The sequence below is a fragment of the Spermophilus citellus genome (assembly GCF_964194105.1).
Source record: "Spermophilus citellus genome assembly, chromosome: 1".
Lineage (NCBI taxonomy): Eukaryota > Metazoa > Chordata > Mammalia > Rodentia > Sciuridae > Spermophilus > Spermophilus citellus.
The window spans coordinates 249,625,535-250,202,250 of NC_138182.1; the positions used below are offsets into that span (position 1 = coordinate 249,625,535).

Below are 576,716 nucleotides of genomic sequence, written 5' to 3' on the forward strand. Positions count from 1 at the left end.
CCTTTGATCTGTGACCCATGAAAAATAAAAGTAGTATAGAGTGAATAGAGAGACAGTCAAGTTTTGAGAAAATTAGATTCCTGAATGTACTGTTTAACCAAAGACTACTTAACTAACCTGTTAATTTCTCTTAACCAATTTAAAAGACAATGTCCCATTCTTACAAGAGGCTGAGAGTATTTTAGTTTAAATACAAAAAGTAAAATTTAAACTGGTTTTGGAGGCAATATGTCACATACATCCTAATTGAATAACATCAATTTAATTGTGTTGTGTAACATCATGTTTGATGATTCCTTAGTATAATGCAATATGGCATCTTTAATTTTTCACTAAGAAGGAGGTAATTTGATATTCTATGATTTTTAGAAGAGCCAAAAATATTGACATGTTGTGTAATATTTTATTTCAAACACTTCTCACATGTATTAATTGATAATGGTCTCTCAAAATACTTCAAATAAAGAACAGAGATATTAATTTTAAATTATAGGAGATGCCTTTGAGGCACATAAGTAAAAATGAACCAACAACTGAGTTAGTAGTAATAACCTAGGATGTAAACTTGGATGACACTAATCTTTAGCTCTTTTACCTTAGGACCAGTCAGTTACATATATCACAACCCTAGTATCCTAATTCATAAAATATAAAAATTGCCACAGATTAATCATATTCAAGGCACACTCTCTGGAGCTTGCTCAGAGACACATGAGGGTTGCCTCCGGAGACTGGGGCCTTTGGGCTCCTCCTTTAGCCAGTGTGGCTTTGGTCCTACATGGTTAAAGCAAGACTCTATTTAAGTTTACTTTGAAAAACAGTTTCTACTATTAAAAAAAAAAACAAAGTTAGAAAACTTTATGTAGTATTCTTTCTAGTTTATCCTATCTCTTTTTTTTTTGACATTTCAGTGTGCACTTAAGTAAAAGTGAATATTACAAAGGGGGAGATATTGGCAGGATAAAATGTAAAATCCTTATATTCAAACAAGATGTCTAAACTTTCTGTTGTGCATGTAGTATGTAAAATGCAAATTTTCATATGTTCAGAAAATTTATACTGGTTTATTTTAATGATGTGCACAATTAAGGCTGAATACTTTAAAGTTTTTTTCTGATTTTTACTTTCATTCAACATTCAGCTGTGCATTAAAGCCCCATACAAGACAATAACTTCTGTTGAATAACCTGCCATTTAAAAAATTCTTGAATTCAGCATGGTTTTAGTCAAAAAGTAAATAAAATTTTATTATGGAATTAGCAAGTGCTAAGTGCCATCTCTCTTCAGGAGGAGTAGTTTGTCTGCAAATATAATCTCTCCTTAAAAGAATTAGAACTTTCAGAGAAATCTGATTTGGGCAATGAAGCAGCAGATGTTCCATGTTAATTTGAAATAGCTTGTCATAGCAGAAAGCATGGAGCAAACACTCAGAGACTTTTGAAGGTATGGCAAAAAGATTCCAGAGCCAGTCTGAGAAAGTGCTCACTGAGCATTGATGGAAAAATGTTATCGACATAAACAAACAGCAATAATGACTGAAATGGGTTGAGAGAATCAAATATGTCTAAATCTATAAGCTCATAATCATATCAAAAAACTACAAAGAAAAAAAAACAAACAAGCAACACTCATTGCTCACTTCTAGAGGATGCTAGTGAAAAAAACGTAAATTTCCATGACTGGTAAATAAAGGGAAAATAGTTAGGTATATTCTTTTCCTCCATGAGGGTTACCCCTTAGTGTAATAATTGTTGTGAAGGAAAAGTATATCTCTCTTAAAATATATCTAGCTCACAGAGGAAGGAATTATAAAATTAGACTATTATCATTTTTATATATAAGAAAATAATGAATCATGGCAATTGCCATCATTGATGACTAATATCACAAAAAAAGAAGAAAAGTCAGATATTATGTGCCCATGATGGAAGTACATAAACACCCATCAATTAGCCTTGTCAAAAAAATGGGCACAAATCAATTTTCTGGCCATGCCCTTATATCTAACTTTAAATATACAGGAAAGATAGGATAGAGGAACACGAATAGGGACACATGGATAAACAATCAGCAAAATCCCAACTATAGTAAATGCCATTCAATACCCAACTCAGTAACTTGAAGATTTAAATTGTAAATGAAAGAGAGAAAGAGAAAGGAATTATATACATTGAGAGAAATAAAGGACCTTATTAAATTGTGATTAAACAAATTAAAGAAATATCTGAGGATAAAAATATGCTGACTGGATTTTTAGTATATTAAGAAGTTATTGTTAAAATTTTAGGTGAGATACAAATACTGTAGTTATGTGTAAAATAATTTTATTCTTTTAAAGATGCATACTGAAACATTTTTAAGTTTCTTACTGATAGCTAGGATCTTATTTAAATAACTTTGATGGAAAGGGTGAACAGAAGAATGAATGAAACAAGTTGCCTATAAATTGGAAACTATTGAAGCCAGATTACACTGGGTATGCAGGGATATATTTTACCATTTATTATATCTTTGATTTTATTTGAGTTTTTCTACCATAAAAACTTAGGAGGCAATATTAAAATTCAAAATATAGATTTACTCTTAGCTAAAATGTTAATGCTGATCTATCTTTACTTTTAATGTTAGTACAAAGTGTCCACCTGTAAGTTTCTCTTAGAAGGACTATCCAGTTGTCAGAGTTAAACTGTTAATATAGCAGATAATCAATCCAAAATATCCTCATTCTGGTATTGGACTTTTTCTTTCCACATTACCTTTAAGTGTCAAAGAGATAAATAGAGGAAAGGGACCAAGGGATGGTAGGCAGAGGATGGGGGGAATACTTGGAATGATATTGGTCAAAGTATATGGTTACATTGTATGCATGTATGAATATGTAACAAAAATGTCAATATGTGCAACTACAGTGCACCAATAAAAATGTGGAAAAAGTTTAGATATATTCATCCTTGTCAACAGGATAAATAGTAATTATATGTTATATATTATATACTATACTATAATATATAATGTTATATATTATAGTAATATATGTTATATAAAAATCACAATAAATTAGTATTAATATATATGTGTATATGTTCTACCAAATCTTAAAATTATATAAAAATATGTGTACATTGATATTATTGAAAGAAAAATATATCAAAATATAATTTACTACCTTTGGAACATAGGAAAAAAATAGGAGTAATTTCCTGTCCCAATTATCTGTCAGCATGGTCACAGCTCTGTGCCTAACTTTTCTTAGACATTTTATTTTATCCTTTCAAGCCTCATTTTCTTATAATAATATTTTTTGGGGGTGGGGTGTCTGAGGGATTGAATTCAGGGGCACTAGACCACTGAGCCCCAGTCCCAGTCCTATTTTGTATTTTATTTAGAGACAGGGACTCACTGAGTTGCTTAGCACCTTGCTGTTGCTGAGGCTGGCTTTGAACTCTTGATCCTTCCTTCTGCCTGCTTCTTTCCAGCCGCTAGGATTAGTGTCCTGCACCACCACACCCGGCTCATTTTCTTGTAATAATCTACTTCTCTTTGAAGCAATATATCTGGTACTCATGGACTAAAAAGAACTGAAGAAAAGAAAAATGAAGATTCATATTCCAAGATAATTTTCTACTATATTAGTTAGGAAATCAGGATAGCAAGCAGACTTCACTGTGGTCTATTGATTTCTCATTTGTTTAATAAACAGATCCCTTATTATGCTCTAGGAGCACTAGGCGAATAATGCATGATGTTTTTCTTGTGGGCTTGACAGTTCATATACATTAGATACCATGCACAGGTGTGTCCAGAGTGGAATGTTACAGTTCTGAGGATCAGCTCAAAGTTAACTCAACTTCATGAGAGGTGCACTGATGATGAAGATACTGAAATGGTGTCTTGCAAATTGAGAAAGATTTAGTGAGGTTAATATGGGAGAAAAAGCATTTGACCTCAAGTGAATGGAAGAGGAGGACATGCAGGACTAAAGTAGGGTGCTCGGGTCAGGATCTAAAAGCAACTTTGTATTTTTTGAACACAAAATATATAACAGGAGCTTTTGAATAAAATGGGACTGAAGAAAGAAGACAGATTATGTGCTTATGAATTTTACCAAGAAGGCTTGGAGCAGGAGAGTAGTGTAATTTTCTTGGTACTTTTCTTTGATTTGTCCACAAAATGGATCCCAGAAGCAATACTGAAGTCCTACATAGGCAGTCACAGGCCTGAACCAGCATAGGGTTAAGGAGAGATGAAGAGAGGTGGAGGTCTTTGTGGGAGAAACTTCACAGACTGGAGCCTGGTAATCCTGCACACTCTCATTAAAAAGCCCTGTCTTGGCCTCCACATCACTATTGGCAAGAATGAATAAGAGGCCCCTTTTTTTCTGGCAAGAAATCCTTTCCCCTTACGTGACACTAAAAATCTCATTACTCTCCTTATCCGCATTTACATCAGTCATCACGAGAAGCCCAGGGATACCCAGGTCATTCCTCATCTCTGGTTTCTAATCCCCATCTGGCTCTTTAATCTGAAAGGGATTCCTCTTCCTTCTGGCTATGCACAGACATTTTCCTCAAGATTAATATTTCCTTAAATCACTTATCACCTTCTGACATACGTTTTATTTTGCTTACTTATTGGGTTTGTCCTACTCCCTCACCATCCCCCAACACAGTGCTAGAATTTAAGTTCTATGATGGCATCAGTTTTGCTGTATTAGTTCATGGCCATTTACCTAGTGCTCAGGAGAGAATGTCCACCCCGCTCCACCCTTGCACACATACACATGCACATATCACACATACACATCACACGCCATTTATAGAATGAATAAATTTAAAGTAATGACAGGCCTTGTTTATCAATTGTACTTCAAGGATAAGAGAGAGAGAATAGTTGAAATTTTTTTCAAGTCTTTGGCTTAGATGACCTGAGTATAATTTTAAATATTTGTTCAAATCAGGGCTATTTAGAGAACTATACGCTGTACTGTTTCATTCTTTAAATTTTATAGAGTCTTCTCATGGAATTTTGCAAACACTGCATATTTTTTGTTGCTACCAGTAAAATTTATCTTTGGAATAAGCTTCAGAGAAATTAAAGCCTGACTAATTTTAGCATAATAGGTGAACAGAAATAATATACTAATCACATGCATTTCCCAAGAATGTGAAAGAAATCATTGGCTTTATCTTAAATATTAGGGGGCTTCAGGCTATAAAGACAAATTTGTCAAGGCGCTGTCCTAGAACATTGGCATTATAAAATAACAGAGAAAGAGAAGATGAGAAAAGAGGCTTGGAGTTAGAAGGAAGAAGAAATATTGTTTCTACATTTCTAAAGAAATAGAACTCCAATAAAGGACAAATATGAAAAAAGAAATGAGAAGAAAATACGCAAGTATCTTCAAGTTCTGCCTCCCTCAAAGATCAATACCCTGATGCATGTTTATTATTCACAAGAAAGTGCTCAATGTATGACTTTCTTACTAAAAAACCACTTCTAACTTCATCTTCATCTCCTGTTTACTGTATTTGTCCATATACCCATGATCCACACACTTCTACTAAACTTTCTATAAGTCACTCATCTATAAACTGAAGCAGTGAAAACCTAACCATGCAGTCTGACTTCAGAAGAAATAGTTGTTATCATGTCTAAATTTAATATTCCAAAAGAAAATAAAATTGCTGTGTACAAGTTCTAAAAGCCTAATTGTACAAAATCAAGAAATGGTCATCGTGTTCAGATTGCCAGCATTCCCATGCGTGGTTGGCATATATAAAATTCTACTAAATGTGACCTAGGGGCCACACACTCACCACAAGGGAGCAGTTGTTTGTGTTTTGGGAAGGAGGAGGAAAGGCCAGAATGCCCTGTGGGTGTGGAGACAAAGAGCAGTGTTCTTAATGTGCAGTAGTGACAGAGAAAGTTTTCAAGTTTGAGGAAAACATGGGAAAAATAAAGCAAAAATCATCAAGATCAACCTTCATTATGATAAAATGTCAAGACTTGGAGTTTCTGTCACGTTTGTCATGTTCAAGTATTTCAAAAAAATTCATATTCGTGTATATGCCGCTTATTCGATGGCATCAATATTTTTATTCACTGCCTAAAATTAAAGGGGGAGAAAAAAGAACAGAAATTCACACTGCATGTTCCCACTGAAGAAGAACAGCTGATAAATCACAAAGCTATACCATTTAGGAGGATGGTATGATGCCAAGGAGATTTTCAGTAAGGACACTGCCAGGGCCCTTCTTCGGTGTCTTTGAAAGCTTCTTATGCTGAACTCCTCCATATTTACTTATTTGGGGCATGGCATGCACAGCCTTATTTTCTAAATTATAAACTCATGGATTAACTACTGAACTTTTGGAACATAAACATTCTCAAATATGAATTTGCCTATATTACACAATTGTGCTGAAGACAGTGAACACCCATATACAGCTGGGTACAAGTTATTACAATGCTCCAAATCAACACTTTTGTTGATTAAGTAGAAAGAGCTTTTTGTAATCATGTTTTGACTACTTCGTGGGACTTAGCATAAATTAAATAGACTAAATCTTGTTCCTAATAGAGGATAATTGAGAAGATAAAATGTCAAAATATAAAAGTTCCATGGTTGGAATATGGTAGGTATTGCAAAACCAAAGTTATTGTTCTTGCCTTTTAGCTATTAATTAGGAGACAAAGGATGAGTGGTCATAAAAGGGACATTGAAAGAGAAAGGAAAAATATAAGATGGGAAAAGCAAAAAGTATGGTAGTGTTATCATAATACTGCATGTGAAGAAATCATTCAATTTCATCAAAAACAATATAGAATTAATTTTTTTTTGGGGGGGTGGTAACCTGGCAAGCCATGGGATAATAAGAATGTACCAGTGTCAATTAAATAAAATTATCTTTAAAAGGTATCTAAGTCTGCAGCATTTCAATGTTCATCAAGTGCTCCAGGTGAAAATAACTTTACTATTTTGTGGAAAACATTATTTTGTGGAAAAAACAAAATACTTTATAATTGAGTGCTATAGGTAAATCTATACATACAGATAATATTTAAACTGCACTATTCTTAAAAGTAAAAAGTAGAATAAGAGTTTGTTCTAGCAGAGCACAATGTTGCAAGCTTAAAATTCCAACAGCTCAGGAGATTGAGGCAGGAGTTCAAACCCAGTCTCAGCAACTTGGTAAGGCCCTAAGTAAATTAGAAAGATTCTATCTCAAAATCAAAAAAATAACAAAAGAAGGGCTGGGGATGTGGCTCAGTAGTTAAGCTGGGTTCAATTCCTGGTATCAAAAAATAAAAAAGTTTGTTTCTAATTATTTTACTGTCTGAGTTTATATCAATATTGTCTTAACCAATCATCAAGTATACAAGCAACAATAAATGTTGGCAAGGATGTGGGGGAAAAGGTACACTCATAGATTGCTGGTGGGACTGCAAATTGGTGCAATCACTATGAAAAGTAGTATAGAGATTTCTAAGAAAACTTGGAATGGAAGCACCATTTGACCCAGTCATCCCACTCTACCTGAAGGACTTAAAAACAGCATACTTCAGTGAGGCAGCCACATCTATGTTTATAGCAGCTCAATTCATAATAGCTAAACTAAGGTATCAACCTAGGTGCCCTTCAACAGATAAATGTATAAAGAAATTGTGGTATATATATGCAATCGAACATTACTCATCCTTAAAGAAGAATGAAATTATAGTATTTGCTGGCAAATGGGTGAAACTGGAGAATATCATACTAAGTGAAACAAGCCAGTCTCAAAGAACCAAAGGCTGAATGTTTTCTCTGATATGCAGATGCTAATTCACCATAAGGTTGGGGGGGGAAGCAATAATATAGGTAATTTGGACTAGCCAGAGGGTAATGAAGGAATGAGAGGGAGCATGGGGGTAGAAATGATAATAGTATTAATCTAACATTATCACCCTATGTGCATATATGATTACATGACCTGCATAACTCTACATCATGCACAACCAGAGGAATGAGAAGTTATACTCCATTTATGTATGATGTTATCAAAATGCATTCTGCAGTCATGTGTAGCAAAAAAAGAAAAAAAGAAAGAAAGAAAGAAAAAAATACAAACCACATGTAGAAGATCCTAAAATCAATTAGCAACAGCCATCATCATTTATGCACAGACTTAAGACAAAGAATGTCACTTATCCTCACCCTGCTGGTAGGGGGAGGAATGCTGGAGATGCCAATAGGAAGTTGATACTCTGCCCCTCCTCCATCCCTTGCAGCAGGCAGAATATGCTAATGGAGAAAATAAATCTATGTTTTCAGTAAAATGTCCAAAGCAAATCAAACTTAATTAAGATTCTTTTCTGATTAAAAAAAATACTATCTTTACCTCTTCAGAATGGCTTAACAAGGAAATAAGAGCTTGAATTATACATCAAGAATTTAAAAGAAACTGAAACAAAGCTAATTTTCCTTTTGTGGAATATTTATTAAAATAATTAAATTAGTTATTAACTATGTTAAAACCATACTAATTTTGAAATTAAAATGTTTCCATTGGTTAGAAAAACATCTCACACATATTTAAAACTTACTGTTAAGGTCATTTGAGTAGATGATAAAGTTTCCCTGAAAAAGTAACAAATGACCACAGAATGCTTTAAGTTGAAATGCTGGGAATGAAGGAAATATTTCTAATTTTGTTCTTTTGGGAAGTGGGTATCAGATTTCTAGTAGATTTAATCATATTATCTCCTGATCCTCTCTAATTTTGTCAACATGTTTCCCAGTGGGCACAAAATAAGAAGTATTAGCTTCTTTGAAAAATTCAGGAATGTTAATATGTGTTATGTGCATAATATGTTCAATAAAATTGTATTTTACCTTTTGCACAGGCTTTCCATTGACTTGCATGTACTTGAGGGAAAGAAGACCTTTCTCACCTTACTCCAAAATTTTCAGTCTCTGGAACCTCTAGCTATCCCAAATCTGATACTTATTAAATACAAAAATAATGAATAAAATGCTCTGGAATTTTAAAGACAATTGGTTGTTTAAGAAATGCCAGAAATAACTGTGTGGCAGACTTCTTTAGTGAAAGGAAGTTGTGAGGCAACTTTATAAATACAGGATTATGATTTCAAATGATCTAGTATCTTTGTGATTGTTATAGGAAGCTCAAAACATCTGAGAAACATTTTTTTTAAATGAATGGTACATAAAAAAGTAAATGGTTATCTTTCTGTAATATAGGAGTGGTATAATACAGTATGTGGGTGCATACATCATAAACTAGCTTGGTTTAAAAAAATGGAAATGAACTCAACATTTTAAGGGTGCTCAAATGAGCTTTGTGAAAATTCTCTCTTTTTTAATACACTTCTCTTACTATTCCCCCTATGAATTAATGATATACTCACTAGACATAGTGAGAGGACAAGAGTGTGGATAAAAAGGAGACGCATTTAGACTGCATTCAGTATTTCAGCTAGAAGAGAAGAGGCAAACAAATGTTATATTGTTTGATACCAGTGAATAGTTGGTAATCTTCCCAGACTACATTTGTAAAAATTTTAAAAAAGGTATTTGAGGCCTCATCTGGACTTAGTGGAATATAATGCTGTGATCCATTAGTAATGACCAAGGATGTAGGGGGAAGAGTGATTTTTTTCTTTTTTTTGCTAAGTATTTGCTACTCATGGCCTACAACATTGCTGGTTTTTAATGAATGTTGAAAATTTCATGAGATAATCAGTATTTGTCATTAACAACATTCTGATTTATTCAAACACAGGTTGGGGAAAATTTGGTTTTTAGAGTTTCTTGTTATGGCACTAATTATGAATCTTTGTGTTGTCCAAAGACTGTTATTTTGGAGATGCAATAGAATGGTGAAATGAAAAACAAAAAACAAAAAACAAAAAACAAGAGTGTCTTGACAGAAACAAAAATAATCTCCCGTACTCTTCTTCCAAAAATTTTCTCATTTTACTCCTTTATGTCCCCTGCCCCCTGCATCTCTTTTAATCTCTCCTCTTTTCTGAAACAATCCAATACTTAAAGCAGCTTGATTTGAATTGAATTATGCAATGTGCCGATTCCAAGTTTGTCAGCAAATACTGAGCAGGAACGACCCCCTCACGGTGCATTTGGGGTACTGGCAGTCACTAATACTTTGGAAGCCTGCCCTCTTTTTTTCCTTGGGTAAATGGTGCCACTTGGAAAGAAAAATACCACTGTAATTCCTGTTGAGTTAGGACACAAGTCTTCATCTAGCACACTATGATTTCATGAAAGCATAAATCAGAGACAAGATAATATCTGAGTCAGCTGTTCCTACTTTTGTATTGGATCTAATTAAAAGCCTGAAAGGAATGCTTGTCACACATTCTGTCTCATTGACAAAACATATAAATAAACACTGAGACAGAGAATTGGAAGATATGGCAATTGGAAAGACAATAGGTAATTTTATTCAGAGGGGAACTTGATTATCTACCATTCAGAAAATCAATTTAACTATAAGCATAAAATATATTAAATATGCTATAAACCGGAAGGCTCCAATTTGTAGTATAAGATGTTCATGCAGGTGGTTTCCAACAAATCATAAGTGTCTAACATTTGTGTATTCTAGGATAGTACTTCTTCATTCTTGCTTCTTTAGTTCATAATACCTGGGGCTGTTTACAGTGTTCCTGTTTAATGAAGATTACATCAGAACACAGATCAATATGTGACAAATGTGATAAAAGGTTCATTTTGAAGGTAAGGTAACTTCTTAGAATTGGAACACGGAAAGAAAATGTTTACTGGACTAACCATTGCATGCCACATGCCAGAGACTGTAAAGCTTTACACTAGCTAGGAGAGTCACTGGAACATCAGACCAGTGGGACCAGTGCACCTGTAGTTTTCTAAGAACCACCTTCTGCTGTCCTGAATAAACCAGAGAGCAAATTTGGGATACTGTATGTTGGAATCAAGAGTCTTGAATCTTTCGTGTCTTAATATTGAGAGGTACAGAAAGGGTCAGTTTAGAGCTGAGTAACAATGGCTTAATAATTGGCACATAGTTATGACACACATATAGCACATCAGTTGCAGACACACCATTCCATCCTCCCAGAATTGATCTGTTCGTTCCACATCTGCCCTTTGCTGGGAACTCTAGAGAGATCACGGTAGTGAACAAAATGGACCTACGCCTCTGCCCTCAAGGGGTTCATATTTTGGTGGAGAAAGGCCCATAATAGCAATTTTAACAAATAAAAAGAATGTTTCAAATAGTAATAAGAGTCATAAAAACAATAATAGAGAAATTCTGTATGCTGTTTACAGTGATTCATCACAATAGTTAACGTGGTTATCTAGAACCCGTTCCCAACTGGCAGTTGGTCCTATGTAAATATAGGCAATAACTTAATTGGCTGCTTGGCCACTTCCCATGGTACGATTTCTTGTTTCCATCACAAGGATATTAATGGAAGTTTTACTGCTTTTAGCTCTAACTTGGAAATATAATGAATTTCAAATATCCCCTATCTCCCTAAAGGTCAATATTTGCACTACACTTTTGACAGCATTTTTTTCTGAGTCAAGATATTTGATTACAAGTCACAGGAACTAACTTCAGCAAATACAACATTCACAAGATTTAAGATAAAGCTGTTTGAAAAATTAAAACTATACCCCATTGACTAAATGTAAAAAAAAAAAAAGATAAAGCAGAAAAAAATAGATTGGAGAGAACAGTGTCTTCTGGAGAAAGAACAGACTTACTAATCTGACCAATGTGTGTGCCATTGCTGGGTAGAATACAAAAGCAAAATCATGTCTTTTTACACTACCCTTGTGGTACTGTACTCAGGATTCAAATCCTAGGATAAATAGCATTCAGGCTGTGAGTCCATCCCCTGATTCTCCTGGAATGAAGAAAAGAGGTTTGTCTAAACAGAGCCTTTGCCTCATTTCAGATTCAGAGACTAAAGCAGTTTGCCCCTACAATAGTTCATCATCAGGGACATCACTACTCAAAATAAAATTGGGAGGCTGGGAGATATGGGAAGTAGATACAAAAAGCAAGATGTCACTAAAATCAACTTTGCTGTTTAACTGCTGACTTCTATCAGTCCAAATGAACTAGAACTGACTTGCTATTACTTTCTGAGTTTTAAATGCACACACATATATTTAACGGAGAGTTAGAGCATTATTACTATCTTCTTAATTAAGTGAATTAATTGAAAGGTGGAATTGATGCACTGTGACATTGTTCCATTTTTTCCCCACATTTGACAGGAAACACATATGTTCAACAATGTTAACAATTAAACAAATCTTTGCAGATCTTCACATAGGGGATTATTTTGAGAGCAAGGAAAGCTACTCTTATCTCAACCAAATTTCTATATTTTTCTGCAATTAATGAGTAATTCAAGGATTACATTTAGAAATCACTGAAATGTTCCTTGTTCTGAAACAAGTCTACCCTCTCTCACACTGTTGTTCCACCAACTATGGAAAACCTTGTAATGATCTGCCTTTGTGTGACTGACAGATTCTCTCCAACTGGACTTCATGGCCTTGCCTCCTTCCAGTGAGCACTGCTGTGATGCAGGGGGGTCATCATGTTTTTACAGCTGCCTGGTGTTTTACATGTGACAATTGTGAGTACAGTCATGTGTTCTTTAATGATGGGTATACATTCTGATAAATGTATCATTAGATGGTTTAATCATTGTGCAAATATTGAGTAAACCTATCACTCCTGGAGCCATGATGAGCAAAACAACACAGGACTGAATCAAGCACAAAAGAATATATTGCAATCAAGAGATATGGTGAACATGAGGTGTATAAAGCTGCTGCTAGCATAATGGCATACTGTTTTACAGTAAGCTTTTACATTAACAAGTAGAGTATACTCCAGAGTGATGATGAAAATTATAATATAGTAAATAAATAAGCCAGTAATAGTTGTTTAGTATCCTTACTATTATGTATTTAACATAGCACATACATGATCATGTGTGCTACATTTTCATAACCTAACAGCACAACAGGTTTGTTTACACCCAGGTCTTTATAAACATGTGAATAATATGCTGTGCTACAATGCTATAATGGCTATGGCATCACTAAAAGATAACACTTTTCAGCTCCATTATAATCTTATGTGGTCACCATCCTATTAGGCATCTGTTGTGTTGTTTACCAGAACATAGACATATAGCAAATGACTACGTAACTGAATGTAGAGAAAGTAACCCTTTCTTCCCTAGAGTTATACTTTATCATGAAGTTGACTGTTTGTCCCTGAACTATGTTGGATAACTGTCAGGTTCTTTCATTTCCTCTCTGGAGTACTTGAGGGTTGGCAGTGCTGTAAGAAGCCCTACATTGTACTCAACACTACTCTATCCTCCCTGGGCTCTGTTGGTGGTCAGGTTCACAGATCCTGGCTTCTTTTTTGAATTGAGTTTTCCTTTAAAAAGTTTTTGTCTCTTCATACAAATGGGCTGTTCATGGGTCATTCTTCAGTTTTACAGGTAGATACTGTTTATTTTTACTCTCAATGTATGTTATCTAAAGTCAATCCACCTCTATAGGGTTTTAAAGGGTTTTCATAAATTCATGGACCATGGGCTCAATTATTTCAACTAAACTCTATGGCCAAGACTCTAGTTGCTTAACGCTTCTTCTAGTTCTGTTTATCTGTGAATTATGTTTTTGACTCTTTGGACTGCCCTTAGAATTACTGGTCTTCCTTATTTCCAAAGCTTGTTCTTCCAGAGTAGTTTAATCAAGTAATGATCCTGGATAAATAATCTGATTTGTACCCTTAACTATCTCCCAGGCTACTGATAGATAACGTTCTTTTAATCCATGTATTGCACATTTAAAGATTCAAATTCTATTTCCAATAACTTCTAATGAATGCTATAATATACTATCACTGAATTTCTACTGGAAAGTTTTATTTTTAAAAACAACTGAGTAAATGAGTTTTTCCTTATCCAAATTCTATTTAGTCCATAAGATAATATATTAATATGTCTTTTTTTTCCTAGAAATTTTTTTTAAAATGTTGAAACTAAAATTTAGGGTCTTTTTTTGTATGAAATCACTTGATTATTTTTCAATTGTAGCATTGGTTCAATAATTTTATTAATATTTATGATATACAATGAAATGATGCTGGATCTATAATAAAATTCATAGAAAATTTAAAAGAAGATAGGTGGAAGTACCCTCAATTTTTTCATTTGGTCAAAAATCCCTTTAAATCTTTACTTAGTTGTATTAAAAGAAAAAATTAAAATAATTCTGTAGTTATTGATAAATAATGTTATTTTTTAATGTAAGAGGATGCAGTATGTGCAGTGTCCTGAGGTAGAAGTGTGCCTGTTGTGTTTGAAGAAGAGGAAGTGAATCTGTTTGGCTGGAGCAGAGTGTGGGGTGGTAGAAGGTAGGCAATATGATCAGAGAGGTAACAGGGTTCAGAAGGCCACTGTCAAGGCTCTGAGTATTACTAGGATAATCAACCTATGAGAGGATTGGGATTAGAGGAGTGACCTGGTCTGTCTTTCCTTGCAAAAATTCACTCTGTTTATAGAGTTTGCATTTGTAAAGCAGTAAGGAGTAGGAAGATTTAAAATGCAGAGAAAATAGGAAGTACGGACAGAATGAAAGTAGGGTAGATGTGAAACAGAGAAATCAAAGATAAATCCATGTCTTTAAAAAACTAAACTGGTACAGTACATATTAGATTTATAATTGAGGTTTTTACAAAGATTATTTCTTAAAAAAGAAATGCTTTAAGAAATTTTCTGAAAACAGGGGCTTCTGATTAATATTCTTAAAGAACACATGTTGAGGCAAACCTGTATTTAATTAATATTCTCATACATGCATATAAAGAAAAATGATTTTGATAAATTTAGAGAAGGGCATAGATCAATTTATTTGTGAGTCCTTTCACGTGGGAGACAAATGCTAACTCTTACAAATAAATTTATTAGAAGTATTCTGGGAAATTTGACCCGTCAACGTACAGGCAAGAAGAAGATGAAACACACAGAAGATTTAGTAGAAGATATTTAATGAAAGAACTACTTGCAGAGATATGGGCAGAGTGAAAGGGACCAATAGGAATGGAGGTGAGAATCAATGGGAGCCCTGGTTGTTCAGTTGAAGGGTGTCAGTCCATGGGACACTGGGAAGGAAGCAAATGGCAGAGATGGAATCTGCAGGGACGAAAAGGGAGGGGGGAATGCACAGCACAGAACTTCACATCATTTGAGGAGGATCTGAGCATCAAGACATAATGGCAAAGTTAGAAATATGCAAGTTGGAAAAATCAGGAATTTCATCTCTACATTGGTATCATAGAAGATTCAGAAGTAACTGCCTACTTTCTCATTTAGTCTGTGCTGAAGAGCTCAGATTCTGGGAGAAGAACCTCCAAGAACTGGCTTGAATCAAGCACCTATTCTTGTGATGGGAAGTTGGTGACAATCACTGTGACGAGAGCCCAGTTCTAACCCTGTGGAGTTAGGAAAGAAAGTACCTAAAAGAAAGTGATTATAGATAAAGCAGATCAATATCAGGCCCCCTTCTGCAATATTAAAATAGTTACATTGTTTTATTGTCATAATTACCAAAACATAATTCTTTTTCCCTAAATTGACAATGATACAGTGATATTATTTAATTAACTTCTCAATTCCAATGAGATCAAAGCTTTATCCTTTGGTGGGATTCTCTATTTTCTTTTCTCCAATCTAAAACACTCTCCCTAAGTCCAGGTCATTTGTTTTAAAATTTTAAAACTTACTAAAGTGTTAAGAAAAGAGGGTGCTAGTGTCCAATGATTGCCACTATTGGCATGAATGGATAAACAAAACTTTGGACTGTAGATTTTGCCAATTGTTAGGGGGAAAAAGATTCACAAAAGCTAAATTCCTTTAACGTAAATATGCATTCTAATTGATTCAGAGGCAAAATAATATAGTCTTATTTATATTAGTATGCAATTTTATATCCAAACTCTCTCTGAAATTTCCTGCTAAAGAGGTGGAGATGGTTAGCTCTCAGACTCAAAGTTGATCAGTGGTTTCTTGATTGGTGACAGTATTTATCTCCTGTCTCTGAGATATCTGTCTTGTGGTTTGGCCTTGGGAATAAAAGATTAAAGGGGACAGAATTTTAAGAAGGGAATTCAAATGTATTAGTTCAGTATTGGCAAATTGTTAATCTGTTTTCATCTTGTTTATTAATTGATCTGGTAACCAGACTTTTAATCACTTCAATAGTAAGAAATGAGCATGCTTGAAAATATGTTTATATTTCTCACTGAAATAAGAAGTATGGCATTTCAATTAGGAGAACAGACAACTCAGTAGCCAGACAGATCATGGTCAGGAGGTAGCTCTGTTGATAAAAGCAATATAAATTTTTTATGTTTGTAAACTCTCCATCCTAGAGGGCAAACTGGAGATAATATTTGTCTTACAAACTTATGGTGAGTTCTAAGTGAGAGATATTGGTGGAGCATATAGCACATGACCCAACCCGAGTAAGCCTGTATTATCCTTAGAAATTATAGAGGTAATATTACACTCCAGGATAAAAGATGCAAGTCAGTAATTACAATATACTGTGATAATCACTCTAGCAGTGATATGTTTAGTGATTTATATTTTGGTGCTCTGAGAGCAGAGAAGAGAGAACACTAGATCAAGCCTGAGGATTCCTGAAGGAGGTTCTTTCATTCACTCATTCCTTGAAAAAAACTTAGAGTTTCTAGTAGGTACCAGGTTTCATGTAATAACTTCAACAGGAAGTTTGCTGCTTTTGTGGTCCTTTCTGATGAAGTAGGGAAAAGTGAAATAAATAACTATACAAGTTCATTTCAGAAAGAATAAGCAGTACTTAGAAAATTGATAAAGATGTAATGGGGAGGAGCAAGTAAGGAAGTAAATTGAAGAGCATGTCAAGTAAATGAAGAGATTTCTTCTGCTTGGATCCACTCTTCACCTCTTTTCTTTCTTTTCTTTGCCTTGTTCTGGACATTTGAAGAGATATCTGATCTCTGGGACCCTAGTTGGGTTTGTGGAGAGGAAAGCCTGGTAAGAGGTTAGAGGAAGGGAAGAGAATGAGTAGATGGTTTCCTCTTTGATTTTACAATCTGTGACTACACATGTTAGATTTAAATATAAGTCAATCACTATTTTTTTTATTCCTATACTCCATAACAGTTAATTTTATATATAATTAGAACAAATTAAAAATTTGAGATAAATAAATAATTCAGCAGACGAATGAATAAAGAAAATGTGGAGGCTGAGGATATAGGGCAATTGGTAGAGTGCTTGCCTCACATGCACAAGGGCCTGCATTCAATCCCTGGCACCACAAAAAAAAAAAAAAAGAAAGAAAAGAAGAAGAAGAAGAAAAAAAGAAAAAGAAAGAAAGAAAATATGGTATATATACATAATGGAGTATTACTGAGCCATTAAGAATGATGATTTTATGATATTTGCCAGTAAATGGATGGATCTAGAAACTATCATACTAAGTGAAGTGAGCCAGTCCCCCTAAAAATAAAGGTTGATGTTTTCTCTGATACGTGGAAGCCAATCCACAATAAGGGTGGTGGTGGGAGTGGAAGTTCCTTAGATTAAACAAAGGGGAATGATGGGAGGGGAGAGAGGATAGGAAAAGGAAAGACAATGGAATGAGTTGGACATAATTTTTGCATGTATATATATGAATACATCACAGTGCATTCCATCATGGTGAACATCCACAAGAATGCAGTCCTAATTAGAATCAGATAGATTTCATGCTTATATAGTTATATCAAATGAATTCTATCTCTATGAATAACTAAAAAGAAACAATTAAAAATAATGTAATATATGTAAAAATAATCCAATGAGATTTAGAATTTAGACTTGGTTAAAATACATACATAAACACTTCCTGCCACTTGAATGCTTTTTTTTTTTTAAATATGAACTGTATTTCTATTTCTTCTGTTTCAAACACATGGCATAACACTTATGTTAAGATACTAGAAGTATTCCAAGGGTATCCATTATCAGACACATCTAACATAATTTTTCCATGTACATTAGGCAAAGCATTAAGGAGATAAAATTACAGTATATGAAGAGTGGGAAGAAAGGTAAAATACTTTTTATTTAGTGGTGATAAGATTGCACTTCAGTTAAATGAAATAATGCAGAGTATGGAGGGTTTTTTTTTTCTGTCTTTTCTTCTCTGTCCTTGAATTGCAGACCCCAGAGATTGGGCAGTTAATGGTGGGTATTCATTGAGTTTTTACTGAATTGATTGATATATTACTTCAGTAAAGATAGATATTTATAAGATTAAAATTAAAAATAACTGAATTTCTGTTTCATGAAAAATAAGCCAAAAATTTAGAAATTGAATTAGAAGTGAATCTATTCATTTATAATAGCCAAAATACAAATAATTTGAAGAAAAATCATCATATTACTAAAAAATATTAAAGAATTATGTGGAAAAGACCATGGAATTCTATTGAGAAAAAATAAAACAAAGTCTATTAAATTAGCAGTCCTAGCAGGGAGTAGCTCAAAAGGGTAAACAGAACATTCATCTGCCTCATCTTTGGAATTTAAATTCATTAAAATTATAGAAATGAGGGGCTGAGGCTGTAGCTCAGCGGCAGAACGCTTGCCTAGCATGTGTGAGGCACTGGGTTTCATCCTTAGCACCATATAAAAATAAACAAATAAAATAAAGGCATGCTGTCCATCTACAACTACAATTTTTTTTTAAATGATAGAAATGATAAGTTTTACAGAAATAGCATAATGCAAAAATTGATACAGATTTCTCTCTACCCATCAGAAATTTCAAGACCTTTCAGGAATATAGAAAATAAATGTTATCAACTTTTTGGAAGAAAGGTTTGGAAGATAACATTTTTATAAATAAAACACAAACAAGAAAAAGTCCTTCAGGGAGTAAGCACTGCAAAGACACATATTTTTTAGGGTGCTTCACACTCAATAAGTAAAGTGCAGAAGGGGTCCCTGAGGCAATTTTCCAAGTATTCGAAAATTGGGTTCAGAAGAGTTGGACCATATGTGACCCTCAGAAATCAAAGAAATAGAGCAGAAATTATTTGACTTTATCAAAAAATTAAAAACCATTTTTCATAAAAGAAAAGTGAAATAAATGAGTGTATTGCATTTTTTAAGATAAAAAGAAAACCAAATAATTTTTGAAATGAGATAAAAGACAAAACTACAGAGAAGGCTTTTTTTAATTTTTAATTTTCTTATTGTTTTTAGAGAAAATAAAGTCTACAAACGCACACACACATTGAAGAACTTGGATGAATTGGAAAGCATTCTGATATGGCATAAATTAGTAATACAATTCAATAAGAAGAACATCAAATAAACCAATAATTAGAAAAAAAATCAAAAGACAGTCATGGATACTTTTAAATACACATAAATTCTACCTAAATGATACATAATGTATATGGATGTAACAGTTGTAGAACTCAGAAAATAAAATGAGGCTTTCAGATCTCAGTCTATGGAAAGGTTGGTAAAACCAAAGCTGGTTGAGAACAGAAAATAATTTATAAAATTGCCACCACTATTATATATTTTATGATTTAATACAAAATATGCAAACGTGATTAGAGTGTAAAACTAGGTGATAGATGAATAACTATAAGGAACCCAATAAACATATAAAATCTGTTCATCCTTATTAATAATTGCAGAATTCCAGGTAAAACCACAATAGATCTTTTTTTCTAGATCTTTTTAAATTGAAAAAAATTGAATATCTTATATTGCTGCAAGTATATGAAACAGATAACCTCCTGTAATCTAAATGGAAATATGTGTTGGTACAGTTTTTGGAGGGCCAATTGATTGTTTTAAAAGGAAATATACACATAACTTTAGTAAATCCCCTTACTTCCAATAGTTTTTGTCCAGATATATTTCACATGTACACAGAGTTGCAGTAAGGATATTAATTGCAGCATTGTTTGTAATAGTACAAAGAGAAAAAGAACTCAAATGTTCATTAGTAAAGAAGATGTTAAATAAATTATGATTCATTCATTCTGCAAGACCAATTCACCCCTTACAAAAAGAATAGTATAAATTTCATCATGGTAATAACTTCAAGATGAATTTTTAAACATTAAATTCAAGTGCTGGCACAATATGTATGTTGAGACATTAGCTATATAAAATTTTTTAAAAATTATAAATGCATATAAGCGATTGTACAATGAAAAGTCTGGAAAGATGGACCATTGCCAGTAGAATGACAAGGAGTTGTTAGAATGTCAGGTTAACCCTTATCATTTTGTACTATGCAAATTTTGGACAAAAATTAAGTATTATTGAATGTTTAAATAATTAAATATTAACTAATAAGGAAAGTATATATATTTTTTACATGGAGAGGTTCAGTAACATTGTGATAGTTCTTTCTAAATCTCTCTATATTATGTAATATTAGTGTAATTATAAATATAAGTGGCAAAGATCTATAGAAATAATTCTACATGTATTTGTAAAAAATACACATCAAATCTATGTGTTTAAAAATATAAACATATGCACTATTTCTTGCCATTGGTTATTATTTCTATTTACAAATTTTAAATTGAAATCTTATTGTTTCAAATTAAAATACTTTGATTTCATGTGGTGTTAGACATTATTATATATTTATTAAAATTTGTCTATTGAATCATGGATTCATGGCTATTTTTTCTACTGGAATATTGTCTTTACTTATATAAAACTTTTTTTAACTTTATATAAGACCTTTAAGTAGAAAATCTTTATGTACTTTATGTAGAAATGTATATGATGTATAAGTAAAACATATAAAATGTGTATGAATAACTTTTTATTCATATAAATCTTTGTATTAAAAACTCTTTATAGATGAAAGATATGGATTCATTTTATGATGTTATATTTCCTAACTTTCTCTTTATCTATAATTATGCTTATACTATTTTGAACATAAGTTTTGTACTTGCATATATTCAAATCAATGTTTTCCCTTATGGTTTTTTTTTTTTTTTTGTTTAAATGACTTTAAAGTTTTCCCCAGTGTTTTTTTTAATAAACAGTTACATACATGTTTACCTATCATGACTTTAGCATTAGCATCATAATATTTGTCACCTTAATTTTACTTTAAGAAATAATATGAGGCTATATTCTACCTTTCTTACTTCTCAAATGGTTATTTAACAATTCTACTGCATTTGTTATATCTCATACTCTGACTCACTGAGTAGAAATTACAACTTTGAGCTGCAAACCATACTAGAATATGTTTCTGATTTTCATTCTATTACATTCTTATCTGTCTTTTACTGTGCTCATTATGACTCTATCTGCTCTAATACTTTGAAAATCTCTTCTTAATTTTCTTTTTAAATGAAAACTTTTAAATACACATATTTTGTATATATTTAGGTGTGTATCCACACACACATAATTTTTTTTGTATGGGGGATTGAACCCAGGAGTGCTTCACCACTGACCCATGTCCTTAGTCCATTTTATTTTATTTTATTTTATTTTATTTTATTTTGAGACAGGTCTCACTAAGTTGCTGAGACTGGCCTTACCTTGTGATCCTCCTGCCTCTGAGTCTTTGGGATTACAGGTGTGTGACACCTGTAATTTTTATTTTTAATTTATAGCTTTCTGACTATTTTATAAAATAATAAATTAATTCAAGTGAACCTTATAAACATTTTGTCATGTTTGTCCTCCAAGAAAAAAAAAATACTACAAATCGCCTAGTTTTGCTTCAAATTAAAAGATCCAATTTGGAAAGAACCACTTTCCTTATGGATATTGAGTCTTATAGTAATGGACAAGGAACATATCCTAGTTTATTCAAATATGCTTTTAGGTCTTTAATTAAAATTGGTGTTTTGAACTATGGATCTCACACATTTCTTTTTGAGTTTAAAACTGTCATTTTCATTTTTAGTTGTGGGCATCAAGGAATGAATCATTGTTCTTTATATTGTCTTAATGGCTACTGTTGATGCTTAGGAAAAACATTATTTTTTTCATGTGTGCTTTTTACTGAGTTTCTAAATTCTATTATTCTTATTGATGGTTATCCCGTTGATTCTTTTGGGCTTTCAGGGAGACAATATTATCAATTGAAAATAACATGCATTACAGAAATGCTGCATTTGAGTGTCTTGTTCTGATATTAATAGCGCTAGTGTTTCACAGTAAGCCTGATGTTGGTATTTGCTAGACAGATAGATAATAAAATTTACCTGTGTATATGACTCAGAGAGGCTGTGCAGCTGCTGTTTTTCAAGTATCTTTTCACTGTTTCTTACCATTGCCTTCTTCAACAGAGACGGTCTTGACCTTACTTCTATGCATGTGAAATATGTGTTTTAACATATTCTCCTGTCCTGCTAAGACTATAACATTTTATCCCTTAAACCTTTAAGTTCCACTGAGAATTTTCCAATAAGCTGTCAAACTTCAAGTCACTCATCTATCTTTTTTGTCTCATTTCACATGTGCTTGCGTCTGCTGCATGAAAATTTTATTTTAGATTCATATTAATCTTCTGCTGCTGTCTGCAATTTGATCTTAAGCTGAGTATTAAAGGAGTCAGGGAACATTTTAAAAGATGTACAGTTCTTGAATATACTGAACAGCAGTCATTACAAATACTGATGAGACATTCTTATGAAATAAAATCATAATTGATATTCTCTCATGAGTTCTCAGAAATTGGGTTCCTCTGAAATACAAGGTACTTTGACATCATGACATCTAATGACAGATGATGGTAGTCCTGTTTCTGAGATGGTTTTGAAAAACTCTCTTGTTTAGTTCAGTGGATTTTATCCTAAGGTAATTTGTGAAGGAAGGGACTGAAACATACAAAGCAATTTTCTCCAAGTTGTTCATGATTCTCCCTGCTTCTTTTTCTCTCATTGTTTCCATTCTTTTATTGCTTTTATTCTACACCATCTTTTTTCAAGTTCTCTCTTCTTCCCAAGCAACTTTGTTATGTAAACCCATATATTAAACAGCTTTAAGTCAACACTCTGAAAGTGAAGGCACTTGATATTATATATTGCTGACAACTTCAAGTTAATACACTGATAAAATACACTCATTCCCAAATTGGAAAAACAATCTATTTTTTTGAGAATTAGGACAAATAAAATAAAATTCTTGGAGGAACCAATGATTTATGATCCTTTTTAGACATTTCTTGGTTTTATTTTGATATCTTGTTGTTTGCTAATTCTGTCATATTGGTATAGACACTGAAACTCAGAAAAACTTTTACTAAAATAACTGCCTGGTCATGATTACGAAGAAGTTGAAATAGAACAAAGAGAGGAATTGGCTAAAAGAAAAGAAAAGCTTACTTAAACTCAGTCAGCATAACATTTAAGATGGTATATTTTTACATTATTATAAAATTTAAAATTTATGTTAAAATATACATTTTCACACTCATGACTGAAAATAGAGAGATTGGGGAACATGCAGAAAGGGAGACAGTAAAGAAATGTCTTCATTCTAATGGAGAAAAGCTTCTGGAGCACTTGGGCCTTTCTTAAGCAGAACTCTGCTGTAATCAAGGTTTGTTTTAATCCATCCTATGACTTTCTGCAACCCTCCACACCTGGTATCCTCATCTCACCTCTTGGATTTCCAAGTGCTTACTTTGAAAGATCGGAGCTCTCCCCTTTTTTCTTACCATTAGAATTTGGCCACTTATACTTATTTTGGGGGTTCTGGATTTTGATTAGTTGAAAACAGATGGTGTCTGAGGCAGGGCATAGCATACTGGGAAAAGAAATTTAGCATAGACTATAGTATTAGAATATGGTAAGGGAAATTTTCAAAATTCTAACTGAGTTGGCTTAAAGACTTCTTGTTTCTGCTTCTTCTACCTTTTCCACATCTGTTAACCCCTCACCAAAGCATTCAGTTGTCTTTTTTTTTTTTCCCCTTGTCTCTCTCATTGTTAACTGGCTTCATCACTGCACAATTTTTCAGGAAAATACCTTGATTGACCCTACTCTTTTTTTTTTTTTTTAATGCTAGGCCATTGTTGCCAGGTTGATCAACCTCTCCTTCCTGAAGTGTCTACCCACTTTCCAAAAAATGTGGCTGTAGATGACAAGAACCCAGAGAATCGGGGACTGTTGGCAAGGCAAGATTTCCTTTGAAGAGGCTGTGGGCAGGGAGGCAAGGTTTGTATCTGGAACAGATGTTTTGGGACATTCATGAGTCTTGAAGCTCTTCAGACTTCCAGGCTGCCCTGCTGAGTGACTGGTGAGTTTGGCAGCACATTTTGCTTCTTTTAGCTAATCCAGTGGGTTTGGAAGACACAGAGGGATTCTGAGAATGCTTTCCTCAGCATGAGTTGCATGCTGTAAATTTCACTTGAGAATGCTCCCTCTTCTGAAGTGATGATTATATTCTGACCAAATCCCGAAACATCTCTACTTCCTACATGATCTAAGTGAACCCTGACCGGCATACATGCCTCTAAATGTGTTCTATTGATTATATAACTTATCTTAAGAGATAGGTCAGTCTCTGTCACACATTTCCTCTCGCTATTGGTGACCAATAGACTTACTCACATGTGAGTTGATATAAGTAAACCTTGATAAGAAAGAAATTCCGTCCCCTGCTTAAGGATCTGCGCGAAAATAGACAAGGATAAGGGGAAGGAGGTCAGTTGTCCCTTCCAAGGCGCAGAGCTCTAATCTGAAAAGCCCCAAGCCGCTGATTGCCCAGGGTTGCAAAGACCTAGTCACTTTGGTCGTCTGCCTCTTTCTGTGTGCGCGCAGGCGCGACTCTGTCTGTCTCTTACACACACACACACACACACACACACACACACACACACACAGTCACTTGCCTTTTTATTCATGAAATTTGTTTGCTATTGTCAAACCTGAATTTCTTATGTGCTCCTAGCATAAAGCGTAATTTTCGGGGGTGTTGAATCAGTCTCTCCCCTTTCCCCCTCTGTATCATCATTCAAACAGGCGTTCAGACAGTGTATCCATGAGTTTTAGGGTATTTGTTTCTTTTGGACGAACTCACTAGCTTAAGCTCGCTCGCTCGCTCTCTCTCTCTCTCTCTCTCTCTCTCTCTCTGTGTGTGTGTGTGTGTGTGTGTGTGTGTGTCCATCCGTCCCTTAGCCTATCTTCTTTAGTACACACATATGCCAAGTCTCCCTCGCAACAAGTCCAAATAAATGTCTCCAAGGGCTGTTGAGTTCAATGTCACGCTGGGCAGAAGTGGAGCAAGAGTGGAGGAGAGTGAGTGGCGTGCGGGCAGGGAGAGACCCTTTCCGGCCAGCAGGGGGCAGCCGAGGGGAGGCGCTGGCGCGTGAGGGCTGAGCTGAGCCTCGCCTCGCCCCGCTCCGCTCCAGCAGCCTCAGCATCAGCACCAGGCGCGGCGGAGCCCGGAGCGCAGCCACTGAGGGCAGCGGCGGCGGCGGGAGCCAGGCGCGCAGCGAGCAGCGGCGCGGGCGGGAAGCAGCAGCCGCCGCCGCCGCCGCCGCCGCCGCGACGGGCAGCCGAGTTTACGGGCAGCCGGCTTGGGCCCCTGCCCCTCGGCTTCTTGCCTCCGGCGCCGGGCGGCCGGCGAGTCTGGAGTCCGCGCTGTCTCCTGCCGCGTCCTCCGGGCATGGAAGGAGGCGGCAAGCCCAACTCCTCGTCTAACAGCCGGGACGATGGCAACAGCGTCTTCCCCTCCAAGGCGCCCGCGACGGGCGCGGGGCCGGCCGCGGCCGACAAGCGCCTGGCCACCCCGCCTGGGGGTGGAGGGGCCGGCTCGAAGGAGCACGGCAACTCCGTGTGCTTCAAGGTGGACGGCGGCGGCGGCGGCGGCGGCGGCGAGGAGCCGGCGGGGAGCTTCGAGGACGCCGAGGGACCTCGTAGGCAGTATGGCTTCATGCAGAGGCAGTTCACCTCCATGCTGCAGCCTGGGGTCAACAAATTCTCCCTCCGAATGTTTGGCAGCCAGAAGGCGGTGGAGAAGGAGCAGGAAAGGGTTAAAACTGCAGGCTTCTGGATTATCCACCCTTACAGTGATTTCAGGTGAGGGCTCCCAGTCGCCGCCCCACCCTCCTTTCCAGGCGCGCGCTCTCACACCCTTCTCTGTTCTTGGGAAGGGGGCACCCCAGGGACTCGAAAGTCTGGGGGTGTTGGGCAGGAGGTGAGTAGCCCTGGCAGCTGCTACTTGGGCAGACAAGGCTCTACTCTTCTCCAACTAGTTTCCACCCAGTAGGGCTTTGAATGGTGAGATCCTGTTGCCAGCAAGCCCCGGGGAAACTGTTCCCTGTTTTGTGAACTTTGGGGACAGATCTGGGAATGGTGAAGGCCATGGTGATCCCCAGAAGGAAGGATGCTAAGTTGTACCAAGGAAACTTTTACTTCAGTGATGGGAGGAAGAGGACAGACACCCTTCCTAGTGCCTCTCCCTCAAGATATCTGTCCTTCCCAAAAGGAGAAATGCTGCTCTAGGGTTCAGGAGAGGGTGGGATAGCTGGAGACGGTAACTCACAGGTCCTTGGGGACCTCTTGCCCCTGAGGAGTGTTAATCTGTTGTTTTTATGCTTATTCGCACCGGGTATCCTCATCGCATTTCTTCAGAATAGTGGCTGGCAGGCGGAGGAAGGGTAATTTGCGCTTGAATAGGCGCTGACTTGACGTTTCAGTGGAGTGGGAACTGCCAGGCTGGGCAGGAGCTGACAGGAAGCCTCAGAGTTCCTGAGAAACAGAGACAGGGGGCGTTTCCAGAGCCCCCTTCCTGAAATAGAGCTACACCCTTTCTTGACCTTGACTATGAGTCTATTTCAGAAATCTCTTCTTTCCCAGCTCGGGAGGAAGGGCAACAGAGCTGTTAGCAGGAGAACTCTGCTTCGGAGTATGAAAATTAAGACGTTTCCTGATCTCATTCATTGCCCAAATATTCATTCGGTTACAAGCATGTTTATAGATTGTCAAATGAAGGTCGTGAAGAAGATCCTATTAGCGTACACATATCGTGCTGTCACGTTGTATTAGCTCCTGAACAGGTCAGGGCTTTCCTTTTGAAAATCAAAAAGTAGTAACTCTGGATGGTATTTATTTATTTATTTAACTGAACTCTTTTGAAAAAGAGAAATGAATCAACTAAAGGAGTTTGAAAGCATACCGAGCAGTTTTAATAGACTCCTACTAAACAGCAAACAAATATAGCATAAAAATGCAGCATTATTTTGAATTGTGTTTAGAAACTAAGGGAAATTGCAATCAACAGTATGCTTTAATGGGAGCTGTCCATAGTTCTGAATGACATTAGCTGTTTGGAAAACCCATAGTCCCGCCAAACAAAGCCTCAAAACGACTGTCTTTGCGTTCCCTGAGATATTTATCCGTCCCAGAAATCAGTAGCCTCAGTCATTTATATGTAGAGCAAATGTATTTTACAAAAGGTTCGATTTTAAGGTACTTATTTGCAAAATACACTGCAAAGTCTAAAGGAAAATTTATAAAAGCTAATGACATCTGTGGTCCATAGATCACAAAGAGTTTGGTTGAGAGAATATTCATACTGAAAGGACCTACTAAATAATCAAACATGTTTCTTCCATTAGGAAGAAACTTAAAGAAGCAAACCTATAAATGACCTTGATTTAAGACAAATTAGATTGTCATGCTATTTAGAATTTCAAAGCTTGGAATCAAGAGTAGAATACTGTCTCTTCTTTAATTCCCCATGGAAAGATCTTGCAACTCATATTACATTGTTTTTAAAATGGAAACATGCTTCAGTATTAAAAACAAAAATGAAAGTGGTTTATTTTCAGAAATATGTGACATTCAACAGTAACATGCAAATAAAATGCTAAGCTTTGTTTATTTAATTTTACACTCCTTTGAATGATTATATGTGATGCTTTTATTTCTTCAGCAATGTCAAAAGCTCAACACTTTTAAAGTGATAGCATATATCAAACAATAAAACTTTTTTTCCTACTTACTAGATACAAACATAAGGCCATCTTTCAGGAATTAGAATAATGTGCCAAAATCCTTTGAATGAATGAAGTAAAGAGATTCTCTCACATTTTCCCAAGAAGGTCTTGAGAGAAAAAAAATCTCTAAAAATAAACATTGTTGCTGCACACAGGAAGAATTTGACATCTTGTGATGATTTAATTTTGTCATGTATTTCAAGGAAATAGAAAATCACTAAAAAGTGAGCTAATACACTAAATAAACTCCAATGTAGAGTAGTATAGAATATTTGATTTTCCCTTGTGTAAATGAAAAAAAAGAAAACGGCAGACATAAATATTCATTATTATTTAGGTTTTTAAAAGTATAAGATATCTGAAAAATAAAATCTAAAATTCATAATTACAACATACACTGGTTTTCTAAAACAGCAGAAGTAATCATATGCTTATTTTCATTCAGAAGACATTTACATATTGTTATTATTTTATTGTTTTTGTATGATTTCAATACCAGCATAAACTTTGACATGTCAGCATAATGTAGGGAACAAAGCAAAAGTCTGAAAGATAAAATTGGAGCAGTAATTTTTTTCTGTAGGAAAAGCAATGTGTGAATAATATTCAGCAGATACTCCAAATTTGTGGTCATGATTTGTTCACCTCAGTCTTTCCCTAAAGAAAATGCTTGAAGGAAGAAGAATTGCCATAATTCCTAAAATGCTAAACTTAATTATTTAGCAACTGAGTGACACACAAGAATAGATTTCCATGGAGGGGTAGATTTTGAAAATAAAGATTTCTAGACTATTTTTTCCTTGACACTCTCATCAGCCTCTGGATGACCAGGGAAGTTTGCTGAGTATGCTTATTGCTCACCCCCAGAAGCAGAGTGTAGCATGACCCTGCACGCTAGGTCATGTCATGACTTGAATACTGTTCCTAATGTTCCAGTTTCCCTTCCCAGGAAGACTTCTAAGGCTGGTTCCTTTCCACTTACCTCTAGAGGCAGGGCTGTGCTCCTGCTGAGACTCCCAGAGAGCTAGTTAGTGCCTCTTTCACCCACCAGAGCCCAAGAGTGCTATTGCTGTGTCTGGCAGGTAGTTTTCTTCAACCTCCGGTGAAAGTAGGGCAGAGACACTGTATTTCCCTTCTTTCTCTGGAGAGGATGATGTTAGAAACCCTCAGGGAGTAAAGAAGAGCCCCAAAATATTGATACTGTAACAAATAACTGAGGGGAAGCTAGAGAATTTAGTGAAAAAAAAATCTTGTTTTTGTTTTTACTATAAAATGTAAGCAACCAGACAAGGGAAGATATAAATAGGTGCTTCAAAAATTTTTTTTTGCAGAGATCTTATGTATTGAGGGCATGCTCTCAGTCTTATGTGAACCACACATACATAGTTGATTTCAAGATTAAATATAGATCTTTAAAATTTCTATTAGAGATTATATATTTATTACAATTTTACATTTTATTCATTTAATGGAAATGACACTGGTCAATTACTGTGCTTTCACAGCCAACTGATAGTTATGAGATAATTATTCAAATGAAAGAATATTTAGAATCCTTTTGTGGATGACTTGTGCTTGTGCGTATGTGCACTGTGCTCATGCGCAGTGTGGGGATTGAACACGCCTATGGGAGGACCTCATGCATGGGAGACAAGTAATTTTTATTATGCCAGCAATTTACCTTGGAAAAATTTATTATAAGAGGGCTTGCTGTTTTAGGGATTTTGATGTTATATTTTTGGATTATGTTTACACAGAGGGCTCTTTTAGAAATAATACTTCTACTCTATATAGATGCCAGCTGACATTTTGCCCCTCATAATGGAAGAAATTTTGTGTTTTGACTTTTTATTTCCTCTGCTGCTTTTCATCATTATTGTGAGTAACTGTGAAAAGCTTACTGTGCCGGTAAGTATTCAGAGACTCTGGAGGTGAGAGATGGGGGTCACTTCCTGAAGATATTGTACTTCTGGCCTTCCATCTCTGCCCTGGAGTGCATCCATCTGTACTAATGTTAGTGGTCACTGATGTGTTCACTAGAGAAAGTAGGTTTCACCTGTATTCTACCAATACAGAGAGACCAATTGCTTCTGGGAGCTTCTCACAAGAAAACAATTCAACCTACTGGGGTTTAAAGTCTAATTAGCCTACTGTTATATTATCTTTAGACTGAAACTGTCTGCATTATCCCAGCAATGCATCTTGTGTTTTCCAAATTAACAGAGTCAAATAAACCATAAGGCTTTACTTACTTGTTTCCACATTCCATAAATATTTTTATAGCTTAAGTTTTTCTTAGTGGCTTTAGCATCTATGAAACCCAATTAAAGTGAAATAATTTAAAAGATTGGAAGGTATGAATTTATTGTTACCTTTTCTTACTATACATAAATCTTAAAATTTTAGCAGATATTTCACTATTAAATTATATTTTATAAACATTACATTGATATGATATTATTAAAATATTACAAGGTATTTTTTGGTTTATTTTTCTGAGAAAATTTCCTCTTAAACCTACTTTTGAAGACTTGTTATAAATTGAGAATCAATGGACAAATACAGTTTACCAAAAATATTTACTTATTTTGACACATACTTATGAACTTCTCTGTTGACTAATAATGCAATTGCATTGAAAGATACATTACTTATGAGTTTTATCATGGAATTCATGAGTTCAATTATATCTACTTGACCAAAAACCATAGACAAAAACAACATTACCATCAAAAATATAACTTAAATAGTATTGAAATTCTGCATTATTCTAGTAAATGAACCTATGTCCCAAGTGAGCATGAGACCAAAAATGGACTTGATATAATTTTCAGGTAAGCAGCTTGCTATTCTGAGTGTAATTTTTTTTTGTTATGCAGATAGTTTACTTCATTGTTTAGAGATAGAAGTTGGGCTTAGGAATAAGAATTTCAAATATAGTCACTAGTAATTATAGTAAAAATTATGGCAGATCATTAGCATTGCATGAGGAATACTGAAAAATTTCAAGGTCTGTGACAAATTTTGATTTTATCATTTTATGTAAAGAGATAGCAAACTCTAAATTAGGCCAACACCACGTAGATCAGGAACAGAGGTAATGGTAATGAAGAAAATATGCATGCACTAGGAAAAAACTATTTTTGCTTAGACTAAATAATTTTCTTCTAAGCATAGTTTTCTTATAAAGGATATTGATATACAACTTATCATTAGCTTTATGCATAACACACACATACACATACATACACCATCAAAAAACAAAACAAAAACAAAAAACTGAGGACCTCTTTTCCATTTTGGGATTTTCTGTTTTTTCAAAATAAGCCTTCCTGGTTCTAATAATTCTGTGTGTGTGTGTGTGTGTGTGTGTGTGTGTGTGTGTTTCATGTGTGATAGAACTACACAACTGTAAAAATAAACATGGAATTTGACTATTTTTGAGCTAAGAATTTATCTGAAGTTAGTCATGGTGGATTGTGACTGCAATTCCAGTGCCTCTGAAGGCTGATGCAGGAGGATTGCAAGTTCCAGGCCAGCCTCAGCAATTTAGGAGGATCCTTATCAACTTAATGAGACCTTGTCTCAAAATTAAAAAGGACTGGAGATGTAGCTCAGCAGTAAAGCTCTCCTGGATTCAATGCCCAGTAATTCTCCCCACCTGGGGTGGGGGGAGGAATTTATCTGATACATTTCATTCAATTTTGGGCTGACAAAATTGATTTCATCAGCCTTTCAAGTTTATCAGCCAGTTTCCTCACAGTATTTTTCTATTTAACATAATAACTAATTACTCAGTTAAAGCCAAGAAGCAAATTTAGGCATGCTCTATATTTGCAACTTGACAATCTTATTTACATAGACCTGATTTTATTTTCAAGAACTTGGCTATAACTCAAAAAAATTAATAAGACTAATTACACACACACACACACACAGGGTGGGGAGGGAGAGTTAGCAACTATTTACTAATTTTTGACTTTTCAATTTCTTCTATTTACTAATTTTGGACGTTCTGATTTGTTTCCAATACTTTGGTATTATAAATAGGGCTGCAACAAACTTTGTTGTGCATTGCTTTTTATCATATTCTGGAAAAAGTTCAGGAAATGAATTACTAACTATGGACTTTTAGGGATCCTGTACATATTAACTTTACTTATTAATACTATTTCTATTTAAGACACTTCTTGAAACAACAAGAGTGATGTAGGTTGTCTGAGGTTGAAATTTCTGTTAAGATATGCCCAGTCTAATTTAGGACAGAAAATCTAAATTTTCCTTCATTTCTATCATCAGAAAGTGATAAAAGTGATCTCAAAAGAAGATTTAATATTAATTATTCTGCTTAAAATCCTTAAGTTGCTTGCCATTACTAGGAAACTTCCACTGAGCCAAAAAATCCTGAATAATCACAACCTATTTATGCAACTTCATCTCATGCCACTCCCTCTCTCCTTCCATCCCTCATCCCACAAACACTGTGCTCCACCCCTCAGGTAAAATTTTGGCTCCTAGAACAAGCTGAGTTCTCTCCTGATTTTGATGAGCCATTTAACCCCATTGTTTTGAATTCTCATTTCAATTGTCATTACTCCATCCAACTAGTTTCGAATCACCATTTAGATTTTAGTTTATCATATGATCACATTCATTTTATTTTCCATCTAGATCATCATTTGTAGTCTAGTGATGATTATATTTTCTATCTAGGCTTCTTGTTTCCTCAGAATTTATGATTACTTTTATGTGTATTCTTCCACTAGAATTTAAGCCTGATTTCCTCATTGATCTTATTCAGTTTTACATTCCAAATGCTTTAAAAGTAAATGTATAGACTTTTCCTACCAAGCTTTCTTATTTTAAAACAGTTTTTCAGATATAATCCATGTATTATACAATTATCTCATTTAAAGAGTAAAAGTCATTGTACACTCACAGAATTTTATAACCATCACCACAAAACAATCCTCCAAGAAGGCTACTTATTAGCCTTCACTTTTGTCTCTTCTTCCATGCTCCCCCTTAAGGCACTAATCTACTTTCTGTCTCTACAGTTTTTTTTAAGAGAGAAAAAGAGAGAATTTTTTAATATTTAGTTTTCAGTGGACACAACATCTTTATTTTTTATTTTATGTGGTGCTGAGGCTCAAACCCAGCGCCCCGCGCATGCCAGGCGAACATGTTACAGCTTGAACCACATCCCCAGCCCCTGTCTTTACAGTTTTCAAAAATTTTATTTTTGAATTTCATATCAGACATTTCATATCAGTGAACCACATACATACTCCTTGCTGGCTTCTTTCATTTAGCATGTCTTTTCAAGACTAATCTATATTATAAAATTTTTCAGTATCTTATTTCTCTTGTTTTTTTTTTTCCTAAATACTACCTCATTGTATGAAGTTGTCATCTTTGGTTTATCCATCCATCAGCTGATATACATCTGCAATATGTCTACTTTTTAGAAATTATGAATACTTCTGAAAGGAATATTCATATACAAGTTTTGATGCAGGGATATATTTTAATTTCTCTTAGAAATGAAATTGTTGAGTGAATATAACAGACTTCTAATAAATATTTATTGAATATCTAGACACTTAGTCTCCTACCTTGACATGTACATATTTAACATTGGAGTTAATAAATCCAGATGGAGGAAGGGAAAGCTCTATTCTCTCCTCACTGTCACCTGCAACTGCATGCCCCAATTATTATATTTTCCTGCCTGATACACAAATGAATACATAAAACTGCAGAGAGGTTAAGTAGCATGAATATGACGACACAGATAAACAGTAAGAACTGGGCCAGGAATTCAGTTCTTACCTAATAAGAAATAAGGCTGCCAGTATAAATAATTCTCCAAACCTTTAGGGAAACATGATGGATTAAATCTAATCATTTATACTTCCTCCTTTTTGAAACCATTCCAAAATAATATGAAAAAACACTCAGACATGTAGATCAGTAGAAGAAAGAGGAGACAGCAAAGAATAAGATATCTTAACCACATTTTGAGAAATAACTGATGGAGAAATTTTCCTATTTCCACAATTCTTCATCCATTGAACCCCAAAGGAGCCTGAAACTTGAAAGTGCCAGCTAAGAAATAATTTCAGGAAAGCCGGGTTGAAAACAAAATTAAATAAGGGTTTCCTTAGTGAATGCAGAACTCTCAGTGCTGCCATTTAGAATGCTTGGAGCCAGGTCAGTTCTCCCCAAGCAGAAAACTAGAGTAAAATACTTCTAATGGGAGACATTTCAAAGTCATCCGGTTAAAAAAAAAAATCTTGCATATCACTAATCATTCTGTAAAAGCTCCACATAATATTCATAGAGACTGTAATTGTATTTTTTGTCATTATATTGTTTAATATGAAGTGAAAGCAAAATATTGCCAACCTCTTGAGAAAAAGCTCCACCATGAAAGGAAAAAGAAAAAGTCCAGAGGACACAGAGAGGTATTGAAATGACAATACAAAAGAGAAATGACAACATTATAAAAAAATGCCCTAATATTATATTCTGAAAAAGTTACTATTTCTGTACCCTCACTGAGGATAGTATGCTGTGAAAATAATGGTAAGTGATTAAAAAGAGTTCTTCCATGAAATGAGTTGATAAAGTCTAGGAAGTTTTTCATAACTAGGGCAAAAAAAAAAAAAACTCAGATAAAAAATAAAAGAAAATATGGAAAAATAAAGAATTATTTCATAAGGTTAAAATCTATCAAAAGGAGTTCTAGAATGAGATAAAACTAAAATTGGACATGTGGAATTGAGATAGACATTTTTAAAAGAAAGTTTTCAGCTAGTAGCAACTGAAATGTATATTCTGAGAGATTCCAAGCACTAGGCACCATCAAAGACTCCAGGAAGAATCAGCACACAGAAACTTCAGAACACCAGTGAGTCAGAACAAATAATATTAAAACTTTCCTAAGTAAGGTTATATATCCAGAAGTGGTAACAATCCAGTAAGTTAAATGATAATAAAGTCTACCAAATCTGATCCAGTTATGTCTAAAATGCCATAACATGAAGACTAATTAGGCATTCAGAATTTAAAAATGCAAGTATTAACTACTTATATACCCTTTCTTAAAAAATTACCCAATCATGTGCTCCAACAAAACAAGGAATTATATGAAAACAACGTGAAAACATGGAAGACAGGAAATGGGATGTCACAGAGAAGAACTTTAAAATGAGTCCCAGGAGTATACCTGAGTAGCTACCAAGAAGGAGACAAGGGTAGACAGGGACAGGGAAGAAGAAGGCACTGGATGGAGGTCTTCTGGGAAGAAAGAATAGATACAAATATTTGAAAAATGACATTAATAGATTAATAGATATTCCAGTATAATAATATTACATAATAATATTATTATAATATTGCAACATAATTATATTAGATACTCTTTTTGATATCCCTTTTGTTACTCTCTGATGATAGGAATGAAGGACAGCTTAAATATTCTGTCTTAAATCATCCTGGGCATATCTTTTTTTCTTTTTAACATCTTTATTTCTGTTTATTTATAAGTGGTACTAAGGATAGAACCCAGTGCCTCACGTGTGAGGCAAGCACTCTGCCACTGAGCCACAACCCCAGCCCAGCCTGGAAATACCTTAATAGGAATGTCAACCTCAGTCCTTCTGTATCACTCTTGTTAAGAAGTGTCTTAATTGGCATCAGTATTAATTAGTAAAGTTAATATTTATAGGATCCTTAAAAGTCCATAGCAATAATTTCATTTCCTGAGCTTTTTCCACAATATGATAAAAAGTAACACACAAAGATATTTGTTGCAGCACTATTTATAATATCAAAGTATTGGAAACAAATTGGAAGGTACAAAATTAGTAGTTGCTTACTCTGCATGTGTGTATTTTGTGTGTGTGTGTGTGTGTGTGTGTGTGTGTGTGTGTAATTAGGCTTATTAATTTTTTGGAGTTACAGCCAAGGTCTTGAAAAAAATCATGTCTATATAAATAAGATCGCCAAGTTTTAAATATAGAGCATGCCAATATGCTTCTTTGCTTTAACTGAGTAGTCAGTTATTAGGTTAAATAGAATAATACTGTGAAGAAATTATCTGTTTAACTAGAAAGGCTGATGAAATAATTTTATCAGCCCAAATTGGGTGAAATGTATTAGTCAGATAAATTCCGTTTTTCTTTCTTTTTAGGGGGTTGGGGTGGGGAAGGTTATTAGGGATTGAATCCAGGGAAGCTTTACCACTGAGCTACATCCCACATTTTAAATTTTTTTATTTTGAGGGAATGTCTCACAAAACTGCTAAGGGTCTTGTCAAGTTGCTGAGGCTGGCCTGGAACTTGGAATCCTCCTGCCTCATACTCCCAAGTTTCTGGAATTAGATAGTAATTAATTAATAATATTGTTAAACTTTTAATGTACTCTTTCTGTAAAGTTCTCCAGATAACATTCTATGTTCTATAAAATGTTGCAGTATTAAACATTTGAAAATAGATTTTAGGAAAAATTCTGATGGCATTGAGATTAGTGTACTACTTACTGTTAATGTTCATTTTCATCAAAAAATAGCAATTATTAAACCATTTGGGATGTTATTTCAAATCATTTAAAGTTACATATGAGCCAAATAAGATGAGTCATAACCTGCTAAATTCTTTCATTTTATTTTTATTGTCAAATTTAATAGTCTTTGAAAAATGGTTATTTAGAAATATAATTTAAAAATTTGAGAAATATTGCAAATTTGACAGAATGTGTTTAAAAATCTTTCTTACATCATTTCTAGAACAGATGCCATTTATTATCCTTGCAGACTAGTTTAGCCTTGTTATTTTTTTAGAATACAGAATATACCTTATTAAAAATTGCACTGCTTATTGTCTTCACAAAGACTAAAAAAATAAAAGTTATATCCTTAGTGCATACAGGGAGAACAAGGGTTTCTTATTTTTATTTTTAATTGAAGAGTCATTCATTGCTTAAATACTTATTTTTATAACAGTATTATAAAAATAATACTTATTTTAATAAAAGTTACTGAGAAGTAAATTTGGTAATTTTGTTGAATAACCATGTAAGTGAATTAGGATGAAGATTGAAGACAGATGTGTTATCTGAATGCAGGCTTACTTTAAATATATAAAGTAGAAATACTTATTAGAAGCACTTAGTTTTGGATATATATATATATATATATATATATATATATATCACATATAAGTGTATATATATTATATATATATATATATATATATATATATATATATATATATATATATACACACACACACATACAATTTTGGAGTTCTGTTTACTATGACTATAAACTATACTAATCATTCATGGTTATTCATTTCTGTTATTGTTTCTTAGTCTCCCAAACACATGGAAAACTTCAAGACTCAAATTAAAATTGTGAACCCTCTACCTTGCAAAAGTGCATATATTTGCAATATTTAGTCTGTGATTTTAAGATATTTAAGCACATTTATTTTGGGGCCTCTAGTTAAGACTTCCCAAACTATTTAATATTGTAAAACAGAAATAAAGACACCAAAAACAGTTCATGGAAGATAAAGGAAGCAAAGTTTTACTTGGCCAACCAGTTTTAGAATTAGAGTTGTAGCTTGAGAGACTTGGAAAGAGAGGGGTGGGGTGGGGAATGAATATCCCCTATCAACCAAGTGGTTGGTTTAGTTTGGAGGCTAGACACCTGGTCACCAAGGATTGCATAGAAAAAGTTTTATTCTGGGTGAGTCAGTAAGTGCAATAAAGCACAAAATTTTAACTATAAATATACTTGGTGAGGGAGGAGGCTGAATTATTTTTTTGTAAATGATGCTTACCTACCTTAACAATCTCTTTAAATCAACTGATAAATGATAGAAGTAACTGCAAAGCTCAGTAAGATGGCTGATTATAATTTAAATATATGAAAATATATTGGTAACTTTTCTATACATCAACAACTATGATTAAGGATGTATACACAAAATGTAATGCCACAGACTACAAAACCCAAAATGCACACTATATGCCCTAATTTGAAATTTGAAAAATAGTGTTAATTGACTAAAATAGTTAAGTAAAATCATTTTTATTACTTTAAAGCAAAGTAAAATTTGAATTTGGGTTTAAATGTATAAATTGTCCCAATATATAAAACTACAGTCCCTAGAAATATGTAGATAGTTAATTAGTGCATTATTAAATAATATAATTGTGGAGAAGAGATTTTCATCTTCTGACTCCAAAGAGTCTGTCACATTTCTAAAGTTCAATTTGAATACACAAACATACATGCACATACACGTATATGCATATAAGTAATCTATATAAATACAAATGAGATTTATAAATTCTTAAAAATATGTAGGCTAATAATTTATCTTAAAGAGAAATATATGATACCTTTCCAAGCACATGGAAGCAAGGATGATCTCTATAGTATTTTTCATAACTGTAAAAAGTTATAAACAGTATAACTTCGGCAAAATTTCAACCCTGTTCTGAATTTCTGGTTATTAGTTCTTCTCCATTTATGCCTTATTTTTCTGCATAGACCTTGTAGTAATTTATCACAGCAAGTTTTTTTTGTTTATTTACTTTGTTCATTTATTATTGCTCATCATCTGGAATTTAAGCCTCTATAGGGTAAGAATTTTTTAATTGTTTTTATTATCTCAGTCCAAGGCCAACTGGTATGCCTGGCACAAAGTAGGTACTTAAAAAAATTCAACAAATGAAGAGACCTTTGGTAACATTATGCAAATCAAGATTTTTTTATGTATAGTTTCCAAAACAAAATGATCTTTTTGCCTGTGTCCCTCCTTTACAGAAACTGAACATTTTAATTTGTGTTGGACAACTTAATCTGCTTTTTGTCCTTTTACTGAAACATGCATTTGTGAATAAGATCTGAAAATATTTAAAATAATATACATGTCTTCTTTAATACTTCTTTTGACTATGATTTTTTATGTAGATTTTTAAAAATTTGGATTTATATATTGAGGATATCTTGGTGTCTCAGTTCATTTGTAACAAGATACAATAGACTAGGTGACCTATAGGAAACCGTAATTTATTTTTCACAATTCTAGAAGCTGGAAAGGACAAGATCAAGGTGCTGACAAATTAATTGTCTGATGGCAGCCCACTCCCTTATAGATGACTATTTTTCATTATTATGTCCTAAGATAAAGGGGCTAGAGATTTCTTGGGATCTCTTTTGTAAGGATACTAAAAAAAAAAACAAAGTTCCACCCTCATGAACTAACTACCCTCCAAAGGCCTAATACCACCATTCTGGGAATCAGAATTTTAGCATATTAACTTTGGGGAGACTTAACACTCAATTCATTACATTCTATATGAGTCTTCTTTGACAGACCTATAAAAGCTATTCAAATGTCATTGTCTTTGGAAAACATTCTAGCTTTAGATGCAGTAGATCATGTATCCCTCTGAGCAATAACATTTAGAAAGTATGATATTACTTCATGGTATCATTTTTTTCTTTGTCAAATTGTTTGATATACCAATGCACATTTAAAGTACAATTGTATGGGGAAAGAATACTGACAATATGACCCTCCATGTCCAATTAATAAAATACCAAGTCAACCTTTTGAAAGAAAAATTTTGAATTTTAACTCTATTGCTACCAGTTTTTTTAACTTATTTTCACCAAACTCAAAGAAAGAAAAAGATTCCAACCAAGAATTTTCTGCTATACACTACTAAATTTGACCTTGTGTAAAGTTAATAGTAAGGATATCATATAGATCTTGATGCAGGAACACTGATGTCAGTATAATTAAAAAAACAAAAACAAAGGGAATTCAAGTCTGAAAAGATAGTGGTGGTACTGGCAGCATAGTTTTTGCACATGAAGAATAGCACAAATAGCAAATCCAAACACCCAAACAACCAACCAAACAAAACATCAAGAAATTTTACAATAAAACTGTTCTCATGAACCTAAAGAGTAAATAATTTGAAACAAACTTTCAACAACTGCATGACCTGTGATTTTTAACTTTTGTGTAGGTGGAATGAAGCAATGGTAAGCAAGAGCATCTGACAGACCTTAAGACAGATGGGTCTCCCGCATGCTGACAGATTTTGCTGGGACAGTGGATGAAATTGGGCTAGAATTTACAAAAGAGGTTAGGAATAATCTGAAGAGGAGGAATAGCTGACCTCAGGTCTAGAGCAGGAAATGTATATTAAGAGACTGTAACAAATTGCCATATTAGATAGTAAGGACATTATCAAAGACTAGTAGGGTAATAGCAAAAAGAGTAGGAGCCTTCTTGGAGAAGCTGAGGATGCCCTTCAAAAAAGGGTAATATTAATGCATTTAAGCCACTGAATGTTAGAAATTGGTTTCATAAGGATGTAAAAATGATTGTCTACAGCAGCTCATAAGAACACTATTTGCTATCTTGAAACCTGGGTAAGTAAACGAAAAGAATGAAACATTTTTCTGGTCCTTTCTATATGAGCTGAACCAATATATAACCCAGCAGAAGAAACAAAGGGCATCCTTATAAAATGATTTCAGCTAAGACTTTTAAATAATAATTGTGTTGTTATACAGTTAGAAAATTATAGTTTTATCATCCTATGTAATCAAAGTATAGATGTTGAGCATCAATGGACACTAATAAAAAACTAAAGCCAAAAGCAGACATTGCAGCTTTTTGATGAAAGAGCAAACAACCACCTATAGTTTTGCCAAGGGGATAGAATCTGACTCTGATCAAGCCTCTGGATCCAGGTGCCAATATGCATGAAACAAAGGAATGAGGAACATGATGAACTACTGTCCTTGGGGTTTGTAGTCAGCAAAATCCATCCTGGGAGAACTGATGTATCTGCCACCTAGAGTTCACAGATTAAATGATAAGGACAAGAAAGGGATGGAGGGGAATCTGTAGGTAAGAAGTACTTAAAATTTAAAAATTAAGAACCCCCCAATCTATGGATGCACAATCATGATGATTGTCAGAAAACTTCAAGAAAGCAACAGGTGAAAGGGGGTTATACTTGAGGCTGGGCACATAAATAGGTTACATGAGTTGGTGGCAGAACTTTATTTCCTGAGTTTGATTTCAAGGATGTTTGACTTATAATATATTATTTATTGTGTGGTTTTCTGTATTTGTTTTATTGCCTAATAAAAAGGAAGGGGGAAAAAGAAGAGTTATTAATTTTGAAATTAGAAATATCTGGCTATAATGAAAGAACTGTACTGTGTATCTCTGTTTTACTTACAGATCTGATTTCAATTTGTTACAAAACCATAATAATACTAATAACACTAAGGTAAAAGGACTTACTGCAACTTTATATTGAAAAATGACCCAGACATACTATCAGAAAAGTCAGAATTTTAACACTTGACTTTTGTGGATTTCCCTCTCTTTTGCAGGAGGAAAACTTTTGTGGATACCAATTCTGGGGAATGCAAATTTTTTCACTTCTTGATAATGTAGTTCATATAGAAAGGAGGTATTATGCTATGAAATAAAAGAAGCCTACTAAATTCGAATCTCTTTTTATCCCCATTCACTTGTTGTTTTGAAACAGATGTCTAGCCTCTTTGAAGCTTAAGGGTAAAATTGGAGAAAATAATGTCTATTCCCTCAAGGATACTGTTAGGACAAAATCATATGGCAAAGGTGTCTAATACATGGCCAATAAGTAATAAATATTAAATTCCATTTTCATTATCCTGTTAACAATTACTACATAAATACAAATAAATTATGGAGCTAATCAAAAAGACACGGTATTGCAGACACTAATTCAATTAGTATTTACTGGCTACTGTGTGTCTTTTTAGGAGATCTTTGTTGACTTATGTATAAAAAAAAATGAAAGCCAGATGTGGTGTCATATGCCTGTAATCCTATTGCCTTGGTAGGCTGAGACAGGAGGATTGTGAGTTCAAAGCCAACCTCAGCAATGGCGAAGTGCTTAGCAAGTCACTGAGACCCTGTCTCTAAATAAAATACAAAATAGAGCTGGGAATGTGGCTCAGTGGTTGAGTGCCCCTGAGTTCAATCCCTGGTAACAAAAAAAAAAAAAAATATATATATATATATATATATATATATATATATATATGAATGAAGCAAAGTTATAGCCTTTCAAGAAGTTTTATTTTTTTTAGCAAAAGACATAGTTTATTTAAAAATCAACAAATAATAGCCATTCCTTCAAATAAGAGATGTACAACTTCATTCTTAATAAGAGAAATAAAAATTAAAACAACACTGAGATAACTCTTTTGTACCTTTAATTATGGCAAGAATTCAAAACAGATTTTTAGTATAGTAAAAGAAACAGGCACCTAAGGATATAACATTAATGGAAGAAATAAAATGCTAAGAGAGAAAGTGTGCAAAATAATATAACACTAAGACAAATATTTTCAAATATTTAGCCAGCTAAAATGTAGAAGTTTTTTTTTTTTTTTAATCATTTAGTTCTCAGTGTGTGTGTGTGTGTGTGTGTGTGTGTGTGTGTATTTGGTAAACCATCACGAATAATTAACACTTTTTAATATGCTTTTTATAAAGAAGTAATTTTGGGGAATGAAATTATCTTCACTGTCTCATTACAATATTATAATTTCAGAAGGCATAAAGCATTTTCAATTTTGTTTTAAAAGTCAATCAAATGGAGAATTATTTCAGAATTGTGCACTCTTAAAAGATAGAAAAAATCCAGTATAAAACAGCAAAGGAATTCAACTTATTGATAGAAGTGAGGATTGCCTTTGTATTATGTCTTTCTTAGCAAAATTGATTTCTAGTCCTTCATTATCAACAAATCACGTTTGAAAGAGAAAGTTCTTAACCTACTTTCCTATCTTCAATTTTTAACTTTATCATGCTTGTTAATTGCCTGGGTGTCCTTTAACCATCTATTTCCACGATTCTTTCCCAGAGGCTTGGTTTAATTTTAAAAGTGCAGTGTAGCCAGCCCTAATTATGTGAGAGTTCACTGCAGGCAAACAGCAAGATATAGTAATGACGAAAACGTGTTCTTAAATCAGTGTCACAGCTACCAAAAGCACTTCATTGTAAACATTTAGGGACTAGGAAATAGACCCATGTAAGATAATACTGAGAAGCTTCCAACATTTCAAAAGAGAAATCCTTCTCAGAAACATTTTTCCTAAAGGCAATTTTTTTAAAAAATCTATTTTTATTTTTCATTTTATTTGTTTTATCAAATATATAAATGAGGGGAACCCCCACACATTCAAATTTCTCTCATAATTAATAACTAGACTGAGGTGGTTCCATTAATTCATCAGAGTTAGAATTGAACTTTACAAAATTTGCTATGCATGCATCTAGAAATACTATCATTTTCATTTATTTGCATGCTCCTCTGTTGGCTTTGATGTTCATAATAAATAGATATTTTAAATGCCATCTGTCATAAAGAATTGCCACTGAAATATTATTTTAGTTGTACAAATCAGGGAAAAGCCAGAAATGGGGATATTTCAGGAAAGGTGGTTAAAATGTAGTGTTATCTGCTAAACTCTGAGTATGTGCAAGACACAATTCCTAGTGTCTTTACTCATGCTATTTCACTGAATCTTAAGAGCCATCGTGTGGTAGGTACTAATCATCTCTAATTGCTGCTTAAAAAACTGAACCATGGAAAAGTAAGGTGTTCAGACATCTTGTAAGTGAAGAAATTGAGACTTGAACCCAGGGATCCATTTCAAAACCCAATATATTAACCACTGTTTTTGTCCTCAAATTATTCAGTCATAAGAATGAGAATGGATTACAATTGCTAGGGAAATTTAGGAAGGCTATTATTCGATTTTTGGGTCTACAAAAGAAAGCAAGCTAAGAAAGGCAGTAAACAATGTCTGAGGTTTCCTGTGGAAGATGCCCAAGAAATTGTCCCCTAACTAGAGAACTGTACCTCTGAGACTGTTTTCTTTGGAACAGAGGAATTACTTATTGAGACTATGGAACTATAGACATAATCTTAGGGACCTGTAATCCCAAACAGAATAAGAAGGGAAGCAATAAATATGCTGGAGAATTAGGGAAAAAAATCCTGCTGAATTTAAGTTCTTCTAAAACTAAGGTGATGTTATTGCCAGTCTTCAATGTCAGAATTTCCTGTAATAAAGGATATTTTAAAAAGGCATATCATCATTTATCTTCTCTAATGGGTTAAGTTAAATTCTTTCTGTTTAAGAAATGTGCTTATCTCACATTGTACTCCATAAATATGTGCAATTATTATGTCAATTAAAAATAAAAAATATCTTAAAAAAGAAATAAGCTCAAAATACTTTAGTTGAAACAAAATTAAACAAACCTTCCACTCTGTCATGTTTCCCTTTTGCCTGTACAGGCTTTAGAAAAGAGAGCTTTCCATGTACTCTCTCCTTGCTTGGCCTTATGCCTTAACCCTCTATTACCAGTATTTGCCTTCATGTACTCTCTTGGAGAACAAATAACAGAACAAAAATGAAACAAACTAAATAAGTGAACAATAAATCTTGTAAATGTCACCTACTCGTCATGTTTCCAATAGTAAACACTTTCCATAACTTATTTAATTTAACTTCTTGGTGTCCCTTGACCTTCTGTCTTGACTTCTCTGACTCTTCTCTGATTACATTCCTGAAATTTTACCCACTACTTCTCAAATTTCCTCCCAGCTGTAGCTCTTGCAGTCTTAGCTTAAATGTTGTGTAACCCTTGAATGCCTCTTCTCCCCTCTTGTACATATTCTCTTTGGTAAGTGCCTTGAACTATCGCCCCCGTAAGCTAATGATCTCTTGAACAGTTCCAGCCTAGACTGTATTCTTCAGCACCAGGTTGTATATCCTTTCATTTATTTTGTCACCTTTAACCTGATAATCAAATCTGTGGTTCTTTAAGGACTGAGTACCTATTAATGACATTTAACCCTACACCTCACTATTATTTTAGACTCCCACTTTCTCCCCTGACATTCAGTCTCTTATGCATAGATGACTTGGCACACACACACCACCCCCTCTCCCCCAAGTCACTTTGCCTTACTTATCCTGCTTCCTGAATATCTCCTAAATTTGTCTACTTTTCACCATCTCTACCTCAGGCTGAGTCTTCTTCTTATCTTGGTGACTCACCCATCGACTTCTAGTGTGGTTCTGTTTCTGCCTTCCAGATCAACACTGTGTTTTTACTTCTACATTTTGCTTGTTTCTCAGTATACATTCTCTGGTCTTTTATATGTCTCTATTTTCATTTGAATTGTTCCCATAATTTAATACATTTCAAACACAATATGAAAGTTAAATTCTAAATAGATACCTCCTATCGAATTCCTACCTCTAAGATTTAAGACAAGAAACCATACTAGGTTATAGAATTAAACTGACCTACAGCCTAATAATTAGCAGTGAAATTCAAAAGCCAAAGTCTGAGAAATTCTCTGAGGCTACACAGTTATGCAATTCAACTCAATCTGGATTACTAATCACCTAGTTTGTACAGCTACTGAACTAGACCCCCAATGGAATGATGAGGAAGGCAGGATCATCCCTATTTCTTATTAACTTACAACCTTGTATGAAAGACATGGTAAATAAGTAAGGAGAGATGATTTCTGTTAACAAAAACCACAGGGTTATATAGGAATGAAGAGAGCTAAGAGTTTAATCCAAGGGGTAGGAAAAGGCTTTATGAAAACATCACAAAATTCAAACACAAACAGTAATTAGGTAACCAGAGGTTTCTGGCACTGTGAGAATGGAAAGACATCTGACAAATGACACTTGCAGCAAAGCAACTGCTTACAACATTTTGAGGAATTTCCTACCAGTATTAGGTAGATAGATAATATATAGGCAGATAGCTAGCTAATGGATAATAATAATCCTTTTAAGGATTATACCATATATATATATATTTTCTATAATGTGTCATCTCAAGCTTTACCCATTTTTACTGTCATGATTGTATTTAATATATTCCCATTAAAATTCAGATTTCTCACAAGTCTTTTAATATATAAATGAGGACTCCTTTACTTTGCATTTTATTTATAATTTATATTACTTTATTTATAATTTATTTATAATTTATATTCCTTTGTCTTAAAATTTATTTATAATTTATATTCCTTTGTCTTAAAACCACATACATTCTCTGATTATTTTAGCCATTCTATCCTTTCTTCTGCTTTCTTTCTTAATTCTTTCTAAAGCATTTATGTTTTCCTCCTCCTCTTGTTTTTTTTTTCCATTCCTCTACCATTTATCTGCATGGCTTACATGAGTAATACCCAAGAATTCTACCAACATATCTTGTTATAAATATGTTGGCAATTTTCTTCTGATTTGGTTGTAGAAAAATATCAAACAAAAATATTTTAAACTATTTTGATATTTACAATTATGATCATATTTTATTATATTAACTCTGACCTCTATTACATCTGATCGACAAAACTATAAGATGTATATAGATGTTCTGATATATATGCTTATGGTTCTAGATCAAGTTATATTTTTATTGCTGTTTATGTAATCACAAAATTTATATTAAAATCAGATTGTTTTCCTAAAGATTTCATAGTCAATATTCATGATGAAAAACCAAATCGTACTAGAAACACTAAGAAATAATTTATGTGAAAATTTGAGATAAATGATTCCTTAAGAAATAGCTCTTCAAGAAATAAACCTTGTTTGTCTGAAGTCCAGCATGTTAAAATGCTAACACATACACATATCGGCACATGCATACTTTATAAATCATGTGAAGGGGAGACGAGTAAGCAACTGCAGTAGAGAGATGCCTATTCATCTCTATTTAATTAGTAACCAGTAGGACTGGATCTTGGCAACATTGTGAATTACAAATAGTCTATGGTCTGCTTACCAACTTTTTTCTACAGTATTTTCCCTTTTCACTCTTGATATTCTCCCCCATTAAAAAGAAAAGGATCAGATATAAAACATGTATTAATGATATTTAGATCAGAATATATTCATACTGAAATGACTTTATCATATTTTTAAAAACATTTCAGTATTCAGTGGTAGAAAAGAAATCATTCACACTAGAAGGGAGTAAACAAACTGCTTGGATGCGGGTGGGTGATGGGAAGCATATAGAGATGACCCTTAAATCACATTAGGTTTACCTGCCTCTTCCTGGGGCTAAAGCTGATTTACTACTTTGGGATGATCCAGAGAAAGGTCAAAATATATGGTCGAGTACAACAAATGCAGCTGAGTCTTAAGAACATAAATTTGTAGTGCTGTCCTTGGCACGATTGTGTAATTTTCCCCCTACGGGTTCAGCATCCCTCTCTGTACAGAGAGAACTCAAACAGTAGCCTCAATTCACATTTGGGTTTGGCAGGTGTGTTTGAATGAAAGATCAATAGTGACTCAGTAGGGCTAGAGGACAGATATTTTATGAATCCACTGTGACATTTAGACTGTTGAGGAAAGGAGAAGCCAGAAAAGGGGTAGACAGGTAACAGATGAAACATGACTAGCAGATAGAGTACCGGAGAGGACTTGGGGGACCTAAGATATCTTAAGACACAAAAATTGATCTCATGCTGCATCTGAATCAGGAACCTAGCTAGTGTCAGACTACTGCATATTATCTGAAAATATGTGGCAGCATTTGTCTCCCAAGATAATATCTGATACAATTCAGAGCAGTGGTGAGGGTACTGGTTCTGGCAAGGTTATCAAGTCATATTTTCAGAAAATGGCATTGCCTCTCTCTTATTTATATTTTCCAAGTAGCAATAATTGTTTAGGAATTCTAAAATTCTGCTTACATGCGATAAACAATAGGTGCTTTTATATCCACACATCTGTTATTGGAAATGCTTTAATTCTATACTTTCTTATTTTAAATACCAAAAATACTTTCCATTGTACTCAAAATACATTAAAACATTCAGCAGCATGATATTGAAAAATCTTGTCAAGTTGTAACATCATTTCCTGTTTTGTATGTAATGACTGAAATATACTTAATATTAACTTTAAGAGACAGGGGAGAATGTACAGTTGGTTAAGTTGTATCTAAAAACAATGCACTAACACTGGTTCTTACATGACTAACAAAGTAAATTTTCTTTCATCCTTACAAAACTTTGTTAGAGGCGATAATGCAAACAACACAAAATTATAAACAACAGGGTTTGTACATAGATAGAAGATATTCATTTAGAAATATATTCTTTGTAGAATATTTCTTTCTCTTCATTCATTATTCTTTGTGTGATTTTGATAGTTGCCATTGAATCTATGGAACTTTAAAATATAGACTTCTTGTATTTATAAATTAGTTATAAAATGTCTACTTCACACTGGAGATATTTTAAAACTGTTGAGTATTTATCCCAAGGAGCTAATTTACATAACTCATAATAAGCAACTGAATTAAAGGCAAGTTTGTCTATATGTATTACCAAAAGGCCATGGAAATGAGCATTTTAAAAAAATATTTATTTTTTTTAGTTTTAGTTGGACACAATACCTTTATTTTATTTATTTATTTCTATGTGATACTGAGGATTGGACCCAAGGCCCTGCATGTGTGAGGCGAGCACTCTACTGCTGAGCTACAATTCCAGCCCCTGGAAATGAGCTTTTTAGTATTAAAAATTAGAGCATAATTATCTGGTAGAAAGCTTTGAAAGATTTTCACTTATTGTTTAAGTATCTTGATATGTTCTTATGTCAAAGAAGAAAAGCATATTTTGTCTGAAGTATAAAAAATGGAAAATTAATAAATAATGAGAAATATTTTGAGGAGTTTATATGCTCATACTTGAAACATAAGTATTGAAAGGTTAGGAGTAGAATCATTCTGCTATGCCTTTCTTGTAGCATAAGGTCAAGTTTGTGATTGCTGGTCAGCAAGTCTGTTTTAGAATGTCTTATCAGTTGACTGTAGCTATAGAAAACTTTATTTGAGGACAAATATTACTTTGTCACCTCTAATCCCTACTTGTGATGCTGACATAAGCAAAGAATTGTGCCACTTGAAAAAGCCACAAATGACTAGAGATGCTTGAGTGGAGCTTGAAAAGATAATTTAAACAGCTTCTATTGGCCAAAAAGAATGAATTGAGCAACTAAATAAATTAGTATTGAATTTTAACCAAGGTATAAATTTAGTATATGTAAGTCCATACTGATATAAATAAATGATTGAATCGATCAATAAGTGAAGGAGAAGAATTCTGAGTATTTTATGTAGGTAGTCCACCCTCCAGGAAGTGAATTATAAATATTTGTTCTTTGATTTTGGGCTGCTGGAAGTGATTTCTTTCAAAGAATGAATTGAGAAACCTGACCCAAACCACCATGAAACTGTCAACATTTTACTCCCCCAAACTGTCAAGGTCATCAAAAATAAGACTCTTTGAGAATCTGTCACAGCCAAGAGAAGCTAAGTAGACATAAAACTGGACTGTAATATGTCTTGAATGGAATCCTAGAACAGAAAAGGAAAATGGGGAGTAGGAGGGAAACAATGAATAAAGTACATATTTTAGTTAATAATAAAGTATTGCTATTGGTGCTTTACTTGTGACTCATATAAGATAAAAGCTGGGGAAGTGGGTGTGAAGCACATGCAAATTGTATATTATTCTGAATTGAAAGTCTTTTTTTTTTGGTAGTGAGGATTGAACCCAGGGGCACTTAACTGCTGTGCCACATCCCTAGCCCTCCCCACCCCTTTTTTTGAGACAGGGTCTCAGTAAATTTCATAGGGCCTCGTTCAGTTTATGAGGCTGGCTTTGAATTTAGGATCCTACTATATCAGCCTCCCCAGCCCCTGGGATTACAGGCATTTGCCCCCACACCCTACTGAAGGTCTATTATTAAGAATGAGATTTTCAAAACAATTCTTTAGGAATAGTATACTCTAAGCAGAAGGTGAAAATATTGAACTATAAATAGGAAAACAAACAACATAACTAAATCTATAGGTCTCTTCAATTTAAACAAAAAACAATGACAACAAAAATCACCTGGCCTTTTTTGCATAAATTTTATTTTATTTTTTACATTTTTAGTGATACCATTTGCGTTTCTGAATTATTCAGTGTGGTGACCTTCTGTTACAAGAATTAGACCACAAGCAAGTGCTTTCAGACAAAATGAATCTATATTAGTCACTTATTTTGAATTAATTCCCTGATGAGTTTTTAATTACTTGCTAGAATTCAATTCTTTCAGTCCAAACTGGGTGGATAATGTATTTACTTGTGAATGAATTATGACTATTGGCGATATGCTTCAAGGAGAGAAGTGGCTTTTGAAAACATCCTTTTGACTATTCATGCTCACTGAGGCCTAAGAACAATTTGACTATCATTTCTAACTTTTGAAGTTCATTATCATCATGTTAATAACAATACTGTTTTAAACAATAATATCTTAGTCCAAAAAAAAAAAAAAAGAAAGAAAACCCAGCTTCTATTTTTTCTACACAAACACACTAATGATTAAGGCAGTCTTTGTTTATTCATAGTGGAGGATGTCACATTCATTTGGAGGCACTAGCCTAGTATTTACAGTTCACATGGTACTTTAGACTGATCCAGTGCATTCCAAGAGTCAAACCAAATTACATTTGCAGATGCAATATTGAGTAATTTGTATTCCAGAACGATCTCCTTAATTTTATCTTCTTCCTTTCCCCGGGACATTGTTAAAATTAAGGACAGAAGGCATTTGAAAATATAGGTTTTAACTAAAGCATCTGATCACTTTCTTGGAATAAATATCATTCCTTCTCATGTGGGTTAAAAAGTATAAACCAGCTAAGAAACAACTTTATTATTGGCTAATATATTTAGTGAGGTTGCAAAGAAAAAATACCTGAATGCAAAAATAACACTTTTCCGGTAGCACCCCATCTCAACTTATATTAGCAGTAACTTAGAATAAAAATCATATCAGTCTTGATATTTAACTATTGCTTATAATGAAACACTTTACACAGAGTTTTACTATTGAAGGTGAAAATATTGAGCTATAAATAGTTATATAAAAATTGGAATTATTTTTTTTGTCTAAATTCTACCTTTATGAGTATTTTTCTGTAGGACTAGTAGTCATGAAACAATATCACACTTATCAAAATTTACTCAGCTTTTAAGTATTGCGTTGCAACTATATATAACCATGTACTTGGTACCAAGATAGATCAAAGAAGAGTTAGATATGAACCTCACTCTTAAAGATCTTACTATCTAGTGAGGATAGCAGGTGGGAGAGAAACAATTATATTTATTTATTTAAGTATATATTATAATATATGATGTCAGCTAATCTAACCCATAGTAAACATGATTTGTTGGTAATGAACAGAATTGTTTGATATTAATAGGTTAGAGTGTTTCAAACTGGTTAATTACCAGAGAGTTAATGGAGGAAGGTACCTTTTGAACTGGAACTTAAATGAGAAGCAGGGTCTGGCTGGTGGAGATGAAGAGGAAAAAGCTAGCATTTCAAGTGGAGGATCCAACATGGATGATTACAGAACAGTAAGAGAGTGGTGAGGGCTGTTAAAGAAGGTGTATAGAAAATGAAGTTGTTTTCTCAACGAAGACTGAGGAATGGGTTTGGATCTTTCTGATTGATAATGCATTTAGTTGGTGTTTGGACACATTTTAAGTAACCAAAGCACTTGGTCTTACATGAAAAATAATTTGATCATGGATTTAAAATGTAATTTAGAGTTAGTTTTCATGTGTCCTCCATATATATCATTTACTTTTATGGAGTTACTGAGATTTAGGGTTATTTGCTTGAATTTACTTTATAAATTATGTTGTTTGCTTAACAGTTTTTCCTGTTAAAAAACTGATTTGGGGGGAAATTTAAATGTGTAAAAACAAATGATCATTTATTGAATTTTAGAATTATGTTCATATATATATATATATTATTTATGCCCTTTAAAATATGCATTAAAGGAGGATTTAATAATTTCATGAAAAATAATTGAACTTTTTTTGCAGTAAACAAATCTTGAAGTAATAGAGTTTCTGTTGAATATAGATTGACTGTTACAGAACTTCATGCAGGTTTCTTTAGATTTAAATAGTGGAGGAATATGACAATTTAAGAAATTATTCCTATTTAAATGCATGCCCCAGAATTATATAATACTTGCTAATTGAGAATGATTTAATTCATGACTTCCAGCTTAAGGACTCATGCCTACATCCTCCACATGAATGCTTTGCTATGTTTTATAAACTTCTTTGGAAGCAATATTTTAAAGAAGCAGAATGCCTGAACAAGGAAGTAACAATCTCTCATATATTTATTGGTTTAATTTCTAAATATATGAAATGCATTGGGTATAGCATGTGACAAATAACTTTTTTTCATTATGTAAAAAAAAACTGCAACTAAATCATCATTGTGAGATTCAAATTGTTCACCCTTTGGCTCTATGTTCATAAATTTGCCTTTCTTCCTATTGTTCTTATGTATCAGATGATATACTACATCTGCAATTCAAAGCAAACTTCTGTAATTTGTTCTGTGACATTTTCCCCCCTCATCAGCAAGTTCCTTCCATGTGTTTTTACTCTTTTATTACTAATCTCCATACTATCAATCTTTAAATATGATCCGGTTTCTTTTAATTTTGAATAGTAGCAAACAAATATATAACTTCTCAAATCCCAGTCACAAAGGGAGATGGGAAACACTACCTGCTTATCTAAGTAAATAAATAATGAACAAATCTCACTTATTCTAAAAGGCTTTCTGGACTTTCCAATATTTGCCTTTGTTAACACCTCCATTAGCATATAGTCAATTGTAACATCTCCATACCAACTCTCACTATTTGTAATTTGTCCTTCATATTATGATAGTGTCATTGCCTTTGCAATGATGGTATATCTTTGCATGATCAATCCAAAATATTTCCCCTATTTCTCAAATTCTGAGCATCACTTTAAATCTCTTTGCTGGTTTTGCTTGTGCTCCTCTAACACTGACCTTTCTCTTCTTCATCAATAACCTCTGCTCACCATTCTTTTCTCCTTACCTTCCATGATCCCTAAACCAGAACCTTTACTCCTCAGAGTCACTTTTTAAACTGAAACGAAACATCTTCACTGGTGTGCTTTCTCAGCCTCCTCAAAATGATCATGTCCCAAAATGGATCATATCTTAGCATCAGATCAGATCAGATCATCCCAGTTCCTTTGCCTGGCACCATCTTCTCCACTTTTTTTCTCAGAATCATAGAATCATCTTCCATTTCCACCCTTCCTTCTATCTTTGCACTAGGTATTGCTATAAAGTCTACTTTCTTTCCTCTTTTTGCATGATTCATACTATTTTAATTTCTCATTCACTCTGTTTTCAGAGCAATCTTCTGTACCAAAAATTCATAATTCATTATGCCATTCAGCAAGTCAAGATTTTTCAAACATCCCTATTGTATGCCATCTCAATTACAAATACATTTAACTAGTAGTAAATTCCTGGTAAGCTCTATTTCCAGCCTTATTTAGAGTTCATTCTCTATAAGGTTGATTTAATCAGTCTCTCAAATACTCCATATTTCTTCACAGGTTGCCATATTTTATTCCTCTTGGCCCCTCTGTGTTGTCTGTCCAAATTCTGCCTATTAGTCTCAGTAATCTCCTCTCTTTTTCCTCCAGGAAGATGTGCCCCATTTTTTTTTTTTAAGTCTTCAACCTAATTTTCAGAAATTCATTACAAAACATGGTAGCAATTATTGGCCGAGTCTAGGAAAATTAAAGAGCCATTAGGATCAATTATTAGACCATTCACTCTCATACACATTACTCATTTCACTGTTATGCATATGCATATGATTCTTAAACTGGTATCACTATTCTCAATATGCCCATAAAAATAAATTGAGTCACTCTACATATTTTATGTGAAAACAACATTTAATCCTTGAGGAAACTTGTCTTTTAAGGTAACCAATATATCCATTTTCAAAATTTGGCTGTTATAATAGTTATTTATTTATTTATTGTGTCACGTGTGAAACACGTGAAAAATTATACTTACTGGACAAATATTCTAATTTATGATTTGTAACAATACAATTATTTTTTTTCAGCTGGGCTTCAAAACTTTGAACTCAAATTTTTCAGTGAAGACAGTAATTCTAGATAACTCTTCGGGCAGAAAACAAATAACATTGTTGTAACTAAAAATACTTATATTTGCCTTGATTTAATCTACATCTAATTGAATCATGTAATCCCCCAAGTCTTGCATTATAATCCAATCATTTAATCACTCCTTAATACAACAAACATAATTGGAGCATCTAATCTTTGCCAGGATTGTCAAATGCTGAAGACACATACAGTCTGACTCTACTCCCTCTGGGCCTTTTCTAATCCATTTTTTTCCATTTGAAATTCTCTCTCTAGCCTTATCATCTTCATCTATCAAAATCTTACTGTGTAATTGGATCAGCTAAATTTCACTTCTCCATAGTTCCTTCCTATTCCCTAAGGTAACTGGAATGACTTCCCTTTCTCCTGAATTTCCTGCGTGGTTTGCTTGTGTTCTAATAATTGCTATCTGAATCCATCATGTTTGAACTTGTATTTTAGTACTTTTCATTCTTATACTTGTCATGATATATGGCAAAGTGCAGATGATTAAAATTTTTGTTTAATTGAAATAAAACTTAGATGTAAAAAATATTGCACTGATGCTATATTTAGGTGAATTATTCAAACATAGCATTTTGCTTTGATCAATATAATTGCAAAATAACTTGCCTTTCCTCAATTTAGGTTTCTGAAATTAAGCCTGATGACAGAGTTATGCAAATATGTATTAATGTCTAAATGTGAATCTCATGAAATATTCAAGTTTCATTTTAGAAAAATCTCACTATCACCATGGTACAAATAACTGGCAGAGGAAAATTTAAGAATTGTAAAGAGATACAAGAACTATATTTACATGACTCTCATGGATGGATCACTTAATATGTCTTCACTCCCATGCCAAGCCACTGACTCCTTCCCTCAGAGATTTCTGCCCCAACTTCATTTGCTAGTGTATCTTCTTGTTGCCAAGAGGGGGTTTGGTCCATGACCACCATTCTGGCTCTTTTATCCTATCTTTAATATCCCCCTAAAGGATACATGTTCACCCAGAGTTTTAGTTCTCAAATTTTTGCATAGACTCCTAAACCAACTGCTCTTGTCCTGGCATCAATTTGGAGTTCTAGAATATTAGAGTTAGTTTCTTCTGCCATAGAAATGTAAAACATACTTTTAATCTGCAAAGTTGAACTCATAATATGAACTCATAAACTCTCATCTATTCAGAGAATGTTCGTGTTTACAATTTTCTAGTTTCTCTGGCATAAGACAAAGGAAGTTATATTTTCTCTCTCCAACTTTTTTTCTCCTCAAATCCAGACAATCCCACATCTTACCTCTTTTCCTTCAATATTTTCTGTGTTCCCCAAGTTAATTTTCATATATTTAATTTTTTTTAGTTGTAGATGGACACAATATCTTTGTTTTATTTATTTTTATGTGGTGCTGAGGATCAAACCCAGTGCCTCATATGTGCTAGGCAAGCACTTTACTGCTGATTCACAACCCCAGCCCCCATATTAAATATGACACTTGCTTTGATTCTCTCTTGCTCTGACATATAATCAACTACAATAAAATAAAACTATAAGATTTGTGAAGATTATTGTAACTTCTAGGTTCACTTTACATGAAAAAGGAGACAGAGACCCGGAGGGAGGGGATTTTCCCAAGATAACAATGCCAGTTAATATCAAATATAAGAAACTTAGCACTTCTATAATCAATCTAAACTTCTTTCTGGGATTTCAGACAACCATTTTCTTTTTTCCTTCCCTAACACCAAAGAATTCGCAAACACTAAACACTAAATATGAATGACAAGAAGATATATTTATCTATTGACAGTGTGTTTGTGTGTGTGTGTGTGTGTGTGTGTGTGTGTGTGTGTGTGTGTAAAGCATAAAATTAAAATAAATCTGACACCTGAAAGAACCCTGAATTAAATATCTGGCTTTAAGTCTTAAATCAGCCAACTGATCTTGGTTAAGTTACATACCATATTAATTGTTTCAGATTTCTGATCTGTAAGCTAATAGACATTTTCGTGTCTTTGAGAACTGATGAAATAATGTAATGAAATGATTACTGTGAAAATGACATATGAATACTGTTATTTTGTGGAAGTTAGGAACTTAGCTATTGTCTGACAAAATTCTACAATGTCATAGTAGCTTGAAAATCAAGTTGAAACACCAAAAATAGAGTTGCAAAGTTGATTCACCTGACTAGTGTTGTGTTTATTCCCAGATCTTATCAGGTTGTAATTCAGTGTACCCTGAAATGTTTGGGTTGATAGCTTGAGGTGCATCTCATATTGATCCTAGGCATTATTTTCTCTCAATGAATGTTTTATAATTCAGTGTGATATCAAGTCTCTAAGGGCAACAGTGTCTGCTAATATTTTTCCAGAGTCTGACATTGTATTAGTACTTAAAATGTCTCTACTTATTTTTATTCTTGAAACCTTTTACAAAATCCTGTAATTTTCAATGTGAAGTGATTTGTCAATCTAAAATTTCTTTTAAAATGTGACATATAATTAATACTCAAAGAAGGAGGAGTAAAAGACCAATGGATATGAAACAGTTTTCCCCTGAATGTTGGTTCTATAGCAAGCAATGGTAAGGTTGCCAGCTTCCACCCACAGGACCAGCTTTTGTCTGTCTGGGGAGGACATGAACCAGAGAATATCCTTGAACTCTGGGATCTCATGACAAACCACCAGGTAACCTCAGGGACTCCTGGTGGATGAAAAATAGTCCTGTAAGCATGCATATGGGCCCTATGTGCTTACTCCTCAAAGTTTGTAGGCCAGGCATGTGTGTTCTGTGGCTCTTTGATTACCCTCTTAACTATGCTGGTCAAACTCAATCTTTACTTAACTTTCCAAATGTGTGGAACAGGTTCACATTTTCTTATAGTTTTAATTTAGCCCAGTTTTAGGTAATTAGATTTTTAAATATTCCCTCATGAAGTAAGTTTCCCCCTTAGTTTTCTGAATGTCTTCCAGTTTATCTATATTTTCATGACGCCAATACTCCCAAAATAATAGTCAAGGGAGTGACACTAGTAGACTGAAATACAATCCAGTGCTGATATCTATCAGAGTGCTGACTGTTCATTCGTCTTTTATTTATTTTTTTTAATAGAAAGTTTACTCTGGTTGCAGACACTGTTCTACTGATAATGGGGGTATTGTGGAGGTAGAAATAAATATGATTCCTGGCTATGGTACATTCACCATAGTTGGAGAAAGACCTTTAAAATAATCTTCTATGTACATGTGAAAATAAAAAAAATATTTAATGTATATGAAAATAAAAAGACATACTACAGGATCCATGTATTACAAGGCCACCTGACTAAGTCCAGAGGTCATTTCTTTATTCAGTTTTTCTTTATTACGTCTTACCATTTGAATTGTTCTGTTCCTGGTATTCTTTAAATACAACAAAAGAATAAGACATGGTCTTTTGCCCTATGTAGAAGCACCAAGCAGTGGCTCATGAGAGTTTATAACCACCAATTTTTTTTTGGAATTTTATATGATGTCAAAACATGTTGCTGTTTTATTGTCTAGGAATTGAGAGCATAGCAAAAACAGTGTGGTGGTTAAGGGAGCAGCTTTACTTCAAATCCTCCCAAACCTGTTTCCCATTTCATCAGTTTGCTACCTCCTCAGTTCCACCTAAAAAATATTCTGGAGGTGCCTCTCCTTGCCCATGCATTGGATTTAACACATTCCAAGCTTTGGAGAAGACTGACTGTGGCTCAGAGACCTTGGGATTGTGCAGGCAGAGCTGGCAGCCCAATCAAGAATGGAGAAAGTAGAGGAAGAGTGGGGTGGAGAGTATTCCAAGCACTTGCAGGGAACAACTGCACAGAAGAAACTAAAAGAGAATGTGAAAACTAAGTCATTAGATTAGTCTGAGGATTAGTGAGAGATAGGCTCAGAAAGATAGGTTAGGGTCATAAATTAAGACATTTATATTAACTTTAAAAATTTAAACAATTTTTAGATGATTCAGTTCTCATAAATATATTTTATAGAGTGATATTTCTCATTTCATCTCTTCTGTTATTAAATGATGCCATATGGGTCTTGAAATAATGAATTCAAGTTAGTAATCTCAAAGCCCAACATAATTATTATTTATAGAACTGATATTTTTGATTCATACATAAAATCAATTAGTTCCTGAGTCCTTCTTTTTTTTTTCCAATTACATCTCTGATACCAAGAAATTTCTCCAAGTTTTCTTTTTCTGTTGTTTGGCTTTTTTTTTTTTTTTAATTTTACTGTTGGAAAAAAAAAAAACAAAACAAAACAGACACACAGCCTGTCATTTAAATTACCTAAAGGTGGAAGCTATTTCTTTTAAATATAAACTGAACTGTACAAATCACAAATACATCTTGCAGACTTTAGCAAATACATACTTTATTTTAAAATTTTCTCTGTGTCATTGGCCTAGTTAAAAAGCAGGAAGTATTCCTAACTACTAATGGGAATCAGCTTCTGAATGTTTGGGCAATATTTTATTATGGGAATACTTTCTGTGAACAAAAATGTTTAATAAGTCCAATGAACAATGAGGAATGGATGAAAAGAAAGGGGACAAAACCATATTTTTAGTGACACCTACACAAAACATACGTACATGAGTTCTTTCCAGGGATCAAAGTGAATGGGAGTGGGTATTCATCTGATTCATTTGTAGGTGACTGAAAATTTCTCCTTGTACTGGCAATTTGGCTTAAAATATGCCCTACCGTTTGTGTGAATTGCCAGATAATTACGGAAACTTGGTCCTCAATTCTTAAATACTACACAGCAAATGTTGCTCTGCCCACACACCCTTGGTATTTGTTGCAGGCCTGGGAGCATATGCTCCTGTTAGAATCATTTTCTTCCTTGACACATTGCCCATTCTCCTCCTCAGATAATATGCAGCTGCCAGTGGGTGAAAACCTCGACACAACTCAAGTATGCAATAACATCTCTAAACATTACTGCTTTAGGGAAAAAACAAACTAAATGGAAATGGCATAACCACGTACCTGTGTGGGGTTCTAGATCTGTAGCAATGAATACTCTTTAACTTAAAAACTCTGCTGTTAAAACCAGTTGCTCTTCGTCACTTTAAAAGAAAGCATTTTGAAGGAGACATGTACTACACAATTCATGACTATAAGCAGAATTTGACAGATTTTAATGGAAATTGTGTTGGATCACGTGCTTGGCTATCCTCCATCATGATCATACATGAAACAAGGACTTTAAAATAAATGAAGATGGAAACTTCAATATTCTCTTAAATTTATTTTATAGCATAAAAGCTAAAGGAATAGCTAAAAAATATGCATACCAGCAGAACTTTTAATTTCGCGGCATTTAATCCCTTCCTGTCTATGCTCTATCTAGCTAATATGGTGTTCCTAGAGGCAACCTAGGGAGATATCATGCTCAGTGAATGCGTGTGTTGCATCAAAACAAGTTCTTACTAGTTGAGTAGGTTGGTATCTATGAAACTAAGTTAGAATCTACTGTTGTTCCTCCACTGAAGACATGACCACTCTCCTTTATGGGCCATAGCAATGCCCTTTCTTTAAGACCATCATAGAACTTATAACATTTTATGAGATTGTTTATCTTTCCTAGACAAGTCTAACTGAGGATAGGACTGTTTCTAATTCTCTTTATAAGAAGAGTGCCAAACCTAGGAAGCAGCATGTGTATGTTCATGAATTAAAACATAACATTTGTGCTATGAATAAATATACAATCCCCAGAACTCTTGAACCAATGCTGTTTTTGAATTTTCTTAATATTAGTACATGCCACAAATAGATTATTATTTTCCCCTCTTTTGGAAATTCAAAATGCCTTATGTTCTATTTATTAACATGTCTTCAAAATTCTCTTGGTCTTATTTAAGGGCATATCCTCATTTTCGTATGACTTAGGAGGTGCATCAGGGAAGTATTCATTTTAATTTATATATATATATATATATATATATATATACACACACACACACACACACACACACACACACACACACATACACGCGCATTTCCTAAGTGCTCAGAATAATGTCTGCTATCTACAAGGTAGCCAGCACATATTTACTGGAACTTTTATAATGTCACTCTTTGGAGAGAATATTTTGTACTAGAACATCTGAATTGACCTTGGTCAACATGCTAGTGAAATATCTTTTCAGGTGAGGCTGAAAGAATTCAGAAATCCCTTTATTTAAAATATGTTTTTAGTTGTAGGTGGACACAATATCTTTATCTATCTATCTATCTATCTATCTATCTATCTATTCATCTATTTATTTATTTTTCATGTGTTGCTGAGGGTCAAACACAGGGCCTCATACCGGCGAGGCAAGCACTCTACCACTGATCTACAGCTCCAGTCCCGGAAATCCGATTGAAATACACTAATCCACAGCCCCTTTATTTAGAAGTGGTGTGTTATTGTAAGGGCAAAAAGACAGATGAACTGTCACTTTGATTCTCTGGGAACATAGACAAAATCTCACTAGTTTATGTTGAAAGGGACCAAAGGCCAACCATTAAGCCGGATCTGAATCACACCACTGTCTACTCTCCTCCTGGACTTGGACCTTCTCTTGAGAAGACAACCATTTAAAATCTTTATTTCCTCAGACTGATAGGTGCCTGATGAAGATGGGTAAAGGTACCACCACTGCTGCCCTACAAAATGTGTGTGTGTGTGTGTGTGTGTGTGTGTGTGTGTGTGTGTTTAATGCTCTTTGGGAATCTGTGAGACAATTTCCCGGACACTGAATCTGGTGGAAGAAGTACAAGCACAGAATTTGGTTATGGGTGCAAAATTAGAGTTCATAATTTCTTGCCTATATGAACTTAATAAAGGTCTTTAGTACAATGATTTCAGTTTTCCTCTTGTCAAATTCAGGTACTATTTACTGTTTTGTTTTATTGAATATCAAACAAGACAATGTCTTCAGTGTCTATTATTTAATAAGTATTATTTACACAGTGTTTTTCTGCCCTAATGGTTACCTCTCAATATTCAATGACATAATTCTTATATTGGAAATCAAGATTATGAACACGTTTCAAAATGCTCATAAAACATAGATATCTTAAAGACTTAAGGAAGCAATAAGACATTTAGATGTTGAGAGAAGGCAGTGAGAGAAGAATCAGTCTCAAGTCAAAAGGCCAAACTTAAACAAACCTTAATTCATCTATGTATTTAGGTCTAGAAAAATTTTCCTTATTTTCATATTCCTTATTTTCAAAATGTCACATGGTGAAAGTATATCAACAAATATAAAACCCTCTGCTACTGATAATCATTCAGCTCAGTTTCAAAGTAAAAGTCTTCCATGTCTGTATCAAGGGACTAAAAAGACAACCTAATGTCAAGTTTCTTTTTGTTCTTCCTTGAACACTTAAAAAAAGAACCGCAATTTACTAATTTTTATTTTTTATTTTTTCAGTACTGGAGATTGAACCTAGGACCACTTTACCACTAAAATTCACCCCAAGCCCTCTTTATTTTTTTAATTTTTCATTTTTTGGGGGTACTGGGGATTGAACTCAGGGGCACTCAACCATAGAGCACATCTCTAGCCCTTTTTTTGTATTTTATTTAGAGACGGCGTCTCACTGAATTGCTTAGTCCTTGCCATTGCTGAGGCTGGCTTTGATCTCATGATCCTCCTGCCCCAACCTCCCCAGCTGCTGGGATGATAGTCATGCACCACCACACCCAGCTCCCTCTTTATTTTTTATTTTGAATTTCTAAGGATGCCCTCAAATGTGCAATCCTCCTATATCAGCCATCAGTGTACTAGGATTACAGGCATGTGCCACTTCTACAAAATTTTATAGCAGAGATAGTGGTATTAGAACACATTTCTGTTGAGGATGATGTGATCACTGACAGTATTTTCTATTTTATTAAAGAAATAAAATGCCTAGAACTGTAGAAGTTAATTTTTTTTTAAAAAGTCACTCAATGGTTAATTAAATAAAAATGCTTAGAGGCTGAGAAGTACTTTTAGATTGGATTTTTGGAAGAACTCTAAATTTAAACATGAGGAGCTATTTTATACACTATTTCTACTCACCCTTTATAAATTAAGGATTTTTCTTTTTATGGAAAGTCTACATGTCATCATAAAGATAGAATACTGCAGCATAGACAAAACTAATGCTTAGGGTTCTGTTCCATTATCATTTCTTTAAAATCATTTTTTGATTAAAGACGTAGACTACAGAAGTAAATTCATTCAGTTCGGGTTAAACAGATGTTTGGATTCAGCAAACTGCAAGTTGTGGCCTTAGTTTGAAAGTAAATTTGAATGACATAATCAAAGTAGCCTTGAATGACATCTTTCTTCCTGTTGTCTAAAGCAAGAAGATTAGAAGAGTTTAGAAATATGCATCTTAATTTCTTAAACCATCCAAAAGAACAATGTCCATATGTTTTAATTAAACTCTTGCAATGACATAATAAGCTCTCGTCAATACAGATGTGATTAATTTAGAATTTGATCATTGAGAACTGAGCAATACACAGGTACACTATTTGCTAGGCAATTTAAATATAAGGAAGATTTTATTTCCTTTGTTTAGGGATAAGAGCTAAAAAGTATTTTCAGACATTGACTATTAAGTGCTCTTTTTTACCTCATTATTATTTACATCATATTATGGTAAGGCTTCACATATGTACTCATATGCTAAGAGAAATTAAGATAGGAATTTGTGGTAGGGAGGAGATAAAGTACAACTGAATTGGGAATGGGGTAAAAAGGGGTACTGTGAAGGAACTGGAATGTAATTTGACTATTGAAGTGATATCAGGATATACTGAGTTTGGGTTTTAGTAAAAGAAGACCCCAGATAACATGTATGGGGCAACAGTAAAGAAAAGGGGTCTGAACAACAGATTCTTTTAAAATTTAACAGGGAATCATATACATAAAAAGATACAGAATTGTTAAATACTTTAGAGGATTTTGAAGGATTTTATTTCACTTTGTAAGCAATAGGAAAGTTTCTTATATATAAAGGGGATGCAATTTACTGGGATAGGTAGAAACGGAAAAATCAGTAAGCAAAATAATGATGTAAGACTTTCACTCAGGAAGGTAGAAATGGAACTAAATGAAAAGCTGAATATGATTCAGGGATAATTCTTAAGTTTTATGCCTAATTGGATGGATGAAAGGAGAATAAAAAGCTATTTTATAATAAAAAATAAATTAAAAAATCAGGCATTTCATGTTGAGGCCATAAGATTAATTGGTATGGATTTCAACCTATTGGGGTAATTTAGAGTCCACCAACTAGTCAGGATATATTTTGAAATGTAGAACTTCAGTACAGAGGTTAAGGCCAATAATAAACTTGAGAAGCACTTTCATGAACTGATAAACTTCAGGGAGTTGATGAGGCCAAAGGAGGTAGTGAATAGAGGGAAGGAAAGTTGGGATAGGTCCATCATTTACAATGCCCACACTAATGACCAAAGAGGAGTCAGGTAGTCATTGAAGAAAATGTTTCTGCTGATAGAAAAAATTTAAGTGAGAAGCTGTGACAATGTGGAATCACAGAAACTAACAGTTTAGGAGAGTTTCAAGTAGGAGGTATAAATGGTTAAACTCACAAAATTCCCCAAACAAGAGTTGAGGAACAGTATAAGACCATTTATATTGGCAGTTAGAGGGTTGATATACAAGAAAAAGGTGAAGTTGCAGGGAGGTAAGTAGACAAAATTAGCTTAATTTGTCTGGATTGGTTCAGATTTTCATTCTTTCATAGTGTTTTAATTTTTATCTCATTGGCTCATTCACACAATTAGCACATACATCATACGATAAGTGTATTCTCCTATACCATTCACATAATTGGATAAAATAATACACCCTCCAACTGTCTTATGTTTTTATTGGATAAATTGCTGGTTTACTAGAAAACACCTAAACACATTTAACTATGTCTTAGTTTTATCCCTAAATTGGCTGAACTTTCCCTCAAATGGGATTACTTAGAAAAATTTTACTATGTTAAGAAAATTAGCATGTTTCCACTTCAAATTTCCTGTATTTGAGTGACCTGCATTTTCTGATATATTCTTTTCCCCAATCTCAATGGACAATAAACATATCCTTGTAAGGTATCAAAGAGACCTGACGAAGGGAATACTTTTGCAAAGCTGATTAAAGTCACATATTTTATCTAAATCCCAGTGTGAATATTCTCTATGGAGGTAGTGGGGTTGACTAGGTGACAGTGAAGTCTGAGAACACTTGAGACCCAGGTTCAGGTATTGATTTCTGGACCAGGAAAAGTGAACCACCACTGAGAATACCAGGAAGAGGATCCAGTAAACAAGAAAAGGCACTCAGAAGATATGTGCCCAATCACTGGGATACTAATTGGATTTTTAAAAATTGAGCAGTTTTAAATTAAATTTGGACCATGGCTGGGAGGACTATCTATGTGTTGTCACAAAGTGAAAAAGTTCACCCAGGTATTTGCTTATTTATGTTCTTGTTTATTTACTTAGATTGATATTAGAGTTGATAACAAATGTATGCCCAATTTATGATTTATTGATAAAAATATAAAATTTAATTGAGGTCTTAAGGATATTTTTCTGAATAAAATGGGAGAAACATTTGTATTGCATCTAGTGATGTTTATTAATCTCTTAGAGCACCACTGATTTTGAAATACTACATTATGGTTCAGTAACTGCAAAGGAATAACTATATTTCATGGGAAATTATCAAAAAAGTTTCTCTTTTGGGAATTCTGTCTGTTTATTTCCTTTAAGAGTGAATCTTAAGTGTTAGCGGATGGGACAGTTTTATTGTGCAATTTAACTGTATAGAGAAAAATGAGAGCTATGATAAATCTGGTACCATGTCGGGAACCTAACAAGAAGTCTTTTTCTCCTTTTGACTTTATGACAAATATTTTTTTTTCTGCCAGAGAGAAGGAAGAAGAGAAAACCATTCATTCAATATTTAGAGAGAATATTGTAAAGGCAAGCACCTTTCGTAGCTAAATATGGCAATTGTTTAAATCACTTTGAGGCTTTAGGTTAGAAAAGTCAGACATTAGATTATTTCAACCAGCCGGATATCATAAGGAGCTGGGCAGGGGAACCTCAAGGACAGTGGGAAATTCTTATTGTGGAGGACACAGAGCTATCTTTATTTACCACAATCCTTAGAGGGATACATGTGGGTAGAGAAAATGAAGTATGGCTGAATTTGGAAGTTTTTGTTGTTTTACATTGTGAATTAAGTTTTACAATGCCACTTCCTTTCTTCTAAATATCTATAGGGAGAAAATAGATTCTTTACCTAAAAATAAGTTACAAAAAAGTATTTTACTAGAAATTAATGTTATAATTATCAGCAATAATATACTAAAAAATTGGAGATATTATTTTATTTAACCTATTTTATTATCTCTTTATTTCAACATTTATCCAGAACCTTTTATAAAATGTTTATCCCTGGAGCAGAATAAATAGCAGTGAATAGATCTTATAATATGCCAAGTCAGAAGTCAAATTTAAAACATTATTTTCTGATTGTCTAACCCCCAAATATATTCTTATTCTCTTTGTTTCCTGTTTCCCAGTTTGTTTTCTGTTTTATTTACTTTAATATATATATATATATATATATATATATATATATATATATATATATTCTTATTCTGTTGTTAATGTTATTAACTCTTGTCTTATAAAAGTTTTCTTTAAATATCCCCAGTAAAGTAAATGTTTCCATTCAAAATTAATTTAATATATATTCTTAGCATTTGCTATCTTAGATGCTGTCTACATTGCAGTGGGAAATAAATAGAAGACAAAATATTATTTTGAACTTCAAAGAACTTAAATCCAGCAATGCAAGGACAAACAGATACAGAAGCAAAAATAGAATAAGAATCATTCTGAAAATATGTTGCTTTGGGGGTTGAAAAAAGTCAAGAAGTCGGGGAAGTGAGGGAAAAATAGCCAGAGCACAGGGGACTTGTTAGGCCAATGAAAGTACTCATGCATATGTATTTCACTATAAATTTTCCAAAACCTATATAATGTACAATGGTGAATCCATTAGAACTTTGGGTGATAATAAGATGTCAACAATGTAGTTTCATCATTTGTGATTAATGTTCTGCCATGGTGGGAGATGTTGATAATGGGGTTGGCTATGCACATATGTGTCAGATCAGGAGGCATATGAGAAACCTATGTACCCTCTTCCCCAGTTTTGTTGTTATATTTGTTATTCGTACCAGGGGTTGAACCCAGGGACACTAAACCACTGAAATACATCCCCAGCCCTTTTTATTTTGCATTTCGAGACAGGGTCTCCCTAAGTTTCTTAGAAATTCACTAATTTGCTGAGATTGGCTTTGAACTTGTGATCCTCCTGCCTCAGCCTCCCAAGCCACAGGAATTATAGGCATGCACCACATTGCCTGGTTTCCTCTGCCCAATTTTACTGTGAATATAAACTGTCTCTAAAAACATAGTCCATTAAAACAAAAACACCCCCCCCCCCCCGCCAAGAAAAAAACACTTAAGAAACTCATTTTCAGGATGGCATTTGAAGGACTGGTAGAATAGCTCCAGGAGAATCAGGTAACAATGGGAATGGAAAGAGGGGATAGATTGGAAAGCTGATTTGGTCAATAAAATCTGTAAGACATAGAAGGGGAGAGCCTGGGTAGCCAAGAGAAATTTTTAGAGCAAAGAGTCAGGAAGAGCAACTCATGGACAGTTGGGTAAGAGATTCTCATGAGGTCAGTTTTCTGAAATACTTCTTTGCTTAAACACAAAACAAAACAGAATTATATCCTATTTCTAGAATGGATAATAACTGTATTTTATTTAGCTACCCAAGGAATGAATCTTTTAACCAAAGAAAATGCTATATTATACAAAGACTATAACTAAATTTGTGTTTATGCTTATGAAATAGAGTAAATGATACTCTAAAGATATTATAAGGATTAATGGAGCTTCATATTGATACTGAATATCTAATGGCTTCAGTACTGCTAATAAAAAGCTATGGTATGGTGAACATTATTGCAATAATGTAGACTCGATGACACTTTATTCTTTTCATCTCTATTGACCAAGAAGAATGGCATATTAGTTTTCTTTCAAAAAAAGTTTCCACCTCAGTGGCAGAAATACAAGAATGTCTGTTTTTCAATGTCTACTCCTGTAAAATTGGATTTCTTTTGATAAGGAAGGAAGGAAGGATTAAAGGGTAGTGACTGTACCAGCAACATCGAGTGCCAGTTTATATGGGTCAGGTCCTTGAATTGCATATATCATTTTATTTAATATTTTTAATCCGTAAAAGCTAAGCATTTGGTTCCCTAATAATCTTAATTTTGCAGATGAGAATATTTAAGATAGAGAATTTATATAACTTACCTCCAATTTTGAACATCTCGTAAGACTAGTTCTGAATGAGGACAGCCACATTGGGAGTTGTGAGAGGCAAATGAATAAATACAACATGTTTTATTTTAAATTTAAATGTTGAAAGAAATTTTTTTATTACATGTGAATATTGTGATGTAGTTAAATTTTTTATTATTTTTACTTGATACAAAAGCATCAAAGTTGTACATATTAATGGAATATCATGCAATACTGTAACATATTTTTAGGCATGAGAGAAAAGGAGTGTTGGTGATTGACTGGATATGGGATTGGGTAGATTCATGACCAGAACTTACGTTAGGATGGCTCCAAAATTTCTGGCTTACAAATCACATAGAAAGTTGCTCCTTTCCATGAGACAAGGAACAAGGGAGGAATGCAAGGGGAAGGGGAGAGTATGAGTTTGGCTTAGTTATACTGTTTGAGATGAGTGTGAGACATGCCAGGGGAAAGATTTAATAGGCTGTTGGTTATGAGAATCTGGAGTCCTAGAAGACAGGAAAGAACCAGAGATAAAGCTTTTAGAGCCATCAGTTACAAATCAATCATTAAAGACATGGATAAATATATAATATTGTCCAAGGAGCACGTGTAGAATAGAAGATGAAATGACTGTGTGATACCCAGGGGTAAAAAGCAGCCATCAAGGGGACAGCAGAGAGAGAAACTCATAGAAGAAATGGATAAGAGCATCTAGAAGTGAAAAATCCTCAGGGTACACATAATTTCATTTTTTAGCTCAATGATGTCATATCTTTGCAAAGCAGCTATTGCAATATTGCCTCACCTCTATATCTTTTTTCTGACCTTAGTGTGTTAATGCCACAGTTTGCATTTCCATTGAGAGAAGAAAAAAAATGTTCATTTACATTTTTAAATTTCTAGTGCATGAAGCATGATGCACAATTTACATGAGTATCTTAAACTTGCTCATAAATGTACAGGTAAATTTTGACAGGAGTAGTGGTGAAATCTGGAAAACAACAAACCTTTGCAAAATCCTGGGATCAGAGACATGGGAGAAAGTGCCGATTACAGTTCTTTCTTATGCTATTATTTTTATCCCAGGATCAGTCATCATTAAGGATAATAGTAACTTCAAAAGGCTTATGGAAATATATAACTTACCAGGATGTAACTCAGTCTAAGTAGGGTAAATAATATAAAACAAACAATTCTTGGTTAACAGGCATTTATATCATAGAAGTTTACATTCTTTATGCAGCAAAAAAATTTCAGAAATAATACCTATTTCTAGGATAAAGCAAATCATGTTTCTAGAAATTATTTCATGATTAAACATTTGTTAGTTGATTAGTTTTATCCTTTTTATAAGAACATATTCATTGTAATAATTATAAATAGTTATTACTTGGTTGGTTAAATGCAATGTCAAAAGATTTTGAGAGAATCCTTATGAAAACAACATTATAATTATTTTTGATTAATATAAGCTATATAATTATGATTTTTTCCCAATTTTAATGTAAGTTTATATGACTGTTCCAAATTGTAGTTAGGAATCATAGGCATATTCAAAGTAAAATTAAAAACTTTAAAGAAATAAATTGTTTTGAAAAATAGCAAAATATATTTAAAGTACCCCAAGGAATAAGTGATAAAAGTTCAGAATTTAGGTAGATTCTAATTTCAAATCTGAAATATAGTCTGTTCATTTCTTTTCTGCATTAGACCAAAATTAATTCTCTTATTTCAAACAGAAGAATAAAATATAAATATTTGGTAGTACTGCAAAACTATAAGCTATGTTAGGAACATGGCAGAGATGAACTAGTAGAGCAAAATTTTTAGAGCATTCTACTTATTACTGTTTATTCTAAACTACGATTGTAAATTTGACATACAACACATTCCCGAACATCTCTAAAATTTCTTCCCAAAGGCTGTTTTTTAAAAAGGTAAAATCTTTTAATCTTACATTTTATCTTGTTTCCCTCTATATTTTGCATTAACAATATGAGAATTTCTCTTTTGCCTCTTTACTAGATAAATAGGGGTTATGGGTATTTTTGAATTCTATTAGTATAATTTACTATACATTAATAATTTAATAATTCTATAATTATAATGCCTCAGTTTAGACAAACATTAGTTTTACTTAAAATTTAATGTGTAGACATTGAATCAATTATATTGTTTAAAAAGCATTTCTTTGTTCTCTGGCTTGTATATTTAACTGTAAATCAGTAATACTTTTATGGGAGGAAGAGAATGAGCTGGTTATTTTCTACATCTGAAAATCTGATTTTTTTATTTGTTGTAGGTTTTATTGGGATTTAATAATGCTTATCATGATGGTTGGAAATCTGGTCATCATACCAGTTGGAATCACATTCTTTACAGAACAAACAACAACACCATGGATTATTTTCAATGTGGCATCAGATACCATTTTCCTGTTGGACTTGATCATGAATTTTAGGACTGGGACTGTCAATGAAGACAGTTCTGAAATCATCCTGGACCCTAAAGTGATCAAGATGAATTATTTAAAAAGCTGGTTTGTGGTTGACTTCATCTCATCAATCCCAGTGGATTATATCTTCCTTATTGTAGAAAAAGGGATGGATTCAGAAGTTTACAAGACAGCCAGGGCACTGCGCATTGTGAGGTTTACAAAAATTCTCAGTCTCTTGCGCTTATTGCGACTTTCAAGGTTAATTAGATACATACATCAGTGGGAAGAGGTAAGTCTCATCTTTTTTGTTTTAAAGCCACTATATTCTGATTTTTTATTATGACATTTTGAATATGAATGTGCTATAAGTCATGAGTTATACGAAGTTTGAGTAGTAAAATTTATTTGAGTATTCTTTTTTTGGTACATAAGTTATGTATTTATATCTCCAAAAGATATAAGATCAAATACTGAATTTGGATCAACTGAAAACAATTAGTAATTATAAAAAACAATCTTATGCCAATTTAATATATTTAAAACAAATCCACTTTTTATTCTGATCAATGCAAACTCTCTTCTACCTTGGAAGACTCTTTGAATCTAACTAGAATACAACAAGTGCCATCTTTGGTAAAGATATGTAGGGTCTGATTGCTAACCTGTGTATTAGAGCTTAAAAAGATAGTGTGGTATATGTTTCCCATAATATTGACATTTCATTGAATTTGTGTTTGAAGACAATACATTGTTAATTCAAGTGTTTCCAAGTTGCATATATGAAGACTTTGATTTTAGAATAATACTTTTGCTTATTATTATGCTTTACCTACATTTTTAAAAATTATTATAGTTCCCTTTTATTAGTTTACTTTATAATACTGAAAAACAGCATACCCAGGAGGAAAATTACTACATAGGAAACATAAATAGTACAGTGAATAAATGGAGTGCCTCTGGCCAATCAGGCCCCTATTTTGCTGAATAAGGCACCTGCTGTTCTTGGGCAGTGGGTGGGACCAGAAAGAGTTCAGCCAACTGGAGTTTACAAAGGTCCCAGTCAAATGTACCATCATCAAGCAAATGAGTTTATGTGCCTACTTCCAGAGCCTGTATATTAACTTTTATTTTACTTTCTTTTCTTTCTAAATCTACCTTTTTGTATTAATTATAACCTGTATTTATTGTATGCATAAAAATGAAAGACAAAAATGCCTCTAGAGTCCCTAAACAGAACAATGAAAGCAGTGTACTGGCTGTGGATTGTTGCTTTGCTCCCTACAGAAAGACTTTTCAACATTTTAAAGAGAAATTATGCCTTTAAACAGGTCATGAAATGGAAGTTCTGTTTGCTTTCCGTGTGGCTGTGGCAATGTTTTGTGTGTTCTTGTCAATGACACTTTGGTTCACAGGATTTCAGAAAATGACTTACAATAATAAAACACTGCATAATACACGGATGAAAAGGCATAAAAATGGATGATTCTTAAAATATGGATATGGGATATCTTTAAAATCATATGAAGCACATTTGAGAAATTGGATTCATCTTGTAACTTTTCTCTGTATAGCACATCTCATCTTAAATGGCATTAATGTTCAGTTTTCAAAAGTTGTTTCATACTAATATAAGATTCATATTAAACCAAGATGATTCTTTATAGTAACACTCATACATATTGAGGGTTTATCTTATGTCAATAAATATATTTGATTTTTTACTGAACCTTTCTAACAACCCAGTAATGTAGATAGAACTTTTATCATTATTTTACAGATGAGGGCAATTATATACAGTAAGGACACTTGCCTAGATTCACAAAGCTGGTAAGAGGTGGAGCTGGAATTCTAACCATGGCAACCTGACTCCAGAGTCAATGTTTTTAACCTGAAAAATTATAAATGTTCTCATTATAACATGTACTCTTTTAATCATAAACACCTTTATATTTCACCATTTTATGGAACAAATAGCCTGTGAGAAAAATTCACTGATATGAATAATCTGTCAATTAAAAAATACAGTAGGCAGTGTGACTAATTTTAATATCCTGTAGTTTTAACCCAGTTCCCCTAGAGAATGGCAGCAGGATGAACAGATGGCATCCTATCAGATAAAATGGCAGGCCATGTGGTCAAGAAGGACACTCCTTAGCACAGATGCCCTCTGTTCTTGGCAGTAGTCACAGGCACCTAGATCTATGTAACATGTTAGGGTTTCAAAGATGCCATGATATAATTCAGGAGCTTTGGCTTACTGCCATAATTATTTTAAAATGCATTTTAATGTATAGTTACAAACATTTGGTAATCAAATGTTTTCAGGACAGAGTTGTGAACTGGTAAGATCTTTCTTATAAACAAATGATCTTGGAAACAAAGGAACAGTAAGTGCATTTAGCTGAAGGATGCATTCTTGATTATGTGATATGCTCATATACTCTTATGTATCATGGATGTTTAATTCTTGTTAGCAGTTATTAGTATTAAAATGGGAAGAAACAGAATTATAATCCAGAATTTAATACCTACACCATTCAAACCATAATCACAAAGAAACTTGAATGGCTCCCAAACTGGCAAATCTCGACCTGATTTTTATAAATGCCACCCGTATGTATTTACAAGTAGAAATACAACAAATAAATCAAAAGTAGCTCTGGGAGCTTTTAGAATAAGACTAGAAAAAAAGATGTCTTGAGTTCACCCACATGTCTTTGAGTTCTGAGTGTTTTAGTATCAAGCTGGCTAATGCTAAATTCAGCAAATTTGGGGAAGTAATGTGTGAAGTCTGGAAGCTGCCACTGTTCTAAATGAATCATTCCCTAAGAAAGCAGCTATCTTCTATAGGAAACTGCTTGCATCTTCAACAATACTTTTAAAAAAAAATTTTTCCCTAGTCTGAATTAGTTCAACTGAAAAGCAACAAAGAACTCTAAAGTGAGATAAAATAGAGAATATTATCAATGAAATATGGAATATTTAATACATAGCCCTTATGTTTTTTTAAGTGTAGTGGTTAATATAGGAGGGAACAGCTTATTTGGACAACTGAATTATAAAATGCCATAGTGTGAAGCTGTCAGGATGGAGGCTGGTTTCACAAGTCAATTATGAAAGATCAATGTCTTTAGGATGCAAAAATAGAGCTCTCTGACACTAGACTGAAATTTTGTATATATTACCAGGTGAGGTGAAAATGTGAAGTCATTTAGATAAATCAGGCCAGAATATTCTTTTTCCAATAATTTTCAGAAAGCTGAGGTGAATCTTTCCCAATTTTAGTAATTTTGATAAATTATTCCCTTAATTCTTTGTTGTATTTCAGTAGTGACTGTGATCCAAGCCAGATTGCTACTTTGTAACCTGTCGGAAGGAGGACTAATTCTGTATGATCCTTCTAAAAGAGACATATGGCGAGGAAATCCTTAGAAATTAAATGGAATATTATTAACAATTTGTGACAATCACAAGCCACTGAAGAGATAAAGAGTAGATTAAGAGCTTAGTGAATAGGAAATCATTCAGCTGGTAAAAGTGAAGTGTCCTAGGAACCTCAAGTACCCCAGCTGCTGATCTCAGTCATTTTGTCAAAGGGAGGTGACCTTTGACCTTTTTAGAGATTAAGAAAACATTAATTCCAAAGAGAAATACCACTTTGTAATGCTATCTATTTGTAGGATTTCTTTTCAGTGTCATAGAAAAAATGTAAATACCTCATGGGTAGTATAGAAGTGTGGGAAAATGCACCACTATACATAACTTTGGCTTTATAACACATAGGTTTTTAATTTTATCTTTTATTTCTCATTCTATCTCTTCCATATCCCTGTGTAGATTTAGACATATCACAATTAACTTGAGGCAGAAAAGAAGACTGATCTTCTTATATGTCTGTAGCAATTTCAGCTGAATAATATAACTTGAACATTGCCATGCCTTTCTAGCAACTAATATTAGATTTCTATGTTGGTTTAGACATGGACATATCTATAAATTATGTTTAATGACATAGCATTAATAAGAAAATTGAGGGCACTGGGAGCTAATACAGACTTTAGTTTTTATCGTTGGTCAATTTTAGCATTTAAATGGCTTAGATTAGAAACTAACTCTTGTTACAAGTTGTCTAGCTATAATTATTTGGTTTATATTTTAACTACTTTAATCTTTTAGAAACACATAAACTTAGAAGATTTATCATAAGCAAACAGTGATGTTTTCCTAAACCTGCTCTACACTAGAACTCGGAGAGGCTCCTTTTGCCCATCACATCAAATCTGTGTTTCTTTGCTATTCCCTTAAAGCCCTCCAGCATACCACTTCCCTGTCTTACCACTGTCACTTCATATTTCCACCAAAAAATCTTTTCCTTTTGTTTTTAAGTTTTACAATGCTTTTTGCAAAGAATGACTCTTCTATAATTTTGCATGTGCTACACCTCAGATTTGGAAAGCCTGTTTTTATTTTCAATAAAATTCAGACTCCAACTCATGTCTAGAAATTAATCTACATGAGTGGACTAAGTTCCACATTAGTATTTGATACTGAAGAATTCTACTGGCTTTGCATGCATTTGTTCATGATATTAAGTAATGTTTATTTTCTGTTTTCTTGCTGGACACAAACCTGTCTAGGAAACCATTACGATCAATTTTGTCCTTGAATCACCTTTATATTCATACAATGTTCTAAACATAATAGATAATCAGAGCGTGTCTATTCACTAAATGCATGACAATCTTTTGTGTTCTAAATCCACTAAATAATTATAAAGGAACACGCATTCTTCACTCCTAAGCATTTATTGGGTAGTGTCGATTTATAGGTGTTGTACATGAGAATACAATGTGGATGGCAGTTTTGAAGGAAAAGAAGGCATGTGAGTAAATAATCATAGATTGTATAGTCAGCAGTGGCATAAAGGAGGGAGTGAACAACACAGTTTCTCACATGAGAAGAGGCTGTCAAAGACACTTGAACTGAATTTTAACTGATGTCTGGATTGCCAAGTTGAGCAACTGTGTCAGGCAGAGGAGTGTATTGCAATAAAATATAAGGTATAGGCAACCTAGCACAGTAGCTGCATATGTCCAGGGTGAGTTTGGAAGTATAGACTGGAATTTGTGCTAATAATAGACTTAATAAGGTGTTATTAAGGCATTTTAGGCAGGGGATTTGCATTTTAGAGGGTCACAGAGTGGAGGGGCCTGGAGGCTGCTTAGGATAAAGCTAATACTACCAGTGAGGAGAGAGGATTATCACTTTCTCATAGTTTTTGCATATAGTTAATGTCCAGCAGGATACTTTTTTGAAAAGTTAAAAGGAGGTTTATATTTACCAAGTACCCTTGCCCTTGAAATGTGTGTATTAATGAATACATTATGTATTGTAATGAATACAATATGTATTAATGATACATAAGAAGTCTACTTTGTAGTATTTTATGACTTCAATTATCAATTATATTGGAGATTTTGATTTTTCTGAGAGGCGAAATGAATCCTATACTAGAAATTTATGATGTAGGTGTTTATTTCAACTGTGCCTTTATTTTTTATTTGATTTAGGAAGAACATGTAAAGTGACTTTTTATGCCTACAAACAACTCAACTTTGAAGTTCAAATGAGATATTTAAATATTAACATGTCTGTAATATAAATATAATATTCATGATGACATCATAGAATGGCATATCTATTGTCATTAACATTCCCTACATAGGTGTGAATGGCCTGATATTTTCTTAAGACAAATATTGATTCTGCTAAACACCACTAGGTGTCCTCTATCGGTTATGTTACTTCAGGGTTATTCTATAATACTAAAGTTATCCTTTTTGAAATCATTCATTTAAACTCTTTGAATTGCTTATTTATTTCTAGAAAAAAATAAATGGCTGGTTGGTCACATGTAAAACTAGTTTCTATCAGTACTTTCTTCCCAGGGTAAGAAAAGTTCTAAGTTCCTCCTCTCAAAGAATAATTTGTATTCTGGAAGAACTGTTTCACTATGATGCTGTAGGTTTTTGAAAGTGATATTTTAACAGACACATTTAACTGAAATGTGATGTGATGAGTCCCTTTGTATATGAAATGTTAACTCCAGGTAATCATGAAGAGATTAAGAAGATATGCTTATGTGTGAATTAAGTCACCTTATTTTACAAATGTGCTTTGGTCAATACCCTGAGGCAGATTTGTATAATCCCAATACTTTTGACATGGAAATCTCAGTTTAATGCTAGAATACAAAATCCAATTTGAAATATTCTGGTGTCTTATTTTAAGATTAAAATATTGAACTTTCTTAATGCTCCATGATTGGCCCATTCTGCATTCTTATTTTGCATGGGTTTCCATACTCCATGGTTATATATTGATGACAGTCAGATTTATGTCCAATGTTTCAAAGCTGTGTACCTTGATTTCACAAGACTGACATCTCTATAAAGATATCCATGCGCTTCATCTCAGTATGATCAGTTTTCTTCATGGTTCTTCCTTCCCCTTGTTTCCTGTTGCTTAAGTCAGAAGTCTAATAGGGATACTTGAATTCTACTTCTTTTTTAATCTCCACAGCCAGTAATAATCAAGTTCTACTGACTCTACTTCCTGAATATGGTTTGAATCATTTTTCTCCTTCACTTGATTGTCTTAGTAGTAGTGTCCTAGTCCAAACCATTTTTATTATCTCTCATTTGGATTTCTATAATAAACTCATAACTTTATTCTTGCTTCTCTTCCCAGAGATGCCAAGTGATCTTTTAAGAATAAATGTTACCATATTAACCACCTTATAAAAATATTTCTGTAACTTTTTTTATTATCATTAAGATAAAATTCAATATTCAAGACCCTTTGAAATCTGATTCTGACAAGACTCTCACTTCAACCCAGGAAACTCTTTGCTCATTATTCTTCAGCTATGCTGAATCTCTTTAATTTGTCAAATAAGCTGTTTTAAATTCTTTCCATGTGTTGTTCATTTTTCCTAGAACATTGTTCCTTTCACCAGCCCCAACTTATCCATCACATTTTAGCTGAAGCATCACTTCCTTGGGATGAAAACAACTAATCTCTTAAAGTTGGTTCCATCTGTAGAACTGACTTATAGATCTGGCATATTTCCTTGTGACTTTTCTTTGTACCACTCTTTGCTTTTGTAATTTCTCTTAAAATGTGCTTTTCTAACTATATTCTGAATTTCAGAAAGGGAAAGACCACTGCTTTACTCTATCTTCAGCTCCTAGTGTAGTATCTGGGAAATAACAGAACATAAGAATACATGCTATTCACCAATGGGGGAAAAAGCATGTAAATAAACAGAAGGAAGTCGAGAAGAGTAGAAGAACTGGTAACTGGGGAAGGGAATAGGAGAGAGAAAAATAAAGTAGGCGGAATGAACTGGAGCAATTTATGCTATGTGCCGTATATAGATATGTCAGAATGAATTCTACTAATATGTGTAATCATAATGTACTAATAAAAACACAAAAATAATATATTCAAAAAAAGTTAAATTATGCCTTCAAGGGAACTTCAATTCAGTAAGAAACATGCAAGCATATAGACACCAATAATAGCAAAACAAACAAACAAACAAACAAAGAAACAACTCCACAGATAAACAATAGAGTGGCTTGAATCCAATATTAGAAGCATTTATGGCATAGACAAAAAAGCAAAAGAGAAAGACACTGTGTATGAGCATGTGGTAGAGTGTATAATAGGGCTTCTAGGAAATAGATGCTAAATGTGTCTACTTTTAAATATAAAGGTGAAAGTATATGTGTTAAGCCTGAGAAGAATGCAAGAGATTTAAAAGTCATGGAAAAGATAACCAATTTTTTCATTGATAGCATGTGAATGATTATAATGTTCTGCCCAAACTTGAAGAATTGTTTTGAGGTTTAAATGAGATGTTCTTGTTGATCATACTCTGAAACCATAAAATCTGCAGAAAAAATTTTATTATTATTAAAAATGTTTCTTCTAATCTAAATTAATGAGCTCATCTGTTTATCTTTTATTGTGTCTACTTCTCTTTCAAATATTGGAAGCATTAAAAATGCTATCATACATTATTTTTGCTCCAAAATATACCAAAGGAAAAAATGAAGCAGCACATGAATCAGACTAATTCAGGGAAGAGTACCTTTAGTCTCACAATTCATGATGTTTTCTGGATAAATGCTTAGTCTTTCCCTTTTATGTGCATGTAGATGCAATACATATATGACTTCTGCTATTTAAGACTCATCTATGTGATATTAGAGTGAAAGCTGGGGATGTCATTGGATTGTGAATGCTGGAAACGCAATTTGTCATGTGCCTCTTGTTAAAGTCTGCTTCTACTGCCAGAGTGTTTTATAATAAACATGTGTTTCTTTAATTATCTAAGTAATTTTCCTAGTGGAACAGGTCAGTTTGGTTGGCTATGCACAGTGCATCTGTCTAAAAAAAAGAAGGAAGTGATGAGACAACACTTATGTTGAAAAATAGCAACCAAAGGTATTTTGTTATGTGTAATTAGGTGAAATTAAAGTGATCTCAGAAGGAAATGTTAAATATCATTATCTAGTCATAAAAGGAAAATAAATACTTTTTTTTGTTTGTTTGTTTTTATTTTTTTTATTGTTGGTCAATTTTTAATAAATCAGTCTTCCACTTGTTCTAATACAATATCAAAAGTATGTTTTATTAATTTGAAATGCTTGGACTATACCTGAATAATTTAAAAGCAAAAGTTAATTCACAGTTAATCGGGCAAAGCATAATGTTGGAAGTATATCAGAAATTGTCATATTAAGTCATTTTTCAAAGGAGTTATAACCACGTGATGAAAGCTCAAGAATAAATAAAATTAGAACCCTCCAATTGCACTGGGTAATGGCTAAGAAAGACCTACTTTGACTTCTCTTTCTTGCTGATGTATGCACTTTGAATTTTGTATTGTAGGAGTCGTGTCTTAGTGTGAAAGGAAATACATGTGGATGGTTATATAATTCCGATGGCTATTTTGAGTTAAGTCTGCCATTTAGGCCATTTTTTTAAACAGCTAAAATCTCTTCTCATTGCATCTTAAAGTGAAAGTAGACACGGAGTAAGGATTTTAGAGACTAGTCTCTGGGCTCCTGATCATTCAAAGCATTTGTGAAATAAGGAAATACTAGCTATTCTGAAAGAACCTTATCCAAGTCAGGGGTTTGGGAATCAGAAATCCATGGAGACTGGCCCTGGGAGAGGATATTTACAATAATGTATAGATTTGTCAATGTGCTGCTTTTCTAGTTGTTGTTGTGAAATTATAATTTGGATAAACATATAAAACCCAAGTGAATTCAGAATCCTGAAATGAGTTGCGATGTACCTTGTACAAGTCACTTGCAGACACTTTCTATTTCAAAATGTGAATGATGACGTCCATCAGGGTTCTGAGGTTGTTTTAATAATCAGAAGGAAATTTATATTGAAGTGCTTTGTGAATTCTAAAGTTGAAAGTTAAAAAGCATATTTGTATAAGATATAACTAACCTGTTAAATTAGTTTGCTGATTCTTTCACAGATCTATGAAAGAATGAAATTTATACCTTTTTAAGTATTCTAGACCATCTCTGAGAATAAAAACAAAAAAAAAGCAAAGGTCATATACAATTTGAAATTTAGAATTGAGAAGCCGTAACTACCTAATGCTGTATAGCAGTAATGTTTGGGCAATCAACTAACTCTGGGGAGGTGGGTTTCTTAGTGTGGGAAGTAGTTGTCCTTTGTGTGAAAATATTCATGTCATAAAGCTGAGGAGAAGGATAACTATGCAGTTTAGCTCCTTCCAATTGACTAGCAATGAATCACAAGCATTTCAAATCATAGGTTTTAATAACATTACCAATTAAAATGTTTTCCCACTTTTGTGTAGTCTGAAATTTAGAAAAACGTAGCTTAGAAAATCTTTAATCTGATACAGTTTTGCTTCCCCATCTTTTTCTGCATACATTGATTGCAGAAGCAAAGCAATTTTGTAATAACAGTGATTACCAATGAAGGGAAAGAGTTATTGAATAATTTCTAGATTTGTGATGTTTTACCCTTATATAAATTTTTGGCTTTAGAATACTGTTAGAACATACATAGATTTCAAAATTATGTATTTATTCACTCTCTTGACTTCAAGGCCAGGTTATGTAATGGATTCTTGAAGTTCTAAGTGATTAGTTTCCTACTCACAGATATTTCTTTGGACTTGTGACATCAGTGACTAAAATTTCACAGCAAAATGATTCATTTATATTTCAAGGCTTTCACAGTTTCAAGAGTGTCCAGTGAAACCTCAAATAAACTATAAGCCATTCGTAGAAAATATCCCAGCAAGCTCTTGGTTAACAGGTAGCTAAGAGTAGTTCTTTATTCAACAAGGGAAGGTAGGTGAATATGAGTAGCACAATCAGCAAGAGACTGCACATCTGTGAGAGAGATTCTGCCAGTACACGGGTAGTTCAGATAAGCTGGCAGAGATGGCCAGAGGACACAAGTAAGGGATATAGAAAAAATTAATATCAGTTTTACTAAAACCTCCCCTGCTGCCAAATTATCATCATTTGCCTGATGTCAAAGACAAATGCTTTACTGTTTCTAAGCATTATTGGGATTTACTAACTAAATCATCCATTCCCCTTCCAATTTAGTTGAATCATTAGTTTAGATATTCCAAAAATCATAAGATGACTCTATGGCTATAAATGAAAAAAAAAAACTCTCAGTAAGCACATGTTCCAAGAAAATATTACTGTTTTTGAAAGAATTCGGTATAGCAGCACATTTCTTAGCTGTATAATTTTATACAACAAGCTAACATTGTATATCCAATTGTATACAAACCTCACTAAGTAAAAACCTAGGCAGGTTAATATTTCATTGATCTACACAAATTTATGCCTTTGTATTGTCATCATATATAGCATTTAATCAATTATATTATATATGTGTCATATAAAAGGAAATCAACAAACCTAATAGATAAACATGCATTTCCAACTATTGTAAATCATTGAAAGGAAGATTTCAAGAGTGATTCTAAATGTTCATCTTAGCTCAGTTGGAGACACCTCCACAATGACTTGTGACATCTTCTAAGAGAGCAGTAGTGGGCACATTTGGGCTGAATTTTGGATTGAATTTTGGTCTGTTGAAACCAAAGGGATATTACATATGCTATATTAAAAGTTTCAATTTTAATTTGAGTTTTACAAATAGAAAAAACATTTTATTTAAAATAATGTCAATACTTGCTGAGAAAAAACTTTTTAGTTTAAGTAAGTCCCATTTGTTTATTCTAGTTGTTAACTCTTGGGCTATGGGTGTCCTATTAAGGAATTTGGAGCCCGACCCCACAATATGTATATCGTATCCAACTTTTTCTTCTATCAGACGCAGTGTCTCTGATTTGATATCTAGCTCCCTGATCCATTTTGAGAGAGCCTACATCCTGGGAACAAATTTTTACCCCTCACACCTCCGATAGAGCCCTAATATCCAGAATGTACAAAGAACTCAAAAAATTAAACAATAAGATAACAAATAACCCAATTAACAAATGGGCCAAGGACCTGAACAGACACTTCTCAGAGGAGGACATACAATCAATCAACAAGTACATGAAAAAATGCTCACCATCTCTAGAAATCAGAGAAATGCAAATCAAAACCACCCTAAGATACCATCTCACTCCAGTAAGATTGGCAGCCATTATGAAGTCAAACAACAATAAGTGTTGGCGGGGATGTGGGGAAAAGGGCACACTTGTACAGTGCTGGTGGGGCTGCAAAATGGTGAGGCCAATTTGGAAAGCAGTATGGAGATTCCTGGGAAAGCTGGGAATGGATCCACCATTTGACCCAGCTATCGCACTTCTCGGACTATTCCCAGAGGACCTTAAAAAAGCGCTCTATAGGGATACGGCTACATCAATGATTATAGCAGCACAATTCACAATAGCTAGACTGTGGAACCAATCTAGATGCCCCTCAATAGATGAATGGATAAAAAAAATGTGGCATATATACACAATGGAGTATTATGCAGCACTAAGAAATGACAAAATCATAGAATTTGCAGGGAAATGGATGGCATTAGAACAGATTATGCTAAGTGAAGCCAGCCAAGCCCTAAAAAACAAATGCCAAATGTTTGCTTTGATATAAAGAGAACAACTAAGAACAGAACAGGAAGGAAGAACAGGAGGAAAAGAGGGAGAGAATTGAACAACAGCAGGGGAGGTAGAGAGGGAAGATGGGAGGGGAGGGGAGGGGAGGGGGGATAGTAGGGGATAGGAAAGGTAGCAGAATGCAACAGTCACTAATATGGCATTATGTAAAAATGTGAATATGTATCAGATGTGATTCTGCAATCTGTATTTGGGGTGAAAATGGGAGTTCAAAACACAATTTGAGTCAAATGTATGAAAGATGATATATCATGAACTATGTAATGCTTTAAATAATCAATAAAAAAATAAATGAAATAAAATAAAATAATGTCAATACTGTTCTGAATTTGCAAAATGACTTCTCTGTAATAGAATATGAAATATTCATTTGTGATGAAATCAGGCAAACTTAAAAAAGATCCTTAAACATTGGAAGTTTTTTTTCTCTTTTTAAAATTACCAAAAAACACTGTTCTTCAATTTCAGAGGCAGGCTTATAAAGTTTGTAATCAGTCTGAGGGAATGTAACAACAAAAAAATCTAATTTCTTTACCTATTTATCTCTCTATTTTCTAGGGTATGGATACTCTTATGAGAGACATGTAACCAAAAAAATGTGATTTTTCAAGTACTTAGAGAACAATTAGAAATGCCTAACATGTTCTAAGAAACTGAGCTGCATTCAGAAACTTGAGGGACCAAGAGCAAATGAATTATTCTGTACTTATGAAAACACCAGTCCCATTCAAAATCCATTTGTCTTCACATTTTCCAGGGAGTGTGTTATGCTATTCATTTTCGTGTACTGCCTGGATTCTTATTGCTGCCAAGTCACTTGTAACTTCTGTGACTGTTAGGGTTATTGTTGAAGCTATGCCCAGATGAATCCATGCATTAATAGATTCTACATGCAAAACCAATGCATTCCTTCCTCCAAAATCTATGTTCAAACATCTCTTCAAAGGTACTATTGTTTATTGATGTTGTTTTTATTGTTGTTGTTTCTCTTGTTTTCAAGAGAAACAGCAGGCAGAGAAATTACCCAGAATCTCAGGTTAGATAACCATGCAGATTCTTCTAAGAAGTGAGAGATCAGAGGATCCAAGATATAATTAGTACTCTTAGGAAATCGATACCTTTCCTTCTGACCTGAGAAAGCAAGTTCCTGCTAAGACTGAGCTTCTTCTATGATTTTTTTTTTCTTCAAGGAAGCAGATTTTCCTCTGAACTTCCTCCTCTGTCACATGTTCCATTAGAAGATTTGCTAAAAAAGAAATGCCAGAAAAATATCTACAAGTAATCTCTTATTATAACTGTGAGAAAACAAATATAATTCCCTTATCAGGACACACACACACACACACCACACTGGAGCCTTAGCACAGGGCCAAAGAAGTTCCATTTCAGGGAACCTGGATACTATATATTATTTTGTTTACTGACTTGAAAGATGGAGTATTGAGGGTGAAGAAACAAGTGTTATCCATCTGTTTTAGTCAGATTTGTGTGACTGTGACTGGAAACCTCTAACAAAAACAAATTAGAGGATGAAAAGGTTATTTTGGCTCATGGTTTTAGAGATTAGTCCATACTTGTCTAATTCCATAGCTCTGGGCCAGAGGCAGATCACCATGGTGGAAAGGCAAGGTGGAGGAAAGCTACTCAGTTCATGGCCCTTTCAGGCAGCAAAGAGAGAAGGTGGGGGAAGAGCCATAGGGAAGATATACCCTTCCAGAGCATGCCCTTGGTGACCCACATCTTCCAGCCAAGCTCCATTTGCCTACAGTTACCACCCAATCAGTCCATTAAAACTAGAATGGATTGATTAGCTTATAGCCTTAATGATCCAACCATTTTACTCCTGAATATACCTGTATTCAGAGAAGATTTTGTGGGACAATTCATATCCAAACAATAGCAACATTCCTTTTTTGGAGAACCATTGGTTTAATCTATTAGCTACTTTGTTTCATTTTGCCTTCAAAAACAGAAACCTACCTCCAAAAAAAAAAAAAAAAAAACCAAAAAACCCACAACACTTGTAAGGAAAAAAGAAAAGCAATTAAGATGATTAAATTCAAAATTCAAGAATAAACAACTGCCAAATTTGCAAAATATTATACTCATTTTGCAGAACCAAACATCACATAAATTATTTTTCTTTGTACCTAATATAAACCTCTAGGTGATAAGTTATTTTGTTCAATTATTTTACTTAACATGTAAAGTGAATGTTTCATATTAAATATACATCTTAGATAGGATACAGTTTTATAATAGTTATTCTTGAACATTTTATCTCAAATTAATGCTATGAAAATTTTCCTAAAGGAAAAAAAATATTTTTTTCCAAATAAAACCATTGATATAGATTTTTCAGCTCAGTTATGCAAAGCATGTTATTGTTGCAAACCTGAAGTTGCAAAATAAAATCAAGACGTCCTAGATATTGGAGAGTATTACCCTCTAGCTTTAGGAGTTTTCAGAAATCTTGATCAGCATCCTCCAGTGTGTGATCTGTGAGTTGTTAATTGTTTCCTGGAGACAACTGTTTTCAATATTGAAAGTGTTATTCATGTTAAGATATCTAAATAGCATCTCACAAAGCTCTATACATTGCTCCCACTATGCACCCATCATGGGTGAATTAGCAGTCCAGCTCATTCTTACCTTACATACATGTTGACTGACTGAAGAGCTTCCATTATGACCCCTGCCAATCATTTTGACAGGGAGAGAGATAGCTGTAGGATCTTGATGTGCGACTAATGATTGGACTCACAATTAATATATGTCACTTCTTATAACTCTTTGGCCAAAATTTGTCACCTGACCTCACTCAACCTCAAGAAATTCAGAAATAATAATTCTACTATGTTCCCTAAAGGCAGAGAACTGGAGCTATTTGCTTAATAGTAGTACTACCTCAATAGTTGGAATATCTGAGAGATGGAGACAAGGTATGTCCTGAATGGATCATTAAATTTTCTTGTGGCTTACTTGCAAAAAACTTGAATCTATTACAATAAGAAAACTAGCTCAATCTCTCTGTTTTTCTCTCATGAATGCTTTTAGTCTTAGATTATATGTCTACCTAGCTAATGAGGGCAGGATGAAGCAAATGTGCCCTATTTTTATGATGCAGTCACTGCATTGTTCATTAATTCATTAACTTATTTACACATTCTTGTATTTATTTTATATATATGTGTATATATATATATATATATATATATATATATATATATATATAAATCATACTGTATGCCATGCATATAGATTAAATAGTGCATAAAATAGTTTTCATTCTTAAGTAACCTATGCTCTAGTAATATGAGTAAAAAAAAAAAGCAGTTAAAATAAAGTGTCCTGTGATGGAGAAAATTACAGTGTTCTCTGTGAGAATGAATGTCTTTCAGTTTTGGAAGCTTCAGAAAGTTTCTAGCAGGGAGTGATACCTGAATGAGTAAGACTTAGAGAAGAAAGAAAGAATGATGTCACATCTAATGGGATATTTCTTAAACAAAAAGACATAGGAGTGGTTTTTTAATTTTTAAAAAAAATTTTTAAGATACTTAAGTCCATGTAGCTTGGGCATATGTAGATGAGACATACACTATTTACTCTGGCCCCAAGATATTCTAAGCATTTAAATACTCAGATAATTAATCCCTAAAACTACCTTATGAAGTAGGTAGTATCATTATTATCATAAACAGAAGCTGAAGCAGAGGAAGATAACAAAATGTCCAAATTGCCGCAGCCAGAATATGACATTGCAAGGGTTTAAATCTATGCTTCATGGAAAAATTTTAGCAAATACATGTGCTCGGTCTGTCTGTATATTTCTCTGCTTAAATAAGACTGAAAATAACATGCACAAAGTTTGTAAAAGAGGCAGCATTTGAGGCAGCCCCCAATAAGTGGCATATGCTTTGATTTAGAAAAGAGATGCTAGGATGTCAATGGTGGTACTACCATGTGCCCCTTTCTTATGCTCATATGGTCCTAAGAAAAGCCAATGGACATTCCTACAGGGATCTTTGGGAACTAGCACTTACCCTCTATTACCCCCTCAGGCTGCCTGTTGGATATATCAATTATAAATTATTATTTCTTGAGTATATCAATTATAAAGTAGTCTTTATTTTATTTTTGTTCTTGTATGTGAATTCAACCTTGATAGGATCTTAAATAACCTCATTAATGGAAGTACCAATTTCTAAGCTTCAAAACATCAGATGTAATGTGAGTTTAATAATTAATTAGTGTTGATGAACATTTGCATTATTTAATTTTCTTTCCGCCTGCATATTAAAAAGAAATACAATGCATAATTTTTAGATCTTTGCCTGATCAGATAGGGGTTATAAATTAATGTACAATAAAATTCAAATAATTCTTTTTAAAAGGAAATTTTATCATACTGAAATCTGTAGAACACTGAAATACAGTCATTAAAGTATAGCTTAAAATATATCTATTTTCCTTAGAATGTATTACTTTTGTTTGGATTTTATTTTATTTTGTAGGGATTTTATTTTTCAAACAATTCAGACTGAAAAGTACTTAAAATTCACATACTTAGAATTCTTAGACTATTACATCTATTGAAGCTATTTAACTTATTCAATAAAGTAATATAGTGTTTTATTCCCCCCAGTGCTGGGTATTGAACTCAGGGCCACATGCATGCTGGGCAAGTACTCTATTGCTGAATTTCTTCCCCAGCTCAGTATTCTTGGACTATTTATAATTAAAACTAGCTGAGCACAGTGGCACACACCTCTAATACTGAGCTGGGAGGATGAGGCAGGAGGATCATGAATTCAAAGCCAGTCTCAGGAAAAATCGAGGTGCTAAGCAATTCAGTGAGACTCTGTCTCTAAATAAAATGCAAAATAGGGGTGGGAATGTGGCTCAGTGGTTGAGTGCCCCTGAATTCAATCCCTAGAATGCCCCCCATTCAATATATATAATTAATACAACCACTATTGTATCAGCTTTGAGTTTTATGCCTTACTCCAATTTATGGAGACATGTTTAATTTCTCTGAAGATGATCTATCTTAGTAAATATTCTACACCACTTAAAAATGTGTTTCCTGATGTTATTGGTTGGAATGTTCTACAATGGTCATTTACTTACAGTGTCTTATATCCTTACTGATTTTGTGACTACTTAGTCTGGCAATTCTTGAGAGAGGAGTATTAAAATATTCAACTAGAATTTTGAAGTTGTCCAATTCTTCTTTCAGTTTCATCACTTTTTATATTTGCTTTAAAGCTGTGTTATAGTTTCCTGCATAGTTAGGATTTCTAGGTCTTCTTGAATGATTGCCTTCTTTGTCACTATAAAAGACTCTTTACAGATGTTGTCTGTTTTTTTGGATATCAACATAGCCACATTATCTTCATTTGTTTAATGATCACATGGTATGACATTTTTCATATTTGATTTCTAGCCTCAGTGTTTAGAGTTTCTTATGAACAGCATTATCAAATCTAAAAAACTCTGCCCGTCTTTTAATTGAAATAATCCTTTTAAATTTAATATTTTCATGGATAAATTTGGTTTTAAATTTACTCCTATTGGTATTTATCTGTTCCTATTATCTATCTTCTCTTATTTTTTAATTTCCTATTTCCTTTTACCTGACTCTTATTTCATCTCCTTTCTTGCATTAGTAACTGTGCCTCATTTCTCATCCAGTGCTTGCTGAGATTTATAAGCATCTCTGTCTTAAAACAGTCTACCTTCAAATAACATTAGACCACTTACCATACAGTATGTTTTCATTATAAACTTTATATTTCCATTGTTCTCCCTACTTGCCTTTGTGCTATTATTAACATGTGGTTTATTCCTAATTTGTTATAAATAACACAATTTTGAAATTATTTTTGCTTTAATCTGACAATTACCTTTTGACATATTTTATTTAAGTGAAAAATTTGCCTTTACATCTACTATTGCCACTGTTTTTCATTTCTTTATGTAGACAAAGATTTTTATTTGGTCTCATTTTCCTTTTATCTGAAAAATTTCCTTTTACATTTCTTGTAGTGGTGGTCTGCTATCTAGTTCCCTTACTTTTTCATGTCTGAGAGTCATTCTTTTGTCTTGATTTTTGAAAAGTATTTTTGCTGCATATGGGATTTAAGGAGACATTTTTTTCCTTTTTGATAGTTTAAGATACCACTGAATTTTTTTTGTTGGCATATATAGTTTCTGATGAGAAATCTAATGTCATTCTTTTCTTTGTCCCATTGTATATGACTTTTTCCCTCTATCTACTGTTAAGAATTTTTATTGTCACTTTGAACAGTGTGATTTTATGCGCTTTAGTATGGGTTTTCTTTGTGTTTATTCTACTTGGAGTTGACTGAGCACCCTGGATGTGTGGGTTTACTGTTTTCATTAGTTTTTTAAAATGCTGCTGCTATTTCTTCAACATGTATTCATTTTTGTCTGCTTTCCTGATGATTCTTTCATTGGCCTTGGTAGTGACTTCTCACGCATGTGCATATCGGTCCTTAGTCAAAACCTCTGCCTGTCTTTGTGCTCCCTCTATGTGCAGCGGCTTTAGCTGTGAATTCCCTTCATGACTTTGCTCTCTAGACTCCATCTCTCAGCTCAGCCCCACTGTTGAGCTCAGTCAGGTTGGCCTCCCTTTCATTGCACTGTGAATCCTCTGCAGGCAGGGGGCTGGTGCGAAGTTCAAGTTTACTTCAATTATTCTCCTTCTTCCAGGGATTATTGTTCTGTGCTGTCTCTGAGCCAGTATATGACAAACATGGTTTGTCAGGTTTTCTAATTATTTAAGGTAAATAGATAAATCTGCTTCCTGTTACTCCAGCATGCTCAGAAGTAGAATTCTGTGGCTTGTTTCATATGGAGAATCATATTTTATAGACAGATCTTTTAATTCAGTAATTATATGGTTATAATTTGAAACAAGGTCATCATAATTTTTGGTATAACCACATAATTTACAATATTTTCGATGCAGCAAAATTGTGATACATGACATTACCAGTTTCATTCAATTACCACCTATGTAGACAGATCAGGCAAATAGAATAAATGTGTACATCAAAGGAAGTTTTCCATGGAAAAGATCATGCAACTGGCCTTGCATGTTTAATCTCCTGCTTAACCAGCTATGATTAAAACTCAAATTATAACCATTAAGGTCTAAGAAATATAGTCTGTCATGTACTAGCTTCTACCTTTAGGATTCTTAGTGTTTTGGGTAGGCTTCACCCAGTCAGTTAATTCAATATGAGTAAATCATATGCAGAACATAAGGTCATGTCCCTTTAGTGAACAAAGGGTTACAAAAACTCTTCTTGCCATATTGTGGAGGTACACTTGGTTTTAGTATTTCATCTTGGATGCTCTCAGAGGCACATGAAAAGTCCAAACTGTTTCTCCCAAGAATACAAAACATAACCAAGTAGCCTAGGGTCTCTTTTACTACTTCAAATATCAAATAATTTTAAAATGTTTTATGAGTGCATTACAGTCATTCATAATAGCGGGGTTCATTTTTATATAGTCATACATGCATGGAATATATTTTCCCCAATTCAGTTCCCAGTGCTTCCTTTTTCCCTCCCCATCTCACTGCCTCGTTCCTCTTATTGCACACGGATGGTCTTCTTTGTCATGATAGAATGAGAGTGCATTTTAGTTACCTGTGGCTAAAGAGCACTCTTACTGTGAGGAAGGTAATATGAAGTAGTACGCCAGTCCTGGATGAAAATTCTATCATTCTATTTTTTTTAAACCAATGTATGTATAGGAGACTTTTCGTGTGTGTGTGTGTGTGTGTGTGTGTTTCTGCTACCTATAATCCTTTTCATAAGAGGTATGGCTCAGACTGATTCCTCAGCCTTAATCTTCTGATGCTCAGGTGATGTGGTTCTAATTTCCATCAAATGAATTTGCCAATAAAATGCTATTTTATAATAAAAAGTATTCAGTGTGGGTACAATATTTAGTATATTAAGCCATACTGGGAACAAACTACATTATAATCAAGAAAATATTTTTATCAACATTGATTGAAATACACACACACACACACACACACACATGTATTTCCCTTTTGTAGAAAAATAAGTGATGATCCCCTTTGAAGTATTGAGAATATGATCAAATGATCCTTGGGCTGGGGTTATGGCTCGGCTATAGAGCATTTTCCTAGTACATTTGAGGCCCTGGGTTCCATCCTCAGCACCACATATAAACAAATAAAATAAAAGTATTGTGTCCACCTACAGCTAAAAAAAAAAATGATCCTTACACCTGTAAGTGATTTATCTTTACAACTGACTTGATTACTATCTTCTAGAATGGCAGATTTTTAAGCCTTTAATTTTTTCAACAAAAATTTCAAACATACAGAACAATTGAATGAGTTTCACAATGGACACTTACATGAACATGCATTACATTAACAAGTACTGAACGATATGTAGATTCTGTAATTAAATTTTTGTTCTAAATTTTATCTTACATATTTATATTTCTCTTTATCTATCACATTTTTCTTTAATGCATATCAAAATAATAAACATAACCGAATCATTTTCTTCTCTAAATATTTCACAATTATTCACATGCTCAACGTTTAAATTCTCACTATTGTGTGTGTGTATATACTACAAAACAGAAATCACTTAATTTGAAATAACAAATTTCATAGCATAATGAGGAAAAATGATCAAGTAATAAAAATAGCATTTTAAGCATTAAGTAACATCATGAAATTGTCACATTCTAGTGACAATAGTTTCCATCAAAATTATATTTAAGTATTACTAGATTTTTTCTTCTCTACCTCTATGTGTTATAATATTTAATGATTTTTTATGACTGAAATAGTGTAAATGTTCTTTAATTGGAAATATTTATAATTTCTTTCCTCTGGTATTTGTTTCTTCTCCTCAGAAAAGAGAAAGTTGAACTGGGTGATCTCTAATAGCTTTTCCAGGTTTCTGATTCCCTGATTCTCTTTTTTCTTGATCATGCACCAGACCCTGCTTTGTGAAGGCAAATAATTTGAAGCTCTTTTAAACTACTATTTTTTAATAAAGTATGGATTCATATTGTATTCATTGGGGGATAGTGAAAAATCTGTTTTCAAACAAACATTTTTATCTAGAATTGTGTACTTTTTAATATACTTCTATTGACCAAAGAAATATGAAAAATTGGAAAAGTTTTGCCCTTGGTGAGTAGTAGCTATAGAAACTGCATTATTCAGATCAAGAGTTTTGATGGTCTGGGACACATGTGTGCCATGCAAAATACTCAGAGACATTAGGAAGACGCTAACTTATTCAGGTTTTTATTTATTTATTTTTTAAGTTAAATGCTAAACTCTAGGTGCCTTCTATCCTCACATTATACAGTCAACTTTTATGTCACCAAGAGAAGTAAAAAAAAAAAAAAAACACATTGAAGAACAGAATTGTTTGGTACTTGAATGCATATTTATGCCCCCAGCATTCCTGCTAGTTCCTATAGACCCAACTGTCTGAGAAACTGTTTGTTCAAACATTTTCTACTCCAGTGTGGCAGGCTACATTTATTTTCCTTTATGTTCATCTTTTTCTATAGGTAAACAATAGATTCCATCTTGATTCTGTTACTGAAATTAAAGGTTCTTAGATTTTATTTCATAGCAGAGAAATGATTTTCTTCTCTAAGCATCTGTGTGGTGCCAAGCATAAAGGTTGATTTTTTTTCCCTGTGGTTCTAGGGATTGAATCCAGGACCTCATTCATGTTAAGTTTCTACTCTATCACTGAGCTACATGTCCACTTTCCAAAATAGCTTTTTATTTTGATAATAAGAGACTTAAAAAATCTGCTACATACTATTATTTCAGTTTTGTTTTACATTAGAAATATAAAAGACCTCTTATAATTTTATGTATCATTGAAGGTCTCCTACCATTTCCGTATGCTTTCCCTTCTCTCTCCGTTTCTCTCCCCCCATTCGTCTTTGGTAGGAGACCTTCAATGATACATAAAATTATAAGAGGTCATGAGGGGCAAGGGGGAGGGAAAAAAAGGAGAGAATTGAACAACAGCAGGGGAGGTAGAGAGGGAAGATGGGAGGGGAGGGGAGGGGAGGGGGGATAGTAGGGGATAGGAAAGATAGCAGAATACAACAGTCACTAATATGGCATTATGTAAAAATGTGAATATGTAACAGATGTGATTCTGCAATCTGTATTTGGGGTGAAAATGGGAGTTCAAAACACAATTTGAGTCAAATGTATGAAAGATGATATATCATGAGCTATGTAATGCTTTAAATCATCAATAAAAAAATAAAAAATAAAAAATAAAAAAAAAGAAATATAAAAGACCACAATCCACAGTCAGTGTAAACCTCTCTTGATAATTCAGGTCAGTCAGAAAACTCAGATGGCTGCCCCTAAACTATAGAGGAGCATTTGGAGCAATGACTCACTTCTTCTAGAGCAAGGCATGAGGAGGATGGGAGAGAATACTATATGATGCAAGCTGATCATATGCAATCCATATCCAGATTATTCTGGAGAAAACATGACACATTTGACTCAGCAAGAGGTGACATCTGTGCTATTCAGATATGAAGTCTTCTTGGAACTTGGAATGATAAATGGCTGATTTTTCAGGTTTGTATTTTAACATCAGCTACAAAAAGAAACCTGTCACCTAGACAGAAAGAACAAGATGAAATCAGAATTACCAGAATTATAGAATCGTATTTCTTCCTGCCTCAAGGCATAGCCATCTTATTTGGCATTAAATAGTAGGAGTTTGAATTTGAGAAGTATATTTGGAGTAGAAGTTCAGGCAAATGAGTGGATACACACACACACACACACACACACACATATATATATGTATATATATATATATATACATATATATATATATACACATACATACATATATATATGTATGTGTGTATATATATAATGTATAAATAGTGTATAAATCACACATGAAAATTATATGCATATATATATAAACTACCCCTTCTCTGTGAGGTAGTTTGATGTTATTTTTTTTCTTTCAAAATTCAATGTTATGACTCTCTGAATCCTCTGATTACAAACTTCCAATGATTTAGAATAAAATCTATGTATGTCTTAATGTGACCAATATCCTGAATGATTTCTCCTTTGCTTACCTCCCCACACTCTTTCAAGTAACCTCTCCCCTGCTATAAATCATTCACTAGCTTCATTAGACTTATTTCTGTTCCTTGAAGCTTGACATCTTTACATTGGCTATTTTCTCTTCCTTCTCAATCTCAGCTTGGATGTTATGTTCTCAGATAGGTATTTCCTTTTGTTGAAATTGCTATTCCTATGCATTCATTTCACATCATCATGAATATTTGCTTCTTAGCTCTTAGAAAGGTTTGCTTCATGTGTTTATTAGTTCGCTACCCCATGTGTCTCCACTAGGATATAGCAACTGGTTGAAGCTGGTTTGCACTGAATCCTCAGTGTTCTGACAGTCCTTGCTACATGGTAAGCCCTCAGGAGTGACTTTTGAAGGATATTTCCTGGGAGCAGCATTGATGGTTGTGGTATTTCAGTGATTTCCACATCAACATTCAGAATTGTTAGTCTATACAGTCTTATAATTATTTTCAACAAAGAAGCATTATTAGATGTTTATTTGCTATTGACCTTAGGAGTCTTTCATAATTATCATAAAATTGATAAGTGACAGCAATGTGGTGTATCAACATACACGTGATTGGGTTGAAATGTTGGTTTTGCTTCTTATGAGCTTTGTAATCTTGCTAAGCCTTTATCTCCCATCTGTGTAGATGAAGTAGTAATACAGAACTAGTGGCCATGTTGTGGGACTGGAGTAGGGTCTATCTCTATTAATATTCTGAGAAAGGGCCTGAACACGATGCCTAGCACAAAGAAGGAACTTTACAAATTATGTGCTCAAAACTTTTGTTTGTGCCATCCCAAATTTTCTTATTTTAAATAAGCCTTCTGTGAAAAGAGAGCCAGAGAGACACTAATAGAGCCAAATCAAAATAGTGTGATAATAGTTCATTAAATATTTATTTATATTGTTTAGGTATTTGTAATAAAGTAATAACATTCCACAAAGTATTCTGAGATTAAATCTTATCTCAATGCAATTTGGGGATTTCATTTTATTTGCACTGTATTAATATATTTTATTAACATATTATTTTTTCCTATATCCTTTTCAGAATTCCAAAAGCTATCTCATTTTTTCCCTTTTTGAAAGAGTGAGAGTGCTTTGCATTTCATGATTTTGCAAGTTAAAATTTTAATCATAGTTATTTATGTTTTTCCCATTTTATATCTAATCAAAAACAATAGTATCAGAAATACACTGCCCAATAATCTGTGTTGGCACTAAGTCTAGCACTAGTGATGGGTGTCAGAGAGACACATGGCAAGTGGGAGGGCTCAGGGTGGCTCACCTTATCTTTGCAGATGATATAGGAAAAGGTCAGCACTCAATACCTGTACATGCAGATAAAAACATATCGAAAAATAACATGTAATCACTGTCTCTAAGAGCTACACACTCTTAGAACAAGCAGTTCCTTGAAGAAAAGCAAGGATGATATTTTGGCTAAGAACTTGCAAACAGAGGACAAAGCATGTGTATTCTTAGCATCATGGAGAGCCACAGGTTCCTAGCAAGAAGGGCCCCCCTTTCCCCAGAGTTGACTCACAGCTGTGTTTCTCACCACAGTTACCCTAAGATGTACCCCATATTAGTCTCAGTATTTCCTACATCCCTGCTAGCCTACACACACACAAGAAACACGGGACTACCACATTTTCCATTGCCCGATAGCTGCATACATCCTCGATTCTGACTTTGTGCATGCCTCTCTTACTTCCATTCCCATACTTTCTACTGGGTTCTGAGGAGAGCTTCTGGTCTTTATCAACAAAATCACTCTGTTATCAATTCTTCTTTAAATATTTCATTCATTTTATTTTCCTTATAAACCTAAATCTTGTTCACAATTTAGGATTCTATTTCCCCTCTAGCCTTTGCAATTGATGACTTTTCTCTTTTTCTCTGTTCATTCTTGGGGATTGCAAATGAAATGGGAGCATCCCTTGATCTTCATTGTCATTTACACTTCATTTCCCTGTCTCCTTTCCATTGCTTACCTAACTATTCTTGCCCACAGTCTCTCATATCTTGTGACTTTATGATAATAACCGATCTGGAGTCTGACCATTTCTAACCAGCACCACCATTACTGTTTTGTGGGAAAGTACCATCAGTCCCCACTTGGATTATTGGAACACTGCCTAAGTGGGTTCTTTACTCCTCCTCTGACTAACTTTTCATGCTCAGGGTGTTCCTTTGGGAACCTAGGCTGAATCATGTCATTCCATACCTTCAGATCAAACAGTTACATCATCTGCCCCTCCACTACCTCTGGGACCTCACCTTCTATTGCAGCCATTATTTACTTCCTCTAGCCACACTGTCATCTTGCTGTACCTAGAACTTGCTGAGAGTGCTCTGACCCATGGCTCTTGTTTGAGCTCTTTTCTACCTGAAAAGCTCTTTGACCAGATACACTCTCATCTGTCATTCTCCTCAGATCTCTCTTCAAATGTCAAATTACTACTAAGATCTTCCTGGCTTATCCTATGGAAAGCAGTCATCCTCTTCCTCATATTCCTCATCCATCCTGCTCTTTTTTTTTCCTCACAGCACTTTTTGCAACCTCATTTAGTGTAGGTCTCTTTGTTCAGTATCATTGTTCAGTATCATTTTGTCCCCTTCACCTGAAACAATTTCTGGGATTTAGTGGATTTGTTATTTTTTGAATGAATGATCACATTATCTCACCTGGGCAAGTGGACCTCAATGAAACCCAATATTCTATATAATTAATATGCATAGGTAAATACATATTTTAAATTCACTGTTCTTTAGAACTAAAGTAAGATGGACTATTCACTTCAATTACCAGATGTAATTTACAGTTCTATCTGTGAAGAACTGTCTTCACCCAGTTGCAGAAATAATAAAGGGTAAGAAGGGAATTGGGGAAAACAATATTACAGTATTTGAGATTAAAGTTTCTTGGGAATCTCATGTCTAAATAAATGAAAGAGTTTTAGATAACCAATTTGTTAAAATTTGAATCTTAGAGATGCCAGTGAACTGAGGTAAAGCTAAGACATGAAAGAGGTCAGGTGAACTTTTCCAAAATCATGGAAGGAACAGATTATGGCTATAGTATTGCATCTAAGCCTAGTTATCCAGCAATGACTAAACTGCATGTTGAGGGTCAAGGAGACAAACACACTGTCTTCTCACAGATCTTACAGTTTAGTATAGGAGAGATGTAGAATTATTACATATCAAAAGTATATTAAAAATAAATGTGTATATTCTTGGGCTGTGTGTTCAGGAGGAGATGGTGTTTGAAAAGTGATACAATGTGACAGGAGACCAACCCAATCTGAAGGATAAAGCAAATCCTCCGTGGCTAACTGTAATCATGAAGTGGAGTTTTGAATGACAAGGGGAGCTAGAAAGCAAAAAAGGGAGGCGATCTGTTCCTGGGAAAAGGACAAAACAGTAGTTCCTGGCACAGGAAGGAGCACAGCAGTGACTCCCAGTGGATGAAGACCCTTGGTGCCCTTTGATAATATGGCACTCCAACTTTTATATCATTATTGTGGTATTGATTATGAATTAAAGCACAATAGATGTCAATGATTATATAAACTTATGTACAATTGACTATGAGTGAACTATTTTTTTTCTATGCTTTTAATTTCAGGAAAGAGTTTGCCATTAGCTAAAAAATTTAACCTTCGCCCCCTTGTTCATGTTAATGGGCTTATTTCCACTTCTTGTTCTTTCTTTCAAAGAACCCTCAGAGAGTCTGCTTCTTTGTAGCTCATCCTTTCTCATGCAGCTAGCTTCCTATTTTTATTGTTGAGTCATCCAATCAGGCTTAATTGTCTCCCTCTCCAGCTGGCTATGTCCTTTTAGAGAAAAAATTCTGCTACAGGTGCATTTTTTAAAGTTAGAAAAATATGAGTGCCTAAATATGGACACAGCTAGATTTTAATGGTGAATTCTGAAATTATAAAAGATGATTAGCAGTTTTCATCTTTCATCTTGATGGCCAGTAGTTTTTGAAGCATCCATTCTACTCTATCCACAGACTGACCTATAGTGCTCAATGAAAAATCTTTTTAAAAATTTCTTTCATATTAATGTATTTCCTTTCCTTTTTTCTGTACTAATTTATAATTCACTCAAGTTTGAGTCATTTCCTTTGGAAACCTTTATTTCCTTTGGAAACAAAGGAAATGTGTTATGATATAAAAATACAACTCAACTAGATGTTGGAAGGTTTTAGAATTAATGATTTATCTTTTTTGGTGCTGAGGATTATACTCAGGGACTTCTACATGCTAGGTAAGTGCTCTACACCTGAGTTATACTCCCAGTCCATGATAAATCATTTTAAAACCCCCTTTATTATCTATGCCAAACTGTATTCCCAAATAAATTAGTTGCTTGGGACTTGAAAGGGAATATTTAACAGACCTATGAACAAAGCTTATCAGTACTACCCAACATGAATATTGAGAAAAATGTAAAGCTAACTTGAATGTAGACAGCCTAGCATATTTCATCCCATGCTTGAAAGGAAAAGGGTTAACTTTACAATGTTCCATTATGGTTCTACAATTGTTAGTGAATTCCACTAAATAATGGGCAAAACAGATTTGTTTTCTGCTCAGGTTATTCAAATACTCAACTGCTTATAGTAGGCTAAGCTATTCATATAAAAATCATCTTATGTTGTCTCAAATAGTGTATGTTTATTCCTGGACACCAAATTGAAAAGTTTCAAATTGTCTGATTCATTTGGTTGTATAGGTGCAAGGTCTGTACTTATGTGACACTCAAAATATTTCCAGGAAACATTATTTATCAAATATTAACTTCATTCTTATTATAGTCAGATAGTAGATCTGCAACTATTTTTTTCTGCATCATCTCATAATTAAAATTTGATTTATGATGCTAAAGTGGTTGGATAAATAGAGGGTAAATTTAATTGAGAACATACAGGTATACTAGAATTTCACATGCATAATAGCAAGTAATAGCTACAAAGGTAGGTATAATTTATTCTTTTTTTTACAGATGAGGAAACTTGGGTTCAGAGAAACAAGAACTAGGGTCATTATAGAAAATGAGAGGAAATTTCCTCTGGAAGTAAAATGTTTGATGGCATCCTCAATGTGGGTTTCATAAATATATAATTCTGTTTCTTTAGTGTCCTTATACCCATGCCTTAAAATAATTCAGGATTTTTACTTTGTAGCAAGAGTACTACAGGAAAATAGAATTTAATTCAGCGTGATAACATGGGGTGAAATAAGGCAAATGTGAGGAATCTGGAGACTTCTATTTTTGGCTTTGTCACTATCTTATTAAATGAGCTCAGGAAAGCATTTAACCTTTCATAGCCTGACTTTCTACTTCTGCAGGGGGGTGGGGTATGGGGAGAAGTAGAACAACTATGATACTTACCTAACAAAGATTTTTCTGAAGATTAAGTTGTGTGAGTTCCAAGTTCCTGGAATAAAGGTTACTAGAAGCAAGAGCTCTTTGAATAAATCATTATAATGAACTCAAACCACCCTTTGAGGCTAGTGAAGAGTTTTCTAGAAGTAAGCATATTTTTACAAATCTCCCAGTGTTTCTCCTCAACCCAGGATCATAGTTTGGGTTGAGAAACAAGTTGTTGCAAAAGACAGAAGTAGTCTACTTTTGCCATTCCCTTTCCCTGTGTCCTTGGTTAAGACAAGACGGTTTTGAAAATATAGAGTTTATATCATCTGATAATCAAGAGATTGGATTGGGTGCTGTGCATTGTTTATTCCAATTGTAGTTAGGATTGGTATAACCCAACCATCTAGTATGATATCTAACACATAATAAATGCTCAATAAATAACAGGTTGAATGAATGAATGGATCATCATACAGAGTTTGTTTTGTTAGGTGGGTTTCAATAGCCTTGCCAGGTAGAGAAACTACAAGGATTCCTATGAGGGAGCCATACAATGTGAGGAAGTATGAATGAGCTAAAGATTTTTTCTCACTCTGCTCAAATACAAGGAGTGGGTTCCTGGAAATTTACTGAGATTTTCTCAGTAGATTTTTTGTGAGTATGTATGTTTCTGATCTCTCTTTTTTGATTGCCAAACTAATGTACATACAGAGAACTGGCTTTGATACAATAATGAATATATACATTTATGCATACATATAATATTTACATGTATATTATTAACTAATTTTATATACTATATAATACATTATAGGTATATATACATGTAATACTTGTATATAGTATATGCATATTTGCCTCTCGTTGCTTTGTTCCTTATTTGTCTCCTGATACCAGCCAGGTGACTAATATATTTGTCTTCTGATACCAATGGGAGTATTTAAAAAAAACTTTTTATTTGTAAATTTTGATTTTAGATTCATAGAGTCTTAAATAGTATATCGAATGCTTGTGTGACTTTTACTCAGCTTTTACAGAAGTTATCATCTTAAGTGGACATCATACACTTAACAAAACAATTAGTTTTGGTTTATCATACATGGATATGCAATTAAGTCAACTCTAGATTTTATTTAGATTCAGATACTTTTTCCATTAATGTTCTTTCCATATTGTAGGGTTAAATCTGGGATAACACATCACAGTCAGTCAAGAAGCCTTTTTAGGAATATATGATGTTCCTTATCTTTTCTTTGTTTTTTGCAAACTTGACACTGAAAAAATACTCATGACCTACTTTATAAAACTTTGCTTTTCTGATGTTTGCTCATAACAAGACTTGAATTCTGGATTTTTCGTTTTTTGAGGAAGAATGCTACTGGTGGAAGTGCTCTTCTCATTGCCTCTATAAGGGGTGCAGGGTGCCAACATGACTTGCTAATGGAGATGTTAAACTCCATTGCTTGATTAAGGTGGTGTTTGCCCAGTTTCTTTCCTGTAAAGTTGCTATCCATTTTCTTTTTTTTTTTTTTTTTAATTTTCTAGTCATTAGAAGCAAGTCTTAGGGAACAGAATTGAATGCCTACCATCTAGAGGGGAGTGTATCAAAGAATTTGTGAGCATAAGTTAATCACCATACTAATTAATATTTTTAGAGGGGTAATTTTAGGATATGTAAATATCTAGTTTCTCCCTAGAGTTTGGTCCACTAATTTTGCCATTCTTCAGGGAAGCTTGGCTGCAATAGATATTACTATGGTTTTCTAAAGTTTGTTTCTACTCATTTGTCTCACATTATTTGAAATTATTCTGTAAGGAAAACTTGCCCCTTCTCATTAATTTATTAATTTGTTTGCATCAACATGGACTCATGAATAGCTACTGTGTTTCAATCTGAGAATACTGTCATTTATTGTGTTACCTTGGTTCAGTGTTAACCAACTGTTTTAGGTTGGCTCCTGTGTTGTTCAGATATGTCCCTAATAATTTTTTTCCCCCAAATTTCCTAAATTTTTGGCTCCACATGATGCTCCAGATTTGTATTGCCTTTTCCGTTCCACAGTCCCCAGATCCGCCATTTCCATTGTTTTTATTGGACAGTGGTGGTTAGAAATTAAGACCTGGTCAGCAGATGTGCTCATTGCTACTGGGTGTGTGGAGGTGTCACTGCCCTCTCAGCAGATAGGCCACGAGAACTGTTTTAATGAGTTAGTGCCTAGGTAGGAAACATTTCTCAGGACGCTTGAATTTTACTCCTTCTTATTTCTTCTATTTGAGTCCTTTGGTATGACTGATCATCTATTTCCTTCCTATGCCCCTATCCCCATTTTTGTACCAGGTAAGTGCTAAGACCATTTTTAAACAAATACTATTAAGGAACAGGATTTCAATATTACCGAAACCATAATCACTCTTGAAATGATGTTTCTCCTTTGATTCCATTTCTGTTTCAGACCTCCATGTCTGAATCCCTGCTGACTGTTCTTTCATGAATGTCTATGTTAAGCTTCAAATTTAACAGGTGAACTCCTCACAACCCTATTACTGTTCCCTCTCCTTTTAAATCTACCTGAACAGCAACAGCAACCACCCAGATATTTAAGTAAGCCTTTCTCCATCAGCTCAGCCACCCAATCAGTTATTAAGCCTTGCTCGTTTTACTTCCTTAATATAGTCTCTATTTCTTCCTTTTCTTTCTTTCTAATCTTGTCCTTGCTCAGAACTTCATGGCCTTATGAATTATATCTATTCCAAACTGGTCTTGGTTTATGTTAACCTTTTTAATCTCCCCAAATTCATCCATCTCACTGCTAAAGCAAAATCTTGTTGTACATTTTCACTGCTTTCATCATTTTTTTTTTCTAATGGTTTCTTGTTATTTAGAGAAGTAAATCTAATTCATTAAAATGTCATGTACATTTTTCTAAACCTCCATGTTTCCACAACCACTGAAGCTTTGTGGTCCAGGTACAGGCTACTTTAATTTCTTGGGTTGTTGAAATGTTTCTGTATATTACAGACACTTAGCAGGAGAAATGAATCCCTGTATTTTCCTTCAGCACCTGTTCCTATCACTACAACACACACAAACACACACCCATACACACACCACACTATATGCACCTCTCTTCAAGGATTCTTTCTTTCACTTGGTATAACAGATTGATAAATAGATTTCCTGTGTCGCCATGGCTATCTGTATTTATCCCACTGTTTTTATTTAAATTATTTTGGCTCTAATTTCCCACCTTTGTTTGACTTCCTCTAGTACATTGAGCTCCCCAGAAACTGCACCAGACTTTCCTCTTCACATTGATGAATAGCTTCTAGAGTCACTATGATATTCAGTAGTGAGGGATGAGTAGATTCTTGAACTGGCTGGGATGGAAGAAGATGACATAATCTTCTCAGAATATCAGTTTTAAAATATTAATTTCTGTTTCCAGAAATGGGTCATGCTTGCTGCTAAGATGATGAAGACAAGTACAACAATTGATTCCGATTACTCCTTACTGAATATTTACAGTTTGGAAACAGTTCTCCTAAATTTGTTACATATATTTCTTTGAATTAACCTTAAGAAAGACACTGCAAAGTGGATTTTCTTCCCAGTTTACAAATAAGGAAATTAAGGTTGTGGAAAAAATTGTTAGAGCTTTTTTCCAGGGCTCATGATACCATTTTGTCTACTCAACAAATGAGAACAGAAGTGAAAGGACTGAGTTCTTGTCAGTGGAATATGGGTACAAATGAATGAGCTTATATTATTATGTCTGGCTCCTAGAACATTGGTGCCCATCTGTTTCCTGTTTCTGGATTGAGCCATGGTCATGTAGATAGTGGAATCACATTACAGAAAAAGCCTGAGTCCTAGAATTGGTACCTGGGGCAGAAACACTACTATGAAGAGTATTGTTTGGTTGAGTATGATGGTGCATGCCTATAATCCCAGAGGCTTGGGAGGCTGAGGCAGGAGGCTACCAAGTTCAAAGCCAGTCTCAACAACTTGACAAGGCCCTAAGAAACTTAGTGATACCCAGTTTCAAAATAAAACATGAAAAGAGCTGGGATGTAGCTTGATAGTTAATTGTTCCTGGGTTCAGTCCCTGGTATTAAAAAGTAATCTTTGGACTTTATAAATTGGTATGATTAACTCATGTTTTGTAAAAGACTTGAAACATAAGGGTTTAGTTGTTTAAACTGTCATCATTACCATAACCAATTCAATGTTTGACAGAAGTTATTATATTGTCCAAAGTCACACATTTCTGTAAAGTATGTGCAAACGATGCCAAGCTAATTCAATTTGACTTAATAGCCTGTGCCCTCTTAATTTATTTATGGGACACCTCTTACTGTTTTTCATTTTTTAGTTTCAGTATTTCCTATTATAAGTGATATCAACATTGCTACAGTAATGTCTGTCTTGGGTGTTTTCGAGGTTATGCTAAATGCTGAGGTCCTAAATATGACATGTTTGAGAATGAGTATTATATTTCTAGGTTATTCATTGTAAATAGTTATTTTTGGGTTTGGTGTTATGGTTATTTTATTTAGTTTAAATGTTGATGAAAAATGAATCTAGTTGATGTATTTTTTCTTTCTTTTTTTAATTTTAATATTTTTTTGTAGTTCTGGGGTTTGAAACTCTTTACCACTGAGTTACATCCTCAGTTGTAATATTTTTTAAAATTTTGAAACAATCTAGCTAAGTTGCCTAGGTTGGACTCGGACTTGCAATTCTGCCTCAGCCTCTTGAGTAGCTGGTGTTCCATGTGTGGGCCACCATGCCTGACTTGGTTGATGTATTGCTATCAACCAAATATCTTTTATATTTACTGGGAAAGTCAAATGGCCAAAGTTTAGCATCAATGAATGTATCATTTTGGAAATGTTTTTAAAACCCTTTGAGAAAGAGTCCTGATATTTGTAGAGTGAAAATAGTGTCTTTATCATAGTGTGAAAATGAAGTAAATTACTTAAGAATAATAATTCATGTCAATGTTTATTATTATTGTAACTATTGTTGTTTTGATTTTTTTTACTCATTTAAACAGTGCTAGCACTTACAAGAACGTGAACTATTTTCAAATTCCCATATTAATCTTCTGAACAATTTTGTGGTTTTCCATTATGTTTATTAATAATATACTGAAAGTCACTTAATCTCACAGATTATGAGTGTTTCATGTATTAAATGCATGTCATGACCCATAGACCATGACATTGCTTTTAGAATTTGAGAAGTGTTATTCCCATAATTTATTCTTTCCTGTAAATTATAATATTTAAATATAAAATTTAAGTCTTCTAATACTTCAATATACAAGTCTTTGTATATTAAGAGACTTTAAAAAATGTATGACAAACATATCATTTAGTCATTTTCATTTACATACCTTGGAGCTATGTAAAATTATTTGGAATAATGCTTTTAAAGACTTTCTTTTATTTTAGATTATGAGTTTTCCCAAATCTTAATTTTGGTGTTTGTAATAGAAGAGTAACTACTTTAATCTATTTTCAAGTCATAACCATAGAAGAGTGATTTCTAGTCAGAATTTCTTGAGGAGAGGATGAGTTTAGTATACCATACATACTCTTCTCTCACCTTCACTCAAGCAGAGGAGGGACATGACACAGGTAATGGAAAAGATCAATTAATACAAATCCTTTTATATTTGGCTTTCAAATGAGTTTGATAATTTTGGGAAATATTTACTTTTTAATTATATTACATTTAGATAATCATTGAAGCTTTATTAAGTACATAACACAATTATATATAAAGGCTTTGGCCTGACATTGTGAAAAAAGGCTGAAATGATCCACTGAGAATGTTTTCCACCAATTCTGTCCTGAAGTTTCTGAGTTAAATGCTGCATTATTTACCTACACAGGCATGTCTATGAAATTGCATTGCATTTTCAACAAGTCTCTCATTAAGGCATAAAGTATGTCCTAATAATATTTCTGACTTTGGTTTGCATTTGGAAGATGATATCAAAGGTCTAGAGCAAGACAAATGGCCATGTGCATAAAAAGAATGTTTAAATTCTACTTCTCTGCCATCACTTCTCTTTCTCCCCTTAAAGATCATGATTTATCCTATAATTTATCATATTAAAACCCCTAGAATTATTAGGAAGATAGCATTCTGTTTAAATTGTAAAGATTTTTATTAAACAATTAATGTAAACTTGATTATTTTAAATGCATAGGTATTTTTATTGCTGTTTATATAATTTTGCTTGGGATGAAGGAAGCAAAACCTGGTTACAAGAAGTAATGATTTTTCACTCAGAACTCATTAGTCATGATATATCAGTCATGGAAAATTTTCCAGCTTATGAAGATTAAATTAATTTGAGGTAGAAGAAAATTTTCTAGTGTTAGAAAATTGAAACCAAATCAGCAAAGTTAACTTGTTTCTTTCTTCCCTTTCTTGTTTAGAACACCTTCTGTTTTCTACCTGTGAATATATGCAGTTTCTAACCATGAACCGATGAATGAATTTTCAAATTTGGATTGGCTACTAGGAACAAATGTGCATTTCTCATACTAGATATTGTGGTACTTGATAATTAGGTTCTAACAATAGTCAGACAAACTTAAGTTATTATGCATATAGCAGACTCAAAAATATAACAGAAAATTGCTAACATGTATTTTCAAATGTATTTGAAGAAATGTGTATTTAAGGAATTCCATGTATATAGCTCAATGCACAGGGACTTTAATGTCCCATATATCAAGATTTTGTGGATGTATCAGAAAGGGAATTTCAGGGTCTGAGAGTTGGGCCATGGTGAATAAAAGCTATTTGATTTCAGAAAAAAATTACAGAACAGAGCAGTGCGTATTCACTAAACTGAATTATCTCACCCACCCTCAGTTTATATGCTATATAAACTCTTCTTTACTCTTAAAATATGAAGATATGTTCATTGAGAAAGCCTGGAGGTGAGGCTGGACTCTGATAACTCCTGCTCAGATGAAATTAGAGAATATATTTAAAATCGTCATCATATTTTCATTATCCATCATAATATTTTCATGAGGGCACAAGGGCCCACGCCTATAATCTCAGTGATTTAGGAGGCTAAGGCAGGAGGAGGATCACTAGTTCAAAGCCAACTTCAGCAATTTAGCAAGGCCCTAAGCAACTTAGTGAGATCCTGCTTCAAAGTAAAAAATACAAAAAGGTTGGAGATGTAACTCCATGGATAAGCCTCCCTGGGTTTAATCCCAATAACCAAAAAATAAAAAATAAATAAATAAATAAATAAATAAATAAATAAATAAGATTTCATGAGGACAAGTGAGAGATAATAGCATGAAACTATAAAAACTTTCTCAAATTATAGTTACATATTTGTTCAATAAGGTTTGTGTTTGTATATATTTCATATAAAAATTCCACATTATAACTTATTCTAGCTTAAAGATTCTTTTGCATGTAAAGGGTAAATATGAATTTTAAATGATAATTTTGATTCTCTTTTAGAATTGATTTGATAACTACTGCTTTTAATGAAAGTTATGAATATTTTCTGAGCCAAACCTTATGAATAAAAGAAGAGAAATAAGAAATATAAATTTTTAAAAAAATTATTTTTTAGTTGTAGTTGAACACAATACCTTTATTTAATTTATTTATTTTTCTGTGGTGCTGAGGATCAAACGCCCGTGCTAGGCAAGCATTCTACCACTGAATCACACCCCCAGCCCCATGTAAATATTTTGATATAAATAAAAAACATGCATTCCATGTGAGGATACATATTGGAGTGGGGGCGAGGTAAAAAATGTGGAATGTGTAGTATGGAAATGGAAAAACAGAAAATTGAAAATCCAAAAACATAGAAACACAACTGAAATTTGTATGTAGTCCTGCTTATATGTACTGAATTTCACTCCTTTGATTCCTCTCCTCTTTTCATCCAACTCATTTAGTATTAAAAGTGACTATGCTTAAGGAAGTAGCCAAAGAATGAGAAAGAGGAGATGCCAAAAGGATGGTTCACTGATTGCATAATCAGGTCTCAAAAAATTGAGAGATGACCAGATATGAAAGGTTTATAAAACATAAGAAAACCTTGGGTAACTGTAAACCTCTGACCATTGTCAACAGGAAATAGTGATCAGATTCAAACTTCCCCTTTGTCTTCTGTATTCTTTTTGGCAGCTCTTATGAATGAACATCATAGCAAGTCTCCAGCATTAAAAATTATAGAGAATCCTGGTTTGTATGAAGATATACATATCTAAGGATATTCTTATTTTTTTCAGAAACATTATCATGGGTTATATTAAAATTATAGATTTATATTTTCTAAGAAACTAGAAGATAGATAGTTATGCATAATATAAATAAAAATGAGAGGAATTCATCATCTTCTAGGGTAGAAATGGAAATGTAGACTTTCCTCTCATCAGTAAGATTTCTGATTACCAGAGATGAGTATCACATGGAAAACAAATGCCAGTTGCTTCTCAGTGTCTTATTCATAGGGAAAGAGTAGGATCTTGGTGCCCCTAGTATACAATCTTTCAAGACATGCCATAGCTAACAAGAAGAAACCTGAGATTAAACAGGTAAATTAAAAAAAGAAAACCAAACAAACAAATTATAACAACCGTATGAGCACTCCAAACTCAAACTCATTATATAGTTAAATACCTGCATGCTTTTAATTTAGAAGTATATGATTAAAATGGCATAATGAAATCATTAAGTGTTTTATTATATTTGGGAATATATAGAGGTGCCCACTTAATTTCCAACATCTACACACTTCTCTCTCTTAAATGTATGCCTACTCATAGGCAAATATTTGCCTTTCTTTTATTGCCTGTTTTATTTAGTTTCTATGCTTACATGGTAGGATGTTATGCTCATATATTTTCTATTGCTTCCCTTAAGTTGTAAATATAGAAAAAAAACCTGCAATGTAAATGATCAGTTTTTCATTTCTTTCAAAATACAGTAAAGCAAAACCCAGATTTGTATATTTGTTGAGGCATAGTGAACTTATTTCCTTAACCGTCTCCTACCTGCAAAATAGTATTATTTGATAAATTATAAATTACTAAAAGCAAATTCCTGTTTAGATAAAGATTTGGGGCAATTTGATAACTATAAAACCATATTCCTATTTGACCCTGTTGTGAATTAGTTGTGAAAATAGTTGTTTGATATTTTGAAGTGAGGCTTTAATTTTTCTACATTTACTGGTCTTTCAGCTATCATGGAAATATCTTAAAAAGTTGCTGATTTAATGTTAATGCATCTATTTACTCAATAATTAATATTGTCAAAATGACCATACTACCGAAAGCACTAAACAGATTTAATGAAATTTCAATCAATATCCCAATGACATTCCTCATAGAAATAGAAAAAGCAACCATGAAATTTATCTGGAAAAATAAGAGAACGAGAATAGCTAAAGCAATCCTTAGCAAGAAGAGTGAAGTCTGGCATCATTATACCAGACATTAAACTATACTACAAAGCCAAAGTAACAAAAATGGCATGGTATTGGCACCAAAATAGACTTGTCGACCAATGGTACAGAATGGAGGACACAGAGACTAACCCACGTAATTACAGTTATCTTGTATTTGACAAAGACACCAAAAACATACATTGGAGAAAAGATAGCCTCTTTAACAAACGGTGCTGGGAAATTTGGCAATCCATATGCAACAAAATGAAATTAAACCTCTATCTCTCACCATGCACAAAACTCAAAGTGGATAAAGGACCTAGGAATGAAACCAGAGATACTGTGTCTTTTAGAAGAAAAGTAGGCCCAAATCTCCATCATGTTGGAGTAGGCCCCAACTTCCTTAATAAGACTCTTATATGATTAAAATGGCATGGTGAGATCATTAAGTGTTTGATTATAGTTGGAAATATATAGTCAGGGAACACCTATCCATGAGGGATATGTTCTAAGACACCCAATGTATACCTGATACTACCAATAGTACCAAACCTATATATATATATATATATATATATATATATATATATATATATATATATATGTAATCTCTTATCATAAGCAATTTTTTATCATATATATGATAAAGTTTAATAATCATATATATGATAAAGTTTAATTATAACAGTATGATTTTATATACTGTTATATGATTTCATGGTTAAGGGGCAAATAAAAAAAATATGAAATCATATAACAGTATATAAAATCATACTGTTATAATTAAACTTTATCATATATATATGATATACGATTATTAAACTATCATATATATGATAAAAAATTGGGTATGATAAGAGATTACCAATATTACTACTAATAAAATACAATAATTATAACGGTATGATCTTAAAAACTTCACTACTATTGTTTGCTGGGGAAAATGTTATGTAAAATAAGTATTATTTGAACTGAAGGGCTGTGGTACTACAACAGCTGAACTGAAAACTGAGATGCCTACTAAGTGACTAATGAACAGGTAGTGTAGACAGTGTGGATGCTCTGGACAAGGGAAGGATTCACATCCCAGCTTCCACGGTGCAGGGCAGGGCAGTATGAGACTGTTTCATGTTACTCAGACAGTATACAATTTAAAACTTATAAATTATTTATTTCTGGAATATTCCGTGTAGTATTTTTGAACCGCACCTGACCTTGGGTAATGGTTGACTTCATGAAAATAATGATTCATTTTTCTTTAAATGTGCAAAAATGATATAAATGTGATTTTGGTAAATGAATAAAAACTATTAAATAACAAACATCATATTTTATTGTAGTGATCAAAAAGAAAACAAGAAGTCATCATTTCTTACCTTTAAAAATGCTTAGCACTGTAGCTTCAAGCAAAAACTAATATGGAATGTTTGTGAAAAACTAGTCATATTTTAAAATCCATAGTGGGGAGTGTTTTCAATACCTGGCAAGGTTTCACTTTGCTTGTGCTATTCCTTTGGGCCTGACACTCCACAATTGATTACCACTTTAATGGTTTTTCTGGCAGTACAGATTTTGTGTACAAGCCTTTTAGTTAAAAATTGCATACAGGAAGCCATATATCTGAGTTTCTCTCATAACAAATCTAATCATTTAATGTTGTTTAGAGTCCATTTTAAACATTCTGTAGAGAACATGATATAAATATTAAATTAAAAAAATCTCCATGGAATATATGCTATCATCCAATTTCATCCAATATTCATCTATAAAAATTAGAAGCTAGATTACATCATCTTTTAACAAACTTGCAAGTCAAATTGTCTTGTTATTCTTGTCACTGGGCAACATTTTATTATTATTGTGTAGGTTTTCATAAAAGTGCTAGAAACATATTGGTAATTATTGTAGTCATTAATGCATATATTAAAATATATAAATTTCAAAATATGTAGTTGGAAAGATGAAAGATAGTTGGTTGGAAAAGTTATCTTTGGTAGTTGTAAAACAGTAAATGGATTCCATTTATATAAGACATTAGGGTGATATACATTTGGGTTATCACTTATAATTTTATAGGTCGTATTTCTCTGACTTCCTAAATTTCCAAAAGGATAAAGAGTCAGGGAACACCTATAAAATCTGACCTATAAAATTGATTAATTGAAAGTCCTCCAAACATCTTTTAGAAATTCTACATTTTACTGTATTTCCATCTAAATATTTTCCCTATTTAATTGAATAGGTATTTGATTAAATTAACCAGTGTGTGCTGTCATGTAGGCCCAGATTGCATTTGAATGCTAGCAATAAAGAGCTTAAACATGCAACCACTTTCATTGACTGTTAGTAAAAACAGAAATGAAATCTGACCATAAATACCCAAACTTTGGCTTCAGTGCCTCAAAGTTGTCTTGCTCATGATTTAAGGAATGCCTGGAGAGAAGTCTCTCAGGCAGTGGAATATGCAAAGAGGACTGCAAAGTCCTAAATAAACTCTCTCTCTTAATTATAAGGGAAACAGAAAAACTAGCTCTTTTCCTAGTTAGCAATTATGAAAGTTTTCAATTAGAATGTGAACTCTGAACTGATTTAAGTAAATGGAAAGTGAGAAATGCACATATATTTTACTAAGATTGTCATAACAAAATATCAGGGATAAGGGCCTTAAATAACAGATTTATAGTCTCCTTGTTCTGAAAGCTAGAAGTCTAAGTTCAAGGTGTAAGCAGTTTTTGTTTCTTTTGAGTTTTCTCTTTGTCTTTCTATGTCCTCCTCCTTTCTGTGTCATTACTTGGCCTCACCTCACCAGAGGTAAGGGTACATTCATGGGTCACTGTGTACCCAAGTGTCTTCATTTTAAAAGAACATTAGTCATATTGCATTAAAAACCTTTATCTTCAAATGAAGTAATATTCTAAGGTAATGGGAATTAGGACTTCAACATATGAGTTTCAGAACAACAAAACTTAGCCTGTAATAGTGTACCTTCTATTCTTTCTCACTATTTGGAAAATGTAGATGCATTATCAGAACATATAAAAGGTTTCTTTACCACTTTGAACAAACCAAAGATAATGCAGTAGTTATAATCCTTAGATATTTACAATGAATCATAAAGAACTGGAGTTGAAACACTGTTGTTAAAAAGATTCTGAACAGCAAAAATAGATATCACCATGTCTGTGTGCAATATGCTTTATTCATAGGAACATATCTTAGGCTCTTACTCAAATTTGATTTATTTTAAATTCATGCATGTTTGTAACAGAAATGGTGATTCAATTTCCTGGGATTGAAGCATTAGAAAGGGATTAGGATTAAAAGGGAATTGACTTTAACTGTTATCCTCCAGCTCATGGTTTTATAGGTGAGAAACAGGCCCCCAAGGTCAGTGTCAGAATCTATAGTAAAACCTGCCCTCTTTATCTGGAGCTTTCAGATGGACTGCTTGCTGATTTGAGATTGGATTCTAGAATCTGATGAAACTACCTTCCCAGAGAAAGGCAAAATAATTAGGATTTTGTTCCAAAGAACAAAGATGGCACACCTACTTCTTAAGACCAGTCAAATGGCAAAGAGATACACAATCGATTCCAGATGTGCCCACACATCCCCCAAGACGAACTATCCAACGTGGATCTTTTACTAACCTCTGTATTGCAGAAGCATTTTCCAACTTTAGCATTTTGTGATAGTTGGCTAACGACTAAAAAAACTTAAAAAGAAAAAAAATAATTCTATTTATTTCAACCTTGTACCATCTTCTTCTTTACCCTTTGTCAGTTCAATTTTATTAACCTGTCAATGGGAGAGAAGTAAGATACTTTCTACCCTGTTCATCACTATTTTTCTGCAGAAACAGTAATTTTGGCTATTTGAAGTTCTAGCCTTTCTTCAAAACTAACTCTAATTATTATTATTATTATTTTAGGAAGTATATACTAACTTCTCTAGCCTACAGAGAACACTCTCCTTTCTGGTGTCCCTAGTAACCTTACTGGCTAGAATGCTCACTTGACATTCATCTTGAGCAGTGTATGCCCTTTTCCTTACTTTGATTGCAAACCTCTTGACAGCAGGGGTTTGTTCTGTCTGTGAACTGCCAGGTTCTCAGGTCAGGAACTGCCAACGAAGTGCATTTCTGTCTCATTCAACTGTTTCCAGTCTGATAGCTTCAAAGCGAGGTGCTGTTAAGACAGTTCTTTCCAGGTGAGCTGGCCTGGAGATTTCTGGAGGGATCTCCTAATGAGTAATTTCCTGCTCTCCATAACTCTTCATGGAAAAGAACGTTTTCACAGACTCTGAAGTTCTTGCAGCAACTAAAATTTCACCACAAATCAGGATCCAAATAACTCTACATTAGTTATAAAATACTGGAAACATACCAGGATACTAAGAACATAATTTAGCATATTTTGATTCACAGGGTATAGGACTTCTGGAAAAAAGAGAGAGGGATTTCTAGAAAAACAGAGAGGGAGGGATAGGGAAAATATTTTTTGTACAATTAATAATAATTTTTTAGCCAGAACTCCCTGATCTCTTTTTGCTGTTTGTTGAAGTTACAGAGAGGTGGGAGTGGGGAGGGTGGAGAAACAGGGGGGAGATTGTGAAATTGTGCCTCAGACGAAAACTATTTTTATAAAGTAAGTTAAGATAACATGACATGGACACACATCCTGACATATTACAGTAATTACCTTGCTAACTTGACGCTGCTTCTAATCTTTCACCTCCTGTAGGCAGTAGGTGTTGAGTTGTGAGCAGACCTGGACAAATATTATTGGTCTAATTATCATTTCTATGAGTACACTGACTCTGTGTGCCCTTAATGAGAGTAAAAAGAATTTCTATGTCAACATCTGCATTAAATTCAATCTCACATTTGTTTCAATGAAGTAACACCAAAAACACACTTTTTAAAAAGTGGGGAAAATAAAACAGAATACTGTGTAATTTGCTTACAAGGAATACTTAATTGATGACATAGCCACTTATCCCTTGGCAATCATCATCAGGACTAAAATATCAGAAAACTTTCCCAACAGTGATAAAAAGCAATGAATTGATCATGATTTCCTGACTAAAAGTTATGACAGAGTGGAAATTGAAATTGAAACTGTTATAAAATATAAGCATACATATAATGAGAACATTGAGAGTTTTTATCTGAACTCTAAAGAATGACTTTCTTTTTTAAGGTTAACAAACTAACTGGCAACCAAACAAATTAAACTACTAGTTTTTTTTTTCCTTTGAGGGAAACATTAAGCACTTGTTATTTCTCTAGCTCTTTCTCATCTCTCTTAAAATATTCTTCTAATTTCGTTTTGCATGATGCAGAAGTTCTGTAGCTATTCTAATTTAGTTTATCCAGTCAGCAAATTTTCCTTCAGTATAAAATTCTGCTGTAAAATTATGGAATCTCTTCCATGAGAAATGTATGCATAACCTACACAGAACTTTGCACAAGATTTCATAAAATTTGTGGGCAACCTCAGGCTCACCTGGAGGTAAGCATTTCAAATATGTCACTGACATTTTAACAGAGAAATCACAACTTCACTCTATCCATCTGAGTTCTGTTTCACCTTTTTGTAAAGACAGCAGTGCAACTTTGATGTTGGCCACTTATGTGCTTCTTACTTGTTTGCATGTATGCTCTTGACCCATGCACAATTACATACACAAACTATTTACACATTGACACTCCCATTCTGTCACCTCAATTTCTCTTGAATGGAAAGTTAAATCAATTATTTATAGACTGCAGTTTTTTGTGCAAGTCATTGCCATCATGTGTAATCACGATGATAGGGAAGTTGAGTCTAACTAATATTTTTGACCACCAGCTATGTGGAAGGTGCTGCCCCATATCCTGCTTGTTTTGGTCATCTTAGATTTCTCAATGAGGCAAACACCATTAGTGTTTAGAAGATGCTGAACCCAGTATGCTATTTGGCTTCTTGTTTATATTTTGTTTTATATAAAGTCAAAGACTGTAAAGTCATATAAGAAGTACAGCTAGAATTGGATGCTGTAGGATTTCAAACTCTTGCTCATTGTTCACTAGGTTAGATCTTAAATAGATCTTGAGAATTAAATAATGGTTTGTTGAAGATTAAACATAGAATAACCAAAAGTAAAAACACATTATAACAAAATTAAACAAAACAATTGGAGCTCACAGCATGAATATCCCTTTGATTATCCTCAAGCTGCCAAGTTGGCCAGAATCAGAGTGAAGTAACCAGGCTTGGAAATACAGTCCTGAGGGTTGAATTTCTCCTTGTGCATGACTGGTCCTGACAGACTGGATGTTAGAAGCCTTCAGGCTTTCACTGTCTAGGAGTTTGTATATGTCTGTATTTCAATGTCTATTTGTCTTTATTACTTGCAAAAAGAACTCCTACTGTTTTTTCTATTGTGTTTTACTACTTGTATCTCTTTCCCTGTGTAAACTCATTTTACATCCACAGATTCTATAAACAGAGATGGCTAGACATTTATTTCACCTCTATTTCTGCCCTGAACACCAATTTCAGATGACTCAGTAATTTTCACTCAGACATTCTATAGATCAGAATTTCTGGGTAATTAACTCATTGCTAATTAATTAGATTCTGTAAATTCACACTGTGACTTCTGTGCATTCATTATAATCCAAATAAGCAAAGGTGGCCATAGGAGAGCATTTGGTGGGAGATGAGAATGATGATGAATTTGATTAATGTCAGAAGTGGGTCACTTTAGTAGACATTTCCAATATGCGGTTGGGTAAAGGTTTGGATGTTTTACTAGAGTTGTGGTTTAGAGAACAGCAAATCCTTGTGAGAAATGTGTTGGTTACAATCCATCTTCTTATTTATGAGAATCTAGAAAATTCTGTTGTGGCATTGCTGAAGATGAGGTTTAATAGCCCCCAAATCAGATAATCCTATGGCTTGAATTTCCCTTAACAGTTACTCAATCTAATGAAGAAACTAGGATCTGTATGTTCCTATTGAGAAAATTAGGATCCAGAACAGTGAAGCAACATGTTCAACATTTTCAGTCAAGGATACTTTCCAGGCCTCCTTACATTCAGTAGATGAGTACGGAAAGCATCAGTGGTTGATTTCACTATCATTTCTATTATTAGTAAGCGATTTAGCAAAACGGATCCTTCTTGCCTCTGAGAAAGAGAATGCCAGAGACAGTGATGTATCCGAAATTAAAATGGCAGAATCATTATGTCATGATACCTTGATGCAGTCTTGGCCACGTAGAAGAATAACATAAGAGTGTCTTCATCATCAAATCACAAAAAGAGCATCTTTCCCTGCTGGACCCTGTGATTGAAGCATGGGGACAGCCTAACACTTCCATCCCACTGTGGGAAAGCATTTAGCAAGTTGCCACTAAAATACTATAAGAGGTCTGCAAGTGTTAATGCAGCTCCCAAATTGTTTAGCCTAAACCCAGGGAAGAATAGCAATACTCTAAATTTAGGGGAAAGTAAATAATATTGTAGCCATTTAGAAAGCCCAGAGCATATTTTTTTTTTAATTTTTTTGTTGGTTTTTTTTTTAATTGGATGTTCACAACATTACAAAGCTCTTGACAAATCATATTTCATACATTAGAATCAAGTGGGTTATGAACTCCCATTTTTTCCCCAAATACAGATTGCAGAATCACATTGGTTACGCATCACATTTTTACATACTGCCATATTAGTGACTGTTGTATTCTGCTCTGCATCTTTGTGTTGGCAGTAGCAAGGTTAAATGAGGTTACTTGTCTGTTGAACATGTGGGTATTCCCATTGGAATTCTGCCCAGGTGTTACAGAGATTTACCAGCTTTGCTGTCTTGTTAAATACCACTCACCATTTGGGGATGAGTGAAGTTGCTTTGAGAAAATGGGGTTTCCTTACGGTGATGAGGCACATTGTGTCACATGCATGCGAGTATGTGTGTGTGAGGAATAATAAAGTCATTGCTCTAAGAATAGGAAGAATTATAGACAGTATGATATGAAAAACATTTCTGTTTGATAATCCAAATGATTTTTGGGGAGGAGTGTACTGTATTTCCAAATTAGTTATTCTCTCTGAAATTTAAGTAACTAGTGATTTTAAACAATATTTTAAAATAAAATCTTTAGGGTACATGAATGGATATGATATTTTCATATAGCTTGGTCCATGATATATTTCTGAAAGAAGTAACCATAATTTTCCAACATTTTCTTAGTGAAGGCATATTTCCACTGCCTCCAAATCCTCAATGGTTTTTCATTTTCACTCATTTAAACAGAGAATATCTAGCATGGTTGATAAGCCCTTATTTTAAGCACAAACTCCTATAAATCACTCAAATAATTGCTTATTTAAATTCATATGCATTATCAAAACAATTTAACTACTTTTCTTTAAACAAGTTTATATATGTTGTGTACCATTCAGGGAACTCAAAAGGAGTCCATAAACCAAGTCAATTTCAAGAAAATAGATTTTAAGCAAATCCAACATTTTTAAGTTAGAATGTATGATATAATTAAATAAAACATTTAAGAGCATTGAAATGTATAAATATTAAAATGCATGGATTAAAGGAAAATCAATAGATAATTAGTGTTTTACATTATTTATTTACTTTCTCTAACAAATTTTTGGGTCCTGGGAAAAATAAAAGATTATATTAATGTCAAAAGTTAGTCAAAGATGAGCTTCAATTGATATTCCATGTTTCTTATTTGCCAAGTATCTTCAGCCATTTACCTTTATGCTTAAGGATTCTTTTAATCTCAGTTTATTTTCATTATAAATCTCTATTTTTTAATGATTCCATTATTTTTTTAAATACACGACAACAGTGGAATGCATTACAATTCTTATTGCACATATAAAGCACAATTTTTCGTATCTCTGTATATAAAGTATGTTCACGCCAATTTATGCCTTTATACATGTACTTTGTCTTTTTGCATTATAATTCTTAATACAAATATATAACATAATTTTTCATATCTCTTTTTGTACATAAAGTATATTGACACCCAATTAAAGTATTCATACATGTACTTTATATAATGATGTCCATCACATTCCACCATCCTTGCTAATCCCCTGCCCCCTCCCTGTCCCTCTTCCCTATCTAGATAAATCTTTAATGCTTTGGGATTTTTAATACTTGAAGACTTTTGATTGGAGGACTGACCTTACATGAGTTCAAAACTTATTGAATTATAGTAATCATGAGAGTGTAGGCATGATAAAAGAAAAGAGCCCAGAAACAGAGCAACGTGAATACACTTAATTGATCTTTGACAAAGGAGCAAAGGTAAGGCAATGGAGAAAATAATCTTTTCAACAACTGTACATCAGCATGCCAAAGGGAATGAATTGAGTCCCAGACCTTACTTCTTCAAAATATTAATTCAAAATGGATCTTATGCATTTCTGTAACATGAATTTCTCTCCAAAGTGCTGCTATCTTTATCTCCACACATTCTTGATTTTATTCTTAATACACATCAACTATTCCAACTCTCTAAATGTAAACTATCCTTCAAGCTACTGCCATATGTATTATAGCCAAAATATTTTTATTGGGTTTGGGATAAATGAGATAGCACACAGGAGTGCTCAGTATGCTCAGCAAATGGCAAATATTCAGGGTAAGGTTAACCATTATTTACCCTGCACTCTCATTTGTTACTATTAGAAGTAATAGATTTTTTTTAAAAAATTGGGGATATAGAGGTATATTAGACTTAATCTAACATGGTGGCAGTCCAATGAGGTCTTCATAGAGAAGGTCATCCCTAATTTGAATCTGTGAGGATAATAAGAGGTATTCAAAAGATCTAGAGTTCATGAGCCAGGCAGCTCCCAGATTGGTTTGGAAATGAGACACTGTAGGATGTTTGCTGCACCACCTGCCACTCTTAAGAAATGCTTCCTGGAAACAATGAAATCCAGTAGTGAAGTCATTGGAGAGGAGTTGACTAAGTGCATTTTTTTTTTTACTATCCATACCTTTGGGAAAAAATGAATGCTGAATGTTAAGTTAAAAGGCTTCAGCTATTTTACTCTCAAGCTTGAATCTAAGCTCAATTTATATTCAGTGTGGAGAGGAGACTACCCACTTACTGGAATGTGCTCCGAGCTTAGTGTTGATATCCCTGACATACTCACATGAGACCTGTGCCATACTAACTTGGGCTTCTATTAAACTATGTTTTATTTAATTTTGGCTACTTAGGACAAGGGTGGGTCATCAAAAAAAAAAAAAAAAGAAAAGAAAGAAAGATAAAAATTAGGAATGGCAAGTCCTAAACCTTGCCTTTCTCTGCTAGTAAGAGAAAATTAGTTCCTTTCAGGGATTTAGGTCTACTTAACTCTGCTGTGACCAGTCATAGTGCAAAATGTTGTTATGTATAAGTCTCATCACCTCAGAGAATGATAAGAATATGTTCAAATACCTTAACTTAGAGATGATGCAAAAGAGTAGCTACACTCTTTCAAACCAGCTTAATCCTTGGTTAATGTGACTTTGAAAATTTTTAATGTTCAATAATCAGTCTGGACAACATTATTATTTTCTCAATTTTAAGTTTTTCTTTCTAATTCATTTCAAAGGATAAACTTATTGCTTTATGTTTCTAAGGACATTTAAACGAACAACTTCAGACATAAGACAAATTTTTAAAATGCTTATGACAGGTAAATTTTGAAATGTCAGAAAAACTCATTTTATAATTTGGTTATTAGTTGTTAACATAGATGTTGTGTGTGTGTGTGTGTGTGTGTGTGTGTGTGTGTGTGTGTATATATAATTTTCCTATGTGAAATTATATTAATTTCATTTTAAACATTCTTCCTCAGGAATGATTTGTTTATTTAAGCAAAAATCTTTGTAAGATTGAGAATTATGTAAATGATCATTAAAACATATCTGTGCAAGGCCAATAATTTCATATTTCCTAAATTCTTATGTGAATATGTTGTAAATTATAAGGTGCTTTGAAAACTGAATACTTGACAAGCTGTGAAACTAATTTTATGTATATCTAACCAAATGCAATATAAAATTTCATAGCCAATTCTCCATCTTGGCATATTAAAATTATACCTAACCACCAAGGACCAGCCCTGATATCATCTTCTCTATTAGGCTTTCCATATCAAGTCAAATAGGATAATTTTTGTCTTCCTCTGACCTCTAGCAATTTATGCATGTCATCCATGATACTGTTATTTCTATATGCTTTTCTCTATATTAGATTGTAACAACCTTGGAAGGAAGAATGATTTCATTCATTTTATTTATCTCCATAGCACTATGATTGCATTAGGAAGTTAATAATATTTGTTGATTATCTTTGTGCTGATAGTAACTGAGGGTAAACAGCTTGTTGATACTCCAGTCCTGCCAAAATAAAGACATAAATACAGAGAGAAAATATACCAGCTGAGCTTAACATCAGTCATTCATTTAGTACCAAAACATGCAAAACTGTAACATACCATTAAGAATATTTTAAATAAAGAAGTATAACCTTTGGGGATGGAGGAAGTAAATGATTCATTCCATATGACTTAAGAATCTGGAGGGTGGGAAAATAGGAGAATTGGAATGAATTTATATAAATTGTTCCAGAATGTTCTCTCATCTTATTATAAATAGAAAAAATTATCATACTATGATATTTTAAGTTGAGATACTTCATTTACTAATTGGTTATAAGCCAGTTATTGCTTATATATTATTGGGCACAAATTTATTTTAATTTTAAGTAATTCAAACAAATTATAATATTATGAGGGCATATTCTAAGTATTTTTCTTATAATATAAACCATGTTCCTTTGTTCAGAAGCCTCACTTAATTGATGTTAAAACAAAACTCCAACCATAATTTCCCAAGGTTAGTTGTCAGTAGTCAATAATACTAGATATCTTAAATCAACCATTTAACATTTTCAAAAAAAAAAAAAAAATATATATATATATATATATATATATATATATATATATATATATATATAATTTTGCAAAGAGAATGTAGTGAATGAGATGGGACTAGGGAAGCAATTTGTAGAAGGCTATTTCTAGAAGACAAAAATTAAAATTTCTAGGCTATTTCTATCATTTCTGTTAGCAACACTCAAAACCATTTTCTTTTCCTTCTGTGGATTTCAGTTCTCTGAAAAATGACCAAACTTTTTTTGTAAACATACAAAATAATTATTAATTATACTAGACACTAATATCAGTAGGATTTTGGTAGTAGAAAATGAAATAATACCTTAGCTGGCCTGCTAGGATGTTCAGTTAGAAGAAGGCTTTGTTAATGCTGTCCAGATTTCTGAACTCTTTAGGGTCAATAACACTCACTGGAAATGAGCAGGTGGCTGTGCTCCTTACTAAGTTGGAAGGGGAAGGAGAAAAATAATAATCAATTAGATGATGATAAATTTAATTTTTAAATGTTGAAGTACTTTGGAAAATTTAAACAGATTTTATATGCATAAAAACAACTTCACTGTATACATAGACAATTCTTAAAATTAGTAAGATCCTATTATCAACTTCTCAAGCACTTATTTTTATATGTAAAGGTAGTTCATACAACGTAGCACAGAATGCTAATACAGGTGTTTCCTCAAATGCTGTATTTCAATAAGACCTTTGATGATCACTTTGAAAAAATTAAAGTTCATCTTTTACCCCAATACTCCTTATTTCACATTTTATGTCTTCATACTTTTATCTTTTTGCCCCATCTGTAACACCTCAAAGTCTGTCTCAGAGGGCTGACTTGTTTTTAATGCCTTATCCTCAATAGCTAACTTTGTGCCAAACAGAAAACATGTACTCATAATTTTGTTGAATAAATTAGTAAATACTGAGCCAGTTATTAGACCCTACAATATTATAAGAACAATATTTTATGTACAATGAGGTGTATATCACTATTAAAAGAGAAAAAAATTCTAACCTGAAAAAGAAAAGTTATATATGACCCTTAACCTTGACTGTACATACACGGGCATATAGCATTTGGCACAAAAATTACATAGCTGTGATTTTTGTTTTAGTCATCTTTTGCATCACTGTGAGCAAAATACCTGACAAGAAGAACTTAGAGGAGGAAAAGTTTATTTGAAGTTCATAGTTTCAGGGGTTTCAGTTCATAGACAGCCAACTCCATTGCTCTGGGGGGGCCCAAATGAGGTAGCATATCCTGGGGGATGGGCCTAGCAGGATACTTCTCAGTTCATGACAGCAGTGAAGGAGAGAGAGGGAGAAAGGACAGGCCACAGAAAGAACAACCCTTCATAGGAAAAACAACCCTTCATAGGAAGAACAACCCTCCAGGGCATTCCCCCAGTGACCCACCTCCTTCAGCCATGTTCCACCTTCCTACAATTAACACCCAGTCCTTCAAAGTAGGATGGACTGACTAGGTCACAGTTCTCACAATCCAATTACTCTATCTCCCCAAATTCCTGCATTTACAAGAGCCTTTTGGAGATCCCTCACATCCAAAGCATAAAACTTTTTATTTCAACATTTATAAGTATTTTCTAAATGAATAAATGTTTAGTGTTGTTAACTCTGAGTAAATAGTAAGATATCCAACTTGACTCTCTTCAAAATATTTCAAGCACTTGTGCTTCCAGGTAAATATAAAGTTTTATAGTCAAGAAGTTGTCTAAGTATGAAGATAAAATATGGTAAATATTAAATGAAAATAGAATACTGTTCGCACAAGTCTTTCCCAAGTCCTAAAATTTTTATTAGATATTCCATTCTTTGGGTTAAGATCTGATTTGAAATTCCTTATTAGAATCAAAGTGCCTGTTGTTGTTGTTTGTTTGTTTGTAAACACTTAGCAACATTTAAGCAACATTTATTGAGCACAAGTGTTGACCATAGAAAAGTATTTGCTATAAACACTGGAGCCCTTCAATTTAATCTATGTATTTCAACTGCCAGATCCAGACTTTGATAGTTCCTCTTCATTTCTTAAAGCCACATATATCCTTTTTATTCTTCCTCTCTATTAATCTTTTCATTCTTACCATATTGAGGATCTAATGGGTGTGCATTTGTTACTTATCCTCTGGTATTAATTGATATGAAAGCAATTTCTCAGGTGAGGACTACACAAGTGGAAGGAAACAATGTGCATCCTGTCTAAAAATTGGTGCAGGACCTAGGATGCTCAGTGCTACAGTATTAGCCTAGTGTACACAGGGTCTTGGGTTTATTTAATCTCCATCAAAAAAAAAAAACGTAGAAGGAAGAAGAGGAGAAAGAGGAGGAGGAGAAGAAAGGAGTATGGAATACAAATATGCCTTAGGCACATATAGGCTCTCATTCTGATTGGATCAAACTCCCTAAAGAAGGACCCTATGCACTTGTAATGCATTAACAAACAGATGACCACAACACATACTAATTTTTCATTCCAGAAATCTCTCCTAATTCATAATAAATATTCTGATGGAGCAGGTAAAAAGTTGAATAATTTGGTCACTCACAAATCTCATGAAACATCCATATTCTTTTATGTAATTTCAGCCCCTCTGTTTCTAGAGTGTCTGTTTTGGTCTTCAGTCTAGTTTGTCCCATGTCACAGTATGGTGCAGCAACTTCAGGTAAAAGGTCTAGATAATAGAATATAGATAATATAATAGAAAAGAGAGAAACACCTTCTTCTCTTGCTCTCAGTAAATGTTTCCAAGAAGCAGCCATGAAACCTCCCCAGTATGCCCAGATTTATACCAGTTGCTATCAGGGGGAAGGGGATGAACAGATTTGTTCATTAATCTAAATTTCTATGCATCAAATGGAGACCAGTGGACATACCATCAACCATCCATTAAGAAGGAAAGAGGAAGTGGCTATAATTCATTAGACAACCAATTTGCCTGCTGTAAGAGTCAATAATAATAATAATAATAATAATAATAATAGCATTAGAAATGGAGACTACTAGATCAATGTTGTTATGGATGAAAGTCAAATATGTGAAAGAATACTGATAGTCCTCTCTAGTAACTTATCCAATAATATAATGATATCAAATATGAAAATTATGAAGTAAGCAAGATTGCCTGTAATCCTCATATATACTAAAATCAAGAATATGAAGTGTATATGTGGTTGAAAAAAAGAGGATACTTGTTAACAGGAAAGTGGTCATGCAAGAATTTTAAATCCTCCTAGCTAGTTTTCACATCTGTATTTTTTTCTTAATAAATTTGTGCTACAAACATCAAATTGAATATAGAATAAGCATAATAAAAATTAAGTAATTAGTCCCTCTTTTGATCTCTGAATATTTAACACTGAAAGTTTTTATCCTTTAAAAATAAAAACAATGACAGGTGTTTTTTTTTTTTTTTGTTTTGTTTTGTTTATTTTGTTCTTAGCTAGACCAGTTCAACCTTCCACTTCATGTGGGTAGGATAAAAGTTTGCTAAATTATTTAAACAATGAAGATGCTTAGCCTGAGGATTTCTTTGTCCTCTGTGTAAACCCTGAAAGTAACAAAATAACTGGCCTTACTTCTCTTTCAATCATTGCTTCACTGAAGGTCCCTCTCCCAACTGGTAAGCTGTGTGGTGGTAAAAAGTTTGTTACTGAAAATCTTTTAATAACTGATGGAACTACCTGCTAAGCAGGAAGATGATAAGATGAAAAATGAATATGTCATTGAATTCTATGCTCTAGATGATATGGAATCTAGAAAAATGTTTAATGAAACAAACAAGAACTGAGTGTCCAGAGTAACTTATATCAGCTTTTATGGAAATAAAAATTTAATGGGGATGTGATTAGTAGAGGGAGAGAGAAACAGGGAGAGAGGGAAGAAGAAGAGAAAGAGACAGGGATTAAAAGGGAAAGGGAGGGAGAAAAAGAGAATATCAACTGAAATTGATATCAACTGTTCATAGCCACTTATTAAAAATAAAATATAACCCTGGCAATTAAAAATGGTTATAGAACTTCTTCACTGTGTGCAAACATTATAGATAATACATCAGGCAAGTACCTAAAAAATTCAGTTCTTTGGTAAGTGGGCTTCTGTGCATCAAATCTCTCTGGAATGTTTGATTATGATCAGTTTATCCATAAGTTACATAAATCAATTATTTACTCTTTTACAATATACTAGTATAAGAAGATATGTTGCATTTTTATCTCTAAAATAAACAATAATGCTAATAATAAAAAACAATGTAGTCCACTTGTAAAAATGTGGATTTATTAAAATTACATCTGTTAAACTTCCATTTATGACATTAAGATGTTAGGTATAAATTTATATCCTCAATTCTTACAAATTAATGTTTGAAAATTATAAGAACAGGGAAAGACTAAATATTACATAAACCCTTTATTCCTACTGTGTGTGTGTGTGTGTGTGTGTGTGTGTGTGTGTGTGTGTGTTTTGCTGGGGATTGAACCAAGGGTCTTGTGCATGCAAGGCAAACACTCTGTCAACAGAGCTATATCCCCATCCCTAAAATCTTTATTCCTAGAAGAACACTATAATGAATTTTTAATTTTTTTGTTTCAAACTATGAACACCAAAACAAAATCTGAGATTTAATTAAATTACTAAATGTAGTGCTAAACATGGTACAATATTACACCGTAAGGTTACAAAGAGTTAATGCTCAGATACCTTGAGATTTCACATATCGAAAAAAATTTTAGACAGATATAACTGTCTTAACATCCCTAAACCTTCAAACACTCATTGCAAAGTCTATGACTACGACTGACACTCTTATAACAAATGAGAGACTAACAAGAGAAAAGCATACCAGACTTACTTTATGTGGCAAAGGAGCCACTAAAAATGAAGATCCACAGACCTGGAGGACAAAAGGGTACAATCTAATAGTCATAAACTGAGTGCAGGGCTCAACAAGGCCTGTTCAGATTCCTTCCCTTTGGGGATAGACCAGGATACCTCTCACATGAATGTCTTTGGGGGAAAGAAGGAGAAGGTCATAAACTTACCTTCCTAAGTTTTATGGCCCGCCCCAGGACAGCAGGGAGAGGAATTTTAGTTAGGGAAGGTTGGGGATGTTGCTCAGTGGCAAAACACCTACATTATTCAACCCCACCAGACATACACAATTTGTTATTTCTATTTCATCAGCGAACAGACAACAACTAGTTTCTATGGTCTGCTTCAGGAGAGAGGGACAAGGACAAGGTCAGGGACACCATCCTCTTCTGTGTTTTTCTCTTTGTTTAGCCTTATAACACTCAATATGCCAAGGTGTCATATTTGGAGGTATTATTTTCTAAGAACTGACATACATAATTGAAAGAAATAAGACTAATGTTTTGAATTAAATAAATTGTTCCTTGGTTATGAAGATGTTTCCATGATTTTAAAGCCGACTTTAAAATACAATGGGCATTCTAAAAATTTTGCCTTTGGATTTAATGGATGGTAGACTTCTAAATATGATTAGTTTTAGAAACCAAAGATAATAATAAAAGACATTAACATTTAGTTAATGCTTATTCTGTACTAGGAATTCTTTAAACTACTTTATACATAATAATAACAATAGCTGAGAGTTAGTTAAGTGATCACTAAATGATGAGAAAACTAAGGTACCGAGAGTCTTTCTAGGACAAGAACTATTCCAGTTCAATTTACTATGCCCTTTTCAATATTTGTTCTTTATAATCCTAAAAAAATTATGGGATCAGAAAATTTATCCCCAACCTCTGTGAGTATCTTAAATCTTCCAAAGAAGATTAAATTTTGTTGATGATAAATCCTTATTATTATGGTAGAAAGTCAACTAATTACTGAATGTTTTTAAGAAAGCTTTGATCAAAATGTAGCCTATATGTTCTTTTTGATCTGCTCATCATAAAAGTAGCTCAAAAGAAGAAAAAATATTTTTAAAAATGTGGAATTACAAATGTCAATAATTAAAATAGTCAAGATAGCAAATACAAAACAAAAACCTCAGTTGAATATGATCATAGTAAAAAGAAAGATCTATCTTATATGGAGTTATACTGACTTTAATTCTTTACTGATAATGTACATTTAGGTAAGTTCTTAGTGAAAATGTTAAGCACTATAGTCACTATTCTGTGTGGGTTTTATTTTATATGAGAGCAAAAGACATTGAAATTCAAGCAAATGGAAAAAGCCTGTAGAAATTATTTCAAGAGAGTTGAATCTGGAACTCAGATTTGTTTTCAAAAGCATCTCAAGGACAATAGAAAGTCCACTGAGTAGAGTTGAGGACTGGAACTCAATTTCATCCTCATTTTTTAGGCAGGAGATATGCTAGATGAGGACTCTTGTTTGGTTAATAGTTCCCATAGAATGCTTTTTATGACTCAGTATTTAAGAACCTGTATTTTTTTAATGCCACTATGTTTTTATACTCCTTTCCCCCCTTCCTAAAATGCTCTCTTCTCTCTCACTAGGATTTGGTTCTGAATATCAACATTTAGCTGTGTGAAGCTCAGGGCTACCAATTATCTGCAGTTCAGAATGGGTACGAGCTGCCCACTTACAGGGCTTTCTGTTTTCTTTGGATATTCTTTCCAGAACTTTCACCCTGCACGACAATTATTTGATTATTCCCCTTTTTTATGTGAGAAAGAAATATTCTATGTTTCACTTTATATTAGCTGAGCCAAGAAGAGTTTCTGGCACTTACTAAAGTGTTGAATAATTCTAAAAACAGGGGAGGTAGAATGGGAGAAAGACAAAAAGAGTGGAAGAAAATTCTGTACTGTAGGTAGGCAGATGGGTAGACTTCCATCCAATTGATATGTCTTAATTCCATTCTGATTCAATTAAGCTCATTTTTATTGTCTTAATTCCTTTGTACACTATGCATAATTTCGAGAGCAATTAAGTACAATTCCCTTATGTATTAGCAATCATATTATTAAATTCTAAAACATTTATGAGCTTCAATTGGTTAAATTTGCAGCAACTCAGTTTCTCTGGAAGAGGGCCTGAATTCTTTCTGGTTTTCAACCTGGACCAGAGAGAAATTAGCAATGAGGGAAGAGATTAAGATTTTTGCTCCATGTATGTTCTTCACTTCATTATTGATTTGTCTCTGTTCAAAGGGTATCTGCTTTTATGAAGCTCGTATTAGTTGCACAAGAAATCACATGAGGGTAATTGACTCTTGCCTGGGCATTTTTCCATCCCAGAGAGGAACCCATCTCAGAGTACAAAAAGACTAATTTTAGAGAAGGCCATTGTGGTGGGGCAGTTCCACTGAGGCATGGGGACTTGTTCTCAAGAGAGCCTTCTACTTTCATCTGTTGCAGCATTCCTCTACTTTTATTCTTAGTTTTATTTCCTCCTTTCTTTTTCATTTGGAAAAAAGTACCATCAATTTATACTTTGTGCTTAGGAATTTTTTTTTTTTTTTTGCCTATAACTGAAACAAATTCTTTTTGCATTCTGAATTTGATTTTACAAAGCTATATTTTTCATTTAATGTGGGGTTATTGAACAAAGGAAGATCTAGTATTCTAATTTAAAATGTATGGAAATATAATGAAGACTATTATATAGTTTATGTAGAAAAATATTATATTCTGGAATACCTGAGTTGAGTCATGAAAAAATGAATATTTGTATATTAAGTTTTAGACTTTATAAATGTGAATGAATAACAACAAGACAGCATTATTTTTTCAAAAGAAGTTACCCTTTCAACCTAGAAAAGAGATAATCACTTAAACAGTTTTAAAAAGGAGTTCAAATATGTGTATAATCTAGGGGATGTTGTACTGATCAGTGTTAGAATCTCAAATCACGAGTAATGAGGAAAGTTTCATAATTCTATTCTTGGGATGCTGTCCTCTGTTGGAGAGAGAGTCATATTGACCTGTTATGTGAGAGCTATTTTATTTAAAAGAACCACATTGAAATAGCAACATTTAGAATTTTTTTCTATTTATATACAATTAATTACACTACCATATCATTATGCTGAGGATACATTTCAATTTTTTGTTACCAAAATGAGGATGTTCTTCAAAGTAATTTTCTCTCAAGGCTTTAAATCAATTAAGTTAATCCCTAAACTAAAAGAGTGCTCTTAACAAGTAGAAGGTTCATTTATTATTCTTATAACACTTTAACAATATCACAATAAGTGAATTTCTGTGCATGCAAATGTGACTACTCAGGGAAACAGTCTTCCTAATTAAAAAATTGTTTAGTAATGGTAGAACAGGCATCACTGTACACACAAGTAATTCTATAGAGAAAATCATTTGCTTGTGTTAGAGGCTTTTTATACCATCCAAGCCCACTGAGTGGGCAGAACTTGCTCTGTACTGGGACAGATGTTACCAGCTTAATGATGACACTTCCTTCATTCATTGTCCCTATTGGTTTCTGCATATAAAAAAAATCATCTATAATGAATTTGATGTCATTCCCCTTACAGAGCATTAAAGAATGTAGCAGACTTTTAGAGAGATCACAGGACAAAATAGCCACACTGTGCATCATAACTCATGAGTTTATTGGTCAGTGCCATTGGATAGGACCCTAAATCTGACAGTTTCATTTTAATTTAATTTTTTCATTGCCTTTGTTCTTTGCTATCTTCTTTCCATGATGGATTTCAGTTCAATTTAATTTGACTACAATACACAGAAGATTTTTTTCTGATGAGGTAATTACTCTGGGCTATTTATAAAGGTGTTTTTAGTTTACAGGGCAGAGAAAGGAAAGAAGCGCTTAACAAATATGAATGTGTAACTCCAGTGTGTTTGTAGATGCTTTACATTTTTCTCTTGTAATCTTCTCGTTCCTTCCCCTCTGATACAGATTAATAACAGATGTAACTCAGGGTGCCACCTGTCCCTTGTTTATTTAAGATATTCCTTTTTATCTTCTCATGTTCCTTACTACTGACAATTATGGAAAGCTTATTTTAATATCAGATTGTCTGTGAAATATGGTCCTCTACAAAGAATAAATTTAATATTTTCTCATAAAATGGGCCTGATGTAAAGGAACATAAAATCAGAGAAAATTTAATTGCTATTTTAAGAGTCAACCCTTAAAGCATTGAATAAAACATACACTGATTTTTCTGTGTGAACATGGCACATATAGTTGGATTGGTGTTTGGAACTGAAAGTAAGAACCTTATATGGGTTCATCCATATTTAGTTTCTTTGTTTAAATTACTTATACTGGGTGGGAGATGTATTTTGGAGGTACTAGAATATGATTAGTATTTCAAATTGTTTTGTGGAGCAGAATGGAGTTAAATTAACTCAGTGTTTAAGTTTTGATCAATCAACAAATTACCTTTTGTCAGAGAAGAACGTTTTTACATGTTGAGTCTCAGGATGTAGATGTGAATATTGAGGAAAAAAGCATGGCTCAGAAGCCAGATGTCTTTGTAAATTCACAATTAAGAGGTTGCTCTAACTTGTGGACAGAGTTGGAAGAATCTTATTATCAAATCTAAATTAAACTGACCAAGATAGAAATTAGGGAAAGAATTCATAGAAAATAGAAGGAGGACTTATGTATGAGCAACTTAAAGGACTTAAACTTTGAAGGAAAGGGTTATCTGGATTTAAAATCCTATCTCAGCTACTTTAGAAGTATACATTTTTTTTTATGTTGCTCTCCTTGGGGAACACAGGTTTTCACCTTTGAATAGAGATCTAAATGCAAAGGAGGATAAGAGATAATCATTGAAAAACACTTTATAAGAGGTATCTGATATACATGATGATTGCTCATTAAGTAGCTGTTATAAGTTCACTAAGAAATTGGTTGAGTAAACTTAACATTTAAACATTTTTGTTTATGATTTTATATGAAATGGTATTAGAATTTTTCAGTAACATTTATATTCTTTTAATTTTCTGATTTGACAACAATGAAGACTGTTTTTTCTCAATGTAGGGATTTCCATGGCAAATATTATATTGTCAATATTATATTACTTTCAGTATATTATTTAACTTATAAATGAAGTGATGTACAGATTTGATGATGTATCATAAATCCACTATACAAAAAGATAAACAAAGGTATGACAAAGATTAAGTTGTTTACCCTGGGTTGATTAAAAGATTTTTAAGAGAAAGCCTTCAAAATATTTAAAATTTATTCATATGCTTGTCCCTAAGAGAAAAAATTATGCTATAGTACAGTATTTTATGCCAAATACATTTATCCTTTGCTTCAAGTTCTAGTTTTAAGAGGTCCATTACATGCCATATATTTTATTTAAATAAAATTAATGTTGCTTTTTATTATTTGTTCATTCAGAAAATAAAAGTGTCAGTCTTGGTGTTAGGAGTCTATTAAATTTACATTAAGTGGGATCTATGCAAGAGTGTTTTGGGAGTACTTATTAAACTATTTTTATTCTGAGGTAATGTGTAGAAAGGAAAGGTGGCAATTCTTCTTTTCGTCTTTTTTTTTTGTCACATTCATTTTGACAACTCTCACTTTTTAAAATATTCTAAGTCACAGGATTCATGTCAGGGAACTACCTCTAGAGGTGGATGCTATTTTTGACCAAATACTCACTCACAGCTTCTTATTGGGGGTGTGTGCATGTGAGTATAGAATTTGCCTCAATTTTAAGCTGACATAATTTTCCAGGACCTTTTTTTTTTTTTTTTTGTATCTTACTGCTGATGGATATCAAAACAAAAAAGATAAGGAAACAGGCTTTGGTCAATTAGGAAGATGCAGCATGTATACAATGCACAAAGAATAACACACAAAATGTGTGTGGACCACAATACACTTTTGATATTCAATTCCCAGAGGTAGCATCAGACCACTCCTACCTCCAGGTTTAAGGATCTTATGAAGGTAAAAATCAGTCATGTGAAAAGAAATGTAGAACAAGGTCTCAAAGAGTCTTGGACAAAGCTTCTACTCTCTCTTGCAATGAAATTAGGACATATCACCCTCCTGGCATGTTCACTAACCAGGAAGTTTTGATGTTCAGGGGTTTTATTATGTAGGCATGATAGAGGAAAAATAGAGGAAAACAGAGAGAGCTTCTCTTTCCTCTGTGGAGGTCAGACTGGCTGTAAGCCCCAGCCTTCTAATCACCACCATTAATTTTTCTGGTGAGCAGCACCTATGCTAAGTCATATCCCCAATGCAAAGTTATGTGTGGACCAAAGGGCTCACAAATAGCAGATGCTCCAATTGCTCCAGTTTCTTCCCAGTAGCCAGGAATAAAGGCTGGTAGAATTCTTGTTTTATACAGCAGTGTTGTATACCAATATTAAACGTAAAAGTGAATATTTCATCTTGATAATACACATTTCTTTCTTTGCATTTACTGTAAAGTCTGACTTACAAAAATATATAAGTAAATATAAATTAAATCTTTAGCGTAAGAAGAGTGGCTTTAGAAATCAATCTAAATTGCCGTAACTGTATTGAACTTTCTGATTATGCAAATACTGTAAATTTTGTTTGCATTTTGTTTAAAATCTATAAGAAATTTTAATTAAAGTACTCAACTAATTATATGCCCCAAGTCATATATCGAAGATTCCATTGAATAAATATTATCAAAATAATATTTAAAAGGAAGACGTGAAGATTTCCTATAAGGTTAATGATTAGACAAATTAAATGACAATAACTCAAGGATTTGTATGAGTAATTTTGGTAGTAGATTAATTTATAAAGTATATGTACATATATACATGTAATATACATAATATATTTTAGAGTGGAATAAAATTAAGAAGGCACATATTTTGAAACATAAATTTGGTGAAACTCTCAAAATTATTTACTAATAAATGACTAACTTGGAATATTTTCTGATTTAAAAATCTTTGTTGGGGCTGGGTATATAGCTCATTTGGTAGAGTGCTGGCTTCCCATGTACAAGGTCCTGGGTTCAATCCCCAGAACCACCACCAAAAAAAAAAAAAAAACTGTTGAAGAAATCCAGTCTGAGTAGTTGTTGAAAAAAGGTATACATTTATGCATAAAAAACTCAGAATATTCTGCATTATTCACAATTTGTTCTCAGCTTGGCAGATACCTTAGCATTTATACAGAATTTTTTTTTCAATTAAAAAAAATGTATAGTCTATGGAGAAAAGTTAACAAAAGGTGCAAACATAGTCACATTGTATAGCCATAAAATGAACATTGAAAAAAATATGAAAAACAATATCTATATATAATTATATTAAATGTAACTATATTAAAAATTCTTAAGATCCGTCCTAGTTAACAGTGTTAGTCTCAGACATAAAATCTGATTAAATTATGTGAATAAATACCAAGTATTATTCTTTTATTTTTAATTTTCAATTATTTTGTTTGACACATAACATTTGTACGTATTTTTGAGGCACAAATGTGATGGTTTGATTTATGTATGCTTTGGGCAGTAATCAATTCAGGAAAATTAGAATATCTCTCACCTTAAATTTTCATTATTTCTTTGTGGTGAGTGCATCCAAATTCCTTTCTAGAGACTATTTTGAGACATACAGGCACTATTGTTAATTTTATGTACCCTGCTATGCTCCAGAACACCAGAATTTATTCTTCCTAGCAAATGCAATAACATTTTATCTGTTGACCAGCACATTTGAATTTTTCACTGATATAGATGCATTGTTTTATTTGTTAGATATAATTTTATTCTTCAAAATAATGTAGATGGAGCCCAGTGTGGTGGTACACACCCATAATTCCAGCGGCTTGGGAGGCTGAGACAGGAAATCATTAATTTAAAGCCAGCCTCAGCAAAAGAGAGGCTTTAAGAAACTCAGTGAGACCCTGCTTCTAAATAAAATACAAAATAGGGCTGGGGATATGGCTCAGTGGTCTGGTGTCTCTGAGTTCAATCCCTGTTACTGAAAAAAAAATAATGTAGATGGAACTATTTTTAGTTTCATTGATTCTACACCAATTTATTAGCCAACATATGATTACATCTCAGATTAGATAATTTTCATTATTTTAAAAACCAGCATTAATTTTTAAAAATGTTTCTATTTTGGATAAAATATTTAATGCTAAACATACTTGTGAATGCATATTTACAATCACATTCATAATATGAATAATATAAAATATGACCATTTGAAAATCATAAACATCATGCACCAATAAATTACCTAATAAAATTAAGTATGATGTGCTTTCTTATGAATGAGTATCATGATCATAAAGTAAATAATTTTTTGTTGAAAAACCTGAATTAATTTTCCTTCAAGGAGAATAGATAATTCTAATGGCTCCTAATTTATCTTATTCCAGATCATCTTGAGAGTTTTTATTTTATTTTCATAGTTATATTACTTTTACTCTTTCAAACATAATTATTAAATTTTTCATTGTAACAGTCACTGAAACAGCATAATTTTGGATATGGAGTCCTCGTAGATTTGCAACATTTTCTCTTGGGAAAAGGTTATCATAGCTGTCATGATGACATTGTATCCTATTGAATATTTTCTAGGTAGAAAGGATAGGATGAAGAATAAGGGTAGAAGGAAGAATACTTGGTTATGCTTTATTTAAGGTAGATCATTTTGTTATCTTCCTTAGAAAAGAAATATTATGCCATCCTTCAATAGGCTTAGCCTGATTAGAGAACCAAGCTTGCTTTTAAAGTGTGTGTAGTTCTCTGTCCCATCTCCAAAGTCAGAGGCAATGTTCCCAAGTTCCTACTCCAGTAGGATGTGCCATGTCCAACTTCAGATAGTTTTCTCCAAAGTGAGAATTTTCTGGGTGTCCCATTCCTAAAGTTGAATATAAGTGCCACAAACACATTCTTAGGTGTGTGTTAGCTTTGGGAGAGACTGAGTACTATGTGGATATTGAATATTGAACAAGTGGATATATAAAAACTGGAACAGGAGCATGCAGTTATGTAACACTTAGCAAGTACTTTATGGGTATTGTCTTCATTTGCTAAGGCTGCTATAACAAGTTCCAGGGTGATTTAAACAACAGAAGTTTATTTTCTCACAATTTTGGAGACTTGAAATCTGAGATGAAGGTGTTGGTAGAGTCAGTTTCTTGGAAGGCTTATAGATGGTCGTCTTCTCCTTGTGTTTTCAAATGGTTTTTCCTCTTTCTGTGGCTGTATTCTAATATTCTTTTCTTATGAAGACACATATTAGGATGGATCATGTGTACTGGACTCATTTAAATGTGGTTACCTCTTTAAAAACCTTTTCTCTGAATTCAGTCACAGTCTGAGGTACTGAAAGTTAGCACCTCAACATCTGAATTCTAGGGAGACAATTTAAGCTATAACATACATCAATTAAAGTAGCCTCATAAGAACATATAAAACAAGCATTATTTTTTAAATCTATTCATTGGTTTTAATCAGTTATATATCACAGTAGAAAGCTCTTTGATTCATTGTACACAAATAAAGCAGAATTTATCACTTCTCAGATTTTGCATGAAGTAGCGTCACACAGTTTGTACAATCATACATGTTCCTAGGGTAAAGATGTCCCTCTCATTCCATTTGTCTTCCCTACCTCTTTACTCCCATCCCCCTCTACTTTGCCCTATCCAGTGTTCTTCCACTCATCCCACACACCCCCACCCCAATACGGATTACCATCCACTATTCAGAGAAAACATCATGCCCTTGGTTTTTTGAGACTGGCTTATTTCACTTAGCATGATATTCTCCAACTTCATCCATTTACCTGCAAAAATCATAATTTTATTCTCTTTTAATGCTAAGTAATATTCCATTGTGTATATGTACCACAGTTTCTTTATCCATTCATCTATTGGAGGGCATCTAAGTTGCTTCCACAGTTTAGCAACTGTGAATTGTGCTACTATAAATATTGAAGTGGGTGTGTTACTGTAGTATGCTGTTTTTTAAGTCTTTAGGGTGTAGACTAAGCAGTGAGATAGCTGGGTCAAGTGATGGTTGCATTCCAAGTTTTCTAAGGAATCTCCATACTGCTTTCCAGATTGTAAAACAACCATTATCATTACACCTATTTTCCTGAGGCAGAATTTGGGGCACAGGAAGGCTAAGTAACTTGTTCAAGTTCATTTAGCTGATAATTGATAGAGCTGGAGTTTGAACTACAGACAGTCTGTTATCTTAATGACTTCACAATATTGCAAAGAGTTGGCTTTGATAAATTCAAGTACTATGCAGTTTGTCAAGTATAAAGCAAATTTATTCAATTAAAACCATAGCCAATGTTAATTTATTTTGCCCAATAATTTTCTATGAGGTAACTTTTATCAATATCATCTGGTGATGTTATGGCAAAATACCTGAGACTGGGTAAATTGTAGAGAACAGAAAATTATTTTTCACTATGCTGGATGCAGGAAAATCCAAGATTGAGGTGGTATGTTATGAAGGTTCCTCTCTGCTCTAAAGAAGGTACCTTGGCTTTGCATCCTCATGTGGTGGGAAAGGATGAGGGGCCAAAAGATCAAGGAGCTCTCTGAGGTTTCTTTTATAAGGGCACCAAATCCCATCCATGCAGACAGACCCTATAGCCTAGTCATCCTAATACTATCACATTGGCAATTAAGATCCAACATATAAATTTAGGGGCTCATGTTCAGATGATAGCAGATATTAGGGTAGAAGTTAACTATCTGCTTGATCATTTACACCCAATACTCTATAGATATAAATAAAATCACAGACTAACAACATTTCAGTATGCTACTAAAACATTCATATAATTAACACATAACAAGAATCCACAGAAACTCGTGTTCCTTCCTCAGTAGTAATGATAAGACATCTCAAGCAGTTTGGGAGAAATATACAACAAACTAAAACCTTATTTTGAGGTGTCACTTAGTAATGATGATTAAGAAGACAGAGTCAGCAATACAAGATGAATGGTTGACAGTTAAAGATGTCAAAGCAACAATTATTCCCCGCTGAAAATCCTAATGACTCAATGATGAGAACCTGGGGAAACTTGGGAGTTTCCAGATAAACATGACTAGCAGTGAAATAAAGAGAGTATGAAGAAGAAATCAAAATAAGCTCAAAAGCAACAGAATGCTGCCAAATCCCAACAAGTGAACAGCAGAGAACTTTAGGAGATATTAGGGTGATTTGATATTTCTACTTTAATTGTGGCTGGAAAAAAAGGCTCTAAACTTTCAGTGATACTGGAGATTGATGGAAGTCTTTGACAAGAGCAGTGACAATGGCAGAGGAGATTGAATTGACAGAGATTGGAAAGGATGGAAAATGACATTTTAAGATGTGAAACAGGAGTAGGTAGGAAGAAGGCTTGAGAAAGGAGTCTAGCATTTGATATGTGGTATTGGAGGTAGAGATGAGAACTCTAATAGATGAACTCCAGCTGCTCTGGGTTAATATATGGAAGAGATTGGGGTGGGTGATGCATACTTGTTATCCTCACAGGATTATGTGAAAGCAGTAGGAATGAATGGGAGAAGGAACACAGAGACAAAGAACGCATGGGAAAGATTGACTTGGAGAGACTACATCAAAGAGCTTGACACTTTGAAGTCAAGAGGAGAATCAATGCAAGTTTGCTTCTTGGCATGAAGAGACAAAGACATTTTTCTTTGTATCTTTCGTGCTTTTCACAGTATTAAATAGTTTTAGAGAAAAAGAAAGAAAGAAACTAAGAGAGCGAGGAATGTACACTATAGTAGTTCAATGTCACTCAAGAGATTTGATCCTAGAATAGGTAAAGTCCATAAAGAAGTTTACATGTTGCAATGATGAGATATGACCAATATATGAAGGAATTAGAAAAGGACATTGGGATGCAGACACAGAATCATGGCCTTTGTCAATCTCATTTTACTGTGAGAAAAGATGGGGCATTATTAAAGATCTCACCCCCTAGGCTGACATTCCAGAATTTCTTAGAAATGTATTAATAAAGAGGTGGAGTATAGATCTGAGTGAATGTTTCAGTAGAAATTTGAGAGATTGACAGCTAGGTTTTATTACAAAAAAAACAGTTAATTTATTAGTAATAAAAATAATTTTAAATTGCTGGATGTAGGAGAGCAATAAATTTTAAAAGTCTGAGTCAAATAAATATCAGTTACATATCTTTATGAAATTTCCCATTGTCTCTTTATTTAAAAAATGAGAATTTCAGAACTCCTTCAATGACATAGGTAAATATTTTTGCCAGATTTTAAAGCAAAGTGACTGTGAACATGTTTATTCCCAAGCCAACTGTTTTGATGTGGGTGTTTTGCCTTAGGAGCATTTTGCAGAAGCCTCATCAAAACAACTATGGAAATGTAAACACTTTTTTTAAATTAAAAAAAAACCTCTAATTTACATGTCATGCCTGAGTTCTAACCCATCTCTGAGCTGCCATGGAACTCAGAGAAAGCTAAATGTCAAGATGAAATGAGATGCTGTTTTAAGAAATCACAAAATACAGTTAATCAGTTTGACCAGAGGACTGCAATTTAAGTTTTAAGTCAACTATAGTAATATGTCACATACACTGACATCCATGAGCAATTAAATAGCCCTTTGACCATAACACTGGTTTTTTGCTTTCCTGCTGGTTGCCCTAAGGATTATTCCCACAGGGTGAATTGGACTATAGTATGTCCATCTAAGTCATGTGGAATAGTTTTTGCTTATTGAGTTGACTAGGTCTTAAGATCTACTAGATGCTGTCTCCCTTGTAGGGAAGAGCATGATAGGTAAACCTGGGTGGAGAATTTTTCTCTCACATCAAGCCTAAAATGAGTTTGTAGAAGAGATTTCATTCATTTTTTTCCCATGAAGTTCAAAGTCTATAAGCAAGACAGCAATGCATTTGATTAACAACATCCTGTTACAGTAAATTTTATTAGATTTGTGGAAAGCAGAATATTAGATTCAGAAGGAAAGTTACTTGTCTTACAGTTCAGCATCCCTCCTGGCCTGAGAACCTCCTTTACAACATTTCTGACCTCTAATTACTCATTGTGTGCATGAGAAGTCACAAATTTATGAGGATGGCCACTTCATATTTCAATGGACCTGCTCATTAATGATAATAAATGACTGCTTGTTGAGTCCTTCAAAATTATGAATTTCTTTTGCCCTGTATAACCTCTGCTGAGCCCAGTTGCTATGAGTTATCAGTGAGAGAGGAAAATGTAGAATCAGAACTAACTCTTGCCATTGCAGAGCTAGTGAGGTTGCAATGTACTAACAGGTATAATTTTTGTAGGGAGGGAAGACATCTTTCTACCCTTTAAAAGTTCCATACCTTTCCATTGATTTACAAATTGCCTTTCTAGTGACTGATGTATTCGGCTGTCTATCCCATTCTCCACTGTCCCCCCTCCCCTTCCCTCCCCTCCCCTCCCCTTCTCTCTCTCCACCCCCTCTACTATAAATCGTTTCTTCCACTTATATAATTTTTCTCCTACTCCTCCTTTCCTCTTATATGTAATTGTGTATAACCCTGAGGCTCACCTTCCAATTCCATGCAATTACCCTTCTCTCTCCCTTTCCCTCCCGCCTATCATTCCTGTTTAATGTTAATCTTCTTCTCAAGCTCTTCGTCTCTACTCTGTCCTTGGTTACTCCCCTTATATCAAAGAAGACATTTGGCATTTGTTTTTTAAGGATTGGCTAGCTTCGCTTAGCATAATCTGCTCTAATGCCATCCATTTCCCTCCAAATTCTATGATTTTGTCATTTCTTAGTGCAGAGTAATACTCCATTGTGTATAAATGCCACATTTTTTTAATCCATTCATCTATTGAAGGGCTTCTAGGTTGGTTCCACAATCTTGCTATCGTGAATTGTGCTGCTATGAACATCGATGTAGCAGTGTCCCTGTAGCATGCTCTTATTAGGTCTTTAGGGAATAGACCGAGAAGAGGAATAGCTGGGTCAAATGGTGGTTCCATTCCCAGCTTTCCAAGAAATCTCCATACTGCTTTCCAAATTGGCTGCACCAATTTGCAGTCCCACCAACAATGAACAAGTGTACCCATTTCCCCGCATCCTCGCCAGCACTTGTTGTTGTTGGACTTCTTAATGGCTGCCAATCTTACTGGAGTGAGATGGTATCTTAGGGTGGTTTTGATTTGCATTTCTCTGACTGCTAGCAATGTTGAGCATTTTTTCATGTACTTGTTAATTGATTGAATGTCCTCCTCTGAGAAGTGTCTGTTCAGGTCCTTGGCCCATTTGTTGATTGGGTTATTTGTTATCTTATTGTCTAATTTTTTGAGTTCTTTGTATACTCTGGATATTAGGGCTCTATCTGAAGTGTGTGGGGTAAAGATTTGTTCCCAGGATGTAGGCTCCCTGTTTATCTCTCTTATTGTTTCTTTTGTTGAGAGAAAACTTTTTAGTTTGAGTAAGTCCCATTTGTTGATTCTGGTTGTTAACTCTTGCGCTATGGGTGTCCTATTGAGGAATTTGGAGCCCGACCCCACAGTATGTAGATCATAGCCGACTTTTTCTTCTATCAGACGCCGTGTCTCTGATTTAATATCGAGCTCCTTGATCCATTTTGAGTTAACTTTTGTGCATGGCGAGAGAAAGGGATTCAGTTTCATTTTGATGCAAATGGATTTCCAGTTTTCCCAGCACCATTTGTTGAAGATGCTATCCTTCCTCCATTGCATGCTTTTAGCCCCTTTATCAAATATAAGATAGTTGTAGTTTTGTGGATTGGTTACTGTGTCTTCTATTCTGTACCATTGGTCCACTCGCCTGTTTTGGTACCAGTACCATGCTGTTTTTGTTACTATTGCTCTGTAGTATAGTTTGAAGTCTGGTATCACTATACCGCCTGATTAAAACTTCCTGCTTAGCATTGTTTTTGCTATTCTGGGTCTTTTATTATTCCATATGAATTTCCTGATTGTTTTATCTATTTCTACAAGAAATGCTTTTGGGATTTTGATTGGGATAGCATTGAACTTATAGAGAACTTTTGGTAATATCGCCATTTTGATGGTGTTAGTTCTGCCGATGTGACAGCAATCTGTATACGGGGTAAAAATGGGAGTTCATAACCCACTTGAATCAATCTGTGAAATATGGTATATTAAGAACTATGTAATGTTTTGAACAACCAACAATAAAATTTAAAAAAAAGAAAAAAAAGAAAAAAGAAATGCTAAAAAAAAAAATAAAAAAAATATAAGTTTCATACCTGAGTCTATGAAATAACTGATAACAGACAGATTGTCACAAGGAAAGGCTGAGAAATATATTTTGTGCATGAGTCATTACAGGAAGGAAAAATGTGTACCTGCCAACCCAGTAAGGTCTAGAAACTTACATTCCCTCTTCATGGGAAAGGGATGTGTGTAGGTAAATTAGGGGAAAGTCAGTAATTTTTAGGAAAAAAGAATGGGCCCCAAAAGATTAAATGATAATCTGTGACAAAGGCTGAATGTGTTGTCAACCTCCAGTCCTCTCTCTGCTGGTTAAGAGTTTAATTTTCCTGGGTCGATGAAATTCTGGGAGGGTTCTGTTGATAGTTTTGTTCCTGTTGAAGGATTTGTCTTCAGTCACACAAAGGAAGTTTAAAGAAAGTCTTTCCTTGCATTTTCTTTTTTTTTTTTTATTGATTGTTCAAAACATTACAGAGCTCATGATATATTATCTTTCATACATTATACTCAATTGGGTTTTGAACTCCCATTTTTACCCCAAATACAGATTGCAGAATCACAACTGTTACATACTCACATTATTACATAATGGCATATTAGTGACTGTTGTATTCTGCTACCTTTCCTATCCCCTCTCCCCTCCCCTCCCCTCCCATCTTCCCTCTCTATCTCCTCTGCTGTTGTTCAATTCTCTCCCCTTTTCCCACCTCCCTCTTCCCCCTCATAACCTCTTATAATTTTGTGTATCATTGAAGGTCTCCTACCATTTTCATATGCTTTCCCTTCTCTCTCCCTTTCTCTCCCCCCATTCGTCTTTGTTTACTGTTAGTCTTTTCCTCATGCTCTTCCTTCCTGTTCTGTTCTTATTTGCTCTCTTTATATCAAAGAAGACATTTGGCATTTGTTTTCTATTCCCCAAATGCCCTCTGAGTGGAAGTAAATGGCACACTAATGTGGCTCATTTTGGTGTCTCCCAAATTCCTTCACTTTGTGATTAATTTGCACATTCTCATCTTTTATGATCTTCTTTGAAGATCATATTTTCATATGCTTGTCTATGTGCTATTAAGAGACTTTGGGTATTTGGTATATCTCATTTTTCACATGCATTATGTCAGGCAGAATACATTTTTCTTGTGTTGATCTAAAATTCACCTCTCTTAAATACTACTGTTAGGCATTAATCCTGATAATAAATTTACAAGAATTTGCAATTAGTTATCATGATCTTCTTGAGATTCCTCCTATTTGATAAATGCTGTTTTTGAATGATTTAAGAAAATATGGCACATTTCAAGGTTTTTCAAATCCTGATTACTGTCTTTGTAAACTCTGACCTTCTATTCTTCCTTTAAAGCAAATGGCTGATACAAACTGCTTCATATGTGACATTTCCAATACAAATTTAAATGCGATGATGATATTTTTGACTTAGAAATCTGTTCTCTTTATTCAAAGAGGAGATTTCAAGGGTTTTATGTAATTATCCTTATAGATAGAAATACTAAATAAGTGATATAAAGTAATATTTTACAGACATGAAAAGTTTTTTGGTTCCACAGTTGCAAGATGTTACAAACTACATTGCAAAGGAACACTTTAACTGCTAGTTGAAATAAAATGCTGTTAACTTTGTTGACTACTATATTATTTGAGTTCAATGCTGCCTATTTTTTGCACTGTGTCAACAACAACTGCATTATAAATTCACAGTCTGAGAAGAAGGGAGTACTACTGAAACATTAAAGAGGGAATGTAATGCTCCTGAAGTTAATGGACAAGTCAGATTTAATGAAGCCTTTGCAGTTCTTTAGAGAAATGTGATAGATTTCACTAAAGATGTTATTTATAGAACCGCCTTTCCCTTAGCTGAAGCTCAGATGCAAAATTTGAAGACAAATCTGCTTTTGTTTTTCACTGTCTAGTTCATAGATTTCTCTCAAAGAATATGAGCTCATCTTGAGTTATAATTAATATTCTGTCAAAGATGTGTAAGATGGCAAATTAATGATCACTGAGTATATATTTTGAAATTAATTCAGGGATTCTGTTATAAGACTAATCACTTCATGCATCTTTTTTTTTTTACCCAGCACTTTCTTTGCTTACAGATAATAAATAAAATTACTTGTTTAAAAAAGCCTTTTTTTTACCGTATACAAAATTAAAAATAGTCATTAATTGAAAAAAGTCCATGAAGTTCCAAATTATTGTTTATTATAATAAATCCTATATAGAGTTGCTCAAGTTAATTCTCCTGAGTTAACAAATTATACAGTTTAAAAAATAGTCATTGCTGGAAATAAGGGTAATGTTGCTGAAAAGAATATAATATGAAATGAATGTTCTTTAGCAATCACATTTTATGGGACACTTGTAATCTGAATGAAAATAGCCTTTGTAAGATAGTATTTTAATTTCTCTTTTGAAAATAAAGATAGCTTTATTCATCTTAAATCTCCTACCATTTTGTATTTCTCCATGACTAGAAGATATCATTTCCATGGTAATGTCTTTCATTTTTTTTTTTAGAGACTTGAGTTCTTGGGTGTATTTCTTTTTGGAATCAAAAACAATGTTGGCAGATTTTATTAAATTCCCCTGTGGTTTTACTTGTTCATGTTCTTGGTATGAAATTTGATGTGTAAGAAATCAGAGTATGATGTTTTATTTTATTCCTTGGTCATTGATTACTTCTCTGTGATTGTTTACTGTCAAATTCTTCATTATGCTACCCTATCAGGATATCAGGCAGAAAATTTTGCCAGTCAGAATGCGCATGATAGAATATGAAGTGACTTTTTAAAATTTAAGCTAGTGAAGTAGATAGATATAATGGACTATTATAGAATGCTACTATGCATCAGAGTTGTACTTCAGAATAGGGATAATGAATTGTTATTCTGTGAATTATTAAGATCCGTATGCTTAAAATGATGTAATTTAGTTTTCTCTGTATGGCTTTCAAAAATAAAATGATCTTTTTCTCTACTTTTAAATGCAAAATCCATAGAAATGGAAATTAGCTGCAGCTGTGATTTTATGAATGGTTTCCTAGAAACTACATTGAAGGAAACTTCAAACCACAAATGAGTTTTATACTGCTCCTCTAAGCAAGTGCAGATGGGAGATTTGTGAATTTTCATCATAGCTAACAAAATGCTTTAAATGTGCTTTATGAAGGTGATGGCCACATTTTTTAATGTTTAAGGTAACATTAAATAATTATCATCTTTATGGAATATTTTAATAATAGAAACTGTGGAAATCATCTATTAAGATGAGAACTTATTTATTATAGTTTAAAAATACATTTTAAAGATGATATTAAAGGTTAATTGATTTTGTTTATTCATACAAACTCAGAATTCTCATAATATCTTTTATAATTATTATTCTAATGATCATAATATTTAGTTTGTTAAGGCTAGATTATAAAATTCATTTGTATAAAACATGCAGTGCATTCTTGCTATAGGTAGGGCACTGATAGTACTTTTGGTGAAAATATTAAAATAATATATAAATAGGTCTTTTATAGTTCATAAATTCACTTGTAAGATAAGAAGTATTTGCTGACAATGATTGATCCCAGGCAATTTTAGAGCTGATCATTAAACACATAAATTTTCATGCCCCAAAAAAGATAGATGCATATGAAATTATACTAGTTGAGCAAGTGATATTCAAATCACCTTAATTTTTGTTTAACAAAATGTGTACTGCCTTAAACAAAGAAAGAAGATGTAGCTTATATGAAAAACAAATAGACATTTGGCAAATCTTGTGGCAAGATTGTGAGATATGAGTAGATGATTGAGTATATGTTTATTAGTAAATATATATTAATATAACAATAAAACTCCTCATTAAAAAGTTTGTAAAAAGTTTGCCATCACTAATCCACATGAAAAAAAACTCATACCTCTCCAATATTTGCATATTAATGGCATTAAATAATACATACACACACACACAGAGAACTAATATTAGCCTGAAAGTAATTTCAATGGAAAGTGTCTTCTGTCTGATCTATCCATCACAACATTTTATATTTTCTTAGATAGAGACATTGTGTATCAAATTTGCGGATGAAACAAATCTTGACATATTAAAAAATTGACTTATGGAATCAGGACCTCTAATGTTATAACAGCATCAAAGAATTACCTATCAAATCAAATGAGATACATTTTAATAAACATTGATGTATTTTGAGTATTTTGGTTCAAAACATAAAATGCTACAATTATAGATAAGCAGCTACTCACCAAGTAGTGAGTTTTATATGAATTTCCAGCCTGCTCTGATTAGGGAGACTGCTAATGTGATCTTACACACTGCTTAATGAACGCATACTCTCTGTGCTAGCGTATTCTATCAATAGCTTATTTTTCCATTATTTAGGATGAATAGCTACCTCATGCTCAGCATAGTAACAAACAAAAAACCCACCTTTCCAAATTGTCCCTTCTCTGACATTTTACTGTTAAGCAGCTCCTGGTCCTTCATTGCTTAGTCTAGAAATTTATGAGTCAGCCTCATCTTCTTCACTCCTTTTATATAATTAATGTTCTGAGTATTCTGTTCAAATAGTGGAAAACATATTATGAAGGAATTTTTTTTAATATTAATAATTTTCAATATTTTAATATATTTACATGATTAATGTACATTCTTAGTGTTGTGCTTATGTAGAGAATGGCAAAGATAAAAATTAAAAGGTTAATGAATAGCCCAGATCAGAGATGAAGGCTGAAGAGAGGTGGGAGAAAGAGAACATAAGGAAAAGGCTGCGAATATGCACATGGGGAAATCTATGGTTCATTTTTGCTCAATAAAAGTAATGTATTTATAATAACTAAAATATTATAAACTTAAAAACAACCCATTAAATAGAAGTGACCTCCTGTTATATGATAGTTTTATATAGCTTAATTCTCTTTTGGCCTTATAGGTAATGATTCTATTATAAACCTTCCTGAAGATATATAGGATAGTGTTTTTTAAATCAGCAAAGTAAAATCTTCAAGCATTCAAGAGAGAGAGAAAGAGGAGGGATAGTAAATCACTTGGGCAGTCCTAAGAAAATTTTATATGTTCCTGAAAAATCATTTTAAGTCTACTACAAAATTTCTGAATACCACAGTATAGATTTGGGGCATTAGGCTGTGGTAAGTGTAGGTATAGAAGCCAATTAATAAGTTGTTTACAATATTTAAATACTAAAACAAAATATTTTTAGGTATAAAACAGGAAATATTGTGAAGTTACTTTAATTATACATCAATGAGAGGTCATTTGAGGACTGGATTTAATGTGGGGAATATTAAAAGAATGAAGAGAAGAAAATAAAAGGAATGGACTTGGTGTAAAGAATTTCTGGGCATTTATATGTAGACTTGTTAAGTTTTTTTATAAGTGCATTATAATTATGCATAGTAGTGAGTTTATTATGACATTTATATATGTATATAACATAATTTGTTCCCATATAGTTCTCTGTACTTCTTTTCCCTCTCCCCTCACCTGCCCCTGTTCTGCTTCCTCTATTCTTCTTATGAAAAAGTGGAATTCACTGTGATATATTCATACATACATACAGCTAATATTATCAATTTTTCCCCTGTTCTTCCCCGTTCCCTCCCTTCCTCACTCTTCCTTGATCTCCTATCTCTGCTCCACAGTTTTGAAAAGACACTGGCAATCTTGAGAACAAAATATCTATCAGATAATTCTAATGCAACATTGCAGGTTATAGGGAAAGCCACAGAGATGCAGATCATGTCATTGTGGATGGAAGTTTCATTGGACTGGGTCCAGTTGGGTAAAGAAACCATCGTTGAAGCAGAGTGTGTATAGTCCATAAAGAAGAATGCAGAAGGCAATGGAGGAAATACATAGTTATGGCATTTGAGGCTGAAATATTTAAAAAAATATCAGGGAATATATGATTCATGTGAGAGTAGGAAGTTCAATGATACCTTATCACTGAAATGAAAAGCGAAGAAAAAGGTAGTCAATCTGAAATTCTAGAAAATTATCTTTATATAGAAAAAAATTCTTTAATTGAATATTATTCTAGAAATTTCTATTGATAGCCTATTTTTTATAAAAAGAAGACTGATAATTCATTTCATTTATTCTGAAATTCCAATTTTCTGTTTAATAATATATGATTATTTTATTTTATCTTTAGTAATATAACTATATTCTATGATATATAGATAATTGCAACACATTTTATTTCTCAAAATACTGATGTTCTCTATATTCTTGTAAGAAAGTAACTAGTTGATGCCTTTTGTAATCCTCTCGAAACCATGGCATAATAGAAATCAAAATTATGAATGTCAGAAAATTAGGCTGCACATACACAAAAGCTCTTTATTTTTATGTCTGTTGTCTAAATCACTTTTTAATCCACCTCCCATTCTTCTCTACCCGCTTCATATATTGGTCACATAAAATGACATCTAAGAACTCTTTAGCTAAAGGCATTTGTGTAATAATAAATATGTCTAACTATGGAAAAGAAAAAGTAGTCTTAGAAAGGATTCACGTTATGAGCAGACAAGGATTCTTGCTATTGCTGTGTTTAGTTTTTTTAGATGAGTTTTTCCAAGAAATGCCTGCAATTCTACTGCCTCAATGATCAAATGCACATTTTTATTGGAAGTTGTATTTCCTTGAAGTTTACTTTAACTAACTTAAGCAATTTTAATTGGTTGCCATTCATATGAAAAATTATTTAGAGCTAGATTGGAAGTAAAAAAAAGCAAAAGCAAAATTCAATCATTTATTTACTCTTGATTTTTATGTACTAATTTAAAAATGGTTATGGAATGTAAGTTACAAAATTATGTTTTCAAGTAACATATCCCTGTAAGCAGGTAAAAATATGTAACAGAATTGCAATCACAATTGAGAAGAGGTTATTGCTAAGCAACTGAATAATATATCATTAAGTAGAAAGAAAAGCAGAATTCTATTGACTTTTTTTCCATTTTTCACCTGAAATTAGCTTTTCTTCCAGTAAAAAAAAATTACTTTCATATTGTAGAGTACCTATCATAAATGTTCTTAATATTTAAAGTAAATTTTTGGCTTTTGGTAAATATTAGTTTTGTTTGTAATTTTTATTTTCATTAATATGCCATATTCAAAGATAAAACATATTCTGAATATGCATCTAAACTCACAATATTCTTCCATGCCTTCTTAGAATAGGATGAACCTAAAATTAAAAGCATGACCCTACTTGCAGAGAGGTAGAGTAAGATGTCAGTAACTTTGGGGACCACATTTTCTTTAAAATGTAATTATATTTGGCTTTGGTTAAAAACTTTATTGCATATTCCATTATAATGCAAAAACACAAAGATCTATACCTTTGTATCTCTCATGTTGGACACATTTTTTTAATCACACACATTCTAAGAATGGCTCAAATTTCTTCTGTGTGGAACAAGTCTGCAATTGCCTAAACATGCACTATACTTTAAATGGCCAGCATATTTTAAGCGATGCTCAGTATAGCAGAGTTAATAGTTTCTATCTAGTTCATCACAATTTGATTTCAGTTAAACTTTGATAGAAACATCGAACCTAACAAAAACAGTAGCAGTCCTGTCACTGGATAATACAACAGGACAACCCAGACCTCTGGGGTGACTTCCCTGCCTGTGGACTGTCATAGTTCTGAAGTAAATTTATTAAAGAGCATTTAGATCTTTAACAGAACTGTGTCCAGTCTCCTTTCTGTCATCACAATAGTGGTCATCCAAATAACACCTCAAAAAGAAAACACAGCAATGTCTCCAAAGTACAGCTAATCTGAAAGTATTTTTTAAAATTGTTTCTTTTTTTCTGGTCTAAAAATAGCATTAAAATTACATTGGCAGATATTGTAAGAAGCAAATATATGTACTAGAAAAAAGTTCTGATGTACAACAGAGCCAGGTAAAAGAATGTGATAGAACATGTCGAAATTTCAAAGAAAAAACTTTAATAAATCTATTGGGAAATTAATTTGCAGAATGAACTTGAGGCATTATGAATACTTTTAAAAAGTCTATATTTATTGTATAATAATTGACATTGCCTGTTTGTAGTTCCTTCTTCTTGTGGATGGTTAGAGAGAAAAAAATGTGGAATAATTTTCACTGAGAGAACATAAACTTAATGACATACGATTTTTAAATCTTTTGTGCCAAAACTTTATGTATTCTATTTCTAATTATTTAGCTTTTTCATTGAATTAATTTACATAAAACTGTACACATGAATTCACCTTTGTTATGGTTAATCAATATGGTTAATCAATATTTGCATAAATAGCACTCATTTTTTTTTATATTTTTCTGTCCACAAATACATTCTTGTTTTAGTGTGAAAACTCTGTAGCCCATTTCTTATTTCAAAGTCAGAGTCACTCAAGGAATATCTTTTAAGCTATTTAAATAATGGTTATTCATGCTTATTCTGTATTTGAATTTTTATCTTATACTTTCTCTTACTTTCTCCTTTAATCATTATCAACATATTATAAATAATCTTCTCCCCAAATAAGAAGAAAAGATACATCAGTAAACCAATGCTCTCTTTCATATGTTTTGTTAAAAAAAAATGTTCAGGGATTGTGAAGTCAAATTCCCAGCTTTCACATTTTGAAGATCTGTTGAGTATTCTGAGTCTTATGCATTTCTGAATGAATTAAGAAAAAAAAATAATGGTAAATAAATGTGATGAAAGCAATGGTTAGAAGTTCCAGACTCAGTGAGTGAGCATAGCTGCTTCTCTTCACCAAATCTGAAAGGATCATGGAGAGAATCATTCAGGAAGGGATGATTACACAGATTTGGAGATAGGGTAAAGCAGGGGTGGGGCAGGGTGTTCTGGGTGTGGGCAAGGAGACAGCTTGCCTCTGGTCAGCACATGGCAGGTCACACTCAGGACAGTTGGTAAACAGCTGTAGAGAATGCCTAGGAGGTCACAGCTCTGGAGATCCTGGGGTAGATGCAGGATTTGCAAAATCAAGAATTTGTTGCATTTGTACAGAATTAGGATGGCAATCAAGGGAGCCTTTTCAACATAATGTAACACTGCCATCAGTAATTTCTGTAGATCAATTTCTATAACAAGCATTTTGTAACAGTATATGTGGAACACTACCCACAGATTTTTTTCCAATTTGAAATGAGACATTTTCCTTTTAGATTAACATTTTTTTCCTACATAGATATAGTGAAGTTTGTGCTGAGCATCAGTCAAAACAAATAAATAAATATTTGTGTGTTACATAAGATCAAGCCAGTAATATATACTATTCCATTTGATTTTAATTTTGTTCCAATGAAGAGAGAACAATTGTTGGAACACATTTGATCATCTCTTATTATAGAAATACATTTTCCCCTTTGAGTTTTAAGATTACATCATAAAATTTTCTACTAAAATTAAGAGATAAATACACAGTGAAGTTATTTCATCAAATAGAACACATTGAGTATTATCAGATTATTATACTCCAGATACGTAATGTATATTTATATGTAAAATATATAGAAATAAGGACATGGTAAATTGTAAAAATTCAGTAATAGCAAAATTGTGAGGTAGCATTTTTCATTATTCTTAGCAAACCTTATGGAAATAATAGTCAAAACTACAGTAGTTTTGTGGGGAAAAAAATCACTCATATAATGTTGGTTGTTGGGTACATTGGCATAATTCTAAAGACATCAGTAAGCAATTCTGTATAAAGCTTTTATGTTTGATGCTGTTTCACTTCAATATTAAATCCTACCTCAATGAGCTAATGAAAACTACAGGAAAAAATGCTGTTTTCAGAGATGTCCATTGCAGCATTCTTTGTCATTATGTAAAATTGGAAATTACCCAAATGCCTTATAATTATGGAGTGACTAATTAAACTAGGGTCTATCTTAGCAATGAAATACTGTGATACCTAAAAAAAATTATATATATATATATATATATATATATATATATATATATACACACACACACACACACACACACACATACATACATACATACATATATACATATACACATATACATATTTTAAAATGCTGGAACTTTCTTATACCATTAATGCAAATAAAGAAAATATACATTTAGTTTTCTTAAAAGTATGCAAAATATATGCATATGGGTGTTTGTGCACATTTTAGTTAAATATAATTATCTTCAAATAATAGAATTCTGCATATATTTTATTATTTCTACAGCTCAAAGAGGGTGCCTTGACTAGTTTCCTTTTCAGTCAGAAAACTATTAATTTTAGATTGAGTTATAAAGCTAGTGCTATCCATTAGTATTGACATTTTCAGTTTTTTAGGTGATTCTAGGCACATTTCTTTGCACAGTTTTGGTCACGTGACCAATAGCACAGAGAGCAACTGGGAAAATGGCAAGAAACAGAAGGACCCAAACCAAATACTCCAATAACATGGAAAGAAGGTGGGAAGTTTAAAAAGTGAAATGAAGATCTGGTGATTCCTTAATTCAGTATTATCAACAAAACTAATTGCAGTGGAAGGTCAACACTTTGCAAAAGAACCAAGATCTAACATATTTGGCAAATGTATTCAGACTGGAAGATGATGGTATTCATACAAATCATAGGTTATCAACTATGAATCGAGATTCTACACATGGCAACTTAAACAACAATTTAAAATAACCAATAATGAAACTTTCATCAATTGGTAAAATCCTAGCAATTATGAGCATCAAATCTGGACTATATATATATATATATATATATATATATATATTAAATTTTTTGATTTCTGTACAGACTAATCTGAGTTTAGAAGAACTATTAAGAGACAGGAACTGTGATGCATAAGATTTAAACTTTGTTGATTTTATTCACCAGGACACTTTTCAGCCTTGAGAACGAAAACCTGCCATTTTACTAGCTTAGACTGTCAGAACAAGAGTTTAAAACTAAAAGAGCAGCTCTAAATTTAAGAGGAAATCATGAAAGAGAATAATACTCAGAAGGGATGAAACAACTGAATCTTTGTACAGAATCTGCCTAAAATTTTATCTGATGTATAAATTATTGATGTGGGTTAAGAAATTGTGCATGAGAGTAGAAGGACCAGGGAAAAAGCACTTCTAGCAGCTGAAGAACTGATTGGAGATTTCACCTGCCTCCAACCTTGAGGGATGATGCATTTGGAGTTTAAGTTCAGCTAAGGTGACTACTTTTTAGAATAAATTTTTTTTTCAGAGAAATGCAACAAAATTCAATTCTTTTCAATTTATTGTTACTAATCTTCACTATCCAATTAAACAACAGTAAAGAAACTGGAAAATATGAAGAAAAATCCGTTGACAGACTATAACAATGGTGTGACCAAATTGTTTCTATTAGTAGACAGAAATGTTAGAACAGCTATTCCATTTTCAAGGAACATAATGAATGGACACGGAATGGAATATCAGCAGAGAAATAGAAACTATAAAAAGAATGAAATGAAAATTTCAATGCTGAAAATTCAGTAACTTAAATGAAAAGGAAAACCACTGTAGGTTGAAAAGAAGATTGGAAGAGACAGAAAACAAAATCAATTGAATCAAAGTTGGAACTTATCCCAATCTGAAGGACAGAAGAAAAAAAAATTGAAGAATAATGAGTGTAGCCTCTCAGACAATGCAATATCTCTTATGAGGTAACTGGAATTCCAGAATAACATAAAAGACTTGGTGCAGAGAAAAATGTTCCAAAGGAATAATGGATGAAAGTGTCTCAAAAGATATCAACATACAGATCCTAAAAGATCAGTAAATACCCAAAATTACAAATACAAAGAAAAAAAATACATATAGGCACATCATAGTCAAAGTGCTGAAATCTAAAATGAAAGAGAAAATCTTGAAGTTATCTAGGGAGATGGGATGATGATACAAATGTAAATAGACTATTCATTAGAAAAAAAGGAATAATATCTTTAGAATTAAGGGAATTGGTGGGAGGAACTAGAGCAAAAAACACAGTTGACCAGAATTTCATATTCACAGAAGCTCTCATTCAAAAATGAATGTGATGTCAAATGTTTTCTCTCATATGTTGAAAATAAGTAGAGAATAATAAAAGAAAAAAGGCAGGGAGTGGTGGGATCAGATATCACAAACATACAGGAAAAACAGTGAAGCAGAAGAAGGAGATTGGGAGGGAGGTGGGACAGGAAAAGGGAGGAAATGTGGAAAGATTTTCATAAAAACATGTTATATAAATATATGAATATACCACAGGAAATTTAACCTTGATGTATATGTATACTAATTAATAATAAATGAGTAAAAGGAAGATCAGTAGAGTAGAGGAAGGAATATAGGAAAGGAAGAGGGAAGGATGAGGAGGAGAAGGGGTATTAAAATCAAATTCCATGCATGTATGATTTTGACAAAATGAACCCAACCACTATGTATAACTATAGTGCTCTAATAATAAAAAAGCTGTTCAAGTTCACAATGCACTCTTATAAAGTATACTTTTACAAAGCATATTTAAAAATGAATGCGAATAAAAAAAATTAGATACACAAGATGGGATGATTTCATCATTATGAAGCTTGTACTGCATACCGTTGAAAAGGATGTTCTTAAGTGTAAAAGAAAAGGGCACTTGATGGAGACTCAAATGTACAGGAAGATTATGAAAAAGAAATACTTAATTCTATGTCTGTATATGTTCATGTTGGAGACTTCATTTTTCAATTTTAACATGGAAAAGACAATGATGGAAAATTCTTTGATATTAAAAACAATGATTAATTTTGAAACAGTGAGACTTGTGGAATTATATTTGCCCCTTTATTATGTTTCTTATCTAGGAGGATATCATCAGACATATACTTATAATTGTGTAGATTAGGAACAAATATCGTTCTGACTTTTGTGTATATGATAGCCTTTAGTTTTATATTGCAATGTAGGAGAGTCTAAATATTATTCATCTTTTCACTTAAAGATCATTTCCCTTATTCATATTATGATGTGATTTTCACTCAAAAAAATAAAAGCATAAAGTTATTATTTTCAGTTTTATGGTGTGAACCTTAATTTCATAGCATGTCAACCGTGACACTGAGAAAAATGCTGACATTTTATTTTGAAAAGATGGAGTTGCTAGGTCTTATCATTTTGATGTCTTTAAGTCAGACTTACAATTAATGTATGTGCCTGTTGAAATATGTTTTGCTTTAAATGGTTTTTCACATTATGGATTTTACAGTTTGGGGAAAAATGTTTCACTTGGACCAACCCTTTACTTTTTTCTTCTCTGAAAACAAATCATATACTTGAAATCAATTAAAATCAATTATTTAGTAGAGAAATCCAAAGTATAACATTAGCAGGCTGGCTCTTTTATTTCCAAAATCATTTCTTCCAACCATTTTTTTTTCTGTCAGTGGATACAAGATAAGGCTTATTCTTATTGATTTATCTTAGAATTGCACTACATTCAGTGTTAAGATAGGCTCACATCTCTATCTTCTTCTCCTCCTCCTCCTCCTTTTTTTTTTTTTAATTTGGCCATTTCTCCCGTTGGCCTCTGAGTAGTATGCAACTTATTTATTTCTTTCCCCTTTAAGTGACACTTTAGAATTGTTGCACATTTTAGTTTACTGTTCAGGCAGAAATGATCTTAAAACAAACTCCCTTATATCACAAGAATCCCCATGTTTGATTTATTACTTTCCCTATAGAAATCACCATGTCATAGTGTTCACTGTATATATCGGGTAGTAATCTGTAGGTGGCTAAGAGCAGAGATCTGTGCCTAGTAGAAATGGCTTTTCTTGTAAAACTTAACTACTTTTAGCTAATGCATCCTAAAGTTGGGTGCCAGCATTCTGACACTCTTTGTTCTTTCTTCTTCTATCCACCGTCACTTAGCAGATGGCCTTAAGCCCACAGAACTGCCAGGCTGCATCCACTAATGACCTTATTATCTGCATTCTTTATCTTCTGGGGACAAGGCCAGCATTTGAGACTCTGCTGTTTGTACAACACAAAAAGACAGTTCCCTGAGTTGGAAGTAAGAGCTGAACTCTAGCTCAGGAACTGCTCCTCAGGTTTTACTCCCTAAGGGCAACACAATTTTGCTAAATTCATTGGTCCAGAGTGAGAGCCTTTTTAAAATTCTTACCATGTTGCAAACTTATTGGGAATACACATGGGATTTTAGTTTAATAATTTGTGTGTGTGGGGGGGGGGTGAGGTGGGTATTGGGGATTGAAACCAGGGGTGCTTTAACACTGAGCTATATCCCCAGTCCTTTTTTATACTTTCATTTTTTATTTTGAAAATGGTAAATTGCCAATCCTGGCCTCAAATTTGCAATCCTCCTGCCTTAGCTACTTAGTTGCTGGGATTAAAGGTATGTGGCACTATGCTCGGGAATACCTTTTATTTCTTTAAAAAAATATGGAGTAAGATTAATGAATACAAACAAGAAAGTATCACCTAACTTGGAAACATCAGTAAGTACATATGAGACTATCTCCAGAATGCATGGAAAAGAAAGAGCTGGGTTTTATCACATCATTCTGTCTAGAAAACTTGAAAGGAAATAGTAATGAGGCTGTTCCCTGGAATAAGTTGAAATCTAGGGGATGTAGACAGGGACTGACTTGGAGTCCCAGCACTCAGTGAGTTGATTTTGCTTTTACTTATTTGTTTTGATTGATTGATTATATCTTTGACTGAGAGTGAACAAGTAAGGATATTTATTTTTTAAATTAGTTGTTGTTTAACAAACGTGTAGTGTTTACTAAAAAGAAAAAGACTACATAAAAAACACATGTCACACACACCAATCGCACTGATTTGTCCATAGCTCACTCAGATTCTGACATAATTTAGAATTATGCCCTTAGTACAGTGGCTCTGCCTTTCCTTGGAGCTCAAAATCTTAACTGTCAAACTTCCCCTCAACTCATTAAGACTCATTTGTCTGTGTCAGTGACATGTCCTCAAGAGCCAGCTCATGTGAGCTGCTTTGTCTCACAGCCACTTTTAATAAGGCTGGTTTACAAGAAGAAAAGAGAATCTGTTCTTTGGATTGTATCTCAGGACATCCTACAGCTTCTTTTTTGTTTTTTTTTTTTTTTACAAAGTTTCATTTACAAGGAAAAGTGCCAATTAAGCACCATCTACATAAATTAAATGACACTTAAAATATTAATTTCTTGAAGAACTCAACACAAAGTATAATACACTGGCTTAAATGAACATAGTAGAAAAGGAACTCTGACCACCTTAGCTGAAGGACAACAGGTTCTGCAGGATAATCTCTTAATACGCTGTTTAGAACTGGCTTAGTGCCATATGTTGTGATAAAAATAAAACATATATACCTCTCTGATAATCTAAGTCAAGGGTAGATTTTGTCTTATTCCAAAAGTAGGTGATGGACAAAGTGTCTAAATTTAAAGCTGTGCTTCATAAATCTAATTTCTTTCAGTGTAGTTTTTTTAGAAAATTGAATGCAAATAATTCCTAGGTTAAAACTATGTGAATATACTTTGGAGTACCACATTTTAATAGCTGAATACTAAAGATTGAAAGTGACTATTATGTATAATTATAATGTACTGGTAAAAACTTTAACGGAAAAGGAAACAGCATGTTTAATAAAAATGGAGAAAATTAATAAAAATATCTTCATGAAAGGCTGTTAAAATGATCCAAATTCTCAGAAGCATTTTTTCTGTGCTCTTATATAAAAAGAAACTATTGAGGCTTTAAATTTCTATGCATAAATGTTTTAGTTTCTAATGTTTTGTTAATAACATCTATGACCTCTGAATTTGAAACTCCCATAGTCAAGTGAAAAAAGTTGTATGTAATACAGATTGAAAGTGAGAAGAATGATAAAGATCATGTGAACTAAATGTACAAAGCAGGGAGATACTGAGATTAGGGAATTCATTTCAGAAATGTTGTGTTGGAATGGAATTTGAAAGAACTGTCAGAGCCTACTAGGTAAAATACAAGAGGCAAGCTATTCTATCACTCAAAAACTTGAAAGGAATTGAAAGGCAAGGATATGTAGGAAGGAGAGGGGTACAAGTAGCCAGAGGCCTCTGGACTGCATAAAGGTGACTGGGTTTTATTGAGTAGATAACAGAGGGTGGTGTCAGAAATAAATGGAATCAGGAGAGTGGCAGGATCCTATTTGTGACTCAAGACAATTGTGGAGGCCTTAATGAGAGTCAATAATAACAACAAGGGGTCTGAATTAAGAAAGGGAATGTTGCAATGGGGAAGTATTTCAAAACACCAAATAAGAGCAACTAGAGTACAAGTGGTAGAAAAGAACACATTAAGGAAATATTTAGGAAGTAGAACTAAAAACATCAATTAAAAAGGAAGAACCAAAAAGGAAAAAAATCTATCAGAAGTTTCTGGGTTTCACTGTTGCCATAGATCATTTATATGAAAAAACTTAATTTGGGGCAGAAACAATGATAAAATTTTAAGAATGAAGATTATTCATGTTTTTTTTTTTTGAAGTGTTGTGTATTTATATGAGCATTGCTTTAATTTAGGTCAGTAAACTATATCTAGTGTTTTTTGACTTTTAAATCCCAAATTAAGTTTTTGTAGTTATCTGTCTACCACCACCATCACTAGACATTTTGTTCCTTCTTGCTTCTTTTTCCCCTTGGATCTGAGCTGTCTGGGTAACTCCTGTTTCAACCAGTTACCAGGCATGTGACTTTAATAAAGTAGGGAAACCTTTCTCTGACCTCAAGTATGTTACCTCTCAGAAGGAGGCATTAATAATAGAACCTACCAAAAGGGGCCAATGCAAGATTTCCATCACCTAATACCATGATGAGCTTAGTTCATTTATCTTTTAGGAAAATACAAGTTAAAAGTTAAAACTTGTTATTTTGAAAAGTCCTTTGGAGTCAATTCAAAGAGTACTCTTTGGATCATAGTTATGTTAAGTTCTAAGAATCTGAAAGTCTCATTGATTAAAATTTATCCCAAATACATTAAGAAAAATTCTGAAATGCCAAACGTACAATCCTTACCAATTTGTATGATTTCCAGTAATTATTGGCACTGACAAATATAATCTACTATATTAAAAAAAAAATGAGTATCCTGCCACTAATTGAGAGATAGCAGCATAAAATTAGAGCTATCTAAACGACCCTTTAGATAGTGATTTCTTACAGAAAAATATGTCCTTGTTTTTTCAAATATTCATAAAATTATTATATTCCACTTAAATGCTCCAGAGTACCTAGTATGTTAAAAATTTCAGTCATTCCTTCAAAGTCAGAAAAATGAGATTTTAAAATGTAACTTTACTTATGTTTACTAAATATTATTTTATTCATTCATTTTTATAGTACATAATGACTCAAAGCTTAGTATATTTAGTGCCATATGATTTGCAAACATGAGTTCAGTTGATGATGCAGGGGTGGCCCTGGTTTACCTTGCCGCCAGAATATGGAGCTGAAAAACAAAAGCCTTACCTTAGGTGACAGATTTAATGAGCACTGGGGTTCAAACTCAACCCAGTTGCTCAGACTTCCAGGTCAATATTGCCTCCTATGCAGTCTCTTTCTCATTATTCATCCCTGTTGTTTTATCTATTTACACAATAGATGCAGCAGAGATTGTGTCTTGTAAATTTTCTTACAGTTACCAAGATTTATAATTAGTTAGTTGCAACTGATGACACTGTAAAATTATAAGCATATAAATCTTTAGAATGCCAAAGAAAGTGGTTTGGCAACTGTGGGAAATACTGGGTTTCCTTAAAAGCTTACCTGATGAGAAAATATTTATCTTCATCTTTTTTTAAATTCAAGTGGTACTTCTGATTTCGCCTATTTTAATTTGGTGTTCTGCCCAAGTCACTGTTTGGATCTGATCAAAATGACTTGGTTTCAATGCACTCCGCACTTCTGGATTTTCCACAGTCATCATTGATTACTAACATAACACCCCTTTTGCACCCCAACCCCCACCCAGCTACACAGTATTACTTTCATTATTTGACACATTTTAGGTGAACAGAAAATTCATCAGAATGCTTCACTATTAGAAGACACATAGACACATATAGACATCCAGAAAGACCTCATGGCAGCCTCCACCTCTCAATTGGTTAATGAATCCATGGAAATTGACTTTAAGGAAACTCTGGTCTGCTTTCAATATTCATGATCTACCTAATTAGTGACTAATTAACTTATCATATTGAAAATCTAGAGGAAATATACATATTGAAAAAGTAAAATAATATACCCTGTTTATATTTTATTGGTAAAAGAGTACATTCTGATTTCTTTCAGACAGTGGAGAGTCATAGAAATAAGTATCCAGGGGTTCTTGAGTTTACTGACCACACACACACACACAAAAAATATGTATATAATGTCAATGCATCATGATGAACTTTGTTTTCTCTTTTATACTGAGTGAGAAAGGATCTTGGGAATTTTTTGAAGCATTGCTCTGACTAAAATGAAGGAGAGAGTTACTTTTATTCTGAGACATAAATGTATTTTTAAAATTTAAATGTTTTTACCATGCTTGAATACACTGTAACAGTAGGCAATTTCTTGCCATATTTGTCTCTGTTAAAGTTTTGGACTTTATAAAGCTTATAGCAACTTTACTAAATCTTACTTGTCTTTACTTGCCTAATCATGTCTGTGATCTTTAATTATGCCAATTAGATTTGCCTTTAGAAAGTATGCTTTCAATTTTAATGATGTGGTCTATACTTTTCTTATCATTGAGACACAAAATTACAAGCAAAGACATTCTGGAAGAATTATCTTGTCATTGTTCATAGATTTTGAAGACAGTGTGGGCCCAAGGGCAAAATTTTGAAAGAGACAATGTATTCTTTGGTCTTTCTACTGTCTTATTATGGAGAATTTTTCTTGTTTTTAGATATTTTTAACATTTACTAAGCAGCAGGTCTTTCTTGAAGATTATGTCCCCCCCCCTGAGATTTGGATTCCATGTTGATAAAATTGATATAATGATATATACTTTTACCTCCTCTTAAGAGAACCAGAAATCAAAATGAAAAATTCTGTTAGAAAAAATGATATTAATAAAATATTTATCAACTAATAAAACCCAGTGATGAAAGCATGCTGGTCTAGAGTCCTAGTTCATACAGTCTAATAGTCCTGTGGTAAAACATTTTTATTCTCTACAGTGATATACATATAAGACATAAGCCATTAGTAACATTGGTCAAATAAATATTAATAGGTGATTCTCAGAATTAAGAACATTAATTTATAAGTACAAACCAAGAGTAGTGGATTTACAGAAGGTAGATTACATAGTTTTTTGAAGGAAAGTGTTCCTTCCAGAATATATTATATCAGATTGCATAACTAGTTAATTTTTGTCTACTATGTCTGAGAATGCACTGGCATGTCAGTGAAGATTTTCATTGTGTTCCCTAAATTTACTTATAGAGTTAAAAAACCAGAATAATGTGATATTTTGTTAAATAAATAAACGGAACTAAAGTAAACTTACTGATTGTATCTTAAATTTTTTGTTTTGTTTTGTTTTAGTCCTGGGGATTGAATCCAGGGACATTCTACCTCTGAATTATATCCCCAGCCCTTTTTATTTTTTATTTTGAGATGGGGTTTCAAGAGGTTGCAAAGGCTGTCCTTGAAATTGTCATCTTCCTACTCAGTCTCCTAAGTCACTGGGTACAGTGCCAGTCCTAAAATTCATTCATTTCCTATAACTATAATGTATGATTAGGTGGAAAAATATAACTCAACCTTGATTTCAACACAGTCTGGTTTAGACCCCATCTCCACAATAACTAACCATGTCAACTCCAGGAGTTTAATCCACTGTACATTTATTGAATATACACAACATGTAGTGACTATATAAAAAAAAATAATTTGTTTTCTCAGTCTCCAGTTAGCTCACATTCTATACAGATGGATAGACCAGAAAAGAGATCATTATAACATAAAGAAACCTTCTGTTCTTATGGGAAGGTATCTGTCTCAATCTGTGTGGGAAAGGATGTGAATATCAGTGTGTGTGTGTGTGTGTGTGTGTGTGTGTGTGTGTGTGTGTGTTAAGAGCAGGAATAAAAGGGGGAGAGACACGGGTAGGGAAGGAAAACTCAGGTAGAGAACTGAAACTCAAGTTAGGCTTTAGACATTTCACTTAGCTTTCCTTCCCTTCTTTGCAAATTGGAGGAAATAATACGGAGCATACTTCTGAAGGATGAGGAGATTAAATATGATAATATCCTGGAACCTGGCCTGGAGTGGGACAGAACCTAAAACAAGGCCCACAATAAGAGCATAAGGAAGGTATGTGTGGACTTCCAGTCTAGGATCTGGGCCCCCAATCTCTGTTTCTAGGCCTCAGGAGAGAGGGAATCTATACTAGTAGATGAATCATTTATCTACAAAATAGGGGGATGGAAGAATAAAAAGTAGTGATATCATTGGGAAAGAGGATGTCTATAAGTCGAACAGGTCAGGATGGTGGTTGTCCTCAGAATAAGCAGTTGTCTGTGTCTCAGGCCTAGACAAAGGGGCAGGAATCCAGCCATTCAACAGAAGAAGTGGAATGGCTGGAACAGGCAAAGGAAAGGAAAGGTAGAGTTAAGGACCCAGAAGGTTCCAGTCAGATTAAGAGTCTGACCCAGTGCATGGAGGCTGAAGGCCACTGCTAAAAGGGAGACTTGCACTGGCTGATAGAGTAGCCGCTTATTGCTGTATCCTTGACAATTGATCCAAATGCCCTTTATCTTTCATGTTCAAGTTTCTGAGTAGTTTAGAAATCCAGGTGGGCCAATTCAGGTGAAGGGACTCAAGAAATGGTTGACATAAACAAGGGAATAGCATCTGAGTTTCATAGTAGATTCTTTGTGAGGCACTGGGTTCAATCCTCAGCACCACATAAAACAATAAACAAATAAAATAAAGTTATTGTGTCCATCTACAACTGAAAAAAAAAATTTAAAGTTGTTATCATGGGTGGGTTCTGGTGATGTGGCCTTCTTCAGGTCATAGTCAACATCTTGCCGTTTTCTGACCAGGTTGAAATAGTTTAAAAGGACCCTAATCCCACCATGAGAGATCTGCCTTATGACCAGTTACCTCCCAAAGTACTCCCCACCTAATGCCATGGTATTGAGAATTAAGGTTTTGACATGTGACTTGGTGGGTGGGGACTCAAAATTTGTAGTCTACACAGAAAAAGAAGACCCACACTAAATGTTATGGCAAGCCTTTGGGGCAGAGCAGCACAGCAGTGGACTGCAGATCCCTGCTTATGTGGGTGACTAGTTCTGTCATTTTGGGCAAGTCAATTACCCTCTCTCATCCTGTCATTCCTCCTTTGCAAAAAGAGGAGATAACATCCATCTTAAACTTGGTGTGGGATATTGAATTTAGTTTTTATTTATTTATTTGTTTGTATCAGACTTAACATTATCAACTACTATATAAAATAATACTTTCTCCTTTATCTTTATCTTTTTTGTTTTTTTTATTGATTGTTCAAAACATTACAGAGCTCATGATATATCATCTTTCATACATTAGACTCAATTGGGTTTTGAACTCCCATTTTTACCCCAAATACAGATTGCAGAATCACATCTGTTACATACTCACATTATTACATAATGGCATATTTAGTGACTGTTGTATTCTGCTACCTTTCCTATCCCCTACTATCCCCTCTCCCCTCCCCTCCCCTCCCATCTTCCCTCTCTACCTCCTCTGCTGTTGTTCAATTCTCTCCCCTTTTTCCCCCCTCCCCCGTGCCCCTCATAACCTCTTATAATTTTGTGTATCATTGAAGGTCTCCTACCATTTTCATATGCTTTCCCTTCTCTCTCCCTTTCTCTCCCCCCATTCGTCTTTGTTTACTGTTAGTCTTTTCCTCATGCTCTTCCTTCCTGTTCTGTTCTTAGTTGCTCTCTTTATATCAAAGAAGACATTTGGCATTTGTTTTTTAGGGCTTGGCTAGCTTCACTTAGCATAATCTGCTCTAATGCCATCCATTTCCCTGAAAATTCTATGATTTTGTCATTTCTTAGTGCTGCATAATACTCCATTGTGTATAGATGCCACATTTTTTTTTATCCATTCATCTATTGAAGGGCATCTAGGTTGGTTCCATAGTCTAGCTATTGTGAATTGTGCCGCTATAATCATTGATGTGGCCGTATCCCTATAGTGCGCTCTTTTAAGGTCCTCAGGGAATAGTCCGAGAAGGGCGATAGCTGGGTCAAATGGTGGATCCATTCCCAGCTTTCCCAGGAATCTCCATACTGCTTTCCAAATTGGCCTCACCATTTTGCAGCCCCACCAGCAGTGTACAAGGGTACCCTTTTCCCCACATCCCCGCCAACACTTATTGTTGTTTGACTTCATAATGGCTGCCAATCTTACTGGAGTGAGATGGTATCTTAGGGTGGTTTTGATTTGCATTTCTCTGATTGCTTTATCTTATTGTTACAATTACATAAGGTTGACATTAAGCCATATCGAACTTAGAAGCAAAAACAAATGATGCTGAATTTTCTTTTAAAATTCATTGCAGGCAAAGCTAGTTTATTTTGCAAGCTTAATTTCAGATAAAACCCTTTTGTACTTCATATATTTTCTTTTTAAGTTAGGAAAATGTTACTTTGATTAAGGTTGGGATATTAAGTTCTCACATTGAAAAATTTTCTCTTCAATTTGTTAAGGAAAATAGAGACATTTTAAGAATTTTTACTAAGTCAAAGTATCTTCTGGTTAAAACTGCTGGCAATTTAGGCAAAAGTCATTTACTTCAAATACTGCTTCTAAATTATTGCTATAGGAGCACAGTACTGATTAATGCTTGCACTTTGTGATTGTGGTTGAGGGCCATACAATGAGTTAATTGTGCCCAGGTTTGCAAGTCAATGCATAACTTGATTCAAATGAATGAATATGACACTAATTTTTAAAGTGGTAAATATTCCGACTGAAGATTTTAATGATAATTTCTGCACTCTGTTAAAAATTTCACAGAAATTTATTTACAAAGGAAGTTTAAATATAGGTCTTAAAATGAATATGAAGGTAACTACTTCTAGAAAATTGACTTTTGTAATAATATCAGGGGATTTGAAAGACTTAAGAAAGCAAATTTCTGTATTTAAAATGAGAGGATAAAATGTTTTCTAGCTAGATGATTATTAGGTAAGGTGCAGAATGGTATAGTTGAATGAAATTTTAAAGTCATTTACTTTTATAGTCTTTCACATTTTAGGAACAATTTAAGTGGAGTAAATCAATCTCATTCAGGACCAATTAGATTCTAGATTGTTATTAAAATCATCTGAGGTTTAGTTAAATTGAAAAAGACTCTACCTTAATACTGTATAAAATTATTCTGTCAAATATAATAATTCTCTTTTTAATAACATAGTTGATTGTTACTGAGAATGCAGGACTGTGTCTTTGCTAATAATAAGTAAGTAAAATTACAAAGTTATTTAAGATCTAGACTGTATCAATGAAACTGGGTTAAATTGTGTCCCATTTACTCCAAAAGATACGTTGAGGAGTAAAGACTCCCAGTATCATAGAATTATTTTGAGGGTATTACAGAAGTAATGAAATTAAAATGAATCATTTGGGTAACCTTAATTCAGTAAGTCAGAGAGCCTTATGAAAGGATAAAAAGGGTTAATTTACATATGAAGACAGATATCCTCAGTGGGAAAATGATGTGAAGAGACAGAAAATGTCATTTGCAAATCAAGGTATTCCTGAGGCTGCATGATCCTTAGAGAAAGGCACTGATCAGATTCTCCCTTGTGGTGCTCAGAAGGAACTGACCCCACTTACACCTTGAATTTAGACTTCTAACCTCCAGAGCTGACAGACAATAAATTTATGTTGTTAAAAGCTACCCAGTTTTAGTACCTTATGTGGCAGTGCCCACAAACCCATACTCCCTCCTGTGGCTACCTGCTTAGTTTTGTCAAAGGGAGGCACAGAACACTGAAAGAGAGAAGGGGGCAGTGATGTGAGGGCATTTGTTCTCTAGGCTCCCTGGTTGCAGAGACCCATGGGTGGTAATACTCTCCTTTAAGGTGCTCTCCCCTTTTTATAGCTACATTCTTTGAATTCCTGAAGCCACTGTCTTTCATTTCCTATTCACATCCAGGTGTTCAAGGTCTCCCTGCTGCTGCAAACTTTAAGGACCTGTGTCAGTTCTTACTCTTCCCCCACACCATTTCAAAAAAAATCCCTTATGAAAGTATCTGGTTTGCATATGACATTTATTTCTTGGCATATGTTGACTGGTATAGCATCTCCTCTTTAAAAGAAAATTGATTATCTTACTTTGTGCTTCTACCAGACATTTCACACATGAAAACAATTATTATATTATAAGATTTACGTAAGTTTTCTATCTTTAAGAGAAATTATTGGAAGCTATTTACTCTCTATTGAAAAACCAGTTCCTGTGTACCTTCAAGCATAGTGCAAATTGTGAACATACACTTACTGAATTAATGTATTGGTGAGTAATTATTTTTAAAATGTTTTTATGTTGCGTTTATCCACATGAAAAAAGAGATTTTGTATAGATAACAAGAATAAGTATCTTAAAATTAATATGTGAAGGATTTCAGAAATAACAAAGGCAAGAAATAAATAGGGATAAAACTGGCACATGAAATGTCATGTGGCTTTGCGCTTTATAACTGATAATGGAATGGCAACGAAAGATCAGTTGTGTAAATCACGGTAACTATAAGTTAAACAAAAACTAATTACTAGGTGATGCCTATATATTTCAAATACTGAGACCAGATACAAACATTAATCCCCAGTGAATCCTTATGAAGAGGCAATCATGTCATCTAGTGAACAATGGCTTCAATATGTTTGTGCAGGTAAAAGTGAATTTTGTTGTGATGTTTTTGTACCACACACTTATGTGACTAATGCTGTTATGTCTATTCCAATGGAAGCAAGCTAAACAAAGTCATTCAGACCTGATGTCATGGCTCCAAGCATGCATTCAGAGGACCTAGAATACATGAACTACTAGAGTTTTAATAATAGTTTGATTCATGTCTGAAATATCTGATTTTATATTATATGTAAATGGTACTTTTACTCGATAAGATTTTGATCAGTGTGTTGGGACAAAAGATTTGTTTTAGAAGTCATAAGAGTGCAGAAAACCATTGTTAACTGTGTTGGTTGGATGAACACATGTTGTTGTTGTTGTTGTTGTTGTTTTTTAATCAGAAGTCCAGACTAATTATTAGGTTAAAACTGCTTATAAATACTTACAGCCACCTGGTTGAGTTTTTTTCTCTATTTAACAAATAAAATAAGAGCTAAAATGTTGAAAATAAAAGTACATGCTTAAATAAAAATATACTATAAGTTTCTAAAAGCTAGAATATATAATTTTCCTTTTGGTACTTCCTAGATTTTCCCAAACAGGTTTTGAATAATGAAATTTTTGGCACCCATATTAAATAATTGAAATAAAAGACATATGGAATAACTAATTTTAAAAAGTACATGTGATAAAATTTCATATTGCATATATATTTATTTTTGGTGGTCCAGAGTAGAAAATGTTAGTAGGAAATTCACATAATACTGCTTATGCTTTAGAGAAAACTAGATTTCAAATTCAAAATTGTAATCTTCAGCATGTACAAAGTAAAGCCATTGCGACTCAGTTTTGTACCTACCTACTAATAAATAAGCAAGCATCTAGTGAGGAGTGTGTGTGTGTGTGTGTGTGTGTGTGTGTGTGTGTGTGTGTTCTATTAACAATATATTCTAAATTCATTAAATAAAAAAGCAGACAATTTTTCAGGATCCATTGTCTTCTCTCAGTCTCACTTGAACATCTTCTTGTCTTCTTGAACTGCTTGTGGTCTTATTATTTTGACAAGTTAAGAGAAGAAAGCTCAGAATCTCATTTCCCCATCACTAGGTGTGGCTCTTATTTCTCCAGGTTTAAGCAGTAAAGTCCTTGTAATAAAATTTGTTATGATTCTTATAATTAACATGGCTATAATTTATGGTAGCATAATTTAATTTTGATGGTTCTCTTCTTAATCTGTTACCCATTCACAGAATGATCGTAGTATTATCTGTGAAAATTTTGTATATACGCACACACAAGCTTTTTGGTTTTGATATGCCAAGAATCTCTTCCCTTCTTCAACAACTTCTTGGCTCCAAATACCTTACCATATAACCACATCCTTTCTGTTGCTTTCTGCTGAATATTGAGTGCTAGGTTGCATTCTTCATTTTTTCTAATGTTTCTTTCTTGGAGCATTTTGTCTGTCTTCACCTTTGGAAGAGATTGTACACAGAACAATTTCTTTCTGCATCTTTTCTCATACCAGCAGAGCCATGGCATTTACTTTGTTGGAACTTATTCTCAACTTGTACATACTTAGATTTTCTGCATTTTCAGTAGGACCTCCTCCAAGTCCTCCTTATCTTATTCAGACCCCAGTTATCCATTGCCAGCAGACTTTCCCTGTGACAAACATCCTCCTGACACTCCTGTGTCTAGACTGCTACACCACTATTGGACAGTTGGTTGACACAGATGTGTATACATGAGTTTGAAGAACAAGCTCATCACCTCTGTGAATCAATGGGATGGCTAAAAAGTTAGTTGAGATTTTACCCAAACAATTTGGGATCTGTTTTAATTCAAAGAAAAACAAAATAAATGAGCAAGGTGCCAAGTGTTCTACATCATAGTCTATGATGCAAATAATTTTACGATTTACATAAAATTATCTTACTAATTTTATCCTTAAAAAATTGAAGTGATATTACTAAAGATAAACTTTGAAAGAAAATATTAATGAATTATCCAGAAAGTACCTAATTTAATGAGATTTACAATTCTGATGATTCCTCTGATTTAAACTTGTTTCACATTCTCATTTTGAAGTATAGAAGTAATTTACTTTCAGTACGAGCCAGTTAAATGCTAAATGTCACCAGCCAAAACTGGTCACATAGATTAAAGACAATTTTACCTAAAACTCTTATTTTGGGCAACACTTAAGAGAGTGTGCTAGTAGATATTGCATTAGACTACATTTAGCAAGTAGTTATTTCATTTGTGAAAGATTACTTTTTGATTTTTTGCTACACAAATAAAAGTCCAAAGATAGGCAATGAGAAGTTGTTACAGTGACAGCAGTTTCTTCAGGGATGCAGTGATCTCCTTTTAGATTTCTGTGATTCTTGTTCTCATGCTTATAAGATGTTTGTTGGAACTCAAGCCATTATGTTCTTCTTTCAAGAAGAATGAAAGATGAAGAGCAATGGTCGTAGGGTACAGACCAGACCATTTGAGTCACCCTCCTTTAAGCTCAAAACTAATATTTTTATGACATCACATGGACAGTACTAGTTATAAGGATGGGTTTAAATACAATTATTTACCTGGGAGCCATACTGATCTCAATAAAATCATTTCTGTTTTTAAACCAAAGAATATGTGGGAATATAGTCTCTGCTACAGAGGAGTAGATAACCTTTGAATGATAATTCATGCATAGTGAAAGCATCTCTTTAATTCTACAATATAGGTTGTGTGTATGTCTGTATCTGTGTCTGTGTGAGTGTGAGTATGCATACTTGCATGCAATGGGGTAGGATCTGAAGAAAAACATGCAACCAACATATCCAAAAGTAGTATCAACTTTGTCAACACATAAGTGAAAAGAAAGTGATAGTCTGAATATATCTTCATCGTTACCCTATGAGAAATAATGTCAATTAGAGGTTATTCTTGTCCAATCTAATTATCAGGACTCACTTATGGTACAGTTTCTTAATAGCCATCAGTATCCAGAAATCTGTATTGAAGTCACACACAATATATATTCATAGTTTATTCTTGTTTATTAAGTTAAAAGCCTAGGAATATATCAATAAAGGTTTCAAGCAAGCTTACATTTTTTCCTAATACATTTTCCCACAAAGTTCTCTTTAAAAATAAATAAACAAGAGGGCCGGGGTTGTGGCTTAGTGGTGGAGCTTGCCTGGCATGTGTGAGGCCCTTCGTTTGATTCTCAGTCATGCATATAAATAAATAAAATAAAGATTTGCCAACAACTAAAAAACAAACAAACAAATAAACAAGAAACGGACCTAAATTCTGTGTGTTTATAATTTTGAATTGTATCCTGAATAAGTGAACAGAATGAAATTTGTTTACATCTTACAAAAATAATAAGTTAATGCATTTATAATATGGGTTATAAATACAGAGAATGTTATAATTTTTAACACACATTGATTCTTTCTTAATAAGAGAATCTGAAATAATATTTGATAAGATATTCCTTATCAAATATCAAATACTTGATATAAGATGAAAAAATCAAAGAAGATACTTTTTCAATAATTCTCAATGCAATAAATATTACCCAGAGCTATTATTAGGTAGAGTATATTAATCAACTTGCTCTTTTTTAATTAATTAATTAATTTTAATTAGTTATATATGACAGCAGAATACATTTTGGTTAATTGTACACAATTGCAGCACAACTTTTTATTTCTCTAGTTATACAGGATATAGCATCACACTATATGTGCAGTCTTACATGTTCCTAGGGTAATGATGTCCATCTCATCCAACCATCTTTCCTGCCCACATGTACCTTCCTCACCTCTCCCTCCCTTTGCCCAAAGTTCCTCCATTTTTCCCATGTCCCCCCTCCCCTGTTATCGATCAGCATCTACTTAACAGAGAGAACATTCAGCCATTGGTTTTTTGGGATTGGCTTACTTCCCTTAGCATGATATTCTTCAACTCTATCCATTTACCTGCAAATGCCATAATTTTATTCCCTTTAATGATGAGCAACATACCATTGTGTATATATGCAGTTTTTTTTACCCATTTGTCTATTGAAAGGAATCTGCATTGCTTCCACTTTAGCAATTGTGAATTGTGCTGTTATAAATATTGAAGTGGCTGTGCCACTACAATATGCTGTCATTAAGTCCTTTGGATATAGATGGAGGAATGGGACAGCTGGGTCAAATGGTGGTTCCCTTCCAAGTTTTCTAAGGAATCTCCATACTACTTTCCAGAGTGGTTCACCAAACTGCAGTTCCACTGGAAATGTATGATTGTGTCTTCGCCCCCGCCCCCCCCCCCCCCCGCATCCTTGCCAACACTTATTATTGTTTGTATTCTTGATAACTGCCATTCTGACTGGCATGAGATGAAATCTTGGAGTAGTTTTCATTTGCATTTCTCTAATTATTAGAGATGTTGAATATTTTTTCATATATTAGTTGATCAATTGTACATCTTCTTCTGAGAAGTTTCTGTTCAGCTCCTTAGCCCATTTGTTGCTTGGGTTGTTTGTTTTGTTGATGTTATAGTTTTTGAGTTCTTTATAAATCCTGGGGATTAGTGCTCTGACCTGTGTATCACAAAAAATTTGCTCTCAAAATGTAGGCTCTCTCTTCACCTTGTTGATTATTTATTTTGCTGAGAAGAAGCTTCTTAGTTTGAATCCATCCCATTTATGGATTCTTGATTTAATTTCTTGTGATTTAGGAGTCTTGTTAAGGAAGTCAGGGCCCAATCCGACATGATGAAGATTTGGGCCTACTTTTTTTTCTATTAGGTGCAGGGTCTCTGGTCTAATTCCTAGGTTCTTGATCCACTTTGAGTTGAGTTTTGTGCATGGTGAGAGATAGGAGTTTATTTTCATTTTGCTGCATATGGATTTCTAGTTCCCCTAGCACCATTTGGTGAAGAGGCTATCTTTTCTCCAATGTACGTTTTTGGCACCTTTGTCTAGTATGAGATAAGTGCATTTATGTGGGTTTGTCTCTGTTTTTTGTATTTCATACCATTGGTGTACATGTCTATTTTGGTGCCAATATAATGCCATTTTCGTTACTATAACTTTTTAGTGTAGTTTAAGGTTTGGTATTATGATGCACCCTGCTTCACTCTTCTTGCTAAGGATTGCTTTCACTATTCTGGGTCTCTTATTTTTCCAAATAAATTTCATTTTTGCTTTTTCTATTTCCATAAGGAATGATGTTGGGATTTTTGTTGGAATTGCATTGAATCTGTATAGCCTTTGGGTAGTATGGCCCTTTGACAATATTAATTTAGCCTATCCAAGAGCATGGGAGATCTTTCCATCTTCTAAAGTCTTCTTCAATTTCTTTCTTTAGTGTTCTGTGGTTTTCATTGTAGAGGTTTTTTACTTCTCTTTTTAGATTGATTCTGAAGTATTTTATTTTATTTATTTATTTTTTGAGGCTATTGTGAATGGGGTAGTTTTCCTAATTTCTCTTTCAGAGGATTCATCACTGATGTATAGAAATGCATTTGATTTATGGGTATTGATTTTATATCCTGCTACTTTGCTGAATTATCTTATTAGCTATAGAAGTTTTCTGGTGGATTTATTTTGGATCCTCTAAGTATAGAATCATATTGTTAGCAAATAATGATAATTTGAGTTCTTCTTATGGAAGGAGACCCTCATCATTATACAAATACATGTATGATGATGTGAGGGAAAAAAATGAAATGTTTCACATTAGATTGGGTAGAGAGAGTTGACTGGAGGGGAGGGAAGAGGAAGGGTGGATAGGAAGGACAGCAGAATAAAACAGACACTAGTATTGCTGTATGTATATAAGTGGCTGTATAACCAATGTGATTCTGCAACCTGTACACTTGGAAAAATGAGAAATCATACTCCATTTGATTCAAATTTATGATATGTCAAGATCATTGTATTGTTATGAGCAACTAATAAAAAAATATAGCCCTTTAATTTCTTTCTACTGTCTAATTGCTCTAGCTAAAGTTTCAAGGACTATGTTGAATAGAAGTGGTGAATGAGGGCATCCCTTTCTCATTCAGATTTTTAGAGGGAATGCTTCCAATTTTTTTCCATTTAGAATGATGTTGGCCTTGGGTTTAGCATAAATATCTTTTACAGTATTCAGGTATGTTCCTACCATCCCTTGTTTTTCTAGCATTTTGAATATGAAAGGGTGCTGTATTTTGTCAAGTGCTTTAGTTTTGACTATGTCAATTGAAATATTCATGTGGTTCTTTAAGTCTGTTTATGTGATGAATTATATTTATTGATTTCCATATGTTGAACCAAACTTGCATCGCTGGAATCAACCCCATTTGATCATGGTGCACTATTCTTTAAATATGTTTTTGTATGTGATTTGCCAGAATTTTACTGAGAATTTTTGCATCAATATTCATTAGGTATATTGGTCTGAAATTTTCTCTACTTGATGTGTCTCTGCCTGGTTTTGGTATCAGGATGATACTAGCTTCGTAGAATGAGTTTGGAAGAGTCCCTTCCTTTTCCATTTCATGGAATAATTTGAGGAGTATTGGTATTAATTCTTTTTTGTAGGTCTTATAGAATTCAGCTGTGAATCCTGCTGGTCCCAGGCTTTTCTTGGTTGGTAGGCATCTTCTAAGTCCTTGCTTGAAATTGATATGTTTAAATTGTTTACATCCTTTTGACTCAGTTTGGGATGATCATATGCCTCTAGAAAATTGTGGGTGTCTTTTGCTTTCTATTTTGATAGAGTACAAATTTTTAAAACAGTTTCTAATTGTCTTCTTCATTTCAATAGTCTGTCAGGATAAATCCTGTTTCATCACAAATTTTAGTAATTTGAGTTTTTTCCCTCTTTGTTTTCATTAGTGTGGCTAAGGGTTTGTCAATTTTATTTATTTTTTCAAAGAATCAGATTTTTGTTTTGTCACTTTTTTGAATTGTTTCTTTAGTTTCAATTTCATTGATTTCCCCTGATTTTAATTATTTCCTGTCATCTGCTACTTTTGGTCTTTGTTTGTTGTTCTTTTTCCAGATCTTTGAGCTATAATATCAGGTTATTCATTTGTTGTCTTTTATTCTTTTAATGTATGAACTCCATGCAATGAACTTTTATCATAGCCCTTGCCTTCATAGTGTCCCAGAGATTTTGATAAGAGATTTTGTATCAGAGTTCTCTTTTAGCTCTGAGAATTTTTATCTCCTCCCTGATGTCTTCTGTTATCCCTGAATTATTCAATAGAGTATTGTTTAGTCTCCAGTTGTTGGAGTAGCTTTTATTTTTAATTTTATCATTGATTTCTAATTTCATTCTGTATGGTCAGTCAGAATGCAGGATTGTATCTCTTTTCTTTTGTATTTGCTAAGGCTTGCTTTGTGGCATAACATATGGTCTATTTTTGAAAAGGATCCATGTGCTGCTGAGAAGAAAGTGTATTCGCTCTTTAATGGATAAAATATTCTATATATGTTTGTTGAGTCCAAATTATTGATTGTATTATTGAGTTCTATAGTTTCTTTGTTTAGTTTTTGTTTGGAAGATCTATCCAGTGGTGAGACAGGTGTATTAAAGTCACCCAGTATTATTGTGTTGTGGTATATTTGGTTGTTTTATTTGAGAAGGGTTTTTTTTTTTTTAACATACATAGATTCCCCCATTGTTTGAGCCATAGATATTTATGATTGGTATGTCTTGTTGATGTCCCTTATGCAGTATGAAATATCCCTCTTTATCCCTTCTCACTAGCTTTGGTTTGAAGTCCACTTTATCCAATATGAGAATGGAAACCCCTGCTGTTTTATGTGAGTGGTACATTTTTTCCCCCACCATTTCACTTTCAGTCTATGGGTGTCTTTTCCTGTGACATAAGTCTTTTAAAAATAACATATTATTGGGCCTTTTTAAAAAAAATCCAATCTGTCAGTCTCTGTCTTTTAATTGGTGAGTTTAGGCCATTTATATTCAGGGTTATCATTGAAATATAATTTGTATTCCCGGACATTTTGATTTATTTTGGGTTTTTACCTTGACCTGGTTTCTCCTTTGATTGACTTTCCTTTGGTATAGTTCCTACCGTTGCTGATTTCATTGTTGTTTTTCATTTCCTCCTACTGGAATATTTTGCTGAGGATGCTCTTTAGTGTGGACTTTCTGCTGTAAATTCTTTTAACTTTTGTTTATCATAAAAGGTTTTTATTTCATCATCAACTCTGAAGCTTAATTTTGCTGGATATAAGACTCTTGGTTGGCATCCATTTTCTTTCAGAGCTTGGTATGTTTTTCCAGGATCTCCTGGCTTTGAGAGTCTGGGTTGAAAAATCTGCTGAGAAACAAATTGGTCTCCCCCAAATGTGATCTGATTCCTCTCTCTTGTGGTCTTAAAGATTCTATCCTTATTCTATATACTAGTCATTTTTATTATAATGTGCCTTGGTGTAGATCTGTTGTAATTTTGTATGTCCTGTAAGCCTCTTGTATTTGATTTTCTAATTCATTCTTCATGTTTGGGGGATTTTCTGATATTATCTCATTGAAAAGATTGTGCATTACTTTTGTTTGAATGTCTGTTCTTTCCTTTATCCCAATAACTCTTAGATTTGGTCTTTTCATGATATCCCATAATCTTGGATGTTCTGATCATGGTTTCTTACCATCTTCACTGTGGGGTCAACTTTGTTTTCCAGATTGTATACTTTTTCTTCCTTATCAGACATTCTGTCTTCCAAGTGATCTAGTCTGTTGGTGATGCTTTCTATTGAGGTTTTTTTTTTTTTTTTTAATTTGGTTTATTGTTTCCTTCATTTCAAGGATTTCTGATATTTTTTTTTCAGAATCTCTTTCTTGAAGTAATCTTTTGCTACCTATATTTGCTCCCTTATCTCTTTGTTAGTGTGATCAATGGTTACCTGTGTTTGCTCTCTCATCTCTTTGTTGGAGTGATCAATTTTTGCCTATATTTTTTCTCATTTAGGTTAGTCTTTAATTCACTGATCATTTCAATTATGTATATTCTGAACTCCTTTTCTGACATTTTATCAATTGCACCATCCATGGAATCTGTTATTGTAGTATCCTAGTTAGTTTGGGGCACTTTTTCCCCCTTGCCTTTTCATGTTGTCTATGTGTCTTCCTTTCTTACAGTGCAGATCTGAGGTATTATAATCTTGTAGTACCCATGCAGATTATCTGTACCTCACCTTGATGTTGGGCTTCAGACCCTGCCTGTGACCCTGATGGATGCTTCTGAAACTGAAGTTTGTTGTGGCAATTGTGGAGGTAACTTAAGATAGCAGTGGGAGTGTTCCAAGATGGTTGCAACCACTTTCAGAGATGGCGCTAAAAGGGTGAACCTTACACTGAATTTGGGATGTGTGTTCCAAGATGCAGCTGCTTCTAGGCCCTGTCTATTTTTGCAAGGTGGAGGCTACTGTATGGGAAGGACTATGGTGATGGCTGCAGTGTCCCAAGGTGGAGATGGGTTAGACCTGGGATCCCAGGTAGGTAGGAGAGGGATGGTACAGGAGGGAGGGGAGAGGGGGGAGATACACAACCAGGGCCTACCCTGAGCCTGGCCTCCAGCCTGGGTAGCAGAGGCGATCCTGTGCCAGGACCTAGGTTCTGGAGTGGGTCTGCTGGTTGGCAGGATGGACCTGGGCCTATCCTGGGCTTGGATTCCTGCATGGTGGTGGGGGTGGTCCTGAGCTGGGGCTTGGGTCCGCTGGTCAGCAGATCAACTTACTCTTAATGATAGAATATTGCAAGGAGCCATTTGCAAATCATACTGTAATTGAGAAAGTTTGGAGTTTATAAAATCAAGAAAATAATTTCATATGGAGTTAAAAAAAAATACCACAAACTTACCAAATTCAAATGACAACTTAATTTAGTTGGATGAAGTTTCATTTAAAATTTCTGTCCATTTTATCTTTGCATCAACAAAACTTCTAAAAGAGTAAAAAGGAAAGAGAAACAATAGAAGAATTTATCATTTCCCATTTCTTGGTTTAAAATGATAAGCTTTACAATATCTGTGTTAATTTCCTTGAGTCATTTTTTTTTGGGGGGTGGGGTAGATGGATGGTACTCTATTTTTAACCAAATGTTAAATATTTTTTCTAGAACATAAGTATTCTAGAAGTTTAAGGAAAACATAAAATAAATAAATAAAATATATAAATATATAAATAAAAATAAATAAATAAATAAATAAAATATAAAATATATAAATAAAAATAAATAAATAAATAAGACAGATTTCAAAGATAAATCAGCTATAATGAGTGGATATCTTATAGAAGGGCAGAAATGGGAGTGATCTGTGTGCAATAATACCATAAACAACAGCTTTGGATGAGGTATATATATATAAACAGTAATATAAAATAAGAATGAACCTGGGGTATAAAATTGCTGTTTGGGCTTTTCCAACAAAGAATAATCAATGAAAATTTAATGTAAATTTATCATAAAATTCACTTTTTGTTCATGCATAATGTTTTTGTATTTTTCCTGTAAAGAAAGAAATAGCTTAGTGTAAGATCTAATAAAGTGTTTGATGGGTCCATGTTTTGTTTTATTCTGTGAGATAATATTGACATTAATTTTTTAATTGCCTTTCACAGGTTATATATTTGATTTGAAACCAGTAGCAGGTGTTATTAGGATCTGAAAGGATGTGACATTTTATAATGTGGCTATGGATTGACTATTAAGTAACTTGCTGGGCAGGTAAACTCTTTCTTTATAGCCAATCCATGTGCAGCATTAGTAGAACTATAGCTTCAATTCTATATGGTATCTTTGAATTGATGTTATATTTATTTATGCATCAGCTAAACCTAGTTGTTATAATAACATATACTTTATATTCCTTGCATGTGTCAACAGCTGTGATGACACAAGTGGTATGTTTTTAATTAAGAATGTTGTTACATAGAGTACAAGCTTAATGCATTTTTCTTGAATTGAATTGAATTCAATTATGGCTACATGATTTTGTGTAAGACATCAACAGATATGCAGTAAGAATAAATTAATAATGTTGGCAGTGGCTCTACTGATGGTTTTGATGTTATGTTTCCATAGTTTCTTATTTTGAAGCCATATAGTTAAGTAAACCCTAGTACTGATAGTTGGAACCCCTTTGGGCATGTAACTTGATTTTCTATACAAAAATCCTGTTACAGCCTGATGGACCTCACAAAAAGTGCAGTAAAGGAGTCTGTGTTGACATCAACTATGATTTTTCTTCTGTTCTCCATATGTTAAAATGAACATTTTGTAATATATTCTATATGTAAGGTTTTTAGACATATATTTAATTGCACATTTATTATCTCTTATTATTATTTTCATTGAGTAAAGAGAAAATGAACTATGAATCTTATTACCAATAACATTTAATATAAAAACATTTTAAAATACTCCAGCAGAATTTTAAGGATAACTGGATGAAAATTTTTTACAGAACAGTTTTCACTTAAACAGAAAGAAAAAAAAAACTGTCACAATGAATGCCTCATGGAGAAAAGAATTGTTTTGAAATACTCAACTAGAGGCTACTTGTTGTTGTTGTTGTTCAGAAGTTTCTTACATTGACTAGGCTGGAAAGGTTTTAAATAAATTCCATGAACATTATCAAATGCATATTTTGCTCAAGCCTTTATTTAAATTGTTTCCTTTCTAGTTGAATTTTGGGACATGGATAGGAAGCCATTAGCTCTTAATCCATCTGGTACAAGTGGTGTTCAACATTGTTTTGAGTTTTAAATTTTAGTAAATATATCATTTTCTAAAGATCTGATCATTGAGTCTTCAGAAGGATTTAAATTGTTCCTAGAAAAAGTGTTTGTTTTTAATTGAATGACTTTGGATAATGGGATATATAAATGAATTAAATGTGATTGAAAAACTGTGGTCTATAGTTTATGAAGAAGACTTTGTAAGTAGGGTGTGGGAATAGTGAGAAATCATCCGGGGAATGCAGTTAGTTGTTAATATATAGGATGTCAGGAACATGTTTAAAGATGAAGATCTTATCTTTAACTTTATAGGTGATGAATTAAGTACCTCTTCTTTTTGAGAAATTTATTAAACTCAGCATCATAATTTTTATAGTAAGTTTTTAGATTCACAATAATTTTACATTTACATAAATGGCACAAAGATAAAATGTTTCTGTGTACCACACACCCAGGTTCTCCTACTTGTTAAAATCTTACACTGTGTATTTGTCAAGCTAGTGAACCACCACTGATACATGATTATCAATTGAAGTCAGATTTGCTTGCTTTTTAAAAATTAATGTTCTTTTCTGTTCTAGGATCCCATCCCAAAACAACATAGAGTCCTCAAGCCTCCTTAGGTTCCTGACTGATATTTTCTCAGACATTCCTTGTTTTGTATAATCTTAATAGTTTTGAAAACAGTATTATATAAAATGTTTTCAATTAAGGTTTATCTGATAATTTTTTCTCATTGTTAGGCATGAGTTGAATATTTTGGAGAGGAAGATCACAGAAGGAAAGCACCATTATTCTTTAATGGTACAATTCTATCAAGGGTACTGCCATAAATATTAGTTTTTCTGATGCTGTTGACCTTAATCACCAGACTAAGGCAGGTTTATCCACTAAGTTGTCTCTCTTTTCTGCCCTTTTCATAAAGTATGTGTCTTTGGGAAGAAGTCACTACATGTAGTCTGTACTTAACAAATGGCAGTTATCTTCATTAGGGCACTGCATTTACATAAATTATTTTCAGTTCTTCTGCACAGGAGATTTTTCTTCTTTTACATTTATTTTTGATAAAATCATTCATTTGTATTTTTATGCACTCATGTATATTTATTTCATACTTTTTAATACAATCTAATAGTACATTATTTTGTTGCTTGAATTATTTATATTTGGCTTACAGGGAATGACATTAGAAGCCAACATTTAAGCACCTGGTGTGCTCATTGATACTACTGGAAGTATTATTAACTTTGTACAGTAAACTAAAAAATTTTAATCAACATAAGTAACTAACTGTCTGAATTATATTACTTATGTGATAAAATCATTCAAACTACATTAAACTGGAGGGTAGAGATTTGTTCCCCAGTATTTTTTATTTTTCTCCCTTTAATAGGGCCTTTGTCTTTGTCCATTTTCTGCTGCTGTAACAGAACACCACAGATTGAACAAATTTTTAACAATAGAAATGTATTTGGCTTTCAGTTCTGGAGGTTGAAAAGTTCAAATACATGGCGTCACATCTGGTGAGAACCTTCTTGTGAGTTACAACATAGTTGAATGTATCACATGGTGAGACTATACAAGAGAGAAGAAAGATGAAGTGCACTTCCCCTCTTATAACTAATGTGCTCCTGTGATAATAGCATTAATCCATTCACAAGAACAGAGACCTCATGATCTTATGTCCTTTTAAAGTCCCACCTTTCAATGCTGTTAAAATGGTGCTTAAATTTCACCGTGAGTTTTGTATAGGAAATTTAAACCATAGCAAATCTTAAATATTAGCTGATTCTAGACATCAACAATAAATCCTATATTTCTATGCTCCCTTGTAGTTAAGTGAGACATTCTGACAATTATTGAAGATGAAATGAGACAGATATCTTTAAGTAACTTCTAGTCTTTAAATGGTGTATGTGTACATACCTTTCTTCTATTTTGTCAGCCACACCTGACCTAATCCTAACTATGTTTGAGATACACACTTTTACATGATTATATGTTCCAGACAAATACATCATCCAATAAAGTTATATTAAGCAACTTGTGTGAAATAGGCTCTGTAATAGAAACTGGGAAGAAATTTTAAAATGAGCAAGTTAAAAAAGGCCCATTCTATTGAGGATATACTCTTATCATATAATAAATTGTTGCCTAGACACTCAATTCAATCCATATTTCATGGCTGTAAATATACTTCACTTCCTATTTCTACATGGATACCTGCTGGTTCTTTGTATGCCTCAGAGGAAGTATTACCTTTTTGGGGACATCTCCCTCTGTGCATGCACGTGGTCTTAATTGCACTTTCATCTGTGTATTGGATTGGCTGCAGCAAGCTGTTGATCTCACTATTAAGTCATATCACTTTTGTAGTAGACCACAAGTTTTTGAAGATTGATTGTAGTTTTCATTCACATATTGCCAGTATTATGTCAGATGCAGCATATTTGGTATAATTCAATTTTATTGATTTATAGTAAATGGTACTTCACAAGTAAGAAGGTAAGTTTTGTATCTGCTATGCTGTGGAAACTTTTTAATTTGGGAAATGGCAGAGAAATGGAGTTCATAATCAGAAGTTTATATGATGACTCTAGAATTCAAAATGAAGCTTCCTTTATAAATTGGAGAGTATTTGAACCAGGCTATGTTAAGTTACGAAGAATAGTCTTCCACAAAACTTTATGTTTTGAGGATTGTTCTCTTCTGAATCTAAAGTCTTGTTAAAGTGAAAGACCCTGAAAATCCTCACAATAGCACACTGGAGATATCTGTCAACAGATACAACACAGTCAGATTTTCCTCTCAAAATGGGATATATTACTTGCTTTTAGTTGGACATGAGTTTAAATAATTGACTTGCATTTTGGAGCCATTTTAGATGAAGTCCTGTCTTTAAGCACAAGAACCAGAAGTGGTCCCCTGATATACTCCTAATGTGGGAGGTACATTGAGACAGAGAAGAAAGGACAGGAGTTTTCATGAATAGTTCATGCTCAACCTGCAACATGTAAGCTTGGCATGCCATGGTGACTGGATTCTTCTCGATGATAGAATTGCTTTTGATTATTTCTTTTTCTCTCTTCTGTAGCCTATGAACATATATAGCTGAATTGATCAGTTTAATTCACCTATGATGTGCATCATCACATGGATCTAAGTTATCCAAATCACTTAAATGTGTTTCACTCCCCAGTATAAAAAGTCTCTTGGCTTATGTTCACCACTAATATCACACTTATTGTATGATAATGTTATTGTTCTTGTTGAGGTGAAGAAACCCTCATAGCTTTAAATGAACAAGATCAATTTAGCAGAAGATCACCCAATGCTGACATGTTAGATAATATATTAAGGAATGGGCCAATAGTCCAATGGTGGAATATTTCCCTAGTATGTACAGGCACTAGGTCTGATCCCTAGTACCACAACAAACAAAAATTATAATAACAGTCATTGCAAAGGCTCATAGGTAAACCCCATGATTTGTTAGTCATGTTTAAATATCCTGAACCTAAGAGAAACATTTTTTTTTTAACCCATGTGCTTTCAGCAAGATTTGACTTGGTAAATATTTGAACAATTGAAAAAAAAAAAACACAATTGCATTTTTTGAAAAAGGAAACTAATACTAGAATTTTAAAATTGTGGCAAAAGAGAATAATGATAAAAAGCATTTGTTCATCAGCATTAGCTTCTCTGACTGAAATAGGCTCAGTCTGGAAGCCAAAATCTGGCCTTGTATGCAAGCTTTGGAGTTCTATCTGTTTGTGTTTCTGAAATTAAATACTATAGTACAACCTATTCACATTCTCTGAATGTCTCAGATTTACTCATCATCCAGTAAAAGCAACTCTTTTATTAGTAAGCTTTACATAATTGGTTTATATCAATTTTCTTGATAGAAAAGGCTGACCTTGAATGAGAAAGCTTGAGAATATTAGTCTCTTTTTTGAGGCTGGCCTGTGTTTTGAAAATTTTAGTTCTGTGATTTTAAATACAACACATTCCTTATCTTTCTCTTTCTTATTTTTTTCCCAAAATAGACAATGGATAATGTTTGATTACAGAAGCAGTGGTAATGCTGAACATTTGAGGAAAATTTGGTAAACTATTTTCTGTTATTTAACCTACACAAAGGAGAAATTTATGAACATGGAGAATAGTCTAGATTGCAGGGAAGTTCACATAATCTGCCTTCACGTGGCTTTCAAAAGCAGGACACAGTGGCCTTCGTTTGGAATTATTCTGTAATTGTACTTGCTGGGTGGAGAAAGGCATGATGCCCTTTACAACACATTTCCAATTGAATAAACACAACATGAACCTTAGAGTTAGTGAAATTTTTACTTGCCTAAAACTGCACAGTGGGCTTTCTTAGGCCAAAATTAGAATTTCCTGATTTCTAGTATCTTTTTGTTTTGGTATTTTGGTTCACAATAAGTTGCCTTTCTGCCACAATATTAGTGTTTCTTCCAGGCAACCTTCAAAAAATATAGAATGCAAACACAATTTGGGGAAATTTTGATAAGTTGTATGTTCTGCAACTGTATGAAGGTATACTATGTAAATTATATCAGGAACTAACCCCACCACATCTGTAATCCCAGCAACCAGGGAAGTTGAGGCAGGAGGATCACAAATTCGAGTTCGGTCTCAGCAATTTAGCAAGATCCTGTCTCAAAAAGTAAAAAGGTCCGGGGATATGGCTCAGTGGTAAAGCTCCTCTGGGTTCATCCCCAGTACTGATAAATAGATAAATAAATAATCAGGAACTAAATATGATGATTTTTGACATTGAATTATAATAAAGTAGCTAGAAAATCATGTTTCATTTTTTTTTTCAAAATTTCATGTAGCTTTTGAAGAATCAGTGGACTATCTTTAGTAATGAGGAATTTTCAAACATTGATGTAACACTGTTTCTTATAATTTCTTTTTCTACTCTTCCATGAATTAAAAGCTAAAACTTTCCTTTATCACTTTTATCCTTTGATAATTGTACAATCCTTGTGGTGAACTCCTATAATAGGAGATTACACTTTAATTTTCAATTTATATGTTTGAAGGTTTCTCACTAATACACATTTATTTCCCTTTGAAAAAGGTGTTTCTCTAACGTAGCTGTATTTGTGAAGCTGTTTTTTCTTCCCCCATGACATTTTCAGTGGGACTTTGGAACCATTTCAAAATCTCAACAAGAAGCATGGAAATGGAGTGTGCTTTCCTTTTCTTCCCATCCTGTGCTAGCCCTCTTAGCTGCTGCCATGGCAACAGACTGGCAACAGTTGTGGAGGAAACCATGCTCAGACTAAGGACAGATGGAGGGAACTGGTGCCAGAGGCAGCATTGCAGGGAAACTGTGTGTAGCATGATGAGTTCGAACTTGGCTGTGCTACTCTCCAATCAAGAGGCAAGATGGAAAGGGAAGGAAAAGGGTAGAAACTACACGGCACCATAGAAGCTGAGCAATTGTTCACTTGAGTGTGGGTCATGTTAATTTGAAATCTAGATTTCTTACTTCATTTTTTATATGATGCAAGACATGTTGATATATATGCTCTATTTAAAAACTCTTTGACATAAGCTACTTTCTAATAGACTTTCTATAAAATATTTCCTCTACAAATGAATATTTTATCCTATCTTCCCAGTCTCACAACTAATGATCCCTTGAATTCTTATTATTAACAGTATATTTCTTTATTATTGATGGTGAGAGTGGAAAATGTCACCATTAGTTTGCAGTTTTGAAGTTGCTAAAGGAATAACTTTTTCAGTTATGAATATTTTAAAGATGTTTCCTTAGAGTTAAGGGTTTTCTATTTTTAAAATATTTTTATTTTTATTTATTTGTTTGTTTTTATGTGGTGCTGAGGATCCAACCCAGGGCCTCATGCATGCAAGGCAAGTACTCTACCACCGAGCTACAATCCCAGCCCAGATTTTCTATTCTTAATGAGCTTTTTTGATATAATAATAAAATTTATCTTAAATGACTAGAAAAATAACAATAGATTTAGTAATAAAGCAGATCTTTGTAGAGAGCTATGCTTTTTTAGAAGAAGAGGCTGCAAAGCCTTCCCTACCATAAGTAAAGATGGAAATAAAATAACAGTGAAATAAAATACTTTCAAAACTATGTATTTGGGGGCTGGGGCTGTACGTCAGTGGCAGAGCGCTTGCCTAGCACATGTGAGGCACTGGGTTCAATTCTTAGCACCATGTGAAAATAAACAAATGAAAGTTCTAAAACATTTTTTTAAAAAATATGTATTTGTTTGATAGCTTTCTCTTTTATTGATATAGCACCACTTGTATTTGTATTGCCTATTTTTTCTCATTTTATTAAAATGAAATAAAGACTCATAGAGAGCTGGTACAAAAGAGAATGATGTGGTCAATTTTTAATTGATATTTTGATCATGTTGCATTACTTTTTTAAAAAATATATATAATTGAAAATCATATTTGCGATGAGTTTTGTTTTTCTAAGTGATAAGACAAGTCACCTGATGATTGGTCTCTAATTTAGCTGATAGGAAAATATGCTTGTTTATGGATTCATAGAAATAGAAAATATGTCTTAAGAACATATGCTTTTGAAACATAACAATATTTAATTTCCAAAATGAATTATTCAGATTTGAACTTCTCAAGATGTAACACTACCTTATTAAGTTATCATAACATTTGAAGCAAGCTTAATTGGCTAGTATTCCTCGTTTCTAACAGGTAACTAAGAAATAGTCATATAAAATTGATAAAAATAAAACCAGCATTTTAAAATGACAAAATATTATTACAGATTGCCTTTAACATTTATAAATGAAGTTCGCATCTGAAAATATATATGCTAATGGATTGAACTTCCATATGTGTACTTTTTCTGTATGGTGTTTAAATTTTTTTTCATATATACTCACGCAGTCATTTTTCAACATTTAATATGGAAAATTTGAAATGTGTTGAAAATAAAAATAATTATAAAATTGATTTTTACTCTTTTTCAGCTTCAACAATTTCAGCAGAGACTCTTATTGTATTGAAGTGAAAATCATCCCCTCCCCCCATATAATTAGGAAGACAATTCAAGATATAAATGTATTCAATTCTTAATTACTCAAATTTATAACTGTATAAAGTTAGGATTTTTTAAAATACAAAAGTTGTCAAGGGTAAAAATACAAGGAATATTTTTGTTTTTATTAACTGTTAGAATTCAAAATTTCGAGATTGTCTTCTTTTCTTTAAGCAGTTTAAGCTTTTTCATAATCAAAATCAAGATACTGTGTCTTTTAGATACCATTTAATCTAGACCTAGATCTGAAATCAATCTCTGTCTCTGTTTCTCTCTTTCTCTCTTTTTTTTCTCTCTTTTTCATTTTCTTGTTACTTGTTGGAGAAACCTACTCATTGGCTGAAGTTAATTGCAAAATGTTCCTCTTTTTGCTTTATTTCATATAAATTGGCAGTGAGATTTACATTTGATTTTTGGCAAAACTGTATCATAGGTGGTGGTATTTGTTTATATCATAAGAAAAACTGTTTCTCTACACGATGATAACAGCCACTTATTCACTTTCTTTCTTGATTTATTCATAAAATACCTAATATTTTATAAATAAAATTTATATCAGAAAACAGAGATAAATGTTTTATTTCCAATAATTTACATGTTTATTCATTAACTATTGTCTTATATTTCACATGTACATACTAATATTTACTGGTTTATATTTTTTTAGACATAAATTTCAAAAATATAAAAGTTTATACATATTTTGAGAATTTTTACATTAATATTGTCAAATTCTTCTCAGCCAAAGAATAGGAAAAATTTTCTAGAGCCAATATTCTCTGTTTATATATTATTAAACTCTTGTTTTTATTCTCATAGATGTGAAAGGATTTTGTTATCAGATAACAGTTAATGAGCAACTGCTATACCAGGTTTTCTTTTAGATATTATTTTGACATAATTTTATTTAATTTTCATAACAATGTTAATAGATAAATACTGTTATTGTTCTAAGTTCACAATTGGGAACATGAAGACATACAAATTTTAAAAAATTTACATAGGTAGTGTACAAAATCTAGAATCAAGATTTTGTTCAATTGCTTAATCATTAAATAATTACTTGAATTTGCATTTATTAATTACTGGTAATAGTGATCTTCTTTGAGCAATATTTACCAGCCATTCTAGTTTCTTTAGTATTTTTCCTTTGTCTTCTTAGATTGCCTTTATTTAAAGATCAAGAATAAAACATAAACATAGAGAGTATTGGCTCTAGAATAATTTTCCTAATCTTCAGCTGAGAAAAATTTGACATCAACCTCACCCCCATATTAATTTCAATTAATATACTAACCAGAATTCCTAATTTTGCCATTCTTAAATAAAATTGAAAACTCATACTGGTTTATATTTTGTGACTTGTTACTCTATCATCCCATTTCTTTCAAAGCCATAGCAAACTGCTGTGTTAAAATTTCTTTACTGATGTGTGGGGAGTGCCACACTTCAGTAGAGAAAAAAATGAAATGCATTGTGCATAGGAAGTTTACTTGACTGAAACATATGTAATTTGAAGCCTTGAGGAAGAGTGAAACTTGAAGTGCTTGGGGCTGGGAGTAAACATATGGACTCTCTCTCTCTCTCTTTTTTTTTTACATATATATATTTTAGTTGTCAATAGACCTTTATTTTATTTATTTATATTCGATACTGAGAATTGAACCCAGTGCCTCACATATGCTAGGCAAGTGCTCTACCACTGAGGTATAACACAAGCCCCATAAACTCTTTTTTAAAACATAACTTATAGAGGTATTTAAAATTTACTTTAAAGTGTTACATCAAACTATAAAAGTGGTACATAATAATGGGATAATTTGTGATGGTTCAGTACATGTATACATTATGCAATATTTAAATCAGTTCAATCATATCTATATCTTCAAACATCTATTATTTTTTATGGTGAAAAAATTCGAAATCCTTTCTAGGTTTTAAAAAATACATAGTACATTTTTATTATATACCTTACTAAGCAATAGTATACCAGAATATAATATGCTTACTTAATTATAACCATACTGATTGATCTTTCCATTTCTCCCTCCCAGTTCCTGTCTCCCCAGCCTCTGGTAACCACCATTTATCTCTCAACTCCTTTGAAAAAAAATTTAATGTTACACTTAGGAGTGAGATCATGTAGTACTTGACTTTCTATATCTGGTTTACTTCACTTAATATCATGGTCTCTATTTCAACTATGCTGTTGCAAATCTATGCTGTTGCAAATGTCAATACTATTTAATGGTTAAATATTATTCTATTGTGTATATCTACTGTATTTTTTTCTTCATTCATCATTTGATGACATTTCAATTGTTTCCATTTCCTGGCTATTGTAAATACTGTTGCAGTAGAACTGAGAGGCATGGAATGCAGATATCTGTTTTACATACTGACTTCATTTCCTTTGTAGATACCCTCAGAAGTGAGACTGCTGGATGATATGATAGTCCTATAATAATGTGATGAACTTTCACATTGTTGCCCATTTTGGCTAAAATCTATGTTTTCACCAATAGTATGTGGAGTTTTTCTTTCCTCTACATTCTTGAAAACACTTTTTATCTTCTGTCTTTTGGATAATAGCTACTACAAATGAAATGTGGTGGATCTTATTGTGGTTTTGATTTCCATTTCTCTAATGATTAGTAATGTGGAGCCTCTGTTCATACATCTTTCCACTATTTGTATGTCTTATTTTGAGAAATGTGTATTGAGGTCAATTGCCCATTTTTAAAATTGGGATATTCATTTTTTTGCTAGAGGGTTTTTACTAAATCATTTTTGCTATAGTATTCCTTCTGAATATTAACCCCCTGCTGGATGTGTAGTTTTCAAATTCTTTTTCCCATTCTGTAGGCTGTCTCTTTTTTCAATTGAATCTCTCTCCTTTGCAGAGTTGTATTGTTAGTTGTTTGGATTTTTTTTGCCGCAGTCTTGGCTGGGCACAGAATCACGATCCACCACACACCTTGTAGATTCAAACAGCAATTCTTTATTCCTGAACTCACACCAGCCCTCTACAAACACGTTCTGGGGAAGTCCAAGTTCTGCCGCACAATTCACGTCCCAAAATACTTTCTCAATTCCACGAGAACTCAAAGGGAACTCAGGCAGCAGGATACGCCCTATTCCCAGCAGCAATAACCTTAAACCTGGAACTTCCCTAAACCCAGATTGTCTTAAACCGGGAACGCCTTAAACCCAAATTATCCTAAACTGGGATACTTCCTAAAACCTGCAGGATACACCCTAAACCTGGATCCACCCTCGTCCTTGAGCAGGGTCACCTTTCTCAAACACACATGCAATGTCACAGCGAATTTCCAAGGCAAGTCCATTTAACATGGGGTATGCTGGCAAGGAAATTTCGATGCATCATTCCGACTTGGCAATGGCCCTCAGCATCTCCCCCCTTCTGATTAATTAAACAACAAGCAATGTGGCTTAAGGACTGTGCCTGGTAGGTTGTCCAATTCAACATATGGTTCTTACCCGTCATGGGAAAACTGTCCTCTAGGCGTCAGCCTCCTGTCTTAGGTTGATACCACTGCAATCGGATCAACCCGTCACTGAATACCGGTCCAGCATTCAGCCATACTTGTGGATAAGCCTATGCACCAGTGGGGGGGTGAGGTTCTTGCCTCACCTCTGTTGGCCCCCAAATTTAGCCTTGGTGCCAGTGGGGGGGGGTGAGGTTCTTTGCCTCACCTCTGTTGGCCCCAAAATTTTAGACCATCACTAATAGAAGGGAGGAGGATACAGAAATGACACGACACCAAGCCAATTGATGGCTCCTTTGGAAAAATTGCATCACTGGTGATACCATCAGCAAAGATATGCCAGCACTACCACAATTCGCTGCACCAAACAATAGTTCACAATGCATACAACTGATATATAGTCCAGGCAAGTTCTGCAGGCAGTTCAAAGTGGAAGAGTCTATCAATATGTCAATTTCTTCCCAAAGTAAATCGAGCCCTTGATTGAGCATTACTTGTTGAGTTATATTCATTGATGCATCAGTTTATGCAGTTTACTGTGATAGCTATCATAGAAGCTGTAGTTTGGTTTTATCTCAGTCTTCACCGGCACTGGGATGGAGATGGGAATTCTGCAAAGATGCTAAAGAGACATTATCCTGAACAGAATTATTAAATATAATGAAAGGGAAAGGTGAAAGTAAACAAACAGATCTGTTAACCACCTTTAAAAACAATCCTTAACAGCTGTTTACCTAATTTAAATTAAACCATTTAAATCACGTGATTAGAAAAAAATTCAGATCCATTTTTTCATGAGCGCTCCTCATATATGAAATATGGACATACACACATATAGACATACAACACAAAACAGAAGTGTGCACACATAACATACAACACATAAGACAATAAAGGCCTGTAGCTTTACCTAGGTGAAATCTCCATTGCAATGTTTAAAAACTCCACAGTCAAAAAATAAAACTGATCAGAAAAACATTAACCTAGGTTTGTATGAGCTCAAAAATAAAATAGAACTTTATGATGTGGGAAAAATGCAATAATAAAATAGATATTGAAAAAAGCACCCTGGTTAATCACTGTCGCAAATGTAAGAATAGCCAAGCTGGAGCTCTGGATATCAGCTGTTATGGATTTGAGTCAAATCATCTTCTTTTTCTATAGAAATTGCTTTAGTTAATCTCTCTGGAATCCAAATCGGCTGCTGTTCCCCCTGTGGAAAAACACAAACGGAACCCCGACTCCAGACAATAACTGGGTCAGAACCTTTCCATTGTCCTGTTAGATCTATCTTTCCAAAGTACCTTAGGCTTATGTACATTTTTTGAATGAATATGTCTTTCTGCAGCACTAAGCCCTGATGAATCCAAATTTAGAAAGTTTAGAGTAAAAAGTGTTATTTTAAGTTTATCTTTGGGGAATATATACCCCTTCCCAATTCCTTCTTTTTGCTTTAATAAGTACATTTTAATAGATTGATGACCTCTTTCAACAATGCCTTGTCCCTGTGGATTGTATGGGATTCCTGTTATATGAGTAATACCAAATAATGAGCAAAATTGTTTAAAAGAGGTAGAAGTATAACCAGGACCATTATCTGTTTTTAACTGTTTAGGAACACCCACAGTGGCAAAATTTTGTAAGCAATGAGCTATAACATCTTTAGTTTTTTCTCCGGCATGAAGGGAGCCCATCAAAAATCCATAAGAACTATCAACTGTAACATGTAAATATTTTAATTTTCCAAATTCTGGCAAGTGTGTGACATCCATCTGCCAAATATGGTTAGGTATCAGTCCTCAGGGATTGACTCCAAGATTAACTTGTGGTAAAATGGTCACACAATTTTGACATTGTTTTATTATATGCCTGGCTTGTTCCTTAGTTATTTTAAAATGCTTTTGTAAAGTATCAGCATTAACATGAAACCTTTTATGAAAATTTGTAGCTTCTTCTAGTGTAGAGAAAATATGTACGTCATGTGTAGTTTTATCTGCTAAATCATTGCCCAAACTAAGGGCTCCAGGCAATCCTGTATGTGCCCTAATATGTCCTATAAAGAATGGATCTTTTCTGTCCCAGATTAGACTTTGTATAGAGGAAAACAAAGAGAAAACAGTAGAGGAAGGGGAAATCCTACCAGCATCTTCAAGGGATATTATAGCATTAACTATATACTGACTATCAGAAAATAAATTAAATACAGAATCTTTAAACATCAGAAAAGCTTGTAATACTTCATTAAGCTCTACCTTTTGAGCTGATTGTTTGGGTACTAAAAATGTAAAAGTTTGATCAGGGGTAACTACTGCTGCTGTACCATTATTAGACCCGTCAGTGAATATATTTGGAGCATTCATGATAGGTGTTTTTCTTGTCATTTTAGGAAAAACTACAGGATGCTTAGACCAAAAAGACAAGAAAGGATTCGATGTTAAATGATTATCAAATGAAACATTAGATTTGCACATGGTTATTGCCCAAGTATTTAACTCATTAGCTAACTCATCAATTTGATCCATAGTATATGGAGTAATAATTTTATTGGGAGAAATTCCAAACACTCCCTTTGCTGCTTTTATTCCTTTGAGTATTAATTGTCCTACAGCCTCAGGATACCTAGTAAGAATAGTGTTAGGAGAATAAGATAAATGTATCCACAATAATGGACCTTCTTGCCAAAATACTCCTGTAGGAATATTTTTTGTTGGTAGTACAATAAATAATAAAGGCAAACTTATATCAATTCTATCTAGATGCATATTTTCCATATATGTTTCAATGATTTTTAATGCCTTTCTAGCTTTAGGAGTTAACATTCGGGGTGAATTTGGATCTGATGGACCTTTTAGAATATCAAATAAAGGTCCCAACTCTCCTGTTGGTATACCCAGATAAGGCTTTATCCAATTTATGTCTCCCAATAACTTTTGAAAGTCATTAAGTGACTTGAGTTGATCTACTCGTATTTGAATTTTTGGTGGACAGACCATGGTTGAGGATAATAGAACTCCTAAATAATTAATTGGAAAATTTAATTGTACTTTATCTATTCCTATCTCTAGATTATAATTTTTTAACAAGTTTGTAAGTGTGGCATAACATTCTAGCAATGTGTTTTTATCTTTGTGTGCTAATAATACATCATCCATATAGTGAAATATTTGTAGTTCAGGATTTTGATTTCTAAGTGGCTGGATTACTTTGCTAACATAAATTTGACACATAGTTGGACTGTTAGCCATCCCTTGAGGGAGTACTTTCCATTCATATCTCTGATCAGGACCTTCATGATTCAGTGCAGGGATACTAAATGCAACACATGGACTATCCTCAGGTTGAACTGGAATTGAAAAAAAAAAACAATCTTTAATATCTATAACTAAAACATACCAAGTTTTTGGCAAAGCAGACAATTGAGGAATCCCTGATTGAGCATGTCCCATAATAACCATCTCATTGTTAATGGCTCTTAAATCTTGCAATAATCTCCATTTACCAGATTTCTTTTTGATGACAAAAATGGGAGTATTATGGGGAGATACAGAAGGTTGTATAAGTCCTTCCGCTAATTGTTGTTTGACCAGATAATGGGCTACTTGTATCTTTTCTTTAGTCAGGGACCACTGAGGAACCCACACTGGTCTTTCTGATTTCCAAGTAATTTTTATTGTCTCAGTGGCCCTTTCTGAAAATCCAACCCATGTCTGTCTGTTCCTTGATCTATTTGAATTGGTGCTGCTATACCTTGTTCTTGTTTTCCTAATCTTTTTTCTTTCCTAACACCTTGTCTAGTCCTAGTTGTGGGCGTATTAGGATTGATGTTATTTGTTAACATCAAACCTAGTTGATCTAGGAAATCTTGTCCCCATGAATTTGTGGGAAGATGATCTAATACATATGGCTGTATAGTTCCTTCACATCCTTCAGGATCATTCCAATCTAATATCATTGCACTTCTATGGGGATTAGTCGCCACACCTAGGCCTTGAAGCGTTTGAGTGGCTTGTTGTAATGGCCAATGTTTTTGCCATTCTTGACGAGATACGATGCTAAGGTCAGCACCTGTGTGCAGTAGCCCATTAAACTCGTGACCTTGAATATTTAGTTTTAGCATTGGGTGAGAATCTAAATTTAAAGACAGCATAGCCCACTCTATACCTGTGGAGCCTAATCCCCTGGAACCTCTTTCTACATTACGACTAGAGAACTTATTATGTAGGCTGGGTATTATTAACAACTGTGCTATTCTATCTCCAGGTGAAATTACTGATATACCTCTTGGAGAACTAGGTATAATTTTTATTTCACCTACATAATTGGGATCAATTACCCCAGGACTTATCATAAGTCCTTTTAATGTAGATGAACTACGTCCCAATAATAAGCCTACTGTTCCTTGGGGAAGAGGTCCTTTTACTCCTGTAGGAATGATTTGAACTCCCATCTCTGGAGTTAGTACTGCTCTGGCAGAGGCGCAGATGTCCAAACCTGCGCTCCCTCGGGTTTGTCTTATGAGGGATTTAATGGATAATGCGTCCTGGGCACCACCCTGATGGTGTTGCTGGGTTCCTCCACTGCCCCGTATATTTGTGGTTGTGGGCCCCAGAGCATTGGGCCCCCCAGTCCGTTTTTTGACAATGAAGCCTGATGCCTTTCTCCACGATATCATGGGTAAATACCTGATCCTTGTCCATTTTTTGATAAGGGAGTACCTTCTATGATGGTTTGAGAACGGCATTCATTAGCCCAATGTCTACCTCTACGGCATCGTGGGCAAATACCCGGTATTCTATTCCTTTGATTTCTAGTTTTGTTAAACCCTCCTCCTACGGGGCAACTCCTTTTAAAATGTCCTGTTTGTTCACAACTATAGCATGTTTTTGGCCTGGCATCTAAAGCCTGTTGTACTGCAGCTGCCAAGACTTGCCCTTGTTCATTAATATCTCTACATAATTTAATATATGTGTTTAAATCTTCATGTCTCCATGGTCTAATAACCTCTCTGCAGCAACGATTTGCTTGGTCATAAGCCAGTTGTTTTATTAATGGCATTGCTTGATCTGTATCCCCCAAAATTTTGGCAGCTGTTTGAATAAGCCTATCTACAAAGTCAGTGTAAGGTTCATTAGCTCTCTGTATTACCTTAGATAGCTGACCTTGTAAATCTCCATGTCCTTGCAAAGTCTTCCATGCCCTAACTGCGTCTGCAGCAATTTGTGCATATATAGCAGGATCATATTCAATTTGTTGCCGTTGACCCTCATAAGGTACTTTTCCTAACAACATATCTAGATTTCTTTGAGGGTAACTGGCTGCTGCATTTCGCCTAGCTGTCTCCGTGCAAAAATTCCTCATTGGCAACCTTCCATAACAAATATTGTCCTCCATTTAGCACAGATTTACACATGCTAGCCCAATCTGCTGGCGTCATGTCCAAGTTAGTAATGGACTTGACCATGCTTACTGTGAAGGGAGCTTGAGGACCATAGATTGTTAAAGCCTCCTTTAACTGCTTCACTGTTTTAAAATCTAAAGCATGGTGAATTCGCTGCCCTCCTACCTGTTCAAGTACAGGGCATGCTAATCTTTGAGGTCCTGTCTCAGGATCCCACTTCTCAACTACGGGGTTTGAGGGCCACTCAGCTGTCTCCATCGGTGGGGCTGTTGGTTGAATTACGCCCTCTGGTAATAAAACGGAGTTAGTAACAGCCTCCTGTTGTGGACTTTTTCCTAATAACCCCTTTTCCTTTAAATTTTCTTCCTCTGTCTGACTAGCTTGAGAGACCTTCTCTTTTGCTTGATCTAAAATGTCTTTCTCCATGGTCTGAACCTCTAACAATTTACTTAACACCTTTTCGGTTTCTTTTTTACTAATTTCTAATCTACTATAAAGATAACACAACCCAATAAGATAACACAAAACAAAACTGAAACTGAATGAAACAAAAACTGAATAAAAAATTGTTGTATCAAATTTCTCTTCCTCAGGGTGGACAAACTTCAAACCTTGAGCCAACCATTTTTCCCAGTTTGCCTGAGAAATTTCTAGGGATAGGCAGCTTGAAACAAAAATGAAATAAATCAAAACAAGAACACATTGTTTTTTGAAATGGTCACCCATTCTCTTGCCTTCCCTTAGGGGCCAGCAATTTCACTTACCTCCAAGCTTTAGACGTTCCGTGTATGGACCACCAAATGCCGCAGTCTTGGCTGGGCACAGAATCACGAGCCACCACATACCTTGTAGATTCAAACAGCAATTCTTTATTCCTGAACTCACACTGGCCCTCTACAAACACGTTCTGGGGAAATCCAAGTTCTGCCACACAATTCACGTCCCAGAATACTTTCTCAATTCCACGAGAACTCAAAGGGAACTCAGGCAGCAGGATACGCCCTATTCCCAGCAGCAATAACCTTAAACCTGGAACTTCCCTAAACCCAGATTGTCTTAAACCGGGAACGCCTTAAACCCAAATTATCCTAAACCGGGATACTTCCTAAAACCTGCAGGATACACCCTAAACCTGGATCCACCCTCGTCCTTGAGCAGGGTCACCTTTCTCAAACACACATGCAATGTCACAGCGAATTTCCAAGGCAAGTCCATTTAACATGGGGTATGCTGGCAAGGAAATTTCGATGCGTCATTCCGACTTGGCAATGGCCCTCAGCATTTTTTTGTATTTTTAAAATCTGATATAATCTCATTTGTCTATTTTTGCTTTAATACAATATAACCAATACATTATAATTTTAATCTCATAATGCATTCAAGCTAAACTACATTCCTACCACATGAATAATACGGGAAAAAGAAGAAAATCATAAGACATTATTTCTATTCTGAAATTTACAATCTGATTGAGGCAGTAGTTCCAACAAAACTGAATGCTTTAGGACATTATTTCTAGCAGGATATGAAGGCCTACATAGAGAGAAATATACTATAGGTCTGTGTTAAAAATAATTGTGAAATATGGATTTTAGAAGAGATTTCAGATATTTTAATGTCTCCATAGGAAAATAAATATAATATGAATAGAGAATTAAAATGACTTATTATTTAAAGTAAAACTATTTCAGAATTATTGTTTAAACATTGCTTTTATCTTAAACTCTATAAGTATGATCATAAATAGAAAATAATTTTCTCTCAATAGTATGCTATCTAGTAAAGTAAATGAAAATTGATTAAGTCATGCATAATTTTAATTCATGTCAATTATTCTTGTAATATAAAAATATTGCAAGATTATGCATTAGAATGTTACCAATGACTAGATTTTTGAAGATGGAAATAAGTGTGGTTTTATTTTTTACTTTCTCCTTTGATTTAATTTATATTTCCAACATGCCTTTTATGATCCTTTATTAAATTAAAAGATATCCATCTACCCAGTTCTTGCTTAAGTAATTTTAGGACATCCTTGCATTAAAATATATTTAAATGTTGAAAATAAATTGAAGCAATTCTCTAGGTGCCAATAGAGGAAATCTTCCAAGATTATATATATATATATATATATATATATATTGTTGATATTTATTTATCAAGGATATATGTATTTGTCCCTGTGTATATATGTGCATAAAACCATTCCATTGAAAATGGCTTGACATATCTTTTCAAAAAATAAGCTTTTGAACTGTTCCTTGAAAATATAAAATTCTTTAGCCAACAGAATTCAAGATATTTAAAACATTTGTTTTATGAAAACTATTCTATAAGCCTAAAGACAAAAGATATGCTTAGAGTTAATACACTTTAAATTTCTAAGCAATAATTACTATGGATGCTTAAATGGGAATATGCATACGTTTCTTTGTACACTGTAAAAAATAAAATTTCAAGATTCTACACTATGTGTCCTTGTAAAAGATGAAAATTATATAGGAGTCTTTGCAATTTGCCACCTTCTGATATAATCCCTAGTTATTCCATCTTTTGGCATCCATATAATTAACAAAATCTCAAAGCAGCATGTTTGAGTTTTGTTTGTTGGCTGGTAACATTCTTAGGAAAATAAGTGCATAATTAGTTGTTTTAAGAAAGGAAGTGTACAGTTTTATTTTAGAATGTTAATCAAAGGAGAGGATTCAAAGTATTTACTAAACCTAACAACTTGAATTACTAAAAGACAAAGCAAAAGTATTGATTTTAATTTTTAATAAAAATTTTTATAAAGTTTCTAAGGACCCTTAAATGAAAATAAGTTATGTTCTTAAATTTTTAAAAAGTAATATTTAAAGCATTTTAGAAAATTAATATGCAACATTCTTCCCGAATCAAGTACCCTGAAGGTATCTTGTATCATAAGAAAGTATCCTGTACATACATGTTCCAAGATATTTTTATTGAAGTTTGTTTTTTATTTTTATTTTTTTATTTTTTATTTTTTATTTTGAGTACCAGGGATTGAACCTAGGGACATTCAACCACTGAGCCGTATCCCCATCCCTTTTTGTATTTTATTTGGAGACAGGGTCTCACTGTGTTGCTTAGTGCCTCTCTGTTGCTAAAGCTGGCTTCGAATTCTTGATCCTCCTGCCTCAGTCTCCCATTCCCAGTCCCTGGGAATACAGGCATGCCCCACTTCATGCTGTTTTTAGCATAATTTAATTAAGAAAACTTAAAAAATTGAAATAAACTATATTTGGAAATAAGAGTGAAGGCATTAATAAACATGTGATTTTTCTATCAATGTATTAACTTTCATCATAAATATCTAGCCATTATGTTATTTGACTCAAAAAAATGAGTAATTTTAATGAAGATGCATTTCTTTACGTATTGTTCATATCAAATCAAAGAAACAATAAGTTGGTTATTTGTGAATAATAAAATTCACATCATAAACACTACTAGCAAAACATTATTTATATTTTTTATTCCCTGCAATAAACACCTTATATTCAGTAAAAGAAAAAAAGGAGTAATAACAACAAAAGCTTCACATTATAGAAAGGACTACTAAAAAGTATTCCCATGTGTTATTAGTCTTACTATGTTTAAAATATAATAACTCATAAAGTAATTATATTTCATATATGAGTAATTATATTTCATATAAGATTTAACAATTTATATCATATGTACTCCCATATATAGTAAATTATAATGCATTAACATTTATTTTCATTTAAATGGTATTTTCTCATTAAATTATTATCAAGAATTTTGTGCAGTATGTAGGGTTTATTTATTTATTTATTTATTTATTCATTTATTTATTAGTTATAATACTTATACATGACAGTATAAAGCTCTTCAAATCACTGTATACAAATGGAGCAGAAATTTTCAATTCTCTGGTTGTGCATGAAGTAGAGTAACACCATTTGGGCAGTCATTCATGTACCTGGGGTAATGATGTTCATCTCATTCCACTGTTTTTCCTACCACTTCTTCCCCTCCCCTTTGCCCCATCAAATTTGCTCCACTTATCCTATCCCATGCCCGCCACCCCCCAATAGATTAACATCGAATTATCAGAGAAAACTTTTGGCATTTGGTTTTTGGAGATTGGCTTACTTTGCTCAGCATAATATATTTTAACTCCATCCATTTACCTGTAAATGCCATAATTTTATTCCCTTTTACTGCTGAGTAGTATATATTCCATTGTGCATATATACTACAGTTTCTTTATCCATTCATCTATTGAAGGGCATCTAGGTTGCTTCCACAGTTTAGCAATTGTGAATTGTGCTGCTATAAATATTGAAGTGACTATGCCACTGCAATATGCTGTTTTTAAAGTCCTTTGGGTATAAACCAAGGAGTGGGACAGCTGGGTCAAATGGTGGTTCGATTCCGGGTTTTCTAAGGCATCTCTATACTGCTTTCCAGAGTGTTTCACCAAACTGCAGTTCCACTGGAAAAGTATGATTGTGCCTCCCCCCCCCCCCACACACACACATCCTTGCCAACACTTATTGTTGTTTATATTCTTGATAACTGCCATTCTGACTGGCATGAGATGAAATCTTGGAGTAGTTTTGATCTGCATTTCTCTAATTAGAGATGTTGAATATTTTGTCATATATTTGTTGATCAATTGTACATCTTCTTCTGAGAAGTATCTGTTCAGCTCCTTAGCCCATTTGTTGATTGGGTTGTTTGTTTTGTTGGTGTTAAAGATTTTGAGTTCTTTATAAATCCTGGAAATTAGTGCTCTGACCTGTGTGTCACAAAAAAAATTGCTCTCAAAATGTAGGCTATCTCTTCACCTTATTGATTATTTATTTTGCTGAGAAGAAGCTTCTTAGTTTGAATCCATCCCATTTATGGATTCTTGATTTAATTTCTTGTGCTTTAGGAGTCTTGTAAAAGAAGTCAGGGCCCAATCTGACATGATGAAGATTTGGGCCTACTTTTTTTTCTATTAGGTGCAAGGTTTCTGGTCTATTTCCTAGGTTCTTGATCCACTTTGAGTTGAGTTTTGTGCATGATGAGAGATAAGAGTTTATTTTCATTTTGCTACATATGGGTTTCCAGTTCCCCTAGCACTATTTGGTGAAGAGGCTATTGTTTCTCCAATGTATGTTTTTGGCACCTTTGTCTAGTTTGAGATAAGTGTATTTATGTGGGTTTGTCTCTGTTTTTTGTATTTCATACCATTGGTGTACATGTCTATTTTGGTGCCAATATAATGCCGTTTTTGTTACTATAGCTTTTAAGTGTAGTTTAAGGTTTGGTATTATGATGCACCCTGCTTTACTCTTCTTGCTAAGAATTGCTTTGGCTATTCTGTGTCTCTTATTTTTCTTTTCTTTTTTCTTTCTTTTTTTTTTTGTTAAAGAGAGAGATAGGGGAGGAGAAAGAAAATTTTTAAAAAATATTTATTTATTTTTTTTTAGCTTTCTGCAGACACAACATCTTTGTTTGTATGTGGTGCTGAGGATGGAACCTGGGCCACACACATGCCAGGCAAGCGCACTACCACTTGAGCCACATCTCTGGCCCCCTGGGTCTCTTATTTTTCCAAATGAATTTCATTGTTGATTTTTCTATTTCTATAAGGAATGATGTTGGGATTTTTGTTGGAATTGCATTGAATCTGTATAGCCTTTGGGTAATATGGCCACTTTGACAATATTAATTTAGCCTATCCAAGAGCATGGGAGATCTTTTCATCTTCTAATGTCTTCTTCAATTTCTTTCTTTAGTGTTCTGTAGTTTTCATCATAGAGGGCTTTTACCTCTCTTGTTCGACTGATTCTGAAGTATTTTATTTATTTATTTGTTTGTTTGTTTGTTTATATACTTATTTATTTATTTTTTGAGGCTATTGGAATGGGGTAGTTTTTCTCTTTCAGGGTATTCATCACTGATGTATAGAAATGCATTTGATTTATGGGTATTGATTTTTTTATCCTGCTACTTTGCTGAATTTATTTATTACTTCTAGAAGTTTTCTGGTAGAATGTTTTGAATACTCCAAGCATAGAATAATATCATCAGCAAATAATTATAGTTTGCTATTCATATCCCTTTAATTTCTTTCATTTTTCTAATTTCTCTGGCTCAACTTTCAAGGACTATGTTGAATAGAATTGGTGAAAGAGGACATCCCTGTCTTGTTCGAGTTTTTTAAAGGGGATGCTTCCAATTTTTCTCCATGTAGGATGATATTGGCCTTAAGTTTAGCATAGATAGCTTTTACAATGTTGAGGTATGTTCCTACTCTCCCTAGTTTTTCTAGTGTTTTGAACAAGAAAGTGTGCTATATTTTGTCAAATGCTTTCTCTGCATCAATTGATATAATTACATTATTTTTAGCTAGGGATTTTAAATTTCCATTTATCTTAATAATCAGGATAATTAAAAGATTAAATAATTAAAATAAATAATTTAAAAACTTTCATTATATCCATTTACTATTTCAAATGTTAAATTACTCAATTATAATAATAATTTTTATTTCAAACTTCAGAGTATCAACCCTTTTCAATATATTTTATAATTAATTTAACTATTCATTTACTAAATATATAAAAAGTTCTTACCATGTGCCATAATAAACTAGAGCAGATATTATATTCAATTGGAAGAAGAGGAAATTTACACATGACTGTATCAAGGAATTTGTTCATGTAGAATTATGGGTGATTAATAGCATGAAAAAATAACTTAAAATTTTGTATTCTTGACACAGAAAGAGAGAGAGAGAGAGAGAGATTTTTTAAATGATTTATCCATTCATGTTTTCATGGCAATTATATTTTTAGAATTAAAATATGCTAAATTTTATCATAATACATTGTAATTCATTGTGCAAAATTTCAGATATTCAATTAACTATGTTGAACATGAAGTGATTTTCTTATAATAATTTATATATTTTTAAAAATTTAAATGTATTTTAAGTGATGCATAAAAATACTAAAAAATAGTACATATTTATGCTGTATCACATGTTTTCATATATATGTGTGTATGTGTATATATATATATATATGTATATATATATATATATATATATATCCTAAGTAATGTTTAAATCAGAGTAAATGTATCAGTCTCTTTATTTATCACTTCTTTATAGTGAAAACATTCAAAATTTTTGGTTTCAAAATATAGAGTTAATTATTGTTATCTGTAGTCAACCTTTGCTGCATTACTATTAACTATAAATCAGTACCCATTGATCAACCTCTTCCTCCCTCCATCTACCACCCTTACTCTCTTCAGCCTCCAGTAACCACCAGTCTACTCTCAACTTCTATGAGAATAACTTTTTAAAATATTTTACCTATAGTGAGATCCTATGGTTCTCATCTTTCTGTGCCTGTCCTATTTCACTTTACATATAGATCGACAATCCATCCACCATGTTGCAAATGCAGGATTTCAAACTTTGTATAGCTGGTTAGTATTCTGTTATGTAAATGTACCCCATTTTCTTTATTCATCCAAGAAATGGACACCTAGGTCGTTTCCATTTCTTGACTATTATGAATAGTGTTGTAATAAACACAGTAGAGCAAATATCTCTTTAACAAATCAATTTCAATTCTTTTGACTCTTTATGGATTCTTGATTTAATTTCTTGTGCTTTAGGAGTCTTGTTAAGGAAGTCAGGGCCCAATCTAACATGATGAAGATTTGGGCCTACTTTTTTTTCTATTAGGTGCAGGGTCTCTGGTCTAATTCCTAGGTTCTTGATCCACCTTGTAACAGATCCCCAAATAAAATCCCCATTAGTGGGATTGCTAAATCATCTGGTAATTTGATATATTTTTAATATTTTGAGGACTCTCCATTTTTTTTTATAATGGATAGACTAATTTACTTACCCACCAAGCGTGTGTAAATCTTCCTTTTTTTCCACATTAATGCCAGCACTTTTTTATCTTTTAGTCTTTGGATAATAGCCATTTTTATGGGGTGAATATCTTATTGTGTTTTTGATTTTTATTTCCATAATTATTAGTGATCTGGACAATTTTTCATATACATTTTTTTTCTTTTATGTTTAGTTTTGAGAAATGTCTATTCAGATTATTACCCATTTTTAATTCAATTTTTTTATTGGATTTTAGAATTACTTTTCTATTCTGAATATTAATGTCTTGGTACATATATTGTTTGTAAATATCTTTTGCCCATTCTGTAGGATGGTTTTGCATTCTGCAAACATTTTCCCTTGTTAAGTAGAAATATTTTAGTGATTTGTAATCCCATTTCTCTATTTTCACTTTTGTTTTATGTGGTTTAGGAGTCTTGTACAAATTGTTTTTCCATTCCAGTTTCCTGAAGTTTTTCCCTTGTTTTCTTCTACCAGTTTCATAATGTAAGGTTTTATTTTTAAATTTTTACTCCATTTTAAGTTGATTTTTGTGTCTGATGAGAGATAGTAGGTCAAGATTCATTTTTCTGTTTATGTATTTGAAATTTTTCTAGCATTATTTATTGAAAATATTGTCTTTTCTTTATTGTACACTTTTAACTTCTCAAAAATGAGTTAGTTATAAATTCATATTTTGCCCTTTAGAATCTCTATTCTATTCCACTGGTCTATGCATCTGATTTTGTACCAAGACCACAAACTATTTGATTGCCACAGATTTGTAATAGCATTTGAAGTTGAGCTGTATAATTCCTCCTATTTTGTTTTTCTTGTTTTAAACATCTTGGCTCTTTAGGGTTTTTTTTTTCTGGTTTTAATACAAATTTTAGGATTGTTTTTCCTAGTTATGTGAAGAATATCTTTCATATTTTTATAGAAATTGCATTTAATTTGTCAATTGTTTTGAGGAGTATGAATTTTAATAGTGTCTGTCCTTAACAATTCATGAACATAGGATGTCTTTTCCTTTTTTTTTTTTTTTTAGCTCCCTTAATTGCTTTCATCAATACTTTGTAGTTATCATCTTAGGGGTCTTTCTATATGGCAATAATATTGGAATTTTTGAATTTTTTTTTTTCATTTCACAGGCATTGTAACAGATCCCAAAATAAAAGATATATTCATTACTGATTATCTAACCATTGAAACTCTAGCAACTAGGAAAATGTTTGATGTTGTTGATGCTTAATAAAGATTTGGTAGCTGATTGATACACTTTCCCAGCTTTAAGTAATGTAGAATTTGATATTTTTCATGGATTGATGGAGACTCTAATGTTAGCATGAATCCACATATTGAATGAAGAATAAAAAAGTTAGCAAGGTTACCACCCAGCAAGATGTGGGGTAGATTGCAGGAGATAGAGTTGGGGAAGTTACTGGGCCTGAATAGGCCCTAGTATAGTGCTTTCCAAGATAAAATAATGTGAGCTACATTTGTTAGTTTTACATTTTTTACTTCCACAATTTAAAAAAACAGGATAAAATTAATATTCAATATTTTACCACAATGTATATGAAATATTATTTTCTATGATAATAAGTCTAATATCATTAGCTGAATATTTTACATTCCTTTTAATTTTAAGTCTTTGAAGTTCAGTGTGTACTTCATGGAGCACATTTCAATTCTGACCAGGCACCCTTTAGATACTCAGCAGCCATGTGTGGTTAGCAGCTACTATGTTGGACAGTGGTGTTCCAGTGTCTTGTAAACCAGTGTAAAAACTGGCTTCTGACTTTAGTGGGAAATCATTTCAGGATGTGAGGAGCAGCAGAGGAGTGATTTTCTGTGACTTGAACTTTAGGAAGTGATTTGGCTTCTGTTATGATAATAGCATGAATAAGGAGAGGTGCCAGGTTTGCTGTGTAAAATGAGGGTTATTAAGATCAGGGAGGTTTGGGTTAGTGCAAGAGGTAAAGAAACAGGCTAGCCTTTGAGTTTCTTTAAAATTAAAATAGTTATTTATTGTTTATCTGAAACTCAAATTTAATTGATCTGTATGTATTATTTGTTAAAATTTACAACCCTACTTGTCAATCCCAGAAAAACTTAGTTGCTTTTGCTGTTTTGACAGTGTATGCTTTTGATGTTTTGAAGGTGTATGTTTTCTTGACTTAACAGACTTGTGATGGCAACACCCAGTATCCAGTCATAGGCTAAACAACCATCTGAAACACCAAGCACAGGAATGGATGGAGCAATAGCAGTCGCGATAACATCATTGATCATTTAGTTATGTGGCTTTCTACACTCTTCTCAATTTTCTCTGACTTGCCATATCCTTTTCAATAGATCTTCTACCTTTGTGGTTTCGGAAATGGTGCCATTTTACTCAGTATGAAATTATTTTAGCAGAAATTACTTTAGCAGACAGGTGATATCATATTGCCTATCACTCTGTACACTGACTGGCTTTCTCTCCCATTATAATATGAAACTTCTTGAGGTTAGGAGTCACATCTTGACTGACTCTTCACCAAGGCAATGCCTGGCTCTATAGGCTGACTCATCATAGACTTAGCATTCTAACTGCTTAATGCCATCATTGAGCAAATTTAAGCAGGTTGGGGCTGAGGTTATAGCTCTGTGGTAGAGTGCTTGCCTGTTACGTGTGAGGTACTAGGTTCAAGTGCTAAGGAGTACCACATTAAGAAAATTAATTAATTAAAGGTATTGTGTCTATCTACAAATATATATTTAAAGCAGGTTGCATAAGAAACTGGAAGCTAAGTTGGTTTGACCTAAACTTTAGTCATAGATGTGAAAACAGTGCTTCACACATTGTGGGTATATTTAAGTGTTGGAAATGTATGAGATTCCTGAAGAATATCCATCCCCTATAGCCTTGCTCTCATGTACTTGTCAAGCTATTTATTATCATAAAAATACCTTTACTGATAACAAATAGGATTTTTAAAGTGGTTTCAGAGTCCTCACTATTACTTTCAGAATAAATTCTAAATGCTAGAACATGAGCTGCAAGACTTTTCACCCCAAACTTGCTTTTCAGCCACAATGATTACATTTTTTCTACATGCTCTGTCATCTAAGCACACAGAAATATTATTTCTTGCACCATTGCAATAAAACTTCACATTTCTGCAACGTTGTGCTCTATCTTGACTTTCTCTTCTGCCTTAGAAATAAAAATCATAGTTCAAATCAAACCTCTTGGCTTCTGTAAAGCCATGTCCAACATATTTCATTCTTATGAACTCAAAATAATTCTTCCCTAGTCAGGAAATGTTTGATGTCTTTCCTGACCCAGAGTCAATTTAGGTCCATGTCAGGTTTTTCCAATACACCAGATAATATTTAGGGGCTGAAATGTAATGGGGTTGTTGTAGCCTTCAGTAATTGCCATGATCCTGTCAAATTGTATAATCAAGGTTTTGGGGTGAGAACCATGCTTAACACAAACCATGGTGCCCCTGAGGCTACCTTTGAAGGTGTATGTTTTTTTGACTTAACAGACTTGTGATGGCAACAACCAGTATCCAGTCATAGGCTAAACAACCATCTGAAACACCAAGTACAGGAATGGGTGGAGCAACAGCAGTTGCAGTAACATCATTAATCATTTAGTTATGTTGCTTTCTACACTCCTCTCAATTTTCTTACCATATCCTTTTCAACAGATCTTCTACCTTTGTGGTTTCTGAAATGCTTCCATTTTACTCAGTATGAAATTATTTTAGCAGATATGAATCTGCTTTTTATGAATTCTAGTAGTTTCTGAAGGCATTTCAATATATTTTATGAAAACACCATATACCCTTCTTAAAGCAATATTACCCAAAACTTGATGAAAGTGCAACCCTTTTGTTAGTTTTGTATTGCAACAGAATGTAAATGATCCCTGTTGTTTGATTGAAATGAATTGTTATAACATAGAAATTAAATATTTTGTCTATTTTTCCTCAACGCTAAGTGTTGTTAGTTTTTTAACAAATTATTTATTGAGCTACTATCAAATGCTTTTCAGTGTTTAAGTGGTTGGGATCTATCAGTGAACAAAATAAAGTTTCCAATTTATAAAATGCTAATATATTAGCAGAGATGCAAACAGAAATAAACATAAACAAGAAAATTATATAATGTTATGAAATAAAAAAATTATGTAAAAAGAGTTAAAGTCAGGGTAAGAAGAACTTTATTGCATGGACAATTTATTGGGGAAGATTTGGGAGAAGGCAGTTTGCAGTAAGAAACCAGGAGGTTCGGGAAAGCCTTATTGAAATGTAAAATTTGAGCCAGATTTTAAGTGGAATCATGACAGATGTTAGTGGTAAGTCCCTTATGCATTCATCCAAATTTGGATGATCTTAATTTAATACATGGTGTTTATTCTCCAGTCAGGATTACTATATTCACAGTGTAGTACAACTTTTCATAAGTATAAAAGTTAATTGTGTTATATCATTTAAAAATAGCAGAAGTCAGATAATATTTTCAGTTGAAGAGCCCTCTGCTTCTTTCCCATCACTCAGGAAATGGGATCTGGCTGTGAATTTATTTAATCCTGAGTTCTAAAATGAATCACATGGTTCAATGGAAATCCTGAATTTTTAAGAACTTATCCTTAATTTGATAATTTTATTTACCTCAGTAAACATACTCATCCCAAAGAGGTATTGTCACCAAGTTTTACTGCATATTTCTTTGAACTTTATTATATGTAACATGCTACTTCAAAATAATAACATTCTTGCATTATTTTGAAAATATTTTAAAAGGCAAAGCCAAAGAAATTGGAACAAGAATACAGATTATTTTAATCTATTTTCTTAGGAGAAATTTAAAAATCAGAAAATACCCTCTTTTATACACATGTCTATGAAAAGTCACTCATAATCAGGAAATTTCATGTTTGTTGAAGTGTATACCACAGCAAACCTCTTGGTGAATCTGCCTTTTAATTTTAAAATGGCCTAGATATATCAAAAATAATGATAGGCCACCATCCATTGTTCTAATGGGAAGAATGTATAGAGCTGATTCTGCACAATTTCCCTCCTCGTAGTGACCTTTTAAATGTATCATGCTGTTCTAAAAATTGTAGTTGATATTGAACAAGGCATACTTTTAAAAAGCTCAAGTGAGTCACCATACAAAACTTTTATTCTCCCTGTTTAAAGTCACCAAATGCAGAGTATGGCAAAAAATTTGTTCTTACCATTTTCAAATTCTTAACATCAGATACTACATTTTTAGTGTAAGCATATTAATCATTAACATGTCCTAATAACCCAAACTACTGTTGAATATACTATTAATAAGGATCTATGATTATAAATGTTGTAACATGACTGTTTGAACTAGTTTTAGCATTAGGTAGAAGAATATTCAAATTTTAACATACATTTACAATTTTACAGCTTACAAAAGTGAGAAACAATGACTGCTAAAGACCATGTAAGAATGCCTGATGAGATGGGTATAGTGGCATACACCTGTAATCCCAGCAGCCTGGAGGCTGAGGCAGGAGGATCACATGCTAAAAGCTAGCCTCAGCAACTTAGTGAGGTCCTAATCAACTTATCAAGACTCTGACTCAACATTTTTAAAAAAGGGAGTGTATGTGGCTCAGTGGTAACCCCCTCAAAAAAAAAAAAAAAGCCCAATCAATTCAGGCAACATTCATGGAAACATAGAAGATATATCCATGAAAATTAGGTAGTAGAGATTGGCTTCCGGACAACTATTATCATCATGATCACCTATTTTACCAACTAAAATAGATGGTTTGGTTTGGTTTGGTTGGTTACTGTTACTGTTTTCATACTTAAAGATTTATGAATCGAGGCTGAGGTTGTAGCTCAGTGGTAGAGTTCTTGCCTCACATGTGTGAGGCCCTGGGTTCCATTCTCAGCACCACATAAAAATAAACAAATAAAATAATATTTATTTTTTAAAAAATATTTATGAATCATCTGGGCTCAGTGGCACATGCCTATATCTTGGTGACTTGGTAGACTGAGGCAGGAGGATCACAAGTTCAAAGCTAGCCTCAAGCAACCTTAAGCAAGACCATGTCTCAACATAAAAAATATTAAAAAAAAAAGATTTATGGATCTCTCCTAAGTCAAAAAAACAAAAACAAAAACAATAAACCACAAAACTGTGAAGATTTTAATTGTAAAGCTAGATATATATTCCTTTATAATATCCTTTCTTATGATAATATAAATTTAAATATTCCCAAAATATTTCACTTAAGTTACACCTTAAAGATTTTGGTGGGAAATTAAGATAGATTTTCTCATTTGTTTGTTAGTGTTTTATTCTATTTTAAAACAGGTTTTTGGGTCATTCTATTGTATGGCTTGACATCTCATCTTGAAATTTCTTTATCTGTCATCCTTGATATAATGTGGATGATTCCCATATTAGCTATGGAGATATAACCAGTGTATCAAGAATTGTGCATGCATGATGTTTAATTTTGGGTAAATACCATGAGGAGATGCATTTTTATTTAATATTGCATGTAATATTATCTTTTATATGCTTCTTTGCAGAAGAGTGTTTCTTACTGCTAGTGTGTTGATTAAATTAAGGTTTTTAAAATAGAATGAACTTGAAATTTTCATCCATTTCCTCAAAGTTGCTGAAAACAAGGCAAGTTTTCTAATGTTAACAACTCTTATGTTTTTATCTATGAAATGGACATAATTGTATAACACCCATCTGGGAGCATCTCAAGGCTGCCAGTGCCTCACCAGGTTAATGTTTTCCTATTCAGGAGGGGATAAACCACCTGAGAAAATAAAGTCTGAAATAATTGTTGAAGAAATAAAAGACAAAGTCAGAAAAATAGTTTTAAATGCAGGGTGTTATTGTCACCTAGCTGGACCTTAGTATAAGTAGAGGGCTTATCTCCATGAAGGTAATTTCCCAAACTTCTTCTGAATTACTGGAGTTATCATTGCTGACATTATCTTTCAATACACTTCTGTAACAGACCTCTGCCTTCTGTACTGTGCATGTACATAGAACTTCATACCTTAGGAATATTTAATCTTGACCTCTTGGGTCTGCTCTAATATGTAAAGTTGAGAATGACAGCACTATCTTTTGCCCACTTTAATTTCTAACCTCAAATTTTATTTTTTCCAAGAATGTGGAAAAATACCTTTAATTAAAAAGAATTAACTTCAGAGGTAAAGAAAAATCACCTTTATAGAAGGATAAATTATCAATTAATGCCTAGTTTAAGGTACCATATCATGTCTGGTTTATATGAGTGTGTTTTTTTTTTTTTTTTGTTGTTGTTGTTATACCAATTGTTGGGAATTGATAAAACAGAAATTACTTCTCGTGATTCAAATAAGATGAAAATAGTTTTCTGATTTAGTCATAATTTTATCAAGACTAAAGCTTCACTTTCTTATAGTTTTCTGCACTTGTACCTGTTTTTGTAGTATTTTCCAACACATTGTAATTGTGCACCCAAAACAAAGGAGACAGTATGAAGAATGGGGATATATGGAGGGAGGAGAAAGAGACATGATGGACAAGATCTTCATTCAAGGTTTAACAGCCCTAATAGTCATATGCCTTAGTAGAAAGAATTAAAATCAGATATGCCTGGAAGATATTGACATTGTACCATGTCATCACTTATTTGAAATAAACTATTGTTTTTGGTACCTGTAGTACAAAACATTTAATTTATTTTGGATATTCTCCTAGAACATTTCCCCACCCCTTTAGCAAATGCACTAAGTGATAACATAAGGAAGTTATTTAGGAATTACCACATCTGACTGAAATCAGTCAGGAAATTAGGGCATATGTATGGAAAATGAGTTTATCCAAATTTAGTTTTGGCCACAACTCAGAAGACTGGTTTACAGTTGCCAAATTGCCACCTGTGCCCTATATACCACAGGTGTTCAGGCCTTCAGTACAGTTTTTCTTCCTAAACATTTCTGGGCCAACAGCATTCACACACATCCCAGTGTGAGCTCATACACAGAATAGGTCATCCCTTCTGGACAAGACATTGATATTCACCTTGAGTTTGAACACTTTCTAATCTCTTTTTCTAGAAAATAATAACATCATAAGAGTATAACCTCTGTAGCAGTTAGAATTAAACATAATTGTTTAAGTCTACATCCCAGCTTCTGGCCTAGCAGGGAACAAGGCCAATTCTTTATTGCCGCAGTCTGGCTGGGCACAATTCAGGAGCCACTTGTCAAAAGAAACGAACTTTATTTTTAGAACGACACATGCCAAACAAAACAGCTCCTCAGGAAAAACCTTCAGAGCCCAACTGCCACCACCGGCTTCCCACAAGCCTCTCAACCTCCCCCACTTCTCCTGCTCTTGAGGCCGATTGGCTGGGTCGTGTGGGCGGAGCCAAAAAAGTCCCCCAATGAGCAGCTCCATGGTCTGAAAGGGCAGGGAAACAGCCCCATGAGCTTCACCGCAGAGGAGCCAATCAGTTGGCAGCTAGAAGTTGCTGGGGCCGCTGTGACCCAATCATCAGCTGGCAGCTGGAAGTTTGCTGGCAGCTAGAAGTTTGCTTTGGCTGTGGCTCTCAACATCTCCCCCTCTCTGTTTAAACAACAAGCATGTGGCTTAGGGACCATGTCTGCCTTAGGTTGCCCAATAGTACATATGGTCCTTACCCGTTATCTGATGAGCTGACCTCAAGGCATCAGCCTCCTGTCTTAGGTTGGTACCATTGCAATTGGATCTTACCCATCACTAACTACCGGTCCAGTATACAGCCACACCTGTGGATAGGTCTTTGTACCCTTGGGGGGATGAGTTTCTTTGCCTCACCTCTGTTGGCCCCCAAATTTTAGCTGAACAACCATGACAAGCAGAAGGGAGGAAGATACACCAAGCCAATTGATGGCTCCTTTTGGAAAAATTGTACCACCGATGACATCATCAGCAAAAATACCCCAACACTACCACAAGTTGCTGCACCAACAGATAGTTCACAATGCATACAGGTGAGTTCACAATGCATACAAGTGATTCATAGTCCAGGCAAGTTCTGCAAGCTGTTCAGTGATGGCTACTTTTGGAAAAATTGTACCATCGATGACACCATCAGCATAAATACCCAACACTACCACAAGTCGCTGCACCAACAGATAGTTCACAATGCATACAGGTGAGTTCACAATGCATACAAGTGATACATAGTCCAGGCAAGTTCTGCAAAGGGGTTTAGTGATGGCTATTGCAGAAGCTGTAGATTGGTTTTATCTTTGTCTTCACCAGCACTGGGATGAAGATAGGAATTCTGGCAATAATGGCTAAAGAAAAATTTATATAACATTCCAGAAGGCACTAAAAGAAAACAATTTTCTTAACAATTTACATTAACTTGAACAGAATTATTAAATATGAAAAGGAAAGGTGAAAGTAAACAAACAGATCTGTTAACCTCCTTTTTTGTTCACATATTTAAAAAATCCTCAACAGCTGTTTACCCAATTTAAATTAAACCATTTAAATCACTTGAATAAAAAAAAAAATATTTGGATCCATTTTTTCATGAGCGCTCATCATACATGATATATGGACATACGTACATACAAACATACAATATAAAACACAAGTGTGCGCACAACACATAACTTAATAGTAAAGGCCTTATAACTTTTTAAAGGTGAAATCTCCATTGCAATGTTTAAAAACTCTATAGTCAAAAAATAGAACTGATCAGCAAAACATTAACCTAGTTCTGTATGAGCTCAAGAAACAAAATAGAACTTCATGATGTGGGAAAGGGTAATAATAAAATAGATATTGAAAAAAGCATCCTGGTTCTGTCGCAGATGTAAGAATAGCCAAACTGGAGTTTTGGATATCAGTTGTTATGGATTTGAGCCAAATCATCTTCTTTTTGGTCTGTAGAAATCGCTTTAGTTAATCTTTCTGGAATCCAAATCAGCTGCTGTTCTCCCTGTGAAAACACAAAAACAGACCCCTGACTCCAGACAATTACTGGGTCAGGACCTTTCCATTGTCCTGTTAGAATATCCTTCCAAAGTACCTTGGGCTTATGTAAATTTTTTGGACACATATGCCTTTCCGCAGCACTAAGCCCTGATGAATTCAAATTTAAAAAGTTTAGAGTAAAAAGTGTTATTTTAAGTTTATCTTTGGGGAATATATACCCCTTCCCAATTCCTTCTTTTTGCTTTAATAAGTACATTTTAATAGATTGATGAGCTCTTTCAACTATGCCTTGTCCCTGTGGATTGTATGGGATTCCTGTTATATGAGTAATGCCAACTGATGAGCAAAATTGTTTAAAAGAGGTAGAAGTATAACCATGGACATTATCTGTTTTTAATTGTTTTGGAACACCCACAGTGGCAAAATTTTGTAAGCAATGAGCTATAATACCTTTAGTTTTTTTTTCTCCGGCATGAAGGGAGCCCATCAAAAATCCATAAGAAGTATCAACTGTAACATGCAAATATTTTAATTTTCCAAATTCTGGCAAGTGTGTGACATCCATCTGCCAAATATGGTTAGGTATCAGTCCTCAGGGATTGACTCCAAGATTAACTTGTGGTAAAATGGTCACACAATTTTGACATTGTTTTATTATTTGTCTAGCTTGTTCCTTAGTTATTTTAAAATGCTTTTGTAAGGTATTAGCATTGACATGGAACTTTTTATGAAAATTTATAGCTTCTTCTAGTGTAGAGAAAATATGTATGTCATGTGTAATTTTATCTGCTAAATCATTGCCCAAACTAAGGGCTCCAGGCAATCCTGTATGTTCCCTCATATGTCCTATAAAGAATGGATCTTTTCTGTTCCAGATTAGACTTTGTATAGTGGAAAGCAAAGAGAAAACAGTAGAGGAAGGGGAAATCCTACCAGCATCTTCAAGGGATATTATAGCATTAACTATATACTGACTATCAGAAAATAAATTAAATACAGAATCTTTAAACATCAGAAAAGCTTGTAATACTGCATTAAGCTCTACCTTTTGAGCTGATTGTTTGGGTACTAAAAATGTAAAAGTTTGATCAGGGGTAACTACTGCTGCTGTACCATTATTAGACCCGTCAGTGAATATATTTGGAGCATTCATGATAGGTGTTTTTCTTGTCATTTTAGGAAAAACTACAGGATGCTTAGACCAAAAAGACAAGAAAGGATTCGATGTTAAATGATTATCAAATGAAACATTAGATTTGCACATGGTTATTGCCCAAGTATTTAACTCATTAGCTAACTCATCAATTTGATCCATAGTATATGGAGTAATAATTTTATTGGGAGAAATTCCAAACACTCCCTTTGCTGCTTTTATTCCTTTGAGTATTAATTGTCCTACAGCCTCAGGATACCTAGTAAGAATAGTGTTAGGAGAATAAGATAAATGTATCCACAATAATGGACCTTCTTGCCAAAATACTCCTGTAGGAATATTTTTTGTTGGTAGTACAATAAATAATAAAGGCAAACTTATATCAATTCTATCTAGATGCATATTTTCCATATATGTTTCAATGATTTTTAATGCCTTTCTAGCTTTAGGAGTTAACATTCGGGGTGAATTTGGATCTGATGGACCTTTTAGAATATCAAATAAAGGTCCCAACTCTCCTGTTGGTATACCCAGATAAGGCTTTATCCAATTTATGTCTCCCAATAACTTTTGAAAGTCATTAAGTGACTTGAGTTGATCTACTCGTATTTGAATTTTTGGTGGACAGACCATGGTTGAGGATAATAGAACTCCTAAATAATTAATTGGAAAATTTAATTGTACTTTATCTATTCCTATCTCTAGATTATAATTTTTTAACAAGTTTGTAAGTGTGGCATAACATTCTAGCAATGTGTTTTTATCTTTGTGTGCTAATAATACATCATCCATATAGTGAAATATTTGTAGTTCAGGATTTTGATTTCTAAGTGGCTGGATTACTTTGCTAACATAAATTTGACACATAGTTGGACTGTTAGCCATCCCTTGAGGGAGTACTTTCCATTCATATCTCTGATCAGGACCTTCATGATTCAGTGCAGGGATACTAAATGCAACACATGGACTATCCTCAGGTTGAACTGGAATTGAAAAAAAAAAAAACAATCTTTAATATCTATAACTAAAACATACCAAGTTTTTGGCAAAGCAGACAATTGAGGAATCCCTGATTGAGCATGTCCCATAATAACCATCTCATTATTAATGGCTCTTAAATCTTGCAATAATCTCCATTTACCAGATTTCTTTTTGATGACAAAAATGGGAGTATTATGGGGAGATACAGAAGGTTGTATATGTCCCTCCACTAATTGTAGTTTGACCAGGTCATGGGCTGCTTGTATCTTTTCTTTAGTCAGGGGCCACTGAGGAACCCACACTGGTCTTTCTGATTTCCAAGTAATTTTTATTGTCTCAGTGGCCCTTTCTGAAAATCCAACCCATGTCTGTCCATTCCTTGATCTATTTGTATTGATGCTGCTATACCTTGTTCTTGTTTTTCTAATCTTTTTCCTTTCCAAAACCTTGTCTAGTCATAATATTGGGTGCATTTTGGTTGATGTTATTTGTTAATATCAAACCTAATTGATCTAGGACATCTCGTCCCCATAAATTTACGGGAAGATGATCCAATACATATGGCTGTATAGTTCCTTCACATCCTTCAGGATCCTTCCAATCTAATACCATTGCACTTCTATGGGGATTAGTCGCCACTCCTAGGCCTTGAAGCGTTTGACTGGCTTGTTGTAATGGCCAATGTTTTTGCCATTCTTGACAAGAGATGATGCTAAGGTCTGAACCTGTATCCAATAGCCCATTAAATACATGTCCTTGAATATTTAGTTTTAGCATGGGACAAGAATCTAAATTTAAAGAAAGCATAGCCCAATCTACACCTGTGGAGCCTAATCCCTTGGAACCTCTTTCTACAGTACGACTGGAAAATTTATCATGTAGGCTGGGTATTATTTGTAAATGTGCTATTCTATCTCCTGGTGAAATTACTGATATACCCTTTGGAAAACTGGCTATAATTTTTATTTCATCTTCATAATTGGGATAAATTACCCCAGGACTTATCATAAGTCCTTGTAGAGTAGAAGAGCTGCGTCCCAATAATAAGCCTACTGTTCCTTTGGGAAGAGGTCCTTTTACCCCTGTGGGAATGATTTGAACTCCCATCTCTGGAGTTAGTACTGCTCTGGCAGAGTTGCAGATGTCCAAACCTGCGCTCCCTCTGGTTTGTCTGATGAGGGATCTAATGGACAATGTGTCCTGGGCACTACCCTGATGGGGTTGCTGGGTTCCTCCAGTGCTCCGTATATTTGTGGTTTTGGGCCCCGGAGCATTGGGCCCCCCAGTCCATTTTTTGCCAATGGAGCCCGATGCCTTTCTCCACGAAAAACAATTGGTCCTTGTTTGTTTTTTGATAATGGAGTACCCTCTATGGTGGTTTGAGAATGGCATTCATTAGCCCAATGTCTCCCTCTACGGCATCGTGGGCAAATACCCGGTATTCTAGTCCTTTGATACCTAGTTTTGTTAAACCCTCCACCTATGGGGCAATTCCTTTTAAAATGTCCTATTTGTTCACAATTGTAGCATGTTCTTGGCCTGGCATCTAAAGCCTGTTGTACTGCAGCTGCCACGACTTGCCCTTGTTCATTAATGTCTCTGGCATCTAAAGCCTGTTTTACTGCAGCTGCCAAGACTTGCTCTTGTTCATTAATGTCTCTACATAATTTAATATATGTGTTTAAATCCTCATGTTTCCATGGTCTAATGACTTCTCTGCACTAACAATTCGCTTGCTCATAAGCCAGTTGTTTTATTGATGGCATTGCTTGTTCTGTATTCCCCAAAACTCTGGTAGCTGTTTGAATAAGCCTATCTACAAATTCGGCGTAAGATTCACTAGCTCCTTGTATTACCTTAGATAATTGACCTTGTAAACCTCCATGTCCTTGTAAAGTCTTCCATGCCCTAACCACCTCTGCAGCAATTTGTGCGTATACGCCAGGATCATATGCAATTTGTTGTTGCTGATCCTTATAAGGTCTCTTTCCTAACAACATATCTAGATTTCTCTCAGGATAACCAGCTGCTGCATTTCGCCTAGCCGTCTCCTTGCAAAATTCCTCATTGGCAACCTTCCATAACAGGTATTGTCCTCCATTTAGCATAGCTTTACACATATTAGCCCAATCTGCTGGCATCATGTTCACGTTGTTAATGGATTTGACCAAGCTTACAGTGAAGGGTGCTTGAGGACCATAGGTTGTTACAGCCTCTTTTATCTGCTTCACTGTTTTGAAATTTAATGCATGGTGAATTCGCTGCCCTCCTGCCTCAAATACAGAGCATGTTAATATTTGAGATCCTGTCTCAGGATCCCAAGTATCAACTGTGGGGGTTGGGGGCCTCCCAGCATATGGAGGTGGCCTTGTTTGTTGGACACTTACATCCTCTGGTGATAGAAAGGTATTAGTAGCAGTCTCCTGTAGAGGTAGCGCTGTTGATTGGACACTTACACCCTCTGGTGAAAGAAAGGTGTTAGTAGCAGTCTCCTGTTGTAACTTTCCCCCTGATGGCTTTTTCTGCTTTACACTTTCTTTCTCTGTCTGACTAGCTTGAGAGGCCTTCTCTTTTACTTGAATTTTTTCCTCTGTCTGACTAGTTCCAGAGGCCTTCTCTTTTACTTGAATTTTTTCCTCTGTCTGACTAGCTCGAGAGACCTTCTCTTTTACTTGAATATTTCTACTATAACTATAATACAACCCAAGAAGATAACACCAAACAAAGCTGAAACAGAATGAAACAAAATTGGAACAACAAGAAATTATTATAGCCTTTCTATCCTCCTGAAATGTCCATCCGTCCTTTCTCCCTATCTGTTCCTCAGAATTGAGCATTTTTTCTTCCATCTTACACATCTCCAGGGACAGGCAACTTAAAACAAAAGTGAAGCAAAACAAAAGAAGAATCTTAAAATGGCTACCCATCCTCTCGCCCTGCCCTCAGGGGCGAGTAGTTTACCTTATCACTTACCCTCAGTCTTTCCCCTTGTGAGCCACCAAATGCCGCAGTCTGGCTGGGCACAATTCAGGAGCCACTTGTCAAAAGAAACGAACTTTATTTTTAGAACCACACACGCCAAACAAAACAGCTCCTCAGGAAAAACCTTCAGAGCCCAACTGCTACCATCAGCTTCCCACAAGCCTCTCAACCTTCCCCACTTCTCCTGCTCTTGAGGCCGATTGGCTGGGTCTCGTGGGTGGAGCCAAAAAAGTCCCCCAATGAGCAGCTCCATGGTCTGAAACGGCAGGGAAACAGCCTAATGAGCATCACCACATAGGAGCCAATCAGTTGGCAGCTAGAAGTTGCTGGGGCCGCTGTGAGCCAATCATCAGCTGGCAGCTGGAAGTTTGCTGGCAGCTGAAAGTTTGCTGGCAGCTGATGCTTTATCTCTGCTCTGTCAATCCTTTCTTGTGGCTTCCATTATCAAGGTTATGTTATAGTCCCAATATAATGAACTGCTCCATCCCTCACCATGATGTCCTTATTCTAACAGGAATGAAGGGGAAGTGTAGAAAGTGACCCCTTCTTTGAGCCACCTCCTCCCTCTTAATGAATTTTCAGGAAGCACCAATGAAGTACTCTGTTGGCATCGTTGCCTACTCCTATCTGTAAAGGAAAATAGAAAATCCAATTTATAGCTAGACACTTTTCTCATACTGTCAAAATAAAGTTGCTATAGGGAAGAAAGAAAATTGGATAGGCAACCAGGAGTTTCTACTATCTACCCTTTTACATTTAAGCTACATCAATTATCTAAAAATATTTCAGCAAAGAAGTAGAGCTCGGAAATTCTTAAAGCTGTGCTTAGCTCAAGAACAATTAATATGTACTAAGGATGTTCAAATTTTAGTTTGTAGAATTTCATTCTTCATTAAGGCCTTGTGGTATTTTTAAAGGATTTTTATATGCATTTATCCACTTATCCATTGATGGACATTTTGGTTATTTCTGTGTCTTGACTATTGTGAATAATGTGGGAATGAGTATGAGATTGCAAGTTTCTCTTCAGCATGGTAACTTCAATTCATAATGATGTACCGTGTGTTCCAAAATTGCTAAAAGAATAGATTTTTAACACTCTCACAACGAAAAAAGAAATAAATTGATGGGTTTGATGAATATGTTAATTGGTTTGATTGAATATTTCTAAAGCATATACCTTGTTCAAAACACCACACTGTACTCCTTAAATATAGACAACCATTTGTTGATTAAAAATGCACTAATAGGGGCTGGGGATGTGGCTCAAGCAGTAGTGTGCTCGCCTGGCATGCGTGCGGCCCGGGTTCGATCCTCAGCACCACATACCAACAAAGATGTTGTGTCCGCCGAGAACTAAAAAATAAATATTAAAAAAAAATTCTCTCTCTCTCTCTCACTCTCCTCTCTCACTCTCTCTTTAAAAAATACATTAATATTTTAAAGTTTAATTTACAAATTAACATAATGGTAGATTGTTTAAAATACAGTTTCCAGGGATTCTTCTGGCTGAGGCCCAGAAATTCTTTTGCAATTCTCTGAACCATATTATATTTATTGATGCACACCCTGAAGCTGTGTTGCTGGAAAGTCTTTTTTATATTTCTTAAAAGTATCAAGTCCAGATAATAGTTTTGTACATTCTTAATGGTGGCAATCTAAGTGGGAGGGAATCATGTACAGTGTTGGATGCTACAGAAGTAAAGCTCTTCAGAAAATATTGAGAATATGCCTCTAGAGCACATGAAAGAGCAACTACTGTGTGTGAACCTGCTTATTTTCCAGTTCCTGACATAGCAGCACACGGAAGATGAGCAAATATCTGAAATGCTCCAATACATGCCAGGACATTGTCCTTTTTTTTTTTTTTACACCTTTTTATAAATCCTCCCTAGGTCTTGATAATAATGGACTTAGGGTTTCATTTATCAGATAAATGATAGATAACAAGACAAGAAAGAACAAATGGGGCTCTTGAAGGGCAAATGTAAACAGTCACCAGCCTAGATAGGATCCTATATGGAGCATTTATCAATGCCTAGCTATTTTTTAAAATTTCAGTTAATCATCCACAAAATGCTTAAAAGGAGGTATTTTGTCATTTCCGTGTTACATATGAAGAAACAGATTAAGAAAAACCATTGAAAATTACAGTTGGTAACGGAGGTAGATATGTTTACATGTGGTTTGGCTTCAGAGATATGTTCCTTTGAATCTGCAGTAATTGGCATAATGGAAAAGTAAACTTCAAAAGAAAAATGAATAGTGCATATAGGAGAGCCAAGAAAGGTAAACCAGTCTGTCCCCAGGCATAAGTCCCTAAAAGACCTCCCACCCCTCTCTTCTCTCCAGATCCTCCATTAACAGATTAGATCATTTCCTTTTAATTTCATCAGCAACAACACTGTTTCTGCTCATTTCCAGTCTTCAGTCCTTCTGTCACTAGACTACCCACAGTTTCCAATCATAGCTGGAATCAATCCTCATTTCTCTCCAAACTCTGCCACCCTCTCCCCAACCCTTTCAAGTTTGATTCTACTTTGTTCACTCATTCTGCAGCCAGTGACTTTTAGTTTCCATCTGAGTGAATCATGAGAAAATTCAAAGAGGGTAAATGCAAAGTGAATCATATCTAGATTCTAACCTTGACTAGAAGAGCCATGGAGATACAGGTTCTTAAATCCCCATTTTCCTGACAGGAAGAAAATATGGTAGATATATCTTTGTTGTGTTGATGAGAGTAGTCAGCATCCATTGATACTAACTTTTTTTCTGTCACTGCATGTTTTCAATCTTTATGTTGGTCTCCTAATAGAAGGGGTCAACATTGGAATGTTTTTTAATTCTCTAAAGACATAATTTCTCTTATTTTCATATGCTCTGACATTGTTCTGAGTATCCTGAGTAAGTTGATAGAGTAATGGTGGTTCAACTCTCTTCTCTACCATTAACCAACAGCATAGATTTGTAGATATTATTTAAATTCTAAACCATCTCTTTTAGGCATTAAAATATTGAGTGTATTAAATAAGAGTTTTCTGAATAAGCAGAAGGAAAATTCTCAATACTTACTTGGCACAATGTTTTCTAAAAATGCTAGATTAGCTATATTATAAGAAACGTCTCCAAATAAACCTTGTAATTCCAATTGCATCCTGACAATGGTAACACATAGTTCGATGTCCCTATATTACTGTGGATCTGTCTTAATTGCCTTCTTTTGTATGTTTCTTATAGTCTGCTGACTCTAGAAAGAAATCATAAAGCAAATCACAGGCCAGTTTCCTCAAGGCTGAGTTAGGAAACTATGTTAATTTGTTAATGGCATTGGATAGAATCAAATCACAATTCCTCATATGCCAAAATCCATACAAAATATGAAGTTTATTTGCTTCCAAAATGTGCATACCACTAAAATTCTAAATAGATTCAAAATAATTAAGAAAAATTTACGAAAGCTGTATGTTAATATGCCAATGAGAGGAAATTTGAGTACAGTATAATTAGTATTACAGAGGAGAACCAGCCTTTACACGGTAAATTTCCCTTTTCACTCTTTCTTTCTGTATTTCAATGAGAAATTGCAAGCATAATTCACTAGTCTAATTTCTGCTGTAAATAAACACGTTGTCTATATTTAATAAAATAAATTTCAGTAGGTTGCATCAAACATTGAGCTCTTTAAATTTTAGATCAATTTCTATCTTAAACTTCTAAAGATAAGTATTTTCATGAAGGATAGACTATTTTCTTTTTGATAATATGTCTTATCATGGTTGGCAGGAAATTATCCTTAGCGATTTCCCTTAGCTTAATGTCCTTCCTTGAACATTTCCTCCGCATGATCAGAACAGCATTATTTCATAAGGAAATAGACTCTGAACTTGAAAATTCAGGAGCATACTAACCAAGCCAACATAGGAAAATGCTGATGAAAAGAGCCAATACCTGAGCATTTTTCCTAAGAAGGATTTTAGAATCCTTTGCAATTTGACTATTCATGATAAATATACCAATTGTCTACTTTTAAAATTATACATTTTTGAAAATAATGTAGTATAATCTAGAAGGTCAGAGTTTACTTGTTTAAATTTTTTTTCTATTCTGAAAGTAGAATGTAAAAAAAGCCAAAGATAATTGATGCATTTCTGTTGCATCTAACTTTTACACCTTGTGCTGTGTTCTTTTACATTTCAGTTTACTTTCAATAATTTTGAAAATATTGTATGAAATATGATTCACAATTCAAATGACCAAAAGAGGCTGCTACATTAGATGAGGAAAATGTTTTTTTTTATGATTCTCATTTTGATTATGTGACCCAAAATTCAGCTTCCTGGATAATATAACAAGCCAATGAGCTGTTAACTCATCTCTATCACACTGATGCTACTTCAGTTTTAACTATTTTGTAAGAACAGAGCTATAAATTTATTTTTAAAAACTTTTTGATTTTTTCTAATTATGATAGGTGAAATGGTGGAAAGGATTAGAAATTGTACAAAATTATAATGAAGAAAAGTACTGTCAATCTGATTGTGGTTATCATACTCATTTTTGCCTATCCTATAGTCCTTTTTGTAGAAATTTATGTTTATAAAATATTGTTGGTCTTCAATATTTTGAAATATGTTTTGAAACAAATTTTAAAATGTTGTCACAGGACAACAATATGTCATTTAAAAATGAACCCTTTTTAGGTCACCTTTTCTCATTCTCCATATTCCTCATGGATATCCCATTCATTTTCATGATCTTGGGTGTGGGAGGGAAGTTGGCAGGGTTGGCTTCATGGGTGGTATATGTTCCAGGAAGCCCACAGAAATGCACAGTTAGAAAGATTTGAGGCTGATTTAAAGCAGCATTGTTGCTGTCTTGGAATGCTTTTTTCTAAATTTTTAGAACTTTTTAAAATTTGTTCTTTTTAGTTATACATGGCACTATAATCTATTTTGACATTTACAGACATGGAATATAACTTATTCTAATTAGGATCCCAGTATTATGGATATACATAGTGTTGAGATTCACTATGATGTATTCACATATGTACCTAGAAAAGTTATGTCGGATTCATTCCACTGTCATTCCCATTCTTAAACCTCATGCCTTCCCTTCATTCCTCTTCATCTAACCCACTGAATTTTTATTCTTTCTCTCATCCCTCCTTGTTGTGGGTTAGCATTCACATATCAAAGAGAACATTTGGCTTTTGGTTTTAGGGGTCTGGCTTATTTCAGTTAGTATGATAGTTTCCAGATTCATTCATTTATCAGCAAATGCCATAGTTATTCTTCTTTATGGCTGATTAATATTCCAGTGTGTGTATAAACCATATTTTTAACGCTATTCAACTGAGAAAACTTTCATTTTCATTTTTCAATGGCCTGTAAATTATGTAGCAGGTTTTGGTGTTTTGAATGGTAATAAAATCAGCCTTTTTCACATCCAAAGTCATCAGCCTTGTTGTAGTTTCTTTCAGTCAAAAGGAAGGGTTATCATTTTGTTTGCACAAAGGTGTTTTCAGCTTTCAAACCCCATATCTGTGGAGCTGTGTTCAAGCATTTTTCTTTAATGTGATACAATAGCAGAATATGGCTACCAGTGTCACTGATTATATATATCTCAGTGCCTTCCAAATTATTTCCTTCTACCAAAACTCTCTACTAAACATCATATTCACATATCCAAATGGCTTCTAGATATTTCCAGTGGAGCAAGCTATAAGCAGTTTAATCTCAGAATGTCCCAATCTTCGATGCTATTCTTTCTCCTCTGAATACTGCTCAATATTTCTTGTATCTAACTTCTATCACTTAAATAACACAGCCAGAAGTCTGAAACAACCGTGGCTCTTCTTTTTCTTCTGCATGAAGTTTGTCATCAAGTACTACCATATTTATTTCTTAAGTTGTTTTTCTTTCCCTTTCCTGTAGGTTTAGTTGCCATTATCTAAACTTGAGCTGTTCTGACAACAGTTTATCTTGAATTTTTTACATCCTTTTTATGAATATTTTCTATAATTTATTTTGTCATATTTCTCCTGTAAATCAACTTCTGTCCACCATTGTGAGCAGTATGTTCCTCAATCTTCACTCACTGAACATTGTGCTCACTCCCCCAACCTTGAGCCATATATTGCTAAAATAAACATAATCTACCTTCTACATCTTTCTTTTGTTTGAATCCCAAACTTCTCAATAAGTTGATAAAACTTAGAATTTTCTCTTTCTGGAAAGAATCTTCTAGTTAATTCATTTTGGTGAAATTGTGGTACAATACAAATTGGTGTCATTGACATAGTAGGATTTATATCAGGGAGTACAATTTTGAAATTATGTTGAATGTCATTGTCTGGTGTATTTATAATGACTTATTTGAATATGCCTTAGGGTGCTATAAAAACATCTTGAGAATAGTATGAAGCTGAATTAGCTAGATCTGTGATGTTGCAAATTTATTTAAATTCTGATTTTTATAAATCAATGAGTATCCAGTAAGCCTTATAGAAAGTTAAAAATACAGGTAAAATAGTAGTAATATAATGAAAAACAATAATATTTCTTATATATAAGGGTATGTAGTCTACTGAAGAAGACAGATAAATGAACAGGTAATTATGCCTAAGCATCATAAATATTAAAGCACAAAGGAGCACTGGGAAACTTGCAGAAGGATTTCTAGTATCATCTCAACATTCACAGGTAAGGTTTCTGGAGGAAATAAACACTGATTGTATAAAAAAAGTCAGTTGAAATTCTAGGAAAGGGGCTGGGGATGTGGCTCAAGCGGTAGCACGTTCGCCTGGCATGCGTGCGGCCCGGGTTCGATCCTCAGCACCACATACAAAGATGTTGTGTCCGCCGAGAACTAAAAAAAAAAAAAAAAAAAAAAAAAAAATTAAAAAAAATTCTCTCTCTCTCTCTCTCTCTCTCTCTTAAAAAAAATATTTTAAAAAAGAAAAAAAAACTAATTGTCTTAAAAAAAAAGAAAGAAATTGTAGGAAAGTTGAAAAACAGGTCAAGAAATCCAGATACCCATGGCCACTTTGATTACTTCACACCTTTTATTAATAATAAAATGATGAGATGTTTAAATTTCATTTAAAAAAGAATGGATGATACAAAATGTCTCATGAATAATATTTAATGTTTTTATAATTTTTGAGCTTATCCAAGATGCACAGATGTAATTTGAAAATTACATTTGACTGTTACAGTTTAGCTCCTCTTTTCATGTTGTTAATAAAGAAGTCAATTAGGAAGAATAAAACACCATTTGTTTATTTTTTAACATTATTTTATTTATTTATTTTTATGTTGTTCTGAGAATCAAACTCAGTGCTTCACATATATTAAGCTGTCTACCACTGAGCCACATCCCCAGCCCCAAATTTCATCTTCTTAAACAGTGAAAAACCACTTTGTTCATTTTTCAGCTTATATTCTTTATGTACTTTCTATCGAATAAAGAAAACTCATGTTTTGTTGAAAATATAATTAAGGTTTCTGCACATTCTAATTTATAGCTACTGTTGTCTTCTGCCTTAAGGGGATATATATATATATATATATATATATATATATATATATGTGTGTGTGTGTGTGTGTGTGTGTGTGTGTGTGGGTGTGTGTGTGTGTGTGTGTATGTGTGTGTGTATGTATGTATGTGTATGTATGTATATATATATTTTTTTTTTCATTCCCCAAAATAGAATACAAGTGATAATGTCTCATAAACCATTTCTACTATTCCATATTCTATTCTGGTTTCAGTAAAGGCACTGAAGGACAAATTTACATATTATATTTTAGTAGCTATAAGTTAAGACAAAACTATTAATAGAGGATGGAAAATTATCTCAAAATGCAAAGTTATATTATCTTTTTCTGGAAGAATGTTGATACCACTTAGAGTTAAATGAAATCCCGCCTTGAAGTAAATTTGCTGTACATATTCTACAAAATCATTACAATTATGTCACAGTAGGAATCGTGGTTTTTTTTCTTAATCTTTCATGGTGACAAGTAAAACATTATTTCCTTTTGAAAATACATTACCCGCTTCAATTGCAATATAGATAAATCTTTTAATAGAACTGCCAATAGATAGTTTTTTAAATAAATTTTCATGAGTAATTTGGCAGTCGCTATGGGTTGTGCATATTAATTTGGGTAGTTCAAAGAGTGAACTTTCTTTTTATATTAGGTTTCAATAAATGTAGATAAGCCAAAATGTGTTAATGTGCCCTTTGCCTTTACACATATTATTATTCTGTCCTTTGGGTTAAAAAAAGTATGTATACACACACATACACACAAATCCTGGTAGATTTAGAGGGAGAAACAGAATATTTGGCAGTTTCGGAGTCAGGGAATTTCAACACAGTGAATAAGGAAAATTTCTCATAAGGTAAACCATACCAGTTTTGATTCTTATAGTTGTGGTGGTCAAGAATTTGTTTCTGACTTCCTTTCTTTCCACCTGTAAAAGGAACAAGCTGGGTGGAATTTTGTGATGGTGGTTGCATTTAAGAAATTATGATTTTGTAGATGCTGATTCATGGAGCATCTTTCTTAGGGCTGTATTGATGATAAGCTTTGAGAGCTATCTTTTAGTGAACATATATCTCTGTAGTAAGTGCATTCCATCTCATTGAAGCTTCACAGTCCTATGAAATAAGAATGAGTGTAGAGACACCAAGATAGTTCTTTGTGACTCTGAGTGCTATCATGGACCAAATGTACCTAGAACTGAATTGAAATGTCTTTACCTTCAGCTATGACATCTCCTTCTCCATCTCTCTTCTCTGAAGAGCACCAACCATAGCCTGATGTGTGATTATGAATGCAGAGCTTTGGAGTTAACCACTAAGTTGAAGGATGATTCATCCCATAAAAATTTCCATTTTGGGGTAAATTCCTATGTATCAATTTTAAGAGGTAAAATATTTTATCTATGCTTAATTTTTAAAAAGTGAAGATTTATTTACATTATAAATAAATGTTCTAAATTTTTTTTTGGTAAATATGAGAAAAGGTTTGCAATTTTCATTCGAATATTAATTGTCTCAAACATTGACAAACTTACATGTTGCAAAACTAAAATACAAGACTTGGGGTATTGCAGCTTTACACACAGGCCAGTATCTCTGGGGAAGCATTAGAACTGATGTTTACTTCTGTTCTGCATCCATACCTGCTCTGAGCCTTTCTGCACCATCTTGATCATCTCATCTGCAGCTGTGCCATGTTTGCTAAGGCACTCTTAGAAGCTCACATGACTCTTGACCTGGATAGTTTCTTGTGCTTCCTGTGTGCCCCACAGCACCTTGTTCTTTGTCTCTATTTTTTCTGAGCTTTCATCAATGAAGGTATCTGGTGAGGGCTTTCTTTCTGGTTTGCCGATGACTAACTTTTCTTATCTTCACATGTTAAAGACAAAACACACATGGTCCCTTGTCCTTTCTTATGCAGGAATCAATCCCATCATGAGGATTCTTCCCTCCTGATTTAATTTTTCCCATATAAATTTCAAAGAGGAAGCAAAAATTCAGTTTCCTGAATGACCCTTTAATAGGTGATTATTTATAAATTTCATAGATGAATAATAAAGGTTCCAAAATACTTAAAAGATCTTTATGGCAATGTCTATAGCTACAAGAATTTTAAGAATGCTATTATCTCTCTTTAAGCATAAAAATATTGCCTTGTAGCTTTTCTCACATATGATTATAAATATTTTCATTTAAAATTCAATCCTAGGGCTGGGGATGTGGCTCAAGTGGTAACTCGCTCGCCTGGCATGCGCAGGGCACTGGGTTCTATCCTCAGCACCACATAAAATAAAATATAAAGATGTTGTGTCCATCGAAAACTGAAAAGTAAATATTAAAAAATATATTGTGTCCATATTAAAAAAATCTTTAAAAAATTCAATCCTAAAATTTATAATGTAAGTTGAGTTGAATAGGCAACTCAGAAATTGTCTTTGAAAATGGTATCTATTTCCTTTAGGAATTGCTGATTCTTTTTGAAGAGAGTTAAGCAAGGGGTTTACAGAGTTATAACTATAGAGATAGAAAGACTAAAAACACTCAGCCTTAATAGTTTTTTTTTAAATATGCATGTATTTCTCTGTACATAAATCACTAAGCATAATACAAAAATACTATCTTCTTGTCACTCTCATACTACATAAATATACCAAAGGAAAGATGGAATGTGAAGGCTAGAATCAAGGCCAAATTTAGCAGAAAACATGACAATGATCCCAGAGTTTGAGTGCTGGAATAAAGCCCAGATAATAATGATAGTAACCTTTTGGACTCCTCCATTTAGAACTTGTCAAAAATACTGAATTCTATTGAATTTAAATAGTGCCAGCTCAATAGGAATAAGTCCAAATCTCATTTTTTAGAGTGGATTTTGGCACAGAGGAGGTGTTTGTTACAAGCTTAGCCTGTTAGCTCTAATTAATATTGGACCCGGTACTCCTTAAAACACAGTGAGGGTTATGTTGTCAGATTCAATATTAGTGGAGAGTAAGTTTTGGGTTAATTCAAAATAGTCTCAAAAACTCAAATAATCTGTACCACCATAAATGATATTGACAATTGTAACATATGTTTTTAAATTCTGCAAGAGTTGGTATTCAGAATACAGAAACCAAGTTCCTCTGTTTAATAATTTGATGAATGTAGAGCATATGACAAAAATGGCCACAAAAGAAATTTAAACTGTTTCATACATCCGTTATGTGTAGTCAAAATTTAATTAATCACTAGTTTATTTGATACAATCATTGTATAAGCCACCATAACATTATTGGTAAAGAACAGAAGCAGATCTTTCAATTAGTTTCCTTGAGAACTTACAGGAAAGTAAACAATTCAATAAAATTCTTCAGATTTTTTTTTTAAAGAGAGAGTGAGAGAGGAAGAGAAAGAAAGAGAGAGAATTTTTAATATTTATTTTTTAGTTCTCGGCGGACACAACATCTTTGTTGGTATGTGGTGCTGAGGATCGAACCCGGGCCGCACGCATGCCAGGCGAGCGCGCTACCGCTTGAGCCACATCCCCAACCCAATTCTTCAGATTTTTAAAAAGCATCAAGGTTAGTTTCTAGTAATTTTCCCCTTGATTATAATTTTTTGTTTTCTTTCATATGAAATAAAATTAAACGAATGTCAACAAATAGTAGGTTTCATTCATCCATTCTTTTCATTCAACATATTTTTATTCTAATTAACTATGTGTCAAATTCCTTGAGATTCAAAGACAGTAAGCTATGATCCATTTCATCAAATAGTTTATATTTTAATGGAGACAATGGTTATATAATCCAGACTGGTGGGAACAGTGAATCATAAATTTTTCAGATGAGATGACAGAAAAAAATGAATGTGTAGGCACAGAGAAAGGGAAGAAGGTGAGATTTGGTAAATAAACAGATCATGAAGGGTCTTGTATGTTAGACTAGGCAGCTTGGCCTTCATCCAAACTATGATGGCATGCTGTGGAAGATTTTTAACAGGGATGGTGGTGTCAGAAAGAAAATTACAATTGTAGGGTAGAAGATGGCAAATCTAGATAGGTGAGATAATTTTGGAGGTTTTTAAATAACTCAGATGACAGATGATAATTTCCTGAAGTGAGGAATTTGTAATTCAAAAATTTTTACAGAGAGATTTACAGAAATTAGTTACTTGTTGATGGCAAGGGTACAGAGTAAGTCTAACATTACCCTCAGGATAGTTATCTTGAGGATTGAGGTATACTATTCCAGGTAGAAAATGCAGAATGCATGTGGAGTGTGAGCTATTGACATAGTTTTGTGCATCTTCAGGTTGGCTTAATTGTCCATCTTAAAATTAAGAGAATTGTCTTTGGTAGAAGTCAAGTTCATAGAGTATTAGAAGTGGTATTGGAAATTATGGACACATGATTTCCTCAAATGTACACTGGAACACTTTTATCTAGATATACCTGAGAATGAACCTAGGGACACTGGCTGTGAATGACCCAAGAAATGGGAGTAAATCAGAAGCAAGAGAGAAAATGACTTTCAGAAACAGAACACAGTGTCAAGAAGGCGTCATATATAACCTGGTGAATGTGTACACAGGTCATCAAGTGTGGCTTACAAATTGCTCACTGCATTCAACATTGACATGTGCCAGTTTTACTGAGTATAGTTTCAGGTGACAGTTTAGAGGTACTAGTCCAAGATATTTAAAAAATGAATGCAGGGGAAATGCACAGCATGTGTATTTACTTTTCAGTGTGTTTGATAAGTAGATCCTAGTACAGTGAATGGAGAGTAGTTTATGTTCAGTGTATATTTTTTAATATAGGAAATATTTAAGAATGCTTAAAGGCTGGTAAGGGAAAACAAAGAGAATGAAAGGAAGAAAAGAGAAGGCAATTAATAAAGCAAGGTCAATCAACATAGAAAAATAAATGGATAAAATCAGAGGTGGTGTTAAGAGAGAAAAAGAGATATATTGTGCTCCAAAGTATGAAGAAGAAAGAACTGATGTAGATATGTTTGTAAATGACAATATTTTATCAGTAAATTTGGAAGCTAATTATGGTCTTGTGATCAAGATGAACAGGCTTGGCATGGGAGACTCTGAGAGACATATGGGAGAATCAGATCTATGCTACCTGGGTATATGCCAATCTCAGCAGTGTTGAAAGTCTAGTTGATTTCAAAACCATAATGTGATTTTGTAGTGTCATGGTCTCTCTATAAATATGTGGAAGATCATGTGTAGGAGTGAGAATGGAGCTGTCAGTTAACCTTGCAGCAGGTATTTCAGAGAAATATAGCAGAAGAGAAGAGAATTAGCAATCCTGATAAGCTATTGGCTAAAATAAAGGATCTTTGCATTAGACTGAAGAGGAAAGGTAGTTATGCTGAGTAGGAAAAGAAAGTCAGATAGAATAGAACTTTATAAATTAGACATCTCAAACAATGAAAAAGAAAGTTCAGTGAGAATAAGATGATGAATAGTAAAAGCCACATACAGAACAGATAAAGCAAGAGGAGCAAATTTTGCTGATTAATATCTTCAATTGGATAAACTGCAATGATGCAAATGTCTATATGTTATTGTCATGTGATGGAGAATTAAGTACTTCCTCTCAGGCCTTGTCAAAACCTCCTTAATTCTCTCCCTAGAGAGGTATGACATCTACTCTGAGAAAGTGATGTTTGAGCCAAGTCTTGAAGTAACAATAGGTCATGAGTCAGAAAAGGAAGGGATGGATAGAGGTATTATTATTATCTGGAGTTAACAGCATGAAAACAAATGTGGGCCCTGATCAGTCGAGTTGTATACATGGCACCATAGCAACTTTGGTTTGTCTTAATCATGAAATATCTATAGAGCTAGGCTGGCAGATAGCATAACATTGTGGTACAGAGGGAAGATCACTGAGGACCTGTTATGCCAGGCCAAGGGGTTTGGCTTTATAAGGAATCTTTGGTATCTAGTGAAATTTTTAGCAGGAAACTTACATGACCACATATGAATCATATAATTACAATTTTTAATGCCATGTAGACTATATTATTGAGGAAAACAATACTGGATTCTGGATAACTGATAATGTTGTTGAAAAATAATGATAGATTAACTTATAGGTTAAATGAGTGACAAGGAAGCCCAACATAATTTTATGAATGAGAAAAGGATTGGACAAACTGATTCTAAGTTTATTTTGAAACACAAGTGTATGAAACATGAACTATTTCCAAGGAGGAGTATTGGGGAAGGGAAGTTTAGAGGTAGAAAAATACATTGCAAAGGTAAGTTAATCTAAAAAACAACTTATTTACACTTGAATTGATAAATAGTTCATTGAGAACAAATGAGTAGTTCCAGGTAGAATGTGCAGTTTGTTAAGTTGAATTATATAGAATTTTTCAAAAATGACTTGACAATTCAAATGACCAGAAGAAGCACATAAAAAATTTCCAAGAAGATGGCAATTAATACTTTGTCTCTTTGCACTCCAAAGAATTCACATAATTGAGTAATTGAATAAATAAAGGATATACTTGCAACCTGAAGCAAACATGTTCAGGGGACACTTTGAAGACATGAATGTCTTTGAAGTTTTTAACAGGTTGAAAACCAATGGGCAGGGTGACATTCAAAGGGTGACATAAGAGGAGAAAAATCACATGCTGGGATATGTTTCAGAAAAGTTTGAAAAAGAAGTGGTAGTTGTCTGTTCAATGAAATCTTTGAGACAGGTAAAACTTGAAGTGAAAAGGCATATAGAGCAAAAGGCATGAACATAAACAAGGAGCTTAATTTAAGGTTAGCATGACACCTTCATATATGCCTTACACTCTCTGCTTATACATAAAGAATTTGGGCAGGTCTCCATCTATTCAATAAATTAATTAACACATAGTTGAGGAAAGATATGGTTTCACTAAGTGTTAAAAGGAATAGAATCAGGTCTTTGTGTATCTGAGAAAATTATTTTCATTGCAGAATTCTATACTGGGACAAGGTGTCATTCATTAGAAGGGAAAGAGAAGGAGATTCTCAAACATGTACCTACTTCCATAACTAATCCAATCTCACTTCATAAAGCTATAATTTAATAGGTGGGTCTGCTCCAAGATGTGTTAGAAGGAACAGCAATTAAGATAGACCTGGGGCAGGTCCAAAGAAAAATGAGTACTGATTAAAACAGGTGAGAGATCTCTGGAGAAGAAAGTGTGTGTGTTAGTGGGAGGGAAGAAGTGGGGGACGCCATGAACAGTTATGATCACAGCACTTAACTTTGTAATTTTGTTCATAGCAAATGTTTAACAGATGGGTTCTGATGATAAGAAAAATCAAACTTTCAAAAATCAGACTTAGTACTTTTAAGGATCCTTCAATATATGTTAGTTCATGCAATGTACTTTTAAAAATTATAATGCTTAAGTACTTTCAACACTTCAGGTAGTCTGGAAAATATCCAGATGCACTATTATCTGAATTGATAGAACATTGTAATTCACTCTTAGCTCTGGAAGATGTCCAACTAGTGGAGCTGAAATTATGCCATTTTCCAGTAGATAATTCTTACTCAAGCGTTTCGTGGGTTGCTACCAGCATTGCTAACAATTGTTTATTTTTCAAGGTTTCGTTTTCTTTGGGGAGAGTTGGACTAATATGTTTCTCTCATTTATTAGATTTATCAAATGGCAGAATGTGTGTGTGTGTGTGTGTTTTCCACCAAGATTTCTAGTTCTATTTTATTGGCTTCATGCCAAAATCATGTACTTAGTGATTTCTATTGGAAGGCAAATGACAAGACAGAGTGCCAGTGCAGCTTTTTCTCCACTCAAATAAATGAGTATTTTGACTTGACTGGATCATCAGGCCAGAAAAACAGGAGGGTGTGCCAATGCATGATGTAACTTTGATGGCCACTACATAAAGTATCATGCTGAAGTATTGTTTTCATCTTCACAGATTTCTTTCTCTTCTCTCCTCTGTTGACTTCACCTGGCCAATGGTACAATCACTAGTTTTCACATAGCCTTTTTGGAATGAAAATGATGAGAATATGCTGGGGAATGCTAAAAAGGACATTGTGCGATTTATTTAAATGACCTCCTTTTTTCTTCTAAAGCATTATTTTTACTATTATATTTTTTAATTTATTTTGTTTCACCAGCAAGTTTTAAGAGTAATTGCTTATATAAAGGAGTTTTTAGGTCAGCTTTATCTCCCATTGATAATGCTTAATATTATTTTGGCATTGAATGTCTGCATTTTTATTTTAAAAATCATATTTTTTTTAAAAAAAATTAAAGTAAAGGATATTACAGAATTTTGTCTGAGAAATAATTGTCATAGTCTATTTCCTGTTGCTATACCAGAATACCTAAGCCTGAATAATTTAAAAAGGAAAGTAATTTTAAAAGGAAAGCGAAAGGTTTACTTTGGCTCATGGTTCTGGAGCTTGTAGAACACGTCACTGGCATTTTTTCAGCCCATGGTAAAAGGGCCTCACGCTGCTGCATCAAATCATGGTGGAGAAGAATAGGAAAGGGGACACGTGTGGAAGGAATTCTTGAGAGAAACAAAGAGGAAGAAACTTTAATCAATTTCATTTTCCCAAGTACTAATTCATTGAATTTTCTTTTTGAACATTCTTTTATAATTTGATTTCCTTAATGTGTAAACTACTTCCTTAATTAAATTAAGCACATGAGAGTTATGCTTGCTCTTTTATTTTTCACTTGCAAGATACAATAGAGATATTCTGTGTTACTGCATTGTCCTCATGAAAGTTAAAAAGACACACAAGCAGCTCTCCATGCCCATGGATACCACTCCCACAGATCCAACCAAACTATATTGAGAAAAAGAACAGACATTGAGCATCAACTATACAACCCTAGGCACTGTGCTTGATGGCTTTAACAATTCATAGTTGTTTATAGTTTGTTACTCTACTGCTAATAGCTTGTAGTATAAACCATATATGATATGCTACAACTGGTCCTTTCATTATTTCCTACCAAAATTGGCCAAAGATTTCATAATATAGTATTTTCTTATATTCCTCTTAGTAACACATGGTCTTTGATTTTTCACAGTAAAGCTAAATGAAGAGCAATTTTAAGTACATATATCTAAAACATTTGGAAAATGTTTTAGATATATGTACTTAAACTTATATGTAAAACTATGTATGATCATAAGTGGCTGTTATATTATACCATAAGAATTTGGTACACACACATGTACACACACACAGGCAGCTTCATTTTTAAAGACATGAAAGATAACAACTGCCTTCTACTCTAAACTACTTCTGTGAGTGTTTAGTTGTTATGACTATTTAAGTGCTATCTAGCTTACTGAAGATTGATATGATGAAACTTTTCTTTCTTTATAGTTCCAATGAATTTATATATATATATTCATATCTAATATATTTATATATATTTATATAAAACACCTAGGAAGTGAAGATTCTTTTTCAGTTAAAACTGTTTTTGAGGAATTGTGAGATTTTATTATTTATAAATAATTAAGAGATAAAGAGAACATAGACAATGTAAGTAGTTATTGTAGAAAAAGCAATTTGGTAAAATTATAGAAATATAATATTGCCACTGTATTCAAGAATGTAAGTGGCTGACATGTTTTAAGTTTTTTTAAAAAAATTGTTTATATAGTAATTCATTTGTACTTATGCATTTTATAACAATGTGTGAACATAACTATTAGAAGAGAGTTTGGATTTCACCATAGATTGAGCAGGTTGAACTTATTGATTGACTTATGAAGAAGAATTATCAGATTAATACCAAAAGATAGGTAGGAATGAATTTTGAATAAAAGATAAGCATGTGACTTACCTCTGGAAAACAAAAAACTTTAAACTGAACTAGAGAATAATAATCATGATCTTTGGGGAATTGAGAAGAGTTGACAAGATGGTGCTGGGAATACAGAAATGAATAGACTACTGCCTAGATCCTCACCAAGGTTGTTCTCCTCTAAGAATATTTAGTAGCTGCAATCTAGGCAGTTTCCTCTCTGGTAATCTTTCATATCAAATATAGAAAGTAGCTGTTTGATTAATAAAATCAATGCACAGAAAGTGCAATGGAAAAAGAGACTTTAATTAGTGGAGATATGTATTGTATGGAAATGGGAAGTTGCCAGATGCCAGCAATGGGAATACTATGGGTAATGTAGCCAAATGGAATGAACAACAAAGAGAGAAAGTTGCTCTTATATCTGCACACATAATGTGTGAACATACCAAAAAGAGCTGCAAAATGAGGGTACTCTGTCCAGAACCTAAGACTTTTGAGGTATGAGACATCAAATCTACTGTTGAGGAAGCACCTAGAGAAACCTGGTCTTTGGTAAGGGATGTGTGTGGTAGGGTCAGAAGTCTTAGGGAAAGCAGAGACCAAGAGAAATAATTTTATAAAGAGATCAGGGCTTTGGGAATTAATTGGAAATGCAGGAGTTTTGGGAAACACAGTGGAAAGAAAAATCCAGCAAAAAACATTCAACATCCTGGAGATGAAATAACAAATGTGAGAGGCTGGGGAGTGGATAATTGCATTTGACCAGTGACAGAGGCTTAGATATTTGATATGTTCATAATGTTAATTTTTGTACAGATTATACTAACTCTAGTGTTATGTTAGTGTTATTCAGATAAATATCCTAGAAAGGGTTAGGGGTCTGGAAAAATTTTATAACAGCAGTCTTCACAGGCTTTGTTCAACGATATCACTAAGAGTTTCTTTCACGTACCAGGACTTTCTACACTTCATACCTTAAGCATGATAGGACAGATAATATGAACAACATCCAGGGTAAGATTTTCATAAAGTGTTAATAGGGCTCTTAAGGTACTGATTTTAACATTGATGAGAATGAGGACATATTGAGCCTTCAATACATGTTAGCAGTAGGTCTTATTCTGAAGGCCCAATGTTTTTCATATTCTTTGTCAAGATGGCATACACACCCACCCCCACCCCAACACACACACTAATATCTATCTATACATTAAGGTGTCAGGTGAATATTTACAAAGAGAAACAAAAGAATGCAATATTTCTTTGAAACCATAAAAGGTTTATTGTGCTTTCATTATGAAATCCCATTTATCCTTTCTCTTTCCATAAGTTGCTGCATGTCACCTATGGTGCCAGTTTTTTCAATGAGATCAAGTTTGTAGGCAGTAACATTGGTTTGGATGTGAGTTTATCAACTATGAGTGTACAACTTAGATGAAAAACTTTAAATATTAATTAATTAATTGTATTAACTAGTTGTTCAGTATGAGTAAAGTCACAGATATATCCCATGAGCTACCCTTAGGCTTTTAAGAAGTGGTGACAATAGATAAACTAAATCATTTTTTGAATAATCTGACCATCCACAGATGGGTGTATTTCATAAGGATGTCATTTCATTCCAAATCTGAAGTCATTAGATCTCAGCATTTAAGTCACATATATTAATTATAAGAGCTCAAGGGACATGGATTGGGTCTAGGTACTATATACACATTTTCACGTATTCATCAACATGATATTGTACTCATTAGGATGTTGTTTTTTCACTTAGATAATAAAAATATAGATACATAATTTGTACTATTTGAAATTAGCTAGAGTTAAAATAGCTTGTTTATACTTCCTCCAAGGTTAGACTTTGGGATGCCTCCCAAATCTGAGATCACTATTGAATACATAATGCTAAGAGCCATAAGGAAAATTCATTGTGTGATTAATTATGTGAGTATTTTATGTATAACAGTTAGTATATAAATGTAAAACAAGTGCTATATACTGACGTTGTGTTGGTGGGAACAGAAGTGGGATAGAATATCGCTCCCAATCTAGGAATTATCCTGTTGCAATAGTTTATGAAATTACATGGAAACAAAACATTTTTCTAGTAGACTACAAAAGGTCTTATATCCTTATTAACTTCCTCTATGAAAATGTTTCCTATGCAGCTATGTTTCTCTGGACAACATTTCTAATATAGTAAGGTTTTCTTAAAGAAATTGAGTGAATAACTTCTAACACATGTAATTTAGTAAATAATCTGAAATAACTTAAGATTTCATTTTAAAATAATCTACTTCCTTAAAAGAATATAGAAAATGTGAAAGGTCAACTTTATTAAGAATTGGCGTTCATTCTCCAGAACTTTCCAGACTCCACTCTGAAATGTGATCACTGAGTGAGGGCTGCTGCTGGTAGGCTTATAATTTGTAGACTTCAGGCAGAGAATTTCAGATAGTTATTGTTTACTTCAAATAATTGGACCAAAAGGAGGTAAGTTTCCTGCTAGATTCAGTACTTTACATTAGGCAGCCATGCCACACATAACTCACAGCTATTTTTTAGAAATAAATATGAATACAGAATTATGTTACTAAACTGAACATTCTAAATCTGTGGTGGCTTTCTTTTGCTACATTATTAGTAAAAATTTTTTTTCAAAAATTTTTTCACTATATTACTTTTAATTTAAAAATGATGAAATTGATGGTACAGTTTTTATTTATAAATTCAATGATCAAGAAATATTGGAGGGAATAACACCAAAAGGAATTTTATGTGGGTTTGCCAAATACACAATAAATAAATGAAAATTATCTGAGAGGAAAATAAAATTCTTAATGCTATAAAATACTTTGCTGTGTTACAGCTTTCTGAATATCAAACTGTGTCATCTGTTGCCTTTAAAATCTCAGGACCCTCCATCTTACTTTAAAGAGGATTTATGACACTACGTACATTCCTACAAAGATGGATTGTTTTACTCAATTCAATTATTTTGTCCAAATGAAGATTGTTTAAATGAGTTAATGCTCATAAAAATCTACCATACTGAAAAAGAAAGGTAGATCTGGTGATTTTATAAAAGTGAATTAACATATGTACTGTCAGTTTACTGTTAGTATGCAAATATTAAAAATTCTAGAATTTTTTTTTACAAAAATATAGTTTCTAACTCAAAATATCAATTTTTTACAGTGTTTTCTTTAACCTATTGTAGATAATTTCTCAAGCCATGTTGTCTTTATTAAAAGATATACCATTCTTTTGGTGAACTATACAACATGTAATTTTATTTCAAGATGTTTATGTGTATTTATTCCTATTTGTAAATTTAAGTTATTAATTCGTTGTTTTAAACAAGGTGAAATAACAGCAGCAGAGAAATTTCATAAACGTTTGTTTATTAGAACTTTATAGTTATACATAGTTGATCAGTTCATCACAACAAATTCATACATGCATAGAAATTGATTTCAGCTCATGATCTCTCCCTATTCCTTCCTGCCCTCCCGCTCCTTTTGTCCTTCCTCTACTAGACTTCCTTTCACTCATCTATTAATTTGTATTTGATTGGCTCCTTATGTTATCCTATCCTTTCTTTCCCTTTTCCTTCATTTTATTCTAGCTTTTGCATATGAAAGAAAGCATTTGAACTTTGAGTTTCTTAGTTTGGCTAATTTCGCTTAGGATGATATTCTCCATTTCCAACCATTTACTGGCAAATGCCACAATTTCATTTTTTAATGGCTCATTACAGATATATTCCTGTAGTATGGACGTGGATATATTGCTGTAGTATGCCAATATTAGAACTTTGGAGAAAATACTAAGGAATGGGTATCTGAGTCATATGGTGGTTCCATTCCTAGCTTTTTGAGGAATCTCCATAAGGTTCCCAGAGTGGTTGTATTAGTTAGCAGTCCCACCAACACTGTACAAGCCTTCCATTTTCCCTACAACTCCATCAGCATTTATTGTTGTTTATATTCTTGATCATTGCTATTCTTACTAGAGTGAGATGAAATCTTAGTGTAATTTTGTTTTGTACTTCCCTGATTGTTAGAAATGTTGAATATTTTTTTTCTGTTGGCTATTTGTGTTTTTGTTTTTGAGAAGTTTCTTTTTAGTTCTTTTGCCCATTTTTTGATTGGGTTATTTGCGTTTTGGTGTTTAGTGCTTTGCTTATTCTGGAATTAATCCTCTATTGGAGGAATGATTGGCCACGATTTTCTCTCAGTTTTAGGCTCACTGTTCATGCTCTTAATCACTTTCTTTCCTGTGCAGAAACTTTATAGTTTGATGGCATTCTACTTACAGATTCTTGATTTTTTTTCTTGCACTTTGGAGGTCTTATTAAGTCAGTGCCAGCACCTATATATGGAGTGTTGACCCTATATGTTCTTCTAGCAGGTGTAAAGTTTCTGTTCTAATTACTAAGGCTTTGATCCATTTTGATTTGAGTTTTGTGCAAGATGAGAGATAGGGGTCTAGTTTCATTTTTATACATAGAGCTATTGAATTTTCCCAACACATTTTGTTAAAAAAGGCTTTTCTCCAAGATATGTGTTTGGCACCTTTGTCAAATATTAGATGACTATTAGTAAGTGGATTTGTCTCTGTCTTCTAGTCTGTTCCATTAGTCTTCATACTATTTTGATGCCAATACCATTGCTGGTTTTGTTACTATACCTCTATAGTATAATTTCACAGTTGGTATTATGACACCTCTTGCTTTTCTTGATTAGTGTCACTTTAGCTATTTTTGGTCTCTTATTCCTCCAAATTAATATAAGAATTGTTTTGCCTAATTCTGTGAAGAATGTCATTAACATTTTGATGGGGATTGCATTGAATCTGTATTTTGCTTTTGGTAGTAAGGCCAATTGAACAATATTGATTTTGCCTATCCAATAAAATTACAGATATTCCCACTTCTAAGGTCTTCTTCAATTTATTTCTTTAGTGTTCTGTAAGTTTCATTGTAGCGCTCTTTTACCTCCTTGGCTAGATTAACTCCCAAGTATCTAAATTTTTTTGAGGTTATCACAAATGGGATAGTTTTTCTGATTTCTTTCTTGGCTGAATCACTGCTGAATACAGGAAAGCTATTAATTTATAGATGTTGATCTTGTGACTTCCATACATTTCAAAAGAGAAATATCACATTCTGATTCTATTTCTTATAACAACTAGAAAATGAGTAGATGTAAATGTATAGCCAGATATATGTTCCCACCTTTAAAATTTCAAAGAAAGATCTTGATTTGTCATATTCATTGTGCTTTCTGAAATAGTCTGACCTACTTTGATAGCTTTTTATGAAAAATTGATAAAAATAGTTATAACATTGTTATAAGTACGAATGTTTTTAAGGCAACTCCACATTACTTTTAACTTAAACATCACTGTCCATCTTCAATATACACAGTTAAAGAAGTGTTTTCATTCATAGCTGTTAACTGCAGATTATTCTCAGTCTCACTTTATATTTTTCAGTTAAACTCTTTGCTTATAGTTTTCAGTCCTTGAATATTTTTTTTTGTCTTTCAGCAAATTGAATAACTTATGTTTTAAAGTATCTTTACTAACATGAGAAGAAAAATAGTATATAAAAACTGTTGGAAAAAGAAGTTTTCTTGAAAGCATCAATTTCTTTTTTTTTTAAAGAGAGAGTGAGAGAGGAGAGAGAGAGAGAGAGAGAGAGAGAGAGAGAGAGAGAGAGAGAGAATTTTTTTTAATATTTATTTTTTAGTTCTCGGCGGACACAACATCTTTGTTGGTATGTGGTGCTGAGGATCGAACCCGGGCCGCACGCATGCCAGGCAAGCGCGCTACCGCTTGAGCCACATCCCCAGCCCAAGCATCAATTTCTTATCCTTTTTATTCCTGGTGAAAAATTAACAGTTTATTATAACATTCGTAAGTCAGAGTATCAAACATTGGAAAACACAAACAAATATAATCTCTATTTCTGAAAATCTTTTCCTTAATTTTTTTAAATCAATACTTATGCTACACCATATTAATCCTTCTGATTTTGGTAGTATGCTTGTTTAAAAAAATGTTAAGAGTTAATTTTATGTTTTGTTCAACAGATATTCCACATGACATATGATCTCGCCAGTGCAGTGGTGAGAATATTTAATCTCATTGGCATGATGCTGCTCTTGTGTCACTGGGATGGCTGTCTTCAATTCTTGGTACCACTACTGCAGGATTTCCCACCAGATTGTTGGGTGTCTCTAAATAAAATGGTTGTAAGTAATTTGTATTATTTTATACATTGCCTTTTCAGTGTTTTGCCAAAAAAGTATTTCTGTGAGAATGATCTGATTTCTCTCTCTTCATAAATGTTTAGAGGAAATTTGGTTTTGCTTCCATGGATATGTAGTAAGATGAAATAGATTTTTTTCTCTATCTATATTTAATTTTCATGTTCCTGGGAAAGTATATATTACAACATATTTTTTAAATATTTTGCTCTACTTATATGGAGACATTTTATTTCAAAATAAAAACACATGCAAATAATCATGATACAATATTCCTTTAAAAATGCCTATAGATTAGAATACTTCTTTCATGTTTTTGTTTGGTTTTTAGCATTTGTTATTTTCAAGCCACTATTGTAGGGATTGTAAAACACACAAAGACATATACCTAGAGGTAAAAGAGATATGCCTAAATCTTAATGCTGTTTCAAATGACACATTTTGCTAGGGAAAACTTTATGGAAATAGTAGGTTTTAATTTTAATTCTAAAAGACAGATATAAATATTATAGAAATATTATTTCCATAGCTAAACTATCTATATACACATTTAATTTTACGAGCATATATTTTGAATTGAGATCTTATATTCACATGAATCTCTCCTTCATTTCATTCATATCTGCTTACTTCCTCACAGAGACCTTTCCTATCATAGTAATATATATATATATCACTCAAGTAGTTTATATTCTGTCATAAAAGCATTTAGCAAGACTCTTGCACATATTCTCTCTCTCTCTCTCTCTCTCTCTCTCTCTCTCTCTCTCTTTCTCCCTCCTTCCCTCCCTCCCTTCCTGCCTCCCTCCTTCCTTCCCTATCCTTTGTTATTTATTTTTTTTTGTGTGTTTCTCACACCATAGTTAGTACAAAAAACATTGTTTTCTTATATCTTTCATCTACAGTGCTGCTCTTAATTGATTTGGGGCTATTATAACAAAATATCATGGTCTATGCTATTTACAAAAATAAAAATTTATTTCTCACATTTCTAGGTCCAAGACAAAGGCACTGCAAACTTTGCCTCTATTTCTGAAATTATGCCTTTATATATACATTCTCCGTTGTTCACACAGCAGAAGGTGGAAATATGAGAAACTGCTCTTGCAAGCCCTCTTCATAAGGGCAATTAATTCACTCCTGAGGGAAAATACCTCCATGACCCCAACAGCTTCTGTTAGGCTTCATCTCCTACCTTTATTGAATTGGGGATTACATTTACAAAACATGAGTTGTGGGACACACATGTAAATCACAAAGCAAGTAGCCAGAAAAGTACCTGTGATATAAATTTGATAATCTAGTGCTTCATCATCAAAACTTTGAGAAATGTTCTTTAGTGGGGGAGACTGCATGACTGAAGAATAAAACAAGGAGTTGATGATCTCACTTTTCCAATATGTGGTATCTCTATGATGATACATCTGCCACTTTATTATCTTTGAAGAAACAAAACATATGGTAAAGGCAATAATAAAGATATTTTGGGGGAGAGGAAAAGGTAGCTGCTCTATAATCTAGCTTCTGACTGAGTGCATAATATTAAAACACAAGCACTGCTGCAAAAAGATGATTCATAATTGGCATCAACAATATTTAATTTGGCAAATAATTATTATTTTAAATTTTCCTTAGGTATCTTTCAGAAAAATACCAATTATCATTATTGAAAGAGTAAAAGAAATATTTTTGTATCTATAAAGTTTATTTAATTATATAATTCTAATACATGGCAACATATTAGTTGTTAGAGGTAAGCACATTTATTGAAGAATTTTAATGTCTTAATTTCTTTTCTCTAAATATATCTGCATGTATTCACGTGTGTATATTGCATGTGCATTGTATGTGCATCATCTAATGTTGCCAAACCTCAAAACTTTGTTCTACCTTAATGTTGTGTGATATAAACACCTTACTTGAAGTTATAATTCACTTTAATTTGGTCTTTCTCTTTTTTTTTCCTATAAGGATTTACTTTTACAATTTTGAAATTAGCTTTTATTTTCTTTCACATTTTTAAAATATTATTTCCATTTGTATCTCTAACATAAAGGGCAGAAAATAGTTAAATATCATATATTTTTTACATTGTGGATATCAGTAATATGAATGAAATAACAGTCAATAATACAACAATTTTTGTATAAGATAATCTTGATGGTGTCATCATATCTCATAATATTTTCCATTTTAAAGTTTCAGATTTCTAGGAAACCTTCTGCAACAACAATAATAAAAAGTGTATTTACACATAGTTATAATAGAGCAGTAAAAATCTAATGTAAGAAAAAAAAATCCTGCATTTATTTAATACTTTTACTGTCTACAAAACACTGTGCTGTAAAATATGCTCTTATCAAATGTTCATAGCAGTGTAATGAGCCAAGCACTGTTATCTTGATTTCATAGTTCAGAAAACTGAAACTTTTACAAGTTCAACGAATAGTCCAATATCCCATGGGTAGAATACAAAACCATAAGTAGATATGTATCTAATTCCATAACTTTTGCTCTAAACTACATTATAATGTCATGTTGCATAGATTACAAAGAAGAAGTAAGAAAAATAAGAAATCTTAGTTAAAAACAATTCAGTTTGTAGCAGAAAAATCTCTCTAAAATCAGCATTTGAATTCTGACACTAAAGAGTAGCAAGACTATTTTTCTAGAGGAAAAAAAAAGTCAAACTGGGAAATCAAAAATTGAGAAATAAGATCCAGATGAATGCAGGAAATATGGGTTTGAAAATTGTGCTATGGCATTTGGCTTTGGTGTTGAATTATTTATGTTAAAGATTGGTGTGCTTAGCAAACACCTTACTTTTTCTTTTATTTTTAAATCTTCTATTTTATATTATTTATGTCCTTAAATATTATTAAGTACTACATATACTTAAGTTCTCTCTAACTCTATTTTCTTTTATCAATGTGTATATCCTATTAGCTAGTTATCTGTACATAACCAGCAATGATAACTTCCAAGTCAATGGTTTAACTATGCTGCATCTTTAACTATGGTGTTAGTAATTTGTTTAATATAATCATTCTTACATTAATTGCTCCTAATTTGGATTTGTTCCATAAAAGTAGGTTCATATCTTCTTAGCTAATCTCTTTGAATTCTTTATAAATTACTTTTGCTTTATAAATATATCTAAGGGAGTCCATATTTTCTACCTACAATTTTATTAATGTAGGGTTACATATTGGTGATGGTTTTAAAGACTTAAGTGTAAGAACACATATGAATCTATTACCATCTGAATGTACCACATAAGGTAAATGGATTTGCTTTTGCAGTAAGAGCATGTTATACTGCAAGATGTTACATTAAATAATCTTGGTTTATGGGCATACTAATAGAATGATTCATTTATAAAAAAACAATGCTAAATTTTATCATATTACACTGCTGGACAAAATTTTTACCATAGTGAAAATGAGAAAAAGTTTAAAAGTCAAGTTACTCATTATATAGCACACTCTATGAAATATAACTACTTAAGAGCACTATATTTACATTGTATACAATTACCTAATTACATCAAAACATTATCCATCAAAATAAATTTACATTAACATATGTTAATGTAGCTAGGCACAAGGGCACAGGACTGTAATTTCAGCTCCTGGGGCGGGGGAGTGGCTGAGGCAGAAAGTTCACGAGTTGGAGGCCAGTCTGGGAAACTTAGTTAGACCCTGTCTCAAAATAAAAAATAAAACTAAATAAAAGGTGGGCATGGTGGCACACAACTGTAACCCCAGAGGCTAGGGAAGTTGAGACAGGAGGATCGATAGTTTAAAGCCAGCCTCAGCAATAGTGAAGTGCTAAGCAATTCAGTGAGACCTGTCTCTAAATACAATACAAAATAAGGCTGGGGATGTGGTTCCGTGGTTGAGTGGCCCCGAGTTCAATCTCTGGTACCAAAAATTAAAATAAATAAAATAAAATATAAAGGCCTGGGGAGGGATGAGCTTTGTGGCTCTCACCCCTGGGTTCAGTCCTCAGTAACACACACACACACACACACACACACACACACACACACACACACGATATGTTGAATTATTAATTTTGTTAGTATTTTATTAGCAAAATCATTTTTCTTTAGCTATGTTAGGATCATAAAGTAAATAAATGTCTAGTTTTATATTTGGACTTATTTGAGAAACACTATAATCAAAATAATTTACATCATTCATAATTCTCTCATTGTAAAGGTTTTTGCTGTTGTGATTTAAAGGAATCAATGCATTATTTAACCTAGAGGGCAGTCCATTTGTTTTTATGAATACCCCTTAAGTTAGTAACCTTGCAAAATTAGACGGATAATTGTGAACAGCATCTGTGAAACATGTGTAAGTTAGGTGTAGTGGCACATGCTTAAAATCCCTTCAACTTGGGAGGTTGAGATAGAAGCATTGAAAATCCAAGACCAGCTCAGAAATCTGAGAAGGTCCTAACTTAGCAAGACCCTGTGTTAAAAATAAAAAGTAAAAATGACAGATATGTAGCTCAGTTGTAGAACACCTCTAGAATCAATTCTCGTGGAAAAAAAAAAGAAAACAACAACAGCAACAAACATTTTAATGGAGCTATTTTACATTTAAAAATATATATTTGTATTAGTTCTTTAAAAATTCATGACAGAAGACTGTACTTTGACATATTATAAATGTATGGTGTATAACTTGTTCTAATTAGGATCCCATTCTTGTGGTTGAATATGATGTGGCATTAAATTGGTTGTTTATCCATATATGAACATAGGGAAGTTATGCATTCCTTCTTAGAGCTTGCTTTCATAATTTTTAAACATCTTTTTAGTTGTATATGCATCCAATAGTTCTATTTATTTACTTATTTATTTGGTGCTGAGGATTATACCCAGTGCCTCTTGTGTTCGGGGCAAGCTCTCAACCACTGAGGTACAACCCTAGCCCTCTTTCATAATTATTTTTTTACCAAATATATTTTCAAAGGTAAGTAATAACATGACCATGGTATGGGCTATGAATACAGCATACTCCATATTAATGAAGTTCAAACTGATGAGCTTCTAATGCTCTTTGCTTCTATTCTAAGAAGGTAATAATAATTTCCAGAAAAAAATTAAGACGTATAAATCAAATTAATTGAGATCATTAGGGAAAACAGATACAAAGGTCTTTAAGTATATAATTAATATAAATCTATGTAGCAAGTATGAGTTTCAATTAGAAAAATCCTAATTGCTACCTAAATTTATTTTCATTAGAGACAATGTGGCAGGGACACTTACAAATAACCACACATTCACACACTCTTCTATCTCCCCTCTAGTTAGAATGGAATCCCCAAATACAAATGGAGCATGGAAACCATGATGATTATAAGATCTATTTATTTTCTGTCAAATGGAAAAAGGTGAAATTAAAACAGCTTCACATTTTGTTTTACAAAGTCGTCTTGGCTAATTGATAATGATTGATGGAAATAAAATAACTAAAATAATAACTAAGAAATGAAGTTAAAATAATATACCTAAGAAATGAAGAATGATAAATAACACCTGTCTTGAGTTCTAGTGATCTATTTTAGATTAGAATTTCTCTATATTAGAAATTTTATTATAATGATAGTATTAACTTTTTTTTCTAACTAGAATGTACTGCCATAAGAGAATTTTTTTAAGTCCTAACAAAAGTTAAGTAATTTGCTGACAAATCATTGTAGCTTTACCAGAAAAAAAATGTACTCTTAGCTCCTATGAGTTATAATAATAAAGTGGGTCAGCAGCATGCTGAGCCTTGTGATTTCTCTCTGGTCCTCTTATTTCTGCTCATTTGGAAAGCCTGATTGGTGACTGTTCTCTGGTGGATAGAAACACAACCCCTGGCAAAATGGACATGGTTTGCTACTGCATTCTTCCTTCCTTTTTAGATGTGGATTCTTTTATGAGAATAAACATAAAAATAAATTCTCACCTGGTATTTCAATTTCAAGTAAAATTTGCATTTCGGGAAAACGTTAACTTGAACTAAGTTTCCTGACAGAGAAGAGTGATGAATATTGATTTAATTATATAATGGCTATGACTACATTGAACTGCTTTAGCAATACAAGACCAAGCCATGAATTCCAATTTTCTTTTTTCTTAGGGACTTGTTCTTATATTTAAGCAAGAAATAACTAGAAGAAATATTATTCATCAAATTATCACTTCTAACAAGATGGAGAAAAAAAACCAAATATCTTCCAAAAAGGCTAATTTACTAGCCTTACTTCTACAGTAGTTCTCATATAGAGTCTTTTTTAGGGGGGTGGGGAGTGGGTACCAGGGATTAAAATGAGGTGCACTAGCCCACTGAGCTTCATCCCCAGCTCTCTTTTGTATATTATTTAGAGAATGGGTCTCACTGAGTTGCTTAGTGCCTTCATTTTGCTGAGGCTGGCTTTGAACTTGTGATCCTCATATTAAGCCTCCAGGCCACTGGGATTATAGTCCAGAGCCACCACACCCAGCTCATATAGAGTCATGATGCACACTGTTGAAACTTTCACAGATGTAGTGTAAAGGTATTTTTAAACATTTATTTACTTTTTTATTTGTTCTAATTTGTTATACATGACAGAAGAATGCATTTCGATTCATAGTACAAAAACGATGCACAATTTTTTCACTTCTCTGATTGTTCACAAAGTAGAGTCCCACCATTTGTATCTCTATACGTGTACCTAGGGCAATGATGTCCATATCATTTCATTATTCTTCCTACCCCATTCTCTCTCTCTACCCCTCCTTCCCCTTTGCCCAATCAAAGTTTCTCCATTTTTCTCATGCACTCCTCCCATTAGGTAAGCATCCACATATCAGAGAGAACATTTGGCCTTTGGTTTTGGGGATTGGCTTACTTCGCTCAGCATGATATTCTCCAACCTCATCCATTTACTTGCAAATGCCATAATATCATGTTCTTTTAATGCTGAGTAATATTCCAGTGTGTGTGTGTGTGTGTGTGTGTGTATGTATATATACATATATATATGTATATATACATACACACACACACACACACACACACACACAGTTTCTTTATTCATTCATCTATTGAAGGGCATCTAGGTTGCTTCCACAGTTTAGCAATTTTGAATTGAACTGCTATAAACACTGAAATGGCTGCACCATTGTAATATACTGTTTTTAAGTTCTTTGAGTATAGACCGAAGAGTGGGATAGTTGGATCATATGGTGATTCCATTCCAAATTTTCTAAGGAATCTCCATACTGCTTTCCAGATTGGTTGTACCAATTTGCAGTCCTACCAGCAATATATGAGTGAGCCTTTTCCCCCGCATCCTCACCAACAGTTATTGTGCTTGTTTTCTTAATAACTGAAGTGAAATGAAATCTTAGAATATTTTTGATTTGCATTTCTCTAGTTGTTAGAGATGTTGAACATTTTTTCATATATTTGTTGATCATTATGTATCTTTTTCTGAAAAATGTCTGTTCAGTTCCTTAGCCCATTTATTGATTGGTTATTTGGGTTTTTTGTTTGTTTGTTTTGTTTTGTTTTGTTTTTTGATGTTAAGTTTTTGTGAGTTCTTTATATATCCTGGAGACTAGTGCTGTATCTGATGTACCTGTGGTAAAAATTTTCTTTCATTCTGTAGGCTCTCTATATACCCACTGTTTGTTTCTTTTGCTGAAAGAAGCTTATTAGTTTGAATCCATCCAATTTATTTATTCTTGATTTTATTTTTTATGCTTATTTCTTGCACTTTAGGAGTCTTGTTAAGGAAGTTGGGGCCTAATCTGACTTGATAAAGATTTAGGTCTACTTTTTCCTCTATTAACCTTGGAGTCTCTCATCTAATTCCTAGGTCCTTGATCTACTTTGAGTTGAGTTTTGTGCAGGGTGAGAGATAGGGGCTCAATTTAATTTTGCTGCATATGGATTTCTTGTTTTCCCAACACCATTTGTTGAAGAGGTGATGTTTTCTCCAATGTATGTTTGTGTAACATTATTTTCCTTATTCTGAGTAAGATAAATAAAAATACCTTCATCTCCATTTTAGAGAAAAATAGCTTAAAGGAGAATTGTTACTCTATTGGCATAAAATGAGAGACTATCAGTGTAAGAGTTGGTTATGAAATCCACTTGGGTTAATGTCGGACTCAGCATGACATTCCACTTCATCCTTTCCCAGAGTTCATTCATTATAAGTGATGGTAAATTTGTGCACCCAGAAATCAACTATGAATTTCTGGTACCACTAACAGAACTTTGAATATTTATAAAAATATGTGGATAAAACTGGATATTGTACATGGGGGTTAATTATAAATTTGCACCATTTACTGCCTCCATAAATCCAAAATAATCAGGCAAATTAATACAATTACGACTTATAATATAATCTGAATTTCTCATACTTAATTGTCCATGGGGAATATATATATATATATATATATATATATATATATATATATACATACACACACACACACACATACACACACACACACACACACACACACACACACACACATATATATATATATATATATATATATATATTCTATAGGTTGGAATAAAATGGCAAATTGATAGAATTGAATATTAATAATTTTGTATTGTATTACTCCACTAACAGATATTTATGTCAATCAATTCATATAAACTTCTTATCCTTTGAAAGAGTCCAATATTATCATTCTATTTTAGTAAAAAGAGACTTATCAACTTAAATTATGTCTGCTAAATCACCCATTTTCAGATAATTTTAAGAGAAGTTGTAGTTATTTCCATATGGAGGGATTACTTTAGTTGTCTCTTTTTTTTTATTCCTCCTCATGTCTTTTTCCTCCTGAAACGACACTGATAAAAATATGTTACTCTAGATATATGGTAGAATTGAAGGTGACATGAAGAAAGCCACATATTAAGTGAGGAGCATAAGAAAGAATAGCAGGATTTTTTTCCTGAATATTAACATGATAATTTTCATAATCCTGCTGTATATCCAGTCATTTGTTAGAAGTACTTGTTTTTAGAAATGTAACATATTCTAGAAATGAGTAATTCCTATGAGAAGTTGAATTGTGCTCACAATCCTTGTTTATTTCCATTATTTTTTATGCATTCTTACAGTGTATCTGCTTTTTGGGTAATTTATCAATTGGGATATTTAGAATATATAATATAGTCATTGGCCAGTCTTTTTTATACTTCAAGGATATAGAGATGGACTAGTATAATCAATTTTCAAGCACTTTTCAGTTATTTATCTCAGAAACATGATTGCACCAAGAAAGACTTAAATTATACTTGTTTGGTCTACAACTCACTATCTTATTCTCCACAAACATATCCATTTGTGCACTGAAGCTATGTTTCTCATTGGATAAGCTTGATAATGGTGAAAATTAATAGGAAAAGATAGGCACTCACCATCCATCATACCTGTGGAATTCATAAAAGGAGATAAAAAATGAACCAAAACAAATTCTGTATATTCCAGTAGCATTTTCTTGGAGGTATCATAAAGTCAAATTTTTCTCTAAATATATTTTAAGATAGAATAAGTATAAATTGTAATGTCTAGTTGTAATGTCCACTGAATGAATTGGTAGATATTTGTAGATCCTGCCTTTAGCATCGTGTTCATGTGATAATCTAAGTTCCTGATTCTTGTAACTTAAGGAAAGAAAACATTTTCCAGATGGTGTTCAAACACAAGACTGGGATCCTAATAGAATAAGATCTACTCCATGTTTGTCTAAATATGTCAAAATATACTCTACTATCAGGTATATCAAAAAAGAACAAATAAAATAAACAAACATCTTCCAGTAGAGCAATGTTCAATTTCAGTTGTGTTAAAATGAGGATATAATTCAGTATGCTCATCTCTGTTCTTCAGAAATATATTTTTGTCCTTTAAATATTTTCTCACCTCATTATCTATTCATTTTTAAGAGACTATTTTTAAATAAAATCATAATACTCAAGTGTAAAATGATATTTCAAATGATATATGCTACCATCTCCACAGTGCTTTAGAATTAGAAGTAAGGCATCATTACCCTATAAAAGGATGACTACGTTTTATCTGGCACTTGTGTAATACCTCCTTCAACTCGGTTATCAATTCATAAGGGAAAAGAAAAAAAAAGAAGTTAGGCTTATGTCTGTAATCCTTAAATATCAGCCAAATCAAACTAAAGATTTCTTAGTCTCCAAATTTTATGGAAGACATTCTTCTGAGGGCAACTTTCATTTAACCCATCAATGTCATTATTTCTCCATAATCTTTTCATCTTATTTTCTTATCTGGTGATCAGAACTTTCTACCCATAGCTCTTTCAAAAAGTATGAAAAATAGACATTTATATTTATAGATTTATATACAATGAACCACGTAATCTTGGAAACCTATAAATGATAGATCCAGCTATAATTTACACATGAATATTGATGAAAATGGCATGCTCTAAGGTCTTCTAGTGTATTTCTTTATCATTCAACTGGTATCATGATTCATTGTGTGAACACATTCATATCCATGGTGGTTTAGTGATCTCTAAGGAATTAAATGACCACAAATTTGAAGAAAAAAAAGAAGATAAACACATTATTTTAGATAAGAATGAAAAATTGGATAGAAACAGGACCTAGAAATCAAGAAGCTAATGCCATGACGCCAGACCGCCTTTTCTCCTCCAGGCTGTGTTCCTACTTTGAGGCCATTCTCCAAGGTCACTAGGTGATGTGAAGCTTCTTCCTCTTTCTTCTGAAGGACACAAAACTTATGCCCTTTGTTACAACCATTTATTGTTTAAGGTCCTAATACTGTTTCATTTGCAGAGCTATATTCTTAAGATTTTTTATGTGTTACTCATAAAGTAAATAAACGTTTTGGCATACTTCTATCAACTATTTAGAATAATCCATTACAGTTATTCCTATAATAGTTATAAACTTTGTGAGGTATTTCATTTTTGGTATATTCAGATATTATTATTTGGTTCTCTATACATCTGAAAGTTTTAGAGTATCCATTTACATCCATGTGTAGCAAAATGAATTAAGTGTCTAACAAAGAACTGAATAACTAATCATAAATACATTTAAAAAGTACTTTTATGTGTAATAATTAATATCATGAATATATTATGAATTGAGGAAAGATACAATCCAAATATCTTTCAAGATTCAAGCAGAAAGTAGGTGACAGATCCACAGCTAAGGCCACAGTTTCCTTACTTGTCCTCTGCTCTAGGTGCATATCTATATGAAAATGTAGCATGCTGGAGGAGAACGAAATAAAGAAGGTTGGAGAAAACATTAATAAAGCAGTATTATTATAGAATACTAGAGGGTGTCGAGGTAGCAAAATGGAGGAGTTCTGTGGAACAACACAGAACAGGGAAAGGTATCATTGGTGGCAACTGGACACTTAAATTTCCTTAAAGCAAAATACTGTCGAGTCTTGGTTTGCCTATTCATGAATAAAAGCCTGGTAGAGATTGTGCATGGTGGCATCAGCTTGTAAACCCAGCCACACAGGAGACTAAAGCACAAGAATTGCAAATTCAAGGCTACCTTTTAAGACCCTGTCTTAAAATAAAATAAATAAGGGACTGGGGACATAGTTTGGAAATAGAGCCCTTGCCTAGTATGTGTTAGGCCCTGGGTTTAATCCCCCGCACACTGAAAAGAAAAAGCAGGACAGAAATGATGAGTATGAGGGTCAACTCCAACCAAAATTAAAGAATTTATTTGTTAGAGTTAAGTGATTAGAATCTGAAAAGAAGCATTTAAGTAATATCTAAGTGGTACTGTGAGGTGGTTAATTACCATCATATCTTAAAATTAGATTTCTTACATTCATCTTCTGGTTCTCTGACACTTATAAGCCTTGTGACCTTGAACAAGTGATTTAGTCTACTTGTGCCTTAGTTTCTCCATCTACAGAGTGGGAATGATGATTATGTTTATATTAAGGAAGTTTAAGGTAAATAAAGGAGCTTGAACATGTGAAGTACATGGAAAAGATTTCATTACATTTTTCAGCTTAGTAGATGGAAGTCATTATTTAACTTTGCAGTTGTATGTGAGCTACAATTGATATTTCTTGTCTATAAATTAGTACATAATTCTTCTATTAAAAATAATAATTTGAGGTAGATTAAAATAGAAGTAGATATACTATATACATAGTAAAAGAAGAGAGTAAATGCATAGAAAGAAAAAAGTTTATAAGAAATAAAACCTGGCTAAAGAAAGAGAATTTGAATGTAAAATTTCACTTTTATTTTATTATCACCTACAGAATATTAAATAGAAGGTCTGAACCCATAAAAGTAGCTGCAAGGAATATTTAGAAGGAGAAGCATACTAGTATATGAATAGTAATAGTTGGAGGAAGGATCAGACATTGCATAAACCTCCTTTGGGATCTTTAGAATAATAATAAATGGCATAATGTAAGTGGAATACTTTTTGTCTTATTTAACATTGTCTCCTGTCAGGGTGAAATATATTAAACTGAATAGGCTGGAATAGATTTTCAATAAATTGACCCCTAAGTCAATATATGGGTTTTGCAAATGAGCTCATTCCTCTGTCTCATATGAATTGCACCTTGAAATGGTAAAATGTTAAAGAAGAAATGGTGGAGTGATTACATAGAATCTTTCATAAACCATGAAAATGGTGGAACACATGTTTTTCCATTGAATAGGAAAGTGATATATGAATTTACATAAAACTAATTAAGAAAGATACTGCAGATTACAACTTGAGATGTTTGATATTAATTTCAAAGATATTATTTAACTTTTAGGAATAATAGTTATTATTTAACTTTAAGGATGAAAGTCAAAAGTTGCATAGTTTCACAATTGAGTCCACAAAAATTGATGTCATCCCAATAAAATTGAATTCCATCTGTTTATGTGATTATTTTTGTTACAGTCAAGTTAATGAATTGAAACTATGTTTCCTAATAATGATTATCTCTTTATTTATATATAAAAGAGATAATAGATAAATTAACCCATTCTCTAAGAATCTTTTAATTCTAAAATTGCATTTATTTGGAATGTCCTAACACTTGAGGTGAGGGGAAGGGAGAATCTGTATTACATAAACAACCAATCAACCAAATACCAGTGACCCACTTTACATTATTAAAAAAAACTGACCTTATATTCTAAATGTCTCTTTTTTTCCACTTTACACCCCTATGATTTGATGCAGACACCCTCAAATGGCAAGAGAAATGTGGAAAGTATCTGAAAGTTACTCCAAAAATATTTCTTGCCAAATAATTAATATAGGTTTAGCCCCATCTAGTGTACTATACCATGCTTCCTGGTAGCATATGACAGTTAAAAATATTATGATGATCCAAAAATTCCAAATCACCAAATGGCAATTTAATGTAGTTTATCATATTCTACTTAGCATGATGGGAAAGAAAAATATTTCAAATTTTGAAAATAAAATTTTCATATTATAATAAAGATCAAGACAAATCAGAAAACTTCATTTATTAAAAATATTACTTTCTTTTTTCTTTTATATATAAATATATATGCATCTCTATACAAATATATAAAGTCAAAGATTAAAAAAATTCTATAAGCACATGCCAAACTAAGACAATCAAGTCAAATAAGATTTTGACAAAGTTAAAAACAGTCAAGTAAATCAAAGGATATTACTCAGAATCTGTCTAATCTAACCAAACTGACTTCAAAATGGATAGCCAAGCCAGGTGAGATGGTGCATGTCTGTAATCCCAACAGCTAGGGAGGTTAAGGCAGAAGGATAGCAAGTGTGAGGTCAGCTTAGCAACTTAACAAGAACTTCAGCAATTCAGTGAGTCCCTCTCTCAAAATAAAAAATAAAAAGGGCTGGGTATTCAACTCTGTGGTAATGTGCTCCCGGGTTCATTCCCCAGTACAAAAAAAAAAAAAAAAAAAAAAAAGCCAATTTTCATGCTGACAGGAATCAGTCTAGTAATATAGATGTATAATTAGATGAAGTCTAAGACAAAAATATACACTACTAAAGCACACTTTTACTGTCCAAGGGACACAGCCTCTTCTCACTTTTCGCTGATAATTATCATGTAAAAATTTATGTCTAATCTTGCCTATAGTTATCAAAGAAAACTAGACATGAAGGTTTCTATTGAAAATGCCATATGTTGAGATATATCTGCATATATATACACACATGTACATACTTTTATATATGGACAAATATATGCACATACAGCCATTCACAACATGTAGTCAAGGACAGATGACATACATGATACCATGTACTTGTGGTGATGCTAATGCAAACAACCCTGCTGTGCTGCCAGTCATATGAAAGTTTAGCGTAAACAGTTTATACATTATGTAAGATTTAATATTAAATAACTATGTTACCAGTTTATGTATTTGCATATTACACTTTTTTAGGGTGTTTTCCTTCTACTTTTAAAGAATAAGGTTTACTGTAAAAGAGCATTATGTGTTTTTCCAGCAGCCTCATTTATCTCAATTTTCCCATTCTTCTTGACCGCATCAAGAGGCTATATTCGGTGAATGACCTACACCGTCTAGGTTTTGTAAGAACACTATACTATTTTCCCAGTGAGTAAATCTAATAGCAATGCATTTCTCAGAATGCTTCATAGTCATTAAGTGATGCATGGCTAAATATGTGAATTTTATATTATATATTTTATTGTATACACTTACATATCAATTTACATATTTATACTTTTTAAAAACAATGTGGGCTACAAAAAAAATCATCAGAAATCCAGATTTAGAGGCAGCAGCCTACTAGTTTCTAACTTCTGAGGACAGGAATATATGCTTTACCACTACATCCACTGATTTCTTCCATCAGACTCAGAACTTGACAAAATTCTTCCTTTCCTTTTACAAAAGAAAAATATCAACTATTATAAAAATTAGTTGCAGCCAGGAGCGGTCATATGCACCTATAATTTCAGTGGCTTAGGAGGCTGAGGCAGGAGGATAGTGAGTTCAAGGCCAGCTTCATCAAGGCCAGGCACCAACCAACTCAGTGAGACCCTGTCTCTAAATAAAATACAAAATAAGGCTGGGGATGTGGCTCAGTTCTTGAGTGCCCCTGAGTTCAATTTCCAATACTGAAAAAAGAAAAGAACAAAAACAAAAACAAAGTAATTGCTGAGCATGATAAAAGTATATTAGTTTACATTAACAGTTCAGCAGGACTTATCAATTTCATTGAATTAATTCAAATTTCTTTTTACATGAATTTAACTATGTTGGCTGCTTATTTCAATAATAATATGTTATCAATCAGCTATGACTGAAAGAACAGTTCCAGATAATATGCATGAATTAAAAAGACAAGACAGACAATACTTGTTTGGAAAATGCTTTATTGCTACAAGAGAAATATAATGTATTTGCATTTAAGTTATAGGGTTACTAAAAAACAACAAATATTCACTATATAGAATCTGTTGAGCTGTAAACTTTTCTCAATGTAATACTTCTTGCTGAGAAACTTCTGATGAGAAATCTCCTAATTAATAAATGAAGATCTAGATATCTACTGCATCTATAGCCATAGCAGATAGTTACATGCCTTAGGGGACTTGGAATTGAAACCTTCTATTCTCAATATTTAAGGTTCAAACTAGCTTTATAAATCCTTGAGTATGTGGCATCATCTTCATGTCAGTGATAAAATCAAAATGTATCTAATATCTTAAATTTACCATAAGAGACCAATTCTTCAGTTTTAATATGTAGTGTCCAAGGTGGACTAAAAAATTTTAGGAGAACTGACAGGTGGTACAGGAGTGACTCAGGAGGCTGAAGCAGGAGGATCACAAGTTCAAGGCCAACCTCAGCAGTTTAGTGAGGTCCTGGGTTGGGTAACCTAGTGAAACCTTGCCTCCTTCCCCCAAAAAAGGGTGTCACTGGGTTTAGTCCCCAGTATCCCCCCCAAAATATCTATATGTATGTATACACACAGACACACACATATTTAGGAGAGTATTGCATATGCAACAATGTATGTATAATAGTCCATCCCATACATTGAGATCAATCTGTATCCCCTTATTTGCATGAGATTAGGAGGCATTAAATACTATTTATCTATCTGAAATTTATCACCTTATTTATTGATTGATTGGTTTATTGAGTAACTGTTCTTATAACCTCTGATGGAGCTGAAAAGCAGATTGACAGAACAAAGTCTTGCCATGATGTTTTGTGTCAGAAGACACAAATCCTACTAAGCAATCTAGAGCAGGAAAACAGAATGCTGTGACCTGGGTCCACCAGATATATTTAAGATAGAATGGTTCTTAGGTGCCATCTCTGTAGAAGTGACTTTTGAACAAAGAACTCAAGGAAATGAAGGAAGGAGTTATGTAAATATATGGAAGAGGAGTAGACCAGGAAGAAGCAGAAGCAGGTGCAAGCTGGCTAGGATGGCTGGAGTGGAATGAATGAGAAGAAAAGAAGGAGGTTGCAAAGATACCCAGGAGTCAGCCCACTGAATAAGGGGCTTATAAACCATGGGGTGATTTGGAGTGCTGTTCTCTATAAAATGGAAAGCTAAATGAGATCCAGTTGCCCCTACTGTGAGAACCTGTCCCAGGGCCAAATACAGAGGAAGCGGTGCTGCCTTCCTATTTCACAGAAGGATCTACAACATTAGGTACTGAGGCTCAGGTATGTGAACCAGTGTTTAAATCAGTCCATAACAAGAAGGTGACATGGGCAGGCAGTGACATGGTCGGCAGCATGTAATGCAGGCTTGTGGCAGCCAGGACAGAGCAGCGCACACCGAACAGAATAATAAGTTTAACTGAACTACAGAGATGCAGCAATGAGGACAGCAGCTCCCTTCATCCTGGTGGCGAGTAAAGAACATCATGGCTCTAGTGGACAGGGCTCCTTTGAAAATATGTGATGTATTAACTAGTGTTGGAAGGTAGCACCAAGAAGGCTGGTAGTTCTATGGTCATGAAGGTGAAGGCTGCTAATAATTAATTTAGATATAATTATTAAGTAGGCATTCAGGGTTGGTGGGGGAAGCTCAGTGGTAGAAGGCTTGCCTAGCACATGTGAGGCACTGGGTTTGATCCTCAGCACCACATAAAAATAAATAAGTAAAGGTATTGTGTCCATTAACGACTATTTTTTTTTTAAAGTGGGCATTCAAAAATAGTCTAAGAGATAATTTAGGCAAATTTAGTTTTTCATGTTGTTCATCAGTGAATTAAGCCCTTACTGACGGTCTCATGGCAAACACTGTTATCCTATGCCAGGAATTTCTACAATTTATGGATCTTGTTATTATATAAGGAATCATTGAAGAAAAGCATGGTGTCCTTCAATATCAATACAAATGTAGAGAAACTCAACCAAACATTTGGCTCTCTGACAGACTTGGGCTTGTAGTGATACTAGAGCTTGTTGATACGTTTCTATCTTCATCATTTACAAGATTCTCAACTTTTATTCCACATTGAGGCTGATTCTTTGTCAGTATCTATATTATCAAATATCAGTGTATTTTTTTAAAATCTTCCTTTTGGTCTCCTTCCATGCCACTTCTTTCAAGAGTTCGTTTTAAGGTATTCAGTATACTTGCTTTTACATCAAATTAAATCATTGGGAATCCATTTTAAAATTTTGTTATAATTATAAAAAATATTTTATTGATTAGCTGGACATCTTCTAGTTTCTTTCTTTTTTTTTTTTTTTTTTTGGTACTGGAGATCAAACCCAGGAGTGCTTTACTACTGAGCTACATTTGCTGCCCATTTTAATTTTAATTTGAGACACTCTCACAGTCTCACTAAGTTGTGGAGGTTGGCCTTGAACTTGCAATCCTCCTGCTTCAGCCTCCCAAGTCACTAGGATATGGGCATGTACCACTATACATGGAAGCCCTCTTCTTTTAACTCTGGAGAGAATCTTCAGTGGTTCTGAGGTATTTACTTTGTATAACTCTTCCTATACCCTGATACAGAGGGCGTGGAAGCAGAACTCTGATTAAATAAAAAGAATTTTGAATGAAACTAACTTTCTCTAAAAAACTAGAAGACAAAATATAAATTTAATTTACATTAGTTTCTCTTCTAATTCTTTTGCTAGAATAAAAACATACTAGAAAATATTAAATTAATTTATGTATTTAATTTGAATGCTGTATCACTTAATCCATTCCATCCTCTTGATAATTAAATATTTTGATCTTAATTTTGTTTTTAATCAAATGTGCTCTGTAACCATTCTGACATGTGTACATGTATATGGATATGGCTTTGTGTTGCAGAGAGATTTTCTTTGAGCATTATAATTTTTCTCTAAGAGAAAACTGCATTTAAAATTATAAGGGAAATATTTTTTAGTGATCTTCTGGTTAGATTTTAATGGACTTCTAGTAGTTGAAAGCATAAATACTCAGCTGACTAAATTTAAATGGCACTTTATTAAAAATATAATTAGAGGGTGTGGATGTATCTTCCTGCTTTATAAGATCAATAAATTTAAACTTTGTTTTAACAAAAGAAAGATATTTATGGAGCCTAAAAATTATTAGGACCAGTGCAGAATTCTATTATATGATTGCTGTCTTATCAGGTATTTGACAACTGTGCATAATTATTGTCACCAAGGTTGCTACAAAGAGGCAATTTGAATGTATATTCTTCCCTGTAGCTAGGCCAGAAGAAGCACACTAGCCACTATTAAAGATCAAATTAAAGAGCTTATCCTCTTTCTAATTGATTCTTTATTTTATAATTGTGGTTACTATTTATTAACAACCCTGATGTGCACATCGTCTCATTTAATCTTCACCAACTCTAAAACATGCATTGCTAATCCTAATATTATGACAAAGAAATTGGGACTCTGAGTAATAAACATCACCCACTGCAAATGGTAGAGCTGAGATCTAACTCAGACACAAGAATTCCATGCCTAAAGAACTCTTTAATCACTTAGCCATTCTACTTCAACATCTGGGACTTTGTTGTCTGTTAATCTAGTTGGGCTCTTCTGTCCATTTTAGCTCCAACTGGGTGCATCTTTTAGGAGGTCAAATTTGATGTGTGGCATATAAATCTTAATCTGGTGTGGTAGCCATTCCTCAATAGTTCTACTTCCTATGTTCACATCCACATGCAATCCCATTCCAACCCTTCATAAGGGTACCTGGGAGTCCAGCCTGACTTCTTCCAAGTCCCTCAAAGACCCTGTCAATATTTGTGTGACAATCCAATAGATCTGGTTATCTCTATAAGCTGTTGTGTTTATAATAATTCAAAATTGCTTAGTAGAAAGCATTTAATAAAATTATATGCTACTTGCCATAGTATATATTTCAATGAAATGGAATGCAATGAGGTGATTTTCCTTTGGATCTCTTGTTAATTTATAACAACTTATATTTACTAACTCCTGAATATATTATCACTATTTCATTATTATTATATAATAATTGGTGGCCTCTGTATGGAGACCTGTATCAAAATTCAGTGGGTTTAACCAACCTCCTATAGGAAATAAGTAAACGTAGCAAGTAACACAGGTAAGGAAAAATGCAGAATCTCTTCTTTGCCTTAACTACTAGAGATTTGAGATAAAAGGAATATCTGGACCATTTTATGTAGTCAGTTGAGTTTAGATAAGGAATTTATATTGGTTATATTTGCTGGATTTAGGGAGAACTTATTGGACAAACCTGAAAACTCTGGGTAATCTACTGCCAGTATAAATAAAAAACTGGGAATGAGAAGATCTGTACCATAAGGAATCTTTCCCACTAATGTTCACAGAAGCCACATAGCAGATTGCACACAAGCACTATCTGTACATCCTGAGAGTCAGAAATTTATATGCATGTCTGTTAAATATTTGTAAACATAGAGAAAATGGAAGCTTCAAGTATTCTTTTGCAGCAAATGTGAAACAACTCAAGCAGTACAGATAAAATGTGAAAATGGTGGAATTATCAGTATAATTGAATTTCCTAGATAGCCAGAAACTCCACTTTGTTTCTTGAGGATTATTATGAAGAAGACCCCAGTTTGAAACGCAGGCTCTTGAACACATATCAATATTTCATTAATTGTAGGTTTCCTCCCCCAGAAATGTGTCTTAGAATAACTCTGTCATAGTAACTAATTTTGTGGTGTTTGGATGAATTTATTCCCAGTATTATTTTTTTTGCAAAATTTATGTGAATGGACTCTTCTTTAAAGACTGTAAGAAAAAAAAAGTCATTGTGAATTTTAATTAGTAGACTACAGGTTATAAAAATCTTAAATAATACTATTTCTTCTCTTATTGCATTTTAAAAATACACCCCATCCTGGAAAATGTTATGAAGAAGTAACTTATTGTTCTAAGTCTAACAGGGTTTGTGAATTTTTTTTGGTTAAATTTAGTTATAGTCATTAACAAAGCATAGTACTCTGAGCCTTTTCTAGACTATGTAATATGATGTTGCCTTGTTGATAGATGTTTTTAGATTTCCTGGAACCTATTTACCAAAATATAAAATCCAACTCATCATTTTTCATATGCCAGTTGTCTCAAAAATCAATTATATCTTGGGATGAATAATTTTCAGAGGAGTTAGAAAAATAATTAACTATAAGATTGTGAAAAACCAAATATATATTTTATTTAAAAATTATTCTCTGTAAGAGATTTATTTGAAGAGTAAAATATTTTGATAATATATATTGTATATATTGTACTGTTTGTGTATATACATATGTATATACACACACATATTATATTGTGTGTGTGTATACACACACACAATACATACATACTGGGTATTGAACCCGGGGATACTTGGCCACTGAGCCACATCCTACCTTTATTTTGTATTTTATTTAGAGACAGGTCTCACAAGTTTCTTAGTGCCTCACTTTTTGCTGAGGCTTGTTTAGAACTCACACTGCTGGGATTACAGGTGTGTGCCACCCCACCTGGCTTATTTTGGTAATATTTAACCTTCCATCATCAGCTTTGTATCAATAATTTAGGAAGCTGTTTGATTTTTCTTCACTAATATATCTTTTAAATATGTAAGTTACTTAATTGATTATATATTTTCTCAAATTATTATATGAATTATAGCTGAGTTTAGCTAGATACTTTACTAGTTCTCATCAAAATATAATTAGTGATATTTTATACTAATATATCTGATCTTTTTAATTAGTCTTGAATCTCAGCTCTCTTGAATTATTTGTGAAAAGCCAAATATATATTTGAATTAGTATTAAAATAAAGACAATGTTGCATGTGCTATTTTAAAGGAAATAAGAATGATCTATTGATTGTATTTTTTAATGATCTGTTGTATCTTTTTGATGGTATGCAGTGTAATTCTTTTAGAACACATGGAGTAGTAGGTTTCTAAATTATTTACCAGTGATGTTTCTGTTTGTAGCAGGGACTTTGAATTTATTATCCCATTTTGTCCTTATAATGGTTTCACAATTTTTTCCACAGATAAAGGAAAGGATAATATAGGCTAAGAGAGATCAAGTGGCCAATTCAATGTAAAACAATCAGCAAGAACCCCAGCATGAATTTTACTTAAGACCCATTGCACCCCAAGTGTGCCTTCTTTTCACCATACTGCAGATTTTACTAGCCAAAGACGCAATGTTCTCATTCAGATAATGCTCTGTGATTTTGAAAATGGAGAGTAATCAAGGAACTCTCTCCATACAATCACAGCAGAGTAAATGCTATTCCCAGAGCCAAGAACCAGAAATACTCCTTTGTACTTGACTGACATAGAAACAATGTCATCACATATTGTATCATAATTTCAATCATGTAGTTTTAACAAATGTTTTCTAATCAAAGTTTTTATGGGTTAAAACTTAAATTTAAAGAAGTGTTTTCCTAACATATATTAAACTTCACAATGGCTTATATTCTTTACAAGCATTTTACACTTGTAATAATTTTCTCAATAACTGTTGTGAATACGTACATGTACAAATTGTAGCAACCTAGAAGAATTATTACACACACACACACACACACACACACACACACACTCTCACAGTTCTCCCCCTACCAACACTAATAACTTAATCAAGATTAACTTTTCATCACAAATAATGCCATCAAAATCTATTCTCTGATCAAATCTAATGAAGTACCTCACTGCTTTGCAACCTAATGTTTAGGAAAATCTAGGAATATTGTAGAAGGAAATGTCCAAGAGATTTTCTTAAAATATTCCGATATTTTAGAAAGAGAGAAAAGAATTTCCCTAAACATAGAATTGTGAAAATTTTTTTGTTTTTTAACAAACTAAAACCTGAAGTTTTAGAGCACAAAATAAATAAATGAACCACAAAAATAAATAAATGAATACATATATAAATAGATAAAATGAAAAGATATGACAATAAACTACATTCTGGGAACAGCCAGTACTATTTTATGTTGTGTTTTTGACATTTAAGGTAGAAAAAAATCGTGACACATTCTGTCTTTGTTATCTTGGTAGCTGGGAAATAGGCATCTGCAAAAATCACCTTAGGAAAAAACATTTTAAGAAAAAAAAATGACCAGTGTCAGCATGCTACACTGAGTAGTCAACTCATAGAAAATGTGTTTATGTGAAAGGAATTTAACCCTATTTCATTTGAAACATAAAAGACTGCTGAATATTCCTTTCACATAATTCATAACCTAATATAATCATATTATGTATATTATTGCAACCATTACTACAGCCAAATAATATGAAGCAGAGCAAGACTATTGAATATGTAATAATATTATGTTTGTATAATCTGCTAAATTTATTTTTTACATTATGTATTCAGATTATGCTTTCATTCTATCTGTACTTACAATTTAAAATTTTCTTTTTCCCATAGATTAGTAGGCAACTGAAGAGTAAATATAAGGACTTTAATTTTCTTTTACTATAGTTAAATATATAAGTACATAAAATATTTTTTTTATTTCTTATGATAAGAAATATGAATGTTACTCTAAGGAATACCAAGGAAGGGTTTTACGATTGACCACGCACAGTAGCTCCTTAATCCATTGATTTTTAGTGTTCCCCATAAACAATCCTGAAGGGAGAAAGAGCAGAAAAGCACTAAGAATATGTATGAGTATTGCAATGTAAGAGTCCCATCCACCATGCTTTAACAAGTTTTGCCTATTCAGACAGTTAGATTGAAATAACAGCAAGGAGATGCAAAGCCCTACTTTAGAGGAGGAAAAGGCATAGAACACTCTTGCTCATCCGTGCTCAGGAGTTTAAACACCTACTATCTATTTTCTCATTTCTACAAAATTACATCAGTACTACTCCTTACTCATTTTCTCTTCCACATCAAATTCTAATTTGGCACAAGTTTAGTTTATCTTCTTTTGTCATTCCCAAGCATCTGTTTCAAGTCATCTTTATTTCATATTTAAATTCTAGATAATCTCCTTGTTCATCTGCCAACGTTTCCTTTTACTTAGTTTGATTCCATATTGCACCTGTTGGTAGAATCTCTTAATCAATTAATAAAATTCAATCACAATACATTTATAGCCTAGAGTCCCAGTGAGCTCTTTCTGATCCCTAGTTCATTTCAAATTCAGAGACAGGAAACCTCATCTGAGTTCTCGCTGAAGCACGCCATCTAGCCCTGCTGCATTCCTTGGTCCTTCACATGGTAGTTGTTTCCTCATCTCACATACTGGGAATTAGATTATTCTCTACTAGAAGCCTTCATTCTCCCCACCGTCTTTCCGTCATTATTATCCTCATATATGAAAAATCCACTGTCATTTTCTTAGTTAAATTTATGAAGTCCCTTTAGGTTCTTGACACTGCTATCTGACCCTTTGATAAGCTTATTTAGGTACTGCAAGAATTGTTCTATAGTTACTTAATGTATTTGTGTCATTTATGTCTAAGGAGTTAATGAATAATTTTTGAGTTTTTTCATGATTCAGTAAATAGATTTCTTAGTAATTAGATGAAAAGTCACACAGATGTATTTAAATAAAATGAGGCATATAAATTGTGAGAATACTTTATTGTCTGAGAAACATAAGAAGAAAAAATATATTAAATGCATATAGCACTATTTTTTATTTGGAACCTTACTCAGAAGACAAATGTTATTTCTCTAATTTGTGCAGAAGTTATTAGTACTTGCTTTCTTGGTGTACTTCCAGGACTGAGGTAATTAATTTTACTCCTTGGTATTTTCCAAAAGAACTAAAACCATGATCATGCCATGATAACATGCATACCAATGTTTATAGAAGCCCGATTCACAACAGCCAAGTGTCCATCAACAGAGGAATGAATAAAAATATGATATAGACATTTATATACATATATAAATATATATATCATATATAAATATCATATATATTATATAAATATTATCTAATACCAAAGAGGTATTAGCCATAAAGAATAAAATTATAATACTTGATGGTAAATAGATGTAACTAGAGAACATCGCACTAAGTAAAATAAGTCAAGCTCATAATGTTTTCTTCCATATGTTGAAGCTGGAGATAGACAGGAAATAAAAGAATATAAAAGGGGTCTTGGAAAAATAGAAGAGAGACCAATGAGAAAGAAGGGGATCAAGAGGGAGGCAGGAGGGAAGGGCATATGGAAGAACAGGAGAATGATATTGATCAGGTTATGTTATGTGCAGTATGAAATGGCATAATGAATACCACTATTATGTATAATTATAATGCACCAATAAAAAAGTGAGGCAGTTCATATACTGAAACAATTCTTTGTCGTGCCTTTACTGTTTTTAATTCCTTTAAAGTAAAACACTGAAGTTTATGGAACACTCTTTATGAGCAATTCTGAACTTGACAGGATCAGGCAAAGTAAGTATAACGTATTACACACAGTTCTTTCTCCCACAGAAGATTACCTGGGAAGGCAAAAGAAATATCATAATATTCAATTTTAAAAAATCTCAAGTGAGTGGTTGAAGATACTGTGAAGCTGAAGCATTCTGAAGCTCTTTCCTGAACTTGTATCATGTGCCGGGCACGATGGTAACTCCTGGCAGAATGGGAGTCAAGAAGTGAGGGGGTACCGGAACACTTCACACAGACATGCTAGAGAATTTTTCACAGATGCAATTTTTATGGAAATCCTAAGGAAATATTTTCAAGGAAAGAGTAAAAACTGAGTTACATTTGCAAGGATCAATGGGATTAAAACCTGTCGAAAGAGAATATGAGAGTTTTCCAGACATGTAGATATGTAGTAAACAGAAATATCCCACAGGAGGACTCCACTGCTGCAAACTCCAAGAGTTTCCTGGGAGCAAGGAGGAGTTTAACTCCAGTAGAGGCTTTATGGAAGGGACTGAAATAGAAAAACTTAGAAAGGGAAGCTGGGGCCTGACAATGTGAGAACTTGAATACTGGTGGGAAGAAGGTGGATTTTAGGAGATGGAAAACCACTGCAGGACTTTTGTGTCTCTTACATTTAAACTACATGTGGAATGCTGTTCTGTTCCTTGAGTTCAGTGTTTTTTTTTTTTTTTTCCCCATCAACATCCTAGTATTGCAGAAGAGGATGGCCTGGTAACAGAATGACTTTGAGTAGCAGAGATGAAAAAGGGATGGGATAAGTGATTGACACATTTTTTTCTAAACTGATTCATGATAGTAAATTTTAAAAAAATGCTGATGTTGGAAGGTTTTTTGAAAAATTTGATTCATTTGAAAACTGATCCTACAAAATATGCATGAGGTAGATGACACATCTTAGCATATTTAACTCACATGCATAGGTGTATCTAACTGATAATGCAAAACATCTTTGGACAAATGCACATATGTGATTATAATTATTTAAAGATTGTAAATTAGAAAAATTGACATTTTCTATGCTGGGTACTGTGGTGCATGCTTTTATTCTCAGCAATTTGAGAGGCTGAGACAGGAGGATCAAAAGTTAAAGGCCAGCCTCAGATCCTTCAAAACAAAAAATAAAAAGGGTTGAGGATGAGGCTGAGTCGCAAAGCACCCCTGGGTTAAATACCCTGTACCAGATAAATTTACATTTGCTACAGACTGAATATTTGTGTCCCCCCAAATTCATGTAGTCCCCAATGTGAGGGTTTGGATTTTTGACTTTCAGGCAGTAATTACATTTAGATGGATCATAAGTGTGGAGCCTCATGATGATATAGAGGAAGAAAAGTAATATCTTTTACTCACCCACCATATAATTCATGGGTGATACATCTTTAAAAAAAGACAGACTAATAAGAGAAAAATATAACAAATATATTTAGCTAAAGTTAGAAAAAATGAAACCCCCTCCAGAACACAGAATATTGTGTGTATTTTTATGCTTACATTTGATAAGTGAGAACTGTCATTTGAAAGTATAATTGAACTAAAGGGAATATGATCTAGTGATAATAAACTGGATTGCTTTTACAGATTTTCTTGACATCTCTGCAGTATCATTCATTTCTCAGGATATAAGGCAAGACACTTGTCATATGAGGGTCTTGTGACCTACTTTCATGAGAGGTAGATAGAGATTCTCTTATGGCCAGCTCTCTCACAGAAAGTGGGAGCAGATCAGAGTGAATTTCCTGCATCTACTATTTTCTCAATTTCCAAGTTGCCATATTTTGGGGTAGCATATCCTGTTCCCATTAATGGGATTGATGCCTTTATTAAAAGAAGAAGAAATGGAATCTCTCTCTCTGCATGCAGGCCCCAAAGAAAGTCCATAGGTACATGTAACTATGAAGAAGGGCCTGACCGATAATCCAACTATGCTGGCATGCTGATCTTGGACATTCTAGTTTCCGGAATCATGAGAAATACCTGTTCATTATTTATGTTATCTACACTATTGCATTTTACTATAGTAGGCCAAACTGATTAAGACAGATTTTAAAATTCATTTCTGTTTTTTTTCCTTGAGTTAAGAAAAATAGTTTTTTAAAAAATATATACACATGAAAATAGTATATTTTTCATATTACACTGTTTTACTTTCAAAGAAAAAACATACATAAAAGTTAATAAGCCATACTTCATCTTGGGGAATTCATTTCTTTCACTCATTATTTTATGATATCTTCATCCATGCTATTGCCTATTGCTATGGTTTGTTCCTTTTCAGTGCAGAGTAATATTCTATTACATATGTATTTTCTAGGGTTTTGTTGTTGTTATTATTGTTGTTGTTGTTGACCATGCTACTGTGAACATTTTCCTTCACACATGCAACTGGGCAGGAGTTTCTCTTCACTATCTAATTATAAATGGAATTGTCATGTTTTAGGATAAGTAAGACACATGGAATAAACAAGTTTGTTGTCATTTTCAGAATTGGAGTTGTTTGTGGTTTTAGCACAGACCTGGTAAATTTTAAGGGACTCTGTTGATTATAAGATAGGAAAATGGGAAGCAGGTCATGGGGCATTTGAGTACGGAGTTCTTATCTGAGTGCCAAGGAACATGTAGTGTGTGTGTGTGTGTGTGTGTGTGTGTGTGTGTGTGTGTGTGAGAGAGAGAGAGAGAGAGAGAGAGACAGAGAGAGAGACAGAGAGAGAGAGAGATTGATTGATTGATTAATTTAGTGATTATGTACTGCATTAAATGAGCTCTCAGGTAGTTTGAGTATAGGCCATCCAAGCTGATGTGTCACCTCCACGGTGTCATCAGCATCCAGACTATGCTCCATGGCCACTCAGGAAGACCACGTCCCCACCAGAGCCATCATGCTTACATCTCAGAAAGAGAGCAGAAAATTGGTTTCTAGAAGCCCTGCTTAGTAACTGGACTTTCACTTTATCAGCCAGTACTAAATGATACAGATGCCATTATTCCAAAGAGTATAAATAATGCATTTTTTAAGCTGGGCATATTGCAACCCAAAGCCTTTGAGGATACATAGGAGAAAGGAGTTGATAAAATATACTGATAAAACAATCAGCAGAGTAGGAGAGGATGCAAGGGGAATGTAAAGAGAAGACACTAGCTCTCTTATAATCCAATTGCTTCTTCATTTAAAATTGCAGAAATATAGTATTTTACAGACAAAATAAACTTTAGATTCTGATTGTCTAAATTTGCTTTTTAAAAAAAAAAAGAGTAGAGAAGGAAAATTCTTTCATAGCTTCATATAATTCTTAGTGATTTAACTACTGAATGACCATTCTGTGACTCTGAGATGAGGTTTATTTCTGTTTCTGTCTGGATTTTCCTTTTCTATGGACCACACAGGCTGGGGCCTAACAGAGAACAGAGGGAACTCTCAAGTCACACAGTTGAGGAAAGGTTCAAGAAGGAGACCATTTACTGAGTTGTTAAAAAGTGTATTTAAGAACCATGAAGATACCCGGGGAGAATAACAGAACTGTCTCCATTAGTAAGACCCAGAAATGGCCAGGCACAGTGGTGAATGTCTGTAATCCCAGCAACTTGGGAGGTTGAGGCAGGAGAATCTCAAGTCTGAGACTAGCCTCAGCAATTTAGTGCAGCCGTAAGCAACTTAGTGAGATCTGTCTCAAAATTTAAACTGATAAAAAGACTAGTGATGTTAACTCAAGGGTAAAGTGCCCCTTGGTCCAATCCCCAGTACCAAGAAAACAAAACAAAAAAGAACAAAGGGAAGAGAAAATAAACAGAAAAGAAGTCCAGAAAGTGAGTAATGGTGATAGGGCTGCAATGATCTTCTACAGAAAACACCAGCAGTTCCATCTCTTCAAAGTGTGAACCTCCAATACTGACCAGAGAGAGTCTCCTTACCTCTGGGCTTCTGTCACAATTCCCCAGTGCCTGAATCCAAGTGGGGCTTGGAAAACAAGGGAGTATGGTCCTGGGATCCATATAGTTCACTTTCCTGAATGAAGAACCGGTGCAGGGCAGATATTGTTAAAAGACAAAATTACAACAAATCTAGTTTGCAGATCTCAGTTGGCTTTATTTGCAATTCTAGCATTTGGCAGCAGCACAAACCAAAAAAAAAAAAATTCAGAATGCTTGGCCAAAACACATGGTCAAGTTACATTTATAGCTAGAGAAAAGGAAGTAATGTACAGAAAAGAAAGTGCAGTAAAGAAAGTCCAATTGTTAACAGCTCAAATGTCTTATTTGAACCTGGTTTTAACAGGGCTACTTGTGATTGAGAGTTGGCTGCTTCCCAGAACAGGTTATGGCCTGTTACACATCAAGTTAGATTGAAATTCACTACCTATGTAGAAATCCTTTAAGCTAAACTTAAAATATACGAGACATATTTTGGTCAAAAATTCTGAGATGAAAATATGAAGTGGCATCCAGAAGATTTCCAGCACCATGCCTCATTCCAGTCTCCTTACAGAAACACTCACCTACTTAGTCCAATCTCTTAGAGTTCTTCTGAGTCTGGATTGCCCTGGCATCCTGGATAGTGCTCCTCTGGGTTCTGATTCACATGTTTGTTGTTTTTCTCTCCCATTAACCAGGCTTTGAGGATTTGAGTCTCTGTTCTGAAGCACTGTTTCCCTGCATCTGAAGGACCTCCCATTAGCTGCCTGCAAGAAATACATAAAAGGCTACTTTGCAAACTGTTCCTTAGTTCCCATGATACTGTCCCATCTTAGTAGTTGTGCCATAGATCTACACCTGTTCAAAATTCTTTAGGTTTGTTTAACAAAATAGATGAGTACCTTGTCATAGGGGATTTCAGTCTGAGTTTCCTCAGAGTTCATCCCAAGTTCCTGAAAGTGTCCTAGAAGATGCCTGGTCAAAGCACCAAATTCTTTGTCCTTGATGCTTTTTAGTACAGAGTGATACATATGCAAAAGGACTTCATGGAAATCACTATAAATTTCCTAGTAGTCTGTGATAAAGATAAGTCACTCCAATGCAATTGTGAAAACTGTGTAATTGTGCTTGGGTAATTCCCCTGGGTTGGGTAATGTTAATGGCACACAGAATTATATACAAATCTCCAAATTAAAATAAAATATTCTTACAGGAAGTATTAGAAATTTCCACAGCCAAACGGGCTTGCAGATTTATATCTTATGCTCAAAGAAGCAATTCCCAGATGGCAGATATCCTTAAGCATAGTGTTGCTTCCATTTCCACAGTTGTGTTTGCTTTCCTTTCCCACATCTGTGTTAATATTAGGACCTAGCTGTTGACAGTTATGTTGATTTATCAGCATTAGATTCTAAAGGAAAATGTGCTATTATTTTCCTCATGGGTTTGCCAGCCTAAGCATATGGCCTTTTTCCTATCAAAATGTCATTTAGAAAAGATCAGATTACCTGGTATTAAAAGCTGCATGTAAAACAATATTAAATAGATTAGAAGTCCATTAATGCTATCAACATTATTTTGTAGCTCAGATGAGCTCTGTGATAGGTGATTTTTTTTTTCTCAAGAAAGGGCAATAGAAACTGACAGAAGCACATATAACTGGAGGCATCCATATGTTTAATCCTTATGTTTGTATATGTTATTCAATAAATAAAGTTTTATGAATATATTTTCTTACCTCTGCATTTTGACAAGAGTATATTCTAATCATTTTTTTCTCTTACTCTGAATATGGCAAGCCAAGATTAAAAGATAAATAAAAAACTGCATTTGTATCCATTCATAATATCAATTCATAGTTTTTGTTGATTTGTTTTCCTAAGATATAACTCACATAAAACTACTAATTGAGAATTTCGAGGTGCCCACTTTTCCTGGCTTAAACTTGTGCAGTGATAATTCTCTATGCCATCCTATTAAGACACATTCCATGCCCCCTCCAACCTTGTCAACCTTACTTTGTAAAATATATATACCTCAATATATTTAGAATTTAAACTTTTTTCTCTCTTAATATTTATCTACTGGTCCAAATGAGATTTTGAAATCTGCCTGACAGTGTTGCTCCTCTAGCTTTTAGTTTCTTTTCTGGGAAGTGTTTGGAGGATTGAAATTTTCCACCATGAAGTCATACACCTTGAGTATGACCTTGCTATTTTTTTTCCCCCGCACACTAATGAGACCCTGGGTAGCTATGATTTAAGGAAGCTGTTTTTATCTGCTTGACCAAATTAAATTGATCATAACCAACTATGTATAACCTGTTATTTTATTTAGTTTTGTTTGCGTATTTTCTAAAGGCTTGAACAATTCGGTTTTGTGCTGGGTGCCACAATTAAAAATATTATACTATATCCTTTCCAGACACCTGCTGAAGGCAATGACCTTGCATTTATTTTAGAAATGAAACTGGATATAACATGATCACTTTTTCTGTAATAGATATGGCATGACAAAATAGCAGTTTAAGGTCAAATTCTATAGGACCGTGTAAAAACAAATATAGATTTGAACACGAACGCTGACCTTGACCTAATTTAGTATCAAATACTAATAAAAAGAGCTTCTCAGGGAACTTTTTTTATTTTTTAGATTTTAAATATTATAGGAATATTAACATAGTGAACAAATGAAAATTAGTAGTGACCATTTGTTTATGTGTTTGAATACCTAGAGATGTACAACTAAATGATAGTCAATCTACTAATATTTAATGCCTGAACATTACATGCTTGACACTGAAGTATGAAAAATATATGTTATTGTTCTCATTAATACTGAATTTTGTGTCTTATACCATAGTTCAGGTTTGTTGCAAAGCACAATGAAACTTTATTGATTGATTGTAGTGCTGCCACTGAGCTACAAACCCAGCCCACAGTGAAACATTGGTGTATTTAAATATGTCCTTTTGTGGTTGCGGATATAGCTCAGTTGGTAGAGTCCCTGCCTAGCATACACAAGGCCCTGGGTTCAATCCCCAGCACCACAAATAAATCCATCCTATTATCTTGTCTGTACCTGGGTGATGATTTTGGGAAGCCCATAAAATTCTAAGACTGGTCAATAAGCTATTTTGAGATGTAAGAATGGAAAAGTTTTGAAATTCTTTCATTGCCTTTGGTCTTTCTTAATTTGTTGGAGGTACACTAAGGGAAAGGATATGCTTTGATGACACACACCAAAATTTTGTGAGTTATTCTTAAATGGGGAAACTTCTGCCACTTTTATTCTCTAGTCTAAAAGAGAAAATTGGAGCATATTGAGTGCAATCCATCTAATTAATGTATTTTGGAAAGTAAAAAGTAGTTCTGTCTTGCTATTTGTAATATGTACAAAAGTCAGTTGAAGCTGAATAACCATATCATATAAATAAAAATGCATGTTTACATACAGACCATGCATCCATTTCTTACCATATTTATGAGCACTTTTTCATTAGTCTAGTTACATCTTTATATTTGAGTAATAGTCCAAACTATTTGCTTCTGATGTGAATGCTAGATTTTTTACCCTTTTCTCAGAGAACCACAAGGAACTGCTGTTAGGCAACTTATTAGTTTATGTATATTGGATATGCATTTTGTCTTTGTTGCCTGAGAAAATATGTAACGAATAATATTTGTATTATTACAATGGTGTTTCCAAATTTAACTCTTTGAACTCTTTGAGTGCAAAAAATGAATATTTTTATTATCATAAAAAGAATAATAAACTTGAACTATTTTGTATTATTTCAATTTTATACAGTATTTAAATATATGCTTAGTTGTTTATAATTGTACTATGCGCAAAAATGCAAAAGCATACACAAGGTTCTGGGTACAATACTGAGGTATTTTTACACAGTGAAAATACCGTGAATCTTAATAAGCAATCTTGGTTTCTTTTGTGTATCAGGTGAAGATATCTGACTTTCTGACCTCAAACATAATTCAAGGTAACTTTGGTAACATTATAGAAGAGCATAATACTGTTATTAAGATAGTTAAATGTGTTTTATAGTTTTCACTATCAACCACTCTGTTGGATGTATGTGGTTAGTTTTGGCCTCTGCTCTTAGGTAGCTTTTGTTTTGCAAGTGAAGATAAATGGGTGGTATGATGCACTCAAGTGATAAATGGGAACACAAGGGCTGGGCCCATACAAATGGGAAGCTGCATCAAGATGAGAGGGCCAAAGTGGAGGAATGAAGTCAGATCTCTGAGAAAGTCCCCAAATGGGCTGCATTTTGAAAGAGTAATATTAGTGGCTTGGCAAAGAGCAAGGGAACCAGAAAGCGTATTAAGAGAAACCCACCTATATGAAAGCATGGAGCACAGCGAATTGACTTGTTAAGAGAATTAGTAGTAGGTTAGGATGGTAAGAGAACAATCTTGGGTTTTAGTACAAAGACTGGGAAGTTAAAGAGTATTTCTGAAGAGAGAGGCCGGGGCATCACTACAGCCAGATTCTCGTGAGCTCCATATTAGAACTGACTTACTCTTAAGGCTATGAGAAAACTTTAAGTATGGGATTGTATGATTGGATCTGTTGTCAATTGCTCTAAAATCTGGACTGGAAGAGAGTTAAACTGGAGGCCATAAATTACTGTGATTTGTGATAAAAATATTGTAGGAATCTAGAAAGGAAATTTAATAAAATAAACCATTTGTTTCTTGGATGAAGAATTAAATATTTTTTTCTATTCAAGTACAAGGTAAAATAAACAGTTAAAGACGCCTTGAATGATTCTAGAAATGAAAAAGCAGAACCAAAGTCCAAGGTACAAGAACAGATGGCTCAGGTTAGTGTCAACCACTGCTTACAAGACATGACAGGGTGATAATATCTAGCCATGCTGCAGGGTTGACCACAGAAGTGTAATTTCATTTGAGCAAAAGTGAAGAAGGACAAGGGCTGGCCTTGGAGTTATTAGGGGTGACGATCTGGGAAGAAATACACCAAAAGAAAGCACTGCTATTAAAGATGCCAAGTCATTTTCCCTAGTGTAAACACCTGATAATACAAGTAACTGAAAGTAGGGCCTAATATGGCCTAAAATCAAATATACTATAAAACTGCCTGGAGCTACAGACCAGGCAGGGAATGGAAACTTGGATGATAAAGAGAGTGGACAAAAAAAGGTTCTTTGCTGTTGTTGTTGTCTGTGTGTGTTTGACTGGTTGTTTTGTGGTAATTACGTACTTTCAAGTCTGCTACTCTGATGACTGTGTGGTATTTGGGTGATAAAACGGAAGCACATGCTGTTTAGTTGTTCAATACTGTAATTTGCTCTCTTGCAGTTTGACATTTTCTGCTTTGTTTCTGTCAATGCCTTTATTCCTAGGATGGAACTGTATCTATCTATCTGATATTTCATCCTTTGGCAATGTTCAAGTGTGACTCCTCATTAATCTAGCATATTATTTCATCATAATAAAGAAAGGATTAAGAAAAACCTCTTTGAACTAGTTACAATTTTAATCACATATTTTATTTCTAATGGTAGACAAAGGCAAGCCAAAGGCATCCTGAAACCACAACCCTCTGCCTGCACACCCTGTTATGTACTCTGATCCTATATCCTTTCAATTGATAGGTCCTACCTCTGTCATTTGTTTTCAATTTTATGTCATTCAATCCTACTTTATTCCCCCTCTAAAATGTTTATCTTGGGGTGTTCCTCATTCCATCTTCATTCTGGGTTACCATGTGTTTACCCAGTTCCAACTTCCAGAGTGACAGCCCTGGACCCTGAGGGGGTCAGCCATGGAAACTCCGCTCCATGGCAGGAAGATATTTGGGTACTGACTTAATGTTAATATGTGGATACTTAAATAGTGGCCTTCCATAGACATTGTCATTGACATTTTTAAAAGAGAGATTCAATAAAGCTAAGTTCAAGCCTCTTTAAAGAATATTTGGGAGAGGTTTCTAAGTAGTGATTTTTGTCTTAATTTTCTCTGGTTGAAGAATTGGGTATTCCTCTCTGAACCCTCTTCTTCAGAGGATATGTCTCCCTGAGGTTTATTTCTGATTCTTCCTCTGCTATTGACAGAACTGGCATCAGAATGTTGGTTGGTTGCATGCAAAGGACATCACTATACCTTTCCTCTTCTAGGCCATTCTGAGGTGGACCTGCATACACCATCACACTCCAACACACACAAATAAATTTATTAACCTGTGTCAATAATACCTAAAGAAACATGGAAATGGAAGATTATTGAATCACTGGAGCAGATTTATCATTTTAGAACAAGCTTGGGAAAAATCTAACATGAGTCATAGAAATGATGCACAGGAGAAATCATTAAGTTTTGAATGTTTACTTCTTTTCCTGAGCAGTCCCTGCTGACTGAGAAATACATGCTGTTAATTATTAAGACACTCACTAGCTTTGCCAGTGAGCCATACTGCCGCTTCCTTCCACATAGGAGGAAGTCAAAACAAGACACATTTATGACCTGTACGGATGTATTCCAAAGGTTAATCTTTGGTATTTGTGGCAGACTTGGCATTCTGTCTGATTAAGATGTTACAGTTCATTCTTCTACGGGAATTAACATTAAGTAGTGTGTTCCCTTCATCAAACACTGATTTTTATTCCTCTTAGCCACAATGGTAAAACTGTGGGAGATGTTGGCATCAGGTAACATCAGAACTGGAAGCAAATAAGATTTTGTGGAAGGATTTAGGGATACTCCACTTTTGTGTCCATTTGATCATCTTTTCCATTTCTTCTCCATCCCTGAAAACAGATGCCTCATAAATGGAGTATAATATTAGTTGGCTTCCTTTCATTTATTTTAACCATCAGAAGTGCAGTGAAAGGTTTCTTTTTTAAAAAATAAAATTACCTTAATTTTCTTCTCTGTGCCATAAGAAAATAGTTAGAATATCCTCATTAGCATGATTTCAAATGAAATGCTCTAACATTCAGTGGGTACCTGCTTTCATTATTTGTTTCTGGTTTGTAATACCATGGAACTGTATCTATCAAACTAACAATTGTCCATGTATTTTTGTTGTGATTTAAGAGAATCAAAAGGAACTCATCAGAAATAGGAATTATATATTATATATCTGCTGGTAGAAGAAAAGGCAGAAGTTTTTTTTTTTTTTTTTTAAAGGAGAAAGACAATGAAACAGATTTTGTTTCAAATAATCTTCTTTCTGTACTTCTGTTCCCTACAAATTTCCAAATCAGTTTCCATATAGATTCAAGGATATTGCTGAGAGAAGATCATCTGAGCCTTTAAAAGAAATCTGTCTCTGCCTTTTTCTCATGTATGCATTCACACATGCTGCACACACACAGACTCAAATGTGCAGGGAGGATTGATTTATCAGAGACAACTGAGATTCTAGAGACTTAACCTTTCTAAGTATTAGTAAAAGAGTATTTGGATTGATTCTGTTGATCTAAGAAGTTGTGTTTTGCCTCTTTTAAGTACTACTTTAAGTATTTGAATTTTCTGTGAAGTTGTACAAGAGATCAAGGAGTCAATACCTTATACAACTTACATTTGTATAAGGCTTATGAGGATTTAGAAATCAAAACAGAATATTCTATCAGAGAAATAAATTTGACACAGAAGCCTTACCTACTAGGAATACATTGACTACGCATCACAGGATTAGAGGTTTAGGTTTGGAGTTAGGTTTCTAAAAATAGCTGTAAGTGCTCAATACTTTCTGCCTTTTTACAGAGCCTTACACAGCAGAAGATTTCCTAGGCTTATCTTGTTAGATTGCATGATCAATACACCAAGTTCTAGCATTACTTGTCATTCAAGGTTTTGTTTGTATGCCAATTTACAGTCATGTCTTTAGAATTAAGTAAATTGCATTGTTGCTGATATGTATAATTAGTACTTACCTATAAATAGATGACTTTTAATATATTTTTCTAAAGTAATGCAATAATTTTAACTGATCATTTTTCAAACTGTGATTGTAATAAATTTTGCATAGGGGAATGGTTTTATATATAATTTAACTAACTAGAGATCTCAGGAGTATATGTGCTAGAAAATGGATGACTAGACAACAATGTAGGACAGGACAGATCACAGTGAGCATTTTATTTTACTCTGACATACTATAATAATAGTTTGACTTTTACTTTCATTTTCAGGATGGAGACCATGATTGACTTTTCTTCTTAAATACCCATAATGAGCAAGAACAAGATAGCAATTATTAAGATGTAGCATAAAAGGCCACATGTCACCAGGTATCATGGCATGCATGCCTGTATTCCCAGTGGCTTGGTATACTGAGGCAGGAGGACTGGGTGTTCAAAGCAGCCTCAGCAACTTAGCAAGACCATAAGGAACTTAGTGAGTCTGCCTCTAAGTAAAAATACAAAAAAGACTTGGGGATGTGACTCAGTGATTATGTGCCCCTGAGTTCAGTCCCCAGTATAAATAAATAAATAGCTATATTTCTGCAATCATCAGGCCAGAAATCCAGTGGAGACATATTGCTAACTACTATGAGGCCGTAGACAAGTTACTGAAACTGAACTTCATCATCATCTGCAATACAAAGATAATGAAGGCCATTTTAGCAATCACAGGTTGCTGTGAAAAATCACCAAATCTAAAAAAGATTCTCGTGCAAGAGATCTGTATAAAGCATATTCAATGTTATTGTCATTGATGGTGTTATGGCCATTATTATGATTATGCAAATATAATGGAAATAATACCTGCAAGCATGTAGTTTGTTTTTTAATTCATAGACAAACCAGGTAAGATCTTGGAAAAATGACTTGTTATTTTCCATGACTTTAAGATGCATCATTTCATACATATTAAATAAAATAAAATTGGGTATGTTTATATATGTAAGTGTATGTAGTTTTATTTATTTGCATAAATTTTTATATTTTGTATATTTTCATCTTTTAATCAGGAAATTCTGAAATTTGGTTTGCTCATGAAAAGGGTAGAATAATAATTTTCCCAGATCCTTTATAATTCCAACTTTCTGTGAATCCATTAGCAGTCTACCCTATACAAATTATTATTGGGTCAATATTTTGAAAGTGATGCACTGCTGTTTCTCATGTCTGCTGGTGAGAGCCCCGGACAAGTAGCAAATTCAGGAAAACAATGAAAGGTCACAGAACTTGGAACTAAACCATCAAAATGACATGAATAGATTAAAAGTTAAGGGAAAATTATGACATGACAAAGGTAAAATTTCAGAATCTGAAATAGGTCAAAGAGTGCTATTTGTGATAACAGAGAAGCTCTTTATAACTCAGCAAAAAAAGTTAAATAAGCTTCTTATAATCATATACATTCATTTTTACTTGTGGCTTAAAATTTCTGTATTTTAGTTATGCCTGTTTCTGAACATCAGAAGTTAATAGCATTTTCTTGATTTGTACATTTATAAAAAGGTTAAAATTTTATCTGGTAGCAGAAAGCACTATAAATATATTTGCTAAATTCAAACACACACATGCACATGCACCATTAATAAATTTATTGCTTAATATACAGAACTATTTTTGGTAGAAAAGAGAAAGCTTATTATTTATGAGTCCTGTTACTTACAGAGTTTTAGATTATCTCTAACTTAAGCCTCATAAAAAGCTAAAATTTTTTCAACATTTTACCATCTTTCATATAAATTGACTTACCCATTAAATTATTTAGACAGAAAATCTAATGACTTATTAATAACATATGTTACCATGTAAAAGACAAAAGTGCATATTTAACAATTTTGATCTAATAACAAATAATAAACATCAAAGGATTATACTTAGATGAAAAAAAAATTCTTAACTTTTCTGTTTCTTTTATGAATCAGGGTCTTCTGCTTGTTAAGAACAGAAATTTGAACCTAGAAAAAGAATTATGGTTCTTCGTGTTCACTGTAATTTCACTTTGGTTTCCATAGATTTTTTTGAATGATATTATTATTTTTTAATTTGTTCTCTTTAGTTATACATGACAGTAGATTATATTTTGACATTTATACAAACATAGTGACACAACCAGTATATGCAAACCTCAAATCAGCAGAGTAAAACAATGAAAAAGGTAGAGTAAAAATTTTCCCAGATCCTTTACAATTTAAACTTTCTCAGAATCCATTATCAGTCTACCCTACAAAAATGATCATAGGATCATTTTTTTGAAAGTGATGCACTTCTGTTTCTCATCTCTGCTGGTGAGAGCCTCAGACAAGTAGCAAATTCAGGAAAACAATGAAAGGTCATTGTTTTAGAATACCATTGAAAGAGATGATCCACTAATTTGAAGATCATCAGTATAAACCTTCTTGGCTCTACCCCATAAAATTAATGAAAGGTGCATATTAAATAACAACACACAGGAAATATGACATCCTTGCTCATTTTCCTTGATCCAGATGTTGAATGAAAGCACACAGAATCAATTAATGTTTCATATTGAACCTGCCTTCTTTTGCTACTGGTACTTTCCATATTTAGGAGTATAGATCCTCAGCAAGGATCCTTCCAGAGAAACTTTTGGTAACTGGTAGTATGCTCCATTCCAGGCTTTGGGGACAGGTGGAAAGGAAGAAAACCCAGTGAGGATTCTTGACCAACATTGAAATGTAAGAATGAAGGACAAGCGTATGGCCAAACTGTCTTTATTGGATTCAAACTTATGCTGGGATTTTCTCTAAGAGTACTATGATGAAAACCTTAGATAACTTTTCTCTAAATTTTCTTAAGAAATAGCAGTAGTTTGCTTTGATTTGTTGACATAAAACATAATTTGAGGAATTTCTGTGATATGGTCATATTATGAAAAGGTTTAAAATTCTGCATTACAGTTATCTTGACTTTTATTCATATAAATGGTTATGAAATAAATGGCTATAATGATTGGAACAGAGAAAGTTTATTATGTGGATAAGATGAACTTGTGATTGAATTCCAGCTTTGGTACCTACAAATATATGACCTTAAGGAAATCTCTTAATTTTTCTAAACTTTGCATTACCAACATGTAATAACAATACTGGGTTAGGTTTCCAGACTGTTCGGGATATCAAGGACATGATATAATAATGCCTGTGTAGGAATATGCTTATTTCTTCTGCTGTATCTTTTTGTATACATATACTATGTGTGTGTGTGTGTGTGTGTGTGTGTGTGTATATATATATATATATATATATATATATATATATGATATTTAGTGATATTTATATGTATAAATACATTTAAATATAATTGCTTATATTTGCATATATTTGTTATACAAAGAGAGGCCCCATGAAAATATTTTAATTTTCTTGGACAGCTTTTTATAAATGAAAAATCACACTTAAAATGCTGAAATAATGCCTGATTTGAGGACCATTTTATAAGCAGTACTAATGGTCTTAATATAAAAAGTTTGGGTTAATGGACAAGACAAGTTTAAAAATAATGGCTCAGAACAATGATACATACTTATAATCCCAGAGGCTCAGGAAGCTGAGGCAGGAGAATCGCAAGTTCAAAGCCACCCTCAGCAACTTACGTTCTGAGCAACTTAGTGAGATCCTGTCTCAAAATAAAAAAAAAAAGAAAGAAAGAAAGAAATGAGCTGCAGATGTGGCTTACTGGATAAGTACCACCCCCCACCCTCCACTTCAATCCCTAGTACCAAATATATATATATATATATATATATATATATATATATATGTGTGTGTGTGTGTGTGTGTGTGTGTGTGTGTGTGTGAGATATATGTGTGTGTTTGCTTAGTTTTTATTTTAAGATAATGTACAACATTAAAGTAAGTATGAGAAAAAATATGCATGACATTATGCATCATTAAATTTTAATTTATAATTCCAGTTATTGTGAATGTTGCATTTTATCATCATTATTAAAGCCAGAAAAAGTACACTTAGATCTTGAGGGTTAATTGACCCAGGAAAAGAGAAGAACAAACTCTTAAAATAATTAGAAATCAATCTTTATGGAAATAATAATCTAGTAGTGCAATAACTACATATTACTGTTTAAAGTCATTTCAATGTTCCTATAATACCAAGGGTGGATGGCAAATGCTTGTATGCATATCATAGCACTAAATATGAGAAACATAAGTAAATTTCTCCAACTGAAAAGTATATATGAATATATAACTGAGTTTTGAAAGAGGTACTATCCTAAGAATCATGGCCTTTCAATAATTTGAGATATTTTTCTCAAAAAATCAAATATGAATTGAAGAACTAAGAAACTTCTATCATGTGAATTGAAGAGAAATAACTCACTACCTCCTAATATACTTAAAAATACATTGCTAATGTTTTATATTAAGTTCAACAGGTCATGAAATCCAACAAAACATATTATTTGATAGGCTGCTTTACAATCTTCTACTGGGGTTATAGCTCAGTAGTAGAGCATTTGCCTAGCACATGTGAGGCACTGTGTTCCATCCTCACCATCACATAAATATAAATAAATAAATAAATAAATAATAAATGAAGGTATTGTGTCCATTTACAACTAAAAATTTTTTTAAATATAAGGTGTGTGTATATATATGTGATATAAATGACACAGTTTTACTCACTAATGTGTGTGCATGTATATGTGTGAATGTATATTTATACATATATACAACACATTAAATTATTGCATATTTTTCTTTTCTTTAGTTTTAAGGCACTGGAAGTTGAACCATATCTAGCAGATTGTATCTGACTTTTACCTGTCTTACTATAGGGTCTTGTTCAAGTTTCATTGCACTATGTGAAGAATTGGAAGGGGTTAGAATTGAAAAGGGCTCCTTGTTTTACATGATTTTAAAATAAATGATAATGCCACTAATTAAAAGCAAATGTTATTAGCACAGACATAGTCAAATAGATCGCTGAAGCATACATATTTAATTCAGAAATAAGTACCAATGTATGCAGAGACACTAGAGAATAAAGGATTTTTAAATTTACTGTTTAACTATTACATAAAATCATAATAATTATATATATTAAGGCTGGCACCATTTCGTGTTTTGACACATGTATATTTTGTGCAATGTTTAAATTGAGTTAAAATATTTATTCCTCAATACTTTATCATTTGTGGTGAAAGATTTCAAAATCTTCTCTTTGAATTATAGAGTACATTATTATTATCTACGGTCACCCTACTGTGCCATGGAACACCAGGACCTCTTACTCCCATCTAACTCTAACTTAGTACTCATTGATCAACCTCTGCCACCTCCCCAATCTCCCCAGTCTCACATTCAACTTCTATGAGATCAACGTTTTTCAGGTTCCACATAGGAGTGAGATCATGCTGCACTTGACTTTCTGTGTCTGGTTTATTTCACTTAACGTACTAATCTCCAGTTCCAACAATTGTCACAAACGAGAAGGACTCAGACTTTTTTTATGGATGAATAGTATCCAGTTATATAGAGGTTCAACATTTTCTTTATCCATTCATTAGTTAAGGACACTTGGGTTCTTTTCATTACTTGGCTACTGTGAATAATGAACACAAGAATACAGATGACTATCAGACATACTTACTTCATTTCCTTTAGATACACAGTCAGTAGTGAGATTGATAGATCATATGTCAGTTCTATTTTAATATTTCAAGGAAACTTGCTGTTTCTCATAATGAATTTACTAATTTACATTCCCACCAATAGCGTGCAAGTGTTTCCTTCTGTTCACATTTTTTCCAGGATTAAAGATTACAATCTTTCAGTCTTTTTTGATAATAGCCATTCTTAATGAAGAAAAGTGATACCTTATTGTGATTTTTATTTACATTTCCCTGATGGTAAATTATATTGAGCATTTATTCAGGCTCCTGCCAACCACTTTTATGTCTTTTTTTGAGAAATGTGTATTTAAATTTTTTGCCCGGTTTTTAACATGGATATTTATTTATTTATGCTATCAAGTATGTAGTCTTCCTTATATATTTTGGATATCAACCATTTGTTAGATACATATTTTGCAAATATTTCTCTTTTTCTCCCTTTCTCTATTTTTAATTTTGCTGTGCAGATGCTTTTCAGTTTGATGTAATCTCATTAAAAAATTTTTGGTTTTGTTTATATATACTCTTGAGGTCTTGTCCAAAAAATCCTTGCCCATATCTGTGTGTTGAAATATTTTGCCTATATCTACTTCTATAAGGAGATACTTTTTATGTATATGATAATGAGAAGTTCATTAAAGGTTGTGCATCAGCACAAGGGATAATCCTTTTTTAATGAAAGAAAATATGTTCTTTTTCCTTATATAAGAAAAAATAAATGTAAAAATAAACAATCTCAAAAATTAAGGCACATGAACGATCTCAGATTAGGGAGATCATTTTAACCAGTATAGAAACCCAGCAGTGCTTGAGGAAATTACAGACTTACTTTTCCAACATTAAGTAATCAAAATGTCTGCTTTGTAAATGATAGCAAAAGATTTAGCAGGCAAATGATAAATTAAGAATAAGCATTTATGTCACTTGTGATCTAAAGCGTTGATATTAGATCTTCAAAGAGCTATAATTCAATGAAGAAAAATAAGAATTTCATTATAGATGAGAAAATCTAGCTAGAAATTATATGAATAACTTTTCAGATTATCTAGTCAGGGAAATGAAAATAAAATAACAAAGAATGACTAGTTTTTCCTGTAGGAGGGTTTACACTTTATTTTCACAAACTGATTTTAGAAAAGTTTTAGCCTTTCTAATCAGTTTGGCAAATATGTTATAAAATTAAATGGAAAACTTTTCTCTTTAAACCAACAAACACATTTTTCAAAAATCTGATTTTTTAAATAAAACTGAGTATATGGATACTTTTTATTATAGTTTAAAATAGCAAAACTGGACATCATTGGAAAGTTAGTTATGGTATGATTAGAAGCAAACTATTCACACTTGTATGACTAGCAGATTAATTTGAAGGATTTTTTTGTAATAAAAGCAATATGCAAATATTACTTCCCCCAATTTCTAATATATAGTTATGATCATATTATATATTATATTATAAGATTTTGTAGAATATATTTCTTTCTTCATTGAATACTCCATTTCTTGTTCATGGAGCATTTCAAATTTTGGGAAGCTTGCTTATTTTCTTGAGAACACTTGTGTATTTTCACGTATTTAGGATTCATTCAAAAAATACTATCCATTTTTGTAGAATAAACCAATATGTGTTTAAATGTGTCTACGTATATGCATGTATGTGTGTGTGTGTGACTGTGTGTGTTTGATTATATGAGCATTGTGAATGTTACAGATAAATCCATGTCTTATTTTTGGGCAATTGTATGTGGAATGAAAGCATAAGATAAGGTTAAAACATAATGAAAAAATTGCCCATGTACTATACATATAAGTAGACCCACTTGAGTATGCACTTGTGTGTGCATATTCACACCTAAGGAGAAAAATTTAAAAAGTTGTAATTGCTTATGTGAAAGTTTCTGGCTACTATATACCATTATTACTTCGGGAAATTTACTTAAATTTTTCTGACATCCCTCCACACCCTTCCTCTTCTGAAAATCAAGGAATAAATAATAAAAATACAATTAAAGCTCCATTTCCACTGGACCCCCATTAGGCTTTTAAACCATGTCTATTTTATCTGTGTATCATCTAAGATGTCAAGATGCCCTAGCAATATGGTTTCTTTATCCCCTTGTGTGAAATAAGTCACCTTACATTAGATTTAACATCATTGTCAAAATCTATTTATTCTCCCTTTCACTCAGCAACAACAAAAGTGTTGAATACTTCCACCAGATTATGTAATGTGACCAGTGAGATATGGTCCTTGCCTTGATCTATGAGTAGGTGCAGGCACAGAAGGTCATCATGTAGAGGATGGCAGTTGCTGTTTACAAGTGAAGGCTTGAGCAATGTGGGAGTACAAAAAAGATTTAGTCACTAAGAAATGAATCAAGTTTCATTTATATTTTATTATAGGGTGTAATTCCTTTGTTAATTTAGTAATATACTTTGTAATGAATTCAATTTTAGAATATTGGTCTGAGTTGAATTTCATGAATTTAAATCTGTCATTTAAAATAACAGGAACACTCGAGATTTTTGTAGAATACATTTCTTTGTTGAATACTCCATTTCTTATTCATGGAGCATTTCGAATTTTGGGAACCTTTGTATTTTCTTGAGAATACTTGTGTATTTTCATGTATGAAAAAGTTTTAGGATTCATTCTCCCAAATAAAAATCTCTGCATGGGTTCATTATTCTATCTATATAGTATCTTATAACAGATAAACAGATACATTTCTAGCCTTAAAAATAATTTTTTATACTTTTATGTGTATACTCTATGTTTTTTTTGTATGTATGTGGGGTTAATTTAATATAACAGCATGACTTTATTTTGTAAGAAAGTCACCATGAATGTCACTTTAAGAACCCTAACTCTTTCAACTAATGGGGCAATTTATTTGCTGCTAGCCTCACATGTTCCACAGTTTATGAGTTTGGACTTTTACACCTTATCATATTTAATTTTTTAAAATCCATAATTTTGAGTTTTTAAAAACCTCATTCAAAACAATGAAGCAAAATATCCTTTTTTAAAAAAAATATTTTTTTTGGTGGTTGTCAATGGATCTTTATTTTATTTATTTATATGCAGTGCTGAGAATTGAAACCAGTGCTTCATACATGCTAGGCAAGTGCTCTGGGCCACAACCCCAGCCCAACATCTATATTTTTCAAAATATTTTTAAAAAAACTTTAAATTTTTATGGTGATGTAAGAGTTAATTTGACAAAGGCAGGGATGACTTTCTGGGTGTGACCAGTTGTCTAGGGCCTCAGTCTCAGAAGGACCCTCTACTTTGATTAATGTTGTTGCTGTCATCTTTCTTGATAATGTTATATTCTTTGATAATTTTAAGACATCAGAAATTACAACTAATAACTAATCTTGGGAATCAGCTTCCCCTCTGCAAGATGTTTGCCAAGATGATTTTTACCTTTTAAATTATATTTTGTTTCATAAAAATTCAACAAGATCATTCATTTTCAACCTAACATTTGAATTCTTATATATACTGCTTTGAGATCAAACATCAAAGAAGTTTCCATTTATAAGAACTACATTTCAAAAATCTTTGTTTTTTATTTAAAAAGATAAAAGGATTAAATACACCACACATATATCACTTTAGACTTTTAAAATATGAAAAGCATAGTTTTGATGAAAATTCCTACAATTGGGCCTATATGCTTTATGCCCACCTGCTGAATTTTTCAACTTCCAAGTACATTACTAAAGAATGATCAGGTTTTCTCAACACATTAAAACAAGTCCATCATCATTCTTGGTATTGTTATGAGATACTTAAATCATTATCCCCCAAAGAATTTTAGTTTTAAAAACAGTAAACTAAAAACTGATTAGATGTACATGTATTAAGAGTGGACTAATTCTGTTTCATTGCATTAAGCAACATTTGAAAAACATCAAGTCACTTGATTGGCAGTGAGGAGTGTTTCTGTAAATGTTCGATTATAAAGATTTCCCCCTGTACTTGCTCTTGTGTAATTTCTCTGTGTACAGGTCCCACTCACTTTTCCTTCTACTATTCTAATGGCTTCTTTTGTCTCCTTTTTTTCCGCATGTCCCAGAATGATTCTTGGGGAAAGCAGTATTCATATGCACTCTTCAAAGCTATGAGCCACATGCTATGCATTGGGTATGGAGCCCAAGCCCCAGTCAGCATGTCGGACCTCTGGATCACCATGCTGAGCATGATTGTAGGGGCCACCTGCTACGCCATGTTTGTTGGTCATGCCACGGCATTAATCCAGTCTTTGGATTCTTCAAGGAGGCAGTATCAAGAGAAGGTATTTTGTTTTATCTCTTATATCTTCATCAACTAGTTAGTAAGTTGAATTAATTGTGTTCACACTAACAAATCTATTTCTGGCTATCAAAAATATAATGAGCTAAAATGGTTAAAGTAAGAAAGCACAATGTTTTGATATTTTGAGGATTCTTCAAGACAATCGCACAGCTTTCATTTATTTTTAGTTTCTATCTTGAATAATAAATTTTTAAAAATCTTATTTTGAATCCACAGAAAAACATGTTTCAAAATGCATGAAGCTGATATATAGTCTTATCATGCTTCATGTTCTATCATAGTTCAAAAATTTTATATGAAGGGATGTCCAGGGAATAAAGGAAGGAAATAAAAGGGTAAGGAGGCAGGACAGGTAAAGGGAGGAACTACAGAATGAAATTGGCCAAATTTTGCTATGTATGTATGTACATATAAATATAACACAGTGAATTCCAGCATTATGTGAATGTATAAAGTACCATGAAATTTTTTTTTAAATAAATAAATAGAAGGAAGACCAGTGGAGTCGAGGAAAAGGAACAAGGGGAGGGAGGAGGGGAGGAAAGAGGAAACACTGGGGATTGAAAGGGAGCTAATTATATTCCATGCATGTATGGTTATTTCAACAAAATCCCCAATATTATGTATAACTATAATATATAAAAAATTTTGAAAAGTTATATATATATATATATATATATATATATATATATATGGACAATATTATACTATATACCTTTCTGTAGTATAGGTTAGAAAAATGCTGACTAAATGGGGACAGGCAGTCATTGGGCATGCCCTTTTGTATTTCTGTCCATGCTCTAACCATAATTAATGTTACAATTCATACACTCAGCTGAACATATGTTGCCCTTTAGCTAGATAATTCACCACACCCTTCAGTTTTAAAAATGCATGTAAACAGCTGCTGTTGTGCATTCTTATGCACAACTTGTTAATTAAAATGATTGTTGCTCTAAACTTTTCTCAAAAGGGAGAAAAAAAGTAATTTTATGCAATGATTTAGTCATTGCATTTTTAATATGCTTAATTACTTTGGCTGGGACTAAACATTGGTTAGCAGAACACTACTAATACCCTTAACCAAATATTAGTAACTTTCTAACAAGAAAATGAGAATATTTTACACTTGAAGGAAGAACATAAAACACAGGGGACTCCATTGCACATGATAGTGTATAAGGCATTTGAGCTGCCAAAAGTCATTTCTGAAAGTGATGGCTAAAATTGCTCTAGAATACTTTTAGTGAATGATAATAGCTTAATTTTCAAAACAGCATTTCAGTTGCTGTTTTATTTACAGAAGTGCTTGATACTATAATCACACAACAGGAGAAAGGAAACCTAGATATTTTATTTCCCCTGAATGTAATTACACTGCCACCATCTATTACAGTGAAGAAGTTGGTTCTTCATTACTGAGGCAATGAAAAGATTAACCACCAAAATTGTTTTTAGGTTCATTTTTAAATAAAGACTCCCGTTAAACTGTATAGAACAAAGAGCATAGTATGGGACAAGACTTTATACAATGGTAACTTTGAACTAAGGTAATATATTCAAATGAGCTTGGGGTAATTTATAGTGATTTAAGGTAAGGCTACAATATGGTATATCTGATGTTTCTCTTACACTGCTGCCTTTTCCACTTCAGTTGCTTTAAATTAAAGTCCTCCTTTCCCATCTAGTTTGTTTGCATCATTGCTTCATGTTTTCTTAAAAACAAACAAATCTTAATTTTCCAGAACTGTGTTGCTTAGCACTGTTTTGCACATTAAATATGCTGCCATTGTTTTTATGATTTTAGGCTCATGTAAATCAGATATAACCTAGGAATCCTAATTCTTTAATAATGTAGACATTTATATACAAAGATGTTGTGATCTTTGCTGTATTTAAAGTCATCAAATTACGGATCTTACCTGTGTTTGGTAAAAGGGAGGATACTTGTTAACACTGTTTTTTTTTTTTTTTTTCTGACATTCAGACTAATTTAATCAGGAGCAGCTGGCTCAAAGAAAATATTTGTAAATATATTTGTGTCCAAATATCCCTCAATAAGTTCAGCTATAGAATATTATACTCATTTTCTAGTCAGAATTATACTAGACAACAAAGTTCTTCAGTACTTTCTGTTAATATTTAAATTGTATTTTTATGATCTTATATGTCTATTTTTCGATTAATCTTATAGGATGACTCTGCTTAACGTATAATTGATTTGAACCTTCTGTGATTTGGCCACTTTGAGTCTTTGCTAAGTTATTATTTTTTAATTTAAGCAAAATTCTCAAAAAATTTCATCATTAACTGTTTGAAGTGTACAACATGGTGACATTTGGTCCATTCACAGTCTGGTACAACCTGCATGTCTATCTAGTTCCACCTCATATTCAACAGCCCAAGAGGAGCACATTAAATAGTCAGTCCCCATAGCCTCCTCTCCCCAGCCACAGGCAAACACTTATCAGCTTTTTGTCTCTATGTTTCTGGTTCTGAATGTCTTAAAAATGTAATCTTACACTATGTGACCTCTCTAGTGTTTTCAAGGATGGTCCACCTTGTAAAATGTATTCATGTTTCATTCCTTTCTATGGAAGATTTATACTCAATTGTATGGATATAATAATCATGTATATTCATTCAATAGTTGATGGACATTGGGAATATTTGGAACTTTCTCTATTATGAATAGAGAATTGCCACTACTGACAATTCTGTGGAAGTATTTATTTGAGTACGTGTTTCACTTTTGGTGTATATCTAAAAGTAGAATTACTGAGCTTTAAAAATAATTCTACATTTAAACTTTTGAAGAATTGTTTAAATATTCTCATTGTATGTGTCTTTAGGTATATCGGAATCTGCCACAAAAGACTTTAAAATTCATGTTGAAAATATTTTCACTTTCATAAACCTGATAATAACATATTTTTATGTAAAGGAAGTAAACTTTAGCTAATATATGTTATATGTTCTTCCTTCAAGTATTTTTTACTTGCCATTCAGAGTACATTGGTATTCAATCCAGTCAATTTTGCTCCAGAATTCACTCTAGTTTCTCTTACACTTTTGCCTTTTCCATTTCAGTTGCTTTTTAAATTATATATATGACTTTAATATATATATAATGTATATATAGATAGAGACATAGATATATAAAGAGATACATATATGTATATATTTTTATATATACATTTATATGTGTGCATACATACATATATATTACAACTCAAACATTGATTTGATTATAATTTATGCTGCTGGTTTCATGGCTTGTCATGTTTGGTATTCTACTATTTTCAGGCAGCTCCATTTTCTTTTCCTTTCATTTAGAGAGTTTATAATGTGAGAGGGTTGGTATTATAGGATGGCTCTGTTGAATGTATGATTGATTTGCACCTTCTTTTGTGATTTGGCTACTTTGAGTTTTTACTAAATTATTATTTTGCCTCCCCCAATGTTCTGTTCTACATTACCAGGAAATTGTATATTTTCTATAACAGGTCTAATGAAAAAGCTCAACTTCATATTCTAAAGAAAGTGCAATTTTCTCTCCAATGTTTCCTTTAATTTGACTTATTGAGATTTTTTTTTCTGGACAAATTAAATCCTCCCCAACCCCATTCGTGTATTTGGGGGCCAGAAGCCAGGAGTAACAAAGGAGGCTTTGTCCATGTCCTCTATCCTTTCTCTATCATAAGCCCATGAGGAGCTGTTGTTTCTCTTCTCACCAAGGTAGAAAACAGAAGGAAAGGAAAGAGTCAGTTTTAATGTGTCTGGTGTATGTGATAAGCTAGAGTCTCTGTGTGGGTCTGCAGATGATTAGTGCTAACATTTCCCTCCTGAGATCCTTTGAACTCTTTAAGTGAGATGTGTTAAGTTTTCCTGCATTTCCTGGATGAGAACTGGAAAATTCTCACAGTTCATCTCCAGTCTTTGTCTGCTAGGAGTTTCTTACTCTTCCATGAGTATCTTTCAGATAGAACCCAGGAGGCAATGCTGGTCCTCCTCTATGGTTTAGATCTGGTCCACAAGGAAGCACAATGCATCCATGTACCCTTCCCTTAGGCCATCTCTCAGGTTCCCTGCCTCCTCTATGAAACCAACGAGAAGCCTCCATTCAGCCTTCCTTGGTGAGAGTCAGACAACTGTGTCTGCAGACTGTTAACGTGTTCTCAGATGCAGTTCCAGACCCCAGACTTGTGTCTGCCAAATGTGAATCTATTTGAGATTCCCAGTGGTTTTGTTGAGGTGTTCTTTACACCCATATGAGAAAGTAGCCTTCTTACAAACTTATTGCAGAATTTGGGAAGGGATTCAGAGCAGAGCAACTGTTTTCTCTGAAAAAATCTGAGCACTAGTCCAATCAGGAAACTTCTCACTCTACCTTTAGATCTTTACATAGTGCTAATGAAGTTAAAGCCTCGAGGAATCTTGGGTCACCCTTTACAATTGTAAAACTATGTGTGAGGAAGGTTTTTCCATGGCCAATATTGTGTCTCAAATTAGTTGCTCAATGAACCTGAGGCAGTCTGCCCCAACTAGTAAATCCTTTAAGTCCTTACCTTCTGTCAAAGCCAGTACGACAGGTCATGATAATAAGTATTGTACATATATAAAACTGTGCCCTGATAAAAATAGGTTTAGAAATATTAGTAGACACAATGTTATTAAAATGTGTGTGCCATAAATTTGTGTGCCCTAAATATTCAACAAGTTATTTCTGCTCTCTATGCCAAGCCTCCATGTATTTTAAATTATTTATTTTCAAAGGAATTAGCTTTGAGAAACACCTATCTAAAAAACTCTCCACTATGACCATTCCTTTCTTTTTTAACTGACCTTAAGTTATTACCCTCTTTTATAGGTATACCTGCAGTTTTTCTTGCCTTCATGGAGTGAGACTTCTTTTGATCATCTTGTTTCATTATACTACTAGATCTTAATTCATATATTTGAATATATGAATATTTTGTGTGAAGCCTACTATTATTTTTTCTTCTTGTCAACCTTTTTGCTATCAAATAATTACAGGACCAAGAATTTATGTGTGCATGTTTTCCTCTATAAAGAGCAAGGATTTTAGCACATACACATTATGAATTTAGAGAAAGATTTTCAACTTACTTTGTTATACTGATGCACATGGAAGGTTTTTAATATGGAATTTCAATATGACCAAAGAATCACTTTATTTGCAGAAATTATCAATTCCAAATATCTTAATACACTTATTAACTTACTGAAACTGGGGAGTAGATAAGTGCAAGGTAGGTAGAGAATAAGTTGTTTAAACAGAATCTGTTTTTTTAATGGTAGAGCCAGTCTTCTACATGAATTACTATGTGTCAGTTTACCAAAATTAAAATCCTAAAAACCTCAAAAAAACCCAAAAGTGATTCCATTTTGTTCATCTTGAAAAAAGTTTCTATGATGCCCATTAAACGCCTTTTGAATTTAAAGATACCTTTATTAAAGCAGTCTCTCAACCAAGAAACCAATGGGTATGTAATCATGTGTAAAACATGGTTGAATTGTAGAATTTCATGTAATAAAGCTGAAAATATCAGAAAAGCCTGAATGACAAATATGAATGATTTTAGTTAAAGATTTATAGGTCCTTATTCTGTCCTGTAAATGAAGATCTACAGTCAGGACTATTGCATAAATTTCTTATTCCATGGAACTTTTTTTTTTCCTTTTTAAATCACTCTAGTCTTTCAAATTTGTATAAGTTAGTGATACCCCAGAGATAAAACCTGCTCTCATTTTCAAGCTATTCACATCTCATTTGTAGAATGTGAGCAGATTTCAGTTCATTTAAAATAAAGTAATTATGGTTCTTGGTAGTATGCCCTTCAAGAAGAATTTGAGTAAAGGAGTACTGGGAAACCAGCTTTTAAACTCTAAAGGATCTCTCAACCAAATCTCTTTTCCAGGCAGCTAAACACAGTTCTCTCAAAAACCCAAGAGACTCCTCCTACTGCCACACCTTTCGCACTACCTCCTCACATGCTTTTAAGTCTTTCACTGTCTATATAATAAATTCTTCTCTCTATTTGGAAGGCTTTACAGTCTCCCCTGATCTTCTCAGCGTATACTTATCAGTGCATCGTGTACACTCTCTTTCTAAAGAAATACAAACATCAGGATAGGAAGACCTATGCCTCTGCTGTTGTTTCAGCCACACACATAGAAACACCTGAGGGTGCAAAAGCACTAGAGAGTGAGGAACATGGATGTTCACAGGTGTTATTATACCAATAAGCAGGAGCAGGATTCATGATTTGAAGTTTTCTTAATGATGTCACTTGACTCTCTATAGAAGCATTGGTTGTTTACATGTAGGCAAACATCCTGCCTCAGGGGTTAAGAGCAAGTACTTGATTATTTGTTTGTCTATGTGGCTATTTGCGTGGGTCTCAAAATAAAACCATGTTGCTCAGGCTCATCTCTAATTCCTTGGCTCCAGTGATCCTTCTGCCTTCACCTGGAAAGTAGCTGAGACTACAGTCATACACTCCAGTGCCCCTGCTATTTGTTCATTTGTATTTTGCTTGAACACACATCATCTTTTAGAAATGAATATTTCATTCTGCTTTCCTTCTAGAACTCTGAGATAGATTACTTACTCCTGGAAATAAAAGGCACATTATCAAAGTGCCTTTCATGAGGGTTGAAGCAATTACTTAGTTGCTGGTTGATCAGGTGCGTTTTTCTGCTGTAGGACAAATCAGAAGCCCTTGTTTCAGGAAGATGAAGAATTTGTTGCTGCTATTATTAGTTCTAAGAGTTCGATAAAAAAACAAAAACAGAAACAAAAAATATTCACATGACTCAATTCACGGTTGAGCAAAGAGCAACAGTTTAGAATAATGCCTATGATCATTATAGTGTTATTTAATCAAAACAGAAAAAAAAAATGTTACATCCTCTTTTATAAAACTCTTTTGACTTATATCAGGAAATTAATCAGCTGGGCTGCTAATTTGGTTTAAAGATTTTGTAAGATATGTAGTATTTGTTTTCAGAAGAATGGAGGTCTCTGAAATTATAATGATCATGACCTCAGAAAATCTTATCAACCCAGAACTTAAATAAATAATGTTTTCATACCCTAATTGTCATTGAGATCATTCATAATGGGAAGAGAGAGCTTTGAAATCAGGTGCTTTCAACAAAACAATTTCACTTAGTTTCCTTCATAATTCCTCATAATGTTTTTTTTTTCTCCCTTTACAAATGAAACTGCCATAAGCAGGATTCCACATGGTTCCCTAATTAGTTTGGAAATTTTCCGTGAGGTCACAACATATACTTGCTTTTTTGGACCTTAAATTAATGAACTGTATGTTAAATTCTTAGAACTGCCAAATAGTCTCAGGAAGGTCCTAGAGCTGGAAATCTCTGTGAAATTCTCTCAGAAAAAAAAAACAAAAAACAAAAACACTGAAGTGTGATAACCTTGGGTTAGCTGCATGTAATCATTTGAACTGCTACAAACCAGGCTTCTAGTAGAGCAGTGATATTACAGATACTCATTTGGGAAAATGCATCCACTCTGAGTGCTGTTTTAAAGCTTTGAACAAGTTAAGGGGGAAAGCAAGCCTGTTAATTACACTAAAAAGAAAAAGAATTTTGTCCACTGCAAATCACCTATACCACTGATTTCTGACTTTTATATTTTGAAATAACTCACTGGGGAATATTGTGTCCCCTTTTCCTTAGTGAAAGCTTCTATACTAATACTCTATGTTCCATGTTGAACTCTCCCACCTGTGTATTGTGTGTATCCATGGTTTCAGAACCATGAGAAGTGCTAAAGATTTGTCCTCACTAAGCCTTCTTTTGTTCTTTGCGGTTTATAGCACATTATAGCTTTTTAATAATGGCTGTAGAGTTCCATTTTGTTTTCTTTTATTGATTGATCTATAGATTTATGTTTTTAGAAATTTCGAATGTTCGTTTGAACTCACACCCTAAATTTTTTTCTTTAAAGTATTTGTTTTTGGTGTATGTTCCTCATGTACCATAAATTGTAAATACACTGTGAAGCACTTTCACAGGACAGATGCTGGTCACTGGGGAGCCACTAACATTATAAGAGTCCCCAGTGTAAAAGACTCACCCTCTCATCCTGCATCTGACTTGTATTTGGTTGGCCAGATCACTGGGATCCACTGGAGATGGGTTTTGAATTATGCTGAGGAAATCAGCAGGCAGAGGTAATCACCAGGGGAGAACTGCCCCAGAAAGAAGCCCTAATTTTGAGAGGATTCCTTGAAGACAGGAATAAAGTATGCAAAGGTGGGAATATTTGGGAAAACTGAATTATTTAATTTGAATGAAGCAAAAACTACCGTTCTGGGGAGAGTGTGAAAGAAACCTCTGCAATGTATCACCTAAGAATAATTTTAAGTGCTGGAATGCTGAACTTGTACAATAGAAAAAAAAAATTACATCATAAACAGGAAGTGATAGAACACAAATGTATTGTGCAGGAAAGTCAGCATTGTAAGTAGATAGAGACAACTCTAATAAATAACTGGAAACAGCACTATTTTATGAATAGGATCCAAATAATCTTCAAAAAAATGTATCAAGTGAGTTGATTATCAGATTTTTTTTACCTATTAAAACACATTTATTTAATGCTCGCTATATATGATATCTTGTAACAGTTTCTTACGGTGAGCAAAAACTCTCATCAAGTTTCTTATGGCATTATGCATGGGAAGGGAGGTTAAGAACACCCAATAACATGATTCACAGAAAGCATGACACTATTAGAAAAAATTTCCAAGTGAAATTAAGGGAAAGGAAAAATATGAGAAGAAAATTTAAAACTTTGATTTAATTCATATGAGATGCAGTGGGGTGGAAAAAAATGTTTTAGAACAGGTCTAGAGGATGATTAGAAGGAAGATATTGAAGTGAGCCAAATGGGCAAAGCACTTGGAGGTATGAAGAAGCTTTCTACAATTCAAAAACAGGCAGAAGGAAAGTATGACTGAAGTACAAAGGCAAAATGAGGCAGAAGAGACTTACAAGAATCAGATTAGGAGGGACCGTGTAACCTGAGTTCACCATGTTTTATTTTAGCCAGAAAAATGAAAGACTGGGTAAAAATTTGAAATGCAACAGTGGTTAAAATATTTGTGTTTTCAAAATTTAAATGAAAGCTGGGTATGGAGGTGCCCCCACCTATAATCCCAGTGGCTCCAGAGGCTGAGGCAGGAGGATCACAAGTTCAAAGCCAGCCTTGGCAAAAATTTAGAAAGGTCCTAAACAAATTAGACAGGCCCTGTCTCAATATAAAAATATAAAAATGGGTGGGGATATGGCTCAGTGATTAAACATTCCTGGGTTTAATCTATACTACAATAAATAAAATAAAGTAAAATATATAAAATTTTAATGAATATCAGTCAACCACGTATATAAATAGATTAAAAGAAAGCAAAAATTGCTGAAGATTCCCTGGCGTTATGCAAGTCATCCAGTGTTAACTTGCAGAAACCCAACAAAGATTTCAATCTTAGCAGGTGAAAATATTAAACATACCATCCCAGAAGGATAAATAATACTTATGGGAAATCACCAGCATCTATAAGAAGGAGACACAACTCTTTAATGACTTAAGGATATATGTAGTTTTATAAATAAAATTTGGGAAATGAGAGAAGCCAGGTCAATGGGGTTCCTCTGCTACAGATGGCCATTTATAGATACAGTCTCTTCCAAGTTTTTCCCCCACTAGCCTTTGGAACAGTGCCTTCAAAATTGTAGTGTACATCATAATTATCTGAAGAGCTTGGGTAAACAGATTTGTGAGATCTATTCCCAAAATCTGGGAATAGATTAAAAATCTGAGGTGGGGCCCAAGAATTTGCATTTTCAACAAGATCTCAAATACTGCTTCCCCTGGTGTCCCAATCCCTTAGGGACTTTTTCTTTTCTGAATGTTTGAAGCTGTGCTATAGATGTGAATTAAGAGAAACCTACACAACAATCTACTCACACTCCGATGGTGAAAATTTAGACATATTTCTACTCAAGGAGGCTGAGAAATTTAATCTAAGTGAACAGCTCCATGACCAACTAAAATCTATAACTAGAGGGAAGAAGCAGAGAAAAGATCTAGGTGGAAAAATAGTGATTTCAGCCAGAGAGATAAAAACAAAAAGGGCAAGGTAGGTAGGAAAATGCTTGGGATTCCCTAGGTAATTCATGCACTTTGAATGGGCATGGCGTATTTGAAAAATCCTAGTACATATAAAATCCAAAATAATTTGTATTGTGTTTGATGACAAATGGAGAACCATTGAGTCTCTGAATTAAACGGCCTGACTCTATAAGAAGATAATTGAAGATAAGGAATGGGAAAATAAACAGAAGGAGAGGTAGCGGAAGAATACAATGTAGGCAAGAACATGTCTTCTATCCATCCTTCTTTTATTAAGCCTGGAATTTGTTATCTAGAATGCATTATCTACCAGGAGTAATGGAGTACCTTTAAATAAAACATTAGTGGAATGTATTTTCTTTATTAACAAAGATACCACTGTTACTAAAAAGTTCATGATTTAAAGAAAATATATGTATGAAACTCTTTATTTACCATAAATTTTCTGATCTGAATCACTAATAGATTTTCTCTCCCATTTACAAATAATAAATTATTTTGTAAAACAAAATAACAATCTGCTCATTCGTCATAATTAATATGATAATTACTTCATAGAGTCAGAATTTTTTTGTTTGAAAAATATATGAAATAAGAAATCGTTTATGTTGAACTAAAAAGATTAAAATCTGAATTTTAAAAACCCTTAAAACTGATGACACCCAAATGAAGCCATTTAAATCACTTTGATACAAAATATTTTCAAGTTTTTTTAACTAGAGCAATATACTACTTAATGGGTACATACGTATATTCAGGTGATAATATAAGATAAAGGACTAGATCTCACATTCATTGCTTAATCACCTTAGAATATTATATTAATTTAAAAAGATTTTTTGTTATCCTTCTACCTTATTATTAAAAATTAATGAACAAAAATTTTGGAAAGTCAGGTAAGCAATTGAGGGAAAAACTCTATGAAAATATCTCATTAGTATATCAATAAAAATGGTCTTCAATTTTAGTATAATAATTTTATTAGCTGTCATTTAGAGAGGATTCATCATGTCTATTAAATGAAATAGATTGAATGTTTTCTTCCAATGAGAACATAAAAAGACTGAATCGAATTTTAATATCTAATTTCTTTTACTTCACTTAAGTGGTGTGCTGATCATTGGAGCACGGAATCCTTTTTAGTTGTTTACAGAAACATCTTGCATGTTTTGCTTTTCTGAATAACTCTACCCCTGAACAGAATGCAAAAACAGCACAAGCTGCTAAAGATATATCACAGAGAGGACTGAGAAGGAAAAAAAGAAAGAAAAGTAGATCTACAACAAAAAGAGGGAACAGAAAAATGATATATACAATATTCAACAGCAAAAACATCAGAATCGCCATGGTACCATACACAGCAGGATGGTCCAGATAGTAGGTAACTGGTTTCCATCAAGCTTTGGTAGAAAACTCCTTTCTCTTATCTGTGCTTCTCCAAATTTTGATCAATTTATCTTTTTTTTTTTTTTTAACTACAACAAGCATTTATTTTGTTTTGGTAACAGGCAGATTGCAGAGATGAGCTGGCCCAGGAATGAGATTTGAAGAGACTGAATCAAAGAATACATGTACACAGTACAAATACAACCTTTCTTTTATAAATTTACTATTTTTATTCATTTATTTTATTGGTTCTTTTTAGTTATACCTGGCAGTAGAATTCATTCTGATATAATTATACAAGCACAGAATATATCTTATTCTAATTAGCACCCCATTCCTATGGATGTACACTATGGTGGGATTCACTATGCTGTATTTACATAAGTACATAGGAGAATTATTTTCAGTTCATTCCACTGTCTTTCCTTTTCCTATGCCCCCTCTGTTCCCTTCATTCCCCTTTATTTAATCTACTGAATATCAATTATTCCCCTCTCTCCTTAAGGTTGGTTAGCTTCCATGTATCAGTGAAAATATTTGACCTTTGGCTTTTGGGAATAAATTTATTTCACTTAGCATGTTAGTCTCCAGATCCATACATTTACTTGAAAATTTCATAAAGTCACTCTTTTCAGGACTGAGTAATACTCCATTGTGTATATATGCCACAGTCCGGCTACAGCAAAATAACAGGGCGGGGGTGATGAACAACTTGTGTAGATTGATACAACAGGAGTGGAAGCCGTTTATTGTAAGACAACAGAAGTATTTATACATTCAGCACAGCTTATCTTAATTAGCATAAACTAGATACAGCAGTCAACCAATAAGGAATCTCCACACTTAATGGCTCGCTGGCGTTACTTCACAAACCACTCCCTCTGGCATTTTGCCAGGTGCCATCCAGACTTGTTTACAGACTCTAACATTGCTCTGGCAAAATGCCAGGTGCCATCCTGACTTGTTTACAGACCTTAACATTAACCACTCCCTCTGGCAAGATGCCAGGCACCAACCAGACTAGTTTACAGACCTTAACATATATATATATATATATATATATATATATATATATATATATATATATATATACCACATTTTCTTTATCCATTCATCTGTTGAAGGGCACCTAGATTGTTTCCTTACTTAGCTATTGTGACGTGACCTTTCTTAAACAGCCCTATGGTGCTCAAGCAGAAGGCGATAATTTTGCAAACATTTTATTTTTAATTGCATTCTCTATTTAATTTCTACACATTTTCCTCATTTTTAGAGGATTTAAAAGCTAGCAGTATGTTTTATATCCATTGAAACACTGTTAAGTAGGTGATAAGATTGTTTAAAATATCAGGGATATTTACAATCTACACCAGATTTGAGAAAAATAGAAATTAGATTTCATTGTACTGAAATATGTTAAAATGTTTTTAAGTGGTGAAAGGGTAAAAACCTTAATTGCCTGGAAGTTTTCCTAATGGAAACATTTAATTGCCTGAGTGATTGACTCATTCTTTCCAGATTCCTGGCAATAATGTGATAGATCCCCAGTCAGGCAAGCCCCAGGAAATGATAAGTTGAAGAAATTTCAATATTAAAAAAATTGAATTTACAGGTCAATTCTTTTTCTCAAAATAATTTAGATGACTAGTTTCTGAACTTCAAAAAATAATAAAATATTCTTTATTCAATTACAGTTATAATCTCTTCTATTTTCGATCTGAAAAATCTATCATTAGGTATAGTAGATCTTTATATTTTTTATTAAAGTATTAAAAAATAGCATTTATTTTTTAACCCAGTTTTAGATATTAACTGGGATTTCAATTCACAATATAATAAAGAATCCAAACAAAAATAATTGTATGATGAATATGAATGTGCATGGAACTCACTAAAATTGTAACATACCTAAATTTTCATTTAATTACCATCCAGATAACTAATGCTACTTAGAAGTGATATAAATAATTTTGTAGTTTAAAGCTACCAGATTAAAATTTTGAAGCCTCTGGTATCGGAAAGGAAATTTTCATTTTAAGCATTCTTATTATGATTTTATTCTCAATTCATATTTTAGAGATTAAAAAATTCTGAGGTAGGGGCTGGGGATGTGGCTCAAGCGGTAGCGCGCTCGCCTGGCATGCGTGCAGTCCGGGTTCGATCCTCAGCACCACATACAAACAAAGATGTTGTGTCCGCCAATAACTAAAAAAAAAAATAAATATTAAAAAAATTCTCTCTCTCTCTCTCCCTCTATCACTCTCTCTATTAAAAAAAATTCTGAGGTATAGAGAGATTAAATTATATCCCACATAACTAGCAGTGTGGTAATAATGTAAAACAGCATTCTCATTTTCCAATCCAATGTGTTTTGGAGAAATGCAGAGGTAATAGACAAATTAAAATTTTTAGAAGTACTTTGCAAATCAGAAATTGCATTTCTCTTATAACCTTGGAAAATAGACCATAGAATCTTAACTTTGAAAATTATTATTTTAAAATTTTGGAATTTGCATAAACAATGTTATTTGAAAAATATCAAACATTTCAGGAGTAGGGTAATTAAGTTCTTCCCTGGTTGTTCACCTGTGTATATTAATCTAGGCACTAAGAGGGCAGTGCATTCAAATACAAAACAACTGTGACTTCAAGTGTTATATTTTGCACCCCCGTGTTTGGGTGTATAAGCAATGAATTTTCACTCTAGAAAATTAATTTTTGTGAGTTTCATTGACTTAAAATGATATGTCAAAGATTTCATATTGTCCCAAAGTTTTTGTTTGAGTGCATTGGATGTGACACTGGCATCATTCAGATGTACATGAGGGTTCTTAATATCCAATTACATTCATCCATCAGATTTGTACACAGAACTTTGATATACTGGAAGGGAAATGTACTTGGCCTTGTAAGCAGCTTAACAAAATACCTAGTTCTACACAGAGATCCAAAGGGAAACATGAGAACATAATGTGGCTATTGAGCTTTTATCATCATAATTCTCCTAGCAAACTCTTAGAGGAGTTATTTATTTTTTTACTTAGCAGGTAGAAAAACAGTAAAATTGGTATAAAATTTATTCAGGACATAGAGTATTTCACTGTTTAAGAATTTAAATACATAAAATCAATTTCATGGATTTTTTATAGCAATTTTTCTTTTTTTTTCCATGGAACAGAAGCTTGTGGAAAGAACTACTTTGTTTTACAAAAGAAATAGGGCGATTACTTATTCTTTAATATTTTACTATTAAAATGTTTCTGAAAATGTTAAATATTTCCAACATGTCTTAGAAATAACTTGAGTTATTTTAAGTGTTAGAAAGTGGGTAGTTTTCATATTTTATCATGGAATTATATGTATTGAAGATTTTTAGATTATGTATTTATATTTTAAAATACATTGTTAATTAGTTAGGGAGAATTAGCACCAAAATTACATATAAAAAGATGTGGTGGTAGTAAAATGTATCAAAGAAATCATGAAATAGTGATCTGTACCAAAGTACCAGAATATTTAAATGATACAACTGTTGCATTGAACACAATGCTTAATATAATTGTCCATGTAAGTTGGTTGTTACATCAAAAGTGGAGTTTTCATCATCAGGCTGAACTGGGTTTGAACTCCACCTCTTCTCCTTAATTGAGTGACCAAAACACATCAAATGATCTCTTTGACAATCTTTTTCTTCATTCCCAGCAAGGGAGTGAATTAGTTTTAGCCAATAGACTTTACAAACTAAGTGCGATGACTTAAAAAAAAAAATCCTGTATAGTTTTTTTTTCTTTGATCCTTTTCAAATGTCTGATGACCATTTTTTTGTAATATATAATTCACATATATAGAGGATACAATTGAAAATATAATTTTTTCTTGGCTCCATTGTTTCCATAAGGGTGTTGGGGGCACTCAAGAATAGACAGTCTTTGCAGAAGTTTATAATACAAGTTTCTACTTTTTCTGAGAATTTCTCAGAGTTTTCAAGAAAATATTATTTTCAAAAGCATCAGGTTTTACAGGGCATACTCCTTATTTAACACTTTATTAACAGTCTATGTTCCTCATTTCTGTACTTGCTAATCTTATAATTATTATTCAGATTCTTACAAATTTTTTTAGAGAAATTGTATAAAAAAATTTAGCTTTTTTCCCTTGAAAGGAGCTTTGTGCAATATCATAACTACTCTCCTCTGAAGAAAAAGTCTGTATGATTCAGTGTAGCTGAAGATAGCTGCTAATAATCATTGTATGCACAGAACACTTATCTTGTCTGTGACATTTTCTCTAGAAAATGAAATAACATTTAATATTTTTTCTAGTTTTACATAAAGTAAAGGAATTAACCTTACTTTGAACAAGCAACAGGATGTCCTAATCTTTTGGTTGCAGGCAATTTCCTGTTTTTGAAGTAATAGAAAAATTTCCTTATAATCCTTGCCACTGCATTAGTCAGCTTTCCTTCATTTTAACTAAACACCTGAGATAATTAACTTAAAAAGAGGCAAGGGTTACTTGTCTCATGAGTTTAGAGGTTCCAGTCCATGATCAGTCAGACCCATTGCGTTTAAGAATGTGGTGAGGTGGCACATCATTGTGGGTGAATGTGGTGGAGCAAAACTGCTCACCTCAAGGCCATGAAGGGAACCATGAGGGGGATCAGCATCCCACTAACCATTTCAAGGGCATGTCCTCAATAACCTAGCAACCTTTCCCTAAGCCCCACTTCATAAAGATTCCAACCACTCCCAATTCAAGCCATATGTTAAAGCACATGGGGAGCCAGACCCCATTGTAAACCCAGCGGCTCAGGAGGCTGTGATAGGAGGATCACTAGTTCAAAAGCCAGCCTCAGCAAACGTGAAGCACTGAACAACTCAGTGAGAGCCTGTCTCTAAATAAAAAATACAAAATAGGGCTGGGGATGCCAATGTGATTCAGTGGTTGAGTGACCCTGAGTTCAATCCCTGGTACCAAAAAACAAACAGACATACAAACAAACAAAAAATGGGGATTGAGGACACATTTAGTATCCAAATAATAGCAGCCACCATAATATACTACTACTGAATGTATAATAGATAAAAAGGAGATACAAGTCTAACAGGAGGATAACATGGGCAGGGAATTAGTGGGTTTTTCATCTGGTGTCAGGGCCCTGAAACTTTATGATCTTTAGTTTTTCCTAAAATTTGTGTGAGTATTAAGACATTTGCAACAGTAAATTTGTCATTTTTACTACATTTTTTCTGATTAAAAAAGTACCTACTACAAAAATATTTAACAACCAGTAACATGGTTATATGGAATAGTGTGTCCCATAACTTAACTTCCTATATAACCTAAGTGTTTCCAGAATGTTTTCTCAGCATACAGTCGATATCCATAGAAATATGAGCAGATCCATCCTCTTTCAATTTTTTCTTCAAGTTCTTAATATTTTACTATCTTCCGTGAGAGAGAGAGAGAGAGAGAGAGAGAGAGAGAGAGAGAGAGAGAGAGAGAATATTTTTCTTTTACTAAGATATGCAACTATCAGCATTATCAATTTCCAGGACCTTTTCACCATCTCAAATAGAAGGCTCTATATCCATTAAACAATAACTAACCTATTTCCTCTTGTTTTTTTGTCACTAACTTTTAGATGCAGTCATATTTCTGCTACCAAGTAGAAGTTCAATAAATTAGCAGATACATCAATAAAAAATGGAATCTGAAATTGTGTTCTTCAGTGTTACTCAAACCCCTTATTACACTTTCCATGGAGATGTTTGTTAGTCAAAACATTCTTCATAAATCTTATATGTACATATCTTTGTTGGATAACAACTTGTACTTATATCCTTTCCTTGAGAATGTATATAAAAGTACAGGGAATTTCATAAGGCATTAATGAGAACTGAGAGATACGTCATTGCTTTAGATTGGCTTATTATGGAAACGAAAGGTTTTTTTTTTTTTTAAATAATGACATACAAGGCTTAATCCAGGCTGTTCCCTTTCATTTCCTTTATATGGCTTCACATATTAAAAAAGAAAACTCACTAAACATAATTTTAACATTAAGAGAAAACTTGTAAGATATACAGTTCAAGGACTGTATAAAGTTAAAATTGTCATAAATGACATTTCATATTAAAGGGAAGACATCATAAAATTGAACATGAGAAAATAGAAACCAATGCCTGTGTCCCAACATTGTAAAAATAAGCAGTGAGTGGATGCACGCCTGGGTAGATGAATGGCCAGCTGTCATGTAGAGACCTTCACTAGGGAGAAGTGTCCTTCAGCTCTTAACGAGGGCTCAAGGACATGCTCTCGTGTTGACTAGCTCTGGCCTTGTCTTCACTTTCAGTTTGAGGACTCACTGCTGTTCCAGAGGGGACAGTTCTCCCTTCCTAGGTGCATTTTCCGAATACCTCTTTGTGGAGAGTTGTGAAGAAAATTGGTGCTCTCATTTATTCTTTATGATACTTAGCAGAAACATGAAACTCTGACCCAAGAATTCGTAAGAACTGAAGAATAATAAAATATATTAAAGAGTAGGATGGCTGTGGAGATAATAAAAAAGGCTGCTGATTAGGAATACAGAGACCTGGTTTGTTCCTGACATTTACTGACTAGATGTAAAAGTGGTGCAAATGAGTTTGCCACTCTGGGCTTTTTTTTTTTTTCCTCATCTGTGAAATGAGAGGAATGGAAACAATTATTTCTGTGGTGCCCTCCAGCTCTGAATGTCTCTTTTTATACTAACTATATGTTAATCTCCCCTTGGATAATCCAAAAGGCACTCTAAATGTCTTTGGGGTCATCTTTATGCACATAATTCATTACTGTATAGTGCAGGGTAAGGAGATCCCCTTTGTGAAAATTATCTCACTGCTTTTATTCTATATAAACGACTTGTAGAGCTTATGCTAACAATTATTTCTAAAATTACATGTCATCTTTCTATATGACCCTCTGGGGAGAACTTCTCCCACTAGTTTTGATTTCAGAACCACAAGCTGATTTGTTATGGCAAGACACATTTACTTTAACACCCAGTCACATAATTCAAGTAAGTCAGTCACTAACCACAAATAATTAGACTACAACGCCCCTAAGTCTTGGGGACATGGTGTCCACATGTAGGTACAAGGAGAGGTTGCTTTTTTCCCCCCTTCTATGCCATTTTTAGAGTTTTATCAAAAAAAATCATTAACTTTGTGTGAGGTTAGGTAAGCACATAGTCTCATAAGTGAAGTTGCAAAGATTTGGTTGTATGTGATCGCAAAACAGACCCCTCAGTTTTTGGAAAGTAATAATCAAAAATATATCAGAACAAAAAGATGGAACAAAGGAACCCAAGTGGCAGGAGGCCAGGAAATATTGATCAAGAAGCTAATGCTCTACACCTGTTAGCAGAGGAGGGAAAGAGAGACAAAGCACAAGTACTCAGATAATGCAACCCTCCTCGAATATCAGATAACTGAGCAGTAACTACTGTGATATATATATATATATATATATATCATACAGAAAGTGTTCATGATTACCACAAATAATCAAGAACAATTTAAATTACATTCAGTATGAAGGAAAAGCTTAATAGTGATTAAGAATCACAGAGTTGTAAAGCTTCTAAAATGTTTGCTCTGGTGTACACAGATCTCAAAATTAGAATCTCTGGGGATACAAATGAATGTCTTAATTTCTCTTTTCATTGGAAAATTTAATATGCTTATAAATACTTCAGTTTCTTATGTTTCATATTTCAACTTTTGTGGCCATATTTCACAAGCATGTATATTTATGCCAGTGCCCTGATTGTTTCTAATTAAGGTAGTCATAATTTAGGAAATTAACACTAATTTAGCACTGCTCTATGCTATGGTATATTTTATACTTAATTTTGATCTCTGTTATTTCTATTATACCATTTTATGAGGTGAAAAAACTGAAGATTAAAGGAGTCAAGTTACAAGTTCAAGGATTGTAATATAAAAGGAAGAGCTGTGTGTGGATTCATATCTTGGTATCCCCAGGGCCAGATTTATAATAATAACAGTGAGATAAGAGGATAGCAAAAAATCTTTTTAAATGAATAGAATATGCTGCCTCGCCACCAAAACACCCTAAAAGAGACATATATTATTCTCATTCCATGGAAGCACATTGCTTCCTCACATTTTGGAAGCCAAAACAAGTTCAGAAGTCATTTGTTAAATGAATACAATTGTTATTGCTAATAATTAATGAATACACAAAATTTTAACTGTTCATGAACAGAAAATGGAAATTAGGTAAAGGAGAAAATGCATAATTCCCCAGAAATCTTTGTGCCTTTGTGTGATCTCTTATGTCTTTTTTCCACTGATGATTGGTTTTCACCATTTTCCTTGATATATGGTTGTCTTTTTTACTTGAGCAACTTCAGAAGGAACACATTTAGTTTGAAACATTTTAATGTTAATGATTGTTAAGCCTTCTATGAACTTGACAGCTGTCTTTCTGTATCTCTTGTCCTTGCTTCTGCCTGGTACAACGGAACTTACTAAGTTAAACCCTATCCTTCAATTATCTTCTGGACCAGGACAACAATCCAGGATTTCCCAGCAAGTCTTCATATTCCATGTTTTCTCATAGGCCTAACTCTCAAGTCCATTTTTCTTATTCCTGTCCAGTGGATTTCAACCTGGGCAGAATGCTGGAATCACCTGGAAACTTTTAAGAAAAAAATAATGTCATAAAATAGCAACAGATAATCATTGGCTTAATTATCAATATTCAGTACATAATTCCCAGATCGATGGACAGTTTTATATGTGTGAAGAACATGATCCAGAATATCAGGGGCATGGTGAAATTGCCCTGTGGACATAAGCATGCTATTTGCTGCTCACACTGTCAATATCAGCATCTTTATGAAAATATGAACATAATCATGTTTGCCAATGCCTGACTCTTGAAGCAGTTGGAAAGACCAAATGTTCTCTACAAACTTTAAATCATCGTGTTTGTGTTTATTACTATTATCAAGATCTATTAAATTTTAAAAATTTTATTCCTTTCCAAAATTCTCATTATCCATATCTCTGCCTACCCAGTAAATTCTCTACAGTTTTCTAGCTTTCTTTTCTAGCCTTAAGCTATTTTTCTTCTCTTCATTAAATATCTCAGTGAATATAAGATAGCCATAAAAATGCTAAAAATATGCATATGTGTAGAAAATCAATAAAAAGAACAAAAAAGTTGAATTCAAGTCATTATATGCCCCATTTGGCTAAGCCATTACTATATTTCTCTATTTCTTGTAGAGTGTGTGTACATAAAACAGTGTTTATCTTCATCATATTTTGTGTTTTGTTTAGCTACAGCACCATTCTGCAACAAGAGGAATTTTTTTCTAGGCTTTGTCATGTCACTAATAAACTCCATACCACTCTGAAATTTACAGAAAGTAATTAGAAAAGAATAAAAAGGCATACAAATGTAATGTATAATGAATACTAATTGACTTTAGGGGAAAGCAGTTTATAATGATTAAAAACTTAGAGCAAGAAATATCTATGTAGATTCTACTTTTGATAAATTTGTTTTATATTTCATTTATTTATAAACTCTTAGTTATCTCTTATTTGTTCATAAACTAGATATTAGAATTTAGAAGAATTGCTATATAAAGTGCATATGCACTATTTTCTAATCTGGCCTCCTATGTACTCAATATTTGCTGAGACATTCAAATATCTTTTTCATTCTAAAAAATGAAAGTCCTAGGACATTATTTTTAAGGTGGAATAATTGAAAATCATGGATTTTGGCTATCTCTTTTTATGTGATAATACTAGAGATAATTGTTCTTTATCAAAATTGTGAAGAGTTGGTTGTTTCATATAAAGTTTGTATATTTGAAGAATAAAAACAGTCTTTAGGTTTTTTATTGCAGTATTTAAACATGTTCCATTAATAGAGAAGTAAGGTACTCCATTAATAGTGAAGTTTATAAAATAGTATTTAATAGTATTTAATGGATAGTGTTTTATATTATAGTATAAATCATAACATTTTTGTTCTTGCACCCCAGAAATGAACTGCTAATCTTTTTGATTCAAGCAATAAAAACACAGTTTATTCAGACATCTATTCCTTTAGCACAATATATTTTATTGCTTTCATTGTCATTATTGTTATAAACATGAAAGCTGATCGAGTTTTCAGCTTTAGCTATAATGAAATATTTTTTCTGCTCATGATCTAGAATAATCAATTAGGTCAATGATTTTCACATTTCTTTATCATTTACACTCAAATTGTAAAGAAATATAAACACCTGCATAGGATGTTTTAGGGTCAAGACTAATGTCATCTGTCTAAATTTGGAAGTGTTTTTGAAAATTTAGTTTTATAGTATACATTTTATATTATACTATAAAATTTAAATTTTATATTATATTATATTCCTCATTTTATCTTTCCTAAGTATTATGAGTTTAAATTTCTTACACCTGAGGAAAACTGATGATGCAGGAACCTATGAGATATTAGTTCCTTCTCTGCTACTCTTACCCTCCCTGCTGTGCTTCCAGGCTGCACAATCAGATGGGAACTGATTGAGCAAGACAGTGGTAAAAGACGGGGCAGCAGAAGGTAGGAGTCCAGCTTTTCTGTTAAAACTGAGGTCCTTAGAAGGTTCAAACAGAGTGCTGTGGTCAGACTTACATTTTAGAAGATGATGCTGGGTACTGAGTTGAGGATAAATTATGAGCTGTCAAAAGTAGAAGCAGAGAGACCAGCTAGAAATGATTGTAATAATCTACATAAAAAGATGGTGATTAATTGGACCAAGTTTGAAGTCAGAGATATGAATAAATTGAGATACATGCTTAGGGAGATAGAAATGTTTAATCTGATTCAAACATTACACAGTGGGTACACATATTGAAATAGCTCATAGTACCTTGTTGTTTGCAAGTTTGTGTTTTTTATGGAGCAGTTAAACCATTATTGTGCACAATGTTTGTTTTTATGTAACAGTTAAAAAAATAAATTAATAGGTGACTGTAGTTTAAAAGTGGATCCAGCCAGGTGCAAGTGACTCATGCCTGTAATTCCAACAACTAGGGAAGATGAGGTAGTAGAATCAGAAGTTCATAGCCAGTCTCAGCAACTTTGCAAGGCCCCTACCAACTCAGTGAGATACTGAAAACAAAAAACCAAGAGTATATCAATAACTATTCAAATACTCATCAATAAAAAAGAAAAAAATTTTACCCACATATGAAACACATAAACATATCTTGAAAGAATCATGCTTACAGGAGAAAAAAAGCCATATGCATAACATTAAATACTATGTTACTATATTCATATGGAACTCTAGAATAGAAAAATCAAGACTGACAGAAAACAGAACAGTGGTTTCCTGGGACCAGGAGTAAAACTTGGTAATGACTGCCTGTGGAAATGTTCACTTCAAAATGTGTGTGGACTTTTATATAGAAATTGTACTTACATAAGTCTGTGAAGAAAAAAAGCAAATTCAATAATATTTGCTGATAGAAGTGTGTATGAGAGAAAGAAATATGGCAATACAACATCTGCAATGTTTCTGGTGTCAGCTACTGATAGAAAGTCATCATTATCTGATATGCAGAAAACCATGGTAAAATGGATTTTGGTGATCGATTTTGGCATTGGATGTGGTACTGTGAGACCCTTATTAAAACCAATTATTCTGTATAATTAATATTCACTAATAAAAATGACAAAGAAAAAAATAGCAAAAACTGGCAAGTCAAGTTTTTTTAGATCCTGCAAATTAAGCAAAAGTTTGCAAAAATCAAGTGGAGTTGGTAATTAGGCAGTTGGATATATGAGTCTTGGTTGAATGGTAAAGTCTAGCCTAAAGATAATCTTTTAGTATTTATCAGAATATACATAGGAATAAAAGTCAGAAAACTAGAAAGGAAATGTATACCTACAAATGTATAATTCTAAAATTCTATCATGTATCATTTATCCAAATGTTCATAAACTATTCCATCCCTTCCACCAACTTAACTGTAATGGTGTATTATTTTTTCCTATCATTTTCATATCGCCTTGCTAAACACTTGGCCAGAAATATGCTCATTTACAGTGACTATCGATTGAATGTATCTCCTTGAGATCATTCAGCATGGAGAAGATTTTTTTTTTTTAAAGTAGATCAAACGAGTATCATTATCAGTTGAATTTCAGAAATCATTTCTAGATTGGGACCATATAATACTTAACAATTGAAATAGAATCTTTTCTTGTTATAAAAGTTTAACAAAACAATCTTGTTGATTTTTAACAACAGTGTGAAACTTATCCCTTTTTATGGTTGAGTGGAACAGGTCTGGAGATCCCTTTGCAATACTGTTATCTACCTTGGGTCCTAATAGTTTTAGTAAGCAGCTACTTTCAACTATTAAGATGTTTACCTGGCAAACTTATTTGGTTTTTCCCTGATGAATGGTGCTAATGTTAATATGTCACCTTTAACTTTATACTAGTTAGAATGGAAGTTCTTTGCCTTTCTTCTCTACTTCAGGAAGTATATTCCGGAACCTAGTATGATAGCTTTTTTAAAAATGAAAAATCAGTCCAATTTTAGACTTAAATCAACAAGTGACTGTTAGTTTCAAACTGTCTCAGCTGTAAAAGTTTGGATCCTTTTTCATTCATGAGTTCCTGTGAGTGATTTTCTGAAAATGTCCCCTTTCTCTTGGTAACTTTGTACATAAAAGTTTCAGTGCTGTGCTGACTTGCCATCAAATTCAAAGCAATGTTAATATGTACTAATAAAATACAGTTAAAACTATTATCATTCAATCTGTCTTACATACATAAACATGTATTCAGAAGGCCAAATTTCCATATGTTGATATGCAAATGTACAAAATCTATGTGTGTGTATCTATTTTGAAATCATTCACTAGTATTCTCTAATATGGATCTTATTTAAGACTCATTTTGAACTTAGATTGAAAGAGTATGCTTTTCTTTCCCTTCTGAAGGGTTATACTTAGCATAGTCTTCTAATAATACCTTGGTACTCTTTGGCAGGTAGCTACCAACGATTCTTATAGTACTTATTATAATGTACTTATTATAATGCACCCTGCTGTATTAATACAGGAATATAAATTGTTTCATGGCAAGACTGACAAATGATCAATACTCTAATGTGAAGCACAGATTGTGACTAATTGTGTTAGTACATGGGTATGCTACTCCATTGCTTCCTAATTCCACATTATGTCAAACTTGATAAGCCATTTAAATATTATTTTATATTATGTACATAAAGAAAATTGTAATTTTAACTTGCACAGAAGGAATATCTTCATTAGATTTTTTGTTTTTGATAAACTAATTAATTAACCTAAAGAAGGGTAAAAGCTAAGCAGTGACAAAGCTTTTTTTTTTTTATCAAGCATTTCTTCATCATGGTAATTTTCTGATGGGTCATTAATTCATTGTCTTCTTTTAATTATTTTCCAAATGATATTTACTCTTAGCAATCAATTGTGTATATCCTCAGATATTTAGTTGATTTAAATTTGAAAACTCATGAACAATGAAATAGAAACAGTCATATTAAAAACAATCTAGAGATACTTACTAATGGAAACCAAGCTAATAGTAATGCAAAAAAAAATATTTTGACCAAAATTACTGAAGAAGAATGAATTATATTAAACAATACCCCGTTCAAGCTTCTAATCTACTTAGTGCACACATATACAGGGATTATGTAATTTATAGTCCATCATTAAAAGTTTAAAAAATTGGGGTTATACAAAGATGATACTGAAAACACACTGTGTTTTAAATTTCTATTTCAGTGTGAATATATATTAACAATGGAAATTCAACATGACTTTTCATTAAAGAATTAATGCACATATATATGCCCATTAAAAAGCACACACACAAATATACACATTCATACACAAAGGAGTTAATAAGAAAATAATCAATGTACCCAAATTTTAAAAATGTTTATACCATTTAAATCATACTTAATTTGCCCAAATTATTACTCTAAAAGTAATAATCATGTGGACAGTAAGGTAATAAGTGTAAATGAATCTTTAAAAGTATTTTTTGAGAAAGGGAAGAAAAATGGGTGATAGGTAGTAGTCATTTTGGAGACATGAATACCATCCATTGCATAAAAATACAAAGAGAGTGAAACTGTATTACCTGGGTCAAATACTGGCTTCAGCATTAACTAGTTGTGTGACTTTGCACAAGTTATTTAAATTTTTGTGTCTCAGTTTCATTATCTATAGAGTTTTGATAATTTTAACAATCTCCTAAAGCAGTTATGATGATAAAATGAGTAAGTATGAGTATTTAGCTAAGTGTCTGGAAAATAATATTTAGTATACAAGTGTTAAATATCATTATGATTATGGCTATAATTGTTTTAGTTGGGCAAGTGAATATATTAATAAACTTGGTATACACACATAATGTAATAGTATTCAGCCATATACAGAGTGGTATCCTGTAGTTTTGTAACAAAATAGGTGAACCTGGAGGACATTATATTAAATGAAATAAGGCAAATTCAGAAAGACAAATACTGCATGAACTCACTCATATGTTGAATCTAAAAGCGCTTATCTCAAATAAGTAGAGTCACATAATGCTTACCATAGATGGAGGAGGGTTAGTAGGAAGGAAGATGAGGAGAAGTTGATCATGACCAAGACATAAAGTTAGAGAAGAGAAATATGTTCTCTTGAACAGTAGGCTGACTATAATTAATATATTTTATACTTCAAAACAGTAGAAGAGGGGATTTTAAGTGTTCTCATCACCAATCAATAATATCTGAAGTGGTAGATATGCTAATTATATTGATTTGATTATTACATAATGCACATGTGTTTCAGAAAATCTCTCTGTACCCCAAAATATTTACAATTATTATTTATCAGTTAAAGTAAATTAAAAATTAAAAAAACAATAAATGTACACTATTTGACCAGAGACAATATATACAGTTGAGGATAAGATAGCAATGAGAGGAGATGCTGGTATATCTGGGGAACCATAAGGAGAGCATATTCAAACACAAAGGGAATATTAGCCGCAAATGAGAGAGGAGATGACTCTTCAAAAGGGAAAGAGGGAAAGAAATGAAAAAATTAGGTGTATCTATGAGTTGGTAGATGTTTTTGTGTGAAAGTTCTTTCTTTTGAAATAAAGTCATTATCTGTGAGTAAAAGAAATTGTAGGGGGAAGGAAAAAAGGAATATTAAAATAGCATACTATGTTTTAAATGGTCCTTTAGAAAAAAAAATGAAGTAGTGATTAGGTTACCATGGTAGGGATGTTATATCAATTTGTACTCTTGCTCAATTAAACAACAAAATATTTTTCTTTCTTTCTTTTTTTTTTTTTTGGAGGGAAAGGTAGGGGGCAGGGGATTAACAAAATATTTTTACACACACACACACACACACACACACACCAAGATAAACTACAGTAATAAAGATCAAAGTTGTTTAGAGAAACACTCTGAAGAACTGTTAAAATATTCAAGCATATTTTAACTCTATCATAATGGTTATAAGGACTGCGTTTGTTTCTAGGAATCATCTATCCCCTTGTATTCTATAATTACAAATAAGTTAATTTTCTAAGGATGCTTTATATGGACAATTTACTTGCTCAGTAATTAAGCATTTTCTTCTAATTGCTAAATCCACTAACCTCTCATTATTACAATTTCTTCAAGTACTTGTTTAGTTAAGTTAAATTAAGCAATATCAAACTGACATTTTGAAAACAATGCTCAACTTTGTCATTTTCAAGCAGAGATATAATATTAATGATTATTAATTAACTATGGGCTACTGTAGATAGTATAAACAGTTTCCAAATTTTTATTTTTAAATAGATGAAAGTAAAATTCTTCACAAATATCTGAATAGACAGTTTATTTTCATAAATAAGAGAGCAAATAGCTGTTTACTTTCAAAGATATCATTCTGGATGGGAGAACAAATTTAAGCTTATAATTTATGCGAGGAGTTTCTCAACCCATTAAGTTGTATTTCTGATGATAGGCATAACAGTTGCTTACCACATACAATAAATTTTTTTTAAAAAAGGCATCCCTATCTTGAGAGCTAAGTATTCACTCCCCTAGTGAGAAATGTATGTTTCATTACCAAGCTATGCAAAAAAAAGAAAGATGATAAAATGGAAATATTTAACTTAAGCATTTGCTAAAACAAAATATTTGCTTTTCTTCATTTGTGATTTTCCTTTATTTCGTCCATTTAATTCATCAGTGATCAAATTCAAGTACAAAATCTTTATTACTATAAGATTTACCCTACAATGACTATACATCTTAAAAATTGTTTACAAAGTAACCATGTATCTATTTTTAATAAAAGAAAAATTTCTAAGTAAGAATTGGTAATGAATTGACAATATTGCTATGTTGATAACATGGTTCTTACAAATGATCCCATCTTGCTGAAAAAATTTGAAGATAATATTTGATAAATTGTGTTACATATAATCTAATTTTTTAACATTAAAAACTACTTTTTACTTTTAAGGTCATGACTTTAATCAGCATTACTAAAAATATCCCTGTTAAAAAATTAGATAAATCAGTCGTAAATCCTGTGATGATCTTTTTAAATATAACAAAGTAATCCATGGTTGATTGGTCTTTAAGAAAATGTTGAATATTTCATTTTTGACTATTAAAATTACATTTAAAACCTATTTTATATAATTATTTAAATGTAAAATTTACAGAAATTTTATGCTATTAGAAAAATATCATTTTAGTCACCATTTTGATAACTGTGTTTGTACTGAACATGAGGCATGTGTTTAAAATTCAACTAGATTTTTATCTTTTTTATTTAATGATTTTTCAGTAATTACCTCTATTAAGTATATAGTATATACAGATACACTCCATGCATTATCACTGACTCTCAATGCATGGAGTATATTAGATATCATTTCATATAGATATATAAGAAAACATTAAAAAATAATGTGTGTGTGTGTATGTGTGTGTGTGTATATATATATATATATATATATATATTCAAAATCAAAAACCCAGTGGATATAACAGAAAAAAATGTTGAGGTACAACTGATTCCAACTCTCATGGGTGTTTTACAATACCAAGGCGTATCAATCCTGTCAATTGATACACAGAAAAGTATAGACAGCCTTGAAATCATAAACATTTTAATTTCATATTTTTTTGGCAGATGCCCTTTTATCTGCTTCTGTAAATTTTGCATGATCCAGAACAAGTTTGAAGTAATTCTATTTTAGCTAATATAGCTTACTCACAAATAGCGAATTAATGGAATATTTATATATAATTTGAAAATGAAAATTGATTCCATTATTGACCAAAAAAGTATCTCAATTCACAATAAAAATATAGTTTTAAGAAACATTTCATGAGAATAATATTTACCTTGGTAAGACTTTTACTAATGTGAAGTAGTGAAGGCACCAAAAAGTGCTTGTATATTAACAACCTCCAGGTGACAACACAAGGGTTATATAGTGTATCTTTCTTTTTCTATTTTTGTCTATTTTTCAATTTAAAAAATTTTTGAGATGCATGTCAGAAATTCAAAATACATAGCCTTTGTAATATTCAGGAAAAAGCTTTTATATCAGTCTAATGTCACCTAGATTAAGTGTAATACTATATTTAATAATGTAAAATATTATATATATATATTATTACATTAACTTGTATGTAATACAATATATAAATATCAATTAAATTACATAATACTTATATGGCCATAAGACTAAATAGTATATTCAGAAGTATATTATAAAAATAACTGTCACCAAATATTATGAAAAAAATAGAGTAACTGACTTTTGGATAAGATGTTATAGGTTTTGAAACTTATTACACATACATGTATATATGTATATGTCAATATACAGATATATATCAGATAAATATGATATCCACTTGGTAACAATAATATTGAATATAATATTGAAACATAATTTAGTCATGCTGTTAAAGCATTATTAAATTTATATTTAATCATAGTCTCATAGTATGTATATAAATACATTATGAATTAACTCATAAATTATATTTTTAAAAAAGCTTGAAGTTAAAAATAATTGAGAAGTTATTAATAGATTCGTTATTTGAAGTACTGCTATTTGCCCAACATTTTATTAGAGTAAAACTAATTTTTTGTTCAATGAGATTTCCTCTGTGTCAAGATCATTGTACTGTCATGTGTAACTAATTAAAACAAATTTTAAAAATTTTAAAAAATACCTTTAGGAATTTAGTGTTTATATATGATAATATTAATTTTTAAAAGTATATTCTTAAACATCAGTTATAAAACTGTTAAAGTTTTAGCTAAACAGGCCATTATAATGTATTATTTTTAATACTAGTGCACAAATAATGAATTGACCTTTGAAATAAAAAGTATGAATTAAATATACCCAGAGGTGTATTTATTGTTTTCTCTGAAGTCTGCAAGGCACACTGGCAAGGTGGTTGTGTTTTAAAGGCAGCTGTCTCATCATTCATTCTTGTTTCTGGGATCATCTGGAGTCTCTCACTCCATAAAATATAGAAGAGTGCTGAAATGAGGTATCAGCACAGTTTGGGTCACAAGAGATGAGACTTTGATAGTCCCAATTTACCCAAGGAATCTGCACAGGTTGAGTGCACTGTGCGCATGGGATACGTGTAAAACTGTCTTGAGAAATCATGAAGCAGGTTACCATCCAGTAGCTCCATGCTTCCTGAGAGAAAAAGTTAATTTCTTACGTGTCATATTTTATAGATTTGAGGTCTGGGCTGAGAATCTTGGAATTTCATCAGTTTGAACAGTAACTATATATAATATACTGTTTTTCATTTTTATGAAATCCTGTAGGAAAATTTCTAAATAAAACTCAGTGTCTATTAACTGGGATATGGAAGCTGAAAGAAGTGATACTAATTGTAATAAAACTAATTGTACAAGAAATATGAGGGTTTTAAAAGCCCGAGAAACAAAAGTAATGCAATCAAATGCTCCATTTGGCATTGTGGTCAATACTTACATGGTTGGAAAATATAAGTAGTTTATGGGTGTGGAAATTTCAGTTAGAAGTGCAAAGTCATAATCTACTTTTACAGCATTAAAGTAGAAATAATAAGTTAGAAAGTGGAAGAGAAGGAAGAGACTTGTTACTTTCATTATAAACTGTTTAAAGTTCTCTGGAAATAAATATACTACATGGAATTACAAAGGAAGCTGGGCATGGTGGCACACCCCAGTAATCCCAGTGACTCAGGGGTCTAAGGCAGGAGAATAGCAAGTTCAAAGCTAGCCTCAGCAAATTAGCAAGGCCCTAGGTAACTTAGACATACCCTGTCTCAGATAGATAGATAGATAGATAGATAGATAGATAGATAGATAGATAGATAGATAGATGATAGATAGATAGATAGATAGATAGATAGATAGATGGACTGGGGAAGTGGCTGAGTTGTTAAGTGCCCCTGGGTTCATTCCCCGGTACCAAAAAAAAAAAAAAAATACAAAGGAAGGTAGGGAAGAATTAATACCAGAGACACAATTATAGCATGAAAAAGGAAGATCTGAGAGACTATACATGGCCAAAAAATTGGGAAATTTTTGACAAAAAGTCAATAAATGATGCCTGTCATAAATCTGTATAAGAAACAGACACAGAAGAATATTGGGTCAGACTGACCAATTTGAGAATGGACGATAGTTAGAAACACACATTAGATCATTTTTAATACCGTGTGATGCATTATTTTATATATTTATCAATTATTCAGAAAATGAAAAAGTAAAAATATTACAGAATTTTAAATGGTAATTGTTTTATGGTCCCTTGGGCTCTGAGGGGCTGTACTTTTGTACTTTCGATCTCCTGTTTAAGAAAGAAATTTATATGCATCTCTCCTTTTAAATATCTATTTAACAGTGACTATTGAATGTATCAAATAATCTTTTGTACATGCTTTGTGACTACATTCTATTTTTTTTCTTTTCTTTTCTTTTTTTTTTTTTTTTTTTTTTTTTAACTTTTCCAGTTTGTGTATAACTTCAAGCATCTGGTTTGTTTCATTTTCCAGCTACCACTAGGTGTCATCTTCAAAAAAGTAGTTTGTATTGTTAGTTTTTCATATCACATGGAAATGAGACTTCCATTTACTTTTGCAAGTCCTGTGAGGTTTGAAGGAAACAGGAAGAAATAGCACCCTGTTTTTTTAAGTATTTTATCCTAACAAAGATTTCTACCTCAATTCCAAATTAGTGGGCACTGTCCAGTGCCTCTTTTCTTAGAATACATACCTTTTGATCATTCCCCTTGACATTTTAGGTTCTGCTCATTATGTTTTCTGGTTATGCTCTCAGGTACTCATGATAATTATCAGTACTCTAAACTTGATCAGCTTCTGTGGCCCAACTGCTTTCCCATGCTACTTCCAGTTTCTGACTCTTTTCTCCTCATCTGACACAGTGTCCCTTAGTGCTCCCTTAGTCATTGATGACGTACATATTTCCTCCTCTGAGTGCCTGACCTACATATAAGCATGAGGATGTGCCATGAGCATTTTATACTTAACTTGCCAAAAACTGAATTTATTTTTTTCCTAGTCTGACTACAATGTGCTTCCTGATGTCCTAAGATAACACTATACATGGCATGTAGCAGTGATTTGAAATTTCAGTGTATGGAGGGCCTGTTAGGACACAGACTGCTGTGTCCCAAATGTAAAGTTTCTGATTCATTGGGTCTGGGTTGGAGACTATGAAGGATTGTGCATTTCTAACAAGTTCCAGAGGGAACTGGTGGCTTGACAACTGTTGAAAAACCATTATCACACAGAAATCGTTTCATATTTGTTAGATCAATAATTACTATGCATTAACAAATGGTTAAAATAAGTAATATATACTCAAAAGTCAAATCTAGCATTAGAAATTTTCACAGAAGTTTGCAACTTTGATCTGAAAGAACAAGGAAGATCATTGGATCTAACACCCTCTCATAGGTTAGTAAACCAGGTGTAGAGGTGAAATGACTTATGTGAGGAAAAATAACTAGACCCAATTTACCCTGTTTTTCTATAAAACTAAAATAGTTTCTATTTAGCCATTCAGGGATTATGTTTCCAATTCCAGAGATGAATGTTGAATAGATTATATTTTCCCTATATGAGTGGGCCTCCAAATGAATAAAAAAACTACTAAGTTTTAGTCCGCCTCTCCATATTCTTGAGCTGCACGGCAAAGGAAGGAGGAATGTAAAACATAGTATATCAGTTAAATTTACAGATTTTACTATTCCAAGCAGTTGGGCAAAGCAGTGTGTTGTGGAAAGGAAGCAGAGATTTTTGTATTTGATCCCAAAGAAAGGCGAATCCTTCATTAGGACTGAAACACGTACAAGGAGGTATACCAGTGAATATCAGAATTTTTGCAGTTCTGAAATCTTAAGCTGTTTTGTTGTTTTCCCAAGATTAGATATTTGCAGGAGTCACCAGACTCCACAGAGTATACTCCCAAGACATGTTTATTTAAAGTCAAAGAACAAAATGGAGCAAGAGAAAGAATAGAGATAAGCATTCAGGCCCAAGAGTCTTCAGTTTCCTGTGGGCCCAATCTTGGGGCAACAGGAATATGCTGTCTGAGTCTCTCTCATGAGCAGCTAAGGTCTCTGCAAATAATCTTGGCTCAGCTATGTTCTCTGCAAAGAGATCCCAAATGTGGCTCACTGTAGATCTTCAGTTAAGCCAATCTAAGCAAGCCTCGTGAACTAGTTGCAAATTATTAGCACAGAAGCAAACCTTGGGGGTCTCCAGTAGAGTTTCAGACTCTAAACATGTGTTACATATCCCACTGACATCCTTTTTGGCCAAGCGTACGAACCCAATACATAGATATTTCCATAAATAAAGACAGAGCTTTTCTAATACAGTTACATATCAACTTTATCTTGTATTGTAGGCTTATAGATAAAGTCACTGAAACAATTTTATATGGAGCAGCTGCATGAGAAGCTAGGCAGACAAAATCCCGGGTTCTAGAAGTAGGCTACCAAAACTAGATAGATGTATGTCTTTTGAGCTCTCCAGGGAAAATTAATGCATTTTTTCAAGTATTTACTAGAAACTACTTATATACAATGGCAGTGATGCTTTGGTGCCTAAATTCAAATTGCTGTATTATAATCTAGTTGCTTCTAAGAGATACATGGGATTTCCAGCTTTAAATACTAGGGCAACAGTATGGTTACCAAATCAAGTCTTGTGATAAAGTGATATTTTTTTCGAGAGTTCTATTCTTCAAAAAGGAATTTTCAAACAATATGTTTTTTTTAAGTGAAAGAAAAATTTGTAGGAAGAAATTGAAGAAATACAATATAGTATGTTGATTTTTGTCATTTCCCAGTTACCAATTACCAATTAGAATAGTCATGGACAAAGAATCAAGAGCCCTAAGTCTTTTAGCCAAAGCTCTGTTATCAAGAAAAGATCTTAGATATTTTTCCATATAAAATATATTAATTGTGTTCTATTTATAGGAATACTCATTACAGTATCTTCATCCAGTTTTATTACAGACTTTTAAATTTTTCCTCCATTCTATCATTAGTAATTTTTAGGTTTACATTCCTTGTTTTCAAAGTGTGGCCTTATGACTGTCTGCAGTAGAAAGACCTAGGGAATATTTCTCAAACTTTAACGTGTATATGATCTACTTGGGGATTTTTTTAAAGATTTAGATTCTGATTACGTATATCTGGGGTAAGGTCTGAAATTCTTCTCTTCATGTAAGCTCCTAGGTAATACCCATTCTTCTATGATCCTGTGTGTTTAGCAAAGATGTTACCTTTTTAAAGATTGTGTACGTGCCTGTGTGTGTAAATATGAACAGGTCTGTCCGCCATTGATCTCAATCTCTGAGTTTAGGCCTGAAGATTTGCCTTCCCCCAAAGAAACCCCTCCCCAAGTCATATAAACTATCAAGTTTAAGAACTAATTTCTTGAATAAAATATCTAAAGTAACCTTCAGTTTTAAAATAATGCAGAGCTACTCTCATCCTGACACTCGCTTAAACTCTAAATTGGAAGCCTGACATATACTGTTTCTTAGTTTTGAGTACATATTTAGTTGCTTAAGCATCTATGACTTTCAAACAACTGCCAAGCTCTCTGCCTTTAGATTCAAAATTTAATTAGTTTCAGATATTTTTGTTGGAAGGTTTAAAAGCAAACCTTTTGTACTTTTCAAAGTTACAAGATTCTTTTTTCCTTCAACCGAAGAATCAAGCAGCAATATTATATTTCTTTTAGTACTCAACTAGAAAAAAACAGCATCCTGTCTTACTTATTTTTTTTCTTCTTGTCCCTTCACTGGCCTTTTTGACCTCACACTCTCAAATTTACTCTGAAATCCTTTCATGCTCTTTTCCACATTTCAGCACTCTATTCTGCTACCTAAATAAAATGCCTGACACAGTATGTGACACCAAGTAGGCACATAGGAACCTAGTACATGAGTCCCCTGCTCTTAACGGAGTTCTTCCTTTTGTCATCAGTTATTCAAATGTTTTTCAATATAGCACAAGAAAGCAATGTGATGATTTCTCTCCCAGCCTGACAATGTTTCTGATTTTCTTCTTCCTTGCTTTGCAGTATAAGCAAGTGGAACAATACATGTCCTTCCATAAATTACCAGCAGATATGCGTCAGAAGATACATGATTACTATGAACACAGATACCAAGGCAAAATCTTCGATGAAGAAAATATTCTCAATGAACTTAATGATCCTCTGAGAGAGGTAAGATTTATTGTTCTTGATCTTCGTGATGTATTGTCATTGTTTATTTCTTCTTTTCTTTGGAAATCCTCTGGTTTATGTTATAACACCACTCAAAATAAAAACCAGAACTAAATGCTAAGATTTTTTTCACTTTAATTCTCATTTATTTTTCTCTCATTCAAAAGCCAAAAAGAAAAACAAAACTTTCAATTTTTAACAAAAAAGTACCTGAAAATGATTTTTCTAACTATTATTCTCTGAGTATTTTGTTTGTCTTCCTGGATCCCCCAATTTTTTTCTTATGGCTTCATTGTCTGTGCCTTCCCAATCTCATGCTTACAAAAACTTTTCATATATCTTAAATTTTTGTTTTGTTTTGGTTTGGTTTCTACTCTTCCCATCTTCATTTTCTCTCATCATCTTGTAGACACTGATCAACAGCTGCTGACCTTATGGAATCAATTCTTTCTTTCTTTTCTTTTCTTCTTTTCTTTTTTCTTTTTCGTTTTTTTAAGAATTTATTTTTTCCCCTGGTTGTTGATGGACCTTTATTTTATTTATTTATTTTTTTGTTGTGCTGAGGATTGAACCCAGTGCCTCATACATGCTAGGCAAGCACTCAACCACTGAGCCACAGCCCCAGTCTTGAAAGCAATCTATTTCTTATAACCTAGTTAAAATACTTCACAACATCATTAGCCACTTCTTGTCATATTACCTTCCTCCCATCCCTCTCAAGAATCCTGCCTTCTGTCCGCAGCACATGCAGATCACTACAAGACTGAAGGAGAATGCAGCAGGCTATACTTCTTACACTGCTCTCTGCTTTCTTTTATTACCATTTTTCTCTAAAATTTCCACATAATTGATGCATTGTGATTGGTGTTTACATCTTTGCTTTGAAAGTTATCCATGACCTGTTTTTCACCAATGATTTGTCTTTGAGCCATTGGTCGCACTTTTTATGGAGCTAATAAAGCACACATGCTCATTCTCTTCTTTGGGCTTTTTACATTGAACCATTAACTGAGCTGTTGGCTTTTCATTTTCTGTCTCTGAATTTGTTCTCTTTAATTTATTTCATTACACACTTCAATTCTGTACATTTGAGCTCTAAGTTCTTGCCATAAACTCCATTTTCTTAAAAGCTTCATGGTAGTCCCTGGCACCACATATATAATAAGCTGTGTAATGAAGTCATTATCTTCCATCACTAAAGCATTTATCTTTTAAATCTCTCTGTAATTTTTTTTTTTAGTCATTCTCTCAAGTCATTTGGAATGTAAAACTTTAGTCCTATTTTGAATCTTTTCCTTCTGTGCTCTGTACACCTAGTTACCCATTGACGTTGGTAATGCATCTCACATCTGTGCCTTGCTTCCTGCTTCACCGATATGGAACTAACCTTATTCCTCTCACGTGGACTATTTGTCTTCCAGACCTTAGTCTGTTTTCTCCAACTACCGTTGAGGACATCGCTGTTAGATTAATCTCTTATGTACATGTGCTGGTCGTTTCTTTGCTTAGAAATTTTAGTCTTTGCATTACAAATTAAATCAAATACAGAGTCTGTAGGTTCGTATTCCAGCCCTTCTGAACTCTGACTATAGCTAAATTTCCAGCTTTTTTCTGTTGTTGCCTTGTGTGTTATAAAGTCGCTTGAGTAGCTTGTAGCCAAAGTGAGCAATTTGCTGTTTTGCAAAAATCAATCATAATTTTTCACCTTTCAGTCAAATGTTTTCCATAAATGTTTCTTATCGGTTAGTAAAATCTAGTTCAAATATTATTGCCTTCTTTCTGCCTTCTTTCATCAGACTTCAGCCTGGATGTAACCTTTCTTTTCTCTCGAGTCCCAGGCACTTACTCCATAACCTTTGTGTGCTACATATCCATTCTACTTCCTTTATCATTGGTGTTTCACCTTTGTTTTCTCCATCTTTGTCTTGAAATTTCCTTAAAATCAAGGACCATTGGTCAATAATTTTTAAGTTTCTTAAAATTTCTGGCACATTTAGCATAAATTAAATAATTCAAATATTTTCATCCCAAGTGATATCTTTCTGCTTTTTAACCATTCTGAATTTTCTACATCCACTAAAAGTTATTTGTACTTTTAAAACAAAACTAAAAATATTAGTTAAGGACTTTGGAAATAAAGGTAGCTACATATCTGCTACTGATACTGATGTAAAATTATTTTAAGTTTTATTTTTGTGGTACTGGGGAGCAAAATCAGGATTTTATGCCTGCAGGGCACATATTTTACCATTAAGCCATGTCCCCAGTCCTTTTTATTTTTCAACAGAGTCTGGCTATGTTTCCCAGGCTGGTTCAAGGTGGGACTTTCCTGCTTCAGCCTACAAAGTCACTGGGATTATAGACTTAAGCCATTATGCCCAGTTGTTGTTGATATTTTTTGTGGCTGAATTTACCATTCTGTCCTCAAATTAGAACATACAAATCTTTTTTTTTTTTGCTTTGTAGAATATAATTTAAAATTTTCTGTATTTTTATAAAAGAAAGCAATATATTTATTTTTTTAAAAAAAACTACCAGTATGGTTTGCTTTATCTCTTTGCTATAACACAGATTATTTATTTTTTTTTAATCTAAACCTTCTTCTCTAAAAGGAAGAAGCTTGGAACACTGAAATCAGGTTGTGTTTTCTAAGGGTTCACATGTGGAGAAGGGCAAGTCATACACAGAGATAAAGTAATTCAAGAGACAATATTAGAGATAAAGCTCAAAAGAACAGAAGATGTGATAAAACTAAGGCTCCATTCCAAAGAGGCAGAGAAAAGTTAGGATTCTAGCATCAAATCTCATGAAGAAAAGCAGAAAGCTAACAGAACAAGTGCAAAAAGGATCCCTAGGAAATTGCCCCTTTAAATGTGAAATAGTTGTCTGTGATAAAAGAAAAAAAATCTCAGTGTAATATAAAATAAAGACAATGGGAAACTTTTCTCTGCCATGTATATTATTCTTTCTCTTGCCACACTATAACTTATACTGATTGTGAGTGAAAATTAATCCATGTTTCACTTTTACCTGCAACCACACACAAACCTACCATTTTGTTAATTCCTGCAACTATTTAATTGCTTTATTATCAATCTTTTTATTTATTCAAATATCATAGTTTAGGGTCTCAGCACCTTTTTTCTCAGCTTCTGAAGTTCATTAATGACTCTTCTCTTTGGCTTTAATCTCAACCAGCTCAAATGCATTCCATTACAGGGCTACCATATTTGTTGGTATAAGCCCCAAATGTGATATCACTCACTTCTTGGGGCTGATCATGACTTCCAATGCCCTATGTCCATGCTCCTTAACATGGCTCATGAGACCCTTCTTGCTGGCCTCCAGCTTCATTTCTTCACATTAATGCTTCATCAATCAATAACTGATAATTTTTGATGAGTATTGTTGATAATTTCCTAAAAAAAAAAATGCTGACTCTTCTTTGTCTTTCTACATTCTACTTCTCTACCCTCAATCCTCCTACTTTCCATTAAGCACTCTTGTCAGGCATTGTCCTCTTCCTAAATTTCCTCTAACCACTCCATCTCTGTCACCGTATTTATTACTAGTCAGTTTGTTGTCTCTTTCAGAACTATGAGCTTCTTGAGGATGGAACCTGTGTTTCATACCCTTGTATCTCTAGTGACCAGCATGTACTAAGACTTCATGAGATAATAACTTAGTGAGTATGCAACAGAATTATGAATGGAAGCCAGGGTGAGAATAAAATTAGGGCTCCTAAAAATGAAAGTATGCAGTGCTCAGGTATTTATCCCCTGGAAAGGGGAAAACAATGTGTCTCTACTTACTCTCCTGCCCTTGGCTTTTGCTGCTCTGGCATCAGAATCACACAAAAGTCAATATTTAATATTGTATGGAGATGAGTATTAGAAAAGGGAAAACACAAGTAAAATAGAAAGGTGGGGAAATACAAATCATGGTAAAGAGATAAAGAAAGTCATTATTAAATGAAGCTTGAGTCTAAAAAAATCCAGACATGTTTTTATAAGAAATGTTGAATAAGAACAATGGGACATATTTCTATCAAATCAGCATACTATGGACCTGCTATAGTCAAGTCATAGTGTTAGATCAGGATAAATAGATAAGAAATCATAAAGCACATCATCCTGTCTTTTCTAAGTTGCATTTCATTTAGAGAAGAGGTGTAGGCTTGCATTAAAGTGGGTTTCTGTAACTGTGGTTCCCCTGGTGCTCTAGAAAGTGCCTGCCACATAGATAGAAGACATTGAACAACCAGCACAACACATGTCCAGTATGTGAACCATAGCTCTCAGAAAGGGAAAGCAGCATTACTTGGTAGGTATTTCATGATAAAAGATAAGAAATAAGATGTTCATTGTACATGAATACATACATGTCACAAAGAACTGCTAATCATACATTTGATTTTGAGGCAATAGCTGTTTGAAATACTATGATTAGACTTTAAACTTATTAAAGCTCATTTTTATGAATGTATTTTAAATGATTTGAGATGCTAGAATATAGCTATAAGCAATGATTTCAGCTTACAGAAATATAGGAACTCAGGAACTTATAAAAATGAAGGATACATTATACTTTCAGACCCTCAAATACCCAAACACATACCCTATTGCTTAAAAATAGAAAAAAGTAAAATGCAATGGGAAAGAAAGTGAAAATTTTTCTTTATTCCTAATCAATTTAGGCTATATTAAGTTTTATTCATCTTATATACCAGTCTTTGTTTTAAATGTTGGAATACTTTTTTAAAAATCCCTAAGATAAAAATGGTGATAAGGATTTCTCTTGCCTAAACTTTGAAAACTCTCAGAAAAAAATCTCACATAAAATTAGTTCAGTTAGTTGCAATTTCAAAAATACTGTATTGAAATAAATTCTCCTATTCATTTCTATGGCAGAAATTAGGTGATTTATCTTTGTCATTCATTATAGACAAATTGCTAAAACAACTTTAACAAATAACTTGGTCATTCTTATTGTTCAAGCCCCAGTATGAATGTTGCCTCCTCAAGCAAGCTTTCCCTGAGAAACTCTAATTTAAATTAGCTCCTTTGGGGCTGGGGGTGTGGTTTAAGTGGTAGCGCACTCACCTGGCATGCGTGCAGCCCGGGGTTCGATCCTCAGCACTACATACAAACAAAGATGTTGTGTATGCTGAAAAATAAATATTGAAATTTAAAAATAAATAAATAAAATTAGCTCCTTTGCAGTCACTGTCCATCACATAAGCCTTGTTGGTCTGTGTATATCACTCTTCTTGTTTTTCTCTTCAGGTTCCCTTGTTGTGTCTGATCTTCCATGTGAATTCAGGATTCAAACCAGCCAGGGCCTTCTCTTTTTTGATTTCTACCCTAACTCAAGACCACTGATAGTATACACTTAATATTTACTTGTTGGATATATAAATAAACAAAATGAAAATTAAATAAGGATCACATCCTTGGCCAAACATCCCAAAGAAGTGTTGATTTTTAGGGCTTAGAGAGCATTTTGTCAATAAAGCAGCAGACCTTGTATCATAAGAAAAACAATACTCAAAATGATAAGGAGCTTTACTTACGGAAGTGACTGTAGATTTTACTCCCTGCATTATTTTTTCTAACATGTTACAAAAAGAAGCTGGCATCTTTGTATTCCTCTGTAATTGTGTTAAGGTACACACTGTATGCCAGAACATTCTACTTTTTATGTAGTTGTTTTTACATTCTGTTTCCCTTCTCCAGGTTTTTGCATGAGTCACTTTGTGAAGAGTTAGCTTGGGGAGTGTGGTGGGGTGAAATTTGAAATAGAGTACCATTATAAAAGCTTTATAAATATTCTAATGACATCAATGGAACACATAGGAAATGCTTTTTTATTTCTTATTTTGCTGCTATGGTGTTTGTGTCCATTGTTTCCAAATTCAGATGTTGAAATCCTAATACCCAAGGTGATGGTATGAAGAAATGAAGCTTTTTGGGACATGATTCTGTCATGAGGGTGGAGCTTTCATGGATGGGATCAGTACCCTTATGAAAGAGAACCCAGAGAGGTCCCTTGACCCTTTGCCATAAGAACACACAGCGAAAAGATGATCATTTATAAATTGGAAAGTTGGCTTTCACTAGACAACAAATCTGCTGGCAATTTAATCCTAGAATTCTCAGCCTGCAGAACTGTGTCAAATATGTTTTCGTTGTTTGTGAGCCACCTGGACTCTGGTGTTTTGTAACAGCACCCCCAAGTGATTAAGAAAATTACTATGGCAGTTTTGCATAGAGTGCTGCCAATGACTTATCAAACACTGGGGCCAATTACCAATTTCAAAGCTAAGAAGTGAGAAACCTCAGGGTATCAAAGATTCATAGAGGCAGATGGTCATACCCAGTTCATCCTGCTCAAGGCTACACAACCTGCACACCTAGCTACATGGGAATTGCCAGCATTCAGGGAAATGATTGTAAAGTCATCCTAAAATATTTTCTTCAAGTACTCACCAAAATGCTAGGACCACAAAATAAAGGAAGAACTATAATTTTCATAGGAAAATCTATTTTTTTAGGATTAGACCTTTATAGATGTACCTAGTCATTGGGTTCATCCTGCCAAACTCATACATGCATGGAAATTGATTTCAGTTCATGAGCCCCCTATAATCCTCCCCCTTTTCTCTGCCATTGTTTCTCCCCTCTCCCATTCTCTTTCCTCTACTCTGTTAGACTTCCTTTCTCTCATCTATGAATTTGTATTTGATTATTTTTTCTTAATTTTATCCTCCAGCTTCCATATATGAGAGAAAATATTCTTTGAGAACTTTGAGTTTCTGAGTTTGGTTAATTTCACTTAGGATGATATTCTCCTTTTTTATTCATTTACAAAGAGAATACCATAATTTCTTTCTTTTTTATGGCTGAGTAGAATTCCATTGTGTGTGTGTGTGTGTGTGTGTGTGTGTGTGTGTGTATTCACCTGTGATCTCATTGATATGCGAGATGTGTGGCATATATATGTCACCAACTGCCTGAGCTGGCAAGATGAGCTAGGTTCAAAATAGCTGGCTATATCAATAGCTAAGATAATGGCAAAGAAACTACACAGCACATGAACATGAGTTTCTAAGGTTGAGGACAGGACTGTTCAGTGACCCCAAGGATCAGCTCCATTCTGGGCAGCACTGGAAAGAGAGCATGCACCTGGATTCTTTTTTATTTTATAGAAGGGACACACACAAGGGAGGTTCGATGGAATGTTCTTCACCAAATAGGGTTTCAAAGGTGGAGACTTGCATTGTGATGTTTTGTGATCAGCAGATTGATTGACATCTTGGCAAGTCACACCCATCTCAGGTGCTATGTGGGATCACAGGCTGAGCTAGAGGAAAGAAATGCACATTTGCGTCCTACAGCCCAATCAGCGTGCAACACCAGACCAGTCCCCTCATAAGTTCAAATGCACATAGCTTACACATACAGCCCACGGATGGCTCATCTCACATACACACACACAAAATCATAAATACTTGATTTATTTTTCTATTCACAGGCATCTGTTTTGATTCCATTATTTAGCTAGTGTAAATTGTGCTGCTATAAACATTGAGGTGGCTGTGTTGCTATAATATGCTGATATTAGATGCTTGGGGGGAAAAAAGGAGTGGGATACCTGGATATGGGGGGTTCATTCATAGTTTATTGAGGAACCTCCATACTGCTTTACAGAATGGTTATACTAGTCTGCAGTCCCATCAAAAACATACAAATATACCTCTTCCCCCACAAACTTGTGAGCATTTATTATTGTTCGTGTTCTTGATCACAGTCATTCTTAGTGTAGTTTTGATTTGTATTTCCCTGATTGCTAGACATGTTCAACATTTTTTCATATATTTATTAGTCTATTGTGTTTCATTTTTTGGAACATTTCTGTTGAGTTCTTTTGGCCACTTCTTAATTGGGTTGTTTGGTTTCTTTGGTGTCAAGTTTTTTGAGTTCTTCGTATATTCTAGATATTAGTCCCTATTGGAGGAGTATCTGGCAAAGATTTTCTCCCATTCTGTAGGCTTTCTCTTCACACTCTTAATCATTTCTTTTGCTATTCAAAAGTCTTTTCATTCTTTTTTATTTAGGCATCCTGCTTACTGATTCTTAGTTTTTTTTTTTTTTCCCTCTTGTGCTTTGAAGTTCTTATTAAAGAAGTCAATGCTAGCAACTATATGATGGATTGTTGACCCTATGTTTTCTTCTAGCAGTTGTAAAGCTTCTGATCCAATTCCTAAGTCATCGATCCAATTTGATTTGAGTTTCATGCAGAATATAATTTGAGATAGGGTCTAATTTCATTTTTGCTTCAAATCTTCTTTGTCAGATATAAGAATAGCTATTCCTGCTTGTTTTCTCTGACCATATGCTTGAAATATTTTTTGCCATCCTATCACTTTCAGCCTGTAAATGTTGTTGCCTGTAAGATGAGTCCCTTGTAAACAACATATAGTTAGACACTGTTTTATGATCCTTTCTGCTAATCTGTGTCTTTTAATTGGAGAGTTGATATCATTGATCATTTATATTCAGTGTTAATATGAATATGTTTATGGCTTTATGCGACTTTTTTATTTTATTTTTTTGCTATATTTTAATCCTGTCTTGCTTCTTCTTTGATGGATTATTTTTCTGTTGAACTTCCTGTGTTTGTGAGCTTTGATGATTGTTCTTTAATTCCTCTGCAGTTTATATTTGAGTATCCTCCTTTATAGTGCTGTCTTGGTGCTCATGAATTCTTTTAGTTTATTCTTGAGGAGATTTTTTATTTCCCCCTCAAATTGGAAACTGAATTTTGCTGATTATAGTATCCATTGCTGGAAGTTGTTTTCTTTTATGGATTAAAATATTTCATTGCAGGCCCTCCTTGATTTTATGGTCTAAACTGAGAAATCAAAAGAGAGTCTTATTGGTTTACCTCTAAATGTGACCTGATGTTTATCTCTGGAGGCTTGTAATATTATTTTCTTATTTTCTGTTAGGTATTTTGATTTTAGAAGTCTCAGTGATCTTCTTATTTGACTAGGTGTATTTAGGATCCTATAAGCCTCCCATATGTAGACATCTACCTTGTTTGTGATATGGGAATATTTTCTGTAACTGTGTCCTTGAAGGTGTCCTTTATGCCTTTAGTTTGTATCTCCATGTTCTCTTCTATCTTAATAATTCCCAGGCTTGGTCTTTTGAAGCTGTCTCATAGTACTTATATATCCTGGTCATGTTGTATAGTGTTTCCTTTTATTGCCTTTTGTGTACTCAACATCATATTGTCTGTTTTCTATGCCTGCAGTTCTATCTTCAAGTATTTGAGGTTCTACTTTCAATATAATCTAATTTGTTGGTAATTTCAAGTGAGTTTTTAATTTGATTGCTTGTGCTTTTCATTTCTAGGGGTTCTGCTTTTCCTTTCTCCACTATTTCTATATCTTTATGAAAGTGGTCTTCCATCTCCTATAATTTTTCTCAATTCCTTTCTTAGATCTTCCTTTAGTTCATTGAATATTTTAATAATCAGGTTGTTTTCTTGTAATCTCTCTCTGGGTTTTCATCTACCTCACAGAGGAAAATCCGTTAAGATGGTACTCAGAAACTTGGCATTCTAAGTTATACCTATTATTTTATGGTGTATCTCTAATCTGTACTCTCTAGTTTCCCTGTGACTGTGTTTAGTCAAAACTTTGAGTCTGCAGAGAAGGGCTTCAGTAATTTCTAGTCTTCTAGTAATTTCAAATAATTCTGACTATGCTCCCAGTGGCCCAACCTTGGTTTTCCCTGGAGTCCCCACCTCTTTCTTTTTACTCCATCCATTTGTAGTATCCTCTTATTTTCCCCTGGCTGTGCAGAAATATATAATTTCATTGTTTTGGATAGTTGAGGATTTTCTCAGTGACACTTATAGATGTATGCTCCTTTCAGTACATAACAAACAGTGAATGAAAACCTGCTACTGATGGTCTCTTCAGTATCTTGGTCATCCTTTTAGTTCCAGGATCAATTAAATGCAGTTCCAGCACTAAATAGATGTATGACTTTGGGCTATTTTCTTAACTTATTAGTAATTCATTTTCCTCATCTTGAAATATGAATGATGGTGTTAACAGCTACTTTTAGAGTTGTCATAAAGAATAAGCAAGCAAAATAAATTTTTAAAAATTAGGAAAGCGCTTCACACATAGGACATACACAGCAAAATTTAACTCTTAGTGTTACTATCATTCAGTGCAGAATAATACATAGTCCCAGCTCTCATGGCCCTTATAGTTTAGTGAGAGACAGACATTTAAATACTCAGAATAAGTACATAAAGGGGCAGAGAGGGTGATTCAATGGGTAATAGGCTAATATATGTGAGACAACACATCCAGCTTCCTTGTATGTCCTATTTCCTTTGGAATTCATTCAAACAATCTGCTGATAAGCTCTCCCTTAATTTTAACAGCCGGCTTGCTAGAGACAATGCCTTAGCATAAAAACTTGACATTGAAATATTAGGATCATAAGACTGATGTATGCTTTAATAAATGCTAGAAGTATATTTAATAACAAAAGCTAATTAGAAAAATTCGGTGAACTATACCCCTTTGCTTATGAGAGCCTGTTGGAATGTGTACAAAGTAAGAACATCTATTTTTAACATGATCAGATTTTTACTGATTGGATTAGAGCAAGAATGGCAAACTTAAGAGTCAAAAAATTGGTTAATGTCCTTCTGAGCCTGTCTCCAAAGTTCAGAACTGATCTATTTTTAAACAATGGAGTGTGAAGAGCCATGGGCTGAAAATAGGTACAGATCATGTGTCCCAGTGGAATATAGAATGTCAGTATATTTCATTTTCACAGAACATGAATAGGGCTGAGAGTATAATCCTGTGCTTCTGACCTTTAATTTGTTGAATAGATTTTTATACGAGAAAGTGTCATTTGCATGGATATTTATTTAGTGTAATTCTGAATCATTTTTTAAAAGTACATATTTGTTGATTTTTAAATGTCTTCTAAAATGTACTTAGTTAAAATTATCTAAAATAAGCTAGGATTATAGCATCATAAATTTATGTCAGCATTTTATAAGTTAACAGATATCCATGTAAAGGCATAAGTAACAAAAGACAAGAAACATTATATAAGTGGCCTTGCTGTTGTCACAGTGCTAAACAAAGAACTTGGGTCTTCTTTCTGTTGGCTGGGAGTTTTTTCAATGTATCCCTAAATTCTGGAAAAGAAACATAAAAACATGTATTGATTTTTTAATGTGTACAAGACATTGATCCAGGAGTGATAGGAAAAGCAAATTGTAATATATGGTTTTCAAGTCTCAAAGAAAGTGCTTACTATATTCTTGTACAGACTAAACATAAAAACATTAAGCAACAACAACAAACAAACAAACAGCAATGACAACAACACAAAAAAAACATGGGGAAAATGTAAAAAAACTTTACTAAATATACAAAAAATGTAGGAAGTCACTTATATCCCACCCACGTTATGTGTGTGCAAGGGAGTAGATAACCATGGGAGGGATGGGCTGCCTGTGAAATAAAAGCCATGAAAGTAATATATCAAGAAATAAAGACAAATGGCCAAGATTATATATTTGCAAGGCAGGGGTGTGATGGGTTGAGCCAACCAGAGGGTTGTCAAACAAAGAAATAGCCTGTGCTTGCTTTATTAATAATGTACAGACCAAAGGGGGTTGATAGGGATCTCATTCCTGGGAGACCTGATGAGAGTGGAGATAAACAGGTTGTTTGTGCTTGGCAGGTTACACTACTCTCTGGAGACTGTGTTTGAACTTGGAGCTATGAGCTAGATTGGGGCGCCAGGAGGATCTGGACTTTCTCCAACAGAGGAATTTTACCCAGTAGTTCCCGGAAGAGCGGCTTCCTTGCCTTAATGGCTGGAACATTGCCCATAGCTCACACATTGTTCACGCATGACTCCCAACATTTATAGTTAATTGTGAGAGAAATGCATAATATGCATAATAACATTGTTGAGAAAAGCCCATGCTCACCAAATCCTGGAGAAACTGGAAAGGCCTCAAAGAGAGGGTTTGCCCTGACTCTGAAAGCACATGTGGAATTTGAATAGAACAAGAAGGGGATGAAAGATGATATTTGGGGTAAATAAAGAAGGATAAATAAAATAAATATCTTTACTTCCAAACGCGGTTTCTATTTCAGCTTCTCTTTGAACTAAGGAAGAGGGGAAATAATTTGAAAACTAAAAATCCTTTCCTTCCACAGTCATTTAAGTTAGAATTTTAAATATGTGCAACTGCAAATTAAATATAAACCTGTTTTCATTGTTATATTTTTTTCTGTTGGGAAAATCATGCTTTTTTCAAAGTTATAATAACCATGAAGATTATTTTAAATGATTTTTGGAAAGGGAACTATATAATAGAACTGAAACTAAAATAGTTGGGAAAAACAAACACAAGAGCAACCCTGATTATTGCTAGCAAGTCAAGGCAGTCAGTGTAAACATTAATATAATTAAGATTAGGAAGATGTCTGTGCTTCACAAAGCTTGATTTTGTGTTGAATCTCTCTACCTTGAGCTCTCTAAATCAAAGAGAATAGTGTCCTCTACAGTTTTAAATAAGAGTTATTAAAGGAGGATATGTGATACATTTGTGTAGTTTATACAACCCAATTTTCTGTTGTTTAAAATACTCTCCCAATTGACTCATATACATTTCATATTGTTCAGTTAAGCAAATAGTTGAGATATCTCACATTGTTTTATTTTGAAGCTTGCCTCAGCAGAATATAGAGCAAGATACCCTTGTCACCTAAGCCTTAATGATGATGATGATGGTGGTAGTGGTGGTGGTGGTGATGTTTGGTATGGCGATAGAGAGGATGATGATGATATTGATTTTAAACATTCACTTTATGTAGAATAGCCTACCAAGTGTTGGGGTACTTTTCTTTTGATAGCACTTCAATCATTAACTACTTATTGCAGAGTCACTAGGTGCAAGTTGTTAAGTTAGATAAAACCATGATAATATAATTTGAGAGTTCACAAAGAGTATGAAACATTAGAAAGATTGAAGTTCTCCAGTCATATTGAGTGATGACTTAATATTTACATTTTGATTATTTGAAAATCAACTTATCAAATAATTTCAAAAGGAAAGAAAAAATATTACATAACACCTCTAAAAAATACTTTACCTATTACAGCCATGTATAAAATGTATGTATCTCTAATGTTAGTTATTACTGTAGGAAAAATAAATTTATTTTATTAAAAAACTACTAGTTTGGTTCTGTTCCTAGTGAGGTGTGTGTGTGTGTGTGTGTGTGTGTGTGTGTGTGTGTACTTAATTATCATGCTTTATAGTAAGTAAGCTCAGTAAAGAACTCAGTGTGAAAAAAGTATTTGTTGGCGTTATTTGTTTTATGTTTTCTGACCCTGGAGTTCTTAATACTGATATTAATATACTTAAATGTTGTAAGCTTCTAAAGGGATCCTATAATTTTCTGACATAAATGTGAGACATTTAAACTTGATCAATTCTAAAGCTCTAGAAAGAAAAATCTCGAGAAAGTTAAGAATAATATCTCAAAAACTAATGATGAAGGGTAGAAATAATTGACCAATGGCTTACATTGAAATTCTACAATACAAATTATGTTTTCTTAGGAAAAGCAACAAATGGGCATATGGTCATATGAAATAAACAAAGCTAAAAAGGCATACCAAACAAAATTTAAAGTTTTATGAGAAAGACTTCTTGCTACTTGTACACATAGAAATTTCCTCAATATTCAAAAAGTGTTTTTAAGGAAGATTAAAAGATCATATGTGTGTGTGTGTGTGTATGTGTGTGTATAAATTATTTGGGGAAAAATGTATTTTTAAATGAATAAGCACACATTAGCAGGGCAAAAAAAATCAATACCAAGAGATTTATATATGGTATAATCTATAAAACATTATATCTAGTAATAAGAATTTCTTCCATAGATAGTTCTTTGAATTAAAATAAGATGTGATTAAAAATGACTAATATTATATATTCTTGTTTATTATTAATTTGTGTGGACTTCAAATATATCACCAAGGTATTAAGTTTCTTAAACTAATAAGAAACCTAATATGGTTTTGTTCTAATGCTTCATTTTTCATTCCTTTCTAATAATTTCAAGACATATATGTTATATATAATACACATCAGGCCAATAAATTTATTTAGTTAAGTTGAATTTTTCATACAAAATAAATTTTAAAGTTTCAACACTTTTTTTAAAATTTATCTTCAAATCACTTCCTTATGTTTGAGCAAATTTAATTTCTTAAATCAATACCAAGTAAACTATAGTGCTTGATTCTTTTCTCAAAATCTATGTATTTTTGAGAAATACATAGATTAAATACAAAGTGGCATTTTGGATTCAATCCAGGAACATAAAAAGAATACAAGCAGAAGGACTAATCAAACACGAATATAGTTGGGAGTTTCATAGTAATGCAGCAGTGTTGATTTCTTAGTTTAGCAAATGTCTCATGCAATAGAAGACACAAAACTTTGAATACTTGCATGAAGAGCATATGAGAACACTTTCTACTGAGTTGCAACATTCTGTAAATTTATAATCTTTCCAAAGTAAAAAATTTTTAACAACCTGTATATGAATTTGAAAAGAGGATGATATTCGTTCTGCTACCAGAAATCTCCTTGACTCTTCCAACTAATTCTGTCAAGTTAGATAATAACATGAGTCTCTCAAGGTTGTTAGGAAGATTAAATTAGATACTATGCTTACAAGAACTCTACAAACCATGTCACTAAAAAGTTATTAATTCTATCTCAATTCTTTCTGCATGACAGGTATCTATGACTTTTAGATTATCATGGGAAGATGAAAATTCATATAATTTTCCCAAAGGATGTACACTGTAATACAAATTAAGTACCAAATTAAAAAAAAACTCTAGAATAATTACTTTTTGCATGTTTTAGTAGGTACTGTAAATCTTTACAAAATAGTTTGTTTTATAATCATTTGTTTTTGAAACTTCTCAGGCCCCATCCATGTTGGACAATAATGTCCATTTATTTTAAGAAGGAAATTTTTCTTACTTTCACTGAATCAAGGAGATAAAAAGCAATGGAATGGATATTGCAATTTGCATTATTATAATGTCAGAGATACAAACTACTATGCCTTCTCCTTGATTTTTGCTAACACTGTCCATCTTTAGTACCAGTCTTCTACTGAGTATCATCATTCATTTCTAAGACTTTAAAAATTAGTTCTATCTTAAGATTATATGATTCCAATTCCATAATTTCTAGAATAGGCAAACTTACATGGGCCAAAAAGAGAATAAGGGTTAGCAGGTGTTGGGAGAGGGGAACTGGGCAGTTTCTTGTTTAATGGTCTTAGAGTTTTGACTGGGGATGATGAAAAACTTTGAGGCGTAGGTAGAGGTAGATTCATAATATTGTGAACATACTTGTGAACTGTATACTTCAGAATGGTTAAAACTATAAATATTATGCTATGTATGCTCACCACTATTTTAAAAGCTTCAGAAAATGCATCTAGTCTTGCATCTCTAATCCTGATCTCCAGAGCCATTTCCATCTGCCGGCAGTTCCTGTCGTCAGAATGCCAGCAATGTTCATACTCAATACATCAAAGCAAAATATCCTCCTTTTACATAAGTTTCTATTTTGAAATGATTTCTCCCCACACTGAAGAACTCAGAAGGCCTTGAAATGTGTAGACAGTCCCACACCCACTCAGAGTGACCCTCACCAGATTGTTTATTTCACTCTGCCATGGCAGCGCTTTGAGAACAGTGCTACTGCTATGTTAGGGCAGACCTCCAGAAGGGGCAACTTGGTGCTTCCTGTCCCACTTTTACAAGCCTAACTTATTATACTAGTTTCTAGGGTTGCCATCACAAAATACTGCAAACTGGGGGACCTAATAGAATCCTATTTTCTCTCAGTTCCAAAGTCCTGAAGGCCAAGATAAAAGCTTTGCAGGCCTGACTTCCTTTGTTCTCTTCTTGGCTTCTAGATATGCACCTTGTCGCTGTCTTTTGCATCTGTGATGCCTTTTTTGAAATTTCCTCTTATAAGGACATAATTCTAATGGCTTTATTTTAACCTAATCACTTCTTCGTTCTTATTCTAAATACATACTGAGGTTCTGGGTTTCAATATACCAATAGAGGAGGGACAAAACTCAGCCCCTAGCAAACACCAACATGTTCAGTGCTTCATTAAAATATGAGTAAATGAGAGATAAATGAGTGTTTAATTTGCCTTAAGGAGGCTCTCTTGGCTTTAGGTTCTGATAGGCTTACTTCTGTAGGTTCATATACTCAACCCTGTTGTGAAGAGGCATTTCCTGTTACTGAAATGTTAATGATGAAAATGTGAACTTATGTGGATTATGCTATGCGATCTTAAATGTAAGTACTTACCAAATTCTCCAGTTCACCTTCTCTAAGAATTAAGCCTTTAATCCACCGTAATATCTGGTGGTCCTTTTTTAAGTATAGTTTTTTTAGGTCAGCAAACTTCCAAACACCTGTCTGCTGTATTTAACAGTTCACATCAACCTGCTTTTACCCTGTCAAGTAGGCTTAACTCCTATTCGACAATTTATTCTTATACTCTGTTATAGCTGGAGAAAAATCATGTTGGAGATTTTAGAGATAAAATTATTGAACTTCAGACCACCTAGTGGGATGGAGACACAAAGTATCCACTGAACACTCCTCTTCTCAAAATACAAACATACAGCTCCTGGATTTAGGTTTTTGGTTTTTGTTTTTTAAATTTTTTTCTGTGTGTGTGTGTGTGTGTGTGTGTGTGTGTGTGTGTAGTCTTTTTCTACCGTTCCCCCTCTTCCTTTATAATCAAATCTAAGTGAACATTAATAATCTTATATCATCTGTTCTCACCCTACATGGTACTTTAACTAAGCAACATATTCCTAAATTCCCAGTAACACAAAGCAATTCGACTGTCCTAAGACTAAATTAATTTTAAACTTCATTTACATTCATATTGTAAAGTTTAAATAACTCAAAGCCAAATTAGATGTATATGAGCACTGTAACCACAGAAAATATACATCCCAAAATTGAGTTTGCTCTGATTTATGCTTTATAAGTGGGCAGATTTCATATAAGCCATTTAGTCATACTTTTTTCATTTACATATGAGAGATTTTAGGCTTATTGCTTCTGACTCATAATTTGAGACTATTAAGCTAGCAATTAATGATATAGTTGGGTTCAAAAGAAGCAATGGTGAAAAATTATAAAGCCTTCCACTATTTAAAAAAGTCATTGCAGTTTATTTTTCTCTCTCCCTGTGGGGTTTTTTTAAATATATTATGGTTAACACAAGATAGAACATTATGTGGCCATTAAAAAGAATGGCAGTGAAGAACATGTCACTACACAAGAAATAATTTGTTATAAAAGTGGAAAAAAAGGAAGCTAATTGATTGGTAATACAAAAACTATCCTTGTTTAGCCTTCATTATGAGATGCAAATTAAATAAAATTAAAATTCAGATCCTTATATCAATTTATCAATCTTTCATTTTCTACTTTTAACTCAAAATTCCAAAAATAGATATTAAAAGATAAGTATTTCTTACCTCTGTAGTTTATTACATCATTTTTGACATACAAATTATTTAGGAGTAACAGTAAAAGCTGTCTTGAAAATGTAACATAGATTATCCCAACTAGAGAAATAGCTCATTGTAAATTTTCCTTATTAGAGACATAGAAATCAAGAGAAATATTTTAAGAAATTGAAGCCTGTACCTTTTGTGTTAGTGTTGGGATACATTTTCTTTAGTTAAAATTTTTTTTTGTTCTTTTTAGTTATATACATGATATTGTGTCTATTTTCAAAACATGTTTAAGACATTAAAAACCTACTTATATGGGCAGATTTTTTTAATGTATAAAATGAAATGTCTTGCCTTTAGAAGACAAACCACCAGATCAATGTAAGCCAGTTGGAAATGCTGAGGGAAAAAAAAAATGTTTTTCAAACTGATCCATGTGTTTCCTTTAAAACAACAACAAAAACAACAAAAGTGGAATGTATATGTAATTTACAGTCTACTTTCCAAATTTTTATATCAAGAAAGAGGTTTAGTTTGAGTCATACTTTATTCCTTGACTTTGGCCAAATCCTGTTTATTATTTACAACTATGCTAAATCTGCACACATCACTCCCTCCCTCAACTAACAGTTAGGCTTCCAGATACTTACTTATTTTAGAAACCATGGTTTTCACACTTGAGTGCTTAAGTAGAGATCTTGAGTCATACGCCCTAAAGATTTAGATTCAGTAAAGCTCTGTTACTGCTCAAGAATTCACATCATGCTGCGATGAGCACCCCTATGAAGAAAACTTAAATGTTGGACTCCTCATAATTCAGGTCAGAGCTATTTTCCTGAGGCTCAAACAACTGCTCAGAGGCTGTAGAAGCACCGCAAAAAAGAATCTGTATCTCAAAAGATGGATATTTTGTTTTACTCATATTTAAATTTTTATTTTTATTTTTTGTCTCATAAGCTTTATGTAGTGATCTCTGAGGTAATAACTGCAGAAGATACCCTGATAGCGTTTTAGTGAGGTCTCTTAGAAGTAACTTTACCTAGCCATTTCCTATTGATTTATTCTTCCTGGAAGTCTTAGAATCTAAATCTTATGTTTCCAAAGGTCAAACAAAATAATGTTTTATTAGTCTATGGAAGTTTCGAGTTTAAGTTATAAATAAGTATTGAAAATTTATACCTCTTGTTTGCCTTCCTGAATTCTTCAATAAATAAAATATTTCACTTGAAAGTTTATAAAAGTCTAGAAGTGCTTTGCTTTCTACCATTTTCCATTCCAAATCCTTCTACATATGATGAGATACTTGTTTTACAGCAGAACCTACTGTCCAATGGGAAATGTAAGTTTTAATGATAAATATGTTTTTCAATTTTCTAGTAATAACATTAAAAACTAAAGAGAAATGTGAAGTATAATATTGTTAACTAAGTATATCCAAAGTGTTATAATTTCAATATGCAATCTGTGTAAAAATACCATTAGAGAAATCATTTCTATTCTTTAGTTTTTTGGTAGTAAGTCTTCATACTCTGGTGTGTATTTTTGTACTCACAACACATCTTGATTTGGATGCTAAGTTCTTCTCAGAAACAATCTGTATATAGATCTGTATATAGATTTCATACCACTTACAGCTGAAAAAGCAAATCCATTTTTCCAAATTTTCCCAAACATGACTAATCATTTTCTGATAACTGAACTTTCTACTTGAACGGATTAAAATGAAATATATTGAAATTTTAGTGTTTCAGTCATGATAGCCACATTTGAAATGGTCAGTAACTCCATTTGCCATTGTAAGCAATGCTGCTCCAAAAGCCTACTTCCAAATGTGGACTTCGCTTCCTAGATGTAATTTGATTTTGACATGCTGCAACCTCCTTGCCACACATTTGGCTCATGTGTAAGTTAATAATGTAACTATTTTATTGGGTTGTTATAATTAAATGAGAAAACACAAACCATTCAATAAACATTAACAATCATTGTCACCACGGTCTTAATGCTCCATATAGACAGTACCCTCTGATGAAAATGGTCCTTTGAAAATAGAGTGGATGGGCTGGGGATGTGGCTCAAGCGGTAGCGTGCTCGTCTGGCATGCGTGCTACCCGGGTTCGATCCTCAGCACCACATACCAACAAAGATGTTGTGTCCGCCGAGAACTAAAAAATAAATATTAAAAATTCTCTCTCTCTCTCTCTCTCTCTCTCTCTCTCTCTCTCTCTCTCTCTCTCCCCCCCCCCTCACTCTCTCTTAAAAAAAAAAAAAGAAAATAGAGTGGAAGCTGCCATCTGTCACATAAGACATACAGTATGTGGATATTTGTATTAACTTCACCAGGGCCAGGGCAGCTAAAGGAAGAATATTACCACTTGTTAGGAGCTCTAGTCCCCAGTTTTACTTTTCCAAAGTATTGTGGATATCCCAGTCACTAGTGCCTTCTTTTTCCCTTTTTCCCTTCTATCATTTTTGACTATGTTGCAGAGTTATTACAGGAAATTAATTCATGGTTGATTGGGATGTTTGTTCACCAAAATCATTATGAATCACTTAGTTATGCTTGAAGATCTCATTTGTTTTCTTTTGTATTGACCTTTTATACTAATTTTTTGGTGAGACACAGAGGAAATGCTTCTTATTTACCTGATACATAAATGAGCCTTGATAATTTAAAATATAGTTTATTTTATGCATAGAACAATTTATTTTTTAGTTCTTGAAAAAATTGACTAATTGTTAAAGTAGCTATTTTCCAAGAAAACTTGGAATCATATATAATAAAACACAAATGTTTAATGTAAATTTTGTTTATTATCTAGAACTATGTATCTTAAAAGAATTCTGCAACAGTAAACCTATAGCAATTAAATAATGTTTTATGAAAATATGCAGACTGCATATAATATGGCATTAAAAATTGGTTAAAATGTGAATGACCTAAAAGTGTTACGCTTCTATGACTTGGATACTGATAACGACAAGTCCCTAGGGTCAGGGTGAATGAGCATGACAGTTTCTCTCCACATGCTCTCTAGCTCTGTGGCCTGGGCAATGCACTTCCTTACTTCAAGGGCCATTTTCTTCTTCTGTAAATGTTGGAAAATAAGACCAAATGCAAGCTTTTTCTTAGTTTGTTTTTCCCAAGAAAGAAATGAGAAATAAAACATGAAGTACTAAACTCAAAATGGATACTTAATAAATTATATTCCCTTCGTCTTTCCTACATCTCAAACTTGTACTCAAATTACAGTATTCCTTGGGGGGATACTTAGGGATAAGTTGACATACCTATCTTTGAATAAACAAATATCCAGAATATTTTAAAAATAAAAGACATAGTCAAGCCATGAGGAATATTTTCAGCTTGTTCAGTGTCCTCTATTGTTCAAGAGAAGAATTCCCCCCCACCCACCCAAACAATGAGTTCTGGTCTCTGTTGTTATTGCAGTTCCTTGCTTAATAGACCAAAGATATCAAATGCTATTGCCTTAAAAAGCCGGTCAAATACACTAATTGTAGGGAGTAAGAAGATATTAAATATAGATATTATATATATATATATATATATATATATATATATATATATGCATTTAAATGCAAATTTTTAAAAACTGTTGCTCTCAGGAAATAAGAGTCAAAGCCAATGCTATTAGTTTGCTACCTATCAGCAAATGTCCAGACATACTCTCAAAATGTATAAAATTTAAAGAAGCAATTTATGGTTAATATCTAAAACTTTAGGGTTTGTGGTGATTCTAGACAGTAATCATAAAGTGGCTTCTCAGAATACAGCAAAAGCTTAATTTTTCAGAATCTATTAAACCCCAACTCATGAAACCACACTGCCTAACAAACCACTCTTCTTCCTCTTGGAAGTGTGTGGTCAAGGAAGATTACTTAATATCTTCTATAGAATTTCTAAGATGTAGGGTTGCTGTGAGAATAAAATAAGTTGATATTTTTTAACAGGAGCAATAACTGAAACCCATAAATAAGTAAGAAAACATTTTTTTTTATTACACTTCTTGGAATGATTTCTGCCTTGCAGAAGTGCCTAAACATATCCAGTTATCTTTTAATTATACCTAATTCAGGCTACTGAATTGGAAAGGAAAATGGAACATTAGAGTACTCTTATATAGGATATTCTAGAAGATGGAGTGTCACTTGAAAAGGATTTGACTATATGCATTTACTCATGTCTAAGTCGCTGTAGAAGTCTAGGTGTGGATGCCTTTTGAACATCTGTCTCAGTTCTCAGAAGGAAACTCTTATATGCTCTGCATAGTCTAAAACCATGGAGTGTTGGAATACAGGAATTCAGCAGTGTAACAACTGATCCATTTTGTTTCGATTTCTGTATGATTCTTTCGTGCTATCATGGTAATTATATTTATAACTGCCATGTTTAATTCATTTTAGAAATACACTATTTAGAATAATAATATTGTTGTAGATTTGAGCCGAATTAGATGTTTCACAAAATTGAACTTTCCATAGTGATATTTAGGTTATCAATATAGAATTATAGTGCTAGCAGGAACCTTAAAATATCTCTATTCTTTTTTATAATAACCAAATAAGATGTTGCTTAAACTTTCCTAGGGTATCATAATGTATATGATTGTGAAGTACAGATTTATGGGTAAAAAATCATTCTAAACATATCATACCCCATTTTTTCCTGGTTGTTATAAAGTTAAACAAACTGGGGAAAAAATTACCCAACAAAACAACTACACTATGAAAGGACAACCCACAGATGAGGCAAAGACAGTGTAGTGCATGTTCCCACAACAATCTTGCCAAAGATATAAAAATAACTGAAGTAGAAAAAAAGGGAGAAACTCTTTTTTTAATAGTCAAGACTTATTTATTATCATATGCTTGAAAATATGTTATATCCTATAAACATAAATTTGAGTTATAGCATCTGTATGGAAATATGATTCTCTTTTAATTATAATCTGCTAATGCAATTATTGTTTGGAAAAAGATAATTTCTGAGCTATATTACAAGCTATACCAGAGATTCAGTCCAGGAACACTTAACCACTGAGCCACATCCCCAGCACTTGTTGCAATCCTCCTGCCTCAACCTCCTGAGTCCCTGAGTATTCTTTTCTTTTTTTTTAAATTGGTTGCTCAAAACATTACAATGATCTTGACATATCATATACCATACATTTGATTCAAATGGGGTATGAATTCTTATTTTTACCACATGTACAGATTGTAGAATCACATTGGTTATACAGCCACGTTTATATATACTGCCATACTAGTGTCTGTTGTATTCTGCAACCTTTCCTATCAGGGAGAAACTCTTGACTTGGTACTTCACAGAACAGGATGTTCAACTGACCAACTGGCTAAGAAAATGTATATGATGGCATTACCCATGGGGAAATTCCATCAAAACTACAAAAAATAAAAAGCAAAATAATAACATATCTTTACATACCCCCAAGTGGCTAAAATTCAGAAGAATGATAAAATCAAAGTTTGTCATGGATCTTGACCAAATGAAACTTTATATATTGCTGGAATGAGAGCAACATAATAATCATCTAGGAAAACTTTTAGGGCTACCTTACCTTAAACATATGCTTAGTCTATTAACTAGAAAATCCACTGTAACACATAGAAGAGAAAAACAAGCATATGACTTGAGAATGTTCATTACAACTTTATTTTATTAGCTTACACCTTGAAACAACTCAACTATCATGAAAAGCAGGATGTACAAATATTATTATGACATGCCCAAATAATGAAATACAGCCAAAAATTTTTAAAAAATGAATGAATTTCCAACAGACCACCCATGTGTGATCATATTGACATAATGTTGAGAAAAAGTATCAAGAAATAAGACTACATAGCAAGTGATTTTAGTTAGATGAATTTGAAAAACACAAAGCATGTTACAGTGATAGAAATCAGAATAGCTAGAACCTCTGGGATTGGCTGAGCAGGAGCCAAACAAAGCCATTTAAAAAGTGTTCTGGATCTGGATCTGGGAGTGACACAGTTGTATAGATTTGAACAAATTCACTTAAGATTTGTGGACACTTAAAATGTACACATTTATCTAGGTGCACCAGTGGATATCTATAATCCCAGCTATTTATGAGGCTAAACCAGCAGATTAGAAAATTCAAGACCAATCTAGGAATTTTAGGTAAACCTAATTTCAAAATAAAAAATGAAAAATGACTAGGATGTCATTCAGTGTAGAGTGCTCCTGAGTTCAATCCCCAGTACTGGGGGAAAAAGTGTGAAGGTAACTATGTCTATGTTGTATCTAAGAAAAAACCTTCCCACACTATGACCAAACAATGAATGTGAATCACCCTGCCATACTTTAGCGGAATAATGGGAAGAACTCTGAAGACAAAGGCATTCATATCTGAAATAAACTGACATCATGTCAAAATAAGAGCAAAGTCAGGTGCTTTGTTGTGGTTTTATTGTCATATAGGTCATTTTTAAGAGATGAAAATTTATTTAAAGTCTTAGCACTATTCTGTAGCAGGATTAATGATTTCTATATAGCAAAAAGCATCCAAAAGTAAATATTGGATGTGTATGTATCTGTATGTGTGTCTGCATGTATGCATGCATGTGTTTTAGAAGTTTTGAATGACTGTTCAGTTTACTTGAATAGCAGGGCCCAGGAAAATCCTACATTAAATTATTTGTTTCATATAATCTTTAAAATACCTACTCAGCTGTGTGTAAGTGATGCATACTTGTAATCCCAGCAGCATGGGAGGCTGAGGCAGGAAGATAGCAAGTTCAAAACCAGCCTCAAGAATGGGGAGGCACTGAGCAACTAAGTAAGACCTTGTCTCTAAATAAATACAAAATAGGGCTAGGGATACGGCTCAGTAGTTGAGTACTCTTTAGTTCAATACCAATTACCCCCCCCAAAAAAAATACCTGCTCAACTAATATAAATATATTTACACTTTGGGTTCTAACTTAGGATATTCTGGATAACATTTTTTAAAAATAACTTGAGATATTAGAGGGAATAATCTGCATCACTTCCCAAAGCATCTGAGTGTATTTATTTGGCTTTCCAATGTTTTGTTTCCAGCTAGGAATTTTAGAACTTAGTTGGCAAGCTCTGAGGGAGAAAATACTCTCCAGGTGCCAAGACGGCTGGCCTGTTCTTTCTGGGCAATTACTGTTCTGTCTGAGCTTTTCTTCAAAAGAATAAATGAAGCTGCAAGCCTCATGCAATTTACTGTGTGACAACTTATTCAAAAAGACTATTTCAGAAATACATTCTTTGCATTTGTTTAGACAGCACACTTAAAACATATTGTTCCTTTTATATGCAAAATATCCTCTATGGATCATGACACTTGTCATAATTATCATCAGTTAAGCAAGTCCACTCTCAAGAACCTAATAAATAGTGTATTTACTAAATGAATTTTCTTTACACTAAATATTTATTGTCATTTATTTTATATATTTTTGTTTTTAACTTACTTAGTTCTTATTGGTTTACAATAATTGTTAAAATAGTGAATTTCATTGTGGCATATTTGTGCATGCATATAATATAATTTGATCAATTTCATTCCCCAGTACCCTTTCTTTCTCCTGCTCCCTCCCCCAATATTTTCTACCAAAATATCTTCCTTTTGCTTACATGACTTCTTTTTTTCCTTTTACACCTTTCTCTAACATATATAAGAAAAAAATTGGCATTTGCCTTTATGAGTTATTGTAGCTTATTTTATCCAAATAATTTTAAAAATAATAATCTCATATATAAATTAATTTATTAATGTGAGCTGATTTTGAAATTTTAAGAAGAGATGAAATCAGTAACCTTAGAAATCCATTCTTTTGCTAGTTGACAACTTAAAATATATTAAAATAGAAAATACATTGGTACTATTTAAGTTATGTGATAATATTTCTTTAAGGAAGAAATTTCTTCATTTCTGGTACCTTTGATGGAGCAAAATAAATTTCCTACTTTGAGATGATTATGGATTTTTGTGTTTGTAAAATATATATTGGAGAGAAACATATGCCTATGGGTGAAAATGATAAGATACTCATATAATTTTTTTTGTTCTTAATGGTTTAGCTGAGCAATAGAAAGAGATACATTCAGCCCCTTGGTATTTTTTATCATACTGCATTATGATATGAGTGTTTTCAAATATTTACTAATAAATCTTTTTTTATCTTGCTTTTAGATAAGTGTTTAAAGAAAATGTGCTTTAATCCCAAGACAAAATACCTCTTTTATTTTTATAAAAACTAGCGACTGGGACTGCGATTATGGTTCAGCAATAGACATCTTGCCTCACATGTGTGAGGCCCTGTTTTTGATCCTCAGCACTACATAAACATAAATAAATAAAATAAAAGTATTGTGTCCAACTACAACTAAAAAATTTAAAAAATTTAAAAATTCTAACGATTACATCTTTAATAAATCTTTTTATTGTAGAATACTTTGTGTTTGTATAATAATACAAAGATCCTATTTACTACCTACTTTACTTATTTTTATAGAGTGATACTATTTACCTCATGCCCAATTTCACCTATTTTAATATCATTATTTTATTTTAGTATGGTACATGTGCTGTAACTATTTTTTTATAATGCCCTCCCTCTTTACAGATCAGTGTCCACTGATCAGAGCAAAACAATTGGCCTTTGGTTTTTTGGGATTGGCTTACTTTGCTTACCATGATATTCTCCAACTTCACCCATTTACCTGCAAATTCCATAATTTTATTCTCTTATGCTAAGTAATATTCCATTGTGTATATATACCACAACTTCTTTATCCATTCTTCTATTGAAGGACATCAAATTTGCTTTCACAGTTTAGCTATTGTTAATTGAGTTGGTATAAACATTGATGTGGCTTCATTATTATAGTATTCTGTTTTTAAGGTTATTGGGTATAGACTGAAGGGTAGGATAGTTGGGTCAAAAGGTGGTGCCATTCCGTTTTCTAAGGAATCTCCATACTTCTTTGCAGAGTGGTTGTACCAATTCCTAGTCCCAACAGCAATGTATGAGTGCGCCTTTCCCCCCACATCCTCACCAACATTTATTGTTGTTTATACTCTTGATAACTGCCATGAGATGAAATCATAGAATGGTTTTGATTTGCATTTCTCTAATTACTAGAGATGTTGAACATTTTTTCATATATTTGTTAATCGATTGTATATCTTCTTCTGAGAAGTGTCGGTTCAGCTCCTTAACCCATTTATTAATTTTTTTTTTGGTGTGAATTTTTTTTAGTTCTTTATATATCCTAGAGATTAGTGCCCTATCTGACATGCATGTGGCAAAAGTTCGCTCCCCAAATGTAGGCTTTCTCTTCACCTCATTGATTGTTTATTTTGCTTAAAAGAAGCTTTTTGGTTTGAATTCATCCCATTTATGGGATTCTTGATTTTATTTCTTAAACTTTAGGAGTCTTGTAAAGGAATTCAGGGCCTAATCTGACATGATGAAGACTTGGGACTACTTTTTCCTCTATTAGGCACAGGGTCTCTGGTCTAATTCCTAGGTCCTTGATCCACTTTGAGTTGAGTATTGTACATGGTGAGAGAGAGGGGTTTATTTTCATTTGGCTGCATATAGATTTCCAGTTCTCCTAGCACCATATGTTGAAGAGGCTATCATTTCTCCAATGTATGTTTTTGGCTCCTTTGGCTAGTACGAGATAACTGTATTTATGTGGGTTTGTCTCTGTGCCTTCTATTCTGTATCATTGGTCTACATGTCTAGATTGTTGCCAATACCATGCCGTTTTGTTACAATAGGTTTGTAGAATAGTTTAAATTCTGGTGTTGTGATGCCTCCTGCTTCACTCTTCTTGCTAAGGATTGCTTTGGATATTGTGGGTCTCTTATTTTTCCAAATGAATTTCATGATTGCCTTTTATATTTCTATAAGGAATGATGTTGGTATTTTAATTGGAATCACATTGAATCTGTATAGCACTTTGGGTAGTAAGGCCATTTTAACAACATTAATTTTGCCTATCCAAGAGCATGGGAGATCTTTCCATCTTCTAAGATCTTCTTCAATTTCTTTCTTTTTGTTCTGTAATTTTCATTGTAGAGGTCTTTCACTTCTTTTGCTAAGTTGATTTCCAACTATTTTTTTTTGATGCTATGGTGAATGGGATAGTTTTCCTAATTTCTCTTTCACATGATTCATCACTGATGTATAGAAATGCATTTGGTTTATGGGTATTAATTTTATATCCTGCTACTTTACTGAATTCGTTTATTAATTCTAGATGTTTTCTGGTAGAGTTTCTTGGATCCTCAAGTATAGAATTTTGTCATCATCAAATAATGATAGTTTGAGTTCTTCTTTTCCTATTTGTAGCCCTTTAATTTCTTTCATCTTTCTAATTGCTCTGGCTAGAGTTTCAAGGACTATGTTGAATAAAAGTGGTAAAAGAGGGTATCTCTGTCTTGTTATAGTTTTTAAAGGGAAAGCTTCCATTTTTTTGCATGTAAAATGATTTAGCATAGATACCTTTTACAACGTTGAGGTATATTCCTACTATTTCTAGTTTTTCTAATGTTTTGAACAGATGGGGTGCAGTATTTTGTCAATGCTTTCTCTGCATCAATTGATACAATCATATTATTATTCTTATCTTTAGTCTATTGATGTAATGAATTGTATTTATTGATTTCCTTATGTTGAATCAACCTTGCATCCCTGGAATGAACCTCACTTGATCATGGTGCCAAACTATTAGTATGTTCACAGTAAATGAATGATATGTATTGAGGCATTATTGTTTGACTCTGAACATTATACAGATTTTCTTGGCTTTTATTGAATTTTCTTTTTTCTGTCCCAGAGTTGTATCAGGAAATGACATTACACAATCATCATGTCTCCTTAGTTTCCTCTTAGCTGTGACAATTTTCTCAGAATTCCCTTGTTTTTGATCATATTAACAGACTTGAGTAATGCTGGTCAAGATTTGTGTAGAATGGGCCTCAATTGGGGCGTATTGATGTTTTCATCATGTTTAAACTGGTTTAATGGACGTTGGGAAGAACACCACAGAAATAAAATGTCCTCATTATGCCACATGAAGGTACACGTAATGGGCATTAGTTATCACTATTGATTTAACATTGACAATCTTGTTTGAAGTGGTATTAGCCATGTTTCCCCACAGTAAAGCTGTGCCTTCTCCCCTGTTCCTTCTTGTGCTCTTTAAAGGAAGTCACTAAGCTCCGCCCACCCCAGAAGAATGGGGAATTGTGCCTCACTTTCTTCAGAAGGAAGTCTCTATTCAAGATTTGAACAGGAGGTTTATCTAGTCTCATTTATTTTGTCACTTCTCTCTGTCTGTATGGGCCCTTGGTTATTTATTTTATGCTCTAGGTTTCATCTAATGTTATATGATGTGGTTTGTTTCTCAAAGTGTTTCAGCTTTGACTACAGGTACTCTTTCAGCTGACCCCAGTGTCCCTATGAAATTCTCTCAGCTCCATGGACTTTTTTTGCTGTTGTTGATGTTTTTATTTGTTTGTTTGTCTTTGATATGTCTATACTTTCTGCTGCTATAAGATGCTGCAGTAAAAAAAAAAGGGATTATATATTTTTTTAAAAACAACAATATCTTAAATGCCTTAGTAATTTGGAGCACTTTACGATTGTCAGGACATCATCAAGTGAACTTTCTTCAATTTAATCCAGATAGATGATACCTGGAGCTCAAGCCATTAATATGATTGTTTCTACTAAACTAATACTCAAAAGTACATGTGCTAAGTACAAAAAGCAAACCTAAAAACCAAAACAAAAAAACCCAAAGGTCAAATGTTTTTGCTGATATTTGGAAGCTAAACCACAATAAACATGGTAGGACAAGAAAAAGAGAAGTTCAATAGAGTAGACAAAGGGGAAGAAGGGGAAGTTGGGCAGGAAAGACAGTAGAATAAATCTAACATAATTTTCCCATGTGCACGTATGAAAATATGTAAAAGGAAAGATTTTAGAGCCAAGGAAGTGTGTTTCATTTCATATTTCCCTATAATTTGTTTTTGAGGATTTATGTTTTCAATCAAACACATTCATGTGGAAGTAAAAGTTCTATAGAGAGAGGAAAAGAATGAATTGATTCCTTCAAACAAAAGTAATAAAATTAAATTACCCTGGCAATATTATAAGCATAGCAATTTCAAGTGATATATCTGAATATATACCGTATCCTATAAAGTTATGTAAAGAAAGATCAGTTGAAATATTATGAAAATATTTCCAATTTCTTTCTAAAATAAAATGTAAGACAATAGTGAAGTGAAAAATTTACATAATCCAAATCAAAGAACATATATGAAATATTTTCCATTTTATTATCACTTGAACACTTACTTCTTCTACAATCAAATGTATTTTCAGTTTCCCACATGATATTATTCTGGCATTTCACATGTGAGAGCATGTGAAATAACCAATTTTTCTGCAATTTTTTTAAATGACATTATCTCTAAATCTTTAATTCCATTTCACCTTTAATTTCCCTGTGTTTTTTTCCTATAAAATTATTTTGAATGGCAGAAAGGATATCTTTCATATATATGAGGCTTGTTTCTCACAACACTTGCTTGAGAAAGCAGTGTGAGAGTTTGAAGGTGACTATTTCCCAAAGAGAATAAAACTAATCTTTATGAGCACATTTTCCCCCAGTTTAGGACTACCCTCTTTCCCTCCCCCCTCTTTTCTTCCTTTTTATATCATATGCCTGCATATTTACTGAGCACTTACTATGGGCTGAACATTATGATAGTCACACACCTTATACCCCAACTGTTTAGCACCAGATAAAATAGATTACAAATCGCCACAGACACAGCCAATCATTGAGTTAGTATGAATTACCCAGGATAAGATGCTGCTGCACAAATATCACATGTAATATCTTTCTCTTGTCTGTGTTGCCTTGTTTAGTTTCTGATTATTGTTGCCAATTTTTAAGTATTTTATTATCTTTCATGAAGCTCTACTGTTAAAGGAACTACTTTGTTTTGCTGAACTCACAGGATATTGTTGAGTATGAAATGCTCTGTCTACCCCCATCTCCCCCAGGTGGATCTAAAATGCACCCTCTGTTTCAGCTGGAACTGTTTTTAATTAAATTTATGTAAACCATGTACTTATTTATGGGTTGCCATGTTATGTTTTTATAGATGTATGTATTCTGTAATGTTCCAATCAAAGCAAACACATCTGTCTAAACATTTTTTTCATTTCTTTATAGGGAGACTTAAAACTCCTTTTATTTTATCTTTTTGAAGTGCACAATACATTATTGTTAGCTATATTCCAAGACTATGCAATAGCACCTCAGAACTTCATGTTCCTATATAACTCTAACTTGGTACCCATTGATGAACGTCTTCCTATCTTTCACTCCTTTCTACTCTTCTCTGTCTCTGGCAGCAAGCATACCTCTCTCACCTTCCATGGGATCAAATTTTTTAGAGTCTGTTTATAGTGAGATTATGTGACTTGCCTTTCTATACTTAGTTCATTTAATTTAATATGCTCTCCAATTCTAACTATATTGCCCCAAATTACAGGATTTCATCTTTTTTTATGACTCAGTAGTACTCTGTTGTGTATGTGTGATACTTTTTCTTTCTTCATCAGATAGAATTTTTTTTTTTGTCTATCCCAAGGTGATACCACGTACCATCTTACAAAGTCAGATCAGGGACCATTTTCAGTCACAGCATCATAGAGTTTGCATAACACATTTCCCCAAAGGTAGTGGACTCAGTACTCAGACTCAGTTAATTACCTTCATTTCATTTTTCTCTCCTTCCACCTCCTTAGGAGAATTTTCTGTATCTCTTAAGCAAGATTCCAAATTCAGATCAATCATTTTCGTGGGTGTTCTTGGTGAAGGAATTTCTAAGAAATGGCTTTCTGGTGAAACTCAGATTACCATTGTCTATTTTATCATATATCTGATTTATAAGATTAAAAATGTTTTCCACATATCTCTATTGTGGTCCAGAAAAATAACAGTAAGTCTAATTTGGACCAGAATCTACAAAATGAAACCAAACATGCAGATCTCTTAATTTAAAATTGCACTGTCCCTAGAAATCAAAGTCAGAAATGGGAACGTGGCCTCTCTCCAGCCCAAGACTTCCAATGGAAACCCAAGAGGCTTTGGAAAGAGCAATTTTCTGATCCAGCCCAGACACAGATTGAATTTATGATTTTAGATTGGATAACCTTTGGATAACCTTTCTCTGTACTCTCCATTGTTCTCATTCTAAAGTGAATGACAGACTTTAAGGAAATGCATTAAAGTGCTTTTTTTTTTTTTTCTGGCAGACAGCGAGGCCCTTGTTTTAGAAACCATAACCCTGTATGCACAATTTAAATTGTTTGACACAGTGTTATGCAGAAGAGTAATGTTATATAGCTAAGAGGAAGCAATGTGTTTTTTTCTCTTCATGACTAAAACATGAAAGGAAGACTAAACTTCCACATTTGGGGTTGTCAAATTCTCGTAGAGAGTAATAAAGAAATTAGATATTCTCCAATTGAGATATTTACATATTTAATTAGAAAATATTAAATACAGTTACATTCCCTATACTATTCTCAGTGGTGGGAAAGCCAAATTTCATCAGAAGAAAACTAAAAATAAAAACAATTCCTGAAAGTGATGAGAATGTAGATATTAGACCTTTGGAATTTATGTATTTTTTATTCTAAATTAAAATTGCAATATTATGCAACATATATTTTTTTGAACTTCAAAACATGCTTTTCTCCCACATTTGATTACAATGTCTCCTAATACTTTTGCTTACTCTTGCCATTTTTAGGAGATAGTCAACTTCAACTGTCGAAAACTGGTGGCTACCATGCCTCTTTTTGCCAATGCGGATCCTAATTTCGTGACTGCCATGCTGAGCAAGTTGAGATTTGAAGTGTTTCAACCAGGAGATTATATCATACGAGAAGGTGCCGTGGGTAAAAAAATGTATTTCATTCAACATGGTGTCGCTGGTGTCATCACAAAATCCAGTAAAGAAATGAAGCTGACAGATGGCTCTTACTTTGGAGGTTAGTAAAACACAAAATGCAACTAAGAGGAAATTTTAGTAGTTGAAGATCCATGTCTTGTCCAGAATTTTGGACATGTAATAATGATAGTATGTGGAATTTGAATATGAACTTGTAACTGAATTCTGACAAAAGTTGCTACAATGATCTCATATTTCATGAGCACGGGTTCAATGCATGTGCATTTACTACCACATTGGTCGGGGTATTGTTTGTTTGTTTCTTTCTTTCTTTCTTTTTTTGCTGTAACTAAATAATAGTTGCTTAAGCCAGATTAAAAGTATAATTTTCTGTCATTCCAAGGTTCACAAAGAGTTGGAGCTCTCTCTGCAAGAGTTTTCAGGAACCTAGATTCCATTTATTTTATCAGTCTGTCACACACTAGAGTATTTCTTTTGTAATTTTCTTTCTTCTTGCCCACATGGGATGAACTGATTTTTTTCTACCATATTTTGACATGTTCCCCATGGGATGGTGCAGAGAGAACAGAAGAAAGGAAAAGCTACTAGCTGATCTTTAGATATGTGCCCCCAAATTGCCAACATCACTGATATTCACATAGGATTATTCAGAATTTAGTCAAAGGACCACCTCTAATTCTGAGGAAGGGTGAGAAATGTAGCCTTTATTACATTGGCAGCTCATGTTGCCCAAAAGTCTGGAAATTTGGATTGTTTCCAACTTTTTCCTACAATAAGGCATATATATACAAAAATCGCCTAGTAGTTGAGTTACTGGGTTAAAGAGCATATGTATTTTTAAACTAAGATAAATAGCACCAAGATGCTTTAGATAAAACTGTATGTTTGCTTTGACAGTTTGTTTTTATTTTTGTTCTCTTAACAAATAAAAATGGCATTTACTTATTGTTGAGTTTGCATTTTTGCTATTTCTGTTGAGGTTAATGCATTTCTTCACAGATTTATCTCAGTTGTGGACTTTTTTTATTCCTATACTTTGCACACATTTCTACTGTGTTTTCAAATCTTATTTGTAGAAACAGTCTTAATACATTTCTTACATATGCTGTAATTACCTTCTCCAAGGTTGGGCTTTGATTCCTAACTTTGTTCATGGAAGCTTTCAACATTCTCAACGTCACTGCTATTTATGTGAATTAGTCTGTCCTTTCTTAAGGCAATAGAGATTTTGTGTCCTTAAAATATGTTTTATACACTGCACAATTAGGGAATTGCTTTCCATATTTTCATCTCTTTATTTTTACCACATGTATTATTACTATTACTTTATAATCATAATTTAATCTATTTTTTATTGTAGTACATACCTTTATTACATTTTTATTTTAGTATTAATCCATCTGAAGTATACTAGTGAATACAGAGTGAGGTAAGAATCTATATTTTTCCCCTAAAGAGAATTTTTCCACAAGTGCTAATAGATGATTTCATCCTTTCTGCAAAACTTCTTAATGTTTCTTTAATAATAAGTCAAGTTTAGGGCTGGGGATGTAGCTTAGTGACAGAGCACTTGCCTAACATGTGTGAGGCACTGGGTTTGATCCTTAGCAGCACATAAAAATGGAACAAATAAAATCAAGGCATGCTGTTCATCTACAACTACAAAAAAAAAATAAGTTTAAGAAATTGTCTTAGTCACAATTAACATTTATTAGGAAGAGTTCTGAATGCTAATATTAAAATAACTCTAAGGTTATTATCTGTTAACATATAGTGGCTGAGTAATATACATTGACTCAGATTAATTATTTTGATTTTTGCCAACCATTAAGGGCAACTTTGAAGTTTCTAGCTTTCCATTTCTTCCTATTCTTCTTTCTTGGCACAATATTTCTATGTTGTCTCATTAGTTCCTTAGACTGTTAGTAACGTATGCTAAGGAAAACCATTAGGAAACACTAAGGATCTAATAGGGTCTACTTTAGAAAGAGCAGAGAACTAATATTTGAATGAAGATAAAAGAAAGAACTAATTGAAATCTGGTAGGGTAAGAAATAAAAGCATATGTATACAGGCCAGTGTGGGGGGGGGGTTGCTGAAGGAAACACATCACACAGGCAATTTTGATGGGTGTGATAAAAATGTTGAAAAAATTTTAGGGACTTTATATTTTATGTATTAAGAGTAGATTTGTGGGCTGGGAATGTGGCTCAAGTGGTAGCACAGTCACCTGGCATGCCTGCAGCCCGGGTTCGATCCTCAGCACCACATACAAACAAAGACGTTGTGTCAGCCGAAAACTAAAAAAATAAATATTAAAATTTTCTCTATCTCTCTCTCTCTCTCTCTAAAAAAAGGGTAGATTTGTGAATTTAACTATGTTTTGTGAACTCAAAAAGCTCTTAAATATTTGACAACTATATTTGGTAACATGATTAAGATTTTATACAAGGACTGGAATATGTGTCTCCCTAGATGTATGTGAATTAACCTGTGAGTGAAGTCAACCATGTCAGTGAATTTCATGTCAAGCTATAAGATCATTTCTGAGATAAAAGCATTTTTTTTTCTGGTGTGTTATTTCTTTAACACACTGTAGGATATCTGTTCATAAATGAGGTTGGTCTGTAGTTTTGCTGTCATTGTAGGTCTTTGGGTGATTTCTTGAAGACTTTGGATAACAGGTTTTGCTCTCCTGTTAGAAAGAGAAGTTAATCTTGTTAGTATCTTCTAGATTTTCTAGTATATTGGAATACACATTTTCAAAATAGTTTCTATTCTTTGGGGTTGATCAATGTTAGAATGGTCAAGGAAACCAGGGGCAACAATAGAATTTATGGGCATCCTAGCAAGAATGGGGCCTTCCAGTCAGGCAGACAAAATTAAAAAAATAAAATAAAATAAAAACAGGGTTTAGCTTAGGGTTTAATTTGGGGTGGTGGGACCACCTATTCTCTGTGGTCTTCATTTCTATCTCCTGTCTTATGAGTATTAATGTATTGTGGTCTATTTGTTTATTTGTATTCAGAAGGGTTTGTTTTATGTATGTAAGTACACTGAACTTGTGACATAAATATTTATGATAATTATATCTTGTTTTTTATGATTCTCATAAGCAGTATGAAGTGACCTTCTTTGTCTCTTCTGATTAATTTTGTCTTAAAGTGTACTTTTTCTGACATGAGAAATCTACCCCTAACAATCAGAGAAATGCAAATCAAAAACTACATTAAGATTTCATCTCACTTAAGTTAGAGCAGGCAATCATCAAGAATACAAATAATAGTAAAGCTGGCAAGAATCCGAGGGAAAAAGTAGACTCATACATTTCTGTAGGACTAGAAATTAGTCTAAACACTCTGGAAAGCAGAATGGAGATTCTTCAAAAGACTAGGAATAGAACCACCATATGACCCAGCTTATCCCACTCTTCTGTATTTATCAAAAAGAACTAAAATCCACATATAGTGAGTGATACAGCCACATCAATGTTTATAGTAGTGCCATTCATGATAGTCAAGTTATGGAACCTGTTAAAGTGTCCATAAAGAGATAACTAGATTAAGAAAATATGGTATATATACACAATGGAGTTTTACTTAGCCATAAAGAAGAAAGACATTATGGAATTTGCTGGTAAATGGATGGAATTGAAGAACATCATGCTAAGCCCAGATTCAGAAAATCAGGAGTTGATTATTTTCTCTCATATGTGGAAGCTAGATGAAAATAAGTGGAAAATGAGGGGGAGGGAATTCCATGAAAACAGCAGAGAGGTCAGTGGAGTAGCAGAAGAGAATTGAGGGGAAGAGAAAAGGAATGGGAAAAGGAAAGAACTGTGGAAAGCAACTGGTCAAACTAGCCCATGTACATATATGAATATACCACAGTGAATTTCTCCTTTATATGTGCATGTATGTATGTATGTGTATGTGTATGTGTGTATATATATATATGTGTGTGTGTGTGTGTGTGTGTGTGTGTGTGTGTGTGTGTGTGTTGTCTGTGTGGGTATATATATATGTGTATATCTATATATCACTAATTTGAAATAAAACTATAAATAAATAGAATGGAGACCACTAGAGTAGAAGAAGGAAAGTAGGGAGGGGGAGGAGGGAAGCCAAGTAGGAAGTACTTGGATTGAGATGAATCAAATTATATTTCATGCATCTGTGATTATGTCAGATTTAACCCCCAGTTCTATGGTTGTTTTTTCATAGTCATTTGAGGATTCCCCATGCTGCTTCCAGAGTGTTTATACTAATTTTCAGTCCCACTAATCATCTATCAATGTACCTTTATTACCACAACCTTTTAAGCATTAGTTTATATCATTATGGAAACATGAATAATTATTTCATAATTTGGTGATAATTCAATAGTTCTTCATTAATTATGTGGTTTCTTTCATTTGTACCCTGTGCCCCTTGGTAATATTTCTATTTTTGTGGATAAGAGTTTCCTTTTTAAATTTAATTTTTTGTTTGTTTGTTTTCTGGAATTGCAAGATGCTTCCAGCTCATCTGGTATATTTCCTACAGTTTAGAATTATCCATTTCTTCAAGGAGCCCTTGATTCTATCATTGAATAAAGGTATTTGAATGAAGATTACAACACTGAGTGTGATCACTACTACTGGGATATTAAGCCAGGAAGTTATTAGGCCCTCTCATTGTATGCACACACACACACACACACTCACACACATTCACACAAACAATAACCTGTTTATATGTGCATATAAGTAAATACATATCTCTGTATGCAACCATTCATATCTATATGAAGCTAAATAGGAATTAATTTTACAATTATAATCCACAACAATATTAATTATTTTAGCCTCTTCCTTTTGCTTATCTGTAACTCCTCACTCAACAGTAAGATTTGAAGTTCCCATTGTCTATCATCTTTATACATAACTGCTCAACTCTAGTACACAGGCGTGGTTGTTCATAACTGTTAACCTGCATGTCCATGATTAGCAAGTCTATCAACTGGAGTCCAAGCCATGTAGATTACTTTTGCCTTACATCCTACAAACTCTGCTCATTTCCAAAGATACTTAGGTCAGTATCTTAACATTTACCCCCTTTAGTGAGATCATTTCATACAGTTGTGATGCATTTATATTATTTGGTCACATTCTGCATTTAATCCTGAAATCTTCTGGCTTCCTAAACTATCTTTTATTTGCACACCATAAGCCGAGTCGCTGTGCTGTAAAATTCTACAGGCTTTGCCAGATGCTTAATTGTCTTGCATCTACCATTACAGTATTATACAAAATAACTTCATTATCCTGAAGAAAAAGTACCATGTGCATCATATATTCAGTCTTCCCCCCACCGTTCCCAAGCCCAAAGAAAACTACTGATCTGTTTATGTATTTTTTCTTAAATGCAATGGAAATTGAAATCATATAGTCTATAGTGTTATATAAATGTTTTACTTAAGTTCAAATTCCAATTATTAACTGCTATTAAATGGCCAATTCAATTTCCTATATGAACCATTTATCCAAAGACCTTGATATACTCTCTCATTTGTTATATGAGTTCTTTTGTTAATTCTTTACAATTTTTCTACATAGACAATCTTGTCTTCTGCAAATTAAAATAGTATTATTTCTTCATTTCTAATTTATATGGATTTTAGTAAATTTTCTTGCCTTGCTTCATTGGCAAGGAATTCCAGTATGGTATTGAATTAAACTAGTGAAAGAAAGTAACTTTATCTTGATCCTGATGAGGAGAAAGCATCATTTTTTTTTTCACCATTAAAACATTAAGTAGGATGTTGGTTTGAAGGTTCTTTTGTTTGTTTGTTTGTTTTATGTAGTTACTCAGAGTGGAGAAAATTTTCTTCATTTCAACTTTCCTGACTTTTTAAAGAAACATCATGAATAGATATTGGATAATATCAATTTTTTTATTTGCTTGATTTTGTGCCAATTCTGTGACATTAGGTTTTTGATTTTGGTTTTCATCTGTAGTTTGTTGATGTGGTAGATCAAATTGATTGAGTTTGATTTTGAATGTTAAATCAGGCTTACAGGCCTGAAAAAGTTTTTTTTAATGTATTAAAATGTATGAAAATGTTGAATTTGATTTGATAATATTTTGGCCATGAATTTTGTATCTGTCTCCATAAGAGTGGTTGCCCCATACATTTTCATTCCAGAAACATATTTTCTGGGTTTTGTATTAGGCCAATTCTCACTTCTTAGAGTGCATTAGGTTGTGTTCCTTCTACTACTTCTATTTCCTAGAGCAGGTTCTGGAGAATTAGTGTCATTGCTTTCTTAAATCCCAGGTAGAATACTTGATAGTATTCTAAATGGCAGAGTCCATGAAAACATTGGGACCTTCTGATTTAGTTTTCACAATGTCATTAAATTTTTGATGCAGTTTCTTTATGTTATAGATGTAGAATTTATTCAGGTTATCTCATAAGAGTATGAATTTAGTTAGTTTGTACTTTCCTGGAATTGATATATATATGTAATGGACCTTTATTTTATTTTTTTATATGTGGTGCTAAGAACTGAATCCAGTGCCTCACATATGCTAGATAAGCACTCTACCGCTGAGCCACAACCACAGCCCTTGCTTTAGTTTTTATACAATATTTCTTTAGAAAAACTGAAAGAACTGGACTTTGGTTCATTTTTTTTTCTTTTCTTTTTTCAAATTTATTGATCTCTGCTTCAACTTTTATTGTATCCTTATTCTCTGGCTTTAGGCTTAAATTGCTCCTATTTTCCTATTTGCTAATGTGGAAGCTTAGACTATTAATTTTACATATTTCTTTCACTTTAAAGTATATATTAATGCTCCATAATATACTTTACTCTCTAAGCACTGCTTTTACTGCCTTCCATAAATTTGATTTCATATTTTATTTTCTTTGTTTCAAATTATTTAAAAAAATATCTACTGAGATTTCTTCCTTCATGCATATTCTATTCAACCTGTTTTAAATTTTGGAAATTTCCAAGCTATGTTCTATTAATAATTCTTAGTTTCATCCATTGTGACATGATAATTTACCTTACATGATTGCTAATATTTTATATTTGCTAATGTGTGTTCTGAGGTTCTGAATTTTGAGAAGTGTACATATGCTGCTATTTTTACTTATTCAACTCACTTCAGTGAGATTTTCTGTTAAATATTTTGTTTCTATTGGTGGCTTTTGGCCTCACTCATATTTTTACCCTACTGACATGCAATTGCTCTTAGTGGACTCCAGGGTACTGGAAACATGAGCCTTCATTCAGTAGTTTATGAAAAAAATAGGTCTGCACTGCTTCTAATGCTTTTCCAAAGTCAGTTATTATTTGTTTGATTAAAACACCTAAGGAGATAATGTGAAGCAGTTGGGGTGTAATAATAACATATACTCATTTATCATGTTATACAGTTTGAAATTTACTAGTTTTTGTTATCCATGACGTCTTAAAATCAGTAGGGTCAGTTTTTCTATTTTACTAGTTTTTACTTTGCATGGCAAGTCCATATTACTGTTAAACACAAGAATCAGGGATTCACTGAGGAGTATGCTTTATACTCTTCTAAAATGTCTGAATAAATAAACATAATCGGTGAATAGAAAATTAAACTGTAACTTAATGGCGAGGAACACAGTGACATAAGGAATCTTGTATTCAAAGAAAGATCAAAATCAGCTTGTATTCCATGCCTATCTTGTTTCTATAATGATACATAAATGTCTTTTTATGTGGATATTTTTAACCCCATATAATTTCTTTGTTTTAGAGAAGACTCATGCGTCACCTCATTCAGTGCTCTCACCAACAAAGCTCCCAAATAAAGCTTTGAACAGGGGGTGCAAGAAAATGAGCATAGAATGAGAGTATAATGAGTGTTAAGCACAGTCACAATCACAGGGACACAGCAATAAGTAAGAGGGACCACCTTCCCACAGTGGTGGAATTTACATTTTTAGTCAGCGTTCGTGTTTTAGAAAAAAAAAATTAACAAAGAAACCGAATAATTACTGGAAATATTAAGCCACATTCTTGAATGGTGATAAGTGCTCTATATAAATTGAAGCAGGGGACAGGATAAGGAGTGCCCCCCACCTTCTCCAGCCATATTGACATTAGAGGGCAGGGATGAGGAGCACCTGGTTTGGAAAGACACCTGAAGTTAAGAATCCCAGACCTCCACATGAGTGGTGGAGAATGGAAGCAAGGATCTAATAAGATTTGTCCTCATATATCAAGTCAGAGGAATACTGAGGCAGTGAGTGTTGGGTGCCAAAGAAGTGATTATCTCGATGGAGGTGAAAGGAGATTCTAAACACCTACTCCACTCCTCCTGTGAGGTAAATTGTATAACTTTATAATCTCCCTTTACAACTGAGGAAAACAAAGCTCAGAGCAGATAGACAACCTGGCCATGAACTGTAAAAGAAACAAAGCCAGATTTCAAATTCAGTTGTGAATTTCAACTTCAAATTCTTCTATGTTCTTCCCATGGTACCTCTAGAGAGGGGCACAATTATCCTGTAGAATGTAAAGTTCACACATTTGCAAAATCTTAGCTTCCCTTCAAAAGTCTCCATAGACCTTTTCATCTGTATTTGCTAAACCCTTTTGTAATCTCCTCCTATGCTCCGCTTGGCCCACTCATTAAAGTAATCACATTGTGAATATATCATCCCTTGAATAAATAAAAGCATTAATACACAAAGAAAAGTTGATGTATTTCTGTTATGATATATTTCATTCTTATTAATAATGCTATTGCTTACTCGCCTCTTAACTGCATGTGTCTTTCCAAACCAGTGTTCTAAATGATTCAGTCTCTTAACTCTTTTAACCTGTTTAATAAAACAAACAAATCAACAACAACAACAAAAAGAAACTGTGGCTTGGTAATGTGAAACAACCCTATCAAAAGGGAAGTGTTTCCTGTGGATGCTCTTAAATACTATTTAATAATGCCCAATGTTTTGTTAGTTTGAGGGAACTCCTAAATAATTTACATAGATAATGTATATATTTAGGATTTCTTAAGTCTAAAATGCATCTGACCAGTTTAGAATCATCTGACAGTTTAAATTTATAAAAACCTGTCTTGGTGACTTTTCATCACCTGTAAGAGGACTGAAGCATCTGCCAGTCTGTAATTTGCAGATTATTCCAACTCTAGTAATTAGCATATATTTAAAAACTAATACTAGTTTTCTAGAAGGTGTGGGAAAATCTGTTGATAGTGAATTTGCAATTTGATTAACTCAATATTACCACTATTTTTTATGAGGAGAAGGCAGTAACAGAGAAAACGGTGAAATTTCTCATAGATTATCTTCCTTCTTCCTTCCTTCCTTTTCCTTCCTTCCTTCCTTCCTTCCTTCCTTCCTTCCTTCCTTCCTTTTTCTTTTCCTCTTCTCCTTTTTCCTCCTCCTCCTCCTGTTTTTTTAGTTCCTTACATGTTATTCTTTTAGACCAGGCTGAGTGAAATGATTGTTTCAGTGCTAATGAGACAACCATGTCAGGCCTTTCTGAAGGCTGTGACTCACTGAGAAATTCCAAAAATACATACAACCACAGGAAAAAGCTTTGCTAAGCCATCAGGTGAAAGAGATTTCTATATCTTTTTCTTTTTTTCTCATTTTTTATTATATGATTAGCCATGCATTTCTATATGTTCTTTTTTTAAAATTTTAAATTTGTTTTAATTGGTTATACATGGGAGTATAATGCACTTTGATACATCATATATAATGGAGTATAATTTCTTATTCTTCTGGTTGTATACGATCTAGAATACTCTCACTTCACAGCTCTATGATTTTATAAAGTCAGTTATAAATGACATACTAAACGATCAACTCCAAATGTCTGGTATACTTATGAAAACCAAGACTAACATAATTAAGAAATTTCATTTTGAAGACATAATGCTTTTCTTTAATAAAGTGATAGAAAAAGAGGAGAAGGAGAAACCTAAAAAAGTCTACATTATAATTCTAGTTCCTCCTGTCTTCATATGGTTGTTCACAGGAACCACATTTGGAGCTTTTTATAATTAGAGAATAAGGCCAAATTTTAATCCTATTAAAACAAAATCTACATAAGGCAATATACTTTCTAAACTTAATGTGTGATTCTTATTCATGTACATTTTAAAAACTTGTCTCTACAAAGTTCTTAAATTTCAATATCCATTAATAACCAGGAATGATTTTAGTGAAGTGTGAGGTTCTGTTGCAAGATGAAATATGTCTAGGAGGTTATGATTCACTTGAGAACATAACATTGTTTTGAATACTTTAAAAACAATCTTTCTTTTTTGAAAAAAAAATTGCTAAATTTTGATTATCAATATTCTTTGGTATTCAGATTTTGCTTGAGTTATTGGAATGCTAACTTGTATGATTAGAAGTTTTACATGCTGTTGTGAAGGAATTTTATAATAAAAATAGATGAAAGATTTCATCCCATAATATTTGTATGCATAGTGCAAGAGGTGGAAGTGAAAGGGCCTTTCAATTAAGCATGATTGGAGGAAAAACTATTTAAAAACTATCTAAGAGGAATCAACATCTTGGAATGATGTCTTTGTAAAAGTTTTTCCTTAGAGTAAATCTGCATTGGTGACTTGGGAGTAGTCAATGCGCCCTCACTTAAAGCTCCTAGGTTCCCATTTTATACCTGTTTCCAAGGTATTCCGGGGTGAGGCCTCAGCACCAATCTCACTGTGATTTCCTCTGCAGCAATTCTTCTTTTCAGAGAGGTTTCTGAATTGTGTGCCTCGCCTTCTGTCTGAAGAATAATGTCTAAAACTGTACACAAAATCTTCAAAACTCTGTACAACCTGCTAAAGTTACTTTGCTAATCTCAGCTCATTTTAAACCAGCCCCAATACCACCATTTCTTAGATAAGCAAAAATTGCTTTTGTTTTGATTGATCCCCTTGGTTTAAAAAAAAAAAATCCCTCTCTACTTCTTTTGGTGTGACACACTATTTCTCATCTTTATAAATATACCATACAATGTTGTCTTTTTTTATCTTTCCCAGTCAGGTAAGCAATTCATTCTTCCTGCTTTAGTAGCACTTAATCCATTGTAGAATTGTTACATTATTTATGTGTTAATCTTATGTTTTACCTTATGATTTTCTTGAGTTTAAACACTGTTCCCCCCGCCCCCACATTTAAACAGAAGTCCAAAGCAGTGTCTAAACTACCAACAGTACTAAGAATTTACCCAATGGCTGGCTGGATGGATGGATGCACAGACATATTTTTCCTTTGTTCCACTTGTAATCCTATTTTTTTAAATTTTTTTTCTTTCTGGCCCTAAAACTAAAAAAGTAGCCAAGCATCTCATCCAATTTACTATAATACTGTTATTAAAGTCTCTTTTTATCTTAAGAAATTAGTGCAATTGAAAACAAATTACAAACTAATCTAAATGAAGCACAAGGCATTATCTATTTCTGAGAAATTTTGGAGTTAGGAAAAACTGCATTCTAATTTTGAATTAACCTGATTATATTTCAGAGATCAAATAATGTAGTTCTAGAATATAAAACAACAGAATCTAGAGCAGCGCTCTCCAATAGGACTCCCATATGGTGATAGAAATGAACCGTAATCAACACTGCTAAAGGAAGTAGTCACTAGCCACATGCAGATATTAAACATTTAAAATGTGGCCAGTGCAACTGAAAATCTAGATAGCTTTATTTAATATAATTATTTCATTAAATATTAATAGCTACATAAGTTTGGTGCCTATAACATTTGACAAAATCATTTTTCCTATAATAATCATAGTCTGTTGTAATAATAGAACAAAGACAATTTACGAAGGAATTTTAACTAGCATAGGTGGGCATTATTTCTCCCCTGTTCTTCCTGAAAATCTTCCAATCTTTCAAAAATTCATTATTTCAGGGGCTGGGGATGTGGCTCAAGCGGTAGCGCGCTCGCCTGGCATGCGTGCGGCCCGGGTTCGATCCTCAGCACCACATACAAACAAAGATGTTGTGTCTGCCGATAACTAAAAAAAAAAAAAAAAAAAAAAAAGAAAGAAAAAAAAAAATTCATTATTTCATATTAAGCCCCCAATACCCCTGACGTAGTCTGTTTTGTGTTGCTATAACAGAAGGCCATAGACTGGGTAATTTATAAGGAACAGAAATTTTATTTCTTATAGTTCTAGTTGTGGAAAAGTCCAATATCAACGTATTGGTATCTGGAGAAGGCCTTCTTGTCGTGTTGTCATGGAAGAAGGCAGAAGAGTAAGAGAACATATCTCTGTGTGTGTGTGTGTGTGTGTGTGTGTGAGAGAGAGAGAGAGAGAGAGAGAGAGAGAGAGAGAGAGAGAAAGAGAGTAAGAAAGAGCCAAACTCCTTTTTATTACAAGTCTACTCTTGCAATAGCTAACACACCCCATGATAAAGACATTGAACAAATTCATGAGGGCTGGGGCTGGGGCTGGAGCTTGCCCAGCACATGTGAGGCCCTGGGTTAGATCCTCAGCACCACATAAAAATAAATAAATAAATATTTTAAAAAATCATGAGGGCTCTACCCTCCTAATTACCTCTCAACACTGTTACATTGGGGAGTAAATTTTTAACACATGGACTTTGGGGGACATATTTATACCACAGCAACTGTTAGGAGTGAATCTAATCTCAGAAATTAGGCAAACATGATAGAATCCTTCCTTCCTTCCTTCCTTTCTTCCAAAAAAAAAAAAAAAAAAAGAAAGAAAAAAACCACCAAACAAACAAACAACAAACAAAAATGCTGAAAATCTTCTTTGTTCCAGGGAGTATTCAATATGTCTGGCAGTGAATAAAATAAAATCCTAATATTAGGCTGTATTATGTCCTATTGGGGAGATGCACAATAAATTTTAAAAATGTATGTATGAAATTATTTTATATAGTAGTGAATCCCATGCAAACATTAGTAAAGCAAGCTAATGAAAGAACCGTGGGGCAGAAACTTTAATAAAAAAAAGCAGTTAGATATGTGATGATCTGAGGAACAAGAGCAAAATTCGTGGGGCAGAAACAGAGGAGGTGGATTCTGGGAACAATGCAGTGCCCATTGTGCTAGAGCAAAGAGAGAGACTGATAGTTACAGAGTGAGAACTCAGTGTGGAGTCCAGACAGCAGAAAAGGTGGACATGGAGAACACGGTATGTTCATAAGGTGAGATGACCTCTAACCTGGCTCATGTGGGAAGGTGGTGAACCGGCAGTGAGGAGTTTGTAAACTAAATTTTTGGAGTGGGAGATTGGTTGGTGGTAGAGTAGTAAAGTGAGCTGGAAATGTGAGAATTGTTGATCGAAACTTAGTTTGGGAGTGGATTAGATTATTAGTGGTAGTCCTTATTTTTATCTTCAGTTCTATATATTTTTGTTTTCTGTGTTTTGTCTTCAGCCTATATTTAAAAGACATATCACAACCAGGAGACTGTAAGATTCTTATTATACGGGAAACATAGGGATTATTTAAAGTTTGTTTTTATTCTCACCCTTAGCACAGTATCTGACGCATCATTTTTATTAAATAAACATTTTTGACACTGAATCCAATTTTGGAGTTATCTTTAAAGGAATAGTATCCTATATCATTATCCATTATCAAACTGTCAATAAATGATATCTATTAATAGTTTTATTTTCAATTTTCGAAAATAATAGTGTCTACTCATTATTACTTCTACAAGTTATTGATAGGAGTCACAAATTTGAACCAAATAATTAGACTTAGTACTTTGTAATACTTTACTTTGTTCTTGCTATGAACAAAAGCCAGTGTTCCCCATAAATTTATATATAGTACCTCTAATCCTCATGTGATGGTATTTGGATGTGAGACCCTTGGGAGGTAATTAGGTCATGAAGGTGAACTACTCATGAACAGTCAGAGGGCTAGGTAGCTCTTTTTCCACCATGTGAAGGTTAAAAAAAAATGTAGGCAACCTGAAACCTGCAAGAAAACACTTCCCAGAATGATCTCAAACTTTGACTCCTCTAAGAAATAAATTTCATTTGTTTATAAGTCACCTAGTCTCTGGTAATTTGTTATAGCAGTCTCAATTGATAAAGACAGTGCTAAATAATATAGCAAGATTCCTTTTGACTACTTTTTATTAAAAAAAAAATATTGTTCTTGTTCATTTTCTCTCCAAACTCACTCTTGGCTTTCAGAATCTCAGTACAACTTTGCTGACTAAGATCTTCTTGCCCTACTTTGGAAAATCTGTTCATTCTCTGTCACAGTTGGGTGTGATTAATGAGCTAACATTAGTAAAGTACCTTGAGTTCTTTGGATAAAGTTGTGCAAACTATTATTCTGTTGTAACACTTCTTTAAGGAACATTATCCTATTTCATTGTTATTTGTGGGATCTGGGAAAGAAAGCAAGGGAGAAGTGTCTCTGAGAACACACACTTCAATAAAGTATGCAAGTTCAGCATGTATGCAGAAAGAGATGAAGTTCAAAATTTCATTGTGAATATACTCTTGACCTGTCTCACTATTTTAATTCTGTACTACTCACCTAGAGTGAGGTAAGGTGAAATAGGAACCATCTTTCTAAAAGAATAATTATTGTTATCTTTTGAGGCACTGAGTGTACCCTTTGGAAGCAATTAAAATTTATTTTGCTTTCTCAATGTTGCATATATTACTCTGAAAGCAAAAAGTAACTAACAGACACATACCTGTGAGATTCTGAGCAGTTTATCATTGTGTGACATTTAGTTTAGTGCATTCCTAAGGTCTTTTTTTGGTAAGTACCCTAACAAATCTGTTTATGAGCACAGCATGGATCAGGGATCCACCATGAAAAAGGTTCATTTGGAAGGCAATGGTGTCCTGCGGTTACTTTATGTGCATCCTTGCTGGTGGACAGATGGCTGGTTTCTCACTGTGTCCTCATTTCAACTCTGTCTCTGGCTGGATCCTTTCCTATGTGGGTTTACACCTGTGCTAATAGCCGAGACTTTTTATGCAGGACCCAAGTTTTACTTACTCTTAAATTTAGACCCTCCCTTCAAGTCCAAAGTTCGATCCAAATAGCTCAAACTAGGCAACCGAACCAAGTGATTGCCCTTGCTAAACTGTGTGCATGAGAGGCCTAAGCAGATTTTATTGCTTGATTGTTTCCTCTTCATAATATTGTAAATTAAATTATCAAATTCTATCTTTAGAATCAAAGCTATAAAAGGATTAGGAAGCAGCATGATGGGGCAGTGTCCACAGAGCCAGGACTTAGTCCCACTGCTGCTGCTACATAGGATCTAACTGCATGTCTCCAGGCACTTTGTGTAAAATCCAAGAGCTCAGGATTATCATCTGTAAAATGAGATTATTTAGACAGCCTCTATAGCCCCTTCCAGCTTGACAGTTCTGTTGGTATGGGGCTCTTGGAGAAAGGTATATTTGCTTTGCCAGCATCATTGTTTATTTCAGTAGCTTTCTGAGCATTTAAAGTGAATTCTTGCATGATCTAAAGTTCCTATATTTTTTAATGTACTAGAAATTAAATCCAGGGTCTAGGCAAGTGTCCTATTGTTGAAGTACATCCTCCGCCTTTTTAAAATGCTTGTTTTGAGCCAGGGTCTCACTCACTGGCCCAGGCTGGCCTTAAACTTAACATCCTCCTTGCCTCGGCCTTTGGAGTAGCTGAAATTCAGACATGCAGAGTCCCCAGTCTTATTTAAGAAGGGTTGCATTTTGTTTGTAGTATTATTATTGAGAATGTTTCCTGGACCAACCACTTAGCATTTTAAAAAGTATCAGAGGCAGGTGATATTTTTGCTGATTTGTGTGCTGATGGATAAAAATTAACTGCAAATCTTTTTTCATAGATAGTAAAAAAAGTAGAAATTATCAGTAGCTGGGCTGTGAAGCCCTGTGAAATGAGGTGAGAAACAGGAGGATATTAGTTAAGGGAATTTGAGTTGCCCTTGGGAAAGTCATGAATTTCTGTTTCCCCATCTGTTTAAAAAAAAAAGAAAAACCCCAAACAAAAAACTTCAGGATAATAGTAATTACTACCTCATTATGTTTGCTTAGAGGATTAAGTGATTTAATAGATCCAAAATGCTTAGGACACTATCTAGCACATAGTCTGTGCTGTGTGTTGAGCCTTAACATAAGAAATAGTCTGGTGTTCCATAAAACAACAAAGATGTGCAAGACATTAACAAGGAATTATTGATTTGGTGCTCATTTTAAGTGAATCAACACTGAACAATATAATTGTCAATTTCTCCTGACTCTGTGTTAGCCTTAATTCAATAGCAATGAAACTCACTCTAAGTCAATGTGTGTATGATGGAAGGTAGGGAAATAGGGATGGAATAAATAACTGTGAAGGTGTTTTCAAATTAAAGGTAACCTAAATCCTGAAAATTCTGTCTTTACTGCACACATATATGCATGCACATACAAAAAAAATAATACTCTAGGATTTCATAAATCCAAATTCTCCACATGAATAGAGTTTAATGCTTCAGGCATTGTATTGGATAATTTTATAAATATTATATAACTCCCACAAGAGGAGTGGAATTTGAAAGTTTTTACCATAAAAATGATAAATATGTAAGTAGATTTGTTTAACCTAATTTAAACATTGAACAATGTGTATATGTATCAAAACATTACACAACACCCAATTAATGAGTACAATTTTCAAGTTTTTAACTTATCAGTAAAAAATAAAATTTAAAAAAAAACTGCAAAAATATATACCATTTTTCACTATCATATGACTAAGTAATTTACAAGGAATATGGATGAATAGACATATATTTTCCAAAAATTGAATTATTTAGAAATATTTTTTTGCAAATTTAGAATTAAGAGGGATCTAATTCATTATCTAATTCATCTTGTACAAATGAGCCTGAGAGATGTATGAGCTTAGATATTGGTGGTGACATATCTGTGACTACCATTCAAAGGCCACCCTTCTTGAGGTTACAAGCAAATTATTTGCAAGTCATTATCATATAACTCCATAACATTTCAGAAAATAAGGATTCTTTCCACTGAGATGGATCTGTGAAACCCATTACACACATGCTCCTCTAGCCTCTTGCTGAATAATGTAAATTTTCCAACTCTAAGCATACTACAATTGAGTGTGACTATTTTGACTGACCTGTTATCCACAGAGACACTTCTTATGGCTGAATTTACTCATGGTGAAGAGGAGAATTAACAGTCAGTTGAACTATAAACAATGAAGTAGAGAAAGTTCAGTTATTTAAAATTACATTTTATCACCTAGTTTTTTCTGGGTATAATAAGCTTATCAAAATGCTTGAATATCCTTAGCAAACTTAAAATACTAGACATATTTTTAAAAGTATCTTTGTATCTCATGCCATATGTTACAAGAGAAACACATCAAGAACTCATTAATATTTTAATGAGTATGAAATGAATAGTTCCTTTTGCTAAGATTTTATACCCTAAAGAAAAAAAAAAGAAGGCTCAAAAGATATGTCTAAATATTTTTTATACTAGCCAGTCATTAACAGCCATTCTCATTAATGCAGTCGCACTGGACTGGACATGAATGAGAAAGTTAGTTGAAGTCTAAAATAGACCAGACACTTTGAAGAGATAGATTTTGAAATATTAATTGAATTCATTTCACAATGTATATTCACTTACTTATTGAATACCTATTTATTTGTCTTATTGTAAGGATTTGAAGAAAGCACATTAAAATTTCTTATTTTCTTGAAGTTTGTAATACATTTTTTTACAAAGGACTTCTAATGCTTCCTGCCTCAATAAGAGGCTGGAAATACTAGCAAATTCTTCTTAATAACTGAAAGCATTTCTAGATCATAATATGCATGGCTGTGCATTTGTTATTATCACTTAGAGGAGAGAGAGAATAGGCTGTTTGGATTTAAAATTTCTAACAGGTCACATATTAAAGAAAGTAGATAAATATATAAATGTATCATTGTTATCATTATGAATTTTGTAGTGAGAGAGGAAACAAAGTGATATTTCTATATTTTATCTCTTATCTTGGTCTCCTTTTTCCTTTATAATTAGATCTAGAAAAAAGTTGATTCCCACTTTCTAAGAATCTTAGACTTTTTTAAATTATAATTTACTTTAAAATTTTGACTTCAGTATTAATAGTACTAGGACATTTGAGTTATAACTATAGTTTGGGATTTGGAAGGAGTTCAAACTGAACCATTTGATCATTGTGGAGTCTGTATTATCTGATTTAGATTCCTCTTGGGTTAAGTAAAACACATGGATGAATACCTGACCACTTCCTTGCATTGTGTGGACACAGTCTTACCAAGATTCTGACTATAGATGGAGATCAATATTCTTACCAGAATTAATTGGTTTGATCTGCAAAATGATCTAGCATAGAAAAGCAGGAAGGAATTACAGGGAGATAAATATATGTTTGATAGATTTCAAAATGATTGTTCATACTCCAGGCAGGTTACCTCATCTGGAAAATTTTAGGCAAGCTAAACAAGGGGACTTCTTATACTTGAGCAACTACATTCTGGAAGTATCATTTTGATCCTATATCTTTTTTTTAACAGAATATATTCTTGTTCAAGGCATCAAAAAACAACAACAAAAAAAAAACAGAAATAAATTATAAAATTGATCATAACACCTTTTCACCAAATCTGGACTTTATCCAGTAAAAAAATTGTAGTAGTCAAAACATTACTCATTTTATAGTTCCTTATTTTATAGTTGTTTTAAAACTTAAATTTTTGTGTATCCTCAAACAATAAAGAAAGTTAGTTTATAGGATAATGGAGAACTGATGGTGACCATCCAATAAATGTATAAAATAATCATACAATGCTGCTGAACAAATATTTGGTCCTTTCTGATTTCTGAAGATTCTCTGAATTGTGTTTATTGCAATTACCATGTTTTTATGTGGATGTAGACTTCTACCTTGCAACTTTGCTGGAGGGTCTGGATTATTTTAGGAAACAAAACAAAACTCAACATCCCTGCCATCATTAGGTGGAATATCTTTGAGCCAACCATTTTTGTTGATAAAACTGTGAAAAGAAGACAAACTGGTGATAATTGGTCTTGGCTACATTTTTCAGTAACAATCTTGAGATTTTTCTCAGAAACCATAGAAATGAATATGAAGCCAAAATAGAGATATCTTTAAGAACAGAAAGCTGAGAAGATTAAATAAAAATGTTTAAATAGACTAAACTTCTAAATGAAATTTATTGTTCTAAAAGTGTCCAGGACCTTAGGAATACCTAAGAATAAACATAATTCCCACTGGCTTCCTAGCAAGAAATCTATAATGATATAAGAAGAGTGAAAATGAGAAAAAGAGATAGCACTGGGGAATGTGAAGTTTCATTTCTAGCCAAGAGGATAACATTTTCAAAAGATATTTTGGGTTTAATGTTTAATTCCTTGCATTCACTGTGGGCACTGGCCCCAAGCCAGATGTTGGGGGTCCTGACAATAGGCAAGGAGTAGGCAGGTGGAGCTCCACAGCAAACACAGACCCTCAAGGATGACTCTGCTGGGTCTGGAGGAATACACTGTAAATCAAATGGAGTTGCCATGATTTTAGAGGTTTAGACTTGACTTTGCCACGCTGGTGGGGAAGTAAGTCAAAGTTGTGCACATGTTAGTGAGAAATCTGACATATGGATTCCAGCTTCAGGAACTTCTATCTATTTTGAACTGATGAGAATAGAATTCTGGAAGAAAAATCTAAGCATGAAAGCAAACATAGAATAAACAATTAAAATAGATATCAACAGTTGTCCACCCATCAACTGTTATATGCTGAGTGTGCATTATTCTTTTTCACATTCCTGTTTGATTTTTTATAGTACTTATTACTCCAGGCATCTTACTTGTGGTTTTTCATCTCCTTCTCTGGAATGTGAGTTCCACCAGAGTAAGGAACTAGCTTTACACATGCAACACTTGGAAAGGTATCTGCCATGGCTTGGACCATTATGTAAATTTATTGGATGGATGAATGAAGTCACTTTTGGACTGAGTTGTGAAAACTTGATAGTCACATGCCAAGTAAAATTTGAGACAGAGGTGGCAAGCTGAAGGAGAGCCTAGCCTGTTTCAGAGAAAGAAATGATGCAGAAACAATTCTGCTTCTTCATGTAGGAAAACCACTTCTTATGATCTAAAATCTCTCCAACTCAATCTAAGTGAAACAGAACCTTGAACGTACACTTGAAAAACTGAGTTTACAGTATCATTTCTTCTCCATTATGGAGTGGAAACTTTTGACATTCTTACTCAGAGTTTAAGGCTGACCCAGATTTTTGGTTTTTTAACTTAAATGGACCTATCATTCTTATGGGACGTAGGAAGGAAGAAAGAACTACTAAGAAGAGATAAAGAAATCTCTGGCTCATATCTCCAAATTAATAACTGTGACACAGACTTAACAATCTGATTCAAAGGTCTCTCTTCTTCTGCAAAGAGAAACTGCCATATGGCCTACATTGTGGTCTTCCCATTTACACAACGATTTAATATGCCTGGTTCATGATGAAATACCAGCTCCCGGCTGGGAAATTAAAGCAGTGTTCAGCTCCTCTCAGCAAGAAGGCTTCAGTTTGATATATTCTGTAAACTGGATTCTGCATTAGCCAAGGGAAAGGATTGACATAGTTAGGAAACACAGTTGGACTTGTTAAAACAAGCGTTTCAGTGCACAGATGCTAAGTCTCTTTGGAGCTATGCTTTGGATCACTTTGCTCCTACTTAGCTATCGACTAAATGTATTTTTGTTTAAGTCCCTTTTAATTTTCATTTTAAAAATAATTTATGTGAATTCTATCTTCTACCTTTTAGACATTTAAGAAATGCTTGTTGGGAAAGAATGGACTTACATACTAAAATATTCTCTTTTCTTTGTGGGTTCCAGTTTAACCAGACCAAAACAATATCTATCAAGGTGATATGGTGAAACAAGGATGGCCTCACAAAGACTGAGAATCAAATACTTTTACTTTACCAGCTGGTTACTGTGGCTTATGTAGGTAAATAAAATACTGTTAACTTGAGTGCAATAGTAAAGTGAGGATGATAATACTTACCTAATAGGACAGTTGCAAGTAATAAATGATTATGTATAGATATCCAGTCTTCCTTCAGGGTCTATAGGGGATTGGTTTCAGGACTTCTGCAAACATCAAAATTTAAGGATTCTCAAATACCTTACATAAATGGCATAATATTTGCATATGATCTATATACATCACTCTGTTTACTTTACCTCATTTCTAGATTACTTATAATTCCTAATATAATGCAAATGCTATGTAAATAGTTGATATGTTGTGTTGTATGGGGAATGATGGCAACAGAAAAACAGCTTTATGTGTTCAATATTGATGCAGTTTTTAAAAAGAATTTTCCATTTGTGGATGGTGGAATCCCTGGATGCAGAACTGAACAATATTGAGGGCCAACTGCACAAGTGTGGTATGTGTGTGTGTGTGTGTGTGTGTGTGTGTGTGTATTAAATACCAGACTTAGTTAGAAGAGGATGAAGACATGGAATTATTTATAGTAATAGTCCTTATTTCTATAATATTCACATGTATCTAGGTATCCATGTCATTAATATTTGCTATAGCATGGTATGTTTGGTATAACTGCCTGTAACTTTCAATGTCTTTTATTCTTCCAGTGTCTTGGATAACTGTGAATGATATTATTTTTTGCTGACATTCTTTAGAAGTCAAGGTCAAAGTCATAGCTAGTAACATTTAAAGTTTTATATTACAAAATATTTCACTCCCCTTTTTCACATGTCCACTTGAAAGCTATTCTTCATACTTATTTATGCAGCAAGCGTACTGCATACCATGGGCGGGTCAATGTATTCGGCCTGCCTTCTCTTATAGTAGCCTTAATCTATTTTTTTACCTCTGTTTGGAATAGAGTACAATTAGATTATCTGTACTTGTCTACTGGATTAAGACTCATTTTTGTTCTTGTTATTTTGCCTTTTGTTTGTTTTTAGCAGTGTTGGGGATTGAATCCAGAGTCTTGCACATGCTAGGCAAGTACTTTACTACTGAGCTATATCCACAGTCCTGGATTAAATCTTTGAGCTTTGTTACCCTAGTCCTCAGACCAAGGTTTTATAAGTTTTCTTTAATGTGTGTTGAAATAACCATCCACACCATACACAAATACAGGTATATATATATAAATATATTTTGTTTTTCATTTATCATTTTCTTTCCCTCTCCATACCCATGTTTTTCTAATTGAGCTGTTGGTGTAAAATGATTTTCACCCAATTTACATACCAATCAATAAAATCAAATACTGATTTTATTATAGCATATATATTTGTGTTCTAAATACTAACAACATATGCTTTTTACTAATATTCACTTAACCCTCAGCTTTATAAATATTCTACCTTATATGCCAGGCACTAACCCAATAATCAGTGTGTCTTCAAGAAATCAAACATATTAGAAGTCAATAGGTCTAAAGATCATTATTATTTAATGTGTTAGAAGCAGTCAGTAAAATCATAACTTAAGATCAAGGAATTTGTCAAAAAAAAAAAAAAGTTCGCAGAGGGAGGTGTCATACTAACTGGAGTCCTAAAGGGCAAGTAGGATATGGCAAATCGAAGGGATTTTGCAGAATGAGCATTCCAGGAGCAGGGAGTATAGAAGCAAAGAATAGAGAGAGCATTTGGGTTTGAGGAAATGCAAAGACAGTATTCAGATGTTCAGGTAATAGGTAGGAGGCGTGTGGATCATAGAGATCTTCTGTGGCTTTGTAAGGAATTGGATTTTTTTTTTCCTACAGCTAGTGAGCAAGAATTGAAGATTTTTTAAAAATGAGGAATGCAGTTATCGAATTCAAATTAAAGAATAGCTGTTCTGATGGAGGAATCAGCGCAAGCAAGTAAAAAGTTAGAAGGATCTTAAAATAGCCCAGACACGAACTTCTGAGAATTTAAATCCTAGGAATAGGATTAGAAAAGATACTAATCCATGACAATGCAGCAGTGGAATTTACAGTCCAGCTATTTATGGAGGATAAGAGAAAGGAAGCTTTTGTAAATGGCACCACGTTTTGGTTCAAATATGTTTTAGTCAGTTTTTTGCTGTTGTGACCAAAAAATCTGACAAACATAATTGCAGGAGAAGTTAATTTGGCTCATGGTTTCAGAGGTATAGTCCACAGTTGCTGACTCCATTGCTCTAGACTCCATTGCTCCCAGGTGAGGCAGAACATCATGGTGGAAAGGCATAGTAGAGGAAAGTATCTCCCCTTTAGCATCTACTACAGAGCTTTCTTAAGTATTGTTTTAAAATTCATAATTAATGAAATTCCACTAAGCTTATATACTATTATTCTATAATAAAAAATACATATCACAAATTCTATTTCATGTATAGATTATAGTGCTATTTGACATGTATTGAGCATATATTATTGAAAAAGAATGTGTTTCTGAGCTGGGTGCAATGGCACACACCTGTAATCCCAGCAGCTCTGAAGACTGAGGCAGGATGATCACAAGTTCAAAGCTAGCCTCAGCAACTTAGCGAGAACCTAAGCAACTCAGTGAGATTCTGTCTCAAAATAAAATATAAAAAAGGGCTGGAGATGTGACTTAGTGGTTAAGCACCCCTGGGTTCAATTGCTTTCACTAAAAAAATAATGTGTGTCTGTATTAGTGCAAATATGAGGAAATTTATTAAAATGTCCCAACATTAAAGAACATCTTCAGCTGGGCATAGGAGTGCACGCCTATAATCCTAGCTGCTGGGGAGGAGGCTGAGGCAGGAGGATTTCGAGTTCAAATTCAGCCTCTGCAAAAGCAAGGCTCTAAGCAACTCAGTGAGACCCTGTCTCTAAATAAAATACAAAAAACAGGGCTGGGGATGTGGCTCAAGTGCTCCTGAGTTCAATCCCTTGTATAAATAAATAAATAAATAAATAAATAAATAAATAAGAACATTTTCATGTACTTCTGTTTTTAACATGCTTCTAATCATGTTACAGCTAATCAAATAAGAAAAAAGAAAATTTTTCTATATTCTTAATCTAGGTGCCCTATATAATATTTTTCTTTCCTTCCTTCTTCCTGCCTGCCTTTCTTTCTTTTTTTTTTTTTTGTTTGCACTGCCCAAAATCCCTCCCAAATAAATCAAACATTGTTTTTCATAATTTGCACATTGGCTACCACGTTGGCTACTACACTAATATTAATTTTATTTTTTTTTCTTTCTCATTTTATTTTCTCTAATAGCTATGGATTCTTTAGTAGAGACCTTTTTTTATCCTGATTGACTAAATGGATAAACCAATTGGTGATACCTGACACTCAAATAGGAAAGAGAAATAAATGGGAGTTTTTAAAAACATGTCTAATGTGTTTAAATAGATTCTTCTCATTAACAAAATGATTAGCATTCGTTTTACAATGTTCCAAGAAGATTATCCAAAAAAGATTGCATAATTAAAGCAAATGTCCCAAAGAGTTTAATTATAGTTGCTTCAATATCTAAAACATCATTTTAAACTTGTGTTGCAAAGATGGTCCAAAAGATGAACAAAGCCAAAGCTAAAGGATGACTGCCACCTTGGATTTTTAGAGCAGGGTTCATGGAGACATGAGACCAAAAGTGTGTCCCCATTCATCCTTCTGTCAGTGCCTCAGGAGTATCTCCGGTACAAGGCCTTTGTTGCTGGCAACTACGTGATCTAGGCCACGGAAATGTTAAATATTTAATTTCAAAAATACATTTGAAAAAGAAAAACCAGAATACTTTATAATGTGCAGGACAGAATTGTCAGGCCCCAAATGATCAACAGGACTGAGGTTGAGAAACCCTAGTCTAAAGAGTTCATTCGTTTTATGTTTGGAACACAGTTCAGTAATTAATAATGATCAGGTAACATTAGGAATTGTCTTTCTTGCATTTGTTTTGCTTTTCTCCTTAGATCCCTTTCAACTCTTCCTTCATTCTCACTTCACTTCTGATGTTCCAACTGTCATTTATCTTTCTGTTTAGGGATTTTTGTTATTGATGATAATGACAATGCAAAAGTAATAAAGATTTATCTAGATGAAGCATTATTCCAGGGCTAAGTTATCTTCTCATGTTTTCCTAGTGTTCAACAAAATTCCTCCTAATTTTTTTGATACTCTTAAAATAGATTAGTATACCATTTTGAGATACATGAATATGCTTTTCTTGTCCTCATACAGTTTTATAATGAATTCTGTATTTTTTGTCTTTTAGAACTTAGTTTTAATTATTCAAATGTTGAGGTTCTAGGGGAGATTTCCATTTAGTCTTCTCTGAAAAGATGATGTAATTGGGACATGACCTAGAAGTAGCTTCTTTTTTTTTTTAACAACATTTGTTCCTACTTAGTAATTTGAACAATGATCAGATGTTGGATATAGCAAAGAAACTATCATTGATTTTGAGGTGCAATAATAATTGTATGGAAATTTTTATTTTCAGAATATTTTTCTTTTAGTAACAAATGCTGAAATTTTACTATTGAAATAATATATCTGCAATTTATTTCAAAATAATGAAAGTAAGGGATTACAAATTGGGTGTCATTAAAACCAGTCTAGCCAGGAGCTGATGGCAGTGGAATCTGTGATGAATGATGAGGGTTTGCTATACTCCTACAGACACTGTGCTACTTGATCTTTAGACATAATGTCACGGTCCTCTAGTACTCTAAAAGCATATATTATACTGGCCTAGCCTTTCTTATATGTTTACAATTTCTCTCAAAAAAAGACAAACAAAGAAAAACTGAGAAAAATGAGCTTTTTTTTTCCATTTTTAAAAAGTTATTCCTTTTCCTCCTCCCCTCCAGAAATGTGGAAACAAAATACTGGATTATTGAATGTCTGGTAAAATGAAGCTTCTTTTAAGTGTGGTTGGGAAAGAATATAGACATCCCATTTAAGCTTTTGAAGAATGAGCAGAATGAGGGCCAGACCATTTCCCACTGTGGAATTTTCTAGTTTCATTTTGCAATGTTTTCTTCCTTTTTCCTTTTTGTTTTTGATACTAGAAATTAAACCCAGGGGTGCTTAACCACTGAGTCACATTCCCAGCACTATTTTATATTTATTTTGAGACAAGTCCTTGCTGAGTAGCTTAGGGCCTTGACAATATTTGCTGAGGCTGGCTTTTAACTTGTGATCCTGTTGCCTCAGCCTCTGGAGCTGCTGGGATTAGAGGCAAGTACCACAATACATGGCTTTTCGTCATGCTTTCTAAGTGAACCAGAGAGGATATTAAAAACAAAACAAAACAAACAAAAAACAGAAAGAAAGAAAAAGATAATATATGATTTGGATAAACCATTAGGGTCTTTGACCCAATTTTCACTTTGCTTAAAATCAAAAGCTTAAACATGGTTATACATCTTTGGTCCTTTGGTTTCTGTTCTTTTCAGATTTTGTTATTTGACTAAGAAAGGTTCAATATTTAATGAAGCAGTTGGCAAACTTTTTCTATAAAGGTTCACATAGTAAATACTTAGGTGTTGTGCAACAACATGATCCAAAAACTTGTCTTTTTTAAAAAATAAATTTTTAAAAATATAGAAAATGTTTCTTAATTCAGTAGAAAATACAGCACAAAAATACAGTGATGTAATTTCTTTGTAAGATTCCTGAACTAATGCTGTAATCCACAGCCAATCTTTTCTCCAAATATTACTTAGTCTGAATAAGATAATATAAGCAAAATTGTTCTGCAAAATAGATTTTACTTACAATTATCATTCCTTTAATACATGTGCATTTTACTTTTATCAACTAACCCATACTACTAAACAAGATACTAATTACTGATGTGTATTATTTCTCATCATCAATACATACCTCAATTTATACACAAAATTTTACAATTTAGTACTTTGGTGTCATTTTTAGGATTCAAGATAACTATTACCTTGAATTTGCTCATTAGTTGTCATATAGAGAGATGTTTCTTTAGAGTAAAAACCAATCAACATATTTACCTTCAATAGGATTAATTTGTAATTGTAGGTATTTTCTTGGTTGGAGGTTGATAATAGGGTTGATTTACTTGCTTAACACATTTTTGCTAATATCTTTTGCAAGGACAGATTTCCAGCTGGGCTCTCTACTGATAGATACCTTGGGTTAGTTAGAAATAGAAAATGAGAACTCCATAAATAGAATGTTAAGTTTTCTACTCACTTCAAGGCTTCTCAGTAGCTACTTCTATAATGGACTTGATAAAAATCATTGTGATGTATCAAGAGAGGGAAAAAATGAGAAAAGTTAGAGATTTTAAATCAAAGGTACTAGTAGGAACACCGAAATCTGGAAGTCACAGATGGAAAGGCATAAATTAAAGGTGCTTTCAGGTTGAATGGCAGAGACAATCTCAGGATGACCATGGTGGTGGAGTTTATTGTGTTTCCACAGAAAAAAATAGAACCACACTAAGCCATTTAAGGAGCTTCAGAGACTTTCTGGCAAGTGAGAATGACCTTTATTGAAAGCACAGTGATTTCAGTTGCCCAGAGTCACTGTAGGAATTCAAAACTCCCCTAAATCACGCACACTTGGGCTTTTCTAGCTGTTCATGCCTCATTTAAATCTCCCCATGGACAGTATGATTGGACTTCTGTATATGTCACAATCTGATATAAAGCATCCCCACTGGGCAGAGTTTTCCAGCCAGGTCCCGGTATGGACTGCCGCCAGATTGTAAATTACCATCTTTAAAGTAGGTATGAATCTGGTTTGTATAGTTATCATAGATTTTCCAATGCAAGAGATAAAGTTTGCCAAGTTGTATACACACAAAAATACTATTTCTAATGTTTTTTTTAAAGGAATGATTGACTTAATATAAGAATTTCACAAAATAAAAATTTCTCAGAATGCCAATTTTTGCCTAAGTTTTTCCAAAACAACCTTTTATCTTTACTCAGGACAGACATCTCTAAAGGTTTCTTTTATGTCTAGGTTCAAAACTGTGGTTGCCTCATTGTGCCGTGTTGAAGTTTTCTTTTAGAGTGGTTGTTGGAAGCCAACAACAGCTTTAATTCAGGCAAATCCTTGTCACCTTTAATCTAAAATCATTATCAGAACTTCTTTTCATCACATCTTTATTTTGACTGCTATGATCCTTCCTCACAGCTTATTTTACAAACCAAATATAGCTAAATATTTATGTCTTATAAACATTTGAAAGAGAAACTCTTGCCTTTTAGATAAGGAGAAGTTGAGTGCCTTTCCCAAAAATGGCAAGATATACAGACAGCTAGAATTCCCCACTATATTCCACATTATCCCATTTCCTCAAGCAATATTTTATATAGACTCTTTCTTTAAGATCTCCTGCAATAATAGTAAATCAAGATCTAGCTTCTTATCTATGAAACAATTTTCTCTATGCTAGTCAAACTCCTATGATACCATGAAGCTGCCCTTTTTACAATTCCATTAAAAAAACCCTTCAAACTATTCTCTGAACCTATACTCATGATTCTTTTTCATCCTAATGTCCTCCTTTCCCCTCTCATCCTGTTTTCCTGCCCTTACTATCCCCCAGCCTATGCAATGAAATTCCTGCCAATTCTTTTAAAGCCAAAGAAAGACTCTTCATCCCACCCATATGTGCAGAACTGAGTATACTGTGATGAATGATGTGTTATTCAAGTTTGTACCTAGCCATGACTAGAAAATTTAAAATTTAGCTTTGGAAGTGTTTTAAAAACTGAAGGTTTTAAAATATTCTGTCAACTCTTTCAGGCAGGGTCAATGTCCTTAACTCATTTTGCATTGCCCGTATTTTTCTTCCAGGTGTTGGTTATAGGAAAATCAATTGGTGACTTGAATTCATGTTATATATTAATTTCCATCCCTTTGTTCCCTTTTATTCCAAATTTCTTCTGAACAAGAAACCTTGCTTTAGATGTAAATCAGCTATACATTTACACACACACACACACACACACACACACACAATATCACTGGAATCACCTAGGAACTTGTTAGAAATGCAGATTCTCTTTTTAAAATATTTTTTTTAGTTGTAGATAGACAAAGTACCTTTATTTTTATTTTTTTATTTATTTATTTTTATGTGGTCCTAAAGATCAAATCCAGTGCCTCACCCATGCCAGGCAATTGTTCCACCATTGAGCTTTAACCCCAGCCTAGAAATACAGATTCTTAGGCCCTATTCTGCTTTTTACTATGATACTCAGCTGGTGCCTGTGCATATTAAAGCAAAGTATACACCACAGTAAATAATCTAATCTGAATGAGTTGATCACTTACTTTTACAAACCAAGAAAATGCGTATTTAAATATCCTTTTTATCATGTGTGCAAGTGTGATGTGTGTGTTTCTCTCTGGAGAGAGAAAGAACAGGTGGAATAGTTGGGAGACAACTTTGTTTTTTCCCTGTAGGAGGCTTGCTTCAAAAGTAGCTAGTGAATATATTTTCTATGAAGACTACTATTTCTGCATTTTTTTTTATTTTTCTTTCTTTTTTTTTTGTGTGTGTGGTTCTGGGAATTGAACACAGAGCTTTGTACATGTGAGGCAAGCACTCTACCAACTGAGCTATATCTCCAGCCCCTGCAGTGCTTTATTTTATTTATTTATTTATTTATTTATTTATTTATTTATTTATTTATTTATTTTGCATTTTGTGTAAGCATATTAAACCACACAGGAAAACACAGCTGTGAAAATATCACTTCTGAGAACACATTCAAGGTATCTAAATGCTGAAATCATTTGATAAATTTTTTAAAAGCTGGCTGCTTTTTAAAGGCATTTATAATTCAAGGTGTTTGATTAACTTTTCAAGAGTTGAGTGTTGGTAGATTTAAAATCAAAAGAAGAAATTTCCAATGATCTTGTGGATTTTTAAAGGTAGACAGAAGCAAAAAAAACTATGGTTTTATCCTTCTTAGCTTTGATATTTTATGTGAGTTTTATTTTAATCATATAGCAGATTTAAATCTTCTGTGTGTGTCAGATGGGCTAATATGGGGCTAGCAGTGAATGTTTTTTCCTATGTTATTCTGAGAGTTACTGAGATAAAGTCTATCAAGTATTTAATCTTTCCAATGATAAGTAGAAGTAGTATAAATATATAATTAGATGTCAGTGTATAAATATTGTTGTGTAAAGCTGATTTTGTAAAAACAATAGACAATTAAAGCATTTGCAATAGAACTTAAATATACAAAGAACCCAAGGGAGGGAAAGAGAAGACAGATAAAGGAGTAGAAAGCAGAAACAGTGAAAACATCTACATAGCCAACAAAAATGAAGCAATCACGTCAAAAAGATGAGAAAAATGATTATTGTCAAGTGGAGCCAGATAAGAACATCATAACTACTAGAAAATAGGGACAAAGCTCCACAGAAAGATTTGACTATTTGGAATTTCGGGTTCACATTTGAATATTTCTGATCTGTAATAAGTCACTCTGCTTTTCATTTATTGATGGATTCATTCATTTCATATTTCTGAAACCAAATATTATGTCCATAAATCTATGGTAAGTACTAGACAATGCAAATATAATTGTCGTACTTGCCTTTAAGGACAGTATGAGTTAGTAAAGATAAATACAAAAAAAGCAAATTCAAAAACATTTTTTAGGAACTACGATACAAAATAATCAAGGGAGAAGAGAGGAGGTTCAAAGGTAACTTCTTCCTGGGACAGTTAAGATAGGCTGCCTAAGATTGTAAACCCATCTTACTCAAGACACAGTCTAAGTAACTGGAATGGTTAGTGTTTTAGCCTGCTTTTTGTCACTGTGACCAAAAGATGTGACAAGAACAACTTTAGGGGAAGAAAAGTTTATTGTGGCTCATGGTATCATAGGTTCAGTCCACGGTTGGTAAACTCCATAGCCTTGGGCCTGAGATGAGGCAGAAAATCATGGCAGAAGCACATGGCATAAAAAAGCTACTCAGTCAAGACAGTCAGGAAGCAAAGAGTGATTTACTTACTCTAGCTACACTCTACTTACCTATAGTTACCAACCAGGTTATCCATTTCAGTGGATCAATCCTCTGATTAGGTTATAACTTTCATAATCTGTTCATTTCACCTCTGAACATTCTTGCATTGTTTCATACACAAACTTTTGGGGGACATCTCATATCCAAACCATATCAGTTAATTTACTAAATTAACTTTTTACAAGAAGGCCAAGGGTGTGAGAGAAGATAGATTTCACCAATTGGAAAGCTACTCAATGTGTGAAGCATGACTCTTTCCTTGGATCTAGCAGAGAGACTCAAAAATCACAAGGAATTATAAGGAAAAAGGAAGGAACTAATGTTTTACAAGTACCCAATATGCCAGGCTTGTATAATTTCATCAAAACGGATTCCACTTGTCATGTATAACTAAGAAGAATCAAGTTTTTGAAAAGCACCCAATATGGACTAGGCTTATGTAGGGCCCATTATAGGCACTATTTAACAAATTTCCCAGTGAATAAATTTGCAAATGAAAAATTTATCTGAGCTACTATGACTAGTTCAACACTCAGTCCCTGGTGATAACCAGAAATAAATTGATTACTTTCATGGAGAGAGGTGAGACTCAATTGACAAGGCAATAACTTTAGATGAACTAAATAACCATAAATAAAAATAAAAGTGGCAGCAGAAGACACCAGTAATTTTTCAAATTGAACTATATCAATTTGTATTGAAACAGTCAATTATACCTTTAGAAAAAGGTATAAACTTTATACCTGAGTATTTAGAAAAAGGCAAAACTGGGTATTTTGGTTTTTAGAATACTTATTCTGATATACAATCTCTCTATATATACATAATCAATTCTTTATGATGATCATATAGGATTTGTCATATTTTAATGTTTTAGAAAATTATACAAAATGTGAAATACATCAATATGCATCAAATACCACAAAATTCACATGAAATTAGTGGTCTAAATTTCTTTAGATCCTTATTCAAATCCATTTAACATCCAACATACTTTTACCATCCAAATTTTATATGCAAATTTATTTAAACCAGATGTTATCATCTTCTAAACTATGCAGAAACAATGTTTTACTAGTTCTCTTGTATAAATACAAATAAAATATAAATACAAAATAGAAAGAAATTATGAGAGATGTTATTATGAGATATTTGATTAGAAACCCTAGAAATTTCTCCAAAATTCGTATTTTGATGCAATATAGAGAATTACTTATTTTTTCATGCTACTGAGTGTGAGAGAAGGAAGCAGCTTTTGTTTAGGTTACAATGAGGAAATGAGTACATTTTTCCCTCATAGATTCTAGACACTCAGGCTAAACACATTCCTTCAGAAATTTCTGTTATGAGTTCCCGATTACCTCTGTGTCACTGCAATGTCAAGCTGTTTTAGAGGTCAGGTAAATATTTCTGAATAGCAAAGTGCTTGAAGATATTTGCCCTACCTTGTAAAATGACTGCTTATATAGGTGACAGTAATGTCAGGTGGACTTAATGTTTATAATCAGGGTTAACAAATGTCAGCAAAAATAGCATTGGGCAGATGATACATCTCATACCTCAAGGATTATTAAAAGTAGACATACAGTGTGCTGTGCCAAATCTAATCTCCCAGGCCACACTCTTCCTAATGTTGAAATTGGAAACAGTTTTCTACTCTGCCTGTGACAGGATATATTACTGACAATTTTCTTTTTAGTCGGATGAAATAACTTGTTAAGTCATTTCATAAATGCCCTGTAAATAAAGTTAGGAAAGTCCTACCAAGTTAAATGTAACAAGTCAACTTCTCATTATTTGTCTATATAATATAGAAATTTTATATTAAAATATAATATATAGATTAAGATACCTATTACTAAGTAAATTACTCTAAGATTCTTAAAAGAGTGATTATGATTAAACTATTAGGAAATTCCTGTTGGAGTTCTCAGGGAGTGAGCAAAAAATACAAACAACAACAACAACAACAACAAAAAAAAAAAAACCAGGGTCTAGGCAATGTACAGATAGTATTTAAAAAGCTTTTGTGTGTAAGCTACACTAATAATGAGCTTATTCTTTAGGAGTTCTGTTTTATTTCATTTGTGTTTTATTTTCCATATGACGTCCTGAGCATCTAAAAGCAAGTTAATTTTCCACCTGGTGAATAAGGAAGGTCTATATCAAAGAAAGCATTATCAAATCCTCCAGATATTTTTTCTTTGTTGACTTTACACAAAAACCTTAGCAATTTGTTGTGTTGCCTAAAGATGTTTCATAAAACATTTGCTAGTTCTATTACAAAGGGAAGATACCTAACAGGTGAACCAATACTATAGTATTTAAAACTGAAGAATAGAATAATTTCATATTACATATGAATATTACATATTCATGAGCATTTTAAAATCATTTTGTGTAGGCTTAAAACTCAATGTAGCTGGAACTGTGAAGGAATAAAATAATGTAGTGTATAGTTACTGTTTTTAAAATGCCTTAAACCAACTAGGGTAATACAACCATTATTTAGGGTACAATTAGAAAATTCCATATATATAATACATTTAAAAATAGTGTAAACTAATATGTACATAATTTCCAATGAACCTAATATGAAATAAAGTTGACTTAATTAGTTAATTTTTTGTTCAAACACACACTCAGAGATACAGACATGGTAAATACACAAAACTCTGTTAACACCTAACACAGTGCTATATTTACACAATGAGTGGATTTCCAAAATAAATTAAGAAAAAAATAATAATTCACAGAGAAGCACCTGCCCCATTCATATTGAATCAGGAGGTTCAGCACATGAAATCTAACTCTTTTATGTTCAAAAAGGTTACTTTTCTTCATTACTAAATGTGTCATTTCTTAATTCTATTATTCATAGTAGAAATAGTATGAAGGATGCTATTTCCACTTTCACTTGTTCTGTTTCTCACTAAGATTACTGAGTAGATGCAGCTATATAATGATTGATGAGTTTTGAGTTGGTACTAAATGAAGTCCTTTGTATAACTTACTTCTGAGAGGATTTTGTTGATATGAGTCTATATAGTCCTTAGTTCCTTCATAGAGGAAAATGTCATATTGAATACCAACAAATTTTATTCATGTAGGTGATTAATTCATTCATCTTGCAGATCATGTTGCTCTATCGTTCAATGATTCAACTCAGCAAATACTAAGCACCTAATATAAACCACGTAGACACTAGAGATGTAAAAGTTAATGACACTTTAGAGATTAAGAATGAATAAAGTCTAAGCAATTAAATTTTATCAAAATTCCAGAAAAGCAATTCAGTTTTATTTTTGTGATAAAGTCTGAAGAATATAAGTATTGTCCAGATCCTTGTAAACAAGAGTAATCTCTTCTAGAGTATACTATAGAACTTCATACTCCCAGGCCAGTACTCCTTATAATACACCAAATGAAGACTCTCTAAAATGACCCATGAATTTAGATGTATACAGCTGATACAAGAGGAAGCCAACCATCACTGCTTCAGAAAACCACCAACATAACATTTGACTTCATTAGTTTGCCCAAAAGAGCAAACTGAGATATCAGTTTTCATCCCACAAATTATAAAAGGGAAATACTTATGTAGAGCCATGTAATGAAGAATTAAATTTTTGAGCAGTATCATTACTTTACTGAGGTGGTAAAAATTGGGGTTAAGAGCTTATAACACATATACACAATTTTTCATACATACCTTAGACATTATTCTAAAACTAAGCTCTTTGAACAGGCATGGTGGTGTACATCTGTAATCCAGTGACTTTGTAGACTGAGGCACGAGGATTGTGAATCCAAGTTTGAGGCCAGCCTCAGCAATTTAGTGAGAACCTCTGTAACTCGATGAGAACTTGTGGCAAACTAAAAAATAAAAACAGAAAACAGGACTGGAGATAAATCTCAGTGGTAAAGTACCAGTGGGTTCAATATCTAATACAAAGAAAAAAGAAAAAAGATCCTCTTTGAAGTATTTATTTTATTTTCAATGAAAATATTTTTATGCAACAATAAACTTCTTTAATCATATCTTTATAGGTGTCATTAAAATTAGTCATATTTCTTTCCAATTTTTAAATTTATTCTCAAAATAAATATTAATGTGTAAGTACATGCTCATTTTTAAAAAACAAAAAACAAAGACATCCATATTTTCTTTCTTTCTTTGGTACTGGGAATAGAGTATTGAACCCAAGGATATCCTACCAATGAGATACAACCCCAGCCCTTTTCTTTTTTTTTTCTTTTTTTTTTAAATACAGAGAGGAGAGAGATAGAGAGAGGAGAGAGAGAATTTTAATATTTATTTTTTAGCTTTCGGCAGACACAACATCTTTCTTTGTATGTGGTGCTGAGGATCAAACCCAGGCCGCACGCATGCCAGGCGAGCGCGCTACCGCTTGAGCCACATCCCCAGCCCTTTTTTCATATTTTTAATGATGCATTACAATTTGTAATGCATAAAGGTAGAATTTATTGTTATGTATTTATGCATGCACACAATGTACATATAATTTTCAAACATGAGAAACATAAAAGTCCATGTCTTATTTAAGATAAGAACATGTTTTTATCTCCCCATCACATTCACCAAATATTCAGTTTTACATTGCTTCTTTAGCTAAGGTGGCCAAGTGAGTTAGTTCTGATAATAAGATGTAAGAAACATAAGTTAATACTTCCAGTGCGACTCTTGCCTTCATAATAAAAACAAACACACACAAAAGGAAGTTGTTTCCTCTCTCCCTAGTTGGGACACTGTTGTGTGAGAGAGAGACAATGCTTGTAGTGGCAATCAACTTATGATCATGGGGGGAAAGCCAGGAAAATGTCTTGCCAACATGGTTTGTTGATATCACTGAGGTTCTGAACCATCTCTGGCCCCATCTCTGGTCACCAGACATTTGTTTTTTAATATAACTGAATTATCTTATTGGGTAAGCTAGTGCTATGAAGGTATTCTGAAATGTGCATTTAAAGTACACTGGTGGATTGCTGATACATCTTGAAGAGCATTTACAGAAACTTGGAATATATAGACAGAGGGCTGTGATCCAGAAAAGAGTGGATATCTTGAAAGACTCTTTTTTAAAAAATATATATATTTTTTTATTTATCAATGGACCTTTATTTTGTTGATTTATATGTGGTGCTGAGAATCAAACCCAGCACTTCATACAAGCTAGGCAAGTGTACTGCCCGCTGAGCTACAACCCCAGCCCCTCCTGCAAGACTTTTATGGAGGCTCCTAGCTAAGACACAACAGGATCACATGACACATAGCAAAAAGTAAGGCAAGAAGAGAGGGCAGGTGCTGAAGGTCAGATTGTGGTAACCAATTCTCCAGCCCACCCTCCATATGTAAAACACACTGTAGTCAATCAAGTAATTCTCCTGGGAGGTTTGGAAGGGGTAGGGAAGTCAATGGTTCTTTTCTGAAGTTATTGAACAAGAAGGAGAACAGGGTAATGACATTAGAATAGAGTCCTACTTACTTTGGCATGTAGAAAAATGTGAGGAAAAACTGCCATCTATTCAACATGAAGAAAAACTCTGAAATAACATGTTTTGTCACATTGCCAGTTTTCATCCTTAAATGTGAATGAACAATTATGTAAAGACCTAGACACAGAAATGAGTTGGTAGTAAAGGGTACATATTCAGAAAACTGAAGAGAAATTCGAATATAATAAATATAAACATAAAAAATAAATATGAAACCTCTTTTTCTTTTCAGGTTTTACAACCTTAGGGCAGCATTTACATATATAATTCACCCATTTATGGTATACTAGTCAATTTTTAAGCCATTTCCATAATCATGTTTTGGAGTATTTTCATCACCCAGTAAGAGTCTTTGTGCCCATTTGGATAAGTTTTTAAATTTGTTAATATTATTTTAATTGCATATATTTATGTAATATAGTGTTATATATACATATAATCTGTATTAATCAAATCAATGTAGTTAGCATTTTCATCTTCTTAAATGTTTTATTTTTAATTAATTGATAATTGATATATAAAACATTTAAAATTATACATATTAATGGGGTACCATGTAATGTTTCAATTGTATTCATGTATACATTGTTTAATGTTTAAATCTGGATAATCATATTTATCTCAAGCATTCATCATTTCTTCTGGTGAAACTTTCAAAATCTTTTCCTCTATATTTTTTAAATGTACAGAACACAGTCTCTGCAATAGCACTCCAGACTTTCTTGTTCCTGGGTAAATGTATAACAGTATCCATTGACCAGCCTTTTCCATCCCTCCTTTTATTCTCTCAGACCTCTGGTGGTAACCAACATTCTATGCTCAACTTCTAAAAGATCAGTGTTTTGGGATTTCCCGTATGATTGAGATCATGTGGTACTTTCTGTACTTGGCATTTTTCACTTATGAGATCATAATGATCTCAAGTTTCATTCATTTTGCTACAAATTATAGGATTTTATTTCTTTTATGGGTGAATCATATTCCATTGAGGATATGTACCACAGTTTCTTTATCAGTTCAGCAGTATATAGACACTTGGTTTGTTTCCATTTCTGGACTGCTGTGAACAGTTCTTCAGTGAACATGGGAGTGTTCTTCGTCAGACTGATTTCTTTTGATTTAGATATGCATCCTATAGTAGATTGCCAGATCATACATTGGATAAACTTATTGTTTGATGGCAGTAATAATTTTTACATTCCCACCAACAGTCTATAAGAGTTCTCCTTTCTCAAAACCCTCACTAGCATTGCTTTCTTTAGTCTTTCAGATATTAGTCATTCTAACTGGGGTGAGATGATAATCTATTTGTACTTTTGACTTGCATTTCCTAACAGCTAATGAAGTTGAGCATATAGTCATAAGTGTATTGGACATTTGAATTTATTTTTTAGAGAATACTTGTATCTACTTGTATCATTTACCCATTTTAAAATGGATTATTTGTTTCATTTGTTTGCTGTTTGAGCTCTTTCAGATACTATATGTTCTGGATCATTTGCCTTAATCCTTTGTAAAATGCATAGTTTGCCATTTCCCTTGCTTCCTATAGGTTGTCTCTTCCTGGTGTTTTTTTCTATTCCTCCACAGAAGCCTCTTAGTTCGATGAAATCCCAATTGTCTATTTCTGCTTTCATTGCTTGTTCTTTCATAGTCTTGCTCCTACAAATGTTTTGAAGCATTTCCTCTATTCTATTTTTTTCTAGTAGTTTCATATCTTAATTTAGGTCTTTGATCCGTTTTGAGATTTTCTAGTATAGGATGAGAGCTAAGGATCACATTTCAACCCTTTTCTTATCAATATCCTGTTTTCCCAGAACCATTTATTGAAGATGTTATTTCTCCAATGTATGCCTTTAGAATTTTTGTAAAAAAAAATCATTTGACTGTAAATGTATCAAACTATTTCTGGGTATCTTAGTCTATCCCGTTGGATTGTGAAGTTGTTTTTATTCCAATATTATGCTATTTTGACTACTTCAGATTTGTAGTATATTTTGAAATCAGGTATTATGATGCCTGCAACTTTGTACTTTTTGTTCGAGATGACCTTTGCTATTCATAGACTTTTGCAAATTCTATCTGAATTTTTAAAGTTTTTATAGTTCTATGAATAAAGTCATTAGTATTCTGATAGAGATGGTTAGCGCTGTTTGCAGTTGATATGATTCTGCATGTAGAAAAACCTAAATACTCCACCAAAAGATTACTAGAACTAACAAATAATTTTAGTGAAGTTTCAGGACACCAAATCAGTATATTGATGTAAAAATCAGTAAAATTTTATACACTAAAATGTTGTTACTGAGAAATATATCATGAAAGTCATTGCATTAAAAATAGCTCCAAAATAAATAAATAAAATACTGAAAAATAAGTTTAACCAGGATGTGTAAAACTTCTTCTACAATAAACCCCACAAAACTCAGATGAAAGAAACTGAAAACAACACAAACAAAAAAATTAAAAGTCTTCCTACATTCACGGATAAGAAGAACCAATATTGTTAAAATGTCCAAAACGCTAAATGCAATTCACAGATTCAATACAATTCCCATTTATTATTAAATCCCATTGTCATCCTCTACTCCAGACCATTAATATATTATCTGTGTCTGTATATTTACATTTTCTGGATATTTCACATAAATGGATTCATACAACACATGGACACTCATATCTTGCTGCTTTCACTGAACATTACTAGAGTTTCTCTCTTGTAGAATGTATGCAGTATTTGCAATCATAATTCATAACACCTACTGAACGAAAGAGGATATTACAAATAAAACAAAAGAGAAGGATATTATGAAAAATCAACAAATAGAAACTGAAAACATTTGGGATGGTGAAATAAACATATATTAAAAAGGCATATACAATAAAGCCAAAGAATTTTCCTATAATAGTAATCACTATTACCAAATTTTTTTCTTTCATATCTTTGATTTTTTTTTCTTCTGTGCCCTTAGATAATTTTTCTAAATAGAGCTTTTAAAATAAAAAGCATGTTCATCCATAAACAAAAACATTTTGTATAAAGGAATTTGAAAAAACTAAAAAAAGTAATCATAATCTTGTCTCTCATTTTTATCACTTAAATTTTCATGCCCTATTATTAACATAGACTTGAAAAGCTTGGCTTCTAATAACTGCCAAATAGTCTACCCAGAAACCATAAAATTTTGTAGAAATTTTGAATGGTTAGATATTTAGAGCATGCCCATATCTTCTGATGTGTAAATAAATGCATAATGTATATTACTGAGTAAACACTCAAATTACACACTGTTTCCTTCAGTTAGATTGTCAAGTGAACTTTCTGGATTGAAGAATATAGAACCTTGTTATATAATATACCACAAATGTGTTAGTGACACAGAAATTTAATTTGGGGATAGTGTTGAAATGCTTCTTTCACTACATTTCTCAGATTTGAGTACCAGGCAAATTACATGATATAATAATTTGCTTAAATATGGACAAATATAAATTTATCTTTCTACATAAAAACCAAATGTTTGGGGCTAGGGTTATGGCTCAGCGGTAGAGAGAGCTCCTCGCACATGCAAGACCCTGGGTTCCATCCTCAGCACCACATAAAAATAAATAAGTGAAATAAAGATATTGTGTCCAATTACAACTAAAAAATAAATAAATATTTTTTTAAAAAAGTTCTCTCTCTCTCTCTCTCTCTCTCTCTCTCTCTCTCTCTCTCTCTCTCACACACACACACACACACACACACACATACAAACATGCATGAGCCTGTACATAAACATGAACACTCCAAAATATTATGTATTCAATTTATGTTTTCCAACATGTGCAACAACATAATTTAAGATTTAAGTGGCATTTACTGGAGTCTTCCCAACCTTCCCAGATTGGCTCAGAAACCCTTCTTAAATACCCCCAGAGTCATCATATCTGGATTTTTCTTATCAGATTACAGTTAAATGAACTGTTCCTAAAGCTAACTTTCTTTTAACCACCAGGTTTGAAGTAACACAAAAGTGGACATTTTATTTAATTTATATCTCCAGTCCCAACATCAATTACATAGTGCCTAAAACAATTTACTCATAATGTCAGTCGACACAAAAAGAACTTCAAGTTTAGAAGAGTGGGAATTTAGACATTTAATTATTATTTTTATTAGAAAACTAAATTTTAGAAATAATTCTGCCATTTTTTTCAAATTGACCTATTTTGAAGATAAATTTTTAAATTATCTCAAGTTTAAAAATTCAAAGCCAGTTGAAGTTTTATTTCACTTATAAAATTTGGAAAATTACCTTTATAAATATATTTATGGCTATTAAATGATGAAATCCAAGTGTGAAATGTTCATTTGCCGTATTTTGAGAATCTAAATTTCAATGCAGAAATCTTAAAAGTACATTTGGGATATGACTTTCTTCTTTTTGATCTTCAGTGGGAATATTAAAAGGGAATGGGGTTATATTAAGGAATCCTGTAATTTATCTGAAACTGGTCCAGTTTTGTGTGCTCATAGAGATTTTTAAGTCAGTGCTTTGACTGACTTGTGTTTCAGTGTATAGATCACCTGCTTTCTGCCTTTCGGAATTCATAAAAACTTTTTTTCTGCCTGAATATGACTCTTTTCTTTTTTCTGTTGTTATTTTATTTTAGGATGATTGGGTGGTGATTGAAGAATAGACAAATTTTCCAATTTGAAACAAAAAATTTAACTGTTTAAAAAAATGTAATTTTTAAATTTGATATTGACAATTGGATACTTTTGATTGTCAGAAGGAATGTCCTGATAAAATAGAAAATGCTGCTTACCCATGGGATTTTCACTTCATGAGACTATTTCATTTTAATTTCAGGAGGCCTTATTAGCTTATCATAGAAAATTACCAAACAAGCCATTCTTTCTCACTTTTATAGAGATTTGCTTGCTGACTAAGGGACGACGCACTGCCAGTGTTCGAGCTGATACATATTGCCGTCTCTATTCCCTTTCGGTGGACAATTTCAATGAGGTCCTGGAGGAATATCCAATGATGAGAAGAGCCTTCGAGACAGTGGCCATTGACCGACTAGATCGGATAGGTACTCTTTACTTTTCTAACTTCTTCATGAAAAATTTTTTTCATTTTGTGGCATAATACAAGTTTGCAATCATGTGTCCCAAAGGCTAGTTCAGTGCTTGTTATGTTATGTAGAAAAGCAATTAACTGTAGCCATTTTTCTGGAGAGTTCTGAGGTCCTATCTTTCCTGTTTTCTGGGTTTACATATTCACATCTGTTTTTACCAGGGACTCAATCTGATATACCATGTGATACCAAAACAGATTGAATCTTCAGGTAAAAACTATCAATACAAATTCTAGAGAGCATTAAAATAGCACCAAAAATACAATAGTATGAGTCTGTATTACAAACCAAATTTTGTCACAAGGTTCACTTTTTGCCTTGACATTTTATCCTTATATTAAAAATTGAATACTTTGTATTTAAATTGTTACCAGCAGAAACTTATTGAAATGTTTGTAATACAGACTCATGCAGAAAAAGCATTGATGGAAGTGCCCAAACTAGATATTTTACTTTGCAAAGCCTGTGTACACTCTTTAGTGCTACAAATAAAAATATATAAATTATACCTTATTAGTTATGCTAATTTATGATTTGAATAATTGCCATAGTAAAGTTAGATCAGATTGGTTTGATTAACTTTCCTAAATATTCTGGAATATCCTGACATGTTATACTGTGGTATACATTCATTCTCCAAACTTGGACCTTCTTTGCCCATCTACCCTCGTTCCCACCTTATTTCCCCTCAACCCTCATATCTGTTTAAAATTCACTGCCTTGTAGAAACCTTCTCTGACCTCTCATCCCCAAATAGGCTGAGTTCCCTGATTATGTTCTCTTATCTGAAGTGCCCCCATCACAACATTTTCATTATAGTAAGATACTAAGCTTTGTGAATGAAAGAGATCATGTCTAATTAATTATTGCATTCATAGTACCTGATGCCCAGTGAATATTTATTGAAAAGGGGGAGGGAGCGAGAAAGGAATAAGTGGACTTAAAGCAGATGGAACTGGGATCAGTTAGAAGTAAACAAAAGGCACCTCTACTGCTTCATTCTTATTAAAGGAAGAACATAGATTGATTTATGGTTATGTCAGTATTTTTTTTCCTGCACTTGATATCTTTCTTTCCCTCTGTATTATGGAATAACAGACTGTATAAACATCTGAAGTTTGATTAGGTGAAATAAAGGGAGTATTTGGATATTATCATTAGATATAACAAGTGTATTAGAAATTCATATTGACAGCTGAGAGAATTTATAGAACGTACTCATCCATGGAGATGGTAGCCATAAAAGTAGGCACTCCTGATAGTATGCATGGAACTTGAAAAGAACTTTGGTTTTTGTGGCTTGAGTGCTCATGTTAGACCCAGAGACTGATTTCTGAGTATGAGGTTTTCCTACACCAGCTGGACATCTTCAGATAAATCATGAAACCTAGGGTATTTCAGTAAAGAATTTCTGTTGATTTGATATAGCTTCACATTCATCTAAATTATTTCAGCCATTTATTTAAAATAAAGGTTGCATGAAATGGTGTGCAATAAATTATAGAGACAATAAAATTCCTAGTAAGTACAAGCCACTTGCATTTTGATCTTTATAAAAGTATAACAGCACATAAAAATTATTTTAATTTTTTCCATTAGATTAGGAAATGCTGGGTATTCAAATGGTCACAGAAAAACATTATCCATCTCAGTTTTGTGACCATTGCTTAGAAATATACACTGTCATTCATTAAGGGAGTATGCTAAAAAAGCATTTGTGTTTATTATTCATATAGGATTTTTGTTCTTTGGGAAATTAGTATAGTTTCTTTAAAAAAGAGAGATACCTGTCTTGGCAGGAATAAAAATGATTGCTTTTTTAGTAGCCAGGAAAATTTTAACACTTTCATTTTGAAAAATACCTGTTATTTCTTTTGATATGATACTTTATTTAGCAACATAGCAAACTGGTTAACTTTTCAGTTATCAAATTCACTTGGATTATGCTTTTTCCTTTTTTCACCAATCCACTAATAATTCTACTTCTTAGTCTGCCAGAAAATCTCTAGTTATTTGAAACCATTTCAAAGATGATGACAGGAAGAAGAGCTAAGATTTATTGAGGTCCTTAGTGTGAGCTGAGCACTTGCCACACTATACCCCTGGCCTCACCACAACCCTTTAGGAGAGGAATGATCACGAGATGGTTCTCACTTTGCTACACATAAAGATCCCTTGGGGAAATTTCTTATTAAGGCACAACAGTCTAGATCCTGTCTGAGTCCAGAATTTGAATTGATAGGGTCTTTCAAGTTTGCTGGTCATTAGTACATATTAAAACTCCAGATATGAGAGAAAAATGCAGTTGGAATTGAGAATTATTGGTGCTGGACATTGGTCAAGGACCTGATATGCTGCTCCCTAACCACCCTGGAGTCTTGGTAGAATGCAGTGGCAGATTCATATGTGGGGGCAGGCCAAAGAGGCTGCATATCCAGAAAGCAATCAGATGACAGAGATGCAGCCAGTCTGTTATCTGCAATCAGAGTGCACAATCACATTTCTTCTGTTTCCTTCCTACCCCTGTTACATTATAACTGTGTTTTCTTGGGCACTGTACTTAATTGTCCCATGCCCAGGTCTCCTTTCTAGTGACAATGGGATTATTATGACTATACATATATCATAGGGTACAGGCTGAAATAAAATAATGTACTAAAGTCCTTTGTAGAACAAGGTCTCACATGTTTGGCTTTTCTTGCATGAAATTCAAATCTCCTTTCTAGGTTCAGCCTGATCCAAAAGCCCCTTCTTCCCCCATTCTTTAAGATAGCTCTAGTGTTAAATAGCTCCAAATCTTTCATACACTTTTCCACTTGACTTGAGTAAAATTTAAGATTTACCCGGCAGATACAGGAAATGCACAGGGCAGAAGCTTCCTTTATATTTGCTCTGTAATGGGGAATTCTTAGATATTGCTTGTGAGTGATCCTCTTACCTGATCTCCTCATCAGTCAGGAGTAGACTCCATAAGTGCCTATCCTATCTTTTTTCTTTTCTCTTTTTTTTTCCTTTGCTGATAGGCAAGAAAAACTCCATTCTTCTGCAAAAGTTCCAGAAGGATCTGAACACTGGTGTTTTCAACAATCAGGAGAATGAGATCCTGAAGCAGATTGTGAAACATGACAGAGAGATGGTGCAGGCAATCGCTCCAATCAATTATCCTCAAATGACAGCCCTGAATTCGACATCTTCCACCACTACCCCAACATCGCGCATGAGGACACAATCTCCACCGGTGTACACAGCGACTAGCCTGTCTCACAGCAACCTGCATTCCCCCAGTCCCAGCACACAGACACCCCAACCATCGGCCATTCTCTCACCATGCTCCTACACCACTGCGGTCTGCAGCCCTCCTGTACAGAGCCCACTGACCACGCGAACTTTCCACTATGCCTCCCCCACTGCTTCCCAGTTGTCACTCATGCAGCAGCAGCAACAGCAGCAGCAGCAGCAGCAGCAGCTGCAGCAGTCCCAGGCTCCGCAGACTCAGCCACAGCAGCAGCAGCCACCACAACAGCCACAGACACCCAGCAGCTCCACACCGAAAAACGAAGTGCACAAGAGCACGCAGGCGCTTCATAACACCAATCTGACCCGAGAAGTCAGGCCCCTTTCGGCCTCGCAGCCCTCGCTGCCCCATGAGGTGTCCACTCTGATCTCCAGACCTCATCCTACTGTGGGCGAGTCCCTGGCCTCCATCCCCCAACCCGTGGCAGCCATCCATGGCACGAGCCTTCAGGCGGGGGGCAGGGGCACAGTCCCTCAGCGAGTCACCCTCTTCCGACAAATGTCATCGGGAGCCATTCCCCCCAATAGAGGAGTCCCTCCTGCACCCCCTCCACCAGCAGCTGCTCTTCAGAGGGAGCCTTCCTCAGTCTTAAACACAGACCCAGATGCAGAAAAGCCACGATTTGCTTCAAATTTATGATCCCTGCTAATTGTCAAAGCAGAAAGAAATACTCTAATAAACTGAGAGTATTCTCAGATCTTATTTTATTCTATCTCCTGATAGATCCCTATAGCCTACTATGAAGAGATATTTTAGACAGCTCTGGCCTACATGCAAAATGTAAAAACATATATACATATACTATTAAATATATATCTAAATTCCCAAGAGAAGTTCAAAAGACCTGTTTAGCATTCAGTGTTATATGTCTTCCTTTCTTTAAATCATTAAAAGGTTTGAAATGTTGTCGTAAGATTATTTCTTTCTAATGTACTTTTACTTAATTCTTTGGGTATATATGTATTTCTCTATTTTATGAAGAGTTCTTGGATTCAATGGGAACAAAACTATTGATTTTAAAAAGGCGACTCAAATGAGCTCTGGAATAGCACCAATCAAAATTTTTATTCATTAGTTGTGTCTCTGCATCTAAATTTTCAATCATTAATTATGGGGGATTAAATAATAAATCCCATTTTATAGATCTAAATTGTAATTTGGTGCTTTCAATTTTGAATTATAAAAAGAACACATTACATGCTTGGCCATTGTAGGAGACTAGCATTGCCACTGTTAAAAGACTGCCTCTATTCTCAAACACGTTCATTGGTCTTTCAGAAAGCTGAGGGAATATTTCTCTTCATGTGTTATTGGACTTTTACCAAGACTCAATCAATGTTAGCTGTAAATAACTTTTTGAACCCAAATAAAAATAGCTATTCTGTGTTGTATGAAGGTAAAAGTCATTGTTTAAGGATTTAGTTTTATTGCTTCACTTCAAAACTTAGAGTTTTAAATTTTACAAAACCGAATTGTGACAATTATTCAATTGTAATGCAGTGGCTTGAAACCTACAATATTATTTTAACCTGCAACGTTTTATGCAAAAAAAATGTATGCTTGAATCTACAAATTGCTTGTATTACACCAAAAATCATTACTTTTCTTCCTTCTTGCCATAATCAAGCATCTGAAAATAGTCCCTGCATGCTTTTTGGGGGGGAAATAATAGGTTCAAATCATTCATTATAAGGGAAGGCTTACAGTATTTCTCATTTCTAGAAAAGTATAAAAATTCATTAATTGCCTATCTTAAAATTCTTATAAGGCTGACTTGGATTTCTGACTTAAGTCTAGAAGTGAGGTTTTTCATTTTCATTTAATATTATTGCTATTATTATTATTATTATTATTATTATTATTATTATTATTTAAGTAATTATTTGTAAACCACAGCTTGATTTGGAGTTGAGAGTGTGTTCTATGTCTTCACTGTAGTTGGTAGTTCACTGTGGTGTTAATTTAAAGAAATAAATACAATATATCATCATGTCTGTTTGGTAATACACATTTTGCTCTATGTATATTGTAACTAAGTGGTTAGTAAATCTTAAGGCATGTGGTGACTAACATAGACCTTAGATAGGAAGCTCATTATTTCAAATGTGCTGAAAACAGTATGTACATGGTGACAGAAAGCTGCGGTAAAGTTGAATGTCTGTGAGCATTGTTTATTTGTTTGTTCATTTGTTTCCTTAATTCTTTCCATGATCTGTGAGCATCTGCTTCTTCTCAAAGAAGTCCCTTAGTAATCATTTGTGCCTAATGCATCACAAAAAATGTGGTGGGTGACTGGAATGCTATGGAAAGATTCCTAATGTCCAACTTCTGCAAATAACCCAAATAACGAAAATGACCTAAAGTGGAGAACTTCAGTATCTCTGACGCTTATGGCACATTGAAGAAGAACTTAAAAAGATCACACATTATCTGGGACAGGGCCTCAAGATTGAGGACAGAAAGCAAAAATTCTGAAGTGGATCCATACTGCCTGTTATGCCTTTTATGGATATAATACTTATAATACCAAAATGAGATATTATGTTTAATTTCTAACAGATCCAAACTCATGTGGAAGTGATCAACAATGCTAGTCAATATATTATCATTAATATGCTGGTGACAAATGATGGTGTGTCAGGAATGGCCTGAGAAATGAATTGTTCAGCCTACCTAGAATCTATGGGAAAGCTGCAAGACCATTTAAGTATCAGTACAAAACTCCTTTATTTCATTAAAATATGAGAATTAACATCAATTTATTAAGATCATGCATTGCTCCTTTAAATTGTTAAAGGTTTTACATTTGATAGAATTAATGGGTTTGGTAGTGAAATATTTTTATATATATGAATTTTTGGTTTTTTATTTTGAGCACTATTGGGAATCATAAGAAAAATTGAATTGCATGGTCTTTCAGTGCAACCATACAATTTTTATTCACTTTGTAATAGAATGGAAAAAAAAACCCTAAGGTTTATATGCTAACCTAAACAAGGTACAGGGTAAATTATATACATATATATGTATGAATGTATATATACTTAGGTTAAGAAAAAAATTGACTCACATTCCTGTAATATAAAGGTTCATTGCTAGTTGACAGTGACCTCTTTTTCTCTGTACATAGTTAAGCCCACAAGTATGGAGTTTTAATCTGTACAGAAAGAAATGTATTATTGAAAAGATTGGCCTTTTTGCTGCTGGGAAGATAGTAACATAGCTGATTCCTACAACAACTGTATGATCAGGGATGAGTTAGAGTATTTCTTTTGTCTTTGCTCAAAGCCATACATATATAAATATATATAAAGATTATTAATAAATTCAACAGAAAATAAACTAAAATCATGAATATTTTATTTTATCAGTATCCTCTAATCAAATGTTTTGTTTTATTAATGAGTACAAATTTGCCTCTGTCTTCCTTTATTTATATCATATGATTGCCAAGAGGGCTTCTAGTTGAGAATCATCATAAGATTAATTATGGATGTTCTATAACTGTTGAATGAAAGGAATTTCAATAGAACTTATATTTCCCAACTATCCCTTGATTTTACTCTGCCATATAGTAAAATATTAGTTTTTAAAAATAGTTTTTTTGTTCTGTACTGCCTTAGCATGCGGTTGTTGTCTAATTTGAAATATCCATTTTTTTTGTTATTGGATATGAGGATGAGAAATAATTGTCATGTTATATACATATTTACAACTATTTTGTTACAGGTTTTAGGTTTGCAAAGGCTTTTGGATAGTGGTAGAATTTTTCATACAGTAGATTTTGAATCAGACCTAAAAGCCCAAGAAAAAGATTTTCATGATGAAGATAAATAGCAACGCATACCTGAAGACAATAAGAATGAATGATATAATTGGCAACAGATTCTAATTATTAAATACATAGCACTTCTCCAGGTCTCCATGACTGTCTCTCCATAAGCAAGTGATTCCCTGATGAATGCTGTTCCACTTTAAAAAGATGGTTATTTTGCGTTTTTATGGACTTAAATGAGCATTAGTATTTTCAGGAAACCATAAAGTATACAATCAAGTTATTCTGATAACTCCTACAGGACATGGACCACTTAAAAATGTGACAAATCTAAAAATTTAAATGTATTATTTCAAGACCTGAATCATTTATACTTATAAAGTATAAGTTATCTCAATTATCTTCAGTGTTATTTTAAATATCTCCAGATCTTCTCTTTTCAACTTAGGTTTTTGTATTTGATAATTATTGGTTTGTGCCTATGGAGCTAACTTTGATTAGTTATTATATTAAGTGACATCAATTAGATTTCTTTCCCTATTACCTCCATCATTTTAGAACATTTGCCACAAACCAATGTTATTTTGTTCATATGAACTACACTTACCAAAGTTTTATTACATGCTAGGCTCACATAAAAAAATTATTCATGCTATAACATGAATAGAATAATTGGATGCTGAACTAAATTTTGAGTTCTGAAAAGAATGGTCAGAAATTCAAGGAAGTATGATTGGTGGCATGCACCAAATTGTAGCTCAGTTCTATAACGTTATTCAATATATTCCGTTTGCAAAAAGAGGCTGGAGATTTTCCTGAAAGTGTTCACTGGTGTATTCCAGATTACCTGCTACTGTCCTGTGAAAATAGTAACTTTCAAAGAAATTTTATTTTTATTTTTAAAATTTATTTATTTATTTATTTATTCTAATCAGGTATACATGACAGTAGAAAGCTCTTCAATTCATTGTACACAAATGGAGCAGAATTTTTCATTGCTCTGGTTTTGCAAGAAGGAGAGTCGCACCATTTGTGCAATCATAAATGTACCTAGGGTAATGATGTCCATCTCATTCCACCTGTTTTCCTATACCTTTACCTCCTTCCCTCTCCTGTTTGCTCATCCAAAGTTCCTCCACTTGTCCCATGCTCCCTCCCCCATTGAATTAGCATCCACTTAACAGAGAAAACATTTGTCCCCTGGTTTGTTGAAATTGGCTTATTTTGCTTAGCATGATATTATCCAACTCTATCCATTTACCTACAAATGCCATAATTTTATTCTCTTTTAATGCTGAGTAATATTATATTCTATACCACAGTTTCTTTATCCATTCATCTATTATCAGCTTTTATCCATTCATTTTTATCAGCTTCTAGGTTGCTTCCACAGTTTAGCAATTGTGAATTGTGTTGCTATAAACATTGAAGTGACTGCATTACTGCAGTATGATGCTTTTAAGACTTTAGGGTATGGACCAAGGAGTGGGATAAATGGGTCAAATGGTGATTGCATTTCAAATTTTCTAAGGAATCTCCATACTACTGTCCAGATTGGTTGCCCCAATTTGCAGTCCCACCAGCAATGTATGAGTATGCCTTTTCCCCCAATTCTTGCCAACACTTATTGTTGCTAAAGAAAATCTAATTCTTTTGTTTTTTAAAGTGATATCTGTTTCTTTTTAGGCAGGCAAATGATTAAGGTTATCATGATTCCAAAACGAAGAAAGAAACTATAAATGACTTTGCCTAAATTCATGAAAGATTTAGGAGCAAATCCAGCCAGAGTACTCATCTTCCTCTTCTTCCTATTTTGGAGTTTTTCACCAATGACCATATTCTTTCTCTCTTCAGGAATAATTTATATTTTCATTAATATGTGCCATTTTGTTCTTTCTACATTCTTAGCTTTAGGGTATGAAAGGCATGAGTTTCTCTATGTAGGAAAAATTTCTGGCATATTTACAAGTCTTTTAGCACAAAAGATTGTTTCGTTATATCTGTCTTGAAGAAAATATTAGTGATTTTGTAATATTTGTTTGCTTTTCAGTTTGGACAATTCTTTTGTCAGTTCTCCCTCTTCTCCATACTGAAATATATTCTCTCTTTAATACCAAACAATCAGAAAAGGAGACCATCTTCTTAACAGGTCTGGAACAAGGGTAACATGAGTGAGGCATTTGTCTCATGCACAAAATTTGAGGTACCAAAACGCTCAATAACATGACAAATAAAATTCTAAAAATCAAAATGAATATAATAATGAACCAAATATCATGATTCTAAACCAAGGCAGAATCCAACCTTTCACTTGCATGACCCAGCCTCTCTTGATTCACCTTCTTCCTAATAGGACGATTAGGTCTAGTCTTGCTCACTCTTCAGGCTTTGGCAGTTTCAAATGAATGGAGATTTGAAGGGTTTTTATGAGCTTATCCTCATTCCATCTTTATAATTGTTAAAGGATGATATGAAGGGAACTTAAACATTAGGCTCTGAATATATTTTCAAAGTCCTTGATGTAGAAAGGACAAGTCATGTATTAAATGCTGAAGAAAAGAATTAACAGTTAAGGACAAATTAAACCTGCCTTTCTAAAGTGTACACATTCAACAGAACTCAGCTGACTGGGAACACTGGCATTTCCCTGCAACTGGAAAGCTCACTGATTTAAAGACTAGAACATGAATATGGATTCAGAAAACTTCCAATGGGTATTTATTATCAAGCTAAAGTTTTAACATAATCATATGGATATTATTAATCAGAGGGCCTGTGTCAAAATATGTTTATTGTTAATGTGAAAGGAAATAAAATAATTCATGACAGCAGAAATTGGGGGCTATTTACAATCCCCACTTCCCTGTGAAATGGCAGGCTCTAAGGAAGACTGTAGCTTTGATAGATAGGGGAATGGTAAATAGAAAGTTTGCTTACTTTGCATGAGACAAAGACTATAGGGGAAGGGAAAGAGCCTAAGAGAGTAGGATGTAGCACCAGTAAGAAGAGAAAGTGGTGATGGAATAATTTTGGTTAAAATGAAGCAAGTTCCCCAAGTCTTACTGGAAGTAATACACCCCAAAGATTGACAAAGGTGGATATTTTTTAGAGCTACTTTATTTCTAATGTTTCTTCAGAGACTATTTACTCCCAAAGCAAACCAGCTCTTTATTTTAATGTAATAGTTTTAATAATAACATTTGAACTGAGCACATCTGAGTTACTACATAATAATTCTTCAAAATAAGGTCTATTTTATGTTTCCATTAGATTTATATAACTGAATTCAAGTAATGTAGAATCAGAATGATGAAGGAGTTTTCAAAAAACCAAATTGAAGTTTTATCAGATTAATCATATTTTTCTACACAGAAAATTTATATTTATAGAGGTAAAGTGATTTTCTTAATATATTTTAAGTTTCCACTTAATTTATGAGGGAAATTCTCTATAAATGGGAGATATACTTTTGAAGGAAGAAGGAACAGAACTCAAAGAAGTATGAGAGATTCAAAATGAGATTTCCAAATGTATTCTCATTTCTTCCTTGTAATATATTTGTTCAAGGCCTTAGCCTCCAAGCATTTAAAAATAAAAATTGTTTGCTAAACTGCTCTAAGCTCTATTGCCAACCTAACACATTACAATTCTACCGAAAAGTTTGCTTCTGAATTGCTCTGATATTGTGGTATCTAACATAATGAAGTATTTAGTTTGAGAAATATTAGATAGTATTTAATAGACTTGTATACACTATATAGCATATATTCTACATACATTCCCATAATAAGAACCAAATGCCTATTAGCTACATTGACTTTTAAACAAACATATGGAAAGATTCAAGTAATTGTCTTACTCCCAGTATTTATCTTAAAATTATAAGCATATACCCCAAGGATAAAATAAATCAAAATATGTTTAACCTCCAAATTAAAAACAACCTTCAGGCCGAGTGGCAAATATAAGTATTCTCAAGAGTGATTTATCTCTTCTTGATAACCACAGATCCATTTTGGGAGTCAGCCAAAACTCATAACCTGAGTTACTTTTACTCTCATAGAACAGTGATCAAATCTATTCATTTGAGCTTGTTTTGCATAGTTCTTTTTAAAGGTATGATTACTTACTTTATGTATGACATTCTACATTTCTATAAGTAGACGGCGTTGACTTTTAATTTCTCAAAGAGTAACTTTTTAAATTGACACCTATAATGAAATGAGTTGGCTTTTTATTAGCTTTCACATGAGACACAATAGCAGAAACTTATTACATATTTTGTTAGAAGCTACTCCAAGCTATGAATGTTGCCAAGTTTTGAGATTTTGACTAGCTTACTAATACAATTTTCCACATAAATCGATTACAAACATATGTCAAAGTTTTACTTTAATCTTAACAAGAGAACTCTGATTAAGATAATTTAAAGATTCCTTCAAGGTAAAATGATTTTGTAAGTAGAACATTTAAAAAAGGAAAGAGGGAAAGATGAAGAAAGGGATTAAAAAAAAAGAAATTGGTTCAGTAATCTTTTTTTAAAAAAAATTACTGGTTACTGATTATTAACCTCATCATAAATCTTTATTTTATGAGAAAATATTACTGGTAGATATCTTAGTCTCTTCAGTCTTTCAGAAAGTTACTCAAGCACTTCATCAGAAATGCCAAATACAACCTGGACATGGTGGTCCACACTCATAATCCCAGTGATTTGGGAAGCTGAAGCAGGGGGTTTGCAAGTTCAAGACCAGCCTTTTCAACTCAGATAGATTCTGTCTTGGAAATAAAATAAAATAAAATAAAATAAAAAGGGTTGCAGTGTTTCTGGCTCAATGGTAGAGGGCCTCTGGATTCAATCCTCAGTACCTCCCCCCCTACATAAAGTGTTAAATACTCTGCCAAAGGGCAGCAACACATGTTCCAGAAAAAGTTCTGGCCCAAAATTTGGGATATACTGTTTTCTTTTAAATTCCAACATACTGTGTGAGACTAAGCAATAAAGTTTTTCTGCACACATTTTAAAGTGACTTCAACAGTTGTGTTAGTCAGTTCTTTATCAGTGCAACCAAAATACCTGACAAGAACATGTTAAAGGAGGAGAGATCTTGGTTCAGAGGTCTCAGTTGATGGTTTTTCAGCTCCATTGTTTTAATCCAAGGTGAGGCTGAACACCATGGCAGAAGGGCATGCTGGAGGCTCTTAGCTCAGGGCAGCCAGAAAGGAGGGAGGGAGGGAGGAAGAGAGAGAGAGAGAAACTGAGACAGTTCCAGGGAAAAGATAATAGTCCCTAAGGGCATGCCACAGTAACCTACTGCCCCGAACTGTGCCCCACCTCCCAGTAATCTATTCAACTATCCATGGGATGAGGTCAGAGTACCACCCAGTGATTCAGTCACTTCCCAAAAGCCCCAACTACGAACATTGTTTCATTGGCAACAAAGCCTTCAACACATGAGTCTGTGGGGAATACTTCATGTCCAAACCATATGAGTTATACCCAATAAATTCATTTATATCTGCAAAATCTTAAACATTTGATTCAGCTCATCTAAAGTAAATCTTGCTTATCATCCAAGCAAAATATATTCCTTAAAACATGTTTTCTTGATGGCAAGTATGTTGTAGTTTCTTACAAGAAAAGTAATATTTCAAAGGGGTTATCCTTTCCAAATTATAAAGCATTTGAGAGCCTCAAAGGCTTTTCTGTTGAATAAGTAAACCCTGACTTTGGAAATGTTGAAAAATGTCTTTATCGCTTTATGTTGGATCTAAGAGCAGGAAAAAATTAGGAGATGGACTATCAGCTAAGAACAAAACATCATTCAATTCTTAACCTAATCTTTGTGCATAACCACAGTTTTAGATTTTCATGTTCCCGGGAATTGTTTTCAGATTTACAAGAACTATAGACCCTTGGATCCTCAAGTAAACAAATTTAAAATGCTGATAACACAAACTGGAAAGGCAATTTAAGTAAAACTCATGGAAAAGAGGGAAAACAACATAGGCAAAGATCAAGGATATATCTGAAAACATCTTTAAATATTCGTTTTGATCAAAAAGAATGTGCAGCATTAGTTCTAAGGATGAAAGAAAATAACATCAACGAGATTAGGAAGATTTATTTTTAGAATAGGTGATATAGAATATGGTTTCCTACACAGGGGCTGATTTTTATCACCACGTACTACTAATTTTCCTCTTCTCCTTTTCCTTCTGGGTTATTTTCAAAGATTCAGCAAATTTCGTAAAGATGGATTTTGGTAGGCCTTTTGTAAAAATCCCTTTAGTAATCTCCTTGTTTGTCATGACACAGCCATTCAAATAATTATTTGATTTTCTTTATAATAAAGCTAAAATCTGTCCTTTAAGCAAAAACATGCATTGTAAAGATGTCACAAAATAACAAATTGAAAATGGGGCAGAACAGGTTAATTTACAATGGCAATGAGAACGAGAAAGCAAAGAGAGAAACTGTAGGCATAGGAACTTATTTTTAATTCATTAGAAATAAAAGATATATTGGGAAGGAAGAAAATTTGTGGGAAACATGAAGAAAAATTTGTATGCCTATGTTTCACAGCTGATCTTACTTCCCTTCTCACGGATGTGATACTAATGATAGCATCAGTATAGATCCTGCCCACTTCCCTTCAAGCACAAAGTGGCTATATTGGAGAAAAGAGAATATTGAAAGAACGAAACAACAGAGGAAGGCCAAAAATTTTGACCTATTAAGGAATAAAAACCAGGTAGCCAGCAGTTTTTCATTCTAGATACAGGCATACCTACCAGTGGGCAAAGTGTGGCTGCACAGGCAGGGAAATCTTCAGAGGCAGGAAAGCTTGGACAGCTTCTACTCCTCTGAAGCCCATTACAAATACAATGTCAACAGAGTCGTCCAGAACTGACATATGAGGAATTAACAGCTTTAGTTAGCTTTTTCATCACCATGACCTGAAGATCTAAGAACCATGTGGAGCAAATTTTATTTGGCTCACGGTTTCAGAGGTCTCAGTCCAAAACAGTAAACTCCATGACTCTGAACTAGAGGTAAGACAGAACATTATGGCAGATGAGGAAAGCAGCTCAAGACAAGGCACCAGGAAGCAGGGGGAGCTCTGCTCACCAGGAACAAAATATATACCCCAACGGCATGCCCCCAGTGACCTACCTCCTCCAGTCACACCCTACAATTACCACCCAGTTAATCCATGTAAATGGATTGATGCACCTGATTAAGATCTAATCACTCCACTTATAAGCTTTCTTGCATTGTCTCACATATGAACTTTTGTGGAACCTCGTATATAAACCATAACATTAACTCACACTACAAACACACCAAACTGGATATCATCAATGGTATGTATATTCTCAGTCTTACAACAGCAAGCTTTCTTTCTGACTGCAAACTTCTAACAAGAGTTTTATTGATGGATTGGTTTTGATTGGTAGCATTCTTATGTGAAAATTTCAACCCAGAAAGTACCACCCTTCAGAGAATGTGGGTGTGTGTGTGAGGGAAGTGAAAATTGTGATATAACTGTGCTAGAATTTATATATTAAAATTTTATTATTTTATAAATACCTTTTTAGTAGTTCTATTCATATCATATGTAAGACACTTTATTTAAAAATACTTAATTTTTTTTATTCTATCTATGACTATCATTCCAAGAGTGGAATGAAACCATTATAAAAAAAGTAGTCCTGAGAAGGGGCCTTGATAGGGTTGAGAACCACTGTCCTAAATGCTAGAATGTATAGGAATTTATGTAATTGCCTTACAGCTGCATATATATTCCAAATTTCTAGATGCTTTATAGCACATTTTGTAATAAAAAGCATTTCAATTTAGGATGAGTAAGAATGAATAAGAAGAGTAAGATGAGTAAGAAAATATCAAATTCATTTTAAAATAGAAAACTGGGCTGTATTTCCTACCATCGGATTAATAATATTTGAAATATAGAAGATAGTTCTTGAAAATAACCTAAAGGTAGAAGGGATATGGGCCTTATTTTGCCAAAATTAATAAGTCATCTAAGTTTGGGACTACATTAGGAGCCAATGAGCAGCTGGAGGAGGTACCTGGAGGGCAACACAATAGAATTCCTACTATTTTGCTACTCCATTTACTTGCACTTGTGTCGGTTTTCTTGTTATGCATGTTATCTATGAGGTTCAAACTGAGCCACTAGTTCCACCTACAATTTAGATGGGCCACTAATCATCAGATGCACTCCCTGAGAACCTATGGTGTGTAAGAACTGTCCTAGAAGGTGTGGAAATGGCTGTGCACAAGAACTATGAAAACTTGTGCTCTCATGAAGCTTATGCGCTTCTAGGAAAGACAGAAAATAAGTAAAATGTAAGGAAATGTAATAATATTCAGATAGTGGAGAAAGCTTTGGAGGCGGAAAATACAGAGGGGAAAAAAGGATTTCCAAGAATAAGGAGTAGAGAGGATTTGCTACTCTAGGAGAAGGATGAAGACGCCTTCACAAGAGAGAAAGGGATTACTAGGGTTACCTTGATACTGAAAGTGTGGCCCATGGAATAGCAGCCTCTGAATAACTCTGCAGCTTGTAAGTGGGCAGGGTCCTGGGCACCATCCTGTACTTACAGACAGGAGTCTGCTTTTTGAGAAAGCCCCAGGGACTCATATGCATATTGATAAACAAGGGGTTGGTAAATTTCTAGGCAACACAAAATTTAAGGGGATTTTAAAAGAACTTCCCGTTGTGAGGACTTTCTGGGAAGAAAAGTCAATTCAACTGAGGAAGATGGCTAGCCAGGGAGAGTAGGAGGGAATTATAAAAAGAACCTGAAACTGAGGACAACCAACCTAATTAATAATTTCACCCTGGACCATCCTGAGAATTACTCTATGTCACGGTGCCTTCTAAGCCTACTTAGGAAGGAAATTAATAACAGTTAGGTGTTATGATTTCTTCATTTGAAAGAAGTTTTGATGTCACATTCCCTAATATCTCTTAATATCACATCAATCGAACATGTCTATCATCTTCTGTAACATTTGTTAATGCTAAAAATAATACATTTACATTGTAAAAATAAATAAATTTGGTCAATGTTTGTAAATGAGTTCCTATCCATCTGCTGTATGTATATGCCTGCAGTGTTCAGAAAGTCTGAAGACAAACACTGGCATTATTATTTACATTATGTGTGACTATTGTAAAGTTATATAATCACATTATATCTTAGTTTCTTTAATTGCAAAAAGGAAATTGGAATGATTTCAACATCATGAGAATGAAATGAGATAAAATTTATAGAAAATGTATCCCAATCCTTGGTCCACATCATTCTGCATGCAATAAGGAGAATTTTCAAAGTCATGCTGGGCTGCCTAGACAATGAATTAGGTGTGACCGACCTTTCACACATAACATTCCCGATGGAAGAGGCTATGTATTGTATCTTCCCTTTCCAGGGGAATTCATATTTCTACACACTGCATCATTTCTCTGCACCCAGGAGTTTGGCAAGTAATATTTCCAGATGGGTTTTTTGAACAGCTGCACCACATATTCAGTCTTCCTGCCAACCCACCAGAAGCCTGAGGAGGCTGCTTTTTTTTTATGTGTTCTCTGTAAGAGGTAAAATGGCAGGAGGGCAATATCCCTCAACTGTCACACTGACCTCAACCAGGCTTTCCCTGAGATGGAAGAATGGGATGATAGAGTAGTGATGGATCATGATCCTACTTCTTAACATACACCATGTGACGGTAGAACTGATCCTGAAGTCTGTTGTGTGAAAGGGTGAGTTCCATTGGATGCCACACATAGCACACCTGATGGTAAGTATCATAATCATCACACCTCTTGCACTTGTATGCAATAGTTACTATGTTTTTGGTGACATTGATGTTGATGGAAACATGCATGAGGTGCACACACACACACACACACATACACACACACACACACACACACACATTTGGTTACACAGAGCCTGGTCTTTTATATAGTTTATTTAGCAAATGTGGGTTTTCTGAAAGACACCATACCCAAGTACTTCCCTCTTGTTTTGGACTATAGATCCCATTAAAGAGCTTACTGCCTATTTGATGTATTGAGAGCAATGGCCACTGTGTAGCTGGAGCTCTGTAGAAGTCTTTTTAAGTGAGTTCAACACCTCTGACATACAGCAAGCATCTTACCCCTAAGAATTTCACCTTTCTGCCCTGTATTTTAAATTGAGTCTTATTGCTAAACAGTAAGAACTAAAGGAAGTGATGATGTAAGATCATTGTTCAGTACTTGTACTTTAAAATCTCCTACTGCAATTACAAAACCACAAAATCTTTTGTGCTGGTAAGCTCTACAGGCGATCATCTGAACTCAGTTCTCAAAGCTTTGTTCACAGCATGAGTTGAGATTTCAACTTCTCACTATTATTTCATGATTTATGTGAAAAAGTAGGGGAAAAAAACACCCACCTCATGTCAGAATACTTTAATGTTACTGTGGTGAACATTGTTGTCAGAGATCTGTAGACAGGTGATAAAAGCATAGGACTAAAATAATCAATGAACTGTGAAGTCTGAAAATTGAAGCTTCTAGCAGTTTCAAGTCAGCTGAATCTACTTTACCAGATGCTTGGTCCAGCACTAGAAGCCTAGAGCTGTTCATTTCATGCAGTACTTATTTTGAAAGTAGATATTAAATTTAAAGAGATTGGGGGGAATGAACAAAAAAAATACACTTGTTTTCAATATTAGGGATTGAACCCAGGAGTGCTCTACCACTGAGCTGCATCCCCAGCCATTTTTTTATTTTATTTTAAGATACAATATCACTAAGTTCCTGAGGCTGGCTCAAACTTGTGATCCTCCTGCCTCAGTCTCCAATCTCTGGGATTAGAGGTGTGTGCGCCACTATGCCCCAGTGAGAAGTGCTATTTTTAAGGGAGATGGGCCACTGGATATGTCACTTGAAATGTTTTGTGATCTTCCAGTGCTAATACAAGTTAGTAGTTGAGACTAATTTTAAATTTATTTATAAGCATAAATTTTTGACATTGGCTATGGCGTGAAACCCTGGCTGGTTCCAGTGCTCTTAAAATGCTTCATACTCTACCACTCCTGTCAATTATTAATACTTAAATAATTTCTTAAGTACCCTTCTTTATTTAGTTCTGAGATCCTTCCTGTCACACATATTTAAAATCCACAATTTATATTTTAGTATAGAGATGATAAAAGTGAATTTCTCTTTGTAACTACTTATTTCTATACTATTTCATCTTGTTACATTTCATTTCTATAAGAAATTTGAAAAAAATTTTTCACTACTAAAAGCTTAGTGAGGATCAATTTGATCTTGAATTATTTCAGATATAATTGTACTTTTTAAAAAATCCACTATAAAAAGAGGAGCAAAATTTATAAAAATAGGTGGTCACTAAGTACCTCTTGAACATTGGTTTGTGTCCTGATCTGAAAAATTAAAAGTTTACCAAATAATCTAGAGATTTCCTTCTAAAACTAAGATTGTCTAACTTGAAGACTCTTGCATCTTGATGTATCAAAACAATGATTTGACAAGACTTAATGCTGCTCAAAAGTCTCTAGTGAAGAAAATCAATACATATTTTTAAGTATGTTGGTACATGTAGAAACTAAACACTTGAAATAGATGGTGGTGACATTTTACTATGACAGTTCAAGACAAAATCAAAAGAGATGTCACAAGATAGCAATTAGATCAATTACATTATGCATGTGAGAATCATAGCAGTTATCATATTGACATTTCAGATAGAGTGTGTGTAGAATCATGAATAAATAGGATGTTTTAGTTAGGACATTCTTTAGAAATAATTTCATTCGGGGCTGGGATGTAGCTCAGTGGCAAAGTGTCTGCCTTGCATTCACAAAGCCCTGGGTTTGACCTCCAGTTCCAAAAAAGACAAAAAAAAAGAACCCCTTCAAAAAAATAAGATTAAAAAAAATAAATAATTTCATTCAACTCTTGCTTTACAGAAGTGAAGAAAGATCAGAAGCCTGATATATAAGGAATTTCATGAAGATTCAGAACTATAATTCACCTGAAGTCACTGATTCATTGTACTTTGATAATGTGATAATCTAGAATGAACTTATGACTTTATGGAAATTTAGACACATCAAAATAATTAACAAAAATTAAAAATGGGATGTTCCAGAATTTTTACCATATATACAAATGTAACAGTAAGAACATGCATTCATCTAACATAGAATATTTTATTAGAGGGAAGAGATTTTTTAGAGGGGGGACCCTAGATTGCAGGAGATCTTAATTATGACTTTCAAAACCTCCACCTTTATCTGGTAGGCAACAAGGAGCTGTATTACCATTTGAGTAGTAAACTACAGGAAAATAATTGAAAAGTACAGAAAATAGTACTTTGGGAACAGCATCATAGAATAGAATGAATTAGATGACAGATAATGGAATCTTATGAAAAAGTTAATAGATTTTTGCAGAATTCCTAGCATGAGTTCCATTTTCAACTTGAATTTCAGTGATAGTGATGATTTAAACAAAAATATTTTAAAAGCTAAAGTATTATACAATTTAAAACATAACTTAATAAATAATGGTTGAATGAATTAGTGACTGAATTGAATTATAACCATGCTCAATATCCTACTAGAAGAAAGTTTTGAAAGTCATTAGATGTCTCTCCATATATTAGGTGTTGCTGTTCCTATTTATCTTAAAGAATAATTGTGGGGGGATATTGATGTACTAGGATGTCCCACATGAACCAAACTTCTTTGACATAGTGGCATCATCACTTACTATTCAGTGTTTTTGAAAATACAAGTTTGCTTTTAGAAAATGTGAAATAACTAGTAATACTAAGGCTGAGTTTTCCAACAACAATTATGAATAAATATCTGTGAATTGATAATCCCAACAATTATGACTTTTGAATCATTTATAGAAGAAAAATGGATCCTAAGTTCTACATCTTTCAACCAATAAAATATATCAGCTGTCCTTAGCCAGATGTCACACATGGTGCCAAGTCTGGCAAAGCTGAGTGTAGACTGACCTTTTCATCCTAAATAATCCAAACCTTCCTGTGGCCTTCTCATACTTGCAATCCAGTCCAGCTCCTTTTATTTTCAGTTTGGAGTTGCTTCCTTTATTTCCTTCCTTACTCCCTAAAATTTTGCTTCTGCCAACTACTGATTTACACAGATCCCCTTATTGGCCTATTCTAATTTTTTTAATTTTTAATTTTCATCAAAATAATTTGTGTTTTGCAGTAATCTCCTGCCCCATTCCTCAACCCAATATAATTCTTTCTTGAAATTTCTTTCTCAATTTACATGATTAAATTCTCTAATTCTTTATCTATAGGACACTTTTTCATTGTTCTTGCCTTTTAGTGTCTTCAAATTTAATCTGCTCAGTATTAATTTATTTAATCCTCCTGACCCACAAGATAAATACAGTGTTCCACTTTTGTTAGTGGCACCATGTTTGTACCAACAAACTATCAGATATGGCCTATCATTGGTCTTTATCTGTTTTTATACCTAAACATAATTTGACATGTGTCTTAAATTTCCTTCCTCCAAATTGTCTCTTACATTCACGAGGTCAATTCTGTCATTATACTAGCCAAGGACCTTGTTTCCAACTTTAGTTTCCCCAGTTTGACATCTACAGCAGTTTCCTACCCATTTGTTTCTACATCTTTACAGTCCAAAAAAGCTTCCTATCATATCATTTATTTCACTTCATTCTCCAGGTATGACAACAACTCCCACAGTCAACCTCTCTCAATTCTCTGCAAATAAGCTTATGCCTTTTTACTTACTTTGTCCAGTAATCACTATCCCTACTATAAAATGTGATTTTCTAATTCTCCCCTCAACATAGTCATTTAATGTTTAAATCCTCTACCAAAAACTTCTTCACCACCACCAACACTAATGTTTCCTTTCTCGAAGATTTACCAGAATTATGGACAGTATCATCTACCATTTTACACTTAATAGTCCCCTGATTGCATACTAATAGTATTTACTTAATTAATCTATTTAGTACTCTAACACAATGTATTAAATAATAATGTCTATGTACTAGTCAACATTGTGCTAGGAGTTGAGGATATAAATATGAATAAATTAGCACCAGACATGGTAGTGCATGCCTATAATTTCAGCAACTCAAGAGACTGAATTTGAGGCCAACCTGGGCAACCCAGAAAGACTTTGTCTCAAAAGGAAAAAAAAAAGTGTGGGGGTGGGACTGTGGGTATAGCTTAGTGGTAGAGTGCCCCTGGGTTCAATCTCCAATAGTGCAAGATAAATTAATGTGAACTAATTTAAGGGCTGACTTCTGTTTGTATTTTAATAAGATTATACACTTTAACAAAATAAACATACACATGTATTTGCAGACCATCTTATATCTTAGGAATGAAAACTACAGATTATTCTGGTTATATACATATAACAGGATCATGAACTAGTCAGAGTAATGGTAGGTTTCCCATTGAAACTGCTATTTATATTGAGTTCTGATGATGAACAGAATTTAATAGGAAAACATTGCATGGTTGGGGTGAGGTTCTGTATCAAGGTAGGTTGGGTCTGGGTGGAATAGTCTCAGCAGAGGGAATATCAAAGACAAAGTCCTTGAAGAACTTAGGAAAATGACACATGTAAGAAGCTCATGTGGAGAAGAGAAACTAGAGATCCAAGAGTAAAGTGAGATGAAGCTGGAGAATTCCAAAGAGAAAGTCCAAAACATTGTGAATGCAGTAAAAATGAGTATTTATCTTTAAAAAAAAATAGTTCTTACCTTGACAATAGTGAAAAGACACTGAAACTTTGCAGAAATGATTTCCATATCTCCAGATATACTCTGTTGTTTGGGTATCACACCATCCCATAATGCTCAGACATAGCACATGATTCAAGGTCCATATGAAGTCTCTTTTGAGAGTAAAGTAAGAATTGATGTTTGTATGGAGAGAACAGGTTTAAACTGGAACTCTACCAGGAAGACTATGATTTCTGCTCACTGTGTTTGTATTGCTTCTGTATTTCCCCAGTGAGTAGTTTAAACTGAATACAAATCTCCATCAAATCTTATGGATTAAGTAACTGATCAGTGATAAAAATGTGTGAATAAATTTTCTCTAGCAGTAGGGGTCTGTGTTTTCTAGGTTTTTTTTTTTTTTTTAGAAGAACAACCTTAGGTTCCTCAAAAATTTGATAATGGAAACTTTGGTTTGGCAGCCCCTCAGTAATTTGTTCAACATTCTGCTCAATTCAAATTGAATTTGCTGCTTCAAATGTCCAGAGTAGTTGGTGCTATACAGTTATTTTTCTATTTTATTATCTTTTAAAAGAGGAAAGTACCTGTTTGAAAACAGTTGACAAAGCTGGATCATCCAGTTCAAATACAATTATAGGAAGGACAAGACCAAATAGATTTGCAAATTTAATACACTGTCTATATTTTTTAAGATAGCAAATCTTCCCATCTCTTTGCAACTTCTTGTGATGCTGCAGTAATCTTTTAGTTCTAGAAGAAAACAACTTTTCCATCTCTTTGCATCTATTGTAAAACACCTATTAGAAATCTTTGCCTCCTCTACCCACTTCTCCAAACATTCCCCACAATCTGAATCATTTATTTGATTATGATTATCACAATCTCCTCATCACAGGCTCATTGCTATCCTTTTTGTGCAAGTTTTCCCAATTTAATATTCTTTTAATGCTCTGATGATCATTAGCAGGAAGTTCCAACTCCTGGCACATAAGGCCCCCCATTTGTCTCCCTTCACCATTTTTACAGCTTCAACTTTGGAGAATTCTATTCAGTGAAGTATTTGCTGGAACTCCACCTTATCCTATTTTTACTCCTTAGTGTCTACAGAACTTAGAGGCTGTATACACAGCACATATGGATAAACTGGGCAGTAGAGTTCATGAGTGAATTTATGAATGTAAATGTCTCTCTGACTGGATTACAAGGAGTACCAACTCATATATTTACAGTGTCGAGCATAGGTGAACAGTCAGAGTCTAAGGAAGTGAGGATGACACAGAAAGTCATTGTTATACTTCTTTGACATTGCTCCCTTTATGCTGTCCCCAAACTGCTCTTCTTATCACTCTTCAGAAATCCCTCAAATAATTACCCATTCTGAATAAAAGGATAAAAGGTAGCAGTAGAGGGTTTGAATCTTAAAGCCTGGGTGTCTTCTTTAGAATAATAGTTCTGCCACTTGCTACTTGGTAATTTTTAGCAAATTATTTAGTGGGCCTAAATTTCTTCATCTATCAAATAGCAATGATCAAATTCCCTTATGACATTATTGTATTAAATGGTTAACCTTATTGGGCGAGGTAACACATGACTATAATCACAGTGGCTCAGGAGGCTGAAGCCGGAGGATCACAGCCAGCCTCAGCAATTTAGAGAAGCCCTCAGAAACTTAGACAGATCCTGTCTCAAAATTAGAATAAAATTTTTTAAAAAAGGGCTGAGGATTGGCTCAGTGGTTAAGTGCCTCTGGGTTCAATCCCTGGTATCAAAAATAGATAGATAGATAGATAGATAGATAGATAGATATCTTAACCTCTAACTGCAAATGCTACAACAATACCAATACATAGTAAGGACTATTCGGGTGTTAGCTGTTATGCTGGATGTGCAAGTTTTTAACTCTAAAATACATGTACATTCATTCACCTTCTGTCCCATCTAAATATTCTACAATTATGTAAACATATTCCAAACTGAACTCTATACTTTCAATCTCCAAATTATTTTTCTTTATGTGGTTTATATTATAGTCCATTTGGGCTGCTTTAACAAAAATATCTTGTACTGAGTGATTTATTAACAATAAAATTTATGTCTTATAGCCTGTAGGTTGAGAATTCCAAGATTAAGGAGCCACCAGATTCAATCAATGTCTGGTGGGGACCTGTACCTATAGAATTTATGTCTTCTATCCATGTTGTCACATGGTAGAATGGCAGAAGTTCTCCCTGCATCTATTTTATGAGTGAGCTAATCATCTCCCAAAAGACCCACCTCTTTATATCATTCATTTGGAACTTAAGCTTCAACATATGAATATTGGGGAAACATGTACTTTCAGAGCATGGCAGTGCCCAGACCATGAATCTGAAAATTACACCACATTTCCCTCCCATGGACACCATAGATCCAACAATTCAATGATATTAGCAGTTCTACACCCTGAGATAGATATAAATATATAGATTTACATATAGATATAAATATAGATATAGATTTGTACATCTCTTTTCCATACTATAAGATAACTTCTGTGAGCAGAATTTTTTTTTCGAAAGTAAAACATCTGTAGCCAGCCTTCTATTTTCTTCTCATCACAAATTTTCTTCATTTTGTGCATCCAACTTTTGGGTGACCAAGGACTGGCAGAAACCCTCCTTGGTGGGTAAAGCAGATGTGTTTGGAAAGACTCAACATTTCTATCTGTCTTTTCTCCAAATCACATTAAAAAGAACAGAGTTCTTTTAAGACACTTGATTTACCTGAGACATCACTTGGCTCTCCTCCACCCCACACACTGTTATCATCCCAAGTCATCTTTTCATACTGGCCACTAATTAGAAAAAAATAATGGGAAAATTCAAGGAGATACTAAAACAGCATGCCAACTATTTATTGTAAATATACTGTGCCTTTTGTTCACCTATTCATGAGTCTCAGTGATGATTCTGGGTGGAAGAATATTTCTTCCAGTTCTCAGTTTCCTGGTTTATGAATCATGAACAGGGAGAGGTTCAGACCAACTTGGGACATATGTTGAAGCCTCTGTTTGAACTTCAAGGTCTGAATGAGCAATAATTATATATTTTTTTCTTTTTTGTCCTGTTTTGGTTTTGTTCCATATGCCCTATTGTTTTGTTTTCTTTTTCCCCTTTGAGAGAAGTAGAAAAAGCACAATGCTTTTTGAGTGATTAATTAATGTCTTGTTAAAGCTCAGGTCAAATATGTATAAACACACATACCATCTATAGACACTACTACAGAAGAGCTTTTAATTTCCCCCTCCTCTTTGTTTTCCTCTCTACCATTTACTCTTTAGACCTATAAATATGAATACCCAAGGCCAAAAAAGAGCATTTTTTAATTTTTAAAGAAATATTTTCCATGAAAATAAAATTTTCTTGTCTATGTTCCTTTGATGGAGCATAGAATTTCATATATATATATATATATATATATATATACACACACACACACACATATATACATACATATGTAAATTTACTTTGTATAGCAATTTCTTTTTTCTTGTATGTATGTGGGAGGAATAGAAATGTTCAGAAAGAACAATTTTGAAATATTTTACTGTGGTGTCAATGTGTGAAATGACTTAGCAATTCAAGTCAAAGTTTTCCTCTTCTACTGCAGTTATTGAGGTACATTTGTATGTTAAAATTGATTTGCAGCTCAACTGATACTGTTTTTTAGCATCTAAAGGCAAAAGTAACACTTTTTTTTTCTAAAATCCACCCACACTTCATTGCAACAATCAATTCTTAATTCTGTGGAGGTGTATGTATGAGTGTGTGTATTGAAAGTATTTCTATTCTGGCTGTGAAAAATGATTTTTTAAATATATCAATAAATACATTGAATAACCAACTTTATACTAGGCTAGGTGATTGGTGGGTAGTTACAAAGGAATATAAAAATAAATTAATATCTTCCTGACAACTAGTAACAGATCAGAAGACAAAAGTAATTCTACCCATGTAGAAAAAAGTTTACAAGTCAAATATCAACAAATATAAATCAAATTAATGTTAAAATCTTTATTGATTTTATAAATATTTCTTAAAAATTAGCTTATGTACTGATTTTCTGGGTATATATAAACGTGTTATGATTTTGGGAAAGATATTTCATTTAAAAATTTGCATAGCTATTTTGAATTTTGCTATAAAAAGTGGGTCTTAAATTCTAGCTCATTCTGCATCTTAGCCATTTCAGGGTGCCATCACTGGGAAACTTGTAAACAATACAAATTTATTTTTCACAGTTCTATTGGCTGGAATTTGGAGATCAAAGTTTTAGCATGGTCCAGTTTTAGTGAGGACACTGGTTAGTTACAGACTGCTGATTTCTTATTACATCCTCACATGAAAGAAAGGAAGGACCACATTCTTGAGACTTTCATAATGACACTAAGCTCTGTCCCTGAGGGCTCCAGTCTCATGACCTTGTCTAATCCTGACCTCCCAAAGATCCAGCCTACTCATACTATCACGTCAGGGGTTGGGACTTCAGCATATGAAAATCAGAGAGATACAAGCATTAAGTTCTTAACACTTCATCAATAACTCTGTATTGAGTGCCAATTAGGTACCTTTGTGGTAGACAGCATAGATAGACAGAAACCTTCATTTTTACCTCTATCCCCTTCATTTGCAACTATTACCACTAAAAAATAAATAAATAAATAAATAGATTAATTAATTAATTAATTAGAGTCTCTCCTTTCCTCTTCAACCTGGCTTAGGCTTGTGACTGCATTTGGTTAATAAAATGCATTGGAAGTGAGGAAATCCAGATCCAATCCTAGGTCTAGAGAGTCTTTATGTACTTCCAGGCTCTATTTCTCTTTGAATCTTGAACACACATAACAAGTGAAGCCTAAAATAGCCTGCAGAGAACATGATAAATCACATTAATCAGAGACGTAACATCCCAGCTGAGGCCATCTTCGTTCAGCTAACTCCTAGTTGATTGAGCGATTGACCTCAACCATGAAAATGAGCCTGGCCAAGACCACCCAACTAAGAAGTTGAAATTGCCAACCTATAGAATTGTGTTCTACATAAATTATTTCTATTCCCCTGAAGATATGGGGTTGTTTTGCATCAAATACTAATTGATATAGTTTCACTTTCCCAACTGTAGTGGCTGATCCAAAGGGAAAAATCAAACTAGGTCAATGAGTTCTTCCTTAGAATGTTTTCCACTTTACTCTTCAGCTGCCAAACTAGAAATATATGAGTACAGAATTTTCTAAACCTAGGTTTCCTATTTGATGGAGAAACAACACCTGTAAAAAAAAAAAGTCAGGAAATAATAATAAGAGATAACAAAGATAAGAACTTTAAAAAAAAAGATTTAATTAATTTTTTTATTTATTTTAATTACTTGTACATGACAGTAGAATTTTTTTTAAACAATCTAATCATTTATGACTTAAAGTTTCTGTAAGATCAGGTCCACCCATGCTCCTTACTGAAATTTGTTAAAAATCAATAAATTCCTTTGATTATTTTAAAGTAGTTTCAGACAGATTTGTTGTTTACATTTAAAAGTGCTCTTATCCAAACTGTTTAAACAAACAGGAAGAAACAAACAAAATTTGACTGAGTAGCTTGGCATGGTGGTACATACCTGTAAACCCAGTTACTCAGGAGGCTTTGGCAGGAGGATCATGAGTTGAGGACCAGCCTGGACCATATAGCAAGATCTTGTCTCAAAACAACAATAACAAAAAACAAACAAAACGGAAAGATAAAAACAAAAAACAACCCCTAACCTAAAAGTGACTGAGCTATTGAACAACCCAACACCTTGTGCATAAAAGTCAGACAATCAATAATCATTTGTTCATGATTCACTAGGTTTGGAAGTGGGAATATGATCGATCTTAACGTTTGTATTTTAGCATAGAAGGTGGTAGTACACACAAAATTAAGATCTACAATCAGGGAGCCAAAGATATATGGAAGTTCTCTAATTTAGTTTTAACAAGTAACATTTCAGCTTAACTTTGAATGGAACGCAGAGCCCAGCTCAATGCAAAGGTCAAAGAAATCATTCTTTAAAAGAGATCATAATTAGAGCCTTTTCTGTGTCAAATATATCCTTCACTAGTTTGCTAATGTTCTCCAACTAGAATTTAATTTTCTTAAATGAAATGGTGAAGAGAAGAATACTAAAAACAGACCATTTTAGATACTTACTATGTTTCAGAAATTACATAACACGTATATATTATCTCTTCTAAATATACTTTAGAAATAATTTATATTATGTCATTATATTTTCAAAACAATACTATTAAATAAGGAATCTTATATTTCATCATTTGAGGAAATGTTATATGACAAAAATTAGCTTTTAAATTTGGATTTTTTCTCCTTTGGACCAGTACAAATATTAAAAAAAACACATACAATTAAGCCTTATAGGTTGTGTGTTCCATTTTGAAAAGGAATTTAAATTTTTTTAAAATTTTTATTATTTTTTCATTTCAATCCTTATTACACATGTAGAGCAATATTTTCCGTATCTCTGTACATACAGTATGTTCAGAAATTTAAGATTTGGGAGGAGGGAGATTCAACTTTACTTCTTGATTGAAATGGATTTATTTCAACATTTAAAAAAATTTATAGACATAAAAGTTATTGACCTAAGACTTTGAGACAGAACAAGGAGGACCTTGATGTCCCTACCAACGTTTCCTTCCTAATGTGTTAATTACTTTCCAGTAAAAAATGTTTCCACCAAGACCAGCCTCCAGAGCTGCTGATTCCTACCCCAAACTTTTACCTGGCTGCCCAAACAAGCCTTTTGCCTGAACTCCTGAGGTGTAAGTAATGAAGACTTCTGCCATCTTTTGTGATCAGACCACCACAGATGATCCCAAGGTCATAAATGCATGGCTGTGTCAAGTGCCACAAGAGCAAAGAACTGACAGGATGTGTACAGAATCCTGAGAGCTTGTGTAAGACTTGACTGTGCACCTGTGTGAGACTGTTCTTTTCGCCTATATACAGGAAGCTGTCTAGGTATCTTATCCTCTGAGCTGTCTGCCTTATGCTCAAGCATAAGTCAAATAAAACTTTATATGGATGGCATTGTTTGTATGCTTGTCATGATTTCTACCTTGAAATGAGCAAAACAAAACAAAACCCCCAGGTCAAACTGGTAATGCTGAGAGTTGACAAGAATGGTAATGATTGCATTAAGAGTTAGTACTACATCAAAGATTATAGTTTAAGGTTTTTGTCACTGTTTCCTTCAATATACTCCTGGAGAAGTACCATGAAGACAGTAATAACATCCCATTATTGGATAATATATCAATGCATAAAATTTCTGTATATGTTAAATGTTCAAGATTTTTGTTCCTCAGTGGGATTCTTGGGTTTATCTTCAGCATGTATTCTATTTTTCACTTTATAAATTTTACTTACTTTTCTTAATATTTTCTCATGAAAACTTTGAAAAGAGGAGTACAATTTGTGCCCTTAGTTATTGTACTGAGCCTTCCATATCTCTGAGTTCCCCAACTGTGGATTCAATCAACCATGGATAGTAAATATTATGTCTGTACTTAATATGTACAGACATTTTTCTTCTCATTTCCCCCCTAACAATAAGACACAGCTTCAGAATCCTTTATCTGAAAAGCTTGGAACTATTAACGTTTCATTTTTTTTATTATTTTGGAATATTTTCACATGTATAATAGGATATCATGGGAATGGAACCCAAGTCTAAATATGAAATTCATTTATATCTCATATACCTTGCACACATATCTTGAAGGTAATTTTATGCAGTATTTTTAGTGTGTCTGGAGTTTGACTACAACTCACCACATAAAGACAGGTATTAGAATTTTCCATTTGTGTCTGCATTCAAATAAACTTTATATATTTGAAAATTTCAGATTTCAGATTTTTGGATTAAGGGTGTTCAAATTACATAAGAACTATTTACATAGCATTTACATTATATTAGAAATAATAAGTAATCTGGAGCTACTTTAAATATATGGGAGAATATCCAGTCTGTAAGCAAACCCTATAACATTTTAGATAAAGAACGTGAATCTCCAATGATTTGGATATCCATAGGAGGTTCTGTACCTACATGAATACCATGGAGTAATTTTATATATATATATATATATATATATATATATATATATATATATATATATATATATATTTAATTATAATATTTGAGTATATTTGTGTATTTGTGGTTATGATCAGCAGAGGAAAGACTGATAGCACAGGAGAATAGGAATCACTTCAAGCACAAAGCGTTTTAAAAAGTGGAGAGATGAAATCACAGATGCCAGAAGAACTGAATTTTGACAGGTGACATTTTCCTATGATGTGTGTGAGTGTGTGTGTGTGTGTGTGTGTGTGTGTGTGTGTGCGTGCATGCATAACACACATATATTTGGTTAGGTGCAAATGCTGCTATCATTGCTGCTTCTGCTATTGTGATGATAATGACAATCACGATGATGACAATGATGATGGTGATGATAATGAAGATATGAGCTCATTTCTGCTTTCACAACAAAATGTGAGACCATATTGTTATTTATGTGTGGATAAAAGTTGTTTGTGGAAGGAGAAAATATGAATCTAAGAATATATAAAGTGGAGTTCCATAGAGCGATTCTAATCACATTTGAATGTTCTTTTGAATTATTTGATGTCTACTTCATTGAAAATGTTATGCACAGTTGCATAAGCAGGTATTGTCATATAGTAAAATGTATCTAGGCCTGGCATCTTTCTCACTATGACTGGGGTAAGGAGAGGGTAGACAGTGGGGCTCATGATTGGGTCACTGTGAAAATCCAGGACAGGAGTAGAGGCTCACAGCTGAGTGTTATGATCCCTGATATTGAAGGTGCCAAGTAATTTCTGTTCGATATTTGAAATTAAAGACAAGGTGAAGCTTGAGATGGAAGCATCATTTTCTTAAAACAGCAAAGAATGTTCAGGGATGGAAAGAATAAAAACAAATGCACGTATATAAAGAATTGACCAGGCTCTGCCTTCCAGACTTTCTAGTCTTCAAATTTAATGCCTTATGAAACCTTTGTCATTGCCCCTTTGTTCTGTAAGACATTAACGTCATTCTTCTCATAAAGTGAACTATTAAGACTCACTAAGTGAGCTCTGTGACTTGGGATCAAATGATACCTGAATAAGACACTTTGGAAACCATTGAATTGAGGGTGTATTGTCATTGTCTTAGTGAATACCCTGGTACTTGTGTTGCACTTAGTCAATTAGTTTCCAGACTTGTCCTGGCATGGGTTTCTATCAATGACCTCTGATTTTTGAACTTTCACACCCATAAGTTTCACTTGATGGAAAAATCACGAAGAACCAGAAGTTTGGTATGGTTGCCAATAAAGCTAATGATCTTATAATGAATGGAAGTATATAACCAGAATAAGGGAAGTGTTAATGTTAGTACATTATTTTCTGATCAGAATGCAAGGAAAGCAACCAGAAATGGTGTGTCTCTACTAAATGTAAGCTCTGATCTACTAGCAAGATTTTCTCTTGCAGCCAGGCATGGTGGCACACACCTATAATCCCACCAGCTTGGGAAGCTGTGGCAGGAGGATGACAAGAAAGTTCAAAGCCAGCCTCAGTAATTTAGAGAGGTTCTAAGCAACTTAGTGAGATACTGTCTCAAAATGAAACATATAAAGGGATGGGAATGTGGCTCAATGGTTGAGTGCCCCTGGGTTCAATCCCTGGCACACACACACACACAAAAGATTTTCTCAGTGCTCAATAATTATTCATTGAACAACTGAAAGCCATGTTTTCTGAAAAAGGCTTGTGGTAATTAGGACTGTCTCACTTGGAAATTTGGACAAAAATGGTGAAGAGGAGTTCTGTCCTTAAGTATCCAAAGAGTAGGCTTATTCCCATTAACTCCAGGGCAGAATTATACAATCAAACACTTTGTCTTCAACTTTCCATAATCCTTTCACTCACAAAGCATCTGATGGTGTTCTTTATCTCTTTAGGAATCTCAGTCTTTACACTAAACTTGTGTGAGGAAATCACAACACAGGCTTCACCCTATGCTCATGATTTGTCATCTTAAAATAAAACTATTGAGAAAAAATTAGCATATGCTCTTAACACAAATTCTGTTCGAGTTGATCAGTGTTTTCTACAGCACTCCTTCCACGATGGCAGAGGATGGAAGTCTTAACCCTAAGCCTTTTCACTTCCCCAGTTGAGGTGATGATATGGTACACACCTCCTATCAAAATTAGGGCTAGAATATGATGCTTTTCTCATTCACTAAACTAAAAATAGATTCAAGTAAGTTGAGCATCAATGTTTTAATAGGCAGTCAGAGGTCTTTCAGATACTCTGTAAATCATACTCTTATTAAATCCAACCCTTTTATTTTAAAATTTAAACTTCTTAAAGACTTGATTTATACATTAGATCAATGGCCCTGTGGTACCTGCATACATCTGTTAAAAAATTTTTAACAAATACTCGGGGTGTAGAAGGTAGGCAGTAGACAATACTTTAAGAATCAATGCTTTGAGGAGAGAACAAAATCGACCTGCTTTCTGGAAACTGATTTGATAGGAAGGAGAATTCTCGATTGGGTTAAAAGTTTATAAAGTTAATTATGCTAAGCAGAAAACGAGTAAGAAGTTGAATTAGCATTTATAGGTTATCCTTTTAATGTTGTAATAGGCAGAAATTCTATATTATTTAAAACCTACTTTGTGTCTGCATAATTTACATACAAAATAATTTGTACGTGAATTATTTTAAGTTTGCCTACCCTCCAGTTGTGTACACAGATACAGTTACTATGTCTCTGCAATCAACCAGGTGTCCTCCATCCATCTATGCCTGGCAGATCATTCCCTGTTTAACATAAACCTCAAACTTAAAAGTTAAGATTTTTTCATTCAGACATTCAAGCAAGAAATCAGAGGACATGTAGAAATATGTTGCTTATGTCCCACATGGATGAGGGAATGGGTACCCATCAGAGAGATCAACTGGCTGTGAAATAAAAGGTATGAAAATAATATTTCAGAAATACAGACAAAAGCAAGAATATTTTTAAAGCAGGGGCATGACCAGTTGAGCCAACCAGAAGGGCTTGGCTCTAACAAAGAAGAATCTCATGCTTGCTTTATTTATAGGTACAGATCAAAGAAGACTGGAAGGTACAAGATTTCAGTGTGGGAGGAGATCTTGTTTCTCCCTGTAGCAGGGTCTTGCAGTAAACAGGTTGAATGGCATTTGGCAAATTACTCCCATCTCTGGGGCTATGTTTGGATTTGAGCTGTGAGTTAGATCAGGGTGCCTGCTTGAAGTGGGCATTCTCACACCAGGGAAATTCCACTTGGGAATTCCTAAGACAGCGACTTCCTTGACAAACGGCTCAAACATTGCTCAGTTCACACAGAGATTATAGATGGTCCCCAGCAGAAATATTAATTGTGTTGTACTTCCAATGGTTTCCAATCTCCTTCTTTCTGATATGAGTACCCTTGAAGTAACTATGCCATTTTCTTTCCTCTGTGTTTTGTTCCCCCTCTTTATTTTTCTTCATTTCATTAACTTCCATTTCCATTTCTTCAAATAGCACAACTGATAAGATATCAAAGCAAAAAGTTGTTTTTTTTTTTTGTACTGGTAGGGCACTCCACCATTGATTCACATCCCCAATCTGTTTTTTGTGTTTTGTTTTTGTTTTTTAATTTAGAGACACTAAGTTACTTAGGGCCTCACTAAGTTGCTGAGTTTGGGTTTGAACTTGGAGATCCTCCTGCCTCAGCCTCCCAAGTCCCCAGGTTTACAGGCAGGTACCACTGTGCCGACGACCTAGTCTTAAAAGAATAAAATGATGGCATTTTCAGGCCAATGAATGGAATTGGAGAATATGGTGATAAGTGAAGTAAGCCAATCTCAAAAAACGCAAAGGCTGAATGTTCTCTCTGATAAGTAGATGCTGATCCATAACAGGGAGTGGGGAGGTATGGGAAAAAACAGAAGAACTTTGGGCAAAGGGGAAGAAGGGAGGGAAGGTACATGGGGGCAGGAGAAATGGTGGAATGAGATGGACATTATTACCCTAGGAACATGTATGATTGAACATATGATGTGATGCTATATCATGTACAACCATAGAAATGTAAAGTTGTGGGGCTGAGGTTGTGGCTCAGTGGTAGCCTAGCATGCATGAGGCACTGGGTTCAATCCTCAGCACCACATAAAAATAAACAAATAAATAAAGGTATTGTGTCCATCTACAACTAAAAAATGTATGTAAAAAAATGTAAAGTTGTGCTGCAATTATGTACATGCATTCTGCTGTCATATATACCTAGTTAAAGAAAATAAATTAATTTTAAAAATGAAATTTTCCTATCTGCTATAACATTCCAAGTAAAATAGTATTAATGTTAAATATTTAAAATAAATTATTTTTCTTTCCCAAAAAATAAAATAATTCAAAAAATATTTATTCCCCTCATCAACCTGGGATCACATTACACTGTGGAAGTTATGGCTAATATATGTTTCATTCTGAAGAACTAAAAAGAGTTATGAGTCTACAGCGATGTGAAATAGACATATAAAGGAGTAAGTTGAATTCAGGTGCAAAGCAAAAGGACTAGGGGAGATTGAAAGACATGAGTCACTAAAAAGGAAACCCTCAGAACTGAGTTTATTAAGATCAGGAAGAGTCAGAAGGTAGAAAGCTGTGTGCTACTGGAGTGGCTAGAAAATATATAGAGAACTATAATGTTGAAAGAAGGCTGAAGAGTGCAGTGCTTCTATGATGGAGAGACTTAGACACTGATATGATCTTGTCTTAATGACACAGGAGAATATTAATAAATGTTTTTTTTTTTCTCAACTTTTCATGCACCAGGGGATTGAGAATGAAAAGAAAATACTTGTAAAGACAACGTGCTTATAATTTTATCCATAGTTTCTAATGACATGTAAAGAAACTCTTTTTTTGGTTTTGCTTTCTACAGGAGGCATACTTTATTTATAAAAATTTTTTAGTTGTTGTTTTTAGATATGCATGACAGTAGAGTGTATTTTGGCATGTTATACATACATGCAGTACAACCCATGCCAATTAAGGTCCCATGATGTGGAGTTACACTGGTTGTGTGTTCATATATGAGCAAAGGAAAGTTATGTCTGATTCATTTTACTGTCTTTCCTGTCTTTTTAATCCTTCCAGCCACTTCTCCAGGCAGTTTTTTTGGGATTCTATTTACAAATGATGAAACTGAGAGTCAGGGAAATCTAAACAAATCATCTAGGATCACATTGCCACTGCATAAAATTTCAATTAAGTCGCAAATTCATATGTTTCTTTCTACAAAAAGAAGAAGAAGAAGAAGAAGAAGAAGAAGAACAACAACAACAACAAAAAAAAAAAAAAAACACAACAACAACAACAATAACTTGAGGAAAATTTTGGAATTCGTAGGACCTAAAAAAATAAACTGTACCATGAGGAATATGTAAACTGGGTTATCTCAGATCCATTCATCATTTCAGTATCACTTAAGAAGAGTGAACCACTAGATTTGGTACCACAGAATCTGAGGAAATAGCAGTGGAGACAAAGAACTGTTAATAAACATATGGTGTGCCTCTGATTCACTTAGCTGAACCTCATGATGTCTTTATTTGCTTATATTCCATTAAATTACCTTGAGTGAAATACACATACTTGAAGAAGATAATAGGAGAAAACAGAAATGAAAATAATAAGACTTGAAATTATAATCCAAAGTCAAATTTACTGCATGTGTTGGTAGCAGTAAAAATATCTGGTGGAATAAAGGAACTTGAGATGTCCTCAAGGAAGAGTATTTGGATTTTTACTCCATTACGCTAAGATTCAGAAAAGCTGTCTTTTTTTAAATTAAATTTTAATCAGAGCAGTGAGGTTAAAAACAAAATTGAGCATAAGGTGCAGAGATTTCCCATATACATCTTGTTTTCACACATTCATAGCCTCCATAATTATCAACACCCCCCACCCTCCACTGTGGTATATTTTCTTACACTTGAATGTTAATTGTACAATCTATGGGTTAGAGAAAATGTATAACAACAAGAAGCCATCATTATAGTGTTATGTGGAATGTTTTCACTGCCCAAAAATCCTTCCTGTTTTTTTCTTTCCCTCCCACTCTGCTACACCCCAAGCCTCTGGCAACCACTGATGTTTTTGCTTTCTTGATGGGTTTGCCTATTCCAGAATGTTCTCTAGTTGGAGTCTTACAATATGTAGCCTTTTCAGATTGTTCGTTCACTTAGTTATAAACATGTAAATTACCTCCATGTCTTTTCATGGTCCCAAAGGTCACATTTCATTGTCTGGATTACTACAGTTTATTCTTACTAAAGTTTATTCCATGGGAAATGGATGTCTGAGTCTTAGTAAGTATGAATAAAGATGTTATGAACAACCTTTGCATGTTTTAGTGTAGATTTAAGTTTTCAACTGCATTAGGCAAATACCAAGGAACAAAATTGATGGTTATATGATAAGCATTTCTAGTTTTGTAAGAAACTGTCAAAGTGTCTTTTAAAGTATCTGTTCCATATTGCATTCCCAGGCAAACACAAGTTCCTATTTACTACATCCTCGTCAGCATCTGGTGGTGTCAGTATTTTAGTATCAGACCATTCTAATAGGTCTGGAGTGCTATGGCATTACTATTTAATTCACAGTTCTCTGATGACATATAATGTGGTATATCTTTCCATCTCCTTATTGGTGATCTGCATATCTCCTTTGGGAAGGTGTTTACAAAATATTCAGATCTACATTCCATTTTTAAAACTAGTTTTTTTTATCTTATTGTTAGAGTTTAACTGTTTGTATATGTTTATAAATAGTCCTTTATCAGATGTGTTTTTTAAAAATATCTTCTCTCAGTGTGTAAGCATGTCTTTTCCTCCTCTTGACAATGTCTTCAGAAGACGGCCCCTTCCCACCAGCAGACTGCCATAGGAGGTCAAGCCCAGAGGCCCAGATCCACCCACACCACCCTCTGTGGGGCCCAGGTGCGCAGCTGGCCAGGTTCACCCCTTTCCCAGTGGGGGCAGACACTCACAGAGCCTAGCCTCTGATGCAGGGCTGCCCCCTCTGATCAACAGACTACCAGGGGCACCGAGATCCAGCCTAGACTGCCCCATCATCTCACGTGGGATCCAGGATCTCAGTAGGCATGCTTCACCACCACCACCACCTCCCCCACCCCGCCCCGCGACTGCCAAAGCCTAGCCTTTGACACAAGACTGCCCCTTCCTACCAGCAGATTACCACAGGATGTCAAGCCCAATGGCCCAGATCCACCCACACCTGCCTCTGCAGGGCCCAGGTGCATAGCACGCATGGTCCATCCTTTTCTGGCAGGGCAGATGCTTGCCAGAGGCTAGCCTCTGGTGCAGGACCGCCCTTTCTGACCAGCAGACTGCCCGGGAGGTCAACCGCAATGGCTCAATCTACCCACTCCAACTTATGCAGGTCCCAGATCCAGGATGCAGTAGCATCCATTGAGGGACACCAGCAGGGTCTGGAAGCCCAACATCAAGGTGAGGTACAGAGAATCTGTATGGGTACTACAAGAATATAGGGAAGAAACTGTGTAACTCAGATCCACACTGCAGGAAAGGAAATCACACAGACAACATGAAAAAACAAGGGAGGAAAATGCCTCAAACAAACCAAGACACTATAATAACAGAAGCTATGGACAGCGAAGTTGATGAAATTTCAGAGAAGGAGTTCAAAAGGTTCAAAATTAAAATGATCTGTGAATTAAAGAATGACCTAAATGAGACAATGTCTTCAGAGCAGGAACTTTAAATTTTAATGGCTCAGTTTATCAATTATGTCATGAGTCATGCTTTAGGGGTTGTATCCTAAAGTCAACAGAAATTCCAAGTTCTTCCACAATTTCTCCTCTGTTATTTCTGAGAGTTTTATAGTTTTGAGTTTTATATTTAGGTTTCTGATCCACCTTCAGTTACTACTTGTGAAGGGGCTAGGTCTATGTATTGATTTATTTACTTTTTGCATGTAGATATCTGATAATTTATTCAAAAGACTATCTTTGTTCCACTGTATTGATTTTGTTCCTTTGTAAATATCAGTTGACTATATTTGTCTGTGTCTATTTCTGGGCTCTCTATTCCATTTCATTGATCTATTTATCTACTGTTTTAGCATGAACGTACTGTCTTGATTACTATAGATTTGAAGTACACCTTAAAGTTTCATGGTGCCAATCCTCTAACATTTTCCACCTTTAATATTTTGTTGAACATTTTGGGTGTTTTGCTTCTCCACATAATTTTTTTTTTATTTTTTATTTTTTATTTTTTTTATTGGTTGTTCACAACATTACAAAGCTCTTGACATATCATATTTCATACATTAGGTTGAAGTGGGTTATGAACCCCCAATTTTACCCCAAATGCAGATTGCAGAATCACGTCGGTTACACATCCACAATTTTACATAATGCCCTATTAGTAATTGTTGTATTCTGCTACCTTTCCTATCCCCTACTATCCACCCTCCCCTTCCCTCCCATCTTCTCTCTCTACCCCATCTACTGTAATTCATTTCTCTCCTTGTTTATTTTCCCATTCCCCTCACAACCTCTTATATGTAATATTGTATAGCAATGAGGGTCTCCCTTCATTTCCATGCAATTTCCCTTTTCTCTCCCTTTCCCTCCCATCTCATGTCTCTGTTTAATGTTAATCTTTTCTTCCTACTCTTCCTCCCTGCTCTGTTCATAGTTGCTCTCATTATATCAAAGAAGACATTTGGTATTTGTTTTTTAGGGATTGGCTAGCTTCACTAAGCATAATCTGCTCTAGTGCCATCCATTTCTCTGCAAATTCTATGATTTTGTTATTTTTATTGCTGCATAGTACTCCATTGTGTATAGATGCCACATTTTTTTATCCATTCATCTATTGAAGGGCATCGGGGTTGGTTCCACAGTCTAGCTATTGTGAATTGTGCTGCTATGAACATCGATGTGGCAGTATCCCTGTAGCATGCTCTTTTAAGGTCTTCAGGGAATAGTCCAAGAAGGGCAATAGCAGGGTCAAATGGTGGTTCCATTCCGATCTTTCCCAGGAATCTCCAAACTGCTTTCCAAATTGGCCGCACCAATTTGCAGTCCCACCAGCAATGTACAAGTGTACCCTTTTCTCCACATCCTCGACAGCACTTGTTGTTGTTTGACTTCATAGTGGCTGCCAATCTTACTGGAGTGAGATGGTATTTTAGGGTGGTTTTGATTTGCATTTCTCTGACTGCTAGAGATGGTGAGCATTTTTTCATGTACTTGTTGATTGATTGTATATCCTCCTCTGAGAAGTGTCTGTTCAGGTCCTTGGCCCATTTGTTTATTGGGTTATTTGTTATCTTACTGTCTAATTTTTTGAGTTCTTTGTATACTCTGGATATTAGGGCTCTATCTGAAGTGTGAGGAGTAAAGATTTGTTCCCAGGATGTAGGCTCCCTATTTACCTCTCTTATTGTTTCTTTTGCTGAGAAAAAAACTTTTTAGTTTGAGTAAGTCCCATTTGTTGATTCTAGTTACTAACTCTTGTGCTATGAGTGTCCTATTAAGGAATTTGGAGCCGACCCCACAATATGTAGATCGGAGCCAACTTTTATTGTATCAGATGCCGTGTCTCTGATTTGATATCAAGCTCCTTGACCCATTTTGAGTTAACCTTTGGCGAGAGAAAGGGATTCAGTTTCATTTTGTTGCATATGGATTTCCAGTTTTCCCAGCACCATTTGTTGAAGATGCTATCCTTCCTCCATTGCATGCTTTTAGCCCCTCAAAATTTACCTCTAGTATTGTTTCTCTTGCTGAGAAAAAACTTTTCAGTTTAAGTAAGTCCCATTTGTTGATTCTAGTTATTAATGCTTGTGCTATGGGTGTCCTATTAAGGAATTTGGAGCCCGACCATACAATATGTAGATTGGGGCCAACTTTTTCTTCTATCAGACACAGAGTCTCTGATTTGATATCTAGCTACTTGATCCACTTTGAGTTAAGTTTTGTGCATGGCAAGAGGAGGGGATTCAGTTTCATTTTGTTGCATATGGATTTCCAGTTTTCCGAGCACCATTTGTTGAAGATGCTAGTCTTCCTCCATTGCATGCTTTTAGCCCCTTTATCAAATATAAGATAGTTGTAGTTTTGTGGATTGGATTCTGTGTCCTCTATTCTATACCATTGGTCCACCCGCCTGTTTTGGTACCAGGACCATGCTGTTTTTCTTACTATTGCTCTATAGTATAGTTTGAGGTCTGGTATCGCAATACCGCCTGATTCACACTTCCTGCTTAGAATTGCTTTTGCTATTCTGGGTCTTTTATTTTTCCATATGAATTTCATAATTGCTTTATCTATTTCTACAAGAAATGCCATTGGGATTTTGATTGGCATTGCATTAAACCTATAGAGAGCTTTTGGTAATATAGCCATTTTGATGATGTTAGTTCTGCCTATCCATGAACAGGGTATATTTTTCCATCTTCTAAGATCTTCTTCTACTTCTCTTTTTAGGGTTCTGTAGCTTTCATTGTATAAATCTTTCACCTCTTTTGTTAGGTTTATTCCCAAGTATTTTATTTTATTTTTAGAGGATATTGTTAATGGAGGGTTTTTCCTCATTTCCATTTCAGAAGTTTTGTCGCTGATATACAGAAATGCCTTTGATTTATGCGTGTTGATTTTATATCCTGCCACTTTGCTGAATTCATTTATTAGTTCTAGTAGTTTTTTTGTAGACCCTTTTGGGTCTTCTAGGTATAGAAACATGTTGGCCACAAATAGTGATAATTTGAGTTCTTCTTTTCCTATTTTTATGTCTTTAATTTCTTTCGTCTGTCTAATTGCTCTGGCCAGTGTTTCGAGAACTATATTGAATAGAAGTGGTGATAGAGGGCATCTGTGTCTTGTTCCAGATTTTAGAGGGAATGCCTTCAATTTTTCTCCATTCAGAATGACGCTGGCCTGAGGCTTAGCATAGATAGCTTTTACAATGTTGAGGTAAGTTCCTGTTATCCCTAATTTTTCTAATGTTTAGAACATACAGGAATGCTGTACTTTGTGGAATCCTTTTTCTGCATCTATCGAGATGATCATATGGTTCTTATCTTTAAGTCTTTTGATGTGGTGAATAACATTTATTGATTTCCGTATATTGAACCATCCTTGCATCCCAGGGATGAATCCTACTTGATCATGTTGCACAATTTTTTTGATGTGTTTTTGTATTCAATTCACCAGAATTTTATTGAGGATTTTTGCATCTAGGTTCATTAGAGATATTGGTCTATAGTTTTCTTTCTTTGAGGTGTCTTTGTCTTGTTTTGGAATCAGGGTGATGTTGGCCTCATAGAATGAATTTGGAAGAGCTCCCTCTAATAATTCTTCTTTAAAGGTTTTGTAAAACTCCGCTGTATATCCATCCGGTCCTGGGCTTTGCTTGGTTGGTAGTCTTTTGATTGCTTCTTCAATTTCATCCATTGATATTGGTCTGTTCAAATTGTGTGTATCCTCCTGACTCAGTCTGGGCAAATCATATGACTTAAGAAATTTATCGATGTCTTCACTATCTTCTATTTTATTGGAATATAGGTTTTCAAAGTAATTTCTAATTGTCTTCTGTATTTCTGTAGCATCTGTTGTGATATTGCCTTTTTCATCCCGTATATTAGTAATTTGAGTTCTCTCTCTTCTTCTCTTCCTTAGCATGGCTAAGGGTCTGTTGATCTTATTTATTTTTTCAAAGAACCAACTTTTAGTTTTGTTAATTTTTTCAATAGTTTCTTTTGTTTCAATATCGTTGATTTCCACTCTGATTTCTTGCCTTCTGCTACATTTGCTGTTGTTTTGCTCTTCCTTTTCTAGGGCTTTGAGATGAAGTGTGAGCTCATTTATTTGTTGGTTTTTTCTTTTTTTGAGGAATGACCTCCAGGTGATGAATTTCCCTCTTAAAACTGCTTTCATTGTGTCCCATAGATTCCCATATGTTGTGTCTGTATTTTCATTTATCTCTAAGAATTTTTTGATTTCCTCCTTTATGTCTTCTGTAACCCATTGATCATTCAGTAACATATTGTTCATTTTCCATGTGATGTAGGATTTTTCCTTCCTTCTTTTATCATTGATTTCCAGTTTCATTCCATTATGATCAGATAAAATGCATGGTATTATCTCCACCCCTTTATATTTACTGAAGGTTACCCTATGGCATAATATATGGTTTATTTTTGAGAAGGATCCATGTGCTGCTGAGAAAAAAGTATATCCACTTGATGATGGTTGATATATTCTATATCTGTCAGTTAAGTCTAGGTTATTGATTGTGGTATTGAGTTCTATAGTTTCTTTATTCAACTTTTGTTTGGAGGATCTGTCCAATGGTGAGAGAGGTATGTTGAAGTCACCCATAATTATTGTGTTGTGGTCTATTTGATTCTTGAACTTGAGGAGAATTTATTTTATTAACATCGCAGCACCATTATTTGGTGCATAAATATTGATAATTGTTATGTCTTGTTGGTGAATGGTTCCTTTTAACAGTATATAATGTCCTTCCTTATCCCTTTTGATTAACTTAGTCTTGAAGTCGATCTTATTCAATATGAGGATGGCCACCCCTGCTTGCTTACGAGGACCGTGTGCGTGGTATATTTTTCCCAACCTTTCACCCTCAGCCTATGTATGTCTTTTCCAATCAGATGTGTCTCCTGGAGGCAACATATTGTTGGATTTGTTTTTTTAATCCATGTTACCAGCCTATGTCACTTTATTGGAGAGTTTAAGCCATTAATGTTTAGAGTTAATATTTATATATGGTTTGTACTTCCAGCCATGTTTGATTATTTATCTTTTTTTTAAATTTAGTTTGTTTCTCCATGATTAGTTTTCCCCCCACCCTCTGTCTTTACTGAGGCACTTCCCACTGATGGTTTTGGTTATTGTTTTTCATTTCTTTCTCGTGTAGTGTTTTGCTCAAGATGCTTTGCAGTGCTGGTTTTCTGGCTGCAAATTCTTTTAACTTTTGTTTATCATGAAAGATTTTTATTTCGTTGTCATACCTGAAGCTTAATTTTGCTGGATACAGAATTCTTGATTGGCATCCATTGTCTTTCAGTGTTTGAAATACGTTGTTCCAGGATCTACTCGCTTTCAGCGTCTGTGATGAAAAATCCGTTGTTAACCTTATTGGTTTAACCCCTCAATGTAATCTGCCTCATTTCTCTTGTAGCTTTTAATATTTTCTCTTTGTTCTGTATATTGGATATCTTCATAACAATGTGTCTTGGCATTGGTCTACTGTAATTTTGTATGCTCGGTGTCCTGTATGTATCTACAATTTGTATATCCATTTCCTTTTTTATTTCTGGAAAGTTTTCTTAATTATTTCATTCAGCAGGTTACTCATTCCCTTGGTTTGAATCTCTATACCTTCCTCTATCCCGGTGACTCTTAAGTTTGGTTTTTTTATGTTATCCCATATCTCTTGCATGTTTTTTTCGTGTTTTTTTTTTTTTTTTTTTTTTTTTACCAGCCTATCTGAGTTGGCTAGACTCTTTTCAAGATGATATATTTTGTCTTCATTATCTGATGTTCTGGCTCTACTTGCTCCACTCTGTTAGTGATACTCTCATTTTAGTTTTTAATTTGGTTTATAGTTTCCTTCATTTCTAGAATTATTGTTTGATTTTTTTTTATAATCTCTATCTCCTGATAAAGATGCTTAACTTCTTCTTTTATCTGTTTATGTAATTCATTTTCAATGTGTTCTTTCACTGTTTGAATTTGCTGTCTCATATCCTCTTTAAGGTTCCATTCCATCTGTCTAATGTATTCCTTGTGTTCTTTATTTGACCATTTTTCTGATGACTCTAGGTCCTCCTGAATATTTAGGCTGTCCTGCATTGTATGTACTCCTTTTCTTCCTTGCTTTTTCATGCTGCTCATGTTACTTCTTGTTCTGTTTGACTGCTGAGTGACTGTTTACTCCTATAAATTTATTTGATGCTTGGGAGGAAAGGTATTAGAAGGAAGGTAAGAAGTCACTAAAGAGAATGAGAGTAAGCAGGTAGAATTCAAGGAAGGGGGAATAAGAAAATTGAAAAGAAATGAAAAGACAAAAGAAAAAATATAGAAAATTTAAAAAGAAAAAAATTTAAAAAATAATAAAAAATTAAAATTAAAATTAAAAAAATTTAGAAAACCACAAAAAAAGAAAAAAAACCCAAATTTAAAAAAAAATTAATAAATGCAGTCTTAGAGTTTGATTAACTTCTCTTCTAGTAGGTGGAGCTGTGCCCACCGGGCCAAGCTTCTCCTCTCAATACACGGGAACCAATCATTGTGCAGCAGCTCCTCCTCCCAGACTGGGTGGGCCTCCAATCCTGAGTGCCTAGGGCCTTCTCTTGTGTCTATTCACCTCCCCACTTTTCCTCAAGCCAGGCCCCACTCACAGGTGACGCTCACCACAATATTGGCTACATGCCAGGTCTGCTGCTCCTGGGAACCCTGTTTTCATGAACAACTGGGCACAGTCTCCCTGTTTGCCATTCCCTCAGACCCTAAGTTTGTAGAGCTTGGGGCTGAGAACACTCAGTGAATTTTGCTTGCCCTCCGGTAGCCACGCCCCCGGTAGCTGGTGCAAGAGACCTCAGTTGTCAGCACTGGTGGGAGCGGTAGCTGGGAGTTTCACGCCGTGGGTCCAGCACCACTCCTCATTCCCTGGGTCTGGCTATCTCACTCACGGGAGAGCTGGGAGGGGCCCTTAAGGTTTCCCCACTGTGTGGAGAGGGAAGGCTAGGGGGTTACACACCTGTCGCCACTGGTTTCAATGAAGTCATCTCCTCTGCCGAATTCTGATGACGTTAGTTCTCTGCCATGGTAGTGTCCCATGCAAATGGCAACAGTTCGTTTCCCTTTGCCGGGTGACCAATGCAACGGGTGGGTCCTGACTGCCTCTCCCAAGCCCCGTTTCAATCCTGTGGCCACTGCCTATGATGGCTCAGTTGGCATTTACCTCCGTAGGTTCAGAAGGGCCGATCAGTTGTTTCAACGGGGTCGTTTAGTGCTGAGTCACAGCAGTTTGTCTGTGAGAAGCAGGCGAACGGGAGCTTGAATTCAGCCGATCCGGGCTCGGTGTGTGTTCTGAGAGGCCCAGACTGTTCGACCCAGATCCACGTCAGCTCCGAATTGCCTAGTGATCCTGAGCAAACAGCATTTAGACGGTTTAAGACTCCCTATGCCCACGCAGCTTAAGAGGTCAGAGACTTGATCTCTCCGCACCCGCCGCCATGTTCTGTCTCTCGTTTCTAATAGTGGTAAATTGTATCATCTTTTTAAGTTAATTTGCTTAACTAGAGGCTTATCAATTTTATCAATCTTTTCAAAGAATTCTCTTTGGCTTCATTGCTTTTTCTCTATTGAATTCTTGTTTTCAATTTCATTGATATGTCCTCTCAGTTTTATTACTTATTTTGAACTTAATTTGCTCTTATTTTCGTAGGCACATAAAGGATTTGGTGCTCATTTAAGATCACATCAATGAACAATGAATATCAATTTAACTCCCAAGGAGTTCTATATGAAGAATGGTCACTGAAATGAATCTCAAAATGCGGGGCTTACTAATGTAATCACAATACTTCCCAGAGGACATGATATGGAGGTGAAGAGTACCTGTAATGCAAGATAACTCTACTTCAGCATCTACATTTTTGAATACTTATTTCCATAATATATCAGAGAACTCCTGACATTTCAAATTCACTTAGAGTGGATTGCTTGAATTTAGGTTTCAGTCAATCAATCAAGCTGACAATTAAAAACAACTTAATCTGCTTAACCTAGAATCTAGAATATCAGATAATGTTTAAATAAACAAATCCCACTCTAAAATGGTGTTATTCTTTATATAACACTTTCTAAAACAATTTCACAGGTTTTTTGATTTTTATTGCAATTGTCAATATCTTGCCATTATTTTAGTGTAGATGATTCTTCATCTGATGTGAGAATGCACAAACACAACACAGTAGGATCTGACAGTAATTAAAGCTCTAGAGATAGTGATGGATGATGGAGTGGAGGCATAAAGGAAAGTGACCTCCCTGCAAGGGATCTATTCCAGTTGTGTTGTTAAAGTGAGGAAACGTTTCAGCTGAAAAGGTATTGCAGATTTGGGTAGTAGGATTTGTTCTTATTCTTCTGATAGATAACCATTGTAATTTTCAGAGACACATTCATTCTTGATTAGTGCCTCATAGTTAAAAAGAATCATCCCAGGGAACCCATAAGCACAACTAACATTATTACAATTCAGCAAACCCCAAAATCAAGCCTTGGGTTTTAGCTACCTCCATCCCCCAGCTTCAAAGTCATAAAATGTTTAACACTATTAAAGAAACTTATTCAGTTCTTTTCTCTGTTTTGAGCCAAAATTAATGAAACTCTCTCATTGTTATTATATTTTATTAAGATTTACAGAACAATTAGAAGAAGCTAGTCTCTTCCAGAGATCTTGAATTTTTGTCATTGATTCTATTGGGCATATACTATTGTCTTGCATTCAATTGGCATTTCATTCCAGATAATGATGAATGATAATGTAATTAACTTTGACCCCAAAGATCATGGGCCTCCAGAGACCCTCCCTTTTTACTAATTCCAGTCCCGAGGCACAAAACAGATCTTTAAATATCCTCGTGTTAGGCAAAACTTTCCACCCCTTGGTGGACACCTTTGTTCACCACCCTAATCCCTGGATCCTGTGGATGTTATCACATGGGACTTTGCAGATGTAATTTAGCCATAAATGGAGAAAATAGATGTAGATTTTCTGGGTGGTTTTAGTCTACATGAGTCCTTAAAGGCAGAGAACTTACTCCATAGTAACAGAGGATTAGGAGGAGAAGCTAGAGAGGGACTTCACACTCTGTGGCTAAAGGGTGCAAAGACCAATCCCCAGAGAAGAGTCAGCAAGAAGATGGGATGTTGGTCTTACAACCTCAAGTAGCTGAAATTGGGCAATAACAAGAAAACTCTCAGAAGAATATTCATTCTTAGATCGTCCAAAAGAGAATGTGGTATCTTTACTTCAGCTTCATGAAACTCTAAGGAGTGTCCCCAAATGAGCCATGCTGTCCCAGGCAGGACTTCTGACCTGCAGAACTGCATCATAGTAGATGGTGTTGTTTTAATTACAGCCACAAAAATAATAATAATAATAATACAATGGCTGTTTTCCTGAAGATTTGTGTCTGAAACAAGTATGTATTCAAATTCATATTCTAAACAGCATTGTTGATATATAAATGGAAACTTGGGCTCATTTAAGTAGACATGAAAGAGGATTATTAAAGACATATTAACTACTACACAATAGAAAGACTCAAGCTCAGAATCTGAGAAGGAACAAAAGTGGTTTAGTGAAATATGTTTCTTGGCTCATGCCTGCGAACAAGGCAATGAAGACATTACTCCTAGAGCAATCTGTTTTGCTCTAGCAATCATGCCTGCTCTAAATACTGGACAAGTACAGTCTCAACCATCATGCCCTATGCTTGAAACAATACCACCCTTACTAGCAATTAGCTCCCATAGTCACTCTTTCACGTCAGTATTTCTTCAACAGCTGGAATTCAACATCTGGAAAAAATGTATTTAATTGGCTAGAACAAGTTTAGATATTCCTATCAGAACTGCCCTTGCAGCTTGAAAATCTTCTGCTATTTCAAAGAGATGAACTCTGTCAGCAACCATAGGTAAATGCTCCACAAATAGGAAAAAAAGGTAGACAAATTTTCAAAGACTTGGGAGAAAAATGCTCAATTCACACCAATTATTATTATTCAGTCCCCTTGCCTAAAACATTCCAAGTTTCTTCAGGTTCCTGTTACATCGTCATCATTTCCTCATGATTTTTATATCATTAGAAGAGAGACTATAGAAGCAGACTAGTGGAACAAATATAATATAGAATGTTCTCTTTTAATTTCAAGTGAGGTGACCTTGACTATGTCTCTCCTTAGCCTTTTTACATTTGTTTCCTCAAGTGCAGAAATGACAATGAGTCTACCACAAATGGATATTGATCAGTTAATGTGATAGTACAAAGCTATTTAGAGAACCCCATAAGCTAAATATGGATGTAAGACAAATTGAGGACAGGAAAGTGTATGAATTATAAGTGTAAAATTAGGGCTTATATCCAAGAGACTGCTCTCTTTAGCACTATAGTTTAATTCATTTCAAATCTAAAGGTCACGGCAAAGCAAGGTAATAGTACACTGTTATAACATTATTCAAGCTCCCTTTCTCAGTTAAAAATTACATGTACGTGTGTTTATATGTGATATTTGTGGGTATGTATATGTTTATAGGTGTGTATGTATGTAAGGGTGTATATATTATATGTATATATATAATATACATATATATTTTTTTCTCTGATAGTTTCTGCCTAATGGGTTCTTCTGACAAAATGCCCCATGTTCTCTGCCATTTCCAATCTCCCTAGTTTTTATTTTCTCAGAAGGAACAATAGCTCCCATGATACTTTTCTGATTTTTGATCAGTAGGTAATTGTTTAACTTAAAGAAGAATTTGAAGAAACTTAGAGCATTTTTGTCATCTTTAGGTATAATCTATGTAGACATCAAATTATCCCACCAAATTACATTAAATGATATAAAGAAATATGAAGGAATGATGAATGTAAAAAAGAATGGACAGATACATATGTATGTGATGAAACAAATATAGTCAATAAATTATATTAAAGAATCTGGGTGGAAATTATATCATGGTTTAGCATATAATTATTTTAACTTATATAAATAAATTAATTAATTAATTAATTTACTTCCAAATACATGTTAGGAAATCTGAAAAAAAAAATTGAAGCTAGGAAACTTTAGAGTTTATATACAATTGAACCCCCCGATTGGTATGGGTGGCCTTCCATAATCAGGCATATTGACATATCTTAACACAAATATATAATTTATAACACCTGGAGTAAAAAAAGACTAGGAATATCCTTACACCAATTCAGATTAGTTCAAGTTTTTCTCTTAAATGTGTAATTGAAAAATTCACTCCAGCACTTTTTTGAATTTCAGAATTCTAAATGAGAGATTGTTGGTTTACATATACTTCCAGGTATCTTAAAGCTCTGATGCTTAGAAAAATGAGGCATACTTACCAAGTATAATCTCTTCAAGACCAATGAATTTGCCATTGGTACTGAGGAGAAAACCAGTGGAAATAGAGATATGTAGAGAAATGGAGATTAATAGGATTCGGGGCTGGGGAGGCTACATTGTTCACACTGGACTAAGATTTCTATAGTGCCAAGCAATACACTTGGTTCATAGCACATGAAAACAAGTGAGATTAAAAATGACAAATTATTTACCTATATAAAGTGTGGTATATAGAATAACTTGGCAAACTACACAGTGATAACTAAATGTATATTATTGTTGTTTTATTAATAAAGAAAATCATTGCCAACTGCTTCCGGGTGCAGTTTCTGGGTGCAGGGCTCTAGCAGAAGATGAGTGGAGGATAATTTGTATTTATATATGCAGGGTTCACAAACCAGGTGAGATCTTGAGGTAAGAAGTCATGCCTATACCTTTTTGAGGAATTAATGACTTTGCCATTATTTAATAAAAGAATGTTCACTCAAACCTACTGAAAATGGACAACAGACAATAATATGAATTGACACCCATGCTAGAGAGAAAAACACCAGCAATTAGTTTGCTTATACTTTTTACTGTCTCAACAATCTCACTTCTAGGAATAAAACTCACAGTTTTATAGGGAACCTCATTGTATCAAGAATTGGTGCCAATCTTGGCATTTATCATTAGGATGAAAATTAAGTAACTGGTGACTTAACGTAATACTATCTCTCCATTATGATCTTGCATACTTATTTATGTGACTAGAAAAAGTAGTGCAATAAAAGATTTAAGAATGACAATGCAATATGTAGGAAAATGCTATCTATATAAATTAGAATTTTTAAAAGAATATTATTTTCAAGAAACTACATACATTTTTAAGCACATGTATGGTAGGATTCAAGAACCCTTGGAGGATCATGAGTTATTTCAATTTTTATTTTCTCACTGAAGTTAAATGCAAAATATAAAACAAAGTTTTTCTAACCATTGGTGTTGCTCACAATGGAATACTCTGGCTCTTGCTTGAAGGGCTAAGTGTGAATAATGAGGAAAGGATTCCAGAATGCAGAGTGGTTCTTAGACTTGTTGGAGAAAATGAATATCTATTATGTTATAATGAGCCCCCATCATAAGATACATAACTGCAAAGTGTGTACACATTGAGGGATTGATTTTCCCCTAAGTTCTTTTGTGGTGATGGGTGACACCACAAATCAAGACATTTGGAATGCTTTGGAAAATGGTCTGATCTTAAGTACTTGTGAATTCTACATCCATTAAAACATCTATTTTTAATCTAACAACTAAAAGACACTCCCATTAGACTGCCACATATCTACTAATTTTGCAAAATGGTATAATCTTACATGAGAGCTTTCAAAGCTGTGATTTAAACTTATTTCTGGTTAAAGCTAGGAATGTCTTCCCCTTAATGTATATTATAGAAATACTTACATATATAAATTTAAAATATTTCCTGTACTTCTTGCTTATCAGAATGACACGCATTATTGACACACATGAGTTTTCATTGCCAGTGAAGCCTTATAGCTTCTCATTCAAATTTTCTTGCAAGTTTTTTCCCTCTATCACTAAAAAAATTCTTTGTCATTCCTAAGCCATGCCATATTTTCTTATGTTCAGTAATTCTCTACAAGGATCCCTCTGTTTGAAATCACTCATATTCTTTACTGAGTGACCAGTATACATCATTTTAAGATCAGTTCATATTGCAACTCTTCCAGAAATGTATTCATCTCTACTTAGGCTAATGCCCCATTGTATATTCCCATAACCATCCATGTCAACTCTGAACATACTACCTTGTCCCATTCTATTTACCTATTTTATGGTCTAATTTTCATAGTTTAAGTACAAAATGTAAAACTTTAAAATTCATTTTCTTCTTGGCATTCTGCAGGTTCTTCATTATTTGAGTGACTCAGCAGGTTCTAATTGAATGAGCGAGGGAATAGCTATTTTTTAAATAGGCAGACTGGCACAATGACACTTTATATTGGATTCAGAGCAGAGGTTTAACTTTATTAGATTAAATGGAATTTTGGTCTTATCATAGTTTTTTTTCTATATGACAGGAAGAGAGGAAGGGAGCATGTTAAGTTAATGGATAAGGATACTTGGGAAAATACAGGTGTCATGGGCCTAACCACACTTCCTAGGTATGAGAGGCCATATATCTGGGTACAGTATGCCTCGGTCTCTTATCTTTATCATTTATACCCATAGTTACATCTAAATAATTTGTTGCATTTTCTTTCAGCTTCATATTTCTACTCTTTTGTGTTTTCTGAAGTTTCATGATTTTTTTATTTTCGGGAACTTTTCTGCCTTGGCCTTACTGGTGTTGAGTTATACACACACACACACACACACACACACACACACACACACAGGAAATCAAAAGATAAATGTCTTATCTGATCCCTTGTTGCAGTACTGAGAACTTTTACTGTTTGACAAAATTATTAAAAGAAGCCTCTGGCCTGCTTAATTTTGTAGCAGGGAATAGTGCCAAAACACATCAGTTATGACCAGGGTACGAGAGACACATGGTGGAAAGCTAATCATAAACTGCAAGCAGCGGGGCATGCCTGTCATCTCAGTTTCTCAGGAGGCTAGGGCAGGAGAATCACAGGTTTGAGGTCACCCTTGGTAACTTAGAACTTGTCTCAAAATAACAAATAAGAAGTGCTGGAGGGTTAGCTCAGTGGGAGAGCACCCCTAAGTTCAATCCACAGTATGGGAAAAAAAGGCATACAAAGCCACTTCTGAAAGCTTTGATCAGATCTTCAGAACATAATCGCCTCTTAAGCACAGACATGTACTCTGTGATTCATTCTCTGTACTGCTAGTGCACTAATGTGTTCTGTCAGTGCTTCCTGTTCTCTATGCCCAGCTATGAGCAGAGTCTCCCATCACCGGGCATTCCATTAGCACACATCAGTCTTTCCAGACCACAGACTCTGGTAAACAAATCTTTGATAACTCATTAAGTACAATACTGCCATTTCAAGATGTGTAGTCAGGATAAGACTCCATCAAACCATAAATGACAATTCCAGGCAAAATGACTAATTCCCAAATGGTTAACAAAATAATAAAATCATGGGAAATTGAGTAAGCAAAAAATTACTTCTTCCCTGTCTCCATTATGGTTAAACATACCAAGTATCACAGTATAAGCAACAAAAGCCTTTGTGTACAAATAGAAAGTAAACTCAAACAACCAACAAAAATAAGGAATAGGGCCACCATATCTAGAACTGGCTCCTAAGTTTATGAAGCCCTAGAGAGGCTTTTTTTTTCCTAAAAGGTGCTCGTTCATAAAAATAACAGTTTTTCTGACTTCTTCAGTATTATTTTTGATGATATGCTAAATGGGACATTAATATATATTACTAATATGCAGCTGTGGAAAATAAACCTGTATATATAATCTATGTGTCTTTTATGATAAATACTTCTCAATGTTGAAAACTTTTTAGAAGAAGAGTTTCAGACTTCCAAGCAGGTCCATTATATAATATATGATCTCTACATCTTTCCTCCTGGCTATCTTCTGAATGGAATAAGAAAAGAAGTGCTTATCTCAAGTATTTCTTAGAAGCAATGTAAATTTCAATGTAAAGATGAAGATTAAAGATTAATTTCATTCAAATCTTTCATTGTATCTCATTTCCACAATATAACTTATGTTCTATAACTCATTCTGAGATGAAATCTGGGTTTCTGAGTGAAAATATAAAGTAAATAAATACATTTTTCTATCACATATTATGATTAAATATCTTTTGTAAAAATCAATGAGTCCAGACATATTAATAATAATAAATGTGATAAAAAATAGAAGTTATTTGTCTACTTCCCAATTCTTCTGTGGGAATAGGTTCCCCTGGTATTTATTCCCTATAGAGTTAAATTAAATTCAGTCATGCTTCCTGATGTGGATAAGTATGCATCTGTGGCCCTGATTACCACCATCATTATATGTTATTAACCAATGTGAAAATTATCAAGTTACATAATGAAAGAACCATTTGCTTTCTCATCTATATTTTAAAGTGGTTTCTACAAATGAAGAGTTTAAAATTGAAATTTTCCTTTTACACAAAGTAGTATTATTTTGTATTATGTGTTTAGAAATATTTACATATTAGTATTACATGTAACGTATCACATATATTATTGTATTATTTACATTATTTTTCCAAAACCTTCATCAAGTGTGAATAACAATCATTGACTTACTATGAAATTAAGTGCAATTGTCTAAGATGATAATGGCTCTGGAAACCAGACTTGGCTAGTCTTGGGGGTAATTAAAAGAGTGATCTTGTAAGAATTTCAATCTCAGGATTTCTCACTGAGTAAATTATAAAGATACACCCCGGGGAACTTTAAGGAAGTAATGAGGTTTTCATTTCCATATGTCAGATTAGTTTTTAGCTAGTGTACTTATTATCAGAAAAAAGGCATGAGCTAATTTCCTGGCTCATCCATGGCAAAGAAGAACACTCTGAGCAACATTTTCCAATAAAAGACACAAGGAGAAATGAAGTGCTGGTAAGTTTGCTGCCAGGCTATTTTTCAAATTCGCCGTGCTTCTAGAGGATCATCCATATGCATTTGAGCAAAGAGAAGGCAGGCATGATCAAGAGAGTCCGTCTTCAAAAGTGTTATAACATGCCCACCTACACTATACACTATGCATCACTCTTATCACTGTCAAGGCCATTTGATACATCAAAGATTTGTAAAACACATCTGAAATTTACTTTACAGTGTCTTAGCCAAAATGTTCATTTAAATTGAAATCAGGGGATCTCTCCAGCTGGATATCTTCACAAATTGCTATTTTAGAACAAGGTTCTAAAATTAGAAGATCTTATTTTGAAATACTTTGTAACTGGCCTGCATACACTACAGATCCAGATGGTGCAGCTGACCCCTAGCAGAGGCAGCTTGTAGTTCTGAATGGTTTCAGAGGCCTGACCACCTCATGCTCACCATGACATCTTTCTTCTCTTTAGCATGTGATACAAATCATAAACTCCCAGTCCTTTCTAGGGTCCCATTTGCTCTAATGTTGGTGATATTTAGAAATTAACCCATGTCTTCACTCTAGCCATTAATTTACAAGAAAAGGGATATTTTTTTTTCCTTGAAGAGACAAGTATTGCCAGTGGACTATCTAAACATAACAAGGATCCCTGCCATTTTCTATATAAAGAGTAAACTCTGATTTAAGAGGTCTCTTGATAACACCAGGCCAGAGAGGTGATATCAGCATCTTTGCTTATGTCTTCATAAGAGTTCTCCAGTAAGAGTTGATCTAACATTTAGGATTTGTAAATGGGCTTTTGAGAACATTGTGTGTGGTCAGGGGAACATTACTCTTTACCATTACTTTGTTTGAATTGAAATATTGAAAAATTATAATACAAAATGTGTTAAAGAGTGTTATTTCAGTTTAATCTGTAGGATAGGCATGGTTATCGAATCAGGGTAACTAATCTAGAGATAAAGGACTTTTTTATTTGAAAGTCAGAGTAAATATACAACTCTCAGATAAATGATATCAGTTTTTATTCTCAAGCTTATTTTATTTTTGATGAATATCAGAATAAATGGATTTTTAAAAATCAAGTAAAGCTTCCACTTCTGATTTCACACATTACCTAAGAAAATCCAATATTTGAATTTATAAATAAAATGAATGTGCAACAAAACAAATCTTCTATACATTAGACAACTTCAGATAATGTACATATTCTTTCACCTAAACCATGAAAATTATAAAACTGATAAAACAAACTGTGCATCATTAGATTTGAAAATAGCCTACATACACCTTTAGAAATATTCACAAAATAAAACTCAATTTACTTTTTAGGATAATATGTGACTGTGATTCCTCTGAATAATAAAAAATGTTTCTCTTTAAGTTGAGACTAAATCCAAGAAATAATTTTAAAAAATGTTTTATCACTTTCTTTGCTATCTCTACTGTACTGAATAATTGCCTCAATTTATTCAAAAAGCTAGTGATGAAAGTCTTAAAAGATACATTTGAATTAATTTTTAGTTGTCCTTGTCAATACCCCGCTTTGCAACACAAATATCCCAACTTCAGAAATTTTATACAACTAGTACTCAACCAAATCATAGAAAAAGAGAATGACAATTTTGCTTAATGCATTCCTTATGTCACTTATCATTAGCAAAGACGAGCACAAAATCTTATTTAAGTGCTATACCAAACACTTCATATCTGTTAACTAATTCTGTTCTAAAGGGTTGTCCAACTCTTTTAATGCAATTTTAGATAGCAGCTTCATTTTTCAGACAAAGAAACTGAGATGGTTAGAGAGCAAAGTATGCTGGGTATTGATAAGACCAGGACTACAAATCCAGGCCAAGTTCACCTCTTGTTAAAATGCAACACACAGCCCATAACCTTTTGACATTGTTCTGGCAAATGAAATAAATCTATACAAAGTACCTACCACACAACATAGTGAGTGAGATAAAACTATATAAGGAAAAAAACACACAATACAATCAATTCATAAACCATATGATGGAATTCTCCATAATATTTTGTAGCAGCAAAGAAAAATGGAACCAATATGTACAGGAGGCATCAGAAAAAGCTTGCCAGCATAATTATCATATGGAGCTGAATCTGAAATGTCAGTAAATTTGGCAAAGCAGAGAAAGAAGAGAAGGAATTTGGAAACAGTGATAATGTATTAATAGTTATCATGAGCTATGGAGGGGAGAGTAGCCACTGAAGAATTATTGAGCTATGAGAAAGGAAGTAGTGACTTGACAACAGAGAAGCTTTAGAATAAGGGTTTGACAATGACGTCAAGCTTGAATTTGAGGAGCTTAGGGTAAAGACAGAGCTACTGAAAAATCCTAGACAAAAAAGAACGAAAATCTCTTTTATGGAAGTGGAGATGAAAGGAAGCATGTTGGCTGAAAAGACTCTGAGGGGAATAAAAATCAACAGAATTTTACTGTATCTGATGACAGCCAAAACCCTGAATTTCTTTAAATGTGTTTATTTTCAAATGAGGATAAATATTTCATCTCAATAGACCAAAGAAAATAAGTTTTATTGTTTTCTGCCATAAATGCTTGTGGAAAAATTGATGTAGTGAAGCTATGAAGTCAGTGCAGAGCATAAATTTTTATTACAGTCATTAAATCATATTAGTTGTGCAAATCAATGGGTTTCACTGTGACATTTCCATACATGCATGTGTCATTCCTTGATGGTATCTTTCCTCTCTACTCCCCTCTCATACTGATGATGGAGCTAAAGCACAGAAAAGGTTAGTCTTGACCAAATGTATCAGCTTCTAAGAGGCAATGAAGGAATGAATCCAGGAAATCTTCTCCAATTTATGTTCCTGCCCATGGCAGTTTTCTGGAAAAACACAACCAAGTTTATGTTTTATATTTGAATGCAAAGTGCAGAACAATACCATCAGTCAAAATTTCAAAATGTGAGCTAGGTTTATTGGAGTACACCTGTAATCTCAGAGGCTCCACAGGCTGAGGCAGGAGGATTATTAGTTCAAAGCCAGCCTCAGCAATAGGGAGGTCCTAGAAACCCTGTCTCTAAATAAACAAGGTACGGCTAGCTCAGTGGTTGAGTGCCCCTGAGTTCAATCCAAAAAAAAAAAAAATCAGAATGTTCCTAATATTTTCATTCACAGTAATGTCTTTTGAACTCAACTGAACTCTTAAATTAGTGTTACTAAGTAAGCTAAAAGCAACTGTTTTCAGCAAGTTAACTATATTTTTTTGCAAATATGTTCTTAAGGTCTAGTGTCATAGATCCTTTCCAGATGAACTGCAGGATATTTCTTTTTGTCTTTCTGATTTTTCATTTTAGTGGATTTTTTTTACCTGTTGCTTTTGTCTTATTTATTTTTTAAAATTTTTGTAGAAAAAAAGTGTATTTGTTGTATTTCTCTATAATTTATGACCCATGTTTAGTATTTCAGTTGATAAAATTTTCCTATTTATTTATTTATTTTTATTACCTGTACCTATTACTGAATGCTGAGACATTGAAGGTATTCTTGTTATACAAAGAAATAGTCAACTGATTATGTAACAAAATTAACTTTCAAAAAATTACATTTCATTAAAATATTTGGTTTTCAGACATCTTAATTTACAGGTATCTAATTGATTTCTTTACAGAAAAACTGATGTGATTTATTAATAAATTTGATATATGTTAAGTTATCTATCCATGTTAGAAACTTCCAAGATCAAAGTACTATTGCCAAATACTAGGGTGCCCTTTCTTGTACAGACGATCCACTTAAAACAGTTAGGAGTTACTAAGATTCTCTTTCTCTCCCTCTTTTCTTGCAAAGAGATAAAATGCATCCATGTTTAAAAGCTACCTCATTCAAAGAGCTCCGTACTTAGCCTGCCAATTTTCCTTTCCTTATTTAGAAGAAAGGCTACACAGTTTGAACAAGCTGTGATTATCTAGATTTTTGCTTTTCTTTTTGTGACTTCAGATGTAGAAATGGATCCCTGACCTACTTAGTACAGACAGTTGGACCAGGCCCTCACTTTGCCTTGTGAGTAATGGCTGTAATGGCAACTTTCCATCCCAAGAAATCACACTTAAGGGAACTCAAGACATTGGATGAAGGTACAACAGTGTCACAGACCATGTTCACTCTTCTGCAGTCTCCACCTGATTAGGACAAAAGACTTTTAATATTGTTATTTTAGAAGGAGTCTAAAAACGTCTTCTGTCTTAACCACATTGTTTCAAATCTGGCCTTTAAATGCCACAATTGATGACAGGCTTCTCCCAACTCCAGTTTCAACTGAAAAATAAAATGATAATAATTTTCTGCCTCATATTTTCATCTCAAGCTTTCCTTTTAAAATGCAGGCAAATATTGAATTTTTTTTAAAAAGGGCCTGTGCTGGTGAAAGTAATTATTCATAACACACCTATGCAATTTGGATGTACAGACACAAACCCAGGAACAGCAGATTCGTCATGTGCATTCTGGGTTTGCACTCTTGTAGGAAGCATCTGATTGACTGCCACATGTGGATGTCATTTCCCTGTTATGGCCTCTGCAATTCCTGTTCCTACAAGGTTAAATATAACGGGGAAAAAAGGCCCATGTTAGAAAAGAGATTTTTAGTGCATGCTCATTACAAATGTTGGAAGGCACATCAAAGAATCATTACTGGATAATATGACGGTTATTTTCTTTTAGCCTCCAAGTGGTTCATTTAGCTCCTTCTTCTCCTTTTAGTGTAAGATAACTATTCTTTGTTCTAAAACTTTCAATATCCTTATAATAAAACAATTTAAAACTAAAACTAAATCTAAAGCTATACAAAAACATCAATTGGAAAAAACAATGTAAAAATGATGTTCAGGATTTAATTGTCTTCATAGTATATTTTCCAATAGATCCTTTTGAAAATTATTTTGAAAACTTCAACTCTTTAGTCCTGTCAGGAAGGCTATATTTGAAAGATAGTTACAGAGCCTTTTAAATATTTAATGGTGATAGCTTCTTAAGTGTTATTAAAATTTATTGGAATAATTAATCAGATGAGATATGGAAAAGGAGATATTTATTGTTATCTAAAGTGTAGTTTCAGTCATATCCTTTCCTTGATCCAAAGCAGATCATGTATATATAGAATAAGATGTGAACTCTCTCAGATTCCTTTAAGTCCAAAATAATGTGATCTCACCTTTGGCCTATGCTGCCTGCCTTATCCCTCTGACACTCTGTATGCACTAGCCAGACTTGTTATTAAAACTATTCAGGAATAAAAATTCAAGAAGCTCTCTTGGTAAACTGTGCCCCATGTAAAGCCTTATTATCTTACTCTAATTTTTTTTCTGTTATCTATCCAGATGGCTAAAATATTCTGCTTTCATTCAAGACAGAGCAATCTGTCTTGTAGAAAATAGATTACATCAATATAATTAATATGCTAAAATTTCAACTTAAGCAACACATTCTTACTCTTCCATACAGCATCCCCCACACATACATAAGTGGCATTATAAGAGATGCCACTTTAAAAATACTCCTTCTTTTGAGGTAGCCTTACATCCATTCTCTCTTCATCTTAGCTCCCAGCCAGCATACCACTTGTCAAGATCCACTTATATTATTCGTGTGTTTGTGAGGCTGCCTTGGAATTTTGTAGTGGATGAATTTTCAAATGAAAATTGAGTGCTTTAAGAATAACATTCTGGGCCAGGCACAGTGTTGCATGTCAGTAACCCTATTGGCTTGGGAGGTTGAGGCCGGAGGATCAAAAACCAGCCTCAGCAACTTGGCCAGACACTAAGCAACTCAGTGAGACCTGTCTCTAAGTAAAATACAAAACAGGGCTGGGGATATGACTCAGTGGTCAAGTGCACCTAAGTTCAATCCTGGTACCCAAGGGAAAAGAAAAAAAGAAAAATAAATAACATTCTGAAAGTATATATCATAACAACAACTAAAACAGCTGGATTACTTCTTTCCTATATACACATATTTTGTTCTCTCCTAACTTGCTTAAGTTCTATTTAGTTATATGACCTCAATCTGATCTTGGAATGCATTTTCTTACCTCATGATTATTAATTGGCACATAATTCACCAACCATTTATATCTGAGACCTTTCTCAATTAGCAAGGGATTATGTAGAGATACAATCTTAGCATCAGAAATTCTTTTTTAAGTGGAATGATATCTTAAATCATCTTCTAAGTCCTTTTGGGATTTCTCCAACTTCACAGTAGAAAAAGATTTTGGTTTGTGTACAAGGTTATCAAGAATCTGAATTCTGTCAATATTGAAATTCTGACTATTGAAATACTGAATATTAAAGTATTTTTAGATGCACAAGGTCAATATTTGACTCAACCCCAGCATTACCTCTCCCATGAATTCTTCCTTGAAAAACACCTCCATTACCAAAAGTATAAATAATTATTCCTTCCTCTGTGTTCCCATAAAAACTCCTTGATATCATGGCATTATTGATTACTTCAAATATTTATCTTACAGTAGTCTAAGAAGTTATAAAGATTAAAGATTTGCCTCATTTCTGATTTCCCAGAATTAACATCACAAATAGTAGATTCTTGATAATGATATGCCAATGAATGAGTGTAGTTTTCCCATCTCTCCTAATATTCTTATTCTCTGAACAAATATAGCACTTTCACTTAGAGTTTCATAACTCATCAAATACTGCCTTAAGTTGTTGTTGAATCATTTAATGTGGGTAGCTCCTTAAGGCCAAAAAAACTGGCCATATTTCTATTTAGTATCCACCTTGATTTTTTTCCTTTTTCTTTCTTTCTTTTTTTTTGGTATTAATAGCACTTAACCATTAATAGCCACTTAACCATGAATAATTAGTTATGACAGTGTATAGTATATATACACATATGAAATATTTTAATCTGTAGAGTGGTTTCTTGTGACATACATAAAACTGAGAAACTGCTAATAATGAATATGATCTGAATGGAAACTATATATCTATTCCAATATTTGTATAAATTGAGTAAGGGAATTTCATAAGGAAGTTGGTAGAATTTCAGACTACATAATGCAATGATAGAATGACAGAAATTATCTCTTATTTAGAAATTTGTATGACAGGTTGAGTTATAAAATGTAGTTCCATGTGTGGTTTAATATTTCATAGGGTCATAGACAAATCTGTTCTTGAATTAAAGAAAAATTTGCCATTTAAATATTAGGAATCGTATTTGTCTGATCTCATTAGACAACACGATGACTGTAGTGAACTGGGAAAGTATAAAGCTAGGAAAAACCTGTTCTCACCAGGTAAAACAGTTTAGATAGGAATCATCAATCTTTTATTGGGTGTAATAGATAATTTCACATCTATGCAGGTATCTTGGGACAGAAAGAAATTCCCAGAGAAGATCAAACCAGTATGGAATTATGCATATAGAAGTGATAGAAGCCTGCACTGAAATATATGTAACTCTTGAATAATAAAAAGCAGATGGGAATATTTTTGACAATTACAACCTCTTGTTTGTCTATGAAAATGTACATCAGTTGTGGGTCTTAATTCCTGATATTTTTGACCTAAAAAGAAGGCCATCTAATGTTACAGAAATCTTGATATTTTAATATCTGAAAATAGTGTTTTTAATAAACATATATACTTGAGTGTTCTCTAAAAGGCTTCAAGTGTTCTATTCTGAACAGTACTTACTTGAATTAATCTGAAAATAGATGGCATGAGGAAAATCTGGCCAGAAGCCCAATGGCTTGGTAAGATTTGGTTGTGCATCTTCAGGTTGCCAATAATATAATTACAGTGCTGACATTCTAAACTCATTACTGAGCATTTACCTTTAGTGTGTTAAAGGAAAATTTGATATCAATTATTGTTTATTTCAATGCTTTACACTCTAAAAAAAATCAAAGCAATCTTGAAACTAAGCAGCATACTATGATAAGTATAATATAAATAAAATGATGGGAAATATTTCACATCAGATAGGCATACCAGCCTGACTTGATTTGCACCTCCACGTATTTTTTAACTTCCTACATTTCTGCTCTTTGTAGCAGAGGGGTAGGAAGATCTAATGCCTGCAAGGAAACCCACTGTATTCTGTTTTCTTCTGGCTGCTCTATGTTCCTTCTTACTTCAAAAAGACCACATAATTATGAGGACATAAGATGGAAAAAGAAAATATTACATGTTTTACATGGCTAAATTCTGTCAATCTCCTCTATTTCTTAATCAATAGATTAAATGTACAAATTTGTTAACTACCTACATCACTCCAGAACTGTAGACAATATACCCTCCTCCCAATGAGCTATGAACTAATTGAAGCAAGGAGCCACTTAACCATGAATAATTAGTTAACTGCACTAGACAGTATGAGTTTAAATGTCGAACTGTATTTTACTATCAATTCACATCAAGATGCTAGGTAAGTGAAAGAAAAGTGAAAGATATTAGGGTATTAGAAAATGAGTAAAACCTGAAGAAATAGATACCTAAAAGAATATCCTGCTTTAGATAATTATTAAATTTTACCCTGGACTGTTTAAGCTTTTATATAAACCCCAGTTCCAGGAATTTTAATAGTGAAGGAGAAAGCAATTGATAAATGATAAGGTAGTTTTATTGATTGACAAAAACCACTTTACTTTGCTTTTCTCTTCTCACTTCTAGTCCAATCATCCCACTGTCGTAAGATTGCAAAATAAATTACCAGACCCAGGAATCGGGAGTTCCTGCAAGGATTCCAGGAGACTTGGTTGCTGAAGGAGCACTGGGGGATGTCATCCCAAATATTGTACTTTAGTGTGTTTACTTAATCTGAAGGTACTTGGGAAACAGTAGTGGAGGGAAGAAGCTCTTCTCTGAACTTTCGTTATTTACCTCAAAACCTGAAAAATGAAAACACTGTAGGCGTCTATTTTATCCCTGTTATTTTGTCAACCATGGGCTGTCATAACCCATATCACAGAAGAGATTAAAACTCAAACTCCATGCTCAGGGTCTAAAAAACTTCATCTTAGACCATTGTCTGTTCTTTGGGCCCATTCAGCTTCCCTAAAATCATTTACCACCCCTCTAAATCACCTATACCCCTCCCCCTACCATTTCTATCTGTCCTTTGGAGGGTATTTAAGTGTCTTGATCTCAAATAGTTATATTGGATACCCACCTTCCTATGATGCCCAATGCATGTAATAACTTTGTATATTTTTTTCTCTTTTTAATTGGTCTATTTTCAGTTCATTCCTTACACTTAAATATCAAATCTCAACAGGAGAGAGAGAATTCTCTTGCCCCAACATTGCCTTGTCTGGATTCGTCAATTTTAACACAACATCTACATTAAACTCTGATGCTTAAATAGACAAGGGATGAGATATATTGTAGAAACTGTAAAAAGAGAAATATATATATATATATATATATATATATATATATATATATATATATATATTTGTTCATTTATTTCCAGGAATGATTTTTTATATATATATTTTAAAATTGGTTTATGCAACTCTGATAATGGATTTCCTTACATTTGCAAACCATTTTCAAAAAGTGTTCTATCAAATTGGATCAATTAATTAGTTCAACAAAGTATGATTGCTGTCTAATTTACTGCTTTTTGAATTAAAGTTTGCATCAAAATATCAAACAGGGTGGCATAATAGTGCAAACCTCTAATCCCAGCTACTTGGGAGGCTGAAGCAGAAGAATCAGAAGTTTGAGGCCAAGTTGGGAAGCTTAGTAAGACTCTGTCTCAAACAAACAAACAAACAAACATATATATATTTTTAGACCTAATCTGAATTTTCAATTTACTTGGATTAAGAGATGCCTAAGATTAAGAGAATTCTGGGTGTCTCAATGAGAGTGTTTCTAGGAATGATTGGCATGTGGGACAGAGAACTGTACGTGGAGATTCACCCTAATTGTGAGCAGCACCATCCAACAGATTGGAGGCTTGGATGGAACAAAAGTTGGAAGAACAAGGAAGCAACAGCAGATGCAAATTCAATTCTTGAATGGGTTCTTGATTGCTGCTGTGGTGGCCTAAGGATATTAGACTCTAGCACCTTCACTCTTTCAAAGTGGACTCTTCCCAGTGACTCTATGGGGGAGTTTCTAGGCCTTTGGTGCCCCACTGAGGTTGCACCACTGATCCCTTGTGCTCTGAGACTCCGCTGCTTGGACTCAGCAGCCACAGGTTCCTCAGCTCTCCAGGTTGCGGACAGTCATTGTGGGGCTATAAAGCTTCTGATTGTGTAAGCCAAAATAATAAATTCCCTTTTTGGGGGGGGGCTGGAGTTGTGGCTCAGCAGTAGAGCGCTGGCCTAGCATATGTGAGGCCCTGGGTTCAATCCTCAGCATCTCATAAAAATAAATAAATAAAATAAAGGTATTGTGTCCAGCTACAACTAAAAAATAAATATTTAAAAAATAAATAAATTCCTTTTTTTATAATTCCATATGTATGTATATCAATAATATCTCATAAATTTATAGAATTTTTGTTTTATTTATCAGTTAAAACTAAATTTAAAGGGTGATGAAATTCATACACATAGTAAAGTAGAAAAAAGTAAGTAGAAAAGTAGGCAAAGTAACTTTAACATCTCAATGGAATATAATTCAAAATAATGCATTTATGTTACTAAATTTTTTATCATTTCTGGGACAAGCACTTTGGAGAACTCCTTGCAATTAATCTTGTAAACTTCTCAATTAGTCAGACTTACTTTGGGAGGAAGTTACCAAACTGTTCTTCTCATTAGTGCATCCAACTCTATGACAAGAAGGATTTGAGAATAACCAGGAGACTGGGTAAGTTAAGGTCAATGCTTGCAACTTTTAAATAAGTGTTATATATTTCCCTGAGAACTTCTTAAAGGAGCATTTATTAACTTAATCAGAAAGCACAAGCATAAATGCTTTCTTGGGGCTTCAGAAACACTGGAGGGATGTAGAGGAGAGAGAGGAGAATGAGTCCTGTGACAGGTTTCTAAATTTGGCTCAACATCCATTATCTCAAAGGTGATTGTGTCATAATGACAGATCATAAAGGGGGAGTACAAATGATGGGGTGGGGGGAGGTTTTCAAACACAGGCACAGAATGTGCATTAGTTGCATTAATCTTGACCTAATGGAAGACTTGGCTTAAGAAGGTGGCATTTGAAGGAGACTAATGTTCTAAAGGAAGGATGTTGGCAGAACAAATCATAAGTTACCATAAGGTCATGGGCCATAATCTCATTTAATTTATGAATGCTGAGAGAAGAGTGATGAAAAATAACCATTACTTAAATAATATTTGCTTATGAGAATTGATTCCAAACCAAATGCTGAAGTGTGTATGTGCACATGCATATACATGCATGCACATACATGTGCACACACACATATGCACACACACACGGACACACACAGATATCTCCCTTAACACATTCACTACATCTTATGATAAAAGTAAATGAAATTAAGTTTTCAGCAAGCTCTACAGTTACCAGGTCGATCCCCTTGAAGGTGTTACTATGTTTAGTCAAACACACTTTCTTAGTTATCTATATAAAATAATTTTAAAATATAAGAACTCTGGTAAGAAGTCCAATTTGCATGATTAAAAGTAAAATTGTATGTGCTAACAGTTTCCCATCAGTTAACTATATTTGGATTCAAAAGCATTTTAAAATGCTTAATGATTGAAGTGCCAAAGTGCCTGGGTTTATAATTCACCATTTAATTTTTTTTAGTTATAAATTAAAGCTACTGAGATTTTTTATTTGCTTTTTGTTCCCTCTGTCTTTACCTCCTTCATTCCCCCCTTCCTTTCTTCCTTTCTTCTTCCAATTATTTTTCCTTCTATTTTTCTTTGAGAACTGGAATTGAGAAGAATCTGTCATATTATTCTCTTACCTTTATGTCTACCAGCAGGGAATAAATAGATCACTACTACCATGCATTGCTTGAATGAGTTTTGGTCATTGAGATTATCCTGAAACTGGCTTACCCACAAGACTGTTTAGTTCTGGGAAGCCTAAGGCATGAACTCTATGGTTTTCAGAAGCAAATCTATTCCACTCCTTCAAGTTTTATTTCAGGTAACAATAATGTAATTTATAAGGTGGCTAAAGTCCTGGTAGGAAGGTAGTAGGTGAAGGGAGAAAGAATAGCAAAAGGAAAGTTAATTTTTTAAAGTTAACTAAAACAGGGACCTCTTAGGTCATGCCTATGGTACTATAGGTTTCTCTATCTTAGGGATTCTTTATACCAAGTTCTTTTTTTTTTATTGGTTGTTCACAACGTTACAAAGCTCTTGACATATCATACTACATACATTAGACTGAAGTGGGTTATGAATTCCCAATTTTACCCCAAATGCAGATTGCAGAGTCACATCGGTTACACATCCACAGTTTTACATAATGCCCTATTGGTAATTGTTGTACTCTGCTCCCTTTCCTATCCCCCACTATCCCCCCTCCCCTCCCCTCCCTTTTACTCTCTCTACCCCATCTACTGTAATCCATCTCCCTCCTTATTTATTTTCCCATTCCCCACCCAGCCTCTTATATGTAATTTTGTATAGCAATGAGGGTCTCCCTTCATTTCCATGCAATTTTCCTCATCTCTCCCTTTCCCTCCCATCTCATGTCACTGATTAATGTTACTCTTTTCTTCCTACTCTTCCTCCCTGCTCTGTTCATATTTGCTCTCATTATATCAAAGAAGACATTTGGCACTTGTTTTTTAGGGATTGGCTAGCTTCACTAAGCATAATCTGCTCTAGTGCTGTCCATTTCCCTGCAAATTCTATGATTTTGTCATTTTTTATTGCTGCATAGTACTCCATTGTGTATAGATGCCACATTTTTTTTATCCATTCATCTACTGAGGGGCATCTGGGTTGGTTCCACAGTCTAGCAATTGTGAATTGTGCTGCTATGAACATCGCTGTGGCAGTATCCCTGTAGCATGCTCTTTTAAGGTCTTCAGGGAATAGTCCAAGAAGGGCAATAGCAGGGTCAAATGGTGGTTCCATTCCCAGCTTTCCCAGGAATCTCCAAACTGCTTTCCAAATTGGCCGCACCAATTTGCAGTCCCACCAGCAATGTACAAGTTTACCCTTTTCTCCACAACCTCTCCAGCACTTGTTGTTGTTTGACTTCATAGTGGCTGCCAATCTTACTGGAGTGAAATGGTATCTTAGGGTGGTTTTGATTTGCATTTCTCTGACGGCTAGAGATGGTGAGCATTTTTTCATGTACTTATTGATTGATTGTATATCCTCCTCTGAGAGGTGTCTGTTCTGGTCCTTTGCCCATTTGTTGATTGGGTTATTTGTTATCTTATTGTCTAATTTTTTGAGTTCTTTGTATACTCTGGATATTAGGGCTCTATCTGAAGTGTGAGGAGTAAAGATTTGTTCCCAGGATGTAGGCTCCCTATTTACCTCTCTTATTGTTTCTCTTGCTGAGAAAAAACTTTTAAGTTTAATTAAGTCCCATTTGTGGATTCTTGTTGTTAACTCTTGTGCTATGGGTGTCCTATTAAGGAATTTGGAGCCCGACCCCACAATCTGTAGATCGGATCCAACTTTTTCTTCTATCAGATGCAGAGAGAAAGGGATTCAGTTTCATTTTGTTGCATATGGATTTCCAGTTTTCCCAACACCATTTGTTGAAGATGCTATCCTTCCTCCATTGCATGCTTTTAGCCCCTTTATCAAATATAAGATAGTTGTAACTTTGTGGATTAGTCTCTGTGTCCTCTATTCTATACCATTGGTCCACCCGCCTGTTTTGGTACCAGTACCATGCTGTTTTTGTCAGTATTGCTCTGTAATATAGTTTGAAATCTGGTATCACTATACCACCTGATTCACACTTCCTGTTTAGAATTGCTTTTGCTATTCTGGGTCTTTTATTTTTCCATATGAATTTCATGATTGCTTTGTCAATTTCTACAAGATATGCCGTTGGGATTTTGATTGGCATTGCATTAAACCTATAGAGAACTTTTGGTAATATCGCCATTTTGATGATGTTAGTTCTGCCTATCCATGAACAGGGTATGTTTTTCCATCTTCTAAGATCTTCATCAACTTCTCTCTTTAGGGTTCTGTAGTTTTCATTATATAAATCTTTCACCTCTTTTGTTAGGTTAATTCCCAAGTTTTTTTTTTTTTTGAGGATATCGTGAATGGAGTGTTTTTCCTCATTTCCGTTTCAGAAGTTTTGTCGCTGATATACAGAAATGCCTTTGATTTATGCGTGTTGATTTTATATCCTGCCACTTTGCTGAATTCATTTATTAGTTCTAGTAGTTTCTTTGTAGACCCTTTTGGGTCTTCTAGGTATAGAATCATGTCATCTGCAAATAGTGATAATTTAAGTTCTTCTTTTCCAATTTTTATGCCTTTAATTTCTTTCGTCTGTCTAATTGCTCTGGCCAGTGTTTCGAGAACTATATTGAATAGAAGTGGAGATAGAGGGCATCCCTGTCTTGTTCCAGATTTTAGAGGGAATGCCTTCAACTTTTCTCTATTCAGAATGATGCTAGCCTGAGGCTTAGCATAGATAGCTTTTACAATGTCAAGGTAGGTTCCTGTTATCCCTAGTGTTTCTAATGTTTTGAACATAAAGGGATGCTGTACTTTGTCGAATGTTTCTCTGCATCTATCGAGATGATCATATGGTTCTTATCTTTAAGTCTATTGATGTGGTGAGTAACATTTATTGATTTCCGTATATTGAACCATCCTTGCATCACAGGGATGAATCCTACTTGATCACGGTGCACAATTTTTTTGATGTGTTTTTGTATTTGATTTGCCAAAATTTTATTGAGGATTTTTGCATCTAGGTTCATTAGAGATATTGGTCTGTAGTTTTCTTTCTTTGAGGTGTGTTTGTCTGGTTTCGGAATCAGGGTGATGTTGGCCTCATAGAATGAATTTGGAAGAGCTCCCTCTTTTTCTATTTCCTGAAATAACTTGAAAAGTATTGGTATTAATTCTTCTTTAAAGGTTTTGTAAAACTCCGCTGTATACCCATCCGGTCCTGGGCTTTTCTTGGTTGGTAGTCTTTTGATTGCTTCTTCTATTTCATCCATTGATATTGGTCTGTTCAAATTGTGTGGATCCTCCTGACTCAGTCTGGGCAAGTCATATGACCTAAGAAATTTATCGATGTCTTCACTATCTTCTATTTTATTGGAATATAGGTTTTCAAGGTAATTTCTAATTGTCTTCTGTATTTCTGTAGCTTCTATTGTGATATTACCTTTTTCATCCCGTATGTTAGTAATTTGAGTTCTCTCTCTTCTTCTCTTCATTAGCATGGCTAAAGGTCTGTCGATCTTATTTATTTTTTCGAAGAACAAACTTTTAGTTTTGTTAATTATTTCAATAGTTTCTTTTGTTGCAATTTCATTGATTTCCGCTCTGATTTTAATTATTTCTTGCCTTCTGCTACATTTGCTGTTGTTTTGCTCTTCCTTTTCTAGGGCTTTGAGATGAAGTGTGAGCTCATTTATTTGTTGGTTTTTCCTTTTTTTGAGGAATGACCTCCAGGCGATGAATTTCCCTCTTAAAACTGCTTTCATTGTGTCCCATAGATTCCCATATGTTGTGTCTGTATTTTCATTTATCTCTAAGAATTTTTTGATTTCCTCCTTTATGTCTTCTGTAACCCATTGATCATTCAGTAACATATTGTTCATTTTCCATGTGATGTAGGATTTTTCCTTCCTTCTTTTATCATTGATTTCCAGTTTCATTCCATTATGATCTGATAAAATGCATGGTATTATCTCCAACCCTTTATATTTACTGAGGGTTGCCCTATGGCATAATATATGGTCTATTTTTGAGAAGGATCTATGTGCTGCTGAGAAAAAAGTATATCCATTTGATGATGGTTGATATATTCTATATATATCAGTTAAGTCTAGGTTATTGATTGTGGTATTGAGTTCTATAGTTTCTTTATTCAACTTTTGTTTGGAGGATCTGTCCAATGGTGAGACAGGTGTGTTGAAGTCACCCATAATTATTGTGTTGTGGTCTATTTGATTCTTGAACTTGAGGAGAATTTGTTTTATGAATGTCGCAGCACCATTATTTGGTGCATAAATATTGATAATTGTTATGTCTTGTTTGTGAATGGTTCCTTTTAACAGTATATAATGTCCTTCCTTATCCCTTTTGATTAACTTAGTCTTGAAGTCGATTTTATTAGATATGAGGATGGCCACCCCTGCTTGCTTACGAGGACCGTGTGCGTGGTATATTTTTTCCCATCCTTTCACCTTCAGCCTGTGTATGTCTTTTCCTATCAGATGTGTCTCCTGGAGGCAGCATATTGTTGGATGTGTTTTTTTTAATCCATGATGCCAGCCTATGTCGCTTTATTGGAGAGTTTAAGCCATTAACATTCAGTGTTACTATTGATATATGGTTTGTACTTCCAGCCATGTTTGATTATTTATCCTTTTTTAAAAAAAAATTAGTTTGTTTCTCCATGATTATCTTTCCCCTCACCCTCTGTCTTTACTGAGGCACTTCCCACTGATGGTTTTGGTTATTGTTTTTCATTTCTTCCTCGTGTAGTGTTTTGCTCAAAATGCTTTGCAATGCTGGTTTTCTGGCTTCAAATTCTTTTAACTTTTGTTTATTATGAAAGATTTTTGTTTCATTGTCATACCTGAAGCTTAATTTTGCTGGATACAGAATTCTTGGTTGGCATCCATTGTCTTTCAGTGTTTGAAATACATTGTTCCATGACCTTCTTGCTTTCAGCATCTGTGATGAAAAATCAATTGTTAACCTTATTGGTTTACCCCTAAATGAAATCTACCTCCTTTCTCTTGTAGCTTTTAATATTTTCTCTTTGTTCTGTATATTGGATATCTTCATAACAATGTGTCTTGGCGTTGGTCTACTGTGATTTTGTGTGCTCGGTGTCCTGTATGCATCTTCAATTTGTATATCTGTTTCCTTTTTTATTTCTGGAAAGTTTTCTGTAATTATTTCATTCAGCAGGTTTCTCATTCCCTTGGTGTGAATCTCTGTACCTTCTTCTATCCCGATGACTCGTAAGTTTGGTTTCTTCATGTTATCCCAAATCTCTTGGATGTTTTTCTCGTGATTTTTTCCAGCCTTTCTAAGTTGGCTAGACTCTTTTCAAGATGGTATATTTTGTCTTCATTATCTGACGTTCTGGCTTCTACTTGCTCCACTCTGTTAGTGATACTCTCAATTGAGTTTTTAATTTGGTTTATCGTTTCCTTCATTTCTAGAATTATTGTTTGATTATTTTTTATAATCTCTATCTCCTGATAAAGATGCTTAACTTCTTCTTTTATCTGTTTATGTAATTCATTCTCAATGTGTTCTTTTGCTGCTTGAATTTGCTGTCTTGTATCCTCTTTAAGGTTCCATTCCATCTGTCTAAGGTGTTCCTTGAGGTCTTTATATGACCATTTTTCTGATGACTCTAGGTCCTCCTGAATATTTAGGCTATCCTGCATTGTTTGTACTCCTTTTCTTCCTTGTTTCTTGAAGCTGCTCATGTTGCTTCTTGTTCTGATTGACTGCTGAGTTACTGTTTATTCCTATAAATTTATTTGATGCTAGGGAGGAAAGGTATTAGAAGGGAAGGTAAGAAGTCACTAAGGAGAATGAGAGTAGGCAGGTAGAATTCAAGGAAGGGGGATAAGAAAAATGAACAGACAAAAGAAGAAAGAGATAGGAACTAAAAAAGAACAAAAATTTAAAAAAAATATTAATAATTATTAAAAAAATTAAAATTAAGATTAGAAGAGAAAGAATAAAAAAATGAGAAAAGAAAAAAAACAAGATAGAAAAATGAAGATGAAAGAAAAACCCCAATCAAGAAAAAAGAAAAAAGAAAAAAAGAAAAAAAAAAACCTAATAAATGCCATCTTAGAGTTTGATTAACTTCTCTTCCACTAGGTGGCGCTGTGCCCACCAGGGCAAGTCTTTCCTGTCAGTACGCAGGAACCAATCACTGTGCAGCAGCTCCTCCCAGACTGGGCGAGTCTCCAAACCTGAGTGCCTAGGGCCTCCTCTTGTGTCCAATCCCTTCCACTTTTCCTCTAGCCAGGCTCCTCTCACCACAGTACTGGCTACAGGCCAGGTCTGCTGCTCCCGGGAGCCCTGTTTTCATGAACAACTGGGCTCACTCCTCCAGATTGCCATTCCCTCAGACCCTAATTTTGTAGAGCTTGGTGCTGAGAATCCTCAGCGAATTTTACTTGCCCTCCGGTAGCCACACCCCCGTAGCTGGTGCAAGAGACCTCAGCAGTCAGCCCTGGCGGGAGCGGCAGTCCCACACCACCTCTGACTCCCTCGGGCTGGCTGTAGCACTCACGGGAATGCTGGGAGGGGCTCTTAAGTTTTCCCCGATGCATGGAGAGGGAAAGCCAGGTGTCCACACACCTGTAGCAGCAGGCTTCAATGAAGTTATCTCCTGTGCTGCAGCCCTGCGACTCCAGCCCTCTGCCACAGTGGTGTTCTCCGCAAACGTCGACAGTTCGCCTCCCCCTGCCGGGCGACCAACGCCACAAGCGGGTCCCCACTGTCTCCCAAGCCCCGCCTGGACCCTGCGGCCACTACCCACGAAGGCCCGGCAGGCATCCACCTCCGCAGGATGAGAAGGGCTGACCAGCCTCCTAGGCTGGATGGCTTAATGCTGAGTCGCAGCTGTCAGTCTCAGCTTTTCTGACGCGGCGGTGCGGGGCGTGGAACAGGGAGAGGCTTACTCACTTCCCGCCGCCATCTTCCTCTTCTCGCTATTTCGGGATGATGGCGGGGTGCTGGCTCGCTCTCTCCGGTGTGTCTCTGCCTCGAGCTCCCACGCCTCTCTCCTCCACGGCCTCCACAGCCAGCGCTGCCCTGGTCGCTCTCTCCACCCCCGGCGTTCCCGGCTTCTAGCCAGCCGCGCCGCGTCCCGGTCTGTGTTTTTCTGGCTCGCGCTCCAGCGGCGCCCGGGGCCGGGGAGGCGACGGCCGGCAAGCACTACAGTCCCCGGGCCCCGAGTCCCAACAGCCACAAACTGACACTTCTAATAGACCTACCAGATCCCGGCAGGACCCCTCTTCATGGAATTTTGCTAGGAGTTCCTCAGTGTGAAGACTGCCGCTGTTCCAAAGGGTCTTTTTGATCTCGTTAATGTGGAGACATTAGAGTCACTGCTTCCTCGTCGGCGGCCATGTTCCCTCCCCTATACCAAGTTCTTTATATCAAAGGCAAAGAAAACTAAATCCAAGGAGAGATATGTCCAAAGTAAGTAATCTCAAGAAAAACTATCTATTCTCCCAATCTATTATCTTTTTTTAAAGTAAGTTTTTCAAAGCTTTTGTTTTCCCTAAGCAACCAGTTTCTCTTTCTCTCTCTCTCTCTCTCTCTCTCTCTCTCTCTCTCTCTCTCTCTCGCTCTCTCTCTCTCTCTCTTTTTCTTTCTTCTTTTTTTTGTTGGTTTGTTTCTCTTATATCAGGAATTAAATCCAGGGACATTTATCTACAGGTCTATTTTGTGTGTGTGTGTGTGTGTGTGTGTGTGTGTGTGTTTTATTTAGAGACAGGGTCTCAATGAGTTGCTTAGGGCCTTGCCAATTTGCTGATGCTGGCTTTGAACTTGCAATCCTCCTGTCTCAGCCTCCCAGATCCCTGGGTTTACAGGTGTGCACCACCACACTACGCTAAGCAAACAGTTTCTTAGATTGGAAGAAGGACTAAATTCATTTTCATCATATCAACATATAATAAATGGTGGCGAAAATCCCATAAAGAAATTACAAGGCTGGTGATGGATGTGGCTCAGTGGAAGAGCACTTGCCTGACATACTCAAGAACACCCTACCCCCCAACAAAAGCCTACAGAATAAATTGTTTCCTGAACATTTGGGTGCTATTGTCTTTAAAACCAAAATGCAGAGTAGAATTTTTCAACAAAATGTTTTAGGCTCTTAGAATATGACATCAAACAATACATATCTCTTTTTCCCATAGTTTACCCTCTATTGAGAAATAGTGAATAATTAAAAAATATATTTATTAAAAACAAAAAATTCATACAGTGTAATATGTCAGCACTGTTCTAAATTATTTGAAAATATTAATGTGTTTGGTCCTTGCTGCAGCCCTGAAGTTGGTAGGTGAAGTGGGACTGTGGCAGTTTAAAAATGTATCTATACCCCTAAGACCATCACAGTGAGGCCCATAACAAACTTGATAGAAATAATAAGAGAATCAAGACCTGCGTGCTAATAGCTATATGAAATATTTTATTAAAGTTTAACAAAAGCATTCCAACAAGAAATAAAAATCTCATAAATCATGTCCAAGTGGGGTTCATCCCAGGAATACAAGTTTGGTTTTCCCCCTCTAACTCTTGTGCTATTTGCTAATTGATATCCTGTCTGCAAATATTGTCTTCTCTGGGAAGTGTACTGTTATTTCCACAGCTGACTGACCCTTCTCTTTTTTTTTTTCCAAAACCTCCTGCATATCTCTGTTCTTCATAGGAAGTATTGTGTTCTTTTATATTTACTTTTGCTGTAGATTATGACTTTCTGGATACCTGGAGCTCTGTCTTATGCATCTCTGCATTTCCAAAGCCTATCATATATATGTTGCTCAGTACACATCAGTGAATTGAACAAAACCTGTACAGCCACTTACTCCCAAATTGCCTTTATGTCCCTATTGCTAAAAATCCTTTTATTTTTTTAAATTAAAGTTTCACTCTTTGGAGAAATGGTCTGTCCTTTATTAACATGCAAATGTTTCTAACTACTTAACACATTTCAAATTTTACCAGCTATTTACACCCTGTTAATTGGATTATCAAAGAATTTTCATTGCTAGAAGTGTCTAAGAGCAGCTTATAAAAAGAGGAATATGGATAGGGAGTGTAGAAGAGCTGAATAGAAACAAGACTGAAGAGAAAGTAAAGAAAGAAGGATCCTAAAATTATTGAATGCCCAGAGAAGAAGATAATTTATAAAATAGAGCACAGGAGAGGTTTGCCTAGAACCAGAATTGGAGAAGACAATGAAAACCTCAGGCAGAAGAAAGACTTGACACTGAGAGTTGTTAATAATTTGGAGTCAATATTCTTTAAATATTTGTTCAACATTTATTAAGGGAGAATGCAAGGTTATCTATCCAAACTGGAAAGAGATAAATTCACTTCTCAGCTACTTCCAGTGGTAGAAATAGAATTAATGTTCTGATAAAAATAATTCTGCAAAACATTTCTCATGTTTTTATTCACATTTTTATATGTTTAATAGTTGGTGTATATGTGTGTGATTTTTAAGTAACTTTTTTGAAGACAAAATGAGAGATTTATATTATAGATGATTTTAAAAGTCACTCTTGTAAGCACACCTATGTCATGCTATACTTTCTTTATTTTATGAGTCAGTTAGTTTAATTTTATGTAAGAATCAGAAAAGGTAAGAGTCATATTAGGTCTATCATGTAGCCTTGATTAAATCATAGGGGGTCTGGTTCTAAGTCTTGCCTTCAAATCCCAGTTCCATTTTTTTCTCCACTGTGTGACACTAAGCAATTTACTTAGTCCTTAGCCTCACTAAGTCTTTTATTTTTTATATAAACTTTGTATTTTATAACAATTTTAGATTTATAGAATTCTTATGAAAAAAAGCACAGAGTTCCTTCATCTCTCACACCCAGTTAGCTCTTATGTCAAAATGAACAGTGAATCCTTATGAATGCACTGTTGCTAACTGAGGTCTATATTTCATCTGGGTTTCTTACTTAATATCCCTTCTCTTTTGTAGAATTCCACACAGGATGTCACACTATGTTTACTACTCATGTTTCCTCAGGCTCCTCACTCGGATGGCTTCACAGACTTCCCTAGGTTCTGATGAACATGGCAGTCTCAAGGAGTACAAAAAGCATCTTGTAAACTGGGCACAGTGGCACATGCCTGTAATCCCAGCAGCAGGAGGCTCAGGCAGGAGGATGGCGAGTTCAAAGCCAGCCTCGGCAAAAGCAAAGTGCTAAGCAACTCAGTGAGACCCTGTCTCTAAATAAAATACAAAATAGGACTGGGGATGTGGCTCAGTGGTCGAGTGCCCCTGAATTCAATCCCTGGTACAAAAACAAACAAATAAACAACAAAAAAAAAACCCCAAGAACCTTTTAGAATGCTTCCCAATTTTAATTTGTCTAATGTTTTTCTCATGATCATAATAGGAAAACTTGATTTTGTGAGGAAGACCACAGGAATAAAGTGTCATTTTCAGCACATCATGTCAAGGGTACATGCAACCGATGTGATGATATATTGAACTTCATCAAAATTTTTATTCTCTATTAAAAACTCTCCTAATATAGTTTAAGGTCTGGTATAGTAATGCCACCTGCTTCACTCTTCCTACTAAGGATTGCTTTAGCTATTCTGAGCCTCTTGTTTTTCCAGATGAATTTCATGATTGCTTTTTCTATTTCTATGAGGAATGCCATTGGGATTTTGATTGGAATTGCATTAACTCTATATAGTGCTTTTGGTAGTATGGTCATTTTGTTAATATTAATTCTACCTATCCAAGAGCAAGGTAGATCTTTCCATCTTCTAAGGTCTTCTTTGATTTCTTTCTTTAGGGTTCTGTAGTTTTTATTGTATAGATCTTTCATCTCTTTCATTAAGTTGATTCCGAAGAATCTTTTTTTTTTCTTTTTTGAGGTTATTGTAAATGGGGTAGTTTTCCTCATTTCCTTCTCAGAGGATTTGTCACAGATATACAGAAATGCCTTTGATTTGTGAGTGTTGACTTTATATCCTGCTACTTTGCTGAATTCATTTACTAGTTATAGAAGTTTTCTGGTGGAGTTTTTTGGGTCTCCTAGGTATAGAATCTTTTCCTCAGCAAATAGTGCCAATTTAAATTCTTATTTTCCTATACATATCCCTTTAATTTCTTTCATCTGTCTAATTGCTCTGGCCAGTGTTTGAAGAACTGTGTTGAATAGAAGTGGTGAAAGAGGGCATCCCTGTCATGTTCCAGTTTTTAGATGGAATGCCTTTAATTTTTCTCCATTGAGAATGATGATAGCCTGAGGCTTAGCATAGATAGCCTTTATGATCTTGAGGTATGTTCTGTTATACTAGTTTTTCTAGTATTTTGAACATGAAAGGTTGCTGTATTTTGTCAAATGCTTTTTCTGCATCTATTGAAATGATCATATGATTTTTATCTCTAAGTCTATTGATATGATAAATTACATTTTTATTTCCATATGTTGAACCAACCTTGCATCCCTGGAATGAATCCCACTTGATCAAGGTTCACAATCTTTTTGACATGTTTTTGTACTTGATTTGCCAGAATTTTATTGAAATTTTTGCATTTATGTTCATTAGAGATATTGGTCTGAAGTTTTCTTTCTTTGATGTGTCTTTGCTTAGTTTGGGGATCAGGGTAATATTGGCCTCATAGAATGAGTTTGGAAGTGCTGCCTCTCTTTCTATTTCCTGAAATAAATTGAAGAGTATTGGTATTAGTTCTTCTTTAAAGGTCTTGTAGAACTCTGCTGTGTATCCATCTGGTCCTGGGCTTTCCTTGGTTGGTAAGCTTCTTATGGCATCTTGTATTTCATCACTTGATATAGGTCTGTTTAAATTGTCTATATCTTCCTGAATAACTCTGGACAAATCACATGACTTAAGAAATTTGTTGATGCCTTCAATTTCTTCTATTTGAGTATAAGTTTTCAAAATAGTTTCTAATTATCATCTGTACTTCTGGAGTGTCTGTTGTGATATTATCTTTTTCATCACATATGTTGGTAATAGTAACAAAACCAGCATGGTATTGGCACCAAAACTGGTAGACCAATGGTACAAAATAGAGGAAACAGAGACTAAACCACAGAATTACAATTGTCTTGTATTAGACAAAGGTTCAAAAAACATGCATTGGAGAAAAGATAGCATCTTCAATAAATGGTGCTGGAAAAATGGAAATCCATATGCAACAAAATGAAATTAAATCCCTATCTCTCACCATGCACAAAAATCAACCCAAAATGGATCAAGGAATTAGGAATACAACCAGAGATCCTACATCTAATAGAAGAAAAAGTAGGCCCTAATTTCTATCATGTGGATTAGGCCCCAACTTCCTTAATAAAATCCTATAGCACAAGAATTAAAACCACAAATCAAGAAATGGGATGGACTCAAAACTAAACACTTTCTTCTCAGCAAAAGAAACAATCTGTGAGGTAAATAGAGAGCCTACACCTTGGGAACAAATTTGTACCCCACACACATCAGATAGAGCACTATTCTTTAGCGTATATAAAGAACTCAAAAAGCTAAACACCAAACTAATAAATAACCCAATCTATAAATGGGCCAAGGATATGAGCAGACACTTCTCAGAAGAGGATATTTAATCAATCAACAAATATATGAAAAATGCTCATCATCTCTATCAATTAAAGAAATACAAATTGAAACTACTCTAAAATACCATCTCACACCAGTCAGAATGGCAGCTATTATGAAGACAAACAACAATAAGTATTGGAGAGGATGTGGGGGGAAAAGGCACACTCATACATTGCTGGTTGGACTGCAAATTGGTGCAGCCAATATGAAAAGCAGTATGGAGATTCCTTGGAAAACTTGGAATGGAACCACCATTTGACCCAGCTATCCCTCTCCTTAATCTATTCCCAAAGGAATTAAAAACAGCATACTACAGGGACATAGCCACATCAATGTTTATAGCAGCACAATTCACAATAGCTAAACTGTGGAACCAACCTAGATGCCCTTCAGTAGATGAATGTATTAAAAATGTGGCATATATACAGCAATAAAAGGGAATAAAATCATGTCATTTGTAGGTAAATGAATGGCATTGGAGAAGATAATGCTAAGTGAAGATAGCCAATCCCCCAAAAAACAAATGCCGAACGTTTTCTCTGGTATAAGGTGACTGATTCATAGTTGGGTAGGGAGAGGGAGCATGTGAGGAACTGATGAACTCTAGATAGGGAAGAGGGGTATGAGGGGAAATGAGGGGACAGGGGATTAGCAATGATGGAGAAATGTGATGGACACCATTATCCAAAATATATGTATGAAGATATGAGTTGGTGTGAGCATATTTCATATGCAAACAGAGATATGAAAAATTGTTCTATATGTGTAATAAGAATTGTGATGCATTCCACTGTCATGTATTTAAAAACTAAAACCAATTAAAAATAAAAAATTAAATAAATGAGATAGAATCAAACTAAAAAGTTTCTTCTCAGCAAAAGAAACAATCTGTGAGGTGAACAGAGAGCTTATATCCTGGGAGTAAATTTTTACCCCTCACACATCAGATAGAGCACTAATCTCTAGGGTATATAAAAAACTCAAAAAGCTAAGCACACACACACACACAAAAAAAACCAATCTACAAATGAGCCAAGGTCTTGAACAGACATCTCTCAGAAGAGAATATACAATCAATCAACAAATATATGAAAAAATGTGCATCATCTCTAGCAAATAAAGAAATGGAAATCAAAACTACTCTAAGATATCATCTCATTCCAGTCAGAATGGCAGCTATTATGAAGACAAACAACAAGAAGTGTTGGCAAGGATGTGGGGGAAAAGGCACACTCATACATTGCTGGTGGGACTGCAAATTGGTGCAACCAATATGGAAAGCAGTATGGAGATTCCTTGGAAAACTGGGAATGGAACCATCATTTGACTCAGCTATCCCTCTCCTCAGTCTATAACCAAAGGACTTAAAAACAGCATACTACAGAGACACAGCCACATCAATGTTTATAGCAGCATGATTCACAATAGCTAAACTGTGGGGCCAACCTAGATGCCCTTCAGTGGATAAATGGATTAAAAAATGTGGCATATATAGACAATGAAATTTTACTCAGCAGTAAAAGAGAATAAAATTATGGCTTTCGCAGGTAAATGGATGGAGTTGGAGAAGATAATGCTAAGTGAAGTTAGCCAATCCCCCCAAAAAAAACTAAATACCAAATGTTTTCTCATATATAGGGAGGCTGACTCATAGTGGGTAGGTAGGGGGAGCATGGGAGGAATAGATTAATTCTAGATAGGGCAGAGAGGTGGGAGGGAAAGGGAGGTGGCAAGGATAGTAGAAGGTGATAGACACCATCATCCAAAGTACATGCATGAAGACATGAATTGGTGTCAACAGACATTATATACAACCAGAGATATGAAAAATTGTGCTGTATACATTTAATTAGAATTGTAATGCATTCTTATGTAATTTATTTTTTTAAAAAATCAATAAAAAACTCTAATAGGATTTTGCAAATACATATATGATAAAGACTTGTCTAGAACACATAGTAAACTCTCCATTCTCAATAATAAAAAACAATAATTGAATTATAGAATAGGCAAAAAGAAATAAGAGTCATTCAACCCAAGAAGATATTCTCATGATAAACAAACACATGAAAAGATCTTCAACATCACTAGCCATCAGAAAAATGCAAATTAGGAACCACTAATTTGATACCACTACATATTATTGCATTTTTTTAAAAAAATGATGATAGTAAATCCTGATGAGGATATATGGGAAAAAATCTCCAAAGATCACATTGAGTATGATTCCCATACATCATTCTGTATGCATCAGAGATAAAGAACAGATTAATGGTTGCCATACTTTAGGTAGGGTGAAGAAAGATGGGTATGACTATAAAGGAGAAGCAGAAGACAGACTTCGTGTTGAAAGAATAGTTCTGCATCTTGATTGTTTCATTGGTTCCATGAATCCACACATGTGATTAAAACACATTGTATTCCAATGTCAGTTTCCCATTTTGAAATTGGCCTATAGTTAGTTACATAAGATTAAATCAATGGAGAAAATTTTGAGTAGGGTATAGCAATTTCTTGTGAATTTTTAATTATTAAAAAATAAAATTAAAATTGAAATTACAAAGAAACCCATAGTTCTTTCACAGTTTTTCTGTATCTATGCCTTTGAGTCCCTATTTTTTGTTGTGGATGCCAATCAAAATGACTGTATCTTCATTTGTGTTTCACATGTAAACAACACAGAGAAGAGACAACCTATAAAATGTGAGAAAATATTTGAAAATCATACATGTGATAAGGAATTCAGATCCAAATTATAGAAGGAACTCATATTTTCAATAGCAAGCAAACAAATAACCCATTTAAAAAATGAACAGATATTTCTCAAAAGAAAACATACAAATGGCCAACAGGTATATGATAAGATGCTTAGCATTATTAATCATCACAGGAAGCCAAATAACAACCACAGTGACTTATCATCTCAATCTGTAATAATGAAAATTATCAAGAGAAAGAAGATGGTATGTTTTGGTGACTGGAGATTGCTCCAAAAAATTAAAATTAGAACTCCCATAATATCCAGCAACACTATCTCTAGTTATAAATCTGAAAGAAATGAAATCTGTATGTGGGAGATAGATCTGAACACCCTATGTTCATTGTAGCACTATTCTCAATAGTCAATATATAAAAACAACATAAATGTCCATCAACAGATGAATAACTAAAGGAAATTTGATATATTTATGCAGTGGCATACTATCCTACCTTAATAAGAGAAGGAAACCGTACCATTTGCAACAACACAGATGAAGTTTGAAGACATTATACTAAATTAATTATGTAAGGAATAAAAAGACAAAAAGAATCTAAAAAGGTTGAATTAAGAAGCAGAGAATAGAACAGTGTTTACCAGTGACAAGGAGAGGGACAGCATGGAAGAGATGTTGTTCAAAGAAAACAAAATTTCAATTAGGAAGAGTAGGTTCAGGAGATCTATTGTACAAATATGCTATATGTTAATAACTATATTTAGTGTGTTAGTGTTTTTGAAAATTGCTGAAAGAGTAGGTCATAAATGTTCTTACCACACACAAAAAAAATGTATGCCAAAAGTGATGGATATGTTAATGGGCTTGAATTAATCATTTCATTACATCTATGTGTATCAAAAGATCATGTTGTATACTGGGAATATAGATACTTTCACTTGTCATTATGCCTTAATAAAACTGGTGGAAACTTAATAATCATAATTATCTTTTTGTTGTACATAGAAGAAAAAATTAGCTATAGTTTAAATTATAAGTAAAAATGTACAATAATTTTAATCTGCCATGTATATATGTTTATTCATATAAATCTGATCAATCCATGGATTTGCATTGACTCTTGGCCAATAAGAGAGTGATTTAGCCTGTAAGGGGGTATTTCTCAACATTGACAATAATAATAACAGAACACAGAACAAATGTCAAATCCCAAAAGACTTACTGTGAATAATATTTAATTCACTTTAATTTTGAAAATAAATATGTTAATTGGGGATAATTTTTCTAGATCTTCTCTCCATACATATACAACATCAATTTGCAAGATTTTCCACTTTGTTTCTAGAAAAGGGTTACTGTAACAGATCTGATAGGATGTTGTATGGAATGGAAAATGTCTGGATTCAGTTAAAATTCCTGTCTTGGATTTAGTTAAGATTCCAAAAAGTCAATGATAACAAAAAAAAAAAAAAAAAAGAAAGAAAAAATGTGAATATTCTCAGATTTCAAAAAGAGGCAGTAGACATCTTATACAGTACATATAAAAGATAAAAGGCTCTTTCTGAGACCATAGAGCAAGCTTCACCTCTTTAAAAGGTGCTGAAAAGTTTGAGAGATACAATTTACTAGGGAAGAAAATGTACTGGGGTTCCATAGAGTTTTACCTGCCCACCATAGGGAAGGGGAGATAGGTCCAACCAAGAGGGAGCTTACACTATGGACCCAAACCTCTGACCCATACCTTGAAAGGTCCAAACTGAAATACAGACTTGCTAGATGCTCTGAATGAGGGCAGATGGCTATAGTAGAGAAGTTCTGAGCTTTTGGTCATTTCCAAGGATGCATTCATACTTTTCAAGACCAAATCTGAGTTTCACAGAAGAACGTGGAAGCACTTTAGACATTACCCTTTGGTCCTAGTTGGGAGAGGACATAACATCAGTATACAAGTCAAAATATTGAATTCTCAAGAACTGAGTAAAGAAATGTAATTAGCCAGCTAGAGGCAACAGCACAGCCCATATCTTGGGAAGCACAATCAAGTGATGCTGGAAGAAGGTTTAGAGTGAGGTAATAAAAGCCCCTACTCTTTTGAAACTACCAAGCCCAGAAGGCACTGATGTAAGTCACACTGGTAACAGTCTATGTATGAGTATGTATGTGTAAGTGTGTGTGTGTGTGTGTGTGTGTGTGTCTGTGTGTGTGGTGTGTGTTTTTATAGTGGGGATTGAATCTAGGGGTGCTCTAACATTGAGCTACTTCCCCAACCCCTTTTTGATGTTCATTTTGATACATGGTCTCACTAAGTTTCCAGGTTTAGTCTCTAACTTATGATCCTCTTGTCTCAGCCTCCCCACTGGCTGTGATTAAAGGTGTGTGACACCATTTGTAGTATACAGTGGTACAAGTTTAAAAAAAAAAACAAAACATTAGCACTTTTTCTTCCCCTGCTTCATCTCTTTAAGAGTAAGAGCAAGAGGCCATTCCTTAAATAGAGAAGAAAAGAACTGGGAGAGAAAGTAAAGAATTTAACCCTTCCCTGTTTCCTAGATGTAAGGCAAAACTTGAAATTCCTAAATACACCAGAATGTATTTTTTAAATCCAAGGCCATTCTTTTACATGATAATAAAATTATCAAAATCAGTATATTACATTATCATAGTAATATGTCATCTGTATGTTTTATTTAAAAAATTCAATCAACTGCTTCATTAATGTATTTTATAACAAAATAATTGAAATGCATTTGTATATGTATTATATAAAACAATATACAAATACAAAAAGTAATATATAAAATAATATGTGTATTATATGTATTATATTCCTAAGGAAAAATTAAATAGTTTATAAGATCTAAAAGAAGATAGGCATACAATTGGGCAATAGAAAGAATAGAATTACTGTTATTTGAGAAAAAAGTCAGTTTATATCCAAGAAAAGTTATAATTGTGCATCACATGTGTGGAAAAAGAGAAAATAGATAGATATTATATATTTTTCATTTTATATATAAAACAGTATATGTAGCAATTTTATATGTATCTTATATATACATATTTTATACATATCCTCTTTAAAATGTTAAAATAATGTCAGAAAGTTATGGTAGCTAAAGCCATTAATTAAACTTCATAAGCAGAATAAGGTGATATATATATGCTCCATCAGTGCAGGGAGCTTCAATTAGAAGTTGTAGCATGAGTGACCTCAAATACAAGTGAAGAAATTATGAAACTTTCACTGTCGAAAAGCATCCTCCATGTGGGATGACTACATCTGCAAAAAAAGAGAACAGGCAATACAAAACATATGAACCCACTAAGAAAATTTATTGCTCAAAATGAGTCAGAAGTTTCTTGGGAGAAAAACTTAAGCCAACCTAATAAATTAGAGTTTTTTTCTGACTCCTTCCTTTACTGTAAGTAGCATTTTTTTTAATCAAGATGTTTGTGAGATTGTTCTAATAACAAACATGAGCCTCTCTTTACCTTACTGTTCTTTCTTGTTCTCCACCAGGAGGGGAATATGACCCCTACACTAAGTGTCAAATAATAGTCTTATGTGACACTCTTGGTCAATTTTGATTACACTTTCACAGTGAAATAATATAGCCAGGCAATATTATGCACTTGCTGTCTTAGTCCTAGTTGAAATACCTGTCACTAAAACATGAGATGAGTAATACAGTTTTCCCAGCTGCTATAAAGTAGGGAAATGACCTCTAACATTATGCAGAGGATTTGGTAATCACTTATGTCCCACTGAATCTATTTGAAAATGATTTGCAGGTGGAGTTACTGAATTGATGTAGTTCCATAGACAACTTCCATACTTTCATTTTAGAATTCCACGAGGAATTTGTATTCCTTGAGATTCAGAGTTGTAGCAACTCTCATCTTTTGATCCAAAATTAAAACAATGATTTAGATCATCTTCCTATTTATATGATTTTGCTATTTTTCACAGGATAAAAAGAAGGAAGAATGAAGAAAACACACTACAGAAATATTCCTTATGCTTCTCTTTTATTTCATAAATTCAAAGAAACATTTACACAAGAATAACTGGTTAAAAAAGTAAGACATGTGTTTAATATATTTTAGACTAGAACCAAACAGTATCCTTCCTTTCTCCTACAGCAACAAAGAGTAAGTAACATCAATTGTTTAATAATAAAACATTTCCAAGTTTATTTGTTCTGTGACTCAGTAGTTTTAACTTTTCCATTTTCTAAGACATGCTATTTGACTCTGTCATGTGGGAAATTGTTTGCAGAAATAAAAGTGTTTAATTTGATGCTTTTTGTTTTTGATTTCATCTTGTTAAATATGACTTCTTGTATCTCTAAAAATCAACAACAGAAGCTAGGAGAAGTACTGTCTGCCAAGAAAAGTTTAATTCTTAAGAAAAAAGACACTCGCACTCGTGTAGTTTAAAAAAATAAAAATTAATTATTTTAATTCTTAAGGGGAATCATTAAACAGGAATGCTAAAAGAAAAAAACTGTATAAGGAAATAGGATATTCTTTTTGTCACACATATTGATGTATGCAAAATCTAAACATAATGACCATAGTGTATTTGTTTACACTGCATTGTTTGAATTAATGTCTCCACGGAATATACAATCAAGTAAAATCAGAACTAAGAACATCTTTCATGAATTTCAAAGCCTCAAATTAGCATTAACTATTTGTTATTCAGAATAATAATCTTCAAAACCATCTTAATGAAATTATCTTTGTTATTGGATTATACTACTTACTATTTGTGCAGTGTTCTGTATGTAGTAAAAGTTTCCCAAAGAGAAAAAAATTATGGAGATGTATTCACTAATCAAACACCTTAGAAGAACATATGAAGGTCAGAAATGATAATTCCATTCTGAAATAATGAGAATAGCCTTCATGGGGCTCAACTCATTGCACAATGATAAGAAGAAGGAGACAAAGGACTCCACTTTTGAGGCTGGGGATATGGCTCAAGTGGTAGTGCGCTCACCTGGCATGTGAGGCCCAGGTTGGATCCTCAGCACCACATACAAACAAAGATGTGTCCGCCAAACACTAAAATAAATAAATAAATAAATAAATAAATAAATAAATAAATAAATATTAAAAAATTCTCTCTCTCTCTCTCTCAAATAAATAAATAAATAAATAAATAAAGGACCCCACTTTCTAATTGATAGACAGTAGCCAAATCCATGATAAATGAGATCAGTATGGAATGCCCCACCCTACTAAAGACCATAGGCCCTCTGGTGTCAGGTGGAGTAAGGTAAACATCCAGAAACCTATGGAAGGAGAAAGGATGCAGTGACCTTGTCTGATGGCTCCACATTATTGTGTCCTATGGTGACAGGTGGACATTGCTCAGAAAACAGTGTGAACTTCTAGATAGATGGTAGTATGTGCAATGTTTATACATGACCTTTAAATGTTAGAAGCTTAGCATCTTATGTAAAGCTAAAAAAAGGTACCTGGTAGCTTACTATAGGATCTTCCACCCCTCCTCATCTCTACATAGCAGAAGTGAGAATTTGGACAGAGTTAGACTACTTGGAATTTTAAAATGTTCAGAATGACCCAAAGAAACATTATTTTATGATGGGGATATTTTTGTGTGGATATGAACATAATGTAGCCAAGACTGATAGGCCTAAAGCATATGTAACAAATACAAATGGAATGGCTGTTAGCAATAAATAAATACATTTTTAAAAATTAAAAAGGATGTAGAGAAATTAAAACCCCTGTACAGTTTTGGTAGAAATATTAATTAGTAAAATTATGATGAAAAATAGAATGTAGATTCCTGAAAATTTTTAAAATAGAACTACCATATGATCCAGCAATTCCACTTCTGTGTATATACCCCAAACCTCAGAATCTCAAAGAGCTATCTGTACTCCCATGTTCAATGTAGTGCTATTCAAAAAAGCCATGTTATGAAAACAACACAATTATCATAAAATGCATGAATTTTTATATTTTTATATTTTTATATGTCATATATTTATAATAGGATAGTATTTACCCTTAAAAGTGAAGGAACTCCTATGATATGAAAGAAAGTACAGATGAACATTATTTACATTATTTTTCTTTTAAAAAGGGAGGAATCTTTTGATATATCTAGAATATGAAGCTGTGACCATTAGTATATCACCAATACATTGTCAAATATTCAAGTATTAATATGACGACTCAACTAATAAACATTAATATTTTTCTCCCAAATAAACAGAAATATTTACTATCTGAATTTTTAAAAACTGAAAACATTGTTATAATATTGAGGGGGGTATTGGGGATTGAACTCAGGGGCACTCAACCATTGAGCCACATACCAGCCCTATTTTCTATTTTATTTAGAGAGAGGGTCTCACTGAGTTGCTTAGCACCTTGCTTTTGCTGAAGCTGGCTTTCAACCTGCATTGTTATAATTGTTAAAAGAATGACAAAGATATCCCAATTCATTTATTTTCAATGAACACCAAAAAATATCATGAAAGAAGACTGATCTCAAATGAAACACATTTTAAGTATAGAAATTTATTATTTTATAGCCTTCTTAATGATAATCGTAAGCTGCTCTCTCCATAATTTGTCAGTATACCCAGATATTCCTTAATTTGAGGATGAAGACACAAAATCTACTGATAATCCTGTATGTCTCTTCAAAATTTATCCAATACTCTAGCTCTATCATTTCCTAGTTTATCATTCAGAATTCAGTTAAATTCACTTTAGTATTTTTCAAGAGTTGCTTATTTTTTCTCCTTCTTTCTCTCTTCATTTCTTTTGTGAATATGATGTGGGTACTGATTTTGGCAGCTATATCTAAAAATAGTGCAAAGTAGATCTGGATTAAGGAAAAGGGGAAACGTTTGTTCTAAAGTGAAATGAGGACAGAGCAGCTACCCATTTCCCCTCCCCCTGGTTACCGTCATTGTTTTCTGCTTCTATGAATTTGACTATTTTAGGACATCCTGTAAGTGGAATCATCATATTTGTTCTTCTGTGACTTAATTCATTTAGCATATGTCCTTCAGGTTCATCTGTGCTTTCTTTCATATCATAGGATTTCCTTATCTTTTAAGGGTAAATACTATTCTGAGTATAACATGTTTTCTTTATCCATGCATTTTTATGGTAATTGTGTTGTTTTCATAACATGGCCTTTGTGAATAACACTACATTGAACATGGCAGTACAGATATCTCTTTGAGATTCTGAGGTTTGGGGTGTATACAAAGAAGTGGGATTCCTGAATCATGTGGTAGTTCTATTTTTAAATTCTTTAGGAACCTACATTCTGTTTTCCATAATGATTATACTACTTAGTATTTCTACCAAAACTGTACAAGGGTTTTAATTTCTCTATGTCCTTTAAACACTTGTTATTTTAATTTTTAAAAATTTATTTATTTATTGCTAGCAGCCATTCCAACAAGTGTGAAGTGATAACTCATTGAGGTTTTGTCTTGTATTTTTGGGGATGACTAGTGGTATTTAACAGTTTTTCACATACCTTTTGGCTGATTTATATCTTCTTAGGACAAATGGCTATTGGGGTCCTTTCCAATTTTTAAGTTAAATTATTTGTTTTCTTGTTATTCCTGGATGAGTTCCTTATACGTTTTGGATATGAACTCCTTGCCAAATGTATGATTTGCAAATGTTTTCTACCATTCTGTAGGTCGCTTTTTCATTCTTTTGTTTGTTTCTCTTGGTGTGTAGAAGTCTATTAACTTTATTATAGTCCCATTTCTAAATTTTTCTCTTGTTGCTTGTTTTTTTGGAGTCAAGCAAAAAAATCCAAGAAATCATTGCTAAGACTGATATGATAATTTTTTTCTGTTATATTTTCTTCTAATCATTTTACAGTTTTCAGGTGTCGTGTTTAAGTCTTCAATCTATTTGGGGCTTTTTCTGTGTGTGTGTGTATAGTATAAAATAAGGGTCCAATTTCATGCCTTTGCAGTGACTAGCCAATTTCCCAGCATCATTTGTTGAAGAGGTTTCTCCATTGTCTGTTCTTGGCAAGCTTGTCGAACATCAATTGGCTGTAAATGTGCACATTTATTTCTGAGCTGTCTGTTCTGTTCCATTGGTCTATAATTAGTATAAAGTTTCACTTATGTAAGATGAATTAGTTTTAGAGATTTTGCTGTACAGCATAGTGCTTATAGTCAATAATTCTGAATTATTCAATAAAATGCTTTTGTGAGTGGATCTCATAAGTTTTCATCACACACAAAGAAGACATAAGAAAAATTTGGATGTTATGAATGTATCTATTATTTTGATCGTGATGATTTTCTTAGGTGTATGCATATATCCAAATTGATCAAATTTACACATAAATGTGTGAAGTATTTTTTATTTCAACTATACCTCAATAAAATTATTTAGAAATTAAAACATGAAAAATAAATAATAAAATTAAAAATGCTAATAAATATAAAATATAAACAACATGAAGAATTGAAACTTTTGAAAGTAACAAGAATTCCTTTGCTAAACCTCAAGTTTTCCTACTATTTTCTTCATCTCCTCTTTGTATAGCTGTGGTTATTTATCCTTTTTTTAAGAAACTCTCCTCCACTAAAGCAATCAGCGGCCACCATCTTGGAGAGCTGAAGTATCCACCGCCACTCTCCGACAGATTGCAACAACAAAACAGGTGTGTGTCACTCAGCTCAGCCCCCATACAAAGGGGGATTTCGCATAAAATCTCTCCTAGGCTTTCCGGGGGAGGGAGTATCAGAGTGAGCCTGCATAAAGACTAAGGGAAAACTAGAGACACCTGACCTTCAACCCCCCCTCCCATCAGCAGCCAAAACAAAACCTGTCTAGCCAGCACTGGGGGAGGGGCAAGCAGAAAAAATCAAAACCATAGAGTGCCTGGGATCCCAAAAGCCAACTGTGTGACCCCAGAGATCCAGGCTGTCTGATTCGCGCGGCCTGCCCCGCGGCTACAGAAGGTGTGGTGCCGCAGAGAAGGGATTAACTAGCAAGCAGGGAGATAAGTGGCTGCAACACGGTGGAATCCCACCAGCCAAGCCCGCACTGACCCCCGGGCTGAGTACGGGATTTCAGACGGGGAAGGAAGCGGTACAGTTCTATCCCCCACAAGGGAAACAAAACAATAGAGTGCCGCCAGGGTTCCCAATAGCCACCCTCCACACCCAACAAACGGCAGGCCCAGAGTACAGTTTGAACTGCCGAGAACCATCACTCAGGGGAAATCTGGTCTAGCAGGAGAAACCAAGACTAGCAGGAGAAACCAGGGGACTAGAGGCAAGGCCCTCGCGACTGGGCGGCTGGAAACTGCAGGCCCGCCGGCAACAGTTCACCCACTGCCCGCGTAACTGGGCGGTAGGAGAACGCCCGCCCACTGGCGACTGATCACCTGCCCGTGGCCTGTGATACTGGGCGGCTGGAGACCGCCCGCCTGCCGCGACCGGGAGCTGAAACCAGAGACAGTCCAGTCATACCCCCCCATTAGGACACAGCGGCAAGGAGACTGGGGCCCGTCATAGCAGAGTAGTGTCGTCACTGGAGCTCAGACGTCGGAATTCCTTCCCAGTGGAATCCACGTTAGCAGGCATAGTTTAACAACACAAAGGAGAGACATCAGAGTAATACAGAAACAAAACAAATCTATAGAAGAGAGCAGAAACACAACAATCAAATAGAGCTAGAAAGTAACATGGACAACATGAGAAAACAAGGGAAAAAAGGATTACAAACAATGCAATTCTACAGGAGGACATAGAAACATCAGAAGCAGGGATAGGGAAAGAACTCAAGGCATACCTAACTCGAATGGAAAGGAATATTAGAGAAGACATGAGACAGCAAGTCCAAGAAATAAAAGTATATTTTGAAAATGAATTAAACAAACAAATTCAAATGGCAAAGAACGAGCTCTACCAGGAGATAGAGATCTTAAAAAAAATCAAACAATAATCCTAGAGTTGCAGGAAACTATAAACCAAATTAAAAACTCAAACGAGAATATTACAAATAGACTTGATCAAGTAGAAGTCAGAACATCAGATGATGAAGACAAGGTTTATCAACTTGAAAAGAATATAGTCAACACAGAAAAGATGCTTAAATCCCACGAGCAATCTATTCAAGAGATATGGGATGTCATAAAAAAACCAAATTTGAGAGTCATAGGGATAGAAGAAGGCACAGAGATTCAAACCAAAGGAATGGACAGCATATTAAATGAAATAATTCTAGAAAACTTCCCAGAGATGAAAGATGGAATGGATTGCCAAATCCTGGAAGTCTACAGGACCCCAAACATTCAAAACCATAATAGACCAACTCCAAGACATATAATTATGAAGACAGCCAACGTACAGAACAAGGAGAGAATATTAAAAGCTACAAGAGAAAAGAGGCAGATTACATTCAAGGGTAAACCAATTCGGTTAATGACCGATTTCTCATCACAGACTTTGAAAGCGAGAAGATCCTGGAACAATGTATTTCAAACGCTGAAAAATAATGGATTTCAACCAAGAATACTGTATCCAGCAAAATTGAGCTTCAAATTTGACAATGAAATTAAAATCTTTCACGATAAACAAAAGCTAAAAGAATTCGCAGCAAGAAAACCAGCTCTGCAAAGCATTTTGAGCAAAACACTACAAGAAGAGGAATTGAAAAATAGTGCCCAAAACTAACAGCAGGAGGTATCTCAGTAAAGGGGGAGGAAAATAACCAAAAAGTAAAACTAGCCAAACTAAAATAAATAAATAAAGAAGCATGACTGGAAGTACAAATCATATCTCAATTGTAACCTTGAATGTTAATGGCCTAAACTCACCAATCAAGAGACATAGGCTAGTAACCTGGATCAAAAAAACAAATCCAACAGTATGCTGCCTTCAGGAGACTCATATGATAGGAAAAGACATACACAGGCTGAAGGTAAAAGGTTGGGAAAAATCATACCACTCACATGGCCATCGGAAGCAAGCAGGAGTGGCCACACTCATATCGAATAAAATCAACTTCAAACCTAAGTTAATCAAGAAGGATAAAGAAGGACACTATATACTGTTAAAAGGAACCATCCACCAACAAGACATAACAATCATCAATTTGTATGCACCAAACAATGGAGCTGCAATGTTCATAAAACAAACTCTCCTCAAGTTCAAGAGTCAAATAGACCACAACACAATAATTATGGGTGACTTCAACACACCGCTCTCACCATTAGACAGATCCTCTAGACAAAAACTGAATAAAGAAACTATAGAACTCAACAGCACAATCAATAACCTAGACTTAACCGACATATATAAAATATATCAATCATCATCAAGTGGATACACGTTCTTCTCAGCAGTACATGGATCCTACTCAAAGATAGACCATATATTATGCCATAAGGCAACTCTTAGTAAATATAAAGGCATGGAGATAATACCATGCACCATATCTGATCATAATGGAATAAAATTGGAAATCAATGATAAAAGAAGGAAGGAAAAATCCTACATCACATGGAAAATGAACAATATGTTATTGAATGATCAATGGGTTAATAGAAGACATAAAGGAGGAGATGAAAAAATTCTTAGAGTCAAATGATAATACAGACACAACATACCGGAATCTATGGGACACAATGAAAGCAGTTTTAAGAGGGAAATTCATTTCTTGGAGTTCTTACCTCAAAAAAAGAAAAAAACCAACAAATAAATGAACTCACACAACACCTCAAAAACCTAGAAAAGGAAGAGCAAAACAACAGCAAATGTAGTAGAAGACAAGAAATAATTAAAATTAGAGCAGAAATCAACGAAATTGAAACAAAAGAAACCATTGAAAAAATTGATAAAACTAAAAGTTGGTTCTTTGAAAAAATAAATAAGATAGTCAAGCCCTTAGCCATGCTAACGAAAAGAAGAAGAGAGAGAACTCAAATTACTAACATACGGGATGAAAAAGGCAATATCACAACAGACACCACAGAAATACAGAAGATAATTAGAAAGTATTTTGAAACCCTATATTCCAATAAAATAGAAGATAGTGAAGATATCGATAAATTTCTTAAGGCATATGATTTGCCCAGATTGAGACAGGAAGACACACACAATTTAAACAGACCAATAACAAAGGAAGAAATAGAAGAAGCCATCAAAAGACTACCAACCAAGAGAAGCCCTGGACCGGATGGGTATACAGCGGAGTTCTACAAAACCTTCAAAGAAGAATTAATACCAATACTTTTCAAGCTATTTCAAGAAATAGAAAAAGAAGGAGCTCTTCCAAATTCATTCTATGAGGCCAACATCACTTTGATCCCAAAACCAGACAAAGATACTTCAAAGAAAGAAAACTACAGACCAATATCTCTAATGAACTTGGATGCAAAAATTCTCAATAAAATTCTGGCGAATCGAATACAAAAACATATCAGAAAACTTGTGCACCATGATCAAGTAGGATTCATTCCTGGGATGCAAGGCTGGTTCAATATATGGAAATCAATAAATGCTATTCACCACATCAATAGACTTAAAGACAAGAACCATATGATCACCTCGATGGATGCAGAAAAAGCATTTGACAAAGTACAGCTTCCCTTTATGTTCAAAACACTAGAAAAACTAGGGATAACAGGAATTTACCTCAACATTGTAAAAGCTATATATGCTAAATCTCAGGCTAACATCATCCTAAACGGAGAAAAACTGAAGGCATTCCCTCTAAAATCTGGAACAATACAGGGATGCCCTCTATCACCACTTCTATTCAATTTAGTTCTCGAAGTACTAGCCAGAGCAATTAAACAGACAAAAGAAATTAAAGGCATAAAAATAGGAAAAGAAGAAATTAAATTATCGCTATTTGCGGATGACATGATAATATACTTAACAGAACCAAAAGGGTCTACAAAGAAGCTGCTAGAGTTAATAAATGAATTCAGCAAAGTGTCAGGTTATAAAATCAACACGCATAAATCAAAGGCATTCCTGTATATCAGCAACAAAACCTCTGAAATGGAAATAAGGAAAACCACTCCATTCACAATATCCTCAAAGAAAATAAGATACTTGGGAATCAACCTAACAAAAGAGGTGAAAGATTTATAAAATGAAAACTACAGAACCCTAAAGAGAGAGATAGAAGAAGATCTCAGAAGATGGAAAAATGTACCCTGTTCATGGATAGGCAGAACTAACATCATCAAAATGGCGATATTACCCAAAGTTCTCTACAGGTTTAATGCGATGCCAATCAAAATCCCAACAGCATTTCTTGTAGAAATAGTCAAAGCAATCATGAAATTCATATGGAAAAACAAAAGACCCAGAATAGCAAAAGCAATTCTAAGCAGGAAGTGTGAATCTGGAGGTATAGCGATACCAGAGGTCAAACTGTACTACAAAGCAATAGTAACAAAAACAGCATGGTACTGGTACCAAAACAGGCAGGTGGACCAATGGTACAGAATAGAGGACACAGAGACTAATCCACAAAGTTACAACTATCTTATATTTGATAAAGGGGCTAAAAGCATGCAATGGAGGAAGGATAGCATCTTCAACAAATGGTGCTGGGAAAATTGGAAATCCACATGCAACAAAATGAAATTGAATCCCTTTCCCTCGCCATCCACAAAAATTAACTCAAAATGGATCAGGGAGCTAGATATCAAATCAGAAACACTGCGTCTGATAGAAGAAAAAGTTGGCTCCGATCTACATATTGTGGGGTCGGGCTCCAAATTCCTTAATAGGACACCCATAGCCCAAGAGTTAATAACAAGAATAAACAAATGGGACTTACTTAAACTAAAAAGTTTTTTTCTCAGCAAGAAAAACAATAAAAGAGGTAAATAGAGAGCCTACATCCTGGGAACAAATTTTTACCCCCCACACCTCAGATAGAGCCCTAATATCCAGAATGTACTAAGAACTCAAAAAATTAAACAATAAGATAACAAATAACCCAATCAACACATGGGCCAAGGACCTGAACAGACACTTCTCAGAGGAGGACATACAATCAATCAACAAGTACATGAAAAAATGCTCACCATCTCTAGTAATCTGAGAAATGCAAATCAAAACCACCCTAAGATACCATCTCACTCCAGTAAGATTGGCAGCCATTATGAAGTCAAACAACAATAAGTGTTGGCGGGGATGTGGGGAAAAGAGTACCCTTGTACACTGCTGGTGGGGCTGCAAAATGGTGAGGCCAATTTGGAAAGCAGTATGGAGATTCCTGGGAAAGCTGGGAATGGATCCACCATTTGACCCAGCTATTGCACTTCTCGGACTATTCCCTGAGGACCTTAAAAGAGCGCACTATAGGGATATGGGTGCATCAATGATTATCGCGGCACAATTCACAATAGCTAGACTGTGGAACCAACCTAGATGCCCCTCAATAGATAAATGGATAAAAAAAAATGTGGCATCTATACACAATGGAGTATTATGCAGCACTAAGAAATGATAAAATCATAGAATTTGTAGGGGAATGGATGGCATTAGAGCAGATTATGCTAAGCGAAGCTAGCCAAGCCCTAAAAAACAAATGCCAAATGTCTGCTTTGATATAAAGAGAGCAACTAAGAACAGAACAGGAAGGAAGAGCATGAGGAAAAGACTACAGTAAACAAAGACGAATGTGGGGAGAGAAAGGGAGAGAGAAGGGAAAGCATATGGAAATGGTAGGAGACCTTCAATGATACATAAAATTATAAGAGGTTATGAGGGGCAAGGGGGAGGGAAAAAAAGGGAGAGAATTGAACAACAGCAGAGGAGGTAGAGAGGGAAGATGGGAGGGGAGGGGAGGGGAGGGGGGATAGTAGGGGATAGGAAAGGTAGCAGAATACAACAGTCACTAATATGGCATTATGTAAAAATGTGAATATGTAACAGATGTGATTCTGCAATCTGTATTTGGGGTGAAAATGGGAGTTCAAAACCCAATTTGAGTCAAATGTATGAAAGATGATATATCATGAGCTATGTAATGTTTTAAATAATCAATAAAAAAAATTAAAGCCAAAAAAAATTTAAAAAAAATAAAAACAAAAGTCACAAATAAAAGGCATTAAAATTTGGTTTAATACAGTTAACACTTCTGGGTTGCACACATAAAACTGAGTTAAGATGGCAGATCCCAGGATAAGTGTTTTTACTGCAATAAAACCAATTAAATATCTGCTTGGAATTTTAATAAAAAAATTTGTTAAAAAAAAAAAGAAACTCTCCTAAAAGGAACTTTTACCACTTCCTTCTTTTGTTCAATATTGAGAACTGCACATTATTGTTTTCTGTTATGAAATTCATTAAATTTTCTAGTGTTATGGTTTTGATATGAAATTTTATTCAAAATCTCATATTGGAAATGTAGAAATGTTCAAATGTGAAATGATTATTTTATGAGGTATTTAAGGTAAGCAATGGATTAATCCATTGGGTAGATTAGTAATTTGAAAGAACCAATGTTCTGGATGGTAATTGTAGCCAGGTGGGGTGTGACTAGAGGAGGTAAATGACTGAGGACATGCCCTTGAGGATCAGATTTTGTCTCCCTGGTTTCTCCTTCTCTTTGTTTTTGTTTCTCTCTGCTTGCTGGATATCATGAGGTGAGTAGTATTCCTCCATCATTCTCTTCCACCATGATTTTTTGCCTCACCTTGAGGCCAGAAAGATAGAGGCAGCTGATCAGGGACTGAACCTCTGAAACCATAAGCCAAAATAAACTTTTCCTCCTCTAAGTTGTTCTTGTTGGGTATTTTGGTCACGGTGATGAAAAGCTGCTCAATACACCTGGTATCGGAATCTTCCCCTGGATTTAGTCTATGAATATTTCCAACAAGTTGCTTGTGTCTTCACCTACAAAGGATACCCCTCAGAACCTTTTCTAATCAGGCATAAATCTGTGAGCTTGTTGTCATGCATTATAGTGACCTCTGCCCAGGATTCCCTGGCTTGATACATCTTATAGTTTAGTATTCTGTACCATGACTTCTGTAAAAAATAATAATAATAATAAAATAATAAGGAATTTTACTAGAGGAAAATCAATGTGGATAAATTATGGATAAGGACATTTAGGTGAAGATTTCGAAGACTTAAAAGTAAGTGAAAGGATGGAGGAAGGCATTGGGCAAACATTCCTTCCCAGCACTAGCTGAGGACATCTTCCATTGCTGGCATCAACAGACTACTGATTACCCTCAGACTACCAGGTAAACCAGCCTGAATTCTATTGGAATGTTTCTCTAGTCAAATATTAGAAGACCCCTTATTCCTCTATTCTCTAGGTTTCCAGCCTAGCTGATATTCTTTCTGCATCTATATTTGTTTTGCATAGTTAAATATATATATATATATATATATATGTGTGTGTGTGTGTGTGTGTGTGTGTGTGTGTGTGTGTGTGTTCCCCACAACTGTTGTGTTGTGATTTAGGTAAGGTAGTAACCATGTTAGATGAAAGAATAAGCAATAATACATTATAGTAACTTTTTTAACCTGGTGATGTTAATGATCTAACAAAATGAAATTTAATATTAATAAAAGTGATGTTACTAATTATGATTGAAAAATCAATTGCTTAAGCACAAACTTGGGTAGGAGATGGCAGGGAAATAGTTTAACCTGGTAGATGGAAATCAAATGTAATGGTCTAAGTCACCTGGAACCTTAACACAAATCATTTAATAAAATGTGTCTACCTTAATAAATTTATGCTTACTGAGTAAATGACACCATAGTTCTTCATTCAGATTATATATCACAGATAAACTGTTTTTCACCCAGAATGTGAAATGACAGTGAGGAAGGAAATGAGAAACATGGCAGGAGGCAGGATAGAAGAAAATGGGAATTTCAACCCCTGAGAAAAGACAAGAGAGGAAACTTGAAAAAAGTAAAAGAGAATGTTCTTTAAAGATTTAAATAACCTATTTTCAAATTTGAGCAGAATTCGTTGTAGACTTTAGAGTTTGCACTTGAACCAACAGATGGAAATGAACTGAAACCAGACATAAAATCACTATATGAAATAAATGGATTATTTTAAATATAATAAAGCTTTAAAATAGTAAAAACTATTTACTAAAAATTTTTGAAAAAATTCAAAGAATTTGAAATAAAAAAAATGCACACAGAGGGAAATAGCTAAAAGTACTATATTATCATTTATCTTGCTATTAGGGACTCTTCAGAGTTTTTTCTGATACTCAATTTTCTCCTTGCATTTTATATCAAAAGAAACTTATATTCAAGTAATTAGAAGATTAAGCAAACCTGATGGAGGAATTTGAGATTACCTAGGATAATTGCAACTAAACTTATCAGCAGATCTTCTGTGATAGGATCTCCTTTGATGGGTTGAGAATTATTTTATTCCTGCATGCAATGAAATACACAATTTCAATCTCTCAAAAAAATTAAAATAATAATTTTGTGTACTCTAAAGAATATTTAGTAAATTTTTATAAAATGTATCCTTTATAAAATACTCAGTTATTTAGAATAGAATGCTGATAGTCTCTTAAAGAGCTTACTTTTTAGCTTACCATAAAAATTATGATTATGTAAATAGAGGCATCTCCCAACTAATTATTAACCAATGTTTGTCACTTAAACTCTCATTGCCTCCGGTTGGTGTATTCCTTCCTCAGCCCTGCTATGTTAATTGGTTATGATTTCTGCCAGTAACACACCAGAATCCTTACCCAGTGAAACTTAAATCATTTCACAGATGATTAAACTTCCACGTTAATTGCCTCTTCTCTGCTTAACTAACTCTTCTAGTTTGGAATTCTTCAGGAAGAGGTTTCCTGTTTCCTGTCATTTTACACCCATTATCTTGTTCCATTATTATCTTGACATGTTCTCTTCTTGAAGCTTTGATTCAGGAGACTGAGATAATAGGGATGAGGCAGTATTTAGAGGAGAAAAGAAATTCTCAAGAATTAATGTCATCTGTAAAGATTTTATAGCCATACTCTGCCCCCATTCGACTCTGCAAGCTGGCCAAGTCCAGTTTTTCTCTGACTAGCATTATTACTGCTCTTCTTTATATTCATCTCTTGGGTTATAGGACTGACCCCCATGCCAAATACAGTGTTATGGTTTGGATCTGAAATTACTGCCAGTGCTCATTTTTGGATGCTCAGTACCTCACACAGCAATATTCAGAGGTGGGGACTCTAGGATATGATTGAGTCATGATGGCTTTGATCTCATCAATAGATCAATCAGCTTATGGGTTCATAGGTGGAAGGATTTGGGGGGAGGGACTTTATTATAGATGTGAGTTCTCTCTTTGTTATGAGACATGAGATGCCATGAGATGAAAATCTTTGTTCTATGATGTGCTCCCTGCCATGATGCTCTCTGCCTTGCCACAAGCCTGAAAGCAGATTATGAGCTGAAACCTCTGAAATCATGAGCCAAATAAACCTCCCCTCCTTAGAAGCTGATTATTTGGGGTTTTTTCCACAGCAATGGAAAACTGAACAACATATATTGTTATTTTGCAGTTGTATACATTGCTCAAATGAATGCCTTAAAAACTCAAAACAGACCTAGACTATGCATAACCTAGCTAATTACATTTTCTTAATTTTTTTCTTCTGCTATTAAAGGATACTACAGAATGGGTAGTTACTAAAAACTGAAATGTATTTCTTAAAGATCAGGAGGCTAGGAAGTTCAACGTCAGGTGCTACCTTTTGGTGAGGTCCTTCTTGCTGCATCATAATATCACAGAGGGCACTACACAGCAGAAGGTTATATGTATGAGAGAGAATGGGTGGAGGTACAAGAACATATGAGAGCTCACTTTTATAACACTCCCATGATATCAAGTCATCTTGATAGCACTTGCATGTCAATATGAGTTTTAGAGAAAACATTCAAAATGTGGCATGCTTCTTTAGAAATACTTTCTAGAGGGAGAAGAGCACCTTTAATAAAGATTCTATTCTATATCACCTTAACTAGGTCACTTTCTCAGTCCTTTCTGAAGTAGGATCTTCTTAATCATCTTCTCTATCCTGCTTTACTTTTCTTCTTATCACTTTCACCATCCAATACATTATACAGTATTTTATTCCTGGCCATTTTTTTTCTCTTACCACTTCTAATGTAAACACCATGAGCTCAAGAGACCATCTTTGTCCATCACTGCAAGCACATGGCCTAAAACAGGGCCTGGAACATTATAGATATTCAAAAATATTTGTTGAATGGTTGACCTTGCTGGAGTGTTTGACTAGAGAAATAACTGAAGAACATGATGCTTTGTTTTATATTAGACACACTTTCTTTCTAGCCCCCCAGCCCACAAATATACACAGACACAGAAAAATCTAGAGTTGCTTGTGTGATCATTGTTTCCTATGATAATTAGTATGTACTCAATAAATATTTATGAAATAGTCAAATGTATTAATAATGAAAGCATTAGTTTGAAAATCAATTTAAAAAAAAAACTAGGGTTCCAACAGAATAACTGGGAAGAAAATAAATAAGTCAATAAAGTGATCCTATTAAATTGTTACAGAATTGTGGAGGTTTTAGTAGGAACACAATGAATTTTCCTTCTATTTTTAATAATGAGATTTTGAGAAAAAACTTAGGTTGCCAAAATAAAATATAAATCCACTATGTTTCACTGATTAATAAATAAGTTCAAGTTAAATCAAAGAGTTTGAAAGCAAAGATTTCACTCTGATCTCCATTTTACTGGAGAAACAATTTTACTTCTTGGTCAGAGGTGATGACAATTTTCTCATCAAAAATGTACATCTAAAGGGAACAGCAAGGCCTGTCAGATTGTCTTCCATATCAAGGTCTAATTTAAAATGAACTTTCTACCTTCTCTAAAGATATGAAACAGTGTGAGGAGAGCTCTGGGTGGACTCCAGCAGATACAGAGCTTTTGAGTCCATTAATAAACACTCAATTTCCTGCCCTTAAAAGACTGACAGGGTTAGTCCCTAGCACACTTCTCAGGCTTTCTGGGTATAACCTGGACCACAAGAAGAATCAGGGACAGAGGGTCAACTTCCAGTATACCAAGGACCTGGTGGCATCCCATTACTCCCAGCTCCAGGGAGAAGCTTCTTGATTTACACCCACAAAGTAATGTACAAATGCTTTTTAGAGTCTGGCAGGAAGCCCAGTGGAGGAAAAAGTGTTATGCTTTTTTCTTTTCTTTTTTTTTACAAAGTGCCATTAAGAGCCACAGACTATGTCCAGACAGGGCTGTAAGATGTTCCTCAACTCTTTGGCTCACTTAGAGTAACTTTAGTGTCATACATTTTTTTTCCTACAGTTTATTTTTTAGTTCTTTAACTCTACCCAGTATAGATTGGAAAAGGGATTTTTTTCCCCACACACTTGATAATTCATAAAACATAAGAAAAACTGCATTGAAGAATACTATTTTAAAAAATTGTGTATAGTATGTACTATGCATGTATAGTATGCCTGTGTGGTATGAAGAATCAAGAAATAAAGAGACCAAGGGACGTGGGTATACTGAAATACATATATATTATTTCCACGTATAATCCTATGCCTTCTTCTTTAAAGAAAGGAGATTCCAATTATTGAGCCTTCTCTGGACAATCCCTATTTATATTTTTTATCCTTTCCATGATAAAATAAAATAAACAAAATAAAATTTAAGCTTCCTATTTTTTCTGAAATTTAACTTTGATTCTTTTCTTTATTACTAGTCCTTTTTTTGCTCATTAAGCATAGCCATAAAAACATCTTTTATCCCCAGATATAAAAGAAGTACTGCTGAGCCATAGAATTTACTGCACTATTGGTTTATCATTAGTTCTGATGCACTTTAAGTGCCCAACTGAAGTGGACCATGTTTTTCTTAGAGCTTAGTCCCAAGGGAACAAGCAAATGACATTTTATTGCATTTATTGAAAGTCTGTCTTATGCCAGGAGGAATTTTAGACACTTTACATACATTAGGCCATTTAGTTTTTATAATAATTCCAGAAGGGATAGTTTTTTTACAGGTGAAGGAGCAGAATTATAGAGATCAGTTACAAACCTGGTAAATACTTGGAGTTGAGATTAAAAACCATGCACATGTCAGGAGGCATTCTTAATTGGTGTGTGTAGTAGGTCCTCAAATGTTTGCTGAATGAACCGTTGTCTTTTTGGTATGGAGATGTTGGGGGCACTTAAATGTTGTCAACATGAACAGATGTCCTCAAAATAATTCTGAAAGAAACCACAATTTACTTCTTAAGTATTCCATTGTAATCCTGTCTCATGAGCCTCCCAGAAACTTCAGTGTCTTTTCCTTGTGTCTTATGATATCTCTTAGTTCAGTTTGGTTCATGCCCTTGCCTCTAGCAAGGAAAAGCCTATTTATAGTCTTGAGGTACACATTGCTACACCTATCTCCCTTGCAACTAAGGTCCTAATGTTTAATTCTCCTATTTATATACATTCTGAGTTCTTGTGCTATGAAGAGTGAAGAAATAAAAAGACTGAGGAAAGTGGGTATACTGAAATACATATATATTATTTCCATAAACCAAAAAATTCTTCACAGAACTGTTCTATGGAAGGGCTCCCAGGAAAGACTATTCATCACATTTATCAAAAATGATCTGCTAAGGGTGTCACCTACATCACTAAGTTTGGTGATATCTATGATCTACAATCAGGACTAATGATGGGGGAAATAGTTTCAGACCTGAGCTCTCAATATCTATGGAAAAGATGAGGCCCCGAAGTAATAGAAGCCAAGAAAAAATGTTTAATTATAATAGTTATAATTATATGAAAATAGTATTTTATAAATGTATAAAATAGTTTCTTTATTGATCCAGAAATTTGAATGTCATGTCATGGGCTCTGCTTGACAGACATGATCCTGGGCAGTTGGATAACAAAACATTGTAAACCTGTAGTAGAATAAACAATCAGGTATTTTTTTAAAATATACTTTTTTTTTGTTGTAGGTGAACACAATACCTTTATTTTATTTATTTGTTTTTATGTGGTGCTGAGGATGGAACCCAGTGCCTCACACATGCTAGGCAAGTGCTCTACCACTGAGCCACAACCCCAGCCCCCAATTAGGGATTTTAAAAAAGAAGTTTAACAATGATAATCGAAAGCATTTAAGAACACAGAAAGAGAAGATTAAGGGTAGTAGCCTGAATAAAAAGCCACAATCCCTTTCTTAGTTTCCAGACCTAAGCTCATTTCAATTTCAGGACACTTGTTAAAAGAACTTGTTTCCCTAGGAAGTATGGCAATAAGATGCCATGGCAAGTATATACTGTGATGATTTTTCCAGTCCTTTTCTAAATAAATTTATGTCTGTTTACTTGGATGCAAATACCTAGAGGAAAAAATACTAGTCAGACATTGAAGGACTGTTGACCCACAGTGTCTACATTGACACTTATACCTCTAGAACCAAAGCAGATGACATGGCAGGAGCTTTTGGGAACCAAGTGAAAAATTAAGTTCTGACCAATGTCTGGCTCCCAAAGGACCTGTGAATTCTGCAGGCAACACTGTGTTCATATTCCCAATCCTCAAGTGCATAATTGGAATTCATATATTTGGCAGTTAGAGTGACACACTTCTGCACCGCCATGCACACACACACACACACACACACACACACACACACACACACACAGACACACACAGACACACACACACATTAATCCCATGTCCTATAAGAGGAAAGTTATCATATTTAGAAGGAGGAATCCTCTGATATTGCTATGTAACCAAAATAGTAAAATGAACAAATATCACAGGAGCAAAATAATAGATATCAATGTAATCATTAAAGACCTAAAATACACAGGAGTAATAGGCCTTATTTTGATTTAAATTTTCAGGTTGCTCCTGTAGAATACAGAATAATGTCTATAGATTATTGACTACTATAGGCTTAATTAAATACCGGCCCCAGCTGCAAGTGCTGTGCCAAATATGACAACAATATCCAAGTATATGCCTAGGGAGAAGCAAGTCTTTGTGCCTTAATCACATCTGGCATTACTGGGTCAAGACAGAGTACTTGATGAGGTATCTTATGACCATGTGTCAGAAAATGCTCATTAGGTTGTATTAAGTTCATCCCACTAAGAAAATAAATTTAGATAGGCCCAGCAAATGTCCACAGTGAAATAGAAGTGATATAATCAAGATTTATTCCAAGGAGGACAAGAGGGGACATGTAAACAGCAGGTACAATGTTCGCAGATTCTCAGTGTGTTCTCCCCAAAATTCACAAGTTGTGTTCTGAACGACCAGTATCTCATAATGCAACTTTAGTCGGAAATAGAGTGCTTGATGATAAACTTAATTAAGATGAAGTCAGTAGGGAAGACCCTAATCCAATATGGCTTGTATCTGTAATAAAAGCTAGGTTTGGACCCAGAACCAACCAAATATAGAGGAAATATAATAAGAAGCCATAGGAGAATGCTATCTACATGTCAAGGAATGCCAGGAGCTTTCTGAAACTGAGACAGGCATTGGAACAGAATCTCCTTCACAGCCCTCAGAGAAAACTGACTCCCTGATTTTGGAACTCCATGTTCCAGAACTATGAAACAATAAATTTATATTGTATAAGACATCTATTTTGTGGCATTTTGTTGTTGTTGCTGTGTTAAACTGTAGAACATGCATTCCTGAGAGGTCAAGCAGCACCTGTCCCTCTTCAGCACCCTCTCCAGTCCTGGTACAGTTGCTGCATCAATGGAGCAGTTCTGGTAGAAAAAGACAGATAGCTCTGATAATCCAGTCTTCCAGAACAGATACCAGTGCTGATCCCCTCATATGGCAGTATTTTTTAGAATACCAATTGGTCATTTAGTGACAATTCAACTAAATAGAAGCCCTTTCACCCTAGAAATCTAAGTGGTTTATCACCATAAGAAAGGATTACTATCCCAGTATAGGCTTGCTTTCCTAGCACTGCAGTTGGAGACTTAGAGTGTCTTACTTGCAGGCATGTAAACTTACATATGATAATACAAATGGGAATCTACTTTTCAGAAATGTACCTATAAACATCAGATCCATTGGTAATATCATTTCTTCATCATCCAGTGGTAGTCACCTTCATAGCTCCTAAAGATGCTGCCACAACACCACATCTGTGCAAAACACAGAAAGGATGTAACACTATCTTTAAGGTAAAGAATCAGAGACCTCTGTGTGATGCTATATCCCCAAAAGGAAGAGTACATAAGTCCAGAAACTAAGAGATAGAAACACAAGTATTCCCACTTGCCATTATCAATGATATAATGCCATGATAATGGCAAGTGGGATTACTCAGCAACCCAATGGGAGTTTTGTGCTTCCTGTCCTCACAACAGGAGATAGAGTTCCTTATTTCCCATAGGTCAAAGTCATGCTAGGAGACACGTTAAACAACAAACTAAAGATGATGCCCAGGCACTTTGGGTTCTATGTGTCTGATAAGTAGTTGGTGAGATTAGGAGTCACCATACAAGCTGGGATAATTGCCCCTAATTAGTTAGAAGAGAGAACCTTTTTTTTTCAAAACACAGTGAGAACAGGGTACCTATAGTTAGGTACTCCTTTGCTCTATTTTAATTATGATTGAACTCATGAAGCAAATGTGACCTGAGAAATTTATGAATATCAAAGACTCATTACCCTCAGGAATGAAGTTTTGTGTCATACTACCATGATTTGCCAAGGTAATAGGTGAGTGTGGTGGAAATAGAGACTGGAGCTGTGGGTGGGAGAGGATGAGGATCAGTGGTGTACCTTAGATCAACTGCAGTTATGGGGCTGTACTTCATCCACAAACCTTCCTCCTCTAAGCTTTTCCTCAGGAAGAGGCATTTGAGATGCATTAATAGATCTCATACTGCTCTCTAATCCTTTCAGAAGAGCTGTGTAGCACACAAAAATGTTGTTCTCAGATCTCCAACTATACGTAGTATTTTAGACTGAGGGTCCCAGAAGTTTTTGAAATTCATCAGTGCTATACTTGGCTGTTGGTAGTCAATAACTGGTAGAAAGAGAAAGACAAGTCAATTTCTGGGAGTTGCAGGGTCCCTTGACCAGTAATCATGACTCAAGGACTTCTGTTGGTTTTGTTAAAATGTTCTTATAAGTATATATCAGTTTAAGAGTTTTCTAGTCCAACTTTCCTTCGTCACAGTCATCAGACTTGCATCATGATCCTTTGGTTATCAGTCCCCTTTATATTCCATGTATTTTCTTCAAGACAATCTTTCATGTCTGATTATAGCTTGGTGTCTACTTGAAGGATCTGAATGGAAAATTAGGTTTAACTTTCAGTTTTGGTGTGAATATTTCCTAAAGCAGCAGTTGAGATAGCTTTTCAGGTTCACTGTAGTTTGGGGATGAGCCTAGGAAGCAGGAGTGAGAGAACAGAGTGGTTAAGACTGGAAAGGAGGAAAAGCCAAAAAGGAATATTGCAGAGGTTACTGTAATGGATGATGGCGACTCCATTCTGCCAGAACCTTCTGAGAGGGGGATAAATACTTTCCAGATTTTTCTTCCTGAATGACAAAAGCTGGAACAATTACCTATTTAGTTCCTGTTCCCTGTTGTTTGAGAGTTGTTCCATAGATACAGACTTTGCTTAGCAGGCTCTGATATATCTGAAATACCTTATGGCTGAGTATAATAAGATATATCATGCACATGCTATCAAGGGAATTGTCTATATTTTCATGTACATCCTTGTGTCTTAATAAATAGTTAGTTAAGGAATTAACTGATTGATAAATACTATTCACTAGCAATCCTTAATGCCAGTTTGTCAATGGACAATTTCATAATCATCTGAAGATTATAAAGATAAAATATTCTAGAGTCCTATATTTTGAGTGTTTGTGATTCAGTTGACCTGGCTTAATCCAATATTATGCATTTTATAAAATGTCTCCAGTTACTTTGTAGCAGAGCCTTACTAAGAACTATAGGTCTGATTCCATCAGCTGAAGATCTCCTCTGTTGGCTTCTAGTGAAAAATATTTCATGATGTGTTCTTCCAAGGACCTAAACTGTAGCTTTTTAAGTTTTGTATGTAAACTTTTTACCCTGTTTGAGAACTTTCATTTGTCAGTGATTGAGAATAGTTCTAGAGACAAAAATAAAATCTTTAATATGTCATTTTGAATGTAGGTGTCATAGTTTTTCAGCATAGATTAGTAATAAATCATAAAATTAATTTATTTAAGTTACACATCTTCCCACTTTTCAGCTAAGAATCATCAGGACAAGCTCACCTGAAGTGTCAGATATTAAAAAAAAAGTCTCACTGCTCATGAGCTCTGGGTGTCATGACTGGGATTGTGCCCAGGAGGACAGATGACGCAGAGATGATCAGAGAAGGCTTCACTTCTGATGAGTTAATTTTCTCTGTCATCTAAAAGTGCAGACTGAAGAATAGAAAAAAAGACGTCTTCAATTTTAAGAACTGGAGTCTAAATGAAGAAGAGAAACTGGTGTAAAGAAAGGAGCAACTCTGATATATAAAACCGTGGATCCCATTGGTTTGAGAATTTTCCTGGGCACACTTCTGAGTTGAATCTACTTGACAAAGCAGCTGCTTTGACATCATGCATTGGTCTCTCCAGAGCTACCCTTCTGTTGGCATTCTTCCTCAGGGGTTCCATCCAAATAAGCCATGTGTAAATTAGTATGTAAAATCAAGACTCCTATTGTCTCTCCCAGGTGACACCATTTTAGAACAAGATGACAATAATAAGGGAGCAGGGAAAAGGATGTGACCCATAAACATCCAACATTGCTCTGACTAAAGTATATTTTCCCATTATAAAGTAAAGAAAATTCAAAAGATTCTAAACAAAAGCAAGTAGAAGACAAAAGTATATATGTTTATACCAAAGACAAATGAAATCCTGGTGTGTTTTTCTTTGTATTTAAAACATTTTATATATTGTTATTGTTTTTGAATAGATAAATTCATAAATGAACACACAAAAAGATATAGATAGATGAAGATGAACACACAATATATTAGATAATAATGTTCTATTTGTGATATTTTGCATACTTATTTCACTAAAGAGTGAAACATAAACACCTTTACTCACAGAAAAATTTTATAGAGATAATTTTATTGATTTCCTAACATTTCATTGTGTGCATATCCTATATTTACTGTCACAGAATTTCTTCTTTATTCCTGGTTATCAGTCAGACTTCCTTGATCATCTATATATAAAAAATATTTTCTGTACCATTATATGTTTAGATTCATAAAAGAGAGATTATGATGTGGAAGTGAATGTTTTAAGATTTCTTGATTTGGTATTTTTAAACCCTGAAGATAAGCCAAAAGAAAGAAACAAAATTCCCATAATGATACATGTGCATTTCATATGTTTCTAATTTTAGTAAATAATTGTTTGGACTTGTGCTAAAGTAAAGGACAAAGAAGAGTGGGCCTACAGTGGCATTTCCCACTGAAGAGGGAGATGATACTATAGTGATTTTTCACCTTTCCTCCCTCTGCATTATCCTTCTTTGGATATCACATTGTAGGTCTAAGAAGCTGACAGTGAACTGCAGGGCACTGGTGGGAAGATATTGTTCATTCATTTGCTCAGTAATTAGTGGTGGAGCATGTACTGTGAGCTGGGAAAGAGTCTAGGTGAAAGAGACAGAGGAGTACTGAGAAATAAGTACTCTAACCCCGAGTAAGTTCATCAGTGTGAGAGAATCTTAGTTTAAGGCGGGTCTCATGGAGGCAGTAATTGATCTATTGTTTGGTTCTGGAGGTCACAAAAACCTTTCCTTGTAAGACAAACTGAAGTTAGAATGTGAAGGGCAAACAAGAATCAATTCTACTGATTTGGGAGAAAGATTATTCTAGGCAAGACAACCAATGAGTGCAAGTTTTTTCAATTAAAGGCTTTTGGTCTTAGGTCAGTGTAACTAAAATCAATCCTTCATTTATGAATATAGGCAAAAGTAAAACATTACAGTATTTGCAGTCTCTGCTATTTTGTCACCACTAAAAATCTTTCTTTTGTTTCAAATTATAATTTTTGTATATATATTTAATAATATTTATGCTTAGCATTACTTCAAAACTTCAGTAGCTACTATGGTTATTGATAAGTATTATTATTTAACGTTTTAATATATTATTAAAATAAATGTATTTAAAATGTTTTAATGACTATATCAATATAATTTTAATTTATACTTCTACAACCTTATTCTGTTAATGAGTCCATAGCTTCATGAGAGAGTTGAAAGTGTCCATAGGACTAAAAAAATAAAACCTCAATCTAAAAGAAAGGGAAAGGCTTTTGTGGAATTTTGCCAGCACGTTAATGTGTAAATTAACCCAAAATAACAAGGGCAAAAAATAGTGTTAGGTCCTTTGTTTGCTCATGAAAATGCAGAGTTCCTGCCCTTTGAGGAATTTTCCATTAGAAGATGATGGGTAAATATTTGTTTAGGTAATTAGATTTGATGGCAAAGAATGTGGAACCCATATTTTAACTGATTTCCCAACTCACAAAGTAGTTGCAGTTTATAAAACACCTGTTCTAAATATTTCAATGAATATTACAATTAAAGTTTTCTTTTAGAAAATAGTGAACAGAATGGATTCAAAGCAAACACCATCAGTAGACATGCTGTATTCTGAGGTCATAAAACATACCATTAAATAAAAAAGATCGTTTCTCAGCCATGTTGCAGTTTGCCCAGCAACCTTTGAGAGGGCTTTAACCTTCATTAGATGAAATCCCAACTGGATAATTGTCATGTGGAGAGTAATTTGGCCTTTCCAACCCTCTCAACACAGGCAGAAAACAGGATGAAAACTGAATTATTGCCTATTAACCTCTATCTCAATTTATTTTCTTGGAATAAAAGACAACAAGCATTTTCCATTTGCTTATAATTGAAAAATATTCCTTGAATTGATTCAAAGTCTTTATTAATTAAATGATCCCTGGAGCCACCATTTTAAATATCTAAAGTTAACTTGGTACAATCTATTTAGCACTTACCCAAAAGATGGAGTGCATTTATTTGATAACTGAAGAACTTAAACTGTGTATACTTTAATCATTAGGTCATAAAATTTGCATTTAAATTTTATTCTCACAGATAGGATTGAAAAAAATAATTATGAATATTAGGGACTAGAGATGTGGCAATTAGCATTGACATGAAACCTTTTATGAAAATTTGTAGCTTATTCTAGTGTAGAGAAAATATGTATGTCATGTGAGTTTTATCTGCTAAATCATTGCCCAAACTAAGGGCTCCAGGCAATCCTGTATGTGCCCTGATATGTCCTATAAAGAATGGATCTTTTCTGTCCCAGATTAAACTTTGTATAGTGGAAAACAAAGAGAAAACAGTAGAAGAAGGGGAAATCCTACCAGCATCTTCAAGGGATACTATAGCATTAACTATATACTGACTATCAGAAAATAAATTAAATACAGAATCTTTAAACATCACAAAAGCTTGTAATACTGCATTAAGCTCTACCTTTTGAGCTGATTGTTTGGGTACTAAAAATGTAAAAGTTTGATCAGGTGTAACTATTGCTGCTGTACCATTATTTGACCCATCAGTGAATATATTTGGAGCATTCATGATAGGTGTTTTTCTTGTCATTTTTGGAAAAATTACAGGATGCAATGACCAAAAAGACAATAAAGGCCATGTTGAAAATCCTTCACTCTTAATAATGAAAGTTATGACTGCTGCTCTCTGCTATCTTTTTACCTGATTGTTCAATTCCAGAACATATATACAGTGACTTCAGAATTCATATTCCCTATCCCTGTAGGAAATAACTTCACCTTCTGCAATCCAGATATTGTGGCATTAGTTTTAGTTCTCCATTTATTTTCAAACTTAATTAGGTCAGCATGTTTCCCACAATCCTCTGCAGTTAGTGTATTTCATACATTTACAACAGAGCCAGAGACTTTTGTCATTTCATTCTAGCCTTCCCCAGACTTCTAAATTATTTTATCCTTAATTTGTATAGTCTCAATTTTATTCTGTGCTATAAAGTACTATGGGCTTTGCACAAATGGATAGTTATAAATCTATTATTACAGTAAAATATATTATTCTATTATAAATAAATACTCCTAAGTCCCCTATGCTTCATTTATTCAATTTTTTTTTTCTTTCTCTCTCTCAAATGCTCTGGCAACCACATAGCTGTTAATAGCTTTGTAATTTTATCTGTTCTAGTATGTCACATTAATGGAATCTTAGAATATTCATTTTTTTGGATTGGTTTCTTTCACTTAACACTGCATTTAAGATTTATTATTGTTTTAAAGGGACTTGTTTTATTCATTTTCATCATTAAATAGAATAACAACGTATAGAAGTATCACAATTTGTTTATCACTTCAACTATTGAATGACATTTTAGTTATTTCCAATGTTTTCCTAATAAAGTATATACAATAGAATATTCACAACTGAATAGGGCTGTAGTAAATGTTTGCATTAAGGTTTTTGTGTGGACATACATTTTCAAATCGATTGTGTAAATTTCCGGAAGAGTTATTGCTAGATCATAGTATATTTAGCTTTGTAATTAACTGTCAAACTGTTGTCCAAAGTGGCTCTAACATTTGCATTTCTGAGCATAATGAATAAGGTTTGTGTTGTTCTGCTTTCTTGACAACATTTAGATTTAAGTCAGTCATTTCTCAGCCTTTTGATTAAGATCTAGTGTAGATTTCAGCCATGCTAAATGTACACACTGCTCTTTCATTGTTTTGGAGTTCATTTCTACTGACATACAATGTTAAGCAATAATTATGCTGAGTACCTATTTGTATATTTCTATTAAGATCTTTGGTCCCATTTTCAATTGCCTTTACCATTTCTATTTTGATGTTGTTTTTCTATAATTTGGATACAGCACCTTCATTGAAACTGTCATTTGAAAATATTTTCTCTCAGTATATGGCTTTTCATTTTCTTAATAATATCATCATCACAGACCAACATTTTAAAGTTTAATACAATCAAATTAAAAACATTTATTTAAATAGATATTGGATTTGATATTGTATGTAGAAAGTCAACACAAAGCCATAGTCATATAAAGTTTCTTCTGTGTTCTCTTAAAGAATTTTATAGTCTCGTGTTTTATATTTAAGTCTATGACTCATTTTGTATTAGTTTTGAAAGGCATAAGTTCTGTGTCTGATTTCATTTGCTCAAAAGTGGATACCTAATTATCCAAGCAAAAATTTTAAATGAAAAACCCTTTATCCATTGAATTACTTCAGGACTTTTTATTTCAAAATCAAATAAACATATTTATTTTGGTCTATTTATGGTTTTATCAGCCCATGTTCCTGACCCGGGGAGAAGGTATTAATTTCTCACCATTAAGAATGATATTTGGGGCTGGGGATGTGGCTCAAGTGGTAGCATGTTCGCCTGGCATGCGTGTGGCCCGGGTTTCATCCTCAGCACCACATACAAACAAAGATGTTGTGTCCGCTGAAAACTAAAAAATAAATATTAAAATTCTCTCTCTCTCTCTCTCTCTCTCTCTCTCTCTCTCTCTCTCTCTCTCTTTAAAAAAAAGAAAAATTATTTAAGAATGATACTTGGCTGGCTATGCTGGCATATGACTATAATCCTAGTGACTCTAGAGATTGAGACAGGAGACAGAATTGCAAGTTCAAGGATAGCTTGGAGAACTTAGGGAGACTCTCTCAAAATAAAAGATAAAAGATAAAGGAGCTGGAAGAGTGCTATGAGTTTAATCCTGGTATTGAAATAAACAAACAGAAAAAGGAATGACATCAGTGTAGTTTTTTTAAGAATACATTTTAGGGACTTTGTTTTCTTCTTCAGGTACATAATTAGTTTTACTTTTAATTCAAAGTTTGGTCAGCAGATCATATGAAAATGTTAGTTTTTCATTACTATGGCAAAATATCTGAATTAGTCAACTTATAAAGGAGGAACATTTTATTTTGGATGATACTTTCAGAGGGTTTAGTCCATGGTCACTTGTTTTTTTCTCATTGTTTTGGAGCTGTGGGACCACATACATCATGGCAAGTGTGTGCATGATGGAGAAAAAGCCTGTTCACCTCATGGTAACCTACAAGCAGAGAGATAGGAAGAACTGGGGCCCAATGTCCTTTTCAAGTGTACCCCCCAGTTAGATCATTTTCACTAGGCTTCACTTCTTACAGTTTCTGCCACTTCCCAGGAGTGCCACAGGCTAAGGACTAATCCTTCAACACATGGGACTTTGGGGGACATTTAATATCCACACTACAGCTTTGTTCCCTTGCCCCCTTGTTCATGTTCATCTCATAATGCAAAACACATTCCATGTATCCTCAAGTTTCCAAAGTCTTAATAGTTGGGGCATTGATTAAAAGTCCAAGTAGAAATCTACTCAGACACTTTAGCAAATTCAACTGTGAAACCTATAAACCAAAGGAATGAGTAACATACTTCTAAATGGCAATGGCCAAGCATGACTTTCCATTTCAAAAGGTAGGAATAGTGAAATAATAAGGAGGAATCAAACCAAAGCAAGACCAAAATGCAGCAAGGCCAACATTAAATCCTGTAGCTCTTTGTCTGCCATCTGGGACACAGTGGTATGATGTGAGCTCCAGAAGATTTGTGCAACCCCAACCCTATGACCTTCTGGCTGCAACTCACATGGCCTTTCTCTTAGACTGACTCTGCTCACTACTTAAAGCTTCCCTTGGGAAGCCTTCAGTGCTCCTAGCATCTCTGACATCGCAGGGTCAGCATAGCAGCTTTAGCCTCACTTTCACAGCTTCATGCACTGACCTGTGAAGGGGCTGCTTGGAGGAACTACAACCATTCCAAACACTGCCTGTCTTCCCAAATTTCCTCTAAAATCATGATGGACGCCTCCAGGACCTCATTCCTCATATATTCTTTATGCTCGCAAAACCAGCCCCACTATACATGATGACAAGTTCTGCCATTGGAGTAAGCTGTTGAGGGCCAACATGAACCACAGCAGCAGTGTCCTTCAAATGTCTTAACTGTGGAACATGAGGAAAAGAATCTTTGGAAACAATTACTTAGGAATTGTGAGAGAAGAGTGTTGAGAGCCACAGCCGAAGGGGCCCCAGCAAACTTTCAGACTGCCAGCTGATGATTGGCTCACAGCGGCCCTAGCAACATCTAGCTGATTGGCTCCTCTGTGGTGATGCTCATTGGGCTGTTTCCCTGCCCTTTCAGACCACAGAGCTGCTCATTGGGGGACTTTTTTGGCTCCGCCCACACGACCCAGCCAATCTGCCTCAAGAGCAGGAGGATTGTGGGAGGTGGAGAGGCTTGTGGTTTTGAGGGAGAGGCTTGTGGGAAGCCAGTGGTGGCAGTTGGGCTGTGAGAGTTTTTCCTGAGGAGCTGTTTTGTTTGGCCTGTGTGGTTCTAAAAATAAAGTTCGTTTCTTTTGACAAGTGGCTCCTGAATTGTGCCCAGCCAGACTGCGGCATTTGGTGGCCCGCACAGGAAACGACTGAGGGTAAGTGATAAGGTAAACTGCTCTCCCCTGAAGACAGGGCAAGAGGATGGGTAGCCATTTTAAGATTATTCTTTTGTTTTGATTCACTTTTGTTTTAAGTTGCCTGTCCCTGGAGATGTGTAACGTGGAAGAAAAACCGCTCACATCTGAGAAACAGATAGGGAGAAAAGACGGATGGAAATTTCAGGAGGCTATTATAATGATTTTGTGTTGTTCCAAATTTGTTCCACTCTGTTTCAGTTTTGTAAGGTGTTATCTTGTTGGGTTGTATTATAGCAGAAATATGGGATCAGAAATTAGTAGAAAACAAACTGAAAGAGTGTTAAGTAAATTGTTAGAGGAAGGAGGCATCTCAGTAAAATCAAGAACAGTCAGGGTGTACATTGATACAATACAAAAATATAGCCCATGGCTTTTTAAGGAGGAGTTGTTAAATATATCACAATGGAACCATCATGGTGAAGATTTAAAAAGAGTAGAAAAGAAAAGCCCAGGGTCTCTGCCAATTGGCACATTGCCATTGTGGACGTTTGTATCTTGTTTGCTTAGTCCAAAACCTTCAGTTCAGACAATGGTAGAGGAAGGAGAAGACATATTGATTCAAGTAAAAGAGAAGGTCTCTCAAGTTAGTCAGACAGAGGAAAAGATTCAAGTAAAAGAGAAGGTCTCTCGAGCTAGTCAGACAGAGGAAGAAAGTTTAGAGCGCAAAAAGCCATCAGGGGAAAAGTTACAACAGGAGACTGCTAATAACACCTTTCTATCACCAGAGGGTGTAAGTGTCCAACCAACAGCGCCACCTCTACAGGAGACTGCTACTAACACCTTTCTATCACCAGAGGGCATAAGTGTCCAACCAACAGCGCCACCTCCATATGCTGGGAGGCTCCCAACCCCCGCAGTTGATAGTTGGGATCCTGAGACAGGATCTCAAATATTAACATGCCCTGTATTTGAGGCAGGAGGGCAGCAAATTCACCATGCTTTAAATTTCAAACAGTGAAGCAGCTAAAAGAGGCTGTAACAACCTATGGTCCTCAAGCACCCTTAACTGTAAGCTTGTTCGAATCCATTAACAACTTGAACGTGACACCAGCAGATTGGGCTAATATGTGTAAAGCTGTGCTAAATGGAGGACAATACCTATTATGGAAGGTTGCCAACGAGGAATTTTGCAAGGAGAAAGCTAGGCGAAATGCAGTAGCTGGTTATCCTCAGAGAAATCTAGATATGTTGTTAGGAAAGGGACCTTATGAGGATCAGCATCAACAAATTGCATATGATCCTGGCGTATACGCACAAATTGCTGTAGAGGCGGTTAGGGCATGGAAGACTTTACAAGGACATGGAGGTTTACAAGGTCAATTATCTAAGATAATACAAGGAGCTAATGAATCTTACACTGAATTTGTACATAGGCTTATTCAAACAGCTACCAGAGTTTTGGGGAATACAGAACAAGCAATGTCATTAATAAAACAACTGGCTTATGACCAAGCGAATCGTTGGTGCAGAGATATCATTAGACCATGGAAACATAAAGATTTAAACACACATATTAAATTATGTAGAGACATTAATGAACAAGGGCAAGTCGTGGCAGCTGCAGTAAAACAGGCTTTAGATGCCAGGCCAAGCACATGCTACAATTATGAACAAACAGGACATTTTAAAAGGAATTGCCCCATAGGAGGAGGGTTTAACAAAACTAGGTATCAAAGGAGTAGAATACCAGGTTTTTGCCCACGATGCCATAGAGGGAGACATTGGGCTAATGAATGCCATTTTCAAACCACCATAGAGGGTACTAACTTATCAAAAAATGAACAAGGACCAGGTGTTTATCCATGATATCGTGAAGAAAGACATCGGGCTCCATTGCCAAAAAATGGACAGGGGGGCCCAATGCTCTGGGGCCCCAAACCACAAATATACAGAGCACTGGAGGAACCCAGCAACCCCATCAGGGTAGTGCCCAGGACACATTGTCCATCAAATCTCTCATCAGACAAACCAGAGGGAGCACAGGGTTGGACATCTGCGCCTCCACCAGAGCAGTACTAACTCCAGAGATGGGAGTTCAAATCATTCCCACAGGGGTAAAGGGACCTCTTCCCAAAGGAACAGTAGGCTTATTATTGGGATGCAGCTCTTCTACTCTAAAAGGACTTATGATAAGTCCTGGGGTAATTGATCCCGATTATGAAGGTGAAATAAAAATTGTAGCCAGTTCTCCAAAGGGTATATCAGTAATTTCACCAGGAGATAGAATAGCACAGTTACTAATAATACCCAGCCTACATGATAAATTTTCCAGTCGTACTGTAGAAAGAGGTTCCAAGGGATTAGGCTCCACAGGTGTAGATTGAGCTATGCTTTCTTTAAATTTAGATTCTCGCCCCATGCTAAAACTAAATATTCAAGGACATGAATTTAATGGGCTACTGGATACAGGTGCAGACCTTAGCATCATCTCTCATCAAGAATGGACAATACATTGGCCATTACAACAAGCCATTCAAACGCTTCGAGGCCTAGGAGTGGTGACTAATCCCCATAGAAGTGCAATGGTATTAGATTGGAAGGATCCTGAAGGATGTGAAGGAACTATACAGCCATATGTATTGGATCATCTACCCGTAAATTTATGGGCACGAGATGTCCTAGATCAATTAGGTTTGACATTAAAAAATAACATCAACCAAAATGCACCCACTATTATGACTAGACAAGGTTTTAGGAAAGGAAAAAAGATTAGAAAAACAAGAACAAGGTATAGCAGCATCAATACAAATAGATCAAGGAATGGACAGACATGGGTTGGATTATCAGAAAGGGCCACTGAGACAATAAAAATTACTTGGAAATCAGAAAGACCAGTGTGGGTTCCTCAGTGGCCCCTGACTAAAGAAAAGATACAAGCAGCCCATGATCTGGTCAAACAACAATTAGTGGAAGGACATATACAACCCTCTGTATCTCCCCATAATACTCCCGTTTTTTTTCATAAAAAAGAAATCTGGTAAATGGAGATTATTGCAAGATTTAAGAGCCATTAATAATGAGATGGTTACTTTGGCACCTGCTCAATCGGGAATTCCTCAATTGTCTGCTTTGCCATAAACTTGGTATGTTTTAGTTATAGATATTAAAGATTTTTTTTTCCAATTCCAATTCATCCTGAGGATAATCCACGTTTTGCATTTTCTATCCCTGCACTGAATCATGGAGGTCCTGATCAGAGATATGAGTGGAAAGTACTCCCTCAAGGGATGGCTAACAGCCCAACTATGTGTCAAATTTATGTTAACAAAGTAATCCAGCCACTTAGAAATCAAAATTCTGAACTACAAATATTTCCCTATATGGAAGATGTATTATTAGCACACAAAGATAAAAACACATTGCTAGAATGTTATGCCACACTTACAAACTTATTAAAAAATTATAATCTATAGATAGCAATAGATAAAGTACAATTAAATTTTCCAATTAATTATTTAGGAGTTCTATTATCCTCAACCATGGTTCATCCACCAAAAATTCAAATATGAGTAGATCAACTCAAATCACTTAACGACTTTCAAAAGTTATTAGGAGACATAAATTGGATAAGGCCTTATCTAGGTATACCAATAGGAGAGTTGGGACCTTTATTTGATATCCTAAAAGGTCCATCAGATCCAAATTCACCCCGCATGTTAACGCATGAAGCAAGAAAGGCATTAAAAATCATTGAAACATATATGGAAAATATGCATTTGGATAGAATTGATAATAAAGTTTGCCTTTATTATTTATTGTACTACCAACAAAAAAATATTCCTACAGGAGTATTTTGGCAAGAAGGTCCATTATTATGGATACATTTATCTTATTTTCCTAACACTATTCTTACTAGGTATCCTGAGGCTGTAGGACAATTAATACTCAAAGGAATAAAAGCAGCAAAGGGAGTGTTTGGAATTTCTCCCAATAAAATTATTATTCCATATACTATGAATCAAATTTATGAATTAGCTAATGAGTTAAACTCTTGGGCAATAATCATGTGCAAATCTAATGTTTCATTTGACAACCACTTTCCATCTAATCCTTTATTGTCTTTTTTGTCATCACATCCTGTAATTTTTCCAAAAATGACAAGAAAAACACCTATCATGAATGCTCCAAATATATTCACTGTTGGGTCAAATAATGGTACAGCAGCAATAGTTACACCTGATCAATCTTTTACATTTTTAGTACCCAAAAAATCAGCTCAAAAGGTAGAGCTTAATGCAGTATTACAAGCTTTTCTGATGTTTAAAGATTCTGTATTTAATTTATTTTCCAATAGTCAGTATATAGTTAATGCTATAGTATCCCTTGAAGATGCTGGTAGGATTTCCCCTTCCTCTACTGTTTTCCTTTGCTTTCCACTATACAAAGTCTAATCTGGGACAGAAAAGATCCATTCTTTATAGGACAAATCAGGGCACATACAGGATTTCCTGGAGCCCTTAGTTTGGGCAATGATTTAGCAGATAAAACTCACATGACATACATATTTTCTCTACACTAGAAGAAGTTATAAATTTTCATAAAAGGTTCCATGTCAATGCTACTACTTTACAAAAGCATTTTAAAATAACTAAGGAACAAGCTAGACAAATAATAAAACAATGTCAAAATTGTGTGACCTTTTTACCACAAGTTAATCTTGGAGTCAATCCTAGAGGATTGATACCTAACCATATTTGGCAGATGGATGTCACACACTTGCCAGAATTTGGAAAATTACAATATTTGCATGTTGCAGTTGATACTTCTTCTGGATTTTTGATGGGCTCCCTTCATGCCAGAGAAAAAACTAAAGATGTTATAGCTCATTGCTTACAAAATTTTGCCACTGTGGGCGTTCCAAAACAGTTAAAAACAGATAATGCCCCTGATTATACTTCTACCTCTTTTAAACAATTTTGCTCATCATTTGGCATTACTCATATAACAGGAATCCCATACAATCCACAGGGACAAGGCATAGTTGAAAGAGCTCATCAAACTATTAAAATGTACTTATTAAAGCAAAAAGAGGGAATTGGGAAGGGGTATATATTCCCCAAAGATAAACTTACAATAACCCTTTTTGCTCTAAACTTTTTAAATTTGGATTCATCAGGGCTTAGTGCTGCGGAAAGGCATATGTGTCCAAAAAATGTACATAAGCCTAAGGTACTTTGGAAGGATATTCTAACAGGACAATGGAAAGGTCCTGACCCAGTAATTGTCTGGAGTCAGGGGTCTCTTTGTGTGTTTCCACAGGGAGAACAGCAGCCGATTTGGATTCCAGAAAGATTAACTAAAGGGATTTCTACAGACCAAAAAGAAGATGATTTGGCTCAAATCCATAACAACTGATATCCAAAACTCCAGTTTGGCTATTCTTACATCTGGCTGAACCAGGATGCTTTTTTCAATATCTATTTTATTATTGCCCTTTGCCATATCATGAAGTTGTATTTTGTTTTTGGAGCTCATACAGACCTAGGTTAATGTTTTGCTGATCAGTTCTATTTTTTTGACTATATAGTTTTTAAATGCAATGGAGATTTCACCTGTAAAAAGTTATAAGGCCTTTACTATTATGTTATGTGTTGTGTGTATTATATTATGTGTGCACACTTGTGTTTTCTGTTATATGTTTGAATGTACGTATGTCCATATATCATATATGATGAGCGCTCATGAAAAAATGGATCCAAATTTTTTTTTCAGGTGATTTAAATGGTTTAATTTAAATTGGCTAAACAACTGTTGAGGATTGTTTTAATATGTGAACAAAAAAGGAGGTTAACAGATCTGTTTGTTTACTTTCACCTTTCCTTTTCATTATATTTCATAATTCTCTTCAAGATAATGTAAATTGTTAAGAAAATTGTTTTCTTTTAGTGCCTTCTGGAATGTTACATAATTTTTTCTTTAGCCATTATTGCCAGAATTCCTATCTTCATCCCAGTGCTGGTGAAGACAATGTAAATTGTTAAGAAAATTGTTTTCCTTTAAAAAAAGATAAAACCAATCTACAGCTTCTGCAATAGCCATCACTGAACTTCTTTCAGAACTTGCCTGGACTATGTATCACTTGTATGCATTGTGAACTCACCTGTATGCATTGTGAACTATCTGTTGGTGCAGCTACTTGTGGTAGTGTTGGGGTATTTTTGCTGATGATGTCATTGGTGGTACAATTTTCCAAAAGGAGCCGTCAGTTGGCTTGGTGTATCTTACTCCCTTCTGCTTGTCATGATCGTTCAGCTAAAATTTGGGGGCCAACAGAGGTGAGGCAAAGAACCTCACCCCCCCACCACTGGTACAAAGACCTCTCCACAGGTGTGGCTGTATACTGGACCACTAGTCAGTGACGGGTAAGATCCAATTGCAATGGTACCAACCTAAGACAGGAGGCTGACCCCTTGAGGTCAGCTCATCCGATGACGGGTAAGGACCATATGTACTATTGGACAACCTAAGGCAGGCACGATCCCTAAGCCAAATGCTTGTTCTTTAAACAGAGAGGGGGAGATGTTGAGAGCCACAGCCGAATGGGCCCCAGCAAACTTTCAGACTGCCAGCTGATGATTGGCTCACAGCGGCCCTAGCAACATCTAGCTGATTGGCTCCTCTGCGGTGTTGCTCATTGGGCTGTTTCCTTGCCCTTTCAGACTACGGAGCTGCTCATTGGGGGACTTTTTTGGCTCTGCCCATGCAACCCAGCCAATCTGCCTCAAGAGCAGGAGGATTGTGGGAGGTGGAGAGGCTTGTGGTTTTGAGGGAGAGGCTTGTGGGAAGCCAGTGGTGGCAGTTGGGCTGTGAGGGTTTTTCCTGAGGAGCTATTTTGTTTGGCCTGTGTGGTTCTAAAAATAAAGTTCGTTTCTTTTGACAAGTGGCTCCTGAATTGTGCCCAGCCAGACTGCGGCAGAAGAGCATCTGAGTGGCTCTTTTCAAGTGACAGACTTAAGGATATCTATACTATTACATCTCTGAGGTTGCAATAGTCAGGGTCTTTGTTCCTAAGATGCCCTCAAAGTATCTTTTCTATTATTATTATTATTTTTTAAGAGAGAGTGAGAGAGGAGAGAGAGAGAGAGAGAGAGAATTTTTAATATTTATTTATTTATTTTTTTTAGTTCTCGGCGGACACAACATCTTTGTTGGTATGTGGTGCTGAGGATCGAATCTGGGCCGCATGCATGCCAGGCCAGCGTGCTACCGCTTGAGCCACATCCCCAACCCCTATTATTATGATTATTATTATTAATTTTAGTTGTAAATGGAACTTTATTTATTTATATGCAGTTCTGAGAATCAAACTCAATGCCTCACACATGCTAGGTAAGCGCTCCACTACTGAGTCACGACCCCAGCCCTTCAAGGTATGTATTCTATACTATCCTTGTCAGCACCCACCATTAATCACATCAGTTTTCTGGCCAAACTGGAAGCTTTTCAATTTTCTTTCTCTCTGTTTCTTTTTAACTTCTGTTTCTTATAGTAATTGGCTTAAAGTAACCAGTAAAGCAGACGAAACTGCCTGAGTGCTATGCTGTCTTGAAACCTTTTCTGCCAAACTAGTTAGTATATCATCTTTATTCTCAGTAGCCTACAAAGACTCAAGGCTGTGGACAAAAGGAAGCCAAATTCTAGGCCTCACCATCATAATTTAACATGGGTGATCCCTAGTCTGGTTTCAACAGAGTCCTTTCTTCGATGTGGTAATTTATGAGCCTGTATTTACTCTTGCATTTCTATCAAAATTCTGATGTTCTGAACTCTCACCAGAATCTTTTATTGAGCTCCATTTAAACCATTCAAGACGTTCTCTAGCCAGCTTCTCTACATGTTTCCAAATTTCTCCTGCAGGCTAATTCCAAAGGCTTCTAAATTACATTAATTGATATAGTCAGAGCAACAAAAGCAGTTTTCTTTCCTTCTTTCTTTTTTCTTTTTCTTTTTTTATTGGTTGTTCAAAACATTAGAAAGCTCTTGACATATCATATTTCATACATTAGATTGAAGTAGGTTATGAACTCCCATTTTTACCCCAAATACAGATTGCAGAATCACGTTGGTTACACATCCACATTTTTACATAATGCCATATTAGTAACTGTTGTATTCTGCTACCTTTCCTATCCTTTACTATCCTCCCTCCCTTCCCCTCCCATCTTCTCTCTCTACCACATCTACTGTAATTCATTTCTCTTCTTCTTTATTTTCCCATTCCCTCACAACCTATTATATGTAATTTTGTATAACAATGAGGGGCTCCTTCCATTTCCATGCAATTTCCCTTTTCTCTCCCTTTCTCTCCCACCTCATGTCTCTGTTTAATGTTAATCTTTTCTTCCTGCTCTTCCTCCCTGCTCTGTTCTTAGGTGCTCTCATTATATCAAAGAAGACATTTGGTATTTGTTTTTTAGGGATTGGCTAGCTCCACTAAGCATAATCTGCTCTAGTGTGATCCATTTCCTGGCCAATTCCATGATTTTGTCATTTTTTAGTGCTGTGTAATACTCTATGGTGTATAAATGCCACATATTTTTATCCATTCATCTATTGAAGGGCATCTGGGTTGGTTCCACAGTCTTGCTATTGTGAATTGTGCTGCTATGAACATCGATGTGGCAGTATCCCTGTAGCATGCTCTTTTAAGGTCTTCAGGGAATAGTCCGAGAAGGGCAATAGCTGGGTCAAATGGTGGTTCCATTCCCAGATTTCCCAGGAATCTCCATACTGCTTTCCAAATTGGCTGCACCAATTTGCAGTCCCACCAGCAATGTACAAGTGTACCCTTTTCCACACATCCTCGCCAGCACTTGTTGTTTGACTTCATAATGGCTGCCAATCTTACTGGAGTGAGATGGTATCTTAGGGTGGTTTTGATTTGCATTTCTCTGACTGCTAGAGATGGTGAGCATTTTTTCATGTACTTGTTGATTGATTGTATACCCTCCTCTGAGTAGTATCTGTTTAGGTCCTTGGCCCATTTGTTGATTGGGTTATTTGTTGTCTTATTGTCCAGTTTTTTGAGTACTTTGTATACTCTGGATATTAGGGCTCTATCTGAATTGTGAGGAGTAAAAATTTGTTCCCAGTATGTAGGCTCCCTATTTACCTCTATTATTGTTTCTCTTGCTGAGAAAAAACTTTTCAGTTTAAGTAAGTCCCATTTGTTGATTCTAGTTATTAACTCTTGTGCTATGGGTGTCCTATTAAGGAATTTGGAGCCCGACCATACAATATGTAGATTGGGGCCAACTTTTTCTTCTATCAGACACAGAGTCTCTGATTTGATATCTAGCTCCTTGATCCACTTTGAGTTAAGTTTTGTGCATGGCAAGAGGAGGGGATTCAGTTTCATTTTGTTGCATATGGATTTCCAGTTTTCCAAGCACCATTTGTTGAAGATGCTAGTCTTCCTCCATTGCATGCTTTTAGCCCCTTTATCAAATAAAAGATAGTTGTAGTTTTGTGGATTGGTTTCTGTGTCCTCTATTCTATACCATTGGTCCACCTGCCTGTTTTGGTACCACTACCATGCTGTTTTTCTTACTATTGCTCTATAGTATAGTTTGAGGTCTGGTATCGCAATACCGCCTGATTCACACTTCCTGCTTAGAATTGCTTTTGCTATTCTGGGTCTTTTATTTTTCCATATGAATTTCATGATTGCTTTATCTATTTCTACAAGAAATGCCATTGGGATTTTGATTGGCATTGCATTAAACCTATAGAGAGCTTTTGGTAATATAGCCATTTTGATGATGTTAGTTCTGCCTATCCATGAACAGGGTATATTTTTCCATCTTCTAAGATCTTCTTCTACTTCTCATTTTAGGGTTCTGTAGCTTTCATTGTATAAATCTTTCACCTCTTTTGTTAGGTTTATTCCCAAGTATTTTATTTTATTTTTTGAGGATATTGTGAATGGAGAGTTTTTCCTCATTTCCATTTCAGAAGTTTTGTCGCTGATATACAGAAATGCCTTTGATTTATGCGTGTTGATTTTATATCCTGCCACTTTGCTGAATTCATTTATTTTTTGTAGTAGTTTTTTTGTAGACCCTTTTGGGTCTTCTAGTTATAGAAACATGTTGGCTACAAATAGTGATAATTTGAGTTCTTCTTTTCCTATTTTTATGTCTTTAATTATTTTCATCTGTCTAATTGCTCTGGCCAGTGTTTCGAGAACTATATTGAATAGAAGTGGTGATAGAGGGCATCCCTGTCATGTTCCAGATTTTAGACGGAATGCCTTCAATTTTTCTCCATTCAGAATGATGCTAGCCTGAGGCTTAGCATAGATAGCTTTTACAATGTCGAGGAAAGTTCCTGTTATCCCTAGTTTTTCTAATGCTTTGAACATAAAGGGATGCTGTACTTTGTCGAATGCTTTTTCTGCATCTATCGAGATGATCATATGGTTCTTATATTTAAGTCTATTGATGTGGTGAATAACATTTATTGATTTCCATATATTGAACCTCCTTGCATCCCAGGGATGAATCCTACTTGATCATGGTGCACAATTTTTTGATGTGCCTTTGTATCCAATTTGCCAGAATTTTATTGAGAATTTTTGCATCTAGGTTCATCAGAGATATTGGTCTGTAGTTTTCTTTCTTTGAGGTGTGTTTGTCTGGTTTCAGAATCAGGGTGATATTGTCCTCATAGAATGAATTTGAAGAGCTCCCTCTTTTTCTATTTCCTGAAATAACTTGAAAAGTATTGGTATTAATTCTTCTTTAAAGGTTTTTTAAAACTCCGCTGTATACCCATCTGGTCCTGGGCTTTCTTGGTTGGTAGTCTTTTGATTGCTTCTTCTATTTCATCCATTGATATTGGTCTGTTTAAATTGTGTGTATCCTCCTGACTCAGTCTGGGCAAATCATATGACTTAAGAAATTTATCAATGTCTTCACTATCTTCTATTTTATTGGAATATAGGTTTTTCAAAATAATTTCTAATTGTCTTCTGTATTTCTGTAGCATCTGTTGTGATATTGCCTTTTTCATCCCGTATGTTAGTAACTTGAGTTCTCTCTTCTTCTCTTCCTTAGCATGGCTAAGGGTGTGTTGATCTTATTTATTTTTTCGAAGAACCAACTTTTAGTTTTGTTAATTTTTACAATAGTTTCTTTTGTTTCAATTTCATTGATTTCCGCTCTGATTTTAATTATTTCTAGCCTTCTGCTACATTTGCTGTTGTTTTGCTCTTCCTTTTCTAGGGCTTTGAGATGAAGTGTGAGCTCATTTATTTGTTGGTTTTTTCTTTTTTTGAGGAATGACCACCAGGCGATGAATTTTCCTCTTAAAACTGCTTTCATTGTGTCCCATAGATTCCGATACATTAATCGATATAGTCATAGCAACAAACCAAGTTTTCTTTCTTTCTTTCTTTCTTTTTTTCTTTCTTTCTTCTTTCTTTCTTTTTTTCTTTTTTTTTTTTTTTTTGGTACCGGGGATTGAACCCAGGGTCACTTAACCACTGAGCCACTTAATCCCCATCGCTTTAAAGGGTCTTGCTAAGTTGCTTAGGACTCTGCTAAGTTGTTGTGGCTGGATTTGAATTCACAATCCTCCTGCCTCAACCTCCCAAGTCACTGGTATTACCGGTATATACCACCACACCCAGAAAACTCAATTCTTAATACCAATTTTCTGTTCAGTCAGATTTCCATCTCTGTGACAAGATAACTGAGACAATCAATGAATAGAGAAAAGGTTTATTTTGTATCATCCTTTCAAAAGTTCCAAAACATTGTTATTTAGCTCAATTGCTTTGGGCCTGTGATGATGTCATATATCATCATAAGCATGCATGACAGAAGAGACTTATTCATCTCATGGTGGCAGATAAGCAAAGAGGAACAAGAAGGAGCCAGAGTACCAATGTCTTCTTCAAGGCACTCCCTCAATGACTTATTTCCTTCTACTAAGACCCATCTACTAAAGGTTCCATCACCACCCAATAGTGTGCCACAGGCTTTATGAAGGCTTCAATAACTGGTCACTTGAGAATATTCAAGATCCAAACTATAGAGAGAATATGTGTTTAAATTCCTTAATTACAGGCTCTTTACACTTCTTTAGTTTTCTGCCAACACTCTCTGTTTCTAATTAGCTTCCACTTCCTGTCTTTTCCCTAAATCAATTCCCCAAATTTTAAGTTTTGATTATGGCAACATCCTACTTCCAAGTAGTATCATCTGTGTGGTTATCTATTGCCACATAAAAAAGAAACAAAGAATACCCCAACACTTAATGAGTTAAAAAGTTGTCTTATTATGTTCCATAGTTTTTGAGGGTCAGGAATTTGGGAGAACAGAGTGTGGTAGGTCTTCTTTGGAGTATCTCACATAGTTTAAGTGGGAGGCACTGGAAAGTGAGCTCTGTTGGCATCTCTGTCTTCAGAGTCTCTGAACTTCTCCAAGTAGTCTTACCACATGGGCTAGTTTGGGCCTTCTTACAGCACAGAGACTTCAGGGTGGGAGAACTTCTTACACCATAGTTCAAGTAAGCCAGAAAGAAACCTTATGACCTAGCTTAAAAACATGCACAGTGTCAAGACTCCATTTTTTTTAAAGAACAGATTCTCTCCTGGAGCTTCCAGAAGAAAACAGCCCCCTCCCTTTTGATCTTCTTCTTCTTCTTCTTCTTCTTCTTCTTCTTCTTCTTCTTCTACCTTTATTTCATTTTTTGAAATTTTATGTGCTGCTGAGGATCAAACCCAGTGCCTCACACATGTTATGCAAGTGCTCCACCACTGAGCTACAAACCCAGCCCCCCAGGGCTGCAATATTTTTTGGTCAATCAGGCATTACAGTAGGTTCAACTTTAAAGAAAGTAGCTTCCACTTATCCATGGGAAGAGTGTTAAAGAATTTAATGGATATGTATTTTTAAACCTCTACAATACTATCCTATTTGTTTTGACAATAGATGTCAGTATGTTTGATATTTCCGTTTTGCAGGTGAGAAAACTGAGGATGAAAGGTAATGTGGCTGCCTAAGTTTACACAGTCAGAAAGTATTGGAAGTGGGACCTAAATCTGTATCTTTTTTGATCCAGACTCTAGAGTTTTAATGAATACACAATAATTCTTTACAAAATCCCATTGAAAAAAAGTGCTATAAAACACAGTAAAATCATGGAATAGTTCTAGAAATAAAGGAAAACCTGTAATACACAGTGAGGACCAATCAAAATATCTAGAATACTGTGGTGCATACTCATTTTTTACCTTCAAATAGGCATATGGTATGTCACAGCAATTAATTTCAGCAATTTTAAATGGTACAAGACAAAATTGTACAATGTCATGGACACTTGTTTGTATAGCCTTAATCCTGAAAACAACCTCTGCAATAATATTTAGGCTATATATTCTAAAATTGCATTGTATGCAGTCCAAAAGTTCAATAATGATTATTGATATATAAGTGATATGAATTATTTTAACTTTTGATTATTGTTTTCAAAGTATTCTATAATGAATAGACATACAATTATAATATGGAAAGAAAATATGATTAAGTCCTAAAAACAGTCTTTAGAGTCCTGTCTAAATGATATTAAATCATAACAAATTAAAAGAGAATCTTATCACAATATTGAAGTGATTCTATAGTAAGAGATAGTGATGCTTGCTAAAGTCACTCTAGGTTACACTCGTTATTTTTGTATGATCTGGCCCATTTTGTTTATTGATGCTTTAGTCTATTTGTATTGGTCTGTATAAAAATAAATATTTTATTGAAGAGCAAATATACAGCAAAATTCTCTTAGATTTAAGGGAATACAAGTTTTAATAATGGAATGATAAGCAGTTAGGTTTGTATATTAGAAAAAGAAATATTAGCTAGTAAAAACTAAAATTGAAGGTTAAGTAAATCTATTCACTAAATTTAGTTTATTTATGATTTTTATTAATTAATAAATATATAGCCCTGCTAGAGGGAAAGTATATTTCATTCACAAAATGAAACATTCTATATGATTTTAGGTTGCCTTAAAATTATCCTTTGAATAGTAGGACAATTGTGCGAAGATCTGTGGACCAATGTCTGATGGGCAGATTCACTTGCCTCAGACCTCAGACTCAACTAGATTCCTGAGAATATTACATTCCATGAAGGGCAACTACCAGCTTAGAAACTATCAACATTGGAGGGATAAGAGAAAAATCAATGTAAGAGAATAAACACTTCATTGAATCTGTAATAAAACATTATGCCAAGGGGTAAAACTAACTAAGAGAATTTTGAACAAAGGTTTAAAAAATAAGCAGCTACTTTCTATGAAACAGATTTCTGTGGGCTTATCATGACCTTATACTGATCCAATCTTACTTTTCTATTCTTCACCATTTTTATGATCCCAAGCTAATAATTTTTATTTGACTCTCTGTTTGGTCTGATACTGATTACAGGCTATTCATTACCCTGGTTCTGAAAATCAACTCTTCTTAGAATGAATTGTAAGCCTGTCTGACCCTTAAAACCAAACTTGAAGGCTCAACAATTTAAAGAACGAAAGACCTGGAATGAGAAAAAAAGAAGGAAAAATGATGGATTAATTCATTTGTTGTTTTTGGTTTTAGAGCTGTCTTAGAAGGAGTTGGTCTGGGTTCTTACTGAACATTTGTGCAAAGCCAAATCAAGCAGATGAAATAAGATAGGACAACTGGGTAAAGAAAAGACAAACTAATGAATAGAATTCATTTTCTTTGTGAAAATATTTACTCTGTGCATCACTAAGTGCCCAGACTTTGGGGAACTTATTTTTTAGTGGGTACAATTAGACAAGTCAATACATAAGCAAAGAAGACATTTGAAAGTAGTATATGCGGAGAATAATGTTTTTTAAAATACAATTATGCTAAGTAAAATAAGCCAGTCCCAAAAAAACAAAGGCTAGATGTTGTCTCTGATATGCTGATGCTAATACACAATGGGGGTGGGGTGGAGGGAAGAACGGAAGTTTTTTGGATTAGACAAAGGGGAATGAAGGGAAGGGGTATGTAATGAGAAAGAAAGTATAATGAGTCATACATAACTTTCCAATACTGACATATGAATGGCCAGTGAAACTCCACATCATGTATAACCACAAGAATGGAAGTTATACCACATGTCAATATACATTCTTGTGTCATGTATATCTAAGAAGAAAAATAATTATAAAAAGGATTTTGTCATTGGATGACTTTTTACCTGAAAACTGAATGCAGAAAAGGAGCCATCCATTTAATATTTTGTAGAAGACTATTTTAAAGAGAATAAATAACAAGTGCAAAACTTGTGGACTTCAAAGGGTAACTAAGCTTTGGCAAAAGAAAGTTTTATTTCATGTAAAAGGCAGTTTGTAACAATTTATATTTTATGAAAAGAAAAGTGGCAATATCATCCCAAAACTCTGATGATAAAAGGCTCTTAGGTCTACACCTACACAGATTTGAGAACAGGATAGACTGCTCTGCCAAATAAGGGTATTGTGTAAAACAAGCAGGCCTATGGCCTCTTGCCTTCTTCAAGTTTCTCTAAATGTTTTATATCCCTTAGATCTTTAGAGACCCTGCACATATGGTACCTCAAATTTGCAATTTTCCTTTTCTTGACTTAGTTGACTCTTCTCAATCTTTGGTTCTCAATTTGGTTCAACTCAAATGCCACATCCTTAATAGTTATTTTTACTGTTTGCAATCACTTATTTGTGTAACCAATAAGCCGCATAAGGATAAGAACAATGTGTATTTAGTTTAATGATGTTTATTCCAGTGCATGCCAGAATTCCAGGAAACACTTCCATGGAACAAGTTAAAGGAACTAGTAGGAGATGAGTAATATTCTGAGGAAACTCTTTTATTATGTTCAACATTACCTTATTCAATTTAATGGAAGTAGATTAGCACACAAATCTAAAGCAAACCAGTTCTGAAAATGGAACGCAAAATACTATATGCAGCATTGTGTGATTCCTGGAAATAGATAAGTGGATTTTTTTTCCCCAGAAAACAGTGAACATAAACGAATTCAAAGTTTTATACATCAAAATTAGGGTCTCTCTCTCTCTCTCTCTCTCTCTCTCTCTCTTACACACACACACACACACACACACACACACACACAGAAACACACACACATGAACACAATATTACACATGGTCAACTATTTTGTTTTTACATGTATTCCAGCTCACATTTTAAAATCTTTTCACAAAAGCACCACTGGGCATGAAAGAGGATCAAGTGAAAGTGCTACACTGCATTTGTTACTCTTAAATGTTTTTATGCTTTATGAAAAGGCATTTTAAAAAAATATTATTGCGAGTGTGGTAGACACATCGCCCCGGTTGGGGGAGGGGGAGAGCCGCCGCACGCCTGCAAGGTAGGCGGACCTGCGACCCACCAGCAGAACAGGCCCAACAACCTGCCGAGGGGCACAGCTGCCCCCGCGCCTGCAAGGTAGGCGGACTGGCGACCCACCGGCAGAACAGGCCCAGTGGCCTGCGGAGGGGCAGAGCCGCCCCCCATGCCTGCATGGTAAGGGGACCTGTGACCCACCGGCAGAACAGGCCCAGCAACCCGCGGAGGGGCAGAGCCGCCCCATGCGCCTGCAAGATAGGTGGACCTGCGACCCACCGCAGAACAGGACCAGCAGCCCACCAGTGTGGTAGACACATTGCCCCGGTTGGGGGAGGGGCAGAGCCACAGCATGCCTGCAAGGTAGGCAGACCTGCGACAGACCGGCAGAACAGGCCCAGCAACCTGCGGAGGGGCAGAGTCGCCCCCCCCCGCGCCTGCAAGGTAGGCAGACCTTCGACCCACCAGAAGAACAGGACCAGCGGCCCGCCAGTATGGTAGACACATCGCACCGGTTGGGGGAGGGGCAGAGCCACCACGCGCCTGAAAGGTAGGTGGACCTGCAACCACTGGGAGAACAGGCCCAGTGGCCTGCCTGTGTGGTAGGCACATTGTCCCAATTGGAGGAGGGGCAGAGCCACCGCCCACACCTGCGAGGGAGACTTTGCAAATATACAAGAGCAATATAAATATATAGGGGGGAAATTCAATTACACAACAGTTTCACCAAGCAGAAAGAAACGCAAACAGTATGAAAAGACAAGGAAAGAAAGGACCACAAGCAATGAAGGTCAATTCAACGTTAGAAGAGGTAATATCTGCAGCAAATGGAATGTCAGATAAAGAATTCAGGATATACATGCTTCAGATGATCTGGAGTCTCAAGGAAGACATTAGACAGCAAAATCAGACATGAAAGATCACTTCAACAAAGAATTACATAAACAAATCCAAGAAGCAAAAGATCAACTATACAGGGAGATAGAGTTTATAAAAAACAAACAAACAGAAATCCTAGAAATGCAGGAAGCAATAAACCAACTTAAAAACTCAATTGAGAATACTACCAGCAGAGTAGAACACTTAGAAGATAGAACATCAGACAATGAAGACAAAGTATTTCAACTTGAAAAGAACATAGACAGCTCAGCAAGACTGTTAAGAAACCATGAGCAGAACATCCAAGAAATATGGGATAACATAAAGAGACCAAACTTAAGAGTCATTGGGATACAGGAATGTACAGAGCTCCAAACCAAAGGAATGAGCAATCTATTCAATGAAATAAAACGAGAAAACTTCCCAAATCCTAGAAGAATGAGACACAATCCCAAATCCAAGAAGCCTACAGGACGCTGAATGTGCAAAATCATAAGAGATCCACACCTAGACACATTATAATGAAGATGCCCAACATACAGAATAAGGAGAGAATTTTAAAAGCTACAAGATAAAGGAAACAGATTACATTTAGGGGTAAACCAATCAGGATAACAGCTGATCTCTCAACACAGACTCTGAAAGCTAGAAGATCCTGGAATAACATATTTCAAACACTGAAAAAAAATGGGTTCCAACCAAGAATTGTGTATCCAGCGAAAATAAGCTTCAGGATGGAAGATAAAATTAAAACCTTCCACGATAAACAAAAGTTAAAAGAATTTGCAGGTAGAAAACCATCTCTCAAAAAATCCTCTGCAAAACATTACAGGAAGAGGAAATGGGAAATAACAATGAAAACCAACAGTGGGAGGTAGGACAGTAAAGGGGGGAAATAATCAAAGAGGAAAACAAACCATGTTTAGTAACATAAATAAACAAATATGGCTGGAAGAACAACCCATATCTCAATAATAACCCTAAATGTTAATGGCTTAAACTCACCAATTAAGAGACACAGGCTAGTAGAATGGATCACAAAACAAGACCCAACAATATGCTGCCTACAGAAGATGCATTTGATAGGAAAAGACATACATAGACTGAAGGTGAAAGGTTGGGAAAAATCATATCACTCATATGGACTGAGGAAACAAGCAGGAGTGTCCATACTCATATCTAATAAAATAGATTTCAAGCCAAAGTTAATCAAAAGGGATAAAGAAGGACACTGCATACTGCTCAAGGGATCCATACACCAACAAGACATAACAATCATAAATATATATGCCCCAAACAATGGTGCACCTACGTTCATCAAGCAAACTCTTCTCAAGTTCAAGAGTCTAATAGACCACCATACAATAATCATGGGAGACATCAACACACCTCTCTCACCACTGGACAGATCTTCCAAACAAAAGTTAAATAAGGAAACTATAGAACTCAATAACACAATTAACAACCTAGACTTAATTGACATATATAGAATATACCACCCAACATCAAGTAGTTACACTTTTTTCTCAGCAGCACATGGATCCTTCTCAAAAATAGATAGTATATTATGTCACAGGGCAACTCTTAGACAATATAAAGGAGTAGAGATAATACCATGCATCTTATCTGATCATAATGGAATGAAACTGAAAATCAACAATAAAAGAAGGAAGGAAAAATCATGCATCACTTGGAGAATGAACAATAGGTTACTGAGTGATCAATGGGTTATAGAAGACATTAAGGAGGAAATTAAAAACTTCTTAGAGTTAAATGAAAACACAGACACAACATATCAGAATCTATGGGACACATTGAAAGCAGTTCTAAGAGGAAAATTCATTGCTTGGAGCTCATTCCTTAAAAAAAGAAAAAAACAACAAATAAATTATCTTATATTTCATCTCAAAATCCTAGAAAAAGAAGAACAAAACAATAACAAAAGAAGTAGAAGGCAAGAAATAATTAAAATCAGAGCGGAAATTAATGAAATCGAAATGAAAGAAACAATTGAAAAAATTGACAAAACCAAAAGTTGGTTCTTTGAAAAAATAAATAAGATTGACAGACCCTTAGCCATGCTAATGAAGAGAAGAAGAGAAAGAACTCAAATTACTAGCATACGGGATGAAAAAGGCAATATCACAACAGACACTTCAGAAATACAGAAGATAATCAGAAATTATTTTGAATCCTTATACTCCAATAAAATAGAAGATAGTGAAGGCATCGAAAAATTTCTTAAGTCATATGATCTGCCCAGATTGAGTCAGGAAGATATAGACGACTTAAAAAGACCAATAACAATAGAGGAAATAGAAGAAACAATCAAAAGACTACCAACTAAGAAAAGCCCAGGACTGGATGGGTATACAGCAGAGTTTTACAAAACCTTTAAAGAGGAACTAACACCAATACTTTTCAAGCTATTTCAGGAAATAGAAAAAGAGGGAGAACTTCCAAATACATTCTATGAGGCCAACATCACCCTGATGCCGAAACCAGACAGAGACACTTCAAACAAAGAAAACTACAGACCAATATCTCTAATGAACCTAGATGCAAAAATCCTCAATAAAATTCTGGAGAATCGAATTCAAAATCATATCAAAAAAATTGTGCACCATGATCAAGTAGGATTCATCCCTGGGATGCAAGGCTGGTTCAATATATGGAAATCAATAAATGTTATTCACCACATCAATAGACTTAAAAATAAGAACCATATGATCATCTCGATAGATGCAGAAAAAGCATTTGACAAAGTACAGCATCCCTTTATGTTCAAAACTCTAGAAAAATTAGGGATAACAGGATCACACCTCAACATTGTAAAAGCAATCTATGATAACCCACAGGCCAACATCATTCTGAATGGAGAAAAATTGAAGGCATTCCCTGTAAGATCTGGTACAAGACAGGGATGCCCTCTCTCACCAATTCTGTTCAACATAGTCCTCGAAACACTTGCCAGAGCAATTAGACAGACAAAAGAAATTAAAGGCATAAAAATAGGAAAAGAAGAACTTAAGTTATCACTATTTGCAGATGATATGATTCTATACCTAACAGACCCAAAAGGGTCTACAAAGAAACTATTAGAGCTAATAAATGAATTCAGCAAAGTGGCAGGATATAAAATCAACACGCATAAATCAAATGCATTCTTGTATATCAGCGACAAATCCTCTGAAATGGAAATGAGGACAACTACTCCATTCACAATATCCCCCCAAAAAATAAAATACTTGGGAATTAACCTAACAAAAGAGGTGAAAGACCTATACAATGAAAACTGCAGAACCCTAAAGAGAGATATAGAAGAAGACCTCAGAAGATGGAAAAATATTCCTTGTTCATGGATAGGCAGAACTAACATCATCAAAATGGAGATATTACCAAAAGTTCTCTATAAGTTCAATGCTATCCCAATCAAAATCCCAACAGCATTTCTTGTAGAAATAGATAAAACAATCATGAAATTCATATGGAATAATAAAATACCCAGAATAGCAAAAACAATGCTAAGCAGGAAGTGTGAATCAGGCGGTATAGCGATACCAGACTTCAAACTATACTACAGAGCAATAGTAACAAAAACAGCATGGTACTGGTACCAAAACAGGCGGGTGGACCAATGGTACATAATAGAGGACACAGTAACCAATCCACAAAACTACAACTATCTTATATTTGATAAAGGGGCTAAAAGCATGCAATGGAGGAAGGATAGCATCTTCAACAAATGGTGCTGGGAAAACTGGAAATCCATTTGCATCAAAATGAACCTGAATCCCTTTCTCTCGCCATGCACAAAAGTTAACTCAAAATGGATTAAGGAGCTCGATATTAAATCAGAGACACGGCGTCTGATAGAAGAAAAAGTTGGCTATGATCTACATACTGTGGGGTCGGGCTCCAAATTCCTCAATAGGACACCCATAGCGCAAGAGTTAACAACTAGAATCAACAAATGGGACTTACTCAAACTAAAAAGTTTTTTCTCAGCAAAAGAAACAATAAAAGAGGTAAACAGGGAGCCTACATCCTGGGAACAAATCTTTACTCCACACACTTCAGATAGAGCCCTAATATCCAGAGTATACAAGGAACTCAAAAAATTAGATAATAAGATAACAAACAACCCAATCAACAAATGGGCCACAGACCTGAACAGACACTTCTCAGAGGAGGAAATACAATCAATTAACAAGTACATGAAAAAATGCTCACCATCGCTAGCAGTCAGAGAAATGCAAATCAAAACCACCCTAAGATACCATCTCACTCCAGTAAGATTGGCAGCCATTAGGAAGTCCAACAACAACAAGTGCTGGCGAGGATGCGGGGAAAAGGGTACACTTGTTCATTGTTGGTGGGACTGCAAATTGGTGCAGCCAATTTGGAAAGCAGTATGGAGATTTCTTGGAAAGCTGGGAATGGAACTACCATTTGACCCAGCTATTCCCCTTCTTGGTCTATTCCTTAAAGACCTAATAAGAGCATGCTACAGGGACACTGCTACATTGATGTTCATAGCAGCACAATTCACGATAACAAGATTGTGGAACCAACCTAGATGCCCTTCAATAGATGAATAAATAAAAAAAATGTGGCATTTATACACAATGGAGTATTACTCTGCATTAAGAAATGACAAAATCATAGAATTTGGAGGGAAATGGATGGCATTAGAGCAGATTATGCTAAGCGAAGCTAGCCAATCCTTAAAAAACAAATGCCAAATGACTTCTTTGATATAAGGGGAGTAACCAAGGACAGGGTAGGGACGAAGAGCTTGAGAAGAAGATTAACATTAAACAGGGATGATAGTTGGGAGGGAAAGGGAGAGAGAAGGGAAATCGCATGGAATTGGAAGGTGAGCCTCAGGGTCATACACAATTACATATAAGAGGAAAGGAGGGGTAAGAGAAAAATAATACAAGTGAAGAAATGATTTACAGTAGAGGGGGTAGAGAGAGAAAAGGGGAGGGGAGGGGAGGGGAGGGGAAGGGGGATAGTAGAGAATAGGATAGACAGCAGAATACATCAGACACTAGAATGGCAATATGTAAATCAATGGAAGTGTAACTGATGTGATACAGCAATCGGTATACAGGGTAAAAATGGGAGTTCATAACCCACTTGAATCAAATTGTGAAATATGATATATTAAGAACTTTGTAATGTTTTGAACGACCAACAATAAATTTAAATAAATAAATAAATAAATAAATAAATAAATAAATAAATAAATAAAAATCCATTCTTTGAGATTGTAGTGATAGATTATCCATGTACTACTATAATTTTATTGTTTTTTCCCTAAATTTGAATAAAGCATAGAGGTCTTAAAAAAAAGAAAATATTGACAAAACTAAAAGTTGGTTCTTTGAAAAAATAAATAAGATTGACAGACCCTTAGCCATGCTAATGAAGAGAAGAAGAGAAAGAACTCAAATTACTAGCATACGGGATGAAAAAGGCAATATCACAACAGACACTTCAGAAATACAGAAGATAATCAGAAATTATTTTGAATCCTTATACTCCAATAAAATAGAAGATAGTGAAGGCATCGAAAAATTTCTTAAGTCATATGATCTGCCCAGATTGAGTCAGGAAGATATAGACGACTTAAAAAGACCAATAACAATAGAGGAAATAGAAGAAACAATCAAAAGACTACCAACTAAGAAAAGCCCAGGACTGGATGGGTATACAGCAGAGTTTTACAAAACCTTTAAAGAGGAACTAACACCAATACTTTTCAAGCTATTTCAGGAAATAGAAAAAGAGGGAGAACTTCCAAATACATTCTATGAGGCCAACATCACCCTGATGCCGAAACCAGACAGAGACACTTCAAACAAAGAAAACTACAGACCAATATCTCTAATGAACCTAGATGCAAAAATCCTCAATAAAATTCTGGAGAATCGAATTCAAAATCATATCAAAAAAATTGTGCACCATGATCAAGTAGGATTCATCCCTGGGATGCAAGGCTGGTTCAATATATGGAAATCAATAAATGTTATTCACCACATCAATAGACTTAAAAATAAGAACCATATGATCATCTCGATAGATGCAGAAAAAGCATTTGACAAAGTACAGCATCCCTTTATGTTCAAAACTCTAGAAAAATTAGGGATAACAGGATCACACCTCAACATTGTAAAAGCAATCTATGATAACCCACAGGCCAACATCATTCTGAATGGAGAAAAATTGAAGGCATTCCCTGTAAGATCTGGTACAAGACAGGGATGCCCTCTCTCACCAATTCTGTTCAACATAGTCCTCGAAACACTTGCCAGAGCAATTAGACAGACAAAAGAAATTAAAGGCATAAAAATAGGAAAAGAAGAACTTAAGTTATCACTATTTGCAGATGATATGATTCTATACCTAACAGACCCAAAAGGGTCTACAAAGAAACTATTAGAGCTAATAAATGAATTCAGCAAAGTGGCAGGATATAAAATCAACACGCATAAATCAAATGCATTCTTGTATATCAGCGACAAATCCTCTGAAATGGAAATGAGGACAACTACTCCATTCACAATATCCCCCCAAAAAATAAAATACTTGGGAATTAACCTAACAAAAGAGGTGAAAGACCTATACAATGAAAACTGCAGAACCCTAAAGAGAGATATAGAAGAAGACCTCAGAAGATGGAAAAATATTCCTTGTTCATGGATAGGCAGAACTAACATCATCAAAATGGAGATATTACCAAAAGTTCTCTATAAGTTCAATGCTATCCCAATCAAAATCCCAACAGCATTTCTTGTAGAAATAGATAAAACAATCATGAAATTCATATGGAATAATAAAATACCCAGAATAGCAAAAACAATGCTAAGCAGGAAGTGTGAATCAGGCGGTATAGCGATACCAGACTTCAAACTATACTACAGAGCAATAGTAACAAAAACAGCATGGTACTGGTACCAAAACAGGCGGGTGGACCAATGGTACATAATAGAGGACACAGTAACCAATCCACAAAACTACAACTATCTTATATTTGATAAAGGGGCTAAAAGCATGCAATGGAGGAAGGATAGCATCTTCAACAAATGGTGCTGGGAAAACTGGAAATCCATTTGCATCAAAATGAACCTGAATCCCTTTCTCTCGCCATGCACAAAAGTTAACTCAAAATGGATTAAGGAGCTCGATATTAAATCAGAGACACGGCGTCTGATAGAAGAAAAAGTTGGCTATGATCTACATACTGTGGGGTCGGGCTCCAAATTCCTCAATAGGACACCCATAGCGCAAGAGTTAACAACTAGAATCAACAAATGGGACTTACTCAAACTAAAAAGTTTTTTCTCAGCAAAAGAAACAATAAAAGAGGTAAACAGGGAGCCTACATCCTGGGAACAAATCTTTACTCCACACACTTCAGATAGAGCCCTAATATCCAGAGTATACAAGGAACTCAAAAAATTAGATAATAAGATAACAAACAACCCAATCAACAAATGGGCCACAGACCTGAACAGACACTTCTCAGAGGAGGAAATACAATCAATTAACAAGTACATGAAAAAATGCTCACCATCGCTAGCAGTCAGAGAAATGCAAATCAAAACCACCCTAAGATACCATCTCACTCCAGTAAGATTGGCAGCCATTAGGAAGTCCAACAACAACAAGTGCTGGCGAGGATGCGGGGAAAAGGGTACACTTGTTCATTGTTGGTGGGACTGCAAATTGGTGCAGCCAATTTGGAAAGCAGTATGGAGATTTCTTGGAAAGCTGGGAATGGAACTACCATTTGACCCAGCTATTCCCCTTCTTGGTCTATTCCTTAAAGACCTAATAAGAGCATGCTACAGGGACACTGCTACATTGATGTTCATAGCAGCACAATTCACGATAACAAGATTGTGGAACCAACCTAGATGCCCTTCAATAGATGAATAAATAAAAAAATGTGGCATTTATACACAATGGAGTATTACTCTGCATTAAGAAATGACAAAATCATAGAATTTGGAGGGAAATGGATGGCATTAGAGCAGATTATGCTAAGCGAAGCTAGCCAATCCTTAAAAAACAAATGCCAAATGACTTCTTTGATATAAGGGGAGTAACCATGGACAGGGTAGGGACGAAGAGCTTGAGAAGAAGATTAACATTAAACAGGGATGATAGTTGGGAGGGAAAGGGAGAGAGAAGGGAAATCGCATGGAATTGGAAGGTGAGCCTCAGGGTCATACACAATTACATATAAGAGGAAAGGAGGGGTAAGAGAAAAATAATACAAGTGAAGAAATGATTTACAGTAGAGGGGGTAGAGAGAGAAAAGGGGAGGGGAGGGGAGGGGAGGGGAAGGGGGATAGTAGAGAATAGGATAGACAGCAGAATACATCAGACACTAGAATGGCAATATGTAAATCAATGGAAGTGTAACTGATGTGATACAGCAATCGGTATACAGGGTAAAAATGGGAGTTCATAACCCACTTGAATCAAATTGTGAAATATGATATATTAAGAACTTTGTAATGTTTTGAACGACCAACAATAAATTTAAATAAATAAATAAATAAATAAATAAATAAATAAATAAATAAATAAATAAAAATCCATTCTTTGAGATTGTAGTGATAGATTATCCATGTACTACTATAATTTTATTGTTTTTTCCCTAAATTTGAATAAAGCATAGAGGTCTTAAAAAAAAGAAAATATTGACAAAACTAAAAGTTGGTTCTTTGAAAAAATAAATAAGATTGACAGACCCTTAGCCATGCTAATGAAGAGAAGAAGAGAAAGAACTCAAATTACTAGCATACGGGATGAAAAAGGCAATATCACAACAGACACTTCAGAAATACAGAAGATAATCAGAAATTATTTTGAATCCTTATACTCCAATAAAATAGAAGATAGTGAAGGCATCGAAAAATTTCTTAAGTCATATGATCTGCCCAGATTGAGTCAGGAAGATATAGACGACTTAAAAAGACCAATAACAATAGAGGAAATAGAAGAAACAATCAAAAGACTACCAACTAAGAAAAGCCCAGGACTGGATGGGTATACAGCAGAGTTTTACAAAACCTTTAAAGAGGAACTAACACCAATACTTTTCAAGCTATTTCAGGAAATAGAAAAAGAGGGAGAACTTCCAAATACATTCTATGAGGCCAACATCACCCTGATGCCGAAACCAGACAGAGACACTTCAAACAAAGAAAACTACAGACCAATATCTCTAATGAACCTAGATGCAAAAATCCTCAATAAAATTCTGGAGAATCGAATTCAAAATCATATCAAAAAAATTGTGCACCATGATCAAGTAGGATTCATCCCTGGGATGCAAGGCTGGTTCAATATATGGAAATCAATAAATGTTATTCACCACATCAATAGACTTAAAAATAAGAACCATATGATCATCTCGATAGATGCAGAAAAAGCATTTGACAAAGTACAGCATCCCTTTATGTTCAAAACTCTAGAAAAATTAGGGATAACAGGATCACACCTCAACATTGTAAAAGCAATCTATGATAACCCACAGGCCAACATCATTCTGAATGGAGAAAAATTGAAGGCATTCCCTGTAAGATCTGGTACAAGACAGGGATGCCCTCTCTCACCAATTCTGTTCAACATAGTCCTCGAAACACTTGCCAGAGCAATTAGACAGACAAAAGAAATTAAAGGCATAAAAATAGGAAAAGAAGAACTTAAGTTATCACTATTTGCAGATGATATGATTCTATACCTAACAGACCCAAAAGGGTCTACAAAGAAACTATTAGAGCTAATAAATGAATTCAGCAAAGTGGCAGGATATAAAATCAACACGCATAAATCAAATGCATTCTTGTATATCAGCGACAAATCCTCTGAAATGGAAATGAGGACAACTACTCCATTCACAATATCCCCCCAAAAAATAAAATACTTGGGAATTAACCTAACAAAAGAGGTGAAAGACCTATACAATGAAAACTGCAGAACCCTAAAGAGAGATATAGAAGAAGACCTCAGAAGATGGAAAAATATTCCTTGTTCATGGATAGGCAGAACTAACATCATCAAAATGGAGATATTACCAAAAGTTCTCTATAAGTTCAATGCTATCCCAATCAAAATCCCAACAGCATTTCTTGTAGAAATAGATAAAACAATCATGAAATTCATATGGAATAATAAAATACCCAGAATAGCAAAAACAATGCTAAGCAGGAAGTGTGAATCAGGCGGTATAGCGATACCAGACTTCAAACTATACTACAGAGCAATAGTAACAAAAACAGCATGGTACTGGTACCAAAACAGGCGGGTGGACCAATGGTACATAATAGAGGACACAGTAACCAATCCACAAAACTACAACTATCTTATATTTGATAAAGGGGCTAAAAGCATGCAATGGAGGAAGGATAGCATCTTCAACAAATGGTGCTGGGAAAACTGGAAATCCATTTGCATCAAAATGAACCTGAATCCCTTTCTCTCGCCATGCACAAAAGTTAACTCAAAATGGATTAAGGAGCTCGATATTAAATCAGAGACACGGCGTCTGATAGAAGAAAAAGTTGGCTATGATCTACATACTGTGGGGTCGGGCTCCAAATTCCTCAATAGGACACCCATAGCGCAAGAGTTAACAACTAGAATCAACAAATGGGACTTACTCAAACTAAAAAGTTTTTTCTCAGCAAAAGAAACAATAAAAGAGGTAAACAGGGAGCCTACATCCTGGGAACAAATCTTTACTCCACACACTTCAGATAGAGCCCTAATATCCAGAGTATACAAGGAACTCAAAAAATTAGATAATAAGATAACAAACAACCCAATCAACAAATGGGCCACAGACCTGAACAGACACTTCTCAGAGGAGGAAATACAATCAATTAACAAGTACATGAAAAAATGCTCACCATCGCTAGCAGTCAGAGAAATGCAAATCAAAACCACCCTAAGATACCATCTCACTCCAGTAAGATTGGCAGCCATTAGGAAGTCCAACAACAACAAGTGCTGGCGAGGATGCGGGGAAAAGGGTACACTTGTTCATTGTTGGTGGGACTGCAAATTGGTGCAGCCAATTTGGAAAGCAGTATGGAGATTTCTTGGAAAGCTGGGAATGGAACTACCATTTGACCCAGCTATTCCCCTTCTTGGTCTATTCCTTAAAGACCTAATAAGAGCATGCTACAGGGACACTGCTACATTGATGTTCATAGCAGCACAATTCACGATAACAAGATTGTGGAACCAACCTAGATGCCCTTCAATAGATGAATAAATAAAAAAATGTGGCATTTATACACAATGGAGTATTACTCTGCATTAAGAAATGACAAAATCATAGAATTTGGAGGGAAATGGATGGCATTAGAGCAGATTATGCTAAGCGAAGCTAGCCAATCCTTAAAAAACAAATGCCAAATGACTTCTTTGATATAAGGGGAGTAACCAAGGACAGGGTAGGGACGAAGAGCTTGAGAAGAAGATTAACATTAAACAGGGATGATAGTTGGGAGGGAAAGGGAGAGAGAAGGGAAATCGCATGGAATTGGAAGGTGAGCCTCAGGGTCATACACAATTACATATAAGAGGAAAGGAGGGGTAAGAGAAAAATAATACAAGTGAAGAAATGATTTACAGTAGAGGGGGTAGAGAGAGAAAAGGGGAGGGGAGGGGAGGGGAGGGGAAGGGGGATAGTAGAGAATAGGATAGACAGCAGAATACATCAGACACTAGAATGGCAATATGTAAATCAATGGAAGTGTAACTGATGTGATACAGCAATCGGTATACAGGGTAAAAATGGGAGTTCATAACCCACTTGAATCAAATTGTGAAATATGATATATTAAGAACTTTGTAATGTTTTGAACGACCAACAATAAATTTAAATAAATAAATAAATAAATAAATAAATAAATAAATAAATAAAAATCCATTCTTTGAGATTGTAGTGATAGATTATCCATGTACTACTATAATTTTATTGTTTTTTCCCTAAATTTGAATAAAGCATAGAGGTCTTAAAAAAAAGAAAATATTGACAAAACTAAAAGTTGGTTCTTTGAAAAAATAAATAAGATTGACAGACCCTTAGCCATGCTAATGAAGAGAAGAAGAGAAAGAACTCAAATTACTAGCATACGGGATGAAAAAGGCAATATCACAACAGACACTTCAGAAATACAGAAGATAATCAGAAATTATTTTGAATCCTTATACTCCAATAAAATAGAAGATAGTGAAGGCATCGAAAAATTTCTTAAGTCATATGATCTGCCCAGATTGAGTCAGGAAGATATAGACGACTTAAAAAGACCAATAACAATAGAGGAAATAGAAGAAACAATCAAAAGACTACCAACTAAGAAAAGCCCAGGACTGGATGGGTATACAGCAGAGTTTTACAAAACCTTTAAAGAGGAACTAACACCAATACTTTTCAAGCTATTTCAGGAAATAGAAAAAGAGGGAGAACTTCCAAATACATTCTATGAGGCCAACATCACCCTGATGCCGAAACCAGACAGAGACACTTCAAACAAAGAAAACTACAGACCAATATCTCTAATGAACCTAGATGCAAAAATCCTCAATAAAATTCTGGAGAATCGAATTCAAAATCATATCAAAAAAATTGTGCACCATGATCAAGTAGGATTCATCCCTGGGATGCAAGGCTGGTTCAATATATGGAAATCAATAAATGTTATTCACCACATCAATAGACTTAAAAATAAGAACCATATGATCATCTCGATAGATGCAGAAAAAGCATTTGACAAAGTACAGCATCCCTTTATGTTCAAAACTCTAGAAAAATTAGGGATAACAGGATCACACCTCAACATTGTAAAAGCAATCTATGATAACCCACAGGCCAACATCATTCTGAATGGAGAAAAATTGAAGGCATTCCCTGTAAGATCTGGTACAAGACAGGGATGCCCTCTCTCACCAATTCTGTTCAACATAGTCCTCGAAACACTTGCCAGAGCAATTAGACAGACAAAAGAAATTAAAGGCATAAAAATAGGAAAAGAAGAACTTAAGTTATCACTATTTGCAGATGATATGATTCTATACCTAACAGACCCAAAAGGGTCTACAAAGAAACTATTAGAGCTAATAAATGAATTCAGCAAAGTGGCAGGATATAAAATCAACACGCATAAATCAAATGCATTCTTGTATATCAGCGACAAATCCTCTGAAATGGAAATGAGGACAACTACTCCATTCACAATATCCCCCCAAAAAATAAAATACTTGGGAATTAACCTAACAAAAGAGGTGAAAGACCTATACAATGAAAACTGCAGAACCCTAAAGAGAGATATAGAAGAAGACCTCAGAAGATGGAAAAATATTCCTTGTTCATGGATAGGCAGAACTAACATCATCAAAATGGAGATATTACCAAAAGTTCTCTATAAGTTCAATGCTATCCCAATCAAAATCCCAACAGCATTTCTTGTAGAAATAGATAAAACAATCATGAAATTCATATGGAATAATAAAATACCCAGAATAGCAAAAACAATGCTAAGCAGGAAGTGTGAATCAGGCGGTATAGCGATACCAGACTTCAAACTATACTACAGAGCAATAGTAACAAAAACAGCATGGTACTGGTACCAAAACAGGCGGGTGGACCAATGGTACATAATAGAGGACACAGTAACCAATCCACAAAACTACAACTATCTTATATTTGATAAAGGGGCTAAAAGCATGCAATGGAGGAAGGATAGCATCTTCAACAAATGGTGCTGGGAAAACTGGAAATCCATTTGCATCAAAATGAACCTGAATCCCTTTCTCTCGCCATGCACAAAAGTTAACTCAAAATGGATTAAGGAGCTCGATATTAAATCAGAGACACGGCGTCTGATAGAAGAAAAAGTTGGCTATGATCTACATACTGTGGGGTCGGGCTCCAAATTCCTCAATAGGACACCCATAGCGCAAGAGTTAACAACTAGAATCAACAAATGGGACTTACTCAAACTAAAAAGTTTTTTCTCAGCAAAAGAAACAATAAAAGAGGTAAACAGGGAGCCTACATCCTGGGAACAAATCTTTACTCCACACACTTCAGATAGAGCCCTAATATCCAGAGTATACAAGGAACTCAAAAAATTAGATAATAAGATAACAAACAACCCAATCAACAAATGGGCCACAGACCTGAACAGACACTTCTCAGAGGAGGAAATACAATCAATTAACAAGTACATGAAAAAATGCTCACCATCGCTAGCAGTCAGAGAAATGCAAATCAAAACCACCCTAAGATACCATCTCACTCCAGTAAGATTGGCAGCCATTAGGAAGTCCAACAACAACAAGTGCTGGCGAGGATGCGGGGAAAAGGGTACACTTGTTCATTGTTGGTGGGACTGCAAATTGGTGCAGCCAATTTGGAAAGCAGTATGGAGATTTCTTGGAAAGCTGGGAATGGAACTACCATTTGACCCAGCTATTCCCCTTCTTGGTCTATTCCTTAAAGACCTAATAAGAGCATGCTACAGGGACACTGCTACATTGATGTTCATAGCAGCACAATTCACGATAACAAGATTGTGGAACCAACCTAGATGCCCTTCAATAGATGAATAAATAAAAAAATGTGGCATTTATACACAATGGAGTATTACTCTGCATTAAGAAATGACAAAATCATAGAATTTGGAGGGAAATGGATGGCATTAGAGCAGATTATGCTAAGCGAAGCTAGCCAATCCTTAAAAAACAAATGCCAAATGACTTCTTTGATATAAGGGGAGTAACCAAGGACAGGGTAGGGACGAAGAGCTTGAGAAGAAGATTAACATTAAACAGGGATGATAGTTGGGAGGGAAAGGGAGAGAGAAGGGAAATCGCATGGAATTGGAAGGTGAGCCTCAGGGTCATACACAATTACATATAAGAGGAAAGGAGGGGTAAGAGAAAAATAATACAAGTGAAGAAATGATTTACAGTAGAGGGGGTAGAGAGAGAAAAGGGGAGGGGAGGGGAGGGGAGGGGAAGGGGGATAGTAGAGAATAGGATAGACAGCAGAATACATCAGACACTAGAATGGCAATATGTAAATCAATGGAAGTGTAACTGATGTGATACAGCAATCGGTATACAGGGTAAAAATGGGAGTTCATAACCCACTTGAATCAAATTGTGAAATATGATATATTAAGAACTTTGTAATGTTTTGAACGACCAACAATAAATTTAAATAAATAAATAAATAAATAAATAAATAAATAAATAAATAAATAAAAATCCATTCTTTGAGATTGTAGTGATAGATTATCCATGTACTACTATAATTTTATTGTTTTTTCCCTAAATTTGAATAAAGCATAGAGGTCTTAAAAAAAAGAAAATATTGACAAAACTAAAAGTTGGTTCTTTGAAAAAATAAATAAGATTGACAGACCCTTAGCCATGCTAATGAAGAGAAGAAGAGAAAGAACTCAAATTACTAGCATACGGGATGAAAAAGGCAATATCACAACAGACACTTCAGAAATACAGAAGATAATCAGAAATTATTTTGAATCCTTATACTCCAATAAAATAGAAGATAGTGAAGGCATCGAAAAATTTCTTAAGTCATATGATCTGCCCAGATTGAGTCAGGAAGATATAGACGACTTAAAAAGACCAATAACAATAGAGGAAATAGAAGAAACAATCAAAAGACTACCAACTAAGAAAAGCCCAGGACTGGATGGGTATACAGCAGAGTTTTACAAAACCTTTAAAGAGGAACTAACACCAATACTTTTCAAGCTATTTCAGGAAATAGAAAAAGAGGGAGAACTTCCAAATACATTCTATGAGGCCAACATCACCCTGATGCCGAAACCAGACAGAGACACTTCAAACAAAGAAAACTACAGACCAATATCTCTAATGAACCTAGATGCAAAAATCCTCAATAAAATTCTGGAGAATCGAATTCAAAATCATATCAAAAAAATTGTGCACCATGATCAAGTAGGATTCATCCCTGGGATGCAAGGCTGGTTCAATATATGGAAATCAATAAATGTTATTCACCACATCAATAGACTTAAAAATAAGAACCATATGATCATCTCGATAGATGCAGAAAAAGCATTTGACAAAGTACAGCATCCCTTTATGTTCAAAACTCTAGAAAAATTAGGGATAACAGGATCACACCTCAACATTGTAAAAGCAATCTATGATAACCCACAGGCCAACATCATTCTGAATGGAGAAAAATTGAAGGCATTCCCTGTAAGATCTGGTACAAGACAGGGATGCCCTCTCTCACCAATTCTGTTCAACATAGTCCTCGAAACACTTGCCAGAGCAATTAGACAGACAAAAGAAATTAAAGGCATAAAAATAGGAAAAGAAGAACTTAAGTTATCACTATTTGCAGATGATATGATTCTATACCTAACAGACCCAAAAGGGTCTACAAAGAAACTATTAGAGCTAATAAATGAATTCAGCAAAGTGGCAGGATATAAAATCAACACGCATAAATCAAATGCATTCTTGTATATCAGCGACAAATCCTCTGAAATGGAAATGAGGACAACTACTCCATTCACAATATCCCCCCAAAAAATAAAATACTTGGGAATTAACCTAACAAAAGAGGTGAAAGACCTATACAATGAAAACTGCAGAACCCTAAAGAGAGATATAGAAGAAGACCTCAGAAGATGGAAAAATATTCCTTGTTCATGGATAGGCAGAACTAACATCATCAAAATGGAGATATTACCAAAAGTTCTCTATAAGTTCAATGCTATCCCAATCAAAATCCCAACAGCATTTCTTGTAGAAATAGATAAAACAATCATGAAATTCATATGGAATAATAAAATACCCAGAATAGCAAAAACAATGCTAAGCAGGAAGTGTGAATCAGGCGGTATAGCGATACCAGACTTCAAACTATACTACAGAGCAATAGTAACAAAAACAGCATGGTACTGGTACCAAAACAGGCGGGTGGACCAATGGTACATAATAGAGGACACAGTAACCAATCCACAAAACTACAACTATCTTATATTTGATAAAGGGGCTAAAAGCATGCAATGGAGGAAGGATAGCATCTTCAACAAATGGTGCTGGGAAAACTGGAAATCCATTTGCATCAAAATGAACCTGAATCCCTTTCTCTCGCCATGCACAAAAGTTAACTCAAAATGGATTAAGGAGCTCGATATTAAATCAGAGACACGGCGTCTGATAGAAGAAAAAGTTGGCTATGATCTACATACTGTGGGGTCGGGCTCCAAATTCCTCAATAGGACACCCATAGCGCAAGAGTTAACAACTAGAATCAACAAATGGGACTTACTCAAACTAAAAAGTTTTTTCTCAGCAAAAGAAACAATAAAAGAGGTAAACAGGGAGCCTACATCCTGGGAACAAATCTTTACTCCACACACTTCAGATAGAGCCCTAATATCCAGAGTATACAAGGAACTCAAAAAATTAGATAATAAGATAACAAACAACCCAATCAACAAATGGGCCACAGACCTGAACAGACACTTCTCAGAGGAGGAAATACAATCAATTAACAAGTACATGAAAAAATGCTCACCATCGCTAGCAGTCAGAGAAATGCAAATCAAAACCACCCTAAGATACCATCTCACTCCAGTAAGATTGGCAGCCATTAGGAAGTCCAACAACAACAAGTGCTGGCGAGGATGCGGGGAAAAGGGTACACTTGTTCATTGTTGGTGGGACTGCAAATTGGTGCAGCCAATTTGGAAAGCAGTATGGAGATTTCTTGGAAAGCTGGGAATGGAACTACCATTTGACCCAGCTATTCCCCTTCTTGGTCTATTCCTTAAAGACCTAATAAGAGCATGCTACAGGGACACTGCTACATTGATGTTCATAGCAGCACAATTCACGATAACAAGATTGTGGAACCAACCTAGATGCCCTTCAATAGATGAATAAATAAAAAAATGTGGCATTTATACACAATGGAGTATTACTCTGCATTAAGAAATGACAAAATCATAGAATTTGGAGGGAAATGGATGGCATTAGAGCAGATTATGCTAAGCGAAGCTAGCCAATCCTTAAAAAACAAATGCCAAATGACTTCTTTGATATAAGGGGAGTAACCAAGGACAGGGTAGGGACGAAGAGCTTGAGAAGAAGATTAACATTAAACAGGGATGATAGTTGGGAGGGAAAGGGAGAGAGAAGGGAAATCGCATGGAATTGGAAGGTGAGCCTCAGGGTCATACACAATTACATATAAGAGGAAAGGAGGGGTAAGAGAAAAATAATACAAGTGAAGAAATGATTTACAGTAGAGGGGGTAGAGAGAGAAAAGGGGAGGGGAGGGGAGGGGAGGGGAAGGGGGATAGTAGAGAATAGGATAGACAGCAGAATACATCAGACACTAGAATGGCAATATGTAAATCAATGGAAGTGTAACTGATGTGATACAGCAATCGGTATACAGGGTAAAAATGGGAGTTCATAACCCACTTGAATCAAATTGTGAAATATGATATATTAAGAACTTTGTAATGTTTTGAACGACCAACAATAAATTTAAATAAATAAATAAATAAATAAATAAATAAATAAATAAATAAATAAAAATCCATTCTTTGAGATTGTAGTGATAGATTATCCATGTACTACTATAATTTTATTGTTTTTTCCCTAAATTTGAATAAAGCATAGAGGTCTTAAAAAAAAGAAAATATTGACAAAACTAAAAGTTGGTTCTTTGAAAAAATAAATAAGATTGACAGACCCTTAGCCATGCTAATGAAGAGAAGAAGAGAAAGAACTCAAATTACTAGCATACGGGATGAAAAAGGCAATATCACAACAGACACTTCAGAAATACAGAAGATAATCAGAAATTATTTTGAATCCTTATACTCCAATAAAATAGAAGATAGTGAAGGCATCGAAAAATTTCTTAAGTCATATGATCTGCCCAGATTGAGTCAGGAAGATATAGACGACTTAAAAAGACCAATAACAATAGAGGAAATAGAAGAAACAATCAAAAGACTACCAACTAAGAAAAGCCCAGGACTGGATGGGTATACAGCAGAGTTTTACAAAACCTTTAAAGAGGAACTAACACCAATACTTTTCAAGCTATTTCAGGAAATAGAAAAAGAGGGAGAACTTCCAAATACATTCTATGAGGCCAACATCACCCTGATGCCGAAACCAGACAGAGACACTTCAAACAAAGAAAACTACAGACCAATATCTCTAATGAACCTAGATGCAAAAATCCTCAATAAAATTCTGGAGAATCGAATTCAAAATCATATCAAAAAAATTGTGCACCATGATCAAGTAGGATTCATCCCTGGGATGCAAGGCTGGTTCAATATATGGAAATCAATAAATGTTATTCACCACATCAATAGACTTAAAAATAAGAACCATATGATCATCTCGATAGATGCAGAAAAAGCATTTGACAAAGTACAGCATCCCTTTATGTTCAAAACTCTAGAAAAATTAGGGATAACAGGATCACACCTCAACATTGTAAAAGCAATCTATGATAACCCACAGGCCAACATCATTCTGAATGGAGAAAAATTGAAGGCATTCCCTGTAAGATCTGGTACAAGACAGGGATGCCCTCTCTCACCAATTCTGTTCAACATAGTCCTCGAAACACTTGCCAGAGCAATTAGACAGACAAAAGAAATTAAAGGCATAAAAATAGGAAAAGAAGAACTTAAGTTATCACTATTTGCAGATGATATGATTCTATACCTAACAGACCCAAAAGGGTCTACAAAGAAACTATTAGAGCTAATAAATGAATTCAGCAAAGTGGCAGGATATAAAATCAACACGCATAAATCAAATGCATTCTTGTATATCAGCGACAAATCCTCTGAAATGGAAATGAGGACAACTACTCCATTCACAATATCCCCCCAAAAAATAAAATACTTGGGAATTAACCTAACAAAAGAGGTGAAAGACCTATACAATGAAAACTGCAGAACCCTAAAGAGAGATATAGAAGAAGACCTCAGAAGATGGAAAAATATTCCTTGTTCATGGATAGGCAGAACTAACATCATCAAAATGGAGATATTACCAAAAGTTCTCTATAAGTTCAATGCTATCCCAATCAAAATCCCAACAGCATTTCTTGTAGAAATAGATAAAACAATCATGAAATTCATATGGAATAATAAAATACCCAGAATAGCAAAAACAATGCTAAGCAGGAAGTGTGAATCAGGCGGTATAGCGATACCAGACTTCAAACTATACTACAGAGCAATAGTAACAAAAACAGCATGGTACTGGTACCAAAACAGGCGGGTGGACCAATGGTACATAATAGAGGACACAGTAACCAATCCACAAAACTACAACTATCTTATATTTGATAAAGGGGCTAAAAGCATGCAATGGAGGAAGGATAGCATCTTCAACAAATGGTGCTGGGAAAACTGGAAATCCATTTGCATCAAAATGAACCTGAATCCCTTTCTCTCGCCATGCACAAAAGTTAACTCAAAATGGATTAAGGAGCTCGATATTAAATCAGAGACACGGCGTCTGATAGAAGAAAAAGTTGGCTATGATCTACATACTGTGGGGTCGGGCTCCAAATTCCTCAATAGGACACCCATAGCGCAAGAGTTAACAACTAGAATCAACAAATGGGACTTACTCAAACTAAAAAGTTTTTTCTCAGCAAAAGAAACAATAAAAGAGGTAAACAGGGAGCCTACATCCTGGGAACAAATCTTTACTCCACACACTTCAGATAGAGCCCTAATATCCAGAGTATACAAGGAACTCAAAAAATTAGATAATAAGATAACAAACAACCCAATCAACAAATGGGCCACAGACCTGAACAGACACTTCTCAGAGGAGGAAATACAATCAATTAACAAGTACATGAAAAAATGCTCACCATCGCTAGCAGTCAGAGAAATGCAAATCAAAACCACCCTAAGATACCATCTCACTCCAGTAAGATTGGCAGCCATTAGGAAGTCCAACAACAACAAGTGCTGGCGAGGATGCGGGGAAAAGGGTACACTTGTTCATTGTTGGTGGGACTGCAAATTGGTGCAGCCAATTTGGAAAGCAGTATGGAGATTTCTTGGAAAGCTGGGAATGGAACTACCATTTGACCCAGCTATTCCCCTTCTTGGTCTATTCCTTAAAGACCTAATAAGAGCATGCTACAGGGACACTGCTACATTGATGTTCATAGCAGCACAATTCACGATAACAAGATTGTGGAACCAACCTAGATGCCCTTCAATAGATGAATAAATAAAAAAATGTGGCATTTATACACAATGGAGTATTACTCTGCATTAAGAAATGACAAAATCATAGAATTTGGAGGGAAATGGATGGCATTAGAGCAGATTATGCTAAGCGAAGCTAGCCAATCCTTAAAAAACAAATGCCAAATGACTTCTTTGATATAAGGGGAGTAACCAAGGACAGGGTAGGGACGAAGAGCTTGAGAAGAAGATTAACATTAAACAGGGATGATAGTTGGGAGGGAAAGGGAGAGAGAAGGGAAATCGCATGGAATTGGAAGGTGAGCCTCAGGGTCATACACAATTACATATAAGAGGAAAGGAGGGGTAAGAGAAAAATAATACAAGTGAAGAAATGATTTACAGTAGAGGGGGTAGAGAGAGAAAAGGGGAGGGGAGGGGAGGGGAGGGGAAGGGGGATAGTAGAGAATAGGATAGACAGCAGAATACATCAGACACTAGAATGGCAATATGTAAATCAATGGAAGTGTAACTGATGTGATACAGCAATCGGTATACAGGGTAAAAATGGGAGTTCATAACCCACTTGAATCAAATTGTGAAATATGATATATTAAGAACTTTGTAATGTTTTGAACGACCAACAATAAATTTAAATAAATAAATAAATAAATAAATAAATAAATAAATAAAAATCCATTCTTTGAGATTGTAGTGATAGATTATCCATGTACTACTATAATTTTATTGTTTTTTCCCTAAATTTGAATAAAGCATAGAGGTCTTAAAAAAAAGAAAATATTGACAAAACTAAAAGTTGGTTCTTTGAAAAAATAAATAAGATTGACAGACCCTTAGCCATGCTAATGAAGAGAAGAAGAGAAAGAACTCAAATTACTAGCATACGGGATGAAAAAGGCAATATCACAACAGACACTTCAGAAATACAGAAGATAATCAGAAATTATTTTGAATCCTTATACTCCAATAAAATAGAAGATAGTGAAGGCATCGAAAAATTTCTTAAGTCATATGATCTGCCCAGATTGAGTCAGGAAGATATAGACGACTTAAAAAGACCAATAACAATAGAGGAAATAGAAGAAACAATCAAAAGACTACCAACTAAGAAAAGCCCAGGACTGGATGGGTATACAGCAGAGTTTTACAAAACCTTTAAAGAGGAACTAACACCAATACTTTTCAAGCTATTTCAGGAAATAGAAAAAGAGGGAGAACTTCCAAATACATTCTATGAGGCCAACATCACCCTGATGCCGAAACCAGACAGAGACACTTCAAACAAAGAAAACTACAGACCAATATCTCTAATGAACCTAGATGCAAAAATCCTCAATAAAATTCTGGAGAATCGAATTCAAAATCATATCAAAAAAATTGTGCACCATGATCAAGTAGGATTCATCCCTGGGATGCAAGGCTGGTTCAATATATGGAAATCAATAAATGTTATTCACCACATCAATAGACTTAAAAATAAGAACCATATGATCATCTCGATAGATGCAGAAAAAGCATTTGACAAAGTACAGCATCCCTTTATGTTCAAAACTCTAGAAAAATTAGGGATAACAGGATCACACCTCAACATTGTAAAAGCAATCTATGATAACCCACAGGCCAACATCATTCTGAATGGAGAAAAATTGAAGGCATTCCCTGTAAGATCTGGTACAAGACAGGGATGCCCTCTCTCACCAATTCTGTTCAACATAGTCCTCGAAACACTTGCCAGAGCAATTAGACAGACAAAAGAAATTAAAGGCATAAAAATAGGAAAAGAAGAACTTAAGTTATCACTATTTGCAGATGATATGATTCTATACCTAACAGACCCAAAAGGGTCTACAAAGAAACTATTAGAGCTAATAAATGAATTCAGCAAAGTGGCAGGATATAAAATCAACACGCATAAATCAAATGCATTCTTGTATATCAGCGACAAATCCTCTGAAATGGAAATGAGGACAACTACTCCATTCACAATATCCCCCCAAAAAATAAAATACTTGGGAATTAACCTAACAAAAGAGGTGAAAGACCTATACAATGAAAACTGCAGAACCCTAAAGAGAGATATAGAAGAAGACCTCAGAAGATGGAAAAATATTCCTTGTTCATGGATAGGCAGAACTAACATCATCAAAATGGAGATATTACCAAAAGTTCTCTATAAGTTCAATGCTATCCCAATCAAAATCCCAACAGCATTTCTTGTAGAAATAGATAAAACAATCATGAAATTCATATGGAATAATAAAATACCCAGAATAGCAAAAACAATGCTAAGCAGGAAGTGTGAATCAGGCGGTATAGCGATACCAGACTTCAAACTATACTACAGAGCAATAGTAACAAAAACAGCATGGTACTGGTACCAAAACAGGCGGGTGGACCAATGGTACATAATAGAGGACACAGTAACCAATCCACAAAACTACAACTATCTTATATTTGATAAAGGGGCTAAAAGCATGCAATGGAGGAAGGATAGCATCTTCAACAAATGGTGCTGGGAAAACTGGAAATCCATTTGCATCAAAATGAACCTGAATCCCTTTCTCTCGCCATGCACAAAAGTTAACTCAAAATGGATTAAGGAGCTCGATATTAAATCAGAGACACGGCGTCTGATAGAAGAAAAAGTTGGCTATGATCTACATACTGTGGGGTCGGGCTCCAAATTCCTCAATAGGACACCCATAGCGCAAGAGTTAACAACTAGAATCAACAAATGGGACTTACTCAAACTAAAAAGTTTTTTCTCAGCAAAAGAAACAATAAAAGAGGTAAACAGGGAGCCTACATCCTGGGAACAAATCTTTACTCCACACACTTCAGATAGAGCCCTAATATCCAGAGTATACAAGGAACTCAAAAAATTAGATAATAAGATAACAAACAACCCAATCAACAAATGGGCCACAGACCTGAACAGACACTTCTCAGAGGAGGAAATACAATCAATTAACAAGTACATGAAAAAATGCTCACCATCGCTAGCAGTCAGAGAAATGCAAATCAAAACCACCCTAAGATACCATCTCACTCCAGTAAGATTGGCAGCCATTAGGAAGTCCAACAACAACAAGTGCTGGCGAGGATGCGGGGAAAAGGGTACACTTGTTCATTGTTGGTGGGACTGCAAATTGGTGCAGCCAATTTGGAAAGCAGTATGGAGATTTCTTGGAAAGCTGGGAATGGAACTACCATTTGACCCAGCTATTCCCCTTCTTGGTCTATTCCTTAAAGACCTAATAAGAGCATGCTACAGGGACACTGCTACATTGATGTTCATAGCAGCACAATTCACGATAACAAGATTGTGGAACCAACCTAGATGCCCTTCAATAGATGAATAAATAAAAAAATGTGGCATTTATACACAATGGAGTATTACTCTGCATTAAGAAATGACAAAATCATAGAATTTGGAGGGAAATGGATGGCATTAGAGCAGATTATGCTAAGCGAAGCTAGCCAATCCTTAAAAAACAAATGCCAAATGACTTCTTTGATATAAGGGGAGTAACCAAGGACAGGGTAGGGACGAAGAGCTTGAGAAGAAGATTAACATTAAACAGGGATGATAGTTGGGAGGGAAAGGGAGAGAGAAGGGAAATCGCATGGAATTGGAAGGTGAGCCTCAGGGTCATACACAATTACATATAAGAGGAAAGGAGGGGTAAGAGAAAAATAATACAAGTGAAGAAATGATTTACAGTAGAGGGGGTAGAGAGAGAAAAGGGGAGGGGAGGGGAGGGGAGGGGAAGGGGGATAGTAGAGAATAGGATAGACAGCAGAATACATCAGACACTAGAATGGCAATATGTAAATCAATGGAAGTGTAACTGATGTGATACAGCAATCGGTATACAGGGTAAAAATGGGAGTTCATAACCCACTTGAATCAAATTGTGAAATATGATATATTAAGAACTTTGTAATGTTTTGAACGACCAACAATAAATTTAAATAAATAAATAAATAAATAAATAAATAAATAAATAAATAAATAAAAATCCATTCTTTGAGATTGTAGTGATAGATTATCCATGTACTACTATAATTTTATTGTTTTTTCCCTAAATTTGAATAAAGCATAGAGGTCTTAAAAAAAAGAAAATATTGACAAAACTAAAAGTTGGTTCTTTGAAAAAATAAATAAGATTGACAGACCCTTAGCCATGCTAATGAAGAGAAGAAGAGAAAGAACTCAAATTACTAGCATACGGGATGAAAAAGGCAATATCACAACAGACACTTCAGAAATACAGAAGATAATCAGAAATTATTTTGAATCCTTATACTCCAATAAAATAGAAGATAGTGAAGGCATCGAAAAATTTCTTAAGTCATATGATCTGCCCAGATTGAGTCAGGAAGATATAGACGACTTAAAAAGACCAATAACAATAGAGGAAATAGAAGAAACAATCAAAAGACTACCAACTAAGAAAAGCCCAGGACTGGATGGGTATACAGCAGAGTTTTACAAAACCTTTAAAGAGGAACTAACACCAATACTTTTCAAGCTATTTCAGGAAATAGAAAAAGAGGGAGAACTTCCAAATACATTCTATGAGGCCAACATCACCCTGATGCCGAAACCAGACAGAGACACTTCAAACAAAGAAAACTACAGACCAATATCTCTAATGAACCTAGATGCAAAAATCCTCAATAAAATTCTGGAGAATCGAATTCAAAATCATATCAAAAAAATTGTGCACCATGATCAAGTAGGATTCATCCCTGGGATGCAAGGCTGGTTCAATATATGGAAATCAATAAATGTTATTCACCACATCAATAGACTTAAAAATAAGAACCATATGATCATCTCGATAGATGCAGAAAAAGCATTTGACAAAGTACAGCATCCCTTTATGTTCAAAACTCTAGAAAAATTAGGGATAACAGGATCACACCTCAACATTGTAAAAGCAATCTATGATAACCCACAGGCCAACATCATTCTGAATGGAGAAAAATTGAAGGCATTCCCTGTAAGATCTGGTACAAGACAGGGATGCCCTCTCTCACCAATTCTGTTCAACATAGTCCTCGAAACACTTGCCAGAGCAATTAGACAGACAAAAGAAATTAAAGGCATAAAAATAGGAAAAGAAGAACTTAAGTTATCACTATTTGCAGATGATATGATTCTATACCTAACAGACCCAAAAGGGTCTACAAAGAAACTATTAGAGCTAATAAATGAATTCAGCAAAGTGGCAGGATATAAAATCAACACGCATAAATCAAATGCATTCTTGTATATCAGCGACAAATCCTCTGAAATGGAAATGAGGACAACTACTCCATTCACAATATCCCCCCAAAAAATAAAATACTTGGGAATTAACCTAACAAAAGAGGTGAAAGACCTATACAATGAAAACTGCAGAACCCTAAAGAGAGATATAGAAGAAGACCTCAGAAGATGGAAAAATATTCCTTGTTCATGGATAGGCAGAACTAACATCATCAAAATGGAGATATTACCAAAAGTTCTCTATAAGTTCAATGCTATCCCAATCAAAATCCCAACAGCATTTCTTGTAGAAATAGATAAAACAATCATGAAATTCATATGGAATAATAAAATACCCAGAATAGCAAAAACAATGCTAAGCAGGAAGTGTGAATCAGGCGGTATAGCGATACCAGACTTCAAACTATACTACAGAGCAATAGTAACAAAAACAGCATGGTACTGGTACCAAAACAGGCGGGTGGACCAATGGTACATAATAGAGGACACAGTAACCAATCCACAAAACTACAACTATCTTATATTTGATAAAGGGGCTAAAAGCATGCAATGGAGGAAGGATAGCATCTTCAACAAATGGTGCTGGGAAAACTGGAAATCCATTTGCATCAAAATGAACCTGAATCCCTTTCTCTCGCCATGCACAAAAGTTAACTCAAAATGGATTAAGGAGCTCGATATTAAATCAGAGACACGGCGTCTGATAGAAGAAAAAGTTGGCTATGATCTACATACTGTGGGGTCGGGCTCCAAATTCCTCAATAGGACACCCATAGCGCAAGAGTTAACAACTAGAATCAACAAATGGGACTTACTCAAACTAAAAAGTTTTTTCTCAGCAAAAGAAACAATAAAAGAGGTAAACAGGGAGCCTACATCCTGGGAACAAATCTTTACTCCACACACTTCAGATAGAGCCCTAATATCCAGAGTATACAAGGAACTCAAAAAATTAGATAATAAGATAACAAACAACCCAATCAACAAATGGGCCACAGACCTGAACAGACACTTCTCAGAGGAGGAAATACAATCAATTAACAAGTACATGAAAAAATGCTCACCATCGCTAGCAGTCAGAGAAATGCAAATCAAAACCACCCTAAGATACCATCTCACTCCAGTAAGATTGGCAGCCATTAGGAAGTCCAACAACAACAAGTGCTGGCGAGGATGCGGGGAAAAGGGTACACTTGTTCATTGTTGGTGGGACTGCAAATTGGTGCAGCCAATTTGGAAAGCAGTATGGAGATTTCTTGGAAAGCTGGGAATGGAACTACCATTTGACCCAGCTATTCCCCTTCTTGGTCTATTCCTTAAAGACCTAATAAGAGCATGCTACAGGGACACTGCTACATTGATGTTCATAGCAGCACAATTCACGATAACAAGATTGTGGAACCAACCTAGATGCCCTTCAATAGATGAATAAATAAAAAAATGTGGCATTTATACACAATGGAGTATTACTCTGCATTAAGAAATGACAAAATCATAGAATTTGGAGGGAAATGGATGGCATTAGAGCAGATTATGCTAAGCGAAGCTAGCCAATCCTTAAAAAACAAATGCCAAATGACTTCTTTGATATAAGGGGAGTAACCAAGGACAGGGTAGGGACGAAGAGCTTGAGAAGAAGATTAACATTAAACAGGGATGATAGTTGGGAGGGAAAGGGAGAGAGAAGGGAAATCGCATGGAATTGGAAGGTGAGCCTCAGGGTCATACACAATTACATATAAGAGGAAAGGAGGGGTAAGAGAAAAATAATACAAGTGAAGAAATGATTTACAGTAGAGGGGGTAGAGAGAGAAAAGGGGAGGGGAGGGGAGGGGAGGGGAAGGGGGATAGTAGAGAATAGGATAGACAGCAGAATACATCAGACACTAGAATGGCAATATGTAAATCAATGGAAGTGTAACTGATGTGATACAGCAATCGGTATACAGGGTAAAAATGGGAGTTCATAACCCACTTGAATCAAATTGTGAAATATGATATATTAAGAACTTTGTAATGTTTTGAACGACCAACAATAAATTTAAATAAATAAATAAATAAATAAATAAATAAATAAATAAATAAATAAAAATCCATTCTTTGAGATTGTAGTGATAGATTATCCATGTACTACTATAATTTTATTGTTTTTTCCCTAAATTTGAATAAAGCATAGAGGTCTTAAAAAAAAGAAAATATTGACAAAACTAAAAGTTGGTTCTTTGAAAAAATAAATAAGATTGACAGACCCTTAGCCATGCTAATGAAGAGAAGAAGAGAAAGAACTCAAATTACTAGCATACGGGATGAAAAAGGCAATATCACAACAGACACTTCAGAAACACAGAAGATAATCAGAAATTATTTTGAATCCTTATACTCCAATAAAATAGAAGATAGTGAAGGCATCGATAAATTTCTTAAGTCATATGATCTGCCCAGATTGAGTCAGGAGGATATAGACAACCTAAACAGACCAATAACAATTGAGGAAATAGAAGAAACCATCAAAAGACTACCAACTAAGAAAAGCCCAGGACCGGATGGGTATACAGCAGAATTTTACAAAACCTTTAAAGAGGAACTAATACCAATACTTTTCAAGCTATTTCAGGAAATAGAAAAAGAGGGAGAACTTTCAAATTCATTCTACGAGGCCAACATCACCCTGATTCCTAAACCAGACAAAGACACTTCAAAGAAAGAAAACTACAGACCAATATCTCTAATGAACCTAGATGCAAAAATCCTCAATAAAATTCTGGCGAATCGGATTCAAAAACATATCAAAAAAATTGTGCACCATGATCAAGTAGGATTCATCCCTGGGATGCAAGGATGGTTCAATATACGGAAATCAATAAATGTTATTCACCACATCAATAGACTTAAATATAAGAACCATATGATCATCTCGATAGATGCAGAAAAAGCATTCCACAAAGTACAGCATCCCTTTATGTTCAAAACTCTAGTAAAACTAAGGATAACAGGAACATACCTCAATATTGTAAAAGCAATCTATGCCAAGCCTCAGGCTAGCATCATTCTGAATGGAGAAAAATTGAAGGCATTCCCTCTAAAATCTGGAACAAGACAGGGATGCCCTCTCTCACCACTTCTGTTCAACATAGTTCTCGAAACACTTGCCAGAGCAATTAGACAGACGAAAGAAATTAAAGGCATAAAAATAGGAAAAGAAGAACGTAAATTATCACTATTTTCAGATGACTTACTTACTAGAATTTCCTGTGTATATCTCTTTTTTTTAAGAGAGAGTGAGAGAGGAGGGAGAGAGAGAATTTTTAATATTTATTTTTTAGTTCTCGGCGGACACAACATCTTTGTTTGTATGTGGTGCTGAGGATTGAACCCGGGCCACAGGCATGCCAGGCGAGCGCGCTACCACTTGAGCCACATCCCCAGCCCCCTGTGTATATCTCTTATAGGAATTTTCCAAATATAAGTTTATGAAGATGGAGGAAACTTATCCTCCTTCTCCCTTTCAGATATATTTATTCTATCAATAATTACTTGCAGAATTTTGTTCTTGAGGGTCAAAATGTTGTGCCTCCTCATATGGGATTCTAGAGTTTATATGCATTCAACAAAAATTGATTCCCTTTCTTTAATGTAGGACTAGGGTACAATAATTAGACATATAAATATGTGATTCTGCTTATATTGTTAAAATTCTATAGGGTAAATAAATCAAATGCAATAATAATGTTATAAATCACTATGGGCACTTGTATTTAAGTGGTCAAATCAAAATGAGTTTTAAAAAAGTGGAGTGGGAATCTCATACTCTCCCTGGATCCAGTAGCAGGAAATAACATCAGGACTTAAGAAAAAACATAAGAGTTTTATAAAATTGTCAGTCATGCCAATAGTGATCTTCTTACTGCCTAGCGGAATGGGATGTCTACATAGTCAATGTTGTATCTAAGCTTAGAAACAGGCAGAATCCAAAGTTTGCCATATATTTTAGGATAGCTCCTGAGAAGCTCATGTGGTACTGGTTCAAATCAGTTACTTCCCTGGACAATATCTTTGTTAAGATGAATGTTGTGGGTTTAACAGTAGCCCTCAAAAAGATATTTCTTTATTTTGACCTTAGGAGCCTCTGAAGATGACTTTATTTAGAAAAGGGTTTTGGCAGATATAGTTAAGTAAAGCCTCTTGGAATGAGAATATCCTTGATTATTTAGATGAACCCTAAATCCAGTTATATGTGTTCTTTTAAAGGACACAAGAGAAGCCAATGCAGACACAGGGAAGACTGTGAAGGAAGCAGAGGAGATTGGAGTTATGTGGTCATAAACAAAAGAATGCTTGGAACTACTAATATCTGGCAGAAGAAAGGAAGATTTATTCTTAGAGGCTTCAGAGCGGGCATAGACCTGCCAACAGCTTGATTTTAGATCCAGCCTCTGGAAGCATGAGATAATAAATTTTTCTTCTTCTAAACCACCAATTATTTTATTAATTATTTACAGCAGCCATGTGAAACAGATAATAATGAGATTCTAGGAGAACTTATCCAATGTGCTGCTTCTCAAATATGTAAAACTCTTGCCTTCCTTAGGACTTGTTATGCCCTCTGCCTGAACAGGCATTCACCAATTATCTCCCTCACTCCCACTTAGCTCTGTCTTCTCAAATACAATTTGATGTTAGAAGCTTGAGAAACTTTTCCCTTTAGATCTTTTTAACATGAGCTAAAATTGTAAACCCAGCACATACTAGTGTGCTCTATTTTCCTTCTCGTTGTTGGCTGTTTCCTAAAAGATAGGCTTTAAATGTCCTGTTTGTCTTGTTCACTACAAAGTAATTACTCAATAAATATCTGTTGAGAGAGAGGCCATCTCTCTGTTTTTGTTATTTGTTTTTTGAAGATATGGGGAGATAACATCCAATTAGTAAAGATTTAATATTCTGGTGGCAAAATCATATAAGCAAGATTATATAAGTGGTGACCTCCGGTTCCTTGCAACAAGTTTATTAACTGTTGTAGGAGACCAGCATATGGTTCCCCAAAATATGAAGTATTGTTGACCTGAAGAGAATTAAGATGAATCAGATTCCGGAAAGCTCTCTGTCCTCGCTCTGTTTAACTAAAAGTAGGATATGCGTTTACAAAGACCGAAGGTGTCCTGCCTCCCTCCCCACGGAGAACAAAGATTAATCATTGAGGATAGCGATAGACCCTTAACATACTGGAGAGGATGCCAGAGGAATCTACCATAATGAGCTTTAATAATTTAAGTATCTGCCAGATTTTTGCTGTGCCTCAAGTTGCTGCTTATTATCTTTTGTCTTCTTATTTCTGTAAAAATGTACTATTATTTGTTGAAGATACAATATAGAGTAAAATTGACATCCACCTCTGACAACTAGTCATTTTCTGGATGTTTCCATATAAATATAACCTATACTTGTCAATAAACTTGTTTCTTTTCTTTTATTCATCTATCTTTTGTAACTAGATTCCATTCCAGCTAAGAATTATGATGAGGGGTCATTTTCCTCCTCCTGTTATGGTTTGTATATGGGGTAACCCCAAAGACTATCGGGTTGAAGACTTATTCCTCAATGAAGAAATGTTCAGAGCTGGGGCTTTTGTGAAGTGATTGGGTCATAAGAGCTCTGATCTCATCACAGAATTAATCCATTTATGAATTAAAAATTGGATGGCATTATGGGGAGGCGCTATAAATTTTAGGAGATGGGGCCTATTTGGAAGAAGTAGGTCACTTGGGGGCGTGCCTTGGAAGGGTGTTTTTTGTGCCCAGCCCCTTCCTCTATCTTTTTCTGTCTCTGCTTGGTGGCTGCTATGATGCGGCAGCTCCTGTCCACCCTTCCTTCTTCCATGATGTCCTTCCTCACCTCAGGCCCTAAGCCATGAAGCCAGGTGACCATAGAGTGAAGCCTCTAAAATGATGAACCAAAAGGAATCTTCCCTTCTCTAAGTTGTATTTTTTTTCAGGTATTTGTCACCATAATCAAAAGTTGACTAACACAGACTCCAAATTCATTGCTGATGCCAAAACATGAGAAACATATGTGTGTATATTAGGTATAAATAAACTATTTGTGAAATGTACTCTCTTTAATACTGAGATGTATTATATAACAAATGTTTTGTTTTTATCTTGGATATTTCCATACCCTTGGCTTTTAATTCTTAGGCATTAAGTTTCTTTATGCCTAGTTCTCATGCAAGTAGTTAATGATGTGTAAACACATTTTTAATACAATAGGAGAACATGCTATTTAAAGAATCCCTGCTGGTGTAAGTGACTCCTTTTTAATATAATGACATGGTCAGTGCTCAGTCTTTCTGAATCAATTGCTTTAAATAACACATTTGCCACTTTGATGACAGATGAGCTTGTTCTTTTAATTGAGCATTTTTTCATAAATTAGAGAAGATATGAAGATGAAGGTAGCATTTTTATTTGCTGTTGTTTGGAGGGAACATCAGAACTAGAGTTAAGAAGTTTCATATTTATACAATAATATTGTGGAGTTTTAGTTATTCATAGGAATGAATCATTGAATTATGAACATTTTTTATTGAGACATGACCTTTGCTTTCAAACTTTCTGAGATATCATAAAAATCACACATATTCTCTCACTTTTCAAGGGTGAGAATTTATTTTATGATCTTTAGCTAATTACAAATTTAATCAGCTTCCAATTATCTGGCACATTTTTTAAGCAAGAATGTGCTATTTCCAAGTATATTTCTTAAAACACTACAAAGTAAAATTTTTATTTTACTTTTTTGTTAAAATTACATATGAGTAATTTTTTCAATTTATGTTTTGTTCTTTAATTCCATGTAAAGAATCACCTGAATCAGTTACACTGTAACTTTTGGTTCTTCTTTTCTTTAGAATTAGAATATCAAAGAATTATTTCTAGAGAAATTATTTTTTCTTGAGTAATAATATCAGAATATTTATCCATCTCATCAAGTAAATTTTTTCTGTGAATAAATAAAATGTGCTATAGTTTGGATATAGTTTATTTATCAACAGTTTTTGTGCTGGACGTTTGATTGCCAGTGTGGTAGTGTGAAGTGACTTGTGGAGGATAATTTGTTCATAAAGGCTCTATCCTCATGTAAGGATTAATGCTGTTTCCTGGGAGTGGTCAGGCCTGATACAGTGAATTAGTTCCCATGAGAACAGATAGTTATAAAAAGAGTGAGCCTAACCTCTCCATGGTCTCTTGTTCTTCCATCATGCCAAATGAACACTCACTTCTTTTCACAGGGCCATTTTCCTTTCTGTCTTTGACCATGTTGTAATACAGCCAGATGGTCCCCCACAAGATGCTGACTCCATTCTGTTTGGATCCTCCAGTCAGCAGAACTGTGAAACAAATAAATCTTCTTGCTTCATGCTACACAAAAATTGTGGCATACAAACACAAAACATTCCAAAACCAAAGCATAATAAAAAAAATGTTAATCAATATTTGGTTTAGTCTACAGAATGAAAGAGATGAAACAACTGAACAATTTTAAGAATTGAAAATCATTATAGGAAATGCCATTAAAACAAAATGTTATCAACATTTATTAGACAAAGAAAAACATTATACAAGCCTGCTGTAATACAGAGAGAGGACAGAAGTCAATCTGAGCTCAACTCTACCGAACCAAAATATTAGATGATCTTTAAGGGATGAAATGAGCTTGTTGAAAAGTACTAGAGGGCATTAGGCAGAGGTTGATCAAAGAAAAACTCCTTGAGTTATACAACTGCCAAGAGGGTTTAAGAGTATGTACATCTCACAGAGGAAGAGGAATAACTTATGATTATGTTTTCTACAGAAAATGCTCAAAGAAAAGGGAAAAGAAAGATCTCTATGGTTAGTCCATGTGGATTCTGTAATGGCCAGTATGAGAGAAAGATCAGGAGCTTAGAAGCAGGAAGAACTATCAAAAGTTCAGTCTAACTGAGCAAAATGTTAAGAATTTCTTGGTCAATGGTATGTTAAATTCTTAAAATGTGGAGATTTTTTCTTATAGACTCAATGTCTTATAGAACTAAATTCAGTTGTCAAAAATCAGTAAAAAGGTAGACCGTTTCATCTTCTAAGATCTCTTTCTTTCTTTAGTATTCTGTAGTTTTCATTGTAAGGTCGTTCACCTCTTTCGTTAAGTTGACACCCAAGTATTTTATATATTTATTGATTGATTGATGCTATTGGAAATTGGGTAGTTTTCCTCATTTCCCTTTCAGAGGATTTTTCACTGATATACAGAAATCCCTTTGATTTATGGGGGTTGATTTTGTATCCTGCTACTTTGCTGAATTCATTTACTAGTCCTAGAAGTTTTCTGGTGGAAGTTTTTGGGTCTTGTATGTATAGAATCAAATTATTGGCAAATAGTGATAATTTGAGTTTTTCTTTACCTATCCATATCGCTTTAATTTATTTTGCCTGTCTAATTGATCTGGCCAGTGTTTCAAGAACTATGTTAAATAAAAATGGTGAAAGAGCGCATCCCTGGCTTGTTCCAGATTTTAGAGGGAATGCTTTCAAATTTTCTCTATTTAGAATGATGTTGTCCAGGGGCTTAGCATAGATAGCTTTTTTGATGTTGAGATATCTTCTTGTTATCCCTAGTAATATAGTGTTTTGAACATGAAGGGGTGCTGTATTTTGTCAAATGATTTTTCTGTGTCTATTGAGATGATCACATGGTTCTTATCTTTAAGTCTATTGATGTGATGAATTACATTTATTAATTTCCATATGTTGAACCAAACTTGCATCCCTGGGATGAACCCCACTTGATGTTGGTGAACTATCTTTTTGATATGTTTTTGTGTTTGGTTTGCCAGAATTTTATTTAAAAATTTTGCATATTGGTCTGAATTTTTCTTTTCTTTCTTTTCTTTTCTCTGTTGTTGTTGTTGTTGTTGTTGTTGTGTCTTTGCCTGGTTTTGGAATCAGAGTGATATTGGCCTCATAGAGTGTATTTGGAAGTGCTCCCTCTTTTTCTGTTTCCTAAATTGAAGAGTATTTGGTATTAGTTCTTCTTTAAAGGTCTTGTAGAACTCCACTGTGTATCCATCCAGTCCTGGGCTTTTGTGGTTGGTAGGCTTCTGATGGCATCTTCTGTTTCATCTCTTGAAACTGATCTCTTTAAATTGTGTATATCATCCTGATTCAGTTTGGGCAAATCATGTGACTCTAGAAATTTGTCAATGCCTTTCATATTTTCTATTTTATTGGATTATAAGCTCTTAAAATAATTTTTAATTATCTTATGTATTTCTGTAGTGTCTGCCCTTCAGTAGATGAATGGGTAAAGAAAATGTGGTATATTATACAGAATGAATATTTTTCAGCATAAAAAGAGAATAAAATCATGGCATTTGCAGGTAAATAGATGGAGCTGGAGAATATAATATTAAGTGAAATTAGCAAATCCCCCCAAACCAAATGCTGAATGATTTCTCTGATTTAAGGATGCTAATTCATAATGTGCTACAGGGGGCATGGGATGGGAGGATTAAATGAACTCTAGATAGGGCAAAGGGAAAAAGGAGAGGGAGGGGAAGACAGGGGAAATAGGAGTAGAAAAGATGGTGGAATGCAATGGTAATCATACCCTAAGTACATGTATGAAGACATGAAGGATGTGACTCTACTTTGTGTAAAATCAGAGATATGAAAAATTGTGCTCTATATGTGTAATATGAATTGTAATGCATTCTGTTGTCATATATAACAAATTAAAATTAAAAATTAAAAAATGATAAAAAGTCAGTAAAGCAGGAATTCATGTACTTTTAATTATTAATTGTTATTAAAGCATATTCAGCATTATTTGTTAGGCAGCAACTCAAAAACATAATGTGGAGAAAAATATTTATGTACCATGGTTTTTCTTTCTTTTTTTTTCCATCTTTCTCTTTTTTTATTGGTTGTTCACAACATTACAAACTCTTGACATATCATATTTCATACATTAGATTGAAGTGGGTTATGAACCCCCAATTTTACCCCAAATGCAGATTGCAGAATCACGTCGGTTACACATCCACAATTTTACATAATGGCCTATTAGTAACTGTTGAATTCTGATACCTTTCCTATCCTCCACTATCCCCCCTCCCCTTCCCTCCCATCTTCTCTCTCTACCCCATCTATTGTAATTAATTTCTCTCCTTGTTTATTTTCCCATTCCCCTCACAACCTCTTATATGTAATTTTGTAAAACAATGAGGGTCTCCATTCATTTCCATGCAATTTCCCTTTACTCTCCCTTTCTCTCCCATCGCATATCTCTGTTTAATGTTAATCTTTTCTTCCTGCTTTTCCACCCTGCTCTGTTCATAGTTGCTCTCATTATATCAAAGAAGACATTTGGTATTTGTTTTTTAGGGATTGGCTAGCTTCACTAAGCATAATCTGCTCTAGTGCTATCCATTTCCCTGCAAATTCCATGATTTTGTATTTTTTAGTGCTGCGTAATACTCCATGGTGTATAAATGCCACATTTTTTTTATCCATTCATCTATTGAAGGGCATCAGGGTTGGTTCCACAGTCTAGCTATTGTGAATTGTGCTGCTATGAACATCGATGTGGCAGTATCCCTGTAGTACGCTCTTTTAGGGTCTTCAGGGAATAGTCCGAGAAGGGCAATAGCTGGGTCAAATGGTTCCATTCCCAGCTTTCCCAGGAATCTCCATACTGCTTTCCAAATTGGCCGCAACAATTTGCAGTCCCACCAGCAATGTACAAGTGTACCCTTTTCTCCACATCCTCGCCAGCACTTGTTGTTGTTGGACTTCATAATGGCTGCCAATCTTACTGGAGTGAGATGGTATCTTAGGGTGGTTTTGATTTGCATTTCTCTGACTGCTAGAGATGGTGAGCATTTTTTCATGTACTTGTTGATTGATTGTATATCCTCCTCTGAGAAGTGTCTGTTCAGGTAAGGACCTGGTCCATTTGTTGATTGGGTTATTTGTTATCTTATTGTCTAATTTGTTGAGTTCTTTGTATACTCTGGATATTAGGGCTCTATCTGAAGTGTGAGGAGTAAAAATTTGTTCCCATGATGTAGGCTCCCTATTTACCTCTCTTATTGTTTCTCTTGCTGAGAAAAAAACTTTTTAGTTTAAGTAAGTCCGATTTGTTGATTCTTGTTATTAACTCTTGCGCTATGGGTGTCCTATTAAGGAATTTGGAGCCCAACCCCACAATATATAGATGGGAGCCAACTTTTTCTTCTATCAGACGCAGAGTCTCTGATTTGATATCAAGCTCCTTGATCCATTTTGAGTTAACTTTTGTGCATGGCGAGAGAAAGGGATTCAGTTTCATTTTGTTGCATATGGATTTCCAGTTTTCCCAACACCATTTGTTGAAGATGCTATCCTTCCTCCATTGCATGCTTTTAGCCCCTTTATCAAATATAAGATAGTTGTAACTTTGTGGATTAGTCTCTGTGTCCTCTATTCTGTACCATTGGTCCACCCGCCTGTTTTGGTACCAGTACCATGCTGTTTTTGTCACTATTGCTCTGTAATATAATTTGAAATCTGGTATCGCTATACCTCTTGATTCACACTTCCTGCTTAGAATTGCTTTTGCTATTCTGGGTCTTTTATTTTTCCATATGAATTTCATGATTGCTTTATCTATTTCTACAAGAAATGCCATTGGGATTTTGATTGGCATTGCATTAAACCTATAGAGAACTTTTGGTAATATCGCCATTTTGATAATGTTAGTTCTCCCTATCCATTAACAGGGTATATTTTTCCACCATCTTCTAAGATCTTCTTCTACTTCTCTCTTTAGGGTTCTGTATTTTTCATTGTATAAATCTTTCACCTCTTTTGTTTTGTTGATTCCCAAGTATTTTTTTTTTTTGAGGATATTGTGAATGGAGTGTTTTTCCTCATTTCCGTTTCAGAAGTTTTGTTGCTGATATACAGAAATGCCTTTGACTTATGCATGTTGATTTTATATCCTGCCACTTTGCTGAATTCATTTATTAGTTCTAGTAGTTTCTTTGTAGACCCTTTTGGGTCTTCTAGGTATAGAATCTGTCATCTGCAAATAGTGATAACTTAAGTTCTTCTTTTCCTATTTTTATGCCTTTAATTTCTTTTGTTTTTCTTTTATAATCTCTATCTCCTGATAAAGATGCTTAACTTCTTCTTTTATCTGTTTATGTAATTCATTCTCAATGTGTTCTTTCACTGTTTGGATTTGCTGTCTCGTATCCTCTTTAAGGTTCCATTCCATGTGTCTAAGGTGTTCCTTGAGTTCTTTATATGACCATTTTTCTGATGACTTTAGGTCCTCCTGAATATTTAGGCTGTCCTGCATTGTTTGTACTCCTTTTCTTCCTTGCTTTTTGAAGCTGCTCATGTTACTTCTTGTTCTGTTTGACTGCTGAATTACTGTTTACTCCTATAAATTTATGTGATGCTTGGGAGGAAAGGTATTAGAAGGGAAGGTAAGAAGTCACTAAAGAGAATGAGAGTAATCAGGTAGAATTCAAGAAAGGAGGAATAAGAAAATTGAAAAGAAATGAAATGACAAAAGAAGAAAAAAAAGAAAATAAAAAAAGAAAAAAAAAACTTTAAAAAAAATAGTAAAAACAATAAAAATTAAAATTAGAAGAAAAAAATTTAAAAAAAAATTAAAAAAAATTAAAAAACAACAAGAAAGAAAAATGAAAATGAAAAACACCCAAATCAAAAAAAAAAAAAAACTAATAAATGCAGTCTTAGAGTTTGATTAACTTCTCTTCCAGTAGGTGGAGCTGTGCCCACCAGGCCAAGTTTCTCCTGTCAATAGGCGGGAATCAATCACTGTGCAGCAGCTCTCCCTCCCAGACTGGGTGGGCCTCCAATCCTGAGTGCCTAGGGCCTTCTCTTGTGTCTAGTCACTTCCCACTTTTCCTCAAGCTAGGCCTCGCTCACCGGTGACGCTCACCACAATACTGGCTACACGCCAGGTCTGCTGCTCCCAGGAGCCCTGTTTTCATGAACGACTGGGCACACTCTCCCTGTTTGCCATTCCCTCAGACCCTAAGCTTGTAGAGCTTGGGGATGAGAATCTTCAGCGAATTTTACTTGCCCTCCGGTAGCCACGCCCGCCCCCGGTAGCTGGTGCAAGAGACCTCAGTTGTCAGCACTGGTGGGAGCGGTAGCAGGGAGTTCTGTGCCGCGGGTCCCGTGCCACTCCTGATTCCCTCGGTCTGGCTATCGCGCTCACAGGACAGCTGGGAGGGGCCCTTAAGGTTTCCCCAATGTGTGGAGAGGGAAGGCTAGGGGATTACACACCTGTAGCCGCTGGTTTCAATGAAGTTATCTCCTCTGCCGCAGTCTGGTGACGTCAGTTCTCTGCCATGGTGGTATCTCTTGCAAATGGCGACAGTTCGTTTCCCTTTATCGGGTGACCAATGCAACGGGTGGGTCCTGACTGCCTCTCCCAAGCCCCGTTTCAAACCTGTGGCCACTGCCTATGAAGGCTCGGTTGGCATTTACCTCCGTAGGATCAGAAGGGCTGACCAGTTGTTTCAGCCGGATGGATTAGTGCTGAGTCACAGCTGTTTATCTGCGGGAAGCAGGCAAACGGGAGCTTGAATTCAGCTGATCCGGGCTCAGTGTGTGTTCTGAGAGGCCCAGACTGTTCGCCCCAGATCCACGTCAGCTCAGCATTGCCTAGTGATCCTGAGCAAACAGCATTTAGACTGTTTACGACTCCCTATGCCCGCATAGCTGAAGAGGTCAGAGACTTGATCTCTCCGCGCCTGCCGCCATGTTGGATATCCCCAAATTTTCCTGTACCATGGTTTTTCCAATGTAACTTTGGCTAAACTGTTTTAAAATTTATAAATTATAATTACAAGTTTGTGACAGCTTCTTGCTCCCAATAAAAAGAATCTGGATATAATGGAAAGTAAAACCAAAATAATTTTGGCATTTTCTTCCTCTGTAATTTTGGGTATAGCTTATGTGGATGACATGATCAAGATATCTGGGTATTAATAAATGAATTATTTAAAAATAGGAAATAAGGCAAAGTTGACCATTTAGGCATGTAACATCATCCTATGCTTTGTCCTATATTCTACCCACTAGGCAACGGTAACTTTGCCTAACATACTATATTGTATTGGTTAGGTCTAGACATTTCTTAGTTCTATAAAATTAGATACTAATTTATAGGAAACACATTAAGACAACATTTTTATGCCCTGTAAGCACAAAAAAAGTCAAACAATTTTGTAACTAACATAACATTGTATTTAAAATTTATTGCATTTTTATGGATTTGGGAAATAAATTTTTCGAAATTTCTTCAGAAATAGTTTTCTATTCTTTTGGCATATATCATGACATGTTCCTACTACTAATTGTGGAAGTTTTATTTTTAATTTGGAATTATAATTTGACGAGAAACTGAAGAGAAAACTGTTATATTCCCTTAGTTTGGGAGTACAAGACCTTTTTCTTATTTTTTTTCTTTTTCTTCCTTTTCAAATACTGATAGTTTCTCTGTAGTCACTTTTCAATTTCTTTCTGATTTAGAAATCTATCAACTACTCTCTTCCAGTTTTTTTTCCAAAACAGGTGTGTGTGTGTGTGTGTGTGTGTGTGTATTTGAGTGTGTGTCTGTGCACATCCATGCACATAAAGTACATGTTGGTGCATGAACAATGTATGGTAATGGATTAGAAAATAAAAAATAAGCAGAATATTCATTCTTATTACATTGCTGAAAGGACCCAGACTTTATACTTGTAGGTAAGAGAACTATAAATTGTGTTAGTTGGCGTTCCTCTCACTGTGATAAAATACCTGAGAAAATTAAAATTAATTTAAAATAGAAAAAATTTAATTTAATCATTTCAAGTATCCATGAACATTTGGTTTTATTGTTTCTGCATCACTGATGAGGAAGAACAACATGGCAAGGAGCATGCCTGGTCAGGAAGGGGACAAAGACAGATACAGATAAAGAGAGACATTGTTCAAGGACAAAATATACCTTCAAAGGTATCCACCAGTGACCCCCTTCTTCTAAGTAAACCCCATCTGCTAAAGTTTCTCCCACCTCCCAACAGCATTACCAGCTGTGATGCAAGCCTTCAACATAAGAGCCTTTGGGGAAAATTTCAAAAACCAAACTATTAACATTCTGCTCCTGGGTCCCAAAAGTTCATGTCCATCTCATAATGAAAAATACATTTAGTCTGTACTCAAGGGTTTGAAAAGTCACAATATTTTAAGCATTTCTTAAAAGTACAAGTCCAAAATTTCTCTGAGACTCAAGGTAAACTCTGAGCTATGAGGCCTATAAAGTTTTTTTTTAATTAAAGTTACATATTTGCGACATAAGATAGCACACAGAAAACATTCCAAAAGTGAGGAGTAGGAGCATTGAAAAGAGGAATAGGCCCCAAACAAAAATTGAGCACAGCAGGGCAAACATTACATCCTGTAGTTCCATGTCTGCCTTATGGGACATGTGGGAGAAGAATGTGCACTGAAAGGGTGAACATTTCTGCCTGGATGGCTTTATTAGTTGTAATCTGTATGCCTACTCTCTTGAGCTAGCTTTGTTTGCTGCCTTCAGCTTTCACTTTCATAGCTTCATTTTGCCTTCTCAGGGGCTTCCCACAGTAATTCTGACCATGCCACATGTTTCCTAACTTCCCAGGCCTTATTTTCCTTTAAAATTATTTTATTTTATTTGTTTTTATGTGGTGCTAAGGATAGAACCCCGTGCCTCACACATGGTAGGCAAAAGTGCTCTGCCACTGAGCTATAGCCCCAGCCCTCCCAGGCCATATTTGAAATTGCAGTTGAAGCCTCTGTCACCCCCAAAACTCTTGCAATCTGCATGCCTGAAAAACTAGTACCACATGGGTGGATGATGCTAGTTCGTCTGTCAGCAGGAAGAGCAGCTGGATTCACTGAGATGAGAGCTACAGCATCATCTGAGTGCCTGGATGGCTAACCATGGTTAAAAAAAATCCTAATGAAATAAGTTTCTAGGTGGCCTTTGGGAGCAGAGTTCCTAGGTGCTCTTTTCTCAGAGCAAAGTATTTCAAATGTGTTTATACTTTTACACCCTTGAACGTGCTATGGGTTATTTCTGGATAATTCCTGAAACGCTTTTAGTGCATCTTTCCTATTGAGCTATTGTAGAGTACATGGCTTCTTTTTAAGGGTGCTAATCTCTTTAACAACCACACCTTCTGTGGCCTCAGGTTTGCAGGCACTTTTCTGACTCAGTGTCAAGTTTTTCAAAGCCTTCTGCTCTGCCTCCTGCTTCTAATTCTAAAACCTGACTAAAAGCATTCAGAAATACATATTCTACATTACAAATATTATGCTGCCTTAAAATAATATTCCCTAGGTTAATTTTTATATCACCTTTAAATTCAGCTTCTCACAAAATCTCAGGTTATGGAAAAAGAATAGGCAAATTCTTAGCTAGAGTGTTTCATGAGTGGGTCTCTAGTATGATTCATAATAGAGTCTTCATTCCCCTCTGAAACCTTGTAACTTCAGTCTTTATCATCTACATTCCTGTCAGCATTCTTACATTCTATGTCTTCTCTAGGCTGCATCTTTATAAACATTTCTAAACTTCTGTCAATAAGTTCTGAAGAATTATAAAACACATCATCAGATTTAGTCATAGAAACTGCCTCACTTCTTCATATCAATTTTCTTTGTTGGTTGGTTTTTCATCACTGTGTAAGCACCGAGAAGATTATATGAGGCTAAAACAAGAGGGGGGCATCTGTGAGCCAACAGGCCTCAGAGGAAGCCAAATTAACTCTGCCAACACCTGATTCTTACACTTTCAGCTTCTAGAACTGTGAGAAAAATAAATTTCTATTGTTTAATCCATCCAACCTATGGTGTATTTGTTAATCAGAAGAGAGCTTGAAAATTAATATACTCACATTTATTTTTATTACTTACAGTCAATTTATCTTGAGTACTTCAAAGCATGCCTTGCATACATATTTGATATATGTTGTTAGTTTTAACTTGTAAATTGCTCCAGAGCAAATGTGATATGCCAAATGGATTGCCATAAAAGCATAACTTCTGCAGCTACATTATGTATGCTTAATTAATTTCCTTCACATATAGTTTTTTAATTGCCAAAATATAATCTATTAGAAAAAATTACTAGTTAATAGTTATGAATACCAAAATTAAGCTAGATAATATACCCAAAGTATAGTCCCTTTGTGTCAATTTGAAATCATACAAAAAAAGTCATTACAGCCCTAAAGTTCCCTGCGGGATTGTTTCCTTCTGTTTCAACTTCATGGAAAGTCACCTTCTCTTTCTCGATCCTAAGTTCCTCTCTCCACTAGAGGGTTTATTTACAGGCGCATGCTCTAATAAGCCTTATGTATAAAACCCACTTTCTGAGTGTCAGTTTACTGGGGAAAAGGGTTTTTTTTAAAGCAATAAACTCCCCCAAACTAAGAAAGTGGTATTAAAAATGATCCTAAGAAGAAGACTCTAAAATCAGATTTTGTTACCAGATTGCACTTTCAGGAGTTAGCAATACAAACTTTATTTGGAATATGGATATATCGTGAAATATTGCAATAGTGCAATTACTAGAAACCTTCATGTGATCGGCTGTCTTGAATTTTACGAAAATGTGTGGGCTGGTGGAAATAGTCACTTTAATAACTATGAAATTAATGATGAGAATTATTGTGTCATAGGACATAGATGCCTTAAGGCTAAAGATAATCAATTAAGATAAGTGATAAAATCCAGGTGATTTCTTTGGCAAATTATAAAAGATTCTGATCTGCAGTTGGAAGACAGAAAAAAAGCTGAGGGTAAGGTTCAATATTGCATTACCAGGGTGTCAGGTCTTCAGAGATGGTTTCATTTTCACCCTAGAAAGACTCTTATACCAAGATTGTGAGACTCATTGAAAAGAAGTAGAACTGAGACTTGGTATGGAGATACAGAGGTATTGTCCTCAGAAATTTTTAATCGCTAGGTCCTGTCAGTCACTCCAAGCCTGCTGAAGTGATTCATTCCTTACAAGAGGCTGGAGATACCCTGTGCTTGAAGATTATCAAAGGCTTCTGCCTTGTAAGACAACATGATCCACCTGCCATTAGTATTTCCTCTTTCCTCATATCCTGTACAATATTCCAATGATTAGAGACAAATTATAATACAACTTGACCCCCAAATATCTGAATTATGCAAGTAAGTAAAAGAATTATATAGTAAGGAGCTTCAGGATGTTGCTACTATATACTATCATATCCAGGAGAGCATATGTGGCTGCTAGATCAATGTTGGAATACAAAAGTGGATAGATGTGACATAATTAAAAAGAAATGACTGTTTCATGATTCAAGATTTAATACTTGGACAATGACCTTGAAACATGTTGTTCAAGTGAATAAATGAATAAAGCCAATAAATACTCAAGTGAGACTGTTAGTGTGAGAATACTATGTGAGGCTAGAAAACCCACCAGATGATCATGTTCCACAGGGAAAGCCAGAAAATTGCTCACTTATCAATGGTATAAGGAACGGGCACTAGCATCAGAGTGGATAGGCATAGAATGTACTAACATAGAGCGGAGCACTAGCATCACTGTTAATTTCAGAGGTAGATTCCTCTCTAAACCAGACTGAAAGTAAGAGATATTTTTATTTTCTAAAAATTCTCCATTTCAGAGCAAGTGGCAAAGACTTGTGTCAATTTTCAAGACCTAAAACATGCAGGGATTGTGGTCCTCAGCATTATTTATTTCAACATTCTCCTAAAAAAGAATTAAGTTAATACAATAAGCAGTACATTATTATAAACTTTCCTGAGTAAGAGTCTCAATTTTCTTTATTTCTATGAATTCATAAAACAATGAAGTAGTATTCTCATATTAGTTGATAGTGTAATTTAACTAGATTATGTAGTTATGGTCAAATTAATTTTGAAAGAGAAATTTTTCACTTGTCTTATGTTAAGTTCTTTTGAAAATGCATTGATTATACTCTTATTCAACAATATTTTTATTTTTGCATTTTTTCAGATTTTTTTCCTTTAACCAATTTTATTTATTTATAATATTTATTCATTACATTTGTATTTTCTTACTGATCCTACCAACTTGAAAAGGCATTTTCATCATTCTTTTTCCAGTCTCTTTTAGTTTCGTTTACTAACTAAAGATGAACACAGTTCAGTGAATTTACAGAGTAGAGACTTTTCTTCTTATTCCTGGAGAGAATGGTCGAAAATATAAGAAGATTCAGTTCCATAAGAGTTAGTCAATATTACAGGCCATATTTGAAAACTGGAAACTATCAAGATAAATTAATGTATTCTGTCATAATTTCAGTGCTTAGTTGTATTTTGATGGCAGCTTTAAAAGTGATGAATGTACTGTTCATATCCCTTCTCAGTTTTTACCCATAAGCCAAGCTTGTCCTTATCCACTATTGATGTATACAGCTACAGCTAAGTTCTAGTTCATGGGAACATTTACATTGTACAGAGCAAATACCTTATAACTTTACCCTGTAATGCTTCATTTAATTTCTCTCTGATAAATGAATAAATATTTACTAATTTTCTTTCTTAAACTAAATATAGCTACTTGTTTTCTTTCTTTTATTATACCATTTAATGTCTGACTATTCATAATCATAAAACAAGTATAAAAAGAATATCTATGTTATCCAAATTGCCTTTTGAAATGGTAAAAGGCATCTGAAAATGGTAAAGGCACAAAGAATAGACAGTTCTATGACTATTAAATCACATGAAAAAAGATCAAAACTGTGTATCTAATTTGTTGTAATTATTATGAACATAAAAGATTTGAAAATTAAATGATTAAGAAGATGATATGATATTACAAGGAGGTTAGAGATATGAGTCTGTTACAGAAAAAGGGCAATTCTTGTAAAATGAACTTAAGGAACCCAATTAAGCTTCCAGAATTGCAAACACAACTCCAAATAAACCTGAAGATTTTTCTCTGGTTACTAATGAGAAGCCTGAATGATTTTGCCAAAAGGTTATTTGTTAATTAGAACCACGTGGAATTTTGTCCTGTGATTCAGAAACCGAGCCAGCTGCTATTACATTAAAGTTGCATGCAAGCACAGCAATGACTCTAGATAAGTAAAATTTTTTATGCAATTGATTTTATTGCAGTAAAAGTTTGAATTTCATAAGATTTCATAAGATTTAATGAAAAAATAATCTTTCCAAAGTAGGATATCTTTTGCTTTTTTTAAAGGCAAATGTAATGTCCACTTCTAAAGTATAAATTAAATAATGTTGTTAGAATGTAAACTTTATGGGGAAGAATGCTCTTTTTTGCCTATACCTTCAAGTAAAATTGTAAACATAAAATGACTTTTGACTTGGATATGCCTATTTATTATGCCCAATAATTTTTCATTTTGTAAAAAATTGCCCCATGTGATTAAAACCCTTATGTACACAGGTATAGAAGAGCAAAAGGAACCAGAGATCCTGTTAACATACATGTACAGGCTCATGTTGAGGCACACTGAAATACTTGAAGACTTTAAGAATGAATCAAAGTTTCATTGCTTTCTTTGTGCTCATAGTAATGAGATTATCTTTGGAAACCCATCTCTTAGTGAGCAACTTTAGTAAGTAGGATAGTGTTGAGGACTGAACTGTGTCTTCCTCAAAGTTCTTAGGTAGAAAGAGCACAAAATGTGACATTAATTAGAGATAAGACATATAAATTCCCTATAAAGTATTTAAAGTTAACTAAGGTCAGAAAGGCAGGGCCATAATACAATGAAATTGGTGTTAAAAGAGTAGAGACTCCCAGGGTGGACATACACAGAGGAAAAGCCAAATGAGAACACAGCAACAAAATGGTTCTCTGCAAGACAAGATGAAAGGTCTCAAGAGTCAGAGACCCTGTTGGAACCTTGATGTTGCACATCCAGCTTCAAGAATTGTATAATAATAATAATAATAATAATAATAGATTCAATAAAAACAACTCTAAGTTTCTGTTGATTAAGCCACCTCATCTGTGGTGTTCTGCTATGGCAGCTCAAGTGCACTAATATAGATTTTAATTAAATATCTCTATTTGTGTGTTAATTTGTTGGTGGAAATAAGAGAGAAAAGAGATTTTTCTTGATGTCTGGGAGACATAGAAGTGTTGGGAAATTCAAACGACTTGGTATTGTGAATTCTCACCCAAGCAGGCACTGCTCCAGCATTGGAAATCCTGCAAGACTACCTCCAATTTCCCTTGCATGCCAACAGCAAGGCCAAAGGTCTCTAGTTTGTGGGCAGTATTGATTTACAGTGGCTGCAAGGTTTTCATCAAAAGTTCAACTTATTTAAATGACTAAAAATATTAGCCAAATTCTCTATTTAAAATTGTTTTAATAGAGTTTTCACAAAGTCTGAAACTTCTGTCCTCAGCTCAGTTTTGCTCTTAAGACTTGTCCTTGAGAATTAGAGTGGATTGATGGTAGCGGCTAAGAGCTTCATGGGTCTGCACTGATTTTTGATATTCTTCTTCAAAGAAGCTGTGATTTAAGACCCTTGTGCTGATGAATTTGATAAGCTTC

General features: G+C 34.1%; 1 protein-coding gene across 1 annotated transcript; it reads left to right on the top strand.

Moving 5' to 3' along the window:
- Positions 1–25,613: 25,613 nt before the first annotated feature.
- HCN1 (hyperpolarization activated cyclic nucleotide gated potassium channel 1) lies at positions 25,614–401,722 on the top strand. Its single transcript, XM_081294982.1, has 8 exons — positions 25,614–26,171; positions 70,051–70,474; positions 239,723–239,884; positions 286,432–286,650; positions 321,986–322,132; positions 354,680–354,920; positions 396,364–396,528; positions 399,597–401,722. Exons 1-8 carry the CDS (start codon positions 25,759–25,761, stop codon positions 400,505–400,507), a joined length of 2,682 nt encoding a protein of 893 aa, XP_081151108.1. The 5' UTR covers positions 25,614–25,758; the 3' UTR covers positions 400,508–401,722.
- The last annotated feature ends 174,994 nt before the right edge of the window (positions 401,723–576,716 follow it).

Coding starts and splice junctions, on each gene's coding strand:
- HCN1 (XM_081294982.1), top strand. CDS start 25,759: ATGGAAGGAGGCGGCAAGCCCAACTCCTCGTCTAACAGCCGGGACGAT. Junction 70,475..239,722: donor ACATACATCAGTGGGAAGAG/GTAAGTCTCATC, acceptor TTTGTTCAACAG/ATATTCCACATGACATATGA. Junction 239,885..286,431: donor TGTCTCTAAATAAAATGGTT/GTAAGTAATTTG, acceptor CGCATGTCCCAG/AATGATTCTTGGGGAAAGCA.